The 413,836-nt window shown below is 40.5% G+C and overlaps 4 protein-coding genes across 6 annotated transcripts; 2 read left to right on the top strand and 2 right to left on the bottom strand.

The window, feature by feature from the left end:
• Window positions 1-700: 700 nt before the first annotated feature.
• Window positions 701-24,276, bottom strand: mms22l (MMS22-like, DNA repair protein). The gene is made up of 26 exons (XM_047361040.1): window positions 23,079-24,276; window positions 22,457-22,676; window positions 21,697-21,822; window positions 21,476-21,528; window positions 18,182-18,269; window positions 17,909-18,080; window positions 17,606-17,699; window positions 17,386-17,516; window positions 13,881-13,994; window positions 13,627-13,803; window positions 13,265-13,327; window positions 13,048-13,167; window positions 12,172-12,407; window positions 9,338-9,554; window positions 8,955-9,244; window positions 5,468-5,649; window positions 5,050-5,200; window positions 4,450-4,589; window positions 4,039-4,181; window positions 3,640-3,796; window positions 3,393-3,538; window positions 3,053-3,264; window positions 2,798-2,964; window positions 1,584-1,680; window positions 1,249-1,416; window positions 701-1,113 (listed from the first exon to the last, which is right to left on the bottom strand). The coding sequence occupies exons 2-26, from the start codon at window positions 22,627-22,629 to the stop codon at window positions 1,038-1,040; spliced, it is 3,693 nt and encodes a 1,230-aa protein (XP_047216996.1). The 5' UTR covers window positions 22,630-22,676; window positions 23,079-24,276; the 3' UTR covers window positions 701-1,037.
• A 5,592-nt stretch (window positions 24,277-29,868) lies between these two features.
• On the top strand, window positions 29,869-341,910 carry LOC124865699 (furin-like protease kpc-1). Its single transcript, XM_047361035.1, has 20 exons — window positions 29,869-29,948; window positions 30,554-30,729; window positions 49,913-50,005; window positions 58,865-58,946; window positions 73,482-73,585; window positions 87,611-87,716; window positions 186,627-186,664; window positions 192,585-192,664; window positions 194,101-194,189; window positions 199,904-200,076; window positions 207,582-207,797; window positions 211,709-211,812; window positions 242,950-243,063; window positions 290,214-290,324; window positions 290,524-290,617; window positions 298,576-298,761; window positions 323,154-323,277; window positions 330,746-330,915; window positions 334,721-334,795; window positions 336,848-341,910. The coding sequence occupies exons 2-20, from the start codon at window positions 30,559-30,561 to the stop codon at window positions 337,016-337,018; spliced, it is 2,301 nt and encodes a 766-aa protein (XP_047216991.1). The 5' UTR covers window positions 29,869-29,948; window positions 30,554-30,558; the 3' UTR covers window positions 337,019-341,910.
• A 3,153-nt stretch (window positions 341,911-345,063) lies between these two features.
• pou3f2b (POU class 3 homeobox 2b) lies at window positions 345,064-350,657 on the top strand. The gene has a single exon (XM_047361039.1). The coding sequence runs from the start codon at window positions 345,377-345,379 to the stop codon at window positions 346,520-346,522; it is 1,146 nt and encodes a 381-aa protein (XP_047216995.1). The 5' UTR covers window positions 345,064-345,376; the 3' UTR covers window positions 346,523-350,657.
• A 3,626-nt stretch (window positions 350,658-354,283) lies between these two features.
• fbxl4 (F-box and leucine-rich repeat protein 4) lies at window positions 354,284-377,058 on the bottom strand. 3 transcript variants are annotated; one of them, XR_007037665.1, is made up of 10 exons: window positions 376,628-376,913; window positions 371,524-372,159; window positions 371,044-371,380; window positions 369,261-369,505; window positions 368,821-369,034; window positions 365,942-366,013; window positions 362,971-363,095; window positions 362,469-362,656; window positions 361,380-361,979; window positions 354,284-356,831 (listed from the first exon to the last, which is right to left on the bottom strand). XR_007037665.1 is itself a non-coding variant. In XM_047361204.1 (9 exons), exons 2-9 carry the CDS (start codon window positions 372,018-372,020, stop codon window positions 361,816-361,818), a joined length of 1,842 nt encoding a protein of 613 aa, XP_047217160.1. In that variant the 5' UTR covers window positions 372,021-372,159; window positions 376,933-377,058; the 3' UTR covers window positions 358,708-361,815. The 3 variants fall into 3 exon arrangements, 2 of the variants coding, with proteins under 2 accessions (XP_047217160.1, XP_047217159.1); XM_047361204.1 differs by lacking the exons at window positions 354,284-356,831; window positions 376,628-376,913 and adding an exon at window positions 376,933-377,058 and having other exon boundaries at window positions 358,708-361,979; XM_047361203.1 differs by lacking the exon at window positions 354,284-356,831 and having other exon boundaries at window positions 358,708-361,979.
• Window positions 377,059-413,836: the final 36,778 nt, after the last annotated feature.

The following is a 413,836-nucleotide window of genomic DNA, read 5'->3' as shown; positions in this document are numbered from 1 at the left end:
AATGAATGTCTGGACATTCAATCCTGTAATACCTATTATTCTACACTGTCAATAATACACTTTTACCAAATGAGGGCAAAAAATGTGATGTCATTTCCCTCATCTACACAAAACAACATGTCTGCAAAAATATATGGAAGAAATTGCTGAATAAAGATGCTGCATAAGTAAAAGAAAAAAAAAAAAAGGCAGTTTATTCTGTAGAGGGTAAAGCACACAGCGGCTCGGTTTTTAATAATCCTTTATGAGGTACAGATAACTGCATGCACGTATTAAGGCATTCTCACATTGTTTTCTGCATGCGCTCTCCTCTGATACTGCTGCATCGCAGGATATGGAGATGTTCTGCAGTTAGATGAGGCTGAAAAATGACTAGCAATGACAGAAAATGGGACTTGGTGATTGTGGGTGACAAGAGTGAGACTTCATGTGATTAGGTGCAAACCAAAGCCAGATTGCAAGAGATAGCGGCAACCGAGAGAGGCGAGAAAGAGAGGATGGGAACAAACCGTTCTTCTATTCTTTCCATCTCCTTTTTTTTAAGACCTGAACTATTTGGGCTTGCCCACGACTGTCATGAAATCTGTGAAATAGAGTGATAACTGAGCAGAGACAGATTCTGACAGGAGAGGACTTTAATGGTCACATTTTTCACTTCTTATACTCCAGAATCCAAATGAAAAGGCAAAGAGATCCGAGGCATGGAAGGAGATGGGAATTTATTTTAAAATTTAGGACGTGTCAAAATGTAAAGCTGTACATTCTTTTCTATATGTCAAGAATGTACAACTTTGCGATCACAGCCTTATGCGTTTGAAAATGTTCAGACTCCACCAATAATGCCTCTTAAGACCATCTTGTTGTTTCTGTTTTGTGATGTTCCAGGATATTGAACAGTTACCACAAACAGACTTCATTGTTCTCCTATTTCTACCAGATGAGGAAGTTTGTCAGAGTTTGGTGGGTATGACTGGTCTGAAATCTGACTGATTTCCTGAGTAGTGTCAGAAGCTTTGTCCTTCTATCAGAAAAACCTCCTAATCGCCCTCCAGACTGGTTATTTCAGCCTGCCCACTTTGTCCAAGCAGAGACAGCAGCTTCATGTACGCGCCCCTGTAACACAGAAAGATGTGTCACGTTAAAATAATTAAAAAAATAACTACGTATTGTCTAGACAGCTTATAAATAGTTGAAGGCGGTGAAATATGCCTACATGGCTTCCATGGTGTGATTCATGTGCTTGCTCACCTCAAAGCGATGTTCTTGCCCAGTCCCCTTTTGTGTTCAGCGTTTCTCAGACTGAGAGTCATGTTGGGAATGAGAGCCTGAACCACAGTGGGATCCAAGACGGCTACGGTCTCCAGGACCCCGTACACCTGCCTGTCGTAGACTCCCACGTTCTCCTCCACGAACGACCTGAAAGCGTTGAGGAAATTCCCTTTTAGGGTAAATTACTCATTTTCACATTCAAACCTCTGTTAATAAATCATGTGAAATAATTTCAGAGTAGTGAAGAAGAAGAAAAAAGTAAGGAACATAATGCCAAAAACAGATCATTATTGCTACAGATTATGATCAGTTACCGTAAGACGGTGATCATCAGCTCACATGGCCTTTCAGTAGATGCAGCAGCACATCGTTCCACCACTAGCTGCAATGCATCTGTGCTCGTCTTCCTTACTGGGCAAACAATATCAGATATGTTTAAGTTTCACTTTACAACCACAAACTTCAGGGGTTTTCATTGTGTGGTGCATAACTGTGAAATGGAAGGAAAATTATCTATTTTTTAAATTCATAATAAATGGATATATTGTAGAACCGCCATTCGCTAAAATAACAGCTGCAAACCTGTTGGGATTCAAACTCAAGCTCAGGCAGACTGAATAGACAGTGTCTGTCAAGTCTTGCCACAGATTTTCAACTCAATTTAGTACTGGACTTTGAATGGGCCGTTCTAACGCGTGACTTCAGCTGAACTCCATCTGAAGCTCTGGCTGTATATTTAGGGTTGTTTTACAGATGGACGGTGCGGTGCTGCTCCAGTATCAAGCTCTTTAAGGCTTGCCATGCATTTAGCTCCGCCCATCTTCCTATCTACTCCAATCGGCTTTCCCGTGCTTGGGGAAGAAAAGCATCCCCACAGCATGATGAGGCCACCACTGTGTTTGACTATGGGCATGGAGTGTGCCACACATGTGGTCCTAAACTTTAGTCTGGTCTGACCAGAGCACCTTCTTTCTTCAGCGTGTAAATAGAACTTCCTCTGGCTCTCTTTCTCTTTTCAGATCACTGATTGAACCATAAATTACAGCGACATTAAATCACACACAGCTGGAGTCTATTTACCAACTGGACGATTTCTGAAGGCAGGTAGTCGCACTGGACTTTATTTAGGGGTATCGGAGGAAAAGAGGCAGACTACATAAGAGGTTTCAACATGACAAAATGTGGAAATTTAAGGGGTTTCAATCCTTTTGCAAGACAATAATTGATTTTGTTGTTTGCAGCTATGAAAAAGCCACCTAGTTCTGTTCTGGCAACTGCCAGTTATTGGGTCATATTTTTGGTTTAATCACATAATTATTATTATACAGATATTGTAATGATGTGGTGGCACTGTAATAGTGGAAAAAAACCCAATGAGTCATGAAAATAAGGATTCATTGTAATAGACAACGTCATTGCATCTTCTGCAATTGTATCAGAATTAGATGTTTTCCCTGACAACGTGCAGACCTAGCACAGATAATAAAAACATTGCCTCTCTTAGAGGCTTAGAGGCTCTTAATCTTACCTATTGGCTCACTGACCAGCATCAAGCAGCGCAGCAGAGAGGGAAGGGATAGAGTGAGCAGGGAAACGTCTGTGTCACTGTTTCGTCTCAAAAGCTCCAACAGGAACATCAAGACGGATGCGAGGCGAGGAGGGGGGGCGTGGCTTTTGAACAGCAGGAAATTCTCACTGTGAAAAGTAAAAGGATCCAGTTTTCAGGGTTAAAGTCAAAGTTTGCCTATTTTTCACAAATCACATATCAGCTGTAGAGACTTACCAAAGCACCTCCAGTATGGTCCTCCTAAGTGCTACTCCCCTCACTGTCGGGGTGGTCTCACATGCACCAAGCAGCACCGGGTGGTTGGCGATGATGCCCAGAGAGGGTGAGGGAGGGAGAAAATGGTCCAGGTATCTGTGGGTTACAGAGTGAAGCTGCTGCTTCAGACAAGCTCCCTGGGACTGAGATATGCTTGAGGCCACTGACAGACCCTGAAAGAGAATAAATTATTAGAATAACTTATTAATATCCGAATGGAGGATAACAGGCTAATAAAAGAATCATGTGATGTTTTTCGTTGCAAAGAATGCGTTTGTGGTCAGCATCTGTTTGTCCTAACCTGCAGATAAAGAGGTAAGCTGTCCCTCAGAGCCTTGTCTTGCTGTGGGAGTTTGGGGGGAAGGAGCAGACTATTCACGATTCGGAACAGCAGCTGCTGAGCTTTTGAAGTGGCCAGCAGGGGGCTCCAGTGCTTCACTATGCAGCCTGGTTTCAACAGAATCCAGTCAGCACAGCAATAATCAGCCCAACTCCAGAGCTACTCTCTATTCTATGATGTGTTTACATTCTACCGGCTCTCTACGTACCTACAGCCCTGTATGCCAGCTGCATTCCCTCCTGGTTCTTGTTGCCTACATAAGGTCTCATGTATTTCAGGATGTCACCAATGTAGTCAAGGGCTCGGGTAACCATGGCTGACCGCTCCGACAACAGCTGCAGCTCACTGTAGACGGTGCCTATGGCCTGACGCCGCATGGAAACAGATAAGGGGAGAACACGTTGGGCTGCTGCAGCACAGACTTGATGTGACCAGAAAACAAGCAGAATGCATTTTACACCATTTCATTCACTATTCAGGTGATGTTCGTTTCTGTGATACACGGAGAGTATGTCAGTAATCCTAAGACTCTAACAAACGTTAAGAACATCATCATATATTATCATAAATACTGCAAATCCATCTGCCACCAGTGAGAAGGTGTTACCTTGACAAACATCTCCAGGGCTGAGGTTGGCTCACCCCTGGCAGCTGTGGAAGGAAGTCCAGCTCTTTGCAGAATACTGTCCACCTCTGGAAGTCTCAGGACAAGGCGGGTCAGTTCACACAGCTGCTCCCCCACAGCCCGGGCTGGAGCAAAAACAGTGATTATTCAAACATACCAGAACTCTTTATTCCACCAGACCAAACGCACCATTTTATAAAGCAGAACTTTGGAGAAATCTCTAAAAGGAAAAACCAGGAGAGCTTCTTGTCTTTAAAGGGCTTGAGAACTCTCGTTTATATTGTAATCTCTCCTTCCCCAGACAAGTGATGATGGATGCAACATGTGTAAAAAGAAAAATAGAATAGTTGTGTCATGCGTGAACTGGCTTGGTTAAATTGTGGACCTAATTACCCGTTTTGCTCTCAGTCCCGTCTGGGTTCTTGTGAAGGTGTTGCTGCAGGACGCATCGGATCCACGCTCTCACTGAAAGGCCTTGAGCCGAACACGGGGCTGCACCGCTAGGACCGCAGCTTAGCGAGGACACCAGCTCACTGAAAGGTAGATGAACTCACATAATGTGTCACAGGCACATTCATGAGAAATAAACACAATATTTTCACAGCAAGAGGCAAAGAGTGACGCTAAAAATGTACGTGACCTGTAATTTACACTTAACACGAGCTGCTTCAGTGTTCACACTTCTAATTTTCTGACAGAAGGGCTTTGGCCAAGATTTGTATTTATTAGATGCAGACATATGAAAATCCTTTTGTGACAACACACATTAAGACCAGCTAAAAATTTAAGCTGGGTGTTTTTAATAGAAATAAATCCACTGCAATTGTTATGAATAACATTTGCTAAGGGATTCAAATGTAAAAACTGATTCTTTCTATTCAAGTTTTGGACTTTAGGGAAGCCGGATATGTCTCAGTGTGTTCTGTTTGTCTTACTGATCCAGTCTGATCATAATGTTCCATGATTCAGATGGACCTGAGGGGCCGACTCTACCTGTTCTGGAGCAGATGGGGAAGGTAGCGAGTCACAAGAAGCGGGTGAACCATATTGTCCCAGCCAAAGAACTGCATGGTGGACTGAACCGGGTTGGGCTGCAGGTCCTGAGGGGCGGAACCGGGCTGATCAAAGGCGAGCAAGGTGAAACCTGGAAATTAAAAACATGCTCAGTGTTTAAATTATTCTAAGCTTATACAGCTGCAGCAAAACGTTCGCCTTTTAAACACTTTCCAAATGTTGCTGTTGTCAAACGATCTTATAATCTTATTTAAGCAAACTTTTATCTTCTGCATTTAAAATTGTACACATCATTTTTATATAAATTATGCTCCCTACCTTTAACTTTCTTCTACCTAGACCTTTTTCTCCCTCCATGACCTAACGTCTTGTTTTCCTCTCAGTGGGCGTTACATACCTGCAGCAGCATCTGCCAGCTGTGCTGGAGGGGTCTGGGACAGGCGTAAGCTGCGCAGGAAGGGGAAGAAGTGGACCCACAGAGCAGAAGCCACTGCTAGGTGGCGCTCCTTAATCACGCTGGCTGCGCCTGGAGCCCAGGCCGGGGCGGGCGCTGACTGGACACTGCGCTGATGGACCCGTCTGGTAGGACACAGAATTCACAAAAGCGAGAACAGATAAACAGTTCAATCAAATGTAACAACGCTCCGTCTTTTGTACAAGCACCCACCCCCTCCCTCTATTTCCTCCCAAATCCCTTTGCTCCCCTGTTTCTGTCTTGCGCTGCTCTTTCATGTGTTTTCTCTCTTCTGTCTCAGGGGGGATTACCGGGTGCGGTGGTGCAGTGAGGAGGAGTGGGGGTGTGAGGAAGGAGGATATCATAGGCATACAGTGGAGCCTAATGCTGATCCCCTGTACACAGACTATAGTTTGGCTCTCCTGGCTCATCCCTGGACCTGGCCCTAGCTAGCTACTAGAGCAGCCCCACAGTGGCAGGCATTAGTCCCGATAAGCAGCTGAAGAAGCTGTAATCTCATTTAGACTGAAGATGATCCCTCTGTCCCTCTCATTCTCCTAGATGGCGGTGTGAAAACGCAGGGGTTAAAGTGTGCAGGAGAAGAAGGGAAGGTTTGAGGAACTACCAGTAACCCCCTTCCTTCTGCAATCATGCACTCTGTTCTGCTACTAATACACGCACACGCACGCACAGACACACACACGTCAATCGCTCCTTCGCTTCCAGCAAGGTTGCATCTAATCCACAGAGAGCTGAGACAATCGATTAGAGTCTGAATTCATTAGCCTTGTTACTAGTGTGGAATGGGCCTTTCACACCCATCAGCCCTCATTGTACGAGACATCGTCAGAAATCCTTCTTAATCCTCATCTTTGTGGCTCCTGATATACAGTGTAGGCACACAGACACAACAGCTAAATACCAGTCGACTGTCATCTATTCCCGTTGTCCTTGTAAAAAAAAAAAACAGAACCCTCGGACACATCCAGGGACATGGGTTTCATTCAGTTCATGTGTTATTTCCTAGCTGATTTATACATGTTGGCACAAATAGTTTATAGAAAAAATGGTTCAGTGCTCAGAGAAGTCTTTCAATATATTAGTTATAGATTATTTTTGTATCCTACCATGCTCAAGGGATGTTGGATTGTTTGTGCAGAATACATTAAAGGCAAAAGAAGATCCAACAGGGCCAGCCAATGTCAGCTCACCCCATCAACTAGCAACACCCCCACCGATCCAAAGCAGAGTGTCATGGAAAGAAATCAGACGGAGGAAAATTTGCCTGTGCTCGGCATCTTGCCTCGCCGCCGTGACCATCGACAGTGAACGTCCGGACCCTCCTCTGCCTCGACCCGTTGGCAGAATAATTCTCTTAATGTGTGCAGATTCCACATGGCTCTTAATAGACATAATGATGCACTGTCTAAATTTGCCAGGTTTCATAATTACTCATTAATTGTGTCACAGGGAAAGAAATTAATCACAAAGAGATACCAAGAATTGCCAGGCTTTAGGAATTAGGTTTAATTCGATGGGATGAATTGGAAAGAGAGTGCATGGTGATTTCTTATTTGGCTAAATGGGTCAGTGTGGTCCGAGGCCATAACACAGGGGGCCTCTGGGAGTTCTCCTCTTCTCTCCCTCCTTGGCCCATTAATGTGCAAATGTCTGCCCTGCCTTCCCTCTCACCGGAAATGGGAAGTTTGGGATTACCAAAGCTAATGAGATGCAATGTTACGGGAACCAGACTTTAAAATAGGAAAGCTGTACACCTGAGTCACAGTGTGGCGTTTGGGGTGTGGACATCTGTACAGGTTTGAGATTTCAAAGGTGGAGCACCAGTGCATTAAAATGATCCTGAAACAACTGAACTGGCAACAGAGCGTGATTTGCTCTGTTCCTGTAGAAAGGGTTTCACACTGCACATCACCCTGAACGATCCATCCTTTTACTTTAATATTATATGCTCCTCTGTGTTGGTCCACACCCTGAAATCCCAATAAAAAATATTTACAGTCGAGTCCAAAATTATTCAAACCCCTCTGGAAGTTATCTTCATTCAACCGAGAAGTTTGTTTCTGATTAGAAATGAGATCTCTCAAAAGATAATAATGTGCAAGGGATATCACATTGAAAAATATACTTGCTCTGCTTTTACATTACATTAAACAATAGTGGCATGTCAAAAATTATTCACACCCTCCACAAAAATGTGTGAAAAAAATCATTTTTGACATTCCAGCAATCAAATGCCTCTTATAATTGCTGGCCAGGTTTTTGCATGTTTGCATGGTGTTTTAAAGATTTACACTTGGGGATCTGAAGTTTTTCAGGCTAGAAGGCCTTCTTGCCATCACCCTAATCTTTAGCTCCCTCCACAGATTCTCCATCACAATTAAGTCAGAACTCCAGATGGGCCACTGCAAAATGATATTAACTGCAGTCAGAAGAAACACGTAGAATACTTTCATCCTAAATCTGCCAGGGGTATGAATAATCTCGGGCTTAACTGCAAGTTTGTTGTTGCTGAGCAACGGTAAATAGGGCAACCATACAGGGGGTAATTTGTTAATGCCTATTAAATGTAGAAACATGTAATTTAGGCGTTGAAGAGAAGTGCAGTGCAAATTAAGAGATTGGGTTCCTTTATTCTGGAGGAAAAATGTTAAATGCATGTAGTGTGCTAATTTTAATTACCCTAAAAAAAAGGTAAGAAAACTAGTTATTTAATGAAGGCATATTTTTTCCCTTGTAATGATTATGAAACAAGAGTATAGTAAACACTGATAGACAAGCTGCTCTTTGCAGTGGCACAACAGATGACTTCACTGAAAATCTGATTCCTCAGTCTGTAACCTTCATCTCTCACCTGATTTTTGTCGGTTCCCACCTCCCCCCATCAACAGCCACTGTTTCAGCCGTCTCCCTTTAACCTTCAGCTGGGGTCGTTCATGTAACGAACACCCCTGTCCCACAGCTGAACCCGTCCTGATGCCCCATTGGCCAAAGACTCTTACAAAGCCACAGCGCTACCGGCACCCTCAAAACAACAAGGGGCCCCATAGAGGGTCCCCTGGCTCTGTAACTCTAATCATGGCCCTGGCGGCACCTGGGGAGGGTGATTTGGGGGTCAGAGGACCTCTTGAGATTAACATGAGCCGTGGCTCAACAGATTCTTTACACACACACACACACACACACACACACACACACAGACAGACTGACTGCACAATTGTCCTATTATCTGTATGGGAAATGAGAAGATGGGATGGGAGGAGCAAACAGATCACTCTCCTCTGCTGTTCCTATTTAACTAAAGCTTTATTTGGCCTCAACAAAAAACATGGCTTGAACCATCAGCAGCTCATGCTGATAAAAGTAGAGGAAATATGAGGGAGCTGGTAGGTATTTACAGCAGCATTCTCACCTGAGCTGTGCCAGCACGATCTGCAGAAAGCTCAGGACTGAGTTCAGTTCAGACTGACGACAAGCTGGCAGCAACCAATCAAAGCCTTCGTTAAGCAGCTTTTCCTCCGATAGGCTGAGGCTGGCGCTCGTCTCGAACACCTCGGCCACACCTTCCAGATAAGAGCCCAGGGGTCCCCAGAGGGCGAGTCTGCGAGGGACCTCGGTGGTCTTATCGTAGAACTCCTTGGCTGTCTTGTTAAAGGAGGAAGCCAACCAGCTAGCCTGAGCACCAACATCTAAACCTCTCTCCTGCAGAACGATGAATCAGAACCATTTCTAAACGTGTGGAACACAAACATTAGAAAAACACTGCATATCCAGCCTGATGGTAGGCAAACACACCTGAAAAAGTAACAGTAGAGATAACTGCCCTCTCCAGACCAGCGTGCGATGTGCAGGGGGGCAGTTAGAGGGCAAGATGCCAAGGAGCTCACAAGCTCTGTTGGCCACATCCTCCAGCTCCACCTGCCTGGCCACTACCAGGAAAAGGAGCAGAAAGTTCATGAGACCTCCTTCTGACAGCTCCTGCATCTTCTTCGATGAGAACTTTGAGTAAATCCTGGAAACAAACGACCAAAGAAACAGGCACAATATGGTCAGAGACCAGAGTCAAGACCAAAGTCTTTTGCAAAATGATGCAATAAAGAGTAAAAAAAATGGTTACAGAGACCTGCAAAAAAATATATTTATACCTCCTTTACAAGCACAAACATCATCATGTTATTGAAAGTTTATAAGACAAACCAAATCGCAGCTGCAAGTCTTTCAGGTATGCCTCTAACAGCTTTGCACATCAAAGGACTTAAATGTTTGCCCATCCTTCTTTGCAAAATAGTTTAGTCAGGTTGGATGAAGAGCATCTGTGAACATAAATTTGAGGTCTTTTCATGGACTCAATTGCATTTAGGTTTTAAATTTGACTGAGCCATTGCAAAACCTGAGTATGCTTTGACTGTAGCTCTGATTGTATGGTTAGGGTGGTTGTCCAGCTGAGAGGTGATCCTGGGATCTCCAACAGGTTTTTCTCTAGGGTTGCTATGTATTTACCTTCATCAATCTTCCCATCAACTCTGCCCCGTTTCCCTGTTACCGTTTGGATCCAATGGGCTTCTTGGCTGCTTCTGATTAATGCTTCCTTTAACCAATTCTGCCGACAACTTCATGGGGTCACCAGGGCTCTGTTAGATGGTCTAAGACTTTGTTATTTCGTAACCTAACGCTGCTAAATTTTAGTTGGGGATATAAAGGGAAGTAAAGGGGATACAAATGCTACACTTTCTAGATATTTACTTATAAACTATATCTCTTTCCTTCCACTTCTCAGTTATGCACTACTTTGTGTTGTTCACATACCCCCAGTGTGTGTGTGTGTGTGTGTGTGTGTGTGTGTGTCAGAACGAAGGAATAAGCACGAGAGTGAATAAGAATAGAGAACCACCCAGCACGCTGTTAGATCCTGCGGGCACTGTGGAGAAATGCCTTTAAAGATCATGTTAAATGTCAGAGACACTCAGATACACAGCAGTAGGTGCTTGGTCCCTCTCTCTACAGCCAAACCAATTTACTGCAAAACCAGAGAAAGATCAATAAATCCACACACACACACAAATCCGTCGCCACACATCCAGCTTGCTGTTTGCTCGCCTGGCAGGAGAACACAGAAATCTAAAACCCCCTGCCACCCCTTACCCCCCAGCCCATCTCCCAAACACAGCTGCAGCCCACACAGGTGAGCAGAGCTGCTGTTTGGGTCAAAACACAAACCGCGCGCATCCCGAGACAAACTGAAGTGTAAGAGGTATGACTGATACAAAAGCATTGCTTAAAATCAAAGGGAAGCAGGGAAAGACCAGGTTAACACCAAATACAGCTTATTTACACCCACAGAAGACTGGAAGCGCAAAAGGTGGCCAAGCATGTGGTCAGGGCTCAAGGGGAGCGAGATTTAAATAGATGAGATTTAAATAGATGAGTGGATAATAGGTAACAAAAATACAAGCAGCACACTCGGGAGGAGCGCTGGGGATTTTTCTGTGTTCTTCCAAACTGTCTGTTTATCTCAGACGGATTTGTTTTGAACCGAAGCGAACAGATGCTCCCAACTTCTGGAACTGGAGATCACCACGCTGGCAGTCGATCCTGTTTAATGCATTTGTTGTTGGTGTCTTGGCGAGCTTGGACAAGAGTAGAGAGGTTTGACGAAATGTTGTGGTGATACAGTCGGTACGCCTCCTGCCTCCACCAGGGGAGGGGATAGTTTTGGTAGAGGGTGATGGATAATGGAGGTTCTGGACCCATCCCTGCACAGCCCGACTGCTGCCAGGCCGCCTAACCCCCCCCCCCGCCAATTCCCACACCATTCAAGCTCCATGCTCGGTCTGTGTTGGAAACCAACACAGCTTCGTTAAGGCGAATTAACCACCACGCTCGTTAGCTAATTAGCCCCCATGTCTGCGGTGCTACTGAGCACATTCCAGACAGAGGGAAGTCATTAGGCGGATTTATCTGCGGCTGCTGCTCTCTGGCACGGAGCCGCCTTGGGATGTAGCGTGATCCAGCACCCGGTTATGATGGGAAAATCAGCTTGTGAGATGTTTAGTTTTCAGTACCCCCCCACATGCAAACACACAAACTGCCCCTCCATTCAACAGTCAGATCCTATGTTAAACCAAGTCACTGTTCCAGGGAGCAGCTGCACTGTTGTGTGTTTGTGTGTGCACCAGTCGGTGGTCTCTTCGGGTCTTTCCTGCGCTGAGAAGCAGGTGTTTGACTCCTGAGACACCTGCTCCACTGGTGGGTCCGAGAGAATATCAAAGACGCACTGGCAGACTCTGCGGGTGCACCTGGCACGCACACAAACACGACCTAAATGTATGAGAGTTGGCAAACACACACGGCGTGCGACCACTACTGCAGGTATGCACACACACACACACACACACACACACACACACACACACACACACACACACACACACACAAACAAATCGGAAACAGCTGCTTAAACAAATCACACGTCTGAAGATCAAGTAGGGAAAAACTAATCTTGTAAAGCCTAGTCCACAATGGTCCAAAACTTCAAATCCCACTTTACAATAGATGTCCTGTTAAGACAGCTGCCTGCATGTTATTCCTGCTTTTCAAGGTAGAAGCAAAAGTCATCCCCCCGTCCTTACCTCCCCTTGATCTGCCTCTGTGGGACGCCACCAGCCCTGTCCTGGCCAAGGCACAGGGCCAGCACTCGAAGGAAGATGTGGAAGGAGTTGGCAGAGCGATAGAGCTGGGTGTGACCCGGAGAGCGCAGGGCAGAGGGGGAGCAGCAGCTGTGTGCCTGCTCCAACAAAGCTAGAGGCGTCTTGCACAGTGTGCCCAGGCCTGACACTCCCAACCACGGCACTGTGAATGAGGCATTCTGGAGAGGAGCGACAGATCATGGTGTTATTGTACAGAACTTAACAATGAATCATTCGGAACTGCTTGGCATGAATGTCATGACTGAATAATGAAGAAGAGGAAAGATGGTGTCAATGTAAAAAGACAAGAACAGATTTACAGACTAAATACAGCAACAAGTTCTAGACTTGTGGTTAACAGCTATATATGCTTATAGTTTCTACACATTTTTCATGTCAAAATTCAACACTTTTGCAGACAACTTTCTAGAGTTCTGATTGCTTATGGGTCCCATGTTTAAAGTGGGAACACAAAAGTTCAATACGAATTTATTCCAAATATTTCTACAGTGATAAGGGTTTACATATCAAACCTGTAAAAACCATGGAAGGACAGATGGGTAGATGGACATACAGACGTAGAAATGGATGGAAGGAACCTTTATTACAGAAAGCCAAACCCGTTTTGAGTTTTCTTTTTCAATCCTTATCAAGACCTGGAAAATACTTTAATCAAGTTCCGTATGTTTCCAGAGTGTGTAGGAACCCCTTGTTTAAAATTAAGCAGAGTATCACACCGAAACTTTTTTTCGTACATGTTGCAAAACAATTTGATCACAATTTTTGACCCCCGTTTTCCTCTGGGATGCGAGTTCTTACCAGGTTCTTGCTGTAGTACTCCCAGAGGGTGGAGACAGCAGCGGTGCTTGGCTCCCACAGCAGAGACAGACTGAGACAGCAGTGCACGTGCATCCTGACCTGCTCCTCTGCAAGACCACCCTATCATGAAATGCCAGATGGACTTAATTCATTTAAATTAATTGTTACACAAGCTAAGATAAGCAAAAAACAAACAAAAAAAAGAAACCGTGCAAACCTTGGGGTTACAGGTCATTTTGAGCAGTCCTTCCACAAATGTCCAGTTATCCCCAAAATGCTTCTGATATTACAGAAAAAAAGGACAAGATTTATAATGTTGGCCACATGTATTATTTATTTTGTTCTGCATTGAGTAAATGTACCCAAATAAAAATGGATTTTTCAAATTTTTCAGCATGAGATGCTTCTGCAGGAAAAGAAAATGACCCTTTATTAATAATAATCCTTACCAGGGCTGCCAACAAATGCTGCTGGCACTGTCCAGTTTTTACTTTACTTTGATGATATTTCGTTCACCCAGTTAACCCTGCACTACAGCTTTATGTGGTGTTAACAGTACTCAGTATTACGTTCTCTGACCTCATTCTGGACTGTGCCGTTCCGACTGTACTGGCCCAACATGGCCAGATGAGTGAGGAGCCACCATGTGAATCCCAGAGGGTCTTTACAGTGTGTCGGAAGGCCACCCAAGTGCTCTGATGGAGGCTGCCTGGTAACCAAGGGCTTCAGCAAAGAGTTCATGTAGCTCCAAAAAGACTAGAGGAAACAGACTAGTTAGTTCAGTGTTGATACATCGTATTGTGTGACTGTTGACATTAGTGGATTTTTGTTACCTGTGTGCGCAGAACTTTGTTTCTATACTCCAGAAGGTACATGAGCAGCACCCAGAGCTCTTTGGTGCAGAGGCAGTGGAAAGGATTGCTGCTCAGCATCTCTGTGGGTCTCACCTGGTGTTCAAAAGCATTTATTTAGCATTGCTATCTGCATATTTATTATGCAAAAGCCTCTGACCACATTGTTCCATCCGTTAAAGGAGGGAGCAAGCACCAGCAGGAAGAGTGGAGGGTACAATCTTGATGGCTAACTGAAGTCTGGCTTTGCCAAGAGCTCCTTATCCACTACTCACCACTCCAGAGGCCTGTCCCACTCAAGGTCAAGAAGAAGTAAAGATTTCTTTTATATTGAGAGGTTTTAAGGCCCAGCTACCTGCTACATCCATCCCCACCAGGCCCAGGTACCTACTTCACCTCAGATCTCCACAACTTTAAAAACCACCTATGTCCGACATCTGGATCAGATTGGCAATACCGTCCTCTACACAGACGCTCTCGTCAAATGCTTTCCTATAATTTGACCTAACTCCATCCCTTCTCCTGTCACAATCCAACTTCCTCCTCCCGTCATCACAAAAAGCAACAGGTGAATCTGTCCAATCTCCACCCACTTCACTGGTCCTCAGAGGATACTATAATGGATAATGGATACTAATCTTGATTTTCTCTGTCTCACTGAAACATGGCACAAACCCCTGGATTATTTCTCACTAGATCAGACCACACCCCCCGGCTTCACATACATTGAGAAAGCACGGCCAGAGGGGCGTGGAGGTGGTGTTGCAGTTGTACATAGAAAGGACATTAAAACGAACTTCATCTTCATTCCTGACGTTGCTTCATTTGATCATATTGCTTTAAAGCTGTCTGGTCCCACTCCTCTAGTCACTGCAGTCTTTTTTAGACCCCCTTAGACAAACCCCGATTTCTCTGACTTTCTGACCCAACTACGTGCCATCTCACCTTCAGTCCTCCTCTTAGGTGATTTTAATTTCCACATCGACGACACAAACTGCAAACCTGCTACTGAGTTCCTGGATCTACTACGCTGACTCACTTTCACACAACATATTAACCAACTCTCTCGTGGTCACACCCTGGATCTTGTCTGCTCCTCCGGCCTCTCAATACATCAGGTCTCGAGCCTCAGCCTCAACATCTCAGACCACCTGGCAATCACTATGGACATTAACATCCCCAAGGACAAACGCAAAATAACCTTCAGAAACCTCAAATCCATCAGTCCCTCTGCCCTCTCAGCATCTCTTACCACCAAAATGTCCTCCTCCCCTCCTCTGTCATCTGATAACCCCTCTGACCTTGTGACTTATTATAACCACACACCCTCATGTCTTGATCAGCTGGTTCCCATTAAAAACCAAAACAGTCACTTTCAGGCATTCTGCTCCCTGGTACACCACTGAACTCCACCAAATGAAATCCCGAAAGCGACAGCTGGAAAGACTCTGCAAGAAAACTGGTTTAACTGTCCATTACCAAGCCTACACCGACTACCTTCTCCAGTACAAAGATGCTCTTAACTCGGCTCGGTCCTCCTACTACTCATACATTCTGGCTCATCTAACCCAAAGGCTCTTTTCTCCCCAGTAAATAAACTTCTTAAACCCAGTGATAACATCTACTACTCCTTCACAGTAAGTAAGCCTTTCTGTCATTTTTCCAAAACAAAATAGACACCATTGACAGTATTCTGACTACTACCACCGTCTCAGCCTCCCGACGTGATTCCCCACTTTCCGGCACTTGGCCTTTATCTCAGTTCCTTCCCGTGACCTCAGTGGAGTTGTCCAAACTCATTGCAGGCATGCGAAGCTCAACTTGTGCTCTGAACCCCATCCCATTCAAGTTTGTAAAAGACTGTCTCCCTGTCATTTCCCCACTTATCACTGACATCATCAACTCCTCTCTTAGCTCTTGATCAGTCCCCCAACCTCTCAAACTGGCTGCCGTGACCCTCATCCTTAAACAGCCCAGACTAAACCCTAACACTACACTAACGCAACTTCCGCCCCATTCCCAACCTCCACTTTCTGTCTAGAATACTGGAAAATGTTGTAGCCAATCAACTCAAAACCTACCTTACTTCCAATGACTTGTATGAACCATTTCAGTCTGGCTTCCGTTCAGGTTGCAGCACAGAAACTGCTCTCCTAAAAGTCACAAATCATCTTCTCCTTTCCTCAGATTCTGGTCATCTCAGCATTCTCCTCCTCTCAGACCTCACCGCAGCCTTTGACACCATCAATCATACCATTCTTCTCTCCCGTCTAGAATCCATCCTCAACATCACTGGTACCGCCCTCTCCTGGCTACAGTCATATCTCAGAAACAGGCAACCATTCATCAGCATCAATAACTGCACCTCTTCCACTGCTCCTCTATCACAAGGCGTCCCCCAGGGTTTGGTGCTTGGCCCCCTACTCTTCATCCTGTACATGCTACCCCTCGGTTCTATCATCCGCAGCCATGGTCTTCACTTTCACTGCCATGCTGATGATGTCCAACTTTGCATCTCCACCAAATCCATCACAACTAGAACTCAATCCACCCTGACCAGCTGCCTCACTGAGATAAAATCATAAATGGACTCAAATGTCCTAAAACTTAAACTCAACTGTGACAAGTCAGATAATCATCATCATCGGTTCCAAATCCCTCATTAAAACCACCACCATTGACAACACCACTTTGTCTCTTTCCACTCACATGCGCAACCTTGGAGTCATCTTCGACAGTAACCTCTCCTTTGAACACCATGTCAACCACATAACAAGAACTGCCCTTTTACATCTAAAAAATACTGCTCGTCTCCGCCCATCACTCCCCTTCTTGGCTGCTGAAATTCTCATCCATGGCTTCATTACCTCCAGACTTGAATACTGTAACAGTATTCTTTATGGTTCATCATCCAAGTCCTCAATAAACTCCAGCACATACAAAACTCTGCTGCTCGCCTGCCCATCCAAACCCACTACTGTGACCACATCACCCCAGTTCTTCAGAGGCTCCATTGGCTCCCTGTCCCTCAGCACATTCATTTCAAAGTCCTCCTTCTCGCCCACATAGCCCTCCATAACCGAGCCCCATGCTACCTTACGGGGGGTTACACTTTTATTATCTTTCAAGAGCAAAAAATGGATGTGTGCAATAAGCCCTGGAATACAAAATTTATCAGGTGTTTAAATCTGCGTCCAAAAGCAAATAACGACAGATAAATGTTATAAATGGTATTATCATAACTGCAATAATTAATATATTATTTTAGTAGTCATAGGAAAATTGTTGCTTTCCTGTTTTAAATAAAAGATATTTGATTGAATTTTTGGTCTAAATACCATGATATCTTGAAATTTTTCACATACTGTGAGAGTCTCATAGCAGCTCAGGCCTATAACCATGTACCAACTGTGGTGATGACTTGAAATCTGTGTTTCATTTTTAACTAGTAAAACAAGTTAATGATGAGATGCAATGAGTTTCCCACCTTGCTGTATTTGCCCATAGCCAGACCCGTTAGGTCACACAGCAGAGAGCACAGGTGCTCCTCAAACAGACTCGTATCGGTGAGGTTCTCTCCCGTCAGGTTCACAAACTGGTGGGCGTAAACCACCTGGCCTGGGGACAGTTCCAATGATAATGACTCAATATAACTCTTTGTCATACATTAAACTGGTTGAGTCCCATTTTTCTGTGCAGACCCATACTTTGCATCCTGTGACCCAGCACATGTAGGATTTCCAGGACTGACCAGTGAATGTCAAGATGAAGGTGCAACAAATGCCAGGAGGGAGGAAAAATCTGTGGGAGGATTGGAGAATATCAAGTTCAGGGACAATAAAAGAAAAATCAACTGAGTCGTGGGAGTTGAAAGAGTTTGTTACAATCACTTCACATAGTTTCCTGTATTCTGTAAAGCCCACCACTTTTGATCAGCCTGTTCCTAAGCCTTGGAGGTTAGTACGCAGCATAAATTCTATTCAGTACTCAGCTAAACAATAGAGCGGTACCTTTCCGTGGTTCTGCATACTGAAGGCACTTTGAACACCTGCAGGCAGGTCTTTCAGCCGTCCTGTGAGGAGAGTGATGCCGAACAGTTCCTCCAGAAGAGCGGAGGGGAACTGCTGTTCCAGCTGCTCATAGGGATGTGAGTGAGCTGCATCCAGGGACGGTTCCAGGTATCTGCAGGACGACGAGCAAATTAAACAAATGTGTAACAGTACTCTATTTTAATAAAAAACATTTTCAGTTTGTGTTACTTGTGCAAACTTTAAATATATTACCTGTGCAAAAAGACCTTAACATACTGAAGAAATGAAACACACTGCTGCCGAAGGTTCTCTGATTCACAATGCAGGTTCCCTGCTTGTCCTGAAAAACAAAAAAGGACTCAATGGGTGGCTTTATTTGACAAATTACATCTCCAAGGAATTGTCACATGTGATCAGAGACGGAGCTCCATAGGTGTACAGGTCCTTCTCAAAATATTAGCATATTGTGATAAAGTTTATTATTTTCCATAATGTAATGATGAAAATTTAACATTCATATATTTTAGATTCATTGCACACTAACTGAAATATTTCAGGTCTTTTATTGTCTTAATACGGATGATTGTGGCATACAGCTCATGAAAACCCAAAATTCCTATCTCACAAAATTAGCATATCATTAAAAGGGTCTCTAAACAAGCTATGAACCTAATCATCTGAATCAACGAGTTAACTCTAAACACCTGCAAAAGATTCCTGAGGCCTTTAAAACTCCCAGCCTGGTTCATCACTCAAAACCCCAATCATGGGTAAGACTGCCGACCTGACTGCTGTCCAGAAGGCCACTATTGACACCCTCAAGCAAGAGGGTAAGACACAGAAAGACATTTCTGAACGAATAGGCTGTTCCCAGAGTGCTGTATCAAGGCACCTCAGTGGGAAGTCTGTGGGAAGGAAAAAGTGTAGCAGAAAACGCTGCACAACGAGAAGAGGTGACCGGACCCTGAGGAAGATTGTGGAGAAGGGCCGATTCCAGACCTTGGGGGACCTGCGGAAGCAGTGGACTGAGTCTGGAGTAGAAACATCCAGAGCCACCGTGCACAGGGGTGTGCAGGAAATGGGCTACAGGTGCCGCATTCCCCAGGTCAAGCCACTTTTGAACCAGAAACAGTGGCAGAAGCGCCTGACCTGGGCTACAAAGAAGCAGCACTGGACTGTTGCTCAGTGGTCCAAAGCACTTTTTTCGGATGAAAGCAAATTATGCATGTCATTCGGAAATCAAGGTGCCAGAGTCTGGAGGAAGACTGGGGAGAAGGAAATGCCAAAATGCCAGAAGTCCAGTGTCAAGTACCCACAGTCAGTGATGGTCTGGGGTGCCGTGTCAGCTGCTGGTGTTGGTCCACTGTGTTTTATCAAGGGCAGGGTCAATGCAGCTAGCTATCAGGAGATTTTGGAGCACTTCATGCTTCCATCTGCTGAAAAGCTTTATGGAGATGAAGATTTCATTTTTCAGCATGACCTGGCACCTGCTCACAGTGCCAAAACCACTGGTAAATGGTTTACTGACCATGGTATCACTGTGCTCAATTGGCCTGCCAACTCTCCTGACCTGAACCCCATAGAGAATCTGTGGGATATTGTGAAGAGAACGTTGAGAGACTCAAGACCCAACACTCTGGATGAGCTAAAGGCCGCTATTGAAGCATCCTGGGCCTCCATAAGACCTCAGCAGTGCCACAGGCTGATTGCCTCCATGCCACGCCGCACTGAAGCAGTCATTTCTGCAAAAGGATTCCCGACCAAATATTGAGTGCATAACTGTACATGATTATTTGAAGGTTGACGTTTTTTGTATTAAAAACACTTTTCTTTTATTGGTCGGATGAAATATGCTAATTTTGTGAGATAGGAATTTTGGGTTTTCATGAGCTGTATGCCACAATCATCCGTATTAAGACAATAAAAGACCTGAAATATTTCAATTAGTGTGCAATGAATCTAAAATATATGAATGTTAAATTTTCATCATGACATTATGGAAAATAATGAACTTTATCACAATATGCTAATATTTTTAGAAGGACCTGTAGGACAGACTGATGCATAACTGCTTAAGGCAGAAAGGACTAAATAATTCAACGTTATCTCCAGCTCAGTCTTATTTGGTCACTGTGGAGAGAATCAAACAAATGAATGATACTTGTGGACTGCTGCCTCCTTAACATGTTTACAATGTCTTCAATAGTATGCATAACATTTGAACTTTTTCATTTTGTCACATTCCAACCAAAGAACTCAACAAACCAAAGAACATTTTGTTAAGATTTCGTGTGATAGACAAACATACAGAGAAGAGAATGCTTTCTGAACAACCTTCCACTCCAGTTACAGCAGCAAGACCTTTGGCGTCTGTCTTCACCAACTTTGCACATCTAGAGACTGATATTTTTTTGCATTCTTCTTTGCAAAATAGCTCAAACACAGTAAGATTGGACAGAGAGAATCTAAAAATAAAAATTTATATGTTGCCACAAATTCCTAATTGGATTCAGGTCTGGACTCTGACTGGGCCATTTTACTACAGGAACATACTTTGAGCTACACCATAACACTGCAGCTCTGACTGTATGTTTAAGCGTTGTTATCTTACTGGAATGCAAACATTTGGTGAAAAAAAAAGCATCCCCTCAGCATGATGCAGCCACCACCTATTTTCACCGTCAAGATGGTGTATTCTGGATGACATGCGGTGCAAGTTTTCCGACACCTTAGCGTACTGCATGTCGGCTAAAAAGTTTAGTTTAGGTCTTAGAGCAACTTGTTCCACATGTTAGCTGTGTCCCCTACAAGGCTTGTGGCATAATGTAAATATGACTTCTCATGGCTGCTTCAACTGCGGCCTTCTTCTTCTTCTTGATGCACTTCCATAACTCCCAGATTTGTGGAGTGCAGAACCTGTCCTGTCGACAGATTCTCCTGAATCTGAGCTGTGGCTCTCCTCTAGAGTTTGCAAAGGCTTCTTGGCTGCTTCTCATATTATTGCTCTACTTGTGGACGGTCATGTCTTGGTAGGTTTGCAGTTGTGGCATACTCTTTCTTTCTATGGATGACTTATTAAACAAAGCTTTGTGAGGTGTGCAAAGCTTGTGATATTTTAAAACAATCCTGCTTTAAACTTCTCCACAACTTTACCTCCAACATGTCTGCTGTGGTCATTGGTCTTCATGATGCTGTTAGTTCACCAAAGTTTTCCAACAAACCTCTGAGGCCTTCACAGGACAGCGGGATTTACAGTAAGATTAAGTCACACACAGATGGACTCTATTTACTACTGAAGTGACTTCTGGATGCAGTTGGTTGGCTGAATATAAACACACACCATGATTTGTTTTTACAGTTTTATTTGGTAAGAACTGTGAGGACACTTCACAGGTATGTGCTTCTTTATGTTGGCCCACCATATTACCAACCAGCAAAAACTCACGGAGGTTTGTGGTTGCATGAAAGGAAAATGAAACGTTCAAGGGGTATAAGCATTTTTGCATGGCACTGTACATACATGAACATATTTGCAAACAGACTTACCAAAGTCATGTGAGCTCGACTGGACCAAAGTCTCCAACTTGTAAAAAGTTTGTCTGAAATACAACAAATCGGTATACGAAGGGACCGCAGTGCACAATATATGAAAATTGCAAACAAACACACGTTTCTAGCAGATTAATTTCGTCATTAAAAGTTTGTTCTAATAGAAGCAAGCATACAAACGAGAGCCAGATCAACTATGGATTATTTAATTGCCATACCTAAACAGACCAAAGAGCAATTTGGTCGATTCCACCAGTGCGGTTTCTGTAACCCAGGGAAAGCCAAAAATGTCCACCGTGTCCGTCTCAAACCCAGTAGGGGCTGGGTCAAGACGTAGCAGCAACCTTCAGATGGGACACAACAACCACAGTTTCGATTTACAAGTTAGTTTCTGTCAGATTAACATAACCTCAACTAAAACTCAAGGTTGGAATGCTATTGGCCAGGCTTCTCTGTTCAAATCAAGGAAATGCACTTTAGATATTGTCACCGAATAAAAAGTAGACATCATCTGTTTTTCTATTTGTTTTGCCGTTTTTTTTGGTTAATCAATTTAGATCAATTTTACCGTCCCAAAAACAAGCTTTTACATACACATGCCTCTGGTGGCTTCACAGAAGGAGTAAGACAAATGTTCAGAGTTCTTTTGAACATTTTGGTTTGTCCTTTTCTTGTTTTCTCCTGGTTTAAGGAAATTCCTCCTTCAAAGGTGTGAACTTGTACTCTGTATGTCTGCCGCACACTGTGCAATTCTTATGAGAGAATAATGTATGGCTCTTAAATTACATTATAACAGATCAGCAAACATTTTGAGCCAAGTTATTCCATCCGAACAGCAGGTCCTATTAGTGGGAAGTTACCTTGGAGTCAAACTCTGGCTTAAATACGTAAGGTTGAGCTGCTAGATACTGGGTAGTGTCATTAAGCAGGAACAGATATGTTTTGTGGTGATGCTTAACTACCAGATGTTGACTGTACCGTTTCAGGGAACCTCGTCCAAGGTATCCCTCAGAGGACAGAGCTTCAGTGTGGTCATCTTTAGCTTCAAAGCAGCAGAAACAGGGTGGTTGAGCGGCCGCCAGATCACACTGACTGTCTGCGGCAAAGGGGGAAACTGGTGGCGTGAGAGACTCGCTGAACTCTTCGGCCATGCTGTTGGTGGACAATCAGTGTCTCCACTCATCAACCTGGACAGAGGCTTTAACACATAGCTGATTTAGACAACATCAAACAAACAAAAAGTTATTTAAAGATTCTTGGAAGGTATCCACGCTGTTTAGAGACGTTGTAAATGAGAGAATAAACCTAAATGTTTAAAGCAAACTAAAACATGTGCTAGATCTATAAGAGCAGAACATAAAGTACCGGTCTATAAACGATGTCATAGACTCGTAGATTAACAACTAAACTCAAAGCGCCTCATAGGAAATCTTTGTACCAGGAAATCAGCTGCTTCACAATTCTTAAAATATATTCTCAACGTGCCTCAGCGGCCATGTTTGCAACAAGATGAGGAGATATTATATGCTTATGTAAGCTTTATCCAACGCCAAAACAAAAACAACTTCAGACACATAGTATAAGTAAAACGTTGCCTTACCTTTAATTTCAAACTCTACTTTAATTATCTTGTGCAAATGACGTTTCAATGTGTACAAATTCATCAGCCGTCATTAATGTTGTTTTGGTTTTCGGTCTCTCTTCTCCCGCGCCTAAATCATACGCATGCGTAAACTCTCCTCGCGTCAACCTGATTGGTCAGAAGTTTCAACTTGGGCGTGGCTTGTCCTGCCTTGGGTAGTTGACGAGAGGTTTCCCTGCCGAGTACTTCCTGATTCGCTGTGTCGTTCAACGAGGCAACGTTTAGCTGTTAAAATAAAACATACAGGATAGATTTACGTTGGTGTAGATCCTGACTCCTCCAGGACACGACAATCCTAGTCCTTAGATAGAGGGGAGTTGAACTTGTTTTCTTTTTTCTCATAACGAGAAAAAAAAACAAAAAAAAAAACAAGATTAGTCCCGTTCTTTTCTATTTAAAGACTAGATTTACATTTTTATTTTAGTTAAGGGTTTGTATATCTTTAATTAAATATACATTTATTTTGATTTAGTTTGTACACGACAAATGGCGACTCGTTCTTGTGTGTGTGTGTGTAATCGACAAAACACCTGCTTGGTGTATTTTAATTATGCTAAAGCAAAAACAAAGGCCATGCTATAAAGATGGGCCACAATACTTAAAAATGGGCGCCTTTCGTAAATTTCCAACCCATTAGTTATTACACATGGGCACCTGTTTCGGGCCGGGACTTTTCAGTGGGTTTTCAGGTCAGCCTTCCCTGTCTGAGTGCGGGTCTTCCTTCCAGTCTAATTCGACATAATGCAGCAGTTACAGCAGAATTTTAACCACGCAGACCCTGATTTCCATATGCAGATCTGTCTCTCTCCCAGCCGTACCTCTCGCCATCACACCATTTCTTGCATTCTAATGCATTCTCACATCTTTACAAAATCCCCCCCTCTCTCTTCCACCACACGCCGAGAATGTGCTCCTTTTTTCAGTCCAGTTAAAAACCCTGTCATTTCTGCCCGTTTAAACCTAATTGTCCCGGTCAGGAAAGGCACAATAAAACACGCTGTTTTGCATGGTTTTACTTTGCATCTTTTTATCGATACCAGCGAGTGAAGACAGTAAAAAAAAAAAAAGGACGCGATGGCAAGCTATTCTTTTCTTTTCCGTGTGGAAGCATCGACCTCCCGCTCTGCTTTCAACAGGAGGCAGTCCGTCTGTGAGAAGCCTCTGTCGCCTGGATGAGAAAGGTAAATGCCCTTTTTTTTTTTCCTGCTCCGACTCTTGCAAACCCGTTCTATCCTGTGATGCAAAAGTGGGAGTGAAAATTGAGCCTCTTTCATCCCTCCTCCCCTCGCCATCGCTGTAGTCTCCTCTCCGAGCTTTCTTCCACATTTTTTCTGTTCCCCTTCTTTCTGTCTGTGAATTTTCCCTAAAAGTTTAAGACCAAAGACTGACTATCAACATGATCGCTGTAAACTTCATTCTCCGTTTTCTGGATGCACATATAATCCAGATCAACCTCGAATAGCAGCAGCAAAGTATGAGGATTGGTGCCTATGCTGGATGATGTTAATGTTCCAGTGATAACCTGACGTTGTAATTACTTGCACTCTTTCATTGGGGATTTAATGAGCTGAATGTTAAAAAGAGTGCACTTACATCGTAGAGAAATGTCCTCACTGGAGTATCAAGTAGTCCATGCTATGCGTTGCTTATTGTGCTTTATGTCATGATCTTTGATAATCTGTTTAGTACCTAACAGGATTTGTACTCTAAACATTTACTAACATGCAGAACAACATAAATTGAACCATTTTCAACACCCAGAGGTAGTTAGAAATAGGTCATTAGGTATAAAAGCAGTAGTAACAATAAAAAACATAATGTACTGTAAATATGTTTAAAGAGCAAGATAAAGGTATTTTTTTCTGTATTTCCGTAATGAGTGAGCTAGACTAAGCACAAATTAAAACTAATTTAATAACAAACACTCATTGTTCACTTTATTAGGAACAACTAGGCATTACTGGGTTGGATGATAGAGGCAATTATCTGCTGCACATCCATGATGCAAATCCCTTTTTTCACCATATGTCAAATGTGCTTTATGGGATCAGAGATTTGATAACTCTGGGGGCCACTGAAGTACAGAGAGCTCACTGTCATGTTTAATAAACCACTTTGAGAAGATTTGAGCTTTGTGACCTAGTGCATTGTCCTGCTGGAAGTAGCACACAGAAGATGGGTGTTCTGTGGTCATAGAGGCTGTGGCGTTTAAACGATGCTCAGGAAATAACCCCCACCCCATTGCACCACCACCAGCAGCCTGAACCGTTGATACAAGGGTGGATGGATCCATGCTGTTTGCATCAAATCACAGCCCTATAATGTGAATGCTGCATCTGAGATTGATACTGAAATTTCCAAACTGTCATTGCCTGACTTTTGGTGAGTGTTTGCAAATTGTCACCTCAGTTTCTTTTTCTTTGCTGACAGGAGTGGCATGTGGTTTGGACTTCTGCTGCTGTCACCCATCTGCTTTGAGATTCAATGATCTGTGCGTTCAGAGATGGTGTTTCACATACCTTGGATGTAACTAGGGGTTATCTGAGATACGTTTGTCTTTTTATCAACTCAAACCCTTTCACCCATTTTTGTCTGACCTCTGACCTAAACAAGGCTTTTTTCATTGCCCAATAGTTGCTCACTGAATATTACCACTTATTCTGACTATTCTCTATTCTCTGTATATATATATATATATATATATATATATACGGAAAGAGAGGTGTTGTGGAAAGTCCTTTGAAAATTCCTGTCTGAAATAAGGATGGCAGTATACATTAAAAAGTCAGCTCCTACTTAAGATAATGAGTATTTTGTGATTTGAAAACTGAAAGCAGAGATAAGAATGAAAGGTCTCCTTATTGTCAGAGCTGCAATCAGTACCATTGACCACCACATTCCTTTAAGACATCTACTCTCTAGTAATGTGGTATTAGTAGTAAAATGCTACACCGACTCACCTCATAATTAAAAATAAGTTCCTTCTGCCAGATTTGGAAAAAAGTCCTTTTCAGCAGCAACACTTGTCTGTGGGATACATCAGGGTCTCGTCTTGGGTCCCATCTTGTTCTCTTTGTACAGGATTCCCCTTAATGAAATCACACTGAGAGGAGGAAACAATAGAACATGTAATATTGAAGTGTCAGAAATATGAACAAGAAAGAACAATTTTAAGGAGAGAATTTGTAGGTATTAAAGAAAATTTTATATTGAGAGATACTTTGCAAAGAAGTTTAGGTAGCAAACATATTCAAATTATAATTAGATTTTTCAAAAGCACTAAATTAATAAATAGAATTTGATTGTTGTAATAGTAAATAAGATTTAAAACCATGAAGAACCACACTCCATACCAGTCGGTGGCGGTAATGCACATCTTCAAGTTATTTGCCAACTGCCAAAAAATAACACAGAAGAAGAAGAAGAAGAAATCACACTGAATTTATTACTTTCAATTCTAACTATTCCATACCCAATTTTATCTTACACCAGTCAAAATGATAAGTCCAGTGTTGATATCAACATCGCATGTTGTGAGGACATTAAGAACTTCATAACACAGAACTGCTTTAACCTTTATGTGGATAAAACAAAACATGTTCTTGTGCGCCTTTATTCTGTCAGAAAATTTTAAGATCAGCTTGGCAGTCTGTCCTCCTACCTTAAGCCCCATGTCAAAACTTTTGATCCTGGCTTTAAACTGGCTGAGGAAAATGGTTCAGTAATAAAAACAAACTGTATTTTCCCAACTCTGCAATAAATCCAAAATTTTGCCTGGTCATTATGTGAGATATCTTAAAACTACCATCTATGTTTTTATAATATCCCATTCCAATTAACTTTACACTCTGAATCAGTCTTCTCTGTCCTGTCTCCAAACTGTTGAAATACCACAGTCAGGCTCCTCACAAGCACCGGGAAAACAGAACTTATTACACCAGTTTTAGCTTCTATCCACTGGTTACCTGTGAAGTTTAGAATCCTAGTTTAGATCCTTCTCTTTGCTTACAAAGCCTTTCTGTGATGTATGAAGGAACCAGGCCATAGACTCCTTTATTCATCACCAACTTCAGTCAACCTGGTTTCTTTTTATAATGTGCTTAAATATGTCTGAAGTGGACCTTGTAGGATGAAAAGGTATAAAAAACTGCAATCAAATAATGTTGGATATTCATCACTAAAAACATTGAAAGCTGAGGCAGCAGCTGTCTTGGAACGTTTTGTGTGTTCTGGCTTTGTAGGTGTAGTAAAACCCAGAGCATCCTAAAAAATATAGCGGCAAATAATCATGAATGATGCTTAACAGGTCCAAAATACTCAAATAAGTCATCATTCCATTGTACTATTGTACAGTACATCTTTCAATGCCTGGTTTGTATTCATACATAGTCAGAAGTAATGATTAGGGACAGATGAGCTTATTGCGTTCTCAGCACATACTTTGCTAAAAGTAATGTTTTCTTTTGACTTTGTTCTGTTACTAACCTGTTCCAAAACCTACTTTACTAAAATACTTACCTGCTGGTGTCTGGCTCTGAAAGTAGACATGACTTTTAAACATGACCTTAAAACTTCAAAAAAGCTAAGAATAATAATGTGGACAGTATAAAACTGTGTTATCGTAGGACCACTCTTGTGACCTTTTGGACACCCTTGACAATGCTGTTTCTTCATTAACTCCTCCTCTTTAACAACTTTAGTCAGAGGCTGGTAATGACTTTGCATAATGAGTTACATCTTTTTTTTTTGATGGCTCCGCTCTCTGAAAGATCTCTGTATTGTACTGAGGAGAGTGCTAGTCTCTTTTATCTCCACAAAAAACCCTTGTGGCTACAGTTTGATCAATTAAACTCCAGAAGAAGAATCCCCTCCTTTTCATTCCTCTGTCTGAGAGGAATATAAAGTTATCAGTCTTCCCAAGCGATATGAGGACAGAAATAAGTAGTTTGTCTATAAAAATGTCCAGGTACTTTATCAGTGTCCCAGTGGGCCCCGAGGCCCTGACACTGTTCAATGTGGCTCCGCTGTACTTCTGTTCCCTCCCTCCGTCCCTGTCTACTTTGTCTCTGCCAGAGGGCTGCTCCTGGCTGCGTGGGGTGTATGCTAGAGAAATTCCCCCCTCCTCCCACCAACACACACACAAACACACCCGCACACACACACACACACACACACACACGTGTTGGATTGACTGGGACTTGAGCCCCAAGTGAGGCTATTGATTTCAATCAGGGCCTTGGGAGATAGGAGCTGAGTGATGCTGTAGACTTTAAATAGTGGTCAGCTATGTTGTTTGTTGTTTGGTGGAGAAATGCCGCAGGAGGAGGCTCTTTGCCTCTGATGAGAAGTCAGATAAAAACACAAAGAATTACTTCTTCCGAGAGACGTCTTAATCTTCTGGTTTTGAGTTTTGCTCTATGTTAGCGTATTTTGGACATAGCTTTGGAACAGTTTCTAGAACTAATGTCAAAAGTTGTCATTGTGCACATATGGCAGAATTGTGGGCAGCAGCTTAGTTGTGCTGCAGAATATAAAAAAAATAAGTGAACAATATACATCTGAAGTGTTTCTGACTTGCTTGTATGTGGATCCTACATACAGTACCATGCAAAAACTATCATACACCTTGAGCACATTTTGAGACTATACAAAAATGAATTCACTTTATTTGGATTTTATGAGATCGATAAACAGAAAGTAGCACATATTTGTAAGATGGAAGGACAATTATCAATCATATTTTCAACATTTGCTAGAATTAAAATTGCCAAAAGTGAGGCATGCATTTATATTTAGCACCCTTTACTCTAATACCGCCCAATTAATATCCAGTGGAGCCATAAACAGAGTTCATCCGTGTGTCTATATTAATCTCAGTAAAAATACAGCAGTTAAGTAAGGGCCTCAGAGGTTTGTCAGAGAACATTAGTGAATACAGGCAGACAGGTCAGGAATGAAGTTGTGGAGAAGTTTCAAACACGGTCAGGTTATAAAACAATATCCTACAGCCACATCCACCTAAACTAACAGGCTGGGCATGGAGAGCATTTATCCAAGTAGCAGCCAAGAGGCCCAGGGTAACTCGAGAGGAGCTGCAGTGAGTCATAGCTCAGGTGGGTGAACCAGCTGGCACAACAATTACTCTTGAACTCCACAAATTCAGTCTTTATGGGCAAAAGCTGTAAGAAGAAAGCTAAGACTCAAAGAAAGCCAGACCAAGTTTTGTTTAACATTTGCCAGAACACATATAGGGAAAACAGGAACACAGGACAGAGACACTAAACACACAGTCAGAGTTACAATAGAATGTTTCATATAAAAGCATATTGGTGTGTGGCCCAGTCAAAGTCCAGAGTTTAGAAAATCCAAATAAAATGAGACAAACAGATAAAAGGCTCAAGGGGTATGAATGCTTCTGCATTGCATATGAAGGATGTAGAGCAGTTTTGTAGAAATATTTTCTTAACTACTGTAACATTTTGTATTATGTTGTGAAACTACTAGAAGTTCGAGCATTTCATGTGCTTTAACACCACATTTTGACCATCAGTTTACAGTTTTTTCTTGACGACTGGCTAAGAAGTGTGAGGCAACAACTTTTTTTTGTTCCATCATTGTTCAGAGGAAAATACAAGTGTATAGATAGACTGATGAAGTTCCTGTTTTGCTTAAACAGGGAAGTTAGTTCGCTCAGTGCTGCAGTTTCTTCTCCTCTCAGAAGTATTTGCATCAAGGCCAGGAGATTAAACGTGTGGGTTGGGAACTGGAGAGAGCGCGTCGTCTCGCTTGGGGCCCTCCATGCCAGAGTTCTCGCTTTCATCGCGCGGGGTGAGAGATTTCTCCTGGACGTTTCAGTCTGTGTGGCTACAGGTGGGTGGCTCACATCTTGTAGGTGGCAGCCACAGCGGATTTTATGTAAAAATACAGAGGAGGTGGCTGTGGGCAAACTGTTTCACAACTGCCAATGTTCATTAGTCTGCTGGATCCCACACTAAATACTCATTTGTTTGCTTAGAGATGGTGCTTAAATTCTACTGATAATTGTTGGAGGTTGTTATACCGATTTGTGTTTAAGAAAGAAAGAAAGAAAGAAAGAAGGGAGTTCAGTGTAGCAAGAAATACTAGCGTTCATCTGGTTACTAGTAAATATTTATGTCTAATGGTTATTATTTAATAATATGCTGATCACATAATTCTCTATAATAATATATTGGTATTATATGATCGGATACATTAATATTGAGAATACTAAAGACTTCGATTTTTGGTAGTGTTTTTATAAGCTTTTGTACCATCTCATTTAATAAAGCTACAAAAATGATTTGGTGAAGCAATTTTGTCCGGCGTTCGTGTTTTATAATTAACACGACATGCATAAATGTGTATAAAATAGGAATTTATTTTAAAAAGGCACTTCATTTCTCCTCTTATAGTCTTCATGTTCAGTGCATCTTTGCTGGTGTGCTGCCTTCTGCTGCAGAGGAACCTTGCGACCACAGAGGGGCATCATGGGACCAACCGCCACATCTTCTATGCCATCCAAATGAAAGGAGGCACCGAAACCGTCCGAGCTCTAGCCGAGCAACACGGGCTGGAGTTCATACAGCGGGTCAGTGCATGTCTAAAACTCCTCTCATTTCCTCCACCTATGTGGCCGCAGTTGCAAAATCCTGTAAGTGTGGGCATTTTTTTTCTTTTCAAGAGCTGCCAAAGTGCTGACTTCTATTTCCTACTTGAGGGATATCTGACTTTCATCAAATTACAGCAGCATTTCAGAATATTTCATATCTGATCAAAGACGCTCAGAGAAGTGCCTTCACAGTGTAATACACACACACACACACACATACACACACACACACACTAACGCCTACAGATATGAGAAGACACATAATATGTTTCCAATGACACACATGTCATGCACAAATACACAAAATTATCTGTAACCAACTTGTCTCTGCGGTGAGAAATTCCTATATGTGGTGTAGGTTTCAGCTGGATGCTGCTGGAGATGATTGGGTCCTTAACTGTTTGCCAGACGTTTAATTTGGCCCGTTGAAATCCTTCCCATTTTTTTTTTTATTCTCCAAAGGTTGCTTTGGTTGTTGAATATGAAACTGTGTCAGCTTCCTTTAAAATGTTTTGATTTGACTTACAAAATAAGAGCAAGAAGCAGGTCTGGGTTAGGTGTGTCAAGTTCTCTTTCTGTGAGAGAATGCTGAAAGAAGGACTTCAGGGGTATGAGAGATATGGATGTGGAGTAAGTCTTAGTTTTTGACTAGGATCTTCCTAAAAAAAACTTCTTCAAATAATGTGAAAAGAAAGATATGTAAGGAATTGGCAGCCATTCACCCTTTCTTCTGTTACATTCTTATTTAGATACTTTTTATTTTTATTTTACAATGCAAAAGACTTCCTTAAACAGAACAGCTTACTGGCCTAGTCATTAAAAATACCCTACAAATAGTTAGAAGTTGTATTAATTTAATTCATTGTTTTATTTCTTTAAAAAACAAATCATATTAGTTAGGTCTGGGCTATAAAGGTATGCTAAAGTTTTAAAAGCATTAAGAGATGCACTGCTGCCGGTCCCCCGTTAGTGGCTGCGGACTGGTGGATAGCTGGCTTAAAGAAGGCTACACCAGTTTTTCCTCACTTAGAAGAAAGACGAATTCAACTGCAAGCTAAGCAAGCACTACCCATCACTCTCTTTAAGAGGACATTGGAAAGCTATGTGAAGCATCTCTGTTAAACCACCAATGGCAAACTGGGCCCTCGAGCAGATAGCTCACTAATTCACCAGCTAATATCCGCTTGCTGTACATTAACTGCTTAGGCATAGGGTAGTACCAGCCTCAAGGTACTGGTAGTTCTTGGTGATCAAGAGTATAGCAATATTTTAGAAAGATATGGCTTCAAAACTGTTAACATTTTAAATCAAATATAGTGGGTTTATATATAGTGTTTAGTTTTTTAGATATACTGTATATCTTTTAAATTTTTGCTCAAAGTTATCAAACCATGAGAGCCTCATACCAGCCCATGCCTAAACAAATTCCTGTATTTTGGCGTACAAAATGCTAAAACCAGTTACAGCTAGGTGAAAGATCTTAAAATATATTGTAAAAACACAGTACTGATAAAAGATTTCCACAAAGGTTTTGTAATTTAATGTCATCTGTTTAAAGTGTTGAGCACAGCACTCAACTTTTTATAGCCCTTCGTTCATTTTGAAATTTGACTTATTGATCTGTACTGCTGGAAGGTGCATGTACATTTTGACAGTATTGATCTGAATTATTGGGAGTGTCTGTCAGCCTGGTGTGAGGCTGTGTGCAGCTTTTTCTCAAGGGAGTGGGGACGGCAGCTCTTTGTAACCTTGGCCCTGTTGCTCTGCTGCTGTCGCCACCGCCGCCGCCACGGGCTGAATCATGAATAAAACATGGCTTTGACCTTTATCTGGAGTGTATTGGACAGTCCACACCTGTGTCTTCCTCTCTGCCCTCCTCTCTCTTTCTCATTGTCCCTCATGTATGCACACAAACACTCCTGCTTTATCCTCCAGTGTTTCTGGTTTTTTTGTTTACCATTTAGTCCCTTGAATCAACTGTAGCTTGTATAATAACTAAAATAAAGATAATTTCTATAAGCTTCACTAGTTTTATTTGGTTTTAAGTGATAAGATAAGATTACACTGAGCATGGTACAACAATGTGCAACCCAGAACCAAAACACCTTCCTGATGAGCCTCAGACAGTCCTCCATTTTTACGATCCCCCCAGGTCCAATCTGCTGACTGGCTTCCTTTACATGCCTGTCGCCAGAGGCTGATCCTAAATGTCAGCAACACTAAATCGCCTTTGTTAAGTCAAACCTATTTTAATTATGTCACCTGTGATTTGCTCCTTGCGTTGCAGAAAATATCACGCATCCAGAAGAAGCGGGAGGCTTCACAGTTTGCTCTGATACATTATATAGTTTTGAAAACGTTGAAGCGGAATGAAAAGTCTGACAAGCCCAGTGCCAGCTTGAGAGGATTGTGATGTCTGTTGGCATTCCCGCACTAATGCCGCAGGAGTGGAATGGGAATCAAATGTCTCCATGCTGGCACTCAACACATTGCTGGGCTCTTTGATTTAGTGTACAGCATCCAGGAAAATGTCATTGCGTGTCGCTATTGTGCAGACTTGGCGTATTCATTTTTTAACTATAAAATGCGAAATGAAAAACTAAGGATAACCTCTCAGATGATGTCTTTATGCCAGATGGACAGATTTACTGTGATGCATTGTTGCTCGGTTTTGTCTCTTGTTGGCGAAATAATGAAGCCCTTTCTGTGTTTTGTTTTATCTTCACTTATTTAAAAAATTGCTTGTTTTGTAGTTTTTCAGCAATTTATATTGACATTTATATTAAATAGAGAATAATCTTATTCCCAAAATGATGGGGAGCAACAAATTGTAGCAATGTGATATATCACTGTATGTTAATAAGTGTTATCCTCAGCCATGGCTGCTGTGATGCTGTCATCACATGTCAGTAAAACATTTTCTGTCTGCTCAGGTAATGGCAGCTATCACAGATCCCAGGCTTAATAAAAAAGGAACAAAATAGGAACCTGATCACTATTTAAAATGGATGATTTGCTGTTTGCCTTTATATCAGCACAAAACAACAGCCCTGCGACTGGATGTTGCACGTCGATAAAGCTCACAGGCTTACTCGCATTACAGCCAGACTAGTTTTAAGTTGCATTGCCTGATGCAGCATTGTTTACATGTATTGTTTCTTGGTTAGTTAAGAGTCTGCAAATCCGATTAGAGGAAGATTAGATTAGGTGTGCAGTTGTCATTGCTTTTATTCAAGATGAAATCAATGCTCTACAAGAATCGAACTCCTATGTATGTGTGTGTGTGTGTGTGGGGGGGGGGGGGCTTATCTGTCTTGAACTCTGACTTCATGAAGTCCCTGGTCTCCATCCAATGGTGAAAGGCCTCCCCTGCCCTCAGTTGAGGTGGAATACTGCCTGCAGATTAGCATGTCATTACCATATCATTAGCATAACATTACCGCGGCACAGCTTGGCTCACTGTCTGTGGACACGCTATCACCTCATCAAGAGATTCAGACCTCAATTCGCTCCGTGATTCCACCCTCCATCCCCTCCCCTCTCCTCTTGTTCCCTTTCTCTGCACTGCCGAGGTGTGTATTCTGTCTAAGTAAAGATGTAATTGAGGTAGAGCATTGGATTTACCAGCTACATGAAATCACATAAACACTCCAGCATCAGTCAGGGCTTCTGTTGTACATATTCACATAGCTCTTTCTCTGATAGCTCGTAATGTTGCGCCTGATTCAGATTTTTTAATGTAGCCTCAGTCGGATGCTAAGCTATGTCGAGCTCTGTTCTGGCTGGATTACTAAAGGCTCTTACATTATAACCAGGTGTGTCTGTGCGTGTGTGTGTGCGTGCACATTGAGCAAAAGGAAAAAGACTAACCTGCCACTATCTTCTCCCGCACCCCGGCCTCACTTTTTTCTGTACAGTAGGGGCACTACTCAGGGGTGCCAAAAGGGACACCAATCCTCTAATGGTCGGGAGCGAGGGCCCATTCCATTAGTCAGGGGGCCCAGAGTTCATCACTGCTTCTCGATGTGAGGAGGGCGGAGGAAGCGAAATGGAAGCAGGTGTTGGCCGGGGGCAAAACAGAGGGCAGTGCTGCACCAGCTGCATTCTGGGAAATGCAGCACTTTTATTTTCCCCCTCATCTGTTTCTCTTTCTGTTTCCACATGCGAGCGCAAAGACTAACGCTTTGTGTACATCACATGCACAGCCTATACATTTAAACGCACACACCCCACACACACACGCTACCTCCCAATCACTTGCTTTTGTCCTCTTTTTCATTGAATTGAGTGAGTTTTTTCTCCATTTTCCTTATCTCTTCCTTTCTCTCTCTCTCTCTCTCTCTCAACCTCACACACTCATTCACTCACTCATTCACTCACTCATTCACTCACTCCTATCTCAATGTCTTTCATTTTCCCTTTGCTTACCGCCCTCCCCTCAGTCGATCTTTGCACTTGCCTCACTTTCATTTTTAAATGGAGAGAGACCGTGGAATATGTTTGGAAGATATGGTGTCCCTCCCAGGTGGGAAACTCTAGCGGGATGCAAAGGTAGCACGGAAGAAGAAGAAGAAGGAGGAAGTAGAAGGTGGTGAGCGGGTAGAGGAGAGCAGAAATTATGCTACTACTCCCTCTCGCTCTCTGTGGGCTTGGATGATGTATGGCTGCAAAGGCCACATGTTGGCCGTGTGATGGATTAAAGCACTTTGTAGGAAAATTACTGAGAGCGCCTCAGCACATCCGAATCTAGCCCTTAATAAAACTCTCTTCAATATTGAAATGGAGACAGAGGGAAACACAGATAGATAAAGAAGATAAAAGACAATGGTGGACAAGAAAAGGAAGATGTGTGAATCACACAAACACAAACACTCTTTTTGGACATGATAGAGGAAAGTAGGAAACGACTTAAAAATCACATGCTGTGTTGCTTCTTAGCTGCAGTACAAATATGGATGAATAACCTAATAGTCATTAGGTATCAAATAATTTCATTATTTCAGCTGTTTTCAAAGATTTGTTAGGAAACATTAGTGACCAAACACCTTCAAAAAAACTAAGTAACATAGCAGACAGATCAGAGATAAAGTTTTGGAGACATTTAAAGCAGGGTTATTGGAAGGGTCTTGGAAGAAAACCTGTAAGAGGTTCCAAAAGACGTTCCAGTATGACATCGAGCATAAAAATACAGCCAGAGCTACAACTAAATAATTTATTTTACAAATGCATGCTACCCTTTTTTCTTTTCAGTTTGAACAAACATATTTTACCCTCCTTCCACATTATAATGCAGTATTTTGTTTTGTTTTATCACATGAAATAACTGCAAAATACATTAAAGTTGGTGGATATATGATGACAAATTGTGAAAAGTTGGGGTATGGGGTATGAATACTTTTGCAAGGCACTGTGCCAGATAACTTATAACCAATTAACCAAATACAGATTTGGAAAATAATGTATCTTCTTCTGTAAAATTAGACTAAACACCATCTTCTGCAGCTCAGGCTAAAACTATGGCTTTTTTATAGTTCACTTAAGGATTCTTAAAACTCAAACTTTGTACTTTTTCACTTTAAAATGGACTGTTAAACTCAGGACACAGTCCTTTTCCATGGCTGCATTTCCTGCCAATACTGTAACTAACAAGGCTTAACGGCTCACCCCATTTAACCCCTAGCATAGCCCTCCATCATCCGGCCCCCTTCTCTCTGTTTCCTGCTTTTCTATATCTGAGCCTGTGGATCCTCAGCCCCTGTGGGGCTGTGAGCAGACACACATGCTGCTGTTTTCTCCATAGGGTAGACCATCTCAAACAGCTTTCAAACACTGCCTCAATGACTCTGGATGTCTGTGTTTGTTTTTGTTATACTTTATGCTTGCTCTATCAATTCTGTCCTTCAGTTCTGTTTTTCTTTCCTGTTTTGTGGATGTCAACAACAGGGTGCTATTCAGCTCCAGTGGAGGCTAAATGAAAAAGTCTAATGAGACACTGGTGTGCTTATTGGAATGATTTTTACAAGGAGCTAGGACAGGGGTCTTCAAACTGCGACTTTGGAGTCGCCAGTGGCTCCTTGGACCGTCCAAGGGCAAATTAGTGTTGGCTAAAAATGAAAAGAACCACCAAATGTTTTTAAATAGATCCAATAACACATTCAGGTTTTAGCCATTTTTCATGGAATAATTACATTGAATTTCCACAACAAAACACTAAAGTACCCGTAATATATTTTTTGTTGAAAACAACTTTTTTTTTTTTTACATCATTTCCACAAACAACATTGCACAGAAACAAATGTATCCATCCTGGTTTTGCATTTTTTATATTAAAACCCAATACAAATTAATTGGTGGTTCTTTAACAATGACAGATTTCCTATAGTAGATTAGAAGATGTTAAAAAAAATTACAAGTGGCTCTAAAGGAGTTTTATTTAACTGGACTGAGGGAAAATCTGCTCTTTGGATTCTAAAGGCTGCAGAACCCTGAGCTATGCGTCATAGTACTAGGCAGTTTTTGAACGCACATGCAGAAATTAACACAAGACTTTAAGAGACTTGATCCAGGGAAGGTTCCTGGAGTTCTTAAGATGGAATCGTTGGTAGGAAGCAGGGGAAGACAGGTGAGATGAATTTTTGCCAACAGTGGGTAGTCTTAAAGAAAAGGGAAAGATCTTACTATTCTCCAAAGTGTAATCCAAATCAGGAGGGAAATAACCGGGTCCACGGGGTTGGCCTTTGCGGTGTGCAGGTAGTGAGAAGTTTGTTGGAGGGCGGACAGATTAGCTGTAGCTGAGCTGAAGAGACACCTAGGAATTGCTGCTTGTGGGGGCTGAGAACTGTTGGGTTATTGTGCAGCTTGGTCTGGGCCAGGTGATAATGTAATTCAGCACTGAGCAGAATATCCAGGAAGCAAACAAGGAGGTAACCTTAAACAAGGGGCACAGGGAAGGGTTAGTTGCTGCAAAGCAACAAAGAAGCATTGAGTACTGATGGATAGAGGTATCACCAAGGTTGACAGTCGTTGAATCGGCAACCAGCTCCTTTTTAGCTTCCCTGACGAGCCTGATTAGAAGCAGGTGTGCAGGACTCTGCAGCACAGCTCCGCACAACATCACCAGGCACAAGGATAAAGACTGAAGGTCCATAATTTGGGTAAAAACATTTTGTACTTATAAATCCACCTTTTTATTTAATGAAATAAAGTGACTGAAAAATTGATGATTTGCAGCTGCAAAAATCTGTGATTTGTGATGCTTTTTCTGCAGTGTGTGAACATTCAATTGCATATATACGAATGTAAAACGTAGCTGCCTACTGCACTACTGCATGTACATATTGTCAAAATAAGGTGAGATCTTTCCATGTAATCCATGCAACATTTAGTAACTGCTCACAGTTAACTCCATAAAAGTTACAATAAATATCCTTATGTGTAATCCATGCAATAATTATTAAAACACACAGTTGAAGCAGTAGGGAGTGAAACAAGCATGTTCTCATATTCTGGAGCTGAGAGACTGGAGAGGCCTGTGTGGAGCCACATATTATCTGTCTTATCTTTTGCAGAAGTATAAACAACAAATATCCAATGATGTATGATGATTTTACCTTCTTTCACATGTATTAAATGAAATTAGTAACCTTTGATTAACAAGTTAAATATGTATGATTTAAATGTGGGTAAGAACTGAGAATTAGAGTAAAAAAAACATTAAGGTTTGACATTCTCAATCAGCTATATATGAAAGAGATATAACGTTAATCATTTGTGAAGCATGAATAAAAAGAATGAAGTGATGGTTTTGCAACTGTGTTTTAAAGTAAATGCTGAAAGCTGAAGAATGGAATGTGTAATACTGTGTAAAGTTTAAAACTGAGCAGATTAGGGAAAGAACTGTAGGATGACTGGGAGTGACGAGAGCCAGCTATATGCTGACAGCGAACCTTTTCAAGGCTAACGGGAGGAAGGGAGGATGCGACTACAGACCACCTTCGTGGCTATTATCGGCATCTCCAAGGCTGAGAAACTGAATCAGTAGGTCACGATGACCATGACTAAAGTATTGAGCAATAATCAAGAAGTTGAGCTGAATAGGTTGCGCAATAACTGAGAAGCCTAATAAGAGGCTGACTGGTGAAAGCATCAAGCACCATAAAAGCAATGCTGAAGGAGGGAACGGGGTTGTTTCCTCGCAGAAGACCAGCGAACAAGATCGGACAGAGAAAAGAAGCTTAGATGGAAAAGGAACAGAGACACAGCCAAACTGATCGACTGCATTAAAAAAGAGGATCAACCCGTGGGTCCAGAAAGGACTGTGCCTCAAAATTAAGAATGTGATTTCATCTAAAGCCTTTTTATCCAGACAACAGAAGTGAACTTGATCGGTGAACAGCTGATTGCTCTAAGTTGCAGGCTTCTGGAAGTCCTGAATCAACCTCATTTATGTCTCCGGGTTTCCTTCAACTCTTCAGCCTCTGGAAACTACTGTCTTCGAAGACATATAACAACAAAGATCCTGTATAACCATCGAAGCCTGGAGCATCAGTGCCTACCACTTAAAGGGAAGAAAACTGAAGATTAAGTCGTATTCCCTTCAAGAAACCACTCGTCGTTACCAGAAGAATCTTCTCCATTAGGTGCATGGATGAGCTTCCGTCTTCAAAGCCTCTCCAAACTCACTAGTTTCAGCATCAGGGAAAGACAGGTTGAGTTGATTGATTCATTTCTATTATTGAAATTATTTTGGGTTGCTGAATTTAAGCTGTTACTGACCCCTGCAAAAACGTTACTAATTAAAGAAAGTATATAAAATTCTAGTTAAATCGTAGACATTCAATTATTTGAGTCACCGTATTTTTTGGTTTTTCATTGGTGGTAAAAAGTTTTGTTGCTTGGTTCCAAGATATTTTAGGAGGTTTTTATAGGTTCCCTTAGCCAAGTTTGTTAAAACAGTGCCCTTGGGGCTCGTGCCGAGCCACTAAAATCAACCTAGCCCATATACCAAGAGCCAGTTGTAAAATTAGGGAATGAGCAGCTGTGAACAAAAGTGACTGTTGAAAGTGTGGATGACTGTGATAGGCTACTCAGTCGTTCAAACCAACAGTTGAAGAAGGGCGAGACTTGTGTATGAAGGCTGTCAGAGGCTAGGCGAGTCATTTCCCGACACCAGCTTAAACAGAACTTTCATTAAACCTGCTTGGTAAGACCTTTCAGGTTTGGGGAAGTCCGGACCCGTTGGATGGAGAGCTGGTTTGAGCAATCCCTTTAGACATAGGGAAGTAGGAGGGAGGGGTTAGCTCACCGGACAATGAAAGGTGGCGCCTGAACAGGGACACTGACAGAGATAAAGAGGCCCCAGAAGAAGGATGCTCAGCAGAAGGACGTCTCTGCCTGAGTACCCCGGAGCAACAGCCTGAAAGGGAGTAAGGTTGTCTGTGACTGATAAGGCCGTCAGTCACAACCCTCGCAGTAACTGCATAGCGTGTAGGTGAGGATAGGGCTTTATTGAGGGTAGACAAACCAGTCCCAGACAGTAAAGCTAGTAGCCAAATAGTCTTAATCCATCCCTACTCGAAGGATCCTCGAGAGGCTTTGGAGACGGACAACTCGAGACGACAAAGACATAGCGATCGACGAAGAGAGTGACACGCAGGAATGGACGGAGCGGGGAGCTGAAGGACCACTCCCGTCAACAGAACAACCGACATCAACACCGTTAGAGCTACACCGCTTACCTACCAAGTTGCTGTTAGGTGGGGACGGATATTCAACATGGGCTTCATTGGTAAAGAAAACGTTCTTCAGTTTCAACAAAGAGCAATCAAAAGAAGAACTAGAGAGTCAGCTAGCATACCACCTCCAAAGAGATGATGCATACTATTGTTCAGAGATAAAACATGGATTTAGACTGGTCGTGATACCATGCCCCCTGAGCAGTCCAGAGGAAGGAAGACATTAGTCGATGGTTACGATGGTAGACAGGGTTCCTTGAACTTTGGGGACTGGGGAAACTGGTGTTACTGCACAGTCCATCCGAAAAATATGACCAGATCGTAAAGATGGTTTCCAGTGAATCTGGACTGAACGGGTACCTCACAAACCCCAACACTAGAGACACGGCGAGGTTGAAAGAGTATGAAATAGAGACCAGAAAGATGACCCAGTTCAAAGAAAAGCTCCGAGCCATCCAAGATGACGACAAAGAGAGTTTGCTTGAGGAGTGTAATGAGTATGGCAGACCGGATCATAGAAAAGACCACAGAGCTGACTCAGAGATACCAACTTACAAAGTAAAGTAAGAGACCTTACCTTCCAATTTGAACAAGAAGCCAAAGAAAACAGTGCCAGTAATCAACTCAGAATGCCAGGAAAGACAGATTTTGAAGGAAAAGAGCCAAGAAAGGTTAGTCAGAAGTCAGACGGAGTCATGATGAGGAAAGTCCTAGACCCGATGCCCACAGATGCAAGATGAATTTCCCTGCAAAACGGGGACTCGACTGTACCAAGTTTTCGGAGACCCCTGGGACATAGAGGGAGATGGATTGTTAGTTTTCACAAATGACAACTTCAAGATCCACAATACCAAATTCAGGAAAAGGTTAAGAGCCCAGGCAGGGGAAGATTACAAAAAAGATGTTCGAGAGCTGAGAAGAAAAGTGAGCCAGAATAAACCAAGGAAAGTGCATCTGACTAGTGGGGCCGACCTCACTTATTATCCACTCTCCCATTGTCGCTTACAAGAAGGGAGAAGACGAAAGAGTACAGAGAGAAAATGTGGGGAGCCCTGGAAGAAGGACTGAATGCTGCCATCAACCACGGCCTGAGAAGGGTAGCAATATGCCTAGACGGACTGAGATCACATGACCTGCCATGGGAGTCGGCAGAAAAAGTAGCCGTTGCAACAACACACCATGTAGTCAAGAATCTGCTGACAGATCCCTCACTGACCATCAGAACATGAGACCTCTGGGGCAGAAAGTGATGACAGCGAAAGCCTGTTTTCAATCCCAGTGCAGCCGGAAACCCCTCACAAGCCGCTCAAAGTAGGACAGAGAAAAGGAGAAAAGAAAGCAGTGGAAGTGTTTGACATCTACCAGGTATCAGAAAGAATGGCTAGAGACCTGACATGGGGGTCGGTTCAAGCGAATGATGGCCGTCGAGCGTACATACCAGAAGCTGGACAGAGAGACTACCATATCCCGGCTGTATGGGCTGACCGCCTGGAAGACAAAGTCGTACTCAGGGTAAAAGCAACAGTTGGGGAATGGGCCAACATCCTAATGATGCAATCCTACCACACCCTAGCAACTTATCAGCCCCTGTCCAGTAAGTTCAGAACCGTTTATGTAGGAGTTGTGCATGATGTGATGTTAAGAAGACTAAAGAAAGCCGCATACAAGTATGCACAAGAGATCGAGCGACAGGTTGATGAGCTATCAGCCGAGGAAGAAGAGGAAGAACCTCCACTGCCGTCAGCACCACGCTCCACGAGCAAGCCCTTAGGGAAAATGTCTGAACAACCCACAGCGTCCAGCACTGAAGCTGATGTTTTTCGTGAGTACAAAAAGATCAAGACCTTAGTTAGAGAGAAAAGATCAGACGAAAGTAGTGAAGATTACATCAAAGATGTGTGGCCGATGATTACCAATGCTACTGAAAGTGACGAAGCTAAAAAATTGTGGCTGAGCCATATAACAGCACATCCCTTAGACAAAAAAGGAACAGCTCAAAGTCATTATGAGAGGTTGGTGTTGGAAGACATGGATGATGAAGACTCCCAGATCAGGAGAGCTAGACTGCGCATGGATGGAGGTCAGCGCCTTGCACCAGTGTGGCATGTGCTTAAGCAAACAATCTCACCAGCTAGATATGTGAAGGCCCTCCGAGAAGTAACCAAAGGGATTAGAGGAAAGATTGCATTTGCCAAAATTCCGATGCTGGGTACAACAGTTCCACAGATGGATCAAGCAGTAATTTCTTATGATCTGGAGCAGCAGTTTTATGAAGAAAGAAGAAAGAAAGAGACAGGACAAGGGGCCAAACCACCAACTAAGGCCAGTGTGAAAGCTCCAGCCAACCCCCCTAACAGGCCGCCACTTCAGAGAAGAGAAGAACCGCAAAGAAAATTTTACGGACCACCAGCATCGCAAGGCCCACAAAAGAAAAGCACATTTGTCCCTAGGGAGAAGTACGACAAACTGTCCTCTGAAGAAAAGAAAGAAGGCCCTCTTCGAGTCCCGCAGATCAGGGACCGGGGGGCCAGCCAAGTAATGATGACACGGCCGCGAGTCACCCTGGAAAATGCCTACTGGAGGGGGGCCGAAATCTACACAAAGGTGGGAGGAGAACCCTATCTAGTGGACACCAGGGCTGAGGTATCCATGACTCGCAGAGGCCTAAAGACAACGGGATACCTTAAGGTCCAATTTGCCAACGGGACCGTAGAAGAGATGCCGTATGGAACTTGGCAAGGAATAATTTAGGTGAAGGGTCCATACAACCTAATCACCGTCACAGACTTGAAAGAACTCAACAAACCATGGGGAGAGCACCGCTCTCTATCTCAAAGGCTGAGCCAGCTACGGTCAAGGTTAGTAAAAGTAGAATCGACTCAGAGTGGAACCGGGGCTCAAGAGTGGTACAAAGCAGTAGATGTGCCAGAAGTAACTGAACAGAAGCTGAAAGAAAGCGACTTCTCCCCAACTGGGAAAGAGAGGTTACGGAAGATCATCACCTCAGCTAATGTGGCCCGGTTCAAGAACGACTGTGGAGACTTGGGACCGAAGTATGTGCACCTCATAGAAGGGGGAGTGCATCCACCTGTTCGACAGTACCCCCTGAACCCAGGTGCCGTTGAAGAAATGGATAAAATAGTAAAAGAATTAAGCGTTCTAGGAATCATCAGAGAAGAGCTAAATCCCATCACTAACAGTCCCATTCAAGCGGTAAAGAAACCAGAGTCAGCAGGAGGAGGTTGGAGGCCAGCAATCAACTTCAAGGCCCTCAATCGAAGAACCATAGCAAACCGAGCCAGCCTAATGAATCCCCAAGGAGCATTGAAGACGCTAAGAGTCAAGAAATATAAATCCTGCATTGACCTAGCAAATGGATTTTTCTCCCTCAGACTCGCAAAGCAATCACAAGACAAGACAGCATTTACACACAAAGGCAAGAGTTATGTGTGGCAAAGGTTACTTCAGGGGTACAAGAACTTCTCTAATGTGTTCCAGTCAGCTGTAATGGACGTTTTGGGTGACCTAGGAGCAACAGTGTACATAGATGATGTTTTCATTGCAGACGACACCGAAGAGGAGCACCTAGACAGATTCCAAACAGTGGTGGAGAGAATCACAGCAGCAGGTTTGAAACTGAATCTCAAGAAATGCCAGTTCCACAAGTATCTCAGAAAAGGAACGGTGGAAAGCACAAAAGCAACCAATACAAGGTGGGGAAGATGGGAAGACATCCTGCCGGACCCCAACCTTGAGACTGGCCCAGCACAACCTAGCCCATATACCAAGAGCCAGTTGTAAAATTAGGGAATGAGCAGCCATGAACAAAAGTGACTGTTGAAAGTGTGGATGACTGTGATAGGCTACTCAGTCGTTCAGACCAACAGTTGAAGAAGGGCGAGACTTGTGTATGAAGGCTGTCAGAGGCTAGGCGAGTCATTTCCCGACACCAGCTTAAACAGAACTTTCATTAAACCTGCTTAGTTAGATCTTTCAGGTTTGGAGAAGTCCGGACCCATCGGATGGAGAGCTGGTTTGAGCAATCCCTTTAGACATAGGGAAGTAGGAGGGAGGGGTTAGCTCATCGGACAACGAAAATATGCACAGTTAGGGACAATCCTTAAATCTCAAATACAATACACTTTATTTACATATAAAAGCACTCTTAAACATTTTTCACCATGGTCCAGAGCTGCCAAGTTGAAAGTATTGAGAGCCCATCATTATTTTTTTCAATTAAAAATACAAAAGTTTTATTAGCAATTATTTTCTTTTTACTTGCTAAGCAATAAAGTAAAGAAGCTATATATGAAAAAAAATTATTGTAGGTCCAAAAGAGGATCTCAGACAACAAAAAGGCTCTATTCCCAGCAACAAAAAGGAGAACTTTCTTTGAAAGCCCTTGCTGTATTTGGTCAAGTTTAAAGAACGGGTCTGGATGTTGGCTGCGCTACTTACTTATTCAAAACTAAGCAGCAACATATGGCTAAAAATCACAAAATTGTTTGTGTTTCTACCTAAAATTTTCCATTTAGGAAATATAAATTTGGCCCTCCATTTGCTGGACCATTGTTAATCTGCGGTTGGTGACCACACAAAATTATTTCTTTGTAACTCATCAAATTAACAGATAACTTTAAATGTTAATCTGCCAGGAGTTTTAATAATTTGGGGTAGGTCTGCTGTAGGTCATCCATTACAAACATATGTCAATATCACCATATCAAGCATTTTTATGGACGACCATCAGCCCATAATTATGCCTGTGCTGGAAACATTTAATCAAGCAAACTGACAATTTGGGAATAAGCTGTTGAATAGCCCCAGTGTGGGAAATTATACCTGGTTGGAGCTTTGAATGTGTAGATGAATCTAAGGTTGGGTCTTCCAACTTTGGGTGAGATACAAAATCCCAGGTTGATGACTGCCCTAAAATCTATGATACACCTAGCTGTATGAGTGTGAATAGGTGTAGGTTACTTCAGTGTAAAAGTGTTGAGTGGCGAGTACAACTCGGAAAGCACATGAAAATTTAAATCCTTGATTTCTAATTCTGTCCAAGGAAATAACTGGGAGTCATGTCACCAATTTTTGTAGTGGATAATATTTGATATGAATAAAAACATTTTCCATGTGTCAGATAAGTTTGTAAGGTTATAATTTGAATTTCTAGTCATGCTGATATCCAAATTCCCCCCTACATTAGCAGTCTATGTGGTCCGGCCAAGAAGAATATCCAAATCAAGCCAAGCTTACCTAGTTCATCGTGGAACAGTTGAAACATGGAACACGTGTGTGTGCGAAGGTGTGTTTGTGTGTGTTTGAACACTTTCATGATTGGTGTTCCCATGATTAGTGGCTAGCAGATAGGGTGTATTTGTCCAACAGTACTGTGTGTCAGGCAAGCTCAGCGTCCGCGCTGGAGAACATGAGTGAAAGAGTGGCTAATTGATAGTGACAAGGCGCTCCCAGCCTTAATTGCAGCTGGTGAATTAGATTACCTTTTTAAAGTGCTTTCATTAGCAAAGGGAGAACCACACCAATGGTCTCCTGATTGGCCTCATATTGTTCTGCTGTGAACCTGCTGTGGCACGGTGCAACTATATATATACTGTTTATATATGTGTGTGCATGTGTTTGTTTGTGGTTTGTTTGAAATTGCTCACTAATTTTTATAATTGAATTGTCTAAAAATATGTGTGTGCATCATGCATATTCATTGTCATATAAAAAAAATCCTCCCTTTCCACTTTATTGTAGGCCATTGACCGAATTTTCCCAGTGTTCAAAGTGTTTCCAAGGGTTGAGTACAGATATCTCACTTCATTCTTCTTCTTTTTTCATTTTTTGTTCTGATTTACATCCATGTTTGTGTACATTTGTCATTCCATTGCTGGTGGACGCCTGGAAAGAAACCTATTCCAATAAACCCTTATATCATCTTGTATTCAAAAGACCAAACAATTATGTTTTTCTTGTCATATGTACAGACTGTCCTGATCTTGCTAAACAAATGACAAACACTTCAAAAACAGACATTATTGTCAAATAAAATAAATGATTAGCGATGACACAGATTATGGGACTAGCCATTGTCTGATGCATAAAGAGGCCTGTTTGTGCCTTATCTATCGGAAAGGATGCTGGACCAGAACAAGTAAACACATGAAAGGAAAAGATCGACTCTCACTCCTAATAACTCCTGGACAAACTCCATACTATCAAATCAAAAGTAAAGCTTTGTTTTCTCTTACAGTTTAACACGAATGTCAGCGGCAGTAAATGTGACTATTGATGAACGTCACAATGGTAACGCAAAACTAAGCAAATTTTGGCCAAAGAGCGTTTTTTTTGGTTTCTCACTGTTTTTGATTTGAGAACCCTGACGTCACGAGATATGAAAGGTTTGCCCTAAACTATGTTGTGGCTAAACATACATATAGACACTGAAAACACAGACACTGCACACATTAAAAAAGTATGGCTTCACGTGATGGTATCTTAAGGTGTTCATACAAAACAACCTTCTTGGGTTGATAGTGTTGTGGAAAATAATTTTTAATGCTCTAAACTTCCCTTACCTCTCTCCCCATTTGACCTCTGTGTTTTGTTACCCTAGAGGAGTTGGTCTGTAAAACCATTATCAGAAGTTTAACGGTCAAAACCCATGCTTTAGGGTGATGCCTCAGGAAGAGCAGATGGGTCTGTTCGTAAATAACTTTGTTACCCCTGACCCGAGGAGGGTCTAGGGCCATAAAACACAGACTCTTTGAAGTTGAGATAACACTGTCATGTTTGGTATAAATACTGTGTGTAAATGTTGATCGGGGCTCTGCTTCACTGACGAAGTTCAGTGACAGGGTCTTCAAACGCTTAATGCCTTTGAATAAAACTTATAAAGACAAAGTCCGGATTTTCTCTTGTTGTGAGTCAACTTCTCTCACACTTTGATAAGAAAATTCCACTACAATAGAAACTATGTCAGACACTGAAGACATCAAGAATTACTACTAAGAACCTGCTCCATCTTTCAACTCGGACCAGTTGAGGTGGAGTGGTCAGGGTGATGTGCAGTGTTAGTTTTCTACCACACGTTGCATTTTGCATGTAGGCAGAAAAAAAGTAAATGTTTGGTCTCATCGGACCATAGCAATTTCCTCCACGTTTGCTGTGGCCCCACATATGGCTTGTGGAAAACTTCAAACAAGCAAATCTCCCAGGCCTTCACAGAATAGCTGGATTTATACTGAGATTAAATTAAACACTGTATTTACTAATTCGTTGACTTCTGAAGGCAGTTGGTTGTGCTGGATTTTATTTAGGGCCTATTGGAGTAAGGGAATATAAAAACAAATGCATGTCTTTTGAGATTTTAAAAGTAAAACTACATTATTTTTCCCCTTCACAATTATGCACTTCATTATGTTGTTCTCTCACGTAAAATCCCAATGGAAAACACTGAAGTTTGTTGCTGTAATATGAGAAATTGTGAAAATTTCAGAGGATTTGAATAGTTTCATAAGATGCTGTCCACCCAATCATGTCTTTTCACCCATTTGGGCTGGCCTCTCAGACATTTCAGTCCACCTGATTTTTCTTGTTTCTTCTAATACATTACTGTGAATGACATGCAACAAATATGTTGAAACTGTTTCATAATTAGAACTGTTAGCTGTAGAACCAAGACAACCAAGATTCATGCTAATGAAAATACAAAGCACCTGTTAACCTCCATGATTTCGAGCAGGAGTGTTAGTTTGTTAGACCTTGGTGTTTTTAGAGTGTTTCTGACCTTTTCAGAGCTTTTCTGCTTCAAAAATAATAAACAAAGCAAAACTTCTTCGACAAGGAAGCGTAATCCAAAGTCGTGGTGACGTGTCTGCTTTCAAAATTTGTTTAGTCTTAAACTGTATCTATAACTCCAAACTCCTTCATCCCCGGCAGCTGGAGCATCACCTATAACCATCCTTCCAGATCCTGTTTCCATATGTGTCTTCAGACACCGCTCCAACATAAGCCCCCCACCCCCCAAGTACAAACCCCACCCCACCCCCCCATGCCACCCACCCACCCCCATCAACCACAGAAAACACACACACACAGACATCCCCATATCTGTCTCATGCTTCATTCCCACCCCAGCCAGCCTCCTGCCGAGTTAAATGGAGTGTGCTGGCATCAGGGGAGTCGTGTGTGCTCAGTTCGGCTCTGCTCAGCTGGGCTGCCAGTGGTATAAACTTGCTGTGTGATTATTGTCAGAACTAGACTCCTCCACCCAGGACATCTGTGCTGATGGTACTTTGTCACCGGGTACAGCCATCCATAGAGAGAGGAATGAGAAGGCAAAGAAGGGATTGAAACTGAGGTGAGAAAAAGGCGGAGAGTGGGGGGAGAATTATTGTTGGTAGGAGAGAAGAAGAAAGGTAACAGGGATTGAAGGAGAAAGGACAGAAACAGATAGAGTAAGGAGACCAAGCATCAAAGGAAAGAAAAAGCCAAGCTGAGAGAGGAAAGACGGATGTATGACTGTGGCAGCAGACAAGGACAAGAGAAGACACAGGGGGAGTGATATAAAGACTGGGAGACAGAAGAATAATGTGCTGGAAGAACACAGAAAGGCAGCAGGGAAATCACTGCTGCGGAGAAGAAGAAGGAGAGGCAGGGAGGGTTGATAGAAAGAAAGCCAAGGAACAAAATTAGATAGAAATTTTTCAAGCGAGTGATGTGTGCTGTGATTGTTTTCTCTCTCTCTTTCCTCTTCTTTCTCTGGGTCGTTCTAAACGGTCAGGATGTGGCCTGTATCTGCTGGCAAGAAGGAACTCAATTTGGGACAATTTACTCGGCAGTCTCAGCCCTGATGCACCTCGGGGACAGAGAATAGAGAGAATGAAAGTGAAGGAAGATAGAATCAGCACGCCACACGCATACACACACAGACACACATCCGCACAGAGGCACACAACATGCGCCTGGCACACAATTGCTGGCGAGTAGATTTCACTTAGTTAGTTCTAACTCTCCCAGGCGTTCAATACGATTGAGTTTATAAGGCTTGGGAATGAAAAGCCTGGGATAAGGTTAGATAAACTGCGCTATTTGATTTCAGCCCACCTCACTCAGAAAAACCCACACAAGACAGATGGCTGAAGGGGATGCAGTGTAATCAGGTGGTGTGAAGGTGCATGCGGGTGATTAAGGCTGAATATGGTCATCATCAGTATTGATGAGTACAAATTTATGATTTTACAAAAAATAACATTTTCTTGCATTCCTTCCAAAAACTGATGTTTTGATGTCATTTCACCAAATTCTTACAAAAAAGTAGTGAAAAAAACAAATGTTGCTCCAAGCTATATCTCAAGCAGTTTTTTTTTATCTCCTGAGAGTTTGGCACAACTTGACAGCATGTTATATTTTCTCACTGGCAGGTTGGCAGCCTGGAGGGCCTGTACACCCTGAGAGACAGCAGGGGGCGCCCTGATAGAGTCGCCTTTGAGGGGAGACTTGTGACTGCAGCAGGGGTAAGTGTTTGTAACTGACTCAGTGTAGACGGTAAATAGTTACTGTACTGCATAATGAAACAATCCCTCCAACATGATATCAGTGATCCTGACACTCATCTGCACTCTCTATGTAATACAGAATAAAACAGATTTGTAAAAGCAGAGGTGGTTTTTGTTCTCGCCAACCCGGGTGAGTGCCTCCTTCTGTGCCCAGTGAACAATATACAGTATTAGGTTCTAAAATAATATATGACAAACCAAATAGGTTTGAAATTAAATTTTGTTTAAATAAATTTGTAAGTAAAATAAACCAGTCCAGGTTTGACTAGTTTTGACTAGTTTAAGATTGCCTTAATGGCAACAAAGCACCAAAAAGACTTTTTGCACTTTTTTGTGTTTTAACAAATGTTAATTTTACTGAAGCTGATAAAACATAATCTAGATTACTTCAAAAACAGTGAAATCATTTATTTTGTGCCGAACAGGAATCTCAAATCATTTGTCAGCCCCAGTGTAAGTTTATATTTTAGACCCAACACAGGGAGTGCCCGATCCCTATTGACTGAAAATACCAATAAATAATAAAGCACATGTTCCCTGCACAGCTGACAGATAACCTTTTTTTCCCCTTAGTGCTCCTGCTCCCCATTCACACAATTGCGCCCTGGGTGTTGAGCCATATCACCCATATCGAAAGCTGCCACAAGCAGACTACAAGTAGATGTCTTGGCCATGTCAAAGAGATTCACACACTGGCATCAGTTTGATTTTACCCAGCATGTGTATGCGAATGAAACTTCATTTGGCTGTTGTTGCTGTTTTAATCAGGGTCTATTGTTGATAGCAAGAAGGAGAAAATTAAACAGATAACATGGCGAGTAATACATAAAAGCATGTTCATGTTCTTTTTTTCACTCTTGTCCCTTTTGCACCACCCACCATCACTTAGCGTTCCCCACCTGCAGCAACCCGTTCTGCATCACCGGCTGAGCACACAATGCAGCCTCCTGACCGGGCTTTAGTTGCCAGGGAAACCGTCACCCTCAGAGATATCCCGTGACAGCGCAGGGTGAAGGAGGCGGGATGAGAGGAAGGGTCTGAGATGTGGCTTTGGCCATGCACGTTCTCCAGGGGGCACCAGACCTTTGGACCTTCCCCAACTTATCCCTTTCAGTCACACACACTCACAAAACACACAAAGCAGAAATTAGCTTGCACACACACACACACACACACACACACCTAGACAGGCATGCATATACAAGCAGGAAAAAGAGCAGAAAATAAAGAGGAAAAAGAGCAGAAAATAAAGAGAGGAATATTCCTAACTCCGATTTAGAGTTATCATCTGAATCAGTGTGCATGTGATTAATTGAAGTAATTTATGCACAATCTCCAGTGACTCTGTGTATGGTTCATGATATCATTAAACTGTTACTTTAATTACTTTTCTACTTTCATAACTTAGGTTAAAATTAAAATGTTCCACATTTTCTAATGAGTTGAAAATAAATAGCTTGCAGAAATAAGGTTGTGGATATAAAAAACATTTATATAGCATTTGAGTTTTCAGCCCGCTGCTGTTAAAGTGTTTTCTAATAGGGTGTTTCACTGGTATTTAGGCCAAATAGTGTTATCTTTTACACAATTAGCCTTTATTTTTCTGATTTTATTAAAAACCTTTATGTATAATAATCTGTTTTGTCAAACTAAAGTACATGCAGTTGCTGACCCCTCTTATTAGACGGTCTGTACTTAAAAACATTTCTCTGCTTATTACCCCAACATTAACCTTTACAATCCAATGGGCCCGATGTCTCCATTTCATCTATTTCAAATGAGTCTAGAGCCATAAAATCTACTTGATGTTTAAGCAAAAACTAGCTCAAGTTTTTAAAAACATACTTTTATATATAATATTTTGGTTTTAGAACAAAGCAAAATTTTACAATGAGGATTAAAAAATCCATACTTTCTAGTGGAATGAATTTTAGTTCTTCTTTCTATTTAATTGTACAGGATACAATGTGAAAAAGTTATGAAACCCTAAGAAAGCCAGCTGTTTGGACATATGGATAGTGTAAAATAATTCAAAACATATCATTTAACTGTATGGCTGAAAAAAAAACTTGAAAAAAAACAACTGCCTACAACTGCTAACCCTAACAGCAGACTGCAAGATGTTAAAATAAGTTTTTGAAAACTGTAAAATGTCATCCTGGGACCCACAGCAGGCTCTTGCTGTCCTTGATGGGAAGGTGCATGCCTGTATATTAAAAGAGACTACACAGCATCTTCACTTTAGCTTGATAGACATTTGAATCTGATTATGAATATTGGATAGAGATTCCCAACATAATACATTTCTGAACAATTGTGGAAAAACCATTAAACAGAAGTACTTTTAAAAAAAAGATGCTTTTTAGAAATCTCTAAGAGAGACAAATAAGAAAAAAAGACTTAAGCTACCGTGACAGACATTCACTAGTGGAGCAGCTGTGGCTTAGTGAGAAAAGTCATTCTGAAATCAGACAAATGGGTTGGTCTGCAGCTTCTTCATTGAAAAATAAAGTTGGTAATTACATTCTCTATTCATAAATAATAATTGTTAAATTGTAGAAATTTTGTTTGACATTTGTCCTTGTAATAGAATGTAAAACTTTCAAATTCTATTTTATCATGCAGACAATAGAGAAAAGTGGTTGAAGGCATGTACAAGTGAAAGATTTCAGAAACATCCTCATTTGCTCAACCCTTATACTACACCAAAAACACCCGTTTCAAAAACTGTGGTTTGTAAACTTGCATGGATACACATAACTGAAAGGCAAAATGATTAATCAAAAGTTTCTATGAAAATGATTCATTTTCAGAAATTAATTTGACTGCCTTGTTAAGGTGTGATGCTTAAGGGGCTAGTGCAACGGCTAATAAAATTGTTGCCTGTGCATAAACCATAGTAGTAGGTGGAAAAGCACAACAGCCAGCACAACAGCCTAGGAAGTAGTAAATATATTACTTGCATAACAACTTATTTTGTGATGGAGGCCAGGTAGATGTTACTTGATATCCTGACCTTTCGTTTTAGTTCCAGAGAAGGACATCATACCACTGAAAAAAAAATGCTTTGGCATCATCTTATTACACATTTGACAGAGAAGCATACAAAATTGGATAATCAGATAAGCCAAGCTGTCACAGATGTTGTTTTGGACATGTTGAAAACAAACATGAGTTCCCACATGCTGCATACATGCACCACTCAATCAAAGCGACTGAAATTTAAGTGTCAGTAATGACCCAAAGATTGTATTACTTAATTTCCTGCAATACTTTGCTGTCTGCAATGATGAAGACTCACTGACCACCCCCAACAAAGAAATGTGATGTCCATATCATGGCACTGTGAACACACACCCCTGATCCCAAAATGCATGCACTATTCAAAATATTCTTCTAAGACTTGGCAGGTCATAATGTTCCACCAAATACCCTTCGTTTCCTTACATTTAAACATGCATAACAATTTTTTTTAATACGGCAGTATGCATAACCAGATGTGAAACAGTGTGTCAGCAGTTTTATGGTTCTGTAATGTTTTCCAACTCAAATCTACCTGCAGAACAGATTTCCATTCAAAACAGTGGCTAAGTAGATCTGTCTTACTTTAGCTGGATGTGGGAATTATCCCTAACCAAAATCTTAGCATCATATTACTTTTGTTGGGGAATTGCAGGTGTTATGTCAATATTACAGTTCTATGTGCCTCTATAAGGCTGTGTTAACCTTTAGGTGAAAATAATGTGAGCTGTACTACTTATCCAAAGTGTGAGGAATTAATTATCAGACAAAGATGTGGTACATTTGGGTTTTCTTTTTTTATTGTTCTGTAGGAAATAAAATAATTCTCTGTTGAAGACAGAATTATTTTCTTTAATAATTTCAATCATTTAGTCTTACTTGAAGCATGGGCTTCATGGATAGGCAAGGATTTGTCTCTTGCAGACAGTGAGCTGGAAAACATTGTCCTGCATTGTCCTCCCTCAGCCCCACCTACTTATCCATTTAAACAGAATAAAAACATTTTGAGTTTTCCCTCAGTGCCTTGAGTCGTGTGTCTGTGTGTGTTTCCCTCTCTTACTTTTTTATTTTTAGACTCCAGTCACATCCGCAATCCCGCGGCCCTATAAGGAGCTTTCACGCCTTTTGGTTTGCTTTAGATGTTTAATACCCCCTCTCTTTTGTGTCAGGGAGCCAGAGAGGCGTTAAGAAGCGCTGATAAACCCCACTTAGATCCCTTCCTGGCCCGTCACCCTGGCCTGCCGGGCCGCTTTAGCTGGGAACTGATCTGTGACGGCCTGCCACTCAAACTGAGCACTTCTGAAGGCTGACACAATGGAGTGAGCAACAACACCAGAGGGCCCGAGGGGGGTTGAGGAGGGGGGTGAGGAGAGAGGGAGGCAAAGGAGGGAGAGAGGGGCAAGGGGTGCCCTAAAAGAAGGCTCAAGGAGGGGCCAGAGTGTATCTGTCTATCTGTTTCTCTCTTTCACTCTTTACCTACCCCTCCCTTCCCTCAGTGCTTTCCATTGTAGTGCTCACACTTTTTTACTGTCAGTAACACACACAAACCCTGTCCTCTGTAGTTTTTCTCTCTGTGGTCGAGGTTTTTAGTCTGACAGAAAGATGAGAGACTGAATAAAGAGGCTGGGGGTTGGTGGGTGGGTTGGTGGGAGAGTTGGAAGCCAGATAATAATGAGCAGTGCGGTGTGTTTTACTGGTGACAGTGGGTCGTTTGCAGCATTCACAGCTTCCTGGAATGATGGGTCCAGTCGGCTCTAAGATTAGGTCGGGTCTCACAGGAAGCACAGGGCTCAGATTGACGGGCTCAGGGCGCGGTTGACTGGTGAGTGAGGGTGTGAGATGTGTCCACCGTCGCAATTGCCATCACTTTCCCATGGGGCCCTGAGTAGGCAGTGGAGCCCAAAATGTCAGCGCTGATATCTGGGCAGCTCGGCCCAGCTATCAGGCAGCTGCAGCTGCCTGTCATCCACCACATCCACTCATTCATAGGGAGACAACAGAGCACACACACACACACACACACGCACACACACACACACACACACACACACACACATCCGTGTTTTGCTATCTTTATGAGGACTTTTCGGTTACTTCCATTGACTTCCATTCATTTTTGTTGATTTTTAGTGCCTAACCCTGACCCTAACACTAACCCTAACCCTAACCAGTTAATACCTAACCCTAACAATAACTCAATTCATACCCTAGTCCTAAACCTAACCCCTGTCCCAAGAACGGAATTTGAAAAAGTGAGGACCAGGAAAATATCCTCACTTTGTCAAAATGTCCTCACTTTGCGATAAAAATACAAAAAATGGTTCTCGCTCAGCAACAAGTACAAGAACACACACACACACACATGCACACACACACGCGCGCGCGCACACACACACACACACACATGCACACCCACACTTTTCTTTCTCTGGTTGCGCAGTCTATTACTTCAACTATGTAGAGCCATATTTGTGCTCATACACACACTTACGGATGCAGAAATTTCTTGAAAGAATATCTTCACACACACTTTCACTCAATATTATTGTCTCTTTTCCTCCTAACAAAAGTCAATTCTACCTCAGCTATTCAGTTTTAAGCTTTTATTGGTCTTTTTTATCCCTGGGCTAACAAATAAAAACTAATATTTTATAAACAATTGGAAATGGTTTACTGTTTTTTCCTAATGCATGCTCCTCTGTTTTAACTGAGCTAAATTTGTATTTAAAATTCATAAAATCTTAGATTCATCTGTGTTTGATGTCTTGTATTTCAGTTTAGGTGTATAATGCTCCAGCTTCTCCATTCTGAGTATGTGATATTCCAGCATGCATAATTTGATCTCCAGCTAAGACAGACTGCCACAGAATGGTTTGGACAGAAATTCCACTGAATGATTATTACAACTGTGAGACCTCGCATCTCTCCACTGCTGCTGAATTGATGAGGGCAAAACAAATATTTCATGCCAAATACTTGGAGTGGCTCTAATAGGTGGCTGCCCGACCTCCTTTTTGATCAGTTTCGTTAATTATTATTTTACCCCTTGTGGACACACAGACCCACTTAAATCCTATAATCCATGATGCTTTACACCATCATGGACAGCTGGATGAAAAACATTGTGACAGCAGCTTAAACTTTCAATAAGTTTATTTGTAATGTTGCAACTCCAAACAGCATAAATAAAGAAACCCTATTTCTTCTTTCCATGAATGCTCCTTTAGTTTCTTTTTTTCCCATTTCATCATGTAAACTCTGTGCTGGATTTATTTTGTGTGTTTTTGGATGTCAGCATTGTGTGTGTGTGACAGTTGGATGATGAATGTCCTGATGGCACTGGGGTCAGTGTCACAAACAGTGTTGTCAATTGCACATTCTCCCCTGAGTCTAACCTTGAGCAAAAGTCCCTGAAGAGAGCTCAGTGTGCTGTTAAGGTCAATTCGTGCTCACATAGACACATGCACACACATTCATTCCTTGCTGAGCATGTGTCATTAGTATCTGGTAGGGCCTGGTTTGACAGAGAGCGATTAGCTCCCTATCATGTGTATTGATCAGCTTGTCTTGGCTGGTTCTCAAGAGGAGGGTCTGGAGGGGCATTTGGGACAGACACCGACACATACAGACACAAGCACACATACACAGCCTTTGACATTATTGTTTATCTATCACAATGTAATGTGTGTGTCTGTGGGGGGGGGGGGGTGTGGTTTTGTCATTAAATCAGACTTCTCATTTTTACGTCAGTTAGGACGATCACATCCCAAATATACTATATACTGTACATTTCCATAATATTTGGTAGAATTTCCTTTAAAATTGTATTATTTAGGTCAAACTATTTGGAAATGCTTCCACACGCTTCACATACAGTTTCCTAGAATTTTTGCCCTTTTCTCCTGACAGAACTGGTGTAAGTGAGATGTCCTTAACTTATTTGGCAGCATAATTAGGATCAGTGTCCATTCAGAACATCCATTTTTGCCTACGTTTCAATGTCCTGGCTTATGTTTGACTTGTTGCATCATTATTTTAACTTTATGTTCATTCCTCATGATACCATCTATTTTGTGAAGTGCACCAGTCACGCTTGCTACAAACCACCATAACCACCCCATACTTCACATTTGGGATGGTGTTCTCAAGCTTGCAAGCGTCCCCCTTTTTCAAAAGTTACAATGATCATCATGGCTAAACCACAGGATATGTCTTCAAAAAAGTTCTATGACCCTGATAGCATTTGCAAACCATAATTTGTCTTTTTAATTTTGCTTCTGGAGTAATGTGTCCTTCCTTGCAGAGTGGCTTCAACTAGCATCTTCACAAGGTCTTTTTCTAACCCCTAACTCTAATCTTGTTCTTGCGTTGATTTGCACATATTGCATCAAAACACACTCCCATTCCCAGGACACCTTCCTGAATGGCTGGATGGCTAGACATATTCTATGATGTTTACACCTTCAGGTCACCCCTAACCCATTAGAGCATCCTTCCCTAAATTTGTTCATTTAATATAACAAAGATCCAAGTGTCCTGTAAGCCAGCCCTTACACTGATGTTCACAATGAAAGAAAAAAAAACAAAACAATAATTATAAAACCAAAAGAAAATCGTGTCAGTGAAAACAGCAAAGGTTGTTTGGGTAAGCTAAAGTATAAATGCAGACTGCATGCAGTGCCGCTGTACTGGCAAATCATGCAACTATTTGAGTAATACAAAAAAGATTCGTTCCAAATAAAGCCACTGATCTGTGTATCAGTGAATGAATGTGTGTGTGTTTGCAAGTGCTATTGGGTGAATGTGGCTGTAGCTTAAAGTGCTTTGGTCAGTATAACTGGAAAGGCGCTATATAAGTTTAGTCCATTTACCTAAATGTTTATACTTCTTTCTTTAAAGCCTAAATGAACATAGCTCATTATATGGTTACATGAAAAGCAGTGATTTCAGTCCGTTTGCCGATCTGTATGCATGGCACTTCCTGTCTCTGTCCTGTGTGTTTAATGTCACACATGTAGCGTCCTAATAACAGCTGTCTTTTGCGGGTAGCTAAGACCAGCTCCTGGCTTTTGTTAATTGGGTCTAATTGAAGAACATGAAGGGAGAATAAAGCCAGGAGGCTTTTAGAACATAAAAGACTGCAGCCGCCTCTCAATAGTATTTATTCTCAACCTCTTCCACTCTGATTTAAGTGTGAGTTGACAATAGTGGCCTGACAGTGATATGTATGCGTGTGTGTGTGCACGTTTGTGTGTGATCTGCCGTTTGATTTACTGCGCCCACCTTCACAAGGACCAGCCTCTTATCAGATCAAAGCCACAAGCAGGCGGCCTATGAAAGACGGCGTGCATGTGTGCATGCATGTGCTCTGCTGAGGACAGAGGTGTGGAGGAGATGGGAGTGTTTTTGTTGCTTTTAACCCTGGACAATTGCGCTGCAAAGGAGAGACCAAGTGAGCACTCTTTGAACTAATGAAGAGAAGCTTTTACACTTCTTCACAAAGTTGCCCAACTCTCCAGACACTATGAATTTTTCTCTCCTCTTTTTCAAAGTATAATAAAACAAAAGAGAACAGAGTACTTTATTTACCCAGTACCACATATTTTTTAGTTTGCGCTCTTAAATCCAGATTCTTCACACAAAGCAAAAATAACAAAATCATCACAGTGCAGCTGCAGACTTTAGTGTCTGCTTGGTGAGGCAAACAGGAACTGATGATTTTTAAATCTTGATAAAAGAAAAAAAACACGAAAAGTAAAATATAAAAAATCATTTGTTTGTTTCTGTGGTTTTTAGGTTCTCTGGGTGCAGAGGCAGCGCAGTCATTACAGAGACAAGCGGGTTCCCCTGATGGGACTACACTATGATCTGACAAAAAGTAAGTTTGGACTAATAAAAATATAATTTTTTAGATTGTTTACTTTCTTGCTAAAATCTATATTTTGCTGACTTCTGTCAGCAAAATATAGATTTTATATTTATATATTTTGCTGACTTCTGTCAAATTCAACTTTTGCAAATACTAGTACAGCTAAAAGAATTTCAATAGTATATAAAAGTTCAATATTTTTTGTCACTTATTTCAGAAAGTGAAACTCAGATTTCTTGAGCATACATTGAAATATTTCAAGCCTTTATTTCTTTTAATGTTTATGATTATGGCACACTGATTATGAAAACCGAAAATTCAGTTTGTCCCAAAATAATAATATTGTGACAAAGTTATACCATGTTCATAGAATGTTGAGTGGAAGGAAAAAGTGTTGTAGAAAAAGGTGCAGCAGCAGCAATGAGAGGCTTGAGAGGATTTTCAAGCAAAATCCATTCAAGAATTTGCGGGAGCTTCACACAGAGTGGGCTGGAGTCAGCTCAATATTAGCCACTATATGCACAGAGCATGTCAAGCTAATACTGAACCAGAGATCATAGAAGCATCTTACCTGGACTGGACTGGTCCAAAGTCCTCTTTTCAAATGAAAGTGACATTTGCATTTCATCTGGAAATCAAAGTTGCAGAGTCTGGAGGAAGAGTGGAGAGGCACAGAATCCACATTGCCATCTGTTGGTGATGGTCCACTGTGCTTTCTGAAATCCACAATCCATCTACTAGGAAATTTGGATGGATTGGCAACCGGTCCAGCGTGTACCAGCTCCCCCATGACCTACTATGGAATAAGCAGTATAGAAGATGAATAAATAAATGAATGAATGTTATAATTCTTTCAGCTTTACTTGTATTTCATTTAGATGCATATCGTTCGACCCTATAACTATAAATGCTTGCGGGTGTGATATTGCAAAGTATTTCTTACATATTTTATTTAAAAATTGTGTCGAAAGGAAATAAACAAATTTTATTTATGCTGTTGATTAGTATTGATCAACCAGCTGAGGGACGCATAAATAACAGAAGAAATAATTTTTGCCATGATTCTGTTTTTGTATTTAGTACCAATCTGCTGATAATGTTTAGCTTCATCGTGTAATCTGTGTGTATTGTCAGCTGACGGACTGTGTAAAGTTGACCATTTTCTGTTGTCTTGGTGTTATGATGGACAATGTGCAGAAGAGTGATTAATAAGTGTCCAGAAATAAATTCAGGCTCATTCAAACAAAGATTAAATCACACAATCAAGAATTACCTCAGTTGCATAAAGTGTGTGAAGAAGAAAAGGTTCAAATGAACTGCAAAAGACTGAGGAAAGAACACATTGTGTAGATCTCAGAGGTAAAGAAAGCTGAGACACAGCACTCAATAAGCTTCATAGATTGAAGCATTGAGATTGATGCAATAAACATAAGACAGATAATCAACTAAGGTTCCTAACAGAGTGGATGGATGGTTCCAAATCATTTTGCCATAATTGAAAATGCCAAACAAAAAAGGGAAACGTCCGCACACTGTTCAACTTGCAAAAGTTTTATATAGAACGCTTCAGTCACAGACCATCATCAGGCAAACATATTGCAATAATTAGATGGGAAGTGGTTCTAAATGTGTGACCAAACACATCCATCCATCCATCCATCCGTCCATCCATCCATCCATCCATCCATCCATCCATCCAGGTCACCAGTCTTTCACATAACTTTAAAGAACTTTAAAGAAACATATTCAAAAGTAATACATCATTAGGTCCCTCTCAAGTCAAAGTTTGAAGGGTATAAATCCAAAAAGCCTCATGTTATTTGAGTAACTTATCGAGGTCACCATCTCGAGTTGGAAGAGTGACCTGGTCACAAAATCGCAATCAAGAAAATATCAGGATGAGCGTCAATAAAGTGTACTGCAACAGGAAATTCTGGATCATTTCTGCAGATCGTTGTTTTATACTCACTGATCCATAAAGTTTTCCCAACATATGCAAACCCACAAGGGCAACAAATCATATATATCATGTGTGGATGCACAAGTCATAACACTATTAACAACAACTTTTTTGCCTGCATGGGGATGAAAACATTCCAGTCTGCACAACACAGTTGTAACTACCATCAGAAGGGGGAAGCAAGCGTGTTTGTATTTTTTTTCACCAGATGTCTTTTTATCTTGAAAATCTGACTAAAAGAGGATCTTTAAAAATCAAATATAACTCAGAATCAGATCTGAAGATATGCCAGCGCTTTCTAAAAATGAACTTTGTAGTGGCAGAATGATCGGACAACTGAGTAGTAGATGTAACTGAAAACTTCTTTAGTTTTTGTTGTAGCATGTTGAACTAAATCAGAGCAATCGTTCTTCAAAGCCAATTCATAGGCTTCTGTGAGCCATGGAGATGGGTAACCTTGCTGTTGAAATATTTTTCATTTCTACAGTTCTTTCTATAGTCATCTGTAGAGTGGCAAATCCTTCTCAAATGATAAGACTAACAAATAGGGAGGCCCTTTTTAAACGGAGCAGGGTGAAAACTTGGCCAACAAAAGCTAATTTTTATCTTTTTCTTTTTGGCAGATGGTTGTAATTAAGGGACACATCTCTTATCACCCAAATGTCTAGAAAACGGACTTTATCCTCACTATGGTTTGATGTAAATTACTATTGAAGCTGTAACAAAGTAAAAAAAAATCCAGTAATTCTTTGCAATTTGAATTAAGGACACAAAAAAATATTATTATTAATGAATCTATACAGATGGAAGTCTGCATACTGAGGAGCACAACTAGCACCAATACGTGTTTCTGAAACGTGCAAATAAAGTTATTTTCAAAACTGAAGTAGTTATGTTTCATAACACATTCTGCTAAATCAAGAGCAAATTTATTCTGGGGTTGGATTCAGAATCAGAATCAGAATCAGCTTTATTGCCAAGTTCGTGCATACAAACAAGGAATTTGCCTCCGGTACACTTTGCTCTTTTGTTCTGTTTTTGCATTACAGAATATACAAATTTACAATTTACAATGTACAATATACACATATCTAATAAAAAGGTGCATTTGCAACATCTGTATGCTGTTGTTCTGTACTCTATTGAATGTTCATCAGAGAAACAGCCTGGGGGAAGAAACTGTCTCTGTGGCGGCTGGTTTTAGTAAACAGTGCTCTGTAGCGGCAGCCTGAAGGTAAAACTCTAAACAGTTTATGTGCAGGGTGTGTGGGGTCGGCAGAGATTTTGGCAGCTCTTTTTCTGACCCTAGACCTGTATAAGTCCTGGATGGAGGGAAGGTCAGCTCTGATTATTCTCTCTGCAGTCCTGATTATTCGTTGCATTCTGGACCTGTCCTGTTTTGTGGATGAGCCAAACCACACTGAGATGGATGAAGACAGGACAGACTGAATGATGGCAGTGTAGAAGATGACCAGCAGCTCCTGTGGAAGGTTGAACTTCTTGAGTTGCCTCAGGAAGTACAGTCTCTGCTGGGCCTTCTTTTGAACAGTGTCTATGTGTGAAGACCATCTCAGGTCCTCAGAGATGGTGGTTCCTAAGAACCTGAAGTGGTCCACGGCTGATACAGAGTTGTTGAGGATGGTGAGGGGGGTGTATGGGGTGGTGTTCTCCGAAGGTCCACCACCATTTCCACAGTCTTGAGTGGGTTCAGTTCAAGGTAGTTCTGATCGCACCAGTGTGCCAGCCGATCCACCTGCTGTCTGTATGCAGACTCGTCTGCAAACTTAAGGAGTTTCTCGGACGAGTCCGATGAGGTGCAGTCATTTGTGTACAGAGAGAAGAGGAGTGGGGATAGAACCCACCCCTGGGGGGCACCAGTACGTATTGATCTGGATCGGGAGAAGATGCTCCCCAGTCTCACCTGCTGCTGTCATTCTGTCAGGAAGCTGTTGATCCTGACAGGTGGAGGCTGGGACGTTGAGCTGGGTGAGCTTCTGGTGGAGGATGTCTGGTATGATGGTGTTGAAGGCCGAGCTGAAGTCTACAAACAGGATCCTGGTATACGTCCCTGGACGGTCGAGGTGTTGCAGGATGAAGTGTAGACCTAAGTTAACAGCATCATCTGCCGACCTGTTTGTTCGGTAAGCAAATTGCAGGGGGACCAGCAGGGGGCCTGTGATGTCTTTCAGGTGCTTCAACACCAGCCGCTCAAAGGATTTCATGACCACAGACGTCAGGGCTACAGGCCTGTAGTCATTTAATCCTGCGATGGTGGGTTTCCTGGGAACCGGGATGATGGTGGATCGTTTGAGGCAGGAGGGGACCTCACATTTCTCCAGTGACTTGTTGAAGATCCTCGTGAAGATCGGAGCGAGTTGATGTGCACAGGCTTTCAGACATGATGGGGAGACGTTATCAGGTCCTCCAGCTTTCTTTGTTTTCATGCGCTGAAAGAGCCTGTTTACCTCTTCCTCGGAGATCTTTAGTGCAGGCAGAGGATCTGATGGTGGGGGGTCGGTTGCTTTATGGGAGGAATTTGTTCCTGAATGGGATGTAGAGGGGATGATTTGAGGTGTGAATGGCTTCTTGTCATGTCTGCAGTAGAAGCCATTCAGACGGTTGGCCAGGAGACGACTCTGTTCAGGATGGGTGGAGGGGCTCTTGTAGTCAGTCAGGTTTCTCAGACCAGTCCATACAGCTGAAGTGTCATCAGAGAAAAGGCTGTTCTTAAGCTTCTCCCTGTAGCTTCTCTTAGCTGCTTTGATCTCTTTTGTTAGTCTGTTCCTGGCCTGCCTGTACCGCGCCCAATCTCCACTGCTGTGAGCTTCTTCCTTTTCCCTGCGCAGATTCCTGAGGTGTGGAGTAAACCATGGCTTATTATTCCCAAAGGTGCAGAAGGTCTTGGTCTGCACACACATGTCCTCACAGAAACGGATGTATGATGTCACCACATCAGTTAGTTGGTTTAGGTCAGTGGCTGAGGTTTCAAAAACAGTCCAGTCTGTGCATTCAAAGCAGGCCTGTAACATCTGCTTTGATTCCTCAGTCCACTTCTTAACAGTGTGAACCTTGGGTTTGGAAGCTCTTAGTCTCTGCCTGTAGGTTGGGATGAGGTGGATTAGATAATGATCCGAAAAACCCAGAGCAGCCCTGGTAACAGCATGATATGAGTGGACTTTTCTTCTGAAAAGAAACCTGAAGTCTCCAAACCACCTTCATTTATATCCAAACTGTGGATATCAAGGCTGAGGAGGAGGACTCTGATCGATCAGTAAGGGTCAAAATCTTTTCAATAAAATCAGTAGAATATTTAATGGAGGCAGTAGGAGTTTTAATAAATTTTTAATATGCACATCAACAATAGTGGGGGCAACAGGGATGAAAATGAAAGTGCCGAAATGAGTTTATACTCTCATAAACATGCACCATGGAACTGATATAGGAAGAGTTTTTGAGCACTTTCAAAGTCTTACCTACTTTATCTGTCTTGTTTTTTAGTTTGACCTGATTTTGTTTGCCAGTTATTATTCAGCTGAAGCAGTTACATTTTTCTATGTTAATGCTTTTTATTATTGATAGAATGGAAGAGGAAATGCTTCACCAGTTTATCCTTGTCTAACATAATATGCATGACATATATATGATTTGTTGTCTATGTTCGTGCATATGGAGCTTTAAATAAAATAAATTAATTACAAATTTCCTAATGTCCAGTTTTGTGTATATTGGAAATTAACCAGATAAATAAATAACTGATGGAGCTCTACTGTATAGACATAACATAGATTTACTGTGACATGCAAAAATATTCACCAACCTTTATCTTTGTTATATATTCTTACTTTACAATCACAAACATAAGTGGATATTGTTGGGATTTTATGTGACAGACCAACACCAAGGAGTGTGTCAAGGAAAATAATCAATGGTTTTAAAAATCTTTTACAAAGAAAGATCTGCAAAATCCGCTGCTTATTTACAGCTGTAGACTGTTTGAGTTATGTCTCTACCAGCTTGGCACATCATCAGATTCTCAACTGGATTTATGTCTGGACTGGTCCATGACAAATGAATATGCTTTGATCATTCCATTGTAGCTCTGGTTATATGTTTATAATTGCTGTCCTCCTGCAAGATGAGCGTCTGCCCCAGTTTAGTCTTTCTTCTAGGATTACTCTGAATTTACCAGCATCAGTCTTTCCATCAACTCTGATCAGCTCCCTGTCACGATTTGAAGAAAAGTACCCCCACAGCATGATGCTGCCACCACTAAAGGTGCAGATCCTCTGTTCAGGGTGATATTATTTTCATACAATGTTATGCATGTAGAGCAGAAAGTTTCGTTTTGGTCTCATCTGACCAGAGGACATTCTGGTGCATATTGACCTATGTCCACTTAACAGTTCAGGACCTCTTATGACTTTCTTTTTATAATGGCTTTTTTCTGCCATTCTTCTATAAAGGTCAGATTTGTTGAGTGTCGATGAACAGACATTTCGCTCTGACATCAAGAAAAAGCAACTGTTGCTGCTGTAGCTAATTAATGTGAGAATAACCAATTGAGGGAAAGGTTGTTAGGGAGCTGGTATTGATTTAATGTAATAAATATGCAGACATTTACATGCTGTAGTGTCAGAAGCCTTAATAAAAGTAAAACTCATAGTAAAAAGACATTTTCTTACTTTGTGCATCTCCATTGCCAACACCTGTGGCCGACCTAATGGTTTGGCTACTGATGCTTGTGTATTTTCTTCCCTTGAAGCCAATATTCTGCAGAAGGCTTATGTCTCCACTGTACTGTTGGCCACACTCTGTTTGGCACTAGCTTTGAGACGAGTCCCTGAGCACAGGAAGCCAAAATCTGTGCCATTCAACCCATGCTCATAACTTCACTTTTTTGAATTTGTGCAGTTTCACACAGGACATTAACTATTTGCTCCGATTTCTATACATTTATACCTTTAGAAGTTTTAGTTTGTATAAAATCCAATAATTAAGTGTAATGCAGCAACAGACAGTTTTTATTAAATGAGACCCCAGTCACTTCATTCCCATGTAGTAAGGCTAGACAATGGCATCTGGTAAATATCCATTCACTTAAACCCTGTGTCAAAGCCAGTAGCCTCCATATTACATACAGGAACATGAAAAGTACAGACAGAGTTTACCTTGAAAAAATGTTGTCCCCTTGGCCTCATCAATGTTTATAAGAAACACTTCTCTTCTCGGCAATGTTTTCCTCGCTTAAAACAGCTTAAAGCCTGAAACTTAGATGTCATTTTGTGATACAGACATACTGGATCTGAGTAAATTTATTAGACTGTGCCTGATGAAATTTTAACTGACATATGAATAGAATTGAATTGCAACTCTCAGTCCCCCTCTACGTCTACATAAGGTGTTGATTGATCATGTATGTCTGTAAATGGGAGCTGTCTGTGCAGAAGAACTGGCTCATGTCCTGCTGCAGCACTTCTCTCTGTCTGCCTCTTTGTGTAAAACTTTCCTTGCCGAGTTGCCTAGCCTCTGCTCTGACAGACGATACGAAAGCACCAGAGGGAGGCAGAAAGATGAAACAGTCAGGAGATCATGGACGAACACTGCAGCTGTGTGTTGATTCTCACAGAGGAAAGAGGGGGAATAAAAATGCACTTCTACGCTTTGACCAGAGTGAACTTTTCACCGCTGAGGTTTCTTGCAAGTATAGGAAGCGTGCCGTTTAAAATAGAAAATCTGGATATTTTTTCACCCCAGGAACTCTTTCAGACCTTGATGGAGAGAGTAATATTCTAATAACGGAATCCCAAACAGTATGAAACCACAAATGTTTTCCAGAAACTGGAATTCAGGATCTCCTATTCTTCTTGAATTTGAAATCTTAATCTTTGTTTTCAACATTATCTGGCTTTTTTTCTCCATTGTTTTCAGTTCTGATTTTAAGATAATTTTGTAATAGTTCTTTACACGTGGAAATACTGTGTGGCTAATAGTAGGTTTTATTGCTTATAGAAATTAATCTCTTTTTCACATTTCAAGGGTAAAATAAGACTATGGTTGAGTTATAGGTTTGACCCAGGATTCTGGGTTAGGTTTTCAACCCAAAAAACATCTTAAAGTGACTAATGTCTAATGCTAAGACTGCCAAAAGTTACTTAAAAAGAAAAAAATGGATGTCTAAATGAATTAAAAAGAGATTTTTTTCCCATCCATTTTCTTGGCATGCTTTATCATCGCAGGGTCATGGAATGGCTGGTGCCTATCTCAGTCAGTCTCTGGGTGAAGTGTGGAATGAATGCTGAAGCCACCCATCGCAGGGCACCACTGAAACACACAAGACAAATAACCAAGCATGTACACACTTAAGAGGCTTTAGCAGCCGCTAAGCTATGGATCTAAACTGAATGCCACACAGATGACTGCTCTAGTACAGGCCAAAAGATTTGTTAAAATACCAATTATATAAAGGCTGCGTTTTATCTGCAAAGTGTCTTTCTTTTTGTTTTTTGCTAAAACCATCAATAGAAGTAAAACTGGTTAGTGAGGCTGATGGGAGCTTGTGAGGGAGCTCTGTTTCCACATTGATTGACTGCATTCTGCTCAGCCTGGAGCAGTGTGATAGATATCCTGTGTCTATTGGCTGTGTGAGTATCCATGACACCACACTGTGTTCAAAGTTCAACAAATTTCAGCTTTGACCAGAGCGCAGCACAAGATTCACCTAGTTGCTGGTCGGACCTCCACACCAAGGTGGAATTTTCCTGCTGAGAGGCAAAAGCAGCCCTAATTTTTTTTTATTATTTCTTATATTTTTTATTTAGTTTTAATTCAGTTTAAATGATCATAACTAAAGTAAAAAACACAAAACCTTCCTAAGGCCAATAAGACTTTTATTGACAAACAATTGAATTTAATTACAACGTTTCTCTGTATTAAATGTTGACTGTCTGTATTAACATTATGGCCAGTTCTTTGGTCTAAGTGTCAATGCTGAACATAGCTAACACTAGCTTATGATGACAAAAGGTGATCAGGCCAAAGGTTCGTGTTATCTTAAGTGAACAAACTTGTTCTCTGATGGGGAATGAAGTCATTGGTATAATTCAGTCAGTCATTGTCTACCACTTATTCCATAGTGGGTCGCAGGGGAGCTGGTGCCTATCTCCAGCAGTCTATGGGCAAGAGGCAGGGTACACCCTGGACAGGTCGCCAGTCCATCACAGGGCAACACACAAACAACCAAACACACTCATTCATACACCTAAGGGCAATTTAGAGTGACCAATTAACCTAACAGGCATGTCTTTGGACTGTGGGAGGAAGCCAGAGTACCTGGTGAGAACCCACGCATGCATGGGGAGAACATGCAAACTCCATGCAGAAAGATCCCCGGCCAGGAATCGAACCCAGGACCTTCTAGCTGCAAGGCAACAGTGCTACCAACTGTGCCACCGTGCAGCTGGTATAATTCAATTATATTCAATTCAAAAATAATCCCAAAGGGAAATTAAATGTTGTAGCTCATTATGAAGTTTTCTTCAAAGAGCCGTTGTAGATGCTGATGGCAGGAAGGATCTCCTGTAGTCCTCCGTCTCACAGCAGATCTGAAGAAGCCTCTGACTGAAGACACTCTGTTGTTGTAGGACAGTCTCATGAAGAGGATGCTCAGGGTTCTCCGTAATGTTCTTCATTTTATGAAGAATCCATCTTTCCACAATGATCTCCAGAGGTTCCAGAGTAGTCCCCAGAACAGAGCCAGCTTTCTTTATCAGCTTGTTGAGCTTTTTTAAGTCCCTGGCTCTGATGCTGCTTCCCCAGCAGATGATGGCAGAAGAGATCACACTTTCCACAACAGACTAATAGAAGATATGCAGCATCTTGCTGCAAACACCAAAGGACCTAAGCTTCCTCAAGACGTACAGTCTGCTCTGTCCCTTCTTGTAGACGGCTTCACAGTTGCATCTCCACTCTAGTCTGTTGTCCAGGTGAACACCGAGGTATTTATACTCCTCCACCACCTCCACTTCTTCTCCCATGATATAAATAGTTTTTGACTTATTCCTGTTTCTCTTAAAATCTACAATCATCTCCTTTGTTTTAGTCACGTTCAAAATGAGATAATTGTTTCCACACCATGCCACAAAGTGGTCCACCACCTTCCTGTACACAGCTTCTTGTCCATCTCTGATCTACCCCACGACCGCAGAATCATTAGAGTATTTCTGCAGATGACAGGAGTCTGTCTTGTACTGGAAGTCTGAGGTGTACAGAGTGAAAATGAATGGTGAGAGTACAGTCCCCTGTGGTGCTCCTGTGCTGCTGACTACCTGGTTAGACTCATAACCCTTCAGTCTCACAAACTGTGGTCTGTTTGTCAGGTAGTCTTTGATCCAGGAGATTGTTGAGGCCTCCACCTGAGTCTTCTGGAGATTCTGACAAAGCAAATCAGGTTGGATTGTATTAAATGCACTGGAGAAATCAAAGAACATGATCCTCACAGTGCTGCTGGCTTTGTCCAGATGACAGTGGGTTTGTTGAAGCAGGTGTATGATGGCATCTTCAACTCCACAGCGATAAGCAAACTGAAGGGGGTCCTAATAGTTTACTGTTTGCTTACTCAGGTGGGCCAACAGGAGTCTCTCTAGGAGCTTCATGATGTGGGATGTCAGGGCAACAGGTCTATACTCATTGAGAACTGATGGGTGAGTTTTCTTTGGTACCAGAACAAGACAGGAGGTCTTCCACAACACTGGTACTTTCTTCTGGGCCAGGCTAAGGTTGAAGAGGTGCTGCAGAATCCCACAGAGCTGCTCTGCACAGGCCTTCAAGACTCTAGGGCTGACATGATCTGGACCTGCAGCCTTATTCTGATTCCGTCTCTCCAGTTGCATCTTCACTTGACTTCTTGAGGCACACAGGTGGAAGGGGGAAGCAAAGGACGCATCAGCATCTTCTGATATAGTTGAAGGCAAACATGTAGAAGCAGAAGGGTCTAGGGCTGAGGTGGAAGATAAAAAATTTGAGGTGTTACTGCACAGCTCTGGGTCCTGTGGGTCAAAGGAGGGTGGGATGTCTGTTTGGCTGTGAGCAGGAGAGGAGGATGCTGAGCTTGTTTCTGAACTGAATCTATTAAAGAACATGTTTAGTTCATTGGCTCTATCCAGACGTCCATCGGTCTGATCATCCTTCTGCTTGAAGCCTGTGATCTTCTTCATCCCTGTCCACACATCTCTGATATTGTTTTGCTGGAGCTTGCTCTCCAGCTTCTTCTTGTACACCTCCTTGCTGTCTCTTATCTTGACTTTAAGTTGCTTCTGTAAACTCCTCAATAATTATCTGTCTCCGGCTCTGAAGGCTCTTTTTTCTTTTTAATCAGGTCCTTCAGGTCACTGGTGAGCCAAGGTTTGTTATTGGAGAAGCATCTCACGGTTCTGGTGGGGATGATGTTATCCACACAGAAGTTTATATAGGCAGTTACACACTCAGTCATGGCATTGATGTCCTCTCCATGTGGCTGGCACAGTGCGTCCCAGTCTGTAGCCTCAAAGCAACCTTGCAGAGCTTCTTCAGCTTCCTGTGACCATTTTCTCATAGTCCTCTTTATTACAGGTTGCCTCTGAACAAGGGGCTTATATTTCGAGCAGAGAAAAACAAGATTGTGGTCTGATTTGCCTAGAGGAGGTCTTGCTGTAGAGATGTATGAGTCCTTGACATTTGCATAAAACAAATCCAATGTTTTGTTTTCTCTGGTAGAGCAGCTGACAAACTGTTGAAACGTTGGAAGTGTAGCAGAGAGTGAAGCATGGTTAAAATCACCAGAAATTGCCACAAAAGCATTGGGGTTTTGTGTCTGTAGCTTAGCAAGAACTGAGCTGATGGCATCACATCCAGTGTCAGCAACAGCGGAAGGTGGAACGTAAACTGTTGCCAAAATAACACTGGTGAACTCTGGGTAAATAATATGGACGAAAACTTACTGCCAACAGTTCAATATCTGGACTGCAGAGATGACACTTCACAGTTACATGTCCTGGATTACACCATCTGTTGTTCACAAGTACTGACAGTCCACCTCCTTTACATTTGCCGCTCCTCTTTAAATCTCTGTCTGCTCGTATGGTTAAAAAGCCCGGCAGAGAGACGCTGGAGTCGGGGATATGATCCTGCAGCCATGTCTCAGTAAAACACATAATACTGCATTCCGGATACTCTGGCTGGGTCCTTTGTAGGGCTTGGAGTTCATCCAACTTGTCTCCCAACGATCTCACATTGCCCATCATAATCGACGGAAGAGATGGTTTGAACTTCCTCCTCTCTCTTCTCTTAGCTCCTGCTCTGCATCCATGGTGTCTTCTTTTCAACTCATCAGGGATTTGGGGTTGTAGTTGAAGTATTATTTGAGCTTTTGAGATATTAATCAGCTGCTCTCGGTTGTAAGAAACAACCCCGTTGCCATGGCAATGCATCATAACAAATGTCCAAAAATAGAAGGTATTAGGAAAAAACATCCAAGCTGCACAACATCTGACACCAGGGAGGGCAGTTGTCCAAAAAAAATCAACTGTATCCACCACAAGAGGAAGAGTTCCCAAAAAAGAATAAATCAGAATCAAAAGTAACAGAGCTACTCCAACATGCTGCCACCTTGAGCGGCGCAATTCTATTAACCTGCTTTCATTAACATTATTGTATAGCATGATTTTACCATTCCACTATTTCTTATGCCAAATTGTGGAACAGGTTCGGTGAAATCTGACATGGTTTTTGTTTTGTTCAAAATGGTGTCTGTTAAGAATGATGGAGCTCCTTCTAGTCTCTTCTCTAACCCAATGAACTATGTCACAAATTCTGACTAAGTGTTTGTTTAAAATTATCCAAACTGTTTCTCAACAGCATAAAGGCAGAGGTCAAAAAAACCAACCCAGCAGTTTTGAGGTAGTGTTTTTATGATTGGTTTATGGAGCAGAAATAAAATGTTCTTCAGAATTCCTTGATTTAATTGATACGATGGTGTTTTGTTTAAGATACCCCGCTTAATGTTATCTGACCCTCAAGCCTCTATTTGTTAAGCATTGCTGAATTGACCATCAAAAGCTGATTTGGTTTTTGTTGGAAGCTAGTGAAAAAGTATAGTATCTTTCTTTCTGCCAGCTTACTCCCAATGTGTAGAAACAGGTAGGGGAGGGTCAGGGATGAAATACTTTATGCTCCATAAAGCCAGAGATATCTTGGTGTGATGGGAATTTCAAAAGGCAAAATATTTGTCGTTTTAAAATCATAAATGTTTTAAAACCTCGGTATAACTTGATAGCGGTAACCGGCCTATCGCTAATTGGTGGATGATTGTTAAATAACACGTTAATCACGGAATCGTGTTATTTGCAGTCTGATCTTTACCTGCTTGTTTTTTTTTTAAATATATTTTTGATTCTTTCCTGTTCTCTCTGTTTACACATTGTGTTTTAGTAATGCCAGATTCATTATAGTTATAGCTTTCATTTACATTATTTTCTGTTTCTTTTGTTGGATTGCAAAGTCATAACATTTTGATTGTCAAACCGCCTGTTATTAATTTTGCACATTTCAGAGCAGTTCTGATTTTATATAGGCATAATGTAAGCTAACAAAAATAACTTAATTCACTTATAGAAAATGACCAAACTGTCTGGCTATGGTTATGTATATAGTGGACAGAGAAAACAGTAAGACATCTCTCAGAGCTCCTATTCTGTTCCTCCTCTATCTCTGCTGCATGGAAACTGAGATCTTTGGGACTAGATTATGCTCTCCTGCGATGTAAGCATATGCAGGCTCAATGCTTACACTTTCACTTCACTCCTGATGGTGAGGTTATGGACCCACTGTTTTCATAGAAACATTTAAAACATACATGAAAAGTATGCATTTTACTGATAACAAATACACAATATAATAGCCAGGCAGAGAGAGACAGATCTTTCCCACCAGACTCAATGTGGCAACCTGTTTTCACAAAAGATGGTCAAATGTTCCCCGGATTTGTTTTTACTTTGCAGGGATGGTTTACTCTTGAAATAATGTATTTACTCCTGAATTACTCCTGTTTGGTTTGTTCACAGAAGGTTCACACAAAACATCAACAGCACTCATTCATGTGGTCATTTCAATGCATTTGTGCACAACACTGATCACTATTTTTAAGTTGTACAGACAACACTCTGCATCCTGTATTGCCTAATGGTCTTACTGAGCCAGAAGGTAATGTACCAAATAAAGTAGATCACAGCAAAATTTCTAAAGAACCAACATTTCTGTATTCTTGTGGAAGAGAGAGTGACAATGAGTATAATGAAAAGTATGTGGAGGCCTTGATGAGCTGAGGCACTTCCACAGACAGTGAACTGAGCCGCGCTACTGTAATGAGATGCTAATTAGATGATAATGATATGGTAATCTCCCCCCAGTATTCCACCTTAGTAGTGAGCAGGGAATCTGGGAAGCTTTGTACCATTGGTTGGAGATCCAGGGATGTCCTGAAGTCAAAGTTCAAGACAATGAAAAGGAAAACTCCACGCACACATGTGTATTACAGATTTATGTGCTTGCAGGTTCCCAGAGGAAACAGTCTCCAGCTGGCAGCCCATCTGAGGAGAGAAAGGATGACCAGTCCCTTGCTTTCAACGACCCACTCTGGCCCATGCAGTGGGAACTGGTGGGTGTAATTATTTGCTTGGTTGTATGTGTGTCGTCATTTCCCTTATCTGGAAGTCTCCCGTCTCTCCTCTTTTCTTGTCTTCACGTTGAAGGATGTTTTTCTGACAGGCGTAAGTCAGCCAGGCTTTCATGTGTGACTGGAGAAGGAGACAAAAGATAGAGAGATAAGGGGATTGTGAAGAAGGAAGGAGAGGAGGGTGGAAGGGGGCTGTCCATGTTGAACTGAGACAGATGTGTGGGACTGATGAGGCTTGGAGGAACACAAGCACACAACTGGGCTGAAACTACACGACATGCTTATGCCTTCAGCTGTCTTGTTTACACTGTTTGGCCAAACTGTGTTTCTGAGTCCCAATACAAATACAGGAACAATATGTTTAGACAGGATAGAGTCACTTTACTTTGAAATACTTACACTTAACCCCAGAAACAATGGTTATCCACATTTCTTGATCTAGATTTTAATTATAAATATAAATGAGGTTCAATAAAATAAAAAATAAAAAACATTTTATTTGCTACCTAATGCAAGACACTCCCATGGCAAGAAAAGCAATTATATTATTAGGGAATCTTGCAGTTTAAAACTTGTACATCTGTTGTTTTTATATCTAATGTCTAATGATATTATGTCCAGTCTAAGTTAAATTTGACCAATTCTGATAATAGTTTAAAATTAGACAAATTCTTTTATGTACTTGGTATACTAACACTTTTATTTATAGTAATCACTACAGTATACATCTATTTAAATGCTGTTTTCATGTGTATGTTTGGTTGTTTATGATATACTTACATATGTAAGCCGACTCTAAAATGCCAGTCCATACTCTGCCACCTACTGGGCTGCCAGAACATGTTCACAAAAATCTGTTCAAACCCACATGGTTGGCAGTGAACCAGAAAGGCCTTATACCAGGATATCTTGACTGTCCTTATATGGTATGACATATTGAAAGATAAAAAATATTAATGTAACCAAATTTTAACTACAGACAATTATAATTGTCATAATTCTGAAGTATTGAAATTATGTTAGGAGGAAATAGGAGGAAACAAAAAACAGCTGTCCATTAAGGTGGGCACCATGCATTACTGGCTATGTTTTGACTGAAATTGTGACCATTACTGTGACTATATTGTTCTTCAAAATACATCAACAGCAGTAAATGTTTTTCCTGTAAAAAATGTTAGATTGTTACTGTTTTGTCATCAGATTTCTTTAATGGTGTGAGTTACAATTGGTGCCTTTTAGCGTTGTAAGACTGAAGTGCAGGGAATGACATAAAGACCTACAGATGTAGTGATGGTGGAGCTGAGGTGAATGAGCGGAAGGTTGAAGAAGCTGAGGATTTGCTACCTTCCAGAGGCCCAAGATAAAAGAAAGCAAAATATCAGACATATGGAGAGTAAAAAAGAATTTAGGGTTTGTGTTCTTTATATGTACTGAAATATTGTTTAGGTTTTATATCATTGATGACTCCTTTTTCGTTCAGATAGTAGTGTCTGTTTTAAATACTTATTTCAACAGGGGGAACTCTTGTATCTTTAGAAGATACAAGATAAAAAGTTGAACGAGGGAGGAAGCAAGTTACATTTAAAATTAAAAAACTGTGAAATATATAGCCACTTCTGGTGATTTATATTATTATACAGATACTATACAATACTTTATACTATGCTATCAGTCAGTAAACTGTATTTGTTTTTTTGTCTTCATATTTCAAAGTCTAAATATTATCCATCTGAGTTGACAAACTAAGTGAAAACCAGTCAGGTAATCATAATTTCTAGAAGAAGCAGACACATTTAGGTAAAGTAGGACTGATTAAAATAGGAAGTACAGAACACTAAGAATTCCCTAATGAAGAACAAAATGTTTGACTAAGACAGAGTACTTTAAAGCAAGAGAAAAAAAGTTCACTTATAACTATTACTTTTGTGCTTTAAATAGTTCCTGCTGTGTTTGCTACATGATTACTGCTGCTGTTTCTGCTTATATTGATGAAATTCAATAATACATTATTTCACTGATTACTCTATCAATAATAAGTCTCTGGCATGTTATTGCTATAAATACCCTGGGCAAGCATTTCTCAGCCAATGGACTCTGTGGACATTGTTGAGTGACGCGCGAGGGCGTAATCTGGCAGAGTGAGGGGGAGGAGAGGCGGGCTCATAGATTCACCCTGGCAACCGGCAACAGATTGACTGACACCTTAGCTCTCGGAGCAAGTTGGAGGGATGAGAGTCAGGATGGGGGCGGAGGGTGGTGGAGACAGAATCGAGGCCAGATGATGAAGAGAAATATGAGGCCGCGAGCACAGAGGTTTAATATGAGTGTGATTTGTAGCAAATACTCAGCTCTGAATTTAGAAATCTTATCGACAAGATTATTTTTAAAGCCTGGTCTGATGCATGTGGTATTACATGAAGTATGAAATTGTTGTGGAATTTTTTATTAAAGTGGGTAGAAGTTGACTCATAACAAGAGAAAATCCGGACTTTGTCTTTATAAGTTTTATTCAAAGGCATTAAGCGTTTGAAGACCCTGACACTGAGGTTAGTCAGTGAAACAGAGCCCCGATCAACATTTACACACAGTATTTATACCAGAACATGACAGTGTTATCTCAACTGCAAAGAGTCTGTGTTTTATGACCCAAACCCTTCTTAAGTTCAAAAGTGACAAGGTTATCTAGGAACAGACCTAACTGCCCTTCCTGACATTGTCCTAAAGATGGGTCTGAACCATCAAACTTCTGATAATGGCTTTACAGCTTCTTCCTCTAACACAGATATTCTGAGGAGTAAAAAAGGTTATACACTGAAATGCTTACTGCAAGAATTTCCATCACAACATATAAATGATTATATGACTTTAACTATATGGGTTGATTACATAAACAGGAATATAGGCCTCAATTATCAATCACTGAGTAATCTGGAAAAATGTAAAGCCTACCACTAAGGACCCTTCTCTCTCTATTGCCTCCTTACCTCCCTCTCTTGATTTTAACTGTGTTTAATAAGCCTCTGGTGGATGGAGATATTGATTGAGGGTCAGTAATCTGCTCAGGGTTGGGAGCTTGCCAGACCTAGACAAATGCATGTATACAGCAGTTGGATGTGTATGTTTGCTAAAATGCTGTGTGTCTGTGCCACAGAGCAATAGTTTCATAATCTACTCTAGGCAGGTTCGGCCTACAACACCTTGATGATGAATTCAGCTGTCATGATGGGGTTTAGGATCGGACCAAAGTGCAGACAAGAGCTCGGCAGGATCATCTTTGTAATTCATAGGTTTATTTATAAGGTCAGAAAACGTAGCAAAAACACTGCAGGAATGAACCAGAGTCCAGATACAAAAGCTTACAAAAATCACTGCAGGTTTCCCAAGGCAAGGCATAGCAAAAGATTTCCAAGGCAAGGGAACGCAAAAACAAAGCATAATCATAGATGAGAACGAGGTGTGACGAACACAAGGAACCAGGAACAAACAAAGACACCAAACCAACTAATATACTGTGAGATAACAAAGGCAAGTAATCAACAGAACAGAGAACAGGTGCGACAAGGAGGCAGGGAAGCAGAAGGAACAGGTGAAACAAATAGAAAGGCTGAGGAAGAGGGAAGGACTAATAAACAATAAACAGAAAACACAAACTAAGCAAGATAATAAATCAGAGGAGGAATAAAGAACTAGAATAAATATGAACTAAAGTAAACAGAGAAACTAGAGGGAAACATAGAAACAATAACAACAACTTAAGAATAAACAAAGAGCTCATAAGAAGAACCTAATTTACAAAATAGACAAACCACACGTAAACAATAACTAAAGCTGGACTAAGAATAAATACCTAACCATAAATAAACACAGAGCAACTAAATAAGAATCCAAGGAGGAATAATAATAATAATAATAAGAATAATACTATAAAAAAAATAATAAAGCAACAACAAAAGGAACTAAGAGTTAGAAGAATACAATACACACTAGGAGATGGTAGAGGGAGGAAAAGGAAACAATAAACATGAAGCCCAAAGCCAAACTAGAAACAACTAAACAAAAGTAAGAACACAAAACCACAAACTGAGTCCAAAAATGTCATGTTCTGACATCAGCTTCTCTATGAAGGGTCTTGCAGAGCTGAATGCAGCATACTGCCCATGCTTCTTGTGGATGGTATATGTTGTTTGACAATCTGTTTGTGTTTTTCTGTTTTCTTTGAACTCCAGCTGAGATGAAGACGAAGAGGCAATTGGTTGCTTTTTGCTGCTGTTTGGCTGTGCCTGTGTATGTTTTTTCCTCAGATGTTATATTATTCACTATAGCACCAGCAGTATGGCGACATCCCTTCAAATCATTCAATTCAGGTGTTCCAATTCCATTTAACTAGGTGTATATAATCATACACCTGGTTATTTAGACTGCTTTTGTTAATTTGCAAAAGTGAAGATGGTCCAATTCAGGAATTACGGGTTCCGATCCTGATTTCTGAATTTAAATCACTGCTGAAACAGATATTTTTTGATCCGGAACATTTTTACTCAAAATGTCATTGCTGTTTTTATCCAGATGTTGTATAAGCTAAGATAAATAAGCCACCTCCTGGGCCCTGGAGGCTGGTTGCCCCTCTGGGGTTTTGGTACCTGGACCTGGGAGTACAGAGTGTGTATGGGGAGTGCGAAAGAGTGAACATCACCCACTCACTCATTGGGTGTGTCGGTGTGAGTGTTTTTATGTGTACACATTAGGGTGGGTGATTGTGACTGTGTGTGCCTGTTATGCGTCAGGTTGTGTCTTGGGCTGCTCCCTCTCCTAGATCATCTTAGGCCCCCCATCAAATGTGAGGCCTATTAGGGCCTTGTCACACTCCCTGACTGTGGGCGGTGTCTCTGCCCGCTGGTGCGTTGGTGGTTCTTGTTGTCCGGGGCTGGGTGCTTGGGTGGGTGCCGGCTTACTCGCTGTGGTTGCGTGGTGGGCTGTGGAGTAGTGTGCCTTTTGGTCTTGGGTCTCCGGGTCCATAGCTGGATCTGTTCCCGTATAGCCGGCTGCCAGCTGTACTGGTTCTCCTCCATGTCTATCTTGTACCGTCTTCATCCTTTTTTCTTTCCTCAATTTTTTCTCCTTCTCTCCCTTTTACTTTTTTGCCTTCCCCCCCCCCCAACCTTCTCTTTCTTGCTTCTTTTTTTCCCTTTTGTTTCCGTCTCTGTGTCCATTACATTTGGAATAATGCCAGAGCAGTTTCTTATAAAGTTTTTTATAAACTTTACAGCGGAGCATTATAGCGTTAGCTGTAATGCTCCACTTCTGAAAGTAAATCTGTTGGACTTCTTCTTGGCACTTCAACAACAATTCCAAGTGCTACTCTGCCAGACAGGACACATTATTTTAAAAAAGGAATATGTAATGATAACAGAACAGGTGACTTGCAACAGTAAAAGCAGGGCACGTTAGTTACATAGGCGATGAGATGGGCATGGAATGGGCAGGCAAACAGTAGAACCCACAGGTGAACAATGAAAACCAAAGAGTTTACATACAGATGAAGGGTGGAGAAATGACCAATGAACCAGAAGAGCTGATCAGATGAAATGTGGAGCAGCTGTGGCAGGAAGAATGCAAAGCAACCGAAAGAGGGAGGTTAACACAGATGAGTGGGAACACAGAGGAAACACCTTATAACAACAAGCATAAGGAAAAGAACTAACAAAGACAAGACCTAAAGAACAAAGTAAACAGTAATGAAATGGTCACAATACCCACAAAAAGAAAACCAAACTCAACACCTATAGGTCGTGACAATCAAAGGAGTTGAGCAGTGAAGACACTCTGATGGACGAGTTTGGGTTTGGCTATTGTTATTGTATTGTGCCCAGTTAAATATGTTAAAGTGAGGTTTATGGTACAGGGTTGTTTTTCATGAAGTGGGCATGGTCTTGGTGCATTGAATGAAACTCTTAATGCTACACTTTAAGTCTCCCAACTATGTCAGAACCGTTTGGCAATGGCTTTGTCCCAACATGACTGAACATCAATGCTTAAAGCAAGTTTGGTGTGGAGGAACTTAATGGGGCCGCATTGAGCTCTGACCCCAGACCCCAGGATGATAGAGCACCTTTGGGATGAATTAGAATATTAAAAACCAGGTTATGTTGTTCAATACTACAAATGGTCACCCAAATAAATGACCAAATATTTTCATTAACACACTGAAGCTGCTATGGCTGCAACGGGTGTCATAACAGGAGTCATGGCCAGCTCTGCACACTAAGGGCCTGATCTTCAAAGATCCCAAATAGTGCGTGCAAATTTGCGTGTTCTATAAATAAATTGCATGTGCAATAAGTGGGTGTGTTCCGTGCGATTTTCAAAGATTGTGCGTGCAATGGATAAAAGGTACAAAACAGGTGTAGACCGCCCTATTTAAATGAGGTAATTGCATGTGGTACTGGCTGGAACAAGAGGAAAAGCAAACTCTGCTGTGTTGCTGGAAATATGCAGGGATTGTTACACTGCATCATTATAAATGATCCAGTTGCTGATTTTTTCCTTCTGCTCCGTTCTGCCCTTGCTTTTCTGGACTGTTACAGTTAGTTAACTTTAGATGAGCTACTCACAGCAGGTTTGTCATCTGCCCTGACGAGATTATTTTTCTTATCTAGCTCAATGTAACTTGCAACAAATTGGCCAATCAATATTAACAATATAAAAGACAGATATGTCTGTTAATTAATTTGTCTCCCTTGATCTTTTAATTATTTTCGGAGACTCAACAGGTTCTGTCATTTTTTGAGAGTATATGTTTGAAGAATTCAGAGTTTATCATAAACAGCCACAATATTTGGGCCTGAACGTAATATTAGCAACATAAACATAGATTGTTGTAGGAGTTGGCAATCTGTATGTTATAGCTTTGCTAATTTTAAAACATAGCGTCACATAACTGTCCTGCAAAGAAGTTAAATCGAACATTTATTCAATTCAAAAAAATTAAATTCAAAAATACTTTATTAATCCCAAAGGGAAATTAAATGTTGTTGTAGCTCATTATGAGGGTTTCTTCAAAGAGCCGTTGTAGAGGCTGATGGCTGTGGGCAGGAAGGATCTCCTGTAGCGCTCCGTCTTACAGCAGATCTGAAGAAGCCTCTGACTGAAGACACTCTGTTGTTGTAGGACAGTCTCATGAAGAGGATGCTCAGAGTTCTCCATAATGTTCTTCATTTTATGAAGAATCAGTCTTTCCACAATGATCTCCAGAGGTTCCAGAGTAGTCCTCAGAACAGAGCCAGCCTTTTTTATCAGCTTGTTGAGCTTTTTTAAGTCCCTGGCTCTGATGCTGCTTCCCCAGCAGATGATGGCAGAAGAGATCACACTTTCCACAACAGTCATATAGAAGATATGCAGCATCTTGCTGCAAACACCAAAGGACCTAAGCTTCCTCAAGAAGTACAGTCTGCTCTGTTCCTTCTTGTAGATGGCTTCACAGTTGCATCTCCACTCTAGTCTTTTGTCCAGGTGAACACGAGGTATTTATACTCCTCCACCACCTCCACTTCTTCTCCCATGATAGAAATAGTTTTTGACTTATTCCTGTTTCTCTAAAAATCTACAATCATCTCCTTTGTTTTAGTCACGTTCAAAATGAGATGATTGTTTCCACACTATGTATGGAAACAACAACATTTCCTAAATTTGCTTTGTTTGTTTTGCCAATATTTTAATTATGTACTACGTGTTTGATTATTTAAATTGTTTTTTGGTGACACAAAATTATTTTTAACTGCATAAACAAAACCATAAAACCAAAGCATATGTTCACATTTAAACAACGTTGTCAAACTGATCCAGCTCCGATTGCCCTGCAATGACATAACGTTACTGTGCAATGTGTTTTGTTTAGTGACAAGGTTAAAGCATACATTGTCTTTGTCAACACATAGAAAAGCTGCCTTAAAATGATGATTTTTCCCCTGCTAAGAAGTGATTTTAGCATCCAGTTTGCAAATGAAGGATTTAATCTGCCTTATAATGACTTTAGTTCTTTCCTATTAATTATAATATCAACATCAAAGCACAGTGGGTCTTTTGCATGATGTGCGATTACAGGTTTTTCGCGCTTGATCAGTTATATGCGCATTTTGCTATGATCGGGTTTGTGCGCGTTTAGCAGATGATCACTGACAACGATGTTACGCTGGATCAATGTTGAATGAAGTGTTGCGAGGAGTTTTACCATAGGAGAAATAGCATGTCTTTTGTTTGTGATTGACCCCAAATCAGAGCTGGGATAATCCTACATAGAATCCTTTATTCTCATCTATTTTTTTATATTTTTACAACCCAAATCTATTGGCACATGTACAGAAGAATCTCTCTCCCTGACATCTGTCAGTCTATCTAAGCTTCCTTCTGGCCAAAGTGACAGCAGACATTTTTGCGTCCCAGTTAGCACCTGCATTATAAACGTGCTAAAACCACACGCAAAAATTGCACCCGCAAACCGTTTCAGGCATTTGCATATACTCCTCCCATGAATTTTCACATTTGGGTCATTATCATATGTTTTGCATGTTCATGAAGTCAGACATGCTAAAAAGTTTGCGCTGATTTTGAGAGTATATTTTGAGAGTTCTGCTGATTTTGCACACGCAGTCCGATTACCACCTCCTTTGTAGATCAGCTTTGTTGACCCAAACAGGTTTGCGTGTGGTTTTGTACACGCAAATTCTTTGAGGATCAGGCCCTAAGAGTTTTGCTGTTCTGTGTCTGGTTTTGTTTTCCTTTTGAACTTCCTGTTTTATTTTGAGCAGTAATTTCCTGTCTCGTTTCAGACAACTTCACTTCCTGAAATTCTCTGTCAATAATCACCCCTAATGTTATCCACTTGTGTCTCATTGTTTGTCTATTTATACCTCACCCTGTGCAAATTTCCCTTGCCAGTTCATCTTCGTCCCTTGTTTCATGTGTTCCAGCCTTAATCCTAACTCATTTGAGCATTTGAGTCCTATATTTCTGTGCCTTAAGACTGTGAGCCTACTCCACAAGGAAGTCTGTGTATTTAGAATGGACTGTCTTCAATAAGGTCCATTTGTTTGTAAAGGCAAGCATGTTTGTGTATAAATGTATAGAAGCCAAAGAGAATACTGGTACTAGTAGATGGTAGTATTTTGGAGTTTTATTGTGACTCAGTGTTATGCATGAAGACCTTTTGCTGCTGACTATTGCAACATCACAACATATCTGCATGTGTGTGAAGTAAAGCATTCAAGATGCTTCTCAACTAGGCCTATATGTAAGTTTACAAAGGTGTGTGCCTTTATGTGTGCATGCATTAGGGTGTGTGTGTATGTGTGTTTGTACTGCTGTGTTTGAGTGTGTCTCCCCTAGAGCCAGTCTCAGTGTTCCGGTGGACGTTAGTCTGCAAGCAGCCTACATTCATCTGCTTTATTCGTCCACACTACAAAGTATTGCAGCTCCCCAGATGCTACCATCCAAACACACAAACACACACACACACACACACACACACACACACACACACACACACGCTCACACACAAACACACACAAACACACACAATCACACACAATCCCCCAACTGAGACATTTTTTCCATTGTGCTTTTTTTCTTGCTTTCTTTCTCTCTTAATCATAGCAACAGTTAAATGACTCACTTTGAATATCAAATTGGCTGTGTGTGTCTGTGTGAGTGTTTTTCGGTGTGTGAGAGTTTTGGGAATCTGTTGACATTTCTAGTTAGATTGTGTGTGCGCAGCCTTTACACACTGCCTGTGTCAGGTTTTTTTGCCTGTAAGCATACTGCATGCTTGCATTGGGATGCAGCATTATGGCTGTTTTAAATGATCAAGTAAATGTATGTTTGAGGGGATAGTGAGGCTCTGGGGAGCTGCTGTGATGGGTATCTTTCCTCACCATGGTGGTCTTGTTTCTGTGCTGTAATGTGCAAATTTCTTTGTGTTTGCATGTAGGTGGATTTGTGGTTTGAGCTGAAGAGGGGAGATCTGTCTCAATGACTTGTCCGTGAACTTACTGGGCTCCTTATAGTGTTTTAAACCACATGCATATGAAGATGCATACACCATCACTTACAGAAATAAATGGTTCTCTAGTGAATATATATTTTTACTGATCTGTATCCAAACCACCTACTTAGAATTGTGTAGGTTCCCCCATGGTGGCACTCAAACAACCTGACAGGGCATTGACTCTTGGATTATGTGGGTGTCATGTGGTGTTTGACAGAAATAAGTTGGCAGCAGATGATCTGGGTCATCTAATGAGGTGGGATATATTGTCCGTTGCTTTAAAGAGTCACATTGCATATAACGTGTTTACATGACGCATTTATTGTGACATAAATGCCAGGAGCTAAGGTTTCCCACTTGATCGTTGCACTGTAAGAAACAGAGATGCACTGATAAGAGATCTTTGTAAAGCTAATACGATTCCATGGACTTTGAGTTTTTATGTTGTGTAAAAATGTGTTTTACTGGGGCTACAAGATATTAAACTACTGTTTTTTTTTTTAAATACACCACTTGCCTTCACCACTGCCGTAGGCTTTAGCATATAAACCACTAAAGATATATGAGAGGCATGAATATTGGGGGCAGATAGAGTCCATCCAACTGGTTAAATATATCATTTACATATGTCTACATATGACAACAAATACTGCAGCCAAGCAGTCTTTTGTGATTTTGATATTTTTAGCCCTGATACAGTGATGGTGGCTGATATTTGATACAGTGTGTGGTTTTGGTTTGTTCATATGGTTCTCCTAAAGTTTTCTCAGATACATACTGTTGGAGTCATCCATTTTGGTCGCACATTTTGACATGCGCAGCTCAACAGACATCGCAACTCTGACGTCACCGGGATTATAAATCCACCGAAAAAAAAAGTTTTGTTGCCATTTCCCGCGTGTCTCACGGGACGGCGCAACGGAGGCGCATATCTGGAGAGACAAAAGCTCGCAGGCGAAGTTTTTCTCCACAAGGCCATTCCCGGAAGAGCTTGAAAGCTGGAAATCTGTCTGATACAACAAGGTCAGAAGATTCATATACCGATCGAAGACCATGCCGACACCCGGCGCAGGTGAAAACCCACAGAGCTTTTATTTCAAAGGAGGTGAGGTTCCTCCTTGTTGATTCAGTCAACTAACCCCCCGCCCCCCCGTTTTTTTCTTTATACCGATCAACGTCAACGTTAATCAACGTCAAAGTAAATTCGTTCTTTTTACATTAAATTGGATAGGTACACTTAGAAGTATGGGAAGGATGAGAAGTATGGGAAGGATGAGGCATAGTTAAGGTGATTTAGAATCACCAGTAGTTAATCCAAGGTATCAACGTTTTGCATGCAATACTGATTGAAGTGTTTTATGCTGAGCTGTGTTTTGATTTGCTGTGAAAGCGCTGCTGAATTGTGCATGTTAATGTTTTGTCCCGCTAATTTGGGATCAGCCGGACAAAGAGTTAGAGGTTGGACTTTTAAAAGTCTTTTCCATTCAAAGCAACTGTGGTCTGGGCCTCGCCTGACCATTCCATGTTCCAGTTTTATTGTTGGAGTTTTTCCACTGAGTTCCCGCCTCAGAGTTTTATGACTCTTTGTTCAAGATTTGGGGCAAACAGCTGTACGGCTAAAGGGGCGTGGCCCCACCATTTTATCAGCTGATCGCTACAATCGAGACATCAGTACCATGAGGACTTCTCTTTCCATTTAACCCAAATTACACATTTTGTCCATAAAACTGCTGGTTTGATCTTCACACATATATTTTTCTTTTATTATTATTGTAAGGTAGTCATTTTTATCCCCTTTGTGTAGAACGTTGCTTGTTAGTTAGGTGAAGGTTTTTGGACCAGAATAATTGTATATCAGGATTATTTGGCTTCAATAAATCTTCATATATATAATTAAGAGAAGCGTTTGTGTTTATTTCGTGCAAGAGTGATTTATCTGTCAAAAACAAGGTCGAAGTTCCCCCACCTTCGGTGAAGCGGTTGAATAATCAGTAACATTTTGTGGTTTTGGTTAATAATTTATCAATTATTAATGATGAATAGCTAATTATAATTATTAAAGAGCTTTGAGCCCATAATCACAACACCAGAGGACATCTCTGATTTCTATTCGTAATTGATTTTTGATTAAGAAATGAATTTTTTTCAAATTATGATTTTAAATGATAATTCTTGATAAATATTAATTATTCAATAATCATAATTCTTACAATACTAAGATGCAAATGGGTTGCTATTTGTCTTTACATGTGTGTCCTGTATTGACAGTGTTGGCTGTCCTTGTTCAGGAAACTGGATCTTGAGTTTGCCTATGTTCTGTATCCTTGGAGCTTTCTTGTGTTCTTTTTGTAGCTCGGTCTCAAGTAGTCGTTTTCCCTCTGCTTCTCATAGTCTTGTTCACCACACAGCTTCAGTACATTAAGTTAATTGGATTTACCTGGTCTCAATGTCACTAATCACCTTCCCAGGATATACGCCTCCAATTTTCAGTTACTCCATCCATTACCCAGTCTGTTCTCCCTGTGCGAGCCTGTTCCTGATATGTGTTCCCCACTGGTTGCTCCCTGTTGGTTTTCCTTTCAGGTCTCCTCCTGTGCAAGTACAGTCTGTTTTTCCTTTTCCTCAAATAAAGACTTCAATATGAGACTTAGGTTTTCTTGTCTGAATTTTAGTCTGACTCCAAAAGCTTTGATTAGCTGATTATGATTTCTCTTTGTTGATTTCTCTCTCTCTTAGAAGAGAGAGCTGAGCCAAAAAGCGAAGCTCTCAATTTACCGGTCGGTCTACGTTCCTACCCTCATCTATGGCCATGAACTTTGGGTCATGGCCGAAAGAACGAGATCCCGGATACAAGCGGCGGAAATGAGCTTCCTCTGTAGGGTGGCCGGGCACTCCTTTAGATATAGGGTGAGGAGCTCGGCCATCCAGGAGGGGCTCGGAGTAGAGTCACTGCTCCTCCACATCGAGAGGAGCCAGTTGAGGTGCCTCGGGCATCTATACCGGATGCCTCCTGGACGCCTTCCTCGGGAGGTGTTCCAGGCACGTCCCACTGGGAGGAGGCCCAGGGGACGGCCCAGGACACGCTGGAGGGACTATGTCTCTCGGCTGGCCTGGGAACGCCTTGGGGTCCCCCCGGAGGAGCTGGAGGAGGTGTCTGGGGAGAGGGACGTCTGGGTGTCTCTGCTGAGTCTGCTGCCCCCGCGACCCGGTCCTGGATAAGCAGAAGACGACGAGTACGAGTACGAGTGATTTCTCTTTGTGATCTATAGGTATAATGATGTTCAAAATATTGCTTTATAATCTTGCCTTAGATGGTGATTATTATTTATATGAAGAGCAGAGACAACATTCCAATCATTTCCTTTAAAACAGAGACAAAATTATTTAGAGTTGACATTTTGAACTGTCTTTAGTATCTGAGGTTTAAATCTCCAAAGGAACTAAACAGAGCAACTTTGGTGAAATACATTGAGGCTTAGTTTCAATAGAGCTCGGTCTCAGGTAAGTTTGATTGTTTGCAAATCTTCCACCAGACTGGTACAAATTGACATTCTCTGGCAGATGTTTCTGTTTTAAAGTTGCAAAAGTTGTGAAACAAGTAGGTTAAATAATCGAGTACAAAACAACCAAAACTGCAAAAAGTACAGAATGACAACGTATTTGCCGAAGTCTAGCTCCCTGTTGTAGCGACTTTATTGAACAGGCAACATGTTTTTGTAAAAAAAACAGCTGACTATAGAATAAAATTCTATAATAATATAATTAAAAAGTAGATTTACTGTATTTATTCCCTCTTTCAGCTTGAGCGTAATTCCCAAATTGCACACCATCTATGGTTAAAGCATATCTTGCCTGCATTGAGTATTTAGGACTAATGCAGGTAAACAGTGAATTAATAAACAGGTCAGAGTCCTTTCAGTAATTCTTTTAAAGTTGACACATAACTGTGTGTTTTTGTCTCTCTTCAGTTTGCACAGGGTGAATACAACTCCAATGGGTTTGACCTGAATGTGATGCCAGTTTGGAGAAACAACATAACTGGCAATGGAGTGGTCGTCAGCATCATTGATGATGGTGAGTCTAACATCATTGTAAAACACGTACTAATACGAACATACATTGAGTCATTGTAGAGGTTCTGGAAGCCTGCATGCAGTTTTAAGATGGTGGTCCATTTTGGAGCAATTGAAAACACAAAAGATTCATGCTTCACACTTTCAGGGTAAACTTTCAGTTTCATTTAAATAAGTGGACACTGCAAAATGCATTACAAAAATAGGTTTGCTGTCACCTTTGACCTAGAGTGAAAAGTATGAAAGATTTATCTAAGCTCCCCTGGCACCCCCAAGCTGCACCACCACCTTACCTCCATCATCTTCGTTTCAGTCACGCCACAGTGACAATTCATTTCTCTCTGATTGCTGGGATATCTGGCAACAAGGGAAATGAGAGAGCAGCATCTTATGGGCTCATTCATCAAGAACTAATTGAACTCTCACTTGTCTCAAGTGCTGATAGAGCGGAGTAGTTGTTGGAGTGTGAAGTGTGTTTTAGTCACTGTCTTTGCAGTCAAGAACCTCTGAATCTGTCTTATGGGTACACAAATCGCAGAGTTATTACAAAAAATACATTTTCTCCCTGTGTTTTCATGCATTGTATTTGCATTTGTATTCTCCATGCATGTTTGCAGCATATTTCTTATTTTTTATGAAAGACTACTTTTTTACTGTGTTTTAATGAAAAGAAGGCCTTTTCTTTGCCCCTCATCCCTCTGCACACCGACTGTACCATTGTGTGTCTTTCGTGTATGTGTGTGTGTGTGTGTGTGTGTATGTGTGTGTGTTTGGTGCATGGTTAGAGGTGAAGGGTGGATACAGAATGAGCAAGGCAGTGAGAGACTAAGAGAAAGAAATTATATGAAGGAAAGATACAGAGAGAAATGTCAGGAGATGGCAGAAACAAAAAGGATTCAAAGAGGGTGTACGTGTTAATGTATGTGTATGTGCATGGGTGAGTGTGTGCATGAGAGAGAGAATTAGACTTGCACCAGTGAATCTCCCCTCCTGAGGCTTTTGTACACTGCTCCACCTCTTTATATTGATTCCGCTGGGCAGGAGCTCCCCCACTCTTTCTCTTTCACTCTCTGTCTTCCTTTTCTTTGGTTTTCCTTTATCATTTTCCTGCTCTCTCTTTGTTAACTAGACAGAGATATTTTCCTCTTTCCTTACGTTCTGTCTTCCCTATTTCCTCTTCCTCCACCATTCGGGTTTTAGCCGCATCTTTCAGGGACTCTGCTTTTTGCTGCTGAAGGATCATGTTCACTCTTACCTTTAGCCAACCTTTCAATCGATGTGTATTGATTTTAATATCACAATGAAATAAATTATTTCGTTTTAAGTGAAAGCGTCCATGACTCAACCCTCTATAGTGTTTTCCTCCATCTCTGTCCTTCAGCTCTATCCCTGGTTTTAGAGGTAATGTAATTGGTAACTGAAGCTGATCCTCTTAAAACATTGATTCACATTTTGTATGCCACTTTCAATTTATGCAGCCATGTCTTGGTTTGCTTTAAGTCTCGTTTTACAAAAGGCTTTCTCACACAGGCACCATTTGGATATACCTGCCTTAGTTTGGTTTTATTGCTGTGACTCATGTCATGATATTTACATATTTGATAAATACCTGTTATGATTTGGGTTTGTTTGGTTTTTTTGGTTTCGGGTTTTTTCTTTATGTTTTTCACAGTTAAGGTTTTGAATCGTTCTTCTGTTTGTTTTTCTGGTCATGCTTTAGTTTTGTTGTCTTGTTCATGTTTTGTCAAGTTTGGTTTTCGGATCTGGTTATGCTTTTGTTTAATGTTTTTCTAGTTTCTGTTAGTTTGTGTTCAAGAGTCTCTGTTTTGCTCCAGCCACATTTTGTTCTTCTGTCAATTAAGTTTATTCGGATCACCTGCACCTATTAATCTGTCTTATTGTTTCACCTGGTCACGCTCCATAAATACACACCTGTTCAGTTATTCATCGCGGAATCATTTTCATATCATGCTCATGTCTAGTTCTCAGATCATGCTCATTTCTTGTTTTGTGGATCATGCCAAGCCTGTCCTGCCTGTTCGTTTATTGTTTTGTTCCTGCCTCTTCTGAGAGTGAGTTTTTATTTTTTTTTATTAAATCGTTTTCCACTTACCGTCATGCTGCCTGCTAGTCTGCATTCCGGGGTCCTCTATCTCGCAAGCCCTAACAATACCACCTTTAGTACCATGCAAAAGTGTTCACAACCTTTAAATCTTTTTTAAAATTTTGTCACATTACTAACACTAACCTGAGTGTATTTTATACGGATTTTATGTGACAGACTGACACAGAGAAGGTCATGATTGTGAAGTTGATGAAAAAGAGTACATGATTTTCAAAATGTTCCACAAATGTAAGCCTGAGAAGTGTGCCAAGCAATAACTCTGATATCCCAAAATAAAATCCACTGCCACACATTGCATCAAATTGTCCCAAATATCAGAGTTCACCTAAGTGTAATTTAATCTCAGAATAAATTCAGATGTTCTGAGAAGAGGTTTGTTAGAGAACATTAGTGAACAAAACAGGTCAGGAATAAGAAGAAGGAGGGTTCAGTTATGAAGCAATATTCTAACAGAGCTCTGTTTAATCAGCCATTCAAAAATGAAAAGAGTATGCCACATCTGTAAACCTTCATGGCCGTCTACTTAAATTGGGCACAGAGAGCAATATATAGGGATGCATCCGAGAGGCCTATGGTTGCTCTGGGGGAGCTGCAGAGATCCATTGCTCAGCTAGAAACCAAATAAAACCTGAACCTTTCTCTCTGAGTGCAAAACACCATTTGCAGTGTGGGAAACTAAGCCTCCACATTTCCCTGAACACACCATCCTACCCCTAGTGAAACATGGTGTTGACATCATGCTGTAGCGGCACTTTTTTCAGCTGGTATCGGGAAGCTGGTCAGAAATATTTGGAAGATGGATGTACCTAAACACAGGACAAGAATCCATCCAATCTAAGGGTTTCCCCTAGGAATCTCGTCCAGCAGTGAAACATGTTGTTTGAACTCTCATGGTGGCCGTAGTTCCCCTGTGGTGCAAGCAGAGCTAGCCAAGAACTAGGTTGCAATGAGCACGTGTTTTTGCCGCCTGGGCGGTGCGGAGTTGTATGGGAAACACATTGATAGGGAAACGAGGACCGATGTAGCACTGGCACTACTTCCAGGAATGTGTGTTCACCTGTGAGAGTGCACATGTCGCTTGTGTCTGTCTGCCGCAAGTCATATAGAGAGCTTCAATTTTGGAGATGCATCCAGGTAGAAGCAGAAATGGCAGTGTTGTAAAAATTACATAAACAAGATCAGTTTGTTTGTTTCATAAAATCACAATGCATAGGCATGTTTTAAAGGAAAGGTAAATGTCAATGATCTGTTGTGATCTACATTTATTTAATTTGATATAACTATTAACTTCACTGTCTTGGGGGGGCGGAGGGGGTTGTTGAAGGGTCGGGGCACCCCTCCAATATAACGACAGGAAGCACTGAATCTGAGCTTATATATATATTTTTTTTAAATGGGCAAACATGTCAGTGTTTAGATGTGCAAAGCTGGTAAAGGAATAACCCAGGTGAACTGCAGTTGTAATTCCTGCAGATTATGGTTGTATAAAATATTGACTCATGAGGGCTGAATAAAACTCTCTCTTCTGATTTTTTATTTGTAAAAAAAGTTTTCAAAATCAGGTATCATCTTCTTTCTTCTACTTCACAATTATGCACACTTTGAACAATCACAAAATCAAAATAAAATTTTATGTAGTAGGCACTGTACGTTTATGTGTTTTAGTTTTCCTCCCACTGCTGTGGTTCATGAATTCTAGCATGACTGTCGTAAAGTTTAAAGTAGAAAAAAACATGCAATAAACAAGACATTTTAATGTCTAATAAATACCACCCATCTCATTTGTGAGGACAGTTCCTCAAAATACATATTAAAATCTATGTACAGCTTGATTAATGAGGCCCCTGGACACATTTATAGTTTAGATAAAAGACAGCCATCATGCACAACGCTCGTCAACATAAGCAGTGTTCATTAGACCGTTGTCAACAGGTCATGACCGTGGAGTGGCTTATAGATTTATTTCACAAATTAGACCCCAGCTAACGCGTCCTTCAACTGCACCACAGTGTCTGTGTCACCCAGCTATCAGGAGAGGTCTTTGTCCATCATGGCCAGGCAGACCCTAAAAACTTATGGATGGATCACCTCTAAGGCTATTGTTATTACAAGGCATTGGTAAACAGAACAACACAGTGGACTGGAAGATTAAGCCACAGCAGAGAATGATTGGATGGACTGATGGGTGAAGGAAGAAAGTTGAAGATTTTACTCAAAGAAGACATTCCCAAGCTTGATTATGTAAATGTCTAGTGTGTAGGATGTAATGACAGCTAGCAGAATAAACTGGCTTACCTACAAAAACTCCTATATCTCACAAGCATATTTAATGCACGAATGAGAACCTATGGTTGCTGTGAAAAACCTCTAATGCCCACTCCAGTTCCAGTGCTTTTTTGTTATATCTTTAGAATTACATTGACACCAGTAAGTTAAAGACAGAATTTTATTGCTGAAGCTCCACTGAGGGTAATAATGTAATAATAATGAAACACTAATATAAACACAAAGCTGTATATATGTTGTCATAATTTAGAATGTATGCATCAGCTGTGGAAGGAGTTGTGATAAAGTATTTTATAGATGATTATAAAGACTAAGCATACTGCTATACAGAGCCTGAGCTATATTTCTGATGTTCTACGACGTCAGCTGATTGGCCTAATAAGCTGTGTCCTCACAGAACATGACATATTTACTGCAGAGTCTGCTTGTGTTTCAGTTGTAGCGAGGAGGACAGAGTATGGCTTAAAATATAGCATCTCTGACACGTTGGTTTAGATAATGAGTTTATATTCAGGATACAAATTGTCAGCGTAGATCCACTTCAGTTGCTTGTATTGTGTAGTTTTTGTCATTGCATATAGCAGATTGTGAACAGAATTTTTGAGCATATATTAAAATTTAAAGCATCTGAAACAAAATGAAAGTCATATTGCACACATACTGAGCAGTTTAATCTTTATATTTAAGCTTAGTCAGACTGAATTGATGATGTTTTTGAACATTAATGTTCATGCCTTGCTACAGATGTAAATTTGGATTTACATCTGAACTTTGACCGTCCTAACACATGAATATGCCCCGTCTATTCCAGGATCGCCCTATATTTAACTCTGTCCATCTTCCCATCAACTCTAACTAGCTTTTCTATCCCTGTTTAAGAAAAAAATCTCCACAGCATAAAATTTCCAAAACCACGTTTCACAATGGACTTGTTTTACAGTGTGACTTGCATTTTTGGTTTTCCCCCACACATTGCATTTTGCATGTAGGCCAGAAAGTTGGATTTTGATCTCATTGCATGGCAAACCACTAACAGGACCTATTATAGCTTTCTTTCAAAGACTGTTATTTTTCTTGCCTCTCTTCCATAAAGGCTAGATTTGTTGAGTACACAGCAAACAGTTGTCCTGTCAACAGATTCTCCCACTTGAGCTGGGAATCTCTGCAGCTCACCACGGGCTGCTTCTCTGATTAAGGAGCTTGACATACTTCTCTGCGTTTAGACCTGGCAGACAAGTACACACTTCTATTCGTGCTATTTATAGCTCAACTGAAAGAAAGTTATTTCATTCAGACAGTTTTTACTACAGTCTCATGAGGGGGCGATAATGTGCTGGTTTATATACACTGCCTACTCAGAAGAGGAGAGGTAGAAAATAACAGAAATAAATAAAAAAATAATTTTTCACCAGACTATCGATGCAGGTTTTGAGTCCTTGTTGTCCCTGAGAGATAAACTATCCACACTGGGAAATAAAAACAGAATTCTCATCACATTTTTTAAACACCCTTTGTGGTGGGTTTTTTTTTTCTGACCATTGTCTTCATCAGCTGCTACGTATTTGGCACCACTGTGTGATTGAGGTTATTATGGTCCCTGCCAGGGCGGACAGGCAACGCAGACACTAAAATCTAAGCTGCACGCGGATGTCTGCTGAAACCCCCAGTGGACCCTAGTGGGTAGTTAAAGCTTAAAATTATGTCACACAGGTTTTGCGGTTCAGTGGATTAGGAGGTTTGAATTAGTCCAAAGAGGAGATATTATTTAATAACCCAAACCTCCAATAAACTTCTCCAAAACATCTTCACTTACCTGTCTGCATTGTTCCTTGGTCTTCATGATGCAGTTTATTCACTGATGCTTTCAATCAAACCTACACTGGTAGAGTCTATCAGTCTATGTACTAATTATGTATCTTCTAAAGGCAGTTGGTGTCACAATCCAGAGGTGTTTGGGTTTTGATATTATTTTTTCTTTAGTGTGAATTTCGATTATCTCCCTTGTGGTTATGTTTTAATTCAATTCATTTCTCTGTGCTCATTATTGTTAGGTGTCTGCATAATAGTTTCTTCATTTGGGTTTTGTTTCCCAGTTTCTTCTTGTGTTCCTTGTACTTTTAAAATGATTCCTGTTGGATTTCTCCCCTGGGTTTCTTTGTATCTCTGTTCAGCTCATTTGTGTTAATTAGTCTCCGTCCCTCAGCCTTCCTCCTTACCTTCCTCCTCAGCTGCTCCACATCATCCACTGATTTACACACCGGCATCCAATGTCATTCCCCACACCTCCCTCAGTATATAAGCTCTCCGGCTCTCATTGATCTCCACTGGATCCTCCCGGTACACTGCCAGTTATTCTCCATTTCCATTTATGTTATTCCTCATCCTGTTCTCCATGTGATGTCTTGCAGTTCTCTAATCTTATTTAATAAATTCACCATGTTCATCCAAAGCTCCTGTTTGCCCCTGGGTCCAACTCACTCTCAAGGCATGACAGTTGGTTGCACTGTATTTTATTCAGGTGAATCCGAGTAAAAGGGTCCATATACAAACTATGCTCTTCATTTTTTTTATTTGCAAAAAATGCTAAATACCATGTATCATTTTCTTTCTCTTTCACATTTATATGTAACCTTGTGTTGATCTATCACTTAAAACCCATATTGAAATTTGTGGGTTTTAATGTGATGAAATTCTCACTGTTCCAAGGTACTATAGAAATGTTTTGTTCCTGAAACATTTTTGTGCATTCACTTGACATTATTATTATTAAACTTCACTCATCACAGTTTAGTTTGTACTTCTGTCATAGCAATATCATCTAATGAACTCACTGAGCAAACCTGAAACTACCTGCTTCAGTGTAAATAAAACCTGAAATCATTGCATTATCTTTGCTCTGAGGCTGTTTGGCTGCTGTTTTCAACAGAGTGCCAAGGTTTTTAACTGTGTTATAGGATAAAGCTCATCTTCATTGTGAGTCCTAATATCTTTACATCGTGACTTTGGATACTGTTGTCAAGGTAAGCTCCAGGCTTAAGGCCAAAAATTGGCAGGAGCTCATTTGTGTCTGTTTGTATGGTTGGTTGTTTGGTTGAAATGACACTGTCCGGCCGTGTAAAAGTGTCTTTGGCAGAAGGAGCGACAGAGTCAGCGCTTTTTCCTCCTCCCTCCTCACCCCCCACTGTTCAATCCATCCAGCTGTTGTCACCACAGGGGAGCAGACAATCTATCAAGGCATCGGGATGCATTCTCCTCACCTGCGCCGCGCCTTTAATGAACAGCCAACATGATCCCGGCTGACAAGCAGGAAATGGATGTAATAAAGATTGTTTCTGCATGCTCTTTGCATCCCTGATAAATCACCTCGCTGTGCAACAGATACAGGAGGCACATGGAAATTTGATTTCACACAGCGAGGGGGAGGAAGAAGAGAGCAGTAGGGGAAGAAGAAAGCTGCTAGTAGTAGGGTCACTCTATTTTATTCCTCTTTTTCCCCAGCAGAGCAGTGGAGCAAGATGTGTGGGAGGGAAATACAAGTTTTTTTTTAATGTATATTATTATTTTTTGTTTCTTTCCCATGCTCTTATCTATACAGTCTGGAAGATACAGTAGAGCCTTTACCTCCTAAATGAATAATAGATTTGTAGTGTTTTGCCTTGCAAAAGTATTGAGAACCCTTCAAATTCACATCATGTCAGGTTAAAACCATTACCTTCGATGTATTTCATTGTGATTTTATGTGAAAAACCAACACAAACACACAATTTTAAAGTAGCAGGCTGAATAAGAGGAGCATTATTCAGAGAACCAGAACCATGGTAACTCTGGAAAAAATGTAGAGATCCACAATTCAGGGGGAAGAAACGGCCAAGAACTATGAGTTGTCCACTCCACCAATCTGGCATTTACAGAGGAGTTGCAAGTAGAAGCAATTGTTGAAAGAAAACCATAATAAATCCTGTTTGGTTTTTGCCACAAGCCTGGTGACATATATATGTGGAACAAGGTGCTCTGGCTTTATCACAAAACAGTGTGGCAGAAAACTAACATTGCACATCACCCTGAAACGACAGCACTGCTGTGAAGCATTAAGGCGTCAGCATAATGCTGTGGGGATGCTTGTCTTCAGCAACAACCCTGGATTATTTTACCAAATTATGTTTTTATTTTGAAAATGGACCATGAGTTTCACCTGATTCACCAAAGAAAGAAAAAAAAAAACATTAAAATCGTTATGTTAAGTTTATGGATATTTAAAAACAACATATTTAATTTTGGAGGCCCTAACTTTAGATGTATATGCTGAAAGCTTTTAGAGCTCTACAGTTTTACATATTTTTATTAATTCAGTTAAAGAAAATATTTTCAAAATATTATGTCTTGAAAATCCATGCTATAGACACAAAGAGATGGGTTATATGGCTTCGAATGACCAATCCTATAATTTCCACTTTGTCTAAGATGAAAAATTGTTGGCATGATATCATGTTTTTGTAAACACGAATATCAACACCCTCTCCAGCAGCAATAGCTATAAGACAGCACACATATCCTGGTGCTGTGTAGGTTGAGAGTGGATCTAATTAGAGCTGCAATTTAAGCAGGAGACTCCTGAGGAACATTTCACAACGGTGGAACTGCAGTGGTCTTTTGCTAAGATGAAATAAACTTTCAAAGTTCACATGCAGTGCTTTCCAAAAGTATTGATACCACATTTCATATTTCTTCATATTAAACCCACAAATTTGATGGTATATTATTTGGATATTTTTCTGATAGATCAACAACCTAAAGCACGTGTTATTTTCAATCCACTTCACCGTTATACATTACAGGTCCTTCTCAAAATATTAGCATATTGTGATAAAGTTAATTATTTTCCATAATGTAATGATGAAAATTTAACATTCATATATTTTAGATCCATTGCACACCAACTGAAATATTTCAGGTCTTTTATTGTCTTAATACGGAGGATTTTGGCATACCGCTCATGAAAACCCAAACTTCCTATCTCACAAAATTAGCATATCATTAAAAGGGTCTCTAAACGAGCTATGAACCTAATCATCTGAATCAACGAGTTAACTCTAAACACCTGCAAAAGATTCCTGAGGCCTTTAAAACTCCCAGCCTGGTTCATCACTCAAAACCCCAATCATGGGTAAGACTGCCGACCTGACTGCTGTCCAGAAGGCCACTATTGACACCCTCAAGCAAGAGGGTAAGACACACAAATAAATTTCTGAACGAATAGGCTGTTCCCAGAGTGCTGTATCAAGGCACCTCAGTGGGAAGTCTGTGGGAAGGAAAAAGTGTGGCAGAAAACGCTGCACAACGAGAAGAGGTGACCGGACCCTGAGGAAGATTGTGGAGAAGGGCCGATTCCAGACCTTGGGGGACCTGCGGAAGCAGTGGACTGAGTCTGGAGTAGATACATCCAGAGCCACCGTGCACAGGCGTGTGCAGGAAATGGGCTACAGGTGCCGCATTCCCCAGGTCAAGCCACTTTTGAACCAGAAACAGCGGCAGAAGTGCCTGACCTGGGCTACAGAGAAGCAGCACTGGACTGTTGCTCAGTGGTCCAAAGTACTTTTTTCGAATGAAAGCAAATTCTGCATGTCATTCGGAAATCAAGGTGCCAGAGTCTGGAGGAAGACTGGGGAGAAGGAAATGCCAAAATGCCAGAAGTCCAGTGTCATGTACCCACAGTCAGTGATGGTCTGGGGTGCCGTGTCAGCTGCTGGTGTTGGTCCACTGTGTTTTATCAAGGGCAGGGTCAATGCAGCTAGCTATCAGGAGATTTTGGAGCACTTCATGCTTCCATCTGCTGAAAAGCTTTATGGAGATGAAGATTTCATTTTTCAGCACGACCTGGCATCTGCTCACAGTGCCAAAACCACTGGTAAATGGTTTACTGACCACGGTATCACTGTGCTCAATTGGCCTGCCAACTCTCCTGACCTGAACCCCATACAGAATCTGTGGGATATTGTGAAGAGAACGTTGAGAGACTCAAGACCCAACACTCTGGATGAGCTAAAGGCCGCTATCGAAGCATCCTGGGCTTCCATAAGACCTCAGCAGTGCCACAGGCTGATTGCCTCCATGCCACGCCGCATTGAAGCAGTCATTTCTGCCAAAGGATTCCCGACCAAGTATTGAGTGCATAACTGTACATGATTATTTGAAGGTTGACGTTTTTTGTATTAAAAACACTTTTCTTTTATTGGTCGGATGAAATATGCTAATTTTGTGAGATAGGAATTTTGGGTTTTCATGAGCTGTATGCCACAATCATCCTTATTAAGACAATAAAATACCTGAAATATTTCAGTTAGTGTGCAATGAATCTAAAATATATGAATGTTAAATTTTCATCATTACATTATGGAAAATAATTAACTTTATCACAATATGCTAATATTTTGAGAAGGACCTGTACATTAGTCTATCACAAACATCTTCATAAAATACAGGCACGTTTGTGGTTGGAATGTAATAAATATCCAAAAAGGGGTATGAGAACTTTTGCAAGGTAATATATTGCCAGGTCTGCCACTGATTTGAAGACTTTCCGAGCCATCCAAATGATGTACCCAAAATTTATGAGAACAATGAACAGATAATATTTGCAGAAGCACACATGCCATACACTACTCCTACACCACAGTGCAACACACTACTCAAGTTCAAACACAAAATATTGCCAGTCTTGCCCAACATGTCCTATTGTGCACAAAGTAACAGTCATCTAGCCAAAAAAAGCATTCATAGTGTGGAATAAAATCAGTGTGATAGAAGGGGGGAGCAAAGGAAAGGAAAGTGGAATAATAGAGGGGAAGCTAGAAAAATGCATGGAGAATGGTGTATAGAAATATAAAGGGAGAGTGAGATTGAGATAGGGAAAGGATGGTGGGGGAGAGTAAGATAGGAGGTGAGAGTGGGGATGCAGATATGGGGGTGGGAGGGTAATTTATGATTTAATCTAATGCATTCTGGACCTGCTGTAAGTCACACAGACCTCAGCTGGGAAGGCGAGGGAGGGAGAGGTGGAGAAATTGAGAGAGAGAGACATTAACCTTTTCTTGAAGCGAGCGTGGAGCTGTTTTATCTGACCACCACCCACCCCAGCAAAATAATTTTCTCCTCGGTCTCCTCCTTGCCTCTTTCAATGCTAGCAACTGTCTTTCGAGGGTTTCGTTTACTTAATGAATCATGTAGAGAAATGTCCTACTTAAAGATATTTTATATGTTGAACTATGTGGCAACATATTTAGGTAGAAACGGATGAGTCTAAAAAAAGCTGTAGGAAAAACAGCATCTCAAATTGCTAAGCTACTTTTCAAAACCAGTGAAAAAAGACAAAAGAAACTAACAAAATTACCAAAAACATAGAGAATGCAAAAATTTGAAATCAGTGCTTTTGGTTTGGTTAAAACACACACTGATGCTGTTCTTCACAAACAAGTTTACCATAAAATCAATTGTTGCCACTGGCAATGCTACTGGCAGTTTTACTACACTGATTTTTTTTTGTTTTTGTGTAACCAGATTTACATGAAAACTGTAAAAATCTGACTCTGCTGGCTATAAAACAAGCTTTTGTTTTAAATATTGCAGCTTTCTATAATTTAATTAAGAACTGAGCTACTTAACTATCCAAAGCTTGCATTACATCTCTATTCAGTGTCTGCCACTGGTATTGTTGCTCGCACTGTGTTAGGTGTCTTAAAATGAATATTTTCAGTTGAATATTTTTGACCTTGCTTACTATAAAATAGCTGTGATGTACAGTCAAGGGTTTTGAAGCACTATGACTACAAAGGCCATTTTAAATCCACCAGTAATGAGCACTGCAGAGCACACTGCAGGATTCTTCACCATAGCATTTTACCCATTGTTATCTTTTTTACATCATTGTATACTGTCGTATTATTGTATGTGATTATACCTTAATTATACTCTGCGTGTTTGTCTACAACAGTGCTGCTCGCACTACATTGTGTTCTGTTTCTCCTTTTAAGTATCTTCTCCTATGTCCTCTCATTATTTTGTTGAATGTGTCCCTGTAATTGCTGTGTTTATGTTCCTTCATTCACTTTGATGGGGGGAAAAATAACAACCACCAGGTATGTCATAAAAATTACATTCAAATGTGTTTCAGTGAAAAGAAGGTAACTTTATTTAGTGTGTGTTGTCTTCTTTCAACGCACTCTCTTTAATGAAAAGAGTTATTTATACAAAGTATTGCCATGCAGGCATTTGGTTTAAATTTTACAGGGTGCTAGATACAATATACTTACTATACAAATGTGTGTTGTTTTAATGCTATCCTTAATTTATTGGTTAGAAAGAAACTAGACATGAAGTGATCAGAGCTTTTGTAAAGCTTTTACCCATCAATTGACCTATTCTCTTTCAAATAAGACCTTAGAAGATATAAGAACTACAATGAAGGTATATTTTCTTACAATCCTGCCATAAGCTGTCATTGATTATGTACATTTGTAGTAGAGGCAACATCATACAGTGCATCATAGAGCACATTTGCTTTAAAACAGGTTACCCGTTCGATATTTTAAGATGACTTTAGCATTTTATTTGAATAGGTGTAATCAAGAGAATGTTATGTTTCATTACAGACAGAGGTTGAAAGCTTAATGAAACAAAGCTGCTTTGCTGTTAGACATTGAGGCTTCATGGGGTGGGATGGCACTGTGTCCTTGGCCTTTCTGAGACCCAGTTGTGGATTGCCAATGCCTGCCCGGCAGATTTAGGGTACTTGAGGGAAGGGGTTCTTCCTCCTAGTTGCTGCGGTTATGCGGGCTTGTGTGGGGTGACTGGATAGTGGGTTTACCTGCACTGGGGAACGTTGTAGTGAGGTAGGGCGGGGGCGTTGGGTATCCTGCATCTCTCCTTGTGGCCTGGGGGCTGCTGCTACTTTGCTTCACTGCCGACTTGCCGTCGTATCGGGTGTATGGCTTCTCTGTGGGGGTGCCTGGTGTCTGTCTCCTGGGTCTGCAGTGGCCCAAGAAGACAACCTGGCAACCTGACAACCTGGCAACCTGTCCCTTTCTGATGCTTGGTGCTGAGTCCTGCATAGTTTGTACTCTTCTCATCATTTTAACATCTTCACAAACCAGGTTACAAACTAGTGCACACACCACTTCTAGACATATGTACACACGGTCACACTCATGCACCCAAAGAAAATATCCAAAAGGATTAAGGTCATACAAACACTGGTTCATAATTTATTAATACAACCGGTCTACTTTGATGCAAAATATAACTCTGTTTTAATAAAGGCAATCAAGCAATTAGGATACCATCTCTAGATAACCTTTTTGTAGAGCAAGCTGGCAAGGCCTATGTAGGCAACCAGCCTGAAATGCGACAATTACCAGCTGATTTCTCAGTGCTTCTCTAGAAAGAACCACTTTTTAAATTTTATTGAAATGAAATTTAGTCAGACGCCAAGAAAGAGACAAACATTCATATCGGAAATATCACATGATTCATATATCCAAAATATTTAAACATACCATTCTTACACATCCACAAACAAAGTCACACCTCTAAAACTTTAGGCTCTATTCACTCTCTCTGGAACCTAAAGTTTTTTAGTGTGGAAGAAATCAAAAGCACAGAGAAAATATGCAAAGCTCGCCAGCAGCCTGGTTTAAAACACTCCCGCACCCTTTAGTGTCATGTTAGATGACAGAATTAGAATGCAGTGGTACTAAATTTAGAGACTGAGAAGATACATTTTAGAAAAGTAAAAAAGTAACATTTAATTCTGGTGTGAAATGATGGAACATTAAATTCCTCCACTGTTGTTGATTGTTATACTAAATGGGTAAAAAGTTAAACAGATAGACTTTACACCTCTGTTGATACAATACCTTACTTCTTTCTAGCATCTTTTGGCTATGTTTGCTGCTGCTTGTAGAAAAGAATCAAAAAAGTTAGATTTTTCATTTAACATAGTAATAACGATTTATCTTTTTAATAGAAGCCTTTTTGCTCTACTCAGATAGATAACCTTGGCTTCTATCACTGCAGGGTTTTTCGTGTGATGGAGATACCTGCTTCTGATTGGGCAGCAGTGGATAAATACACTAGTACTTATTTTTCCGTTTGTTTATTACATTAAAATGTCAGCTTCCAAATATGTCTGTGCATATCCATTTCTAAGATATTCATGTAGGCAACCTACTGGGCTTTGTTTTTAAGGCATGCAGGAATAGAGCACTCACAATCCCAAAAAACCATGATGCCTGTTTTGGGTAAGGAACTAAACATTGCAAACGACAAATACTCACAAATACTCACAAATACTCTAATAATCACAAATTTAATGAGCTGAATTGATTTTTACAGTCAGGGTTTTCTTATTGACCTGACAGTTTGTCTTGTATGTCATCCTGTCATGGTTTTAATTTTCTTCCAAGTTCCCAAAATGTTGCCACTCAAACAACTCAGAAGAGGTGGAGACTTATGTCCACACATGCTCTCACCGAGAGTTAAAGACTGATCTGATCAGCAGTCTTTCTCAGCCAACTTTGGCAACATAAACGGGCAACCCATAAACTACCTACTTTCCTACTTCAAAATCAGATAATGGTTAAAACACGCGATTTGATATCCGCGGTTAATAGTGTTAGCTTACGCTTAAGGCCTTGACGTGCCTCACCATATGCTCCCCCTGTTCCAACTTATTTTAGCTCAGCTAGACAACCAAATTTCACTCAGAGAAATAGTTTATCCTACCGGGGCAATAATGTGCTGGTTAATACAGTCTACTTAGAGGAGAAGAAGAAAAGGCATGAGGAATTTCTTGCCAGAATATCAATACGGTTTTTGTTTATTTAAGGTATTCTCTTTAAGAAATACATGATCCACACTTGGAAAACGGCAGATATCTCCACACTGTATATATTTTTAAACAAGGGTAATTGTTTTTTCTTTTTCTTTCTTTGTCTGCTGTGGGTTTAGCGCCACCCTCTGGCTGGGAGTTTTGCGGTTGCTGCCAGCACAGACAGTTTAGTCACCAACATCTGGGCTGTTAGCTGATGTCATTAAAAAGTCCTAGCGTAGCCTGATGTGAAAGTAAAGATCATATTAACATCACACAGGCTCCTCTGTCAAGTGAACAACCGAGCTTACTGGTAGTTATGAATTAGGCCTTACTTCATCAGACAAAGTCACATACCAGAACAGCTGAGTGGCACATTGTAAAACAGATTTCCATTTTATGAGACATTTCATGATATTCTAATATTGCAAAATCTTGCGACAGCACTATAGATGAAGATAACAATATTAAAAAATCAAAGGTCAAAACTTTAAAAAAAAAAACAAAGCAAGGCCAGTTGGTTTAAGTAACACTGCTTGTTAATACAGTGTAATACTTGCTTGTGCTATTGTGTATAATAGAATATCCATATTTCAGTGATATTGTCTTAGTACTGTTATACTGGACCACCCCTGACAATCTAATGTGAGTTTTTTTAGAGGCGGTTGGGTTAACACAGTAAATGAGGCAGTCAGAACACTCCTAAGACTTCTGAACCAGATGCCTTCTACATTTAAACTTGTTGCATGCAAGTGAGCCAATCGCTCCTATCCAAACCACAGTTAACCAGCGCAAACACCTAATCAAATACCTTGTTAGCAGACTAGACCAGTGCCTACTGCTGGAGTGCAACTCTTGTGCCTGCATCAATAATCTCTCTCCAGAGAACCATTTGCCTGGATAAATATTGGTTTTTGCGTTGGCCCTGGTAATGGCACCATGTGCGTGCGACAGGGTCCCGTAAGTGACTAAGTGACGTTGTCTGTCATGGCTTTGGCAGGCTGGCGTGGGAGTCATTGGCACATTGTGGGGTCTCTCCAACGCTCATTTGAATTCGCTCGTCCCCAATCATGCCACTACACTCAGTATACACACTCCAATCGTGCAGTATTCCCACTACCTGTTTGGGCGCCGCGCTCTCATTTGCATGAAATAAGATGGAAATGGAGCCCTTATTTATGCCAACAGAAATGGAGTGTGTTATTAAGGGCACTATTGTGCAAAAGAGACGGCAGCGGTAAGAATACATTACAGAGGCTATTTCTGGAGTGGCTCGAGTCACACAGAGGGTAATGCTTTACAGGTCTCTGATGACTTCTGCTGTCTGAGCTCCAGCACAGTAGCAATGTGTGTATGTATAAGTGCATTCATATTATATATGTGTGCATGAGTTGGCTTATGTGTGTGGGCTTCTGTCTTACGCCTGTATTTGATCCTTTGTCTGTGTGCTCAGTTATCTACAGTGCCTATAGCTGTATGTATGTAGTTCCTCACACCCGGTCAGTTTGACTCTAGGATTTGATCATTTATATATCCAATGGATAGCTTTTCTTGTGACTGACAGATCTCCTTTCATTGTGACCTCATTGTAAGCCTGCTGGTGTGTTGCAGACTGGACAGAAGGGAAGCAGTTCTTTATTTATGTGTGTCGGCAGTAATGCTGGGTTTCAAAGTGGTCAGTGGGACATTTGAGTTTTTATAATAGACTAGAATGAGAAGAAAATAAACATCTTGTGGGAGGTTTAGCCCATTATTTTGTTTTATTTATTTATTTATTTTTAGTGAGATAAAAGTTGTTGTGAAGGGTCGGTGAAGTCTGATGTCTGATAAAGGTTTGAGAAATAAGAGATCACTCACTATGAAAAAGTAGTTTTAATGCTGCGCTTTCAGCGTTTTGGCTATTTTGATCAAATTTTTCTATTGTTTGTTTTTTATTGACCTTTAATCACATTTTGTCTTTTCTTGGAAAGAAAAAGAAAGTGCCTTTTCATTTTCTTTTTTGTCGCCTCTGATTATTCTGCTACAAAATTAAAGAAAATAAATGTGATTCATTTAACATTTTTTCAGGGTTGTATCACTTGTATAGAACACTCTCTAAAAACTCCATAAAAACCTTTACACCACAGCTATCCTGATTCAAGCTCTGAACAAATGAATAGCACAACTTAGGTGATATTTTTCATTATACTCATTTTCATCTTGGGAAACAAATTCAAAAAAGTTTGTTGGTGCCCTTCCACCATGCACAGTAAACACATCCATACATCCATACATTTTCTCTACCTGCTGCTTCTGTGCAGGGTCACAGTGGAGGTGGTGCCTATCGCCAATGGTGTACAGGTGAGAGGCGGGGTAGACCCTGGACAGGTCACAGGGCAAACAATCATGCACACACCAATTCACACCTAAGGGCATTTGAGAGAGACTTTTAACCTAACAGTCATGTTTTTGGACTGTGGAAAGAAGCCGGAGTACTGGAGAGAACCACGCAGGTACTGTGAGAACATGCTAACTCCGTGCAGAAAGACCCCCCGGCTGAGAGTCGAACCCAGGACCTTCTTGCAGCAAGGCAACAGAGCTACTAATTGCGTCACTAACAGTAAACACATTTATCTTGAAATACAAAAGCTTATTGACATTCTTTATCTTTTACTCCTTATTAAAAATAACAAAAACGTTAAATTATAAAGGCCCGAACAAAAAAAAGATGAAACTCTTTATTTAATATTTTGTAGCAGCACCATTTGAAGGAATCACTCTCTGAGCAAATTGCTGAAGATTACTCAAGTTTGTGAAGCGCTTTTCAAATTTTTCCAACAATGTTTAATAATGTGGGTTCATCCAGGGCCTATTAAGAAAATTCCAAGGTTTTATTTTCTTTTTTTAGCTGTATGTTTATTGTGCTATTGGGAAACCCATGACCTGGGACTGAGGCTGAGCTCTCTGACTTTGGAAAGTATATAATCCCCAGAATGCCTTTCATAGTCGGGGGACTTCATTGCGATCTGCAAACATTCAACGTTCCCTGTGCCAGATAGAGCTAAGAAGTCTCAAACATACAGAACTTCACAATTGACAGGAGTTATGGTGTTCTTTTCTTTGACAGATGCATTCTTTCTTCTGTAAACAGAGTTGACGTGTTAGTCCAAAAAGCTCTAGTTTTGTTCCAAAGTCCAAAGAATAATCTTCCAGAAACCATTGGGCTTGGCAACATGCATTTTGGCTAAATCCAGTCTGCCTGTATTGTAGTCTGAAGGTAAAGTGTGCTGACTTTGGAGTTCAGCTTCAGTGGTTTTTCTTGCTCTATTTCTAACATCCAGGTTGATCAGATGGATCAACCTGGGCTTTCATTTCCTCTTGTGTCCACGTCCTGAGTGGTTGGCTGCATTCCCAGGAACCTTGTACTTTTTAATAAAATTGGCAACTGTGCTCACAGGAACATAAAGCTGCTTAGAGATGGCCTTTTAGTCTTTAACATGGAAGTCTTATAATCTTCTATGTGAGCTCCCCAGACTGCTCTCACCTTTGCCTTCTCTGGTCCTTAATACTAAACTAACTAGTAGCATGTTTGTTCCCGTCAAATAGGCTGAATGGCTGATAAAATCTTGATGCTGCTTGCCAAAACAACTGCTAAAAACGTGGTTTGAAACCTGACTATAAATCAGGGCTTTAATAATTAATCATTTATTTTCACAATTCTGTTCAGTCATGCCAAAGGTAAGCAGGTATATTTTAGACAATTTTTCAGTCACTGTTCAGGAAAAATGAAATGAGATTTAGGGTTACAGCCAAATGTTTGTCCCATCTAACTGAAAGAGGTTGTGTTTTCTTTTAAGCCTCACAGTGGAGTGGTGTAGGAGCTGTCATGTCCAAAGACAGTTTCAAAAGACACGTTTGAAGTCTTGCTGGAGCAAAAGTAAACAAAGCAGGTTATTTCCTTAAGAGCTGAAAGAATCAAAGTTCTGTCTTTCGCTCAGAGTTTGCACAAGCTCTCTTCAAGGGGAGGAATGTGTGTAACACCAGGCCTAATGTTAAAATGCACTTTACTCTAGCAACATGTTAAAACAGACACAGGAATTATTTTTATTTAGAGTTGATACGATGACGATACGATTAAGTGAGGAATAGACCTACGCAGTAAAGCACTTAATCTGGGAGTGGAAAAAAAAGGCTACATGGTTCACAAAACTCTTTAAAGTAAAAATCTGAAATGACTTACATGCAACAGAACTCAGTTTTCTTTACTCCAGTACCTCTAGATAAAATGCAGCGGAATGAAGACCAAGTAAACCGGACATCAGGTCAATGAAGTTGTAGGGACTTTTAAGGCAAATTGCTGTAGGTTACAAAGTAAGATCCCAAGCTTTGGACATCTCAGGGAAAGCTGTTCCATCCATCATCTGCTAATGGAAAGAGTATGACAGAATTTCACAGAGACAAGCTCTTCCACTTAACCTCACAGGCATCGAAAGCATCAATCAGAGAAATAACCAAAAGGTTATTTCTCTGGAGGAGCTGCAGAGATCCACAGGCATAAGCCATAAGTCCAAATTGCAGCTTTGCAGTTCTGGGTGAAGAAACAAGTGAAAGAAGGTGTTCTGGTCAGATAAGATCAATGTTTACATTTTTGGTCTAAATGCTAAATGAGGCGGAAAAATAGGATTACAGGTTTGATGGAGCTGAATACAGGGCAGTCCTAGAAAAGAATGGTCTAAAAGAAGCTGCAGAAGATTTGAGACTGGGATCGAGATTAACATTCCAGCAAAATGACATCAATAAATTTACAGCCAGAGTAAGAATAGAATGGTTTATAATAAAACATATTCCTGTTTTAGAATGGCCCAAAGTTCCAACTTAATTTCAACTGGCAGACCATATTTAGCAATACTTCAAAATTGCTGTTCACAAATACCTTCGGTGCAGTCGTAGTGAGCTTTAGCTATTTCACTAGATTAAGAAAAAATATCAGCCCGCAAATATGCAAGGCTGCTAGAGACATGAGATTGCAGTAAAAGGGTGCAAAGTGTACAGTCACCTGCATTTAGGAATAAATATTGACAGATGTTTGGTTGTAAAAACCTTGCAATCCATGTATCATTTTTCTTCCACTTCACAAATATGTGCTTCTTTGTGTTGGCCTACCACATAAAAACCCAATAAGACACAGTGACAGATGTTGCTCTAAAGTGACAAAGTGTGAAAAAGGTTCAGCGGGTATGAATAGTTTTGCTAAGGACTGTATGTAATGAAGGCTAAAATATGTACATTTGTTCCAAGGCTTATGTTTGCATTGTGCAGTGGTTGGTTTGTAGCCGTATCTATTTGCATGTGAATTTAGTATCTGATTTAGCTTTTCACAGCCGCACTGGCTGTGATGAAGACGTACTGTCAGACTTGCTTGTGAACCAATGCCTTGGTTATTCAAGCCATCGTTTTTTACGTGCCTTGTAATGGATATTATTAGCATGTGAGCAGCAGGTTGTGAGTATGTCTCATCTGTCCTGATGAAGGGTGGCCATTTGAGAATGTTAGAATAAGAGATGGGGAGACTTTAAAAAAAAGTCCCCCATTAACTGGAAACCACACCCCCTCCCAGAGCTAAATTGGTGTAAATAGTTTTGTTCCCTTCTCTGTCAAAGATATATCAAATGTTGCATTGCTGATGGTTTCAGTAAAAGCTCAAACCAGGCAGGCATATAGATATTACAGATCTGCACAGGCACTGCATCTAACCGACGGGCTGTGTAACTAGCCCTATACCGCATTTGTCATTTGCTGTGTGTTTATGTGTATGTTAATGTGTCTGTGTGTTTGTGTGTCTGTGTGTGTGCGCTTATCTGGAAGCATTTCGCAGAGGAAAACAAAGCAGAGAGAGCAAGCCAAGTCAAAAGAAAGAAAGAAAAAGGGAAGGAAGAGAGAGAGAAAAATGACAAAGGAAAGAAGCTGATGCCAAGGCCAGTGTGGTCCCATAACTTCTCCATGCAACCAGAGGCCAAACCAGGGTCAAGTTCTATTGATTTCCATCCAGGCGTGGTAGCAGTATTTCTTACTACTAATAGAAAGAGTAGGCCTTTAGCAGCATTAGATGTCAGTTCTTTGTAACAATACTTTGCTAGATCACAACTTGCCTCTCAATATAAGGCACAGAAAAAATTCTGATAACATTAGCAGCTTAATAAAGTAAAATAATGTCTAAATGATAACATGAAAATTTCAGTGCATGATTTAATTTGGATCTGTTTATCTCTGTGCTTTCGACAAAGGCATGCAGAGCTGTGTGTATTTTCACTGTATATGTTTGTATGGATAAAAGCTTATCTTTTGCATTTACTTTACTTTGGCTCAGTGTGTGTCTGTGTGTGTGTGTCTCTGTGTGTGTGTGTGTGTGTGTGTGTGTGTGTGTGTGTGTGTGTATGTGTGTGTGCATGAGTACGTGTGTGCACCTATATCAGCGTGTTGCTGGCATACAGTGATGGATCGCAGCAGTTCCGTGTTTACCTAGCCTCATGATTTCCTGTGTGTGCATGTAACAAGTGAAGTTTGGCAGGATTAATGAGCACACAGCTTGCTGAATGGGTGTTTGGCTCTGCAAAGCACTCCATCATGGCCTGATGCTGCTTCCATATTCCTCACAAATACTTACACTCACACATGCACACACACAAACACTATCATGTACTCTTCAAACCACCACTTATTCCTGCTCTTAATTACACATACTCACCAAAGTCCCATTAAGCAGGTCCCTCTTCTCTCAGTGGTAAATAAATGCTAAATTGTCCACATTTCTCTCAGAGTGTTGTGTTTAAAAGTAGTCCCTTTCACGTGGCATGTGGGAGGTAAATTGTTCCAACCTGTTTGCTCCTGAGTTGCATAGAAGTGAAGATGAGGAGAGTTTCAAGCCTGACTTTCTTTAAATACATTGATGTTTTTGGCAAATAAAGGTTTCAGGAATGTTTTGACTGGGGGGCCATGACGTATTTCAGAATTCTTATAAGAGAGTCACAATACTCAAATTCCAAACTTGGTAACTATGCTATGAAAAATACTCCTCTTTCTAGTTAAGTGCAAAAAATATTATTAATTACCATATAAAAAATATTTTAACCTCATTAATAAGCTCAAAACCAATAAGTTGTGAAATTCTAAAGATAAAAAGCAATACTTTCCTGTTTGGCAAAACAGTAGACAGTTTGTTTCGTTTCTTCACTATTTAATAGCTGAGTGAGGCGTCAACTGATTAACATTGTCCATTGTCCATGTCCATGAAGCTAATATTCCAACACATAGCGTTAGCTTATGTCAAGTGAGAGGGTTGCTACTTTGCTGTTGCAGAAATAGGAGCTTTAATGACCTTTTCTCCTACATGTAAGTACAACCTTGTAGCAGACACACACACATACACACGTGGAAGAATTTGCGCTGGTAAGATGAGACCAAAATGAAACTTTTACGAGTGGTCAAAACACTGCACATCACGCTGAACACAACATCACCATGTTGAAACATGATAGCATCATGTTGTGGTGGGGCAGCGAAGCTATTCAGAGCTGATGGGAAGATGGATTAAGCTTAGTCCAGGCCAATCTTGTAAGAATACCAGTTGAAGGCTCCAGAAGACATGAGACTGGAGTGGAGGTTCACCTTCCAGCAGGACCTTAACTGTAACCATGCATTCTGAGCTACAGTGGAATAGTTTAGATCAAATCATACATGTGTGTTAGAATCGCCGGGTCAGTGTCCAGACCTAAATGTAACTGGGAATCTGTGGCAAAACCTAAAAACTGGTGTTCAACTCTCAATACCATTCCATCTGACTGAACTTGAACTGCTTTGCATGGAAGAATGGGCAAAATATACCAGTCTTCAGAGGTGCAAAGCTGGCTACCCTGAGAGACTTGCAGTTGTACTTACATTGAAAAGTGATTATAGAAAGTATTGATTCAGGGGGATGAATTCAAAATCACATCACAATTTTTAGTTCTTTATTTTTTGTAGACATACAATAAAATAATTTCCTCCCCTTGACATGTATCTGCAGCTTTGTGTTAGTCCATCCATCACATAAAAAATAAAATCTTTAAAATGTATTAAAGTTTCTGCTGGATCTTAATTTATCTTCTGCCTGTTTTTTAATTAATTTTTGTTGAATGAATGATTTAAATGGTTAAATCACTATTTTACCTATCCTGTTTAGTGCCCCAAGTTGCCTTTGTGGGCAGCATTACTCCATGTCTTTTATTCCCTCTGAAAAATTGGCAGATTAAAATTGGCTGATTAGATCTCATATTACATCCTAATTTTGTTTAAACAACCATCATACAAAGTTCCTTAAGGTCATACTCTTTTTATGTTGTTGTTCACTCATACTTGCAACCATTACAAGGACCTAGCACAGTATATTTTTTATTTAATAAATGCTCTGTTATCTGTTTGTGTAACTTTTTGTGAACATCATTATCAGTATTTCTTTCTTTTTTTTCTCTGCTTTCTTTCTCTTCTCTGCTCTGCTTTTATGTGTTTATGTGTTTCGAATTCTTCTGTTTGTGTGCGTGTGTGCATACTCGTTTGCAGCCAGATATGTGGGTTGGGTAAAAAGGAGGACAGAAGGGTAGAGCAGAAATCAAATCACTTAATTGCTGCATTTTTCATCTCCATCTTTTGTTTTATGGCGGCTGAGGGCCGGTGAGCGACTCTGTCTGTGATTCATGGACGTCAGGGAGTCCTGTGAACAGCGCCATCCCTCATCAGCATCCAGCCGCCCGCATACCCAGAGCACCCACACAATTACAGTGATGAATATGACTTGTTTGTTTATTTCTTTTTTTTCCTGTCTAATACATCGCTACTTCTTCTGGTTTTTGTGGGACCCCATTGGTGCTTAATGTAGAGCATAAGCTGTTAGAAATAAACAACTTACCATTACCAGTTTTTTGCTTTCCTTTTACATTTCTCATATGAGAACTGGGCCCACTGAAGCTGGGTAAGAGCAGATTCAGACAGATAGGCATGCATGGAAGGAGCGGCGGGGAGATCCGGATAAAGAAGAGATAAATATTGGAACGGGAGACGAGGGATGTATTCATAGATGGTGGGTGGAGATGTTGGGAGTGGAGGATATCAAAATGGAAAGAGGGAGTGGAGTAAAAGCGGAAGCAAAAGAGAGGTACAGGAAGAAAGTAGAGGATAGAAAGAGATATTACATGTCTGAGAGAGACCTAGAGGATAAGGGGGAGGTGGATAAGGAAGGGAATACTGGGAAGTAGAGAGAGGGAAGAGCAAATACAGAAGGACAGATAAGATGAGAATAAAACAAGAATGGAGGTTGAATCATAGAACGAAATCTTGTAACAACGTGATTGCTCTTTGATACATCAATACTGTCTCTCCTGCCTGGTATTGCTTTGTCCATTTTATAAATGCACACAAGTATTTTCTTAAAATGAACAAAAATATCTTTATTTTCGACAAATCTAAACTTCACAAAATGAAGTTCGTCACTGAGCCAAGTTCTGCTAGAGGTTTATTCCTGTGAAAGGGGAGTTTTCCTTCCCACTGTCGCTACATGCATGCTCAGTATGAAAGATTGCTGCAAACAACACAACGCTAGCAACTGTCCACTGTCACTACATGCTCGACCAGGAAAAATGAATGCAAGTCAGTGACTCGATGCAATCTGCTGGGTTCCTAAGAAAATGTTTTAATTCATTTGAAACTGTATTTGACTGCATTGCTTGCATTTTGTTTGTAAAGTGCCTTGAGACGATGTGTTGAGAACTAGAGATGTTTGAGGGTGACTGGGAAAAGTACACGCACACACCCACACACACACACACACACACTTCAATGCGCCCATTGGCAAGGCACTTAGCTCCAACCTTCCTACTGATTTGCATATTGCTGGATGAACATCTGTGCAATATGCGTTTGTGAGCGCAACTGGGTGAATTTGACTGTAGTGTAAATAGTTTTTAAGTGGTAGGTTTGACTAGAAAAAATGCTTCCTAAATTTGATAAATGTACCATTTGAGAATTCAGAATATTAATATATAATATTATTTTTGTTGAACAGATAAACATTTCATAAATGTTTCAGTCATTTTTAGCAAAAACAATTTTTAGAAAAGTTTGTATAGATCAATAAGAAGGAATCATTCGAATAAAAAAAAAAAAAAACATATACAACACCGGCTTTGCTAATATATTAACAGTTTTTTTGTGTCCTCAATTTAGAGCTGAAACATATTTTGCAATATCAGTGTTCATAATATCACTTCTACATTTCCAACTTCATACTTTAATTTGTGCCTTTTTCTGTGGTTGATGTACATACATAAATGCCTCAAAGCTTTGGATCACAGAAAATCTCAGGGCACTCATCTAATAGATCCTTTGTTCTTAAAGGTGGCAGCTGAATTTGTAGCCGAGTCATTGGCAATCCGTTTTAACCTTACTGTGGAAAGATAGGAAATTCCTTCAGTGTGGAAATAAGCCTTTGTTTTCCCCTTATTAAAGGTGCTGGCAAAAATTTTAGAATCTCTTGTGAGTTACCAAGTAAAAAAGTTTTTATCTCGCAATAATATCATCTCATCCTTTCAATCAGGTTTTAGAAAGAGGCATCACACCATAACAGCTGCGTTGAAGGTGATTAATGACATTGTTGCTCTTCATAGGAAACAATGCTGTGCGGCTCTTTACATAGATTTGTCAAAAGCATTTGAAACTGTGGACCATTAAACTTTGATAGTCAGACTTCATCACTCTGGTTTCTCAGAGCAAGTGGTTGCCTGGTTCAAAAATTATCTAAAAAACAGGACACACTGTATAAAATATGACAATATTTGTTCAGATGTTGTAACTGTCCACAAGAGGGTGCCACAGGGATCGATATTGGGTCTTCTTCTATTTATAATTTATATAAATGATTTAGGACAGAATGTGTCTGATGCATACATGCATTTTTATGCAGATGATATGGATATTTATTGCACTGGAGCCACTCCAACCGAGGCAACTGGACTTTTGCAGAAAGCCTTTGTTGTTGTCCATTGCTCTTTATTAAACTTGAAACTTGTTCTTAATACTGATAAAACCAAATTGATGTATTTTTCCAGATTTAAGGGGCCTCAAAAGATCCCCTCAGTATTCTCTTGTGGAGTAAATGAAATAGAGCTGGTTCATACATATAAATATCTGGGCATTTTGATTGATGACACTCACTTTTAAACCCCCATGTAGAAAATCTCGTAAAAAGGCTAAAATTGAAGCTGGGGTTTTATTTTTGAAACAAGTTGTGTTTTTCATATGCTGCTAGAAAGCTGGTTGGTGCAACTTTTATGTTTGTATTGAACTATGGAGATCTTTTGTACATGATTGCTTCTTCACAGTGTCTCAGGATGCTAGACTCTGTCTATTTCTGTTCTATGAGGTTCATTACAAACTGCAAAATGTCAACACACCATTGTGATTTATATTTACAGGTGGGAAGGTCTGGTTTGGCTGCTCAAAAGGACTCTCGATGGCTAACTTTTGTTTATAAGGCATTACTTGGACTGCTTCCGGCCTATATCGGTTCTGCAATTACACTGAGAAATGTTGATTCATATAGCTTTGGTTCACACAATTTGATGCTTCTTTCTGTCCCTTTTGCTCGGACTAATTTGGGCAAGAAAGCCTTTGTTCACTCAGCTCCTGTCTCCAGGAACTGGGGCCAGAAAATGTTTAAATGAATTTAACTTATCTCACTGAGTGCTTTTACTTCCAAACTAAAAGTTCTTTAGGCTGATCTGAGACCTATTTTTCATAATTTGTTGTTTTTCTTTTATTTTGTAACTTTGTGTTTTATTTGTTGCTGCCTCTTAGCCAGGACCCCATTAAAAAGAGGTTTTTAATCTCAATGGGTGTATCCTGGTTAGGTAAAGGCTAAATAAATTAAAAAAAATTATACCAGTAATATATTTGGTTAATCAAAAGGCCTTAACTGTTTTTGGGTGTTAATAGTCTGTCCAAGATGCTAAAACGCACCAGGAATGTTTTGAGCAACATAATGAAAATTATAAAATGTTATACTTGCTCTATGTGATATATTGGTATTAAATATTGATAATCTATATATTATAATTCAAATCAGCTAGACTCTACCTTACTTACTCACACTTTTCTATCACCCATTCCAATCTGTTTGGACACATTTTTATTACCTCTTTTCCGCACTCACCATTCCTCTAGACTTTTGAAGTACTTAATATCCTCCACATTCTTTATTTCTGTTCCCTGTAACCTCATGGCTCCATTTGGTCTCCCTCATTTACACACATGTATTCTGTCTTGACCTTCATTCCTTTCCTTTCCAGGGCAAACCTCCTTCTCTCCTCCATCTTTTTCATGTTCTAACCAAAGATCACATTGTCATCTGCAAATGTAGTCCATGGAAATTCCTTTCTTACCTCATCTATCAATCTCTTCATCACTATAGCAAACAAGGGGATCAGAGCCTATCCTTGATGCAGTCCCACTTTCACCTTGAACTCCTCCGTGTGCCACAGCACACCTCACCACGGTCTTACAGCTCTCATACTTGTCCTGCACCACCCTAACATACTTCTCTGCTACTCCAGGGTTACTTGTACCACAGCTCCTCTCTTGGAATCCCTGTCATATGCTTTCTTCACAGTGCAGCTCCCTCTGACCTTCTCTGTACTTCTCTATTAACTTCCTCAAAGCAAATGTTGCATCCGTAGTACTGTTTCTTGGCATGAAACCATGCTGCTACTCGGAGATACTCACTTCTGACCACAGTCTAGCTTTGACTACTCTTTTCCATAATTTTACTGTATGACTCATCATCTTTATTCCTCTTTAGCTGCCACAACTCTGCACATTGTTCCTTGTTCTTGAAAATTGGTACCGGCACACTTCTGCTTCATTCCTCCGGCATCTTCTCTCTGTCTAAGACCTCAATGAGCAGCCTAGTCAAAAGCTCTACTGCTGCCTGTTCTAGACGCTTTCATTTTTCCACAGGTAGATTATCAGAACCGACTGCCTTTCCACTCATCATCCTTTTCAATGCCTTCCTTACTTCATACTCACTAATCTTAGCTACTAAGCTACTTCCTGATCCACAATGGTCGCTTCTTCTGCTCTTTGTTCTCTCTCATTTCCACATTCATCAATTCTTCAAAGTAATCCTTCCATCTTCCTATTACACTTGTTGCACTGGTCATTACATTTCAATCCAGGTCCTTTAATAACCCTAACCTGCTGAACATCCTTTCCATTTCTGTCTCTCTGCCTCGCCAAACTGTATAAATCTTTCTCTCCCTCCAACTATCCAACCTATCATATATGTCACTATATGTCTATACAATATTATTTGGCCTTAACAACCTTACCTTCACTTTACTCTGAGTCTCCCTGCACTCCTGGTGATTCTCTTCAGTCGTCACAGTGTCCCATTTCTTCTTAGCCGATTTCTTTCTCTTAACACACTCCTCTACTATTCTCATCTTGCTACCTATGGTAGCATATTTAAAACATGTTTTACATGGGTCTAAAAGGCAAGAAATTAAGTATAGTTTGTGAAGGTCCTGGTATGTTTATGAAGGATGTGTGTTGCTTATTATGCACTCTATTTTCTGTATCGAATATGTATCGGAATAAAGGGTGTAAAATTCACAGTGTTCTATTGCATCAGGTCATGGTATATTAGTTTTGCATTCACTTCATCTTCTGTTTGTTTTTTTCTTCCGTTCTTAATAACCTGACCCTCTCAGGGTGATTGTTCAATGCTTTATACAAAGTCAATGAATTCCTTCTAGTGGTCAAATACTTTTGTCAAATTATTCTAAGAATAGGCCAGGCTTCCAACAGTTGGGGCCATTCCAAACATTTGGCATGTTGAGGTGAGGGAATTTTTAGTGCAGAAGGCAGCTTTACTGAGGACTGAGGAGAACGTCCTGTCTTCCATCGATGTTAATTTTGTTCGGGGAGTATGGAGACGGAAAGAGCCAGTAGAGTGAAGGGGACGTCCTGTGGTCTGTATGGATAGTAGTTCTTTGAGGTAGTCTGCACTGCCATGAATGCAATGTAGTAATGAAGTGATTATCTAAAAAGTACCTGTACTTTTATAGCAAGAAATACGTTTTTATTACAATTATGAATTTTATTTAATACATAAACCCTATTAATGAGGTATTACCAGAGCCAATTCAACCAAAGTCAGTTAAATAGATTGTAGCCATCATTAATAGCATTATTCTGCTTGTGATTTTTCAAAATTTTCTTTTAGTTTTTGTACTTCAGGGGCTAGTATACACCTATAAGCTTGCTACTAGCTGATAAAACACGGCGCTCTTATTCCTTTTAACAGCCACTGATGTAGCTTACAGCTAACACTGTAAGCTACTGTATATGTTCTAAATAATTTTTTAGCATAACAGCTTCTTCTGGGGAAAATCTGTTAGACTTCAAATATTTTGTGGTTGATGCTATAGATTTCAACGTGTCAATATTTAGACATGATATCTGGATGTTGGTTTGTACATTTATAAGAACACAGTTCTGTTAAAACAGTGTTTGTTCCAACATTGACACATCTGCACAAAACCATCATTTCTGCAGTAAAGTCAATAGGTGCTGCTGTTCACACTACTACTGTATACACACACACACACACACACACACACAAACACACACATACACACGCACGCACACACAGAGGCTTTGATCGCACACTTGGCGAAATAAACTTGTTCTGGCAGTGAGGTTGCCTCCCCATCGTCTCTCTATAAAGGAGTGTGTTGCACTCAGGCCTCACACACTGCGCTAAACATAGAGGGACAGACAAGAGAGAGAAGATGAAACAAAAGCTAAGCCTCAGATGTCATGTCCGCTCATCACTTTGTTTGTTTGCATGTGTGTTTGTTTGCATTCCTCTCAGCGGTGGACAGGAGTAAGCTGGAGCATACTGCGTGGAAGGAACAACTGCAAACAGGAACAGAGCATTACTATTTATGTTTTTGCATGCAGTTTTTGTGAGTTGTAGTGTGTCTTTTTCAGAGGAGTTGTGCTGTGGGGAAAGAGAGATGTGATAGATGTATGAAACATTTAGATTTGTAACATAAAGAAAAACATTTCATTTCTAAATACCAATGTTTGTATAGAAATATTTCAGTGCATCTCCCCAAATAGAATTAAAAAAACAGCTTCATTAAGGTAAATACACCTGCCTGACTTTGGGACTGAGATTTTGTTTTAAATAATCATCTGCTTTTCACCACATCTAGCACAAAACTATTTGTATCGCCAGACTATTTGTACTTTATCCAGTTTCATCCTTTTTTCAAGATGTTGGTTTGACAATATGTTGACAGAAACCATGAACAGCTAGTGTAAAATATTTGTTTGTTGTTTAGAACTGAAAAACATAAAAGACCAAATGAAATAAACATTAATGAGAGAAAATGCTACAGAAAATATTTTTTTATTAAATTTACCAATGTCATTTTCTTTTTTTCTTTCTTTTTTTACCTTTAAATACTATAGTCAAACAGCTGAACATAAGTCACTAAACGTGCATTGTCATCGTTTCTTGTCTCTCACCTAAACAATACTTTTTACCTTTACAAAAATGCTAATTCACAGTAGTTTCTGACTAAATCTATTGAAATAGATTTGTTTCTTTAATTATTCTTAGTTTGCATGAAGTTTTCTACAACTGCAAGCTCTGGTAACAAATCCGAAATGGGTGTACCTCTATAGGCTTCACTTAGTCAGAGGCAGATTTTGTTTACTCATTCTGTTTTTCTAAAATTGCTCAAGCTTATTCAGATTGACTGGAGAGTGTCTTTGAATTTGAATTTTCTAGTCTTGCCACATATTCATATTTAGATTTACATATTGACAAGATTCAACCAAACTCAATTGGTGGTCTATCCAGGATTGCCCTGTATTTAGTTATCTCCATTTTCCCATGACCGAGCGGCATCAGTTCACACCATCTTAAAAATCCTTTTTCAGATACACTGTTATAAATCTAGACTCTGGTTTTATATACATACAAAGCTCAAAGTTGTCGCACTAATAATAGACTTAGCTGGATCACTTGCAGCAAAAATGGAATTTCAGGGCAACAATGAAAATTACATCAATCTAAATTATGAGGACACTGAGAGACAGAGGGCTGCAGATATGTTACAGCTTTAAAAGAAAAGACATCAAAAGATTAAAAAATATATATTTTGTCCGCCACTGAGACTGTAAACACACAGAAAAGAACACGAGGGCAAAAATCATATCAAGGAATAAACAGAAATGACTACATTGACTCTTTGGAATAAAATGCATTTAATTTCACTACTGATATTTTTTATTTGTCACTGTCTATTTTTGATTTTTATTTTATGTAAACATATCTCTAATGTGATTCTATCAAAATGCATTATGTTAAAAATATGCATAAATAGTGGTCTAATTCTAAATGTGAACCTTAAGGCTGATAAGGCTGGAAGACCAAATGTGTTTCAACTGTGCTTTGTCAGATTATGTTCCCAAAAGCCATAATACTGATGAGTTTCTAATGCTTATTTTACTCAAGTAATAAATAATATTGTAAAATAGGCAGATAATTGTGAAGTAGAAGAAAAATTCTGCTTGCTTTTGTTTTTTTACATTTTTCAAAATTAGAAATTATGCATCTATTTCCAGTACCTCCCAATTACTATTATCTTATAGAGTATATAATAATAATATTATATATATATACAATTTCTTTATACAAGTTACGAATTGCAGCCCAACAGCCAGATAATGAGAAAGACTTCAGTGCAGCGTTGGCTGTGGGCCTCATGTTAACATTGAGTGCAGTTGCACATGTCTGCGTGCATGTGTGTAGACAGCTTTTAAATATTAATCTCAAGGTCAAAGGAAGAAAGCTTTTTGATATTCATGGAGGGTGCTGCACCTTGTGCCGGGTACTGAAGCCCTACCCATGCTGCTGCCTCTTTCTCTCTCTTTATGCTCCTTCTGGCTCGCTGGGTCATTATGACTGCCTCTTTTTTTCCCGTTTCTTGCTCTGATGTGCTGGCACAGTATTGAGCATGAACGTGTATGCTCACAGTACATCTGCAATCATTTAAAGGTGCTGCTTTGTACCATGGAAAATTGTCACCACATTTACAGTTTGCACTTTCTATGTGTGTCAAGATGGGTATTCTGGGATGCCTGCTATTTACTTTAAAATATATTTTATTTTCTTCCAAGTGAAAATAAAGACGAGTCAGTTTTGCTCATATTCACCTTCTTGAGATAAGGAAGAAACATACTGAAGTAGGACTGACCCAAGGGAGAGTGTGGTTATGTATAGCATTTTTTATTCCCGAGGTGTGTTATGAATATTCCATCTGTGCTGCTCAGCTTTCAGTATCATGGCAGCATCTGTGGCAGAAAAGTGACAAATCCACTCTATTATTCTATGAGCAGGAGGAACAGATTGATATAAGATCATCATCATCAAAAGTTAAATCACCACTAACCTTTGGACAGGTGACAACATCTAGTGTAGGATGCCATATAGTAATATGAATTTACAATACAATAAAAATAATAATCTGAATACACCAGATGAAAAGGCAAATGTGATATAAAAAAATGTGTACATAAACAACTGAAGTGTTGACATTATTTTTGTCCTTAACATAAATATCCTGGTGTCTTCAATCCTTGCAAAATGATTAATCCCCTATTGTATTAGGATTTTATGTTACAGACAAGCACAAAGTAATGGATAGTTATGAAAAAGGATACATGTTTTTTTTTATGCAAATACAATGTGAACGTGGGTGTGCATTTGTGTTCAGTCAGTACCTGGATTTATTTAGGGGTATCAAAATAAACATGTCAGTTTTGAGATTTTTATTTGTAAAAAGAAAAAAAAAAGGGAAACCACATATCTCTTTCCTTTTACGTCACAATTATGCACCACTTTGTGCTGGTCTATAAATATTTGATAAACATAATAAAAGGAGGCTGCGTTTGTATTTTAACAAAACTAATTGAAGGAAACTGAATACTTTGGGAAGGTATTGTATTTGACATGATCAGATACATAGAATAGCAAACTCAAAGTCCACAGAAAAGAAAATATTTCAGTGAAGAGGATTTGTTTCCTTCTTTTTCATATTTCACCATAGATATCTGTCAGCAGCTTTCTGGGGTGTGTGATGTATTTGGATGACAAGCTGACCTTAGAGCTCATTATTTTTATTCAGACATTTTTTCCCACAGCCGTTTAAAATAGCATCACTAGCATCACAGACAGATATATGTTCTGCCCCTTCCTAACAAGCCAGTACAGCATGAGTGGTCTTAATTCTAATAAATATAGCCATCAAAACTGGCCTTATTTTACTGAACCCTAACTGCTAATAATATCTTTACTGGGTGATGTGTGTTCATGAATCAGGTTTGTGCTGCACAGAGGAGCAACGTATCTGACAAGCATCTGACACTGATTATTGTACTGCAGTGTTTGGATGATTTTTTTGATGACATATGCACTCTCTCTCTATCTGCATGTGGAGCTCGACAAATGTATGCTTTTGAGATGAGATTGCATGCTTATATGTCTGGATTACAGCAGTCGTATGCCTTAGTTAAGCTGAGAGCTCGCTCAACTCCTCGCTATTTGAGCCATTTATCAATTTGACAGCTTTGTCTTGTTTGCGAGAAAAACAGCAAATGCACAAACACAACCACATGCCCACTCCTGAGAATGCCGTAATCCTGAATTCTAAATATTACCTCTTCTTCTGTTTGGTTAAGTAAGCAGTGGCGCTGCCAGGGGAAGGGACAGGGGGGCCGAGGCCCCCCTGGAATAACATTGGCCACCTCAGTGCCCCCCCCCCCCAGATGTGATAAGCTGTTGTTTAATGACTGAAGTTGAGTTGTCCACGTGTCATTGAACGCACCTGCCTTTTCCGATTACCAGAGAGTGCAGCCTCAAACGATGGTTTGGAGTTTACCCTGTTTAGAATGTTTTAAGTTACTTGTTTCTACTTGTTGTGTAATGAACACTGCTCTGTCTCTTTAAATTACCGGCATCTAAGCTATTGGCCCAGTAACATGTATAACACAATAAGGAGGGTGAGCTTGGTAATCCATATAAGGGAGTATTTGTCTTGCACTGCAGAGGGCTGCACCAGGTTCTGATCCAGCTGGTGAGTTGAAGTAATTTGTTTAGCCTTTTCTACCTGAAAGTCTGATGGTGTCTGTTAGTTATGTTGCTAGGTCTAATATGTTTGCTTTGAAAAGGATGCAAACCGTCTATATGTATATTTCCACCTTGCATATATGTGGTATTTTAGTGCTCATGCTGATGCCAGCTAGCTCCATTGCACTTGTGAGAGACCAACAGTTTGCATGTTTGCAGAAGTGTAGCACCCATGGCAAATGAAGCGAGGTATGTCATGTATAGATTTATATTGTTCTTAAGTTTACTTTTGAGGTACTTAGCATGGTATTCTATACAAAAGTGTTTGGTTGTATGACTTGGAATCTGGACTGGAGTAATGATTAAACAGTGTATTTCATTTGTTACCAAATATAGTTCAGGCTACAGATAAAGGCCTTTGGGCCAATTAGGTTTACAATACAACTTGTGGCTGTAATATTTTATGTAATCTACTCACATGGTAAGTTGTGACTACAATGAATTATACACAAATGTTTTATTTGTGTATTCTGTTTTGTAGAACCACAAACACCCATACCTGGTACCTGAATCTGCTTATTAAAAAACCATAAAGCATCACATGGCCTGATGATTGACTTGGAGGTCATACAGGCATTTAGCCAATGTACACTCTATGATCACCACCATAGTAAACTGGTTATTAATCTTAGAAATCACCATTACAGTTAAACAACATTCTAAACATAACTGAATGCATTATCAAACTATATGAGCATCCATTTATGTTTATTTTATAGTTTTCACAGTGCTGGAAAGCATTCTGGAGATGTAAGGATAGTCATGGATGCTCTGAAAAGGAGAAATAAATATTTGCACTTGTCAGAGACTCTCTTCTGGGATTGTTTGTTGTCAAGGGCTTCTACAGGTCCTTCTCAAAATATTAGCATATTGTGATAAAGTTAATTATTTTCCATAATGTAATGATGAAAATTTAACATTCATATATTTTAGATTCATTGCACACTAACTGAAATATTTCAGGTCTTTTATTGTCTTAATACGGATGATTTTGGCATACAGCTCATGAAAACCCAAAATTCCTATCTCACAAAATTAGCATATAATTAAAAGGGTCTCTAAACGAGCTATGAACCTAATCATCTGAATCAACGAGTTAACTCTAAACACCTGCAAAAGATTCCTGAGGCCTTTAAAACTCCCAGCCTGGTTCATCACTCAAAACCCCAATCATGGGTAAGACTGCCGACCTGACTGCTGTCCAGAAGGCCACTATTGACACCCTCAAGCAAGAGGGTAAGACACAGAAAGAAATTTCTGAACGAATAGGCTGTTCCCAGAGTGCTGTATCAAGGCACCTTAGTGGGAAGTCTGTAGGAAGGAAAAAGTGTGGCAGAAAACGCTGCACAACGAGAAGAGGTGACCGGACCCTGAGGAAGATTGTGGAGAAGGGCCGATTCCAGACCTTGGGGGACCTGCAGAAGCAGTGGACTGAGTCTGGAGTAGAAACATCCAGAGCCACCGTGCACAGGCGTGTGCAGGAAATGGGCTACACGTGCCGCATTCCCCAGGTCAAGCCACTTTTGAACCAGAAACAGCGGCAGAAGCGCCTGACCTGGGCTACAGAGAAGCAGCACTGGACTGTTGCTCAGTGGTCCAAAGTACTTTTTTTGGATGAAAGCAAATTCTGCATGTCATTCATAAATCAAGGTGCCAGAGTCAGGAGGAAGACTGGGGAGAAGGAAATGCCAAAATGCCAGAAGTCCAGTGTCAAGTACCCACAGTCAGTGATGGTCTGGGGTGCCGTGTCAGCTGCTGGTGTTGGTCCACTGTGTTTTATCAAGGGCAGGGTCAATGCAGCTAGCTATCAGGAGATTTTGGAGCACTTCATGCTTCCATCTGCTGAAAAGCTTTATGGAGATGAAGATTTCATTTTTCAGCACGACCTGGCACCTGCTCACAGTGCCAAAACCACTGGTAAATGGTTTACTGACCATGGTATCACTGTGCTCAATTGGCCTGCCAACTCTCCTGACCTGAACCCCATAGAGAATCTGTGGGATATTGTGAAGAGAACGTTGAGAGACTCAAGACCCAACACTCTGGATGAGCTAAAGGCCGCTATCGAAGCATCCTGGGCCTCCATAAGACCTCAGCAGTGCCACAGGCTGATTGCCTCCATGCCACGCCGCATTGAAGCAGTCATTTCTGCCAAAGGATTCCCAACCAAGTATTGAGTGCATAACTGTACATGATTATTTGAAGGTTGACGTTTTTTGTATTAAAAACACTTTTCTCTTATTGGTCGGATGAAATATGCTAATTTTGTGAGATAGGAATTTTGGGTTTTCATGAGCTGTATGCCAAAATCATCCATATTAAGACAATAAAAGACCTGAAATATTTCAGTTAGTGTGCAATGAATCTAAAATATATGAATGTTAAATTTTCATCATTACATTATGGAAAATAATGAACTTTATCACAATATGCTAATATTTTGAGAAGGACCTGTACATGTAGGCTGTGAAACATTAAATACTGGAAAGTGTTTTAGAGAACTTTAAATGCCCTTTTCTAGTCGGTCTGAAATATAAAATATTTGTAAAAACAAAAGACAAATGGTCTGTCATAGGCTTTTTTTGTTGTTCCTAATATTACAGCATTACAGCTTTTTTTTTTTTAAAGTCAGTCATTGGTTTTGATGGATTTTGGTATGCCATCCCAAGATTGTTAATGGCCCCATGTGCACCCCAGCCACTGGAAGTAAGAACTGGAAACCTGCAGTAAACAGAACAAAGAGAAGCACCAACGAGCAGCTTGCTGGGGAGAAATTGGATTACTGCACCAACTCTGCATTCCTTCATTCTGGAGCTGCTGTACAGTCATGTTGTGTCATGTAAAGGTTGATAAGGTTCAGTGTGAACATGGCAGGCTGTGGACTTAATGAGCTATACATCCATTTCTTCTAGTCAGAAACTGCTGATACATTCAGGACACAATGCTCTTCACAAACTGTGTACTACTTTATGCATGGTAATTTGGTTAGAGGCTTAGAGGAGATATCATACTCAAGCAACATGCACTCTGTCACTTTTTTCTGGGCCACCGAGAATAGAGAAAAGCAGACACCCCTCAATTTCCTCAATGAGAGTTACGAGTGTTATTCTGTACAGCATCAGTTTAGTTCATTCATAGAATTAGAATTATAGATAAGTGCACTTGTTTAAAAAAGTGGGGCAGCATTGCAGCTTGGTGGTTAGCACCGTTCACTCACAGCGAGAAGATCAGGGTTTCAAACTGCCTGATGAGGGCTAGAGAGAGCTATAACTCCTTTAAGGATTTTGTCAGGTTACAAGTTACTCTTCAAAAGCAGCTGGGGTGAGCAGACATTAGTTCTGACTGGGAAACAAAAAAAAAAAAAAATGACTTCCGCTTGAACCCTTGTACAGCATACTCATCTTTAAGGTGTATCTCAGATATGTTACAAACGTTTTCTTGGAGAACTTGGAAGAAAAGCAAACAAGGTCTTCCTGGGAACACTGCATTATCTACAAACTGTTAGGGACTTGATTCATGGGGAAAAAAACATCCTCATACTGTTCAACCATTATACTAAACAAATAAAATGCAAGTTTGTTCTAACCAGAGTGTCATCATTTTGGTAATAGATCTGACACACATACAGAAGAACACTCCGGAGAGATAGATTAAGTAAAATGATGTTTTTAATTGTGCCAACAATAATCAGGAAACGTGAACTGAAGAATCTTCAACTGTAGAGGGGAAGAGAACTGGTGAAAACAGGGAACTAAATGAGACAGAGCAAACGACAAGTAATTCTGATAGTCAAGTAAACTGCTTACTAAGGGAGTGTGGTCAGGTTGCCAGGGGTAGAGGGATTCGGAGTCCAGGTTGGCGAAACAGAATTTGTTCAGATGATTTCTTTGGTGCTGTTTGAGTGAGCTTGGTGATTTCAGGAGAAAGTTCAATGTGCAGATACTTGCGTTGGAGGGTGGACAGGGTACGCTTATGCCTAGGTCCAGGAAACGGAGGAATCAGGAAATTGCCAGCTTGATCTGAGTCCAGATGGAAACAGTTGTTAGGAGACGAAGTCCTCAGAACGTAGGTAATCTTGTTCATAAATCCAGAGTTCAGGTTTTCAGCCTGCGAAGGAGCATAAACAAAGTTACTTGGAAATGAAGAACAAAGCGTAGACTTAGTGTTGGCTGAGCTTGTTACCACTGAAGGCAAAACACTCAGGTGTCGAAGTGCTGGCAGCCTCCTGCTTAAGTACTCCTCCATGTAATCAATGGAATAAGTCGCACCTGTCACCCAGCACACCTGAGAACTCCAGCACCATCTGAAACACTGAACACATGTTGCAAGCACAAAATACACATACACAACCCAGATCCTGACACAGAGTGAATTTCAACTGTTAGAGGAGCAGGGCAGACAGCATGAGGGGAAAGTGAAAAATAGACAGAAAGAATATACAAGGATAGAAGGAACATACAAAAACCAAAAAAGTAACCAGAACCAAATCCAACACAAGAATGAATACTGATCCAAAAGATGAAAAATGAGTTATAGAACAGAAATAACAGGGAAAGAGGAAGTGAGCAGAACATAGAGGTCAACATAAAACAAAAAATCCAAAAGACAATAGGAACTATAATGTAAGAGAGTTATACTGAAGACTACAACCCTAGATGCTTAATATGTTAGATACTTAAACAACATAAAATACTGAAAATGCAAAGCTAGTCCAAATGATCATGACAGCTACTACTAAAAACATGTTTGTTAAGGAGATTACTTTGTTTTCTGCAGCTACTTTATTTTTGAAATGTAAAGCCCAGGACACACTGTACAATTAAAAATTTTATATAGGTATAGGCATTTTGACACTGTATAAGCTCAACAGTAAAACATCTTAAGTTCTATCACAATTGCAGATGCAAAAGTGTATGATGATATTTTTTAGATTAGAGGGACACTGGTGGCTTTGCTTTAAACCATGTTGGGACCTTTCAGCTGATTCTGAGGCATAAAGAACACGTGTAGATCATGGGTTATTTTGAATTAAGCTAAGGTTTTAGCTGTCTCCTCCATGCTGTATGTGCTTTGGAGAAAGAGTGCACACTAAACTGTTTGCATACTTTTATAAATTGTAAAGCCCTATATTTAGACATTTTGTAATTTTATCTTGGATTTGTAAAATCAAATTTCACCAGGTGTTCACAACTATTGGTGCGGACGGGTTTTTTCCATGTTTCACTCAAAAATTGTATTGTAGTAAAACTAACGTAACATTATCAATTTATCCTAAACTGACAATGACAGGAATGGATTGCTAGATGAAATGCTTAATAAATCATTTCCTGTTTTCTAATAGACTCCTGTACATTCAGATTTCCTTTTTAAGAAGTCACACTCTGCTGGTAATCAGAAAAATATAGGGTTCATTTTTTTGTTGTTGTAAGACTCATATTTAACACCAGTCAGGCTCTTTTACACATTGTAAATGGGAACAGTGGGCAGGAAAAGAGCAGTGTTTGAACATCACAAGGTGTAGGTGTAAAGCACTGCTGGCATTTATAGTTTTAAGTGTAATGTCAGGATCTAGATTTCAGCTTCAGCACCACTTTTCTCAAGAAATACCCCAAAGACCTAAAGCTGAACATGCAGGGCTCCAGTATCAGCATTATGTTCTACATTGTCCTTTTCCTTTCTCTCTTCAGCTCAAATATTTGATCTGTCCTCACCACCTTGTCTGCAAATGTAGCTGTCTCTCAATGTATTTTAACAGACTAACTCTCAGCTTTCCCCATCAGTGTCAGAGTAACACCCTGGCTCTGATCGGGGCTGCACTCAGGTGTGTAACTGACTGCTCTGTTTCCCCATAATTACATTGTGAGCTTGACGCAGTCTCCGACACCTGAACGTATGCTGTGTACGTGCACGCACGTGCGCGTGTCTTTTCACCCCAGGCGGAAACATGTCATTTCCCGTGCTCCTGTCCTTCTGGCAGACAGATACAATATTAAGAGCCACAAATCTGAGTGTGAGTTGAGAGGAGACGTGGCGGTCGGGGAGCGGGAATGGGCAGAGGGGGAGGAAGTGTGAGGAGATGACAGTAATGATAGCATATAGACAATAGTCAGGGAAGGAGACAGCGATTGAGTGCATTCATACAAGTCATGTCAAAAGACAGGATGTGCAGACAAAAAAGATATCAGATATCTAGGTCTGAGGAGATGAATGCAGTATTGTCACAAAGCCTTATCTCATTCAGAGCATGAATTATCCTATTTGCTGTTTTTACTGCATGCTCAATTATCTTTCTCAGCAAAAAGCTGTTATGGTTTACAGTTTTATCCCTTTGAGTAATTTTCCGTGGAATTTGCCTTTGTTTTTCAGCCTCCTGTTGAATGTTAGGTTGAAACTAGTAAATCTATATGGAATGCAATGTCTTTTCTAAACCTTTATCTTCTATATGCCATTGTTTTAAATGGGCTCCCATTTGTATTTGCTTTAAAACAGGAGCAAAAAGGATCAGACTGTCAGATGTTTTGAGCCCCCAATGAGACAACATATGTTTTTAAAATTAATGTAATTAATTGTTCCTATTGTATATTTTGTTGACTGGATAATCACAGAATTTGTCTACATTACACCTATTTATTGGATGACCATCAACATACTAATGAAACATTGGTCACAGTCAAGAAAATTAAGTTACAGCAAAGCAGACATGCGGTAAAATGTACAAACTATTGGTATGATCGGCAATGCACATGGGAACAGCATGGCCGTAACTACCATTCGAGGACACCGAGGTCTAAACCTCAATATTTTTCTGCTGTGTATATAATAAAAACAATAATCAAAACAATGCTTTCGAACAGCCTGGTTCTCTGAGTAGCTCCACCAGGTTAGTGTAGGAGGGGCTGCCACTGTGTAAGGCAGCCAAACTCAATGTCTACAAAGAAGAGTGCATCTTTGCATGCCCTGCCACTAAAATAAAGACCAGAAGAAGAGTGCAGCTGACAGTGAAGCGCAACAGAGGTAACTTGCTAAAAATATTCTACTTCAATTCCGTTCTGCTCCAAATAACAGTTCCCTAGTCTTCATCCTTTATAACACTGTTTAAGTTTAGTTAGAATTGTTACCGCACATTGACGACGTTTGATTTTTGGCACATTTTGTGTGAGTAGCTGTGACAGACTAATGATGTTTCTATTTCAAGAGCTAATGTTTCCATCCATTAAATTAAGATAGAAAGTTTTTTTTCTTTTTTCAAGTTTGACTTTTTTACTGGTTTTATAAATGAACACGGATCCTTTGTTTATTTAATCCAGACAATAAAAAGAGATTAAATAGATGGCTGCTGTCAATCCGCTCCAGCCAGGATACATTGCTGAGACCCATGTCCCTGTGTTGTTCAAAACAAACAAAAACTGACTGGCCTTTATTACATTCACTTTAGACTAATACTGACCACAGATAGATGTGTTATTACAGCTAGATTTGACTGAAAAGAATATAGTACAAAATTACAGTTTTTCTATTAAAAGTGTGTATTACTTAATGAAGCACGCTTTATTTATGTTTGTGTTCTTTTAGAAAAATATTTCAGTGAGTCAAATCTAAAATGAATTCAGACAGATTATGTCATAATGCTGTCTGATACATGTCGCATTCAAATCACTTACGTTTTAGATAAATGCTTCCATTTTAATTACGTTTTTTGGTCTTCATTGTAACTGATGTGCAGGTGGATAATGAGTGGTGGACCTCAGTGTTTTTTTTAATTTTGGCTACGGCCCTGGGGAACAGTCCGCCATAAGCAACAAAAAAGCAAAATGCAATCAAAATAGAGTGAAATCAGACTATCCCTTTGCACAGGAGCAAAATGTTAATTGGACAGATTAAAATCTGAGAACAAAAACATTGAAAGTCTTAAACACTGTATGAATAGATAAGGCCTTACTTTATCTGAAACCACATTTGGAATCTAAATGGCCAGTGGTAAAGCTCCTGTGATCAGATTCATTTGTTCAATGTTTTTGTCAGTCAAAAAACATTTCTCACATTTGAAATTTCTATTTTTCAATTGCAGGATTTTCATATTTGTATGACTTTTGGTATTAATACTTTTTATATTTTTTTAAATATTCAGCTTTTTGTGCTGATTTTTGGCCCATTGAAATGAATGGAAAATCTTAACAATTCCGCAAAATTCAACTAAAGCTTTCACAGCTTACTACTTCTACATACTTTCAGCTAGAAACCCCAGTCAACTTTTAAAATGTTCACAAGCCACTAAGCTATCTTCAAATAATTCAGATTTTTCATATCTGTTGCGGTTTTTGAAGATTTCGATTTTATAATGTAATCCAATGGCGGAATTCGGCAGTTGCTAGAGTGTACCCTCTAGGTTTTTGAATAACCTGAGAAAGAACAAACAAACTCTCCTCACTCGCTCAATTTTCACTCTACTGGCACAAATTATATATCACAACGTAGGATTCTCTTTCACGTTTCAGAAAATGTCACCCTCATCGACATGGGACTAACAGTTTTCCAACAACATGCCCCAAAGCAACGCAAAGTCAACACACAATGAATGGGACACCTTGACAAAAAATCATCAGAAAATCCTTAAACTCACATGTTTTCTAATCTTCGCTTCTCCTAAACCGTTCAATGTACAGACATGAGCTTTGCACCAATTAATCTTCAGACCTTGCTGGTGCTCACAGAAAAGGAATTATTTTGACATCTTTTACCGTTTTGTCATAAAATAGGTTTGTTTCTGAGTACCAAATCTGCCCTTCCTAAGAAAGTTTAAAATTTGCAAATCATCGACTTTATTACACTGTCACATCTCCTACATGGATTATTGTTGACACATGAAATTCTCCAGGATTGTTCACCAATGCCTGCTGATACAGACTGTCCAAAGATTTTTTGGATACCTTTTACCTTTTACCGTTTTCTCATGAAGTAGGTTTGTTTGAGATTGGTTAAAAAAGGTCAGAATGATCCACTTTGTCACAGGTTCAGCCCTCCCAGACAGATTGTTGTAGAAATTTGAAAAGCTCCATGATTGTTCAGCAAGGCCTGCTGATTCATATGGTGCATAAATCAAATCAATAGCCCTTATAGTTTTCGAGTCATTTAAAGTTGTTCGAGAGCATGTTCAGGCAGTTTTGTCTTTTTCTCCAATTTTCTCTTTCTTTTCACCTAGTGTTGTGCCTGTATTGTTATATTTTCAAGAAAAAAGTGTTAATATTCTCGTTCCCCTGTCTGTTCTGAGAAAAACAGTCCAAGAGAGACGTCGATAGGCCTTACGGTTTCAGAGTTATGGGCAGTAGTTCAGGAGCATGCACCTCCCTTTTAAAAAGCAAAGCCACAATGAGACAGTAGTGAGGTGCTGCCTTCTTTGTGCCAACTCTTGTTATCTGCTAATTCACTGAATTTTAGCCAGCATAGTGCTGTCAACCTAATCAACCTAAACCTAATCTTTCAGCCAGGTTTCAGTACAGAAGATTAGCATTTCTGTTTGCTGTTTATTCATTACAATTCAGCAGATTTTCTGCAGTTTACTTAAGCTTGTTTCTGCTAGCTTTCAGCTAGAGAATTCAGCTTACAGCATTCACACTGCATTTTTGCAGGAAATGCAAATTCTTCTAGTTTTTTGTTAATACTCTGTAAATATTATATTTGGCTCTGATCCAGTGGTCTCCATCAAAATTCCAGATCATTTTGGAGTATTTTAAATAAGCCTGGGCCTGGCACGGTGGGGCGCTGGAGCAGTGGTGTGACCCATGTATAGAGAGGCTTTGGTCCTCGATGCAGCTGACCCTTTTCTAGTCCACGATGACCTGTGCTGCATGTCCTCCCCCTTCACCCTATTTCCTGTCTGCCTAATTTAAAGAAATGACAAAATAAAGGCTAGTAGTGCTGCAAAACAAATATTTTAAATGGGCTCATTTTCACTCACCACTTCAGTGAGGGAACTTTTTGGTCCTTAATTAACATAGCCTCATAAAATCACCTAGAACAATTGGTAAATTGTTATGGGTAAAAATACAGAGGGCATGGTTGACTCAGTAACAGCAAGCTACACAGGTCCTGTGCATACAAAACAAGCCAAGACCATTATGCCATCCGCCACTATGCTTGATAGATGGTAGGGGGTGTTTGTGCTAATATGTTTTGTTTGGTTGTCACCATATTTCTCTGGTTTTTCTCTAAGTTGCCCAGTAGAAACTTTTTAGGAAGTCTTGTGGTTCATTCAGAAACAACTTTCCAAACCTAATCTGTGCTGCCATCTCTCAGCATTTGAATCACTGCACCTAGCTCTTTCAGAACCCCCAGAAGCTGGCATATACCCATTATGCCCACAGGCCTGATTTGTTATTCCGCCAAACAAAATGTGCTTTTTGTTTACAGGTATATACAAAATTTGCATGACTTTTAGAGAGCACGCCAGTCGACCTTAGCTACATTTGCACAGTCAAAATCTTAGTGCCCTCCTATCTCTCAGAAATTCATACAGCACCCTCTGACCAATCTCCTGCTGAGCCCCGAGCCTCATAACACAGCCAGATTTCTGTTCCATAGGTCACATCAGATGGCTGGCACGCTTGAGCCCTGTTGACAGCTTGTTGTTTACAGTATGTGCTGTCAGCATGGGGCAGCCTCTGCCGATCAGGGGCCTGGCGGGAGGTGGACGTGCCAGTGTGTATATTTTGTGCAGGTTTTTGGAAGCAGCTGGGAGGAGGCTGGTGCAGGTAGGAGGCAGAGGTGGTGGAGGTGCAGTGAAAGGAGGGAGTTGATGTCAGCAGGGGGTCTGGCGTAGGTTTCCTAGCAGGGAGCCCATGGCGTGAGGCCCAGCAGTCTTTGATGCTCTCTTGCTCTGAGAGGGAAGTAGCTCAGGGATAGAGAGAAAGAGGGAGAGAGGGGAGGAGAAGGTGGAAACGAAGGATAGAGGGGAGGGTTGAAAGAGAAAAAAAGGTTACCTGTGGATCAGCTTGTGTCTGGTGCAGAAGGGCTGCATGTGGAGGGTGAGGGGGAGAGGGGAGCATTGATGTAAGTCCAGGTTGCAGGAGAACGGGTTGCCGAGGGAGACAGGGAGAAGTGGATGGTGAAGGTGCAGAGGAGTGTGGAGATGAGATGAGATGAGGATGGGCAGAGCTCTTCTACAGCAACACTGCCACCTTTTTCATAGCAGAAAACTCAGAGTATTGGCTGACAATGCTGAAGAAGTGGTGTGGATAATCTCAAGGAAATCTGTTAGCTGTGCACACCATATATTGACCATATAGTTTCCAGACAGTGGATAAAGTTTAAGACATCAGTCTCTTGCAGCTGCTTGCTGAGAATGTGGATGTCTTTCATCTATCTCCCATGTTTTTGCAGCAGGAACATGGGGGAGTTTTTCCACCCTCTCAGTGTATAAACCTGTTTAGAGAGTGTGTGTAGCCGATGTGTTTATGAGAGCATACATGGACGCTTTTGTTCAGAGGGAATTCTCTTTGAATATTCCAAATCAACAAAGGCAAGATCCTGCTGGGCTGCTGTGTATCAATAGATCAGAGGTGTGCATCTGTGTGTGTTTGTGTGTTTCTGTTGGTGTGCATGTGGGTGCAAGAACATCACTGATTCTTGCACAATTATGAGGACACCAAACAGGCACAAAACCCACCGGATCTAGCACTCTCCACAATAAACCCGGGCTCCCACAATGCATCAGTATTTCAAAGCCGTGCATCCCCGGAGACTTAGCTCTAACAGTGAGGTCTCTTCTTCCAGGAAGTGACAAGCCTTCCTGCTGAGACACACTCCCACAATGCACTGAGGTTGCTCCCATAGAGATATGCAGTGTGTTTGCTCATGTTGGATGCTGCAGCCGTGCGTCTGTCTGCCAGCAGCTAATAGCGCAAACATCTCTCTGTTTTTCTTTCTGTCTCATTTGTTCCATTCCTGGCCTCCTCTGCTTTGACTGTGCTGACATTCTTGATCCCTGTTTGGGGTCAGCAGACTGTGTTCGAGGGCTGACAGCAAGAACGAGAACACTTCCAGTGGCCCTGTATACACTGGAAAATGTTTTCCTGTGACAAGGAACAACCCAAGGCGAGGCTGACACATCCTTCAGTTTCTTTCTACAGAAGTCACTGAACCTATGGCCAATTTACAGTCAATGTACAGTGTGCTCAGATTCAGTAGGCTGCTTGCTGCAGATCATTGGTGCACCCCTCTAAAGAAGAAAAAAGTCATACAAAACTGTCATTGGAAGGTATGATTGACTGAAACCTCATCTTGACCTAAATTTAGACGAGTCTGACTTGTTTTTCTCCTCTGCTCTGCTCTATAACTTCTTTGCTTAGCTTGTTTCTGCAGCGACACACAAACTGTCAGTAAATAACATATCTGTAAACATGCTGAGATATTTTCACATAGTTCCCAAAAACATTTTACATATTCAATCATCACTAGTATCCTGACTCTGAAAGTCATTTATGTGTATATCTGGGTTGGCTTTTTTTTTTTTTTCACGAAAAACAATCTATGCAACATTTGTCGAAGCAGAAGCTTATACCTCTTTGTGAAAGTAAAAATCTACCTCATCCATTAGAGAGCTTTAGTTTTTTGACAGAACTCTTCTCACACTTTTAATTTTTCTATTTTAGTTTCAGGTACTTTCAACCACAACTTGGATTTTGGTTGAAGTACTTCCCTTTGTGAATGTGGAAACATTTGGCTTTTAAACAGTTATTTTTGAGTAACCCAAGAAATGATGTTAAACCCTCCATGGATTTACCTGCAATGGTTAACTGTAAACCCAAATCATTTTTTAATACCTGAGCCAAATGAATGAAAGAAAACCAAGTAGTTGAGAGGCCAGTGGTAACTATAGAGTAGCTGTAGTGATCAGGAGTTCGGATGGGGTGGGAGAATCTGTTGACATGACAAGTATTAGTCATGCAATCCACACTTCTGGCTTTTATTGAAGTTTGGGAAGAATGTGTGGAAGTACGTACTCTGCTCAAATTACAACAAAAATGAACTTTTTGGTCTGAATGCGAACCGGAATGTAGAAAAGTAACACATCACCATGAACATGGTGGTGGCAGCATCATGCTGTGGGGAAGCTGTTCTGCAGGGACAGGGAAGATTGTCAGAGTTGAAAAGAAGATACAAGACAATAATGGAAGAAAATGTGTTAGATGCTGCAAAAGACTTGGGACTGATTGAGTTTCTGGTTTTATGTGAAAAGGTTTGAGGGTTGCAAATACTTTTGCAAGGCACTGGGTATGTCAGATGTTTCAGTTACATCCCTTGCCTATTTGAAGTTTGTGATTTTTGTCGGGACCCCAGCCATGGGGACAACATGAATGGCCAGTATGAACTTTTCTGGAACTTGCAAAATAAATTGCATTAACCTACTTCCAGCACAGCCAGAAACGGATTAACAGCGGACTTCCCGTGACGTCATTATCCAAATAAAACCCCGCTTTTGCAACAAACTGACCTCTTCCACGTGGGTCCCCAGAGGAACTGGATGGAGGGACACAGCGCGCTAATGTCTCTTTGCAGGCAAACAGACATAACTCTTCAAACTGGATCCAAGAGTGTCATACGATCACGCGATCATATGCAGTTAAGTAGGTGCCGTTTGTGTATCCGGAATTCATTCATGAACGGGGGTAATTAAGGTACAAGCGTTGCTTGTCTTTTCTCTGTGAGGTCTACAGAAGCTAACTGTGTCCAGAGAGTTCCCAGCAGAGACCCTGTCAATACAACGCCGAGTGGAGCAGTTTTCCCAGTCTGAAGGAAGGACAAAGGGACCGCATCACCGTGGTTATAGTAGTAACGTGCAGTTTGGCCGGTGGACAGAACGAGGCGCCCCACCCCACAGCTACAGAGGTTACCTGCAACTAACCTTTTACTCACTGTGATGCTTTATTCAACTTTGTCGCCCGGACAACTTTTCCTCAGCACAGTTCACATAAGAGGTTGTGTTTTGGGCAGAGAAGTAGTTTAGAATGAAATAATCCCAAAAATTTTCGTTTTATGATGTTTGGCTTTGTTTATGTTGAAAACTAGGCCATCTTAGTGCTAACAGATTATCTGCTCAGCATATGTGCTCACTTTTTGCTTTGTGTTTTTTTTTTAAAGTTAAGACAAACTTCATTTAAAGGATGATTTTAAACAGAAGATCGGTCATAACGCGCTGTCCACATTTATGCATTTTAACCCTTTTCTTAATGGTATTTTAAAGGTATGTGTTTGATTCTGATGATAAGCCATAAGCTTCTTTTGTTAGCTTCAACTGCCAACAGGTAAGAACACGTGCTTGCCTACAAAAGATCATTTACCCAAAAAGGTTGTTAGTTTTCAATCTAGTAAAATGATATTATTCTAAATATTATTTTACTAAACTTGATAACTAAGTAACACTATTAAGCCAATTTCTCAAAGATTTGGTTCTTATTCCAAATAATATTTCTTTAAATATTATTTTAATAAATAAAGGCAGCTAATTAAACACTGTTGAGAAATGGTCATCCAGAAGGTTGGTTTTATTCAGCAAATCATTCTTAAAATATTATTTTATTAAAATCATATTTTATCTGATCTTGCATTGTGAATGGTTGTACAGGTCCTTCTCAAAATATTAGCATATTGTGATAAAGTTCATTATTTTCCATAATGTAATGATGAAAATTTAACATTCATATATTTTAGATTCATTGCACACTAACTGAAATATTTCAGGTCTTTTATTGTCTTAATACGGATGATTTTGGCATACAGCTCATGAAAACCCAAAATTCCTATTTCACAAAATTAGCATATCATTAAAAGGGTCTCTAAACAAGCTATGAACCCAATCATCTGAATCAACGAGTTAACTCTAAACACCTGCAAAAGATTCCTGAGGCCTTTAAAACTCCCAGCCTGGTTCATCACTCAAAACCCCAATCATGGGTAAGACTGCCGACCTGACTGCTGTCCAGAAGGCCACTATTGACACCCTCAAGCAAGAAGGTAAGACACAGAAAGAAATTTCTGAACGAATAGGCTGTTCCCAGAGTGCTGTATCAAGGCACCTCAGTGGGAAGTCTGTGGGAAGGAAAAAGTGTGGCAGAAAACGCTGTACAACGAGAAGAGGTGACCGGACCCTGAGGAAGATTGTGGAGAAGGGCCGATTCCAGACCTTGGGGGACCTGAGGAAGCAGTGGACTGAGTCTGGAGTAGAAACATCCAAAGCCACCATGCACAGGCGTGTGCAGGAAATGGGCTACAGGGGCCGCATTCCCCAGGTCAAGCCACTTTTGAACCAGAAACAGCGGCAGAAGTGCCTGACCTGGGCTACAGAGAAGCAGCACTGGACTGTTGCTCAGTGGTCCAAAGTACTTTTTTCAGATGAAAGCAAATTCTGCATGTCATTCGGAAATCAAGGTGCCAGAGTCTGGAGGAAGACTGGGGAGAAGGAAATGCCAAAATGCCAGAAGTCCAGTGTCAAGTACCCACAGTCAGTGATGGTCTGGGGTGCCGTGTCAGCTGCTGGTGTTGTTCCACTGTGTTTTATCAAGGACAGGGTCAATGCAGCTAGCTATCAGGAGATTTTGGAGCACTTCATGCTTACATCTGCTGAAAAGCTTTATGGAGATGAAGATTTCATTTTTCAGCACGACCTGGCACCTGCTCACAGTGCCAAAACCACTGGTAAATGGTTTACTGACCATGGTATCACTGTGCTCAATTGGCCTGCCAACTCTCCTGACCTGAACCCCATAGAGAATCTGTGGGATATTGTGAAGAGAACGTTGAGAGACTCAAGACCCAACACTCTGGATGAGCTAAAGGCCGCTATCGAAGCATCCTGGGCCTCCATAAGACCTCAGCAGGCCACAGGCTAATTGCCTCCATGCCACGCCGCATTGAAGCAGTCATTTCTGCCAAAGGATTCCCGACCAAGTTTGAATTTTGAAGGTTGACGTTTTTTGTATTAAAAACACTTTTATTTTATTGGTTGGATGAAATATGCTAATTTTGTGAGATAGGAATTTTGGGTTTTCATGAGCTGTATGCCACAATCATCCGTATTAAGACAATAAAAGACCTGAAATATTTCAGTCAGTGTGAATGTTAAATTTTCATCATGACATTATGGAAAATAATGAACTTTATCACAATATGCTAATATTTTGAGAAGGACCTGTATAAAGGTATGCTGATTATTGCCTAAGTTAGTTCCAAGACTAACTTAAGTTATTTTCCAGATTCTTCAAGATAATCCTTGGTTCTCAAACATAAACATTGCATGTTAATGTTGCATCACTCTTCCGGTCATGGTTTTCAACCATCTTTGATCAACTTGTTTATATTGCACATAGCCCATTAGTTTTCTTTATTCTTTCATTCTGCTTGGTAGTTTAGTTGGATTGTTTTAGCATGGTAAAGAGTTTGTTGATTGAAATATGTTTAACTTGAGTTGACTTATTTTTATTAATAAATTCTTATATTTTAAGAAACTGTGTAAATTTTGTCCTAATACCACCGCCTTATTGGGCTGGTTTTCACAGGACAACCCTTAACAGACCGAAATATTATTTAAGAAAATATTAATATTAAATATTAAATAATATATTCACATTCATAATTAAAACATTCTGATATGAATTATTGAGACTCTTATGAAAAAGTTTAACTCTGGACAAAGGTTTGTGGTGGGGCAAACTGTCACATCTGAAATAAAAGTAAACAATGACCTTTTTCTTGTGTGAAGTACAAAAAAAAAAAAAAATCACAATTCTCTTGAGTTGATAAAAACTATATTGTTTCAGTAGTGCAATTAATTCCTGACCAGTATAAAATGTTCTGTTTATTTAGAGTAAGTTTGATTTTGTTCATCTCCTTCCAATCTAATACATATTACTATGAATTGCTCTGGCAGAGTGAGATTTGTGAAAAATCTGATGAACTAGTGAGTGAAACCTTTCCCCAGTAACTTTACTGTTTAGTCTTGTGTGAGAGGCTAATACTGCATCTTTCAGCTTTTGCTGTCATTTCTACAGAAATGTCTGAATGAAGCTGTGGGCTACATTAACACGAAGCTCCCATGTTACGTTCAGAACCAGGAGACTCTTGAACAGCACAACACCGAGACAGAAATTGTTTTAACAGGTTTATTGAAAAGATGTTTTCTGGCAGTGTTGGGACTCTGTAGCTGTCTGGCTATTAATTAATATAGCAGTATTAATTACATGTAGTTGGTTTTGAACGATGAGAAAGGAGAGGCTAAGCTTACTTGGTGGTGAAGGCGTGGAGTCTCGGGAAGAGTGTGCAAGCCACGGAGACTGAGGTTGGCAGGTCGGTTGGTGAATATTGTTGTAGGGTGGACAGGCAGAGCATGGAGAGTGAGGAGCAATTCTGCAGTCTAGTCCGTGAGATCCAGAGAGACCCTCATGCTGAGGTAAATTCATCGAAGTATTTACCAGTTTAAGAGGAGACTGAACCACGGCAGGTAACCCTGGGTGAAGGTTCAAGGACAGCTAGGAGGAAACGAGACAGAACCTTGAAGTGGAATCTAAGGCAGGGTTCAGCTGTCCTTAGGGAGAACACAGCAGAGGTTACACCGCCATCTTGTAAGGACAACTACAAGAACAGAGCAGGGTTTGAGGGTCTGATTACCACTCAAAAAGAGTTAACAATCCGACACCTCCTCCAAGGTCTCAGCAGCTTTTGAAGCTCCTCAGGTGATTTCTCTAATGGGAAACAGCTGTGTGGCTGCACCTGCCTGTCACACCCTGGTGGAGAGAATGAGACACATCAACCACACAACACAAGAAACCTACACCTGGCTTGACATCAACTCCCTCTCAACAGACGCCTCCTGGCGTCTGAGCTGAGGTGGATGAAACAGAAGCCTCAAATTCGGTGATGAGTTCAGGGTTGAGGATGAAACTACTGGGGACCCATTGGCGATTCTCCGGACCGTAACCTTCCCAGTCGACTAGGTACTGCATACCTATACCCCGTCGGTGGAAGGCCACGATCTGCCAGACATCGAATGCAAGGTGGCCATCGATTTTCCGGGCTGCTGGAGAGGGTTCGGCTGGAGGGCACAGAAGACTGGCTTTATTTGGGAGACGTGGAAGTTAGGGTGAACTCAGAGGTGTGAAGAAAGTTTGAGGCACACAGAAGACGGGCTGATGATGCGGTCAATTTTGAATGGGCAGAGGGACCTTGGGTGAGTTTGCAGGAGTATGCTTTGAGTGGAAGGTTCTGAGCAGAAAGCCAAACCTCTTGTGCGGGAGTATAAGTGGTAGCCGGTCTCCTCCTCTGGTCAGTGTGTCTCTTATTGCGGACGAATGATTGGTGAAGTGCTGTTTTAGTGATGTTCCAGGTTATTTTGCAACAGTTGTGGTGGGTTCTGACAAACGGAAGGACAGGTTTGAGACTGGAGGATGGAAGGAGCGGAGGTTAATAACCCAGCAAGGCTTCAAAAGGTGACAGACCGGAGGCAGCAGAGATGTGAGAATTGTGTGCATACTCAGCCCAAATAAGAGTTTCACTGCAGATTCGTGGGTTATTGGTACGAAGACATCTCAGGGTGTTTTCCATTTCCTGGGTCAGTCTTTCGCACTGACCATTTGTCTGGAGTTGAAAACCAGAAGAAAGTTTAGAGTTGGCTCCTAGAATGCAGCAAAAATCTTTCCATACCTGGTACATGAACTGGGGACCTCGATCTGAAATGATTTCTGTCGGTAATCTGTGAATTCCAAAAACATGGTTGATAAGAATATTTGCTGTGACACTGGCAGATGGCAGTTTGGTGAGAGCAATGAGATGACAGGCTTTAGAAAAATAGTCTATTACAAAGAGAATTACTGTCTTGTGGTGTGATGGTGGCAAACCTGTCATGAAATCTAGTCTGATGCTGGACCAGGGTCAGTTAGGGACAGATAGAGGATGGATGAGACCGGCTGGAGGTTGTTGAGAGTTTTTGTTACGAGCACAGATGGAGCAGGCATTGATATATTCCACCACATCCTCATTCAATGTGGATCACCAGAAATACCTGCGGATAAAAGCAATTGTTCGACTGGAGCCGCGTTGACCAGAGAAACAAGATGCATGAGCCCAGTGGATGACTTGGGACCTAGTATCCAATGGAACATATAAACGACCAAGAGGTCCTCCTTCAGGGTCTGGTTCATCAGTCAGGGCTCTCCGGACACGTCCCTCAATGTCCCAAGTAAGAGAACCAATGACACAGGACTGTGGGAAAATGGATTCAGGTTGTGGGTCATCCTCGTCTGTGAAAAACTCTCGTGAGAGGGAGTCTGGCTTGGTGTTTTTGGAACTGGGTCTGTAGGTGATGGTGAAATTGAAGCGAGCAAAGAACAAGGACCAGCGAGCCTGACCAGAGTTAAGGTGTTTAGCCAACTAAAGATAAGCCAGGTTCTTGTGTTCGGTCCTAATGACTACGGGAAGTGAAGTGCCCTCCAGTCAGTGGCGACATTCTTCTAAGGCCAGTTTGATGGCTAGAAGTTCTCAATCCCCCACAGCGTAGTTTCTCTCAGGGGGAGAAAAACGCTTGGAGAAGGTGTATAGGTGCAGTTTATTATATGTGGCTGCCTATTGGGACAAGACAGCTCCAACCCTGGAACTGGAGGCATCCACTTGCAATACGAATTGGAGCTTGGGGTCAGGATAGACCAGAATGGGGGCTGAAGAAAACTTCTCTTTGAGAGACTGCAAAGCTTTTTCTGCTTCTGGGGTCCATAAAAAAAGTCTGTCTTGGTGGATGTGAGGGCTGTCAAAAGTGAAGCCAGGAGTTTCTAATGAATCTTCTATAGAAGTTGGCAAATCCTAGGAATCATTGGGGTTCTTTACAATTGTTTGGAGTGGGCCACTCCATCACTGCCTGCATTTGCTGGGTTCCGCCTTCACCTGTCCACCCTCAAATACAAAGCCCAGAGAAGTTATTGTAGGAGCATGAAATTCACATTTCCCTGCCTTCACAAAAATGCGCTTCTCCAGCAATCGTTGGAGGGCCTTTTGGACATGGGTAATCTGGGATTCTAGGTCCTTGGAGAAGATGAGTATGTCGTCAAGGTAAACAAACAAACAAGTTAATAAAATCTCTTAGGACGTTGTTGACCGGGGCCTGGAAAACGGCAGGTGTGTTGGTCAAGCCAAATGGCATGACCAGATATTCATAGTTGCCCAGGGGTATTTTAAAAGCAGTTTTTCACTCGTCCCCTTCTCTGATGTGTACCAGGTGACATGCGTTGCGGAAGCCAAGTTTAGTAAAGATGGTGGCACCTCGGATGGTCTCAAAGGCTGAGGCTAGGAGAGGCAGAGGATATTTAGTTTTTAACTGTTATCTGATTAAGGCCTCTATGGTTGATGCAGGGTCTCGAGGGGTTATCTTTTTTCTTTAAGAAGAAAAAACCAGCAACAGGAGAAGATGATGGATGGATAATACCTGCTTTTAGGGAGTTGTTAATATATTGCTCCATGGTTTCCTGCTCAGCCCTGAATAAATTATACAGTCATTGTAATGACTGTAATGGGGCACCTGGAAGCAGGTTGATAGCTCAGTCGTAGGGACGATGTGGGAGAAGAGACAGAGCCCGGTTGTTGCTAAAGTCCATCTTTAAATCATGGTACTGGGGAGGAAAATGAGACAGATCAGGTTGTTGCTCTGAATTGTCTGATCAAATGGAGCTAGAGGCGATGGCTAAGTGAAGACAGGAGACATGACAATGCTCACTCCAAGTCTCTATTTGAGACTGCCCAGTGTATGTGAGGATTATGGGTCTTCAGCCATGGGTGTCCCAGAACTACATGAGCCTCCTTAACAGGAAAAACAAAAAAATAAATTTGCTCATTGTGGTTTTTGGAGGAGATGAAGTGAAGCAGATGGGTTTGGATGGTGACTGTTTCTGGGTGCTGCTGTCTAAGGCAGAAACCTTTAACGGGTTGACTAGATTCTGAGTAGGGATATTTAATCTTTCAACTAACTCTGGACTCCGCACCAGAATCAATGAGGTCCAGGACAGGAAATTGGTCTTGTTCCACACAGAGCAGAGAATTCAGATGGAAATGGGGGTAATTAGAGACAGAAGGTGGGCCCGTCTGTACCCCCTCAAATACTGATGGGCAATCTCTTTTGGCCGAAGTGGGCCTTGTTGACGAAAGTGTCCCACCTCACCACTGATACCTTCAGACACCTTCCAGAAGTTAAATGTCTGGTTCTCTGGGGTGAGACTGGTCCGGCCAAGCTACATTGTTTCAGTCTGGGCAAAAGAAAAAACAGGTTTAGTTTTGACCTTTAGTGACGTCATGACAGGTGGATGATTAACAATTATTTTCCTCTGTTGGGCCTTCTTTTCCTGCTCTCTCTCTTAACCTGTTATCTATGCAAATAGATAAATTCACCATGTCATCTAGTCTCACAGGTTCCTCTCTGCAGGCTGTATCTTTTACCATGTCATTTAGAGCATTTCAAAAAGTTCCTTTAAGAGCTAGCTCATTCCAACCCGATTCTGCTGCCAGGGTACGGAACTTAATAGAAATTTCTGCTACTGACCGGTTCTGTTTTAGATGCCAGAATGTTTGGGCCACAGTTTCATCGCTATGTCTGAGGGAGAAATTTTGTCTGAAAAGATTAAAAAAATTCGGTTAGGTGAAATATTGAATAGTGGTTTCATCTACCAGACTCTCAGCCCACCTTAAACCCTGCCCCCGTAGAAGCCCAATGATGTAAATCCGTCTGGCATCATCTGGAAAGGAGCTCTTTGCTTATTGAAAAACTAATGTACATTGTAACAAAAAAAAACCTTACTTTTTTTCCAGATCCCCTGAAAAGGTTTCAGGTGTTGGAGGGGAAATATTCCAATGCATGGGGGACCAAGCGACAGGAGTAGAAACGAAAGCTGGGAATGGAGCTTTGGGCTGACTGGACACCCCCAAAGAGAGCTGGTTTTGGATAACTTGAATACTCTGTGAAATTTCCACCAGGGCTTGATTTGTGGAGGACTGTTGCTGCTCTAGAGAGTGAAGGACAGAATTATGTTGGCCCAGCAAATACCTTGTTGGGAAAGTACCTTTTGGAATCGTGCCGTAGAGTCTGGATGGTCGGATTATTTTGTCATGTTATGTTCAGAACCAGGAGATTCTTGAGTAGCACAACACCGACACAGAAATTATTTTAACAGGTTTATTGAAAATATGTTTTCTGTTAGCGTCAGGACTCCGTAGCTGTCTGGCTTTTGGGATCGGCTCACTGAGAGAGACAGGAGTATTAATAACAGGTAGTTGGTTTTGAACGATGAGAAAGGAGAGGCTAGGCTTACTTGGTAGTGAAGGCGTGGAATCTGGGGAAGAGTGAGCAAGCCATGGAGACTGAGGTTGGCAGGTCGGTAAGCTGTGTGGGTGAGTTTTTCTGGTTGGTGAGTGTTGTTGGAGGGTGGACAGGCAGAGCATGGAGAGTGAGGAGCGATTCTGCAGTCTAGTCCGTGAGATCCAGAAAGACCCTCGTGCTGAGGTAAATTCATCGAAGTATTTACCAGTTTGGGAGAAGACTGAACCACGGCAGGTAACCCTGGGTGAAGGTTCAAGGACAGCTAGCAGGAAACGAGACAGAACCTTGAAGTGGAATCTAAGGCAGGGTTGAGCTGTAAGCAACCTTTGGGAGTAGTTTTTGCAATCAACCATTTTGTTTTATAAAGACTAAAATGCATGAGCAATGAGCAGTGAATTACTTTATTTGGGAACAGTTTAACTAAACCCCGCAAACCCTGTCCAGTGCTCTGCATTTACTCTACCAGACCTGTGCTTTTCAAAGACTAATTGATTTTTTTTTGCAGAGCTGCCAAGTAAATCAGAATATTGCATTCAGTGGTTGAGGTGTTTGCTTTTGCAGTGTGTTTAAGATGTTTTTAGTGATCGCGCTTTGGCAAAGCTTTCTGCCCTGGAGTGGCTCGTATATAATGGACTCCCATGAAATCATAATTGCGTGTTTATGATCAAACCAGCTGGTTGAGGCAGAGGGTAATTATTTTTCTCTGCGTTCTCCTTTCCGCTCACCGCACACTTGCGTCTGATAACTGCTCTGGTGGTAAATAAACAGTGGGCAAAATAGAGGAGTAGAACCAAAAGGGAAAATGAAGCCTCTGTAGTTCCTCCTGTCTTCTGTTAACGTGCTTATGAATCACCTTTTCTCCTGCCCTGCCTTTTTTTCCCTTTGGTTGAATCAGAAACACTAAGCTGAAACACTAGACTGAATGAACAGACTTTCAAGAAGAGTGAAGATGTATAGAGCCACGACAAAGACAATACCAAAATGTTGGCAACAAATCATGACACTACTTATGTTTTTTTTTCTAATTTTAGGGTATTACGCAGCAACACCTTTTGCAGATATAGTGAACAACTTGTTGTTTAAAAGAAAGTCAGTCATGTCAGTCAGCTATTGTGGCTCCAGGAACAAGTAACTCTAAACAAGCTCCTCTGGTGTGAGTCTGGAAGCCGAGTGTGATCATCAGGGCCAGTGAGAGCTGACCTGCTCGGGCTGGAACACAGCACAGTTATCCTGTCTCATTAACGAAGCCACTGCTCTCACATTTACCCTCGTTAGCTACTCTGAATGAACATCCAGTAGCCCACTGAGGATTCAAGGGTTAATTGTGGCTCGTGTCAGAACTTAAACCAGGCCAGCTCAATAATGGGCTGCAGTTATTGGCTTGCTGGCCATGTGATGAGGTGTGTGTGGGGAGATCCGGAGCTTTTCTTTCCGTGTGTGTGCTGCCTGTCTTTGGGTATTGGTTTTAGTGTTGACCCAGGGTCAGCTCTGCTTCTCCATGCTGTCCGTAATAACAGACAGCTGACTCTGGGGACGGGTCTGGATCCCTCCATTTAAATGAGGCGTGCAACTTTTTACTGTCCACGTTGCTACAGACCACAACATTTGCAAACACATCCTTTGAGCACAAGTTCAAAACATGGATCACACTCTGATGTACCCCTGGAATGCTGGCATAAACTAACTACACTCCAGCAGTTTTCATCCTCATCAGCTTTTCCTTATTAGCTCTTTGGGAAGCATCTATAAATGTGTTATTTCCTTTTCTTACCCAACCATCTGTCTACTAACTGTGAGCTAAGATCCATCCTACCTCTGGAGACAAACATGACAGCCCTTCCCCTTTATAATACTCTTACATGTTTTTACGAGTCTCTACCAGTAAATACCCTTCAACCAGGAATATTAGCCCAATAACGGAAGACATGATTTTACAATTTAATTATTTATTTAATTAAAAATTTCCAAAAGTATAGCTGTGTGAATAAGTAAACCAATCTACAGGTTAATCCACTGCCTTTTCTTCTTTCAAAAACTGTTCCTGTTTTTTATGCAAACTTCTTCTCAATGGCATGCACACACACACATACACACACATACAAATGTTTGGACCCATATGCGAATAAGGATAAGTCATGTAAGCATCTTAAACTGCAAGTCCAAATGATACAAAGTCAATGATGCAAATACATAGCTGTATATGAATGTTTCTTCAGTGGAAATAAATATAATTTACCTGTAGAAAGAAGGAATTCACTATGTGTCTTAAATGTAAACAGTATTGGAAATAATTATATTTGTGTGTTTTCTGTGTTTCTGATCTTCCCTTATAACATATGTTGTAGCAATAAAACATACTTGCAGCTTTAAATAAAAGGTATAAAACAGATGGTGATGGTGTGATGCCCAATACATGAATTGTTTTCCTAAAAATGCATGCTTTGGAAATGTCAGCACAAACACAAGTCCTGAAACTAATTAATACATTTATCATTGAGTTATTTGAAAAAAATGCAGTTAAACATGAGTCAGGTTTTGTTTGTGCTAAGTTTTCTTAATATTTTAAACGCTTGTGCTAAATGTTTGTCCTCAATAAATAAATGCTATAATTTACAGTAAGCTTTTTATCATGTTATCTAATTTCATACTGTATGCTTCAATGGTTTTTTTTTCCTCAAAATCAAAATAAATTTTATTTGAAGTAAAGGATCACATCAACATTTTCTTAATATGAAGGTTTAAATGAATGATTGTGATTTTTTTAACCACAGTGGTAAAAGGCTAACAGCCAGACCGATGGACAACTCATTTTAACTGATTTTAACTCAAACTGAAAATGTTCAAATCTGTTGGAAAAAATGTATTTTAGTGCATACTAAAAATTTTACTTGTCAGTCAACAGCTTACAATAAAATCCAAATGGTGACCAAAGTTTTACTTTGTTAGTGTAGCCGGGAAAAACACAAGGAAATACAGTTAAGCCCAAATTAATACCCCTGGCAGATTTAGGTTTAAAGTAGTCTTTTAATTTTACCAACATTTCATCTCACTGGAAGTAATCTTAACATTTTGAAGTTTGGAGTTATCTAATAAAGAATCCATGGAGGGGGCGCTGGGTGGCTCACTTGGTAGAGCAGGAGCACCATATGCAGAGGATATAGTCATCGAAGCGGTTGTCTTGGGTTCAATTCCTAATCTCGGGACATTTGCTACATGTAAATATTAGACGTGGTAGAATGAAGTTAGGTGTGACAGATACGTACCAACCTGATCCCTAAGGACATACACAGCAGACAAACAGGTCATATCCTTGTGATAAACTATACGCTCCTCATTTCTGGGGGAAGGAGCTAAAGTTTGTTCTTAAAGTGTCTCTAAGTGTATAGCAGCCATTTACTCTCAATAAAGCACTCCCAGCTCCAGAGTGCTGTGTGCAGCTTTGGAGCTGGGAGTTTTGAGTAAGAGTCCAACACAGAGTACTGAAAAGCACAAATGGGACCTGCTTGTATTTAGGAAAAGGTTCTTGTCTTAATGCTGCTCAAAATACTCAGCAGGCTTTTTATTTTAACGAGGGCTGGTTTCAGCAGCTGTGCCCTGCAGAGTATGTCTCTGTGTGAAAAAGTTGTGCTGGTATACCATGCAGCCCATGGATTGTGCGCGTCGGAATGAACAGTCACTGTATGTGTGTGCTTTCAGCTCTTTTGGGATGTGTGAAATGACAGGCTGTAGTTTGAAACGGCTTCAGCTACATAAGACGTCTTGCTGCATGAAAGAGACTGTGTTTGATTGGGTTTGTGTAGGTGTAAAAGCATTGTGTTTTTTTTTTCTCCTTGCTTTCTTACAATATGTTTTCTTAAAACACCCACACACACACACACACACACACACACACACACACACACACACACACACACACACACACACACACACACACACACACACACACACACACACCCACACACACACACACCTCTTCCACCATCTCTGTTGACAGGGTAAATTGTACGAAAAGCTTTTAAGGCAATTAGTGGATTGGGCTGGAGCCTTTCTTTCCATTCGCACTGTTCATTAGCAGCTCCTCCAGTCTGTGATATTACCATCACTCTAAGCTGGCATCAACACCATTCACTTCTTATGTATGTTTGCGTGCAGATGTGTTTCTTCATGTCTGTCTGTGGTATTTTACACATCTCCTTGCTGAACCACAATTTCAAAGCACAGCGTTTTCAGAAAATAGATCCTCGCATGCTGGAAATTCTGACTATTTTAATCTATTTCATACATCACAAAAGAAGAAAATCCAATGAGATTCAAAAAACCTCAAGTAAGCACCATGGTTGCTCTTTTTGCTTGATTATATTTTGTTAGCTACTATAAAACTAATCATGATGATTAACACTTATATCTATTAGTCCCTGTTCTTCACAAAGTTTGCACATAAAGAAATACCAAAACAGGAAGAAATCAAATTTTTAAACCCTGGAGAAAAGTATGCAGCCATGAAGTTATGAGCATCACGTCATCACTGTGTTTTATAAACTGCAAATGAGTCAGTGTTGTGAATGACAACACTTGACTGGATAAGGTAAACCCGAAATGCAAAAATATTTGCAGATCTGTGGATGGTGCACTACCTTTCAATGATGGGCACATGAGTATTGCAGAACAATTCTGTTCATTAAAATGACATTTTTATTCAACTTAATAAATTTGTCAGAGATATTTTTTCTCCAAATTTCACTGCATATGTTGTTCTCTTCTCTATTTGTGTAACCTAGTTTTATTTATTTATTTATTTATTTCTATTCTTTTCTGTAACATTACACCTATGGAAGGAAGAGGATTCTGGACACATCAACAATTTTTTTTTTTTTCATTCAGATTGCTCAAGGATAATATCATACATGTTGTGCAGTGCCTTGTAAACGTTTTGCACATCACCCTGAACACAACACCCCTATGATGAAACATGGTGGCGCCAGCATCATGGACACCTGTGAATGTGTTTAAGGTGTAAGGTGTTCTGAAACACCTTACCTACTTGTGTGACATGAAAAGAAAATCTAAGAAATCAGCTAAGATATCAGGAAGATAATTGTGGGCCGCCAGACTTCTAGTTCCTCCTTGGGTATAACTACCGGATGCCTGAAGGTGTCATGTTCATCCATTCTAACATTTAAAGAAAATGTTTTGTGTGAATCCAGGACAGAACAACAGCAAAGATGATAAAAAAATTATGCACTCTGAAGCGGGTAAGAGAGTGTCATTATCTGGTGAAACAAGTTCTGTTCTGACTTGTATCAAAAGGCCACCGAGAGAGGAAGAATCCAAGTCCGAGGCCATGGTACTCGACCGGAAAAGGGTGGCTTGTCCTCTTCAGGTTGGAAAGGAGTTCCTGCCTCAAGTGGAGGAGTTTAAGTATCTCGGGGTCTTGTTCACGAGTGAGGGAAGAATGGAGCGGGAGATCGAGAGACGGATCGGTGCGGCTGCCACAGTAATGGGGGCGCTGTGCCGGTCCGTTGTGGTGAAGAGAGAGCTGAGCCGAAAAGCGAAGCTCTCAATTTACCGGTCGGTCTACGTTCCTACCCTCACCTATGGCCATGAACTTTGGGTCATGACCGAAAGAACGAGATCCCGGATACAAACGGCTGAAATGAACTTCCTCTGTAGGGTGGCCGGGCACTCCCTTAGAGATAGGGTGAGGAGCTCGGCCTTCCGGGAGGGGCTCGGAGTAGAGCCGCTGCTCCTCCACATCGAGAGGAGCCAGTTGAGGTGGCTCGGGTATCTATACCAGATGCCTCCTGGATGCCTTCCTCGGGAGGTGTTCCAGGCACGTCCCACCGGGAGGAGGCCCAGGGGATGGCCCAGGACACGCTGGAGGGACTATGTCTCTCGGCTGGCCAGGGAACGCTTTGGGCTCCCCCTGGAGGAGCTGGAGGAGGTGTCTGGAGAGAGGGACGTCTGGGCGCCTCTGCTGAGTCTGCTGCCCCCGCAACCCGGTCCCGGATAAGCGGAAGACGACGAGTACGAGTACGAGTACAAGTTCTGTTCTGACTTGTATCAAAAGGCCACCGAGAGAGGAAGAATCCATTACTTCAAAAGCAAATGGAATATTTGTGAGCAGAGCTGATTTGGTGTGTGTGGGCAAGGCGGCCTACACGCCTGACTCAACACAACTGTCAGGAGGAATGGGCCACTGTTCCAGAAAACGCTCGTGGAAGGATACCGAAGTCACAAATTTATCGAATACTCATGAAATGTATGTGATCGTGATGCTGAAGAAAGTAATACAAAAGTTTCTTTAAAAAAAAAAATCACTTTTCTCATTATTCTGGCATTTAATAAATAGAATAATCCTAACAGACCTAAAAAAGAAGCATTTACTCTGATTTAATGTCAGGTGGAGGAAAAAAAAGGTTATGTTATATTTGCATACTGTTTTTATACAGTGTAAATGTAATGTGTAAACGTAAATATATAGTTGAAATTGCATTTCTGTTTCTTTAAGATAGAGAAACGTTTGTTAAAGATAACTATGGACGAGACATTCGGTTAAACGGCTGCACTATGGCGCAGTTGGTAGCACTGTTGTCTTGCAGCAGGAAGGTCCTGGGTCTTTCAAGAGTATTTCTGCATTGAGTTTGCATGTTCTCCCCATGCATGCATGGCTTCTCTCCGAGTACTCCGGCTTCCTCCCAAAGTCCAAAAACAAGACTGTTAGGTTAAGTGGTCTCTCTACGTTGCCATTAGGTATGAATGGGTGTGTGCATGGTTGTTTGTCCTGTGTGCCTTTGTGTTGCCCTGCGATGGACTGTCGATCTGTCTAGGGTGTACCCTGCCTCTCGACCGTAGATCGCTAGAAATAGGCACCAGCTCCCTCGCAACCCTGGATGGAAAACATGATTATAGAAAATGGATGGATGGACTTTTGGTTAGAATTACAGGTCCTTCTCAAAATATTAGCATATTGTGATAAAGTTCATTATTTTCCATAATGTAATGATGAAAATTTAACATTCATATATTTTAGATTCATTGCACACTAACTGAAATATTTCAGGGCTTTTATTGTCTTAATATGGATGATTTTGGCATACAGCTCATGAAAACCCAAAATTCCTATCTCACAAAATTAGCATATCATTAAAAGGGTCTCTAAACGAGCTATGAACCTAATCATCTGAATCAACGAGTTAACTCTAAACACCTGCAAAAGATTCTTGAGGCCTTTAAAACTCCCAGCCTGGTTCATCACTCAAAACCCCAATCATGGGTAAGACTGCCGACCTGACTGCTGTCCAGAAGGCCACTATTGACACCCTCAAGCAAGAGGGTAAGACACAGAAAGACATTTCTGAACAAATAGGCTGTTCCCAGAGTGCTGTATCAAGGCACCTCAGTGGGAAGTCTGTGGGAAGGAAAAAGTGTGGCAGAAAACGCTGCACAACGAGAAGAGGTGACCGGACCCTGAGGAAGATTGTGGAGAAGGGCCGATTCCAGACCTTGGGGGACCTGCGGAAGCAGTGGACTGAGTCTGGAGTAGAAACATCCAGAGCCACCGTGCACAGGCGTGTGCAGGAAATGGGCTACAGGTGCCGCATTCCCCAGGTCAAGCCACTTTTGAACCAGAAACAGCGGCAGAACCGCCTGATCTGGGCTACAGAGAAGCAGGACTGGACTGTTGCTCAGTGGTCCAAAGTACTTTTTTCGGATGAAAGCAAATTCTGCATGTCATTCGGAAATCAAGGTGCCAGAGTCTGGAGGAAGACTGGGGAGAAGGAAATGCCAAAATGCCAGACGTCCTGTGTCAAGTACCCACAGTCAGTGATGGTCTGGGGTGCCGTGTCAGCTGCTGGTGTTGGTCCACTGTGATTTATCAAGGGCAGGGTCAATGCAGCTAGCTATCAGGAGATTTTGGAGCACTTCATGCTTCCATCTGCTGAAAAGCTTTATGGAGATGAAGATTTCATTTTTCAGCATGACCTGGCACCTGCTCACAGTGCCAAAACCACTGGTAAATGGTTTACTGACCATGGTATCACTGTGCTCAATTGGCCTGCCAACTCTCCTGACCTGAACCCCATAGAGAATCTGTGGGATATTGTGAAGAGAACGTTGAGAGACTCAAGACCCAACACTCTGGATGAGCTAAAGGCCGCTATCGAAGCATCCTGGGCCTCCATAAGACCTCAGCAGTGCCACAGGCTGATTGCCTCCATGCCACGCCGCATTGAAGCAGTCATTTCTGCAAAAGGATTCCCGACCAAGTATTGAGTGCATAACTGTACATGATTATTTGAAGGTTGACGTTTTTTGTATTTAAAACACTTTTCTTTTATTGGTCGGATGAAATATGCTAATTTTGTGAGATAGGAATTTTGGGTTTTCATGAGCTGTATGCCACAATCATCCGTATTAAGACAATAAAAGACCTGAAATATTTCAGTTAGTGTGCAATGAATCTAAAATATATGAATGTTAAATTTTCATCATGACATTATGGAAAATAATGAACTTTATCACAATATGCTAATATTTTGAGAAGGACCTGTATGTCGTGTGTTATTAGAGATGCAACCCAAACAAACCCTATGTCAAACATATGTTGACAGAAAATGAAAGAAATTGAGCTCAACACTATTTCAGATGTATGTGTATGTGTGGGTGTGTGTGAGTGTATGTGTGTGTGTGGGTGTGTGTGAGTGTTGGTGTGCGTGTGTGCACAGTTGATAGAGAGTTAATTATGTAGAACATGGGAACATCACTTTGAAGGGGGAGAACCAAGTGTTTTACTTATTGATGAGTGACACACATTGCCAGCCTAATCATAAACACAACACACAAGTGCATTTCTGTAATCTTAACACACACAAACACCCACACACACACACACACACACACACACACACACGCACACACACACACACACACACACACACTCATAGATATATGTATCTATAAATATAGGTATATATATACATATATAACTAGTGTACAGATCTGGCAGTGATTCCTCTGCTGGTTGTGAAGTGTTAAACTATGGCAGCTGACATACATAGAGTACCTGCTATACATTGGGCTTACGTCTCTGGTCCATATGGGACTGTCATCCTCCCTGTGTGTTACATTATTTAGCAGACGGGGTATTTGATCCCACAGCTAGAGCTGATCTCAGTCCATTATTAATGCAAAATTTGGCTTAAACCAGAATGTGCTGTCATTACTGCTTACTCACGTACACAAACATGCATGTACACACAAAAATTATGTCCTTATTATAGTGTTTAGTGTAAGAGTCTATAAATTGACCATTGCGGACTCCATACCTGCTACTGCAGTTAAAGAAACAAAACTGATTTCCTTCTGTGGGGATTCTTAAGGCTGTGGGGTACTGTTTCTGTACATTTGTTTTAGTTTCTCCCTGCATTGTGAACTGCTAAGGCTCGCTTCTTGTGACTCCTTCCACTTATATATGATCAGTTTGCCTTGAAACTGATTTGTGGGACATCTTTTTTTTGGTGCCCCAAGAATACAAACAGAAATCCAAGTGTTTCTTCAGTGATAAATGAAAAGGAAGAAGAGAAAGAAGCTGGATATTTAGCTTTAGGTTTCTGCCACACATAAAGTTTCTTAGTATGTAGACAAAGATGTTTAATTTTGGTCTCACCTGACCAGAGCACCTTCTTCTACATGTTTAATGTAGGACATTCTTCCATAAAGGTCAGATTTGTGAAGTGATTGACTGCTAGTTGTTGTTTGAAAGATTCTCCCACCTGAGCAGTGGATCTCTGCAGCTATTCCAGAGTTACTAAAGCCCTGTTGGCTTTGTGTGGGTTATATGAAATCCAAAATATACTAGAATTTTTGGTTGTACCATGACATACCAATTGTAAACCAATGTAGATTTTCAGTCAATGTGGTGGATATTAGCACTTCAGGTAGGGTTGCTGTCACCATACAGCAAATGCCTATTGTTTCCTAAACATTTACAGAAATAAATACAATTGGCACAATTACAACAACACAGAGGCATGTTCATAGTCATGGTCATGCAGTACAATTGTGTTTTTGGGGTTTGCTTTTGAGGTTTAAATTCAATTTTGAACACTGCTTTTATGTTATATTGCATTTGACCTTTTTGTTGTCTGTTCAATGCTAATAATGTTGTTACTCAAAGTGACAAAATTGCTGAGTAGGCAGAGATGTTCTTATTGAATTAGGAGCCATATTGTCATTTTTCCTTTTTCTGACAGATTTGCAGTTCTATGGATTTTTACCCTTTTTCTAAATTGTTTAAAGAATATTTTTTGTCGTTTGAATCATGCTTTTCCCTGGGCTTATAATTTAGCTTTAAGACACTATATTACTGTGGTGCTTCCTTATCATAACAGAATCAGCATCAAATTCACAACATTTGTCGCACTTGGTAGAACAAAACTTAACACAGAATCAGAGAAGGGAGCTGATTTCAACTGATAGTTGGGTCTGTATTGCAGTGCTAAGGTCAGATGTATGCCAAGCATCTGTCTGGACGTTCAGATGTTCTTCTCAACAAATGCTTCAGTGTAAGTGTTTGAATTGAATTCAGTTTAGGTGGAAATGTTACTAATGTAGTTTGATACAATTCAATTATTTTACAAAAATGTTTTTTATGAAACTGATGGCTGTGTAAAAATAAACTCTCAGCTCATTAGGTACTGTCCGAATTAAAACATGTTATAAATGTCATCATCTCCATTCTGTTATTTTGTCATTATTTCTGTCATCTACACATGAAAGTGAAATTGCCAAGAAGTGATGCAAATAACTAGTGTCTATGAAATCTTCTGAAATTGTCTTATCAGAACATTTGGCAACTAAACAGTACCTTAGGTTTATGTTACTCCTTCAGAGCTACTCATTCAGTCAGTGCATGCACAATGATGTTTATTAGGTTTATTATAGTGGGAGTTTATGGCTCTGTTAGGGTCAGGAGTCAAGCACGTCCACTCTAGGCTCTCGCTGCAGATCAATACAGTATAGAACAGGCCAAGCTGCACAAATATTGATTAACGAATATGCATACATCTCATGTCATGCTACATCTCTCTAACACATATGGACGAAGCAATAAAAAAAATCTCACTAGCTTGTGTTTAAACGCCACAGACACAAAGAACTGGAGCTATTAGCGGTGGTGCAGGTTTGTTTACATCAGTTCTTCTCTTTGTTCTCCTTTCCCAATTCATGAAAGGTTAGAGACCCAAGCAATCATTCTGACACAATAAAAGTTATAAAAATGCTTTACATAATTTGCTTTTTTTGGACTACCTTTTTGTTTCTTACAAAATATCCCATATGAAGTAAATTGTATACACATTTACATGGTGGCGCAGTTGGTAGCACTGTTGTCTTGCAGCAAGAAGGTCCTGGGTTCAAATCCTGTCTTTCTGCATGGAGGTAGCATATTCTTCCCATACATTCATGGCACATGTATGTGGTACTCCAGACCAGTCCAAAAACATAACTGTTAGGTTAATTGGTATCTCAATTGTCTCTAGGTAATAGTGTGTGTGCATGACTGTTAGGTTAATTGGTATCTCAATTGTCTCTAGGTAATAGTCTGTGTGCATGACTGTTTGTGCTGTGTCTCTATGTTGTCCCATGATGGACTGGTGACCTGTCCAGCGTGGACCCCGCCTGTTGCCCAATCACTGCTAGAGATAGGCACTAGCTCACTAGCTCCCTCACCCTGTGTGGACAAGCAGGTGTAGACAATGAAACAATGGTTGCTCCATTAGCTCAGATTTAACATTACTCCTTCCCGAAGCATAACCTTTTAAGCCTCTATCCTACATAGCTGACCACATTTACTGACACACTTGGTAACGATGTTTAAAAATTCCTAAAATGAACGAATCTTTTATTTGAGTTCCATAATCTTATGCTGAAAAAATACAACAAATGTCTTTGATTTGAGTACATTTGTTCTGTAGGATAATACGCCATGTTAGGAAATAATTATTTTAAACATAGCCACAGTTGGTACAATGATTGGTCCCCCAAGAGGTCCTGTAAAATGAATGAAACTGAAGCATTTTTAAAATAAATTCTTCAGTTGATCTGAGTTTCTAGAAACTTGTAATCAGTAATATATGAAGTTTGTCATGGGTCACACTATGACCACTTGTCATGGAGTGACATTTTGGACTTTTTGGTTTATTTTGTAATTTTGATTCTCCTTATGGCTCTTTGTTTATTTCTTAAGTTATTGTTTCTATGTTCCCCTCTAGTTTCTCTGTTTACTTTAGTTCATAGTTATTCTAGTTCTTTATTTCCTCCTCTGATTTATTCTCTTGCTTAGTTTGTGTTTTCTGTTTCAGTCCTTTCACCCATCCTCAGCCTTTGTATTTGTTTCACCTGTTCCTTGTCACACCTGTTCCCTGTTTCTTTGATTACCTGCCTTTTGTTCCCCTCTCTGTGCTCTGTGTATATTGTGTTTGTTTAGTTCCTCGCTGGTTCCTTGTTTCTATGTCGGTGATGTCTATGCTTCGTTTATGCTACGTTTCTATGCTACGTTTCTATGTCTATGCTTTGTTCATGCTTCATTTATGCTACGTTTTGGATACCTATGCTTCATTTGGACTATGCTATGCCTTGCTATGAGTACCTGCAGGTTTGCGCAAGTTTTGATCTAGTCCTTGTTTCATCCCTGCAGTGTGTTTTGTTACCTTTTGGACTTTTATGAATAAACAAGGAAGTAACTATGATGCGGCTACTGAGCTCTTGTCTGCGCTTTGGTCCGACCCACAGTCCTTCCGGGGCCCGACATTAGGAACCAGCCAAAAAGAGGACCAAGCAGAACCAGAGATGATTACCTTGTTTGAGTATTTCCGATGTGCCGCGGAGAAGAGTGCACGTCAGGATCAGGAGGAGAGAGAGCAGCGGTCACCGTTTTGGGGCACAAGACTGGCTAGGCCTCTTCCGGGTACCGGTCCGTTGCGTCACAGACCCTCTCCTCATCCCCGGAGTAAGTCACTAGCTCCAGTCTACTTTTCCTCCTCGTTTTTGGAGCCAGAGTTGCCTGCAGCGCACTCTCCCAGTTCGGAGCCTGCCCCATCTCGTCGGAGATGTCGCCGGCGCCGCAACCAGTCCGCAGCAGCAGCAACGCCTGAGCTCGTCACGTCCACTGCTGCAGCAACAGTAGCGCCTGAGCTCTTCACGTCCGCAGCAGCAGCAACGCCTGAGCTTGTCACGTCCGCAGCAACAGCAACGCCTGAGCTCGTCACGTCCACAGCTGCAGCAACAGCAGCGCCTGAGCTTGTCACGTCCGCAGCAACAGCAACGCCTGAGCTCGTCACGTCCACAGCTGCAGCAACAGCAGCGCCTGAGCTTGCCACGTCCGCAGCAGCAGCAGTAGTAGCACCTGAGCTCGTCATGCCCTCTGCTGGTCTCCGGTCGTTGGTATGACCTTCTGCTCCGCCATGGGTTCAGGCCGGGTTGCAGGAGATCAAGAAGGAACTTATGAAGTCACGTTGCCTAGAGTGTGTTCCTCACTTGATTAGCAATCCTCAGGATCTGGTTGACGTGCACACTATCTTACTAGATGAGTTTCTTGCAGAGGGATGGCTAGACGCTCCAGCTCCACTCTCCGCTGGAGGTCCCTTCGATCCTCTTCTTGTGGCCGTTAAGGCAGCCATGCCTCTGGACTCACAGCATGCAGCTAAGCCTACAGAGCCTCAGCCAGCCGCCGCCGGATCTACAGGGCCTCAGCCGGCCGCCGCCGGATCTACAGAGCCTCAGCCGGCCGTCGCCGGATCTACAGAGCCTCAGCCGGCCGTCGCCGGATCTACAGAGCCTCAGCTGGCCGCCGCCGGGTCTACAGAGCCTCGTCATGACACGGAGGAGCCCGTGGGCGGGCTGCCTCCATTCCCACACCATGCTTCGGTGGAGCCCATGGATGGGCTGTCTCCAAGACCTGGTCCTGAGCACCTGCTCAGTTTCCTCTGGGGGGTGTTACTGGAGATACGGACTGCCTTTTTGACTTTGATTGACACACCAGAGCCTGACTCTTTGCCTGACTCCGAACCGGACGCCAGGGCCAAGTCTTTAGGGTTTCTGCCTGGGTCCAAGTTGGACGCCAGGGCCAAGTCTTCAGGGTTTCTGCCTGGGTCCAAGTTGGACGCCAGGGCCAAGTCTCTGAGGATCTCGCCACGTCATACACTGCCTGACTCCTTGCTTTGTGGGTTTGCCTGGCATCTCCGCTGTCGGACTCCAGGCAGCCTGCATCCTCGCCGCAGACCTCCGAGGCGCCTGCCTACTCACCGCAGACCTCCGAGACATCGGCTCCTTCTTCGATGGCTACTTCGTCACTGCCGGCCTCCGGATCATCAACCACTTCGATGGCTACTTCGTCACTGCCAGCCTCCGGATCATCAACCATTTCGCTGGCTACTTCGTCGCAGGCCTCCGGATCATCGGCCTCCTGGATTTTGTTATGCGCCCCTGGAGATTATGGACTTTGGTTTTGTTGTTTTGTTTATTGGGAGTTATTTTTGTTTTGGACTCTGGCCCTTCTCCCAAGGCCCCCCTCCGCCCACCCTGGTTTGGTGGTTTGTGTTTTGGACTCTTGCCCTCCTTCCGGGGCCCCCTCCACCCGCCCTGGTCGGGTTGTTTTGAACTTTTGTTTTAGTCTCCAAGTGGTCGTCTGGAATCCGACCTTGAGGTGGGGGTTATGTCATGGAGTGACATTTTGGACTTGTTGGTTTATTTTGTAATTTTGATTCTCCTTATGGCTCTTTGTTTATTTCTTAAGTTATTGTTTCTATGTTCCCCTCTAGTTTCTCTGTTTACTTTAGTTCATAGTTATTCTAGTTCTTTATTTCCTCCTCTGATTTATTCTCTTGCTTAGTTTGTGTTTTCTGTTTCAGTCCTTTCACCCATCCTCAGCCTTTGTATTTGTTTCACCTGTTCCTTGTCACACCTGTTCCCTGTTTCTTTGATTACCTGCCTTTTGTTCCCCTCTCTGTGCTCTGTGTATATTAGTTGTTCTGTTTGTTTAGTTCCTCGCTGGTTCCTTGTTTCTATATCGGTGATGTCTATGCTTCGTTTATGCTACGTTTCTATGCTACGTTTCTATGTCTATGCTTTGTTCATGCTTCGTTTATGCTACGCTTTGGATACCTATGCTTCGTTTGGACTATGCAACGCCTTGCTATGAGTACCTGCAGGTTTGCACAAGTTTTGATCTAGTCCTTGTTTCATCCCTGCAGTGTGTTTTGTTACCTTTTGGACTTTTATGAATAAACAAGGAAGTAACTATGATGCGGCTACCGAGCTCTTGTCTGCGCTTTGGTCCGACCCACAGTCCTTCTCCGACACCACTAGGCAGGACAAGGACCCATATTTCAAAAGAATGGCAATAGATAAAATAAAATCTTCAAACTACTGCAAATAACAGCATTGTTGGGTCACCAAGTCTCCAGATCAACAGTCAGATGCTATCTAAATTCCAATTATTACACACCTAAACATTATGAGTTTGCTAAACTCTACTGGAGCTTGAACTGAGACCGCATGCTTTTAGTTTGAACAGAGTAATATTTATTACTATAGGTGGGTTTGGCATAAAACACAGAATGAACATGTAAAATGGATCCTCATGCCCACTATTAGGTAAGGTGGATAATCTGTGATGATGTGGGCCGCTCTCTGTTTCAAAGACTCTTGGAACGTTGTTTAACCCTCTTCAATGCCATCTCAGTGCCCAGACTTAAATCCTATAAAAACACTGTATGTTGAGGAGAAAAAAGCATCACAGAGGAACCAGGATTTTTAACACTCACTGGAATGGGTTTAAAAGTGAAATGTGTAGAAAAATGTCATGCAAAGATTAACGAGAGCAGGAACCTTTGGATAATCAAAGCTGTTTTTGTGGGGTATCTATTAGTTATCATTATCACGTATAACATGTTGCTGTTTTCAAACATCGAAGCATTTTCTACAAGATCTGGAGTGGTAAAATCTTCTTTGCATCTAAATAAACTGCCCAGCATGGGTAACTGTATCACCATGTGCAAAATACATAGTGGCGCTTAGATGTTAGCTAAATGTTTTGGGTCAACATTCTCAGAAACAGAGTTCTTTCTTGTAAAAACATAAAATTAAAAGTGCAATAGGCACTGGCTCCTGAAATACTAGAGCAAATTATATTTCTACTAATGTTCACTGCTGTCTGGATTCTCAAGAATAGCACAACTGTCTCATTGAAGATATGTGTAGACCACTGAAAGATAAATAAATTGACATTTGTGACATTTATGCCATTAATGTAGAGAAATCCTAGAGCCTCGCAGTGTTCTGATGCCCTACACTAGTGCATATGACTGGAGCCTGATGGCATATTTGACCCATACTTCCATTGATTAGGTTTTAGCATCAATGTATGGTTTTTTCTTTCCTTTAATGATATGATGTCTGACACAACAACTTACTATTTCTTGAGTAACTGCGAAATGAAAATATTGCCGGGGTATCCACAACGTTTCTATTTTTATGCTAAGATTGCTTTATTTTTAAGTTGTCATAAAATCAGTGGAATGCTATAGTTCTTATCAACTGAACTGCTTTTTAATTGCACAGACAATTATAATTTTAGTCAGTTTGGACTGTTTTGGACTGTTTGGACTGTTTGGACTATTAAGGGAAAGATGATAGAGGTAAAAAGGAAGGCCTTATAAGGTCTGATGTAGATCTCTGTAGGAGAAAAGGTGAACTTGAAACAACTGATATGATGCTTCAATCCTCTACTCCCGACTTTAACCTTTGCCCCAGAGCAAGGACAGAATCCCCATTCCTTATTCTACCCCTCTGGTGTCTTTTATCATGATAATATCAGATCTGTGTGTGTGTTTCTGTGTGTTATAAAAAAAAATACACAGCTCCTCGTGACTTATAGAAAAAAGCAAATGATTTCTGAGGGCCCTGTGCTGCATAAGAAGTCCTCTAAGCTGCTGACCTCTGCACATTGAGAACTGCTCAGAAGCTGACACATCTGTGGATCCTCTCTGACTCTTCTCCTCTCTTCTTTTTACTCTTTTGTTTCATAACAAGAGCAAAGCTGAGCATTGTAGGAACTATTTTAATGTCCCTAACTCCCTCTTTCTCTCTTTGTCTTTTGGTCTTTTTATTGCCTGCCCATCTCCCACTCTCTTTTTTGTTGCCTATCTCACAAAACCACAGTGACATGACCGGCCGCGGGTTGCCATGGTGACAGTCCCACTGGTTTGTCAGCGATGGCGTTGGCAGTGTTGAACCTGTCTGTGTGTGTTTGCAGGCATGTGCTTCTAGGTTTCTTTTCTTGTGGGTGTAAGTTGACAAGTGTTGATAGTGTGTGTTATTCTGTTATGGGTGCTCATAGGAGTAATGGTGTGTATAAGCACCCATTACTATGTATTTCTTTTGTGTGTGTGTGTGTGTGTGTGTTTGTGCTCCAGCCTTCTGCAGATGTTCTCTGGCCCCAGTGCCTCCTGCCAGCTGCTCCACCCCTAGAACTCACACATACGCACACACTCCTCTTAATTAAGATGACTGTGCCATGGTGGGCGACTCAACAGGGGCATGATGGCACACACATCAGACACTTTCACCAGGAGTGCAAAGCACAGTGTCTATTAGCTCTTCTTCTGTGTGGGTTGGTTTGTGCATGAAGCTCCGGCGGTGCCCTTGAAGCCCTTCAGTTATGAGAGTAGTGATGGTGGTAAGTAAACATGCAGCTAATCAGGCTGATGTTTCTCATCCACACTCTCCACCAGGCACTGCAGGCAGAGATACTGAGACCAACAGACTCCTCTCTGTACTCAGTGAGCATTGATAGGGAAATGAGGAAGAAGCCGGGACAGTAAGAACAGGAGAGACAGGAGGCAGATAGGTTTTAGCTAGAGATGTGGTCAGGAAATTGGAAAAATTAGCTTATTTCAGATAATAAGGTTGACTCAGTCAGGATGGGTCGTATATAACTAGCTTTTGTTTAATAAATAAACAATTTATAACGTCCTTCTTCAAAATTTAAAAAATATCTCAACGCAGATGTTAGATTGCGATCTTCTTCTTGGAAAAAGGAAATAAAATCACTCCAGTGCTTTGAGGTCCTTGATTTCAAATTATAATTTAAGCATCATTCAGACCACCTAAAATAATTATGTCAGCTTGATAATGTAGGTAAACGTTAAGAGCCAGATAAAGCTGCAGCAAAGGTGAACAAGATATCAATAGACTGCTAACAGTATCTTCATAGTTCTATTATTTCTGCAAATAAATAATCAAGTCATATATTTAACAAATTGACTCCATGAAAATCATTCTAGTTAGAAATTTAATATATAATTGAAACTTTTAGGTTTTAATTGTATAATATTTTCAGCTTTGGTCCCTCATAGATAATTGTATGGGAAAACAATAGTGACAGTTTGTCATAGTTTAGTTTGGCATCGGGTGGTAAAACTGAACTGGGAAAACGTTAGTTGTTTAGTTTACAAATCTGTGCTTGAATAGGATGGAAAGGTTTTTTACCATCAAGAGATTATAAATCTCTGTTTCAAACTAACCTTACAGATGCGTTTTCCATTCACGGTTCCAGCACTACTCCGGACGAAAGTTGTTGTGTTTCCATTGTCTCACTGACGGTTGGAGGTGTGGCTTGAAAACCCACCTCCAGCCTTTAGCATCATGTGCTTTGACGCTATTAACCCTTACTGTCTTATGGTTCGGTGTGAGCTACCAAACATGACATAAAGTACAAACTTGCCAAGTAAAATAAACACTCACCGTGGGATATCATGTTCTCCAACAGGGATTTTGAAGCACCGCCATGGCCATTGATCCGCTCCGGCCGTTGTGGTCGTTAATACCTCTGTAGTCGCTCTTCAGTTTTTGGAGCTTTTCCTGGTGCTGCAGTGTGCTGTAAAATCCATGGCTTGTCATGATCTCCATTGCCTTGGTGAACACTTTCTCATGCCATTGAAATACAGCTGACCATGCTCATAGCCAGTCAGTTACCAGTAGTAGGAGTGATTTGATTTTGTGCACCACACTGAAATTAAATCAGACTTTACTGTTTTGGATCATTTAGCATTCACAAAATAGTTTCTATTTTCTTAATGCCAAAATAATGTGAGACACACTTTTTAGAGTATTTATAATTAGTTTCTTCAGTGTCAGATGTTTGCATACACTAAAATACTTGTGCTTTTAAACAATATGTAAAAGCCCAGGTGATTAAGCTATGTAAGCTTCTGACAGGTTGATTGACAATATGCGAATTAAATGGAGGCGCACTTGGGGATATATTTTAAGGCACCGATGCACTGATTTCCTGTTTGACATCATGGGAAAATCTAAAGAAATCAGCTCAGTTTGCAAAAGCAGCAAGTGCTGGAGCTCCCTATTCTGTTTTCAGCTGTAAGACACAGCTTGTGTCGAAATGTTAGTCTCCAGGAAGTATGCACAATAAAGCTGAAAACTGATCAGTGAGCTGCAGCTCTTTTTGCAAGTTTAATGTTCCTCAGCTGTTTAGCACCTGATTCAGCCATTGTTTGTTGGAAGATCTGCAAAGTGTCTTGATTTTATAAATCAGCAAGAGAATAGTGAACTGTTTAAACATCTTTATGCCAGAATAAACAGCAAGGAAATATCCAGTCATCATATACTTTCTGGAAGGAGATGGGTTCTGTGTGCCAAAGAGGAAAGTGTTTTTTTTTTTCACAGAATTTGCAGATTAACCCCAGAACAAAAGCTAAAGACCTTGGAAAAGACGCTGGCTGAAGCTCTTAAAGGAGCGCCATTATCCAGAATGAAACAAGCTCTGTACTTATATGTGTGCTGAAAGTTAACTCAGGACTGAAGAAGCAGTTCTCCAAAAAGGACATAAAAAGTCAGATTACAGCTTGCAAATGAACTCGAGATCTAAATGTTTGGGGACTTGTCCTCTTGTCTGAAGAAACTAAAATTGAAGTCTTTGGCCATATAGATCATCATTACACTCGGAGGAAAACGGGCATCTTCCAACCCAGAGAACACCTTCCCAACTGTGAAATGGGGGTTGAAAGCTTTATGTTGTGTGGATGTTTAGCTGCAGGAAGGACTGGTTCACTTCACAATATAGATGGAATCACGAGGAAAGAACAACATTCTGAGATATTAAAGCAACATCTCAAGACATTAGCAAGGAAGTTAAAGCTTGGGCACCACTGGATCTTCCAAATGGACAATAACTCTAATTATGATGCTAGATTACTGGAATAAGGACAACAAAGTCAATGTTTTGCAGTTGCTCTCATAAGGCCCTGATCTCACTCACTCCCTGTTTTTGGCTACTCACATAAGTTCCAGAAATTAGGCTTTTAAAGAAAATAAAACTTTAGATATCGTGAAACAGAGAAAGGAACAATTAGTTATAGGGCTGCTTTGTTGTATCTGGTGCAGAGAATTGAGAACATATGCAGAGTTCAATGACATCTCAGCCAAAGCTTCCCAAATAAAACATAAAGCCCAGCGTCAGAGAGTTCAGACTCAGACGCAGGCCATGTGTGTGCCAGCAAGATAATGACCCGAAACATAAAGTTACAAAACAAAGAAAATGAATTTTTAATGACCCTCCAGGAACCCAGATCTCCATCCTATTAACATCAAGGAAAGATCTAAAAATTATAGATTGGAGATGCCACCTTTCAAACCTGAGACGACTTGTGCCCTTTGTTCCTCCCATTATGAAGTACAGATATTGCTGGCCAGTGATTGCTGCAAAAGCTGCTGCAACAAAACATTCAATTAACGATGCCATATTTTTTTGTCTATATCATTTTCTTATTTCTGTTGGTTTAATTATATGAAATATTTAACTGAATCAATAATTAAAAGTAAGCTCTAATTTGTGTTGGATATGGAACATACAATAAAGAGTGCAATTTAAGTTGTGTGAGTTATTTCAGATAGATAGATATTTTTATTATTGTGGAAGGGTAAAAGCCTTTTTTTAGTGTTTCCTTGGATTGATCCTATTCTTGTTCTCTTCCTCGTGTTTTACTTTGTGTCTTCCAATCTCCCTCTTTAATGTTTAACTTAACTTCATTTACATTCAAACCCCTTTGGTCGTGTCGCTCTTCATGTTCCTTATTATTTCTTTCTGTTTCCCCCTCTGGTCTTCTTTAACTCAACCCTCTCTCTGGTGTCTTTGTTCTCTCTCTATTTTTGTCATTTCACTCTCTCTCTTCCTTCTTCCTCAGGTCTGTCATCTTCTCTCCTCTTTTTCCTAACACACCCGGACACGACAGGGCACCACCGATAGTTAATAATACTCTAATTTCCGCTCTTCACGGTGTGTGGAAGGGGTCGCGGATAACCTAATTTATCAGACGGCTATTAGAATGTGAATCAGGAGTATTAGAGCAATGGACATTAATGTTCACATTGTTTAAACAATGCCACAGGACTAATGGATTTCCAAATGAATTTGTCAACACCATTCTCAGGAATATAATTAGTCAAATGAGAGGAAAGCAGTGAAGAAGACTCGAGGAAGACTTGGGAAGTAGTTTAATCAGCAGAAACAAAAATCATATATGTAGACCCTTCATTGAAAGCTGTGAGGAGCAAACATGTATTTTGGGACTTGCTTACGGATTCAGAAGGGATGTCAAACCTTTCATACCTGGGTGTCAGGTATGAAGGGAAAAAATCTTGATGAAAAATAAACAACTTATTAGACTTGCAAAGATTTGCAAAAAGATACGTTTTAGGTTTAGTCTCCAAAACAGAAAAGGAGTCTTCTGTGGCTCACAGATACTGTCTGTGAGCTGGTTGCACAGGACAGGATACAGTCTAGGCCCCAGTGGTAACTCTATCAGAAATGAGCATGTCCAGGAAAAACTTGGGCCCCAAATAGGAGATGAAAAATCTCTGTGCTTATACGTGACAGAAAGAACAAAGCCAAAATGATAAGAGACAGTAATAAACAATCAACGAAAGCCATAAACTGTCAGGTACAACCACACACAGAGTTAATATCAGCAACTAAGTCAAAGTCATATAAACTGGCGTTATTAAACATTAGATCTCTGTCAGGAAAATTATTTTTAATCAATGACTTCATTACTGACCACGATCTTGATGTTATGTTTTTAACAGAAACATGGTTACATGAATTTAATGAAGCTCCCATTCTGATAGAGGCGACTCCTCCGAACTACAATTTTCTTTGTGAGAGCAGACAGCAAAGAAAAGGTGGAGGGCGGCCACTTTGTTTAAAGATTTATTGGAGTGTAAAAAAGTATTTCTGGGCAAATTTGACTCTTTTGAATATTTGGCTCTCCAGGTAAAGAGCCCAGTCCGAACCATGTTCTTGAATATTTACAGGCCTCTTAAGTCCAAAACAAACTTTTTCAGTGATTTTAATGAGCTTTTATCTCTGATTTGTGTTTATTATGACTGTTTACTTATTGTGGGAGACTTCAACATTCACATGGACAATCCTGAAGACAGAAGTGCAATAGATCTATGTGACACAGAAATTTTGGTTTGACTCAACATGTTAAACAGCAAACGCACAAACAGGGACATATTTTGGACTTGATCATCACTAAGGGTCTAAACATTTCCAAGGTGTCTCTAACTGATGTTGCTCTATCTGACCACTTTTCTGTTATTTTTGAAAGCGTCATCTGCAATGACTCAGTTTGCCAAAGAGACATGATAAGAAAACGCATCTTTAAGGACGGTGCTGCTGAAACCTTTAACCAGATTTACTCTTCTACTTCCACTTTGCCCTGTAACACTGTAGATGAGCTGGTAGAAAACTTTCATTCTAAAATCTCGGACATCATTGATTCAATTGCTCCAATTAAAGTGAAAGTTGTTTCTGGGAGGAAAATGTCTCCTTGGAGAAGTGCTCCACCAGTCATAAGTGAAAAAAAGGAGTGTCGAAAAGCTGAACGCAGGTGGCGAAAGACTGGACTCCAGGTTCACTTTAATATCTACAAAGAGAGACTATACAGATATAACCTACAACTGAAAAATGCAAGGGAATCTTTATTTTCTGAGATCATCAGAAAAAACATTAATAATGCTCGTGCATTATTTGCCACGGTCGACGGGTTAACAAACCCTCCTGTAACTGTAGCATCTGAACTCCACTCTACCAGGGCCTGCAATGAATTTGCTAAATTCTTTACTGAAAAAACCCAAAAGATCAAAGAGGCAGTCAGCACATCCACATCAACTCCAGTACCAATGTTGTCTCCAACTAGAACTGATTTTGACAAAATTTCCCAATTTCACCAAATAAACTACAAAATCTTAGAAGAAATCGTACAGCAACTAAGCTCTTCTTCCTGCTGTCTCGATCTTTTACCCACATATTTCCTTAAGAAATCTTTGCCTTTAATAACATCTGATTTAACTCAAATAATAAACACGTCCCTTTTGTCAGGTGTTTTCCCCCAGGCCCTGAAAACAGCAATTATCAAACCTCTATTGAAAAAGAGCAACTTGGACAAGCTGCTACTACAGAACTACAGGCCTATATCAAACCTCCCCTTCATCAGTAAGATTATTGAAAAAGCTGTGTTTCAGCAGTTAAACAACTTCCCAACAACGACCAACCGCTTCGATGTCTTCCAGTCAGACTTCCTTGCTCACCACAGTACAGAGACGGCTCTTGTCAAGGTGTTCAATGACATCCGTATAAATACAGACTGTGGAAGAACCACAGTGCTGGTATTATTGGACCTTAGTGCAGCATTCGACACTGTTGATCACTCTATTTTATTAGAGCGCCTGGAAAACTGGGTTGGCCTTTCTGGTACAGCACTCAACTGGTTTAAGTCCTACTTGAAGGACAGGGACTTTGTTGTGTCAGTAGGTAACTTTACATCAGAGACCACAAAAATCACATGTGGCGTTCCCCAAGGGTCCATCTTAGGTCCCCTTCAATTCCATATCTACATGCTCCCCCTAACTCAGATTTTAATAACCAACAACGTAGGTTATCATAACTATGCAGACGACACACAGCTATACGTTCCGATGTCACCAGGTGACTATGAACCCATTCAAGCGCTGGGTAAATGCTTAGAAGAAATCAATGCATGGATGTGCCAAAACTTTTCTTCAGCTGAATCAAAACAAAACTGAAGTAATAATCTTTGGACCAAAGGAAGAATGTTTAAAAGTTAGCACACAGCTTCAGTTAATACAACTAGAAACCACCAGTCAGGCTCGAAACCTGGGTGATGGACTCAGACCTAAACCTTCAGAGGCACATAAAGGTAGTAACTAGGTCGGCCTTCTATCACCTAAAGAACATCTCCAGGATTAAAGGACTAATGTCTCAGCAGGACCTTGAAAAACTAATTCATGCGTTCATATTTAGTAGAATTGATTACTGCAATGGTGTCTTCACAGGTCTGCCTAAAAAGTCAATCAGACAGCTGCAGTTGATCCAGAACGCTGCTGCCCACGTCCTCATTAGAACTAAGAAAGTGGAGCACATCACCCCAGTTCTAAAGTCCCTACACTGGTTCCCTTTAGCTCAGCGAATAGACTTTAAAATACTTCTGTTAGTCTATAAATCATTGAATGGCTTAGCACCAAAATACATTACAGACCTGTTGTCAGTGTATCAACCACCCAGACCTCTCAGGTCTTCTGGCTCAAATCTACTCTGCATACCCAGAACCAGAACCAAACATGGAGAAGCAGCTTTTAGTTCTTATGCTCCACTAATCTGGAATAAACTCCCAGAAAACTGTAAAAGCGTCAAAACCCTAAGTTGCTTTAAATCAAGATTAAAAACCTATTTGTTTAGAGTGGCCTTTGAATGTGTTTTCTAAACATTATTAGTTACGTTTTCAGTCCAATTTTCCTTTCATTTTCTTATCCATCATTCTATTCTCTTTATTTTATTTTTGTTTTTAAATTATCTCTGTTGTTTGATTTTCTGTTTCATTGTAATGTTTTTCCTTATGTACAGCGCCTTGAGTGCCTTGTTGCTGAAAAGCGCTATATAAATCAACTTGATTGACTGACTTGACAGGACCCTAAAAGCTAAAGGCTTTACCTTAAATTCTGATCCTGGAATTTCTACGAACAGTGAAAAACCCCACACCTTGCACATGCAGATTTTTGTGAAGTTGAATTGGATAATAATATCCTTAAGGAGAGGCAAAAACAGTCAATAAAAACTGTACATGTAATAAAAATGAATTTCTAAATATATCCTTAATTTTCAGGGGAGCCTGTGTGGGAAGATCAACACTAGAGTAACAGGACCTTTCTTAGATGTTAAAATTCTGAATTAACTGTTTTGGTTGAATTTCTCACTGTACCAAAGAAAATACCATTCTGAGTAGGAATAAAAGTAGAAAGTACAGTACTGTGCAATTGTTTTAGGCCGGTTTGAAAAAATGGTGTTAACAAAGAATGCTTTCAGAAATATAAATGATGAATGTTTATTTTTATCAATTTACAAAATGCAAAGTGAGCTAACCCAAACATACAGCCAAAGTCATTAAGAACTATCTTCAGTTTAAAGAAGAACAAGACTTACTGGAAGTGATGGCATGGCCCGCATAGAGCCTTGATCTCAAGATCATGGAGTGTGTCTGGGATGACATGAAGAGACAAAAGGATGTGAGAAAGCCTCCATCCACAGAAGATCTGTGGTTAGTTCTCCAAGATGTTTGGAAAACCCTACCAGCCGAGTTCCTTCAAAAACTGTGTGCAAGTGTACCTGGAAGAATTGATGCTGTTTTGAAGGCAAAGGGTGGTCAGACCAAATATTGATTTGATTTAGATTTCTCTTTATTCTCTTCATTGCATTTTGTTGATTGATGAAAATAAATGATCAGCTTCCATTTTTTAAAGATATTTTTTCAGCATTAGTGGCCTTTTATTTTTTGACAGTAGGCAGACAGGAAAGAGAGGGGGAGACATTCGGCAAAGGTCGCCGGGACCCGGACTCGAATCTGGGATGGCTGCTTTGAGGACTGTAGCCTCTGCATATGTTCGCATGCTTAACCCCTACACCATCAGCGCCGTGCCCCATCAGCTTCCATTTTTGAAAGCATTCTTTGTTTACAGCATTTTTCACACCTGCCTAAAACTTTTGCACAGTACTGTATATTTGACTTTTATTGGCCAAATATTTTCTAGTTATCTCTATTTTGCCTGGGTTCAGATGTCTTCAATAAAAGCTTGTAATGTAGTGCATTTGTTTCCTCAGAGTTTTTAGATAAAAAGAGCCAGATGTCATCAGCATAGCTTTGAAATTGTATATAATATTTACCAATCTAATCATCCAAAGAGTGAACAGAATAGGTCCAAATCCAAATTCGTGTGGAACACAGAACATGACTTTGGTATTATCGGAGCATTAATTATGTAAATGTGCAAACAGAAATCTGATTAAATCAGATGTGTCTAGTTTAAACTATTTCAAAGCAGTCCATTTAATCCCAACAATAAGTATTTGAACAAGGGTAAAGTGGTCAATGATTTAAAAAACAGTTCTCAACTCTAATAGGACTAGATCAGAAACAAGTCCCTTGTCCACTGCGGTCAATAGGTGATTTGTAAATTGAACTAATTCTGCCTGAACTGTTCAAACAAACATCTGCTTTGTTGTTGGATTATAGGATGCTTTGAATTCTTTTTTAGAATTTTAAGTATATGTGTATATGTGTATTAGATATATGCCTGTCATTATCTACATCATCTGGACAATTAGGAATCATCTGAAAATGTATAGAGCTGAGAAGACATCTATATTTAGCTGTGTCTCACAGGGGCATCATGTAGAGCAGAAATGGTACCTACATCACAAATATTCACATTCCAGAGGCTTTGTTGTTACATATGTTAGTGGTTACTTTTTTAAAATCACTACCAGTTGTGGCTGTAGTAATTGTAACGCTGGTTATAAAATGTTTGTAACGTCACCCTCATCCCCGTAAATCAAGTAAGGTCAGTAGTTTTACATGGTACCATGGAGGGAGGGATTACCAGCTATATTTTTAAGAATTGTTACTTTTAATTTCAATTGCCAAATTGTTTGTCACAATTGAAAAATAGGTTCTATATTTGGGAACGAAAATGCTTGAAAACCGTACATATACAAGATTACAAATAAAGCCCATTTAGGTAGCTGAAACTATGAATTCTGTGGAGGCTTCAGTAATTGACGTCCCTTAAGTGGCTTCACTGTCAAGAGGAAGATGTGACAGGTGTGTGGACACCTGCTAGTGTCACCTCTTCAACATTTTAAATCTACGGGGAGTTCGCTCCTCCATCTTTTCATCACTTAAAGAAAAGTATATTTTACTTTTTGCAGTCAGTTTTTTCCTTTTTTTGGACTTTTTTCATTTTTCAAGTGTTTAAGAATGTGTCTCTGCTGATATGAGGGACCAAAAATGACAAAATGAAAAATAAATATGTAAATAAATAAATACACATATAAATAAATAAATACACATATAAATGTATAAATAAATGAATAAATATAAAAATAAATAAATACAAATATAAATGTATTTATTTATTTATCTATTTATTCATTTATTTTCTCCTTTTGGGCATTTATACATTTATATATTTATTCATTCATTTATTTATAAATTTTTTCATTTATACATTTATTTATTTATTCATACATTCATTTATTTATACTTTTATTTATTTATTCCTACATTTATTTCTGTATTTCTGCATTTCCACATTTTCATTTAAACATTTATTTATTCATACATTCATTTATTTATACTTTTATTTATTTCTTCCTACATTTATTTCTGTATTTCTACATTTTCACATTTATTTCTGCTTTTCGGTCTCCGTATGTTAATGAGGTGGGTGGGTCTAACATTTGTCTTCAGCACCATTGGTTAGAATTGTGTGTATGATCCTGCTGTTCTGCCAGACTCCGGTACCGAAGTTCTTTTAGTAGGCACGACGGAGGGTTCTCTTACAGCCATTGCCAATGATTTAAGGTCATTGGCAAATGATATTGACCAAAATGACTACCTCTATTTTCGTTTTCATAGAGGATTTCAATCAGCTCCAAGCTGAGATGGATGTGGAGGTTGACTCCACTATATTGGACAGTCTGGAGGAAGTTGGTCGCCAACTTACTTTGGTAAAGTTAGAAAGATATTCACAGATTCGGCTTTTCCAGATCAATAACTCATCAGTGGAACATTGCCTCTACAAAACCAACACCTCTGTGCAACCACAGCAAGGCAGACAATGAGCTACAATCGTATTTTCCTCAAAACGAGCCTAACACCGCGCTGGGAGACTTGCATTGGCCTCTATGCAGAGCTCGCTGCTCCTCAAATGCGCAGGGACTGTCTGCAAATTGCAACACCAGAAAAACATGATGGAGAAATATTCAATAAAGTTGCCAAGGAGAGGTGTATTGTCATTAAAATCATTGTATGTGTATATGATGTCACGTTTTTCATACTACATTTCTTGGATTGGAAATTAATAAAGCTGTAAGACTTTTTTGTGTGCTCATGTGATAGCGTCCGATCTCAGGTTGTGACACACTGCAAACAGTAAAGGAAAAGTTTATTATTATTCGGTTGTAATACAGAGTTATCAGTATAAGCAAATCTGCATTAATAAAGGCAATGTTATGTTTATTCAAAAGATTCAAGATTAGGTGCTCTATGTGTGCTATGAGTTTGTTGGCACTACAACATGCTACAGTGAAGTTATTGACCATTTTATGCATATTTTACTGAATATTTGGCTATTTAGGCTACAGTCTTTGGGAAATTCTAATTTTTTTAAGTATTAATTTCCAATCCATATAATTGGTGAATATCATTTGCCAATGACCTTAAATCATTGGCAATCGCTGTAAGAGAACCCTCCGTCGTGCCTACCAAAAGAACTTCGGTACCCGAGTCTAGGCAGCACAGCAGGATCATACACACAATTCTAACCAATGTTGCTGAAGACAAATGTTAGACCCACCCACCTCATTAACATATGGAGACAGAAAAGCAGAAATAATTGTGGAAATGTAGAAATACAGAAATAAATGTAGGAATAAATAAATAAAAGTAGAAATAAATGAATGTATGAATAAATACATGTATAAATGAAAAAATGTATAAATAAATGAATGAATAAATACATAAATGTATAAATGCACAAAAAGGAGAAAATAAATGAATAAATAGATAAATAAATACATTTATATGTGTATTTATTTATTTTTATATTTATTTATTAATGCATTTATATATTTATATGTGTATTTATTTGTTCTTATATTTATTTATTTATACATTTATATGTGTATTTATTTATTTACATATTTATTTTTCATTTTGTCATTTTTGGTCCCTCATATGCTGACACCATAAATGTATTTTGAAATACCCTGTAATGTTAGTGCTACTGCTCTAAAAAATGAAATGTTTATTTTTTTAGTATAGTCAGAAATGTTTATTTTAGTATTCGAGGGAATGGAGGCTGTGTTACTTTGTCTCTTCCCTAAACATTGTTGCAGTTTCAGCCCATGTACTCCATAATACTGTTTAGTCAGTGATGGCTGAAATCAGATGGATTTTATACATTTAAATTAACTGAGAAAACATGTTTGTTTTGGTAGTTTAGGTTGACCTTTTTCTTACAATGTACACTGCCTTGTAATAAATTTAAACCTATTAAACCTTCTAACGTTTTTGTTGTTACACACACAAACCTTTAAGGGTTTTATTGGGATTTTATCTGGTAAATCGACAACACAAAGTATTCCTTAATTGTGAAGAAAAAGGAAAAAGATTTTTATTTTGTTTTTAAAACATAATAATATGTATTCAGCGCCACTTACATTGATACTGCTAAATAAAATCCAGTGCAAACAATTGTGCTAACAAATAAATTAATTAATTAATAAAGTCCAATTTTGTGTAATTGTATCCCAGTATAAAACCAACCAGCTGTTTTTTGAAGGCCTCAGAGATTTGTAAGAGAACATACAGCATCATGATGACCTAGGAACACAGCAGGTCAGGGAGAAACAATATACCGAGCTTTGAACATCTCACTTAATCTCCAATAATAGGAGGAGTAGGTTACAACTGCATCCATCCATGTTTGGGTGGGCAGCTATAGCATTATCTAGAGGAGAAGCGGTCGGGATCCACAGGTCAGGTGGGAGAATCTGTTTTTGCCTCTTTAGCTGAGGCAATAAGATAGCCAATGTTTAAATAAAGCCATATGAAGTCCCATTTAAAGTTTGACAATGTGGAAAATGGTGATCTGGGTAGATCTGACGTGCACTGCACATCACTCTTAAGAAACACAATGTTTGCAGCATCATGCTGTAGGGATGATTTTCTTAAGAAAATACAGTGAAACTGGTAAAAGTTGATGGGAAGTCACATCCTGGATACATGCTCATCCAGGAGAAGTGAATGTTACAAGTCACTGACTTGATGCAATCTGCTAGGTTTATTTAGATAACCTTTTAACCAATTTGAATAATAGATTGAATATTACTGCACTGTTGATAATTAGAATCAGTTGGAATTTATGTATTTGACTTGAAATCTGTATGATTTGACTAAATTGCCTTTGTAAAGTGCTTTGATATAACATGTGTTGTGAATTGCTGCTATATAAATAAACTGAACAGAACTGACCTGAATGGAGCTAAATACCAGTCAAAACTGGAAGATAACCTGTTAGAGGTTGCAAAAGGCTTGAGACTGGGGATGATAATAGCATAATAAAGTTCCAAGTCCATACCTAAATCCCATTGATAATCTGTGGCAAGATTTGAAAAATCATGGTCATCAATACTAAGCATTTATCAAAAATCTTAATTAAAAAATCATAATTCAGGAAAATAGTTTCTTAACCAAAAATCATTACTTACAAATAGAAATCAGAGATGTCCTCTGGTGTTGTGGTCATGGGCTCAAAGTTCTTAATAATTACAATTAGTTATTCATCACTAATATTGATAAATTATTAACCAAAACCACTAATTCTCACTGTTTATTCAACCGCTTCACCGAAGGTGGGGGAACTTCGACCTTGTTTTGACAGATAAATCACTCTTGCACAAAATAAACACAAATGCTTCCCTTAAATATATATATGAAGATTTATTGAAGCCATATAATTCTGATATATCCTGGTCCAAAAAACCTTCACCTAACTAACAAGCACTATTCTACACAAAGGGGATAAAAATGACTACCTAACAACAATAATAAAAGAAAAATATATGTGTCTATGAAGATCAAAACCGCAGTTTTATGGACAAAATGTGCTATTTGGGTTAAATGGAAAGAGAAGTCCTGTCACATTATGGTTTTGGGGTGGCCCAAAGCGCAGACAAGAGCTAGGCAGCAGCATTTCGGATAGATCCAGAGCTTTATTCGAACGTAACAAAATACTGCAGGTACTGACCAGAGTGGCGATCCAAAATGTACAAGACACTGCAGGAACATGCAGAACTCAAAGCATGGACGAGGGTAGTGAATGAAGAGGAACCAGCGGGGAACAAAGAACACAGACCAACTAATATACAGAGAGATGTGAGAGGGGAACAAAAGGAAACCAGAACTGTCAGAAAACAGAAAGCAATAAACATGAATACAAAACCTCAAACAAGAAACATCTAGCAAAACAAAACACAAAACCACAAACTAAGTCCAAAATGTCACATCCTGACAAGTCCTCCTGGTGTGCTGATATCTCGATTGCAGCAATCAGCTGTTAAAACGGTGGGGCCACGCCCCTTTAGCCTCTAGCAGCTGATTGTCCCAAATCTCGAACAAAGAGTCATAAAACTCTGAGGCGGGAACTCAGTGGGAAAAAACTCCAGTAATAAAACTGGAATAAAAGAATGGTCAGGCGAGGCCCAGACCGCAGTTGCTTTGAATGAAACGTTAAAAGTCCAACTTCTAACTCCTGGCTGATTTGGGATCAACCTGACAAAACGTGAACACGCACGATTCAGCAGCGCTTGCACAGCAAATCAAAACACAGCTCAGCATAAAACACTTCAATCAGTATTGCATGGAACAAGTTGAAACCTTGGATTAACTACTGGTGATTCTAAATCACCTTAACTATGCCTCATCCTGCCCAGACTTCTAAATATACCTATCCAATTTAATGTAAAAAGAACAAAATTACTTTGACGTTGATTTCTTCTCTCCACCGGTTGAGGATGGGTAGGTATAAAGAAAAAGGGCCGGGGGGATTGCGCGTCCTTGATCAACTCAAAAGAAAAACGGTAAACTTCTCAAGCGTTTAGTCGACTGAATCACATGGAGGAAAACTAATCTCCTTGGGAATAAAACCTCTGTGGGTTTTCACCTGCACCAGGTGTCGGCGTGGTCTTCAATCGGTATATGAATCTTCTGACCTTCTTGTATCAGACACATTTCCAACTTTCAAGCTCTTCCAGGAATAGCCTTGTTGAGAAAAAGTTCACCTGCGAGCTTTTGTCTCTCCGTTGCATCGTCCCGTGGAAATGGCAACGAAAATTTGTCTTCCGCGGGTTTTATAATCCCGGGTGACGTCAGAGCTGCGATGTCTGTTGAGCTGCGCATGTTCAACTGTGCGCCCAAAATGGATGACTCCAACACACAAAAAAATATTATATATTATATATTGAAATAATGACTTGGGGGGATCAGTACTTTTTGATTTCTTCCATTTCATTGTTATGGACTATGTTGTCCTGGTGTTTCACATAAAAACCCAATGGAATATATATAAGATTTGGTTGTAATTTGACAAATAGTGAAGAGCACTATAAAAGCTTTATGTAACTCTCTTATCCAAAATGGTGTTAAGCTAAAGAAATGTTAATAAATATTACATTATATGCATATTAGAATATTTAAAAATAAATTTTAAGCATCAAAAGCGAGGTGGACTTTGGCAGCTAAATTCTCTCCCTCCTCCTACCTCCTCACCCTGGCAGTCAAAGCTGAACTGAAATCTTGACACTTAGACTGGACAGTGAGACTAGAACTGTGAAACTGTGTTTTCATCGTTTATCTCCTCTCTTTTTATATTTAAGTACCATAAGACGTTTGCATAATGCATTTCTTTCTCTTTTCTTCTTATGTCTTTATTGTATATATGCTCTCCTGCATCACTGTTTATGCATGTGGGTGTTTGCCTGTTCTGATTCACACTTGTTTGAAATAACAAGAAATTTCAAGATATGTTTACTCATTGATTGACAGAAAAGGTTTCAACTTGCAAGTGGAATTTGCTTATGAATTTCAGAAATAATTACAGTCAAATGAGAGTGGGGAGTTAAGGCCCACACACAAAAAAATGATTTTCCTCTGAACAGCCCATCATTGCTGAAACAAATGTTTCACGCTTGAACTCGAAGCTCCGTTTGTGAGTTCGCCGTAGGTTGTGAGCTGACCACTGGGCTGATGGGGCAGCAGGGCGAGTTGGAGGTGGGGGGAATAACGGTCGCTGCTTGAATACTAATGCTCCACTTTAGAAGTCAACTCTTTTCTGTATCATTACATCCTCTGGTCTCTGTTTGTGTCTATCTGCTTTTCCTTTTTCCCATCTTTGTTTTCTCACTTCTCCCACTCCTCCCAACAGTCCTCATCATCCTTCCCCTCTCGTCTTTCAGCTTGTCTTTGCTTCTTCTTTATATACTCACACCACACAGCTCCTGGCTTTCCATCACCTATGTTGCCTCTGCCCTTATCTTGTATCTGTCATCAAACTCTCCTTCTCCCCAAGATTTGTCTCTTTGCCACTCACTTTTCAAAGCACCCACTCCCCCCCCCCCCCCCCCCCCCCCCCAAAACCATACACACACACACATATTCCTACAAAGGCAGGTAATTATAGCCAAGTGTCCAGTCCTTTTTAAATACTGGGCTGATTAATGAGAGCGAGGTGCAGGGCCAGGAAGTCTCACTCTTAGTGGGTGGTGATACACACCCCTTGTCTATATCCAGTTCTCCCGCACACATACTCAGTCTTCTTTTTCACACTTCCATATGAAAATTGTCAGCTATATGCAGCCTCATTACAGAAATATTAATATCAGTGTTGTGGTTTACATCCTTCCTACTCCAACGTTCTCCTCCCCTTAACCTCTCTTCCTCACCTTCTTGTCTCTGTGGCAGCCTGTTATCTTCTGATCTTTTATTGTACAGTAACTTAGACAAAGGAGAGCAATTCCAGTGGGGGGGCCGGATCAGGTGTAGCGGGGGCCTCCTCTGATGTGATGTCGGCTCATTTTCTCCACAGAAGCTCAGGCACGACTCGGCGTCAGCTCCAAATGGCCCCCGCCACATCTCGATGTCTGATTTGTGTGTGGTTTTGACCCTGTGGGCCAATGTGAATGCTGCTGGAGCAAAGAGATAGAGTGCAGCTGCCGCCGCCGAACACTGACAGGCATGCACACATGCAGAAAGCCAAGTGTGCACACACACACACATGCCTGCACAATCACAATCTTTGCTGGGTCAGCCAGGTTCAAAGCATTTGTATTCATAGGAGGTTTTGCATTGGCTCTACCACCTACAGTGCACCTTATAACTGTGGGATGTGGCTTTTTACTTTCATATTCTGTCATGTTTGTTAAGTGTTAGACTAGCGACAGCAACAATCATGTACACACAAGAAAAGTTTCGAAGGTTTATTAAAACTATTGTGCAGCGGAAGGGTTCTTATGGGTTTATGACTGAAGGTCCAGATCGGCTTGAGGAGGAGAGGTAAGTGGGTATTGTCTGAGATTGGAAATGATGAAGAGGGTTGTATAATAGATGGAGAGAGGTTCTTACAGTTGGAGATGGTGAAGCTATTCCAAAGAAGGTGAGTCTTATCTAAGAGTCTGAGGTTGACAGCTGGTGGTGAAAGGCAGCTGGATTATTGTTTCCTTTGTTGTTTCTTTCCAGAGTAGAAGATTGTGAGCAACGTTCACGGCTGGACAGACAGGTGAGTGAGCGACGGTGTTGAAGGAGTCCAAACGTTTGTAACAGGATGACAACCAGAGAAGTCTTGAGAGGATTTTTCCCATAGTCAAGGAACAAGGACGCAGAGCACAGGAAGCCAGGAAGGGATCATGAATGATGTTCCGACAAGTAAAAACAGCAACAGGTAAGTGACAGAACTTTGAGGAGAGCAAGGACACAATGAAGGTAGGCCTGATTACCACGCATTTTTGCAAACAAATATGGCATCTGCCTCAGGGAGTCTGCTCCTCTTTATGCTCCTACTGATCAGGCTTGAGGAGCTGCAGCTGTGGTAGTACACCTGCCACTCATGCCCTGCAGTGAGAGAAGGTGGGGAGATATACACATACAAACCCTAACCTGCACACAGCTCTGTGGATACCACTGACCCGGGCAGGTGGAGGGGGTTTGGCAAGAATGGCTAAATTTTAGAGGTATGAAAAGTGGGATGAACGGTGAGAAGCGGACCCAACAAAGACCCAACCAGGGGCGAGGATCAACCAACCTCTCAAGGGTAGTCACCAGATGTTAGGTCAGTTCATCCCGCCTGTGGCTGCAGAGGTCCTCCGTATCACACAGGATGTCTTCCACAGCTGTAGTACTTTCCTCAACTTCAGTCTCAGGTTGAACATGTACTCCATGATACCACACAGTTGATTTGCATAACACCTCAGGAGTCTGGAGCTGATGCCATTTGGCCTGTTTGCACCTTGATTTTTTGCAGCTTGTTCCTCACCTGAAGTGTTGAAAGGGACAGGGTGTTGGTGGGGTACACATGATGAATAAGTAATTTGGCAGCTTCAGCAGCAGATGGGAGTTTGGAGAGAGGTCATAGGCCTTGGAGAAAAAGTCAATGACCAGTAATAAAGTGAATGGCTATTTGTGACCTGGGACGGCTGGAAGTTGGAAGTGGTTGGAGAAGACCAGAGGGAGATTGATGAGAATTTGCAATTTGGGCACAAATGATACAAGCACAGATATATTCTTGAACATCTCCATTAAGGAATGGCCACCAACATAATGTCAACATAATACTGGTATAGTCTGAAGTGTGTAATGGATGGAGAGAGGTTGGCTTGTGGGACTCCTGAGGCGGCTGACGGGTACCGTGGGGCCAAGCGTGCTGCGGCCCAAGCTGTGGCAGAGCAAAAACTCTGGCCTGGGAGGAGTTCGGTGAGGCCATGGAGAAGGACTACCGGTTGGCCTCGAAGCGATTTTAGCAAACCGTCCGGTGCCTCAGGAAGGGGAAGCAGTGCTTCGCCAACACTGTTTATAGTGGGGGTGGGAGGCTGCTGACCTCAACTGAGGACATTATCGGGCGGTGGAAGGAGTACTTCGATGATCTCCTCAATCCTGCCATCACGCATTCCCTGGTGGAAACAGAGGCCGGGGACTCGGGGCTGGACTCTTTCATCACCCAGGCTGAAGTCACCGAGGTGGTTAAAAAGCTCCGCGGTGGCAAGGCTTCTGGGGTGGAGGAGATCCGCCCTGAGTACCTCAAGTCTCTGGATGTTGTTGGGCTGTCATGGTTGACACACCTCTTCAACATTGCGTGGCGGACGGGGACAGTGCCTCAGGACTGGCAGACTGGGGTGGTGGTCCCCCTTCGTAGTGTTCCAACTACAGGGGGATCACACTCCTCAGCCTCCCTGGTAAGGCCTACGCCAGGGTATTGGAGAGGAGAGTCTGGCCGATAGTTTAACCTCGGCTTCAGGAGGAGCAGTATGGTTTTCGTCCCGGCCGTGGAACACTGGACCAGCTCTATACCCTCTACAGGGTGCTCGAGGGTTCATGGGAGTTTGCCCAAACGGTTCACATGTGTTTTGTGGACCTGGAGAAGGCATTCGACTGTGTCCCTCATGATGCCCTGTGGGCGGTGCTCCTGGAGTATGGAATCGGGGGCCCTTTATTAGGGGCCATCCGGTCCCTGTACGAGCGGAGCAGGAGTTTCCGCATTGCCGGCACTAAGTCAGACCTGTTCCTGGTGCATGTTGGACTGCAGCAGGGCTGCCCTTTGTCACCGGTCCTGTTCATAACTTTTATGGACAGGATTTCTAGACGCAGCCAAGGGGTTCTGGTTTGGGGACCAGGGGATTTTGTCTCTTCTTTTTGCAGATGACGTGGTCCTGCTGGCCCCCTCTACCCAAGACCTACAGCATGCGCTGAGGTGGTTCGCAGCCGAGTGTGAAGCGGCTGGGATGAAGATCAGCTCCTCCAAGTCCGAGGCCATGGTACTCGACTGGAAAAGGGTGGCTTGTCCTCTTCAGGTTGGATGGGAGTTCCTGCCTCAAGTGGAGGAGTTTAAGTATCTCGGGGTCTTGTTCACGAGTGGGGGAAAAATGAAGTGGGAGATTGACAGACGGATCGGTGCGGCTGCCGCAGTAATGGGGGCGCTGTGCCGGTCCGTTGTGGTGAAGAGAGAGCTGAGCCGAAAAGCAAAGCTCTCAATTTACCGGTCGGTCTTCGTTCCTACACTCACCTATGGCCATGAACTTTGGGTCATGACCGAAAGAACGAGATCCCGGATACAAGCGGCTGAAATGAGCTTCCTCCGTAGGGTGGCCGGGCACTCCCTTAGAGATAGGGTGAGGAGCTCGGCCATCCGGGAGGGGCTCGGAGTAGAGCCGCTGCTCCTCCACATCGAGAGGAGCCAGTTGAGGTGGCTCGGGCATCTATACCGGATGCCTCCTGGACGCCTTCCTCGGGAGATGTTCCAGCCACGTCCCACCGGGAGAAGGCCCAGGGGACGGCCCAGGACACGCTGGAGGGACTATGTCTCTTGGCTGGCCTGGGAACGCCTTGGGCTCCACCCGGAGGAGCTGGAGGAGGTGTCTGAGGAGAGGGACGTCTGGGCGTCTCTGCTGAGCCTGCTGCCCCCGCGACCCGGTCCCGGATAAGCGGAAGACGACGAGTACGAGGTTTTTACTGTTGGAGGCGGTGATGGAGTTCCAGGGAAGGTGATTCTTATCCACAGAGTTTGAGATTGACAGTTGGTGGTTGATTAGCAGCTGCATTATTGTTTTCCAAAGTAGGACATTATGAAGCGGGGGAATATTGGAGGATGAACAGGCACGCGAGTGAGCGATGTTGTCGAAAGATCACAAAGAACGAGGACGCAGAGCACTGGAAGCCAGGAAGTGAGCATGAACAAGGGAAGTGGTTCCTGCAAGGATAAACAGCAAAGTTAAATGCCAGAACTTTGCGGAGAGCAATGACACAATGACAGACTGGCATCTGCCTCAGGGAGTCTGTTCTTCTTTATGCTCCTCCTGATTAGGCTTGATGAGCTGCAGCTGTGGGGGCACACCTGCCAGTCACACCCTGCAGTGAGAGAAGTTGAGGAGAAATACACATAGAAACACCAACCCACACAACTCTGTGAATAGGATTGTCTCTAAAAAAATTGGATAGGATCTTTGTTTACAACTGTACTTACAGCAGTATGCCGCTACCTTAGTAAATGCACCTGACTCAACAAATTTTTTCACTTGGACTATCTTGAAAATACCTAAGCCTGCTCAGTTTTGATACTTAATTCCACTCAAACTCTTGTCCACATAAGAAGGTTAATTTCATTTCATGCATGTATATGTATTCAAACAATGACGTCCTCTGTAGGTTACGGGGCTCCTACGTTTACAAATACGATCAGAAGTATGGAAAAGAAAAATAGATTATGGATCAATCTTCTAGTTACCAAAAAAGAATTATAACTACATACAACTACATTTGACCTGATTACAACCAGTAATATTCACTTGAATCACTGTTGAATTCCTGAACCTACAGTCTGAACCTACAGAAAATAATATTTCCATACCTGTTAAGACACTCATGGGGTAAAAACTAAGCACACAATTAATAGCTTGGAGAACCACCTGTACTAGCAATACCTTAAGTACTTGTTTTCTTAGTCTCTCACAACTTTGTGGAAGGATGTTGCCCCACTCCTTTAAAAGTTTTGCTTCTTGATCAGAAGCCCCCTGAGAAGCCGAGTCTTGTTTTACACTGACTCGAGTCACACTTACAGTAAGTCACAAAAATCAAAGAATTCAGAGTCTATTAGACTCACAACCTAAATACTTCAGACTTGACATGGACCTCAGGTTTGAGTTCATTATGTTGTAATTTATACCTTAAATTTGAACATCTTCATTATTCCGAATTGAGAACAAAGGTCTTAAATGTAGATTTAGAAAAAGGTTTCCCAATATCATTAAAAATTATCAAGGAGGGGTTTTCTTCTCCAGTGAGGAGAAGAAAATCCTCCAAACCCTATTCAGTGCTATATATAACAAAAGAGTGGACAATACCAAGACAGGGTGGAACAGGTCTTAACTTTGTCATTCCAATGTTAAGACCTGTTCCACCCTGTCTTAACTTTGTCATTCCAAAGATTAAAAAACACTTTGATTTATTCAGAAATTTAACAAGTTCTATTATTTTTCTTAAACCATGAATACCTATGTTTATTTTTAATTGGGTAAATATTACATTTAATCAATTTTCAAAATAATATAAAGCAGCTTTTTTTGGATTTTTTGAGTGGCAAGTTAAATGTTAAAAGATTGAAAGATAATTGTTAATGAATATTAAATTATTGAAAAAATATTACGAAATGTTTATGTGTTATTTTATACCTAAGGACAAACATTGGAGGTTTGGTGTCCTAACCTACAGCAATGCAGAATGAGAGTTGACCTAATCGTTGTGGATTTGCTCAGAAAATGTTTATTTCAGTTGTTGAGACTTGACTCATACTTTTTGAGGCTCCTGTACTCCACAATTTCACAGAGAGAAATATTATTTGCAATATGAAAAATGCATGAATGACAAGGCATATTCTCAGAGGAACACAAACCAATACAGAACAAGAGCTTCAAGTTTTACCTAAAGTCATTTCTTTTGGAGAGATGCAAAAAATGTCAATTGGAAGGTATCAGAGGAAAACAATAATAAAATACCCAAATGCTTAAGAATCACTTTTCTAAGCAAAGTTCTTATTTGAAAAGTTCTGATTTAAAGTGCAAGCTGAAGTGCTGGTTTGGGTCTAAGGAGTTTATTAAGCAATTTTGAAATTGCATTACTTGCAAGAGTTTGGCATGACATAAACAAACATAATCCCAACATGCCTCTAATGATTCAAAATAGCTGTTTGGACTTTTGATATCAGTTTTGGCCAGGAAAAAAAAACAACCAAGTGCAGAAGTCACGTAATTCAGGAAGTAGAGAGCAGGACAAGTATTTGTGGTGCACTTCTAGAATTTGGCCTTTATGCAAGCATTTCAAGAATAAGTTTAAGTTTAAAGAAAGCAGGCAAAATGAGCAAAATGTAAGGGGCTCCGGTTAGATCCTACTACATGAATATATGTTTTGGAGAAATCTAACAATACAAATGACTGTTATCTACACTATCTGCCCTGTGAAACATGGTGGTGGCAGATTCATGCTGTGGGAATGCTTTTGTACAGCAGGGAGAGGAAAGCTGGTCAGAGTGGCAAGGCATATACATGGAGCCATATGCAGGGTAATCCCAGAAGAAAAACATTCAGAACAACTTTAAACATGCTGCCAGAGCTACAATGAACTGGTTTAGATCAAAGCATGTTCATGTCTCAGAATTACCCAAAAGGAATCTGTGACAAATCCCAAAGAAATACACACATTTATGTTTGTCGTAATGTGTGAAAATTGGGAAAAAGATAACGAGAAATGAATACTTTGTAAGGCCTTTTAATTACGCTATTTCTTTATCTGAAGCTAATTTCTGGTGCTAAGACATGACAATAAATTGCTCTTAGAGTGCAAAGAAAGGATTTAGAAACATCAGACACCCTAACACATGCTAAAAAGACGTTTAAGGCAAAATGTTCCACAGGAGGATGAAGATGGGGACAATAAAATTGTCAGATCTCATTTCTACAAAGTAACTGACTAGTCTGGCATGGCATGGTTCAGCATGGCACAGCGTGGCAGGCTCCAGTGAGGCTGCACCCACCATGGGCCACATCCTGCTTGAGCGCCACGCAATCAGGCCGTGACAGCAAAACCTTCCTTGGGTTACCATGGCAACCAGAGGCAGTGCCTCTGTGGGACAAAGGCGGGTCGCTCCTGTGTGTGTGTGGTGAGGGAGTGTGTGATTGAGAGACAGAGAGTGAGTGATGTGCAGCAGAGCAGGCGCGGGCCTCCTGGGGTCGTCATTCGTTTGTCTCTCGCTGAGACCACAGGAGCCCTGCTGCACCAGAGATGGAGGTGGTTGGATTGAAGGGGGGTGGGGGCTGGGGGACGAGGGGAGGGAAGGGAAGGGGCAAGCCAGAGAAAGGCAACTGATGTGGAAAGAAATAAGGGTGAAAAGATGTGAGAAAGGTGCCACAAGAAAGATTAAGAATGTGAAAAGAATGGCATGAATATGGTTGAATTTGGATCATTTGAAGCCTTTTGTTCATTCACTCATCTAAAAGTCATGTGCAGAAAATGACATGATTCTTGACAAAACTTAGTTTAAAAAAAAAAAAAACAGTACACTTTGGCAAATTAATTGCACCAATTAGTGGGGCACTCAAAATTCAAAATTTGTATAACCTGTCTACCACATAGCAAGCGCAAATGGCTTGAGACTGCACTTCTCTCATGGCTTCATAGAACAGAATAACATGACAAGTGCACTTAGGCATTACTGAATGAACAAAACATGAGAAATTAGGCATGGATCTCATAAACATTATCTCCAGCTTTAAACGGGCCTTGATTCCTCCACAGAGAAGAAGAGGTTGCACATATAGAATTAATCAATTAAACCAAATAGTGTAATTGCCTGTTCTTTAATCATTGCTTTAATTCTCAATAACATTAAGTGGACATCCTTGTTGCCTCTGTAGACACTTAGAAAAGAGAGGTTTTTTTCTCACAGTATGAATTTTTACAGAACCAACAGTGTTTTCTTGTAAGAATGGAAGTAAAAATCTATTAATCTATCTGATTAAAAGTGCAATGATGAGTAAATTATTTTTGTTTCCTTTTTTAGGCGTGGATCACACAAATAAGGACCTGACGAAAAACTTTGTGAGTAAACTAAAGATCAGCTTAATCTAAATGGGTCTAAATGTTTTTGAAGGGAATCATGATGAACATACAGGTCCTTCTCAAAATATTAGCATATTGTGATAAAGTTCATTATTTTCCATAATGTCATGATGAAAATTTAACATTCATATATTTTAGATTCATTGCACACTAACTGAAATATTTCAGGTCTTTTATTGTCTTAATACAGATGATTTTGGCATACAGCTCATGAAAACCCAAAATTCCTATCTCACAAAATTAGTATATTTCATCCGACCAATAAAAGAAAAGTGTTTTTAATACAAAAAACGTCAACCTTCAAATAATCATGTACAGTTATGCACTCAATACATGGTCTGGAATCCTTTTGCAGAAATGACTGCTTCAGTGCGGCGTGGCATGGAGGCCATCAGCCTGTGGCACTGCTGAGGTCTTATGGAGGCCCAGGATGCTTCGATAGCGGCCTTTAGCTCATCCAGAGTGTTGGGTCTTGAGTCTCTCAACGTTCTCTTCACAATATCTCACAGATTCTCTATGGGGTTCAGGTCAGGAGAGTTGGCAGGCCAATTGAGCACAGTGATACCATGGTCAGTAAACCATTTACCAGTGGTTTTGGCACTGTGAGCAGGTGCCAGGTCGTGCTGAAAAATGAAATCTTCATCTCCATAAAGCTTTTCAGCAGATGGAAGCATGAAGTGCTCCAAAATCTCCTGATAGCTAGCTGCATTGACCCTGTCCTTGATAAAACACAGTGGACCAACACCAGTGGCTGACACGGCACCCCAGACCATCACTGACTGTGGGTACTTGACACTGGACTTCTGGCATTTTGGCATTTCCTTCTCCCCAGTCTTCCTCCAGACTCTGGCACCTTGATATCCGAATGACATGCAGAATTTGCTTTCATCCAACAAAAGTACTTTGGACCACTGAGCAACGGTCCAGTGCTGCTTCTCTGTAGCCCAGGTCAGGCGCTTCTGCCGCTGTTTCTGGTTCAAAAGTGGCTTGACCTGGGGAATGCGGCACGTGTAGCCCATTTCCTGCACACGCCTGTGCACGGTGGCTCTGGATGTTTCTACTCCAGACTCAGTCCACTGCTTCCGCAGGTCCCCCAAGGTCTGGAATCGGCCCTTCTCCACAATCTTCCTCAGGGTCCGGTCACCTCTTCTTGTTGTGCAGCGTTTTCTGCCACACTTTTTCCTTCCCACAGACTTCCCACTGAGGTGCCTTGATACAGCACTCTGGGAACAGCCTATTCGTTCAGAAATTTCTTTCTGTGTCTTACCCTCTTGCTTGAGGGTGTCAATAGTGGCCTTCTGGACAGCAGTCAGGTCGGCAGTCTTACCCATGATTGGGGTTTTGAGCGATGAACCAGAATGGGAGTTTTAAAGGCTCTAGGAATCTTTTGCAGGTGTTTAGAGTTAACTCGTTGATTCAGATGATTAGGTTCATAGCTCGTTTAGAGACCCTTTTAATGATATGCTAATTTTGTGAGATAGGAATTTTGGGTTTTCATGAGCTGTATGCCAAAATCATCCGTATTAAGACAATAAAAGACCTGAAATATTTCAGTTAGTGTGCAATAAATCTAAAATATATGAATGTTAAATTTTCATCATGACATTATGGAAAATAATGAACTTTATCACAATATGCTAATATTTTGAGAAGGACCTGTACAACTCTGATCAGAAGCTTAAACCCTACCATCATCAGCATGAATGTCATTTTTTCATTTTGGGCTTTCAGTGTTACATTTTAATAAATTTTTCTCAAATGATTACACAACACAACTTAGATGACTAAAGAAAAATACTAATGTTTAAAAAATTGTCAATTTGCAAGTTTCAGAGAAACACTCATTTTGCAGCCACAAACAAGGTCCTGGCATGATTCTGTCAGGATATTTGAACTTTCATCTTATCAGAAATCTGTTTAAATGAGTTGGTTTACTGGCACTAACCTGGCTGTTGCGTGAAGTGTGTTAATTTCAAACAGGGTTGAGGTCATGGCCCTTCCAGTATTAGGATTGTGTTCTGTTTGGTGGATCTGTTTGTGTCTACTTACCTTACAGAGTCAGAGTGGCAGGGGCGGAGCTTTCCAATCTACGCACCTGTCCTGGATTCTGCTGATGAGAGCAGCTGGCATTTAAGCTCCTGGAAGTGATCCATTCCTTGCCGGATTATTCATTGGCACTGGTACTGAGTGAGACAGCCAACAATTTATCTTTGAGACTTTCTTGATTCAGGGGCCGAGCAGAACCTAATAAGTGACAATCTGGTGGAACAACTCTGCGTCCCCACTAAGGAACTTAGTCAACCCATATCCATGATGACTCTTACAGGACAAACCTTCTCCTCCGTCACCCATAAGGTTCCCTCTCTCCATTTTGTGATCTCTGGCAACCACCATGAGCTGGGTGGGTTTTTTGTTTTTCATTCGGAACACGCTCAAATAGTTCTGGGTTTCCCATGGCTCCACAAACGCAACCCCATCATTAACTGGTCTCAAAGAAGAGTAGATTCATGGATTGAATCTTGTTCCAAGAACTGTTTAAGGGCTGCTGTGTCTTCCTTATCTTCCACTACTGAAACTGAGAGGGTCGATTTATCTACAGTCCCCTCTTGTTACCACGACCTGGCTCAAGTATTTATTAAGTCCAAGGTTCCATCTATCTCCATCTGAGGCCAATTATGATGTTGGCAACCGAGAGCTTCTTGCCATTAAACTGGCATTAGAGGAATGGAGGCATTGGCTGGAGGGCGCAGAGGTCCCGTTCATCATGTTAACTGACCATAAGAATCTTGTTTATTTACAACAGGCTAAGAGGTTGAATGCCAGACAGGCAAGATGGTCACTTTTCTTTTCTAGGTTCAACTTTCCTATCACATACCGGCCAGGATCTAAAAATGTCAAGCCTGATGCCCTGTCTAGACAGTTCTCTTCCTCAGATCACTCCAAGTGCAACGAACCCATTCTCCCTCTCTCCTGCACTATTGGAGCCATCACATGGAGGATTGAGAACGAGATTCGTCAAGCACAACAAGTGGAACCAGACCCAGGTACCGGACCTCCTAATCGCCTTTTTGTCCCTAAGACTGCAGTCAGCAAGGTCCTCACATGGATTCACGTCTCCAAGTTCTCCTGTCATCCAGGAGTCAACAGGATGTTACCCTTTTCTAAGCGGCATTTTTGGTGGCCTACTATGTACAGTGACATTAAGGAGTTTGTTTCTGCCTGCTCTGTGTGTGCCCGAAACAAGAGCTCACATCGACTTTGTTCTGGACTTCCCAGCCACTTCCCATCCCTGGACGACCTTGGTCTCACATCTCTCTAGACTTTGTCACTGGACTACCTCCATCAGAAGGTAACACCACCATTCTCACCATCATTGACAGATTTTCCAAGGCTGTTCACTTCGTTCCATTAACGAAACTTCCTTCTGCACACAAGACTGCTCAGCTCATCACCCAGCATATTTTCCGATTACATGGCATTCCCAGCGACATTGTCTCTGACAGAGGTCCGTAGTTTGTTTCCCAGGTTTGGAAGTCCTTCTGTCAAGCTATCGGTGCATCAGTGAGCCTATCTTCTGGTTACCACCCTCAATCTAACGGTCAGTCTGAGAGAGCCCCAGCAACCACGACCCACCACTTCCTCGGTTGGTAGATGATCAGTCAGTGTACACCATAAGATGGATCCTTGATGTCCGTTGGAGACGTCGTGGACACCAGTTCCTGGTCGATTGGGAGGGCTACGGACCTGAGGAAAGAACATGGATTCCCAGATCTTTTATTTTGGACCCCAGTCTCATTACGGACTTCTACAAGGCTCATCCGGAGAAGCGTTCTGGTTAGCCTGGAGGCGACACTTGAGGGGGAGGTACTGTTTGGATTGTGTTCTGTTTGTCTACTTACCGTCCAGAGTCAGAGTGGCAGGGGCGGAGTTTTCCAATCTATGCACCTGTCCTGGATTCTGCTGATGAGAGCAGCTGGCATTTAAGGTCCTGGAAGTGATCCATTCCTCGCCGGATTATTCAGTGGCACTGGTACTGAGTGAGACAGCCAATAATTTGTCTTTGAGACTTTCTTGAGTAACCTGGTGATTTTGTGTCTCTCTTGCCTCCTCCTCCAAGCTGACCTCCCTCCCAAGAGCCTGTAAGAAACAAAGACAATCTCCTCATTATACTCACCTTTACTCCTGTGGATGACCAGCTAACTTCTTCCAATTCCCTTGCACGACGAACCCACTGCTTTGCATTCACTGTTAATAAACATTTAACTTTTCATAAAGTCTCTGTCATTGCTCTGTTTTTGCCTGAACTTTGGTACTCCGATAGTTACACCTCAACATCCAGAAGCATAAAATAAGCCTACTTTAGTCATTCTAAAACAAGTTTTGATGGGTTAGGATAATCTTCCTGTTGGGACAAAAAACTGTAGCTAAGTATCAAACCACCAAACACAAACTTTCACCTCAGATGAACAAAAAGGCTGTTGAAGAACTTCTACCTTCAAGGGTCAAACCAGTCAAACTGGTAGATGCTTAAACATCAGTGTCCCTCCACGGTGAAGCAAGTTCAACATAAACATTGATTTGAAAGTTTTATAGTCAAACGAGACAGAAATAAAGCTATTTAGCCACAGTTACAAGGAATATGATTGGACATGTCAAGGTAAGGCTCTCAAACCTAAGAATGTTGTAGCAGCTGTCAAGCATAGTGGTGGTAGTATATGCTAAGGGTATGTTTAGCTGTCAGTGGTACTGGTGTGTCATAGAGGGGGTGGAATAATTTGTTTGTTCCAACAAGACAGTTATCTGCAGGAGGAATGTTTGAGATTTCCTATAGATTAATGCATGTGCACTTTATTCTTTACTTGTACTCCTCTATTACCCAGACCATGGGTCTGCAACCTGTGGCTCTAGGTGGCCGGAAGTGGCTCTTTGGACCTCCACAATGACCAATGACATAACTTTGCTAAAATGAATAAAGAACCAACAATTTTTTTTAATAAAGATATAGTAACAAATGCAGGTTTTAGCAGTTTTTCAATTTCTTATTGGAATAATTGCATTGAGTTTGCATTAGAGAATGACACTAAAAGTATTAGTAATAATTTTAAAACCTGATTTTATTGCCATTTGTTTGGAAACTATGTGCTTATACTTGCAATTTTCACCAATATCAACATCACATAGAAAAAAATGAATCCATCCATTTTTTGTAAAGGTTTTATGTTTGCCTTTATTTTAAAACCAGAAACTAGAAATAAAATGGTGGTTGTTTAAAAATGACAACAAATTTCATATAGCAGATATTTATAAAAAGGCATAAGTTGCCTTTTTTCTTAAGGTCATGTAACATTTGCGGATCTAAATAAGTTTTATTTATATCGACTGAGAACCGAAACAGCTCTTTGCATTGTTAAGGTTGCAGACCCCTCACTCAGACATTAGGAGTTTTGTAGAGAAAGATGAAGCTGTTAGGCTGGTGTTATTCTGGCTAGCCATAAAGCATATGTGTCATGCAGCGCTGTTTGCTCTCGCCTTGTCATTTATAATCTTATAGGGAGTTGAAAGCATGCAGGCCAACTTGTACTTTGTCAGAGCAGATTGTCTGGCATGGATAAGCCTGGCTGCAACGAGAGAGATATATAATTGCTCTTGTACAGCGAGCTGCCAAGACTTCCTCCTCCTCAGCTATACTCACTTTTATAAGGCACATGCATAAACCACACCAACAGTGGCAATAATTGCCATCAGTTGAAGGAAATATGATGACAGAATAATTCAGGTGCTAGTATCAAGAGTTTTTTGACAGATTCCTTTACTTTCTGTCATGTCATTCTGATAATTCGTGTTGAGATTTGTGCTGTCCCGCACTGCACTTCATTTGTTTTCTGTCTGGCTTTCACAGGAAGCTCTTGCCAGCTTTGACCTCCGTGCCTCGCATGGTCTGTCTCATGATCCGATGCCTGTCAGAGATGAGGAGAACAGGTAGCGATGATTTTTGTTTTTATTATTCTGAACTCAGTCAGTTACAGCTTAAAAACAAAAAGTAAGAAAAACCTACATTGAGATTCAAATAAAGTAGTCAAACAGTAAAACCAGTCTCCTTTGATGACATGGGATGCTTTTACATATTAGTGTATGATGCTCTCACGTTTAAAATGAATTGTTTTAACTACAGAACCCTAACTGTTGCTCTAACTTAATACATTTTATGTGCATATGTGTATCTTGAGAAGTGGCAGAAAATTTATGCACGGTTTTCACAGCTGTTTGTTTACTAATAAATGTATTCAGTTCCCTCAAAGTCAACAGACGTTGGTACCACCTTTTGTCTAATTCTTAATTTCAAATAGTGTGCAGAGTGTCTGTTTACTGAAATTTTTAAGTTTTGCCACATTCTAAATTAGATGTAGGTCTGAACTTTGACTGGGCCATACAGACAACTAATTATACTTTAATGTGAACATATAAGCCATCTCACTGTGGCTCTGGCTGTATATGTTTAGACCCGTTTACAGCTGAAATGCGAATTGCCACCCCAAACATTTACAGCCTCCAACAGTTCTTTTTTTCAATGTTCTTCTGTATTTAACTCCGTCCATCTTTCAATGACCAGCTTCTCTGTGGCTGCAGAAGAAAAGCATGCTGTTTTAATATGAGGATGGGGTGTTCAGGGTATTGTGGAATGTTTGTTTTCCAACTCATAGTTAGTTTTGGTCCCATCTGACCAGAGCACCTTCTTCCACATTTGTGCTGTGTCCTTTACTGATTTGTGGAGTTCACAATGAATAGGACTCCGTGATGCTGTTTGTTCAATATTGTTCTCTAACAAGAGACCTTGACACAGCAGATGCATTAATACTGAGAATGAATTATACATGCTGGACTCATAAATAATTAGTTGACTTCTGAAGACTGCTTGCTTGGACTTCATTTAGGGGTATCAGAGCAAAAGGGACCAAAAATAACTACAAAACACAATTTTTAGATTTTAACTGGAATCAAATTATGTATCCTTTTTCTGTCACTTTACAATTATGCCCTACTTTATGTTGATTTATCACATAAAATCCCACCAAAAAAACATGGTATCTTTTTAATTTGACAAAATGTGAAAGACGTTCAGTTGCTGTGAATCCTTTTTCAAGCCACTGTATCTAATTATCACATGGGTCAACTTATGAAACGTTGCTTGTATTTTAAGACTAAGGCCAGCAGAAGGCTTCTTTGATTAATAAGAATCTCCCAGTAACCTTGTGTATCTTTGATCTGAACCAATCAGAATGTACCATGCATAATTATTTGTCCTGGCACAGTTATTATGCATGGTCAGATCAGAACATCCAATAAAGAAAAAAAGTCCCATCTCTGCCTATTAAGTCTCAGTATGTGGCTAACATCTCATTCCCGCTCTGTTTCAGTCACGGTACACATTGTGCCGGGGAAGTTGCTATGGAGGCCAACAACTCCTACTGCGGTGTGGGCATCGCCTTCAATGCCAGGATAGGAGGTGAGGAAACCAGTCCAGCTTTAGTAGACAATGGGAGGCAGTTCACTGTGGATCCACTGCTCCAGCCAGGAATGCGAGATGGCAGCAGTATCTTTGTCAGAAACATTAGCAGTGCAGGGAAAAAACATGTTTCAAATATATTTGTGTAGTACTAAATATCAAACAAATAAAAGGGGCAGGAAAAATGAGGCAGCAAGAAATTTACTTGTATTAAATAAATAAAAGACAAATATAGAGTTCAAGAAAACGTATATTATTTGAAAATTAGGGGTTTAATAAAAATTTGTGGCTTAAGATAGAAGTATATATTTATATCTGATTAACTAATCAGCTATTGAAGACATTTCATGTTTTTATTATTTTGTTGCATTTAATGGCACACTAATTTATCTTTCTTGCTAGCTTTTGGGCCAGTAATTATTTTATTGAGTTGTTTATTTATTTCTTTATTTATTCTTAATTATTGCAGGATGGTCCTCCATACCATATACAGTGGGGAGAACAAGTATTTGATACACTGCCAATTTTGCAGGCTTTCCCACTATCAAAGCATGTAGACGTCTTTAATTTCTATCATAGGTCCTCTTCAACTGTGAGTGATGGAATCTAAAACAAAAATCCAGAAAATCACATTGTGTGATTTTTAAATAATTAATCCGCATTTTATTGCATGACATAAGTATTTGACACATCACAAAAACAAAACTTATTATTTTGTACAGAAACCTTTGTTTGCAATTACAGATATCAGACGTTTCCTGTAGTTCTTGACAAGGTTTGCACATACTGCAGCAGGGATTTTGGACCACTCCTCCATACAGATCTTCTCCAGATCCTTCAGATTTTGAGGCTGTTGCAACACAGACTTTCAGCTCCCTCCAAAGAGTTTCGATTGGGTTCATGTCTGGAGACTAGCTAGGTCACTCCAGGACCTTGAGATGCTTCTTATAGAGCCACTCTTTAGTTGTCCTTGTCCTTTGGGTCATTGTCATGCTGAAAGACCCATCCACAACCCATCTTCAATGCCCTTACTGAGGGAAGGAGGTTGTTGGCCAAGATCTCCCGATACATGGCCCCATCCATCCTCCCCTCAATACGGTGCAGTCATCCTGTCCCCTTTGCAGAAAAGCATCCCCAAAGAATGATGTTTCCACCTCCATGCTTCAAGGTAGGGATGGTGTTCTTGTGGTTGTACTCATCATTCTTCTTCCTCCAAACACGGTGAGTGGAGTTTAGACCAAAAAGCTCTATTTTTGTCTTATCAGACCACATGACCTTCTTCCATTCCTCCTCTGGATGATCCAAATGGTCACTGGCAAACTTCAGACGGGCCTGGACATGTGCTGGCTGGAGCAGGGGGACCTTGCGTGAGCTGCAGGATTTTAATCCATGGCGGCGTAGTGTGTTACTAATGGTCTTCTTTGAGACTGTGGTCCCAGCTCTCTACAGGTCATTGACTAGGTCCTGCTATGTAGTTCTGGGCTGATCCCTCACCTTCCTCATGATCATTGATGCCCCCCAAGGTGAGATCTTGCATGGAGCCTCAGACCGAGGGAGATTGAGCATCATCTTCTATTTTCTTATAATTGTGCCAACAGTTGTTGCCTTCTCACCAAGCTGCTTGGCTATTTTCCTGTAGCCCAGCCTTTCCCAGCCTTGTGCAGGTCTACTATTTTATCCCTGATGTCCGTACACAGTTCTCTGGTCTTGGCCAGTGTGGAGAGGTTGGGGTTTGTTTGATTGAGTGTGTGGACAGGTGTCTTCTATACAGATAGTGAGTTCAAAAAGGTGCAGTTAATACAGGTAATGAGTGGAGAACAAGAGGGCTTCTTAAAGAAGAACTAAGAGACCTATGAAAGCTGGGATTCCTACTGGTTGTTAGGTGATCAAATACTTTTGATACAGTAACATGCAAATAAATTACTTACAAATCACACAATGTGGTTTTCTGGAGTTTTGTTTTAGATTCTGTCACTCACAGTTGAAGAGTACCTATGATAAAAAAAATTTAAATAAAGACTTCTACATGCTTTGATAGTGGGAAAACCTGCAAAATTGGCAGTGTATCAAATAATCGTTTTCACCACTGTATATAACATAAATATATATTTAGAAATGTTCTAAATGTTTTCCTGTAACTGATGTCATTCTAATTTTGGCAGAAATGCACATACAATGTTCTTCATTTAATTGCAGAAATGTTATTTTAATTTGGAAGGTCATTTCAAACAATAGACAAGAAAAACATTTGTAGGGGTTTAGAAAGTCCATATATTGCATTAAGTTAGAAGTTTGTTAAAGTTCTATTTTAAGAAAGAAACCTTGGGTATAGTTAAACCCAAGGTTATTCATAGCACTGACATATTTAGGATTAAGTAATATTTTAACTTCACCAACATGTTAACATTTGGTCACAAATTGGTCACAAATTGAATGTGATAGAGAATCTGTTGAATGAACTAAAGATTAGAGTGATGGCAAGGAGTTCTTCCCAACCTCAAAGACATAAATAATCTTGTTACCGGTGGAAACATGCAAAGAGATGGTCAGCAATTTTAAGAAGGGTTAAAATTGGCTATAATGCCAAAAAATGATTTTTCCATTGATTGTTAATAAAATTATAAATTAATTCCAGCATTTTTTCAGTTTTTCAGAAAACATAAATCAAAACTGATGAATTACTTTCAAAGCATATCTTCCCTTTACAATGTTTTATTATCTTTTGAAAAACAAAAGTAGTGCTTGAAATAAAGTATTTTCTTTTCTTTTTATTAATATTTTGTTTTTGTTTACATAAATATTTGGTATAATTTTGGACTTAACTCTAGATCTTGGAAAATAGTAATACTGGCATTTTTTATGTAAAATGTTTGAGAGATTAATGAACTGAATACACAATTGAAACATTTGTTTTCAAATTTATATTTTTACTGATATACATGTGATCTATATTTATATATCTCATATATATCAATTTATTGATGCATGTTGTTTGAAAAAGATGCTTTGATTTTATGAAATATGCCATTAGATCTTACACCCCATATCTAATTTAGAGCAGTCAGTCCATAAGCATAAAAATAAAAAATGAGATGTGTCTCTTGGCTGAACTCTGACACTTGAGCTCTGAGCTTAGATCTTTTCAATCATTTGTCCCAGAAAGCATTTACAGGATTCCCAGAATAAAAGGAAAACACTTCATGAGGCAAGACCAGGAATCTGTTTCCACAGTTAGTCTTAATATTACCTTGTTGGTTTATAAACAGAGTCGGGTGCAGAGGAGATGAAGGGGCAAGACCTGCATGAAAGATGCATGTTGAACTTCCCATTGCTGTTGAGACCAGGGGCATGTTGTTTGACATTCAGCAAAGTTTTTCCCTTGTTTTCTTTTATTTGTAAAATTTATAAAAATTCTCCTGTAAAAATGTTTGGTCTTTTTTGTTGTTTTACTCAGGATATGCACAGTTCTGCTTCTGCCACACATATCTTTTGGAATTGATATTCAACATTTTATTTTGTTTCTATTACATCATAACACATTCTTCCACAGGTTTTTGAGAGATTTTAATAAAGCCTGGATGTTTTTTTTTTGGTGGGGGGGGAGACAAGAATTTTGGTTGTCAACCCTAAAACCTAATCTGAATAATACAGGAGATTGTCACACATGTTGAGCATATTTTGCACTTTACATAAATTTCTGGAGCTCTTTTGTTGTTGCATTAAGCCTTATGGCTGCTTCCATATTGAGTTTCTGTCTTTCCAGTTTAATTTGACCTCTTTAGTCAGACAGTTTGCAGCATGGATAAGTAAAGATATATGTATTAACAGTAGCAGGATCTCACTCACTGTAAAGCAGATAAAATACAGTAGTAAAACTTTGCATGGTATTTCAATATCCAAGTGGAGGCTGCAGGCTCAGACTTGTGACCAGTCTGGTGCAGGTCTCATACATTGTCTGTTGCTCCTCAATACCCTTAGGAACAGCATCCCAGTGACTTTTAAAGCTAGCTCTAACTGTTGAAACAGGTTCAATAAATCAGCATATAACTGAAACTAGCAAAAAAACAAAACAAAAACAACAACACAATAATCCTGGATTATGGGTCACCCATCCAAATCACTGAATTCAGGTATTCCAATCACTTCATGGTGATAGGTGTGTAAGACCCAGCACCTAGGCATGCAGACTGCTTCTACGAACATTTGTGAATGAATGGGTTGCTCTTAGGAGCTCAGTGAATTCTAGTGTGGTACCAAGATAGGATGCCGTCTTTGCAAAAAACCCCGTCACGAAACCTATTGCAGCTTAATATTCCACAGTTAACTGTTAGCAATATTATAATAAAAAGAAATGATCACAAACCCCTCTTGAAGTGGTAGGCCACCTAATAACACAGAGAACGGTAACATTTGGTGCAGAGTGGATTATGGAGTGGGGCTGTTTCTCAGGGGTTGGGTTTGGCTTTAGTTTCTGTGAAAGACTCTTTCAGAGACTCCAAGGCATTCTGAACTATTCCGTTCTCCCAATTCCATTGTTGTGGGAACAGGGAACATAGGAGGATCCTTAAAAATATGGATGAACAGGTTTGTTGCGGAAGAACTTGATTGGCCTGTACAGATTCCTGACCTCAACCCGATAGAACATACTTCGGACGCATTGGAGCAGAGACTACAAGCCAGGCCTTCTTGTCCGACATCAGGGAATGACCTCACAAATAGGCTTATGAAGGAATGGCCATAAATTCTAACAAACACACTCCTAAATGTTGTGGGAAGCCATTAGAGAAGAGTTGTAGCTGTAAAAGGTGGGGCAACATCAAATTAAACCGTGTGTATTAAGTATAGGATGCCAAATGACTCCAAACTTTTGGCAATAAAGTGTGAGTCAAATTAAAATAAGAAAAAGTATTGAAATTATTTATCATTTTATTGCAGAAACTTGACTTTTTAACAGGGGTGCGCACACTTTTTAGAGTTACTGTATGTAAATGAGTCATGCTGGGGTGTTGTGATGGTGCTCCGATAGCATGCTTCAGTCTCGGTTTCTACTCAAGAACTAACTCATCTTGTGTCATCAGCTGCTTGCCTGCTCTGATCCTGTCAACAAGACAGCATGCAATGCCACAACCAGGGAAAACATTCCACAGCTTTGATTTCCTTCCAGCTGGAAGCAAACTGAACAAAAGTAGACTTACAGTTCTGACATTACTTACAATAAAATTGAAATACGAAAAATGGCACTTACTACCTTTGTACCATTCTTTCCTTCAATGTCTGGACTTTTCCTACAGCCATCTGAAGACTGCAGCTCTCGGTTCCATCTTAGCCTCTCATTGGACGCTGTGCCTGCCCCAATTTCTCAGGGAACATCTTGCTGTTTATTGTAGGTTATAAAATAACTCTTTTACTACTCATGTTTAATTACATTACAAGGAACATTTTGTTCATTTGTCTTAAACACTGTAATTTGTCCTCCACTTATTTGAGATTACAAAAGTGGATTGTTGCTCTGGGTCCTGTGGGCACAACAATGCTGCAAGCACTTCATGCAGTACTGCAGTTATTAATTTCATGGTTGTAAACAATGTGATTCTTTTGTGTTGCAGGTAGCAAAATGGTTTACTTAAAAAACACAAAGTTTTAAGATTTTATTAGCTTTTTCCACCGACCTTCCTCAAAATCCTGATCTGTGCGCCCTGTTTTGATTTGTCTAGGTATCCGTTTGCTGGATGGCAATGTCACTGATGCCATGGAGGCCACAGCTCTGACCTATAACATGCACTTTATTGACATCTACGTCTGTAGCTGGGGCCCGCGGGACAACGGGGCAGAGATGGACGGGCCGCACCACCTGACAGAGCGAGCACTCCGGCTAGGAACTCACAAGGCAAAGCTTTCATCTCTACACTTAATGCCTACACAATGAGGAGGGCCTAGATTTCACTGGCAGATTTTGAACCTCTGCTTTATTTGTTTTGAACTAATTATTTTTTTAAGCAAGTAGTAAATTCTATAGAAATTAAGACTACCTAACTACCCTCTTTGGTAAGAAATAAAACAAAACAACTGGGAAATTACATTCAGGACCTAAATCAAAATATAAAAGTCTGTTGGTGCCTCTTTGTATGCTTTCTTTCCTAAAGACAAAAGTTGAATGGGTCCAATAATGAATTTTAAAATAAATCACCACTTGTCAGACATAGTTTTCCAAAAACAGCAGAGTTTGGGTTTATCTTTGTATTTGCTGTAATCGAACTACCTGTAACAAGCCAACACTGCTTAATTTTTGGAGCGCTAGAGTGCCACGAACATCTATGTTCTTCTCTCCACATCAGCCCCTTCTTATGTTACTCATTTCCAATCATTTGAAAGTCTAACTATGTGTGACATCTTCTCATCCCTCAGTACTCTCACATCACATAATGCCTGCTAACTTGGCAATATCTACACTTATGGTTAACAGTAATGGCTAACAAACTAATCAATGCGGTAAACAAATTCAAAAGAAGGTCATTGTAAATTAGGTGATCCAAAGCTATAGTAGCATCAGGAAGACTCTTTTAAAGAAGATTTATTATGGAAATACTGAGCTTAAATATGTCACTACATCAAACTGTTTAGTCTGGTTAATGTGTGGCTAGTTTTAGAGTTTATTGAAAAAAAACTGTATATGAAAATTTTGGTGTAAATAAGACATTGATCCAAAGATATACGATTGTAAACAATTATTTACCAAAGCAGAGACATCCTGATATTATCTGTAAGGCAAATCGTTTAAATGGCAATTCTCTGCTTTTGCACAGATACATACATTTCATTTTACTCATTTCACTTTTTACTTCATAAATTAGCTTTTCTCTAGAAGTAAAACTATATAATAGTTGTTATTGCTACATAAAACTATTATGTAGTTTTATGTAGCAAAACTATATAGCTATATGTAGTTTTGCTACGTAAAACTAATATTGGTTTTATGTGTGATGATCACGCCATGAAAGTAAACATGATTTCAGATCAAGACAATTAACAACACTGGCGATACTGAAAGCAATAGAAGAAATAACAACTGCCGTAGGTAATGAGAAAGTGGCTGCTGGAGTAAATTTTTATATGAAAAAGGTTTTTGACAACATAAATCATCATTTACAGTTTAAAAAGCTGGAAACTACGGGACCAGGGGGCTTGTATTAAAGTGGGGTAAAAGTTATCTAATTGGCAGACAACAGTATGTGAAACAGGGAGATATGAGTTCTAGAACAGTTATTAAAATATATCACTGAAGAAATAAAAACACCAAAAATATGGTTTGATTTTAACAAACCAACAGTCTTTAAATGTGAGCAACCCAAAAACAAGTTTGTTTGGGAACTGTAAAACAGACAAGGAACCAAAAATACAGATAAATGAAGTCAAATTTCTTGGTGTTATTATTGATGATAAACTGAACGGGAAACCTCACATCAGATATATTCAAGGTATATCTGTACCGCACAAAGCCAAACAAGTGTAAGATGCAAAAGCATTCTGCATTCTGTACTGTTAAATTACTGTGCAGAGATAGAGAAACACTAAAGTCATTAATCACACTTCAAAAAAGAGCATTAAGAGAATTAAAAAAGGCTCGGTACATCAATCAAACTAAACCACTATTTATACAATCAAAATTATTAAAACTTACTGACATAGTTAAACTACAAACAGCTCTAACAATGTATACAGCTAAAAATACCCAACTACCAGAACATTTTCAAAATTATAAAAGATTAGGGAAGGAGTTTATGAGATAAGCGGTACATTTTTCAACACAGATGAATAGAACAACAAGAAAAAGCTTCAGTATTTCTGTCTGTGGAGTGAAGCTTTGGAAGAGTCTGAAGCTTAAGCAATGTCCAAACATGAAACAGCTTAGAACACAACATGATTATAGTTTAATTTTACCTAAATAATAATAATTATTGTTATACCCCTCCTTGAACCGCCACCTTAACATGGTGGAGGGGTTTGAGTGCTCAAATGATCCTAGAGGCTATGTTGTCTGGGGCTTAAATGCCCCTGGTTGGGTCTCCCATGGCAAACAGGCTCTGGGTGACGGGTCAGACACAGAGCGATTCAAGATACATTCATGATGACCATAAAATCAAGGCACGTCACGGAGCCGGCGTCCCACCCTTGAGCCAGGCCTGGGGTAGGAACTCGTCGGAGAGCGCCTGGTGGCTGGGTTGCTCCTCGCGGGACCCAGCCAAGCCAAACCCAAATAAGAGACGTGAGGCCATCCCCCAGTGGGCCCACTACCTGCAGAGGAATCCATGAGGGACCGGTGCAAAGAAGATTGGGCAGCGGACGAAGGTGGAAATCTCGGCAGCCCAATCTCCGGATGCTTAGGCTGCCTCTAGGGACATGGAATGTCACCTTGCTGGGGGGGAAAGAGCCTGAGCTTGTGCGGGAGGTTGAGAGACATCAACTAGAAATAGTCCGGCTCACTGATTTACCCCAGTGGATGAAAGGGTTGCATCCCTGCGCCTTCGGGTTGGGGATAGGTCTCTGACTGTTGTTTTGGCTTACCGGCCGTGAGGTAGTGCGGAGTACCCAGCCTTGGCATCCCTGTCGGGGGTGCTGCAATAGTGCCCCTTCCGTGAACTCCATTATTCTGCTGGGGGACTTCAACGCCCATGTGGGAAACGACAGTGACACCTGGAGAGGCGTGATCGGGAGGAATGGCCTCCCCGATCCAAATCCGAGTGGTGTTTCGTTATTTGACTTCTGTGCTAGTAACAGATTATCCATAATCAACACCACGTTCAAACAAATGGATGTTCATCAGTGCACTTGGCACCAGGACACCCTAGGCAGGAGGTCAATGATCGACTTTGTGGTCGTGTCGTCAGACCTTCGGCCGCATGTTATGGACACTCAGGCGAAGAGAGGGGCTGAACTGTTCACTGATCACCACCTGGTGATGAGTTGAATCCGCTGGAAGAGGAAAAAGCCAGACAGACTTGGCAGGCCCAAGTGCATAGTGAGGGTCTGCTGGAAACTGGCGGAGCCCTCTGCCAGTGATGTATTCAACTCCTACCTTCGGGAGAGCTTTGACCAGATTCCGGGGGATGTTGGAGACATACACTCTGAGTGGACCATGTTCTCTGCATCTATTGTCGATGCTCCTTCCCGTAGCTGTGGCCATAAGATCTGCGGTGCCTGTCGGAGCGGCAATTCCTGAACCCGTTGGTGGACACCGGCAGTAAGGGATGCTGTCAAACTGAAGAAGGAGTCCTGTCGGCTGTGGTTGGCTTGTGGGACTCCTGAGGCAGCTGATGGAGACCGTGAGGCCAAGCGTGGCGGGACCGGGCTGAGGAAGAGGCAAAAACTCGGGCCTGGGAGGAGTTCAGTGAGGCCATGGAGAAGGACTACTGGTAGGCCTCGGAGCAATTCTGGCAAACCAGCCGTGCTTCGCCAACACTGTTTACAGTGGGGGTGTGGAGCTGCTGACCTCGACTGGAGACATTATCGGGCAGTGGAAGGAGTACTTTGAGGACCTCTTCAATCCAGGGTATTGGAGAGTAGAGTCCGGCCGTGAAACACTGGACCAGCTCTACACTCTCTGCAGGGTACTTGAGGGCTCTTGGAAGTTTGCCCTACCGGTTCATATGTGTTTTGTGGACCTGGAGAAAGCATTTGACTGTGTCCCTCGTGGTGCCCTGTGAGGAGTGCTCTTGGAGTACGGAGTTGGGAGCCCTTTATTAGGGTCCATCCGGTCTCTGTACAAGCAGAACAGGGGTTTGGTCTGCATTGCCGGCACTAAGTCAGACCTGTTCCCGGTGCATGTTGGACTCCGGCAGGGCTGCCCTTTGTCACTGGGCCTGTTTATAACTTTTATGGACAGAATTTCTAGGCGCAGCCAGGGGCCGGAGGGTGTCAGGTTTGGGGACCAGCGGATTTCGTCTCTTCTTTTGCAGATGACGTGGTCCTGCTGGCCCCCTCTAGCCAAGACCTACAGCATGCGCTGGGGTGGTTGGCAGCCAAATGTGAAGCGGATATGATGAAGATCAGCTCCTCCAAGTCCAAGGCCATGGTTCTCGACCAGAAAAGGGTGGCTTGTCCTCTTTAGGTTGGAGGGAAGTTCCTGCCTCAAGTAGAGGAGTTCATGTATCTTGGGGTTTTGTTCACAAGTGTGGGGACAATGGAGTGGGAGATTGACTGACGGATCGGTGTGGCTGCCGCAGTAATGGGGAAGCTGTGCCTGTGTGTTGTGGTGAAGAGAGAGCTGAGCCGAAAAACAAAGCTCTCGATTTACTGGTCATTCTACGTTCCTACCCTCACCTATGGCCATGAACTTTGGGTCATTGCCGAAAGAACGAGATCCTGGATACAAGCAGCTGAAATGAGCTTCCTCTGTCTGGTGGCCGGGCACTCCTTTAGAGATAGGGTGAGGAGCTTGGCCATCCGGGAGGAGCTTGGAGTAGAGCTGCTGCTCCTCCACATCGAGAGGAGCCAGTTGAGGTGGCTTGGGCATCTATACCGGATACCTCCTGGACGCCTTCCTCGGGAGGTGTTCCAGGCACGTCCCACTGAGAGGAGGCCCAGGGCATGGCCCAGGACATGTTGGAGGGACTATGTTTCTTGGCTGGCCTGGGAACGCCTTGGGCTCCCCCTGGAGGAGCTGGAGGAGGTGTCTGGGGAGAGGGACATCTAGGTGTCTCTACTGAGTCTGCTGCCCCCGCACCCGATCTCAGATGAAGTAGCAGACGACGAGTATGATGAGTACGAGTATGAGTACCTTTTATATCAGCCTCCTGTACATGGTATTATTGTCTTAAGATTATAATCACGGGGGTTCTACTTTATAGGATGCACTTTTTTCATCTTTTTTAAGTTGTTTGGATTACCAATTTTGTATAACATTAAGTATGTTTTCTTGATGAGAAGGTAGTGAAGTTTATACTTCTGCCCACAAATTTGAGCATGTGACTGTTGTATTTTAGTAGACATTGCTGTTAGAATTTTCTGTTACATTCAATACATTTTTGAATGACTGAATGAACCAGTCCATGATTAAATTTAATTAACTATTGCTTCACAAACGGAAAGTCCACAGCAGCAACAAAATCCCATAAGGGAAGCAAAATAAATCACAGGAAACAACAGGTACCGGTGGCTAGGAAATAGGGGATCTGGAAAAAGGCAGACTCAGTTGAGAGAAATAATAAGTAGTCTGATCCTAGATGGAAAGCAGCTATGGATAGAAGAGAAAAGTCAGGGAATCTTAAGAAAAGGAATGGCTGAACAGAAACAAACACACATGCAGACCAAAGACTCGAGGATGAGTAAAAGTACCTCAGAAAAAGATAACTTACAAACAAGAGAGACAGCCAAAACAGGAATTAAATGAGAACAGAAAACACAATATGAACCAGACTACTACAATAAAACAGGAACTAGGGTTTATAAAGATGGATGGTAACTAAAAAGTGCAACTCCCAACATTATATTGCTGTGATATTGATTATGATTATATTATTTAATATTTTATATAATTTTTTTAATATTTCATGTCTGGTGAATACCAGCCCAATAAGGCGGTGGTATTAGGACAGTAATGAAAAGGGTGAAACGAGCTCTGGCATTACTAAACAGCAAAACTCTGCACACACATGAAATAAATTCACACAATATTACTTAAAATACAAGAATTTATTAACAAAAATATGTTAACTCAATGTCAAACATATTTCAATCTACAAACTCATTACTATACTAATCCAACTAAACTACCAATCAGAATGAAACCATGACCATTAAGATAATGCAACATTACCATTCAATGTTATTTATGAATTGCGATCCAGATACCTCTCCTTCAGGTTGTGGGGGAAAACCGCTTCAATTAGAGATGCTTTGGGGAGTTCTCAAGGGCACAAGTCGCTTCTGTAGGCCTCAGAAGAGAATATCAAGCTTGTCTCAATTACCCCCTTTTTATGACTGAGTGCTGGATACTCAAACAGCAAATCATTACTTAACTTTCTTGCATATGATTGGCATGCTCATAATCACTTTTGGATCCAAAGATTCTTCAAAGCAGAAGCCTTACTCGCCCTGAGTTTCAAGGCCTTCAACTGACGCGTGCTCTGGTCCTTCAATAAGCCATTGTCTGCAGCCGAAATGAGACCAAGCAGTGGGCAGAACGTGCCCTTGGGTCAGATATTCCAGCTCTGACTCCTCCTCTTCCTGGGCTGTGTTAGGAATAGCTTGGTGTGATGTTGAAAGGTGCAGAGGTTCATGTAGGCCTTTGTGTAGAGTTCAGAGTCCATGTTCATCCATGTTTCACTTCATGACTGAGGTCCAAACAATATGAAATACTTAACAGAATTAAACTAAAAAGTGAACAAAAACTAAAACCAAAGTCCAAATGATCATGGCAAACAGTTAGCATACCTGCAGAAATCACACTAAAACCCGTTCAGCAAAATCCTTTGGTTCTGTTAGAGGTACTTTTAGGGCCACAGAAATTTCTTTTTAAAATGTTGCATTTACTGTAAAAAAGTGATATGTAATGTATGATATTTTTGCCATAACATCACCGTCACTAAAAGGGAATGAAGTAGGTTTCCCATGTCACTATAACATTCTTAATAGGAGTCTGTTTATGAAGGCCCATCATTCTACTGTCAGATAATTTCCAACTCTAAATGATATTGAAGCTGTTCTAAGTATAATTATTTAACTCTTGTCTTACTTTTTTTCTTTACTTTTTTATTATTTCATGTTCAAACTATTATTAGCATAACAAATATGACTAGCATGGGCACCCTCACTGGTCTGTGGCTATGCTGCCACTTACACAACTGTGATCTACTGTATATTTTGACACTTTTCTACTAGAACCAGCATTTTCATCTTTAGCAGTTTGAGCTACAGTAGCTCATCCATTCCTTCCTTGGACCACTTTGGGTAAATACTGTCCACTAGAGACTGGGAACACCCCATTAGAGCTATAGTTTTGGAGATCTTCTGATGAAGTTGTCTAGCTATCACAGTTTAGCCCATGTCAAACTCGCTCAAATTCTTTCACTTTTTCACTTTTCCTGCTACTAACACATCAACTTGTAGGACAAAATGTTCTCTTGCTGCCTAACATGTCCCACCCTTTAACAGGTCCCTTGCTGAAGAGATAATCAGTGTTCAACTTGTTGGTGTATAGATATGGTGTATGTATCAATAAAAAAATTACATCATAAACATTATTATCAAAACAAAACAAAACCAGTTCTTGGTATCTCATGAGAGAAATAATTGTCTACTTTTAGTTAGTTTAAAAAGAGACTTGTAAAATAGCAATGGATAGATGAATGGGGAGATAAATATACAGATGCCTAATGAACATTTTTCTTCCTTCAGGGCCGACATGGGAAGGGCAGCATTTTTGTGTGGGCGGCAGGTAATGGTGGAATGCAGAAGGACCACTGTGGTGCAGATGGGTATGTCAACTCCATTCATACCATCGCTATTGGAGCGATCACTCAGACTGGGAAGCCTGCCTACTTCGGTGAACCCTGCCCTGGAGTGATGGCCGTCACTTTGACAGGGGCCAGCATGGGAGACTCACTACCTTTGGTTAGTGTGTCAATACTTTCTAATGTGTCAGCACTGTTTGTCTTTAATGGCTGTATGCATTTGTTTGTGTGTTTTTGTGTGTGTTTAAACCAGCAGTGTGACATTTAGGATGCTCTGAACTGAGAGAAGCCTGTTAAAGAGCAGCCACTGGTGTGATATTTATCGAGGTCTGCCAAATGACCTAGGTGATTACTGGGCACGCTCATGAAGACATACAGAAACGAGTGTTAATTGGAGGTAAAGCGTGGCTGTAGCGACTGAGAATGGGAGAGGAAGAAGCTAAAGTGTTGATGACGGATGTAACACTGAAAAACCATGAGAAAATGCTGTGCCAGCTTCCAGACTGGAGAATATGAAAGGCCAGTTTTATCACTGTGTTAACACTCTTCTCTAGTGGGATGTGCAGGGGTTGGACAATGAAACTGAAACACCTGTCATTTTAGTGTGGGAGGTTTCATGGCTAAATTGGACCAGCCTGGTAGCCAGTCTTCATTGATTGCACATTGCACCAGTAAGAGCAGAGTGTGAAGGTTCAATTAGCAGGGTAAGAGCACAGTTTTGCTCAAAATATTGAAATGCACACAACATTATGGGTGACATACCAGAGTTCAAAAGAGGACAAATTGTTGGTGCACGTCTTGCTGGTGCATCTGTGACCAAGACAGCAAGTCTTTGTTATGTATCAAGAGCCATGGTATCCAGGGTAATGTCAGCATACCGCCAAGAACGACGAACCACATCCAACAGGATTAAATGTGGACGCAAGAGGAAGCTGTCTGAAAGGGATGTTCGGGTGCTATTGTATCCAAAAAACATAAAACCACGGCTGCCCAAATCACGGCAGAATTAAATGTGCACCTCATCTCTCCTGTTTCCACCAGAACTGTCCGTCGGGAGCTCCACAGGGTCAATATACACGGCCGGGCTGCTATAGCCAAACCTGCCAATGACTACCAAACCATTCTTGAGGACCAAGTGCATCCAATGGTTCAAACATTGTATCCTGAAGGCGGTGCCGTGTATCAGGATGACAATGCACCAATACACACAGCAAGACTGGTGAAAGATTGGTTTGATGAACATGAAAGTGAAGTTGAACATCTCCCATGGTTTGCACAGTCACCAGATCTAAATATTATTGAGCCACTTTGGGGTGTTTTGGAGGAGCGAGTCAGGAAACGTTTTCCTCCACCAGTATCACGTAGTGACCTGGCCACTATCCTGCAAGAAGAATGGCTTAAAATCCCTCTGACCACTGTGCAGGACTTGTATATGTAATTCCCAAGACGAATTGACGCTGTATTGGCCGCAAAAGGAAGCCCTACACCACACTAATAAATTATTGTGGTCTAAAACCAGGTGTTTCAGTTTCATTGTCCAACCCCTGTATGTATGTATTGTATGTACTGAACTCCACATTTGGGTGGGGGTGGACAAGACAAGTTATTTCATGATGACAAAATTGTTTTTACCTTTGCTACTACAACAAGAAAGGGTTCATAGAGACATTGGTATTACATTGGAACTCTTTAACTAAAAAGAGTGGAAATTATCTAGAAATAATTTTGATAAGTTAAGCTGCTGTCACAATCTTTACTATCCTCACTATCATGCCATGTTTATTGGCATGTCAAAAATTACTTGGGTTTAAATGTGAGAAAATGAAGCATATTTCTGCATAATGCGTGTAATGGAATAAAGGATATTTGACTATTTCAGGATGGGGTATAAAATCTTGATGGTCAATGAAGTGGTCAGAGAATTATATACTTCTTAATTCAGACAATGGGTTAAGCTGACAACAATTGGGAGCACTCCAAGCGCTCAGCATTGGTTGGTTTGTGAATTTTCATTAGTGCAGACAGAGTGACAGCAAAGTGAATGCTAGGATAAGTAATGTCATTGTTGGGTTATTGAATTGTTGTAAATGTCTTGAAGATCAGTCAGTCAGTCAGTCATTTTCTCCCGCTTATTCCATAGTGGAAGCTGGTGCCTATCTCCAGCAGTCTATGGGCGAGAGGCGGGGTACACCCTGGACAGGTCGCCAGTCCATTGCAGGGCAGCACACAAACAACCATGTACACACTCATTCATACACCTAAGGGCAATTTAGAGTTACCAATTAACCTAACAGGCATGTCTTTGGACTATTGGAGGAAGCCGGAGTACCCGGAGAGAACCCATGTCTTGAAGGTGTCATGCAAATTCAGCGGAGATTACGTTTCCAACAACTCAGTTGCAACCTTGTTTGCTCGAGATGAATTTTCGATGCCGCTGTATCAGATGCACACTTCTACCTTCTTTGAAGTCTGAACCACTATTGTCAGCTTAGCGACAGAGGTGGACTTCTTCACAAGTGGACATTGCCATCTCATTAGCGACCTATTAGAGCCCTCCAGTGACTTTTTAAGCAGTGTTTGGCAACTTGTGAAAGCATGGATTATTCTTAATCTTCTTAACATGCCAAATGTGGTGCCACTGAACCCTCCCCATGCTGATTATGATGTTTTCTATAACTGAACAGCCCCATAACCAACTGGACATTGCACTGCTTGACAAAACACACAGCGAGGGTAGTTGGGATTAATAAAATGGTTCCAAGTTGAGACAGCAACCTCAAAAAGATGCAACACAAGAGGTTCAGGCATACTGAGGATTCTAAGAAGTGGAAGAGCTATATAAAGTGAGGGTAAGAGCTGTGATAGCAGTAAACAGATCTCTTTGGTCTTTGTTACTATTTTAACCCATTTTTCATCACCTTTATACATTTTCACTTTTATAGCTCGAAATACATTCGGATGTTGTTCTGATTTCTGGTGATGCGGAGCAGTGAGTTTACATCTCAGTTATTCTTTGCATTTTGCTATATACACCTACAGAAGGTGGTTGATGTAGAACTTGTATCTGTAGCCTTTATTTATGTGTGTTTCCCTTCAGGAACCTTTTCTAGGAACCAGTGTAGGTTTCTAGGGCCATTCATCATAAAATACGACCCAGGTAGTACTTTTGGTATCTGTCCTGAACCAAGAGTTTGGTGAGAGGGTGGTAGACATTTCTCCCTGGTGGAATATTACCAGCATTGTGTTTCAATCTCCCAGTTAAAACTCACTTGTCAAAATCATCTTTTAGGGAATAAAACCAACAACGATAAAATGTTTCAGAGTATTTGTGCAATGAGATGAAAGTTAAAACAATCCCTGGGATTGTGTTTCATGAACTGTTTGGGGTGACTGTGTTTAAGTTATAAGGTGTAATTGCTGTGAGAGAATCCTCGGTTATAGTTTTTCTGCAAAAAAAACACGTGTTTTATTGTCAAAACTGGACTGTCTCTCCCAAACACTGTCGCTGAACAAGATGTCAGTCAATTTTATTATGCTTTAAAACAAACCACTTCTGCTGCAGCAGGAGGGACTTATCAGTGTCAGTGGATGCATTTTTAAAAAACAGCGTGATTCTGTACCACCCAATGGGAACACAAACAAGACACCTACTGGGTCATATAGTCAAAACACGGCTTTTACCATAATCCTTTGTGGTGGTTCAGACCTACACAGAACATAAGCAACTTTTGGAATGTAGTGTTGTCTTCCACATTCACATTGCATTTTTCTTGAATGCTCTGAGTTTCCTGTTGAATCTGTAGACTTCTTAGCTCTTCTGTAATTCTATGTGTGCCATTGGGTCATCTAGGCTATGCACCAGTCTTTGGGTTAGATCCACCAGTGGTAAGTATCTGTAACTTGTGTTTTTCTTTTCTTGTGTTATTTCAAACTCTGCGGGTCCAACTTACGTATTAAACTATGTAACCACACACATTTTCTTTCATGTTCTGGAGAAGAAAACCATTGTTTTATTTGTTTATAGATATTTTTTTATATATGCTGAACCATATTTATTTTGTTTTCCAAAAGGTAACTGTGACCAACATTGGTGATGGTTGTGTCACACACTTTCCAGGAACCTCCAGTGCTGCTCCGATTGCTGCAGGGATTATAGCTCTTGCCTTGGAAGTGAAGTGAGTGTCTATCCGTCCTGTAGTACTGCACACCAATAGTATTATCATAAAGTACACAAGCAAGGATTGGGCACAGGGTGTGTTGTAGCTTTAGAGCATGCAACCCATCTATGGAGGACTCAGTCTTCGACGCAGCTGTCCTGGGTTTGTCCAACCACTTCTTGTCTGCCTACTTTGGAAAAATAACAAAAATATGATCCACAGTGCCGCAAAAAAGCAGGGATTAAAGCTGGCTGGTACTGACCACGACATCCATGATTCTGTATATATCTTCTTTGTCATGTCACACAATCAACTGATTCTATTAGATTTGCCTTAGCTCAGACTCACATGACATCTAGTGGTTCTTTCTTACCAGCATGCAGCTTGTCAGTTTTTTCAATTCGGGGTGATGCAAAAAAAAAAAAAAGTCAGAGGCTACTCTTTGTTATACATATGTAGTTTTCTTTCTTATTGATATAAAGGTATTTGACAGCACAACTCTTTTGCATTTCACTGCTGTTAAATCACGCAGTCATACACTTAGAAACTCCAAAAACCATTTGAAATCCTCATGGACTAAATCCTAAGTTAAGGGCTGGACATGATACCTTGCTGACTTCTGTATAATTGATTCAGTGTTCGCCAAATACATTCAATTGAGCTTCAATACTTACAGTGCGAGTCAAGCTTTGTTATGTATACATGTGAGATCTCTTGGCACAGAACAATATTATATTATATTACATTCATTCATTCATCTTCTATAGCGCTTATTCCATAGTGGGTCACAGGGGAGCTGGTGCCTATCGCCAGCAGTCTACGGGCGAGAGGCGGGGTACCCCCTGGACAGGTCGCCAGTCCATCGCAGGGCAACACTGAGACATACAGGACACACCAATTCACACACCAATTCACACCTAAGGGCAATTTAGAGAGACCAATTAACCTAATGGTCATGTTTTTGGACTGTGGGAGGAAGCCGGAATACCCGTTGAGAACCCACGCATGCACGGGGAGGACATGCAAACTCCATGCAGAAAGACCACCGGCCCGAAGTTGAACCCAGGACCTTCTTGCTACCAACTGCGACACCATGCCCGTCTGTGCCACCGTGCAGCCTGTATATTGTTATATTATATTATATTATTATGTCTTCCACAGTGTCCAAAATATCAATGTTTTACAGTCAATATTTATTTTTATTTTTATGCTGACGATATGCCCTTGTTCCTACCTTTAATGTCTACAGATGTCCTTCAACATCTTCACTGCCTTGATGACATAACTTTATGAATGGAATATAATTTAACTGCGACTCATTCTAGGTTTAGATCTATATTTAGACAAACATAAGCAAAGTCAGTAAAAGTAGCTATCACCAACCAATCATTGCAAAACTTTAAACTTGGTCTACATCTCTGATAGACTGCTGCAACTCAGAAAGCCTCATTAAGGTCTTAGTCTCAACTATCATGTTTGCAACTTGACCAAAATGCTTTCACATACCTGCTTACTGGTACCAAAAAAATGAACACCTTGCTCTAGTGCTAGCCTGCTGAATCCATTTAGAGATGTTACTTTTACTGTGATGTTACTGTCTTTTTTTGAAGGATTACCTTCCCATCTGGAGATAACAGTTAAAAGGTCTTAGTGCACCCAAGTGGTCCTTTAAAAATTATTTATGTTACCTAAAAAATATCTTAAGCTGCCGTCAGTTAGAGCCATTTCAAGCATTCGGCATGCCAAGGTCTGTGCACATTGAAAGTCTGCATTGTCTAACATGAGCATAATTCACTTCAATTCATTTTTATGTATACAGGTCCTTCTCAAAATATTAGCATATTGTGATAAAGTTCATTATTTTCCATAATGTCATGATGAAAATTTAACATTCATATATTTTAGATTCATTGCACACTAACTGAAATATTTCAGGTCTTTTATTGTCTTAACACAGATGATTTGGGCATACAGCTCATGAAAACCCAAAATTCCTATCTCACAAAATTAGCATATTTCATCCGACCAATAAAAGAAAAGTGTTTTTAATACAAAAAACGTCAACCTTCAAATAATCATGTACAGTTATGGACTCAATACTTGGTCGGGAATCCTTTGGCAGAAATGACTGCTTCAATGCGGCGTAACATGGAGGCAATCAGCCTGTGGCACTGCTGAGGTCTTATGGAGGCCCAGGATAGCGGCCTTTAGCTCATCCAGAGTGTTGGGTCTTGAGTCTCTCAACGTTCTCTTCACAATATCCCACAGATTCTCTATGGGGTTCAGGTCAGAAGAGTTGGCAGGCCAATTGAGCACAGTGATACCATGGTCAGTAAACCATTTACCAGTGGTTTTGGCACTGTGAGCAGGTGCCAGGTTGTGCTGAAAAATGAAATCTTCATCTCCATAAAGCTTTTCAGCAGATGGAAGCATGAAGTGCTCCAAAATCTCCTGATAGCTAGCTGCATTGACCCTGCCCTTGCTAAAACACAGTGGACCAACACCAGCAGCTGACACGGCACCCCAGACCATCACTGACTGTGGGTACTTGACACTGGACTTCTGGCATTTCCTTCTCCCCAGTCTTCCTCCAGACTCTGGCACCTTGATTTCCGAATGACATGCAGAATTTGCTTTCATCCGAAAAAAGTACTTTGGACCACTGAGCAACAGTCCAGTGCTGCTTCTCAGTAGCCCAGGTCAGGCGCTTCTGCCGCTGTTTCTGGTTCAAAAGTGGCTTGACCTGGGGAATGCGGCACCTGTAGCCCATTTCCTGCACACGCCTGTGCACGGTGGCTGTGGATGTTTCTACTCCAGACTCAGTCCACTGCTTCCGCAGGTCCCCCAAGGTCTGGAATCGGCCCTTCTCCACAATCTTCCTCAGGGTCCGGTCACCTCTTCTCGTTGTGCAGCGTTTTCTGCCACACTTTTTCCTTCCCACAAACTTCCCACTGAGGTGCCTTGATACAGCACTCTGGGAACAGCCTATTCGTTCAGAAATTTCTTTCTGTGTCTTACCCTCTTGCTTGAGGGTGTCAATAGTGGCCTTCTGGACAGCAGTCAGGTCGGCAGTCTTACCCATGATTGGGGTTTTGAGTGATGAACCAGGCTGTGAGTTTTAAAGGCCTCAGGAATCTTTTGCAGGTGTTTAGAGTTAACTCGTTGATTCAGATGATTAGGTTCATAGCTCGTTTAGAGACCCTTTTAATGATATGCTAATTTTGTGAGATAGGAATTTTGGGTTTTCATGAGCTGTATGCCAAAATCATCCGTATTAAGACAATAAAAGACCTGAAATATTTCAGTTAGTGTGCAATTAATCTAAAATATATGAATGTTAAATTTTCATCATTACATTATGGAAAATAATGAACTTTATCACAATATGCTAATATTTTGAGAAGGACCTGTATAGCACCAATTCACAACACATGTCGTCTCAAGGCCTTTCACATAGTCAATTCAATCGAATCATATTCAAGTCAGGTTCATACATTCCAATTAATCCTAACTATCTAACAGTGCAGTCAGATTCAGTTATTTCTTCAAATTGGTTAAAAAGTTTTTCTATCTAAGGAAACCCAGCGGATTGCATTGAGTCAGCGACTTGAAGCAGTCACTCCTCCTGGATGAGCATGTAGAGACAGTGGACAGTCACTGGTGTTGACTTTGCAGCAATCCCTCATACTGAGCATGCATGTAGCGACAGTGGAGAAGAAAAACTCCCTTTTAACAGGAAGAAACCTCCAGCAGAATTCAGTGTGAGCGGCCATCTGCCACAACCGACTGAAGGCTTGTGAGAACATAGCAGAGACAAAAAAAGAACACAGAAGCACTGATCCAGGAGTACTTTCTATGGGAAGGAAAAGTAAATGTTAATGCATGTAGCTCCTTTAGTGGTTTCATCTAGGAAGAAAAAACACATAAACTCTGACCCAGTTTTCAAGTTTAGAGCATGAAAGAGAGCACATAGAGTAAGTAACAGTAAAAACTCAGTCAGTAGCTATGTCTAGGAGAAAGACAGGGTTAAACACTGAAAGACAGGGCCAAGAGTATTATCGGTAGAAGGTGAGCATTAAGTTGTTGCCAGCGGACGCTTGGACGATACCCCCCTCCAGGACGGTGCCACAGGTAGACACAGGGTCAGGCCAGGTGTAGCTTCTAAGAAGAGAAAAGAGAAAGAACATAAAGTTAAAAGCTGAAATAACAGCAAATAATGAAAAATTGGAGAGTAGTATGAGAATGTAGCAGCGAGAGTAAAATGGTCATGATGTCCTCCAGCAGCCTAAGCCTATAGCAGCATAACTACAGAGATAGCTCAGGAAAACCTAAGCCACTCTAAATTTAAGCTTTATCAAAAAGGAAAGTTTTAAGCCTAGCTTTAAAAGTAGACAGGGTGTCCGCCTCATGGACTAAAACTGGGAGCTGGTTCCACAGGAGAGGAGCCTGATAACTAAAGGATCTGCCTCCCATTCTACTTCTAGAGACTCTAGGAACCACCAGTAAACCTGCAGTCTGAGAACAAAGTGCTCTGTTAGGAACATATGGAACAATCAGATATCTGATGTATGATGGAGCTAGATCATTAAGGGCTTTATATGTGAGGAGGAGAATTTTAAATTATATTCTGGATTTAACAGGGAGCCAATGAAGGGAAGCTAAAATAGGAGAAATATGATATCTGTTTTTCTCATTTTCATCAAAACTCTTGCTGGAGCATTTTGACTCAGCTGAAGGCTTTTAACTGCATTTTTTGGACATCCTGATAATAAGGAATTACAATTGTCCAGCCTTGAAGTAACAAATACATGGTCTAGTTTTTCAGCATCACTCCTGATAGGATATTTCTAATTTTGGCAATGTTCCAGAGGTGAGATAAGGAAATCCTAGAAACCTGTTTAATATGGGATTGAAATGACAGTTACTGGTCAAAAATAACACCAAGGGTTTTTACTTTATTACCGCAGGTCAATTTAATCCCCTCCAAGTTAATTGATTGACTAAGCAGTCTCTTTTTCAAAGACTCTGGTCCAAAGACGACAACTTGTGTCTTGTTTGAATTTAGAAGCAGAAAATTTTAAATCATCAGGTTTTTATGTCTTCAAGACATGCTTGTAGTCTATCTAACTGGTTGGGCTCAGGATTTATGGATTAGTAAAGTAAAAATTAAAGTAAAGTTAAAAAAAGTGAAAATTTATCCTATGCTGCCTGATAATTTTACCTATTGGAAGCGTATATATAGTGAAAAGAATTGGCCCAAGTACTGAACCCTGTGGTACTCCACAATTAACCCTGGAGTTTGAAGATGATTTACATGAACAAACTGGAATCTGTCAGACACATTTAAATCAGCCTAGTGCTGTTTCCCTGATCCCTACAGCATATTCCAGCCTTTCTAAGAGAATATTGTGATCGACTGTATCAAATGCAGCACTGAGATCTAACAGGACAAGTACATACACAAGTCCATTATCTGAGGCTAGGAGAATATCATTAGTGACTTTTAGCAGAGCTGTTTCAGTGATGAGCTCTGAAACCTGACTGAAACTCTTCAAACAGATCATTGCTGTCTAAATGCTCACACATTGATTAGCAACTATTTTCTCAAGAATTTTAGATAAGAACGAAAGATTGGATATAGGTCTGTAATTTATTAAATCACCTTGATCAAGCGAAGGTTTATTAAGTTAAGTAAGGTTTAATTACAGCTAACTTAAAAGCCTGTTGTACATATCCATTTACTAGGGATAGATTAATCATATCTAAAACGGGACTGGTAATCAGAGGAAACAATTGGTTTAGATGAAGCTAATGATTTTGATAACTCATGAAGCTCAGATCAGGTTCTACATTTACTTCCAATGTTGTCTCGTTTGCTGAGGATGAGGTAATCATCTTCTGGAGTATGCCAAGGATTTTGTTTTTATTAGAATCAATTTTATTTAAAAAGAATGCCATAAAGTCATGACTGCTGAGAGCTAAGGGATAAGTATAAGTAGTGTTAATATTGGGTAATTCCTGTTAAAGTTAAGTAACACTTGGCAGTGCGTGGCAGTGGCACATGTCTTTAGTATACAGTGAAATAAATTAGAATACGCGTTCCGATGGGGTTTGTTTGTTAGATTAAAATACTTTGTGAAAACAATCTTTAAGCAGCTATTAAACATACTTTTTATCAAGCCCACATTTCTATATTTTATTTTTGTCTGATGTTATATTCTAATCTTAAATGTCAGGTTTTCATTAGCTGTAAGCAGAAAATCATCATTATTAACAAAAATACAGGCTTGAAAACATCATTTTGTATGGAATTAATCCATTGCATGTGTTTCACTTAGTAAAACGAGTTACTAAAATAAACAAACTTTTCAATAATATTAAATGTTTTTGATAAGACTGTATGTGGCATCCGAGAGTTATAATGGACATGCCGTGGAATTTTTCGATATGTCTGAAAAATCTGTGGCAGCCTGCCTTAGGTCAAGTTGGATGCATAGGAAGGAAATGTACACCAACACCAACCTGTCTCTTTTCATTGGGCTTGTTTTTGTAAATATATTCTATCCAGAGAGGATTTCAAAGTTTCTCAGGAAATTCTGAAAACATTCTTATTTTTTTTTAGATCCTCTTCTGTCATAATCCATAGCCTGGAGCTATTATGTTGTCTGTCCTCCATCTTTTCCTCCTAAAAGGGATTCATACTTTACTGCTTTTGTGTCAATTCTTCTAATTTAGCAGAAACATTTACTCAGTGGATTAAAGCTCCAACACTGGTTTACCTTTCAGTGTGACAATGTCAAAGCCGACTCATCATTCTGAGGTATATGGCTTAAATATGGCTCTGCAACAGCCTCAGTAGATACCTTCCAAATCGTAGGAGTTTTAGCAGTTTTGCTGTGAGACATGGGCAAAACTCCCAATGTCTTGGTTTGCCAAACTCAAAGAGATATATTCTCAAGAGACTTGTGGCTTAATTAATTGCTGTAAAAGTGGGCTCCACAAAAGGATGATGGCGGGCGGGGTAATGCTCCAGTACTTAGTCAGTCAGTCTTGTTTCTTTCTCTTCTTCCTAATATCTTGAATGCCTATAAAATGATAGCATGCTATGTTGTGTAAGTGATGCAAAATCATCAAGTATTCATTTTATTTTAGGTTAGGAGGCAAAATAAGTCATTGTCCAAGAAAATAAGATGCAATAACAATGCAATAAGAATTTTAATGCCCAATTTCTGATAATCAAGTTTTTGAATAGAATAGATGCGTCAGTACCAATTTTATCTGATTCCAGTTTGTCTTTAGGGACTAGAGAAAGCAATGAGAACAACCTTCAAAATATTTTTTACCCTTCTTGATGTCAGCAGTGATTGAGCGTTAGTAGGAGTAGAGACAATGTCACACTGTGTGTGTGAGAGAGTTGTTGTTCTAAAGCTGGGTTTTACTATTATTTTAAAACAAAGACAAAATGACAAGTTGTTGTATTGGACTGTCTTTAAAAGTTTAAATTAGTGATTAGCTAAACTAGTATTACAGAAATAATCTCTCATAAAGTCTCTCAAAAAAGTTGTTGTGCGTTATTCCAACAGAAAGTCTGTGAGCTGTCAGAGCGCTATCTGCTAAAACCAGCCGTCACAAAGACAGTTTCTTCCCCCTGACTGTTTCTCTGATCAACACCTGACAATCAGAGTTCCAGAACATCACCATGCGTACTTGGACTGATCTCAAACTATTTTCTTTTGTAAAGTAACTGTGTATATATGTAATTGGCAATAAAGCTGATTTTGAGAATATACCCAGAATCATTTATACACCTGGCAGATTAGATTTATAGAAATTTATAGAAAACATGTTTTCTTTGACTGGAAGCAAAATTAATGTTTTGGACTGGCCCATCCAGAGTCTAAGCTCCAATCTAATAGAATCTGTGGAATAAGCTAAAGATTAAGGTGATGGAAAGGTGGCTTTTCATCCTAAAAACCCACCACAAAAGAGAAATGATCAAAGATTCCAGTGGAAACATGCAAAAGGCTGGTCAGCAATCAAAAGACGGCCAACAAATTAAGATCATTGAGAAAATATAAACTATTATGCACCACATTTTTTTAACTAAAATTAAAGAAAAATTGATACTGTGTTTACATTTTTTCATTATCTTTGAGACATGACTGTCTCTTTTTCAGTCGGCAGCTAATGTCTTGGTTGAATGAAAATACTTTTAAATTTTAAATCTGTCAGAGATATGAATAATTTAATTTATAGTCTTAAAGCTTGAAGGATAAGTTATTTTTTTCTTTACCAGAAGTTCTGTTATTATCTGTAAATCTTTCCTTACTTGTCAGATGTGAACTGTATTATTCCACCTCATCAGATGACTTGGTAGATCAGCTCATCGTGACTCACTTTTACTTGAAATTTTAAATGATTTGAAATCATGGTTTCATGCAAAATGTTCACTCCATTTTGGTTTAGCTAAGACGGACTAACAAGTCGCAGCGGATCTGGCGTATTGATACGCTGCCTTGCTCAACTAACACATCTCCACATAGGAATAATTCTCGCTAAGATGATGTCATATCCCTCTGATGTTAAATTTTTCAGTTTAAGTTGTTTTAATTGCTAAAGTCAGCTGAAACAGAAGCTTGTTAGCCTTCCATAACTCCTTACTTAAAAAAAACAATTCCAAACTAAACCGTTAGCGCTGAGATTTTCAAAAAGTTGCCAACATTTCTAAATCTGTCATGTTTAATGACTAGCAGAGGTTCAAAGATCAAAAGGATAAAATGGAGTATTCATTCATTCATTCATTCATTCATTCATTTATTCATTCATTCATTCATTCATCTTCTATACCGCTTATTCCATAGTGGGTCACGAGGGAGCTGCTGCCTATCTCCAGCAGTCTACGGGCGTGATTAACTTTGCTGTATTGTGTTTAGCCTTTCAGTTACACGCTTTCTCACGCTCCCCCGGAGTCTAAATGAACCACAGATGAGCCTTGGCATGTCATAAAAAGTCTAATTTCCCTTATTAAATAGCCTCTTACACCTTTTGTGCTTTCTCAGACATAACTTCAAACAGACCAAAGATGCTGAAAATATCTAACTTTGAGACCTTTTCCATTATTAACATCTATGCACACCTTGTCTTTTGTCCTGAATTTCTTTATTTTTCTTTAAATTCTTGTTGATATAGACTTATTTTTCCTCCTCCCTCCCCTTGGTCCTGTCTGCTTCTTCTTACCATATCCCAAGCCTTTTTGTTATTGCTCTTAACACGGCAGCTGTTGGTGTGACCTCAGGCCCTGTGTTTTGTGGCTGTATCAGTGGTATCTGTACCACCTTAACAATATGGATTGTACTAAAGGCCAACTTTACTGCTCCAGCTGTCATGCTGCAGTGTTTTCAGTCTCAGTTACTTTGCTGTAAAATGGAGTGTGGGTCCCCTGGGTGAGGCGACTCCTGGGATGTTACTGTTAAAGGCTTTGTCATGACCTGCTGCCACTGACTAAACTATATATCACCTCTCTTGCTCAAACCAGCTGCATTCTGCTCACATCTTTATGGGTCTGTGTTCTCTCTCTCTCTTTCTCTATAGATTTATTTTATATCTGCATGGTTTTCAGGCTTCCCTATTACTTTAGCCATTCTGTTTCACTTTTTCTTTCATATTTTATAGAAACACAAGCAATCTTGTATTCAATCATAATCTTACACAGTAGATCTGGATGTTTCTTTTTTTAAATCAGCATTTATCAGACACAATCTACATTTTGTGGCATCCAAAACCACCTGATGTCCAAACTTTTTGCCTTGTGGAGAAAATTTCTAAGCCGAAATTATTTGGGAGCCAGATTGATAAAAGTTTTTATTTTATTATTGTTGGGCTTTTCATTATTATTTTTTTATATTAAATAAGCACGCAATATTTACATGAAATGAACTAAGTGGTCTAAATTTGAACGTTCGGGAATCTAAATGTTATAGAAAAGGGATCTGTAAATTATTGTAGAACCGAAACATAAAAGTAATATAGTAAATTTGCCTTGTTAAAAGGTTTAAAAGGCACATTTTGAAAATGTTTTGTGTTGACTCTTTTCTACTTCCTTGGTCTAGAACATTTTTTAGTCTAATCTTAGCAGCAAGAACAGGATATGAGCAAACTTTTCAACTGATCAAGAAATGAAAATAAAAGCAAAAAACTTAGTTATTTAAAGACAAACACTGTGCTGTACCTTACAAGATTTGTATTTGTCTGCAAGTCTTTTGAAACTCCTCAGTGAAAAAAAAAATCTATCTGCATTATCCGCCTTTTCTGATGGTTCAATTTTGTACCATTTTGTAATAGGATGGGGGGATTGGACAAACTTATTATCCATCGCTGATTGGCTGAGCCAATTGCCTTTTATATTTTATACTAGCCATTCTGTTTTGTCTCCTTTTTGCCTATAGATATTGCAGGTCAAGAGGGAATGACTTCAGCTCTTCATGGCTTTAAAACAAGTACAGGATAAACTCAAATTACAGACGTATGATATTGCTTTGTTATGATCAGTCCACAGAATATTTTCCCTCTTGGGGATCATTAAGATGTTTCTAGGGAACTGTGAGGTTGACTTTTGTGTTTGTTTTGGTCACCAGCAGTTTTCAGCTCTTTGAATGCTTACAGCTTTTGCTCAGTTTCTTTTTCATTGTTCAATCATGAACACTGACATGTGAGGCTGTAGATTCTGTTCTAAATTTGTATGACCTCCTGGATTAATCGCTGATGCGCTAGTGGAGAAGGAATTATATTTTCAAATGGGCCAAATATGTTTTGAAGACTTTTTCACTTAATAAAGAAATACTTGAAAACATATTTTTGTATTTGGTCAGGTGAACTGATCATAAGATTGTTTTTTTTTCTTTGGACAAAACAAGCAAAAACAGAAAGAAAATGTAAGGTGCCAAAAACCACATGTCAGAAATAAATTTGACTACAAGTAAGAGCTGGTTTGAGACAGGTTAACTTCAGGTTATCCTTTGCTGAGGTTGATAAGCTTCCCCACTGATTCTGTACAACACTTGAGTTGCTCTCTTTTGTCATCTATCTAAATTTAACAAGTAATGTCGATCATGAATCTGCTTTGTTACCCTATACCATGCCTGACTAAGAGACACATTCCAACATAAATTTCTAAAAACCTGTCGAATATTTAAATTATATTAGCGTCAAGAGAATTCATGCCATTAACTCAGATTCTCAACTAAATTTGCAGTCATTCTGAGCTAAAAGTCTGACCATGGTGTGTGTAGAGTTTAGTCTGATCTTTGCTGCACAGTGTCATGGCATCGGTGTCTGTCTCCTTTCCTCATTCTGTTTTGTCCTGTCTGTCTGTGTTCCATCTGTCTCCATCCATACATCTTGTCAAACAAGTCATCAAGGTGAATCAATGCCTCACTCATCCTGTTTGTCAGCCATTCTCTGATTGTTTGTATTGTTCACTTTATCACTCTGCCAGGCTCTCTGTCACTTAATCTCCTTTACATCCATTCATCAGTCTGGCTAGCCATTTCCCCGAGACGAGTTGGACATTTGGCTTTGCTGTAATTCCACCTGATGCTTTGCTTCTGTAGGTGTTTATATTTTATTCCATATTTTTTAGTTAAGTATATTTTGGCTTCTTGGAAAGAGTTATTGTGTGCTATGTCCAGTCCAGAGTTTTTGTTTATGCCAAATGCAAGTTTATGATGTTTTATGATAATTTAAAGTCAACTTTATTTAAATTTTGACAACTTTTTTTTCATTCTCAGTTCATAGCTTATATTCTAATCTTTAGAATTATTAGAACCATTTATAAAATAGGTTGTTAATCTTTATTTACTTATTAGCTTGTTTTCTGCAAGAAATATTTAGAATCATTTTACATTTTGTACATTTTATATTACCATTACTGTGCAGCCCCTGCACCTTAGCGCAGTTGGTATCACTGTTGCCTTGCAGCAAGAAGTTCCTCGGCTCGAACTCTGGACTGTGGTCTTTCTGCCTCAAGTTCACGTTATACCCAGTATGAAACATTCCCTGGAAGATCACAGAAACTGCAAAAGAATGAAAGTGACAAAAGTGAAATATCTGGACATAGTGAGATGTGAACGGACCTTTAATCACAGGCTTCAAGCAGAAGGATGATCAGACCGATGGAGGTCTGGACAGAGCCAATGAACTGAACACATTCTTCAATAGGTTCAGTTCAGAAACAAGCTTTGCATCCTCCTCTCCTGCTCACAGCCAAACAGACATTCCACCCTCCTTTGACCCACAGGACCCACAGCTGTCCAGTAACACCTAAAATGTTTTATCTTCCACCTCAGCCCTAGACCCTTCTGCTTCTACATGTTTGCCTTCAACCATATCGGAAGATGCTGATGCTTCCTTTGCTTCCCCCTTCCACCTGTGTGTCTCAAGAAGTCAAGTGAAGATGCAACTGGAGAGACTGAATCAGAATAAGGCTGCAGGTCCAGATCATGTCAGCCCTAGAGTCCTGAAGGGCTGTGCACAGCAGCTCTGTGGGATTTTACAGCACCTCTTCAACCTTAGCCTGGCCCAGAAGAAGGTTCCGGTGTTGTGGAAGACCTCCTGTCTTGTTCCGGTACCAAAGAAAACTTACCCATCAGTCCTCAATGAGTATAGACCAGTTGCCCTGACATCCCACATCATGAAGGTCCTAGAGAGACTCCTGTTGGCCCAACTGAGTAAGAAAACAGTAAACCATCAGGACCCCCTTCAGTTTGCTTATTGCTGTGGAGTTGGAGTTGAAGATGCCATCATACACCTGCTTCAACAAACCCACTGTCATCTGAAGGGTTGTGAGTCTAACCACGTAGTCAGCAGCACAGGAGCACCACAGGGGACTGTACTCTCACCATTCCTTTTCACTCTGTACACCTCAGACTTCCAGTACAAGACAGACTCCTGTCATCTGCAGAAATACTCGGATGATTCTGCAGTCGTGGGGTGCATCAGAGATGGACAAGAAGCTGAGTACAGGAAGGTGGTGGACCGCTTTGTGGCATGGTGTGGAAACAATCATCTCATTTTGAACGTGACTAAAACAAAGGAGATGATTGTAGATTTTAAGAGAAACAGGAATAAGTCAAAAACTATTTCTATCATGGGAGAAGAAGTGGAGGTGGTGGAGGAGTATAAATACCTCGGTGTTCACCTGGACAATAGACTAGAGTGGAGATGCAACTGTGAAGCCGTCTACAAGAAGGGACAGAGCAGACTGTACTTCTTGAGGAAGCTTAGGTCCTTTGGTGTTTGCAGCAAGAAGCTGCATATATTCTATAAGTCTGTTGTGGAGAGTGTGATCTCTTCTGCCATCATATGCTGGGGAAGCAGCATCAGAGCCAGGGACTTAAAAAAGCTCAACAAGCTGATAAAAAAGGCTGGCTCTGTTCTGGGGACTACTCTGGAACCTCTGGAGATCATTGTGGAAAGATGGATTCTTCATAAAATGAAGAACATTATGGAGAACCCTGAGCATCCTCTTCATGAGACTGTCCTACAACAACAGTGTCTTCAGTCAGAGGCTTCTTCAGATCTGCTGTAAGACGGAGCGCTACAGGAGATCCTTCCTGCCCACAGCCATCAGCATCTACAACGGCTCTTTGAAGAAACCTTCATAATGAGCTACAACATTTAATTTCCCTTTGGGATTAATAAAGTATTTTTGAATTTGAATTTGAATTGAATGTAAACATAAATACCACAAAACACAACAATGTACTGAAACAGATGGGTTCAGATTATTTACTTAATCTGTCAGTAATTATAAAAACAGTAGAACGTACCTTTTAATAGTATTCCTGCACATCTCCCAACATGTGAATCAAATTTTTGGCAGTAAGAAAAATGTAAACTGGTTTTATTCTGTAAATGTTTGTTTCACCAATCTGCTTTCAACTGAGTAATAGGGCTTTACATTTCCAACATGCCAACAAACAATGACCCGTGTGTGAATTTATATGAAAACACCTCTAGTCAGGCTCGGAATGACTCATTTGTGATGACTGGTCTACTCCATTTGTTACCTAGGTTAAGGCAGACCCAAAGGCTCTTTGTATGTAAAACTGTTACTTTATGGAACTACATTCCTTCACCCACATCAGGAAAAGTGGCTGTCAAATAATGCATGCAGGCATTCAGTGGACGGATGCATAAACAAGTGCAATACAATTTGTTCAATGGGTTTTGACACTCTGCATAAGATTTAAACAGTTTGAGAGATTTATTTGCTCAGTTTTTGCGTTTCCCTTGGTTTATATACATGCAAATCGTGCACCACTTGTTTTGCAACAAGGGAAACATGCACATTCAACAGATTAAGCTCTTACAGAACCCAACTGTTGGTGTTTCCTCCTAGCACTTTCATAAATCATATACACCAGCCAACACAATTACATATACTAAGATACAGATCCAGACAGCCTGTGGCCTTATGATTGCAGACTTACGTATGTGCTCATTAATGGCAGAAATCAGGGCTAAATTGGTGTAGTGTGTTTAAAAGAGACTGCAGGCATGCAGTTATTGGACTTCGCTTAATTGATGTATCCATTAGTAACACTTGTTCAGATAACATGGAAGGAATCTCAGTCTGCTCACAGTCAGTCCAAGTGAGTTCATTTAGGCTTAGAGTGCAGCACATTAAGAGGAGATTACAGAGCCGCATGGAGCTTGTTGCCTGTCCATGCCTTGCTACTGTGAGATTGATAGAGACAAACTGAAGACTGTGACACTACATGGGATAGAAACGCTGAGTATCTGTATGGACTTGGACAGCATCTAATGGCTCTGTGTTCATAGCTTTGCTTAAGAATACAATGTCTTGCAAAAGCATCAATATTTAGAATTTCTTTCACACATTTTGTGATCTTACAAACTTTTATTGGGATTTTTTATGAAAGACCAATACAAGGTAGTGCATAACTGGAACATGATGCATGATTTTCAAATTTCACCAACTGTCTTCTGAAGTTACCTAATTAGTAAACATTAGTAAATGCAGCTGTTCTGTTGAGGCTTTAGATATTTGTTAAAGAACAAACAGCATCATGAAGAGCAAGGAAAATAAAAGACAGGCCAGGAATAAAGTTGTGGAGATGTTTATAGGACTGTTAGGTTATAAAACAATATCATTGGTCTTTATGAAAGAGTGGCCAGAAGAAAACCATTGTTGTTATAAGCCATATGGAGTTGGGTTAAGAAGTCAAGCAAGCCTTTGGAAGAAGTTGCTCTGGCCAGCTGAGAGCAAAAACATTTTAGTCTGCCTGTAAAACACCACATGTGACAGAAACCTATCCCTGCACATCAGCCTGAACACACCATCCCCACAGTGAAACATGGGGGGGTCTGCATCATAATGTGGGAATTCCTTTGTTTGGCAGGGACTGAGCATGTTGATGGGAAGAAGGATGGAGCTACAGGACACTTCTTGAAGAAAACCTATTGAAGCCATGGGGCACAGGTGCCTCTTTTAGCCAGACAATGATTCTAAATATTTAATCTGAATTACACCGGAATGGTTTCAATCAAAGTTAGAATGTAAAAATGTAAAGATTTCAATACCTAGATGTGCAAATCTGGTAGAGACTAACCCCAAAAGAGTTGCTTCTGTACTTGCTGTGATAGATGGTGTTAAAAAATATTGACTCGAGGGGGGTTTATGCAAATGCACTTTTTATATTTCTATTTATAAAAAAATCAGGAATCTTTTTCCGTCAACTTCACATTTATATTCTAATTTCTGTTGGCCTATTGTATAAAAAGTTTGCTTTTTTAAGGTAAAAAAATCGGACCAAGTTCAGGGGGTAGGAATACTTTTTTATTCCGCTGTGTATACACACATACAGTACTGTGCAAAGGTTTTAGGCAGGTGTGAAAAATGCTGTAAACAAGCAATGCTTTAAAAAATGGAAGTGTTAATCATTTATTTTCATCAATCAACAAAATGCAATGAATGAACAAAAGAGAAATCTAAATCAAGTCAATATTTGGTGTGACCACCTTCAAAACAGCATCAGTTCTTCTAGGTAACTTGCACACAGTTGTTGAAGGAATTGGCTGGTAGGTTGTTCCAAACATCTTGGAGAACTAACCACAGATCTTCTGTGGATGTAAGCTTTCTCACATCCTTCTGTCTCTTCATGTCATCCCAGACACACTCCAAGATGTTGAGATCAGGGCTCTGTGGGGGCCATACCATCACTTCCAGTAGGTCTTGTTCTTCTTTATGCTGAAGATAGTTCATAATGACTTTGGCTGTATGTTTGGGTTTGCTCACTTTGCATTTTGTAAATTGATAAAAAAAATAAACGATCATCATTTATATTTCTGAAAGTATGCTTTGTTTACAGCATTATTTCATACCTGCCTAAAACTTTTGCACAGTACTGTATGTTTGTGTGATGAGGCAGATGCTAATTACCCCAATGGTATGTCATGTATGTGATGTGTGCGATGATGAATATGTATTACGTTAATGTGTGCTTGTTTCCCCACTATGTTATTTGTACTCCCACATCAGTGTGTTCTTTTTGTGGCTTTTAACTGACGATGCGGCTTGAATAAGGCAGTCAAACAACAACACATTATGTTCTGCTGACTAAGGATTCTTTCTCTCTGCTAATTTAGCTACATTTAAAACACAAAGAAAATAAAAAGATGGACAAGCACAACCTCAGTAAGGTACACATCAGCATGAATCAAGATGCCTAAATCTGATCTGGTGACAAACATCCATAATGCATTACAGAGTGAAGCTGGAGATGGTTCAGTAGTTTGCTGCTGCTCATGAGATATTTTCTCACCAATAAATAAACCTTAATTGATCTTGTCTCTTGTTTACAGTACAGACCAAAAGTTTGAACACACCTTCTCATTCAAAGAGCTTTCTTTATTTTCATGACTATGAATATTGTAGCTTCACACTGAAGGCATCAAAACTATGAATTAACACATGTGGAATTATATACTGAACAAAAAAATGTGAAACAACTGAAAATATGTCTTATATTCTAGGTTCTTCAAAGTAGCCACCTTTTGCTTTGATTACTGCTCCTCACACTCTTGGCATTCTGTTGATGAGCTTCAAGAGGTAGACACCTGAAATGGTTTTCACTTCACAGCTGTGCCCTGTCAAGTTTAATAAGTGGGATTTCAAGCCTTATAAATGGGGTTGGGACCATCAGTTGTGTTGTGCAGGAGGTGGATACAGTACACAGCTGAGAGTCCTACTGAATAGACTGTTAGAATTTGTATTATAGCAAGAAAAAAGCAGTTAAGTAAAGAAAAACGAGTGGCCATCATTACTTTAAGAAATGAAGGTCAGTCAGTCCGAACAATTGGGAAAACTTTGAAAGTGTCCCCAAGTGCAGTCGCAAAAACCATCAAGCGCTACAAAGAAACTGGCTCACATGAGGACCGCCCCAGGAAAGGAAGACCAAGAGTCACCTCTGCTGCGGATGATAAGTTCATCCAAGCCAGCCTCACCAGCCTCAGAAATCACAGGTTAACAGCAGCTCAGATTAGAGAACAGGTCAATGCCACACAGAGTTCTAGCAGCAGATACATCTCTAGAACAACTATTGAGAGGAGACTGTGTGAATCAGGCCTTCGTGGTAAAATAGCTGCTAGGAAACCACTGCTGAGGACAGGCAACAAGCAGAAGAGACTTGTTTGGACTAAAGAACACAAGGAATGGACATTAGACCAGTGGAAATCTGTGCTTTGGTCTGATGAGTCCAAGTTTGAGATATTTGGTTCCAACCACCGTGTCTTTGTGTGGCGCAGAAGTGGTGAACGGATAGACTCTGCATGCCTGGTTCCCACCGTGAAGCACGGAGGAGGAGGTGTGATGGTGTGGGGGGGATTTGCTGGTGACACTGTTGGGGATTTATTCAAAATTGAAGGCATACTGAACCAGCATGGCTACCACAGCATCTTGCAGCGGCATGCTATTCCATCTGGTTTGCTTTAAGTTGGACCATCATTTATTTTTCAACAGGACAATGACCTCAAACACACCTCCAGGCTGTGTAAGGGCTATTTGACCAAGAAGGAGAGTGATGGGGTGCTGCGCCAGATGACCTGGCCTCCACAGTTACCGGACCTGAACCCAATCGAGATGGTTTGGGGTGAGCTGGACCGCAGAGTGAAGGCAAAAGGGCCAACAAGTGCTAAGCATCTCTGGGAACTCCTTCAAGACTGTTGGAAAACCATTTCAGGTGACTACCTCTTGAAGCTCATCAACAGAATGCCAAGAGTGTGCGGAGCAGTAATCAAAGCAAAAGGTGGATACTTTGAAGAACCTAGAATATAAGACATATTTTCAGTTGTTTCACATTTTTTTGTTCAGTATATAATTCCACATGTGTTAATTCATAGTTTTGATGCCTTCAGTGTGAAGCTACAATATTCATAGTCATGAAAATAAAGAAAGCTCTTTGAATGAGAAGGTGTGTCCAAACTTTTGGTCTGTACTGTAGTTCATGTTTAACCATGCTCACGACATGGCTCCTGGGACTGCAGTGTCATTTCTAACTCCAAAACCAAATCCTTTTCTGGTTTATGCTATTTTGAAGTTGTTTTAAAAATAACATACAAAATCCTTGTTGCTAAGAATATCTTCACATCTCCTGGCGACCTTGCAATGAGTTCCTCTTTTAATGTATCTACTCCAGTCTGAAGTGTCATTTTGGTACTCTTGGACAGGTCTCTGGTACATGTGGAGAGCCCTATTTATTTCTCTTTGTTTAAACTTTAATTTTACAACATTTCATACTTTAACCATAAACATATCTACACATCCATCGATTCATCAAACTAAATGGATGCATAATAAAGCAACCAAGTCAATGTTAGTTGTGCAATTTAGAATACAGTTTTAGATGTTTTTTTCTTGAACCTGAAACAAAAAATTTAGGATTAAGAGTTGTAATAAAACTTAACAAATATCAAAACAGATTTTTATCTAATGCCAAGAAAGCCAAAATGTATGTTGTTATTATTTAAAAAATGCAGCAATGATATACATCAAGCACTTTCTAATACTAAATAGAGAGAAAAGGGAAACATTGGCAGAAACATTTAAATATTAAGCATTATTTAATATTTAGTATATATTATTTAAATTTAAATTAAATACTACATAGGTAAATTAAAATTTAAATAATGTATTATGCATGACATCTAAGGACACATTATTTATTACTTGAAACCCTGTATAAGGCAAATATCAGATGCTTTCCTTTTCAGCCACTGCACAAATAGATTCAAAAACAACAGGATAAATACTGGGAATATCCATTGGAGGATTTTGCAGATATACCGAATTTGTTTTAAAGTGCTGTATTAAACACCTTTTCATTTCTGCGTAATACAAACTGACGTCGCTGATGGCAGAGCAGGTCATAGCAATTCACTCTAGATAATGAGAATTTTAAATAACAAGAAGGATCAAAATAAAGATTCAAGTTTAGAAAACTCTCTAGAGAATGGATTCCTGCATGGATTCTGATGCATTTTAATTATGTCTAAAATACTTTTTTTCCTGAGGAATACAACTCAGATAAATAGAAACATGATGATCAGACAGAAGAAGCATTTTAATTCAGATGGCTTCGACCGTCTTTGAGCAAGAATATGACCTAATTTATCAATAAGCCATGATGTAAGCTAACAGTGGATGCTGGATGAAGCAAATGGTGTTGTGGATAATGCTCATCTTCAGAGCTTAAACTAATTTCAGTCTGTTTTTATTACTGTTTAAAGAAAAGAATTTGATTTAATGTTTTTCCATTGATTTTGTTTTAATATTCAATTTGTTTCTTGCCCAAGCTGCCATTCTGATGAACACCAAGCCTTGTGTTCTTATTTTGTAAAATCACTGCAAACATATTTCTATAGAAACCCTTTTTTCATTCCCAAACAAATTATTTACTATTTATAATTGAAATATTTGTAGATTGAGAGAAAAATGGAACCGAAGTCAGATTATTTTTTTAAAGTGATCTAATAGATAACTACTTACTTTTCTTTATAGTTTCCTGCATTTACAAACACACAGTGTTATGCCAGTTTATCCTTAACAATTAGTAATTCTAAATTCAGTTCAGCCAACTGTTAAACTGTTATTGCATAGTCAAAATCAGACAATATTAAAGAAAAACTGCCTGATACTGCAAGTCGAAGTTGTATTTGACAAAGTGTCAGATGAATTCTGCAGTCATAAAATCAAATTAGATAAATGTGGTTATAAGGGAGATAAATCACAGTGATGTTCCTCTTTAATAAAATTTTGATTCCCTTTAAGACTAAATCTTCAGTGATGTGAAATAAAGACAGCTGTGCTATTCTTTTGGCTACTTACCTGCAGGATGATCTGAGAGAAGATTTAGAAGCTTCAGCTTTCCTTCTTCTCTTTGCTGTGTCTCCCATCCATGAACAACAAAATTAGAGTGCAAAAACACCCTCAGTTAGTTTTAAGGGTTGTAGCATCAAGCTTCAGTATCCTTACATGTAAACCGAAGTTGAAAACAGTCAAGTTTAAAGTGGGGGAGTCCTGCATTACCAGTGTGGGTCCTCCCAAATACAATAAAAATGACAATAAATGAAGTTTATGACAATAAATGTTTGCAAACAGTTGAGCTTACACACAGACACTCAGCAGTCACTCAGCACTCACCTCAAGAGAAAATGCTGTGGCTCTTTCTACATGAAATATCCAAAATTTGCCTTAAAAACAGTCTAAATCTCACATCCACCTCCAAAGAGAGCACCATTAAATGATGTGAGGGTGAGCTGTGTTTACTTCACGTTTGTCATGTAAAAACAACATTGTTCAGTTTAAAGTTCTGAAAAATGTGGACTTCAATGATTAGCACATTTCTTTGAACACATTCATGGACAGAACTGCAAACATACCATGGTAAACCAGAGAGAATCATGGGGCTTTGACTCTCACCAAAATTTCATTTTCATTAGTTGTTTATGGGGAAACGTGGAGAATTATGCCTCTAAATGACCGAGAGCTGACAGTGTTTTCCTCTGGGCCCTGATCTCTCTGTGTTTAGTTTATCCCTTTATTTATTTCCATTTTTTTGATTGCATATTTGGTGTTTTCTCCCCCTCGGCTGGACACTTTGTCCTCATGCTCTCTGCCTCGTTCTCCTCATGCCAGTCCTCTTCCTCCTCCTCTTCTCTGCCTAGGCCCACTGTGACTGATAAATTATTCGTGGGCATGCTCTGAGGGCCCAGGGGCTGTTCATTCCTGTACACAGAGTACTTGCATTGATCCAGCCTCTGGTTCAACTTAATTGGAAACCCAGTTACACCAGCTACAGACACACTCCCTCGCACAAACCCAGAGCATGCACACATGCTCAAACATATGCTTTTAGAAAGTGCAATGGATGACAAGTGGTAATAATAAACACATATGGTGTACTGGACTAGTTACACTGTACATTAATACAACAGTGAATAGACTAGGTGCATAGTTATTACATATGTCAACTGATTTACTCAACACATGGACACATGCACAATTGCCAAATGCATTAAAATCTAAAAGTGTTAATGATTTAACAGCTATTAGCATTAAATATGTTTGGAAACCTAATGCATAAAAAGAAAATGTACATGCAGAAATGTGTATGTATAGAATTTGAACTAGAAGAATAAATAGATCAACAGAAACATCTGCACACACACAAATACACACATGCATTGTAGCACAGCATTTTTTAGCAGGGCTAAAGTGGAGTAACAGTTCACAGTGGAGCAATATGAAGACCCATGTTTATCGATTTGACGGAGACATTGACTATCATACGGCTAATAGATTACATCAGACACATCGGAGTGGCCCAGTCAATGAGGCCTGATCCTATTAACTGGGGATTTGTAAACATTTGTGTGCTCACTGTGACGGCTGCTGTAGTGCTTTGTGAGCCTTATCAACGGGAAGATGGCTGTAAAGGTCTGGAGGATACTCATAGATGGTTGGCTTCAATTTTTACAAGCCATTGATTACCCACCTTCATCTTCTATTCATTGCTGTTGTGGTTTAGTTTTTTGTTTGTTTTCATCTGCAGTTGATATTGCAATGATAAAAGTACTTTGTTGGAATTGTCATTAGCAGTGACCAGAAGCATCATTGAACTTCATGAAAATCAGTCCAGAAAGAAGAGCACATAGATCTTTCACAGATAGAAATCTTCAGCTGGGCGTGGTGCTAGTGCAGCGGTAGACTAAGGCACTTATGTATATAGAGGCTTCGGCCCTCAATGCAGATGTCCCCTGGTTCAAGTCCCGGCCATGGTTACCTGGGCTGCATGTCTTACTCTCTCTTCAACCGATTTCCTGTCTGCCAACTTTCAAAGAAACAAATGACAATGTTCTATCAGGCAAATTTTAGTCTAGCCATTGTGTTGTTCTGACACCTGTTAGATTATGAATCTGAGAATATTATTTAATTTTAATATTTTATCAAATAATATTTTGGTCTGTTAAGGGTTATCCTGTGAATACCAGCCCAGTAAGGCAATGGTATTAGGACAAAATAGAAAGGTGTTAGACGAGCTCTGACATTATTGAACAGCATAAACTCTGCACACACATGGAATGAATTCACACAATTTCTTAAAATACAAGAATGTATTAACAATAATAAGTCAACTCAAAGTCAAACATATTTCAATCAACAAACTCTTTACTATGCTAAAACAATCCAACTAACTACCAAGCAGAATTAAAGAATAACGAGGACCAATAGGCTATGTACAATATAAACAAGTTAATTAAAGATGATTGAGAACCATTACCAAAAGAGTGATGCAACATTACCATGCAATGTTTATGTTTGAGAACCAAGGATTTTCTTGAAGAATCTGGAAATGAAGTTAAGTTAGTCTTGGAAATAACTTAGACAACCATTCACAATGCAAGATCAGATAAAATATTATTTTAATAACATTATGTTTTAAGAATGATCTGCTGAATAAAACCAACTTTCTGGATGACTAATTCTCAACGGGGTCTCATTAGCTGCCTTTATTTTTTTTAATAATATTTAAAGAAATATTATTAACGAAATATTTGGGAAAAGAGCCAAATCTTTCTGGAGAAATTGGGGTCAATGGTGTTTACTTATTTATCAAATTTAGTAAAATGATGTTAGGGACACATTATTTACTGGATTGAAACCTAACCTTTCTGGGTAAATATTATTTGGCAGCAAGCACGTGTCCTTAGCTGTTAGCAGTTGAAGCTAACAAAGGAGGCTGATAGCTTAGCACTAGAATCAAACACACACCTTTAAAAATACCATCAATAAAAGGGTTCAAATGCATAAGCGCAGACGGCGCGTTATGGCCGATCTTCTGTGTTTAATATCACCCTTTAAATAAAGTTTGTCTTAACTTTAAAAACCCACAAACACAGAACACAACCTGAGCACGTGTGCTGCAGATATTGTGCTAGCACCAAGATAGCTGAGTTCAACACAAACAAACCAAACTTCATAAAATGGAAATACGTTTAGATTATTTCATTCAAAATCACTTCTATCTCTCTGCCCAAACACTTAACCTCATGAAATGTGGTGAGGAACGTTGTCCAAGGCGGCGAAGTTTGAAGAAACGTCCACAGTCTTTAAACGGTTAGCTACAGCCAACCTCCTTAGCTGTGGGGAGTGGCGGCTGTTCCTTCGGCCGGCCAAAACTGCACATTACCACGGTGATGCGGTCTCGGTTGTCCTTCCTTCAGACTGGAAAAACCGCTTCACTCGGCTTGTAGAGACACGTCTCTAGTGGGGACTTCTCTGGGACAGTTTGCTTCTGCAGGCCTCAGAGAGAAAGTAAGCAATGCTTATACCTTAATTTACCCCTTTTTATGAATGAATACCGGATTCTTTCAACAGTAATTCATCAGTACTTAACTTAGTGCAACTTAGTGATTGATGACCCTTGGATCCAGTTTGAAGAGTTTATGTCTGTTTGTCAGCAAAGAGACATTAGCGCGTTGCCTCTCCGGCCAGTCTCTCAGCGGAGTCCGGGTGGTAGAGACCGGACTATTGGAAAGGGGTGTGCTTGTATCCAGCCAGTGGCATCATGGGAAGTCCGCTGTTATTTGATCACCAAATAAACCAGCCTGACATGTTGTGGAACAAATTCCACCACATGAACACCCCAGCTGTCAAACACAAACCAACCACTACAGCTACAGATTCAACACAACAGTGGCTCAAATGTTGCAGCGAGGACTCAATCATAACATTATTGCACCTAGCATTACATTATGCAGACAAGTTTATTATAGATATACAGTTATAGAAATTGAAAGTGAAAATGCCCTGTGATGGACTGGCAACCTGTTCCTTTCATTTAATGACTGTTGGAGTCCTCCCCATAACCTTGCAAAAATAAGCGAGTATAGCTAAAGTATGGGTGGATGAGCGTGAAATTTAGGACATTGCTGAACTTTTATTCCCAGATGCTTAGCTGATTGTTTCATAAAACAAGACAGTACAGAAAAGTAGACTGCAAAAATTAGAAAACAGGGTTATGACTGCTGGGTAAAGCAAGGTGATGCAAATCATTCCACACCTCCCATGAAAGTTAAACTTGTCCAATCTCATTATGATTGGAAAAGCCTGCACTTTTATATCAACATTAGCAAGAGCCTGCTGTAGGGCCAGTGATGACATTTTAGGCTTTTTGGGGGCTTCTTTAGATCTGCTTTCTGGGTGAACTTGCTTGGAAGACCAGACCTGGGCATATTGACAGTTGTATTCAATGTACTTGTACGCTATTTTCTGTACAGTGGAATGACTGATATCAGAATCTTTTGAGACATCCTTTAATTCCTTAAAAGACTCAAATGCTACTTCTTCCCGAATTCTGAAACCTGACAACTCTTTTAATGTTTTAATGGTGTTCATTGTCAGTCAGGATCATACTAAACTAAATATCTGTGGTTTAAACTGAGCAAACACTCCTCAAAGTGCTAAATAACACCATTCTAACCATTTGCACCTGATGCAGTACACCTGGGTGTGTTTTTTAACCATTTTAGGTGGGAAGAAATCTGCGGGTCTCCTATTATTTTCCTCACCTGAATTATATTTTTCATGTCTTTTCTTCTGTTTTTTGAGTTTTGTTTATGTTAATTTTTCAGCATTGTTAAAATTGATATTAATTACCTGTATGTCCAAATATGTTTAAAATACACACAGGCTGTTGCAGGTCCCTATTGTTCTAGTATGAATTTTTAGTGCTGTATGCACAGTAATGTTTACTTAAAGTGCGTCTGACATCGAATGTTCGTGATAAATCAAATTACATTTATGGAAAGGAAACATTGATAAAATACTTTAAAAAGTAAATTCATACCACTGAAATAAAGATGCAGCAGAGTCAGGAGAAGAAAGTCAGTTTTCATCAGATGGCAGAGCACCAGTGCTGCAGCGTGTGGACTGTCATCTAATTCAACCAGAGTGTTTTTTTTGCCGGATGCCGGAGCATGGCTCGAGTCAATATGCATGAATCATACCGCACTACCAGGAAACAGAACGAGCACAACATCTGGATTTTCAAAATAATTCACTAATGACGGATTAGATCTCGCTATATTAATAAATACACACATATATTTATATATACAAATGTGTATATATTAGCAGTTGTTAACATTAGATCAATTAGATCAGTTACTGGGTTCACTAAGGTATTATAAACCGAATAATTTAACATTAAATCCACCAAATTAAGCAACAAATATAGCTTCGCTGCACTTAGTGAACTCACCCATTGTAGAACAAAACATGAAAATATTCGGATGCATAAAACAAGAAATGAAGCAGTTTAACTGGTTTAACTTCCTCAAAATGAGTTGTTTTGGACTTGGTACCGCATTTATCACTGGCTTTTATTGCACGATCTCCGTATGGTTCTTGGAGCTCCTCCGGGCTTTGCAGCAGACCGGACTGGAGCAGATACAGTGTAAATCCAGGGTTACAGTAAATATACAGCACTGAGTGAAACAACCTGAGGAGAAGCTGAGCAGCAGCAGCAGCAGACACAAGGGACGATTTAAGATCTGAAGACTATCTGGTGTCACTTTTTTTTAACTTTATATTAGAATCTTTAGAGAAACATTTATCTAAATATATCATATGCGCCTGCAATTGATTTTATTTTAATAATAATAATAATCATTTTGGCTTTTGCAAATAGGAAGTGTTCTTACTTGATCTTTTTAGCAACAGCAGCAACAACCTTTTCTTTGGCGATCTTTTCATCCATCAGATGAACTGAACAGCATGGCTATAGACTCTGCTTCAACATTCTCCTTCATCTGAAAGATATCCTGACCTTTGACATCATTTCTCTTGTAAATTCAGAGGTTTCTTGTTTGAAGAAGTTTGCCAAAAAGTCCTTTGATCCCAACTGGCTGTGCTTGGTGGGATCATTTCATCTGTCCCTCCTCAGTTTTCCAGCTCTGATCCTCTTTGCTTCAGGAAAGTAGTGCAGACTAATGGCTGATGTTGTAGTATTGCTGGCACCACCAGCAATGCACTGTTTCACAATATTAACACTGTTTTTAACGCAACTTGGCTTCAACCTGAACCATTTATCATTGACACTCACACATTGAATGACCGGAGACTTCCCCCTAGACGTCATTTCCGGGCGACTTTGGACTTGCAAAATTTAACATCGAAATATGCTTATTTTGTGTCACAGTTGTCTTTTAATCCTATAATTTTTTTGGTCTTTAATCCTATTATTATGTCAGTTAAAGCCCAGTTCCTTCAATATTAAGATGTTTTCTTTCAAATTCTACATTTGTGGGAAAAGCGTGTCACAGGCACTTTAAAATCAGGCAGACTTTCTGACATACCAAGTGGGTTCATTCACAGAACTTGATTAGATGAAAAGTCAGTCTATCAAAGTTATTAAGACATATTATTGGTCTTATCTGAAAAAGTAATTGCTCCCTTGTTAGATCTTGAATGACTGTGCTTAACCACATTGTTTGGAAAGCTGACAACAGTAAAAGCCATTACCCACAATGCAAAAAAATGGCATAGTGGTTGAACCTTCCCAAGAATAGACTACCAAAATTAGTCCTTGCATGCATCGACAACTCATTCTGGAGGTAAAAAAAAAACAACACAGGACATCATCTAAAACATTTCAGGCCTCACTTACCTCACTTTAAGCCAAAATGGACACGGCTGGGCAAAAATTGTTCTTAGGGAGCCTTCCAATACCAAAACAACTGCTGAGCAAAAAGAACCCAAAGGCCAATCTTGCATTTCCAAAAATATGTGTTGATTATTAACCAGACTTTTGGGGAAATATTTGGTGGGCTGAAAGGGACAAAAGCGGAACTAACACAGCATTTCAGAAAAACAACTACCGACCAACAATCAAACTTTGTGGTGGTAGCGTGATGGTGTGGGGCCACTTTGCTGCTTCGATCCTGGGCGACTTGATGTATTTAAAGGAATTCTGACTTCAGCCTGCTATTACTCGCTTCCAAATAGCTCAAAACAAAAAAAGATCTTGAGATTCAGATGCTGTGTAGCACAAAAGCCCTAAAATGCAGCTGAATCAAAAATAATTCTGTAAAGGAGAATAGGCAAAAATGACGGAGCCTAGCAAGAGCAGCGGGTAAAAAAAAAAAATAAAGCCAGTGGAAATCTGTGCTCACACTTTTCTATACTGTGCGCTCAGTTTTGCAATCTGTTCGCACAGATTACAAGACTGTGCTCTCAGTTTCTGCAATCCGTCTACACGGTTTGATAAACTGAGTGCTTCTTTTTGTAATCCGTGCGCTCAGATTACTCAGTAACATCTGTCGAGAAATTGGACGCATGGCCCACATCTGTGAGGTAAGTTCAATGGATCTGTTGTCGTTTATGAATTTAAAACACTGCCATGTTTTAATCAGCACACTTCCCAGCTTGTAAAATGACTATCTTTGCTACACTGAAATAAAACGTTTAAAATGACAGCATATGTCACTGAGAAATCTGCACGCTTGGATTGCAAAACAGAGCGCACAGTTTATCAAACCATGCAGATGAATTGTAGAAACCGAGAGCACAGTCTTGTAATCCATGCATACAGATTGCAAAACTGAGCGCACAGTTTAGTAAAGTGTGAGTATGGATTTCCACCGGCTTTGTTTTTTTTTTTTATCCTCTGACACTTGCTGCTCTCCATTAAAAATCCTCCATAGCAATGTAAAAAACTAAAGGCCAGTCATCACAAATGCTTTTTTTGCCACCAGTGGTGGCACAAGTAGGTATTAAGATTAGGGGGTATTTACTTTTTCTCATAGGCCTAGGTTGGTGTTGATAGCTTTATTACCGTAAAAGAACATTTTTGTGGTTACTAGGTTATTTTTTTCTGATATTGCAGTTTATTTAATCGTAAACATTTACGTGTGACAAAACAGCAAAATGAGAAGAAATCTGTAAGGAGCAAAATACTTTTTTTACACCACTGTATATTCTGAAAACTTTTTTTTTAAAATCATTTCTAAAAAATTGCAGCGGGGGTTTATTATAAATGTATTCATGTTCATATAAGATGCCACAAATAATCAGAGTTGAGTTCTCCGGTTCTCATCAACGGCAATAAATAATTAAAATCCTAAATTCTTTAGTCTGAGTTCAGTGTTTTTGTCAAACAGGGACCTTTTGTAAAAAGAAAAGAAAACTCAGCTAATGATTCAGTTCATCTAGAGTCCATTACAGCATAAGTAATTCTTCTGTTTAACCAGCACTACGGTAAATGCAGGTTGTGGAGTTTTCAGATTAATTTTGCGGTCTAAACCTATTCACATGTCCCTTCAGGGGTTATGCTGCAAAGAGGAGAGAGAACTCTAAGAGAGAGAGTCAAATAGCTATGTTTTCAGCCAACAGTGTGCTTTTAAGAGCAAAACGACTTCTCCAAAATAAATAGATCTGTGTCACAGACTGCCAGGAGAAAGAAAAGCCCTCGGTTCAATAATTAATTCCTGAGTCGAGGGTTTTGGAGTGCCACTGATTGGGCTGATTTTTTATTTTTTTCTAATTCTGTTATGATACAAAGGAGGCCGTTTGAAGTAATTTGTCCCAGAGAGAGCAGCTTGGAATACCATACATGCTTTGATTTAGCAAAGCAAATTTAATTTTGTTTGCTTTATGCAAACCAGCCGGGGCCACGGGGCTTTCTCTGATTCCACCAGAGGGGTGATGGTGGTGGTGCTGCTTATGATAGAGGTGGGGGAGTGCACACAACAGATTCACGCTGCTGCCACTAATATATAACACACAGCGTGCACGCATACACACAGCAGCATGCAGTGAGCAGCAACAGTTCAGAAGTACAAAGCTTATTCCCCACATAAACACACACACACTCCGCTCCCTTTGAAATCAAAGCTTAAAATAATTGTTTGTGCTTTGTGTTTTGTTTCATTCCATCCATCTATTATTAGTGTTACTGGTATTATTCCTATCATGTTGTTTTAGTTGCCTGTTCTTGCTTCTTGCTGTGGTTCTGTTTTATGCTCCTAATGAAAGCTTCTCTCCTCACTTTTGTTCTGCTTCATTTTTCAAATACGTGAATGGAATCCATCTGTTTATATCTGTGTCTGATAGTTTCTCAAATGTCTAACACCCGAGAGCAGAATAATGAAGAGGGTACTTGTTATTTTGTTCTTTGTCAAGGTGTTTTCTTCACATCTTAGAAAGTTTTGCCACTGAGCAAAACTATGAAAGTGCACATATAGAGGAAGCTGTCTACATATGCAGTGTCTTAAAAACACACTCTTGCTCGCTCTAACTTTTCCACATTTTGTCCCACTATAACCACACACTTTAATGTAAACATATTATAGAGATATAAAGATATAGCCATGGGATTTTTTTTTTTCTTTTTGCTAATTTTTTATGAGCTCCAGCTGAAAACATGGTGATGGCAGTCTAATCCCATGGGGATTTCTTTCCTGCAAGGACAGGGAACCTGGACAGAGTTGATTGGAAGATTGATGGAGCTATATACTGAGCAAGCCTGAAAGAACACCTGTTAGAGGCAGCAGCCAGAGCTACCATGCTATGGTTTAGATCTAAGCATATTTGTGTATTAGATTGGCCCAGTCAAAGTCCAGACTTAAATCATATTGTAAATTGTTTGTTTGTCTGTTTTATTTGAATATGTGCAAGTTATCATCGGTATAACATAAAATTGTAAAGTTTCACATATTCAAAGCAGTGTGTGAAAATTTAGGCCTAACTGTGTTGTACAGCTTTAAGACCCTTCATTTTTTCCCACTGTGCCCAAAAAATGAGTCTGTCTGTGTACAGATGTTGAGGCAGAGATCAGTGACATTTCTCCTTAGAAAAAAATGCTGCTCAGAGTAGGCAGCTGAACAGTTTTCCTTCACTTCATCCAAATCATTTTCTTAGAGAACAATAATAAGTGGATAAAGCAGAAAAAATCCAATTTCCTTTATGCTTTTTATATGCTGGAAAAAAAAAAAACCTCGTTGACGACCCTTTGGTCTTTTGTTATAGAAAACTGAGCTAATATCCTCCAGCTCTCTGCGCAGTTTAAAGGTCTTAATTGGATTCCATTAGTATATTGCTTGACATGACACTTGAGTCGGCTCTATTAGAATTCCCCTGCTTGGGATTAAAACGGGGACTTTTGCTACTTTTGGCTCTCTGGACTCTTTTGTTAAGAATCAAATATTCTTTGTTGGATTCACAATTTTTTGTGACACCATTCTCATAAATGTAAGCTTGATGGGCCTTTTATGTATAGAGGACCTGCTTTTAAAGGTGTGGTAGTGTCTCTTTGCAGCAGCTTATGCATCAATAAAAATTTTGCACTAATACTGTGTAAGCTCTATATGTGAGCCGTATAAATAGAGCTGTAAGTCCTATAAAGCAGTCCTTCAACACCCCTCTTCAGAAACACCAGGGCCTGTTTGTTGTTTCCTGTAAATTTTCTTTCACACTATCACACAAAGTTTAAGTGTTTTCTTTGTGGATTTCTGTTTTAAAATAACCAATCTATGAATTTGTTTGATGTTTTTATGTTGTCATGTCTCTTGTACTAGTCCGGTTTTGACGTGGAGGGATGTTCAACATCTGATTGCCATGACAGCCAAGGTCCCTGACCCCAAAGAGCCGGGCTGGACCATCAATGCAGCAGGATACCATGTCCACCATAGGTATGATGATAAGACCCCACACACTAGTCTAAATTTCCTTATGGGTTACTGTATATATTTTATCATTTGACAGTCCAAAATGTTGAAAGATACTTTATTGCTTAATTTGTTCATGTGTTTTCTTTTATGTTAGGCTTCAAGGGTGAGCTTAACTAACCAGTTGTAATCATACACTGATATGCCTCAATGTAAAATCTCCTGCAGCAACATGGGGTAGATCACCCCTGTTGTTTCCAAAAAACTCACCATAACATTTAAGGACATGGGTTATTGCCATAGGTCTTAATACAGTTACATTGCAGCAAGAAGGCCCTGGGTTTCAATCCAAGCCTGGGATCTTTCTGGCTGGAGTTAGCTTTTTCTCCACATGCATGTGTGGGTTATCTCTAGATACTCTGGCCTCCTTCCACATTCCAACAAATATACATATTAGGGTAAATGGTTTCTCTAAATTATCCTTAGTAGTGAATGTGTCAATGAATGGTGGTATGTCCTGTGTGTCTCTGTGTTGCCCTGGGATGGACTGCGACCGGTCAAGGATGTACCATGCCTCTCACAGAAGTAGGCATGGATAAGCAGTATAGACTCTGGATGGATGAAATTACAGTGAAACATAGATTGCAAAGAAAGGTTTTAACAGTGCAAAGCTAATAGTTATCCAGCTGAAAACTAAGGAGCAGGTGGTGGATATCTGGTACAGACCCACCACACCGACACCAGTGAACATCCAGGGAACTGACATTGAGATAGTGGACTTTTATAAGTACCTGGGTGTTCACCTGAACAGTGAACTTGAGTGGAGTCACAACCCTAATGCTCTTTACAGGAAGGTTCAGAACAGACTTTACCTGGTAAGGAGACTGAGATCTTTCAGGGACTCTCATGAAGACCTTTTTTGACTGTGTGGTGGCATCAGCCATGTTCAGGGGTGTTGTTTGTTGGAGCAGCATCTTGTCTACACCTGCAAGGAAGTGGTTAGATAAGCTCATTATGAATGCTCCTCGACCCACTGCAGATGGTGGGAGATAGAAGAACAATAACATCACTCTATAATTACTGTTAAAAACAGATAGTCCAGTTTCAGATCAATGGTCACAGAATTCAGAGGCTGTTTCTCATTATTCTGTGAGCAACCCAAATCTGATTTGGACTTCACGCATTAATAGCATGTGAACAGCAGGGCAGAGTGAAGGGAGTTGGTTACCTTGCTGAGATGTTGGATGCATGCAACCTGTCACCTGCAGCTCTCCATTCAGCAGCTCACTGTAGTTGCTCTTTAATGTTTTACATTACTTACTGTTAGAACTGATCTGCTGTGTAAAAAGCAAATATTACAGTTGTTTTTTATGTAGATGCACTTAATGTTTGAATATTTTTGATGAGGAGGTTCCATGAAATGAAATATATGGTTTTCATTAGAAGAGCATTGATTTAATATTGGTGTGTTGTGCAGATTTTCTGGATTAAACTGGCATATCTGCGCTATTTACCGTATAAAACAACCCAGCTACCTATGCTTTACAAGCTATTCACAGTACTCTTCAGTGCAGCCTCTGTTTGAGGCTTATTATGGATCCCCTTCCCAACTGGTCCATGCTGCTACTCTGATTGGCCAGCTTCCAGAGACTTCTCCTGAGCAAACGTCTGCCCTTGGATGTATTGATAACTGGAAACCAGACTCAAACATGCTGCCCAGTCATAAAATGAAAATTGCTGGCTTGCCACAGGAACCACAAATATTTTTTGTTTCTGTGTCTGCATCCAAATGTTCCTGTCCAGTGTGTTGATTTTTCACTTCAAACATGACAAAACAAGCATGAAATCATCCAAAGTAATAGCTTTATACATTAAAGTATTACAGGTAAATGTAGGAAAATATTATAAATGATAGTTAAATATTTTTTTTTTAGAATTTATGAACCTGTTAATAGTTGTTTTAATATATATTTTATAGTAGTGGTCAATGGAAAATGCTTTCTTGATCATAAGAGAAAAGAGAGTTACTTCAGTAATTGTGGGAATGCTAAAAAGCATCAAAACTACTGAAATCGCACTGCTGCAGATGCTTTATCCATACGTTTTGTGGCCTATATACTTCTGCAATCTTTGTACTCTTTCAACTATTCAAATATGAGATTACTGTAGCCATTGTGTATTCTTTATAATATAGTTCAATGTAGTTTACACACAATTTATTTTTGAGAAATACCGGGCTTTACTTTTTTTTCTACCTGTCTTGTCCATCATTTAGGCATTCAATACAATGTGATTGATAGCTTTCCTAGTGCCTAGTCTAAAATAATCCCGTTGTTGCAGCATTTACCCGTACTCATCGTTGTCTTCCACTTTATCCGGGACCGGATCACGGGGGCAGTAGACTCAGCAGAGACGCCCAGACATCCCTCTCCCCAGACACCTCCTCCAGCTCCTCCAGGGGGAGCCCAAGGCGTTCCCAGGCCAGCCGAGAGACATAGTCCCTTCAGCGTGTCCTGGGTCGTCCCCTGGGCCTCCCCCCGGTGGGACGTGCCTGGAACACCTCCCGAGGAAGGCGTCCAGGAGGCATCCACTATAGATGCCCGAGCCACCTCAACTGCCTCAGCTCGATGTGGAGGAGTAGCGGCTCTAATCTGAGCTCCTCCTGGATGGCCGAGCTCCTCACCCTATCTCTAAGGGAGTGTCTAGCCACCCTACGGAGGAAGTTCATTTCAGCCGCTTGTATCAGGGATCTCATTCTTTTGGTCATGACCCAAAGTTCATGGCCATAGGTGAGGGTAGGAACGTAGACCGACCGGTAAATCAAGAGCTTCGCTTTTCGGCTCAGCTCTCTCTTCACCACAATGGATTGGCACAGCGCCCCCATTACTTCTGCAACCGTACCGATCTGTCTGTCAATCTCCTGCTCCATTTTTCCGTCACTCGTGAACAAAACCCCAAGATACTTGAACTCCTCCACTTGAGGCAGGAACTTCCCTCCAACCTGAAGAGGACAAGCCACCCTTTTCCAGTCGAGAACCATGGCCTCGGACTTGGAGGAGCTGATCTTCATCCCAGCCGCTTCACACTCGGCTGCAAACCGCCCCAGCGCATGCTGTAAGTCTTGGCTAGTGCCTAGTCTAAAATAATCCCGTTGTTGCAGCATTGTGGCAACGTACAAAATAACAGATAAACAACAATAAGTTGAAGGTCAGTAACCTCATAAACTAAGCAAATAGAAAATTATACTAACAACTGTAGCAACAATAATGAGGCAACCAAAGCCACAGGAGTTTCACACTTACTTACAAATTAGCTATGAACAGCCTGCGCACAGGCAGATGACACCTGCACATATTGCCACCAATGTTTAAACATACATAGACATGAGTCTATGCACATGTGCGGAGAAGGGAAAAAAATTATGTTTTGGTTGCGAGGATTAGTACTGCGAGGGACCCCAACAGCACCCAAGGCTCACTGAGCAAGCGGAGCCAGACCTGGCCCAGCACAGGACCAGACAGCTCCCAGAGCCGAGATGAGCCAAAGAAGCCTCCACCCTAAAGAGACCGGTACTAGGATCCCAGGGGAGGGACAGCAGATGCACCTTTAGGCCCAAAGAAAAACCACATGGGGCACGAGAAGATTTATCCCCCATGAGCAATGAGAACCCTGACCTAAGGCCTGCCCACCAGGGGCACAACCAGGCCCAGAAGCCCAGTGCGATCCAGGAGAAGTAGGTCAGGATATCAGGGAAGCAGGAAGGAGCCTCTTAACCCACCACCCAGCAAGACTCGCCAGAGCCCCCTGCAGTGGCCCCACTCATGGCCCCAGGACTGAATTAGATGTAGCTGAGAACTGCCCCACATCCCACCCAGGGACCTATTACCAGGAAGGCAGACAAGAGCATAAGCCCAGTGCAGCCAGGGATCAGGCCCCCAGGCGCTAAGAGAGCCCAAGGTACCCATGATGACCCTCACTGCCAGAAAAAGGGTATGTCAAACACCAGAAGAACCCAGGCCCCCAAGTCACCCAGGCGCAACCAGTACCCCAAGGGGACTAATTAACAATCAGTTTTGCCAGTTTTTATAATTAAACCTTTGAACAATTTCAGTTTCAGTTCAGCTTTTTAATCTTATTTTAGATCACTCCTTCAGCCTGTAGAATTCACACTGTATTTTTGCAGAAAATATGATTTTTGTGGTTCAAAATAAAATTAATGGTTTTATGTATTTTACTGTAGAAATGAAGTATTGAATACAGTCATGGAAAAAAAGAAAGTAGATATTTCTTTTTTAATTCTAGTGTTTTATGTATCATGATTTAATAAATATTATCTGGTCATTATCAGGTTTGGATTTTATTTTAATCTAACCCCAAATGATCAAAAACACATGATAGATTCCCCACTGTAGTTACTTATTAAACCGAAAGTGAACAAAAGCATTTGAACCTTAAAGTCCCACAGTATGTTTTATCACACTTAAGAGAGATGATCTTGCAATATTGAGATGCTATTATCACACTCTCAGCATGCCTCAGCATATACCTGTAAGGATTTAGAGAAACAGAGCATACTGTCTCCCTCAGACTGTATGCATTTAGACTCTCAGAGAGAGCGAATGAGCCATCTTATACATTTTTCAGTGACTGTCAAAGCAATGACATATCGGTAGTCAATTATAGTGTTTGAGATTGTTTTATTTGCTATCTGCCTCGCTCAAACTCCCTCTCCTCACCTTTAACTGACCATCATCACCTCTTCATCTTGTTTCTTTTACAGAGCTTTTTTTTTTTAACCTTATGTTCTCTCCATGCCTTTTCCTCCCCTCCATCTACTCTTTCCCAGCATGCGGTGTCATAAAATAGATTGTAATTGCTGTGTTGGTGTGAAAAGAATGGATTAATTAAAATATAATGATGCCGATCACAGCAGCGAGCGTCTGCTGAAATCTGTCCATTTAGGGGGCTGTGGCAGAGGACTTGTAATGCCCTGATCATGCTTTAGCGGCCATTTAAATTATATTAATTATAAGGAATGGTTTATTGCATGGGTAAGAAGGGGTTGACTACAGCATCACTTAGTGTCCTTGTATATTGAAAAAGACATACAACATGCATGGATTACAGTTTTAAAAAATCTAAGATAAGACTAAAAATGCTTTGGTTATGTTTATCTTGAGAAAGTGCGTTTTTTATTCCACAAATGCTCCTTGTTGTGTTTTTACAAATAGCATAAAGGTTTAATGAATCTCAAATTGTGTCTTAAACAATCACTGTTCAGACTAAATTTATTCACATCAGGTTTGATCATTTTAATTATTTTAGATTTTCAGACATCAGATCAAATACAGCACAGATTCTTTAAAACCTGTGAAATAGCCATCTTTAGCTGTGTTAGTGGCGGTTAGCCAGTCGCGGTAGTAGCTATTTCCTACTCACAGTACCTTTCATGTGTTGTCTGTCAATCTGTTACCATTTCTTTTGTTTATCCAAATTGCTGCCACACAACAATTCAAAAGTGCTGGAGGCTCCTTCAGTACTTGTGTAATCAACTAGGATCAGTCCAACGAGAAAACCTTGTCGAGCCCTTTCAACACACCTGCAGACTTATTGTTGCTAACTCCTCAGTAAGCAAATAATCTATTTATTCACAATAGTTGCTAAATAATGTTAAATGTCATCATCTAATTTGCATGATCGGCCATCTATGTGCATTGCAATGGACACTGAAGGAGAGATGGAAAATATGTTGACAAATGAGTGAAAAACAGCCTTTATATGTTTAGAACATACATGTAACCCTTTGAAGTCGGTAAATCAGTTGACATTCATTAAATTATTTAAGTACAGTGAAAAATAAACGTTTATATTTGCATCCCACCGTAACTGAAAGGGGATCAGCCAGTGTTAGCTGTCTGCAATTTGTTAGTAGCCTAGATGTGGTGGGAGGTACTGACTGCACCTGGGAGACCACTGTTAGAGCTAGGGGATAGTGTTGGGACCCACAGTATGTGGGTCCCAACACATACTTGGGACCCACCTGCTACTCATTAAGAAGAGTAAGAACAATACATGCTTTACCAAGTATGCAAAGATCTCAAATAACACAAGATTTGTCACTTGTCTATTTTTTTCAAAATGAGTTGTTTGAGGTGTCTGAAAACTCACAAATAGAGACAAAGTTAGCAACGGTAACTTAATCTCTTATTTAAAGCTGCAGTAGAACGTTTTGAGAAAACCTTGGATTTAGCATAAAAATTTGAACAGGTATACCTGAGAGGTCCGTCCCCATTGCTCTCTGTGTGCTTACAGCCTTCCCACCACAGTGGAGCCTGCCATGAACGTGCAGGCTAGTAAGCAGGGCCACTGATGATGGCACATTAACAGCTATGGCCCATTCACTGGTAGGAACGAAACATCAACGATATGCTTTGCACTGACTATGGTCTGCCAATACTTTGACTACAAACTTGGTCCTCAAGTCATTAGCACAGCTGCAGCACACCGGCAATCTTGAGCTAGAAGAACGGTACGCGCTGTGCGGAGGAGTGTGAGGCGCGCTTACACAAGTGTGATATACACTGCTAAGACATTCCTGCTGGCTCTGATTGGTTGTTTCTGACCGGGAGCAGCGTATCTCTGCAAATTGCAGTAGGACCACTGGGAGGAGCCAGTGGAGCTTAATTTTTTTCACAGATTACCTGTTCCATATTCTACTTTTAGGACATAGTGACAGTTTTAACAAATATGTAGAACATATTTGTTTTTGTTTTTTAGAAAAGTTACCTATTGCAGCTTTAAACAAAATTAGAGTCTCAAACAATATTCAACAGGATGTACAGTTTATAGCACTCACCTTCATCTCTGGGCCTCAATACCCAGAAGTCACATTTTGGAGGTGACCGAATTACATTTGTGGGACAGATTTCATTTTTGACAAAAAATATTGGGGCAATTAAAAATCATGAGATCTTTGTATACTCCTAGTTATATCTATAGGGTTATATCTCAGTAGAGTTTGGTTTATGTTCATTTGTTTTGCTGAAGGTGAGCAGGACAGTAACAGGATGGATTTAAAAAGCTGAAACTACAGTGATATGTCTGAAAGATATTAATTCCCTTTTCAAATTAGAAAGTCACGAAGCCATTGAATTCAACCTTAAACATTTCATTGAGAGCCTGTGCGGATTGGGGACAGATGGTTGCAGTGGGAGCAGTGGCTGCATGGCTTTACAAAAGCTGCAGAAAAAATGCCTTCCTTAAGGATGATGTGTGAGTTGATGTGTGAGTATATGCATGTGTGTTTGTGGATTTGTGAGGCTTGCTGCATGGAAGGAATTGGTCGCCCACATCCCGGCGTTTCCATCTGTCTGACCTCTATATAGACTAGGAGCTTTACAAACTTTAACAATGTCGTTGAGCGACCCCCAACCTCAAACCCTCCACCCAGCGCTACCGCCACCACATCGACAATAAACATGTCAGCCGCCACACGCCACAGCAATCTGCCATCAGATTTACTGTGCATGAAATATAGTGGTGCCTTTATTGGTCCAAAGAGTTGTCACTCATAATTTATAGGCTGTTGCCAGGCCGGCTGTGATGTCAGCCGCCTCCCAGGCCCCTTGGGGGATTCAAAAAGAAGGGGGGGGGCAAGTGATAGAGATGAGGGGTGAAGTTGGGTGAGAGGCTGAGATATAGGAGGGAAGAAAAGTTTGAGGCTGTGTGAGAGCAAGGAGAGAGAACAGGACTAAGAGGCAAAAGGTGATAGAGCAGGGTGAAAGAAGGAAAGAAATAATACACATTCATCCTGTTCCTTTTTGTTGTGAGTTTATCAACTTGAGGGAGTGAAAGTGCCAGTTTTTTTTTCTTAGCCCCAGAAAAAGATCTCCCCCAACATGCTGAAAGTTACTCTGTATTCGTTGAACACACCTATTGTTCACACGTTCAGCAAAGTAAAATAAATTAATCTGTGATTCATATCTCTGCTCCAAGCTCTTCTAACCCAGAAGTATAAAACAAATGTAGAGTCTTGTGTTAGGGGCTTTAAATGAACAGAGAAGAAGAAGAACATCCAAACAAGCTTAATTTTACTTAATCTCTTTTGATAACATAGGTGAAACTACAGTGATTAACCTGTGGGATATTTGGATAGAAAATAACAGTGGTGGAACAGATCAAAGAGAAGCTGACCTCGACGAGAATACAAAGGGAAAATCAAGGAGAATGTATGATGTTGAAATGGTTTATTTGGGGGAGAAAGTGTTATGTCATTAAAAAATGAGATAAGATTCAATCCATCTTTTGAAAAATGATGCTAAGCTCACAAAGGACTATTAGAATGTTTACATTTGCTGCATTTTGTTCCATATCAATATAATTAATTGCCTCCATTTTCAAATTAAAAGTACATTACAACACAATTAAGGATGCAAATGAGTCTGAGGGTGTCGCAAGGAGCCAGAAAAAGTGAAAGAGCGACTGAATTGATGTATGAGCATTTCTGTGATTTTTTTTTTTTTTGTGTGTTAGGTGTGTCGCTCTGCATCTTTGTGTGACTGTCTAATTGTGTATTCAAATATAAAAAGTCTCTTGCTGCAATTGTTGAAGAGGAAGACACAGTGTTGAAACCAACAGCATAGAGGAACATAAATCAAAGCTTTGCAGTAATAAACAACATAGTAATTAGGTCACTCTTCTCTCAGTAACTGATGAACCAGATCAACAGATACTGTTATTCTTTTTGTTTGTAAGTCCTGCGGCACACATTAGGAACTCATCCAACTTTAACAAACCACTCGCATTTCTGATCATATTTCTTTATCTATGCCTCCGACCCCCACCAAGCATGCTCCATGAATGACATCTACATCAGCCTGGAAACCAGGAACAGTAAAACATCATTTTGCTATAACCTTCCCTCTTCGGAGGGATAACAGATATAAAAGTATATAGCCTGTGGTTTACTGCAGCTCCTCACTCCGCCTCTCCTTATGCAGCCGAGTAGCTGCATGCTGGGCTGATGGATGCTGGGCATCGGCCGTCTTTTAATTGCTCGTAAATTTTTGATCTAGGGAAAACGCCACGTTCTCCATGTCCCCCGGCGACATGGGTGACGGAGCACTCAGGGAATAAAGGAGCTGCCGTGAGCAGAAGACAGGAGAAAGAAAAATAGACATCAAAATGACTCTCTTTGGAAAATACTGACAGCTGTACTAAACTAAGATATAGTACAGTTACATTGTTGTGAAAGAGTACAGATTTATTCCATGTATGATTTTTTTGTTTTGTTTTGTTATTCTTACACATTTCAGATGACCAAACAAACAATAATATCAAACAAAGATAACCAGAGTAAATACAAAATTGAGTTTTCAAATGAGAATTCAATTTACTGGGGTAAAAAACTATTCAAACCAACTTGGCCTCATGTTAAAAAGTAATCCACCCTCTTGTTAAACCATATAAGAACTGTGAATAATGACATTCTTTGGAAAGCTGATTAGGCCTGATTACTGGCAGACCGGTAGAATCAAGACACCACTTAAAGAGAACCTGTCTGACAACATGAAGTATGCTAAAACATCTCAAAAACAACACATCAATTCAAGATGACATGAGCAACAAAGTCATTGACATCTGTCAGTCTGGAAAAACCAACACAGTGTTTCAGGGGAAAATAAAAACATATAGATGATTAAACATGGTGGTGGTGTCTTGAAGACTGGCCCGAATTGATGGAGCCATTAATTCTGCTCTCTACTAGAAAATTGAGAAAGAAAATGTCCAGCCATCAGTTCAGGACTTTAAGCTTAAGTACACTTTGATTCTGCAGCACAATGATAATCAGCAGCCCAACAGCAGATGCACCTCTCAAATGTCCAAAAGTTAAAAAAAAGGAATCAGTCTTATTAGACTCTGCCTCTGTATATGTTATAAGCAACTCAGGTTCTTCATTTCAGATGAATGTGTTGTACCTCTAACTTGCTGTTAATTATCTAATCGTTAATCATTATAACTTTTAGGTATTTCTGTACATTTGCTTACTTATTCTACAGACTGACAAAATATCACTGCAGAATTACTATAGCATTTTAAAGGGGACATGTCATACTTTTAAAATCTTCCTTTTTGCAGTAAAAGGTGTGGCCTATATAAAGTGGAAATACAATGCTTTGGTCTTAATTCCTTGCTTTTGTAGCTCCACAGGTTCTTCTTTTACCCCTGTTCTGAGGACGCTTCTGAGAGCAACTCGTTTTAGTGTCGTTTCTTTAAATGCTGTTCAGGCACTTCACTCCCGGCCCCCCTCCAGTTCAAAGTGCGCTCAATTCCACCCCGTTTGGTCATTTTTGTAGTTTGATAGCAGAGCTACAATTATCTAGAGGTGCAGAAACAAGACAAAAACGACAAAAACAGAGCACCGCTGTTTATGTAATAATACTATTCACAACACACAGTACGGTTCTGTCCTCAAGGAGCTAACATAAGCAGAAGGCATGATGCTACTGCTATCGGAACAATGGCCAGGATGTCATATCAGCATACAGTAAATTAAATGTCTAAAATAAAGTTTGTTGTCTGTCAGAGTTAGACATACTGATAAACTCAGAGAAGGTATGCAATGAAGACACAAGCGAGTCAAAGTTATCTTTGGCTGGCCAGGGAGAGTCAGTCCATTCTCTCAGAGGAGCTGCCCTGTGTCACAGCCTTTTATTAAGAACAGGAAAAAAAACACTCATGTTATGGTGCGTTCACACCGAATGCGGTTTCTGCGAAAGGAGTGGCCGATTTACATGTTATCCCTATGTAGAGGCGCAATTCAGGAGTGGCGTGGCGCGGTGCGGAGGACACGGAGGACACGACACGGAAGTCACGCCAAACAAAGCGGGAGTGAAGCGGGAGCGATGGACGAGTTGAAAAATCTGAACTTTTTCCTAAATTCGCGTCGCGTCAACCAATCAGGGACTGGATGTGGCTGTGACGTAGGGTGAAAGACCGCAGCGGAGAAGAAGCGGTTGTCAGTGAAGATGGAGGACCAGATCATAGTGGCAGTTTCAATGACTTTCACATATTGATACCATATATTTGTTTCATATACATGTGCTATATCTTGATAAAAAATATCATGGAATCCTTCATTGATCCACCTTTTAACCTTCATGATGGGGCTTTGTTCATCAAACAAAATTAATAAGGTTAAGGTACAAAAACCAGCTATGATTAATTGCTTCAATAACATTTTTCAAACCTTTTTTTTATTCAGGTGTTATCAGTCAATCACTTACTTCTCCTAAGTGCCAGGAGGGACCGTTGGTTTCTTCACTGTCGTTGAGACGAAGCACTTCTAAACGGCTACAACCCCTTTGTAATCAGACTTAATGTCTCTCCCTAGCGTCGGGAGAAAGTATTGACTGACCCACCTTAATGTATCCAAGTAGCAGTGGGAGTTATGAGAACCACCAGTGTCCTTCCTTCACATATGAGGAGGTCTGTGTGGTCTCAAAAACATTTAGTAGATTATTTGCACTTTGTATTTCTCTATATTTTAATGTTTTTCTCATATAATCTGCCATTGTTCTATCCAGTTATGGGTCTTTAATTTCCGTCTCCAAATCAGGAATGTAATAGGCAGACCCTATTACATTCCTGATTGTGGCAGATTGTAGACAAAACTGCTTATTGATTGACAAAATAACATTCAAGCACACAATCACCATATCAAAGGCTCTACTTCTAGAGAATCACATAAATTTCTGGGGGCCGGTTTTGGACCGCGGACCTTGAATTTGACACATGCAGGGTAGAGTTACAATCTTCATCAGAGCTCTCAGCGGACACAGGCTTCTGCTGTGTGCAGAAGTTTTATCTTTGTTTTCAGGCAGCTGCTGTGTCAAGTTCGTTTCACAGAGCTGAAATTTAACTTCTCTCAAAGAGGAAAATAAAAAATAAAAAATGCACACAATCTGAGTCAAATATGAAATTATTTCCCTGTAAAATGAATCCTTTGCATTTTATCATGGTGTCGCTGGTAGTATAACACCATAAAATGATTTTTGAAGCACCTATTTCTCACTGACCCTTGACTGCAAGATCTTTTTATTCTCAATTACTTCTCAGCACTGTTCTGCTTACTGGGATAGGTTCACTCTGCGAAGGTTTCAGGTTGTCTCACTGAGAGGGCTGTATGATTCTGCAGACACACACTCACATGCACCAGCACACAGTCACTTATAGGCCTCAATCACTTATGTTTTCCATATATTGTGCACCACTTTGTTTTAGAGTTCTTCTTCTTTTTTTTATTTTTATTATGGAGTCAGCGGCTTTTTAATCTCCTTGAGGGAAATTTCGAGAACCATCGAAACTCAAGACCCCTATTCCTTGGTGGCTGCTTTTGTGCTCCTTAAGGGGGCAACAGGATCCATCGAAACCTTAAATCAAGTCCTCTGCAGCGGCTTTTGTGCCCCTTAAGATGGCAGCAGGAGCCATCAAAACCTTAGCCGAGATTTATTTATCCTTTTTACTCTTTTTACCACGAACGCCAAGCCTCTCTGCCTGCAATTTTCCTACGCCAGGCCCATCTGCCTGTGTTTTACCAAGGTTTAACTTTTTACCTCGTGCGTTCAATCACACCTTCTGTTCGGGATCACGTTGGTCCACAGTCCGGAGTTGCACGGCTCACAGAGAGCGGTTACCCTCACAGAATTCATTGTGGAGGATTTTAGCTCCCCAGACAAGCTGAAGGCTGCATGCAGACTTAACCCTCAGTTAGGCATCGGGCTCCTCCGAACGGCAGACACCTGTGCTCTGGCTCGAACGGACCAAAGAAATGTCAGAGTTAGACATACTGATAAACTCAGAGAAGGTATGCAATGAAGACACAAGCAAGTCAAAGTTATCTTTGGCTGGCCAGGGAGAGACAGTCCATTCTCTCAGAGGAGCTAAGATGCCTTTAAATGCCCTGTGTCACAGCCTTTTATTAAGGTCAGGAAAAAAAACACTCATGGTACAGCATCGTGTGTGTGGCTACACACAGTTTCACAAATATAAGTCCTACTGAATAAAACTGGTTCTGGCCAGATACTGATACAGCACACACGTCCACATCTGGCATTCAAGGACACGTAGATTGGCTGGGGTGCGAACAGCCTGCTTCCCAAACTCCTTTGCACACATAAGCTTCTGCTCAGTCTGCATAGCAACCACCCAAATGCGACTCTAAGGCAAGATGACAATTCTCTTAATAGTTCATAAAAGTACTTTGAAAACAAAGGTAAAAAGTATTCAAACCACTTCTATCAAAGTTCACCCAACTAAATAAATGAAAATGTATTTTAATGGTAAATCATAAGGATAAAGAACCTTTTTAAACTAACACAAATCTTCCAACATTGTCATTTTAGCATTATTTGCAGCTTTGGCATACTTAAGCTTGGACTACAAAATCGCAGCGTGAAATAAAAATGGCAAATTGTTCAGCCAGAAGTCCATGACCTTGTTTTTGCAGAGGAAGATTTATAAAGAGGTTTAAAGCAGGGTTAGAGCTATGCACGACTTTGTGTTGGTCTGTCACCTAAAATCTGCGTAAGAAACATTGAAGTTAGTAGTTATAATGTGATGAAATGTGAACAGGTTCAAGGGCTGTGCATACTGTTGTAAGGCAGTTCAAGCTATTTCCTATAAAATGTCAGTAAATTGCAGTCACTGTGCCATAAATTTGGTTGAAAATAGTTGTCCTCACAGAGAATCCCTTTTTTGTTTTGTGGAAATGCATTTTACAAATTGTCTTTGCCACACACTTTCTGCCACTGTAACGATCAGATGTGAGTCTAAAATGGAACACTAATGGGGTGAAGATCAGAGGTGCATTAGCCTGCATTTGCATAAACACCTCTTTTCTTCCTTTTACTCTGTAACATGCCTTTAAATGTCTGTACAGTGTTGACTGTAATAGAGATGAGATTAAAAAATGGGGCTTCAGATTTGTCTCTTCAGTTCTGTGACTGTTGCCAACCCTAGCAGATGCTCATCTGATCAATTTCTTACTGTGCTGGTCTTCCCCCTGAGATGAAAGAACGTAGAGATAAATACAGGTTTATCCCTCCATTTGCTTTGCTGATTGTTGAAAGGTGCAGTGTCCTGCCGAGCATTTTGATTTCCTTTTTGTGCCAGACTTGGCCTTGTATCAGATCTCCATCAGCATTTCCTCATTTTTTTGTATCCTCTCTTGTTCTCCTCTTTCCTCCATTCCCCTGCTGGGCGGTGTTGTTTTTGCCTCATTTGTTGTATCTAAGCTCACTGGGTTTGGCCTCTTGTGATCTCTTCTTTTCCTGACATTGATCGTGCCGACTCTGGCACCCCCAGTGGGTGGAAATTAGGACACATGCTGATCATCCATAGGTCACTGGCTGGGATAGAGGTCAGAAGAAGGTTGGAGTTCATCTCACCTGTGTATGAATGTGGATGGGTCTGCTGAGGCACTAACTAAAATTATTTTCTGTGCTCCAGTTTGTGGGATCTAACCATTGTTTTACATGTTTTCTGGACTCTGGACCTTTGGAGGTGATTTGATAATATTATTCAGGATTCCCAAAGACTGAATGCCTTATGTTAAAAAGGGCAAAACAATAATTTTCAGCTGAAGAAAAACCTTCTTGCCATCTACTAGGTCAATGTCTAGTTAGTTTTTGAGCAGGACCATGCCTCAATCAGTCCTTTAGTTACCAGCAGTCTATTTTTACTCCACTCACCCTTTTAGCACTGTTCAGCACCTTCTTCAACTCTCCTCTTACCCTTATCATTCATGTCTTTATAACTTTTTCCCTCATCCCTTACTCCATCATCCCTTTTTCCTTTCACTTTCATCCTTCCTCCATAAATCCTTCATCCCTCATAACTTCCTCAAGAACTCATATCCCTCCCTCTGCCATCCCTCATCCCTAACTTCTCATCCGTTATTCCTACATTCTTCATCCCTTCTCTTTTAACCATCCTTCATCCTTTATCCATAACTTCTTTATCCTTATTCTTCTCTCTGGAACCCACTTCCCCACTGCCTTTATCCCTCATTCATCTCAAAATTTTTCATATTCTTGGAAAATTTGTGTTTAAAAATATTTTTTCATTCAAGATGTTTGTTCATCTTTTAAAATATATAAATATTTAAAATGTAAAATTAATTTTGAAAAAGAAGAAGTTATATTTACATTTGATTATAAAATGGCATGTCAGAAATTATGAATAAACGAAAACTCTTTATTGACATTACAGCATTCAAACCCTTCTAATAATTGCTGACCGGCTTTTTGCATGTTTCCACTGGTCTTTTGACTACTGGTCTTTAACGACAAGCTCCAAGTCTCCGTGGTGGGGAAGCTTCCTTGACATCTCTATCAGATTTAAGTCAGATCTCTGGCTGGGCAACTCCAGTATGACACTATACTTCCAGTCAGAAGAAACATGTAGGTAAAACTTAAAGAAACCTAAATCTGCCAGGGGAATGAATATATTTAGTGATGACGGTTACACCATCATCCCTCCCTTCACCAACCCCCATCACAACCCCCATCACTACCCCCTTCATCCCTCATCCCTAATTCTTTCATTCCTCATACCAAACTGCCTCCTTCTTACCACAATCAACACCTTATCTCTGACTCCCTGATCCCCACCTGCTTTATCCTTCATTCATACCTACACTTATCCCTACTTTTTTTATCCTTATCTCCTTCCTCCATATATACTTCATTCCTCATCCCTTATTCCTTCATCCCTCTTCCTCTTCATCCCCCTCATCCCTTTGAAATATTAGTCTTACTCTGCCCTAGGTAGCATCTTGGGGTGTCCTCATTTGGTTGGGGAATTCCCACTCTGAGTCTTTGAATCCTTCAGCAGCCAGTCTACCCTGATTTTTCAATCATCAAAATTCATGAATACTCTTCTTCTACAACATCCTCACTACTTTTCATTTAAACTGACATAGTTGTGGTGTGGTCCTTGCTATTGAATACAAATTCCAAAATAGGTAAAATGAGTAAAGACATGGAAAAGGTCAAAGTACATCCAGATACTGAGATATCATTCTCACACTGTCTCACGGGTTAACTAACCTAACTTCATGTTTGCAAGCTGACTGACTTGCAGACCCAGTGTTCTTTCCCATTGGCCACAAAGAGAGGGAGATGGGTGAGCCTGATCAACCCCAGTACTGTCAACCCAATTACTCATTCTCTTAAAGGGCTATTAAAACATAATTGCCTGGCGATTTACATCCAAGTTAACGTGGCCCCAAGATAATTTATTATTTTCCATAAGCCCTTTCTTTTGTGTGCCGACTGAAAGAGTGTGTGGGGGAGAAAAGAGAGAGAGACTGTAATTTCCTGAGTCATGAAGAAAAGCATGTTGGCAGCCCAGTGTAATTGTTTAAACCCCACTCTCAGACGCCTTCCAGTAACCCCCTTTTAATCCTCGTTATCGCTCTCATTAGCCCAGGGTCAGGGGTCAGTCGGCTCCCTCTAGAAAGACAAACACAACACTGGGGAGAGGAGGCCATGGATGGTGGGCTTGATGAGAGGCTGGAGCGATGGGGTTGTGATGGAGATTTTCATTTCACCACTGGAAAGTGTTTGTTTGCTAAAAATTGTATTAGTACAAAGCATCTGGGATTTTTTTAACAACAAATATTTTCAATAGTGAGAAAAAAATTTAAATGTCTAGACAGAGAATTATGTTTTTTTTTCCCCTAAATAAAACAAATTATTTTAGAAATACAGTGCCGGCCAGATTTATTGATACATCAGAAAAACAAAACTTAATATTTGGTACAGAAACCTTTGTTTGCAATTACAGATATCATATGTTTCCTGTAATTCTTGAAGAGGTTTGCAGACACTGCAGCAGGGATTTTGGACCACTCCTCCATACAGATCTTCTCCAGATCCTCCAGGTTTCAGGGCTGTTGCTGGGCAATTCGGACTTTCAGCTCCCTCCAAAGATTTTCGATAGGGTTCATGTCTGGAGACTAACTAGGCCACTCCAGAACCTTGAGATGCTTCTTATAGAGCCACTCCTTAGTTGTCCTGGCTTTGCTTTGGGTCATTGTCATGCTTGAAGACCCAGCCATGACCCATCTTCAATGCCCTTACTGAGGGAAGGAGGTTGTTGGCTAAGATCTCCCGATACATGACCCATCCATCCTCCCCTCAATACGGTGCAGTCGTCCTGTCCCCTTTGCAGAAAAGCATCCCCAAAGAATGATGTTTCCACCTCCATGCTTCAAGGTAGGGATGGTGTCCTTGTGGTTGTACTCATCATTCTTCTTCCGCCAAACATGGTGAGTGGAGTTTAGACCAAAAAGCTCTATTTTTGTCTTATCAGACCACATGACCTTCTTCCATTCCTCCTCTGGATGATCCAAATGGTCACTGGCAAACTTCAGACGGGCCTGGACATGTGCTGGCTGGAGCAGGGGGACCTTGCGTGAGCTGCAGGATTTTAATCCATGGCGGCGTAGTGTGTTACTAATGGTCTTCTTTGAGACTGTGGTCACAGCTCTCTACAGGTCATTGACTAGGTCCTGCTATGTAGTTCTGGGCTGATCCCTCACCTTCCTCATGATCATTGATGCCCCACGAGGTGAGATCTTGCATGGAGCCCCAGACCGAGGGAGATTGACCGTGTTCTTGAACTTCTTCAATTGTCTTATAATTGTGCCAACAGTTGTTGCCTTCTCACCAAGCTGTTTGGCTTTTTTCCTGTTGTCCATCCCAGCCTGGTGCAGGTCTAATATTTTATCCCTGATGTCCTTACACAGCTCTTTGAGTAGAGAACAGGAGTTCTTCTTAAAGAACTAAGAGGCCTGTGAGAGCTGGGATTCCTATTGGTTGTTAGGTGATCAAATACTTGTGATGCAATAAAATGCAAATTAATTACTTACAAATCACACAATGTGATTTCCTGGATTTGTGTTTTAGATTCCATCACTCATAGTTGAAGAGTACCTATGATAAAAATTAAAGACCTCTACATGCTTTGATAGTGGGAAAACCTGCAAAATCAGCAGTGTATCAGATACTTGTTCTCCCCACTATAACAATTACTTATGTAGCCTGGCTACATTTGCAAAATGCATGTTAGTGTCACCAAATCTCCATAACAAATTCCTTAATCAATCCTGGTTTATATTTTCTAAGTTCAGTGTCCTTCAGCTGTGAGGCTCCTGGTCAGCAACTTATTACTGAAAGGTGCTCAGAAATTCAGATATTAGTTTTACATAAGATCCATCAGATAAACTTTAACTGCCTGCCAGATGGTTGTTTTTGGGAGTGATCCCAACAAAGTTTTTCTGTCTTGCCATTATCAGCAATCATGTGGAGTTTGCTGAACTCTAATCTGACTTTACCTGTAACCGTCTGCTTTCAGATAAGACGTTTGTTAGATGAGACTCAGTATGAGTTTTTCTACAAGAAACACTTCAGATGGGTTTGGCAAACTACTGCAAGCAAATTAATAAGTGGATAAGCACCTCATGTCCACTGTTATGTACAGATGAGGATCTGTGACAAGAAAGACCTGTTTTTCCTCCAAAGGTGCTGGGAACCTTGTAAGAGTTACCTAATGAAATCTCTTAAACACAAGGCGATTTGAAATAAAACGTTGTAGAAATGAAAATGGGTTGTCACTGTGTGTTTCAACAGAATTATGATTCAAAACAAAAAGCACAATCAACACATAAATGTGTCCCCTGACACAGAATCAGTCTTGTTCCATAACCATCTTAGTCCCCAAAACAATTTACACCTAAATACTATAGAACATTTGTGGGGTGAGCTGAAGAGAAGAGAGGACTCAGAACTGTGGATAATCTAAAAGGATTGTGCAGAGAGAGAAGGTCAGTGTTGACTCTCTATATGGGTTATATAAAAGTGGGTGGCCAGCACTGTTTTATTTCAAATATCTGGGCGTCTGCAGTCAACAATAACTCAAATACTAAATCCAATCATTTTATTGTGTGCACCTAGGTTTCGAAATCATCTCATTCTGTGAGTCAGTGAGCACTTCAGACACATGGTACAACTTATTATACACACAGCTCTGAGCAGAATAGATTAAACTTTCTCATCCCCCCCCTCCCCCCATAAAAAGTAAATTACATATATTCAACTATAGAACCTAACAATTATTGTCATTTCCCCAGTCAGGAGAATAAAAAAATCAGTTTTCCATTAGTCTTAAAATGCACCATTAATGAAAACTAACATTGAGTCCAGTTTACAGGACAAAATGAAAACATTTTTTCCCTTTTCTGTTAACACATCTACATGAGTTTTTAATTAAATCTCCGTTCACACAGCTACAGTAGAGACGTGAAGGTGTAATTCCCCCGTCACACCACATCACGCCCCTAGTAGGCGTGTTCTTTGAAATTCAACAACCCGCGCAAACACTTTCTGCTTGTAAAACCGGGTAGAAAATGAGGGCTTTGTTGGAGAACTGTTGTTAAATTCAAAAGAGTCAGCAGCACAAATAGGTATTCTGCAATCTGCTATTGTTATTGTTGATTTAAACTGATCGGCAGCCCATTAATTTCTACTGATTTCTGTCATACAGCGCATAAGCCAGGGCTTCCCTGTTAAAAAAAGACAAAATTATTCCCATCTACACGACAACGGAGAACGGGACATTTTCAAACTGTTACTCTCTGGAACTTGCATTCAAATTGTGGCATTTTCAGAGAAAACAAGTGCCATTGTCGCATAAACAAACAGTAGAAATGCAACTAAACTTTTATGTTTTCACCTTAACATTTTGTCATGTAAACAGGACCTAGCAAGCTCATGTAGCCCACCATTCTAGAACTCCAGGGATATCAGCACAAACCTGTTTCTCAAAACTTTATTTACCATTTTAGGTAGTCATCCGATCTCCAGGTATCATAAATTTAACCAATGTAAAAGAACATTACAAAAGGCAAACTTTTTTTTTTTTAAATGTTTAAATAAATCTCTCATATACGCATATATAGCAAGAAAGAACAATGGGGAAAACAGTACAGCAAATCACCTTAATCAATAAGATGCAATAAACAGAACTTCTAAAGAGAATGCTATTAACATTTCCTCTTTGTAGCACTAAAGGGCCATCACAGACTGTCTGAATTTCTCATCTCAGGGTTAAAGAAGTTGACACAACAGATATATTAAACTGGTATATAACTGGTGTAAAAAGCATTAACCATTATACTGTAGACAATTTGGATCTACTATGTGGAGTTTTGAAAAACAGTCAGTTTAGTACATTACCAATAAAAATGGATCATTACCAATCCAGAGACAGTAATTTTAGGAATTACTGCCACTACAGAAAAATACAGCTGGCCTTTAGCAAGAGCCTTTACCATTTCCTCAGCAACAGTGGCCTCTATGGTCAGGAGTGGTAGAGGTTTATTGACCTGTCTGGGAGCTGCCAACACAATACATATATGTATATAATTTCCACACAAAATCAGAGATTTTTTTCACCAAGGCAACAGGCAGTTAAATACGTGTGTTCATCTGCATTAGAACATGTTTCAGATTTCCATTATTGTGTGTTATTTGGGTAGCTCTGCTAAAATCAGTACAAAGTATGCTATAAGATCAATTATTTTCAGCTCATACGATCTTTCTTTTTTTTTTAACCATGTGATCTCCAGATAGGGCTGTTTCATTTTTATTGGGATGAAGGAAGTTTAGTTTCTGTGTTATTTTCATTTTCAGCAATATTTTTGTGGGTTGCTTAAGGTGCTGAGAGGGAAATCAACATGTGTAAGTATGATGTTACTATTAAGAAGCCACCGAACAGCTGTTAATCAGTTAAATAAAACAGGTAGTTTTCATACAATAATTAACACCTATTAGATTTTATAAACAGTCAAATTTTCCATACTGAGCATGCCACAAAATAATATGTAAACAGAGACTTTAGAGAATTCTGATACATAAGAGGGTTTTTCAAGATAAGAAACCCCAGACCATCACACCACCAACATGTTTGACTGTCAGCACAACGTTCTTTTGGATGTGCCGTCATGTCCTTGAAAGGTTCATGTTGTGGTTCCTTGGAGCCCCGTGTCAGCAGCCCCATGTTGTCATCTCATCAGATGCTCAACATACATGGGCCAGTGCTGCTGGTGTACGTAACAAAACTATACAGAGCATCCAAACTCCATTCCCACTTAATATACCCTTTGGCTGTTAAAAACTTTTAGTACCTGGGTAATTTATCAGCTAAGCAGATAGAAAAATCCTCCAATGTTGTTTTGAAACAAGACCTTGGATGAAGCTGAAGCTGAACTTCACGGAGGTACCGTATGCAGAACACACAAACACAAGACCTCTGCAGATCGCAGGTAGAGGCTCGTCCACAGTGGTGTGGAAGAAAACATGTTTTCTGTTTTAAACTAGGAGAAATTAAAGTTTAAGAAATTAACGATACATTCTGATTTACTGAATACTAATTTAGATGGATTAATTATAGTTGCAGCTCCCCTATTTAATGTACTGTTCAATACAGCACATTTACTCACAATTCCAGTTTTACATAAAATTTATATAATTTAGTCAAAGATGTCTAAATGCCCCTGGTAGGGTCTCCCATGGCAAACAGGCTCTAGGTGATGGGTCAGACAAAGAGTGGTTCAAGAATCCCCCATGAGGACCAAAATATCGAGGCACGTGACGTCGCCCGGTACGGCGGAGCCGGGGTCCCACCCTGGAGCCAGGCCTGGGGTCGGGACTCGTCGGAGAGCGCCTGGTGGCCGGGTTGCTCCTCGCGGGACCCAGCCGGGCCAAGCCCGAACGAGAGACGCAAGGCCATCCCCCAGTGGGCCCACCACCTGCAGGGGGAACCGTGAGGGACCGGTGCAAAGAGGATTGGTTGGCGGACAAAGGTGGAGACCTCAGCGGCCCAATCCCCGGATGCTTAGGCTGGCTCTAGGGACGTGGAATGTCACCTCGCTGGGGGGAAGGAGCCTGAGCTTGTGCGGGAGGTCGAGAGATATCGACTAGAAATAGTCGGGCTCGCCTCCACGCACAGTGTGGGCTCTGGAACCCATCTCCTTGAGAGGGGTTGGACTCTCTTCTACTCTGGAGTGGCCCACGGGCTGGTGTGGGTTTGCTTGTTGCCGTATCGTGTTGGGGTTTACCCCAGTAGATGAGAGGGTCATATCCCTGCGCCTTCGGGTTGAGGAGAGGTCTCTGACTATCATTTCAGCCTACGGGCTGAGTGGTAGTGCAGAGTACCCAGCCTTCTTGGCGTCCCTGTCAGGGGTGCTGGATAGTGCCCCTCCCGGGGACTCCATTATTCTGTTGGGGGACTTCAACGCCCACGTGGGGAACGACAGTGACACCTGGAGAGGCGTGATCGGGAGGAATGGCCTCCCCGATCTGAATCCGAGTGGTGTTTTGTTATTGGACTTCTGTGCTAGTCACGGATTGTCCATAACGAACACCATGTTCAAACATAAGGGTGTCCATCAGTGCACTTGGCACCAGGACACCCTAGGCAGGAGGTCGATGATCAACTTTGTTGTTGTATCATCAGACCTTCGGCCGCATGTTTTGGACACTCGGGTGAAGAGAGGGGCTGAGCTGTCCACTGATCACCACTTGGTGGTGAGTTGGATCCGCTGGAGGAGGAGAAAGCCGGACAGACTTGGCAGGCCCAAGCGCATAGTGAGGTGGCAAGGCTTCGGGTGGCAAGGCTTCAGGGGTGGATGAGATCCGCCCTGAGTACCTCAAGTCTCTGGATGTTGTTGGGCTGTCATGGTTGACACGCCTCTTTAACAATGCATGGCGGTCGGGGACAGTGCCTCTGGACTGGCAGACTGGGGTGGTGGTCCCCCGTCATAAGAAGGGGGACCGGAGGGTGTGTTCCAACTACAGGGTGATCACACTCCTCAGCCTCCCTGGTAAGGCCTACGCCAGGGTATTGGAGAGGAGAGTTCGGCCGATAGTCGAATCTCAGCTTCAGGAGGAGCAGTGTGGTTTTCGTCCCGGCCGTGGAACACTGGACCAGCTCTATACCCTCTACAGGGTGCTCGAGGGTTCATGGGAGTTTGCCCAACCGGTTCACATGTGTTTTGTGGACCTGGAGAAGGCATTCGATTGTGTCCCTCGTGATGCCCTGTGGGGGGTGCTCCAGGAGTATGGAATCGGGGGACCTTTAAGAGGGCCATCCAGTCCCTGTACGAGCGGAGCAGGAGTTTGGTCCGCATTGCCGGCACTAAGTCAGACCTGTTCCCGGTGCATGTTGGACTCCGGCAGGGCTGCCCTTTGTCACCGGTCCTGTTCATAACTTTTGTGGACAGGATTTCTAGACGCAGCCAAGAGCCGGAGGGGGTCTGGTTTGGGGACCAGTGGATTTCGTCTCTTCTTTTTGCGGATGACGTGGTCCTGCTGGCCCCCTCTAGCCAAGACCTACAGCATGCGCTGTGGCGGTTCGCAGCCGAGTGTGAAGCGGCTGGGATGAGGATCATCTCCTCCAAGTCCGAGGCCATGGTACTCGACCGGAAAAGGGTGGCTTGTCCTCTTCAGGTTGGAGGGGAGTTCCTGCCTCAAGTGGAGGAGTTTAAGTATCTCGGGGTCTTGTTCACGAGTGAGGGGAGAATGGAGCGGGAGATCGACAGACGGATCGGTGCGGCTGCCACAGTAATGGGGGCGCCGTGCCGGTCCGTTGTGGTGAAGAGAGAGCTGAGCCGAAAAGCAAAGCTCTCAATTTACCGGTTGGTCTACGTTCCTACCCTCACCTATGGCCATGAACTTTGGGGCATGACCGAACGAACGAGATCCTGGATACAAGCGGCTGAAATGAGCTACCTCCATAGGGTGGCCGGGCACTCCCTTAGAGATAGGGTGAGGAGCTCGGCCATCCGGGAGGGGCTCGGAGTAGAGCCGCTGCTCCTCCACATCGAGAGGAGCCAGTTGAGGTGGCTCGGGCATCTATACCGGATGCCTCCTGGACGCCTTCCTCGGGAGGTGTTCCAGGCACATCCCACCGGGAGGAGGCCCAGGGGACGGCCCAGGAGACGCTGGAGGGACTATGTCTCTCGGCTGGCCTGGGAACGCCTTGGGCTCCCCCTGGAGGAGCTGGAGGAGGTGTCTGGAGAGAGGGACGTCTGAGCGTCTCTACTGAGTCTGCTGCCCCCGCGACCCGGTCCCGAATAGGCGGAAGACGACGAGTACGAGTACGAGTACAAGTACGAGTACGAGTACAAGTAGTCAAAGATGTTCCATTTGCTTCCTTCAGCTTTTCTCCTTTATTCATTAAAAATGTCTCCTATTTTTGCAGTGCTCTTGCTCACTTCCTCTGAACTTTCTGCCTGAATTATTACCTTGTTTCCTCCCGTGTCCATCTCTAACCGAAGCTAATAAGAATCAATCAAAGCCATTACAAACCCTTATCACTAAATGCATTACCAGGCACTCTGTCTTTCTCAGTTTATACCATGTCTCTCTCTACTTCTTTACTGTGCATGCACAGGGGGCCTGTTGGGGTCTGTAGGGGTCAAGGTATTTCCAGGGTTACATCAATGAACAGTTCCTCTGGCTGACATTTAATCACATGGTGCGAGGCCAGTACTGATTCATTGACATATAGTTTCCTTGTAAGATATACCAATATTTCTAATGATTCAAATCCTTGTCAAAGATAGAGACATTTTTTTATTAATTAAAAATAATTTACAGCCACCAGTAGTGGATTTTCTCCACGTGCTTCTGATTTTTGGCCAAAATAATGATCTTAACATCAGTGTCAACTGTTGCTTCAGTGATTGCTTACAGGAAGAAAACGTATGCATGAGATTCATTTTTTTTACAAATAAATTCTGTAAAGTGGGACATGTATTTATATTATATTATATTGTATTTATATGCCCCCTTTTACTTTACTCAGCTAACTTACAGAAATTAAGTGACCACATCAGTGGTCACTTAATTTACTCACTACTATTATATAAAATCCCCCCAAAAATAGGTTTGTGGGTGTAACATGACAAAATGTAAAAAAGTTGAACAGTTGTGAATACTTTTGCGAGGCATTGCATGTGTTGATCTTTAGCCACTGTACACATACTGTACACTGTACACACAGTCATAATAAAACCTATAGATAGATAGATAGATAGATAGATAGATAGATAGATAGATAGATAGATAGATAGATAGATAGATAGATAGATAGATAGATAGATAGATAGATAGATAGATAGATAGATAGATAGATAGATAGATAGATAGATAGATAGATAGATAGATAGATAGATAGATAGATAGATAGATAGATAGATAGATAGATAGATAGATAGATAGATAGATAGATAGATAGATAGATAGATAGATAGATAGATAGATAGATAGAGATAATTACTACACTATCAAACTACTATTTCTAGTTCAAACTGAGCAGAAAATGATATGACCCATTCACAGGACAGCAGGAAGCCTGATGGTGCTACTGCGAGGTGATAGGAAAGTCATCACACTTTGTATAGATGTGTGTGTGTGTGTGTGTGTGTGTGTGTGTGTGTGTGTCCTGTATCTGAAAAAAACAATCAATGTGTGTTTCATTTTTTGCTCATAGTGTGTTTAAATTTAAAAACATATAAGTGTTAACTTTGTATGAAATTGTGTACACTGTGCTTATGTATTAAAGATTGCTGAGGAGTGTGCTTGACTATGGTTCTTTCCTAAGACTGAATCTAAAACAATACTGGTGGTTGTGTATGGTTTGAGGTGTGTCTGTGTGATGGTGTGTATGGAAAAATGTTCGTTAGTGACTGAGATTCAGCACAGTATGGCAGGCATTCCTTAGCATAGAGCATGCAGGAAGCAACTGAACGTTGAAGCTCAGCTCTGCCTCCCTCTCCATATGGTCACAGAAAGCTTTGTCTGCCTCTACAGGTCTCTGCTGGTGTGAAATGCAATTTTGTGGAATAGGTAGAAATTAGGCACCATTCAGAGCAGACATGCAATTAAAAGATCTGTAGCTATATCTAGCCATGGACTTCTTCTGAATCCTGGCACCACAACTCGAAAAGATTGAAACACAATGACATCCACACATTTCCAATCCCCCTTACTCAAGAAAAAGATCACTTACTTAAATATTGAAAAACATAGAAATGACATATATTTTTTAAATTATGTTAAAAGTCTTCCGCCTCAACCCTGAAGTGACTTTTATTCAAGCTGTAAAATTGTATATAATATACAGATATTCTACTGTCATTTTTACAGCAATTCATTCAAGTAATAAGTCTGGACAGGCAAAGCATTCATTTGTACTATGTTATGAAGAGCACACATTTATGTGTATGGCATGATTTGTATTAACCTTTACCCTCCTCTAGTTAAAACAGAAGGAGTGTTTTAAGTTATAATAATCTCTAAGACTTTAGTGTTTTAATGAAATAAACACACACATTTTACCTTCGATAGATTCTAGGAGGGTTGTATGACTAAATCAAACCTGACTGAGGGGGGATTTCAATTGCCATTGTAACCGAATTGTCACTGAGTGGAGTGAGATTACTTGGATTTAAATAGATTCCCCATTTTTGGATTTTTATTTGGACCTCTTTATTCTTTTTAGGACAAAATCTTAAAATGACGCTTGATTATGAGCTAAAAAAAAATAGCTTTACCTACATTATTTATACTAAAATAAACCATCAGGTTCCACTACTTTGTTTTGAAACCAGCTTTTTCTGAACAGTGATAAAAAGATTTCTCATTCAGCCATGTGGCATGTTTGGCATTTCCTGATTGTTCCTTTCCTATGACTACTTCCTAATGGTGCTGTGTAACAAATGTAGATTTTCTTTATAGCTCTGAAAAAGAAAATACTGTCTCATCTAGAGATTCAAAATTTTGTGACCAGTTTCTGATCCTTTGTTCTTGTAATGTATTGACTGGCTAATACATACATATTTTAGCCAATTCTGATTTCTAATTAGAACTATAATATAATGGGATCTAAGAACAGCATTCAAATTTTTTTCCAGCCTTTAGCGATCAGAGATTTTGATATTATCAGCAGAGCCGAAGTCACAACTTGTCACTGTTCTAGACTTTCCAATCATTTTAAAATAAAAATGTAATAACAGGGGCAATTTCAGTTGTCTTTAGCAGCCTATGCTAATGATTAAAGTATAACTCTCTAACAGACTCAACGAGTCACAAACATGTCTCACTCTGTTGTAGGAAAGAGTCCTCTATGAAATTGCATCTTGGATCTCTGTCCTTTTTAAATAGCTCAGTGACGAAATAGCTAACACTGAGGCTTTGATACTAATTCTCCACATTAAAGAGTGTAGGTGTCGGTGCACCTTGGTAGCACACCTACAGGTAAAGTGATCCGGAAAAGATCTCATTTATCAGTTTCCAAACAGTCACTCACCAGTCAGGGGTGATCAAGCTGAAAATGAACCAATTCTGGTAATCAGTCAATTTTTCAGTGCATCAATGTTATCATCCTAGTCCTTTAAGATTAACGGTTTTGTTTCCACCTTCAAGTCATCATATCTTTTTACTGCTGGGTATCCAAAAATGTTGACACTCAAATGATTTTAAAATGGTGGAGGCTTATTCAGAAGCTTTTGCAACTCATGAACTACTTCCTTTCTTACTTCAAAGTAATGTCTTAAAACTCGCTTACACCAGAGGAAGTCCACATGCAAAGTGAAACTGGATAGCGATTTGTGCGAAATATTTCATTTGATGAAAAATATTGTGCCATTTTATTATCTGGATCCACAAGATCTTTTTACACCACTTCTAATCCTACATGATAGTAAATGCATGTTACCTCTTCAGTTAGTTACAAATCTCTTGCCTCTAACAAAAAATGTCGTGGATCAGTAAAGTGGGCTAAGTTCACACAGCAGGCAAATTACAGCAATCTGAACATCCCATTTCCGATTTTTCTACCTCCAAAAAAAATCTGAATTGTGCCACTTCCAGATGTGGTACTAAATCAGATACGTATTCAATGGTTTTAAAAACGTCCAAATGAAATGTGGTCATGTCACATTTAATTCGATTTTTACGTCATTTATTCCTGCCTCCAACTACGCATCCAGACAGACTTTTCTACAGAGGTGGCGTCAGCTGTATTCTCTTTGTCCTTACCTTTCTTCACCTTGTTATAATGTGGTCATAATATTGTCAGCTCTTAATGCTCATACAACTTAAAAAATGGTACACAGGCTCCAACATTCTCGCTTTCAGGTTGTGAACCACTCAGACTAAGATCTGATGGCGGTCACAGTTAAATAGTAGTATGAACCACCATGCAAAAAAAACCATATTTCAGCAACACATCACATTCAATAACTTAAATCGAATTATCTCTTTCTTAGTTTGTAATTAATTTTACAAAAAGCAGATTAAATCTCAACCTAAACAGAAACCATATGTGGTTCTTTATGAAGCTGTTTAGGAAGCATATTAAAATAAACACAAGTAGTGCTCACCTCTGTAGTATTTCCTTTAGTTTGCTTCTGTCTCTTATGATGGCTCATATCAGTCCATTCCCAGAGCTGAGCTTGAGTGGGCTGCAGTGTAAATATCTCAGACCCTTTATTGCTCCCCAGAAAAATGTTCCTCGCCACTGTCAAGCCACTAAGTACAAAATGGTGAATTGCAGACACGAAGAGAGATAATTGCCACTCACGCTGGAAATTTGGCAAGCGCCTTCCCCACGAGACCCGGATGAAATGGTGCTTCAACCCCCGAAACTGTCATTCTTAATGAAATGGTAATTACAAACCCAGCAGAACAGCTGAGGGGCCTGCCGAGGCCCACGGAGCCTGACTACAAGAATAAACCTGCTACCAGAACCTGCCGAGAAGAGAGAGGGAAGCAGGAAAATGAGATGGGAGGGGAGCAGGGAGGCATACAGAAATGTGGTAAAGTAGGAGAGGTATTTACATGTAGGCACTACTACAAGGAATCTGAGATTTATTTCAATTGCAAAATGCAATACACTGTCTGGGTCGGAGTATGCAGTACACTGGGACCCTCATCAATAACACCGGCTGTGTGGAAGGCGGGAGTAGAGGTTGCTTAAAAGCACCCACACAGTCTGAGTAATTGATTGCTCTGTAAGTGAATGTGTCTTTAACCTTTGGGAGGTCAGGCCCAGTCGGACACCATCAGTCCTGCCTGGGGTTGAACTGCTTCCCGCCGTTTGTCTTCCGCTGCTCCCTCATCTCAGGGCCGATTTGTCAAGCATGAGATGTTTTGGGTGTTTAGATTACAGGCGAGTTGGGAAAACAAAGGCAAAATGCCACCCCAAACAAAAGGCCTGAGCCTGGATCTCCCACTGATCTGCAAGCTGGGCAGGAGGCCAGCTACCTGGGGTGCTGAAACTGAAAGGAGGGTGGAGGGTGGAGGGAGAGGTAGTGGAGTGGGGTGGGGGGTGGGGAGGTGACCTGCTAAAACAGAGTCACAATGAAGCCCCGCTAAAAAAGAAGAGACTGAACAGGAGCCAACGTGAGAGCTGAACAGCAGCCAGAATGATGACATGAGATAGAGTCGGAATAGCGCCTTGAGATGGAGCCAAAATGGCAGCCAGAAACTCAGGCTGATAGGAGGGAGCTGGGGGTGGCTAACTGTTTTCTTAATGGCAATGCTTCTCATCACTGGAGATTTTAAAGTGTCCCTTTGCCACCCTCCCAGGTACTTAGAGCTGTCTGTCTGTCAGGCTGTTAGAGAGCAACTAAAGATGATTTAACTCTGAGATTATTGAGGCCAGTGTGTCATCGCTCATGCGATGCCTTGGAGGGACAGGTCAGACACAGAAAACACATTTCAGGACCAACATTCAAACATCTTGTCATAGACAGCAGGGGTCATCTATAGCCACCTATTTTTGATACAATGTCTTGTATTCACATCATTTACACATTTCGTCATTTTGTTTAAACGACAAACTTTAATCTATTTTCAGTTGGAATCTGTGGCTCTTTATCCCCTCAACAGTGGCTTTTAATAACATTGACCTAAGTAATAAAGAAATAGGTGATAATATATAAATAAAAAGAATCAAGAAAAGGACAGTTTAGCAGTTTTTCTATGTGAAGATCAGGATTGAAATTCCACAACAAAATGAAAGTATAGGTGATATTTTCCCTCAGTCATGGGCTGTCATTTGGCTACAAATGATTTTCTCCTTTAAATCTAGAAATAATTAAATCCAAAACACTTAAACTTAGTTTTGCTGCTCTAGGCAAATTTCATTCAGTAATTATGAAGTTGGGGAAGCATGGTTTTCAAATATTTTAAAAAAATAATAGAACTCTGATAAGTGTGACATGCATTTGCATTCAGGCCCCTTCGCTCTCATACCCCCAAATACAATCCAGTGCAACCAGCTGCCTTCAGAAGTCAGGTAATTAGTTGAATCTTGTGTAAATACAGAGCCACAGTGCCACCTCTCCGATTTCTCTGTTTCAGCTTTCTTGTCACCTTTACATAATTCAGATCTTAAAATAAATTTTAAAATGAAAAAGCGTAAAAACAAATAAGCAGTTTTTACAAGATAAAATCATATATTAAGGGAAAAGGGGTATCCAAATCAACAGAGCCCTGTGTGGAAATATAAATGCCAGCCTTATTAAATCACAAATTAACTGGTATTTACCACATTCTTTGGTTCATTTTCACTAACCACAGGCTTGATCACCAGAGATGTACAATCATAAAATCATTTAAATAGAACCTGTCTGACCACATGATGTAGGCTTAAAGATGTGAAAATAGCAACACTTCATGGCTCGATCTAAAGAAAGAGATGAGAAAGGAATTAATTGACATCTTTAATACTGGAAACATGAACCTATCGCAGGAGTGGCTACTAACAGCACATTCAGGAGGTCACAAAAGAACCCAGAACAGTAGACCTGACCTGCCTCAGTGAAACTAAGTGTTCATAATTCCACAATAATGACCAAAAGGGGCACAAAAGTAAATTTCACATTTGCTAATAAGCATCTTGACGATTCTTAAGACTCGCAAGATTGGGAGTCTTGGGAATCTTGATTGGAATCTTGATTCCCCAGCATTCCCAAGTAAAATGTTCTGTGGACTCATGAGACAAAAGTGGAACATTTTGATATATGTGTGTGTGTTCAGTTACATCTAGCATAACACATTTTAGGAAAGAAACAGACAATCAAATATGGTGGTGGGAGTGTGATGGTCTGGGGCTGCTTTACTGCTTCAGGAAGTGGACAACTGGCGATCATCAATGGAAACATTCATTTTACCTTCTGCTAGAAAATCCTGAGGCGGAATATCCGGCCATCATTTTGTGACATTTAGCTAAAGTATGGTTTGGTTTTGCATCATGACAATGACCCAAACCCTAATATTTGAAAACCCTCCAATGTGGCTAAATTAAAAATATTGACTAAGAATAGAAGGCCAAACATCCTCCAAAGTGAAGTCAAAAAATTCAGTGACATTTGTGTGATGGCAGTTGTTGCCATGTGACAAAAAAGTTTGTTTGTGGGAAAATGATTTATTACAGCAATGTGTGTATCAATTTCTGTCCACAGTTATTCACCAGAAATCACCAATAACACACACTAAAGCTTTTGGTTACAGCATGACAAAATGTGAAAAAAGTTCAGCGGGCATGAGCAAGGCACATTGCTGGAATTCAAACTCCAATTTTGTGAAACACTTGGCTTATTTACAGATGTGAGATTTTATCACCATAAGCTAAAAGCAGCTTGTGTTAGTATGTTTGTGTCAGTGGGTTTTTACAACATATGAGCTAGTATGTGCACACGACAGAAAAGTGTGTGCCTGCCAATAGCATCTGTTGCTCTGTTACCCTAGATGGAGTGTACCTGCCACTTGGCTGCTTCGCTGAGGAATGTGTCTGTGTCTGCATGTGTATCCTCCCATTCTGTTGTTAGATCTGACAACAACTAAAATAAGCTTGTCTTTGGGGGTGGGGGGAGCGGACGAGGCAGCCTCCGGAGTTCCAAATCCCACCCTGAACCTGACAGAGAAACTGTCGAAGATTGTGGAAACACTGCTCACCCCTCTTCACCTACACTCCTTTCCTCTGCCGAGATTTAAGCAGCTCTAAAATTCTATTTTGACACCATTCCCTGAAGTGCAGTATATGCTCAGCATGACATGATGTTCTGCTGGTTCTAGTTAAGGCCTTTATACCGAGACTCACTTGTTTCAGCTTTTGGTTTCACAGTAAACTCGTCCTTCATGCCATTACAGCTGCTATTTCTGGATTTTTGACATCCTAAGAAATTTCTTCTGCCTTCAACGTACCCTGTCGGAAAAACAGAACATGAGTCTCAAAACCATTCTCTACTTCTATGCTGAAGGTTTCAAGCTTGTTTTGTGTTGACTCATTTGTATTTGCACACCACATTAGACCTTTAGGTTGTTCTTTAATCTCTCAAGGGCGGACTTAAAATGCATGAAAAGAGTTCAATTTAGTAGTTCAACAGTTGAGCATTGTATCTTATTGTTCTATAATTGAGTCATTTCTTTTCTTATTATATTATATTATGTTAAAATAAGGATCAGATGCCAGATCAATACTATATTTTCTAAAAAGGAAAAACTGTGAGAACAATTTTATATACTTTTACAAACATAACCAAATTCATTTTAATATATGTTAGGTGAATAATAAAAGGCACATTCTGGATTTATGGCAGATTAAGACATTCATTGGTTTTTCTGGTTTGTTGCTGTCGGACTACTTTAAAAGCTGCGAATATAAAAGTCTATAGGCCTTTGTTAAAATGCCAAGATAAATCATTTTACAACCTTTCTCACTTTCAATGAGCCCTATAATCTTTACAACTGAATTAAAAAACAAACATATTTTAGTTGGAAGTTTCTTTTTTTGTAGGAGTCTATCAACATAGTTAACCTTAACTTGGCAATATCTGCCCCCTTCTGTGCAAACATTTTCCACATTTGTCAGACTGGGAGGCCATCTTCTGTGCACAGCCCTTCACTGATCATTCCACAGATTTTCAATCAGATTCAGGTCTGGGATCTGGGTTTGCCATTCTGAAAACGAAAATCTTCCGGATAAGTCAATATTTTATTGATTAGGATACATGCTTTGGATTATTGTCAATGCTTCTAGCAGAGGCGTGGAGGCTTTGTGCCACAATAAACTAGAATTTGGAGCTGTTCATTATTGCCTCGACCTTGACTTCGGCTCCAGTTTCAGCTGAAGAAAAACAGCTCCAAAGCATGATGTTGCCGCCACCATGCTTCACTGTGGTCATGGTGTTGTGTTGGCCATGTGGTGTGTTGGTTTTGCACCAAACATTACCTTTTGGAATTATGGTCAAAAAGTTAAGCCTTTGTTTGATCAGGCTAGGACACGTTAGGGAAATTTAGACCGACTTGAATGTTTTCTACATAAGAAAAACCTTCTGTTTTGACCCCCTACCTGTATCCCAGACATATGAAGAACGAGGAAGATTGTTGTCACATTAACAACACTGCCTGTATTTGCCAGAAATTCCTGCATTTTATGTTTGTGTTACCTTAGGCCTCCCTGATCAGTTTTCTTCTTGACATTTCATCAGTTTTAGATGAACATCCACCTTATATCCTCTACTTGATGATGTACATTTAATACCTTGGAAATTCCTCTGTATCCTTCTCCTGACTGATATCTTTTGACAATAAGATCCCTCTGATGCTGTGGAAGCTCTCTACAGACCATAGCTGAACTTAGTGTGGGGTTAGTCAGAAGCACTTCAAATGATGGCATATGTCTAAAAAAATTAGCTGTACAGGTTATTGGTCAAATTAAAAAGTAGAAAAGGTTTTAAATTGGTTTATCCTGGTTACATTTTATGTCACAGAGACCTGACATTTCAGGGTGTGTAGACTTTTTATTTCCACAGTATGTACACTAAATAAAACACACAAGTGCTCCATGTTTTGCTTAAATGGCTTCTGAACATTAAAAAATGTTACATTAGAGGAACTGAGCCCAAAAACAGTTGCATAATACCTGTGTATTATTTATATTTCTCTGAACAATCAAAAAAGAAAAAAACAACTGTGTTTCAGTAGGAAGAAAAAAATGGAAATATAAAAAATAATTAATCCTGCAGCAGTGTATAAGTAGTCCCATTGGTATTTTTTTTTTTTTTTTTTTTTCACTGTTTGGTTCACTGACTGAAGAACAAAGACAATACCTTCAAAAGTATTTTTTCACAACTTATGTAACTACAACTGTGTCTTTAAAGTATTTCATTGGAATTTTATGTGACATACTAGCACAGAACAGAAGTGGAAAGAATTTAATACATACTTCCCTCTGATACCCTGAAAGAAAATCGTTTGCATCTAATTGACTTCAGAAGATGCCTAATTAGTAAACAGAGTCCACTTGGGTGTAATATAATCTTAGATTAGATATTAGATTAGTGAACATTAGTGAACTAACAGCATCAGGTCAGGGAGAAACCAGTATTAGGTTGTAAAACATTGTCCCAATCTTTGGAGATCCCATATCAAACACTGTTCAATCTATCACCTAAACATGGACAGAGTATAGCACCACGTCAAACGTACCTGCAGGCAGGGGCTGCATTAGGAGCATTAAGATGGAATTCAGCCTAGAAGAACATATATGCATGCCACACTTTTCAGATATTTATTAGTTAAAAAAAGATGAAAAGCATGTTTACTTTTCTTTCCTCTTCACATGTATGCACTACTTTATGTTTGTCACATAAAATCACAATACAATACACTAATGTCCACGGATGTAAAATGACAAGATTGGAAATGTTTGAGTGGTGTAAAGGCTTTTGCAAGGTACAGTGCATCCAGATTATTGTGCAACTAAGTGTTTGAGTCTGTAAGCATTTTTTAGATTAACCTTATTTTAGTGAACATTCCATAATGTGCATCATTGTTGACATTTGGGCAAACTGAGATTCCTTAGCTAAGTGACAGCTAAGACTTGGTGTAAAGGTGCAGGGCAGACTCAGGTATAGGGTAAGCGTTTAGAGTAATGCACTGGTGGTTAAAGTTATTGGAATGCATCATGCCTGTTAATGTCCTCAGAAAGCGAAACAAATCTGTTTTTTTTATTTTTTTTATTTGTCTGTGTCTTTATGAGAACAATCTTCGAGCTACAAGTGTGTGTGTGAAATAAGAATAACATGCATACACACCTAATGCATTTTAGCAAGCCATTTCTAATTCAGGCAAGAACCATAGATCGTCAGAGGGCAGCAGGTCTCTTAGTCTGAGTTTCAGTCTCCCTGGTGGGGTTGTAAAACCGGCCTTGCGTCTCTGCCCGGCCAGATATATTAATGAATTATCCAGATTGCCTCTTTTTTCATGGCTGATCCAATTACTCTGTGACTGAGCATGTGGTCTGTATATACTACTAGTTAGAGGAGAGAAAGATACAGGGTGTGTGCGTATGGAGGGTAATTAAAGAAATGGCCCGGCCACAGACCAACAATACCACTATTACTTAATACTGGAGTAGCTGTGCAGAGATATTGTTTCCTGTAGACAGTGGGTGGGTGAGGGGGGATCTGTGTGTATGTAATTGTTGGTTCATTGAGAGAAAGTGCAGGCTGGTGATGTGAGTGGGGGTGTACATTAGTAGGAAGAAAAATGTCCTCTTGTTGATGACAATAATAATCATAGTGAGGAGGATGAGTGTTAGCTTCATCACACCATATACTTGTTTGGTAATTTTTACATTTTTGCATCAGATAAAACAAATGAGTCCCTTTTTCTAGTTCAAACTTCCATGGCTTAACTTAGCTGGAAACAAAGTGCTGAAGCCTTCTAGTGTCTTTTAATATAAAGCCTGAAGAAATGGAATAACTCAGCTTTGTCAGAAATGCAACATGTTTATGGTAATTGTGTGTTTGTGCCTGTACATTTGATTGATGGGTCAGCAGATGAGCTGGGGTGAATGTGCACAGTGAGTTTTTATGTGTTGTGCCCTGAGGGACAGGCAAACGCCTCCTGCAGGGGTTGCCGTGTCTCACAGCAGAGGGATGCAGCAGGAAAACAGAGGGGTGCCTGTACACCCCTCTGCCCAACCCCCTGCACACAGACACACTCATCACCCTAGTGCACCCTACTGAGCTATGAGGAAGGTGGGGTTGCCGAGACCCTGTTCTCTTCCAAACCTCTGTTCATGCATAATTCATGTGTATGTAGTAATTTTGGTATTTTGCCACAGGGGTTTGAAAATACAAAAAAAAATATGAGGAAAGTTTCAAAACAGCATTACGCTCATTCTCCTCTAACCTTCATATTTTTACAACACAAACACTAAAAACAATAAATCAGCAATTAATTATTTAAATTATATTTCATATCATTATCCAGTGATATTATGTGATAGAGCAACACAAAGTAGTGCATAAATGTGAAGTGAAAGGACAATGAAACATGGTTTCAAAACTTTTATAAATAAAAATCTGAAATAAAACACTGCAGATATGTCAGTACAGTGTCTGAACCAGCTTTATGCTTCTAGAGACTGAAATATTTGCCTATTCTTTGCAGATTAGCTCGAGCTCTGTCAGATTACATGGAGAGTATGTGTGAACATACATTTTTAGTCTTGCCACAGATTTGCCTTTTGATTGTTGTCTCTGTTTTGACACCTGAATATGCCTTAATTTGAACCCTCCCATTGTAGGTCTGGAATTATGTTTAGAGTCGTTGTCCTGCTGAAAGGTGAAGCTTTGCCACAGTCTCAAGTCTTTTTGCTGATTCTATGTCGTGTTCTTCCTGGATTTCTCTGCATATAGTTCATCCACCTTTCTCTCAATTCAGACCAGGTTCCATGTTCTTGCTAAAGAAAAGCTTCTCCACAAGATGATGCTACCACCACCATGTTTTACCATAGGAGTGGTGTATTAAGGGGATGTGGAGAGTTAGTTGTCTGGTTTGCACATAGGTAGACTCTATTTATTAATTTTCATTACTTGTTAGTTCTTTAAAATAGTTGCACTGGATTTTATTTAGGACTGTCTCAGTAATGCAGACATATTTGTACAATTATGCTCTACTGTATAGTGTTCTATTACTTAAAATCCTAACAAGAATTAAATTGTTAGTTGTAAATTAACAAACAGTTATAAAGATCAAGATGTGAGATTCCTTTTGGATGTCACTTATTATTGTTACACAATAATAAAAGCAGACTTGTACTTTAATTCTTTTTTACTGTTGTTACTATTGTTTATAGAAATAACTTTTCTTCAGGGAATAATCAACCTTGTAATTTCCTTAAGTTAATTAAAGGTTTTACAAATATAGATCAAAATACCATTCCAAGTTTAAGATTATTGTACTTGTATGGAGTTAAATTTGTCTCAATATTATTCAATCAAACAAAAAACTATTCTCAATCAAAAAAAAACCTAATCTCAATCAAAAAAATAATATTCAATCAAAAAAAACTAATCTCAATCAAAAAAATAATATTCAATCAAAAAAAAAAAACTAATCTCAATGAAAAAATATTAAGTTGTGATCAAAACTTTCAGAGTTGTAACGATTTTTATTTTTTTTGTTTTAAATGGAATATTTTATTTTGGGGAGAAAAAAAAATTGTTTGATAAAACTTTTTTTGATTAAAATGACAAATTTTTTCTCGCAAAGAGAAAAAAGTTATTTGCAAAACATAAACTTTTATTTGCGCATGTCAAAAATCTTTGGTTACAAGTCTCGCTTTTTTAGTTTTGACGCTCTCTGTTTTTGATTGAACTCAACGAATTTTGAGTTCTGGAAACATGAACATCCTGGGCGGGGCCTAAAGATGAACGCTGTAAGACGTTTCCCTATTGGTTAGCGCTGACTAAAGCAGCAGACTCTGATCCCCCGCATCTCTGAACTTCTGCTTGAACTGCAGGGCTTGCAGCGTCGCTTCAGTGAGGAGACATCAACTGTACAGAAGAAAACTGCGGTCAAGTGAGCCGACAGTCAGAAATACGCGGTCCCGCCAGCCGACACTAGCTCTCTCATAAAGATTAGCGTCACGCATACAAGGTTCATTACAGTAATGGAGCAGAAAGGACGCCGATCCTGGCAACAGTTATATTAATTACATTTTTACAACTTTCACATTCATGTTTTATGTAAAAGAATAAACATTTAATATTTTACTGTACAGTTTTGGAGAAACATCTTGTCAAAATACCTCAAAATGCTCAACCATTATATGCATTTGTCCCACTTTCAGGAATTTATTTCTCCAAAACCATGAGAGGTGACAACACAATCTCTTCAGATTATATTAGAGGGTCATCTATATTATAACCAGAATTAGTATTTAATAATTTTACTGTAAAGGTTTGGAGAAATACACAACTACCCCAAGTGTAGTATAAAACAGAGTCCATGTCGATGGCATCCCATAATCTTGTGTGTTGTCCTCAAAACCCGTGATACTTCCTCTCCTGTGCAGTTCCCTCACCACACTGTCATGCTGAGACACAGAGTGCTTTCCACCGTGGCCCTGTAGGCATCTGTAAGCAGCTGAGGAGATGAAGAAGAGCTGTTGTTGTACCTTCTTCAACAGGCGAGGGCCGTTTCCGGTCCAGGAGAGGTCAGAGGAGATCTGGATGCTCTTGCACTTTAAGCTGTCCAGACCACTTCCCAGGATCTCATCGACCTCACCAAAAAGAAGCATTTGTGGTACTTTGTTAGGGTAGTTGTGTATTTCTCCAGAAACCTACAGTGAAATTATGAAATACTAATTCTGGTTATAATATAGATGACCCTCTAATATAATCTGAAGAGATTGTGTTGTCACCTCTCATGGTTTTGGAGAAATAAATTCCTGAAAGTGGGACAAATGCATATAATGGTTGAGCATTTTGAGGTATTTTGACAAGATATTTCTCCAAAACTGTACAGTAAAATATTAAATATTTATTATTTTACATAAAACATGAATGTGAAAGTTGTAAAAATGTAATTAATATAAATGTTCTGTAGGTTACTTTTCTGTTTTCCTCTTATTTTCTCAACCGTTGCCAGGATCGGTGTCCTTTCTGCTCCATTACTTTAATGAACCTTGTATGCGTGACGCTAATCTTTAAGAGAGAGCTGGTGTCGGCTGCCGTGACCGCGTATTTCTGACTGTCGGCTCACTTGACCGCAGTTTTCTTCTGTACAGTTGATGTCTCCTCACTGAAGCGACGCTGCAAGCCCTGCAGTTCAAGCAGAAGTTCAAAGGTGGAGGGGATCAGAGTCTGCTGCTTTAGTCAGCGCTAACCAATAGGGAAACATCTTACAGCGTTCGTCTTTAGGCCCCGCCCAGGATGTTCATGTTTCCAGAACTCAAAATTCGTTGAGTTCAATCAAAAACAGAGAGTGTCAAAACCAGAAGAGCGAGACTCGTAACCAAAGATTTTTGACATGCGCAAATAAAAGTTATGTTTACAATTACATTCGGTTGAACTTGTTTATGACCTTCTTAATGAACTCATTGCACAGAGTTTTTTATATGTTACAACAATAATCTCCAAACTACATCTGTTTAATCTACCTCATTTGGTAATATTGCATCTAGATGTTTTAAAGGCAGACATGAACTACTAGTTTAGTGTTTGTTTTGTCCAATTTGACAGCAAGCCACTCTCGATCAAAAATTGAAGGTTTCTACCAAACGTTTAGTGCAGGTTATTTTCCCAGCTTCCCCATCTCCTGCCCGTTCTCTTTTCCCCACAAGGGCAGAGACATTTTTAAAGGACTGTACCTTGGTGTGCATCCAACAAAAGCTCTCCGTCCATTTTCATCTTCTTTTGAATCTGAGTTTGAATAACACCGGAGCTACAAATCAAAATATGTCAGACACTTTGAGTGAGGTCACGGGTTGTAGATCACTGAAACTTCCAGAGAAATCTTCTTGTGTAAAACACAGGGACGGCAGGCTGCTGCTTTGACTGATGGCTTTAGAGACAGAGAGGGCTGTTCAGGGTCCATTCTCTTGAGACTAAGTCCATGCCTGCGCCAAACCCCTCATTTTCCTCCCTGCAATATATTTCATTAAACCTTTAACTCTTCACAAGGTAATTCACTTGACATTTTGAGGCTGTGCTGCTGAGTGTGTTCTCCTGTGTAATTTCAGACCTGAGAGTATGCTCCAAAAAATGCACATTAAATAGATAAACCTGTGCATCATTGCAGCTAAACAAGCCGAGCTGTGCAGGACATCATTTCATGGTTACAACAGTATGGGTCCCAGTGGCACAGATATAATTAAGACCTCTTTTAATTACTTAATAAGCCTAATTAGTAACATTTCTGAGCCATAGATTTGACTGCAAGAGCAATGAAAGTCAGATGAATATTAATTCTATTTGTTATTTCATTTAAATCCTGATGTTAATGAAATTAGTGCATTATGATATAACTGAAACAAACCATGCTGGGAATGACCAAAAGGCTAATGCACCCTTTTATGCTCCTGATAAGCTTCTAACTAAGAGCCACAAAAGGAGGAAAGAAAAAAGGAGAAAACACAAACTAATTTCTCCCGGCCACAGCAGACGCGTGCCATCTTCATAAGTGCTTATTGTTTTCACTTGCTCGGTTTTCATTAGTGCGCGCCCAGATGTGAAGGAGAGGTGTGTGAATTTGACAAACTTGAAACTGCTACGTTGCCATCAAGCCCGCAAATCATGCAATAGGGCTGCTGCATCATTCCCGGCCATTTAATTAGAAGTTGTTGGTACCACAGAAGGTGTCACCAACCTTTTCAGGCCCTGAACAGATGGTGTCCTCTTTTTTTTTTTTCTTTTTTTTTTGAGGTTCTGCCAATGCCCACTCTGCGGCTCCTGGGAAAATGACCTAACTCACAGGCAGCTGCTTAGTGCGGCTTGAGTGATTCTTTATAGCCGCTCATAATGGGGGGGGGGGGGGGGGGGGGGGACATAGCAGGATGTACCACTGCAAACAAGGGGTGAGATGGTTGTAGTCTGTTCCCTGGGTAGCTACAAAAGCCTGTTTTGGCTGCTGTGTACCAGTTTTTTAAATCTGTGTTTTGGACACCATGTGCGAAGACGAAGCAAAGAGCTCAACCCTGGAGATCTCGACACCTCCATGCTGGTTGCATAAATATGCACCTTCCTCTCCTTATGGCAGATGATGTGAATATCAACCAAGAAAGGAGCTGAGGAGGCCGGCTGAACAAAAAGTGAAAGGGGTTCCGCCACTGTTACAAAGAGGCCCCATGGAGAGGTGCGGGGGAGTGGCCTCCATCCTAACAGATAGAAAGAAAAAGAGAGTACGAGTTTGCAAGGGCAATTGCTGTCGAGGAGCGAGAGTGGATGGAGAAATTGCGAGAGCCACAGATTAGATATCCGAGGCAGGGGTCGGGGGTTTAACATGCTTCGTGCTGCGTGGACAGAAGATTGGCTGTCACCCGTTGTTGGCTTGGCTCAACCTCCATCCGACTACGCAGGAGGTGGAGAAAGAACATGTTGAACATTGGAAGGCTGTGTTTTCTGACTAATTACTTGATATGCGTTACATTATGTGGGTTTGATTGAAAATATTTTTTGAATTACCAATGATCACTTTTATACTGAAGAGAAATTTTACAAAACTGTTATTCCAACCACTCAACTATATCACGAAACCCCACAGCCATAAATCCTGGCCTGCACACCTTTGTACCTAAGTTTACCCATAATGTGTGCTCTTAATTCCATTTCCTGCCCCTGAGAATGACAACATGGTAGAAAAAGCACCAGCTTCTCCTTGAAAACCACCTCAGTTCAGTGGTGCAGTTCCGTTGACATGACAGGAAACATAAAATCTGTCGTTTTCATCACGTTTCATTTTGAGTAAACCTGTTTCCTACAGCTTTCTGTATTAGTTATCTGTTCTTGTGGGTTTATGACCATGGAGCAAGCCCGATCGATCAGCAGGAGCTATAGGATTTAATGGGTGCAGTGCTCCCACTAAAGGATACAGGCTTGAGAGTGTATATTTAATCACTAAAAGGGATGAGGGTGGCGATCAACGGTCACCAGCAGTCTGTTATATGAGAAGTCAGGGTATCAGTTTGCCCCACGCTGTGAAATATCTAGTGGGGAATAGATATTATTGTTTCTATAGTCAATGAAAATAATCTGAGACAGAGATCCAGACAAATGGGTCAAGGTATTTTAGAGTGATTTTAACTCCAAATCTTTATTAGAAAATAAAATGTTATCAACAATGAAGATGTAACGTATTATATTTTATTTGTGCTGGTACATGTCTTTTAAAATAAAAATAAACACAATTCCTCCTCTTTTTCGCTGCACTTACATTTGCATGTCCTTTGGGGTATGTCTCTATCATATTGTTACATCTAGAGGTCCAATTGTTTCCCATTCTTTTTAGCAAAATAATTCAAGCTCCATTAGAGTGGATGGAAAGCTCCTATAAACACAAATTTCCAAGTCTTGCTGCACATTCTCATTTGAATTAATGTCTGGATTTTGACTGAATAATGAATATGCTTTGATATAAACCATTTCATTACACCTCTGTCTGTACGTTTTTTGTTCTGCTTGAAGATGAACCTCGGCCCAAAGTACTAGAAATGTTTTTGCAGCCTCAAATTTGACTATGAGTTCCTGCTGAAGGACATAATCTCCACAGCATGATGCTGCCACCACCATGTTTCTCTGATTAATACTTTCCTTGCCTGGGCCTGTCAGTTCAACATGTCTTTGAAGGTTTTCCGGTGTTTAATGGCATGTGTACCGTCAAGAAAAAAAATCCCTACAGCATAATGCTACCACCATCATGCTTCCATGTAGGGATGGCCTGCCCCCTATGCTAGATGGGTCCCCACTATATCCCATAGCCAAGCTTGTAGTCATAGTCAAATATTGTTTTAGGTTTTTGTTGTTGTTGTTGTTTTGCTTCCATCTTAACATTTTCTGTTTACATTACAGCATCCATGCCAGATTTCTCTTGTTTTAACTGATTGTGGCAGCGAGAGATAAACTAATAACTGCAACAATAAATGCTCTGAGCTGTAAAATTCTCTTTGCCCTATTTTTGTTTTGAAACTCAGGGATATTGTTGTACAACCAGTCTTAAAGTTGTACTACACTACAACATAATCTACTCTCAGGACTGTTTTTCCCTGCTTTCAGTTCATTTATACTTATTGGTACATAAAAACCACCCTTATTCTTCTCTTCATTCATCTGTTGTCAGCTTGCTTTAGTTGTGACTCCTCAGTCTTTTACAAACCCTGAATGCCCTTGAACCTACTCAGCACACTTCAACCCTGCACACTAGTCTGCCTAATGCTATTATGTTGGTACCTACATGCTACAAGTCAATGGTGGTGATAGTGGCTGATTAGATTATGTTCATTGATTGCCTGACGTGCTGCGAGGACAGCAGCGGTGTGTGCTGCAGCTCCTGCTCAGAGACACTGAGAGTCTGAGCTTGAGGAGATAGAGCCCCATGCAGGGCAACAGACTGAGTTATTGATCAGTGCTCATCTTTGTGTCACTCCTTTTAATTGTTTTGCCACTGACCTCCTCGTCTCTGACCATATGCTAATCTCATTCAATATTAATTTGACACTATCTCAAACTAAACCTCTAAGTGACATTTTATATTGTAATATCAGAAATATTAATCTAACTTCCCTCACATCAGGTATTGACAGTCTTCCTAGCACCAACCTCTCAGCCACTTCAGATGAACTGGTTTCCCTTTTTAACTCCAGTCTTCCCTCACTGCTGGATTCACTCACTCAGCTAAAAACCTGGACAGTCTCCCTCACACATTCTGTCTCCTGGTTCTCACCTTATCTACATCAGCTGAAAACCAAATGACATCAACTGGAATGCCTCTACAGGAAAACCGGACTCTCTATTCACATCTGCTATTATACAAGTACACTTTCTCCTCAGCAAAATCCCAATATCCCATCATCCACTATTCCCTCGTATCTGGCTCTGTTCCTTCACTATTCAAATCTCATGCAGTTATTCCTATTCTGAAGAAACCTGGTTCAGTCCCTAACAACTTCAATAACCTTCGTCCCATCGCCAACCTCCCTTACCTCTCAAAATTCTGGAAAAAACAGTTGCAACCCAAGTTCATTCTCACCTCTCCAATAACCACTTCTATGAACACAGCACCAAAACAGCCCTACTTAAAATAACAAATGACCTCCTGACGACAGGAGACACCGGCCTTCATCCACCCTCATCCTCCTAGACCTGAGTGCAGTTTTTGATATTTTATCCCATTTAATCTTTCTTCACAGACAGGCATCAATGTGTTACTGTGATACTCCCCTAAACTGGTTCTCCTTATATCTCTCCGGCTGCACTCAGCTTATTCAGTTAAAAATATTTGCATCTAAGCCATCTCTTCTTTCTTCAGGTGTCCTCCAAGGTTCTGGTTTCGGGCCTATTGTTTTTGGTATCTAACTCCTCCCCCTTGGCCATATCTTTCGAAAGTTAAATACTTAGTTTCATTGCTATGCAGATGACATCCAGCACTACGTCTTAACCAAACCTACTCTCACTGTCCCACCTCCCTCTGTGACTGACTATAGGATTTCAAATCATGGTTTTCCTCTAACTTTCTCAAAATCTACAGTGACAAAACAGAGGTTCTCCTCACTGGCTCCAAATCCACTCTTACACAAGTCAACAGTTTCACCATCCCCATCAGCAACTCCTCAGTCTTCTCCTCCCATCAAGTTAAGAGCCTGCCTGTCACCCTCAATGGCACCCTGACATTCCAATCCCACATCAATGGTGTCACTCGATCTGCCAACTTCCATGTCTGCAACATCAACCTACTGTGTCCCTCCCTCACTCCTGACTGCACTGCCCTCCTGGTTAACTCTGATTACTTCCGGTCTGGATTACCACAACTCTCTCCTGTCTAATCTTCCCCTAATAAACTCCAACTTGTTCAGAACGCTGCCGCCCAGATAATCACCAGAACACCATCTTCTTGTGACATCACTCCTGTTCTTCGACAGCTCCACTGGCTTCCGTTAAAGTATCGCATTGACTTCAAAATACTGCTCCTCACGTTCAAGGTCATCCATCACCTTGCTCCCACATATCTCACTGACCTCCTTCACATTCACAGACCAAGCCGGGCTCTCAGATCCTCATCGCCCATCAGCCTCACTGTTCCTCCTGCATCCAATTAAGGGTACACAGCCTTCAGCCGCTCTGCCCCTTGACCCTGGGAAACCCTCCCATCTGACATCTGCAACAAACACCCATATTTTTAAACTGGCCTTTTCTTTGTGACAATTCTCTTGCTATTATCTTAACTTTCTTTGAAGTCTCCTTAGTTTTATGATTTATGTCTTTGGTTTTGTGTGGTGACCTTGAGTGTCCTGAAAGTCGCAGACAAATAAAACGTATTATTAATATGCTTATTATTATTATTATTATTATTATTATTATTATTATTATTATTATCTTTCTCCTGTCCCAAATGCCTCTCCAAGAGACCACTTCATCAGGATAATGAATTGCAGTTATTTTACACTAACGGCACATGATCTGCGTGGTAAGAATGGCAGAAATTAGAAGCTTGTTAATCCCTCTAATTTTCCAAAAGGACGGGAATATAAAGACAGTTATGGCCTTGTTATCTAGTTTGAGGATTGCTATTTAAGCGAAAGGGGTATAAATATGGACAATTTAGCATCTTATAAAAGAGAAATTTGGGATCGTCATTTCAACATGAATGAATTAGAGTGCTAAATTTAAGTGATTAAGAAGAGCAGAGAAGATTTTCCAGAAACGCCAAGTCTTTTGGAAATATAGGGCAAAGGAGGAAAATGAGAGAAGATTATTCCAGAATGGTGATTAGTAAAGTGGAAATGAGAGCATGATAGGCAGTGGTCATACAGTCACCAGGCAGAAGCGCAGCTTAAAGGTCGGCCATTGTGTCGCCAGCATCAAAATTGGGGTGGCAAAGAAAGAATAATGAGGCTTGATTACGGTCTGTGAGATGGAACATTGCTTCGAATCAATCCTCCAGACAATTACAGGCATCACAAACAGCAGCACTCAGCCACAGCCCAGGCAGCAGGAAGTGATTGTGTCAGAGGACAACGTCTCCTTCATCAATAACTTGTTGCCTCCTCATGTTGTTCTGCTACGGCAGCGTAAACTGCTACTCTTCCAACTCACTTTTACACTCCTGGTCAAATGCTCACATGCAAATATCATGGGAATGAATGTTGGATTAATTTCGGGTTTTAATTATGCAACTAAATCGTTATTTTGCCAAAGTTGAATTCTTATACAACAAATATATTTTAATGTTTTTTAAAAACAAAAGTTAGATGCACAAATTTGAATTTTTTGTAGATTTTCTTGGGGTCAAAATTATACATACATCAAATATATACATATATCCTCACTGACACATGGTTAAATTTCCTTTAGCAAGCTGCAGAGAAACAACATTTTTAGCCACCTTCATGCTTTTGGCATAATTTTGGTTGTATATTTGACACTTCCTTCTTCTGGAATTGCTGAGTTTGTTTATTTGCTTGGTTTAATGACACAAAACTAGTTTTTAAGCATAGTCCACACCTTTTTTTAATAATCCTGTCAGATTTTGGTTCAAAGTACTGTTTTATCAACAGACATAGAATCTATTGAGGGAGCTAAAGATTGGGAGGTTGGCAGTGAGGCCTCCCAACCTTAAAGACCTGGGGCTCATCACCTCAGCTAAATTGTGAAAATACCAGAGGAAACATGTAAAAAGCTAGTGAGCAATAGTAAGAAGGGTTTTAATGCTTTAACGACAATAAAGAGTATTGAGAAGGGTCTAAATAACATTTGACATGCAGTTTTTTTTTAATAAAATGTAAGTAATTTACATTTTAAAGTTTTTCAAAACTGAAACTCATACTATTTCATTATGTTTTGAGAGAAGCCTCCATTCTTGTCAGAAGCAAATCTCTTGGTTGAATGGAAATAATTTAAATCCAAATCTGGGCTTAAATGTACTTTTTTTGACTGGAACAGATGCAAGGAGTTTAATGCCATAGCATATATCAGATTATCATGTTCACTAACACACACATTGAAAGTGCATCTCTGCTGCTTGTTGCAGATATGGTTTTGGAGTATTAGACGCTGGGCTGATGGTACAGCAGGCTGCACTGTTCCGCAGTGCTGCTCCACAACGGAAGTGCATGCAAAACGTCTCATTTAATCCTGCCAGGTACAGAAACCTGTTTGGATTTTACTTTTAGCTACATTCAGTTACACATCACATGCTGTAAAAAACTGTAAAGCTTTCATACTTACATTAGTAACATGTTGTTATTATTATTATTATTATTATTATTATTACTATTATTATTACTATTTTATCATTATTATTATGATTATCATTATTATTGTTGTTCTTTTTGTTGTAGATTTTTCTCTGCTGGAGGCCAAGTGAGCATCAACATTGAATCTGATGCCTGCCAAGGGACAGCTAATGAAGTCAACACTTTGGAGCATGTGCAGGTCAGATGGCAATCTTTTCAATATATCTTGGTCTCCTCTGATATAGTGTGTGATTTTTACCAGATATAGTGTGCTTTTGTATCTCAATTTTAACGTGTAATCCAGTATGAATTTATAACAGTGAACCAGTTATTTTAGTATAAAGTGCATGGCAAAGTACAGATGAACCTAAAATTTTTCAAGGATTTTTGGCTAAATAAAAACCAGCAGCTGTTGGTATAGGGGTTTAAGTGACCACGTACTGAGGCTTCACGCCTCGATGCAGTAGTCCTGGGTTCAAGACCCGGCCACAGTACCAGTCTTTCCCACTCTTTCTCCAAACCCGTTTCTTGTCTGCCTACTGTCAAAAAACACTGAAAAATAAAGGTCACTAGTGCCGCAAAAACCTAGCAGCTGTTTATAATATACAAATCATAATAGCTTAAATAGCAGCACACAATAACAGTTACAAGTGGGTTTTTTTTTGTTTGTTTTTTAACAAAGAATTCTAATTTTAATGACAACTCCTGTCTGAAAATAACTCAACCTCCCCATGACAAGTGTCTCTAGTATTTAACAGAGCACCATTTATATGTTATGACCAGCTGCAAATGTGATTCAGAGTCGAGCTTCTGGGAGGATTCCTGAGGTATCCTAGCCCACTGCTCATGGGCAAATATTCTTGGTTTGCGTGTTGAAACCTCTTTTTTTAAATCCCACCAAAGTCCGGTGACTGTGATGGCCACTTTAGTATCTTCCAGAACTTCTTCTGAAAGCAAGCCTTCGTTGACTTTATGATAAGGTGGGGATTATTTTCCTGTTTGAAGGTGCAATGACTCCCGAGCTTCACCTTCCTCAGAAACAGATATTTTCTCCCAGGATTTTCTCATACTTGATTGTATCCATGTTTTCCTTCTGTTTCTAATGCCAGATAATCAGAATCAGAATCAGAAAAGCTTTATTGCCAAGTACGTTTTTGGACATACAAGGAATTTGTTTTGGCGTAGTCAGCGCAATACAATACAAATTAAACAGTATAAATATATCTACAATATAATATAAATATATGTGCACAGTTTTAAGTGAGTGAGAGTAAATATAGAGCAGTATAAGATGCAAGAGCAATACAACAGTGCAGGTGATCATTGTGCAAGTATGGCAGTGCAAGTAAAGCAGGAGTCCAAGCTGAGCGTTAATGTAACGCATAGAGTTACAGGTTGTCAGGGTGGTTTCCGGGCTTTGTTAACAAGGCTGGTGGCAGATGGGAAAAAACTGTTCTTGTGGCGTCAGGTTTTGGTCCGGATGGACCGCAGCCTCCTGCCAGAGGGGAGAGTCTCAAAGAGTCTGTGACCGGGGTGGGAGGGATCAGCCAGAATCTTCCCTGCCCGCTTCAGGGTCCTGGAGGTGTACAGTTCCTGGAGCGACAGTAGACTGCAGCCAATCACCTTCTCAGCAGACCGAATGACACGCTGCAGCCTGCCCTTATCCTTGGCTGTAGCAGCGGTGTACCAGATGGTGATGGAGGAGGTGAGGATGGACTCAATGATGGCTGTGTAGAAGTGCACCATCATAGTCTTTGGCAGGTTGAATTTTTTCAGCTGCCGCAGGAAGAACATCCTCTGCTGGGCTTTCTTGATGAGGGAGCTGATGTTTGGCTCCCACTTGAGATCCTGGGAGATGATGGTTCCCAGGAAGTGGAAAGATTCCACAGTGTCAATTGTGGAGTCACAGAGGGTGATGGGGACAGGTGGGGCTGGGTTCTGCCTGAAGTCCACAACCATCTCCACTGTCTTTAGAGCGTTGAGCTCAAGGTTGTTCTGGCTGCACCAGTCCAACAGATGGTCCACCTCCCATCTGTACGCGGACTCGTCACCATCAGAGATGAGTCCGATCAGGGTGGTGTCGTCCGCAAACTTCAGAAGCTTGACAGACTGGTGACTGGAGGTGCAGCTGTTGGTGTACAGGGAGAAGAGCAGAGGAGAGAGAACACAGCCTTGGGGGGAACCGGTGCTGATGGTCAGGGAGTCAGAGACGTGCTTCCCCAGCCTCACGCGCTGCTTCCTGTCAGACAGGAAGTCAGTGATCCACCTGCAGGTGGAGTCGGGCACACTCAGCTGGGAGAGCTTCTCCTGTAGCAGAACTGGGACGATGGTGTTGAAGGCAGATCTGAAATCCACAAACAGGATCCTGGCGTAGGTTCCTGTGGAGTCCAGGTGCCGGAGGATGAAGTGAAGCAACCCTTGAGCTTCACTGAGCCACTGCCATGCATCGCTGAATAAATGGTGATCTTTTCACTGTATGCTTCATTCTTCCTCCTCCAGACATTCCCCTGATCCATAGGCTCCAAAAAATCCAGTTTGTGATTCACCGCTCCACAGAACAGATTCCCAAAACCTCTCTGGCTTATTTGTATAGCTGTGAGCAAACTGGAGCTGATTTTTTGTGCTTTTGGCTCAAAAAAGTACAAAATGTCAGGCATGGCTCCCTTCAGTTTTCAGTATATGTCTTATTGTGCAAACTAAGAACCTCAGTGGCTGTTGTCACTAAGTCTTGATGCAGGTCTTTTGCAGTCTTTTGGCAGCCTTTATAGCTTCCTCTTTCTACCATGATCAGGTGGAGTAGCCGCTGCTCCTTTGACATCTGACTTCTGAACTCTTGCTTCCACTCCTATCTGAAGGAACATTTGGGACCGTTGCCTGTCTTTTTGCATGGCAATGATGTCTTGTTTGAATGTTTCAGACAATCCTCTTGACTTGTCATATGACTAATGTGTAATTGAACATCACCATAAGCAATCCTGGTATTTGAAGTGTTATATCTCCTGCAAACATGATGCTACTAAAAAAACAAATCTGAGACCACAGCTGATTTGCAAATCTGTGCTCTTATAAAGAGTGTCATAATGTTAATTTTGTTTTTATTTGGCCAAAACAACAAAGTTGTAGTGGAGGTTGAATCATTATAGGCGCTACTGTATAAGGTTATTTTTACAGATTCAACAAATGGGATGTAAAAGTGATCATTGAAGTTTAAAGGGCTCTTAGCTTAGCTAAGCTAACCTGATGCAGCTCCTGTAAGAATTATATGGTAGATAAGATCAGATTGGTCAGATCAGCCTCTTCATCCAAGTCTTAGCAAGAAATGAAAATAAAGTTTGTTATCCACAATTTTAAACTTTTACTCTAACGTAAAATGCACATTTCTCTATTTTAACCACCAGATGTGCTGATATCTCCTTGCAAAAGAATTCACACCCTTCAAATCCTTCTGTGCATTTTGTCATGTTATATCCCCAGCCTTAAATATATTTATGTGATGGACCAACACAAATTAGCACATTGTTGTAATGTGGATGGAAATGATACACAGTTTTCAAAGTTTTTACACTAAAGAAATTCTGAAAAGTACGAGGGGCATTTATTACAGCCCCACCTTTAACTTCAACCTCAGCTGCAAGTCTTTTGGGATATGTCTACCAGCATTTTACTCCTATAGATTGAAAGACTGGCACAGTTGTTTTTGCCTAATAGCTTAAGTTTAGTCAGCTGGATGGAGCGCACACCAATCTTCAACTATTGCCAAGGGTGTTCAAGCTGTTTATGGTCTGCTGGCTTTACTTTTAGGTTTCATTGTCCTGTTGGAAAGTAAACCACTGACCCAGGTGGAGTATTCAGGGTGAGGTGCAGTTTTAGTTGCCCATCACCCACAGTGTTTTTGCATGTAGGAAAGTTCAGGTTTTGTTTATTCAGTCCAGAGCACCTTGAACATATTAGCGGTTTCCCCTACAGGGCTTATAATAGATTGCAAACCAGACATCGTATGATTTTTTTTAAACAATGGCTTTCTTCCATAAAGGCCAGATTTAGGCAGTGCACCACTAATAATGTGGGCCAGCTGTGGATCTCTGCAGCTCCTCCAGAGTTCTCATGGGCCTCTCTTCTGCTTCTGCGATCGCTGCTCTCCTTGCCTGGTCTTCTAGTTGAGGTGGATGGCTGTGTTGTTAGTTTTTGTCAGTTATGCCTCTTCTCTTACTTATTTGCATTAATAGGTTAAACTATGCTGTGTAAGATGTCTAAAGCCTAGAATATTGTTGAATTTCCTAACACTATTTACTAATTAGGTGGCTTCTAAATGCAGTTGGATGCAGCTGGATTGTATTTAGGGGCAAAAGGGTAAAGGGGTTTAAATAAACAGAGGACATAGTTTTATGATTTTTCAAAACATTTTTGAAAACCATGCATTCTTAGCATTCAGCTTCAAAATGATGCAGTACTTTTCTAATTAAAATGATAATGAAACAAACTAAAGTTTGTGTTTGTGGTGCAACATACAAAACGTTTAAGGGGTTGGAACACTTTTGCAAGTTACTGTGTACTGTATTCATTTACATTTTGTTCTGTAGTCGCTCCTTGTTCCTGTTGCACTTGAAAACTTGCAAGTTAAGCAGAATTGGTTTTAAATTCAAACTTCTGCAAACAGTCAGGGAAGCTCGAAGATGTCATACAAATTGTTTTTGGGTTTCTCTGTCATGAGCTGTATCTGAGAATAGAAGAGATAGAAGAGATGAAAAAAAAAGAATCCCACTATGATGTGTAATGTGTTGGCAGTGTCATTTGCTGAAAATGGCAAAACTGTGTTTTCTTGAGTACCGCCACATACATGCAAATGTGTTTATATTTGATTGTGACAGCAGGCATACGTGTCTGTTGGTGCACATTTGAGTTTGAGCAAGTTATCTGTGTTTGTGAGTTAGTGTACTTGTGAAATAGCAGAGAGCGAGAGAGAGGGAGTGTGTCAGCATGTAAATTGAAAAGGCTTCATCTTTGCAGCTCTGCTCCCTGGCAGAAAGCGTGGGTCAGGACATCGCTGCGAGGTGTGATTGATGGACGTGTTGCCGTGGTAACATGCCATAAACAGGAGCAGGCTGTCAGTCTTTTTGCAGCTTGGCAGCTTTCTCTGCGATGTGCCATTGTCACACCAGATGTGCTGCTTGTGATGAACAGGGACAGGGAGGGTGCTGCTGGTGGTGGAGTGGGGGGGGGGTGAGAGCTTATCTAAATCATTTAGCTAATATTCCCTTCTGCTGTTTCTCTGTTTTTTTCTCTTTCTCCTCGTCTTTCTACCTGCTTTTTTTCCCCCACATGTTTTGGGGGGTTATGGGCAGATCATTGCCATGTCCATCTGTTTGGCACGTTCAGCATGACAGACAAGAGCAGCTGGATTTGGATGTAAATTCACCAACAGAGCAGAGCGCACAGTAGTAATTCCTTGCTGTTTTTCCAAAATTAAATCATACATAATACATAATTAAACCTAAAGCAATTAATTAAACCTAAAGCCATCCTATAGGTTTTAGTAGAGACTGAAATGAAAGGATTGAGCTCAGGTTCATGTCTTAGTGTTAATCGTACAGAGATGAGATGATTACCTTGTCACAACAGGATGTGGAAAAGTTAACCTGACTTATTGTGTGTGTAATTCTGCCTGTCAGCATGTCTAATAAAAACCAGCATGTTTGATTGTATTTATTTTACACAGTTACTCAGTGATTTTCAATCAATCATTGTGTAATTTAAATGAAGGAAAGGCAGCTAGTTGTAAAATACAACTTCCAAAAATTCTGATTTGTGAACATTAATGTTTTCGAGTCAATGTCATAATTTTCTGTCTTTTGCAAAGATAAGCTAAAAACTGCTGGTAAAAGGGACACATTTACAAGTACATAAATCCTATCAAAATTGTGATATAGCAACATAAAACAATGCCTAAAGGGATAGTTCATAAGTTTTGAAGTAGGATGCTGTTAAAAGGTTTTAAGCAATATCTTACCTGCTGTAGACAACTCTCTTGGCATTTTGATTTGGTATTAAGGTTGATTAGTTGGTCCCAGAAGCTGAAGCCAACAAAATGCAGGATACAAAAGCAGTTTATTTCTGCAAATGCAAAAGGTCACTAAAATACAAACTTTTAAAAAGCGAGCTTAAAACAAAACGTGAGTTTCTGTGTAATGATCATCCAGGTAACTGATGGCATAGGGGGTCATAAGGTCTGGCGGTAGATTGCTAGAATAATAGAAACAAGGCTGGGCTGACGCAAAGATTCAAGTATGAGAGTGATTAGTTGGCTTTGGTAAATGTTATGGTGGGCGAGCAACTTTTAGCTGATTCCAGGGTGGATTCTAAAGCATTTTTATCCACTCAGACAGATTGTTTTAGTTTAGGAATGCAGCTCACACAGAGGAAGTGTACCTGGTGCAAGCACTTCTGCCATATATGTTCAAGACAGAGAGTGACTCTAATGATCAATAAGCCACAATAGATAATAACGTGTGTGCAGAGGCTGAAATAAGCTGCGACAATGATAATGATCTATTTATATTCCCTTTTTTAAATTTGTCAACAGATTGATTTTCTTGCATGGTGATTTTCTCACGTGGTGATCTTCACCTCTCTTAAAAGGCATATTCTGCTGCCATCACCTAAATTTTGTGGGACACCGTATAATCAACTAAAACTTACTGTAATATACACTAAACACTCTACAAAGTTGATCAAACAAGAGGAGATGATTTAATTATGTGACTCGGCAACAAGGAATCAGGTGCACAATTTTACGGTTCAGTCTTAATGCACATTGTTTTTCTTGTTTTTATTAAAAACCTACTTTGGGTTACTCAAGTCATGTGAGTTATCTGGTTTAAGTGGACCCTTCATCAGTCTGTCTGCTTGGCAATTGTTCTTGGCAGTTGAGGCAGATGATGTGTTTGTTTAACGGGTCTCGCCAGGACATATAGTTGGTAAGCAAATCTGGCCATTCCAGTCCATCTGCAAACTCTATGTTAAGTTAGTTTAAAAATGAATAGAACAGCTTCCACTTAAACCAATATAGTGTTTTTGCTTTTTAAACTGGATTGCTTTTTTAGCACAGTTTAACTCCAAATATGTTCCCTTAGGATCACTTGTTAGAGCATTGCACCATGCCCTAATTTACTGTATAAATGATACCATCCAATGCAGAAGTTATCATAATTTGAAAGTTTATAAAATAGCATTCTGTCATTTTTAGGTTTGGAGTTATTTTAAGACAATACAAGTCTACTTTGTTCTTGGCCCCCCTCAAGGGGGACCTAGCAAATAGCATCAGCCTCCACAACTCACTAATGTGGCTTTATCCTAAATGAAGATACAAGATAATTATTCGCTGCAGATAACTGCTTTGTACTGTTTAACAGAATCGTTAACATTTACCACTATGGCAAAACATAACTTTAAAGTTAAAGTAAGTAATGAAAACTTAAGACAATGCTTTAGACAGGTCCCTTCAGTCCTGTAGCACTAATACACAGTATAATCAAGGCTGACTATAGAGATTTATACACATAGATTACACATGTAGTGCTGATGTATATCACTGCAATATGGCAGCATAGCTCACGTTAAAGACTGACATATTTTCCATATTTACTGATGGCAGCAGTGCTACTGACTTCTCTCAGGAGCCATGTGATGAACTGGCTGAGGTTGAAAGCAAGGGAAATCAACTTGGAACGCAAAAGTAACATAAAGGCTCTGCAGTAATGATAGTGGGGTACTGTCAAAGCATTAAACTAGTGACAAGGCAAGTAAATCTATTTCAATTGATTACTCATGCGAAACATATATAGGAATTAGCATCATTTCTAATAAAGTACTGTGAAGTCAAAACTGTAGTATTTGCCCTTTGCTGGCGAAATCGTCCAAGGTAGGTCTTAAAGAACTTCTGCTCAGCTAAATGTCTGAGCTCTTGAAGCTACATGTATTATTTCTAAATTATATATAGTCTGTATCTTTAACACCTAATAAACTGTTGAAGGGGTTTACTTCAAATGTATGCATTTTTAGAGGATCATAACCCAACATGTTCTTGACTCTTCCTCCCTCAGCAAACTCTCTGCTCAAATTGCTCCACTTCCTTTTTTTGTGTCGCCTGTCTCTTGCTAGGTAAGAGTGAGTATTACCGCACCATGTCGTGGAGACCTGTCCATAAGTCTGGAGTCTCCAGGTGGCACAGTGTCTCTGCTGCTGGACACTCGGGCCAATGACGGCTCAGCTGCTGGCCTGAAGAATTGGACCCTGATGACGGTGCACTGCTGGGGAGAGCAGCCACGAGGCCTGTGGACCCTTAAGGTCAGAGAACAACTGCTGCTACTACTGATTTATATGTTTGCCACATCATTTCTAATCAGTTTTTTTAATGTGCATGTTATTCTGATGATGTCAGATGTAAACAAACATTAAATATCACTATATTGCCAAGTTTAGCTCCCGGCCCAACTATTGCCATGTTCATTTATCACCAGAGCTGCTCAATAACAAAACCTTTCATTGAAAGTTCTTTGACCTCTACATCACTTACAGTCCCTTTAAAAAGTATTCATCCCCATTTACCTTTTGCAACATTACAACAACAAACTTCAATGTACAGTACAAACCAAAAGTTTGGACACACCTTCCCATTCAAAGAGTTTTCTTTATTCTCATGACTATGAATATTGTAGCTTCACACTGAAGGCATCAAAACTATGAAATCATTTAAATTGCAATGGACAGGGAGATGGAAACTAAAAGGAAAAACAAAAGAAACAACAAAAGAAAGAGAGGTTGGGCAAAAAGGAAAAAGTGAGAAAAGGAGAAAAGAATAGAGAGAAAGAAAGAAAGATGAAGTAGAATACAAGATACTAGAAGACTGCTTCTGGACCTGCAAAAACATATACAACAACGGCAACGTTACCGAAAAGGTCATGGTACTAATGAATGCAAAATATATTTGGTGGGAACTGCCGCTCAATATAGAACATCTGTGTATCTAATAACACCTAAATCCAAACACCTGTAGGTGTACATGTGAGCGTGCTTGTGTATATAAGCCTTCTCTATAAAAATATGCGATAGAGAGTGTGAGGTGCCACAGACCTGCCCCCCTGGACCTGAGACAGACACGGAGGAGATCTGAGCCACAGAAATCCAAAGGCTCCCCAGAGCATGGAATCCCCAGGAGGACCACCGCCGGGACTACTGCAACCCTCCCAGAGAAGGGCAGAGGAGAGTCCCAGGGGAACCACCCAGCAGCCACAGTGCAGATGCCCCAGGGAGCTGCAGCAACAAGCCCACAGGCCCCGCCGGCAGTGGTCTACCCCAGAGCATAACCAGCCGTGGATCCAGAGACCCGAGACCGAGTGTGGCGTGGAGGAAATAGGCCCCACATTTGTTGGGACGCCTAAGCTGATCCAGGAGAGGGAGCAGCCCAAGATCCAACCTGACACAAAAACAGGTGCACACAGAATCACACATTCCCGCCCTCATAAAAACACTCACACCAACACACCCAATGTAACACATAACAACACATAACAATGGACGTCGCACATTCACTCACACTTCCCATACATACTCTATACTCCCAGGTCCAGGTACCGATACCCCAGAGGGACAACCAGTCCCCGGACCCAGGAGGTGGTCCCCTTCCTTCTGGGGTGGAAACAGGCAGACCGCTCCAGCACCAGCCCAGACTAATGTCGGCACCACCTGAATCCAAACGACCCCAGGCCAGACCCTGACCACCCACTCCGACCCCAGCCCCCAACAACCCCCGTCCCCATCCGGAGAGGGGACTACGAATAAAAGAGGGGTCTACCTGGTCCAAATGAGCCCGCCAACCCGAGCCATCCCAAGACGAACCCCCCATTGAATTCCAATCTCAATCCCATGAGCCCCTCATGAACCCCAACATGAGTTTCCCCACAGGGCCGCCCCCAATCAGCACACAGATGTTGAACACATGCCCCCGTACCCAAACACCATAATATCCAAACCCGAATCACAGGGGCACACCCCCACAGATGAGCTCCATCCCCGAAAAGCAGATGAAGACCCATTCACACAGCACAAGCTCCACACACAGGCCCACTCCAAGCACCCCCACCGCATTCTGCCCTCCATGCAACATGACGGCAAGGCAAAGATCTCACGCAACGCCACCTCAGACTACGCCCACAAGCGCAAAAGAGCAGACACCAACGAGCAGCATACTCACAATGGACACCCTGACTCCACACCAAGATCATACAAACTCACCCAGCAAGAAGTCCCCCCACCATGCCACCGCAACCACACAAACACACCATATCACCGCCACTGCAACAACGGCCCAGGGGAAACACCAACCAGGTTAGCTTCACCGTCACCACTCAGCCAATTCAAATTATCACACATCCAAAAAGAGGACACAACACAAAAATTATTTAGAGGGCCACAAATGGCCCCCGGGCAGCATGTTGGACCCTCATGTAATGGACCAACATAAAATAGCACATATGGTAAGAGAATTTTAAAAAATGATTGTTTTCAAACTTTTTTAATGATACAAATTTGAAAAGGGTGCTTTATGTTGGTATTCACCCTCCTTTACCCTCATACCATTAAAAAGAATCCAATATGATTTTCAGACGTTATCTAATGAAAGCTCTTGTGGGAGAAGCATGTAGAAGGTGGTGCTTTGCTCAACCAGAACTGATATTTATGATTTACACTAACTAACCAACACTGTACATAACCCTAAACATCAAATCCCAAATTTGAGGAATGGCGGTGGCAGGATGATGCTTGGGGGAATGTTTTTCTTTAGCAAGGAGAAGGATGCCAGTTAGAGTTGAGGGGAGAATGGATAGAGCTAAATGTTGGAAAAAAAAGTTCAAAATACTTTAGACTGCGATGGAGGTTCACCTTCCAACAGAACAACCCAAAACGTAAATGCATCTGTCCATTGTCTATACCCACTTATCCTTGTCGATTATTGGAAGGTCTGGTGCCTCTTGTCCAGTGGTCATTGGACGAGAGCCAGGGTATAGAGTCCCTAGTCCCTAAAAATATAGCCAGCGGTACAATGAAATTAATTAGATCAGAGCACTAAATCCAATTGAGAATCTTTGGAGATACTTAAAAGTTGCTGTTCATAGAGGTTCTCCATCCAGTCTGACTGAGAAGAATGGACAGTCTGTAGATGTGCAAAGCTGGTAGAGAGATTACATGTATTATTTACTGCCCCTTCATAAGTATGCAGCTCTTTGTGGTGGTTAATCATTTAAATCCCAATAAAATAAACCAAGGATTGTCATAATGCCAAAAGGTATAAAAAGTCTGAATGACAAGGCAAAATTTCCCTCTGTGTCTGGTGAGAACTCTCTTCTAGGTATATTGTGTCTCATGATATAGAAATGATTTCCAATGCTTCACATTGTCCTCTCTCAGTTGTTGCAGCTTACAGAAGTTTAAAAATAGCCCAGCACTGCTCAGCTCAGCTTGCTTCAGTTCATTTTGCAATAGCAAAGTGAATCATCCTCTACTTTCATCTCCGAGCTTCAGCCAAGCATGGCAATCTTCATTTTCCTTCCCTCGCTCTTCTCTTCCTTTTTTTTGGCTCTCATAGATGTGCTGATGTTTGATATGGAGGAAGGAGCTAAAATGGAAGGGAAATTAGGACAGGAAGGTTAAGTAACCTTGGCCGAGTTTGACAGACACAATGCTGTCTGATTACAATCCACTCTCACAGCACTGAGGTCGTTTACTGTATATATGTGGGTGGTATCTGAGGTGGTGTTGATGGGGTCACTGTCTAGGTATGTAATGCAAGTTTGTGTGTGTGCAAATAAGCATTAGCCCTTGTAAACAGTTGGAGGTTGCTAAATAAAAAGCTGTGAGGATTAAAGACATCCACCTTCTGTCCCCCATCATCTACCTCTTCCTGCAATCACGCTGCACACTCTTTCCCTCTATCTCTTCCTCTCTGTCACTATGTCTCGTCTACGTCCTTCTGTAGATTTACTGTCCCCTCTGTGACCAATTACCAGAGCCTGGTGTGTCGCAGGGAAGAGAAGGAAGCACTGTGCAGCGAAATGCATAACAGCTACTGCTCATTACGAGAGGGCCAAGACGAGTAGCTGCGATGCTTGTGAAACGAATTAACAGTTGTATCTGATGTGCAACAGGACTTTAAACATGATAACTATCGTATATACACAACCAAACCCGTGACTGATCAGCATCTTGAGGCAGCGAGAAATTAAACACTTTTCCCTAAACGGTACACCTAACAATATTAAAGATACACTAGTTTTCATTGATACATTAATACAAATCTACTGGGATACATAAAGAGAGGGCAAAGACAGGTAGAATAATAGTGAAAGTAGAGAGTAAATGGTAAACCATAAAATGTGTGGCCAGGAATCAGATTTTAACTGGACTATCAGCTAGATTAAAGTTTTAAAACTCAAGGGCAGCACAGGATTGGTGTGGAAGGAGTGTGTTACAGGGGGGCTCAACGACAGTAAAGGGTATATCTCGAAAAAGTCTAATGATTTGACAAATAGTGGCAGTAGTTGTATTGGAATAAAAAACGAGACAGAAGTGGAAATAAAGCGAATATTATGGCTCGAGGCTCATGACCTTCCAGCTCTGTGAAGGAGACAGGACCGCGAGGCTGAAAATCCTCTCTGTATCTCTTATGTTGTCTGATCTCCCCTGTGCCGCTTCTGCCGCCATCTGCCGCGCCTCAGCTCTGCTTTCACAGCTGATCAGAGTCAATGCTGAAGGTAGTCTTCCACAGGATAGAGTTTTCCTCCCAGGTTATGCTATAAAATGTTTATTCCTAAGAAAACAATATAAATTGATGCAGTTTATTGGTGGCATGTTAAGGTGGTTGTTAGCGTGATCACCTCTTTTGCAGCCTTTCACAGGTTTTTCTTCCAGGGTTACCCTGCATTAAGCTCCGTCTATCTTCCTTTTAACAGTTTAACAGTTTCCCTGTCCCTGTTGGCAAAGGAGCAACCCCAAAACATGATGCTACCACCACCATCAGGGAGATGGTGTGTTGAGGGGATGTGCATTGATTATTTTTGCCACACATAGTGTGCAATGTCTTCCACTCCTCAAGGGCTTTTTTCACATCATAAATATCTCCTCTGTTTTTGTAACGTTTACTGTGGTTTCCTCACATAGCCCATAAACATGCATATTGCTCGACCAATCTTTCTAAAACTAAAATAAAAAAAACGATAGGTGTCTGTGGCTTTTTAATTAGTGTTTGTCTTAACAGAATATCAAATTCAAAGTAAAATCTGACAGCAATTTCTTATTTATACCAAGTATACCAAAAACTAACTTGTGTTTTGAGATACCTCCAAATGTAGAGGAGAGAAAGCTGTCTGTGTGTAATTTGGATGAACCGACCCTTTCTGTGTGTGCATGTGTAATGTAGCGGCTGTTCTAATTAGTAACTATGACTGGCAGCATATTTCTTTCCCTGTGCTGCATAACACAATAGGTTTTCAGAGAAGATGGAGGGGTGTCATTACTGTGCTCCACTTTCACAGAAAGCCACTCCTAAACACACAAATACAGAAAAACACACCAAAATTATAAACACACATCTATGAGTTTCTCTTTCTTCCCACCAGGCATTATGCTAACGTGCCCACAGGGAGTGTGTTCCATTGTGTGTGTGTGTGCATCTGTGTATGTGTGTGTCAGAAGGAGGGTGGCATCTGTCTTCGAGCCACAGCATCTCTAGATCCCAGGGGACTTGGAGATTTAGACGACTAGTGGTGCAGTTGGAATATAATGGCAATATTTAGCCTGAGGCGATGTGGACTCACACGCAGACACACACAAACATGCAAACTGGCACACTTACTGGCATGGAGTGACTGTTCATATATTTACAGTCAGCTTCTTAGGGAGTCACTCCCCGCTTGTCTGCCCAGCAGATTGCACAAACCAAACACGCACAGTGAGCAACTGATAAAAGAATAACCTGCAGATAATGTATTAATTATGCTTTTCAACTGATGCATACAGCCTTGTGGGAAAACATTATTAGCCAGGGTCTTCCACCTGGAAGTGATGGATAAGGACCAGATGATGTTATTATACAGCATACTTAGTAGCAAAAATGATCAATATTTAGTCTTTTGTAACAAGATAAATGTACAAAATCATAGCTCGGAGGCTTTTTATTTACCTGAGAAAGATTCATGTGACAAGATGCTGTTTTCATGGTAATCATTTTATTTTTCAGATATCACTTGGAGTAATTGATTTGAAATCTGTTGTAATCATTATAATTTATGGTTATATAGTCATATTCGATAAATTAGAATATTACTGAAAAGTTTCTCTTTTCAGTAATTTTATCCATTAAGTGAAACACATTATATTGAATAATTACACACAGACTGATGTTTTCAAGCCTTTATTTCTATTAATTATGATGATTTTCCTCTTACAGCTAATGAAAACACTACATTTAGGATTAGAATATTACATCAGACCAATAAAAAACATATTTTTGATGCAGAAATGTGGGTTTATTGAAAAGTATGTTTAATACTTGCTTAAAGTCTTATTTTCTAAAGGTGTTTTTAATCCGACGAGCCTCAACAGTGCGCATATTCTAATTTATTGAATATGACTGTATATATATATATATATATATATATATATATATATATATATATATATATATATATATATATATACACACTCACCGGCCACTTTATTAGGTACACCTTGCTAGAACTGGGTCGGAACCCTTTTGCCATCAGAACTGCCTTAATACTTCGTGGCATAGATTCAACAAAGTACTGGAAACATTTCTCAGAGAGTTTGATCCATATTGACATGATAGCATCACACAGATGCTGCAGATTTGTCGGCTGCACATCCATGATGTGAATCTCCCGTTCCACCACATCCCAAAGGTGCTCTATTGGATTGAGATCTGGTGACTATGGAGGCCATTTGAGTACAGTGAACTCATTGTCATGTTCAAGAAACCAGTCTGAGATGATTTGTGATTTATGACATGGTGTGTTATCCTGCTGAAAGTAACCATTAGAAGATGGGTACACTGTGATCATAAAGGAATGGACATGGTCAGCAACCATACTCAGGTAGGCTGTGGCGTTGGCACGATGCTCAATTGGTACTAAGGGGCCCAAAGTGTACCAAGCAAATTTTCCCCACACCATTACACCACCACCACCAGCCTGAACCGTTGATACAAGGCAGGATGGATCCATGCTTTCATGTTGCTGACGCCAAATTTGATGTGTTGTGCGTTCAGAGATGCTCTTCTGCATGCCTTAGTTGTAACACGTGGTTATTTGAGTTACTGTTGCCTTTCGATCAGCTCGAACCAGTCTGGCCATTCTCCTCTGACCTCTGGCATCAACAAGGCATTTGCGCCCATAGAACTGCCGCTCACTGGATATTTTCTCTTTTTTGGACCATTCTCTAGAGATGGTAGTGCTTAAAAACCCAGTAGATCAGCAGTTTCTGAAATATTCAGACCAGCCCGTCTGGCACCAACAACCATCTCACGTTCAAAGTCACTTAAATCACCTTTCTTCACCATTCTGATGCTTGGTTTGAACTGCAGCAGATCCACTCACCGGCCACTTCATTAGTTACACCTGTCCAACTATATTCTATTATTTCCTATAATAGAATATTTCCAATATTTTCACAAACATCAACAAAAGAAACAATCAGACAAACAAAAAGAAAAACATACTTTTCATAATATTACAATTATAGAAAAAGACAAGCAAAGCACTTTTTTTTGTTATTCACTAAAATCAACTTCGCATAACCAAAGAGTATAAATATCATGGCAAAAATGTGAAGAGAAAAGTAGTTTTTCTATGGTGAATATGAGAAGTTATTTATCCTCTCCACCGTCGCCACATGCATGATCAGTACATGTATTGTTCCAAAGTTATTGACTTCACGCAGTCAGATGGATTCCTTAGATAGAAACCTTTTATTCCCAGTTGGAATATTAAACTGAACCTGACTACATTATCTGTCTGAATTTGTCTGTCCTTGGATTGAATTGGATTGTTCGATCTGTCTGTTTTGAACAGTGCCTTAAGATGGTATTTCTTGATGTTCAAATCTAAATGAATAAACTCAATAAAAAAAATTTATATTCTAAATAAATCATGGCAGCCTTTATTTGACCCTTTATTTACAGAAGCTATATGTATCTAGAGTGATTTACAGAAATCTTGTCCCACCGAATGTACAGGTGCGCCTAAGATGATTCAGTTCTACCTGCCAATTAGATTAAACATAAATTCCAAATTATTTAGATGTTTTTAACAATTGAATTACAAAAGAGCAGTTAAAACAGTTAAATAAAACTAATAGTTAAAAGAACAGTGTCTACACCTCCTGGGTGTGTCAGAAAGGGGAAACTATTAACGACAGCCACCAGATTCTTGAGGAGGTAGGTGGTCAAAAACCTTCAACTGACTGCAAAGACCTGCAGGAGGACTTGGTGGCAGCAGCCACTGAGGCTTTAACTTTCCACAGCAAGGCACATGTTTAACACTGAAGGGCTCCATACCTGAACTCCTGGACATTCACTACTTCTGAGCAAGAAACACAAGAAAAGTCAGCCCCAATGTGCCCACAGTCATATAAATAATCCACAGAGGTTTTGGGATCCTGTTCTGTGAAGCGATCAATCAAAAACTGGAACTTTTGGGGCCTATGGATCAGCTTTATGTCTGGAGGAGAAACAATAAAGCATATGCTGAAAAGATAACCATTTATTTAGTGAAGCATGGCAGTGGCTCAGTGAAGCTCTGGGGTTGCTTCTCTTCCTCTGGCATTAGAAACCTGCAGGCTGGGAAGAAAAAGATGGACTCAATCAAATATGAGGAAATCCTGGGAGAAAATATCTTGTTGTTTCTGAGGAAGGTGAAGCTTGAACATCATTGGACCTTCAAACAGGATAATAATCCTAAGCATATCTTAAAGCATATCTTAAATCCCTCCAAGACTTTCTTTCAGAAAAGCCCCCCTTGTCATGAAGGGGTTGAATATCACTGAGAATGTAGCCATTAAAAGCTGATTTTGTTTGTTAAATTTTATAAAACCACTAATAATATTCTTTTATGCATTAAATTTACTGTTGAGCTATTGCAAATTGTTCACGTTTGATATGCCTTTGGCACATAGCTGCTAGTTTATATATTTCAAAAATAAACCCTTATTCCTATAAGGAGTTAAATAATTTTGGGTGCAGCTGTGTGTGTGTCCTTAACTTTCAACAATACTCTAATTTTAATAGGACACCCACTGTATTCTCACAGTGACAGAAAGGATATCTTCACCTCAGATATTAATAGTAATTGTGACTTAAGTACATTTTGGGACCTAATACCTCCAAGGTACTTTATTCTTTTTTTTATTTGAGGCAGCTTTAAAAGTTTATTGAGTGTCATGGGATCATCCACTGCATAAGGTTATAATTACAACAGCATAATTTCCCAATGAGATTAATAAAGTTTTCTGAATTTCTGAATAAGTAAAGGCAGGTCAAGAGGTTTTGTTACCGTCGCTTATACCTTTTTACTCAAATGTCAGTGTGAACGCCTTCATTTGTGTTGTGTTGTAAATTGGCACTATATAAATAAAACTGAAATAAATTGAATTGAATTTGGATACACAATGGAGCAAAGGACCTTCCGCAGGTAAAACAGGAGTTTGACAAGAAAGGAATCTGGACTAATGCCTTTTTTGCTTCCTATAATCTAGGCCACCAACTAATCTGTTGTTGGTGGCCCAGGTTATGGTCTCAGCTCCCTTCAGGTCATTGACGTAGGTCCTGCCATGTAGTTATGGGCTGATCCCTCACCTTCCTCATGCTCATTGATGCCCCATGAGGTGAGATATTGCATGGAGCCCCAGACCAAGGGAGATTGACAATGTGATTTTCTGGATGTTTGTTTTAGACTCCGTCTCTCACAGTTGAAGAGTACCTATGATAAAAATGATCATAGGTACTCTTCAAATGTGAATGCTACATGCTTCGCAAGTGGGAAAACCTGCAAAATCGGCAGTTTATCAAATGCTTGTTCTCCCTACTGTAGCGTCATTAAATGCTACAGCAAGTGGAGTGAAGGAGTCTATATCAAACTTTTGAGAACAGGCAGCTGAGAAAGTGAGGAGGCTAATTTAATTATAAGAATTGACTGTATACTGCACATATTAATGTGGATACATTTATGGTCCATGGGAAGGGTGAGGTAGGCCAGAATGTTGTTTTTTTTTAATATATAAATGTTAATATTATTTACAAACCTTTTTTTCTAGAAGGATTGGTATATTGTATTTAAATGCAACAAAACCTAAATCAGTCATTTGTTCTTTTGTTTCATCCTCCTTTTACCTGACACAAATGAACTAATTGTTAGCACTCCCACTGATCAGCTTCATTCTTTTAAAAAAAATTTAAACAAAACTAACATTGCATTTTATTACACCCTAACAAAAGCCAGTAGCCAACAATCATAGGAAGTGTGAACTTTGTATTCTCTTAGAAAGCCCCAAGATAACTTGAATTTGCACATGAGAAGGTAATACATCTACCAGTTATATGCATAATATAGAAACCTTCATGTCTTTAAAGATATTTTCAGGTGGTAATTTATAACTTAATTCCAAATTCTATTTGTTTAATGTTAAATCCTAAATTTTGTCATATAAACAATGTAATTAATTGTGGCTCACTATTAAACTGCAAAACAAGTTGTGCTAAATGCACAATACAAAAATGATTGTCGACAATCTTATAGGGAGATTTGGAGCTGGGGTGAGTAATGGCCTTATTGTGCATTGGATCCATACTTGTCTGAAGTTGGAAGTCTGACTGAAGCCTGAATTCATGCAGCTGCCAGAGTTTTGGGTCAAAAATCACTGCTAGACATATAAAACATAGTGAAAGTTGTAAACAATTAATCAGCACTTTGAGTAGACTAAATAGAAAAACCTTATAAAACTTTATTCTATTTAGTCTATTTGTTGACTGAAGCCAGTTTTGCAACAAATAATCCCAGTATATCTTTACTTTGTTATAGACTGTCTGAAACATCTACACTTTAATATAATTTGTACTACGTACGTACTGTAAATTAAAGAAAGGACTGGCTCAAATTTATATGGGGCTGGTTACTACTTCTAAAAATATTTGTAAGTAGTATCTTCTTGACACTGTTGTGTATCTGCTTTGCAATTCAGTGGCAAGGTAAAATATGCTGCCATAGTAAATAACATTCCAGTTCTGCCTTTCCACACATCTGATGCTTTAGCATAAACAATTTGATTATCCGCTAAGCCAAGTTGCCATGATTTTTTTTTTTTTTTTTTATATGTTGAAAAACTTTAGCAGCATATGCATAAAGGTAGAGATGTGTATTGCGAGTAGTAGTTAGCAGCATAGGAATTAGCAAATCCGATTATTTTTTTTAAATTTTTGACTAGAACACACACAGCTGAACTCTGAGATCATTTACAGATCTGAGCTCCGACTTCTGTAACAAGTTGAATGCAACAATTTATGATGTGTACAGTAAAACAATTAAAGAGTTGACCCTTTCTGAATTCCTACAGTTAGTCTTTTCTTCATAAAGTATACACTGTCCTTTGTTGGTGTTGGTCCATGTTTTTCCATCTGCATGGCAGCAACAATCCCGCCCATGCCAGACACAAAAATTTTAAATAATCCCTTTTTTTTATTAACTCAGATACAAGCCACACTTTTAAGATGTTTTGTCTCTGAATGTGAAGACCACATCTAATTTTTCTCCACCTTCTAAGATATGCATTTTTTGTGTTGGTATGTCTCATAAAATCCCAATAAAGTACAATTAAACTAACAAAGGTTTAAGAAATATCCATTATTTACAAGTCACTAAATTTCAAAGGACAAGATACAAAGATTACTATACCCAGTTTGCTGCCCAGGGTACAGGCTGACAGTCACCGCTTTATGGCAAAACACAGCTTTGCAAAAAATGCTAAGTTTGTAAATCCAATCTAAGAACATATCCTGCAGTATTTTATACCCAAATTGAATCAAACAGCTAGAAATTATTGGTTGAGGAGAAACTATAAAGTTTTAATTGATCAGTTTTGTGAGTGAGTTTTGAATGCTGAGCTAATTTGAGCTGGCTCCTCGCTTTAAATGCTGACATTTACCAAAGCAAATGTGGTTACAAACCTTAAACAAATAACCTGCTGACTTCACTACTTGTTTAAATGTGCTAAGATATCAGTACTCATTCCAGTGACCTCTTTGTTTTTAATTTGACAAATTCTGCACCTCGAACAGTGCACAACTGTGAGTTAGTTGAGGAACTGTTACAATGTGAAAAAGGAAATACTTTGTCTTTGCTTACAGTCAGATGTATCTTATTACCAGATCTTCCATTTTGCAACATATAACCTTTTGGTGGCTGCCGTCGCAAAGTCAAAGCTTTATGCATCAACTTTTTACTTTACCTTTTTAGTAAAAGCTAGCTGTGTAAGGGCAGACTGTCCAGTAATTTCTCATAAAAGAGACATCACCCTTCATTTTAAAATTCACTAATGTTGCTTTGTAAGGCGGTGTTAAATTATAATACTGCTGGCGACCTGGTAAACCTCTCTGTTTTCCACAAGAGAGAAAACTCCAAAACAGGATGAAGTTTTGCAGATGCACTGTCAAAGCCTAAAGTGGAAACAGAATCACTTGCAGATTCACACAAACTCTTACTTTCAACCACAAACACACACAAACAGTCTTCCATTCTCTGTGGCCCAAGGTGGATTTCGAGAGGTGCATAGATTTGCATAAATCTACATGTTTAATGAGTTTTGGGAGATCAAGCGATCTCAGTGGCCCTTTGTGGGTATTTCTATTATTTTGAGTCTGTGTGTGGGGGGTGGGGGGGTGGGGGGGTTGCGGAGGGGGGCTCCATGTAAATATCACCCACTGTGTGCTGGCACCCGTCACAGATGGTCGGGGGCGAGGGCACCCTGTGGGCATAGGATTTCTATTTCTGTGTATCTGTGTGCTTTGAGGCTGCGAGGCAAAGAGTGTGACCCGGTGTGTCTGCGTATGTGAATACTTTGCACTTTATGTGTTTGTGTGTGATTTACTGTAAGAACTCGTTATGAGTTTGTTTGTCCCTGTGCTTGTTGCAGAGGGTTCATTTTGAGTAGTTCGGTCTCTGTATGTGTGTCTGTTGCAATGGCAATAGTCATACAACCGTGTGTGTGTGTGTATGTTCCGTCGTTTGTGTTTAGACGTGCTACAGAGTGTGTACTCCTGTGCTCGTGTGGCTCCCAGTATGCAACGTGGCTATGATGGCCCTGTTTTGGATGATTGATGTGTTGGAGGAAACAGCGAGGAGCCCAGGTTGGGCCAGAGCCTCAGTCTGACACAGTGCTACTTCCCTGCTGCTTTACATATGTACACGCAGCACGAGTCCTCCTCCCCTCCCATCTGACACTGCCTCAGTCTCACAACCCAGCCAACACTCACAGGTTCTTTTTTTGGGGAAATTTTATTTTGAAGCTTCTGTGTATTGCATGAGGGAAGACGGAGCACACAGTATTCTCTCAATTTTCATATACAGATTGGAAAATATTTGTACTCATAAACAAGAAATGGCAAAAAAAAACTATCTCTCAAATAGCTTGAAACTGAGGGAGGTTTAATGGGATCTTGTTGTTTCTTCAATATTTAACACCAATTAGACCTTAATCTTTGATTTAGTCAGACATTTCATATAAAGGTTTTCACCACAATAGAAATATAAGTAAACACAAACAAATTAAAAAGAACATATATTTACACTTTTTGGGTTTGAACAAAGATATATATACAAAAAAAAGAAATGCTTTTTTAATCTTTTAAAACGGATGGTGAATAGGTTCATCTTTACCAAATATGGAAAATTATGTTGCGGGATGACTTATTTTGCTTACACAGTGTGATTTGAAGGGGTTGTGATTAACCTACTAAAACTGTGTTTTCTTTTTGCTAACTTGTTTTTTTTTTTTAGAAATCTCAATCAAAAAATGTTTTTCAGTCTAAGATAACAAGCTTGTCCAATGACTAATGTTTAGGCACTCAAGACCAGTATTGGTTATGTTCTTAAAAGCGGTCTTATGACTGCATTTTTAAAGTCTTGGTCTTATCTCTGTATTGGATGTGCTGGACTTTGAGTCAAGGCCACATGCAACATTCTTTTTTTACTGCAACTTGATGTGAAATTCCTGGCTAAGTTCAATTACAACCAATAAAGTACTTTTTTATTTGTGACTATGTGCTGGGAATGATAAGATGAAAGGAATTAAAAACAAGAGGGAGAAACATTTTCCAGTGCCAATATATAGATGTTTTTCTGTCTGTACAACACCCAAAAAGACAGAACGCTGAGTGAATTAAGGCCTTCACTTCCACCAGTTGTCTCCAGTGACTCTGCCTCCAAGTAATGCTAAGTATGTTAACATTTAGCTGGATGTAACTCTTCAGAGTTCTGTGTGTTGGGACCCCAGCCATGGGGACAACATGATAAGAACCTTTCTGGAACTTTCAAAATAAACGCATGAACGTACTTCCCGTGACGTCACAGTTTGAATAAAAACCCCGCTTTTGCAACAAACTGACCTCTTCCGCGCAGGTCCCTAGCGGAACTGGACGCAGGGACACAGCATGCTAACGTCTCTTTGCAGGCACACAGACATAACTCTTCAAACTGGATCCAAGAGTGTCATGCGATCATATGCACTAAGTTAAGTAGGAATGAATTGCTGTGTATCCGGTAATCATTCATGAAGGGGGGTAATTAAGGTACAAGCGTGGCTTAACTTTTCTCTCTGAGGTGTACAGAAGCAAACTCTGAAGGAAGGACAATGGGACCGCATCACCGTGATTACAGCAGTAATGTGCAGTTAGCTTGCTAATGAGCTGCCACAAGAAGATTTTCCTTTTAACTGTTTGTAGCAACAACTATGTTAGGATGATTACAGGAATGCTCTTAAAATGCTCTCTCATTGGTTTGGTCAAGGTCCTGGACTTGGTCTCTCCTCCCTTTAACTCTTAGTCTTAGTCCTGTGTTACTGCTGGTCTTGTCTCAGTCTCAGATTAGGTGGTTTAGACTACACACTACATGTGACAATCCAAAACGTTTTATCATCCTCCTCAAAAATTTTCTCTCATTCTAAATCAGCCTGAAATCAAGTCAAGCTGATTTGATTCGCATGTCCTGAGTGCAGAAGTTATTGGATATTTTGATTAGCAACATTGGGATGGTACAGAGAGTTGGACTTTAAAGGATAAAACAGAACAACTTTGCTAATATATTTAGCTTCCTGTTATCTGGCGATGTCTAACGCTGTTGGAATGACCAAAAATATGTGTTTTCCTGTATTACATATACTTTCCAAACACCTTTAGTGATTCCTCTGACTTCACTTTAAGCATGTCAGTCATGCTGAAAATAGCTGACTGACCCTTCATCACACAGTTACAACTTCCACTCTGAGGAGTGTTTGTCAGTGCAACCTAGTAGTGCATATGTGTGGCGCGTTCGCTGATCACAAGAAGATTGGACTTTTATTTTCCTATTAACTGTTAGGGCCAGACAAGTGTGCTACTCTACCATGTAGGTATTTTAATAGCATCTAGCATAAATCTATAGGCTTTAGGTCTATTGTTTAAAATTGGATTGAAGATAGTTATTGCTTTCTGGAAATCATTTGTTATGTTATAAAAGGTTCAGTTTAAAAAGATTGTGATTGTCAGGGTGGTGTCAGGATTTGGAGTTCTGCTGCCTGCTGCTTACACCTTTTCGACACTAGGTGCCACCAGTAGGAGTGTACCTGAGACGACAGGTGTTGTGCATCTACTCATCAGCTGGGAAGCATATAGAGGAAGGTTGCCAACACCTCGGCGCCTGAGTGTTTTTGCCTCCGTGGTAATTTCTGGCCAGCTCTGAAATCTTTGCATGATTTTTACGATGGATATCTTTTGAAGGATCTGTTGTTGCGAACTCTAACTTGCATTGTTACCTGTTCCAGGTGTGAATCCTACCTGATCTGTTCCAGTCCTCCGTAGTGGCTAAGGCTACTTCCTGATCTAGTCTGTGCATGGCAAGCTGAACTCCTTTCCTGACATTTATTCTCTCCCTGGCGGGTTATTCTGGAATCTCCAGTAAGATACGTTTATGTTGGTTCATGTTTCTGAGGTTCAGCTATTTATCTTTTCTCTTTGTGTTTTCACAGTAAAGAAGATTAGACTCGTCGCTCCTGTTGTTCCTGATCAATCTTTCAATAAAAACTTATTCCTTTTACAAAGTTCTCTGAGAGTCTCTGCATGTGGGTTAAGTCGGCTGTAAAAATCATGACACGGAAGCTTTTAGGCATCTGATGGATTACCCATTTTGGCAGAAAACTAAGAATTTATGATCAGCAAAGATGGTATAGCCGACATTCTTGTCAGCCTATTCACATAAAAATTGCAACTTAACATGAGGGCAATGTTTGAATTATCCACATTCATTGTTTTTAATTTCTTCACCAGAGCATGAATAACACCACAAAGATTCAACAGCCTGCATGTTTTTCTCTGCTTGAAATATAAGCCCCTTGTTCAGAGGCAACTTGTAATAAAGAGGACTGTGAGAAAATGGTCACAGGAAGCTGAAGAAGCTCTGCAAGGTTGCTTTGAGGCTACAGACTGGGACGCACTGTGCCAGCCACATGGAGAGGACATCAATGCCATGACTGAGTGTGTAACCGACTATATAAACTTCTGTGTGGATAACATCATCCCCACCAGAACCATGAGATGCTTCCCCAATAACAAACCTTGGATCACCAGTGACCTGAAGGACCTGCTTAACAAGAAAAAAAGAGCCTTCAGAAAGGGAGACAGAGAATTATTGAGGAGTTTACAGAAGCAACTTAAAGTCAAGATAAAAGACAGCAAGGAGGTGTACAAGAAGAAGCTGGAGAGCAAGCTCCAGCAAACCAATATCAGAGATGTGTGGACAGGGATGAAGAAGATCACAGGCTTCAAGCAGAAGGATGATCAGACCGATGGAGGTCTGGACAGAGCCAATGAACTAAACATGTTCTTTAATAGGTTCAGTTCAGAAACAAGCTTCTCATCCTCCTCTCCTGCTCACAGCCAAACAGACATCCCACCCTCCATTGACCCACAGGACCAACAGCTGTCCAGTAACACCTCACATTTTTTATCTTCCACCTCAGCCCTAGACCCTTCTGCTTCTACATGTTTGCCTTCAACCATATCAGAGGATACTGATGCTTCCTTTGCTTTCCCCTTCCACCTGTGTGTCTCAAGAAGTCAGGTGAAGAGACAACTGGAGAGACTGAATCGGAATAAGGCTGCAGGTCCAGATCATGTCAGCCCTAGAGTCCTGAAGGCCTGTGCAGAGCAGCTCTGTGGGATTCTGCAGCACCTCTTCAACCTTAGCCTGGCCCAGAAGAAGGTTCCAGTGTTGTGGAAGACCTCCTGTCTTGTTCCGGTACCAAAGAAAACTCACCCATCAGTCCTCAATGACTATAGACCAGTTGCCCTGACATCTCACATCATGAAGGTCCTAGAGAGACTCCTGTTGGCCCACCTGAGTAAGCAAACAGTAAACCATCAGGACCCCCTTCAGTTTGCTTATTGCTGTGGAGTTGGAGTTGAAGATGCCATCATACACCTGCTTCAACAAACCCACTGTCATCTAGACAAAGCCAGCAGCACTGTGAGGATCATGTTCTTTGATTTCTCCGGTGCATTTAACACAATTCAACCTGATTTGCCTTGTCAGAAACTCCAGAAGACTCAAGTGGAGGCCTCAACAATCTCCTGGATCAAAGACTACCTGACAAACAGACCACAGTTTGTGAGACTGAAGGGTTGTGAGTCTAACCAGGTAGTCAGCAGCACGGGAGCACCACAGGGGACTGTACTCTCACCATTCCTTTTCACCCTGTACACCTCAGACTTCCAGTACAAGACAGACTCCTGTCATCTACAGAAATACTCGGATGATTTTGCAGTCGTGGGGTGGATCAGAGATGGACAAGAAGCTGAGTACAGGAAGGTGGTGGACCGCTTTGTGGCATGGTGTGGAAACAATCATCTCATTTTGAACGTGACTAAAACAAAGGAGATGATTGTAGATTTTAAGAGAAACAGGAATAAGTCAAAAACTATTTCTATCATGGGAGAAAAAGTGGAGGTGGTGGAGGAGTATAAATACCTCGGTGTTCACCTGGACAACAGACTAGAGTGGAGATGCAACTGTGAAGCCATCTACAAGAAGGGACAGAGCAGACTGTACTTCTTGAGGAAGCTTAGGTCCTTTGGTGTTTGCAGCAAGATGCTGCATATCTTCTATAAGTCTGTTGTGGAAAGTGTGATCCCTTCTACCATCATCTGCTGGGGAAGCAGCATCAGAGCCAGGGACTTAAAAAAGCTCAACAAGCTGATAAAAAAGGCTGGCTCTGTTCTGGGGACTCCTCTGGAACCTCTGGAGATCATTGTGGAAAGACGGATTCTTCATAAAATGAAGAACATTATGGAGAACTCTGAGCATCCTCTTCATGAGACTGTTGTACAACAACAGAGTGTCTTCAGTCAGAGGCTTCTTCAGATCTGCTGTAAGACGGAGCGCTACAGGAGATCCTTCCTGCCCACAGCCATCAGCATCTACAACGACTCTTTGAGGAAACCTTCATAATATGAGCTATAACAACATTTAATTTCCCTTTGGGATTAATAAAGTAATTTTGAATTGAATTGAATTGAATGTAGTTGACTTGATTTTTCCAATCTTACAAAATACTATAACAATGCATTGTATTCCACACGGTGGCGCAGTTGGTAGCACTGTTGCCTTGCAGCAAGAAGGTCCTGGGTTCGATTCCCAGCCAGGGGTCTTTCTGCATGGAGTTTGCATGTTCTCCCCGTGCATGTGTGGGTTCTCACCGGGTACTCTGGCTTCCTCCCACAGTCCAAAGACATGCCTGTTAGGTTAATTGGTCTCTCTAAATTGCCCTTAGGTGTGTGAATGAGTGTGTGTATGGTTGTTTGTGTGTTGCCCTGCGATGGACTGGCGACCTGTCCAGGGTGTACCCTGCCTCTTGCCCATAGACTGCTGGAGATAGGCACCAGCTCCCCCATGACCCACTATGAAATAAGCAGTAGAAAATGACTGACTGTATTCCACACTACAGCTTGAATGTTTAATTAAAAGTCTTCAGTATTTGTAGAAATTATTTTAAATCTCAGAGCAGCAACACCTAATGTAGGTGTAGCTGTAGGTGAACTTTCCTCTGATTTTAAAAGTGATGCAGAGGCATCAGAACAATATGTTGCCCAGAGGAGCTGTAAAACAGTGAAGGTGGTGCAGAGCATTTTCCTCACGGCCTCATGAAAGAACTTGGAGCACCTGGAAAGTATCCAGTCTCTTTTTGAATCAGAACCACCATGAAGTGCTTTTTCTTTCTTTTCTCATGGTCTGTGTCTGTCACCAGTCTTCTCTTTGTCTTCTTCTTTCTTGCTAAATCTGTCTTTTCCATTCTGTTTTTGTTCTTTTCATGTATGTGCCTATCAGACTCCCACTCTCCCTGTCTGTCTTTTCTCATCTTTTTCTATCTGGTGTTTGCTTAACTCAGTCTCAGGCTCTCTTTCTAAACTCCTATCACATGCTCTCACTTTCTTTTCACCTATTTCAATATCCTGCCATCTCTCACCCATCACTAATCCGCCACCCCACCACCACCTCTTTTCTTTCTCTCTGTAGTTTCTCTCTAGCTTTGAAAGCCTTCCTTTCACCCTTCTTTATTTCAGCTCCTGCTAATCCCTATATTTCCTTTGTCTCTAATGTGTAGTTTGTTTCTCCATCCTTGCCTTGGTTTGCCTTTGCCAGTAGCCCTGAAATTATTGTATTGTGGAGAAATGTAGTTTAAAATGTTTACAAGGATAATTTTGCTCGAGGTGTGTTACCATGAAGACAGTGCATATAAACACAGCAGCATCATCTTATAAAATGTGGCATTTTCCATTGGGTGCTATAATACAAGTCAGGGACATGATTCGGCATACAAAATTAACATTCCCCCAATTAGAAACAAGTGTGCTCAATTCAAAATATTGGATTGATGGTGTTTCCCAGTGACAGCAGGGTTGTGACTTCTCACAGAGCTATGTCAACCTCGTAGAAGGGCATACTGGGAGGCTGGGAGGTATCCAGGCCTTATTGATCCACCTGTAGCAACCAGCTGTTCACCAACAACAAATCAATGCAGCTCTCAGCTGGGGAGCGCCAAGCCTGGCCCCATAGCTCTCACACACAAAACACCAGAGGTAAACAAAGAGTGCACACGAATACACACATGCATGCCAGACAGCTGTTTCTATTCACACACACACACACAAACACAAACATATATATATATATATAGAGAGAGAGAGAGAGAGCTGGTACCTGCTGCGCACGCAAGGTCCCCCTGCTCCAGCCAGCACATGTCCAGGCCCTTCTGAAGTTTGGCAGTAACCATCTGGATGATCCAGAGGAGGAATGGAAGAAGTTCATGTCGTCTGATGAGACAAAATAGAGCTTTTTGGTCTAAACTCCACTCGCTGTGTTTGGAGGAAGAAGAATGATGAGTACAACCGCAAGAACATCATCCCTACCATGGAGCATGGAGGTGGAAACATCATTCTTTGGGGATGCTTTTCTCCAAAGGTTACAGGACGACTCCACCATATTGAGGGCAGGATGGATGGGCCATGTATCGGGAGACCCATAAATAAAATTAGTAATCAATCATCCTATTTGCATTTGCATTTTCTTCTTCACGACTGCACATTTTATGCCATAATCAAAAAGAAAACAAAGTAGACATTGCTTTTTCGTTTTCGTGGTCTGCCCGCAAAATACTGCCCAGAACTCGAAAACGAAAAAGCATTCCGAGCTGCGGGCACAGAAGAGTGACGTCAGCAGCCGCTCTTCCTCAGCTCCCTGCTGACCGAGCTACCGATCTTGTTCAGTAGGGGGCGATGTGCACGTCTGCATTGCATTACATTGCAAACGTGCCAAGAAATTGATTGAATTGCAGCAGGGCCGAGCTCAATTTGTGGCAGTGGCAGGCAGAACTGGTAGTTCCGGTGGCAGACTGTGGCAGCCTTATGGCCCGGGACATCCAGTGTGTTTTTAAGCATTTATTTATATTTTTCTGTGAGTGACGATTCAGAATAGCCGCTCGTGCTCTCTAATAAACCGGCTGTTTGTGCAATAAATCTTCGTCATCCTTTCAACACGTCACACATACACATAGTGCTATTTATTTTCCATGTCAAGTAAATACAATCACCTTATGTTATGGGTCTAAAGCTGTTTCTTAAATAATAATAATGAAATCATTATTTAAAGGTAACAGGCTATAACAACGATGACAACCCATTTGCCGATAATCAGCATCAGCTTCCACAAAAACAGTGGCAACCGCATTGGCAAGCTTTTACGGCCGGTCTGGCACCTTCTGGCATCCTCACGGAATCCCGTGCCACCCTGCGGCAAGCTGTGGTAGTTCCGGTGGCAGCTTCAGTGGCAGCTTCGGTGGCAGGCTGTGGCAGTTCCGCCACAGCCTGCCACTGGAACTACCAGTTCTGCCTGCCACTGCCACAAATTGAGCTCGGGCCTGCTGCAATTCAATCAATTTCTCAGCACGTTTGCAATGTAATGCACTGCAGACGTGCACAGCGCCTCCCACCGAACATGATGGGTAGCTCGGTCAGCAGGGAGCTGAGGAAGAGCGGCTGCTGACGTCACTCTGCTGCGCCCGCAGCTCGGAATGCTTTTTCGTTTTCGAGTTCTGGGCAGTATTTTGCGGGCAGACCACAAAAACGAAAAAGCAATGTCTGCTTTGTTTTCTTTTTGATTATGGCATAAAATGTGCAGTCGTGAAGAAGAAAATGCAAATGCAAATAGGATGATTGATTACTAATTTTATTTATGGGTCAAATAATGCAGCCACATTCTTAAAATGAAAAAGCATTTCTGGAAATGCGTTTTCATTTTCAAATTTTACATTTCAAATTGAATTTTGGTATCTATTTGCTGGGGTACATTTTGAAAAATAAATCTCAAATGTCTTTTTCTATTTCATTTTAATTTAGTGAAGGAATGAGCAGTCTTGAAGAAGAAAATGCAAATGCAAATAGGATGATTGATTACTAATTTCATTTATGAGTCAAACAATGCAGCCACATTCTTAAAATGAAAAAGCATTTCTGAAAATGCTTTTTCATTTGAAATATGGTAACGATTTGCTTCCATACTGTGGGACTGCAGCTGTTGATAAATCCATTCCGTACTGACGCCACAAAGCTGCGAGTGTCTGTTAGACGCCATTCAACACATCAACAGACTTGTTATTTTGGTTATGACAAGTGTACGATAATTTCTCTCAAAATACGATAATTTTATGTCTCTAGTACGATAATCCTACATTTCTCACCTGGTAACACTGGTCCGGACGGACCCAGTGAGGCAAAGACAACATCCCGCTTCGCCTTTAATGAAAATATTAGATCAATGGCTATTGCACAGGAGGGCAGAGCTGTGTTCTGAGTGGCACGTAGCCTCTGTACCCATCGGTGCGCACATGGGGCAGCTGATCCAGTCAACACTACAGTAGCACACAACTTGTTAACTGTTGCTCGACATAACTAGCAACGGTTGCAGCTTAGAAATTGGCCAATCCATATTAACAACAAAAAAGACAAATATGTCTATGAATAAAAAGTTCAGAATCTATCATAAACAGCCACGATATTTCAGCCTGAACATAATATTAGCAACATAGATATAGTTTGTTGAAAGAGATGGCAATCTGTATGTTAAAGCTTTGCTACTTTTAAAACATAATGTCACATCACTATCCTGCAAAGAATTTAAATTAAACATTTATGTACATAAAAATGAATTATTTTCAAATAATTTTACTGAATTCACTTTCTTTGTTTTGTCAATATTTGAACGATATACAACTTGTTTGATTGTTAAATTGTTTTTTGGTGACACAAAATCATTTTTGACTATATAAACCCTCCCCTGGAATATTTTCACATTCAAAGATGTACTGAAATTGATCCAGCTCCAATTGCTCTGCAATCTATGCCTCCTTCTGGCCAAAGTGACAGCAGACATTTTTGAGTCCCCAGTTAGCACCTGCATTTCAGTCGTGCTAACCCTAGACACAAAAACAGCACCCGCAACCCATTTCAGGTTTGATAAATCACATTGAGGGTGTTAAAGGATTATATTTGCATAACCCCCTTCCATAAATTTGTATGTTTGGGTTATTATCATTTTATATTATTATCATATGTTTTGCATATTTATGAAGGCAAACAGGCTTAAAGGTTTGCGCCCACTGTTCCGATGATTTTACACATGCAATCCGGTTAGCACCTCGATTGTAGATCAGCTCTGCGGACGAAAACAGGTTTGCGTGTGGTTTTCTACACGCAAACCGTGTAAATATCAGGCCCAAGGAGTGCAAAGCTGCTAGAGACATAACTCAAAAGATTATCAGCAGCTGTATTTGCACCAAAAGGTGGTTCTACTAAATATTATCTCAGGGAGTCTTTTAACACCACACTTACATTTATTTGTAAAAACAGAAAATCTTGTAAAAAATTTGAATGTTAGGCACTACTTCATTTTAGTTCCTCACATAAAATCTTAATAAAACACATCGAGGGTTTTTAACTATAATGTTACAAAATCTGAAGATGTTCAAGGGTTATGAACATTGTTAATATTGCTTAAATAATTAAACAAAAACCTTAATGTTGTGAGTGGGCTTTTTCTGAAGATCTTAGTTTACCAGGCTCTAAAATACAGTATTAGGAAGCTAAGACACCAAACCTTCTACCAGGTTCATGTCTTTCCCCACCACCAGCAGCAGCTCTGCCCTCTAACACTCAGTCCAGTAACATTATTTAACGAGTGACGTATACATACAGCCATGGCATATCTCTCTTGTGTAAAAGTCTGCATTTTTCCAGAGCTTGTGGTTTTATTTGGGGAGGGGGTAAGTACATCTTACTGCTTCTGTAGGGTTAAAAAGGAAATGTAGCAGGAAGCTGCTGCTAATCAAAGGCACTTGATTATTTAATCATCACTTTTATAAAAGCAGAAGTGTTAATAGTTTGTTGGTCTGGAGTATACCAGTTTGTATTAACAAGATGCCGAGGAAGAATGAAGACCTTACAAAAACTGGCAATTGTTTCTCTTAGCTGATCTGGAAAGGGTTATGAGGCGATTTTTAAACAATTACAGGTTTTTCCTATGATGTTAGGTTCAAAAGTTAAAATGTATTTAAAAGTTGTATTTAAGTGTAAATTAAATCATCTAATTATTTTAAAACAAACAGTGATCTGAAATTGTAAGCTGGAACCTTTAACTAACTGATGAAAAGTTGTTGATTATACCTAATGCTAATGAGCCTAATGTTTTTTTTTTTTTACAGTGTAAAATCCCAGCTGGTTCCTCCTCCTTTTCTAATATGTATTTCTGATGCTGGAAGATTTTTCTCATCAATCTCCTTTGATGGTAAAATGACATATTTGCTGCTGTGTTTATTTACAGGTGACTGACCATAAAGGCCATGTGTGGAGCTGCGAGAGGCCGAGTGAGGAGGAGGTTGCAAGAGCTTTGCTTAGCACTACACTCATCCTGTATGGCACCCATGACCCTCACAAGACCATGCTCGGTATGTGAAAGTGTCAGCCTCTTTTAGTACTTTGAACTTGTACAACTTGAGGTGAGCATGCAGACACAGATGCTGTAGAAGTGTGACAGACACTGAGCACACCTGAAAAATTTGACAAATTATTATTTCATGAGTTGATTTCTGAAATTTCTTTCTGTTTTTTTTATTTTAATTTTATTTTTGCATAACCTGTGTTGATGCAGAAGGCAAAGCATGTTGCCAGATTTTGCATTTTGGGGTAATTTGTATGTTTGTTTAATTTTTTTCTTTAAGTCTTTAATTCGTCTTTTAAACTATTTTATGGAGTCAGTCTTTTAGACATGTTTAGTGCTATAGAGTCCCGTTCAAAATGCATGTTTTGAATTGATTACCATTGCAGTTTGATTTCTACATTTATTGATAAAGTGAAGAAGTTTTTTCATGTCCTGTAAATCTAAAACTTAGGGATAGGATTAAAAAAATCATGTTTGAGATTTACCAATTTTTCACAAAAAGAAAAGAAAAAACTCTGAAACTGTGGCTCCCAGGCTCAGATATTACCCCACCTGGCCCACCAAAAGAAGTTTTTGTTTGCATAATTTGGAAAAACAAGTGAGAAAAAAATATTTTTTCGTTCTTTTTTCTAAGATACTTCAAAATAATGGCTTCACTTGTTTGTAATCAATGACATGACTTTGCACAGAAAATAAGAAATGTCCAGAATCAGTGCTTCCAGTTACTGACACTCCCAGGCGTAAAAAAGTCAGCCACTCCCTAAAACAAATCACATAAAAAGTCATATTTTGGGGCATTTTTCCTACTTTAATTGCTAAAACTAACTTTGAAGAGGTAAAAAATTCTGTTGGTTCATGAATAATGGCTGATAATATGTAGTGAGGGTGAAGTAATAATGCATTTATGGAAATCTCCAATGATACAAGTGGAGTAAAAATGAAGTGATTTCTCTGGATTAAAATGTGAAAATGTTTTTGAAATAAGACATCAACATTTCATAAATACTTAGCAAGAACATCCCAACCCTCTCATTTCACCACCAGTACCTCAAATGCTGAAGCGCTGTGGTCAGATGTCAGTAGAGTGACCACGGGGGCCGTGATGTGTAATTACAGCGTGACCCCTGGCTGCCCCTTCTCTCTCCCTCCACCTCCTCTGTGTGCAAGTCCTCTTCACTTACATACATGTTAGCAACAAAGCTACGCCAACTCCAACCATGTCCCTGTCAAAGGGTTGTTTGAACCACTGAGACGTGAAAGAAGAGAGATGCTGGACCACACTTCCCTGTTGGTCCAAGTCAACTTTAGTTCCTTGTGATCAAAGATTGTCACAGTCCTTGACAAGTTGGTAAAGTCCTCCCACTCTGACTGACTGTGTGTGTGTGTGTGTGTGTGTGTGTGTGTGTGTGTGTGTGTGTGTGTGGGTGGGTGCCTGCGTGCATGCATGCGTGCGTGCGTGTGTGCGTGCGTGCGCGCGCGCGTGCGTGCGTGTGTGTGTGTGTGTGCTCGCTCTGTTGCTCTGTCTTCTCTTTCCGTTAAAATGTTGATTTCTCTTTTGAGAAATCAATGGCTTCCCCCTCCTCCTCGCCTTCTCTCTCCATCCATCCATGTATCCCTCACCATGTGTCTGGATTTTACTCAGGTTCAAGCTGTTAGTCAATCTGCTGTCCACACACACACACACAAACACACACACACTCACAGCTCATTCACAGGTCCCAAAACCTCTGCTATTCCCACTGTCTTATCCCCTGTTACATTAGTTAAATCTGTATGCTAAACATGGTCAAAACTAAAACCTGTATTTGAGTAATAAGCTAGGCTAACCTGCTTTAACACCATTTTCTAGATAACAGAAAACAGAATGGAAATGAGAATCTTAAAGGATCTTAAAGAAAACTCCGACCTTTGAAATTTGAAGGTTTTTCTCATGTAAAAAGTAAATCATGACAACACAGATTTCATGGGGAAGCTGCAGTTGTAAAAAAATTGTAAAAGCTGCAATTATCTGGGTAAATTAAAGTGTAAATTAAAGTTTTGGAATAGTCTATCCAGAGTTCAGAACTAAATCTGTCAATCTGATAGATTGTAAAAACTTTGCATAGTACAATAGGCGAATATTACCAAGGTATAGTGGTAGAGTACTTTAACAGAAGTTAAAATGTAGTATTAGTTTCAGGGTTTGCACACTCATGCAGCTGGATTATTGCAGCTCTTCTATTTTTTATATTTTGCCGACCATATTTAGTTGGTTTATCAGTTGAATTTTACAGGTAAAAACTGGAAAAATGTCTGAAATGTTCTATTTGTTAAAAAGGTAAATTCTTCTTTATATTTTAATAGGGGTGGGTGAAACTTTAATAGCTACTGTATGTGTCAGCTTCTACTTTGAGACCATAACATAAATATATCTTGATGGCCAAAACAATAAAAAAAATGTATTAGCATTTTATTATTTGTTTGTTTTTTACATGTAAAAGCAAACATTCTTGCTGTCTTTCATGCTTTTTGTGCCCACATGCTCTTATGGATTTTTCGTGCCCAAGCCTATATCACAAAGGCATGTATCTATTTAGTCCTTGGAAACAATTTATGAAGCAGTGTTGATTCCAGAGGAATCCTTCTTAGATGAAACATCTGACAGATATTTTGTCTTTTTAAGCTGAGATTAAAAATGACTGTTCTTCAGGTTTCCCTGCTGCACAACTTGTTCAGGTTCAATTCAATTCAGTTTTATTTATATAGCGCCAATTCACAACACATGTCGTCTCAAGGCACTTTACAAAGTCAGTTCAGGGAAGAAGGAACTTCTAAAACTAAGGGGCAGAAGTGTAGACAAAACTAGAACACCAGGATAACAGAAGGAATAAATAAACATAACTATTAAACCAAAGGTAACTGAGAAAGTAAACACAAACAAAACCCAAAATGGCAGATCCTGACAACATCAGTAACTTCTTTATTTACATTCTTTCCCCGATCCATGTCACACATTCTGGGGTGAGGCCACCAAAACTAGCAATATTACCACCTTATTTATCCATGCCTAATTGTCTGTATGCTGGAATTTGCCATTAAATCAACAGTTTCATAATTCATGTGGAATTAGTCCCTTGATCATTTTTGCATCCAAATCTATGCTAGTATTTGATCAAATTGGGCAGGATATGGCAAATCTTTATGCCATTCAGAGAATGTCAGAATACATAAACTGTTCCAGTAGAATGATTTTACTCTTCTCTAGCGCTGAAACTTTACTTAACGATATGTTTTATGATATGTTTTATGTTGTCACTAATCTCTCTCCGTATGGAATCAGAAATCCTCAAACCATTGACTTTTTTATTTAAATATTAGATGAGATAAGATTTCATTAGGCAGACAGATTTCCTTGATAACAATTTGCCTGGATTCAATAAATCATTCTATTCAACCTTATACCTTAGCGTGTGTGTGTGTGTGTGTGTGTGTGTTTGGCGATCGTGCAGCAAGCAAAGGTAAATTGCTGTGATTATGTGGCAGTAATTGAACAGGGATGGTGTGTTTAATTGAGTTGTTGTTTCCTGATGTTTCTCTGCAGTGGCAGGAGGCACCATGCTGACAGGTGCCTCATCTCACCTTACTAAGATGAGAAGTTTATTTTCTCCTTTTTTTCTACAGCAAAAGCGTTGTGTGTCTGCTTTGACTTAATAGTGTATGTTTGGCTTGGGGATGTCTGTGTATGTATGTGTATGTGGGGGTAGCGTGTGTTTCAGCGTAAGGCCCATTTTTCCAACATATACTACGTTGTGAGGACCCACAGCTCCTTATGGTGCCCAAATTCTGGGCCCTATAACAAAAAGTGCTGCTTTTGGTTTACTAGTTACTACTACTAAGGTGTAATTGAGTTTTGCTTCGGTTTAGGGTCAGGGTTGAGTCATAGCAATGATTCGATAATGGATGGAAGTCAGTGCATAGACAAATACATAATGCATGTGTGTGTGTGTCTGTGTGTGTGCATTGAGACATACTGGTGTGTTGGTCTTTGTATGAGGCTATGCATGCATCAAACTGTTTGTTTCATGTATGTGTGTTTACATGTTTTGTTTGTATGCATCTGCTTTGGCTTGCAAGTGCTGCAGCTCAGTGTCTAAGTGTTTTTTTCAGTAATCATCGGTGTGTGTATGTGTGTGTGTGTGTAGCTGTATCTGATCTACCTCCTGGGCTCCATCCTAAATCAAATGGTATGTAACGGCAATTTCACCATTTTGTTTTCTACATCTCCTCCCTATTCCTCTCCTCCACTCTCCTTGTAGATGTTCTACCAAATTCTTCTCTTCCTCCCCTTTTAAGAGTATCTCTTTCTGCCTGTGGAGGTGTGATTACTTTTCTTCTCTGAACACCCTTGATCTGAGAGGTTCAGTGCGTGTGTGTGTGTGTGTGTGTTTGGTTGGTGATTTGAGCAGCCTGGTGCTGGGTATTGTGCAGGGCAATTCATGGACAATGTCTCCAGATGAATGCCTCCATTCACAATAACAGCTTCTCCATTAGCTGCGGCGCTCACCGCCTTGTTGTTGTCTTTTCTTCATCTCTGCAAAAAAAAACAATTAAAGCAGGACAAAAACAAGATAGAAGAACACAAGCAGAGTACCTGGAGAAAGAGGGAAAGAAAAGAGAACATGAAGGGTCTCTGTCTGGGTCTGCATATGGAGTGGCTTCTCAGTGCATGCCATCTTTTTCTCCTGAACTTTTCTGCCTAAATTACATCTCTGCCTAAGTGGCTTGCACAATTAACCAGTGCTGAATGTTTATTACTCACTGTAGTGCACATTTCATAAAAGATATGCTTTCACTTGTTTAAGTATAGAGTTCAAGGGTGTCATTTGAGAAACAATACAGAAACCTTTAATATTCAGATTTTTCTGTCTCAGAAAGAAATCAGAAGGAAACATTGAGTGACATTTAAGGTCAAACATAGGAGTTAGTTCTTCTAGACATATGTAAGGTATTTTTCCCAGCAAATGCACCACACCTGTTTTTTTTGGGTTTTTTTTGTAAATATCCAACATTTTTCTCACTTTATGTTGAGGAAATTCTGCAGAACCCACGTAATTAGATTAAACATGTAACCATATGAACAATGATAATAATATTCATTTTTTCCCCTTTTTGAAAAAAAAAAAAGTAAAATATTATATTCAACTTCTTAAACGTATTGTAAATTTTTTTTAATTTACCCCGGGACTGGAGTTTTATGCTGTAACTGAGTTGACCCCTTTAATTGATGTCCTGAATGACTGATTCTGACACTAATAATTAAATAATATATTACTTACATGGGAACTGGAAAACTTAAAGGCTTTATAACTATTACTGAACAAAAAATATCAGTCCAGTAGTTTTACCTGCTTTGTCTTATAGAGGAATACAATGGCCAGGGGGCCACAATGACCACTGAGTGAGACGTGGGGTAGATAGGTAACCAAAACATAGTGAGGCAAACTCACATAAGTAATTATTCACAATGATACAGTATGGAAAGACAATTTAGAATGGATAGTTTTTTTAAATGTTTGTTTATTGGAACTGATGAGGAACACACCTGAAGAAGAACTCAGCACTACACAGGAATTGTCGAAACCTCAGTTTAATTTTCTGCAAGTTACGAGTTTAAACATTCTGCTTTAAGTTAATAGTTATACACTTTATCGATTTTTAATGGAACCTCAAGTTGCAACAAATTAAGCTCTAAGTTTGAGTCATTTTTATCACTTTCTATTTCCATTATTTGTCCTATTATTTTAAAAAAACTGCAGCATTAGTGTAACCACCTCTGAGCATGTCCACTATAAATGTGAGGCACTTTGTAGCTGCCTCCAAAGCCTTTAGACTTATCCCAACAGCAAGGTAAGTACTTTGCATAGGTATCCATAAACCTTGAACTTTGTCACATTTTGTTATTCTGTAACCACAGACTACAATGTATTTAAATGGGATTTTATCTGATAAACACAAAGTAGTGCATAATAAGAAAGTGGAAAAAAAAACATGGTTTTCAAGTGTTTTTTTGTTTTTTTTTAACCAACAAAAAATTAAAAAGTGTGGTGTGCAGTTCTATTCAACCTCTTTTACTCTAATACCCCTAAATTCAGTGTAACCTAATGGAGTTCAGGAGTCAACTAATTGGTAAATTATTCCCTATGTGCAATTTACTCTCAGTTTAAATTCAGCTGTTATGTTAAAACTTAAGAGGTTTGTTAGAGAACATTAGTGAACGAACAGCATCATCAGGAACCAAGTCAAACACAAAGTTGTGTAGAAGTTTAAAACAACATTAGGCAATAAAACAATCTCCCAAGCGTTAAACATCTCTGTTCAATCCAAGAATGTGGCTCAAGGTGCTGCCCCCCTTCGGTAACAGAATGGAAAAGAAGAGCATTAATTAGAGAAGCAGCCAAGGGGCAGATGGAAGCTCTGGAGGAGCTGCACATATCCACCATTCATTTGTCCTGTTCAAGGAACTTATACATCAGGCGACAAAAGCCATTGTTGAAACAGAATATTTAAGAAGTAACATTTGCAGTTTTCCACCAACCATTTAGGCAGTACAAATAACAGGTGGAAGAAGACCAAAACTGAACTGTTATAACGCTGATGAGGGAGATGAATACAGACAAATAAAGAGCAATACTCAAAAAAATCTGTTAGAAGTGACACAAGACTTGAGACTGGGATTAAAGTTCACCTTGCAGCAGGACAGAACCCAAACACTCTCAGTCAGTTCTTAAAATACAATCGTTTAAATTCAAGCCGATGGCCCAGTCAAAGCTCAGACCTAAAGGGCTAAAGGGAGTGGAGAGTCTGTGACAGGATGTGAACATTGATGTTCACAGATGCTCTGCATCCAATCTGACTGAGCTTGAGCTCTTTTGCAAAGAAGAATGGGTAGAGGTTTCAAGTAAATGTTTGTGAAGCAGGGAGAGGCATATCCTGAACTTTTGGCTAAAGGTGGCTCAACAAAGTTGGAACTCAGGGAGTTGAATACAACTCAAGGTTTTTATTTGAGAATAAAAAACTAAACAACAACATAGATCATTCTCATTCTACTTCACAATTATGTACTACTTTGTGTTGGTCAGTTACATAAAATCCTAAATGAAATACAGTACTTTGAAGTTTTAGGTTGCAATGTGACAAAATGTAAAACGTTTGAGGGATATAAACACTGCAATGCAATGTTTAAAAGGAAGAAATGTAGAAGGGACAGCAGAAACTAACTTGCATACAATATGTGAACTTGTATTTACATAGAAGGACAAAGATGTAGCTCTATAAATAATCCATATAGATAAATTATAAAAATTATTCCACAGGAAAAATATACATGTTATTAATTGTGTAGGATTTTAATCAGTGACAGTGACAGAGGAAGTTAGATTTTATCAAAGATATACATGAACTGTGAGCATTCTCTATCCTTCCCTTTTCTGTTTCAGAGGGGCCCCTCCAGAGCATTGTGTCCATGGGGTGGCGTCACCCCGTCCCTCATGGTGGGTTGTACCGGAGGGACAGTTCCCCTCCTCTGGATCTGCTTCAGTGGGTCTACCAAATGGAGAGAGACAGGAAAGTTGGTGCAGGCGACATCGGTTTGCCAACCAAATACAAGGTACAGTACTGTACACAGAGTTAAAGCATGCATGTCTCACACTCACACACACACTGTGATTTACTGTTCCAATAAATCACTGGGGCCGCCTAATTTTCTATGGATTTCAATTTCCCCCTGGACATATCTGCATTGATCAACTTCAGGTTTAAGGATGTGCCAAGCGTTGCTCACAGTGACACTGAAGAATGGCTCGCAGATCTCTGCTATACGGCTGAGTGTGTGTGTGCGTGTGTGTGTGCGCGCAGAGGTACAACTGTGGGATTTGTGCACATGCAGCATTTCTGTTCAGCTCTGTCATCACTGGTGAGGCATTAGCAGACAAATCCTTGAGTCTGAGTAATAGGATCTGAAAATGTCAGAATCATACAGACAGAGATAGGGATCAGACAGTCGTATCAAGACTCGAGATATTATTGTGATCAGATCTGCTTCTGTTAAGAGCCTGGGTCTGATTATGAGGAACAATTAAACATCATTCAGCAACAATTGTTACTCCAAAGAAGACCTGCATACACTTTGCAGCCAATCATCTCTCAGCTCAGTACTTCAACGGATACAATTCAGACTTAGATTTTTCATCACCCTCTGTCTTTATACGTTGTTCTGCATTATAAAACCAATTGTGGCACTGATATAAGTTTGCCCTTACATGAAAGGTGCGTGTGCTTGTGTTGTGTGTGTGTGTGTGGAGGTGTTTCTGGCTGATATGTCCTTGCAGAGGTGCACGCTCCCTGGGCCTGTAGATGAGTTTTGAGCCGTTGTTAGGAGGCAGCGACGAGGTCTGACAACGTCTTTACCCCAGGTTCCTCCCCTAGAGGCAGATCTGAATGGATTGTAGGAGCAAGGAGGAGAAATAAATTGGAGAAAAGGATAAATCAATGCTTGGCGGAGAGGCAAACAGACCTTCCAACCCCCAGTCCACACACACACACACACACACACATGTTCCACAGCGTGGCTTTTTTTCCTTGGGCTGTATTGGATTGGTATGCAGAGCCTAGGAGAAACACACTCAGAAAAAGACTTGGCCTACAAATGATGTCCTTTGTTTGATCCATTATGTTGGGGGTTGTTGGTGGACTGGTGGTGGTGGTGTGTGTGTGTGTGAAGGGTCGGGGGGTTGTCCCACTGAGATGGTGGAAGAGATGGGAAACAAATATATCTGAATGGGAGCATATTCTTCCTTCTGACGGCATCTTAGCTGAGAGACTAAAAATGATCACCTGTTTCTGTTGATGAGTCACAGAGCACAGGTGTTTATTTCACAGTTTATAGATTTTTTTTTGTTATAATAAAGCTCTTAATCTTGGCAATTCTTTGTTTCCCTGCTGCATATGATTTCTTACTGCTTGACAGTGACATTTTCTCGCTAATGCTCCTGCTCTGAACTGAGAACTCAATGTTGCTGCTAACAGTCATGGGTTTATTTGAGCTGTTTTTATAGCCATCATTGAGCAACTGTTAGCAGGACTGTCAGAGTATGGAAATAGAAACTAAAAACGTTTTTTTATTTGTTCCAAAAGAGAAGATTATCAGGACTCATCTTCCATTAAGCCAACAACTGAGCTGTATTTTCACATCCTGCAGTGGTACACTGTAAAAAGACACTGCAGTTCTATAGACCTCTCCCTGTGCAACATGAAAATGTACTTTCTTTCACTGCAATCAATCTAGTAGTTCGTGGTACATTTCAGTGAGGACAGAAAGTGAAGTAAAATAAAATTTACGAAGTAAAATAATAACATGAACCATCATTTCCAACCTGAACTGTTACACTCTCATACAGCAGCACCTCCTCTGTGAACAAGTTACTCGTAACACAGACATGATGCAGCCCTGACAGAATATCAGCTAGAAGAGCAGAGTTTAGTTTGGATTAGAAACAAACTCTTAAATGTTATTACAAAAACCATGACATGAGGGAGACACACATGCAAAATCCTGAACTTATATATTATTTGTGCATAATACGGTACGCTGACATAAAGCTCATCTTGCAAAGACGGCGTGTCAGTAATCTAAAGGTGCTCATTTTGAGCCCACCCACCTCGTTCCACTGTTTTCTTTTTCGTGCTAGTTATTCTTGGCTTAAAATGTCTGCGATTTTTAGTCAACGATAATTAGTCAAACTTTAAAACCAGAATATGCTCATTTATTAGATTAAAAGTACCTTTTAAAATGAACAGCCTTTACACAGGTATTAACTATACCTTCCATTAAGCTCACATTTCTGCATTAATAACGTTTTTTTATTGGTCTGTTGTAATATGTTTAAATGTCGTATTCTAAATAGCTGTACGCAGAAAATCGTCATAATTAACAGAAATAAAGGCTTGAAATCATCATTCTGTGTGTAATTGATCTATATAATTTGTTTCATTAGTGAACTTAGTTACTGAAATAAGTGAACTTTTCAGTGTTATTCTAATATATTGAATATGAGTGTTTACCAATCTTAGCCTATCTATGAACCATTTAGCCATTATTTAGATGTATTTTCAATGACAGAATGCTAACTGGGTCTATAGATGCCCACTTGCAATATAGCACCACCAACACACATACGTTATAGCGGGGTAGTTGTTTAGTTCATTAACAATAAAACACTGATCAGCCTAAACTATTCTTTATATTTTTTGCTAACCAGCAACTATTAACACTATACAGTGATCATGTAAAACATTGTAAAAAGCTGCCAGAACCTGTTGTTCTCACTTGCCTTTTAAATATGGATCTAATTGCGTGAGGTGCCCCGCTGAGGTTGTCAGACCAGTTTCACTCTCCAAACAGACTCTCAAAATGCAATCAAATCTCAACTTCAACCTCCATCTAATTATTTATGCATCATTTTTTCTCCACCACTGCTCACTCTGTCTGCGCTCCAACACACTGTCTCTATCTCTCATTTTCCTGAGACATGCGCCACTTGGAACTCTTCACCAGCTCCAGCACACCCCGTTTAGATTAGCTGGGGAGTTCTCTCTTTTTTTTTTTGCCACATTTCTTTTTATAATTTGGTCGCTCGTACTGTACTCCCTGCTGTGCTTCTATTTTCATGAATGCTGTGGGAAATAATTGAAAGCGCCGTAGTCGGCGCCGTCTGTTGCAGGGCTCCCACTTGCTCATGCCCTGTAAATACTGTATCGCTAAACCCCCCGATGAAAAGCTGTCAGTTCGGGAATCCTCACAACTGTGATACGTTAACGCTCGCTGAAAACTTGAGCCAAGATCACATTGTTGCAGCAATATAAAAAATGAACTGCTCCTGTGGACGGAGCTTGTTAAGCTGCTTGTCCTTGTTTTTGTTTTTTGTTTTGTCCTGTGAAAACAGTTGAAACTATATTCTCCTGGAATCTCTCTTTCTGTGTGTTTTCCAAAACTTTCTCACCAATGACTTTTATAAAAAGAGGTAGAAACATGTCAGAGGAGTCACGACTTCAGATGTAAGTGATGGTGTAACAGATGGAGGACATCAAGGAATTTTAACAGGAACAAATGTTCTGTGTGTGTAGAAGAGCTTTTCAGAAAATGACCACTGTTGGTCCTGCCATCAGGTCTGTGGGTGGAGACTTTAAGAGAATGAAACCTCCTCACCTTCATCAATGTGGAAGGGTCTAATTGTATTGCAGCTTGTCCTGGGCAGATCACTAATACTTATGGTATCCTGACCTCTGCTGCTTGATTTAGTTGCACTGAAGAGTAAAAACTGTAAAATAAACCTCTACTGTATTTATAGTTCTGAAACTTGCATATGCTATTCACACTACTTGTTTTAATGCTATGCATCTCTTCCATGAATCAGGTGTTGGAAACTACAGAAGACAGAATGACGAACATGAGCCTCATCCAGCCCCTGCCATCGAGGAAGGCTTTAAAGGTTTGTAAATTGCAACGCTATTTAATTTTCAATGAGATGCAGGAAACCATTTTTCAATCAGACAAATATGGGTTTTCAAGCGAGGCACACCTGGCAGGAAGCCTGGATGTTTTTCTTATTGCACTTATGGTGAGCTCTACAGCTGGAACGGTTATTGAAGTTGGCAAATATTTTGACAATTATTCAATTAATAAAATCAATGTTTTCATTCCCCAAATATGTAGTTGTGGCTTTAAGGTTTTCATATATTGCTTGTTGTTGGCAGGAAAAAATCTAATTATTAAAGGATGTCTTGCTTGGTAGATGGTGGTGGTTCTTGTATGAATGACACGCTGAGTGAACAGCTCCTGTCACCGCCCCACACACAACCAGACATGCACACACTCCCCTGACAGGGCCCCTTTTCTGAAAAATACATATTTATATAGACCTTCCTAGAGACATTAAGAAATTAAGAAAAAATATTTATGTGAAATGTATTTATATATCTAAGATGGATGGATAGATACATGGACAGAGATTTTTTGTGAACCTACATTGTCTGCCCAGTAGGTGGCAGTGTATGAAGTCAGTTAGTCATTTTCTACTTCTTCCATAGTGGTGTGCGGGGAAGCTGGTGCCTGCCTCCAGCAGTCTGTGGGCAGGAGGCAGGGTACACCCTGGACAGGTAGTCAGTCGATCACAGGGCAACACAGACACACATAGGACAAACAACCACACACACACTCATTTCTAAGGACAATTTAGAGAGACCAATTAACCTAACAGTCATGTTTTTGGACTGTGGGAGGAAGCCAGAGTACCCGGAGAGAACCCACGCATGCACGGGGAGAACATGCAAACTCCATGCAGAAAGGCAGGAGTTGAACCCAGGACCTTCTTGCTGCAAGGCAACTGTGCCACCAACTGCGACACAGTGCAGTCCAGAGTGTATGAAATGATACACTTTATTCCAGTTAAGAGGCTTTTATGCAAGTGTAGCATCAAAACTTGCACACATACAAGAAAACGGCTTTTGAACAGCTGTCCACAGTAGTGATAATTATGCAAGAAAGTGTTAAGGTAGTTCAAGTTTTTTAAATATCAAACTGTGTTTCAAAGAACAATGTGGTTTAAAATGTGGTTTAAAATTAAGGGGTTTTGATTTTAAACTAATTCATTATGATACAGTGAGTAAAATAAGTATTGGACACATCAATATTTTTCTCAGTAAATATATTTCTAACGGGGTGATTGACATAAAATTCCCTCCAGATGTCGGCTACAACCCAAGTAATCCACACATACAAAGAAATAAAAGCTAAATAGACAAAAAATAAAGTTATGGTAAAAATGTAGTGGACCTGGGAGGAAGTATTCAACGCACAGAAATGTTTTAAACAGTTTGTGAAACATCCTTTTTTGATATTGACAACTTCAAGACGTCTCCTGTATGGAAAAACGAGTCGGTTTTTACTTGGATCCAATCAGCCGATTTACCGGGCCATTCTAGCAGTTTTACTTTCTTTCCCTGAAACCAGTTAAGAGTATTTAGTTTGACTGTTTTTATTGTCTTGCTTGGAAGTCCACACTTGTTTCATCTTCAGAGTCTCATCAAGAATGTCCCGGTACATTTCTCCATTCATCCTTGCTTCAGTTATATGAAGATCTGCTCGTATCATATGCTGTAAGACAGCCCGCACCATGATGTTCAGACCTGTAAATGCCCCTTTTGGCATTGTGCTTTTGCCATGACGTGCAGAACCATTCTTCCTCCAAACATGGTGTGTGTTCTTTGGGCAAAACTATATCTATTTCCTGGTCTTTCTGAATATCTCTGTGAGATGTTCTTCATGTGCTCAACACCATTCCACTTCTTTACACATGACTTTATAATGGACTAATTTATTTTTATTTATTTGTATGTGTGGATTACTCGGATTGTCACCAACATTTGGTGTGAATTTTATGTCAATGGAAATATTAGAAATATATTTATCGAGAAAACCATTGAGGTGTTCAGTATCATATTTTACCTAATGTGCTTAGTATTATTATCACTATATTCCACAGCTCGATCCCACAGATGTTGTGCAGATGTCCTCCCTAAGACCCAGACCTGTTCCTAGGATGAAAACAACACCTAAAGGAAGGAGATGGGGAGACAGAGCTGATCCTTACCATCGCAAAATGCAAAGGTTTCACCATGAAGAAGGGGCAACTATTGGGCCCTCCACTAGGTGAAAGCTCTGTGAGCAGGAAAGCAGAGGGTGGGGTTTGGTGTAGGAGGTTGAAGACACAACATAAAACATTGTTGAATAAACACTGTTGTTTTCCTTTGTGCAGCAAGCCAATTGATCACAAATCGATTTGTGTACTGCATTTTTACTGTGTGATCCCAGTGTCAGCTGTGATTATTGCTTGTGAATTCTTAACCCAGTCCCTCTCCCACCTGCCTAGATGCACACAAGCAAGTAAATCCCCCCCGCCCCAACTCCAAAAAAATAGCAAATAGTTTCAGGAAGAGGTTTCAGCGCTCATTTCGGCTCCTCAGTTCCCCTCTGCAAGTTGCAAAGGGTTAGCAAGTGATATGTTTGTCTTTTTCCACTTCAATGAAGGGTAAATTCAGCTCAGTGCAATAAGAAATGGATTATCCGTTCATTAAGGGGCCTGCGTCACTCCTCATTGAGCTGGACAAATAAATTAATTCCTAGCCGCCTAATTTCTCTCTGTTCTCTGCTGAATTTTCGATAGCGTCGAATTACTGATCACAGTTGCGTGAGCTGCCTCAACTTTTTATCAATTGGTTAAAAATGTGCCACAGTAGAGATGCAGTGGAGGAAAATATCTTCCTCTTTTTCTGCTGCATGTTTCCCTTAGTGCCACAACACAGGAAAAACAGAAAGTGGGTGAGATATTTAAATATAACGTTAGAAGAAAAAGTCATTTTTACTACTATCATGGTATTTTATTAGCACATCTCAATCTTCTTTTATCAGTCAAGTGCAGGTCAGTTGCTCATGGTGTTTTGTAAAGTAGCAGTGGTGTATTGACAGGCTGGTATTGATGTTTCAATTAGAGCAGTGTTACATCGGGCTGCAGCTTGGTAGCATGGTGCGTCTCCTGCCATCTGCTCTGTTTCCACGTCTGACGAACGAGGCACGTGGGGCTAATCGAGCCGCACATGAGCGATGGCACCGTGATATCTGTCTCACACACACAAACGCACACATCCTATGTGCACGTCCTTATGCAGAAAAATGGTGCTGAGGAGTGGAAGAGCTCCTCGGCCCCGCTGTTTAAACAGTCCCACAGAAAAGCTTGCGTTTCCTCCCTTTTCTCACCTCGCTTGTGCCGCAGAAGCAGCCAGCAGGTTATTTCTCCAACAAGGATTCAGGCTAAAGCACCAGATGCACGAGATGAAATTCTTCAAAAGCTCATCTTGATGAAAAGACAAGAAAAGGAAATGGATTGTTCCAGGTTTCTCTGCACTGGGACAGCCTGAAATAACAGTGTGCATTATGCCTGGCGTTACTGCCTGCCAAACCACACGAATCAAAGGCCTCATTGTGTGGATTACCTCGTTAATCTGCTGATGCCATTGAGCAGTATTGCAGGTGCTAATGTGCCAGATTTTTTCTCTCTCTATCTCTCTCTCTCTTCTTTTATTGGGGAGGTGTAGCGTCATGTTTGTAATCTGCTTTAAATGCTTTCTGGGGAATGACACACTGAAATTCTGCCAAGAGATTGCAAGTAGCTCTCTGTTAAAACGGCACAGGGAGGGGATGCGGCGCTGAAGCCTGTTGGGACGAGCTGGTGAGCTGCACGCCCCACACCACTTGTTGAAATATAGGGCTGCATGAATAATGAAAGAGGGAGAGGAAAGCGATATTGCTAAAGCAGTCCCACAATGACATCCATCATAGTAATGCCCCATTGCTCTGCTTCTTTTGTCTCATCTTGCACTAACTCCAAGTTGCGTCTCTTTGGAGAAGCGAGCCCAGAGTCGGGCTCTGTATCTGCCTGGGCTGATAGAACGGAAGAGGGGAAGCAAAAAGAGATAGATAAGTGTATGTGAAAGAGTGAAAGAGAGAAAAGTGGAGAAAGTGAGACAGAAAGAGAGGTAATCCATGCCTCTTTTCTGCTCCCCGGGGTGGTCTCTTCATCTAGGGCCTCAAAGAGCGACAGAATACACCTCCCTGCTACAATGGAGGGGACCCACAGGGGCTGTTGCTATTTGAGTGTGTATGTGTGCGTAGTGGGGGTGCAGCTTTAAGCAGGCCTTTGAGTGGTCTAATTGCATTGGAATACAGCAGTCTGAGAGCTGGCTCAGATCACGACGGGCTGCTTGAGGGGTTAGCACCCGCACCTCGACAGCCACACTCAGCAAAAGAGCCCCGGCACAAAGCGCACAATTAGAGCTCTCCCTCTCGTTAACTCTCTCCCCACTTTTTGTCCTCTCCCACTTTTTCTCTCATCCCCCTCCTCATAACTCAGTCTCCTCTCCATCTTCTGCTCCTCCATCCATCCCTCCTTCCCACCTCCTGACCGAGCGGCTCAGTATGTCGTCATTCACCCACTGTATTAATCCTCCCATGCAGCCTGTCATTCTCCCCATCTTTGATGCACACAACAATTACAGTAAAGATGAAAGGCGTGGGTCTGCCGCTTCCCATTATGTAAGACTTTAAACGGACCAAAAACTTTTAGCAGCAAATAAAAATGTGACGTGTGCTGGTTCACACATGCTGTTCTGAAACATTGGATGTGGAACGAATAAAAAGAGAAATGTATGACTATATTTTAAAGTTACAATTTAAAGTTACAAGTAAAGTTATTAAGATCTTTGCTTTTGTTTCTGCTGTTTGCAAAGTTGTAGCATAGAGCACTAGGCTATTTAGCATTTAAACTAAGAAAAGTGGCTGTTAGAATTTAACCAAGAAAACAAAAATTGTATTTTGGTAGATTTTAACAAATATTGCTGAATTTGAGTTATGTAAGTTTAACAAATAAAGGAGAGATTAGTTAAATCCCAACCAAATATTTCCTTGAATTGTAATCACTGTGATTGTGCCTAAAAGGAAACAAAACGTAAGAATTGGTTTGTGATGATTAAGGCAGAAATCGTTACTGAAATAGTAATAAACCTTTGTATAACAAGTTGGTATGCAAACATTTTCCATGACAACCTCAGCTAAGATGTGTTTATGAAGGTCAACTTGTTTGCAACTTTTCTTTAGCATTAGTGCTCTCGCTGAAGCGGCATGTAAACTTAAATTCTTGAAACTTTTCAACCACAAGTTTTATGAAAATTGATACATTAATTTATAATAGAGCTGAAATAAATTAGCCTTATGCTCTCTGCTGGACACCACACATAACAAATAACTAATCCAGCTTCTCCAGTTAATTCTAAACAAGATGTTTAGACAGGGTTTGTTACGACGTAGCAAATAACGTAGGCAATGTTGTTAGAGTTTTGCCATTATTGCGTTTTGGGTTAATGTATAACTGTTTCCTTCATTCCTTCTTTCAACGACAGCTCAGTCATTTTAATAGTTATTGCAGACATTACTGGTGAAAATGATTATCAGTACACTTATCAATTAGATTATTTGTCTGATTCCAGAACCTTAGATATGAATATTAACTAATTTTCCTCAACTATAACTCTAACCTTCCTTTGTTTGGGCTTTAGATATTATGTTTAACATCTTTAATATGAATAATATTTTCTATTTAGGTTTTAAGAAATGGGAAAAAAACATGTTAAAATTTTGTAAACAACCTCTCCATTATTTTAACAGGTCTTAGAACCGAGCCTCTGAAGTCAGTCTTAAGGAATATTTTTATTATTCTGCTACTTTCTCTCCATTGTATTAGTAAAAGTCTGCATTCTGAACAGCTTAACGTAGTGTTAGAGTCTTTTTGTGGAGTTCACAGACCAACACACTCTAATAGCTCTATGTTCAAACTGCGCTCATCTTAAAATCTCTGGACTGACTGTGTGAGGAAGTCAGTGATTTTGAAAACATATTACATTTAACCAGCCCCCGCCTTTGATTTCCTTTATTACCCGAGCCATGTCTTAATAAAATCTAATTATTTCCACTCGTAGGACGTTTTCGGGTGAGAAACTGGCAGAGGGATGTGAGCTGATGTATGGGGGAGACGGTCGCCTAATTAGAGCATTAGAAATTGAATCTTTACAGCGCACGGGTCATATAATTATCCTACTGTTAATTTAACGCTTACATTCCCTACCATTCACTTCACTCCCTTAAATGTAGTTTGGCAGCAGCTCAGCAGCCAGTGCACGAAAGGAGGCCCCCATCGTTGGCCCTTCCGAGCGACTGAGTAACAGCGGACCCTGCAGTCCAAATAACAAGGCTTGCATCATTTATGCATTGTTAAGCCATGTAATTGAAACGAGCCGTAGTTTGCATATTACACCATTAAAATAATGTGTTTTGCGTTTCTCCCAACACGACTATTTAAGCCTGTGTGGCGATGTGGTAATTCCTCGAATTACAGCCTAATTACCACAATGTTCTTTTGATTTGGCCGATTTCAATGTTACGCCACAATAATGTGGAATATTAGCAGAATGAATGACTGAGCCGTGCCCGGGAACTTTTCACGGCATAGCCTAAATCCTGGTGGCTGCATGAGCTGTCAGTGCAGCTGGAGTCACATCTACCATATAAATAATTATTAGCCTATGAAATGAGATCCATTAAAGGCCCAATCACAAATCTTTCATTAAAAAGCTCAGCTTTACATGGAATAGGACCGTTTTGTGTGTTACTCTCTTGATCCTCATTATCCACTTTAAATCACTGTGTATTACTGATGTAAACATTGTAGTGATGTCTATGCTTGTTACAACAATTTACATTATTTATGACAAGTAAACTTACAAAATGTTAGCATTTTTTGTCATTTTTTGCCACCATGTGCCTTTAAAATAATAGTGTAGTAAACTTAGTAAATTATAACACAATTTTAATATAGCTAACCTTTTAAAGATTAATACAATAAATAATAGTTAGAAAATAATTTTTTAATTTGAAGTTTTTATGTGATGCGTCAGACAAAACGAAAAGAAAGTTGAATAAACGCCTTCGATATATCTATGTTTTGTGTCATAATTGATACATAAGCCTATATGGTTAAATATTTATCAGACTTTCCAAACCAAACAGACATATTTAACACGCCTTAAATGCAGCACACTTAAAAAGTACAGTTGATACATATGAAAACATGGAGCAAAAATGATGCATTTGGCTTCATAGGGGATTATTATAACTTTTTTTTTTTACTTCATTTTTGTTTTTGTATCATTAAGATTAAAAATGTCCACCCTAGCCACTAAAAAAGGGTCAAATCAACAAGAAAACGTTTTGGAACACCTTAAATCAGCATATAGATTTCAAAATAATCTAGTCCAGGTCAGAGAGAACAGATATTCTGCAAATAGACCCAACTTCTTCTTACATGTCTCTGCATTGTTCTCATGCCTCCGTCTGCACACTTGACATGTGTCCTTGTGTGAACTTTTGAATAAATTAACATTGCTGAGAATGATTGGTGAGTGTGAATATATAGGCTTTTGTGTGTTCACTTAACAGTTTAGAGTATTTTTGTGAAAGTATTCCTTTGATTGCTTTTTTATTGCCATTTAATTTTACTGCAGGTCCACATTATTAAATAAAATGTTTAATTACAGTTTCAGTCATTTGCATAGTGAGAAAGTTATAAATTGGGGATATTGGGAACTGTATGTGCTGATTTATTGGTTTAATTTGTTGCCACTTGGTAATATGTTCTGGAGAAGTGAATTGTTGTAGGCCAGATCAACCTATGGGGCTTTTTAATTGCATCTGTACACCAGGAAGTATTCGTGCCTTTAAATCTAAATGATGACAACACCCAGAGGTTGTAAAGTTGAAACCTGGTTCTGGTGACAAATTATTACATTTCTGTTCAGTTTGATTTATCTCTCCACAGAGTGAGGAGCAACTCTGAGGACAGACATAATCTTTTTCAGCTCATCATATCCTTTCTTCCATTTTGGGGCCTGCGTTCCTCACTCCTCCTTCCTTTATCCCTGCAAAGGCTTTGTCTTCGCAGCACAGAGCCTCTCTAAATAGCGGCCTTTAGACAGTTCTGGACTGGGGGGAGAGGACATCAGCAGTGACACAACTGCTGTTGTTTCATTTACCTCTTCCTATGGCAACCAGCAGCAGTTGGTCAGGAATGTCCCCTCTCTGGACAAAGTCCTGGTCCCTGAAGCTGACATCGGGGGGAACGACAGCTGGGATGGGATGGAGACTTGCCCTTCGTGCCCTGAACTACAGGCCTTAGTTTGGACTTAATCCTTCTGTTCACCTCTGTCTGTGTTCGCTTCAGTGGACGATGAGCAACCAGAGAAGCCTTTGACACACTATTAACTCTAGAGCAGTTCTCTAGATGACATGAAAATAAATTCATCCCCCTTCAGTCATCCCCCATTTGTCCTATTTCATATTGTTAACAAGAACTCATGCAAACCATTCCTATCATATACAGCACTAAACCTCCGTTTGAAGTTACTTTTTTTCTGTCCGTACTACGCAGGGCATGGGTCGGTTTCTGTCCTCAGGATATATCAAAGTTTTAAAAAGTGATGGTTTCAAAACTGCTAACTTTTCCCGCTATAGTTACTGAGATGCCAGAGAAGTTGCTGGAGAGGCTCGTGTTTTCTCTGGATGTATAGGGCATAGAGTAACACAGCACAGCAACTCCCGCACCTGTTGCTGCACACTGTCAGTCAGCTGTCTGAAAAATGCAACTACACTTTTGTTTTGCTTACAAGAAAGTCATGTTTGGCTGTATAGAGATATGTCAGTACCAAAAGACATGGACAGTTTGTAAAGGTTATAAATAGCATTATTAACTATTAAGTTTACCCCTAATTATAAGAAAAGCTGGATTTTTTTTTTTTGTAGAAGTTAGAACATTTCTTTCTTTTCTGTTAGGAATTTAAGTAATCAAATCAAGTTATATATTTAGTTTTAAATTTTGGCGTAAATGCCGTAAAACGGTATTTATTTTTATTCAGTCCAATCCTAGTCCGTTCCTAGTCTGTAGCCCCTCCCATTAATGCTTAAACCTGATTGGTTAATTCAGTTTGTTTACAGTGACAGCTGAGTATTTTATACAACGAGTCCAGTGAACAATAACAGAACTTTAATACTACTCTTGAAGATTCTCTCAGCCTAACATTTAATGCAAAATGATATCAGATCAAATTATTGGAGTAAATTGTTTCATTTATGTTCTATGTGTTGTATAGAGGGCTGTGTATCACCATCTTAAGTGTCTTGATTGACCTCTTTGTAACAGATAAATATTTATTATTAATAATGTAAAACAACAGTTTTTAATAAAATATGCTAGATACGCTCCAATCGGGAATTTCCTTTGAGACATGACTCGCCAATTTTGAGCGATTTCTTTTTTCCTAAAGACATTGAAGAAGAAAACTGTGCTGCAGTTTGTTTGATAGGCGCATTAAAGCCAACAGAAAATGGGGAATTAAACGTTTATTCATATTTATACATCAAAGCAAGTCTCTAACTTTTATTTGATTTTCTTGTGAAAATTAGAACCTGCATCAAAATACATGCTGTGAGCTGCTTGGTTGTGTTTATAGACTGAAAATGGTGGGAATTCTGTTTTGTTGCATGGGGCATGTCGTCTTTATGGCGAATCTCTAAAATATATTTTTAAGTGTTTTTAATCCAGAACAACGACAACAAAAAACTAATTTACTACAGTTATTGGTTTTTCGGTTAATTAAATTTTGTATACACATAATGGTTTAATTTATATTAGTTTCAAAGAAGTTAGTGGAAATTGTGTTGCACAGTTATGTCTTTTTACACATGAAATAAACAACATTGCACAAATAAAGCAGACCGTCATCTACAACAAAATGTTGCACACTACAGCAATAAAAATAAATATTAGTTTTGAAAAGTCAACTTGTTACAATATACACATAACAATGACTTAAATAGGCAACTAATTAGTCTCATTTCATTGCTGACAAAAATAACCCAGTCACATTTTCAGAATCTAAACTGAATCTAATGAAGTTGTGCAAAACTACGTTTTAAACCCCAACAAAAATAAGCGGCTGTCTGCATCAGAGAAAATCCTCTGCTAGAGCTGGACTACCTGTAGTCTGAGTCTGGATAAAACATGACTGACAAAGTAAATCAACTGGATCTTACAGCTGCACTGCTGACCCCGGAGCTCCGTCTCCTCATGCTGCACTCCGGCTCTCCGCTTCCACAGGAGCCTCAAACTCGCACCTCTCCAGCAAACAAGGCTGTGTTTGTTGAGACTCCCATCGAGCCAATCCGAACGCCGTTGCTCTTGGCAACCATGTCCATCATTTTTCAACGCCCAATGAGCGACGGGGGCGGCGCGGAGTCCAGGTGCGCCTCGGCGTCCCCTTGGCAGAGCGCCTGGGAGCCGCCTATGGGCAGGAGCAGGTCTCTCAAATGAGAGGTTCCTTTAATAACAGCGACCAGTCCGGCTCCGGGAGTCATGGCGACCGCAGCGTCTAACCACTACAGCATCCTTACCTCCAGCGCATCCATCGTGCACTCGGAGCCTGGCGGTATGCAGCAAGCCACGGCGTACCGGGACGCGCAGAGCCTGTTGCAGAGCGACTACCCGCTACAGAGCAACAGCCACACGCTCAGCCACGCGCACCAGTGGATCACGGCGCTGTCCCATGGAGAGGGAGCCTCGTGGTCGACCAGCCCGCTCGGCACAGAACAGGACATCAAGCCCGCGGTGCAGAGCGCCCGGGACGACATGCACAGCTCCAGCAACAACTTGCAGCACCAGTCACGGCCGCCCCACCTGGTGCACCAAACGCACGGGAACCACCACGACGCGCGGGCGTGGAGGACGACCACCGCGGCGCACATACCGAGCATGGCGACGACGAACGGCCAGAGCCTTATTTATTCCCAGCCGGGCTTTAGCGTCAACGGGCTGATCCCGGGGAGCGGGCAGGGGATGCACCATCACAACCTCAGAGACAGCCATGAGGACCACCACAGCCCGCACCTCAGCGAGCACGGCCACCCTCCGTCCCAGCATCAGCACCAGCACCGGCCGCAGAGTCACCACGAGCACTCGGATGAGGACACGCCGACATCTGACGACCTGGAGCAGTTCGCCAAGCAGTTCAAGCAGCGGAGGATCAAGCTGGGCTTCACGCAGGCGGACGTGGGACTCGCTCTGGGGACCCTGTACGGAAATGTGTTTTCCCAAACAACCATATGCAGGTTTGAGGCCCTGCAGCTCAGCTTCAAAAATATGTGCAAGCTGAAGCCTCTGTTGAACAAGTGGCTGGAGGAGGCGGACTCCACTTCAGGCAGCCCGACCAGCCTGGACAAGATCGCGGCGCAGGGCAGGAAAAGGAAAAAACGGACATCGATCGAAGTGAGCGTAAAGGGAGCTTTGGAGAGCCATTTTTTGAAGTGCCCTAAACCGGCCGCGTCGGAAATAATTGCCCTGGCAGACAGTCTTCACTTGGAGAAAGAAGTGGTGAGAGTTTGGTTTTGTAACAGGAGACAGAAGGAGAAACGCATGACCCCTCCCGGAGGAGCGCTGCCGGGTAGCGAGGATTTGTACGGGGACACGCCGCCGCACCACGGGGTCCAGACCCCAGTCCAATGAACTCTACTGGACCGCTCCGCCAGGACTTGTTCGCCCTTTTTATTTATCCCTGAGGTTATATATAAATCACTGGACTATGAGACGATCTAGTGAGTGTTTTATGTATAATAGATTGCAGTGAGTACCTCCACAATATCTGCAGTGAATGTGTGAGAGGGGAGGGAGGGAGGGGGGACAGTTTGTGCTCCCTCCGAGGACACATGCTCAGCACTGTGACTCGACGCGATTTCAAGGTGTAGCCCCTGTTGTGTATTAAAATGATATTTGACTCAAAAATAATGAAAAAAAAAAACAGGGAGGGGAGGGGGTAGATGAAAAGCCTTGCAGAATATTTTCCGTTTGACACTTTTCTATCACTTCCAACATCTTTGTTGCTGTGTGCAAAAGCGGGTTAGTTTGTTGTAGCTGAAAAATGTGCGTCCTGCAGTGAAGGGGACAGCTGGGGGTCAGAGAAAGCTGCGTTAATGGAGTGAGCTGGAGGGCAGTAAAGGCTGCAGCCCCAGTCCAGTGGAGTCTCATCTGTCAGCACAGAGGTCAACTACAATTCATCTATTATTATTATTATTATTATTATTATTATTATTATAAGTCTGCTGCGACCCATACAATTAGCGGTGTAAACACAAAGCCCGCTCTGTTTTTGTCAGCCATCACAACCAGAGTTCAATAACATGATCTCCTCCCTCAGAGCGTTTGTTCCGCTCCAAGAAAAGAAAAGGCTCCACGACGATTGATTGGACTATCTGGCACTTTTCCCATGACAAGATGGGCTCTAGATATTTCTGCAAAAATAAGATGGCAGCAAAAACATCCGGATTCATATCTGTAAATATTGTAAAACCTTAAACAAAAAGTCATGAATTTATCCCTTCTTTTTTTTAAATGTATTTTCCACTGGGGCACTTTTTTTTTCTCTGTTTTTCTATGATTAGCATTATATATTTTTTCATTATTGTAATGATCAGGCGAGCTGACTGACTTTCAAGATCCAGCCTACCTACTGCCTTGTATTTGCGTGCTGTTCTTTTTGTCGGTCAAATTCACGCTCAGATGCGATTTTGCGCATTTCATTTCCAGCCCATATTATTGATTTAAATGCGAGTGAATCCAGTTTGGTTTGAGCCATTTTGCGCCGCTCTGACGGTAAAAACAGCGCGTTAAAACTCAGTCTCAGACACATTATTAAGGTTTAGAAACGCTCAGAAATAACCGAAATTTTACAAAACGACAGTTTATAACTTTTGCTTTCGTTAATAATAATATTTTGTATCATTATTATACAATAAATAATAAGTAATAATAATAATAATATTAATACGGCCTTTGCCGATTTTCTTTTCAAAACACGTCTAAATAATATTACCCAAATTTGCAGCTTATGATCACATTATTATTATTATTATTATTATTATTATTATATTTTTTGCTTTATTGTGGAGGGAAAATATGGTAATAGGAAATGGACTTTATATTTGTAGCTTTGTTTTGTTTTTATTTGATGAGCTTGTAATTTATTATGGAATTTTGTTATATAGATGACGCAAAAGACGACATAAATATATCTAAAATGAGACGGAGAAGGCTTTTGATTTGCAGCGGGGATTGCCACAAGCCTGGACAGTCAAACACAGCTAAATGTGTGTATATATATATATTTTAATTCCAAACAGTAGCTCGCTTTTTGTTTTATGCAAAGAAACATATCCAGGGGTTTTATTCCCTCCATCCCTCCCTAATTTTATTTTATTTTATTTCCTCTCTCCTTTTTCTGCAGAAATGACCACTGAAATTTCTCTTCGGTAGCTTTAATGAAACGACCAGATTTGACTGAAGTTGTGGGATGTAGACCTGTAGCAATCCAACGCTGTGGATTTGTTTTGCTTTACTGCTTGTTTTTTTTTTTTTTTTTTGCTGTTGTTTTGGGGCTGGGGGATGTCATATTCACTGGATGAACTTGGGGTAGATCTATCAGAGGTGATAAACGCCTGCTGGTGTTTCATCACTTGCCACATGAACAAAGGACTTGCACATTTTTAAATAATGAGGTTGATATTAAAAAGGCTTTTTTTCCAATGTCAAGCTTACATGTATTTTTTAAAACAAAAGTATAGAATTAACCCCAGGAAATGTGAGTTGTGGTGCAGCGGGTTCTGTTTTTGGTTGCAGCTCTGTCGTTTGAGATTAATTAATGTGTGCAAGAAAATTAGAGTAGATGAAGGGAAGATTGTGAGTTGCTGACATGTTGTTTCTGCTCCAAGGCTGCTTTTAAATGGACTGACTTTGACCAGGGAGGCCACAGCTTTCATCTGGGGTTCAATAGGTCTTCAAGCTGGGGTTCGAGGAGCAAAAAGTGGTCATTGGAAGGATTGAAAGGGGTCCATTAAAGTGATCTTATTAACCTCTTAAAAATTCTGGCAATTTGTATTTGCAAGTTTTTTTTCAGCACTTTATTTCAGCTGGTCTGAGATAACAACAAATTGTATTTCTTTAATTGACCTCATAATTTGGCACCTTCTAAACTGCCATCATGGAGCCATTTATTGAGGCTAAACAGAAGCTCTCTGACTGAAACAATAAAAAAGAATGAGATATTAAAAAAAAAAGTTGTTGGTAAAATGGTAAAACAGAAATATCTATCAAAACATTTGAAAGATTTTGATTTAACAAATGTTATGCTGGTGGTGAACCTGCAGCTGCTATTTTCCTGTAGTATAATTTTGCTAAAATGTTCCCAAATGGAGCTGCTGATTGAAAATATGTAGAGAAAACTCAATGTTGCTTGTTTTAGCTGTGATTGGGCAGCACAAAAAAAGCAAAATATGTGCTTTTTTGTATTGATTCTGAATCAAATTCCTTCCTGTTGCTTTAATAAAGCCTGCAGCACCATGAGCCTGTGGATGTGCTGGGAAAGAGGTTTAAAACTTCTCAGCATTATATGTGAAAGGGATGAATGGATGGTGGCAAATAATGGCTGATCAGTCATTATTAGCATTTGGTGAAAGCACACAAACTTCATGCTTCCACTGAGTTGGACTATAGAGGGGCGTGTCATCAGTAATCTGTAGTTTCATTGGATAAAAAAATTATTAAAGATTACCCTCTAGAAGATCTAAACTAGCGTTTGCAGACATGCTAAACTCAGTGGTTTTGTGCTGAAAACTGATCAGATTGACCTAATTGTGTTTATAATCCACAACAGTTGACATGTGGTAAATTACATGATGATAGACACACGTCATATCATCCCCTACAACAGTGGACGTCCCTCTCTGCCTCATCATCATCATCGCCGTTAGCCGTTTGACCTGACCCGCCAATTGGATGCCTAACATGCATCGGCACTAGCCTATCTCCTTCTCTCTGATATCCCAAGAAGACTTTTGAGAGGGGCCGCGTAATAAAAACTGAAGCACGCCCTGGTGCCCTTCATCCGCTCTCTAGCAGATGCAATTAATAGCGCGTTGCGTTAATTACACCTTCCTTTTTATTTAGGTGACTTCAAATTTCCCATCAGGCTCCCAGAGAAAAAAAAAAAAAAAAAGAATAACAGGCCTGTGCTGTAGTGCTGACTGCTGTGAAGAAAGTCTGAAGAATGGAGGATAGTCAGTGCTCCAGCGCCATCTAGTGGCACCAACACGGCTAAAGGGTGAGTTCAAGATCTCTTCTCACTGTAGTGCAGTCAGTAAGGGAGCAGGAAGACAAGGTGCATACTATCTGAACGATTCCTAATGAATAGATAAATATATGATATAAGACTGCATAGCTGTGTGCTTTTAGGGGGAAATATTTAGAATAAAAATAAAAAAACAGTAATTTTTGAGTTTCAATTTGCATTTAAAATGTCAACATTTCAAATTGTGTTTAAAATTTCAAATTCAAAGCTATAGATGAGTGAAAATTTGTTCGTGACATCAGAACAAACAGTTTCAGCATTTCAGTGGAAATGCTGAAACTCAAGCCGTAAGTGGAAAATTTCAGGCCTTCAATTGTAATTTTTTTCAGTTCATTCTATTAAAAAATCTCCAAAGAAATGTCAGTCAACTCAAAGTACTGTACCTTACTGAACATACAAACTCAATTTGAGACAATGTGTGAAAAGAAAATAAATATTAATAAAAACGTTGTGTGACTTTGAGAGCAGAAGTGATTTGCAGATGGAACAGAGCAGGAGATTGTTTTTATGTCCATGTTTGCTTTCTTAAGTCATGGTTAGCTCCATTTACAGCCTCATTATACAAGCCCCTAATTCATTAAACAAATATGGTAGAAAAGAGACACCCTTGTGAAGGAAATGCATTCTCCAGATATAGATACCACTGCTGACTGCTCTGGTTAAAAACAGTTAAGCCTTGAATTATTCATACTCTTGGCTGAATTGGATTTAAAAGATTCAATAGACAAGCATCTTTCAAGAAATAACAAAGTAATGCAAAAGGAGTATCAGTTTAGGAAAAAAAAAAAAGCTTCTTTGTATCCACACTGTAGAAAAAAATGGCATGCTGAAAATTATTTAGAATCTTGTCAATAATCAATAAAACAAACTTTATTGCCATTACAGCTATCAAACCTTCTTATATTTTAAGATCAGCTTTTTTTCATGTCTCCTCTGGTATTTTGACAATTTACTTTTAGTGATCAGCTCCAACCCTTTCAGATTGGGAAGGCCTCCTTGCTTTCACCATAATTTGTAGCTCCCTCAACAGAATGGGTATCGGAACTCTGGCTGGGCTGCTCCAAAACGTCAATATTACCCCCCAGTCAGAGGAAACATGTTGATCGTAAGAGGTTGGACCTAACTGTAGATAATATTGTACAAACGCCCTCAAAAGCCAAGAAATACAGCAAACACGTTCTAGATAAAATTAGAAATAAAATTGTACTTAGAGCAGACATGATGAAAAGCCACTATATCAACTGTTCAGATTCCTGGTGGAAAGAAACGTTTAGGAGCTGAACGGTGATATTAAAGGAGTTTCTGACATTTTTCTCCAAATTCTGAATCTCACCTTTGAATCACAAAGCTCATCAAAACAAAGCCGTCAAGATGAGACTTGGTAGCCTTTAGAGCTGCCCAAAGATGTAGGTGAGCAGATGCCCTGCTCAGGGCCCTCAGGCTAGCAGGGACCCACCGAGAGCCCTGGAATTTTCAGACAGTATAGAAATTAGAGCTTATTTCATTGTTTGTTGCTTGTAGTTAGGTTTATTAGTGGTTGGGTCATTTTCACATTTTCTCCAATGTTTCCAAACATATCAGATTTAAAAATAGATCAAATTAGTAAATTCAGATTTACTGATATTGACATTTAAGGTTTAAAATAACTAACAGTTCCAATATGGGTAAGGATTCAAAGTCCAATTTTAAAGTTTCACAGTCAATTTTATTCTACCTGCTGATTATTTCTGCTTCTGGTATCTGCAAAAAAAATCTTATTAAGTAACCGACAACATTCTGGATATAAAAGTGAGCAGAACCAACTACATTCAGTCCCTCCTTCCCGCCTTCACTGAGTCTGTATGTGAAGTTACGCCTGACATGAAGGCAATCCCCAATGAGTAAGTCAGATATATGACCCAATCTCCACAATTATTTACAGCTTTAAGGTTCTAAGCCACTTTATTCAAAAATCTGTTTACATATGAAACAATGCAAACGGACTGACAAATTTGTCATACAGCCAGTTAAAGAAATTCATTGTTTGCTCACAAGCTTGTTTTGAAAAGGAACCATGTTTTAGCAATTCAGCAGGGTGGTGCTGAGGGGGCTGTTGGCCTCCCCAAATCAAATTCCACCCTGGGTCGGTCCTGCTTGCCCTCAAGGACCACTCAGAAGTTGCTCAGCGAGCTGGAATCATTGTGCAGCCCAAAGCTGTGGGCTGGTTTGCAAACATCAACAAACATACACACCATGTTTTTCATCTAGACTAAATTCATGTCCGTTTTATATGAAACAGTGTTATCTAATGTCTAAAACAGCAGGGAATAAAATGGTTCATGAAGATCCGAACATTCATATGTGCCTAAGTGACCAATGCTGACTGAGGACATTCAGGATTTTCCTTTACCAGGAAGTATTATTCATGACTTATTTCACTATCTCATCAGAAAAGGTTTACCTGGTCAGCATCTCTGAGCAAATAATGATTCTCAACTCAAACAAAAAGCAGCGGGGTCTAATTAGGTGTGAAAAGAGTGCCTTGTGTCTAACCTCACATACCTGGTAATTTTCCTGTTCTGTTTGAACACAAAGTCAAACAACATGTCCATCTCTGAGACATGCAAGGAGGAATCAAGCCTCTGTGTCAATCACTCGTTCAATCTGTACTTCTTCTGTCTCGCATGCTTCACACCACGTCGATCCCCCTTCCCCTCCTACATCACCCCAACACAAACACACACACACACACACACACACACACACACACACACGCACACACACAGATAAAAGGGAGACATGCTCACAGGCTCAGCATAGTTCCACCATTTGACATTGTTGTTCATTCTCACTCAGATGCATCGCGGCTAATTACTCTTTGCACACTTAAGTACACAAATGCGCATGTGCATTCATTTGTAAACGAGTTATTGTTTAATTATAACTTCACATGAACTTTGCTGAGCAGCGGGGCGAATCGTGTCTCCCCTTCAGGACGTAATTACTCGGACTGTAATTGCACGTTGTGTTTGTGAGAAATGCTCGTCTCTGAGCCAAGCCCTCCTCCACAAACAATGTCTGCGCTGGAGACCTTCTTGGAGGTTGGCCCTGGGAGGTTTGCAACACCAAAAATGCATAGATCTGATCAAATAAAATCTAAAGTGCCTCCCTGAAGTGTTCGTACCACTGGAACTTTTGTCACATTACAGCCACAAACTTGAATGTATTTTATTGGGGTTTAATGTGACAGACCGACACAAAGTAGTGGAAAATTGTGAAGTAAAAAGAGGAAAAAAGATTTCACTGAACCAACTTTCACTGCAGTTAAATCTGTGGGGCTTATGAGGTATGACTCTACCAGCTTTTCTCATCTAGAGACAGAAACCTTTGTCCATTTCTTTCTGTGAAATAACCCAATCTCAGTCAGATTGGATGGAGAGCAATTTTCAAATCCTGCCACAGATTCTCAATTTATTACATGTCTGGACTTGACTGGGCCATTTTAGCACATGAATAAGATAGGTGGACCTCTGCCTAAGACTCGAGTGTTTGTCCTGGATTTAGCTCCATCCAGCTCCAGCTTCCCAGTTCCTGAAGACAAGCATCCCCACAGTATAATTCTGCCACCACCATGTTTCAGTGTGAGGATGGTGTATTGAGCTTGATTTGTAAAGCTTTAAATGGACAACATATGGCTTTTTTTCAACAACGGCTTTCGTCTTGCCACTCAATCCTGAAGGTGAGACTGAAGGTTTGCCAGCCTAATGGTTGTGTTATTCTAGTATTTTAGTTAATTTTATTTAGGGGCATCAAAGTATTTTTCAGTTTTAGAAAAAAAACTTGAAGTCTTATTTATTTCTCTTCCACGCTATGATTATTTGCTACTTTGTGTTGGCCCATCAGCTAAAATCATTCTAAAATAATATAATATATATAATAAAATAATAACTTCTGCAGAACTTTCACTTTAATCTCCTACTGACCTCCCACACCTCTCTGTGTCTGAGAACCTATAATCTCCTACCTCAGGTTACTCAAAAACACATGAAAAGACATGTTTACATCATTTTTCTGTCTCATAAACAAAAAAGACTTGAAAATACAGGTGATCATATCTTTTATAACTTTATTTTTAACAATGCTTGGCAAAAACATCTAGAAATTCTGCTTTATTGGTCTTTGTTATAAAACAAGAGGAGGTGTATTTAAAGGGGAAAATATCACATCAGCCTTCAACTAATTTCCCAAAGGAAACAATTTTTGAGTACTAATATTCAGGTCCAAGGGGCCACAAGTTGTTTTGTTTAAAGAGACGATGTGACCAAGTTTTGCCTCACGGTAAAACCTTTTACTAGATGGCAGCAAAGAAAGATATGGAAGATATTGGAAACATTGTCTTGAGCCTTGATGGGCTTTATGGGGATAAGCGATCCTGAGCAACACTGTTCATCTTTTCAGCAAGCATCAGATCAGATCTCCAAGCAGCCTCTGTGTGCCATTGCTTGTTTACAGTAATTATACAAGGGTTTCACAGTCAAACAGAGGCATGCGCAAGTGAAAACGGTTATCCTCACCGATTTAGTCATGGTAAAGAAAGCAAAGCTGCCCATGGATTTCTGTGCTTAAATGGATTTAAGAAACTGAGCGCTGACATTCTCAATATCCTGGTTATAAAAAAACAACACAGACATATCAAAAATAATAAGCTTATAGACATGACAGTGTGGACTGTCAAGGATGTCTTCATTATTAGAGCCTGAGCTGGGGAAACTAGAGAAGGAACGCCAAGCCGCATAATGATGGGTATCACAGAGAGGCCTCCCTCAGGCAGGCCTGAGGAGGGCTGAAAGGAGTCCCACCACAACACTCCGCAAGCAGGTTTCAGTCAAGAAAAGGCAATCCTCCTGCTCTCCCTGTCAGGAAACACTGCTAGCTTTAGACTCAGCTGAGACGCAGAACAAAGGAAAAACATTAGGAACTGGGAAATCTTGTGCTGCCTTTTAACACTTCCCTGCTTTACAAGCTTTAATGGATTTATCACCAAACTGGATCATTTACATTTATCCAGTGCCTTAAAAAAGTAGCCTTTTAATTTTTTCATATGTTTTGACAATACAGACACGAAATGCTATGTATTTAAATGGGACTTTATGACATAGACCAAAATAATACAATATTCTGAAAAGTGGGCTGTGCAGAAGTATTCAATCACTTTTCATTTCAATTACAGAGGCAAGTCCTCCGGGGGAATGTATCTACCTCATTTTCACATTTAGGGGTAAACATTTCTGTTCCATATGTATGTAAACATAATTTTTAAAGCCCAGCTACAGCTATTAGATTTAGCTCAGGAATTGACTGAACCACTGTAATCCATGAAAATGTTTTGATCTAAAGCTTTCCCCTGTAGTTATAAGTCTTTTGCAGCCAAGATCTGGATTGTCCTGCTCCATTTAAGTCTGAGCAGCTTCCCTGTCCCGGCTGAACACAAATATCCCCACAACATGATGACACCCCCGCCGAATAGGACTCACTTTAAAAATTTTTATTTCTACATAAATGCCAGATTAGTGGAGTGCACATCTAAAACTTAGCCAGTCAACAGATTCTTCCACCTGAGCTGTGGATCTCTGCAGAAGGTCTCTGAAAGCAGTTGGTTGCACCTTTGATTTTATTTAGAGGTATCCACTTTAATTGCATGCATTACTTTGTTTTGGCTATCACATAAAATCCCAATAAAACACATTGAAAATGTGAAAAAGTTGAAGTGGGGTGAACACTTTTGCAAGTAACCCCTGTGCAGATGCACCTGGTTTCATCTGTGAGCTCTTCCAAGACGAATCAAAAGCTGAACTAATTGCTATGGATCCCCTGGATACTATTTTAACCTCATAGACAGCAAAAATTCAAGCTGTAGTTGCACAGCAAACAGCCTCCATGAATCATGGCTGGGTTGCACGCACGCTAACAGAGTCAGCGGCAGTAGAGTTAGTAGCTGAGGAATAATCATCGGGGAGGCAGTCCAAATTAATACTTCAGCCCAGGCCGCTTCATTCTCCGTCATTAGGGCACATTACAGGGCTTATACATCATTAAACCAGGCATAAACAATTCATTAAAAGGCTGTTAAGAAGACAAGCTAATATCACTCCTCCCTGTGGTATTAATAGACTGTAAAATGGCAGAGGGGTTAAGGCAAAAAGGATCATTCCACAACAACTATCCAGTCACTCATCCTGAAAAATGGCCAGTTGTTATATATTCAAGAGCTGAGGCGTCTTATCTACCAATCACATATGATACAGACATACATTTACATTTGTTTTGGCAGCGATGGTATGCCGCTCGCTCAAGTAAAAAAAAAAAAAAAAAAAGTGGGGGAAAATTAAATAGCTGCATGCTAATGTCTTTGCAGGAATGAGTCCACTTTGATTCCCAGTCAGGTTCCTTTGTAATGTCTGTGATCAAAACAAGATTGTGAGGATTAAAAGAAGCCACAACACATCAGATAGCAGCTCTTGAGTTTATTTAAGACGTGGAGCGAATGAAGCACCCATCCTTTCACAACGTCTTTCATCGCAGCGGCTCACAGATGTTGATCACATGTCCAGAATGGGACATGAGAGGGTGAATGATGACTGCAGAGGAGCAGGGCCACTGGTGGCAACAAGAAGATACAAGTGAGTAGCAGTGAAATACCATTATGTGAGCACACTCTTCATTGGTCTGAATAAATGGTTGTTTCTTATTAGCTGTACATTAGCTGTACATTGTATGTATTGGAAGCGTGGAAAATGCGATATATTCAAGAAATGTGACCTTGGGTGAAAACAAATAAACATGACTGAGAAGAAACTAAGAATAAGACAGACTTTGAATAATAAACCCGGAAAATCAACGACCATAGAAGGGGTTATCAGTACAACAGGCTTGGTTCAGCACTAAGGCTACAAGTATGGAGGCTACTTTAAATATACAGGAGAAGAAAAGCTTCTTAACTCTGGACAGCCAAATTGGCACCCCTACATAACTTGTAAAAAGCTCTAAATTAATCTTTTATTGAAGTAGCATAAAACATACCAACCTTTAATTTAAGTACAATTATTCAATAGTGAAAATATTTCAGTGTCTCCAGTGGTCACTGTCAAGAGGTGAGGCACACACGGATGTCCAGTCCATCACAAGGCAACACAGAGACACACAGGACAATCAACCATGCACTCACACAGACTCCTGCCTAAGAGTGCCCAGGGAGTACCTGCACATGCAGAAAGACCACAGGCTGGGATTCAAACCAGGACCTGCTTGCTGCAAGGCAGCAATGCTAACTGTGCCACTGTGCAGCCCACACCCCTAACAATCCTTTTACAATTAATTTAACTGAAGCTTTTTAACATTGGTTTTTGAGGCAGTTTCTAGAAACTTCTAATTAGTAATCCATGACATTCTTTTTTCCTGTGGTAGAAATATCATGTGACACAGAGGCCCGTTTCAGCCACTCATCAAAATGGGAAAGACAGGAAAACATGCCATTCGAGTCAGGCAGATATGTGTTGATCTACATACATGAGGAAACGGCTGCTCGGCTAAACTGGCTCATATCTACAGTCAGCTTAAATAAAAATGTTAAAACAACAAGAACTTGGAAGTTTATCTTGACACCTCCCACAGCGAGCCGGATGGTAACGGAGGCAAAAAAAAAAAAGATCTCCCAAGCTTGTTGTTTGAAGAATGCAGCTAAGACCCACATTCTTTCTAGCATCACAAGTTTCCATTACAACCACTAGATGTTATCTGCATGCCAACCGGTTGTTTGAGAGTAAAGCCAGAAAACTAACCCTTCTGTTCCCCTGTCACAAACAAGACGAGTTTGCAAAACTCTACTGGGAATTCAACTGGAGCTTAAGTTTGGGCAAAATAGACTGTAATAAACAAGATGTAGAAAATCACCTCATACCTAAAGTTAAGTATGATGGAGGATCCATGATGATGTGGACCTGTAGCAAACAAAAAATTGTAAAAGGACTTTAAATATGTTTTATATTTTAGATTTCTTAAAGTAGCCACCCTTTGCTGTAATGATTGAAATATTAATCTTTGGCCATCTCTCAATGCACCTCTGGGAAGTTCTTTCAAGACTCTTTAGAAAACCATTTCAGGTGACCACCTCACGAAGCTCAAGGTGAGAACGCTAAGAGAGAAAAGCAGTCATCAGAGCAAAGAGCGGCTATTTTGTAAGAATCTAAAATATAAAAATGGAACACATGGAATTATGTAGTAATCAAAAAGTGTGAAATAACTTTTTGATTACTACATAATTCCATGTGTTCATTCAGTTTTGTTGCATTTGGTGAGAACCTACAATGTATTTAGTCATGAATACAAAGAGACTCGTTAAGTGAGAAATTGTATCTAAAACTTTTGACCGGTAGTGTGTGTGTGGTATATTGATCATATCAACACAGAATCAACTCAAACAACTGAACAGGTGAACCGAAGAGAAAAAAGAACAAGAGTAGCCGGGACTGTGGGGTAGAATTTTTCCAAAAGTTTTAGTGTTAGAATAGCTACCACAAAAAAAACTTAATTTAAGGCTTTTTTACACATCTTTAACAGGATTCACAACAATTGTTGCCAGCAGTGTTTGGAGAGAGAACCATCAAATATAGTAAGAACTTTACAACATCATCTAAAGTAAAACTAAGCTGGACAGCATACCACACAGGAAAATATAAATAATTATAATTTTGCATATCAATTTACATGGCTGATATACATTATATGGCGTACAAACCGGTCAAACCCAGCCGTGAGTCTGATTCAGCAGGTTACTGTGAATTCCTTTGGTTGAGGGGCTTAAAAGCAAAGCACTACAATCTACACCACTTGAACATCACATAACATTCAAACAGGAGTATAAGGCACAAATATTTACTACTAGCATGTACTTCAAAGAAATGTTCAAGTTTTCTCACTAAAAAGAAAAAAAACAAAAAACAACTTTTCAGGCATTTCTGCCACACTGTGACTGTGGCTTCACGTCACAAAAATAAATAATCAGGAGGAGGAAGTTTTCCTGAATAATGCGGTTATAGCAGCATTCAACAGCTATTATTTTTAACTTACAGTAAGTTACAATAAATCTGTGCTTTGTGCTGGATTCTGAGGTGAACTCCCTACAAAAACAATATGGTACTGATATATGTATATACAGCATAGATAAGCCCTGAGTTTGATACAATTGAACAAACCCTCCTCAGGTTAAAAGGGCAGGGCTCCTTCAGAACGATGAACTTCATTTTAAGAAACTTATGAACAACACAAGGAAGAGCATCAGTGTCTTTCCAACATGAATTCTGAAGAAAAAAAAGTCCTACACTGTCACTGTTGGAGAAGGTAATTATTCACAGAGTTCTATAAATGGAAAGTTTAATGGAAGGAAAAAGTGGGGTAGAAAAAGAAGCACATGCCACCAGGATAATCACAGCCTTGAGATGATTGCGAATCAAGGCCCACTTCAAAATCTGAAATTAAAAGTGAGTGCCTCTTTATCCTACCTTAGGGTAACGTAAAATAGCAAAAACGGTCAAATGAAAACAAGATTTGGGTGACCTAAGAACATTTAAATGAGCCATGTTTTTTGAGAGGTTTGTTTAAACTCAAACAAGTCATATTAAAGCATTTGAGGTAGACATAAATAGCTTTATGTCCTTTAACCCTGCATGTTTGTGATCCTTCTCTACCCGTTTTATTTCTAACCAGTTGATCTGTTTTTAACAAGTGCCTCTGGATTTTTAACTCTGCTTAAGGTTTTACATTTTCAAACCATTTTAACTGGAAAATGAAATAGGTTTTGAATTTTTTTTTTTTATCAGTATGCAGTGAATTAAAAAAGTATTTACCCCCCTGCAGATTTGTTCAGTTTTTTTCCCCAATGATTCACATCATCAAACACATTTTAAGAAAAATATTAAGAAAGAATCCACCATGTCCACCCCTGAAGGGCTCGGGAAAAAACCCAAAAACCAAGAAAGAGAAAATCTAAAACACAATGGTTTTCCTTTTCAATGTGACTGAATTCAAAATGTCACCAGGTTGATGTAAAAGTCACTGATGACTGGCATAAACCGTTGCTTCATGGCAGTCATCAGTGATTTATGGGTCAGTTACCGTTTCACACAGAACCAGGTTGGTTTGGATAGTTTTTTTCTTTAAGAAGCAAAGTTGACATTTGAAAACTGCATTTTGTATTTACTCAGGTTATTTCTGATAATAAAAATAGTTTAATGATCTGAAACATTCAAATGCAAAAACAGGAAATCTAAAAGGGGGTAAAATAATTTTTCATTACACTCCATCTCTTTTTCAAGGATTTCACTGATGGCTTCTTATTTTCAGCATGAAGTTTTTTAATTAAACATGTGACGTCTGCATGAAGCTGCGCTAAAACCTCCCTCTGATTTAACCTTTCAGCCTGTGGTAACATAAAAGCAGGAAGTATGATGGATGTCAACAGTTCTCATCAGAATGATACTCATCTATACAGCCAATTTAAAACATACCACTCCTGTGTTTAAAAAAAAATAATAATTCATTATTATTCTTCTGAAAGTGGTTTCAGCGTGTCCAAACTCCCCAGCAGCCTGCTGTTTCTTGACTCAGAATAGAGCTTACCATAAAGACCAAAAACATCTGTCTGTGGTCCAAACCAGGATGACTTTTACTCCCACACTATAAATTACAGTGGGCTTTTCCATATAAGGGCTATAAACAGTCAAATAACTCTAGGACGTTCCTCTAACCTAATTTTCTCACTTCACCCTCTGAGATTTACTGTATTGACATTGATAATGACTGCAATCCGTTTACGTGAAGTAAAAAAAAAAAGACATAACATCTCAGGTCCAGAAAGGCACAAACCTTTGCCTAAACTTGCTTCTAAATGCAAAAACAAGGTACTTTATGCTCACCGATTTTGTTGAGGGCCTAATAATTTAGACTTTTATTAAAAATATGTTACAAATGAACATAATGTGAGCATTATTTTAGACAACACAAAACTGCTTAGAATATTGTTTTGCTTTTTGCCAACTAGGAGTGGTATGTTTTTAAACTGAGAACTTCATACCAGTTATTCTGACAAGGCACTAAAAACACCTGAACTCTATCTTTAACAGACTAAAATGCAAGAAAAGTTACTTTTACCAGGCTGTGCTCTCCTAAGAAGGCAGGATCATGCAGAGATGTTGCCTCCTTCGTCTCCTGCTTCTCATACCAAGGCATAGTTTCTCTTCTTTTGATGAATTGCAATATAAAACTGTGCCTGGAGTGTCAAATTATGGGAAGATGTCTCATTGTAACAACCCTGATACAAAGTTGCCACAAAAAACAAAGAAGGTTTTGTGTTTTACAATCTGAAGACTACAAATCTTCAGCTGTTTGTGTCCACTCAGTGAAAGTCCCAAGAATCTCCCTCACAAAGTCCTGGTGCATCATTTACGGACCACTCTGAGAAGATAGCATCTGTGACAGAGGAAAAGTCAGATCCCCCTCCTGCTTCCGACCCTGCCTCTGACTCATCTTGGAGCAGAATCTTCTGGTGAGCTTCTCGATCATCATGAGAACCAGGAGGATGGTGGGGTCACTGAGTGAAGCTTTTCTTGATGGCCACATTGGGGTAAAGACTGGAGAGTTCTTGGACTACCCGTGTGTCTATCTGCGAGCAGAAGGACACGTCCAGGAGGACAAGGCGAGGACATGCCTGGAGGAGTTTCTTGAGTGAAACAGCACTGACCAACCGTGTACCTGTTGTTAAAATACAGAGACAATGTGAAAACTATTTTGAAGCATTTTAATTGCCAAATAGATCAACAAAACTAGGCCTTACAATTCACATTTTTACCCCATTTCCACCAAAAACATCAGTGTTATATTGGGCTTTTACGTGATGATCAAATTAGTGCAAACATATAACAGGAAAGAAGAAGATAAATGGTTTTCACATTTGTAAAACAGCAGAAATCTGTAAAGTGTGGTGTGCATATGAATTAAGCTATCCAGAACCATTGCTTTGTAGAACCATTTGAGCGAGTTACAGGCATGTCTGTTCCAGATTGTTTGTCTAAAGACTGACTTTTGTCCATTCTTCTTTGCAAAATAGCTTCCGCTCAGTCAGATTGGATGAAGACTGTCTGTGAATATCAATTTTTATATCTTCCCTTATTTAGATCTTGACTTTTTCCACCAAACATAGTGGGACCGAAAAGACCAAATATGTTCAATATAAAAGCATACCGAGAACGTCAAGGTGCTGCAGCAAGGGGCAGCAATTAGCCAGCTCCTCTATGTCCGAGTCACAGACGGTGCGGTTGGCTGTGAGGAAGAGCTTCCGTAGTCGTGGCACACTGCGGGCAAGCTGCTGGAAACACCCGGTGCTGCTCTGCAGGGTAGGACACCAACCCAGGTCCACTTCCTCTAACATTCTGGGCAACCACAGAACATATAAGAAGCTGTGAGGAGTCGATGCAGAAATGTAGAGGATCACAGAAGTGTATCTTGTTTAGTGTCTGCAGCTGCAGCAAACCCAGTGAACACATTATGGAACATTTTATTTTTTTTTTTTTTATGATTACAGCAGGAAAAACCCAGATTTATATAGTTGTTATAATTTATGTTGCAGTCTCCAAAAATATAAAATATATAATGACTCATGTTGCAACCAGTGAAAGGAGGCGAAAGAGGTTGCTGAAGGCATTCTTTAGTTGCAGTGTTCTAAGCATTTTATAGTGTGGCCTACCTGCAGCCAGCAACGAGCTCAGCCAGGCCTCGATCTGTCAGGTTCCTGCAGCGCCACAGGTCCAGAGAGCACAGAGAGCGACATCGAGTGGCCAACATGCTGGCGACAACGTCATAGTCTTCGATCTGCAAAGACGGATGCTGTTAGTGTGATTTCTCCTTCAGGTGTTTGCAGCATCTGTATTTTTATCCATGTCTGAAACTCTGTGCTGTATCTCCATTAAGGCTTATTTACAGACTCTGGATGTTATATTGCTAATATGTCAGTTCACCTACTATACTGTCTCTGTAAGGCATCTGAATCTTTAGAATGTCACATGACTGTTAATACCAGGAACAATATGAAGAATATGACAAAGAAAGGAAGAAGGATATTTAAGTAATTACTGAGTCACAATCCAGTCTCTGTCTGCGTTTGACTTTTTAACCAAAATTTGCAAACGTTCACAAAAAGAAGATTAAGATTAAGTACAAAGTTTTACTTTCTAATAAAAATAAAGGGGAAACAATCTCTAATAGATTTCATCAGAAGGAACACTCAGTCAGGCTGTTTTGGTTTTCTGGTGGAAAGTAACTCAGCTCACAGCGAACGGACCTCAGCCTCAGAAATCACTCCATTCTGAGCATTTTCAAGAGTTAACTTTAGAAGGATCTGAACCGTAGGTTTTAAAGCTGCACACATGCATTTCATTACTAACGCTAGAAAGGACCTGTATTTCTTTATTGGCAGAGAAGTGTTGGAATAAATTTGTACTAACTTTATAGTTAAATTACAGAGCCCTTGTTTGTTACATTTCTATGTATTTATTTGGACATTAGTGTTTCTGTCAGATTCAGACTTCGTATTTTAGGAAATGCAGCTGCTAAAATTGTTTTCAACCTTAAATCTCCACTATTAATGTGACTTGACACATTGTGAGTTACGTTTCACATCAGTACATACATACGCGTAAGAAGCTTTTTCCTTAATGTGTTTGTATAATTAGGAAAAAACAAAAAACGTCATTGTCTCAAAATGTGTCCACAGTTGCTGCATGCATATTAGAATATGTACCTCTTCTGTGTGAACAGACTAAAACCAACCGGTGTAAAGTGAGCAGGTCTGAAACATGTAGAAAAGTTGAAAGAACCCCTAAAGCTGCTGCCAAAAGATTGACTTTCATTATTCAGTGGATATTTCTCCTTAAAAAGAGTTGGGGTTTTAAATCTGGCTCTCACGTTCCATCTTCAGTCCAATGTTCACATCTGTCTTCAAAAAGGTCTGATGAGACCAAAGTCAAGTTCAGGGGGGAAAAACTGGAAAAATGTGGAAATAGAAGTAAGACTTTTTTGTTTGCATTCTAATACTAACACAGTCTGAATATAAGGTCACTGAAACCCCTCCTGTTCCTCTTGTAATACTCCTTTCTCCAATTATCAGACTTCTGATTGAGAAGTGGGCGGGGTTCCTCACTAAAGAACTATCGCATTTAAGTTTGAGTGTACATTCCCCACCCACCGTGTCCTGTCCAGGTATTAATACCCCTTCAACCTTTTCACATTTTGTCACTGAGTAATCACAAGCCTTAATGTATTTTATTGGGGTTTTATGTAACAGACCAAGACAATGCAGGGGATAATTGGCGGATGGACCTGGAAGGATGCATGGTTTTCTTTTTTTCTACAAAAGCAGAGCACTTCGTTCTCAGACTGCAGGTTTACTGGTGGTTCCTAGAGTCTCTAGAAGTAGAATGGGAGGCAGATCCTTTAGTTATTAGGCTCCTCTCCTGTGGAACCAGCTCCCAGTTTTAGTTTTAGACACCCTGTCTACTTTTAAGGCCAGGCTTAAACCTTTCCTTTTTGATAAAGCTTATAGTTAGAGTGGCTTAGGTTATCCTGAGCTATCTCTGTAGCTATGCTGCTATAGGCTTACGCTGCTGGAGGACATAATGACCACTTTCACCCTCTCTGCTACCTTTTCATACTTCTCTCCAATTTTGTGTTATTTGCGGATATTTCAGCTTTTAGCCTTATGTTCTCTCTCTGTTTTTTCTCGTTCTAGAAGCTACACCTGGCCAGGCTCTGTGTTTAGCTGTGGTACCTTCCTGGAGGGGGACATCAGCCAAGATGCTGCTGCCAACAACTTAATGCTCACCTTTTACTGATGATACACTTGGCCCTGTCTTTCAGCGTTTAACCCTGTCTCTCCTAGACATCACTACTGGCTGAGCTTCTATTGTGATTAACTGCGTGTGCTCTCTTTCATACTCTAGACTTGAAAACTGGCTCAGACTTCATCTGCTTAGCTGTCTTTCTCTCCTAGATGAAGCCTCTAAAGGAGCTATAACCATTAATGTTTCACTTTTCTTTCCCATAGAAAGTACTCCTGGATCAGTGCTTCTGTGTTCTTTTTGTGTCTCTGCTCTGTTCTCTCAAACCCCAGTCGGTCGTGGCAGATGGCCGCTCACACTGAGCCTGGTTCTGCTGGAGGTTTCTTCCTGTTAAAAGGGAGGTTTTCCTCTCCACTGTCGCTACATGCATGCTCAGTATGAGGGATTGCTGCAAAGTCAATGCCAGTGACTGTCCACTGTCTCTTCATGCTCATCTGGGAGGATTGAATGCTGCAAGTCACTGACTGGATGCAATCTGCTGGGTTTCCTTAGATAAATAAAAAATAATAAACTGAATCCAACGGCACTGTTTGATAGTTAGGATTAATTGGAATGTGTACCTGACTTGAAATCTGTACGATTGGATTGAATTGACTTTGTAAAGTGCCTTGCGACAACATGTGTTGTGAATGGGCCCAACATAAATAAAACTGAATTGAATTATGTGCAGTGGAAGTATTCTGCCATGCATATTTGTTTCTCTTCTTGGATTCTCTAGTTTACTTTAATTCAGTGTGTTCTGTGACTTATAAAGTGACTCTTGGAAGAATATTTACAAAGTTTTATGTGCTATTTTTTCTTACAACCTCAGTCAATTCTTACCCTCAAGCAGCTCCCCAGGTTGAGATGTCTCATCTCAGGGCAGAAGGTCAGAATGCTGAGGAGGGCTGTTTGCTGCAGGAAGAACATAAAGAAAGGAAGAGAATTACAATTGTTTATTTCTTCTTTCAAAACCAAAGCCTGTTGACTAGTTAGAGGTACTAATCAATTGAAAATAAAGAAGAAAACAGGAAAAATTAATGGGCAATTCTATAAATATGAGTGAATTTAAAAATCGTGTAAAATAATTAAATTACAGTTGACTCATGTCATCTGACCTTTCTTCAAACAGATTGTCTGTCTATCCAATCAGCATTTAAAGGAATTTAATAAAGCCCAGGAGATCATTTCTTCACACTGCGAAGCAAAGCGAGGACAGAGCCTTCTCCTGTGGCACTGCAGCTCGGATGGAGATATGGAAATTTAACACAGCAATTGCCAACATGTGTACATCTGTGGCAGGAGAAAGTGTCAAGAGATGAAAGTGAAAGCCTCTTGTGAGAGTGTGCGTGTGCTGAACTCAGTCTGGCATCTTTATAAACGTCTCTCTCTATCTCTCTCTCCGGTGAGCTACTCAGTTAATTAGAGCACTGACAGGGTAATGACAGCTGAGATGTCAGAAGCCCCGGCAGACAAACAGCTCTCACTGTCTGTCCGGGCGTAAACAACCTGCAGTGTGCTGCCTGGCTCCACCGCAGAAACCCAACGCTGCCTGTCGTCCAAAACACCGCTCTGTCTGAAACACGACAAGCACCGTAGAGATGCCGAGGTGCAGCACAAAAACACGGGAGTGGTTTTACACGCCAGACGTGACTGTACCTGAACACATGCATTATGTGTCTTTAAACCCCTCTGGACTCGGAGCTGACAAAGGCAACAGGGAAGACAGTGTACACAGAAAACAACTTGGACCATCACATAAGCAGCAGTTTCATTTTACAGCAAATAATCTGAAAGCTTTATTAAGATGAAACAAACCTTTACAGTACATGTTTGTTACTGACAGTGTTGTGCATACAGGAGGCAGGAAGGTAAAGCTGGTAAAAGCTGCTGTAGAAGTATCTTAAGAGGTGTCAAGATAAATCTGAGGTGTTGAGAGACACTTACAAGAAAGCAGAGATGTGAATAAAAACACTCACTCCTTTTAAGATTCAAAACCCAGCAACCGATTTAGATACAACCATTTCCACATAAAATGGCTCAAAGATTTAGAGCACACAAATATTTGCATCCATGGTAAAGATGTGTTAAAAGCCTTAAAATACATTAATGTTCAACCGCATTACCAAAGTCACACACTAAGAAGAGAAGAACAACTGAACCTTTACCACAGTAGGGAATAATTAAATGTGCCACATTTACTGGCACCCCAAGCAGTTCTTGTACTATAATAAAAAGACATTTTCTTCACACATTACTTTCTTACATTCACGGGTTTCTAGGAACTTCTAATTAGTAATTCCAGAGTTCCTGTTTCCGTGAGGTATAAATATACCATGGGACAGAGGCCTATTTCTGTAAGCCACTCTTCAAAAGAGGAAATACAGGAGAACATGACCAGTAAGGCAAATATGTGTTAAATCAGAAAGCTTAAAACATTTAGAACTATGAAGATTATCTTGACACCACACACAGAGAAAAAGAAAGTAAGGAAGGTAAAAAAAATCTCCAAAGCTCACTGTCAGAGAATTGCAGCAAAGAGCGCTATCTTAGGGCCAGTAAGTCTCCATGACAACTATAAGAAGCTATCTGCAAGTCATCCTGTAGCTTTGGATTGATGTTTTTCCTTACCTACCCAGGGTTCTCGCCAGCAAGTCTCGCCATTTTCAGCGTAGTGGGCCGCTAAGCTGAAAATTGTCACCGCTCATTTTTTATGAGCGCATCTGCCCTTTGACCGACATCAGGGCTCCATCCGTGTGGTTTTTATGTCGGCTGTAGCGCATGCGCTGAGTCTATTCCCACTTCCTTTCACCCTGTGCAACTGCTAACGATAAAGCTTTCTAAAATCATGTCATTTTGGAAGGGTGGGTATAAACGGGTCTGCAGAAGGAAATCCCCGCCCCCCGCCTACCTAAACTCTACTGGAACCTTGTACCTTGATCTGATGAGACTAAAAAACTGGAGCTTTTCAGCAGCAAATGCTGCAGTTTGGGTTTGGAGTGATTCAAATAATATACACTGTATGCTTCCTAAGGCCTAGTTTTAAGTATGGTGGAGGATCTGTGGTGCTGCAGGAAAGGTGCTGTTTCTCTTCCAAAAGCCCTGGAAACCTAGAAATAAACGTTGGGTGGCTTTTTCCAGAAAATTCAAAACAGATTATCACCGGGTCTTTCAGCAGGTTAATGATCTAGAGAGAGTGTGCAAAAAGGAATGGTCTTCTATCTGTATGCCCCAACCATGTAAAATGTTATAGGAGAAACCGAAGTGCTGTCCTATGGGCAAGAGAGGGTCGTAAAACTGTCAACATTTACGACATTAGTGACTCTGTAAAAAACTATTATTTCTAAAAGAGAGATTTTTACAGAATAAATGTGAGAAAATGAAAGGATGGATTTCTCTGTGGGGTGGGGGTGTTCAGTGAGTGAGTATGGTAATGGAATAACAGATGAACTTCTTTTAAGGGTTTTTACACATATTTACCTATAAGATGAAGGGTACTGTATGCAGTTCCCGAGGAACAATGACAAACAAACATGGATTGTCTGTAAGAAGTCAAAAAGGATACTACAAAGACCAAAAATGAAAGCAAATGCTTGAAAGGTTTCTTAAATGACAGGCTTGCAAATTCAAGGCTCAGCTTTACCGACAAAACATTTGACAACAGTGGACCTGCTACAGGTCTTAGTCCACAGGTTATGGCTTTGACAGCTGACCACACCTACCTCTATCTTGGTACGGTACAGCACCAGCCTGCGGAGGTGAATGAGTTTGGAGATGTGTGTAAAGGCCTGCGGGTGGAGGCGATCGCATGAAGACAGGTTAAGCTCCTGCAGCCTGGGACAAGACTGGGAGATAATCTCGAGACAGGGCTCATTCAGGAAATGACAGCACGACAACTCCAGGCAGACCAGGCTGAGACCACGGGCCTTCATGAAACTGAAAGAGAAAAGGAGAAAAGAGGGGAGAAAGAAACGTTTTTTGATCTGGACATGGAATATCCAGTTTGTCCAAACAGTAAAAAACATTTAATTCTTATTTGTTGTTCTACCTTGTTCAACTCGGAAGGACCTGACTTTAAAACTGTTCATCCTTGTGAGTATTTGCTAGTTTTCCGAGGTCATTTCACTGATTTCTAGACCTTGCGGCCCGCTGTTAGTCTGACCTGCTGAAGCCCGTCAGGGTGAGAGCTCCACGGTTGCCAGTCCAGGACAGGTTGAGCCTCTGGAGGAGGGTGCAGCGGCTCTGCAGGTGTCCCAGGGAGGCGTCACTCAGCCGGGCCCAGTATGGCTGCAGACTCAGCTGGGTGTACTGCAGTGGATCGCAGCAGTGTTGGTGCAGCAGCTTGCAGCTCTGGGCCAGACGGCAGAGGTCTGGCAGGGTCAGGTGGCTCAAAATCAGCTGGATGAGCTGAGGACAGAAGATGGGGAGAAGGGTCAGAAAAGGAGGAAAGAGGGGAAGGGGAAAAAAGCAGAGCTAAACCACTTTTGATTTAATGGAAAAAATAAAAGCATAATATAAAGAAATGCAGAGATTAGTTAAAAGCAAAGAGCAATATTTCCTCTTTATCTGGGAGATCTAAATAGCACTCATCTTAGACACACAGCACTGAGAACAGGATCAGTGGTGAGGTGAGCCGGCTTGTTCTGCTCTGCGTTTATGGGCCTCTCAAAGACAAAGAATGATTTGCTTGCGAGAGTGTGTCGCAGTGGATCAACAATACGCCGTGTTCAAATCGGTATCAGCTGACAGATAATAGCTATATTGTGTTTCTGAGACAAATACGTGGCAGTTGTGAGGACTGCTGTTAATGGCAGCGGTTTGGAACAGAGATAAGAGAACAAGCTGCCGGGGCACCGCCAGCGTTTTGAAGCGTACTGCAGACAACATGACAAGAACAGCATGAAACTGGCTCGGTGTGCTCAAGATGAGGACAGCGCCAGAACATGTCCAAGCCCAGTGTTGACGTGTTTGTGAGAAATGCAGGTATATCCAATGCCTCGCGAAGTTTTCCTACCCTTTGAACTTTTTAACATTTTGTCACATTACAATCACAAACATCGATATATTTTATTGGCCTCCTATGTGACAGAACAACCCAAAGTACAGAATAATACGAGAACGGACCTGCAAGTCTGACCAGCTTCTCTGGCACCATAATACTGCCACCACTGTGCTTCACCATTGGCAAAGTGTGTTGATGGTAATGTGCAGTGCTAGTTTTCCACTAACTCTGCACCATATTGGGAAAATGTGAAATGTAAAGATGCTGACGAAGGTTGTGATAAAGATATGATTTGCTGTAAATAAACTAATACTTAACTAAACAGTTTCTGCACTGAAGTTATTTCAATCATAGAACACGGATAAAAAATCTATTTATTATTTCCATCTCAACCACATGGGTTCATTGATTTCATTGAAAGGAGATCTGCAGTTCTGGCAAAGAAACAGCAACCACAACTTCTTAATGTCCTCCTGAAACATTTTCCGCTGCATTAAGAAAGCATCTCCACAAGTTACTGGCAATGGAAGCCTAAATGCATGATGCTTAAATAATGAGCTAATATTTATAGCGGTTCAATCAGTTCTGTGCGATACTGATATTACATACAGACATATTGAAATGACACATTTGTGATATATTGTGGTGTCCTATTTTCCACCACACACAACATTTTGCTTGTAGCCTAAAAGGTTACAAGTTTCATAGGGACTACAGATGTAAAGTAGCTTCAGCAATAATGTAGCATGTTTGCATGTCCATTTAATATGCAATGTCCCTACACTGCAAGGGGCAAACTACAATTGAGACTTATTATGGTTTTCTCTCACTAGTGGATTTCTTCTTGCTTCTGTGTGGTGTGTGCAGCAGATGCAGATGTTGTTAATTTTATAAGGGTCTGTGTTGTTCACCAAGGCCTACAGTTTATGTGTTCTGCAATCACCTCGTATGGCAGCTTGTCAAAGTAGCCATTGGCAGTCCTCTGCTGCTTGCCATCTCCCCCTTGTTTGAAAGGACCTCCGACATCGGACAGCTCATCCTCGCTGTCGCTTAAGTCACTTATGTCTATGAGAGGCATCTTATAAAGTGCAAGCATGGGCCTCTCTTTCACCCCTCGAAGTATAACAGCATCCAGCTCAGTGTAGTAGTCCAGCAGCGAGCTGTTGACCTCCAGGCGAAGCAGATTGGTGGGGAAGTTGATGTGCTTGATTTTTGGGGAGAACTGTCGAGCTTGGGGAGTCAGAGCTTTGGTGGGCCCTCCTGACCACAACACTTCCCACCTGAACAAATGAAAACACATTCAACAATGTGTTAACTAATTCCACAGTCTCCCATACTTTTAAGACTGTGTAGGAACCTGTTGTAGTAATAGCTATTAGAAGCTTCTTCAGGGTGCTAATGAAATGAGTAGGTGGAGTGTTACCTGACATCAGTAGGTGGGTTCTGAGAGAATGGGTTGTGAGAGCAGGCCAGGATTTGGACGATGGCTCCAGGATAATAGGTCTCAAACACCTCCACTGCTGTTGGGTAGACAGGCTCCTCAAAGCCCAGCTCAATATAATCTTGGCTGTGGAAGCTGTCGGGGGTCCGGCGAAAAGGTAAGGGAGCACTGGCACACTGTTCCCACCACTTTCCATAAGCTCTGAACACAGCCGTCTGGGTGAAGTCCCCTGAGCTGGGGTAAACATTGGGGACCCCAGCCAGGTTCCACATGGTGTAGGACATGCTGTTCTCACTGCCATAGTGGGAGCTGAAGTCCAGAACCTCCTTGGCGTATTGCTCCACCTCCACACTGACCGGCAGCACCGCCCGCTGGCCGGATTCTACAGCACGCCGACTGGTCAGTGCCTCGCCTCGAGTCCCGCTCCTGGAGCGCCGCCGCAGACATATGTAGTAAAACATGCTCAAGAGGGTTAACATAGGGAACTCTGGGAATGATGGGGGCAGAGGGGTGAAACGGTGGCTAGGCGGAGGAAGAGCCTCCAGCTAGTGGTAGCACATTGTCTCAAGGGCTGGGGATGGACAAAACGCAAGCTAGAAGCCCGGCTGCATGCATGACCTGTGGGTTAGGCAGAGACAAACGCATATATGAGTGGGAAGAGCAAAACATTAAGTCTGACACAGCATAGAGTACAACAGCTGTCAATCACACTGAATCCATGTAGTGCCTTGTAAAAGTATTTACTCGCTTAAACTCTTTCACCATTTGTCAGGTTACAACTACAAAACCTTAATGTATTTTAATGGGAAATATTAAAGTCCTTTAAAATGAAACATACCTAGAACAACCTGAAAACTGTGGGAGTTTAAATATATTTAACCCCTCTAGTTGGATACACCGAAATAAAATCCGCTGACCTAATAATTAAATATAGAGCAATTCCGTGTGATGTATCCTGGTTTAAATTCATCTCTCTCTGAAGGCCCTTTGAGGTTTCCTGGGGAACGTTAGTGAACGAACAGCATCAACATGGACATCCCTCAGAGCACTGTTCAATCTAGTATTTGAAAACAGAAACAATATGGCAAACCTACAACACATGTCAATCCACCTAAACTAATAGGCTGTGCAAGAAGAATGTTATAAAAGAAGCAGCCAAGAGGCCCCTGGTAACTTCTGAGGAGCTGCACAACTCAGGCAGAATCTGTCATCAGTACAGCCATTAGTTTAGTACTGCGCAAATCTGCCCTTAATAGAAAACTAACAATAAACAGACAAGAAGAAACCCGTTGTCGCATAAAAGTTAGAAGTTCCATTTAAAGTTGGCCACAAATTATCTAGGGGACACAGCAAAACTAACATGGCATATCGTAGAAAAGATCCCATCCACGCTGTGAAGCATGTGTTTGGAAGTATCATGCTCTTCTTTATCAGGGAAACGAAGCCCATCAGAGTTGATTAGAAAATGGAGCTAAATGTGTTCTGGAAGAAAAAACCTGTTGAAAGCCACAAAGGATGTGAGACTGGGGTGGAAGATTACCTTCTGGCAGATCTATAACCCTAAACATACAGCCAGAGGTACAGTTAAATGGTGTACATGTGTTATAACAGCCCAGTCCAAGTCTAACTTGGAAACAGTGGAAGAACTTCACACAGACACTCCATATTCAATAGGGATGAACTTGAGCTATTTTGCAAAGAAGAAAGGGCAAAGCATTTCAGGCTCTACATGTGCAAACCTGGTAGAAACATACCCCGACTGACTAGAAGGCGGAATTGCCTCAAGGGGGTGGATTGTGTGAGCGATACTTCTCAGATATTCATTTGTCATTCTGCCTTTTTATTAGGGGTTACTTTTTATTCCGGAATTATGCACTACTTTGTGTTGGCCTATCACACCTAAACCCACGTAGTATACACTGAAGCTTGTGGCTGTAACGTGACAAAATGAGGAAATGTTAAAGAGTCATGCATCCTTGTTGGAAGGCACTCTACATCAGAACCAAACAAAACAAAAAAGCTTTAAAGGACACATTGATTAGCAATAATATCTGTAGTAAAATAGAGGTGAGGCTTTGTAAAATGTCAAATTCTATTAAAAAAATGAGAACTTAATAGAAAAGTAACCTAGAGATTAACGGTAAAGTCGGCTGTGTTATGCTGAAAGTCAAGGGTTTTATAATTGCAAAGGGGAATTTTGTTTGAGCCCAGTTGCATCACCATGGCAACACAGACTGACCAGGCTATTATTTCTATTAAACCATCAGCATGGTAGTCATCCACCCAGAGCAGAGATTTAAGGTTTCTAGAACAATACTGAGAAAGAGACAATTCATCCCTATGGGAAACTTACTTAGCAAAGCATTAAAGGAAGAGTATAGAAAAGTCAGCATAGAGCACTTGAGTCTTAAGGTAGTAGTAGTCTTGATACTTTTGTTTCTGTGCTATACAAAATTGTAAGGGGAAAAACAAAGAGCAGCTGTTTGCTAATTTGAAGAAAACTAAACGTGCAGCTTTGCAAACGTATGCATCCTCCTTGAAGTTTTTCACATTTTGTCACATTACAAAAAACTACTTCAATGTATTTCTGAGGGGCTTGTGGAATGGAACAACTCCATACAGGACAACAAAGTACTGTATAATTGTCACATGTAAGGAAAATGATACGTGGCGTTTAATTTGCCAACATTCAACCTCTTTTACTCTGACACACCTAGATAAAATTCACTGCAGTCAACTGCCTTCAGCATTTTTCTGAGAAATAGCCAAGACGTCCATTATAACTCTGGAGGAGCTGCAGAGACACACAGCTCAGCTGGGAGAATCTGTCGACAGGGTAACTATCAGTTGTGCACTCCACAAATATTGCCTTTATGGAACAGTAGCAAGAACAAGAAGGCCATGTAGAGTGCAAGAATGTGGTCTGGTCAGATGAGAACAAAATTTTGTGTTTTCTCTACATCTGAAACGTTCCGTGTAACGGAAAACTAACGCTGCACATCACCCTGAACACACCATCCCCAATGTGAAACATGGTCTTGGTAGCATCATGTTCTTCAGCAAGGACAGGGAAGCTGGTAATAGTTGATAAAAAGATAATTTATGCCAAATACAGAGCAAGGCTGGAGGAAAACAGAGGCTGTGAAAGACATGAGACTGGGACGAAGGTTCACCTGTCTGGTGGGCAACAACACTAAAGCTACAATGAAATGGCTTACATCAAACCATGTACAAGTGTTGGCCTAGTCAAAGTCCAGACTTAATACAAGCGAAAATCTGTGGCAAAATTAGAACTGGATAAACACATGCCCTCGATCTACTCTCTGCTTTCCGGGTCTTCCTACAATAACTTTAGCTTCTTTATGGCTACTTCAGAATTCAGCCGTAATGCTGATAAGGACCAGAAAGCAAATTCACATCACACCAATTTTCAAGACTCTGTAAGGGTGTCTTACAGTATTTATAACTCATAACGGTCTCAGCCCACCCTATTTATCAGATGTGATTCTGCTGTGTGGCCTTTGAAAGCCCCGAATGTCATTCTGAAATTGTCTTCTTGTGGTAGTTAGACTGAGAACTAAAACACACGGCAAGGCGTCTTTCTTCTGTTACGGCCCTAAGCGGTGGAACAGCCTTCCTGAAGACCTGAGAGCAGCTGTAAACTTAGATTGCTTTAAAGCGGACTAAAGACTTTTCTATTCCCTCTCACTGTCAGTTGAAGGTTATTATTTACTATCTCTTATAGTGTTTTGGTTTCAATTTTAGCAACTTTTGTGTCATAAAGTAATATTTTATTACTGTTTAAGTTATTGCTAATCCTGGTGGGTACGGTTTTAATAATATTGTTTGTTTCTGTTCTAGATTTTATTGTTAATGTGTTTGTTACATCTCCAGTGTTTGCTCGCTAATCTACATGGCTGCATTTCCACAGATCCACATCCTCTGTAATCGATTAATTTCTCTCTCTTTTAATTCTTAATCGTTCTATTACCAGTATCATTTTTTTTTAAAAAGCTTGCTTACTTTGATCACTTTAATGTGTGTGTCTCTAGTGGTTTTATGTCTGTCCTATTGTTTTTAACCTCTGTTAAGTACTGTGTGTTACACCTAACTGTATGAAAAGTGCTCCTTAAATAAACGTTTGATCCATAGAGTTTGAGTAAGTTTAAAATAATGAATGAGCAAATAATCGAACAAAAATATTGACTCAAGGGGGGTTAACAGAAATGCTTGCCACTGTTTTCATATTTATACTTTCCCTTCCGCTAAACAAACTTGCTTAATTTTGTGTAGGTTTATTACATCAAATCCAAATAAAATACATAGAGACTTGTGTTTGTGACCAATTGTGGAAAAGTTTGAGGTGTAAATACTTTTGTCAGGCACTCAACTGCACGAACATCTTACAGAATTAAAGTGATTTTTTTATAAAAGACATAAATACAAAGTGGCCCTGGTGTAAAGAGCAGCTCCATCGTGGACAAGTCTTTCCAGTCCTTAGTGACCACTATAATGTAGGTTTGTTGACAGGTACAATAAGCAGCTAAGTTGTCTGACTTCTATGTAGGTCGATGAGCAGCATCATTATTCAGGATTCTCAATGTCCCAGCGATTATCAGGTTTAGTTAAAGTTTAACTTTTGACCTTACACATATGGATAAAACTCAGATACTGGTGTAATCCAAGCTAAAATGAACAAAGACGTATTAAGCGCAATATTTGTACTGAACAGAACTGAAATAATGAAAGTTGTTAAAAGATTACAGATGAATACGAAGGTAAAACTAAAGCTAAATAACTTGTCCTAGATTCTCAGCTGGCTTTTACATGAAAATTTCCACTATGAACCGTATATTACCAGTTGCCGGTTTTCTGTAAGACTTCAGTAAAGTGACAACACTAAAACGTGGATTTGTTGTGAAAATGTAACAATAGAGCAGTGTGTTCTGTCAGTGGTGGCTAATGTTAAATAGCTGAGGTTAGCTAACATCCAGACAAGCTGAGCTGTCAAACATGAACCGCTAGCTTTCGCTAGGCAGCTTTAACAGCAAAACACTCTAAACAAATTAACACAAAGTCAATTTACGGCAAACGGAGATCGATATATCCATTCATGGGGAGATATCCTCTTGTTTCCTTGAGCTTCATCCGTATATTTCATCACGCTAAAAACATTCCTGTCGTTTATCTCCTGTTGCCTTCCTGGACCAGTCGGACGACGCCATGAGTCACGGAGAGCGCACTAAAACCAACTAGGAAATGTCGTAATGTTTTCATATATAACACGAAGAAAACACAGACTAATTTTAGGTAAACCTGTATCATCAAATAGAAGCTTCCAGTGACAATTTCAGTGGAAATACTTATTTCTTCACCGCTACAACTACTTACTTTTGCTTAATAATTCAAACAGATAAGACCACATATTATAAGTTAAACAGACTATCAAACGCTAAATAACAAACTTGTTTTTAAGGGCGACTAAATAGGCGCAGGTATGTAAAAGTAGGAGTTACGTGCGCGTATTGAAGGTGGCACAAGTTGCCAACATCCGGTAGGCGAGCTTTTATCGCAGAGGATTATGGGTACGGTAGTTCGTATGCTGCAGACAAAATACAACATAACTTAAAAGACAGAGATCATATGTCCAGTTATATGTTTATCAACAAAAAGTGAAATAAAAAAAATCCTTAATGATTTAGTTTCACCGAGTAAAATATTTTCATTTTGTTCACTATACTTGTGGTATGGAGAAAACTCTTTTCAGCTCTTCTCATTCTGAACTTCATAATGTAGTTATATTCCAGATAAATATAGACTACTACATGTACCAGTCAGGAGAAATATGACCACTGATAGGTGAACAGTGATCCTCGCTTTGTTGTGGCACCTGTTAGTGGGTGAGATATATATTAAGGCTTAGGGAAACATTTTGTCCTCAGAACTAATTTGTTAAAGCACCTAGTGTAATAATTTGACTGAGTAGGAAAGTATTATGGCTAGAGAGGTCAAAGCATCTCTACATATTATATATGATATTACACTGATATACAGACACAACACCTTAAAGATCTCATAAATGTGGTAAGTAAAATTATCTGTATGGTCAATCATGAATGACATATCCAGTGATTTGGTCTCTAAATCACATAAAGATGTCTAGGGCTGCACCAATAAAAAAATATGCTATGGTTATTTTCTAAAGGACTGTATTATTGCTAAATACATTTTTGGGTCGCTTTTGTTTTTATTGCACCTGCTTCTTTCAGTGTCTATTCAAAGGAAATATGGTCTTGATTTTCCTTATTATGCTGATGATTGCCGGATTCATCTGCCCTTAAAATCTATTACTAGTTCTTGATCAATCCACCCTCCGTTAAAATGTCTAGATGATATTAAGGGTTGGATACCTTTAAATGTTTTCAGTTTTAATGATAATAAGACTGAAGTTATTGTGTTCAGCCCTAGCTCTATTGCTGGTTCTCTTTTTGTGAACCTTGGCTCTGTTGAGCTGTATCTTAAGCAGCCTGTAACGAATCTGGGGCAATTTTAGACTGAATAAACAGATTAACTCTGTTTTGAAGAAAAGCTTCTTCCAGCTAAGGCAGATAGCTAAACGTAAATCAGTGTTAACCAGACCTGACCTTGAGTAAATAGTCCATGCCTTCATTGCAACCTGACTTGATTACTGTAATGCACTTTACTTTGGGGTCAGTCAGGTCTCCTTTTCCTGTCTACAGCTAGTCCAGAATCCTTGGCCTCTAAGCGGATTTTGTCGGTTTGAACACATTTGACGGGTTTTATCCACCCTTTAATGGCTCCCTGTGGGTTGGAGAATAGAGCTTAAAACTATCCTGTTGATCTATAAATGCCTAAATGTCCTTGCAGCCGTATATCTCTCCTACCTACTTCAACCTTATATTCCTCTTCGGGCACTAAGATCATCTTGTCAGCTGGTTTTGGTTTTCCAGAAAACTAGGTGGAAACTTAGAGGTGATCTGGCTTTTTCAGTCGTGGCTCATAAACTCTGGAACAATCTCCCTTTTAACATTAGACAGGCTTCTTTATTTCCTGTTTTTAAATGTATTTTATAAACACGACTGTTTTGCCTGACTTTTCACTCCATGTGAATTTTGTGAGTATTTTATTGTTCAGTGTTCTATGTATATTTTTCTCAACTTGTTTTATTGCTTATTCTTTTAGTCTCTGCATTTGCCTTCTACTTTTCAAGTTTTTGGTAGCAACCTGTTGTTTTTAAATGTGCTTTATAAATAAAACTTGACTTAATTTCATGATGATATTAATTGTGATGAATCCACATTTTTCTCAGTTCTCTCTGTCTCATCTGTCATTACAACGCTTCCAAGTTGCTACTTACCCTTTGTTGTATTAGCACTGTCATCCATGGGAATCTACTGCAGTCAGACCAAACATCTACCAGCACAGCACTAGCAAACATCGACAGTACCCAGCAAAGAGGAGGAGAAACCTCCTGCAAACCCCACCCACCAGACAGGCATTAGCTATAACACAACCCAAGCTCTGGCACAAACAATACCATGCCAAGGAAGATGTTGGAATGCCAGTCCACACCATGTGCCTCCCCACACCACCAGTCTCTGATGAAATGGCAAAGGTGCATAGATAGGAATAAAGCTCCCTGCACCTTGCCCCCCCATTCTCGTCCCGGGTGTATGTGTGTGTGTTGCCTATGTTAGTGTGAAATATTGCTATGAATGCAGGTGCACAGTATATGCCTGTGCCTGTGTGGGTGCGACGGCGGGCACCACAGTTACGGACTCCCCAGAAACTCCCGATGCCATCAGAGAGGAGCCCCAGCACTCTAGTAGGAACACTCTGGAGGAACTCAAGTCAGCTTTGTCCAGTGAGTACACCATCAACAGCCCAGGAATCAGGCACCCTTCAGACAAACCAGGAATTAGTATTTAGAGGGCCCAGCTAGTGCACCCAGCTTCCCAACCCCTCAGCTGCATACTCAGAGATGGGACCGAAATCTAATTAGTAATTTTTCTAATTTAGTAATTCTTCCTGGACGACTTTATGTTGACATCAGTTCACTACAAAGCTTTTTGGGTCTCAATATTTCTGCAAAGTCACCAAATTCTTCCAGCATTGCATGGTTCTTAGCACACCCTGGTCAATCTTTTCACATCTGCTTTGTTTGATCTTCATCTGAACCTATCTGTGCAGCTAGGACCATAACACTGAAGCACATCAGAGAAAAGGCAATGCCATTCTCTCTCACACACAAATACACACACATACCTACACACAAACACATATACAGGGGTTGGACAATGAAACTGAAACACCTGTCATTTTAGTGTGGGAGGTTTCATGGCTAAATTGGACCAGCCTGGTAGCCAGTCTTCATTGATTGCACATTGCACCAGTAAGAGCAGAGTGTGAAGGTTCAATTAGCAGGGTAAGAGCACAGTTTTGCTCAAAATGTTGAAATGCACACAACATTATGGGTGACATACCAGAGTTCAAAAGAGGACAAATTGTTGGTGCACGTCTTGCTGGCGCATCTGTGACCAAGACACCAAGTCTTTGTGATGTATCAAGAGCCACGGTATCCAGGGTAATGTCAGCATACCACCAAGAAGGACGAACCACATCCAACAGGATTAACTGTGGACGCAAGAGGAAGCTGTCTGAAAGGAATGTTCGGGTGCTAACCCGGATTGTATCCAAAAAACAAAACCAAATCACGGCATAATTAAATGTGCACCTCAACTCTCCTTTTTCCACCAGAACTGTCCGTCGGGAGCTCCACAGGGTCAATATACAAGGCCGGGCTGCTATAGCCAAACCTTTGGTCTCTCATGCCAATGCCAAACGTCGGTTTCAATGGTGGAAGGAGCGCAAATCTTGGGCTGTGGACAATGTGAAACATGTATTGTTCTCTGATGAGTCCACCTTTACTGTTTTCCCCACATCCGGGAGAGTTACGGTGTGGAAAAGCCCCAAAGAAGCGTACCACCCAGACTGTTGCATGCCCAGAGTGAAGCATGGGGGTGGATCAGTGATGGTTTGGGCTGCCATATCATGGCAATCCCTTGGCCCAATACTTGTGCTAGATGGGCGCGTCACTGCCAAGGACTACCGAACCATTCTTGAGGACCATGTGCATCCAATGGTTCAAACATTGTATCCTGAAGGCGGTGCCGTGTATCAGGATGACAATGCACCAATACACACAGCAAGACTGGTGAAAGATTGGTTTGATGAACATGAAAGTGAAGTTGAACATCTCCCATGGCCTGCACAGTCACCAGATCTAAATATTATTGAGCCACTTTGGGGTGTTTTGGAGGAGCGAGTCAGGAAACGTTTTCCTCCACCAGTATCACATAGTGACCTGGCCACTATCCTGCAAGAAGAATGGCTTAAAATCCCTCTGACCACTGTGCAGGACTTGTATATGTCATTCCCAAGACGAATTGACGCTGTATTGGCCGCAAAAGGAGGCCCTACACCATACTACTAAATTATTGTGGTCTAAAACCAGGTGTTTCAGTTTCATTGTCCAACCCCTGTAGATACACACAGAAACACACAAAGGCATATAGACAGCATCCAGACAGATTTAGAGTTAACAAGATAGAATAATGTGAACAGGGAGCTTTTGTGGGCCCGCACCCTGATTGACGGGCCAGGCTGCTGTCAGCTCCTCCAGGCAAGCATCAGCGAGCAGCAGCTCTGCTACTGTCAGAGCTCTGTTCTGGTCCACTGTGCCACCCATACATATGCACATGGCCAGGTTCACTCAAATGCAAATAGGGATGGACACACACATGAGTGTCTGAACAGAAATATATATGTATATGTGTGGATATATATATATGCACACATAAATATACATCTATGCAGTGACACACCCTCTGTCCTTCTGGTATGCTCCAGTTAATAAAAGGCAGGAAAATAATAAGTCTGTCCCCCCCTTTCTTTTCTTTTGCTTGGATACAGAAAAGATGGTTGTTGCCATATAAAAACACCATGCTTGGTTATTCTCATTGAGATGGAGAAAGTGGCAGCCTTGCTTTGTTGCTACTCCTCTATTTTACTCAGAAATGAAAGTGCAATTTATGATGTTTACAGTTTTATTTACTGTAAGATTATCCTACACTGTCCTCAGGTAGGGCATACTCATTTAAGCCTTTTTCCCCAAAGGTTGGGATATCGTGTGAAAAGTGAGCAAAAACAAAAATACACTTTGTTGATAAGTGTTAGAAAATACTTTGAAAAGACAACAAAAACCATTGAAGCTGAGAAAATGTTACATTTCCCAATTGTTTGCAGTTTATATACATATGGACAGATACAGGTTTAATCTGTCATGGCACTTTTTTTCTCAAGCCTTAGAAAGTATTCAAAAACTATTATGGTGATGTCTGCAAAAAGATCTAATATAACAGACCCATGCAAAGGTACGGAGCCCGCGAGGGGACATGGGGGAATTTATTTTCTTTTGCGTCCCTATGCAATACTTTTGCGTTCGCTCACCATACTTTTGCATTCACTCGCAAAAGTTGTTAATCACCTTGAGAAAGCTGTGCATTTTGGAAGAGCAGCACAGATGACAAACTGCTCACAAAACAAACACTGATATGTCATTGATATGGTTTATTTGTCATATGCAGGTTAACACGCAGTAAACAATGCGATTAAATGCTTAGAATAAGAAGAACTGTTCAACTCACTATTAAAACAAAAGTGGCTTGCAAAAAAACTACACATCATGCAGCAGTAATAAGCAAATAAAGTGTCACAGATATGGTTTCGTGCAGTATTATTGTCCAGGGTTCAGTAGTTTGACAGCATGTGGATAAAAACTGTCTTTAAGTCTGATTGAAGATAATTTTATTTAAAGCTGATTTCAAAATAAAACTCAATAAATCTCAAAAACGGGTCTCCCGGGCTGGTGGTGTAGGGGTTAGCGCACGACCACATATAGAGTCCTGGTCCCGGACCCGGCGATCTTTGCCAAATGTCTCCCCCTCTCTTTGCCCCTCATTCCTGTCTGCCTACTATCAAAAAATAAAGGCCTCTAGTGCCGACGGGTCTCCCACAAAGTATTGCGAGATAACGCAAAGACTATTGCGTGAGAACGCAAAAAGTATTGCGAGCGGACGCAAAAGAAAACAATTCCCCCATGTCCCCTCGCGGGCTCCATACAAAGTAGCATAAAATTGTGAAGTGGAAAAAAACAATTATAAGGTTTTGAAAAATAAAAGAATTAGACCTGAAACGTGTTGTGCTTTTTATTTACATCTGTTGACTCTAAAACCTCTAATTAAACAATTAGCAAACAATTGCCCTAGGTTGCAACCATCGTATAGAATAGAGTCGATTTATGTGTAATTTAATCTCATTATAATCCACCTGTTTTGTTGAGGCCCCAGAGATTTGTTTAAACACATTCTTGTATAAACAGGATCATGAAGATGATCCTTTGAACATCTTATGAAGCACTGTTGAATCCATCATTAGAAAATGGAATGGGTACGGCTTAACTGCAACCCAATCATGAAATGGCAGTTCACTTAAAGTGACATAGCAGAGACAAGAGAGCATTGATCAGAGTAGCAGCTAATGCCCAAGGTAACTCTGCAAAAACTGCAGAAATCCACAGCTCAGGTGGACGAATTAAGAAGAAAAATAGGAGTCGTGCACTCAGCAAATCTGCAAATTATGGAAAGGTGACAAGAAGAAAGCTATCATTGAAAAAAACACACAAGAGGTTCCATTTGTGGTTCGCCACAAGCCGTGCAAGAGACATAGCTAACATGTGGAGAAGGTGCTCAGGCCAGAGGAGACCAAAATGTAACTTTTTGGCCTACATGCAAAATGTTGTGGTAGAAACTAACTCACACTTACTTCACCCATTGTGAAACATAGTGCTGGCAACAGGGTGCTGTGGAGAAGCATTTACAGTGCCTTGCGAAAGTATTCGGCCCCCTTGAACTTTTCAACCTCTTGCCACATTTCAGGCTTCAAACATAAAGATATGAAATTCAATTTTTTTGTGAAGAATCAACAACAAGTGTGACACAATCGTGAAGTGGAATAAAATTTATTGGATGTGTCAAACTTTTTTAACAAATAAAAAACTGAACAGTGGGGCGTGCAATATTGTTCGGCCCCCTTGAGTTAATACTTTGTAGCACCACCCTTTGCTGCAATTACAGCTGCAAGTCGCTTGGGGTTTGTCTCTATCAGTTTTGCACATCAAGAGACTGAAATTCTTGCCCATTCTTCCTTGCAAAACAGCTGGAGCTCAGTGAGGTTGGATGGAAAGCGTTCATGAACAGCAGTCTTCAGCTCTTTCCACAGATTCTCGATTGGATTCAGGTCTGGACTTTGACTTGGCCATTCCAACACCTCGATACGTTTATTTGTGAACCATTCCATTGTAGATTTGGCTTTATGTTTTGGATCATTGTCTTGTTGGAAGATAAATCTTCGTCCCAGTCTCAGGTCTCTTGCAGACTCCAACAGGTTTTCTTCCAGAATGGTCCTGTATTTGGCCCCATCCATCTTCCCATCAATTTTGACCATCTTCCCTGTCCCTGCTGACAAAAAGCAGGCCCAAACCATGATGCTGCCACCATCATGTTTGACAGTGGGGATGGTGTGTTCAGGGTGATGAGCTGTGTTGCTTTTACGCCAAACATATCATTTTGCATTGTGGCCAAACAGTTGGATTTTGGTTTCATCTGACCAGAGCACCTTCTTCCACATGTTTGGTGTGTCTCCCAGGTGGCTTGTTGCAAACTTTAAACGAGACCTTTTATGGATATCTTTGAGAAATGGCTTTCTTCTTGCCACTCTTCCATAAAGGCCAGATTTGTGCAGTGTACAACTGATTGTTGTCCTATGGACAGACTCTCCCACCTCAGCTGTAGATCTCTGCAGTTCATCCAGAGTGATCATGGGCCTCTTGGCTGCATCTCTGATCAGTCTTCTCCTTGTTCAAGATGAAAGTTTAGAGGGACGGCCGGTCATTTGGGACAACATTGGATCCTTCACAGATCCTCACTGAACTTCTGGAGTGAGTTTGCTGCACTGAAAGTAAAGGGGCCGAATAATATTGCACGCCCCACTTTTCAATTTTTTATTTGTTAAAAAAGATTGACACATCCAATAAATTTCATTAAACATCACGATTGTGTCCCACTTGTTGATTCTTCACAAATAATTAGAATTTTATATCTTTATGTTTGAAGCCTGAAATGTGGCAAAAGGTTGAAAAGTTCAAGGGGGCCGAATACTTTCGCAAGGCACTGCATTTGCATGCAATATGCATGGAGCTAAAGAAAGGGCAATCTTGAAGTCTTGAGACTGGGACGTAGTTGCACAAAGTGCTAAGTCAGTGGAGCTAAATACCAGTGCACGCTGCACTTTCTTTTGTTCCACTTAATAATTTTGTGCTAGTGTATCAAATAAACCACAATAAAATACATAGAGCTTTGTTGTTAAAATGTCACAAATTGAAAATGTTTGAGGGGTAAAAATACCTTTGCAAGGCACTGTGCTAGCTAACAATGTGTTACTATACGGGGGTTGGACAATGAAACTGAAACACCTGTCATTTTAGTGTGGGAGGTTTCATGGCTAAATTGGACCAGTCTGGTAGCCAGTCTTCATTGATTGCACATTGCACCAGTAAGAGCAGAGTGTGAAGGTTCAATTAGCAGGGTAAGAGCACAGTTTTGCTCAAAATATTGAAATGCACACAACATTATGGGTGACATACCAGAGTTCAAATTGGACAAATTGTTGGTGCACGTCTTGCTGGCGCATCTGTGACCAAGACAGCAAGTCTTTGTGATGTATCAAGAGCCACGGTATCCAGGGTAATGTCAGCATACCACCAAGAAGGACGAACCACATCCAACAGGATTAACTGTGGACGCAAGAGGAAGCTGTCTGAAAGGGATGTTCGGGTGCTAACCCGGATTGTATCCAAAAAACAAAACCAAATCACGGCAGAATTAAATGTGCACCTCAACTCTCCTGTTTCCACCAGAACTGTCCGTCGGGAGCTCCACAGGGTCAATATACACGGCCGGGCTGCTATAGCCAAACCTTTGGTCACTCATGCCAATGCCAAACGTCGGTTTCAATGGTGGAAGGAGCGCAAATCTTGGGCTGTGGACAATGTGAAACATGTATTGTTCTCTGATGAGTCCACCTTTACTGTTTTCCCCACATCCGGGAGAGTTACGATGTGGAGAAGCCCCAAAGAAGCGAACCACCCAGACTGTTGCATGCCCAGAGTGAAGCATGGGGGTGGATCAGTGATGGTTTGGGCTGCCATATCATGGCATTCCCTTGGCCCAATACTTGTGCTAGATGGGCCACTGCCAAGGACTACCGAACCATTCTTGAGGACCATGTGCATCCAATGGTTCAAACATTGTATCCTGAAGGCGGCGCCATGTATCAGGATGACAATGCACCAATACACACAGCAAGACTGGTGAAAGATTGATTTGATGAACATGAAAGTGAAGTTGAACATCTCCCATGGCCTGCACAGTCACCAGATCTAAATATTATTGAGCCACTTTGGGGTGTTTTGGAGGAGCGAGTCAGGAAACGTTTTCCTCCACCAGTATCACGTAGTGACCTGGCCACTATCCTGCAAGAAGAATGGTTTAAAATCCCTCTGACCACTGTGGAGGACTTGTATATGTCATTCCTTAGACGAATTGACGCTGTATTGGCCGCAAAAGGAGGCCCTACACCATACTAATAAATTATTGTGATCTAAAACCAGGTGTTTCAGTTTCATTGTCCAACCCCTGTACTTCCTAAAACCTTTTTTTTATTAGGACTTTCTCTTCATGAAAAATATATTTTCCCACAGCAGCACAAGTAGCTCGAAACTATTCTACACTCTTCAGCTTTAACAGTGCCTTTACAGGTGTGTAAGGTACCCAGACCAGGTATCTGGATGCCTTACAAATCTATTATTTGTAGATGCAGCGTGACTATTTGACTGTATAATGTTTATTAGACCATGTCTGCACTTACAGAATGGTGTTTGTTCTTGCTGCAGTGCTGCCTCCGAGCCAAATATCATAGTTTTTCACGACTTTCAACCTTATTTCTTTGTACAGAACTTTCTCTGCAAAATCCATAATACACAATTTGACACAAATAAATAAATTTTATATTTTGACTTGTAAGAGGTGGATACCTAAGTCAGCCTTCGGGAGCCTGAGTTGCCATCTGGCAAAAATTAATAAGATAGCAGGCAGTAGTGTTGTCATAAACAAGTTATGTTTCTTTCAAAAGCACCTCTTTCTATATTATTTTATATTAGCAGTTTTTCATTTGCTGTTTATAAATACCTAATTGTGTTAGGCACACAAGACTCACATCACAAGTGTGTGTCTTGTGTGCTGTGTCGGTCCTGACATGATCCACTATACAGCTACCACAAAATAAACGCTGATGTGAACTAAGGATATTAACCACTGGTCTGATTTTCAGTGGGGATTATTTAATTCAGATTTTCACACATGTCTAACCTCCATGGTTCTAGCTCATATAAACACTGATCATTTCAGTCACCAGCACATTTAGGTTGTTTCCCGGTGATTGCAAAACTTCTCTGACTTTTTAGTTTTTGCGACAGAATTTGCAAATATAATTATTGCTGCAAGAAAACCCAGCCAAGATAGCAGCGAGGAGCTGTCATCTGCTATTGTTTCTTGTGCATGTCCTCCAACTGAACTTCACCGACCGACAGTTTAATTGGTTTCAGGGAATCGAGTGTGAAGAGGATCCATGACCTTGATCTTTCTCTCTGATAAATGATTTTTTTAACCAGCTATACATGCAAATATGAAGACTGTGTGTGTAAGAGTGCGGAGAGGAAAGTAAACAGATACACATTGTCTCCTTTTATTGTGTGTTTAGTGGCTGATTAGAGGCCTAATTAAATACGGTGTTGGTGAACTCAGCGACAAACAGAGGAGACACTGACCCTGCGACTTCTCATGCACCCCAGGGACCATCTGAACAAAGAGAGAAGATGCACAGAGGCTGATAGAAAACATGCATTCAGGGACATTAAACAATAAAGCATCATCAGACCCTTATCATGGCAACCTGTACTGAATTCTCTCCACATTTTGCATGATAAATATTAATAAAAGGCCAGCAGGAAATTGAAAAAAACAGCACAATAGTGTTGGCCTTAGTTCAGACCTGTAGGAGTAAAAGCACTGCACTGCAAAAAAATCAGCATGTGTTTATAAACTCAGGATGTCACGATGTAGGTTACCGTACCTACAGTGCTGTAAAAAGCATTTGCCTGCTTATGTATCTCTTCTGCGTTTTCTTGTTTGCTTCATTCAAACACTTCAGATCATCAAACAAAATTCTATATTGGACAGTGAATACTAAGAGCAATTTTAAAATGATGATTTCATTTTTTAAGGGAAAAAGCTATCCCTATCCAAAAAATGAATTGCCCCCCCTTGTTAAATGATTTAACTGTGATTAACCACATTATCCAGAAAACTGGATTCAATTTAAGTAGCCACAGATTAGTGTCTGACGTTTAAAATACTTTAAATAAAACCTGTTTGACAACATGAAGTAGGGTAAAAGATCTAAAGAAGAAACACATCATGTCCCGATCTAAAGAAATTTAAGAACAGATGTGAAACAAAGTTATTAACATCTATCAGTCAGGACATGTACAAGTCATAGAAGGCTTAGGGATTTAAGGACACCATAGTGATAGCTATTATCCAAAAATGGAGAAAACAACAATAATGAACCTTTCAGGAGTGGCCGGCTGATCCAACATGATCCCTAGAGTTCATGGATAAGTGCATGAGTCCAAGACTCATCCACAAGGTCACAAAAAAGTTCATAATAATATCTCCATTCAGGAAGATGTTTATGTTTCCACACTTGGGCAATAATGGCATCCGTGAAAGAACGTCAAGGTGAAAACAACTGGTGACCAAAATAACAAAAAACCCATCTCACATTTGCTAAAGAACATCTTTTGCTCAGTATTTGAGTCATTTACCACTCATACATGACCATGTGAGAGTGCCTTTGCCACAATGTTGTGTTTGGTGCTGTGTTGAATATTATACAATACTTTTTGACCCTTACAGAAACCTTTAACTATAACACAATGAACTATGGACTTGTCATAATGATTGGTATGGACTATGTCAAGTATTAAAACTGGTTGTTTGCTTTAAAGACAGTTTACAAAAGTTTGTGTCATGATTTATAGGAGAGACACAAAAGGTTTTCAAATACATTTCTTTTATTTTTTTGAATTTTAATCTTTGATTTTTATTGAGACATGTATTATTTTACCGCAAATAATATAAGTTTAAAAGGGAAAAAAAACACTGTTTAGATATATTAACAAAATCCATAATACCCATTTGGTAAAATCTTAGTGTCAGTATTAGAAAGAAAACAATATTTAAATATCAAGTACAAAAGGCTCAATACTGCCCTGATTGCAGGAAAAGGTATTTGTCAATTATTACCACTGCTTTTCACTTGTTACTTCTACATGGAAGTATCTGCATCTTACTGGATATCAGTGCTGCATTTGACACGGTTGATCCTAATTCCTAACATACTAATTGACAGACAGGAAAAGTGGTTGAATGTTCTGTTCTCTAATAAAATAAATAAAATCTCACAAACAAAAAAAACATCCCAAACAGACATTTAGTCAGGTTTAAAAGCTAGTACATAAAATTAGATTTTTAACATGTTTTAAAAAAATGTTAACATTTATACAAAAAGATTACTAAAAAATGCTTTACTGTCAAAGTAATTTAGCATTTTCTGAAAATTCTCAATTTGCTTTATATATGTATATAAAATTGTTTTATAATCCATATTTAAGTATCGTTTATATACTATATCCTATTAATTACTTGGTATCGCTCATATATACCAGTACTGGTTTTTATCATGCCATCACATTCATTATTTCTTTCGTGCATTTAACATTGTTTTGTTTTTTTGCATTTTTATGTTGCATAAACCAATAAACTAAACTAAAGTCAATAGTCAGTGAGTCTATAATGCCAGCGATAATGCAGAAAAGACAGAAGTATTTATTTTGGCCCCGAAATTCAAGGTTATACATTACTACTGAACTATAAACATCATCATAGTCCAGACCTAAAATTTAACAGCTACTTAAAATTTACTGAATCAGCCAACTATCTTGGCAGCAGGCCAAAAAGACTAGTTACTGGCAGAAGTTAACCTCTGCTTAGCTTTTCTCTTGAAAAGCCCAGTAAAGGTTTTTCTTATATTGGCAGGTTAGTTAAATCATTAGTACAAATTGTTGAAATAAATACTGCAAAATGTTTTCCTTCAAACGTAAAGTATCATTCTAAGGTTGTGCATATTTCAAGGGAGTAATGGAAAAAATACATAAAAGTCCTACAAAATGAGGCAAAATCCACTTCTATTACTGTAGCTTTCATTTTAATGTAAAGTCCAATGAGGCAGAGTAAATACAGAGATTATTTGTTACTGCTTTCAGTATCGTCATCATTATTTATGATGAAGGAAACTATTACACATGAGCCAAAATATCACAGTGGCCAAACATTTGATTTTGCTTTTGTGTCTGGAGGCCTGTAACGGGTTGTTTCACGTACAACCCTTAATCCCCCGGGCTGGTGCCACACACTCCCAACTCCCCATTTCCTTCCTCCTAACCCTCTCCACCCCATTGGCACCAACAATACCCCTCTCATCGCAGCTCCCAACTCTCAACAGGCTTCTGTGCAATTTATTCAAATATTTTGACATTTCGCCTCCCCTCACTTCCCGAGCAGAAATGATTTGTGACAGCTGGAGATGGGCTCTGTTCGAGGAGCTTCCTCTAACAATCTGCCTTTATTTTTTCCCCACCCCATCCCTCTTTGTAAAAGGGCAGATTTTTCTCTTCTTCCTTTATTCACCGCTGCTCCTCCTGACAGCTAGTGCAGGCCTTTAAGCATCCCCCCTCCTTTTTTGTGTGATTCCTTAGCGTGATAGTCAAACTATTTGTTGACATTCTGTATTTCTGTCTCGATTGGGCCTGTTGCTCTTTGCCCACCTACTGTTTGATTCCAGCTGTGACCCTATGCACTGGCAGAGCAGAGGCTAATCCTCCTACGTTGCTCATTTCATCTGACTCTTCAGAGGAAAAAGTGGAACTGAATCCTTGCTTGTTTTGCTTTTAGAATAATACCAATTCTCTGATCACTTGGAATGAGTTTTATCACCTGCAGAAAGATCCACAATTGAGAACAGGAGGTAAAACTCACCAACGGTTTTCAGCCGCCACATTTTTTTCACTTTCACTGTAGCAGGTGACAAACTGATAGAGCAGAGCATCAAAATGAGGACATGGTGCATCATGCAAGGCTGCCTGTTACAGCGCGGTGCACCGACAACAAAGACTCCATTTGAATAATGCTGCTCATTAGCTGGGGGACAGGGCTTTGTTCTGTCGTTGCCTGTCCCTGGTCACTGTGCAGCGCTGCAATAGACAAACGCACACATCTCTCAGCACCAGAACGTGATCTATCACTGCATGAATAAAGGCATGAGATGCCCATGACAAATGCATCTTTCTGTGAGTTTATTTCCTCTGCAATGATTAGATGCTTTCTTTCCAAGAGCATCACAGTGTATGCACAGTAGGAATAAAGGGCCAGCAGATCTCTGGCATCTCGCAGAGCATAACAGCCAGTAAACCCAAGTACTGAAAGGAAGATCTGAGAACCAAGTGAGGACAAGCTGCAGGAAAATAACTCAAGCATTACAATAGGAAAGGATAATGAACTCGGCAACTAACCAAGCACAAAAATACTAAACATCACAACAGTATCCAATCAAAACAGTATGATAAAAACAGGTATCCTGGAGTTTTAAGCCACAAGCACATCTAAAACCTTCATAATATCAAAATCTTTTTAGGCTGTAGAGGACATTTTCTGTTGGTGAAGGGTTTGCTTACATGGTCTGAGAAAACAATGGATGGCTACAATTTATTGATACATTTTTTTAAAGGCAAAATCTATGTTCAAACATCTTTGCTCTGTTTCCAATGTTCAGATTCATACAGTAAACCCTGATTTCGAGACAGTGTCAGTTTAATTATGAAAAGGAATAAGAAGAGCAAGGCTGGCTCTGTTCAGACATTGCCTAAATGAGAACAATTCTATATCATCCCATATTAGTCTTTACTTTTAACAAACATTGTGAGACCCGTTGCTTTTTCCCAGGCCGCAGTGTTATGAAAAACTAACAAGTGTTACGTAACCACTCATTAGTTAAAAATAATCTCCCATCATTATTTGTTTTATATACTGAAACACCCTCTGAAACACCCTAATACAAGATTTTATGTGTCCACAAAAATTATAAAACTTTTTTCTCTTGTCAGAGCTTGAAATTATACCATGCTTTGTCAGCTATTTGGATAATTTAGCTAATCTAGTCCTGGGTCAAATATATATGCATCTCAATAAATTAGAGTATTATTGAAAAGTTCATTTATTTCAGTAACTCCATCAATAAGTGAAATGGATTATTTGCCTTAATTACACACACTACGTTCCTACCCTCCCTATGGCCATGAACTTTGGGTCATGACCGAAAGAAAGAGATCACGGATACAAGCGGCTGAAATGAGCTTCCTCCGTAGGGTGGCCGGGCACTCCCTTAGAGATAGGGTGAGGAGCTCGGCCATCCGGGAGGGGCTCGGAGTAGAGCCGCTGCTCCTCCACATCGAGAGGAGCCAGTTGAGGTGGCTCGGGCATCAATACCGGATGCCTCCTAGACGCCTTCCTCGGGAGGTGTTCCAGGCACGTCCCACCGGGAGGAGGCCCAGGGGACGGCCCAGGACACGCTGGAGGGACTATGTCTCTCGGCTGGCCAGGGAACGCCTTGGGCTCCCCCTGGAGGAACTGGAGGAGGTGTCTGGAGAGAGGGACGTCTGGGCGTCTCTGCTGAGTCTGCTGCCCCCGCGACCCGGTCCTGGATAAGCGGAAGACGACGAACGAACGAACGAACACACAGCCTTTATTTCTGATAATAATGATGATTTTCTGCTTACAGGTAATGAAAACACAACATTTAAGATTAGAATATTACGCCAGACCAATAAAAAAGTATTTTAACAGAAATGTGGGCTTAATAAAAGTATGTTTAATGTCTGCTTAAAGGTTTTTAATTTTAAAAGGTACTTTTAATCTGACAAAAAAGCCTCATCGAAAACCACTGTCAGTGTATGAATGTGTGTATGAATCAGTGAATGCAGTGTAGTGACTGATTGTAGTGTAAAGAGCCTTGGGGTCCTTGGACTTGATAAAGCCCTATACAAATACAGGACATTTGCCATTTACCATGTTCTCCTCGTGCATGCATGGGTTCTCTCCAGGTTCTCCGGTTTCCTCTCACAGTTCAAAAACATGACTGTTAGAGTCATCTAACAGTCTAACTCTAAATTGCCCCTAGGCGTGAATGTGTGTATGCAATAGGTGTTTGTTCAGTGTGTCTCTGGGCTGCCTTGTGATGGACTGGCGACCTGTCCAGGGTGTACCACACCTCTCTCCCCATGATGGCTGAGGTTAGGCACCAGCCCCCCCGGGACCCTTTAAGGAGAAGTAGGTAGAGATAATGAATGGATTTGGGCTAAAATATATGATTGATATTAATAGACATTTAATTATTAGGTTAAATAAAACAAATGCTACAACCTTATTGTCCAAAAACATTTTTATTGAGAACAAACAAAATTTAGTTAAGAAATTCACACTTGCCAATCTATATCGACCAAACGACCAATTCTCTGGTCTGTGTGAACATTTATCAGAGCTAGCATTAGCTTGCTGTACCTATTTAGCAGCTAAAAGATAATATTACCTAATGTGAATAGTCTAAAGTCATTAAATAACTTGCTGACATTAACACTATTAAATAGCATCATTTTTACCATTGTACCATGAGAGGTGAGAGATTCAAGGTCTGATCAGGTCATCGTTCAGATAAAAATAATGAGGTTCATTTTGGCCTCTTCTCTAACCCGACAAAATGAGTAACAGTTTTCAGGCTGATGTTCTGCTCCAGCAGGTTTTAGTGTGTATAATCATACCAGCAAATCAACAATACTGGAGCTAAAGAAATATAAAATATGGCAAGTTTTTTTTGCATTTACCGTTGTGTGGAAAAGATTAGTACACCCTACAACAACTTGTGTGTTTTTAACATGTTTATACTATATTTAAACATTTTTATGTTTTATATCATTACTTTACTAATAGGGAGAAATTCAAGTAATATAAACAACAACAAAAACTAAGGAAAATAATTTTTTACATTTCTGTAAAAATAATAAAAACTGTGTTTCTTATGAGGAATAAATCAGTACCCCGCCACATTTATTCCCACCTAAAATGGCTAGAATAACACTATGGTGTATCACATCAGGTGCAAATGAATAAAACATTGTTTTTAGCCTGTTCAAACATCGGACATTTAGTTTGTTGTGCTCCGGACAGTTGAAGCGAGAGCAGACACAGAGGTAAGATGGAAAGAGCTGTTTGAAGGCCTTCGGAAAGAAGGTTGTAGCTGCTTAGGAATCTGGTAAGGGGTTTAAATAGGTCTGAAAAGAATCTGAAATCAACCACTATCTGTACAGAAAACAGTCTACAAGTGGAGGACATTCAAAACAACTGTCAATAGGCCCCAGTCTAGCCATACAAGTTAGTTCACCCTGAAAGCTGACCACAACGTGCTAAAAGTCTCCCAAAACCCTAAAATGCCATAATGGGACATACAGGCTCCAGCAACTGTTGATTGGAAAGTGCATGCTTGTAAAATCAAGTTGAGATTGCACAAGTTTAACTTTCATGGCAGGTTTACCCTAAGGAAACATTTGCTCTCTAAGAAAACATGAAGGCCAGATAAAAGTTTGACAGAGAGAACAGAAAAAGAGCAGGAATAGTGTTCTTTGGATAGATGAGTCTAAAATGTATTATTTTGACACCAGAACAGAGGATTTTTTGGCATAGAACAACTTCATACCAAGCATGAAGCATGGAGGTGGAAGTGTCATGGTTTCTGCAGCAGGAGCTGGCCACCACATCATCATTAAATCCACCATGAACTGAGATACAGTGCGGTGACATGAAACAGGCTGTACACGCAAGAGCCCTCTCTAACATCTCACAGCTAAAATTGAAGAATAGGGAAACTTTTCTCAGACCAATCTTTGCCTCTATCGGCATGCCTGATCTTAATCTACAAGACGTTTCTAACTAAACTTATTTCCACAAAAGCATGTAAGACTAACTATTAGGGGGTTAGTGAGTTCTAAATTCTCCTTAGTCAGCAAACACTTTTTTAATATGTAAAAACATATTTTTTTTTTGTTTACCCGTAATCAATTTACTTTCTTTTCCAGTATTAAAGAAGATTAAACATCAGCATGTAAACATTCCTTTTGAAAGAGGTGAATATGGCATTACTTTATTTTTTCACATGACTGTATTTAACATAGCTGATATCAGACATAATGTTTTCTCTACTAGTTTGCCTTCAAGCTGCACTAGTTGGACATTGAATTTCACTAGTTTGAGATCTTTGTGCCCTAGCAGAACAAACATTCCTATTTGTAAAGCTTTTTGCCAAATAGAAGCACTTTTGGGAACCTTAAAGGAAATACATAGCATTTCTAATGCTTTAACAAAGGGTGGGCCACAATTTCCCCACACTGACAGCAGAGAATGATAAAGTTCTACAGAAATGATTGCTTGAAGTTACCTTTGCTGGGTTATATGGGGTCTCAAATCATGGGTACACATTGCTTCTGGGTTTTTATCAGACTATGTACTATTTGACGGGCTTTGGTTCATTTGAAGTTGTATTTGTCTAATATTTAGACCTTCTCAGGGCATGATAAACAAACTGATAAAACAAACTGTCAGAATTTAACCAGTAAAATCTAATTTAATTTTATTTAGATTTAATTAATATTTCTGACTAGAAGATATCCAAGTCTAACCACTAAAAGACACTTAAATTAGTAAAATTCCAACCAGGTATTAAAATAGTTTTGGTCATTTGTTTCCCCCCGTAGTGACTCAGGAGTTGGAATTGTTCCTACACTCCTGCTTCACCACCAAGTCAGCACTTTCAGCCAGTGGCTCGAACTGAAAAGGCTCAGGCCTGATGGGGTCCATAAAACCTCTCAACCTCCGGTGACAAGGGGGCTGAAAAATAATCCACCTCAAAAGAAATATTTGTGGCGAAACTACCAGTTTAGTTCCACTTAAACATCTGAATGAATGGAGCAGGAAATGCTTTAATTTTGATATTTTGAGCCGCAAGTGTCCTTGTGATGCTGCAGCTAGCTTAGCAGCGAGGGAATATCGGAGGTAAGTTATGTTTATGGTGTTCTGAAATGATCCAAAGCTGTTTAATACAGCACTCATTTCATGAGACATTTATGTGTTCATTATTATTAAGCTACAGCTAACATCACCAGATTGTTAGCTGTATCAAGCTCATCCTTTCACAGTAAAACATGCGCAGCAGCTGAAGTCTGAAGCTCACATACCAGCTTCATTTTACTCTTCATTACATGAGATAAAACTGTTACTAAGACTCGAGTCTCAGAGTCCAAGTCAAGTCTCAATTCTTTAGGGCACTAGTCTAAGTCAAGTGTTTTATTTTTGCGACTTCAGTGCAACTATATTGCTGAAGCCCTTTGCAGAACCCATTCTAAGCAAATAAAAACAGAAAAACCAAACAGTTTGATTCAAACAGAACACAGGAGCTTTTTAATTTGCTTCAACAGACCTGAAGAAAATTCCACTGTAGCTCTATAAAAATGAGAAAATCAGTCATTTGCCAAGGACAGCCGGAGCTAATAAGTGTGTAACATGATAGAAAAGAAAATTAGTTCATAGCTGTCATCTTCCTGATGAAGAGGCAATCAAAATCAAAGTGAATCATTCTGTGAGGAGGATTGTGTTTTGGAATTCAAACGGCAATGCTTCAATATGACAAATCAGCCGGTGTGGTGCATGTTGATTGATTCTGTCCATGAAAACTTAATAGATTTAGCCCTCTGTGAATTTAGCTCTCATTAACCTCGCAGCGTTTTCATAACAGAATGTATTGCAGCCATTTTATTCACCACTCAAAGGCAATTCAGTGGGTGATAAATCCTTTGGCTTATCTGGCTGCAGGTGACAGCACAGAGGAGAAATGCAGCTGACGGGAGCAGGAACGCACACCGATTCACGTTTCACATAAGCAAGCACACACACACACACGCACACACATTTTCTCTGAGGGGTCGCCATGGTGACCCCCACATGGAAAAACCTTGTGATCCAACCGGAACCGAAGACACGCTCCTTGACCCGAGCGGGCAGCCACCGCAGAAAAATCTTCCTCTCAGCTCCCAGAATGGAAGAGGAGGAGAAAAAAAACCGAATTCAATTACACAGTCGAAACCCACTCTTTGCCCTCGGGGAGTGATATCAGCACCATTTAAAAGTCTGATTACTCACAAAACCAATAACATTTTGACTCCCTGGTAATGGACCAGTAGATTAGAACATTTAGATTACATTTAACTGCCTGTAGATTCTCATTAAAACGCCACCAACTAGTTAGAAACAATAGGTAATTAAGAGTGTAATGAAGCGCAGTAGCGTTAGCCCAAGTCGGTTTTATGCCACTCTTGTGGGACCCAGCCCTACTTTGTACTTATCCTGCAGCGAAGCCATACCAGTGTCTCACTTGGGCAATCCGACATATTTAATTAGATTAATGAATTTCGGCGGTGTCTCCGTGGGGCTGGTGGCTCTCCTTTGTGGTGACAGTGTAACAACAGATTATATATTGGGGGAAGGCCTACAAGCTACTGGCAGGCCGGTGCTGGTTGCTCCCCTGAGAAAGGTGTGATGAGTGAAAGTTTGGGTGGAACCGGTCTCAGGTTTACTCCTGCTAAATAGTTCAAATGCAAATACACAAAGGCAAGCGCGCTGCACGAGTACACACAAACTCTTATCCAAAACTCCAGATTTTGATTTTGCAAAGGGAGGCTTATTGAATTAAACATGATTGATTGTGACACGGGGAGAGCACACAAACAGAGGCAAAAAAGCCCATGGTGATAAATGGGTTGGATGGGTTTAGCTTTAAGCTAGTGTTTGTGACTCTGCTCAGCCACGAGTGAAAGCTTCGACACAAAGTTAAGACTGAAGGAAATAAATCGGAGCAGAGTTTCTCTGAAGCTAACTAAGTTTGTTTGGAAGTCTTTCAGTCTCCTACATCAGTGAGCTACACAAAGTTTTAACATTTTCAGAAAAGAGAAAAAATTTGAAATACACTCACAGCTTCTTTGAATCATGTGAAAATGTTGCAACAATTTTTAATGATCAAAGTCTGTCATTTTCTATACCCCTTCTTACACTGCTCCCTATAAGGGATGGGTTAAATGCAGAGGACAAATTTCATTGTAATGTACATGTGCAATGACCAATAAAGATGATTTAATTTAATTAATTTAATTTAACAGTGGGTCGCGGGGAAGCTGGTGCCTCTCCAGCAGTCCTGGGTACACCCTGGACAGGTCGCCTGTCCATCGCAGGGCAACACACAAACAACCATGCACACACCTAAAGGCAATATAGAGAGAGCAATAAACCTAACAGGCATGTCTTTGGACTGTGGGAGGAAGCTGGAGTACCTGATGAGAACCCACGCATGCACGGGGAGAACATGCAAACTCCATGCAGAAGGACCCCCGGCTGTGAGTCAAACCCAGGTACCTTCTTGCTGCAAGGCAACAGTGCTACCGACTGTACCACTGTGTAGCCCGGTATGATCGATGTGAATTTTTCTTTTGTGTAAAACAACAGCTAGCTAACTTTGGCTGTGTTGCTTAAACAGTTTTCAGAGGTGGAAATGGGAGGTTTATGCTGCCTTTTATACTGAGAAGTTGGATTTTCCTAGTTCCCACTAGAAATACCAGAAGCACACCCCCTCAGGTTGGAATTCCAGTTTGGAAGGTCTAAACACTCCAATTGGCCCCAGGTTCAATATCCAGCATGGTTGATGCACACAAAAAATATCATGAAAGTTGTTGATCTAAACTATTTAGACTTTAGGCGTTTGGTTGAACACACACGGTACTGTATCTTCCCTATTTGTGAACATGTTGCTTTGGTGTTTAAACACATGATGTGTTGAGAAATACGTTCTTAGCACACCAACAACAGGCTAATCCCTCTGGCTTGTAAAGTGTTAGAAACAAATTGCACCCTCATGCTGAGTGCTGTTTGCACTTGTAAGTCAAATATTTTGTGTTCCCAGATGAAAATGCAATAACCATGCTCCCTGGAGTCAGATTTCTGACTTGGAAAGCTAGGGTCTCCAGCCAGCCCCAAGTTCAATATCAATATCCAATGTGGCATGTGACATGTTAAAGCTGTAGATATGAACTTATTTTCTGACTGTTTGTGTCTTACTAAAACATAGTACTATAAAAACTAAGTTTATAAACATATTCCTTTAGTGTTTAAATGTACAAAACAAATAAAATGCATATCTATCTGCTTGTCTTGCTGCCTGTAGTGAACACACCAAGAATTAGCACATCTCACTTGCTTTCTAGCTTGCAGATTACAAGGTCACCTTGGGTTTGACATATTTTCTCTATTCAAGTTTTGACATGGCTGCACAGTTGTGCAGTGGTTAGCATTGTTGCCTTGGAGAAAGAAGGTCCTGGGTTTGACACCTGGCCGGGGATCTTTCTACATGGAGTTTGCATGTTCTCCCCATGCGTGGGTTCTCTACGGGTACTCCGACTTCCTCCCACAGTCCAAAACCGTGACTGTTAGATTAATTGGTCTCCCTTAATTGCCCTTAGGTGTGCATGGTTGTTTGTCCTGTGTGTCTCTTGGTTGCCTTGCATTCTATTTGAATTCAAAAGTCGGATTCTTTGAGCTCCCAGTCAAAAATACAACAAGAACATTCATTGAGGTAAGAATTCTGACATGAAAATTTGGAGGTCTCCGAGCAGCCCCTTCGTATGTAGCCCAAGTTCTGAAGACCAATTGTGATGCAGATTTTACAGAAATTTTGTTGTGTGTTCTGGAGCTCAGGAGTTAATCCTGGCTAACCAGGGGCTTTTTTTTGTATTAGTGTAAACCTGGCTGGTGTGACAATTTTTTGGCTCTTGGGGGCCCCCTGCTGGTGGTGGTTCTAAGCAACTACTAAGTTTACTTAGTTTGCTTATACCTTGGGTCAGAACCAGTTTTGACTTACTGTTTTCTACAGCTCAATTTAGATAACAAGGAGACATATACTGTAGTTATCCATCAGTACTGCATTTCTTATTTTAAAAGTCCACAGCAGGAATATTGCATCACAAATATGTAACACATTCACATGTTGCCGTCGTTGTCCCTAGATTAGAAAATCCAATAGAAAGAATGTTTTTGGAGATATAAGCTGACAAATATGAGAAGACATAGCATTTCAAGAATGATGTCAGAAACTGACAGGAGCTATTAGGAAAGAAGACATAAACTGCAGCCAGATCGTTCTGTTTTGGTGCAAAAAAGAAAACATTATGAGAACATCCCCCTTTGTAAACATATTGGTGGTTCGTAAATCTTCGTAACAGTACTATGGAATAATAATAATCATAATAAACTTATCCATTAAGCATTTTCATTTTGCTGTACATGCAAAACCCCAGCGAGGTCAAAGATGTTAATGGTGTTTAAAAAAATCTAAATACTCCATACCAAACAAAATAAGTTCAATAATAAACAAAATACCAATAAAAACAGAGTAAAAATCAAAATCAAAATAAAACATGATTAGAATAAAAAAAAAAAAGAAAAACCTGACAGATATTCAATATTTATTTTATAAGCAAGTATAACTTTGGCAACATTAGAGAACTTAGTCAGACAGGTACAAAAGGTAATACTTGTTCTGTTCGGATCACTTTTACACCTTTATTTTTTCTGTGAAGTCATGTGCTACAGGTTTTCTTATATAGTAACACAGTGCCCTCTATAGGGCTGTGCAGTTACTGCTTAACACAGTGTATTTCTTTGCCCAGCTGTTTCCCCAGCACCATATATGCACATATACTGTATATTCCAACACAGAGAGAATTATATTCTGGTGATGTGCTTTTCAGCAACACCGTCCTAAGCAGAGCATTTTCTGAGTCAGTTGTAAATGAGCTGGCGCTTTGTTTTTTATTTTTACTTTTGCACAAATGACATGGTGAGACACACAGATGTTACCTGCTTTGTGTGTATTGATACAGACGGAAAGTGATTCACATAGGGAATATGTCCTGAGAACATACACACACATACACACACACCTCTAACCTGGCAGAGGGTAAACACTCGAGCAACTGAGCCAGATTCAAGCATTTGTCTTTCAGAAAGGACTCCTGTTCCAAGAGGAAGAAGGGAGAGAGCGCGAGCAGATGGCCCAGAGCAGATAGACTCTGACACTGAAAGCGAGGTGTGTTCTCTAAAGGACGAAGCCCTGTATTGTTGTGGCTGTGTCACACCGCATACCAGGGGTCCCCAAAGAGCCGGGGTCTTATGGTGTCAATGCCCCCCCCAATCTTCGCCCTCTAGCCCCGGCCTATTGTTATTGCCGTTTTTTAATTTCTCCAACGCAATCAAGTGTGACACAAACTGTTTACCTAGCGTGTCTGCCACAACCAGAAAGAGAAAGGGACGAGAGAGAGAGAGAGAAAAAACAGCCTCACAAGCCAGGATCTCAGCACAAAATAATCCTCCATAATACCAGAGTTTAAAGAGGCTTTACCAACACCTCCGTGAATCCTCCCTGAACCTAACTTTGGTCTTATGAAAAAAGGGGAGTGGGGGATAAAGGAGAGAGAGGGGAGGGAAAAAATGAACACATGAGAAAATACCTGTTAAATTCACATCCCTATCTCTCATTTGGGATTGCTAATTGTTGTTTTTGGAGTTAAACAATTGGGGTATTAGGGCATAAGTGGATGGAGATAACATGCAAGGGGAGGGCAAAGGGGGGACGGTGGAGAATAGAGAAGCGGTACACTGGGAGCAGGGGGGATAAGAGGCTGACAGAAGGGAAGTTATAATAGGGTCTGGTCCATGGCTGTTTGTCTCAGTACTGCAAAAAACAGAATATCAGGAGACAAAATGAACCAGTCCTTCTCCAAGTCTCTGGAAAAGTGAAGCAAAAGTTTAGAACATTTAACTTTTAAAAGTTTAACTATTAAAGTGTCAAATGACATCAGAAAAACAACCAAACATTCAGAAGAAACACAGAGCCGAGAAAATCAATACCGCTGTAGCCATCTGGAACCTCAGAAATCAGATTTATTTGCAGAGATTTTTATGCTTTACCCCAAGGCTGTGCAGAAGGCCTTAATTATCACGTTAGACTGGGATGAAATAATTGTTTATGGTGTAAATTATGAGGTTTAGATCACTGAATGATGTCAAAATGCAATATTTAGATCTCTGAAGCTATAAACTCTTCATTTAGATTCATGTCAATGCTATGTAAAGTGAATGATTGTTTTCTGTGAGTTTAGAAGTCAGTGACCTTTCAAAATGGCCCAGAATTGATCCAGGATCATTTTCAACTTACAGAGTGAATGCTTCTTTGATGTATTCATTTTAAATGACACATAAGGAGCTCAAGCATAAGCTGATTTTAACCAGTGGAATATTTTTGTTGTTTTTTTGTAACTGCCTGATAAATATTAGTTTTGAGAAAGTAGAAAACCGACACAGAACCAGCACAGAGGATAGAGCCCAATAGTTAAAATAGATAAGCTAGAATACCTTGTTGCGCTGACTAATTTATTTTTATTTATCACGCTTTTTGTTACTTTAATCTTTAAAGTTCCAGCAAAAATTAGATTTTCTTTTTGCAACCATGCACCAGTAGTAGAGACCATAGTCCGTTTATCCAGCAAGAACTTGTTTAAAACTTGCTTCCGCAGTCCAAATGAGGAAACGACAGCAATATCTGGAGGCCTGTGCCAGGAGAGGAGCTGGCAGCCAGCCTAAGAGTGACCTTCCTGACCAAACAACAGCTGTGTGTGGAAATATTCTTCTTTGGCAGCATAAGAGAATGGGGTGTGGGAGGGCAATATTTGGTTCCCAGAGAAAAGTGACACCACACTCTGATTTCAGACTAAGGTAAGGAGCCAGTTTATCAGTTTTATTATGGTGATTTAGACACGGCCTACCTTAATGACCATAAGGTGGCTAATCTGAAGTCCATTCCTTCCTTTTCTTCTCCAAAGCTGCCTGTAGACTTAGGTCAGGTATGTAGAGCTGCAAATAATGCATAAAAAAGTTAGACAATACAGTATGACAAAGTTAAAAACCTACCAAGACTTGGCTGTTCATCTAAGCAAGCTGGGAAAGCAGTGCATTTATCAGAGAAGCAGTCTAAAGGCCCATATCAGCTCTGGAGAAGCTTCAGAAATTCACAGCTCAGATGGGAAAATGTCTTGACAGAACTACAATTAGTCATGAACTCCACAAATCTGCCCATTTTGAGAAAAATGGTAAAAAGGAAACAACTGTTGAAAGAAAGCCATAACAAATACAGTTTGCAACAAGTCATATTTGAGACAATGCAAGAAGTTGCACTGATCAAGAGCAAAACTGAATGGTTTGACATAAATACACAATGTGGAAAACTTAAACTGCATATCACCTTGAACCCACCATCGCCATGTAGAAACATCATGATGATGCCAACCAGCTGTCTGGATGCTGTTCTTCAGCAGAGATTGAGATGTTGGTCAGAGTTGACGGGAAGATGGATAGAGGTAAAAAGAAGCCAGTCATGGAAGGACCTGTTGGAGGCTGCAGAACACTTGGGGCTAAAGTGGAGGTTCCACTTCCAGCAGGATAACAACCCTCAACACAACAAGAGCTACAAAGAAATATTTTAGATCAAAACATGTTAATGTGTTAGAATTTCTCAGTCAAAGTCCAGGGCTAAATCTAATCTGACCTAGAATCTGTGGCAGGATTTAAAAACTGCAATCTAGATGCTCTGCATCCACTTGTACGGAACTAGAACTACAGCAAAGAATAATTAGAAATACCCCAAAAGACTTGCAGATGTAATTGCAAGAAAAGGTGGTTTAACAAGTATCTACTTTTTATTGTGTATAATTCATATTTTCACTTCACTACTATTCACTACTTTGTGTTGATCTATCACATAAAATATCAGTAAATACTTTGAGAAAGCTTTGTAGATGTAATATAAAAAAATGTGAAAACGTTTTAGGAGTATGAACAGTTTTGCAAGACAAGTCAGTTCAGTATTCTTTTGAAAATAATCGGGTATTATTAATCAAGTGTATAATAATGCTAAAAAGGCCACATTTGTTTGCCTAGGTTTTTTATTTTTTTTTTATTATACCATGTCAACAAAGTTAACTCAAATGCAACCAGTTTTTCTCCCTGATCTTATCCAGTGGGCTGTAATAACTTAAACCTATAATCTTAAGGTTGAATGTGAGCCCATGTTTCTAGCCCGGCAGGGCACCATCAACATCACAACACTTCCTTGCAACAGTTAATGAATGAAATGCTTCATCCAAACACCCCCTGAAAACATTATCAAGTAAGCGGCACTGGTGCCAGCACATTATAATTAAAAGGCTTTCTAAAATACGTGAGTAACATCTTGTAAACATGTTTAGCCTATGGCAAAAAGAAAACAGATGGATTCAAATCTAGATTTGAAAGTGGAACCAGTGCCTGCCTTTGCACAAAAGGAAACCAGCTCTACTGGAAAACACTTTACCTGCAAAGGCCGTGACTAAGCAGAATACAGGGAGAAAAAAATTGCAGAAGTACAACTATGCCAACCCATTTAATGCCTCGACATCAAAATCAATCTGTTTGCAGGTATAATTGAGTCAATTTTTTTATTCTTCTGAAGTCTCTATCTGAAGTAATTAAATATTTCCTGTTGATGCCATAGGTAGTCCAAAGCACTCCATTATTGGTTCTGCGAATGCCTCTGTGGGATCCGTCAGGGATTTATTATAGAAACATTGTGAAAGTAAAATTGTTCGGCTGTTAGACAATCTTCAGGCATAACAGATTGACAAACAAACATTTTTAAGCTGTATTGCTTAGAACCAAGTGGCAGAATGTGCATGCTGAACAAATGTATAATGTCTTATAGATACTTTGGGCTTTAGTTGTAATTTTATTGATCAGGTGAAATTCTTAAATGTTCTGATGGAAATGCTGCTGCACATACGATCTCAAAGAGAAGCATGTGTACCCTCATCATGGGCAAGTAATATATTTTCATTCTGGGCTTTTAAAGATCCACTGGAAAAAATGGTTTTCAGGTTGGACTCATTACACAACAAACAATTTCAGTTTTAAAAAACAAGAAATGCAGGCACAAGTTTCAAGTTACTTAAATATAGGGTCAAAATAATATATATAGTTAAAATTTGGATATAGGTCCGTTACAAAATTGCAGAAAACCATTCTTATTGTAGTCGTCAACAAGCTTCTGCATCATTCTGGATAGATGTTTGATTACTCTCTTTGGCAAAATTGGCCAACTTCATTTACGTTGGTTGGTTATCTGGAGGAAACTCATCCATTCTAAAACTGGTTTTGTGTTTGCAGTCATAACCCTGGTGGAACAGGGTTGGTAATTCACCTTTTTCAATATTCCATCCCCCTTCTAAAAGCACCAGTACCACTGGCAACAAAAGAGTTCCTCAGCATGATGCTCCCACCCATATGCGTGACAGTTTATACAATGTTCTTGGGTGTGAACCAAGAACATATTACAAACTTGACCAAATCTTGACCTCTAAACCCCATGTTTTTCTTGTGGCTGTGGCCACATATCTCAGTCTTTCTCTCATCTGACCATAAAACCTTTTGAAGACATTTGACTCATCTATGTAGCCAGCACCCAATCCTGGGGGGTGTTGGGTGCCACCCTACCTTGGTGGATCTCGGCAAACAGTGGAGCCTATTGGGGTCAGCTGGGGAGCTGGCTCTCTGGGAGAACATTGTGCCCTCCAGTTCTTCCCTCCAGATCGCCGGACACCTACCTCTGCCTGACTGATCCATCACACTGCCAATCAAGTAGGGCCTTGGGGTACAGGGAAGAATTTCCATTTCCGCAATGGCAGCCTGGGCCCCAATTTTATTGTACAACTCTCACATATAACATTTTCATGACACACATATAGGGCCTTGGGGGTGCGTACACTTGGAATCCAATCTTATATGGCATCCAGCGGGGGATGCCTCACCTCTGGTGTCTGTGCCCACCTCTAAATGTTAAGCTGCATGTAGACATTGAGGGATTTGGGTGGGGGAGGGTCATGTTGGTGCCGGCTGCTTTCCAGCAGAGGGATGGCTGCCATGATCCCCAGGCCTGGCCACCCATTTAAAATGCACTCTACAACAACAAGCATCAACACCACATTTAAGCGGGCGAAGGAAGGCTTGGGATCTTTCCACGCCCCTGTTAACTGTTTGCCATCTAGGGTTGGAGGCTGGGAGGAGGAGCGGGCCTTCTGGTCAAGGTCTGGACTGGGGTTGGTAGTCGGACCCTGAAGGATCGCTTGGTGTAGGGGCTGGCGTTTCGGTTCTCTCATTTGAAATTTCTTTGGCTTGGCTCGGCAATGTGTGATGCCGATTGTGGGATTGGCTTCGCTCAAGCACTTCCAAAAGTGCTTGATCTATTTGGAGATGTCTGCTCCCACTGCGCTAACAGCCGCTCGCCTCACCAGCTGCCAGCTGAGGCAGTCCAGGGTCGGCAGGCCGCGGGAGGACGCCCGTCTCCCAGACCATTGTTTTCATATTCACGCTGGGTTTCACCAGTGAGTGTAAGTTAAACAGATAATTCAGTCAGATGATATCAGATGTTAATGTTTGGTTTATTTGTTATTATGCTCTACAAATACATGGATTTAAACTTGGTTCAGAAAGTTATTATGTTAGTGTTAATAGTTGTTAAACGTTTTACCAATAAATTAAGTGATATCTATCATCAATATACTTTATAACTTTAATTTAGTATTTTCTTTTTTATATCTATGAACATAAAAGTTATTTTAAACATTTGTGAGAATAAAATAAAAGATAATATAAATTTTTGAAGAAAACAAGTGTATATGCTATCAGGAATATATAAAGGGGTAAATAAAAACCATTTGCAGTAATATACAGTGGAGACGGCAGGGTTAATTTAGTTTTGGGCTTCATTTTTATGGCTGACCAACTGGTGAAGGCTAGACCGTCCAAATTTACAGCCGATCACTCCTGGCCTTCACGGTTTTCACAGCCAGCCAGCCAGGTAGACTAGTTCTTTGAAGGATGCAGCCCTTGAATTTGGATACAGCACTCATACACTCCACCAATGGATGATCTTTACGGTTTGTGCAAAAAAAGAGTGGAAATGTAAAAAATGTTCAGTATTATTTTTTTAAAACATTTCCACGTCTCTTCAGGATATATTCAGGTACAGCTGCATTCAGGTTTCTGGAGTTAATGTGTTTTAAACACAATTATATCTAATATAATATAGTGCTGATTAGTTTAATGACTCAGCATTTTTTGGTGACTGATGCACACTTACATGTCACTGTTTAAGATATTATTCTTTATTTTGTATTAATAAACAACATGGTTATGTTATTTGAAAGGCTACATACATTTTAATTAATGTATTTATATTAAATAAAAGGGAGGCGTACGGCAGGACGAGGAGAGCTAAGAGAGTTCAAGAAAATATACAAATGAGCCCCGTTTTATACTGCTGCTGACACACAGCATGATGTGTATTTATTAATGTATTTATAATGTATTTATTAACAGTTTGATTTATACATTAATTGTTTGTGTTATTTAATTAATGAATTGATGAATTAATTAATACATTATTGTATTGTTTAAATATTTATATAGCAGCAGATACATCTCTAGAACAACTGTTAAGAGGAGACTGTGTGAATCAGGCCTTCATGGTAAAGTAGCTTCTAGGAAACCACTGCTGAGGACAAGCAACAAGAAGAAGAGACTTGTTTGGGCTAAAGAACACAAGGAATGGACATTAGACCAGTGGAAATCTGTGCTTTGGTCTGATGAGTCCAAGTTTGAGATCTTTGGTTCCAACCACCGTGTCTTTGTGTGGCGCAGAAGTGGTGAACGGATGGACTCTACATGCCTGGTTCCCACCATGAAGCATGGAGGAGGAGGTGTGATGGTGTGGGGGTGCTTTGCTGGTGACACTGTTGGGGATTTATTCAAAATTGAAGGCATACTGAACCAGCATGGCTACCACAGCATTTTGCAGCGGCATGCTATTCCATCCGGTTTGCGTTTAGTTGGACCATCATTTATTTTTCAACAGGACAATGACCCCAAACACACCTCCAGGCTGTGTAAGGGCTATTTGACCAAGAAGGAGAGTGATGGGGTGCTGCGCCAGATGACCTGGCCTCCACAGTCACCGGACCTGAACCCAATCGAGATGGTTTGGGGTGAGCTGGACCACAGAGTGAAGGCAAAAGGGACAACAAGTGCTAAGCATCTCTGGGAACTCCTTCAAGACTGTTGGAAAACCATTTCAGGTGACTACCTCTTGAAGCTCATCAACAGAATATCAAACTTTTTTTTTTACAAACACCAGGGCCGACTGGTCCACAATGTGTGCCGGTCCACCGGGCATTACCCGCTACACCCGTAGGCCAGTCCAGCCCTGGGTGCAACCCAAATACTCAATACAACCCACAAATACATTTTCTTTACAATTGTGGCACCAGTTTAAAGAAAAATAATCAGGCTGTGTAAGATGTGTTGCCAAGACACATGTTGGTGTCATTACACCAAAGAAATAGCCAAAGACAAATTTCTTAGATTTTTGTTCTAAGTTAATGAAGAAAAGTATGACTTCTGCCTCACTGAAAAGAAGAAAACTACACATGGTCACACACACTATCACCTGCAAACACAGACATGGATACACACACACAAGCACCTTTGCTTTTATCCTGTGAATGAGAAGGGCAGCCAAAGTCATCTGGAAGCTTTCACATGCCAATGAATAAATAAAGTTGCAATTAATAAAGAAAACAGCGCCACCTGTTGGTGTCCCACCCCTGTGAACTCAGGCTATTATAGAGATCTGAGGGACACACCTGAGCCTGCAAAGGCTCTGTGTAAAGAGCTGGCACACACCAGCAGTGTGGGTAAATGCAGGGAGGTGTTTCATCTGGGCCACCGATGTAACCATGTGTGTTGCAGCGCCTCCATTTGTAAAGAGGCTTACTGAACATATGTGTTGTTATAGTGAGAAGTGTGCACATGCTCAGTATGTGTATGTGAAAAGGTCCTACTGTGCATCCTGGGGCCCACCTGGCAGTGCAGGGTAGATTCTGGAGTCAGAGCAGCTGGCCTGGGGGCTTTCCGCGCTGTTCAGCGTGAGGGAGCTTTCAGTGAATGTGTGTGTGTGGGCGGGGGGGGGGGGGTCTTTTATGGCCTACATCCCACCAGTCCCAGGCAGTAAGAGGCAGATGGACAGGCCACAGACACTGCCAGAGGGCCACAGGGGCAACAAGGCTCAGGGAGAGAGCTAAGTGAGTTCAATCTACAAAAACAATTGAAAACACAAATGAGTATAACTTTATGGTACTCACATACTACACATACACACATTTACTTGGTAAGCAAATACAATAAAGAAATAGTTTAGCAGGTTGGCTTTTAAAATCTTGCTATGAACTATACTAGTTAGTGAAAATAATGTGGAACAAATAATTTGTCCTCCTGTGAGTGCTTTAAAAAACTATTTACACCCATTTAACTTTTTCCTGTTTGTCACATTTCAACCAAAAACTTCAATGTACTTTATTATGAGTTAATGTGATCAACCAGCATAACGTAGCACGTACTGTAATTATCAACTAGAAGACAGGAAAACAACACATGGATTAAAAAAATTTTCTACAATTACAAATCTGAAAAATTAAGTGTATGTGTGTATGCTCAGCTCCTTTTATCCTCATAGTCTGATACCCGCAAATAAAATCCATTGCAAACTACTGTCTCCAGATGTGACTTAATTAGTAAATAGTGTCCACTTGTGTGTAATTTAATCTCTGTATAAATACAACTGTTCTGTCATGCCCTGAGATGTTTGTAAGAGAACATTTAGTTTAAAGCAGAGTTGGCTTCTATTACAATATTCCAAACTTTGAACATCTCACATAGTAGCCTACTGTTCAGCCTATCATCTGAAAATGGAAATGATATGACACAACTGCAAACCTACTAAGATATGACCATCTACCTAAACTTACAGGCTGGGCAAGGATAGCATTCATCGGAGAAGCGGCCAAGAGGCCCATGGTAACTCTGGAGGAGCTGTAGAGATCCACAGGTCAGGTGCGAGAATCTGTTTACAGGACAACTTTGAGTTGTGCACTCAGAAAATCAGGGCTATACTGAAAAATGCCAAGAAAAAAAGTCTATTGTTTAAAGAAAGGCAAATAAAGTCCAATTATCAGCTTGCTACAAGTCATGTAGGAGACCCAGCAAACATGTAAGAGGAAGGTACTCTGGTCAAATGAGACCTGGATTGAGCATTTTGGCCTACATGAAATAGCTATGAGTGGCAGAAAAATAACACTGCCCATTATCCTGAACACAACAACTCCATCATGAAACATGTTAAGAAGTGGACTGAGGAATCAAAGCAGATGCTACAGGCCTGCTTTGAATGCACAGACTGGACTGTTTTTGAAACCTCAGCCACTGACCTAAACCAACTAACTGATGTGGTGACATCATACATCAGTTTCTGTGAGGACATGTGTGTGCAGACCAAGACCTTCTGCACCTTTGGGAATAATAAGCCATGGTTTACTCCACACCTCAGGAATCTGCGCAGGGAAAAGGAAGAAGCTCACAGCAGTGGAGATTGGGTGCGGTACACGCAGGCCAGGAACAAACTAACAAAAGAGATCAAAGCAGCTAAGAGAAGCTACAGTGAGAAGCTGAAGAACAGCCTTTCCTCTGATGACACTTCAGCTGTATGGACTGGTCTGAGAAACCTGACTGCCTACAAGAGCCCCTCCACCCATCCTGAACAGAGTCGTCTCCTGGCTAACCGTCTGAATGGCTTCTACTGCAGACATGACAAGAAGCCATTCACACCTCAAATCATCCCCTCCACATCCCATTCAGGAACAAATTCCTCCCATAAAGCAACCGACCCCCCACCATCAGATCCTCTGCCTGCACTAAAGATCTCCGAGGAAGAGGTAAACAGGCTCTTTCAGCACATGAAAACAAAGAAAGCTGGAGGACCTGATAACGTCTCCCCATCATGCCTGAAAGCCTGTGCACATCAACTCGCTCCAATCTTCACGAGGATCTTCAACAAGTCACTGGAGAAATGTGAGGTCACCTCCTGCCTCAAACGATCCACCATCATCCCGGTTCCCAAGAAACCCACCATCATAGGATTAAATGACTACAGGCCTGTAGCCCTGACGTCTGTGGTCATGAAATCCTTTGAGCGGCTGGTGTTGAAGCACCTGAAAGACATCACAGGCCCCTGCTGGACCCCCAGCAGTTTGCTTACCGAACAAACAGGTCGGCAGATGATGCTGTTAACTTAGGTCTACACTTCATCCTGCAACACCTCGACCACCCAGGGACGTACGCCAGGATCCTGTTTGTAGACTTCAGCTCGGCCTTCAACACCATCATACCAGACATTCTCCACCAGAAGCTCACCCAGCTCAACGTCCCAGCCTCCACCTGTCAGTGGATCAACAGCTTCCTGACAGACCGACAGCAGCAGGTGAGACTGGGGAGCATCTTCTCCCGATCTAGATCAATAAGTACTGGTGCCCCCCAGGGGTGTGTTCTATCCCCACTCCTCTTCTCTCTGTACACAAATGACTGCACCTCATCGGACTCGTCCGTGAAACTCCTTAAGTTTGCAGACGACACCACTGTCATTGGACTGATCCAGGACGGTGATGAGTCGGCATACAGACAGCAGGTGGATCGGCTGGTACACTGGTGCGGTCAGAACTACCTTGAACTGAACCCACTCAAGACTGTGGAAATGGTGGTGGACTTTCGGAGAACACCACCCGCATACACCCCCCTCACCATCCTCAACAACACTGTATCGGCAGTGGACCACTTCAGGTTCTTAGGAACCACCATCTCTGAGGACCTGAGATGGTCTTCACACATAGACACTGTTCGAAAGAAGGCCCAGCAGAAACTGTACTTCCTGAGGCAACTCAAGAAGTTCAACCTTCCACAGGAGCTGCTGGTCATCTTCTACACTGCCATCATTCAGTCTGTCCTGTCTTCATCCATCTCAGTGTGGTTTGGCTCATCCACAAAACAGGACAGGTCCAGACTGCAACAAATAATCAGGTCTGCAGAGAGAATAATCAGAGCTGACTTTCCCTCCATCCAGGACTTATACAGGTCTAGGGTCAAGAAAAGAGCTGCCAAAATCTCTGCAGACCCCACACACCCTGCACATAAACTGTTTAGAGTTTTACCTTCAGGCCGCCGCTACAGAGCACTGTTTACTAAAACCAGCCGCCACAGAGACAGTTTCTTCTCCCAGGCTGTTTCTCTGATGAACATTCAATAGAGTACAGAACAACAGCATACAGATGTTGCAAATGCACCTTTTTTATTAGATATGTGTATATTGTACATTGTAAATATGTATATTCTGTAATGCAAAAACAGAACAAAAGAGCAAAGTGTACCGGAGGCAAATTCCTTGTTTGTATGTACGAACTTGGCAATAAAGCTGATTCTGATTCTGATTCTGATGATGGTACCAGCATCATGATGTGGAGATGATTTTTTGTCAGCAGGGACAGTGAAGACAATACAGGGTGATCCAGAAAGAAAACATATTCATTTGTCATAATGGCCTAGTCAAAGGTTAGACCTAAAGACAATCAGGGATCTGTAGCAAGTCATACAAATTGATGTCAAATGGCCTTATCCATTCAACCTGACTGAGCTTGAGCTAATTTGAAAAGAGTTGTTGGCAAACATTTTATTCTCTAGACGTGCAATGCTGGAAGAGACAGAACCCCAAAGTCTTACATCTATAATTACAGCAAAAAGTTGTTTCTCTTACTTGTTGACTTAGGGGGCTGAATACAAATGAACAGAAAGCTTTTCTACTTTTTACTAGTAAACACATAAAAATAAAAAACGTGTACTTTACCTTCCTCCTTAGGACACTATTTGGTGTGGATATATTAAATAAAATCTCAATAAAATACGCTGAGTTTTGAGGTTGTAATGTGAAAACATGTAAAAAGCTCAAGAGTATTGATGCCTTTTCATTACACAGTAGACTGCAGTTTATGTATATTGACAAAGTAAATTGTTGCACTCCTACCAGTATTTAAAGCCATGTGCAGCACGATGGTTAAAGATGAGCTTTAGACCACTGAGATGCAGGTGTGTGGAACTGAACTCTGGGTGTCGGAATCAGCCACCAACTCCAGCAGTCCACAGAGCCACAGATGCCTCCAAGTTTGTGTGTTGACTCTCCGTAATTTGTTTGCTCTAATTTGTTTTGCCGTGCCAGGGGAGTTCTGGTTTTAATTTTGCTCTGTGTGTGTTTACCCCTCTTTGTGGATCACTGATCTGTTAAGCGTAGAGAGAGAGAGGGAGAGGCTGAGAGAGGAGGGTAAGCTGTTCACAGAGCCAAATTAAAAAAAAAGAAGCAGTGCAGATTGTTTTAAGCTCTGGCAGCCCCGTCAGGCCCAAAGGCCTCGCTCGCAGCCTGCACCTGCTTCGTCCCTCGGGAGCCTGGTTCCTGAACCGTGGCCCTCGCATCTCCTCCTCAGGCCCGTAGCCCAGCCACTTCATCTCCTCCACTCATCTCCTCTTCTCTTCACTGCAAATTCTTTTTCTTTCGATATTTTACTCCTTTCATTTCCTCTCTCCTCTTCCCCCTGTGACTCCCAACAATCCCGCTATTCCCAGCTTTGGCTTTCTCACCCTTTTTCTCCACTCTACCACCTGATCCTCTTCTTTTACAGGTCTTTTCATTTTTTGCTCCTGGTTACTCCTGCATATGCCCCCCCACCCCCCGCCCCCACAGTCCTTTCCTTTCCTTTCCT

This window comes from Girardinichthys multiradiatus, chromosome 3, assembly GCF_021462225.1.
Source record: "Girardinichthys multiradiatus isolate DD_20200921_A chromosome 3, DD_fGirMul_XY1, whole genome shotgun sequence".
Taxonomy (NCBI): domain Eukaryota; kingdom Metazoa; phylum Chordata; class Actinopteri; order Cyprinodontiformes; family Goodeidae; genus Girardinichthys; species Girardinichthys multiradiatus.
The sequence above is the reverse complement of the archived record's forward strand: the minus strand, read 5'-3'. Positions and strand labels throughout refer to the sequence as shown.

Coding starts and splice junctions, on each gene's coding strand:
- mms22l (XM_047361040.1), bottom strand. CDS start 22,629: ATGGCCGAAGAGTTCAGCGAGTCTCTCACGCCACCAGTTTCCCCCTTT. Junction 18,270..21,475: donor GTCGAGCTCACATGACTTTG/GTAAGTCTGTTT, acceptor TTTGTTTTTCAG/GACAAGCAGGGAACCTGCAT. Junction 1,417..1,583: donor CTGATGATCACCGTCTTACG/GTAACTGATCAT, acceptor CAACGCTTTCAG/GTCGTTCGTGGAGGAGAACG.
- LOC124865699 (XM_047361035.1), top strand. CDS start 30,559: ATGTTCAGTGCATCTTTGCTGGTGTGCTGCCTTCTGCTGCAGAGGAAC. Junction 186,665..192,584: donor AGGACCTGACGAAAAACTTT/GTGAGTAAACTA, acceptor TGGCTTTCACAG/GAAGCTCTTGCCAGCTTTGA. Junction 243,064..290,213: donor GGATACCATGTCCACCATAG/GTATGATGATAA, acceptor TGCTTGTTGCAG/ATATGGTTTTGGAGTATTAG.
- pou3f2b (XM_047361039.1), top strand. CDS start 345,377: ATGGCGACCGCAGCGTCTAACCACTACAGCATCCTTACCTCCAGCGCA.
- fbxl4 (XM_047361204.1), bottom strand. CDS start 372,020: ATGTTAACCCTCTTGAGCATGTTTTACTACATATGTCTGCGGCGGCGC. Junction 369,506..371,043: donor TTGACAAGCTGCCATACGAG/GTGATTGCAGAA, acceptor TTCTGTCCTCAG/CTCATCCAGCTGATTTTGAG. Junction 362,657..362,970: donor GAGCTCGTTGCTGGCTGCAG/GTAGGCCACACT, acceptor GTGGTTGCCCAG/AATGTTAGAGGAAGTGGACC.